We start from the raw sequence: 573,626 nt of genomic DNA on the forward strand, positions 1-573,626 counted from the left end.
GGCAAGAGGGGATGGCCTCAAGTCGCACCAGGGGAGGTTTGCATTGGATATTAGGAAAAATTTCTTCTCATAGAGAGTTGTGAGGCACTGGAACAGGCTGCCCAGGGGGGTGGTGGAGTCACCATCCCTGGAGGTGCTCAGGAACCGCATGGCAGTGGCACCTGGTTAGTGGGCACGGTGGGGATGGTGGACTGCATTATCTTCGCCACGTTTCCAACCTTAATGGTTCTATTCTGTGATCCTATCGTTACTGAGCAGGCTGATGTGAAAGTTTGCCGTCATCGCACAGAGTCTGATCTCCGCACGGCAGAGACGGCGCGTTAGGATGAAAGTTTGGCTAGTTAATTTTATTCCCTGCCCGAGCGCTCTCGAACTGTCTGCACTGGATCACAGCCCGACGGCGCCCACAGAGCACGCTGACGCCAACCCCGCACCCCGGGCTGCCACCGCCACGAGGGCGGAGCGGCCGGCCTCCGCCACCCCTCGCACACCGGGCCGCGTTGCCATGGTTACAGCGCCCCCAACCCAATCGGCCGCCTCAGCGGCAGCGCGCCGCGCCCCCTAGCGGCCGGGCGGGCGCGGGGCTCCGTCGGGGCGGCAGCGGTCACCGGGCGGCCGGCCGCGCGGTTCGGTGCCCCCTCGGCCGCCGCCGTCCGCCCGCCCGCCTCCCGTCTATCCCCCGCCCCTCACCTCCGCAGCACTCCGCCCAGCAGGGAGGCGTTGAGGCACTCGGGAGGCGAGAGGCGTCGCTGCACTTCCGCCACCGTGACCTTGTACTTGGAGGTGGAGCTGAGCAGCGAGAGGCGGCCCGGCACCGAGCAGAAGACCTCGTTGGGGTTCACCACCCCGCCGAAGAGCGCGTCCTTGTTGATGGGGATGGAGGAGACGGCGTTGTTGTTAGACTTGGAGAGGGACACGGGGCCTGCAGGGAGGGAGGAGCGGGAGGTGAGGGTGGGGAGGGGAGAAGGGGCAGAGCGGCCAGCCCGGCCCGGAGCGAGAATTAAAGAAAAAAAAAAAAGGCAAAAAAAAAGAAAGAAAAACAAGAAAAACCAAAACACCGAAACACAGCGGGCGGCCCCGGCACAGCGCAGGAGTCGGGAGCGCGAGGCGGAGGGCCCAGGGTTGGGGATGGATGGCTTGTGACATTAATAGCTCGGGGAGGGCTAATGGATACACCGGGAGTTAAACGAACTCTGGAGATTACTAATAAAAGAGCCAATTATCATGTCGGCTCGGAAAGAGCATCTCTTCAGATTTATCCCTCGCACGTCTAATTTGACGTGACAAAGGCTTGGCGGCCGGCGATGGGGATGGGGACGAGGACGGGGCGCGGGGCCGCCCGCTGTCCGTGCCCGGTCCGCCCGGCACAAAGCCGCCGAGATCCCGCGGCCCCGCCGCCGCTTCGCCCCCCGCTCCCCGGCAGCCCGGCCGAGCGCCGCCGCGATTCGATCGCGGAACCGCGAGAGGAGAGGAGCGCGGCGTTTTCTCCTCCGCTTTACCGACAACGATTTGCCCCGAGCTTCGGGCAAAGCGCGAAACCGAGCCGCTTCCCGACGCGCCGAAAACACCGGAGCGGATTTTGCGGTCCCGCTGTTCTCGGGCAAGCGATACGAGCCGTGCCCTCCGCCCGCTGCCCTACCGACCCCGGCCCGCAGCGCCCGTGCTCGCCGCTCACCTTTCTTAATGACGGTCTGGTCCGGGATGTTGATGCCGGGATCTTCTACGTGCTGCAACACAACGAGAGGCGGCGGTCAGCGAGCGCGGCGGGCACCGAGAGCCGTCCCACAGCCCCGGGCCCCGCATCCATCCCTGCCTCCCTCCCTCCTTTCCTCCCTCCCTCCCCTCCATTCCGCCTCTCCCCGCCGCGGGCGAGGCACAAAGGAGCGGCCGCAGCCGGGCGCACGGGGCCGCTCCGACGGGGCGAGCTTTGCACCCCCGGGCGGGCTCCCCCCATTGTCTGCCCGCAGATGGGGTTCGATCGCAACGTGCCGAGGAAGCCAAACGGAATAGCGTCGTTGTTTTGTTGTGTTTTTTTTTTTCTAAATCCGAAAGAAGTGACAGGCGATATAATGCCTGGCTGTGTTTACAAATTAACACCAGCGCTGCTGAGATAGAAGGTTTCGCAATCGTTACAAAACGCAGGCATTACCATTTAAAAAACTATTACTTCCTCCTCTAGTCTTTGTCCAACAATAATACTGATCCTAACATTTTCCATTCTGCCTTGGATTTATGCTCCCGTTAATTGTGCCTGATCTCAATGATTCCGGGTGGATGGTACTAAGTTGCTTTATTACAGGTTTTATTATACTCCGTGCTCTCATTTGTAACTTGCCTAAAGTGCTTCTGGATTTAAGTATAATTAAATTGAGAAATGTTCAGAAATGACTACTGCCGCAGTTCTCGTGTTTTAACTATATGGGGAAATATGATCCCTTTATGCATGCACCCTAAACCCATAAAGTCAATGTAGTGTGGCATAATACTTTTATTTGTGTTATTTCTGCACGTATTCCGTACGGGGAGGACTGTTAAGTTTAAAATCCCACCGAGATATTTATGATTAAATAATTTTCACCGTCTCCTCGATTTTCCTAAATCTCCACCGGTCCCTTTTGTTAAAGCCGAACCGTGGCAGCAACGGGAAAATCCACAAGCGACCCAAAGCTCCGTATTTTTTTCCCCCTCGCACAACGGATACTCGCAGCTACTCCCCTGTTTCTGTGCCTTCCCGCACTCACCCTGCCCATTCCGTTTTACAGAGAGGGAAGAAAAAATAACACAAACCAAAAACAACAAAACAAAACAAAACAAAAACCAACCAAGGGCCGGGCTGGGTAAGGATTTAAAACAGATGGCACTCGGCTCTCACAAACTACGGCAGCGCCGTTAATTCGTGGGTCTTTGAGACGCGAACGGAGCGATTTGTACTGCAATCTCTGCAGGGCACAGCGAGACAGAGCGGAGGGGGAATGGAGGAGTACGCTTTGGTCACGTTCCTGCAGCAGTCAGGGGCTCACCGGCAACAAATTGGTTTGTTCCTGCTGTTGCCTCCGCTTTATTTCGCATCGGGTTAAAAGAACCGACTCGTTCCTAACGGATCCCAATGGCTCACTAAAGCCTCCGCTCTGGAAAGCGTTCGTATTTATTGCAAAAGTGCAGAACACGAGCGGCAATTTTCTGCGGCTAAATTCAGCCGGGGGGGGGGGAGGGCTGCCATAAATTCCCCATTTTCCACGAGCGTAATTTTCAAAAGGTTTCCAAGCGCCCCCCAAAATGAGGTACATCGGTCTGAGCATCATCCTCACAACGCGAAACTGTACTCATTAAGCTGTCAGCGAATATATTGTTGTAAGATTTGATCCCGTAATTTGGGATGGCATTTCGGCAGAAATCACATCCAGACACCACAGCTCCCTCCTCTCCCTCGCAGCCTCAGCCCCTCCGCACGGGCACTGAGAGCTTTCCTACATCTATTGCCACATTCTGGTTCTGTTTGCAGGGAGAACACCGGCAGAGGAACTTTGCTCACGTTCCCATTGCGTTGCATAAGGCACTCTCCTGCGGAACAATGGCCCGGCTGCTCCATCACAGCCCTGTGTAATGCCATGCTTCATTAGAAACCATTTCTTTTCTTTTCTTTTTTTTTTTAAATCCGGGCTTACTGATAGCAGAATTGGATTCCCCGAATAACCCGCTGCCCAATGGGCTCCGCACATTTAATTTAATAGAAGTGCAGCGGGTCTGGCTGGGATTTGATAACCCATAGGTATAGCCAATGGTCTGTGGGGTCATCCATCCCTCTGTGCTGCTGCTGGAAGAACATGGCAGCAGCTCCACACACCCCTCCTCCGATACTTGTCCATTAATTCCTTTGGAGAAGGGATCTCCCTGCGTCCCCTCACAACTTGAGATGCCACCATCCCGTAATCGTGGGGAACCGACCTCTCTTCCTTAGGCCACTTTCCCCGACTTTTTTTCACCCCTTTCCCTGCGCGTTTCCCAAGGAGGACGCTCTCAGAGACCCCACGCCAACGAGAGATCCCCACACGCCCGGCCCTGTGGCTATAGTAAACATTCTCCCAATCGCAACATCTCATTGTCACCGAGAAGGAAAGATATTGTTAACACCGACACTCATTTGATTTATCCCCATTTCAGCGGGCGCAACACACGAGCCCATTGTTCTGGGCAGGGGGGCTCGGCCTTCCTCCCTTCCTCCCTCCCCTTCTATTACATTTCGGGGGCCCCTCCCTCGCCCCGTGTCCCCCCCTTCCTTCCCCCCTCCCCCCCTTCCTCCCCGGGGCCGCGGTCCGGCGCTGCTTACCGGCACGTCCTCGATGGCGTGAGGGATGGAGTGCAGCGGCAGGTCGGCCAGCCCCGCGCCCAGCCCGTGCGGGCCGTGCAGCAGGTCGTCGTGCCGCCGGTAGTCGCGGCGGGGGTCCAACCCCCCCAGCTGATGGGGCAGCCCCCGGTGCGCGTGCAGCAAACCCGGCTCCTGGCTCTGCCTCTGGCCCGGCCAAGCCGGGTGCTGGGGCTGCGGTTGGGTGTGCAGGGAGTTGAGGCTGTAAGGGTCGTTGACGTGGGAATAGGGGTCCTGAGACTGGGGGTAGATGGGCTGGTACGGGGGGGGGAAGTAGGGAGGCTGGAAGTCGGCGTTGGGGGTGTGCGAGAGCGGCGGGGCGCTGCTATACGGGGACTGCCCCACGGCCCCCAGCTGGGGCAGCCGCGCCGTCCCGTTGCTGGCACTGTCGTGGCGCTCCTGGGGGGGGCGAAGGGTGGGGAGACACGGGGAGGGGGTACGGGGGAAGAGGGGAGGGGAGAGAGGGGGAGAAAAGAAAAACAAAAGATGAAATCAAAACCGGTGCTCCTCAAAATCGCCCTCCGGTCATTTCCCCCACCGGGCAGCTCCTCTCTCGGAGGGAGAGACGGAGGTCCGTCTGCCCACCTCGGCAGCATTAACGGGGCTCAGACCATTGCCCCAACGGTGGCGGTGTAATAGCAGCGATAATCACAATAACGGGACCGTTCCGAACAATTCAAAAAAACGCTGCGGCGGGGCTCCGTGCGATCCCGGCCGGCCGTGCCCCGGCAGCGGGCACTGAAAGAACCCTTACACGGGGCCCTACGGAACCATAATCCGAAAACGCAACCCAAAGCTCTGCCCCGGTCCCGGCGCACCTTTGCCGGGGGCCGCCGCCGCCACATCCCGGGAATAACGCGAGGGAGCCGAGCGAACTGCCATCTTGCTGCGGGGGCACCGTTGCCCCTGCCCGCAACTTTGCACAACGATTCGGGGCGAAGGCGCGGCCCCAGAGTCTCCTCCGGGCCCCGCTCAGACGGGGGAGAGGAGGAGGAAGAAGAGGTCGAAAGGAGAGAGACAGAGCTCTGAGAAAGGCGGCGAGGGAAGGAGGAAAACCCCGCGGGCAGGTGCGGGGCGAAGGGAACGGAGTGGCGGCTCTAGAGATCGGCAGAGCAAAAATGAAAGGAAAAAGAGAGAAAGAAAAAAAAAAAAAGGAAAAAAGGGAGGGGGGAAGGTAGAGGAAAAAGAAAGAAAATAATAGAGAAATCAAAGGAAAAATAAAAAGGAAAAATGAAAATAAAAAAAAAAACCCACCAACATATCCAAACCAATCCCCCCCCCAACAAATAAGGAAAGGAAAATAAAACCAAACGAGAACGAGGAGAGCGAAGCCGAGACGAAACACCAGAGCGCAGGGCAGAGCCGCCGCAAGCACGGCCGCCGCCGCCGCCAACAATAGCAGCGCCCCGAGCCCCGACCCCCGGCGGAGAGAAAGGCGAAGCCACTCACCATAGCCGAAAAACTGTGCACTAACATCTGCGAGGCGTCGGGGGCTGCGCGGCGGGGAGAGAGGCGCGGGGCGGCCGCGGAGGGGCGCGGAGCTGCGCGGAGGGACGCGGCCGGAGCCCGGCGCTACGCTCGGGGGGCAGCAGCGGGGCGCCGGGGCTGCTCCTGCTCCGCGCCCGCGCCGCCGGAATCCATCAGAACGCGCAGCGCCCGCCGCTGCCCTTCATCGGGTGCTGCAGAGCCTCTGCTATCCTGGCGCGGGGCGAGAGGTAAAGTTGGTCGATTTTTTTTGTTTGTTTGTTTGTTTGTTTGCGCTTTTTTTTTTCCTTTTTTTTTTTCTTTTTTTTTCCCTTTTTTTTTTTTTTTTTTTTTTTTTTTTTTTTTTTTTTTAAAGGATGTGTGCTCGTTTCTCAATCCTTTTTCTCGCTCTGTCTCTGTCTCGTTCTCCTCTCCCCCGAGCTCCGCCGCTCCGCTCGGGCTCCTCACGCCCGCTCCGCCGCCGCCTTCCCGGAGCCTCCTAGCAGCGGATATTCATGACTATTAATATTACACGAATACTTAATAAGGGAAGAATGGCCGCAAATCGAGCGTGAAGCGCGAAGGCAACTCAAGGCAGAGCCCGTTCTAAATGACGTCCATTGAATGAGGAATCGGTGTATCTAATCAGCGCCGGGGAGAGAGGGAGAGAGAGGGAGAGAGAGACAAAAAGGAGGGAGGGAGGGAGCGCGGCGCGCAGGGGGGACATGCCGCCGCGTCTGGCGAATCACAGGGAAGGGGCCACATTTTAAAAGGTTGCGGGGCATGCAAAAGTGAAAGAGAAAGAGAGCGGAGAGAGGCAGAGGGTGGGAGCCGGGAGGGGTGCGGCGGAGGTGGGAGAACCGTGCGGCGGGGGGGGGTGGGGGTGGGGGGGGGATAAGGAGGGGGGGGGGGCGCGGGATCCCCTTTCCTTCTCTCCTTCCCTCCCTCCTTTTCCTCCCTCCCTCGTCGTCCCCAGCCCCGGGCGCACCTCGGGCTGCGGCTGCTGAGAGAAGCCGGGCTCGAAGGCGGCGGAGGGGGAGAAGAGCGGCCGCTCCCGGCTCCCGCCGCCCTCCGGCCCGCCGCCCTCGCGCGGGGGGGGCTCCGCCGCCGCCCCGTCCATGCCCCGCCGAGGGGTCCCCTCTCCGCTGTCGCCGCCGCGTCCTGGAAAGTTCTCCTCCTCCTCCTCTTCCTCCCGCACCTCCAGCCCCGCCAGCATCCGCCGCCCCCCACTCGGAGGAGCCGGGAAAAGAGGAGGGAAGGAAGGAACGAAGGGAGGAAGGAGGGCGGGCGGGACGCGGGGGGAGAACGAGAGAGCCGGGCACGGCGGGAGGGAGGCACGGCGAGCGCTCCTCCGTCCGGCCCAGACACGCCGGGCCCCGCGCAACCCGTCCGACTGGCTGCGCGACTCCGGCACCGCCCTCCGCGCCGCTCCTCTGTCCCTATCCCGGCCCCGGCTCCGCACTGCGCCGGGCCTTGACGGGACGAAATCGGCGCCCGCGGGGGCCGGGGCCAAAGACCCGACGGCAAGCGGCACGCAAACGGCTCTGACCCACAACCGGCGGCCTGGGCCGGGGAAGAGGTGAAGCTCTCGCCGTGCCTTCGGCCGACGGATGGAATAATAATTATAACAATCATAATAAAATTAAAAAAAAATCTCCCTGACGCCCCATTGCCAGACATCGCATATCCGACAGCTCAGCCTCGCTCCGGGCAGCGGCTGCGTCCCAGCGCTCGGGGCACGACTGAAGCACCGCATCCTTCGGTCCCCGGCGGTTCCTCGGACCCTGCCCTACGCCGCGGCATCGCCCGGCGCCGGCTCGGCCCCAAAGAAGTACATTCGTTCGCACAGTGCAGTCCTTTTATTGATCCGTGCCGCAAGGAGAACTTTTGTGGAAGGTGTGAGCGTGGCTTTCGTTGGGGATTGGCATGGGCTGCCCTCTTCGTTTTGCTCTTCTTCTCCTTTTTTTTTTGTGTGTGTGTGTGTGTGTCAGACCAAAAGACACTCAGAGCGCGGCCGCACACACACGGCTCTGTCCTCCGACCCTAGTTGTTGGGGTTTAATTTTCCGAGCGGTCCATATACGACTGCTCGAAGGCCCTGAGAACAGGAAGGCTGCCCCCAGAGCCGCATTCGGGACACGGCCGCACCGGAGGGGGGGGAGATTTCAGCGGCTGTCCTGAGCCGCTCTGCTCCCTTTGTCTCCTCGCTCTTCCTTTCATCCATCCGTCCATCCATTCTTCCATCCATCCATTTATCCGTCCGTCCATCCATCCGTCCATCCATCCGCGCGGATGCGCGCAGCATCCCACAGAGCCTCACGCACAGAGCTCTCCCTACGGCCGGGATTGCTCCGGCTCTCGTTCCGCCGTCGTTCCCCGAGGGCTCCCAGAGGCCCCGGCCCCTTTCGGCCGCTCCCGGCTCGGGGGCACAACTCCTCCTCAACGAAATCCACGGATCGGTGGATGCTGCGCGGCCCCGTTCGCGGCGAATGGCCCCGGGGCAGTGCCCGGTCCGGTCAGGCGCTTACCTCGCACTCCTCATACTTGATGTTATCCGTCAGCTTCCAGAGCATTTTCATGGGTCGGCGGGAGAGGGTCCGATCCCCCCGGCTCGATGCTGCGGAGCGCGGCTGAGCTGTGCAGAGCCGCTCTGCGCTGAGCGCTCGGAGATCTCCCTCTAATGGCAGAAACTTTTCCCTTTTGCAGCGCTTTACCCGCAGCCGGAGCGCCTCATTAGCATAGCGACCGCGGCCCAATTGCTCGCCGGCTCCGACCCGCGCCCGCCGCAGGTACGGGGCCGTAGGGACGGCTCTGCGCCCGTGTGCGCCCACCGCGGGGGGGAAAGGGGCCGTGCTCTCGGGCGCGGGGCGTCCTCTGAGCTTTTTCCCCCCAAAACCAGGCAGAGGGGAAGCGAGGTGCGACCGTTTGCAGCCTGCGGAGGTGGCTCCTGCCCTCGGGGTTCGATGTCACCTTTTATTTTTTGACGGATTATTGAAAAGCCGCGTTCTTTCGAGAACTGTTCTCTTCTCCTCCGGTCCCGGTGGCTGTTCTCCAAAATCCAGCCCCAAACCCTACACGCCACACCCGGACAGAACGGCGAGGCAAAAACACGGGCAGCCAAAAACACACTTCTGCGAACGCTACAGCGCAGGGACGGAGCGGTGACACCAGCGAACTTCGTCTGTTCCCTACGCGGAGCGCTCCGTCGGCCCCGCACGCTCTCCCTCCCCCGGGGCCCCTCTTCCCTCCTCCCCGATCCCATTCATTTCGCTCCCCGAGGCGCCATCCGCTCAGACGCCGCGTCCTGCCTCGAGGAGCCCCGGTTTTACCCCCAGCGCCCAACCCCGCACCCCGGGGCTCCCCCCGCTATGTACCGCCCGGGGCAGCGCGCAGCGGGCTGCGGTGGGGGCACATCTGGGGCAAAGAGAGCCTAAATGGGGGTTCGTAACCAAGCCTAAGCTGGGTTAGTGCGAAAGTAATACAGATGTGTACACACACACGTATCTGTCCCATTTAGATCGCTTCTACTCACCGACCCCCCGATAAAGGACGCCAATTTCAACTGTAAAAGTGATTAAAAATATATTTGTGCTCACTTTTTTTTTTTTTTTTTTTTTTTTTTTTTTTTTTTTTTTTTGTCTTTTCCTCCAGTAAGGAATAAAGCAGCGAGGAGAGAGATCGGAAAAGTCAGGAGCAGCACAGGCAACCGAACCCACCCAACCCTTCCCCCCCCCTTGGTCGGATCACGCGTGGGAGCGTCCCGGTCCGTCCCGTCCCTCGATACCCAACTCCCGTCCCACGTAACAACCCCCCGACGAAATGGGGCAGCCCCCCGTTACCTGCCAGTCCCCCATCTTGGCGAGGACGGACATGGCGCTGCGGGCTGCGGCTCCCGCCGCTCACGGGCTGCGGGGAGCGGCGCCGCCGGCTGAATCCTCCCTCCCCTCACCTGCACCGCGCTCACCTGGGCCAGGAGGGGCCGGCAGCTCCTGCCCGCGCCTGCGCGATGCCGCCCGCTGTTCCCCCCCCAACCTCCCGGCTCCCACCCGTGGATTTTTTTTTCCCTTTCCCCTCGAGGATTCAGGTCTGATTTCACGCCCCGAGGGAGAAGGCAAGGAAGGGGGGGGGGGGGGGGGGGGGGGGGGCGAGATTTCCGCCTCTTTACGCGTAGTTAAAATGTGACTTTTTTTTTTCTCTCCCCCCCCCCCCCTCCCCCCTTTTTCGCGCACCGCCAAAGTGTATCCGTGGGTGGGGACACCCGTCGGACCCATCCCTTCGCTTCTTTTCCACCGGCACCGCGGTGCGGTGTCCTCCTCGACTGCCCCGCAGCAGCGCCGGTGAGCGGAGCTCCCCGGGACGTAGCAGGAACCGGGCGGGCAGCGGGGCCGCAGGGAGCGCAGCGGCTCTTTCAAAAGACACGTGCGGCTCTTCCTTCTTCTTCTTCTTTTATTTTTTTTTTCCTTTTCCTTTTTTTTTTTTTTTTCTCCTCTTTTTTTTTTTTTCTTCCTTCCCCTCCCCCCCTTCCTTTTCCTCTTTTTTTTTCTTTTTTCTTTTCTTTTTCTTTTCTATTTTTTTTTTTTTTTTTTGGTGCTTCCCATGGAGATGCCTCTCGGATGCGCACCGCCCGCCCTTTATTTGCCTTCCCCACCCCATCCCATTCCGAGCTCAGCTCCGTTCCGAGACTCCATCTCTGGGGCCGCATCCTTCCTCTGAAATCGGATGCGCGGTGTTGTGCTGTGGGGCTGCCCCGGCTCGGAACGGGGCTGTAGGCTGCTGCTCGCTCGAGCAGAGAGCGGAGCAGAAGGAGGGAAAACTGGCCGGGCATTAAAAAATAATAATAATAATAAAAGCATAAAGAGGGATAATTAAGGGAAAAGGGAAAAACAAACAAACAAACACCCACGTAACCCGGGAAGTTCTGTGTGCATCCGATGGTGCGAAGGAAAAGGCAGAAAGGATGGTGAGAAGAGCCCTGCCGCCTCCACCTGCGGCCGTTCCCAGCTGTCAGCTCCGCCGGAGCTTCTTCTCGGAGCGGCCGTTCCACTGCGCGCAGCGCCGGCAGTGCGTGGAGACCCGCGCGTGGGGCAGCGGAGGGACGGGGCGAGAGGAGAGAGACGGAGAGGAGGAGGATGAAGATGAAGATGTGCTGCCGGGGGTTAACGGGTGGGAAATCTGCGTCCATTTCTTTTGTTTCAGTGTCAAATGAAGAGCTTTGAGGTGTGACTGGAACGAAACTTTTTTTTGGAAGTGAGATGAAAACTCTTTGGGAGAAAAAAAACCAACAATTTTTGTTTGTTTGTTTGTTTGTTTCTTCTGCACGTGGGTCCCGTCTGTCCTTTCATATTTATTTGCCTGAACCAAGCAACCCGAAACAACCAAGCAAGCGAAAGCGGGACGGAAAGCAAAGTGAAAATGGAGCGCAGGGTTCAAGCCGGGCGCACGCTGAGGACCGCCGTAGTCGCGCTGCTGAGGACGGTCGGGTGTCAGCAGGAGACGTACCGCACCGCGGCGGGGACACCCCGGCCCCGCACCACCCTCGCAGTCCGGGCCACCCAGGGGACAAGCTCCTGAAAAGGGCATCCCGATGTGCCATAAATCCATCCTAAAGCCACCGAGAGCGTTTTGATTCCAGAAGAAATCCGGCTGGTATTTATTGGGATCCTGTTGCTTTTCGAGGTTTTGCTGTTGTACATTTCATTTGTTAAACACGAAGAAGCCCCACAGAGCTCTAAGAGAGGTGCTGCACTTGCAGTTCAGGTATAGAAACTGCAGTGTGGGTCATTCCAACTTCTCACACGTCCTCCAAAATGGCTTTTGCACCTGAACTGCAGGCAGCTGGTTGGCCATCCACCTCACGGCTGTACCAACCATGCCACTGAAAAATAACTTCCAAATACTACTACTACTACTACTACTAATAAAGTTTTAATTTTTAAAATCCTGCTTTCATTTTTCATCAGCAAAATGGTTTGTTGAAATGATCAGAAGGCGGTACGGGGCGCAGTCACACTCCAGCATTATTAGGTCTCTATGCAGTGTTGTGCTTGGATCGAGATTTCAAAGGTATGCCATAAAACCTCAGACAGCCCTCCTCCCCCAGGGATATTTATCTTACACATTTAATTGCTCAGTAAAACAAATTCTGAATGCGTGTGCTTGTATGGAGAGGGTTTGGATCGGTTAATTTCAGTACATCCGCTGTTCTGCGGCAGCTCAGTGGGTCTCTGCACCAACATCCCTGGGACTTGGGATTTTCCATTGGTCCTGTGAGGAGGCAGGAGTCAGTGATCCTTGTGGGTCTCTTCCAATTTGGGATATTCTGTGATTCTGTGACTGTGGGGAAGCAGAGGCTGTGCCCGGCTGTGGGCTCCCATCCATCTGCTGAGCAGCCCTCCTCATAACGCTATCTCCTGGCTATACATGAGGATTCAAGAAGAAAAACAAAAGAAAGTTGTTTAAGGATAGGCCAAATCCCTGCTCTGCTGAAGCAAATCACAGCACTCCACAACTCTGCTTGCAGCAGAATAGGGCTCCTTCATCTTACTCTGGTATCACATTCAGACGGTCATTTTTCTAATGGCTTCCCTCTCGATAACAATGTGCAACAAACCCTCAAGAGATGCAATGCTATTAGTTTATCTGCCTTACAGATAAGTGAAGGGAAAGGTAAGTAACTTCCCCAAAACCTGGCAGCTGATTTGGTTCAGATCTAGGAAAAGAAACCATAGGTCCATCCCAAACTGACCATTTTGCTCCCATTGCCAGAAAAGCAATACCCCATGAGGTGGTCAGAATCCCTGCAAGAGGTCCCTTCCATTCATTGCCTGACAGTGCTCTCCCATACCCAGCCCTGTGCACTCCCATACCCAGCCCTGTGCTCCCCCATATCCAACCCTGTGCTCCCCCATACCCAGCCCTGGGCACCCACCCATGAAGCTCCCAGCTTCCCCTTCCAATGACACATTGACTGCATCCACCCCAGCGTGACACAGTGCACTGGAAGTGGGATTTCATTCTTTAGTGCGTTGAATAAATCATCCTAACAATTCCAAGACGTATTTACGAAACAAAGCCTGGCATTCAGCATGGCAGATTTTAAATAAAATCTACTTTGATATATCTAAGCTAACACGAGAACTGCTGTCTGCAAGGCATATATTTTAATGCGTCAAATAATTACAAAAGGGCCTATTACTGGAAAATGGCTGTTGGAGGCTCTGATGTCCATAACAATATTAATCTGCAGAAAATACTCTGAGTGACTTTTTCAACAAGGAGCTTCCAAGGCTGGAGCCTTTAATCCAGACCAGCTTGCGTGCAGCTGCAGAGCATTCAGCCTTTACCATCAGGTCTCACCATTGTCCCAGCACACCCCACGACACTCCATGGCATTAAAGCACCGCTGCGTGGCCGGAGCGACTTGTCACTAAGATGTATCACTTGGCAGAGAGCAAAACAAAACAAAACAAGAGAACAGAGTGCAGTCTATACCACGGCTCTGGTTTGCTCAGCTCTGTTACGCTTTGTGGTGTTTGACACCAGCTCACTGCCGAGCCCTCACGCCGAGGTCTCCTTTCCTGAGGCTCTGGCGCCCCGGTGTGTCTCGGTTTTGGAGGACTCAGCAGCACCACACAGCTCAGTGCTGGGAACACAACACTTGGGCATGTGAGATTTCTATGAAGACAGCATGGAGATGGTGGGCAACAGTTTGACTGCACACCCTATCCACCCTCTTTCAGATCCAGCCCTGTCCTCTTGCAGCTTCAACCAGAGCCTGGTGACAAAGAGGCTCATGTTTTAAAGCAACAATTAGAATAATAGAGTTTGAGTTGGAAGGGACCCCCAAGGGCCATCTAGTTCAGCTCCCCTGCAATGAACATGGACACCTACAGCTCCATCAGGTTGCTCAGAGCTTCTGAGTAACTCACCCTGAGTGTTTCCAGGGACGGGGCATCCACCGCCTCTCTGGACAACCTGTGCCAATGCCTCAGCACCCTTATGGTAAAAAACTTCTTCCTTATATTCAGCTTAAATCTCCTCTCTTTTAGTTTGAAACCATTTCCCCTTGTCCTTTCACAACAGACTCTACTGAAGAGTCTCCCCTTCTTCCTTACAGCTCCACTTTAGATACTGAAAAGGCACTTTCAGGTCCCTGGAGCCTTCCCTTCTCCAGGCTGAACAGCCCCAGCTCTCTCAGCTTGCTCACGTAGAGGAGTTCCCATCCCTTGCATCATTTTTTAGGTCCTTCTCTGGACGTGCTCCAGCATATCCACGTCTCCCCTGTACTGAGGACTCCACATCTGGACACAGTGCTCAAGGTGAGGCCTCACCAGCACACAGCAGAGGGGCAGGATCACCTCCCTCGACCTGGTGGCCACACAGAATACAGAATCATAGAATCACAGAATGGCCAGGTTGGAAGGGACCTCAAGGATCATGAATCTCCAACCCCCCTGCCACGTGCAGGGCCACCAACCTCCACACTTAATACCAGACCAGGCTGCACAGGACCCCATCCAACCTGGCCTTGAACACCTCCAGGGATGGGGCATCCACAACCTCTCTGTGCAGCCTGAATAATGTAGCCCAGGATATGGCTGGCTTTCTTAGCTCATGAGGGTTATCATAATCTTTTCTACATCCTCCCTTGTATCCTTCAGTATACATGAAGTACAGATTTGAGCCTAAATAAAAGAAGTAAAAATAAAGCATTACAACTATCTTACACTCTTGAGGGGTCAGATTCACACAGCGGATGGGCATTACTGCCCCTGTGGGAGATGCCTATCTGTATTTCTCTAACAATGACTGGAACATAAATCCCAGTGTTCTTCAAGGGTAAAGGCAGAGGTAGAGGAAAATCAGTTAAGAAATACAAGAAAATCCTAACAGTATTTGCTGTGATGTCCCGCATAATTATTGGCTGTGGGTGCCCCATCCCTAGAGGTGCTCAAGGCCAGGTTGAGTGAGGCCCTGGGCAGCCTGAGCAGGTGGGTGGCAGCCCTGCCCACAGCAGGGAGTTGGAACAAAATGTGGGCTTTAATGTTCCTTCCAACCCAAACCATTCTATGATTAAATATCCCTTATCTTGAAGATAAGTTGTACACAAAGGAATGAAGAGAATGGCCTCAGGATACAGGTGGGCCAGCTGGACACAGAGGAAGGAGACCAAGACAGCCTGAGTTCTGCTGAGATTTACTCTACCAGAGGTCCTGATATCAATGGGCTCTGCTGAAGAGAGTTCTCTAAGCTTTTGCTTTCCTGCCTTCCAGCTGCTGGCACTTGCTTCAAAACATGCCAGGGATGTGCATGTCTGAGGGGCACAGTGTTTATTTGGGACTATTCAGAAAACACACACGCTTTGCAAAGTGTCACTGGAAAAACACAGCACGCAAACACAGGCAGGTTATCGCTTGCCCTACAGTCAGCATCGCCTGCTTTGCACTTAACCTCACTAACCTGGAACAGCCCTCCCTGACACCTGCCTTGCCCTTCCCAGCCATTAGGCAGATGGCCCAGCTGTAGGACACGTAGCCCTGCCCTGCCTTTTATGTATGGGTGGGTGGTGGTGATGCCTTTGTTTCCCACCTGGGGTGCTTAGTGCTCTTTTCACCAGCTCTTCTATGGCAGCCTCCCTTGTCCCAGTACATCTGGTCCCTAAGGCTGAGGGGAAGCCATCCCAAAAGGTACTGCTCACCCAGCCCTGCCTTCTTCTGCTCTCACAGTTTGTAGAATACCAAGTTGCCTCCCTCTGTGAGGCATCCTACTGAAGATAACCAGATTAAAATAACCCCGGAGAGGGTTGCCTAGCTCAGGGGCCTTGCCTAACTCCATGCTCCCAGGGTAGGGAATTAGGGCACTTGCCCCACTGCCCACTTCACCACTGGGGATGGATATGGGCAGGTCTTAACCCCTGCCTCTTGCAATGTGCTCTGAGATATGTTTCAAAATAAGCTGCTACTTGCTTAATCCTCCTCCAGATCCGTGGAGGAACCTGAGCTTGGCTAACAGTCCTGTGCTCATGTGGAGCCTCCCCAGAAGGAGAACCTTTCCCCATGAGCATGGGAGCCGTGCTCCCAGTTGGTCCTGGTGGCACAAGTGACGTGAGAACGTCCCCATCTGAGCACACTGAAGCTGTTCTGCTTGCCTCCATTTGATGCTCTTCCTTGGCAGTGCGAAAATAACTTTATTATTATTACGATTTCGTTTCAGAAGGCAAGAGTTGATTGCAAAAGCTCACGGTTTATCCTGTGGGCGAGTGTTGGCCAAACTCAGCACTGAGATTTTAAGCCCCAACTTCCTATGTTAACAGGCAATGCACTGGCTTGGCTCTGTTGACAGGCAGTCGATTGAGCACAAGAACTTAGAACAGGAATGAAAAATCATCCTGTTTGCATCTGCAACAAAATTAGCCCCACAGTGGATGGCCTCCTCTGCTGAATTACAACATGACTGAGCCCACACTGGGGACTGAAACAGAGTCACGTGGCTGGTTAAGAGCAGCATTATTAGGATTATTATTGGTGGCTGGATCAGGCCCAATATCATGCAATTATTCAGTACCTTTAAGTTACAATTAGGTGTGACAGAAGCAGCCTGAGTGGCTGACGGCAGAGAGTGTTTGGCCTTTTTGGCCACGCAGCTCCCTACATGCAGAGCACAGAGCACAGACAGATGGTCAAGGTGAAGCTCACCACTCCACCTGGTTGGAGGGATTTCTATCTCAAGCCACTCACTCCAAAGAAGAGCTGGCATAAGAGGTTTGGTTCCCAAGCTCCAGATGCTGTGGGGTGAAGCTCAGCACCTCGGGCTGTGATTTTGCAACAGCAATAGCAGATTCACACCCTATTCTCCAGCATCATGCCTTCTTTTTTCTTCTTTTTGTGAAGACCTGCCGGATGGATTTGCTTTGGGGAGAAATAAAGGAAAAAAAGAATGCAGCCCTTTGCCTTAAGCAGATACGTGTTTCCTATCTGGCCTACCAATCATGCAGCTGAAGGACATGGGGACAGCCAGTGCTGCTGAGAGCCAGTGGTTGGGAAACCATGGCCTTTCCTTATACAGTAATGAGCTTTTTGTGCCTCCTTCCATTCCTGCACCTGAAAAGCATTGCTGCTTCTCTGCAAGAGACTGTCCTGGCCTCCTACAGATGAGATGGGCTCTGCTGGATGCCCGGCTGCCCCACAGGGAAGGAAACAGAATTCACGTATGGAAAAGCATGTGTGCACACATAACATTGTACTACACGTGCCTTCAGCTCTGAGTTTGTCCCACCAGATTTACATACAGCAGAAAACACTGCCTCTGTACAGTGAGTGCCGACCCACCATGTACTGGGAGCGAGCCGCTGCTGCACACGCAGCTTAGCGATGCGTTAACACGTTGTAAAAGGCCGTTTGATCGCCACGGAATTGCAGATGAGCTAAGGACAGAAAACAAGCGGTGATTCACAAATGACTCATTTCAGCGCTTCTCTCCATTGCGGCAGGCCCTGAAACGAGCCCGGCGCGGTCCCCGAGCCCGCAGTGCCCCGATCACTTTGTGCAAAGTGTAAGTACTGTTCTAAGGACTAAATGGAACGCGTGGGTCTCGGTCGTTCCCATCAGGAATTCACGCATTTAAAGTATAACATAAAAGTGAATATTTCTGCCGTTCGGCCCTCACAAGGCGGGGGTCCCGAGAAATCATCGCGTGTGTGAATGGGCAGATTGAGCCTTCGTGCTTTTCCCGTCGGATTTAAAATCGCATCGCTGATGCAAGCTTAAAACAGCCCCCCCCCCCCCGGTGCGCTCCCCGCGGGCTGGACGCGGCCCCGCCACGCCGGCCTCACCCCGCAGGGCTCACGTTTCGTCCCGCAGCGGAGAACCGCGCCGATGCTCGAGCCAACATTGCCATCCAGTGGCACCGCGGACAAATGACACGGGAGAGGCTCGGCAGCGGCTGGCAAGCGTCCTGCATCGGGTCAGTCGCTACGGGCAGCGGTAAGACAGGATGCCCCGCATCACTCAGAGCACACTAGTGCAGCTGCATCCAGTACGCTGCTTGCCAGCAGCTCGCAGCTGTACAATATGTATTGTATTGCAAACAGCGTAGCCTGCAGGAGCATGAAGGTGATTGTTCCCCTATACTCTATGCTGGTGAGGCTGCACCTCTAGTACTGTGTTCAGCTTTGGGCCCCTCACTATAAGAAAGATATTGAGGCCCTGGAGTGTGTCCACAGAAGGGCAATGAAGCTGTGAGCACAAACCTTATGGGAAGCAGCTGAGGGAACTGGGGTTGTTCAGTCTGGAGAAGAGGAGGCTCAGGGGAGACCTTATTGCTCTGTGCAACTCCCTGCAAGGAGATGGCGGTGACGTTAGGGGTTGGTGTCTTCTCCCAGGTGACTGGTGATAAGACGAGAGGGAATGGCCTCAAGTTGCACCAGGTTGGATATTAGGAAAAATTTCTTCCCAGAAAACAGTGGCGAGGCACTGGAACAGCCTGACCAGGGAGGTGGTGGAGTCACCATCCCTGGAGGTGTTTAAGGAAAGAGCAAATGTGGCACTGAGGGACACGGTTAGTGGGTATGGTCAGGATGGATTGGCAATTGGACTGGATGGTCTCAGTGGTCTTTCCAAACTTAACAATTTTATGATTCTATGAAAAAAATGTAAGCTTTCTTTTCTAGAAAACGGAATAAGTTGATTTGGTCTGGGCTTTGGGACATATCCATCATCTGCTAGATCTCTGTGTCTTGGCTGTGCTGCCACTTCTGCTCCTCCAAATCAGCTGGGTTCCTCTCCCAGCCCAAAGGAGCCAGTGACAGACATTCTGCATTGTTGTAACTTAGGGGAGAAATCTGTTCAGTTTTAAGTAGTTGCATAAGAAGAGTCAAAAGGACTGACTTCTTCCTGTCAAAGCTGGGAGTACAGCAGTGAGGTTACTCCACCTCCTCTGAAAGGCATCTGTATGCCAACAGCAGGCCTGGTTGGAGGAAGAGAGCAAAAACCTACCTACCTTTGTGTGGGAATGGGGACATCAACAGAAATGGTGCACCTTTAGACCCAATGTAATGGCATGTAAAACACCATAAATTTAATGCTTACACACAGCAGCATCGCTAGAGCTCAGTCCCTAAGCAGGCTGGATATTAAATTGATCAAAGTGGTAATGAAAGTGGGAATTACTCCATCTCAGCTGACACAAGGCAGGTGACCTTATTAAAAAATATGCCAGTGTATTTAATGGGGTAGGGCAGTTTCTTGGGGAATTAATGATTAATGTGGCTATAACTTTGGAAATCTCAAAGCTAACGCCCCTATAGTGGAAGAGAGAAAAAGTCTCTCTTCCACTATAAGAAATGGATGAAATTCTTGGGCTGGGACAGTCTGAATGCAGGTGCATGGATTCAGCTGAGAGGTGTCCCATGCAGATTTTGGAAGCTGAGGGCTATGAAAAAGCAAGGAAGCAGGGCAAGCAAACCCAGCACATTTCCTCACACTCTTCCAACCTCCAATCACTCGCACTCCAGTGTCTTCCTGTGATGGATGTGCTTGCTGTGTACTCAGGAACAGTCCTCTCTCTTATCAATATCCCAGCTACTTCTTCAGTGCACCTGTGAGTAGAGGGAGCTTGCTGACATTTATAGAATCGTTAAGGTTGGAAAGATCACTGAGCTCATCTAGTCCAACCACCAACCCTTCCCTGCCATGCCCTCTATCCATGTCCCTCAGTGCTACATTTACCCTTAAACACCTCCAGGGAGGGTGACTCCAACACCTCCCTTGGCAGCCTGTGCCAGTGCCTCACAACTCTTCATGAGAAGAAATTTTCCCTAATATCCAACCTGAATCTTGTCATCCCAAATCCAGCAAGAAAATTCTCTAACTCCAATGTGGTGTTAGACAGAAAGAATCCTTTATTCCTCATGATACCTACTGGGCGACTTGATAAACAAGCACACTCTCAGAGTTCAGGTTCTACATTTAAATATAAACAGTTAAGACCTACATATGCAGTACATTGGCATTCATATTCATTCTTTTCTATTGGTATATGCTAATGTCCCTCTGGGCTTGCATGGTAGCATCCAGGGTGGCCGTACCCCCACTTACTTCATCCTCATTTTTGTCCACCATCAGTTTCACCACTGAGGCTTTTGGCTGACATTTAGCTGTTTTTTGCCAGCTTGGCAAATTCCCACTGCTTGTTAGGCCATAATGAGTAACTTCCAAAACAGTACATGTGAAAATCCAAAGAAAATGTCCTTGCACCTGGTGAAATGCAGAGATAAGTAGTGTATTATGATTCCAGTGCTTCTTGTGAAGCAGAATTAGGCTGTTCACACACCAAGCAAAATTGAAACAGAAAGTTTTAGAATTAGTACTCAGTAGTACTTGATCATTAGTACTTGATTCTTCAATCATTAGTACTTGATTCTTCTTGCTAAATTAATATATTGGTCTTTAAACTGATATATACTGATCCCTTTTGCTAAACAAACCAGCCTGTATCAACTTCCCCTGGCACAGCTTGAAGCCACTACCATTCATTCTGTTAGGAGTATGCTCTGCTGCTGCTGCTGCTTGCTGTAGGCTTGGGGAAAACAGGCTTTTCCACACATTCTTTGCAAATAAAAAGGAGTATAGGAAAAACTATCCTGAACATAAGCTAAGGGTTCAGGCCAAGGAGCATTAGGAATGTGAGCAACAGGCAGGAAGCTGTAAGTAAGAGAATTTGTGCCAAAGTAGAACAGGAGAAAGATGCTAGGAGAGTTGTGAGACAGCAAAGTGGAGCTACATGTTAAATGGGATCCAGGCAAGCTGCAAAAAGATCCGAGAAATTGCCATTAACTAACTCATTACAAGACTTTGAAAACCCATGTTGGGGTTCCAGCTGCCAGGTGTGTGTGGTAAGTGGCAAACCCAACAAGAAAATCCTGGTCTGAGAAAGGCAGTTTTGCTGGAAGGGACCAGACGAGAAGAGTCTGGCTGCAGAAGCTGAGAATCATAAAATCATAGAATGGTTTGGGTTGGAAGGGATTTTTAAGAAGCTAAGGAATGTGATGTTGTGCAAAAGAGGAGGTTTCCAGTACTCTTCTAACTGTCTGATAACCTCTAGTGACCCAATACAGGGAGACCAGATTGTCTCAGCTTCAGAAATACCATCAGGGGCTGCTTTGGACCTCATGGGGCCTGGCAATTGCGGTCACTGCCCTTCCCATAAGAGGGCCATAAAATGATTGTGTAAGCTGCAGAACAAGAGACAAAATGAGCACTAGCCTCCACCCAAAGCAAGGGCAAACAGAAAGGTGCTTGGGAATGAGAAGCATCTGGGAGCTGGTGGCTTTAGCTCAGTGCTGTTTTGGGTGTAAGACAGCAGAACCAGCAGAGAATTGGGAAAAAGGCATAGGAATGGATGTGATATAGAGCCTGAAGTAGACTGGTTCTGAAGAGGGTGATACTGGTTAGTTGGTGTGGATGGCAAAGACAGTGGGGGAAAAAGGAAGACTGTCTTCAGGTCAGAAGCACAAGTTTGGGGCTTACAGTGTGAGATTACCAGCAGACCACCAGCACAGTTTGCTTTACCCAGACTCTCGGTTATATAAAGAGGAGACCTTGACATACAGTAAAGCCTCTGAAGGGAAAATGAGGCAAGGGAAGCTTATAAACCCAAGACAAGCCTTAAGAAAGTGATACTTAGGTGCAACAAAAGGAGCTGTTTTCACTTCTGGGAAGAAAACTGCAGCTGTGTCATACAGGCCAATTTCCTCCACAGTTTGACAGCCAGCCTTTGTCACTGGCCACAGAAATGTTTGCCATTTGTGGGTGGCTCATCGTGACTCACCAAGAAGCTGGCAGGCTCTAGCAGCCATGGCTGTCTCCTGTGCAGAAATGGAGTGGAAATATCTGAACTACAGAGAAACCCAAGAAACTCCCCAAAAATCCCCCCCTCAAAGCTTATCCTTTAGCTACAGAAACCTTGCAGCTTCTGAAACAGAGACTCATAAGTATGGCTTGTGCAGGAATTTCATCAAGTTTAAAGTTCTTTTTCAAGCCTTAATAACGGGTCTGACCTGGTAATAAAGACTCTCAAAGGGCAACAGGTGCCTACCAGGAACCTCTGAAAGATAAGTCACTGGAAGAGTAAAAAGATGAAACAGGCATCAAACTGTTTTGTGTGAAAAGATATGAGAGGTGGAACACATGCCAAAAAGCCAACTGCCACAGATTTATAATTTAAGTGCTTTTCCTTCCTATTTAGGGTCAATCACAAAATTATTGCACAAGCACTTTTTCCTTCCTGAGTGCTCCTGGACTATTTTGAGCTTACCAAAGTTGCAGTGTAATGGTAACTAGAAGAGATGACAAGCCTATTTCTAAATGATGACAGAGTTTTTTGTTAGTGTTTTCTTACAATTCCTGGGTGTGACAGGATCCCCAGGCCAGCTAAAGCCAAGCAAGGTGATACAGTAATAGAAACAATCAGAGGAAATAGAGAAGGAAAGGAGCTAGAAAATCACCAGGTCTGGACCAGTATGACCTGTAAAGCAGCTGAAAAAGCTGTGCCCAACCTGCTCCTCAAAACCATCAAAAGAAAATTCCAGCCTCTTCAGACCATCTAATCTACAGTCACCTCTTTAGCACTACAAAGCTTCTCTAATGTCTGATCTTCACCTCCACTGATGCTATCTATGCTGATTAGTTCTTCTATCCACAGAGAATGCGGAGAATCATAAAATCACTTGAGTTGGAAGGGACCCTTAAAGGCCATCTAGTTCAGCTCCCCTGCAATGAACAGGGACACTTAGATCGGGTTGCTCAGAGCTCCATCCAGCCTCACCTTGAGTGTCTCCAGGGACGGGGCATCCACCGCCTCTCTGGACAACCTGTGCCGGTGCCTCACCACCCTTATGGTAAAATACTTCTTCCTTATATCCAGCTTAAATCTCCTCTCTTTTAGTTTGAAACCATTTCCCTTTGTCCTATCACAACAGACTGTACTGAAGTCTCCCCTTCTTCCTTACAGCTCCACTTCAGATACTGAAAAGGCACTTTCAAGTCTCCCTGGAGCCTTCTCTTCTCCAGGCTGAACAGCCCAAGCTCTCAGCCTGTCAGAATCAGCTACTCCCTTTCATATTTGCATCAGGCTTTGCTCCAAATTTTTATATATATACAAATCATATATATATATATATACAAACACAATGTTCAAAGACTTTCTGGTTTTTCTGATTTTTTTTTTCCCCACTAGATAAGTACATATTATTTCAGTCATTCCTGACAGATATTTTCCACATCTTCACGTGCTTTCTGCTTGTTTTGCACCCAGCAACAAGTCGCAGAGCCAGAACTGTGAGCAATGCAGGCAGCAGGCTGTGGGCAGCTGTGCTTTGCAGATCAGCTTGCTCACAGCCTGCAGGTGGAGTTGTGTTCTTCCCGTGACTGCTGGGGCACCTATAGCTGAGGACAGACTCCCAGTTTGTGCAGGCAGCTGAGGCTTAACACTATGCATCTTGGAATTAATTTTCCTCCAGCAAGCCAGGCCTGTGACTGGCTTTGGATCACATCCGTAAGTGGTAGTGCTCAGTAGAAGACAAAATCTGGAAGCCCCAGTGGCCAGACTTGATGCTCCCAAGGGTTCATATTCGTGAAGTTAGTAAACACCCAAATGTTTGCAAAATCCATTGTGAGCCATCTTTGGGCACTCCTCTAGTGCAAATGATAGCAGCATGAGTACATTTGTGCTCTGCTGTTACTCACATCAATCTGCATTACGAAACAGCCTTATCTCCATGCCTTATCTCTACCAGTATAATCTATAAAATGCAGTTGTATTTAACAAAAGAACACCAATTTCTCCATCAAAGCTAGCCTGTCCTCTATTGGAACATATTTAATTACAACTCTCTTTTCCTGCACAAGAGGATAGATGAACAGTGAGGAGGATGCAGCGCTGCTGCTCCTGAGCAGCTGGTGAGGGGTGGTTTTTCACACAGGTAAGTACAGGTCCCCGCTGGAAATTAATTGGAAAAGGGAGCAGAAAAGCACTCTGCATTGGAGCAGTCATGTGTTTAAGTTGAGAATTGTGTGCTCTGCTGGAGACCAGAGAACCTGACACGCTTCTGCTTTCTTTGTATTGAAAAGCCTGCTGCAAATTCAGGCCAAAAATGAAGTTCCCGCAACGTCAGAGGCTCTGTGTTTGAAGCCTGGGAGCACTGCAAGATGATATCAGATGCGACCGTGCGCTGTCTGGCCTTTGGTGTTTGTGCAGACAGATGTGCTCATGTGCTGCATGTGATTAGATTACTTGATAGTTTTAGTGAACCATGTGAGCTGAGCTAGCATTTCCCTCGATGTGTCACTTCGTCTCTCCTCCCACTCGCTGCAAGCACTGCCGCGATGTGACTGTCCGGTGTCAGCCCTGTGCCTGCCTCGGAGCTCCTTTTCAGGTAGGTTTGTGCTTTCTTCCTTTTGAACAGCCACTTTATTGCTGGCTGGCAGGTGTGGGAATGCTCTGAATAGCAGAGAAGGGAGGGCAGGAGAGGGCAGACAGAAAGAAACTCCAACTGTTCCTCTGCCTGACTCTGCTTTCTCCTTTCCTGTGTTAACACTGTGGATACACACCTTCTAGCTCAGGCAGGGCATATAAGGCACAGGATAGAGGAGAACACTGCCAGGCAGAGCTGTTTCAAGAGCTTTGTGGAGACTGTGCACATTGCATGGCACTTAGGAGCAGCACAAGACTGAGGGAGTTTCATTCTGATGCAAGGAGCAAAGGATGGGGAGTGCCTTTATGCGCAGAGGATGTGGTTACCCGGTTCAGAGGGTCTCAACCAAAAAAAAAAACCCGAAAAAAAACCCAAAACAGTGAGGAGAAATTGCTTGCTTGCAGTAGCCTCTCTAGATTTTTAACTGGTGCTGCTTCAGTCTGCCAGCTTTGTGTATGAGGGATGTGAAAATGAATGTCGTGATACAGATATTTCTGTCCTAACAACATAAGAGAAAATGCCAGATAACCCCAAACAGATGTAGAATATGTAATGTTTGTCACTACTAACCAGGGCCAAATAGGAATTTGCAACCATGATGTGCAAAGCCCATGCACCTTGCTTTTTAATTTGCTAGCAAATTAGCTGAAACCAATTACCTATATTGATTAAGCCAGAAGCATTTTACTAAATGCTAACTATATTCCTAGGATAAAAACCCTTGGTGACTGGAAAGGTCTGTTCCCATTCATCCCCAGGGAAGTCATTTCAATAGCTAATCTTACTGCTGAGTGTGTTTCCACTGTGTGAACTGTACTAAAATCTTCTTTAATGCTGCAATGAGAATTGCCACAATGAAGGTCCAGGGAACAATAAAAAGAAGCTGTGCTGCAGATCTAATTCAGCAGCAGATTTAGTTCTACCAGCACTCCTCCTACATAGCCTCTTGAAATGCATAGTACAGTTGATCTCTTCTGCCCAGTAACACTGTTTTTGCATTCAAAATATGCCAAGGTCGAATACAACCCACGCCATGAGAAAACATAGATATCATGGTTTTTTCCATTGCAGTTGCTCATGTGGCTTGAGTGCTCTACTTCTTTGTTTCCTTCCTCTCTGTGTGCATGAACATGTGTGTGATTTCTGCCTGTAACCCAAGGTATGGCTATTATTTCAGAGGAATCATCACAAGGTAGAACTAGTTAGAAGCAAAAATGAAACAAACAAAGCAAAAACAAGACAAATACTTTTGATAGCTTGGATTTCCACGGCAATTATTTGCATATATGTTTTCAGATTTTCAGATACATGCATATACACGTATACATAAATATACATAGTTCTCAAGTCTTCCTCTTTTAGAAGCACCTGGGCTGAGTTTCAACAAAACCCAAACACTCTGGAGGATCTCAACCTTTGATACTTTGGAAAAGTTGCCTGAGCTCTCTGCCGTAAACTGAGATATCCCCAAGGAAATCCTGACTCCTGCACAACAACTGACACACCTTCTCCCCGTTTGTGTTACTGAGGTGTTTGTCTGTGTTTACTCCTATAACAAATTATTAGGAGGTAGCAGTGTTTTGAGGTCTGGGCAGGTCTGTGCACCCTGGGACAGCATTCACTAATCATGTGTGAATTTTCCTTCACGGTGATATTTGCTGTGTATTTCTTTGCTAGAGTTGGACAGTGATGTCAGCTAAGTATTCACCTCTCTGAATCCTCCCTTAACAAGCTCTACTGCTGGGCTGTGATGGCATTTTCCAGTTGACTTCTTGGCAGCGTCTGGCAGTTCTCCATTATTGCCTGGGACTTTTGCACACCTCCATTCCAGACCTTTGTCTCCATCAGAGCCAAGTGTTGGTGAAGAAGACTACACTGGAAGAAGCTCAGCATGACCATGACTGCTCCTACTCATTCTTGACTCCCCAGAGAGAAGTTGCTCTTGAAGAAACTGCAATATATGAGCAAGCTTAACTTCCAGTTCTGTCCAGTGTTCTGCATTGGTGAACCTTTTGAGGGACATTCTGGGCACAAGTATCTTCTGTTACAGCTTATCACTGTACCTGATGGGGCTGAAGCCACTGCAGTCCTCAGTAGCTTTGAACTGAGTGTTTGGGATCAGGATGGGAAGAAACAGCCCCAGAGGGCACCAAGAAGAATCTGCCAGTGCCTGAGATAGACTGTCTACACAAGTTGGATGCTATTTCCACCTTTGCATTGTAGCACATTGGATTGCCTAATCAAAGCATTTATTGGTGCAATCTCAGATAATCTGACATTGTTACAGTGTTATCTGATGTTGGATCAAAACAACATGATGTTGGAAAAAGCTTAAATCCCCAAGAAGTGCTGTTTTATGTCAGGAGATCTACATTAGCAGACTCACAGTTGGAAGGGAGTGTTACCAGTCATTTCACCTCAGGCAGAGTCATGCCACAATCTCTGACTGCATGAGTATGGCAATGTACCTGATGCATGCATGGCTCTCAGAAACAAGAATGTCTTGTTAGGAAAACAAAGGTTAGCTTAAATAGTTTCAGTAGTAGGAACCAAGCCTGGTTCCTTGTAATGTGTGTAAGCCAGGAGCTCAACACAACTAATACACGACAGAAAAAATTTTGCAGGTTTCAAATGTACAAATGAATAAAAATATTGCTTCAATATTGTTCTGATGTAATTCTAGACAGAGGCAAAAAGATTCTTAGGCTTCATGCAAATGAGTGTTGATAGCCTTACATGGTATGCTGCACAAACCCTTCATAATTCTTGAGCAGCAATGATTGATGAAACTTGGATAGGACAGAAAAAAGTTCCTATAAGCAAAGAAGAAATAAGTTATAGAAAAGGTAAATCTGAGGTTTTTTTTTCTGTTATATTGCACACATAGGTGTTTCATGGCTGGCTAATTCTTTAAAGGAGAGGGAAGAGGGAGCAATTAAGAGCAAAGCCACAAATTGTATTCAGAGGTAACAAAGTACATGGTAATTATTTAAGTCGGTAATTATGTGATATGTCTGTTTAATCTTTAGGGTGCTGTGGAGGAACTTCTGTCAACAACACGTTCTCTACTCGTGGTGCTCCCACATCAATGATGACTACAGATCTATGTTAAAATCAAGACATCAGCTGGATACTGTGCATTGACCTGATGGATGCATTCTCCAGCATGAACCAAGAACAGAAAATGAAATTAACTCTTTGGGGTGTCTGATCTGACCTTCTTGTAGGGTTTCACATGTGACTTCTTTTTCAAGCAGCAATGAGTGTACTCAGATATTGCTTCTTTGTCGTCCTGATTCTCAGTGTTTCCCTTCCATTTGTTTTCTATGCCATTACTATACATGCACAAAAATCTCTCAGGAGGCTCAAGTTCTCAGTGAGTTCAACTTTAGTAGAAGACTGTAAAGCACTTACTAAAGATAAGGTGTCTTTTCTGAAGGAAAATGCTTTAAAAACATCCTTCGGAGTATTCAATTGCACTGAGTACATCACACAGAATCACTACATCACCCGGGTGCTGTCAGCCGAGGAGGCAGCCTTCCCCCTGGCCTACATCATCACCCTGCACAAGGAGTTTGAGACCTTCGAGCGGCTCTTCAGGGCAGTCTACATGCCCCAAAACGTCTACTGCATCCACGTGGATGGCAAGGCGCCGGCCGCCTTGCAGCAAGCGGTGCGGCGCCTGGTGGGCTGCTTCCCCAATGCCTTCCTCTCCTCCCGCACGGAGCGGGTGGTCTATGGCGGTGTGTCCCGCCTGCGGGCCGACCTGCACTGCATGAAGGACCTGCTGGCCTCGGCTGTGCCCTGGCGCTACCTGCTCAACGCCTGCGGGCAGGACTTCCCCTTGAAGACCAACTGGGAGATCATCCAGCATCTGAAAGCCTACAGGGGGAAGAACATCACTCCCGGAGTGCTGCCACCAGCACACGTCACTGCACGCACCAAGTATGTGCACCGGGAGCAATTATATTCTTTCTTTTCCTTCATGCTGCCGACATTTGTACGCAAGGCTCCTCCACCACACAACCTGACCCTCTACTTTGGTTCTGCGTACATTGCGGTCACCCGGCCCTTTGTAGAGTTTGTGCTGCAGGACCCGCGTGCCATCGACTTGCTGGCGTGGTCTGAGGACACCTACAGCCCCGATGAGCACTTCTGGGTGACGCTCAACAGGATCCCAGGTGAGCACACCTTCTGTTTAGTTTCCTGAGGATACATGCCCACAGTAATGGGTGTACACACAACATACAAACGCACTTCAGACTGACTTTAATTAAGTATACATCGCTGAATAGAATCATAGAATCATCCTTCCAGTTGCCGGGAACAGTACTGAGAGGAACAGGCAGAGCCAGCTGATCCACACATGGCTCTGAGGCTGGTATCATTGGCACAGTTTTGGGTTTCTCTATCATGAGATGATCTACACAATATCGGGGCTGCTGGCAGCTGATGGGATGCATCTTTCTTAGAGGGGGAATAGGATTTCTGCACAAGAATTAACGGGGCTGATTGACAGAGCTAGATTGACAGAAATAGATTTGAAGGGGGAAAGGGATGAAATCAGACTTGCCTGTGATAAGCTATGGGATGGCATTTCAAAATTTGAGGGACTGCATGCCAGTGAGATCCTTCAGTCTGCTCTTGAAGTGCTGGGTACAAGGAAGAAAATTTGAGATGTTTCTATACCAATGAGGAACAAACAAGAGGAGTCAAAGCCTTGTTTCAGTCCACGAGCAATGATATCATTGGCATAAGCAAAACCTGGTGGGCAGAGCCCTGTAACTGGTATGTCATGATGGACAACACTGAGCCCTTCAGTAGGGACAGGCAGGGCAGGTGATGCTGGGAATGACTGTGAAGGAGGGGCTGGGCTTTACTGAGCTCGTAGCTGACAATTGCATGGTTGGGAGCTCTGAACAAATAAAGTGGATATCGCTTTTCCCCAGCTATAGGCTATCCAGCCAGGATGATGACACTGATGAACTATTCATTAAGGAACAAGGATATAGCTCTAGATCAACCACCCTTAAGTTTAAGGGTGACTTCAACTTCCCAGGTGCAATTGGGAATGCCACACTGCTAATATGTAGAGGTCCAAGAGATTCCTAAAATATCTTAATGATAGCATCTTAATGTGCCGTTTCTTTACTAAGGGTGAGATCTAAATGTTCACTGACCCCAAAAGAGGAAATTTCCTCTGCTCTTTCACTTCTCTTCAGCTTTACATGAGAAAACGTATACACAAAATGTATGAATTTAAAGATCTGTCACTTTTGAAATAGAAGTGCCTGATATGAAAGCCTTTACTTCTAGATCTTTGCCTGAAAGAGGCAGACTAACATCTGACCTGGAATACCCAAGGCTGGGACATCCCTTAGTCATGTACATCCCTCCACAGAATTGGTGAATGGTCACCTGTAGTAAGGGAAGTCGGGGGGTTTGCAGGGAAAATGCTAGGCCAGAATCGCTTTTATTCCTCATTTGTGCAAGAAGCTTACAGCTATGAGTATGCATCCCAGAGAGAGGAAAGAAAAAAAGAAAGGCTCCCTACGTCATTTTTGCTCATATGTCAATGATTGGGATGTAATGAAAAGGATGGGTACTTTTATTAGCAAGTAGTGTTTTAAATCACTCTCAGATTTCAAAAGTACATCTGTACCATCCTGATGGCAATATTTCAGTTAGGAGCTGAATAGCAGACAGAAAAATAAGGACAGTTGGCATACAGTATACCTCAGGTAATGGCAGACATGTGGCAGGTAATGCTGTGAGTCAAGCTAAGGATACAACCAAGGCAGATGGGAGTTCTCTTTGTGCAAGCAAAGTCACATAAAAAAATTTAAAAACAAAGAACTGGTTGATGTGGTTCATTAATGTGTTAGCATTGCTACCCAGCATTTTCTGGTATTATTCTTGTCTCATACCCACAACCAAAGGACGTGAACAAGATGTTCCTTGAGAGCCACCAGCTCTCATGTGACTCTGGAATTACTGCTGCAGATAAACTGAAGTTTCAACAAATAGGCCTACTTTGTTGTTGTGGTTTGTTTGTTGTTTTTTCCATCTCTATATATAATTTATCACACACCAAGCTTCTCACTACAGCAACTTAATCACTCATTACTACTTTGGTAACTCTCGATTCCTCCACTGTTTCTAGAGAGACTCTTGCAATGACCTTTTTAGCAGTGCATGCATCATACTAATGTGCCACTGTGGTTGAGTTTTGCCTCCCAGAATTGTTTCTTTTCTTTTCTTTACGTTAATGCCCACCCTTCAAAAGACACATGTAGACAGAAAGGTAGAAGCTTTTTGTATGATTCCAGTCAGTGACGCTAGTTGAATAAGTGATGCTCTCTAGAAGGAAGTATTTTGTATCTATGTCTGCAGCATTACTCATATAACTAACACTTGTGCTTTTGTTTGCATTTTCCATTCTTTAATGAGGTTTCCTGTTTGAGCAAACACTTCTTGTAGAAATAAGGTATAAAGAAAAAGAGATTTTCCTGTAACTGCTATTGAGTCTTATGCCCACAAAGCTGTTGCAATCCCATAATCAAAACCTTTGTCTCTTGCCAGATCTGCTTAAGGAAGATGTTGCAATGCAGCAAATACACCTGCCTTATGGCAGAATTTCCAGAAAAAATATTCTTGTCCTGTATCCTCCATTCAGGCATTACAGTTTGTCACAAAATATATGATTAAAATATGGTTAAGTCTAGATGCAGTCTTTAGCTGTTAATTTAAGTGTTGCTTTAGTGCAAATTTTCTCCTACTGAAGCCAAACTGCTTTACAACCAATCTTTTGCTTTGCACTAAAATACTACATAGTGATGACAGAGTAAGGAAAGACATGACTTCAAGGCTTTCTGAAAAGCCACAGCTAATAAATGGACTTGCACTCCTTTGCCTGATTCCCCAGTATCTTCATATCTATCACACACTGGTGTAACAGGGTTTAATAGGCTGCTTCTTGGAAGGCAGAAGCAGAATTACAGCATTTTAAAGAAGTGTTTTCATCTAAACGCAAACTCATCTGACCACAATGAAAGTTGTGTTGCACATGTTGAGAGACAAACCCTGCAGCCAGCTGCCTGCCTGGGCAGCGGCACCGGAAGACACCAGAGCCACGGATGCTGGAAAAAAGAGCATGTCCTGAACAGTAGTGCCTTAATTCAGACCGCTGCCTTGAATGAAGCAGCTTTCAACATGCTTCTGTTCCCCGGGGTTTAATTTCCTTCTCAACGAGTTGTGAGGTCTGCTTTAAAGCTTCCCAATCTTGAGTTTATTTTAAATCCCACCCTTGCCTACCAAATTTACTGTTCTGGAGCCTAGATGGCACTACAAGGACAGACCCCTTCCAGGGTCAATGAGCTGTTAACGGGCCTTACCGGCCCGGCCCCTCGGGCTCAGTGCCCGCCACCTGGCAGCAGTTCCATCCCGCAGGCCCCGGCCCCGCGCTCCCCGTGTCAGGGCCGTGCAGTGTCGAGCGGCCATGCGGCGACGTCGGCTAGCGATGAGTCTGACGGTGGCTGTGGTACTGCTGGGTGCCGCCGCGCTGCTGAGGCGCCGTGGAAGGAGCGGGGCAGGCGCTGGTAGCTCTGCTGAGGGCGCGGCGCTGGAGCGAGCGTGTGGCGCGCTGCTGGCCGGGCAGGCTCCCACGCTGCAGGATGGGGGGCTGCGACCTGCGGCCAGGGACTCCTCCTGCAGCGAGTACGTGTCCCACAGCCACTACATCACCCGGGTGCTGTCAGCCGAGGAGGCGGCCTTCCCCCTGGCCTACATCATCACCCTGCACAAGGAGTTTGAGATCTTCGAGCGGCTCTTCAGGGCAGTCTACATGCCCCAAAACGTCTACTGCATCCACGTAGATGGCAAGGCGCCGGCCGCCTTGCAGCAAGCGGTGCGGCGCCTGGTGGGCTGCTTCCCCAACGCCTTCCTCGCCTCCCGCACGGAGCGGGTGGTCTACGGCGGTGTGTCCCGCCTGCGGGCCGACCTGCACTGCATGAGGGACCTGCTGGCCTCAGCCGTGCCCTGGCGCTACCTGCTCAACGCCTGCGGGCAGGACTTCCCCTTGAAGACCAACTGGGAGATCATCCAGCATCTGAAAGCCTACAGGGGGAAGAACATCACTCCCGGAGTGCTGCCACCAGCACACGTCACTGCACGCACCCGCTTCATGCACCTGGAACGGGGTGGGAGCAACGTCTCAGGGCTGGTCACCCCCCAGGTGCACAAGGCTCCTCCACCACACAACCTGACCCTCTACTTTGGTTCTGCGTACATTGCGGTCACCCGGCCCTTTGTCGAGTTTGTGCTGCAGGACCCGCGTGCCATCGACTTGCTGGCATGGTCTGAGGACACCTACAGCCCCGATGAGCACTTCTGGGTGACGCTCAACAGGATCCCAGGTAGGCTGTGAGGTCCTGTCTAGGCATCCATATGGTTTTGTTACTAATCTCACTAAAATAGACCGATGGCACTAACTTTCCATTGCAGAGTGTCAGCTGATTGTGGTGGTCCACCACAGCTCTCTTCACCATGGAAGTACTTCTCAGTGACGTTCATCACTAGGTTGTCATCACTCCTGCAGGTTTATGTAGAAGATCACCCTGATGGGTGATAGCCTGTGCTAGCAACAGTAGTGACAAACCACAGATGATATACTGAGCAATCCCAAATTTATCTTCCTGGGGATTTCTCCACTTGGCCACGCTGTCTTTTGGTGGGAATAGCACCTATAAATGGGCAGCGTGGTGAGTCCAGTGAAATAATAGCTTTTCTGCTCAGCCACAGTAGCTTGTCCTCCAATGGCACAGGCCTGAAATAGGCTTAGGTTATAGCAAGCTTCATTGATGTTTGAGCTGTCTATGTTAAGGTCTTTCTGGTGTCCTTGAAGAGTGGAAATGGACAGTCCCTGCTTTGAGGAATGGCTCTGTTTTGCCGTACTGGCTCTTTAGTCCCATGTGTATTTGCAAGTAATATATTTGTGCTTCAAATATTGTGTAATATATTTGTGCTTCAAAAGCCACTGTAGGATTTGTGAATTTTCAGATCCAACTGCACACCTTTGTTCATGGAAGAGAGGGTGTGCATATCTTGCACCAAGCCTGGAGTGTTTCCCAAACATAAATCTCTGGCCTCAGAGTCCAGCAGAAGTTACTATCATTTTCAATATGTTTTACAGAATCACCAAAGGTGATTTGTGCACTGTTTCACTGTTTTGAGTGGATTTATGAAGTGTGTCTTGGTCAACCTGATGTGCTGGGTGAGGGTACGGAAGGATTTTCTGTGCACCAGCCTACAAAGCACAAGAGAAAAGCTTAGATCAGTTGATGGTGCAGAAGTGTAAACTCATCTCCTTCCGTAAAGAGAGCTGCAAATGAAGAAGCACAAATTGCTATTGAAGACTGACTACCAGCTTGGCTTTAATTGACACACTGGGTAGATCCTGGAATTACAGGTAAAGGACTTAAAATTTCAGAGTAAATCAGGCAGCCTTTTATCCTATTGCATTTCCATCTGAATATGAGTTTATGTGTGATTACAGAAATGCAAAAGCATTGGCTCATTTTGTGTAAGACATGGATGTCTTTCTTGATGATAGCTGGTAGTTGGTGCAAGAAGGAAAGGGAGTGGACTCCTTTTTTGAGCCAGCGCATGCAAATCAACTCTCATTGGGATTTGAATGGCAAAAAGAAAAAAAGAAGAGGAAAGGAGAATCTTAGTTGAGGAGCATATTTTGCTGTGCCCTGTGGTTGTGATCAGTGTTCAGAACTGGAGTGTGTTTTTCCTACCACCAGACCCGTGTCTGTGTGCTCAGCACAGTGCTGTGAAATGCTGCTCAGGGGAGAGGACTGGGCTTTGCTTCCCAAATGGTGTTTTGCAGCCACCAGAACTGCACTGGTGTGTTGTGAACTCAGCCACAGCTGACTGGAAAAACGAGTCAGCCCCTCCAACACTTTTACTTTCATTTCTTCCCTTGGTGCGTACTTGAAATTCACTTATTTTGCTGCAGATACTTTCAGATTCCTGTCACATACATGGGTGATCCAAGCCGTGTGAGATGAGAGCTGAATAAAAGCAGAGTGAGGAGCTCACACCTGAGTTTATATTAATGCTTACCACCAGCATAACTCTTCAGACAAAGTGTTTTATCAAAAGGTCCCGAGAACAACTTCTGAATATGAAATCAATTGGTAAGGATTTGACAAAGATGTAAAGGAAAATGCGGTAAACCCATTTTTTTTTTTAAAGTGCTGAGCTATGTTATTCTTTACTCTTTAATTAACTTACAAAAATGCCTAGTTTACTTAATTTGAGAGCTGGTGAATAATGTGAAGTCAGTAATTTTGTATTCCTAGAAGGCAGTGCCTCCCATTGTTTTTGTGGATGTCCCGAGGTTGTTCCTGTTTTGTCAGTCATCTTTCTTCCTTCCCACAGCATCAGCATTTTCCAGAGTTTATCATCACACCATGCTTACTGCCAGCTCTTGTGAACAGGTTTCTAATTTGGAATGACAACACATGTCCCAGGCCGTTTGAAGAGCATATCCCCTGCCATCACTGCCTCTTTTTGTCTTTTATCAAGTGTTGTCTCTACGTGAATGCTTTCTGCCATAGAGTAACATCTTCTGAAATTTCCCCGGGACAAAATCTCACTTTGGCATGTTATTTTATTTGATAATAGGCCAGTATGCAGAGGAGAAACAAGATTGTGATGTTCTGCTGGCAGGTATCTCTGTTTATAGAAAACTGCTGCAGTGTTTCTGCTGTTGGATCAAGTGGTAATATTTGAAAGCACCTATCCATAGTTATGAAGAAATCCCTAGCTTATGAGGAACACACTATCCTTAAAAACCCAAAATAAAGAAAGAAAAAGGAAATAAAAACCAAAAACTGATGCTTAACTTTTCTCCCATCAAATCTCTCAAAAACAGAACAACAAGAGTGAATAAACCCTTGACATTACACAGTGCCTTTCTTTGGGTTCACTTTTGCCCTTCACTGTGCTCTCTTCAAGCTCACAGGCAAAACAGTTGTTAGGTTGCAGTTACTGTGAAGATGTTGTGCTTAATGCCATTGGGGAAGGAAACAAAAGAACCAGAAATTTCCTGTACTTTCATCTTTCCTTTTCGTAGAACACTGAATTATCACTGGGGTGATGAGTATTTCAGTTACCATTTCAGCACTGAACGTGGCTTCTTATTTGTTCTCCCATTGCTATTTGAGATTGTGGTTTACAGAGCTACTAGCAGATCACCTGTTAGGATTGCAGCTCACTAGCAAAATGAATCATCTAGATTAATACACAGTTTAAACGACACTATGAAAATCAGAAAGAGGGCTAATTGCTACTGAAGAAAAAGGTCAGAAGTGGGGATTAAAATACCTGCTTTGCTTTTCTTAAAACTGTATTTGATGGACTCGGGTCCTACAATTCCAAATCAAGGTGTTTTGTTCAAGTTTTAAAAGGATTGCTGTAAACTGAGGAAAATTACTGTGTTTTTGGTATGTATGTATGATAACTATGTATGAAATAATATTGCTGCTACTCAAGAGACTGCCAGGGGAGGGAGCTGCAGCTGCAGCTTGCAGCTGCCTCACAGTGCATGGGGAGCAGCCAGAGTGATGTAAATCCTCTCCTCCCTGACCAGTGCTACCAGTCAGTGCTGTTACTTCTACTGCACTTGTTAAAGCTCCTGACTTGCAGGTACTCCTACGCTAAACTCTTTGCATTTGAGCAAGTTACTCTTTTCGTCTTGTAGCAGAAATGCTAAGTCAGGGCTTGAAGCACTGATTGAGCACCTGCTGCAAAGGCAGGGCCAACCCAGAGGAGCTCAGGTGCAAGCAATGCACTGAGTGACTGGAAGGGGTGGAACCAGGATCCACGCCTTCCCAGATCTCATGTTAAAGGTTGATGGAAACAAGGGTATCTTGTTTAGAGGTCCTTGCCTATCTGAGGTCTTCTGAAAGTAAGTTATTTCTTTCCTTTATTTCTATGCTGCATTTGCACAAACTCTCCCTTACTGCAGCCTGTGACCTTGCTGTCATTGCTTCAATTTCCATTGTGTTACATGCCTGTTTTCAGCCTCGTCAGAAGAATGCAAAAGCAGCATCTGTGTTTTTGTACCTGCTGATGTACTTCTGGCTCCCCACATGTTGCCTCTTCTGCCATTTGATAACTCAGGTGCAATACTATGGTAATTACTTGCTAGGCAGGAAAGAATAAAATATGTTGAGCTTTTTTTATAACCAGGCAAATAAATTATAGGCAAGTGTTTGTGTTACAGTGAGAAGTTGGTGCTTTTCCAGCTTTCCTTAGTGAAGTGTTTTGTGTTTTGGAGATCTTCTGTTACTGACCTGAATTCAGTATTGCAGTGCAGATCAGGTGCAGAGGTTTTCCTAGCTGGAACTATCCAACCATCTCTTGTGTTCAAAGGCCAGTGCTTCATCCTATGGCAGCCATCTCTTTGTTATAGCTTAGAGCTGAAGGTACTGCATTTTATCCCAGTTCCATGGAGAAAAGTCCTAGAGAGGAGAGGTAAAACCAAACATACAGATGTTCAAAAGAGTGACAGTGTTATTTTCTGTTACCTATCTGCAGGTGTCCCTGGGTCCATGCCTAATGCATCGTGGGAAGGTGACCTGAAAGCAGTGAAGTGGATTGATATGGAAGACGTCCATGGAGGTTGTCACGGTAATGCGTATATTCTTCCTTAGTTCTTCTTCTTGTTCATCTAGTGAAAAACTTGACTTCTTCCTGTAGCCCTACATAATGCAAGTCAGTTCTTAAGCAGCAGTTGATCAGAAATAAGACATTGAAAGCTTTGTCCTTAGGTAGTGAATAACAGTAGCCACGTAAAAAAAAGCAGTTAGAAATCTAGAACAGTTACTTCTTCATCAGGAACACTTATAGAATACATCAGAAAGGAGGGTGTGTAACAACGCTTAATGCTTACAAGAGTTAGCTGACTGTTTTCTTCTAAGTGTAGGGGAATCATCTCGTGGGTGATGGGGAATAGCCCATGTATAATTGTAACTCACAGCATGGGGACACAGAACCACTGATGTAGGCACTGATGCCTGCTGGAGCCACACTGGGTAGGGAACCTCAGGAACTGCAAGCTGACAACGTTTAAATACTGAGGTTTTCCTGTTTCGTATTGCTTTATGACATAACATTAGTGAGTTATAATTTCTATGGCACGCTCAATTTTTTTGGTCACTGATTTGTATTTTCTGTGATGCTACTACTTTTGACATGTAAAAGTGAGAGGAAAATAGAATATGTATTTCATAAACTTTTAATTCATTGTTTGTGTTGAGGAGAAAAAAAATATTGATGATTTCAGTCAGCTTAAATTGCAGTGGTTTCACATTATTGTGACTACACCAAAATAAGTGACATTGCACCAGAATCGACCCACATTATTTAGTGGAGGGTCTTGCATAAGTAAAAGGATCAATTCCTCTTCACTGACAAAAGGAAGTTTCCCTCTTTGCTGTGTCTCAGCCTTGTCTCAGAGTCTTAAGTAATAAAACTTCTGGCCTATCTCCTTACTCAGGAATTATGCTTATTATTTACTCATAAGCAATTTCCTTCATGCCATTTTGTTGTTCATACTTACACTGTGTGTCTAATAAGCCTTTTAGGATGTGGTGTAGATTTATAGTGGCTTTGCAGATAAAACTTATCCAAAAAAAGTTTTGGATCCATAAGCATGCCTGTAGAAAGAAAACCAGGTTCTGACATTTCTTTTATGTTTCTTTTTAATTTGGCAGGCCATTATGTCAGAGGCATTTGTGTATATGGAACAGGTGACCTCAAGTGGCTTTTAAACTCCACCTGTATGTTCGCAAATAAGTTTGAGCTCAGAACATACCCGCTGACTGTGGAGTGCCTGGAGCTGAGACATCGAAAGAGAACCTTGGCACAGAGTGAAGTTCAGGTGGAACCAAACTGGTATTTCTAGCTAGTGAAAACCCAGGATGTATCAACGAAAGTGGTCGGAATTGCACCAGAAATCTAATTTCTGTTTTGCTGGAAGAACACATTCATCCAACAGGTTTCTTTAGGATGTGCAATAGTTGCAGCTCAGGTCAGCTTGTCTCACTTTGTCTGCAAATCTATCTTTTCACTTCACATTTGGAGACCAAAATGTGGGAGATTCCAAAAAGAAGCAAGTGGGCACAGCTCTTTTTACAGCTGCCCTGTAAACTTTTGCAGTTTTAATGGCCTGTTGCCCAGCCCTAACTTTTTCTTGCTATACTGACATTGCTGCCTGTTTCTATAAAAATGTATATAGAATCAGGCATCCTTGGGGCTTCTCATTACCTTGAAGACAAGCGGTGTGCATTGGTAAGCAGAAGGATAACAAGTCACAGTGAATGAGACCTTAAAAAGAGGAACACAATTGGTGGCCATGCATGCAGCTGCCGTTTGGTCAAAGATACAGAAACTTAGCTCACCAGGGAAGTACTGGGAATGGGAGAAAGGTGCTGAACTGCTGTTCTAAAGTCTGTTCTTTAAACATCTGTTGGTTCAAGGTTTGTAGGAGTATAGCACCTTTTGCTATGCAAATGGTTGTAGATAAAAAGATCTGATAGGCTTTCAGGCACAAGAGCTCTTTATGAAAAGTGAAGTCTTATTTGTTTCACTTGGCCAACTAATAGAGCTGGAAACCGACTGACACACAGATTTTGGCCTGCCAGTGTCCTCAGATCATCATATGTAAGGACACAAAGGGAGGGGGAGGGCAGTGAAAAGGGATGCCAGGACTGAAAGATGAGTAGTTGAGCTTTGGTACTAAGTCTGTAACTTTGTGTCGTGTTTTGATAGGGGCTGAGCCTCCTTCCCAAGCTTTTGAGTGGTTAATAGGTGTGGGTGACGTTGAGCTTCATAGCCCTATTTTTGTTTCCCGATTGCAGCCACCAGAGGGAGGCAGTCAAATAGCTGAGCTGATACTCATTCCTAAGCCTACCTAGCCCTTCAGCATGCAGTCTCCGAAGCAGAATTGAATGGTTCTTCCTGCAGTGATGACAGGCTGTATTCCTGGGGTTATTTTAGCACGTTGAATGACCCAGCTAGCAGCATGGTGGAGCACCTTGGCTCAAGCAGTGGGTCCTGAACAGCATCTATTCCCAGCTTCGTTAAACCACCGCTAACTTCCGTGTCCTTTTCTTTTCCTGACTCGCCGCCATTTACAGCGTCGCTTCCTTTTTTTTTTTTTTTTGAAACGAATGTTACGCTTTTCTGCAAATAAACCCTTTAGCTATCATTGTGCGACTGATTTCTGGGCACGGCCGGTGGCGGCGGCGTTGAGCTTCCCGCCCGCGGCCGGAACTCCGTGAGGCGCCGCTCCGCCCCGCCGCACGCCGGGAAGCGCCGCGCCAAGGTCAGAGCGGGCCGTGGCCAACCGCCCCCAGGCTGCAGCGGGCGGCGGAGGGGCACCGCACATGGAGTACGACTGGGTCGGCTTCGGGTACGCGGCGCTGGTGGCCTCCGGGGGCATCATCGGCTACGCCAGGGCAGGTAGGCTGCTGTTAGCGGTGGGCGAGAGGAGGGAAGGTCGGAGCGCGGGGTTCTGCCCTTTGAAAGGGCTGCCTGCCTGCGCGGGGACGGAGGGCTGCGAAGCGTCTTACTAATTGGGAAATAAATGCAGGTTGTGATTTATGTTGCTTGCTTTCTTGAAGGCAGCGTCCCGTCCCTCGCTGCCGGCCTTCTGTTCGGTGGCCTGGCAGGGCTGGGTGCCTACCAGCAGTCCAAAGAGCCGAAGAACGTGTGGCTTTCTCTTGGTAAGTGCTTGGCATCCGAGTGTTGACACTGACGGCTGGAGCACCTCTGCTGTCAGGGCAAGCCAAGGGAGCTGGGCTTGTTCAGCCTGGAGAAAAGAAGGCTGTGGGGTGACCTCATTGCAGCCTTCCAGTACCTAAAGGGAGCCTACAAACAGGAGGGAGTCAACTCTTTACAAGGGTGGATAACAGCAGGACAAGGGGAAATGGTTTTAAATTGAGGGAGGGAAGACTTAGGTTGGATGTCAGGGAAAAGTTATTTACAGAGAGTGGCGAGGTGCTGGAAGAGCTGCCCTGTGGATGCCCCGTCCCTGGAGGTGTTCAAGGCCAGGTTGGATGGGGCCCTGGGCAGCCTGGTCTGGTATTAAATGGGGAGGTTGGTGGCCCTGCATGTGGTAGGAGGATTGGAGAGTCATGATCCTTGAGGTTCCTTCCAATCCTGGCCATTCTGTGATTCTGTTCCAGCTAGCTTGTGTCCCTTTATTTGTACAAGTGCTGTGAGCGTTGGCAGAGCTGCCTGCCCATAGCTGGGAAGCATTTGTGCCAGAGCTCTAGCTCCTTGCTGTACTGTCTCTGGGAGCCATGCTGGGTGGCAGCTATGTATCCCCACTGCCAGGTGAGGTACTGTGTTAAATTAATTCAGGCACAGGGGAATCGTGTGGTAAAACAGCTGCAAAGGAGCATTTTTAAGCTTAAAAAAAAAATGTTTTAATGTATGCTGTGGAAAGAAATCTTAAATCTACAAAAGGAGGGAAAGGACTGGTCTCTATTGCTTGTCCCACTTCTGTTGCTTACAATAGATGGGACAAGAAGCTGTAGGCTTAGCTTGCAGCAAACCTTTTGAGGGAAGCAAAAAAGATGAAATGATAGTGGAAGGTGTTGGGAAGCATTGGAAGAGATCAGGTGAAGCTTAAGGAACTTCCATTGCTGCAGGGCTTTAGTAACTGGTCAGGTCAGTGCCTGTGAGGAATTGGTCACATCTTTGTGCACTAGGTTGAGCTCTTAGAGCTCTGTAACCACATCAAAGTTTCATTAGCATTTAGATATTACAAGGATTTAAGGCTGTTTAGAAACAACAGATCTTGGTCATGCAATGTGCTGAAGGGCTTTATGGGATCCCTGGCAAACACTGCAGAGGACCAAACTGTGTGGTGAGTAGAAAACGAGGTGCAGCACACACAGCTCAATGTGAAGCACAGCTGGTTTGTGCACTCTCTCTTCCTGTGTGATGTGTACTAGGAATGGCCATGCATCTCCCATCTCCTGTGCTAATTTTTAGACAGTATAGTGAGAGAAAGATGAGTTGCTTCTGTACTTCTTGATTTTTGGACGTAGACATAGTGGGCCTCTTGAAGGCAGCATGATGTCCTGGCTTAGTGTAATTCCTTATTCATCTGTTCTATTTTATGAGGTAGTGAAAGGATGAGGAGAAGTAGTTTTAAACTGGAAGAGAGTAGACTTAAATTAGATATCACAATTTTTTTTCTTGTGTGAGTGAGACACTGGAACAGGTTGCCCAGAGAGGTTGTGAATTCTCCTTCCCCAAAAGCATTCAAGGCTAGGATGGATGAGAGGTTGAGCAACCTGGCCTACTGGGAGGTGACCCTGTCTATAGCAGGGGGTTGGAACTGGATGCTCTCAACAGGTTCCTTCCAACCCATACCATTCTCTGATCATTCCATGATTCTGTTTCCCTGCAGCCTCCTGTGATCTGCAGTTGTGGCTCCAGCTGGGCTTTAGATTGCTCAAACTGCATCAAATAGGAAATGTAATAATATTTGACTTCCACACAGTAATCTTTATCAACCACCCTAGCTTTCCAGCAGTTTTTAGGTTATCCATATTCAAGGAAATAATCCTCCTCCTTCTGCAAATAAATGGAAATTGAGGGAGTGTTAGTGATTTGCACAGAGGAGTGGAGGTTATGGGTGATGAGGCAGTGTTTGTAGCTGGTTAGATCTACTCATTTGTAATGGACAGTGGAGCAGGCTTACCAAAGCTGCCATAAAGCTTACAGCTGCTCTGCTGCTTAACAAAAATAAGTAAAATATTTGCTTTTGAGGGGAGGAGAGATACATAGGCCTGTTGGCACTGGTAGGTGTGTAACAGGGTTATAGTGCTGCACTGGCACTTCAGACCCACTTCCCTGAAACTGACTGGGCTTCTCTTCTATCAGTGGCATCTGGAACCTTGTCTGCTGTCATGGGGATGAGATTTTATAACTCCAGAAAAGCGATGCCTGGGGTCGTTGCTGGTGCCAGGTACTCACATCTTCTGTTCTTGTCTGTGTTTTGAATAAGCATTTTATTTGACTTGCACATTGATTACATTGTGTTCAAGAAGTGTTTAGATGTTGTACTGAGGGACATGGGTTAGGGGAAATATGGGTGGTAGGTGGACAGTTGGACTGGATCATCTTGGAGGTCTTTTCCAACCTTGGTGGTTCTGTGATGAGGTTTTTTTTAATGTTAATTGGTAAGTTGTGTGAGAAATGAAATCTTGTGTTGTAGTCCATCTAAATGAATCATAATGTTTTCTTCTGTGGTGGTGGTTGAGAATTTTCCCCTATCCCTTTCTTTTGTTTCTTCGTGCTTTCTTCCTTTGTTTTAACAAATATTCTGTTCAACAGTTTATTGATGGTTGGAAGACTCATGTTGCAGATGATGGAAAAGCCACTTGAGCCATAAGTGAACATCACACCACTTGAAAATACATGAGTAAGAAGCCTGAAAATGCCACTGCCTGAATGCACTATATAAAAAAATGTAACAGACACTGCTGTCTGTGCACTGTTTTTTCATATCCTTATGTGTATGGGTTATGTCTTTAAATGAGAGAAATTGAGAACCCTTGTTATGTCTTCCAAAGTGGTATTTGTCTCAACAGCTGCACTGTGAAGTAGGAAAATGAGTATAGGATTAGTTCAGCTTCTTGTCCTGTAGTTTATGCAGAGGTCTCTAGGCCCTTGTGTGCAGACAGGTGCAGGAATGAGCCTTAAATATACATCTGGACTTGTGCTTGTAAAACCCATTAGACTGCTGAAACAATGGGACACAATTTGGACTAGATGAGCCTAGATGAGCTTGGAGGTCTTTTCCAGCATAGGTGATTCTAAATTGCCAATTTGTCATTGATATTTCCTATAACATATCAGCTTTTTGTCACCTTTCCCTCCCACTTCCCTGCCAGCTTATCTGGTCATCATGTTTGTCAATCGGGGACTTTGTTCTGCTAGCACTGCGTTAGAACCTTGGCCTAAAAACACAATCATGAAGCAGGGAGTTAAGTTTCTAATGTAATGCCATGAAAGTAAACCTGTTACTTGAAATTATTTATAAGGAAAAGTGCCCAACTAAATGTAATTAATTTGACTTTTACAGATTATTCTTTGTAAGAAATAAAAAATGTACTTCATTAGGTAATGCTGAGTCGCAGTCATACATAGCACTTGTATGAAAATGTTATTTTAAATAAACCAGCCAACGTAATATTATTACAAATTTCCTTTCTGCACAACTATTTTTTTTCTTTAATCATTCATTTGGACTGATACATTTAGTGCCTCTTCTGTAGGTAGTCTGTGAACGTGAATTGTCTGATAGCCCTGTTCCATTCCCTGGGCACACGCACCTATAAATATTACTTGAACTGGGGAGAGGAGAGACAGAAAAAGCAGCACACGGTCTTATATATAAAGACAAGTATTACATTAAAATCTAATTTTTATTTTTCTGAGAGAAATGTTCTGTTTCAGATTCGAAAGACTCTGTGAAAGTTTATTTAAAGACTAAAGGACTCAGATGCTTCCCTGAGAAGTGCTCTGTTGCCTGAACTCATTCTAAATATAGACTTAGGATGCAGAAATAATCCTGGGAGTTATGCATGGATGGTAATGTATCCCTTTTCTGGTCTGGTTTATCTTGTGTCTGTTTTTGCTCAGGACCTGAGCTTCGATTTCTTCAGCCTTTGTTTCGGTGGCTGATACTGTGAGAGACTGAAGCAGGGGGGTTGATGTGTTGGAATAGTAAGGCTTTGGAGCCTCGTTTGCTCAGAGTTCTCTAAACATCTGGCCAATACCTCAGCAGGAGTGTGATATCTTGTGGTTTGTTTCCTTTTTACTTTACCTTCCTCTTTTCCTTCCCTTCTTGTTAAATAACTTTAGTCTCTGGAGATGGAGGGGGAAAAGCACCTGGCAGGGAGCAGCTGGTTTCCTCACAGGAGAAAATGACCTGGGAGTCAACAACTTCAGCAGATGGTTTCTTTGTAAGTTATCCTTGTAAGTGTCTAATTCCAGGCTCTTGACCCAGCACTGGTTATCAGGTTGTCTGAATGTGTTTGCTATAGCTTGAGAAGGCTAGTAAGCTTTGTATTAGGAGAGAAAAGCTAGAGACTTGTGTGCTTTTCATCCACTTGGAACTCCATAAGCATTAGGTGCATTTCTGCACTGACAGTGTGTATCAGTGAATCAGTTATAGTGACTGTACAGCACCTACTAGTGCCTGACTGCTGTTTTGTCTTGTTGCTTGTGAGAAGAATTTCTTAACTCTAGTCATGCTTTGATTGTAGACATGTCAAGGCAGTTACAGTTATGTCAGAATAATGTCTGTGTTCACTAGCATGTTGTAAGGACAGTGTGTTTCTTCTAGCTCTATTTAGTACTGCCTGTTCCTTTTTCTGCTCTAGGTGACTTAGTGAGCCATGGACACATCATTAGCTAATTACTTGATTAGTGTGATCTTACCTAAGTTACTGGCATCTACTACCAGGGATGAGTGATTAATTTCTCCTGGATTTCATTAATAAAACTAGTGTATTTATGAACCAGAACTGTTCTAGAAAGTGTGAGGGTGGTCTTCATTTCCACGGTGAGTTAGATATATTCTACAGCTACAATAAGATATGCCTAAATAGCGTATGAAGATCTGTTAGTACTAATGGAGTGACAGGTATCTGAGACACAAACCAATAGTAACTGAATTAAGTCTTCTAGTGTGTTACTAACCAGTTATCCAGATCTCTACAAATCACTTCCAGGATTAAAGTAACATTTTCTTTTGGTGTTTGTTTTTTATTTTTTAATGCTACTGCTTCAGTTTTACTTCCAGTAGGTTATATAGCCCAACTATTACGGCACATTAGGTCAGCAGCAGGAACTGAGAACTTTATATGTAGTTTAAAAACAAAAAGCTATCAACAGTTTTACATCTTTAAAGAACATACTCATTTTGTATTTTAAAATGGCAGGTTTAATATTACTACCAAAACATCTATTCTAAACACAGCTGTGAACAGAAGTAGCCTAGATCAACATAAAAAAATATTTATTGTACACTGCAAGGTCCTTTGCAAGATATTTCTGTAAAACTTAGCATAGGTGCCAAGGAAAGTATGACATGAGCATATAAACATTGAGGTATTGCATTATTAAAGCTTGTATGTGGTCTCACATACAGGGCTTAAGCTGGCTTTAAAGATCTAAAAGAGAAAGTAACTTCTTAGAAAAGCAGCTTTATTTCCTCCCTCACATGATTCACAGGGCTTCTTTGAGTTATGAAGAATCTGGTTCGTGTCATCACCCAGTAAGACGGTTACCAACCACTTATGCCTTTTTTAATTCACCTTTAGAACAGCTGATGAGACTGGGATTTGGATTCCTTAAAATGTTGCTGTGATATACCTTTGACAAGGGAGATGTAATTCTCCACAGATCTTCAACTGAAAGTGGTCATAAGCTAATTTTAACAGCACAGTCTGGTTTTAAGTTTCACTACAGCTCAGTGAGGTAAGTGCAGCATTCAGTACTTGCTTAGCTGTTTTCCAGTGTTGCTACTGGGACATATTTTCAGAGCTTCCAGGAGCAGGAATTGTCACCATATTGCTTCTGTCCAGCTACAAGGAGTTCTCATTTTATTTACACGTTACAGACCCTGAGCAACTCTTTAGGTACAAGCGAGTTCTGAAATCCTTAGAGGACACTGGTGTTCTTCACAAAGCCCAGTCTGTGCTTTCACTTTGATATTTCCAGGAAGGAACCAGTGTATCAGCTGGGAGCCTGGAGCTGTTCTGCTTTAGCCCCAGTTCTAGCTGCTTGTGACCTAAGCTGCTTTCATGTACAATGGTGGACTTCTGCATAGGGCAAGAAATTAAAGCTCTTGTTTTTAAGACTGTGCTGATAGGAAGTCTTCTATAGAAAAGTGCCAGGTGAAATCTACTTCTCATTACTTCTAAATATGTGATAGATTTGGCAAGATGTGTTGTACAATACTTAATGAAATCCTACTTAATAGCCAGTATTTTAAATAATGTGATTTTTTTTTTTTGGTGTGTGTCCATAGATAGTAGAACACAGAGTTGTCTGTTTCTGTCTTTACTATTGCATAGGTCTTAAAGATTAGAGCAGATAGGCATTTCAGGCAGGAGAACTGTGCAGGTATCATGTGAGCCTCGTTCAAGATGGTATTTTCTATCTGTGTCCTCCATACTTAGCCATCCAGTCTGTTCTTCCATGGACTGGCTGAATTGTTGGTGCATGAGTTAAAATATTCATGCTTTTTGCTGAATTGTAAGTAGGACCTGCTAACTGAGCACGAGCAGCTTTGGTTTTCCAGGAATAATCTGCAAGGAACAAGAACTTGGAATCAATGATGATTAAAGTAGTATTTTACTACTGCACAGATGTGAATGAGAGTTGAAAGATGACTTGTGGTACTCAGGGATATTAACACATCAGAGACCAGACTGTCCTTGTTTTCAGATAAGGCTGATGTTTCCTAGAGTTTGCTTATCTTACTGGTAATTCTCACTTATTGGATACCTGTTTTGCAACAATTCCTGCAGACAACACTGAGACAGTTGTGGAGTTTTTTACTGAATTTCAATCTCCTATTGCAAAACTGCTGTAGAAAGGAAGTATTCTTATCATCTCAAGCACTTGAATAAGCATACAGTAACAAACCCATGTTGTTTGGCTTTTACTTCCTATAATGTAGTGATGTCTACACTTTCACTCCAGAAAGCACTCCTTTTATATTTCATGGCTACAAGAGTACTGTCAGCTACTGGGGTGACACTTGATTTGCATAGCTAACAGTGGGATGAAACAGTGAAAACCTGTCTTAAATTACCACTACTAAAGCTGCAGAGCAACCCCGTAGAGCTAATAAAGAACAGAACAGTTTATTTTAATACAGTGCTTATACTGTATATGTAACACTACTTGTGGATTTACTGAGTCATCTGAGGGAAGTATTTACCTTTTCTGGAGTTGTTTAGCATACTGTAAGCATGGTTCAGCATTATTCAAGTGCATTAAATGGCATTATATTTAAAGACTCAGGACTGCCACATGCTGCAAGAAAACCTCTGTCAAGAAAATGCCTCTAAACCAATTTAAATACGAATATTTTTCTGTTTAAACCTGAATGTATCTACTTTTCATACTGGTGTTAAGAAACAGCGTACACGTTTTTCTTACCAGATACAGATGGAGCAATAGGAGCCAGCTGTATCCGTTGTCCAGCTGATCCAACTTCTTTCTTATGAAAGGAAGGGATGTATCCTCCTGATGGGTTGTAAGCAGCACCTCCCACAAAGTCAGAATTTCCTGTTGATATTACAGGAGGTTTTAATATTTTCAGTTGCATCCATGAAATATGCATTTTCATAGTCGCTTCGTAACATACTTGCATGATCACAAGAATAATGAGTGAGTGGTGTTCTTCCCCAGTGCTTGTCTGTAGGGAAGAAGTACATATCTGCAGTGCAGCAGCAGTGAAGATAACAGAGTGATATGACCAGTTCCTTAATACTTTCATTAAACTTATATTGCCTAGCAAGAGTTTGCACTAAAACTCAGTATAAGACAGGATCTTACCTTTTATTTACTGGAAGCAGGTTTTAGCACTTCAGTCTTGAAAATCAGCATGCAACAGTACTCCTATGCTCAACATGTGTGACCTACATCTATCTAAAAATGGAACCACAACTCCTCTTGTGGTGCATCACTTGAAGTTGACTTAGCCAGTTCCCTGGCTAAAGGCCTGCTACAAAAGTAAGACCTAGTTCCCCTCTCTTTTGAAGCCTGATATTTACTGTGCTTGGCTTTAGTCTACAACTTTCTCTAAGGGAGTGTTGCCTTGGGAAGATCAACGTAATCATCCTTTCCAATGCATCATTAGGAAGCTGAGAAACATTATGCATTTACACATGAAATTATTACTGAGGTTACTGTACAGTGGTGTGGAATCAACTCAAATATTTAGACTGTTCCAAGCAGATGTCTGTCATCACCTAGACACTCTTAAAAAGCTGTGTGATAGCACAGCATTTGAAGAGAAGTGCTTCCATCAGGATGGTTCCAACAGTGGTAGATAAAATATACAGTGTGATTTGACAGTTCTCCTAAATCACTGACCCCAGTGCAATCCCAAAACCCTCCTCCTCACACTAACACCCTCAGTCTTCTGTGCTAATGTCAGAATTAGTGCAGTGGCTCTATAAGGTGCAGAACTGATCATCTACAAACCACAAAAGTATCCTCAGCTAATTACAGCTGTTTTGGGTCATCATGTACCTCCTCTGGCCCATAACCCCACAGTCCTGTCAACAGGTTGGTCCCTAGGTGGCTTCTGATGCCAGGCTCCAGTGGAATAAAGGATGACACAGATCCTGATGAAAAATAAAACTTTAATAAGGTACTCAAATTACAACTTCCTTGGAGTTGTACGTTCTTCTCCACAATTTTGCCTGAAAAACAAAAGCAACAGTTTTAGTGTTACGTTCCCTTGTCTGCATAAACATACATGCATGTATTCCCCCACTTCTTAATCTTTTCACTGGGACTGCTTCATAAGGTATAATACTGATCTGTCAGAGGATATCTTAAAATTCTGAAATCTAAGACCATGACAAGCCTTAATATAACCTCAAAATGACTCGTTCCACATGTTTCTTAGCTACAGCTCTGCAAAGCTGCCTGTCAAAAGTTTTTCACCCATTTTTTTCTTCGTCTTACCTCTTCATATCTGACGTTCTTTATGAACTCTTCTGCAGAAAAGGGATAAGCACAGCCCAGAGGAACAGTCTGGGTGAAACTGAGTGGAATGAAGGAATTGTCTTTTCCTTGGATAGAAGAAAAATAAGAAGTTCAAGGCAAAGTTATGACTGCTAACATTTCAAAACCATGCATTGAGAGGTATGCAGTAGGTCATTCCTTACCTCTGGCAACTGCCATGCAAAACAGAAGTTCTTGCTGTAGAAGTCCATCAGGCATCAAGGAGGGCTGGCAGCAGATGTGTAAGCAAACACAGCTGTGTGCCAGCAAGTGTAAGCATGGTATGGGCAGCATAGCTCAGTGCATACCTGATTCTTCTCAAGGGATGAAGCCATTGGATCATTCATGCTGGGCAACAAGTTGAGAAAAAACTACAAGTAGTTGCATACAGTTACAGTTGGATACAGTACACACCTCAGGTGCCAAAACGAAGGGAGAGGTGAAACATTACGCCTTTACAATGCTTGCAATGAGGAGTGTGTTTAGATATGAACATGGCTGCCTGGAAACCCTAGTTTCCATCTGTTTACACTGAGATTAATCAATCAAACCTGTGCAATCACAGTGTGTAAATAACAAAGAATTAGAATGCAGTCAGTAGTGCAAGTGGCAAGCGATATTAGGAGCAAGCATTCCTTCAGGGATGCATGTGTTCCTCCTTTAGGATCAGTTCTTCTCCAGAAAGAAAGTTATGAAGTCACTTACTGGAACATTCAGATGTTATTTAAAGGCATTTGTAAATATACATGTAGTCACTTCATTCTCTCAGGTTTCAAAGAGTGTACTGAAACAATCCAGGTTAACATGAATGAGTTAGTCTACATGTGATGAGAAATTATCTGCCCTCCTTCAGCATAACACTACATAGTTTAGGTGCAGATTCAGAAGGGAAACAATTTTGTCAGTATGAAAAACCAACAGACCTTACTTATATGGCTATTTTTTTACTTTGTCTACTTCTAAGAGTAAAAATCAAGGTAGAAGCTGTTTTTCACACTACATTACACTGTGGTAGATGGACCTCTGCTGCATGTCACTGCATGAGTTGCTACACCCTAACTCATAGACCCTGCTTGGTCTAAAAGCAGACATAAAGAAGAGAGCAAAGTCGGACAAAACACATTACAACTGAAAATGAAGGATGTGATCTTTTGGAATCTGCACTGTAGGTGTATTTTTTGGGAGAAAATGTAAAACAAATATGAAATGTGCAAAGAGCCAGGTTATAATTGCTATAAATTACCTTTTGGATCCTCTAATTTTTCATTCAAACTTTCTTTGCATGATAGTTTTTCAATGGGTGTAATTAAGTTCTCTTCTGTAGATAAGGAGAATGTGAGAGAGAGAGAGAGAGAGAGAGAAAAAGATGGAAAGACAGAATTTTAGAGAAAGTATATGAAGAATCTGGTTAGGTGATACCAAAGAAATGAGGAAAAGCAGAGCAAGAAAGAATACCTGACACTGACGTAGCTATAATTTCACGTACCCCTTTGTTTAAGTAACATCTCCTGCTTCTAAAACTGTTTTCATTCATTAGAAAGTAGCTCAAAAAGTAACTAATTAACCAACAACGCAGTCACATTATAGTCATACCAATGCACAATTCACAAGTTCAAGCATTAAGGCATATTTGCAAAGTTGGTCACAGCTTCACCATTCCTTACAAATAAAGCTTTCGTAACTATTTGTTCTTATGTTATTTCACCCTAGAGCAGCATTGTGGATAAAGAAAAAATAAAAGCACTTGAAGAAACTAAACGTAGTTATTTAAACACCAAGCAGCACAGTGCCAGCTTTCAATCCTATCAGTATGAAAAAGGAATACATACATCATACATCTACCATATTACTCTGGTCAGTGGTCCAACTACCACAGTTTCCTCTGTGTCTGCCTTAAGCGTTGTTGCCTGCCTGGTACATAAAATCTTAGTGTATGTTATTTAGGATACCAATGGAAATAATGCTCAGTGTTTTCAAACACTTTTTATTTTAAAGATGATTTTTCTTTAGCTTTTCAGTAGATAGCTACAGTAAGACAAAAGTGAGATTTTACCACTGGCATTGACCTAAGTTTGTTTATAGCCCAATTCAGTACATAGCTGTCTGGCTTACTAATACATACTTATGGAAACAAGCTCTGCCTTTTTCTGTCTCTTCCTATGCAAGAGTATTTTGTCAAAATCAACTTACTTTAAGTCACACAGATGTAAAATTTCTGAAACCCAGAAAATATTTATGATTACTTTAAAAAGCGTTTTATTCCATCATTCCAGTTGATGCTGTTATTTTTCCATTTCTTAAGTGCTCTCCATGATTTCAGATGAGCAACTTAAACTTCACCTGACTTCCAAAAGGAAAATGTTTTGATAACACAGCTGGGGGGCTACTAAAGTTTTATTAAAAAAGCATGCAGCAGCTGCATATGAACAAGCCTCCTAAAGTTCTTGTACAAACACATTAGGTCAGATGGTGTAACACTGTAATACTATAATGTACAGAAACACAGAAGAAAGACTGCTTACCTTTAGAAGGCCTCAGGTAGGCAGGGACCTTCAAACAAGATACCTTTCTCTCCACTATCAACCTTAACATGAGATCTGGGAAGGCACGGATCCTGGTTCCACCCCTTCCAGTCACTCAGTGCATTGCTTACACCTGAGCTCCCCTGGGTTCCCCTGCCTTCCCAGCAGGTGCTCAATCAGTGCTTCAAGCCCTGACAGCATTTCTGCTACAGGTGGTCATTAGCATCAATGCTGGGAGCAATTGGTGCTGGCTTCAAAACTGTTAGAGTGACAGGACTATCTAGTGTTCAGAAGGTAGATTTCAGTCTCAAGTCCTATGCTTACCTCAGTGAAATCTCAGATAAGCCATTTTACTTGTTTAAGCCTTAGTCTTCACTCTGTAAAATGCTGATAAGAGCATTTTCCATAAAAGCTAGTACAAAAGGCACCTCACTGCAAGTTCCTTGCTGAAAGTGAGGGGACTTCCCATCTGCCAAGCTGGTATCTCTAATTGACGTTAGGCAACACCTCATTTGTTTTCATATGTGAGACTGCTGTTTCATAGTGTTCCACATCACACTGACCAGGCAGTAGTGAAATCAAGCTATTTCCTTAAATTATCACAGTGAGATAATCAGCTTAAGAGGATTACAGACAAAATTTGTCCTGACAGAACTTTATTCTAACAGCTAGTCTGTACTTCCTTTATGGTCTGAAAGCCAAACACATAGCTTAGGTATGAAAAGATTACTTTGAGTCTCTGTTTAAATTAAGAAAAACAAAGTTTGCCTATAAGCAAATTAATTAAATAAAGTATGATGAAAAACAAGGTGACTGCTGTTTATTACACTTATACCTGTATTATTTCTGTTGAAAGGCAATCCTTCTCCAACATGAGCCAATGGCTTGGAAAACAGCTGGTTGTTCCAGGTTCCATGAGATCCTTCTTTATTGATTGCTACTAAAGAGACAGTCTTAGGGTTTACACCTTAAAAAAGAGATTATGGCAGATGTTAATTTCCAAACATAATTCAACCAATGAAAAATCAGTCATTTCTAGAACAATAAAACAAAACTTTATTTCTCACATAACATAAACATTATTAATGTAAGTCAAAGGACAACATCCATTGGTTATGTTATATTTCTCAACTGAAAATTAGATACATTGATTTTAGAACTCTTGTTTTCGTGCATTCAAGACAACTGGTAGTTTTACTGCAGTTACTTGGTGTCTATAACATCATAACCTTATTGATATATAAGACCCTCAAACAATTAGCAGAAATGAAAGAAACCTATTGAAAACAAAGGTTCTTAAGGCTAAAAATAAACTTTCTTCAGAGGATAAGTTTAAAAATAGGACAAAGAAGTTCTTGTTACTTCAGCATGTCATGAGCATTAGTGAGTTAATGGGATTACGCAGCATGAAAGCAGCTCACATATCCAGTGGTAACAGAGCTATATTGATATGATAAATAACAAATATGCTTCTTGGAACTATTATTAAGTGCAGAAATACATATATTTAAATTACTATGCCATTCTCATTGAAAACTAATAAAAATAGGGAAGTATTAGAAGCATACTTCAAAATATAAGAAGTGTAGATTAACTTTCTATTTGTTATCTTTAGATAGGAAAGCTTTTTTCCCCTCTTTTGGGCGAAGTGTTGAGTCTTAGGGCATCGTATTAAGCACTGAAGAAGTGATTTCATACTTAGAAGTTATCACTGTGCTATATGTGGGCATCTTTCTCACTTCTCAGATACATTGCTCATGGTCACTCAGGATATATTTCCAGGTGTCCAAAAACTGAGGGTTTTATATGTTGCTGGTCATAAGAGCTTCTGTGAACATTTACACTGTACAAGCAGTGTTGATCTCTTTTCCACTTATGCATAGCCAGGACTTGCTGTATTAATAGTGGAAAGATATGTTCTTGGAAAGGCATTTAGTCCAAAAATTTAGCTTGAGTAGGAAAAGAGTATTACCTAGTGTGAAATCTGAAGTTTAAGTGTGCTGTATATAGATTGTTCACTGTTTGCATTTTCCATGACATGTTGACTTTTCCCCTTACCTGGCAGGTATCTTGATTGTCTTAGATAGTACTGCTTTGCTGTTGCATTGGACCTTCCAGAATCATTTCTCATTACACCTTTATTTTCTGCTCCTGGCTGGGTACAGTGTGAAGCTTTTGGTTCTGGCACACTGAAAAAAAAATCAAAATGTTCAAGCTGTGTAACCAACAAGTCCACCTTAGAATGCCATGAGCTGAGGCTGGCTTAAGGATGCACTGCTCTTCTCTTATCCTGCTTTCATCAGTAGACTTCATTCCCACAGAAAGTAACAGCTAAATCTCATATCTCATGAGAATTTTATGTGAGAATATGAAAGTGGAAAAAAAGAAGTGTATACAATATATAGACTTAAAAGTAATTAAGTAACTGTGGCAGAACTTCCCCTAGCCTCACTGACATGGGAAATCAGGTACCACTTCAGTAAAACACTGTTAAAAACAAGATAGACACCTATGGGATGGAAAGAATTACAGATATTACTGGTGCTACATCAATACCCAGCTCAAAGCTGGCCTGTTCACAGTGCTCTTTGCACTACTGCAGAGTTTCAGCAAGTTAATTTTTAGCAGATCTGTTTTAACCAATCTATAAATCTGCTGATCATTGTGTACTAAAAAACATTTTCTATAAAAGTGATTTTATAATTCCAAGACCTACCTAAAGAGACATTCCTTGTTTTTCTTTTCTTTTAACAGTGCAATGCTAGGCTTCTTTGAACATGACATTCCAAATTCAGCATCGTCCAGTTCATCCCAGCTGTCCACAGCCTTTATCAAAGTCTGACCCCATCGTCTCCTGCAACTTTTAGCACCCACTGTGCCATTCTGAGCTGCTTGTTTCTATTTCAAATACAAACAAAAGAAGAAAAAATACAACTCTAATTACTAAAACTTTATATTTTACATATAGTTGATTACTACTGCTTAAGAACATGGAAGGATTTTTTTTTTTAAACCACTGCACTGTACCTATTTTGGTCATAACCTTAATGATTTTAAGCACAAAATATATGACAAAGTTGGCAGGTATTTTGGACTGCCAACTTCAAATGGCTCAAACCTAGCTGACATACTCAATTAACATTCTGTTTAAAGGCCCAGTTCAGCACTCAGGCTCTGTTGCTGGTATCCTGCTGAACTCACACTCTTACTGGTGGTACAGCAATTGTATGCAGCTAAAAACCTTACTTTTAAGATTCTTACGAACTAAGAAATTGCAGGGTCCACGTGATTACAAGAGTTGCTCAGTTTGCAATCAAGAAAATGAATGCCATAAAAAAGGCAGCTTGGATGTGTTTAAAAGCAGTTTGGATGTGGTGCTTAGGGACATGATTTAGCAGAGGGTTGTTAGAGTTAGGGTGGTGTAGTTAGGTTGTGGTTGGACTTGGTCTTTTCCAACCTGAGCGATTCTATGACTCTAAAGGTTATTATAACAGACTGCAAACTGCTGTTAGAAGGAAACCAGGTATGTCTAACCCATGGCCCAGCACAGCTCACAGTGCAGTCTATGTATAAGTGGCCCAAGACAATCCCTCTTCTCTCAGCACGGCTCAGGCATGCCAAGAAGTCGGACATCCATGAAGTAACCTATTTTTCTCATTTGCTGACAAAATTTCAGTAAGTGATCAGTTATATTCTCAAAGTCCTTAATTATCTGACTGGTTTTTTTTATTTTTTTTAAATTTTTTTAATAAGTATGGTGATTTTCAGAGAACAGCCACATTGAATGCATTAAGGATTTGTAAAAGAACCACCTGTCTAAGTTAGGTATCTACTGAAGACAACTTACCCCAGATGAGTCTTTACTGATAGCTGGAAAAAATGGCTGCACCTGTGTCTGCTGCTGTTTTGACACTTGCTGGTTAGCTGTATTCTGGGGCACCTGAATTTGCTGGAGAGGCTGGTGATTAGCTTTTGACAGTGACTGTGGCTGTGTTTTGTCAGGTTCCTCAGGTGAAGACAGAGGCTCTGGCTTGGATACAGCTTCCAGTTTGGGTAAAGTTGGCTTTGGTTCTGTTGGCTGCACTGGTTTAGTAGGACTCTGCTTCTCCAAATTTTGTGGGGGAGGTCCTAAAACTTGGCCAACTTGAAAGTAAGGGTACTTCAGTGCCTAGAGAAGAAGATACGACACACTAACTGTACTTCAAAAAGTTGACTTTGGTAACTTCTTTGAGGATGTGGGCATGTTTCTGAAGCATTTGAGTAATCTCTACCACGGTAGTGAAAGACAGATGCATAAGGAGTTCATGTGTAAATGCTGTATTTATTCACCTGTCAGTTCTGCATTTTTAGCTTTCTCTGCCATACAGTTTAGTAAGATGGATCCACCTGTACATTTAATAGAAGTCTTTTTCTTCCTTCTGTGTTTGGTGAAGTCTGTTTTTTTTATGTGCATTTTGCATTTAACTCTATTCTATATTCACACAGTAACAAATTACAACTTAAAAACAGGTTGTTTCTACTATAGTAAAAAATTCCCTATTGCATGCTTTCCTGCTAACTATATTACATATCTTACAAATACACCAGTTCTTCCTGTGGAACAAGTTCTTCTGCTATCTCTGGGTCAACTCCTCTTTGTTAGTTCTCAAAGAGATTTCTTGCCTCAGCTGTTCTTGAAAATCACTGCCTTTGTACACCCTTCTATGAAAACACATTAAACTTTCCCTTTTGGTTATGGATTGCTGCTTCCTTGCCAACTCTCTTGGGCAGAACCTGGTTATTTGCTGTCATAATGTACCATGCAGCATTCTGCATAGAGATGTATAGCACTGCACTACAGTTTGATCTCAGTGACTGTAACAACACATATGCTTTATAAAGCAGACAAATATGGTTGCTGTGCTTTGCACCTCCTCCTTAACCACTTCTGGATCACTTTCATCATGTCCACCTATGATAAACTCATCACCTTCCTTTTGTTTCTCAACTGCACTCTCCTCTCATACCTTCTAAACAGAATTGCATTAGCTATACATACTCAAAAATAAGTAGAATGTATATATCTTTGAAATATCTATACCTAATTTTCTAAAATTAACCTAGGAAAAAAAACCTGTGACCTTGGTGACTTATTGACATGTTCTTCTCAAAGTTCTTCCCTTATCACTCAGTACATTGTACAGCCCATTTCCTAGTAAAAAAACCCCCCACTATCCTGCACTCTCCCTACTGCATTCCATCTGCAACTTCACAAAAACAAAGCTTTGTTTTCAGTATCTCCCAATGAAGTGTTCAAAAGTGTACTCTAGCCTTCATTATGATGACAATCAAATTGTATTTCTGCATCTACCAATTTTTGCCAGTGCAAGACAATGCAGTCTTGTCCTTATAATTTAGGTGCTCAGACCTGGCTTGCTGTAGGTCTCTTCTTTGGATTCCAGTTCAGCATATCACTCATAAGCTGTATGGCTTCACTGCTTGCATTTGGGATGAGAGTTTTTAAACTTATAGGGACGCACTGTGGGAAGCGGAAATTCATGGCAGAAGAGAGGTGGTATCCTTCTGGCCAGTCACTCTGTTTAAAAGGAAAGAAGGACAAGTTTAAGAAAAGACTAAGTGTTTGAGGGATTAGATTAAGTTGTATTTTTCTGTAGCTTGAGTCATGCTTGGCCTGTGTACAGTGGCCTTCCTGTGTACTTGGCCTTCCTGTACAGTGAAAAACAAGCATTACTAGTTTTCATTGCCATTGCTGTGGCATCAGTCTCAAGTGGCAGTCCTTCTTCTGTAGGTGAAGGGGGAACTGTCTTTGTGCATACAACACTTGGATGTACACTCTGAAGGAGAAGAGATTGCAGTAGGTATCAGGAGCAGCTAAGCACATCCCATCCATTACAGAAATAAGCTTAAACAGTTGATTTCTATGTACTTCCTACATGGGAATACCAGAGTTGAGGCCTTTCTACCCAGCTGCATGGAAAAATACAGACCACAGCCTGAACAGGTAACTTGCCCATGAGAAAGGGCTCATGTTTGGTTGGGAACACAAGTAAACAGCCTACAGTTTCTGCATGCAGCTAGAAGAAACCTGCTTGTGAGAAGTTCCTTGGCAGCTGTGACCAAGTATCCTTGCTTTCCACAAAGGATCTTTCTTACCCTGATACATGATGCATTATTGTCTCCTGCTGTTATATATATGGCCACAGTACTGAGGGGGGTTAGGCTGGCTGCCATCATTATCTGCTGGGGGGTTAATCCTAGGGTGGACATGCTACAAGCCTGCTACTCTTAGTAATGAGGACTCAGCAGAGACTGACTGGCTGGCTAACAGCCCCATTAACACAAGTACTCCCTATTAAACTGATGGGTATTAACTTGCATCTGTGTATTTTCTTTGGGATCAGTAAAGCTTATGCAGAAGCACTGGCTCTTTTGCATTACACCACCCTACCATGTTTGTGCAATCATGATGTGGACAGATGTGCAACCATTCAATCTATCACTGACTCCACCATTAAGACATTCGGTGATTTAACTATAACCAGACATCACTGCAATAGGAAAATCATGATCATAATATGAGAACTTAGTGGGTTTTTGTGTGAGAGTGTTAAACTTTCAAGAAGTAAAACCTGAAGTCCTTGGTTGCTTGATAATTGCACTGTTTGAATACAGAATCCTAGGACTGGCAAAGATCTCAAGAGATTATCTAGTCCATGCTCCTGCCTCTTCTTCACAGGTATTATTGTCACAGAGTTTGCAGTTCCACAGCCACAACTGCTACAGGCAGTCTATTGCATAGACTAACTTCTGAAGAAATATTAGCTGGGTAGTTATCCTCAACTATTTAGTCAAGAATAATTAGAACTGCATAAGTACAGCACTCAAAAATCTTCAGTAATATGTAAACTGCAACTAGTCTTACAGGAAATTCTGAATTCTAATCTTGTCTTCTAACATACTCAGTCCTTCCTTGCCTGTTATCTGCCAATTTACAAAGGAAAATCTATTCCATCAGTAGGTCTTCAGTCCTGCTCACCACACCATTCCTGATCCAAGCCAGGATGAAATAGAGCGAAGTAGTTCCTGTCACTACTAAATATCATTAAACAAAAGCCAAAAGCAACCAAATCAACCAACAGAAGTCATCAGCACGGTATCACAGACTTAAACCACTAAAAGGAAGGCAATTTGGAACAAAGACAGCTTCTGGGCATAACTCCTGTCATTCCTTACAGCAAGTTAATGGAATAAACGAGTCTACATCTAAAAATTCAATTCATTAAAACTTTATCTGCAAAAACAGAGTACTAAAAGAACTGCTTGTGTTTTTCATAATACAGATAACATTTCACCATAAACAAGTCATTATTTGTGGTGATCAGTTGTATTATAATATTTAAACACCCTTCTTACAGAGCGATGTCCCTGAAGAATGCCTCGGCATTGTCATAAGGAGATAAAAGTTCCAGGACTGCCCAACAGATGACAGAGGCACAAAGCAACTAATTACAGCTTTCTGATCTTAAGAGGGCTGACTTACAGTGTCCCTAACCCACGAGCTCTTTCCAAGAGGCTACAGTTTTCTCTGAAGTATTCAGGCAGTGTTGCTCCCTCCTTTCTCAAGCAACCAGCTACATGCTTCTTTTCAACAGCTAATAAAGTTACAGAGCCACACCAGTGACCTCAACGCTGCTCTGCTACACTTTGTTAAGTCTCCCTCTGACCTGCTTGCATGCCCACAAATTGTGCTATGCACTGAAAATGTTCCAGAAGCCCAAGTGTTGTTCTCTTTCTTAGATAATTTGATGAGCTGCTAAACATTCTCATTCTAGTCTTGTGAGCTGCTCAAGAAAGAATTAACATCTGGGTTTGAAAACTCAATTCTTGAAATACTGCTGCATATTACACATTACTTCTGATGCATGATTGTCACAGAAAGCACTGTTTTGTATATAACAGTTTTCACCTACTCATCTAGTCTCAATTTTCACTGCCACCAGTTATATATATCTCATATATAACTCCACCTTTGACCTTTCATACTCTGCTCTCTCATGAACTTGCACCTGTTTCCCAGTACATTCTCTTAGATCTTTTCCCATCGCTTTAAGCTCCTAGCTAAACTTACTCTACTTTAATTTTAAGCTTACTGTTCCTCAATTCTCTACTGACAAGAGCTCCTCTACTGTATGAGAGCTACACTTCATTTTATATTGGCACAACACCAGTGGTTTTCCACAGCTAGAGACTTCGTTCAGTCAGTAATTTCACAGGTATCAGTTTACCTCATAATACATCTGTCATCTCTGACCTTAGCCACCACTGTTTTCTTCTGTAAACATATTTTTATTATATTGCCTTTTTTTTTTTCTATTTTCCCAACTGATTCAAAATTTGGAAGGTAAGCTTTCCTTTTATTCCAGTTGATTCTGAAATCTCCTCACTGCTTCATTAGACACTGCAGTGTCATGATGTCTATCCCTGCTTACACACTCCCTTTTCTTCATCCTGCTTTGCTTTCTGCCATCACATTCTTCGACTTTTGTCAAGCTACAGTGTTCATTTTCTCACATTCTTGGTTTGCACTTGTTTTGAGCACTTCTTAGGAATTCATTCTCTTTTGAACATTCTTTGACAACTTCTACAAACTCACTGACTCACCTTTCCAATCTGTGTTTCTGTGTGTGTCTGTGCATTTCAGCTGTTGCATTCTGATTAGTTCACGTCTTTATTCAGTACAACTCACAACACTTGTAATTCAAGGATTAAGCATATTTAGTTGGTACGAAAAAACCAACACGTCTTGTAGGTAACTTGCAGGAAGTATTTGTTATGCAAAACAAACTCATGTTCATATACCCATTTCCTGAAAACTTTAACAGAAGTAGATATAACTGTACACATTTTTACATGCACTACCCAAGTCTCCCTTGTAGGTCTTAATTAATTTCTGATAGAGCTAAATATCTTGAGAAGTCATTCTCCTTCATTGCTTTGTCATTAAGGACTCTGTACAATGGAGTTGTGCTTGAGATCAAGTATTTCTTCTATGCTTAAAAAGTAAGAAAATATCACAATTCAACTTATTCAGAGCAACTTCCACAAGCTCCAAATTCTAGGTACCAGCCTTGAAAAATGGGAGTTTTGGCAAAGGAAAACTAATCAGTTGTGGCAACATGAAATCCTAAGACCAGGGGTGTTTTTTTGGTTGTTTTTTCCCAGTTCTTCTGATGTGCATGTCTTTAGTTAACTAAACAGCTTTATCTGACTTTCATCACAGAGCAGCACATAATAGCAGGATATAAAACAGATGCTTATACAGTGCAGAAGTCCAGTATTCTGTGCCTTAGCAGATGTTTCAAAAGACAGAGTTGAGAAAACTTAACTCTGCAATAAAATTACTAAAACAGACTATTTGTATGTTCTGGAAGTGCAATAACAATAAATAAATAAAGTGATTATAAAATATTGAGTAAGTGCTATTGCATGAGTTCTAGAAGTCTTACCTTCTTTGGAGTCCCTAATACTTGGCAAATCTTGAAGATTTCATCTACTTCACTTGTGCCTGGGAAAAGGGGTCTCAGTGTGTATAATTCAGCCATGATGCTGCCAACTGCCCATATGTCAATAGGTGAGCTGTAAATGGATGACCGCAGCAGAACTTCAGGAGCACGGTACCTATGAGGATGGGAAAAGGAGTACATAAATTAAAATGGCCATCAGAGAAAGGTAGTTCATTAATACAATGTATTAATTGCATCCTGTACTTACCACCTGGTGGACACGTAATCTGTATACGGTGGCTGAGATCTCAGCTCTCTAGCCAAACCAAAATCAGCTATTTTTACAAGTTCTGGACCAATACAAAGAAGGTTTTCAGGCTTCATGTCTCTATGAAAAAATCCTGCAGGAGATTAAGGAGAAATTAGGGTAAATTGTGTAATTATTTCTTAAATAGCAAGGTCCAACACTCATCCAAAATTTTGGCTTTTTTTTTTTTTGATTCAACATAACTGAATGACAACCCCACTCCCAATACACACACTTAACCTCCGGTGATTATTACACCACATATTCTTTAATTAAATTTAAAAGATGTCTGTGTTGTGCTCAGGAATGCTAATATTAGTAATTCAGGCACATTAAGTTTCTTGAATGCTTAGTGCTGGGCTGGCTTTAGCAGCTGTGCACCTGGAAAGCAGGTAAGTACTTGAGCAAATCAGTTCTGCTGGTTAATTAGTAGGCAAGATCTCTTTATAAAGCAAACTGATTGATATTCACTTACTACACAGCATACTTACTTACAGCACAGCATACAATTTCTGCATGCAAAAACTGACAACCACTGTAAGCAAGTGGCTGAAATTATTACAGTGAAATGCAACTGCTTGAATTTACCATCTCTCTTATTCCTAGATACTTGTGTAGAAAGCAAAACACTAATACAGTAACTTAGAAATGGCAGTTTTACCATGTATTTTAGCTTTCTCGTGTATTTCATGGAGAAGGAAGGAAAAGAAAATGCTAATAATCAGGAAACAACATATGACCTTGATCAGAAAGACAGAAGCCATCAATTTCTGGCTATCTGACAGCACTAAATGGAACTGAACCCATCAACAGGCTGTGCCAGAATAAGTCAAATCCCATCAGAAATCACTTTGAGTGAAACCTTAACTCTCTTTGGAAAGCTTTAAGGATACCACTGTCATGTGAATGACACATACAAAATAAGAGTTAACTAAGAGAATAGAAAATAATTTCTGAAATGCAAAGGAGTTCAGTGTCAGTGTTTCAGAATGCAGTTTCCAGATGTATATTACACATGATAATCAAAAGTGCTGTGAAGCTGTTGTTGATGCAACCACACAGCACCTTTTTTTTTTTTTGAATGTGCTTGTAATTGCTTGAATAGTCTCAACTCTTAAAATATTTCAATGCAAAATGTATTTGATAAGGAGATTATTTGGATTTTTAGTGACCAAGTTACAGTTAAATATCTTCTATGACTAAGGATGCCATATTAGTTATGATATCTCAAGACAGAACTGCCATGTATGAGGTATAAATGCTCCTTAAATAGATCTTTCTGGAGTAACAGATATGCACAGCACAGCATTTGAGCTTCTTTAGTTTGTTTATTCATACAGTATCTAAGAAAAGATAAAAGTATTAAACGTGGAACTAACAATATCCAGTGTTTTCAAAAGGAAAGCATATCTGATTATAAAAGAGGTAACTTAGATGTTGTTTAAAAACACCATATTTGAAATAGTCTGGAAAAATTTTTACTAGAGATAATTAAGAGCCTTTGATGAATATTTTTATTGTTATTACTGTGTTATTGTGTTTTTTTTCTTATGAAAGCATTATACAAGCAAACTCCAGTGTCAAACCTACCGTGTTTATGGATGAAAGCTAACCCTTGCAGTATCTGATACATCATGTTCCTGATGACTGACTCAGGGAACAACTTGTTTCTGTGAAGAAAGATTAATAATTTCACATAATTAAGAGACTGTTTTCTCCTGTAAGACAGAACACACATTTCCTCATTTTGCACAGTGTGTCCCAAACAGATCAAAACAGACCTGTTAAGTTTTACATACATAGACTCACACAGCATATGTCAAAAATACTGCTTCCAAGCCATAATTTTGCTCACTGTCTTTACTGCAGAGTGACTTCTCAGCAGAGATGTCTACTTGCAGATGAATCTGGCTGCCCTGTACTATGCTTGACCAAATGAATGCACACACTGTATCAGAGCAAGCACCTGCATAGCACCATTGTGTATGTGCTACCCAGTGGTGCTCTTATGGAAGCCTGAGCAAGAGCAATGCTTTGCAGCTGTCAGTGAACATCACACTAATGTTGCTAACAGCTACTGAAAGGCTTTGTGCACAAGGAGATAAAGGTACACGACAGAACCTGAAGGAAACACAGTAAAGGCAAAAAGAATTCGAAGAAAAATGTTATTTAAATGGCAAGTCCTAACCTACAGTCCACCTGAAAGCATTGCTTTGTGCTGTTTCTCCAAGACTATCACATCATACAGCACATATAATGATCTTCATGTACACTCGTGCATGTTCACGAGAAGATGATCACCCCCACCTTAAGCCAAATCCACTAGCAAAAGCAGAGTGAATGGCATTGGTCCAATCCTTCATGTATTAATGAAGGCTAATAAAGAAAAAAGTATTTGGAATTTCTCTTTTGGCTCAGTAAATACAAAAGACATGCAAGTTATCACATGAATAACTTCATAAAGTCTTACTCCCAGGAATATTACAATGTGCAATGCTGTTATGCTAAGCAGTGCAGAATTTTACCCTCAAATAAGCAGGTGCAGCAGATTCTGTTCACATCAGTAGCACTGCAAGAGCCTAAAACAGAAATTCCAGTATGTTCTTCAAGACAGTGTAAGAAACATACATAAAGGATGACAGCACACTACTTGTTCTCTGAGAAAGACGTACCTGTCCTTCATCAACTGATAGAGATTTTCCTTCATGTATTCAAACACAAAGTAAAGGTGGTCATTTTCTCTTATGACTTCTTTCAATTTTATTACATTGGCATGATTTAGCTTCTTCAGGGACTGTTTCAGAGACAAATACAGGGTTTCAGATAACTTGACATTGACTATCTCCTTACCTGAGCTGCATGTGTACTATGTAAAAGTTTCTAGTAAGGAATTAACAGAACATACCCATCAGGTATCCAGCCTGTCCAGATGCCTCCATGGGGCCATTCTACCCCCCAGAAAATAGACTGCCAACTTGGTGTCACCTGCAAACTTACTGAGGGTGCACCAGGTCATCAATAAAGATATTGAACAGGACAGGCCCCAGTACTAACGCCTGGGGAACATCACTCATGACTGGTCACCTGCTGGATTTAACTTCATTCACCACCACTCCCTGGGTCTGGCCATCCAGCAAGTTCCTTACCCAGCAAACAATGCACTTTTCAAGCCCTGGGCTGCCAGTTTCTCCAGGAGAACACCATGTGTCAAAAGCTTTCTGTTTTTATGAATAAGGATACTCCCCCTTGCAGGTTTCATTTCTGGAGACATTATGTGCTACTTCCGTTAAGTTAAACCTAAACTGTGGATATTCAAGTTATGGACACTCAATTCCTCTGTTAGGGAGTTTTGTATTTACAGAAATTCAGAGGCCTGAAACATGGGACAACTTGAAATTTAAAGCAAAGTGTTCAAGGTCAGGCTTTATTCTGTCACTTGGGTAGCCAAGACTTCCAGTGTTTTTAAAAGTGTCCCAGATACATGATATGAGGACTGCCTAAACACCTAGAAACACGTGCTAGAGTAGGCTGGTAAAACACATGAAAAATGTCAAATTAATTGTCTTCTCTCAAAGACAAGAGGCTCGGCTACAAGACATGGCCACTGCATGAGAATGGCAGGATATTCCACAAAGCAGAAGCAGCTCTAGGAGTTCCAGAAACCCGCAGCTTTTGGAGCCTGTGACTCCCACTTAAAAAGTTCACTGAGTTCGACCTGATGCTTGTGCATAGTCTAAGCCCTTTTCCTTCAGACAGACCTAACCAGACACTTATTTTCAAGTGTGGTATGTTGACCATTTTACCTTGACTTCTCTCAAATTCATGCACTCATCCCATGAATAGAACTTCCTTTTCATTCTGAAATAAAAGTCAAAGAAAGTATTTTCAGTAACAGAGGATGCTTTGAGAACAAAACAAGATCCAGCTATGCTATGTTCTTAATACAGCACTCCCTCTTTCTTGGACCAAATTTAAAACATTCCACAATACCTTTCAGCAACATAATCAAAGCAAACATAACTCTTACATTTATTAGAAATTTAAGATATTTCATGATTGACTGTTGCAAACATTTGTAGTTGAGTAGTTAACAGGAGATAACTTATACTATAAAGTATTTCTAGAAGCATCGAGGACGCACAATCCTGTTGCATCACTTGAACTGTGCCCCTAATAAGGAGGACAGCAACAGTGACACTGAAAATAAAACATGCATTTTGAAACAAGAAAAGCTACTTCTTTTTGCCCAAGTCACACATTGTAGGAAAACAAGAAAACTTGAGATCTGCAAAGCATCTTAACTGCCTGAAATTATAATTAGTCAACTGTACAGATCAGTCCTTTTTTTTCAAGCCTATTCAAAGATATTAATAGTGAAAAAATAACGTCATTTTTTCAAGCAATATCCATACATAAAAGTATTACACTTGTACATAGACTGTTGTGTTTATTTGGAAGTCTTAGGTAAAAATATGGGTAATTAGGTGTTAATCAGATTTTGGGACTGGGTTGTGAATGCCATGTTCTTTACTGCATTTCTCTACAGTTCTAGATCCTACAGAGCAGCTATTTAAAACTAATATTTCAATTAAGAGGCATTCATCTTCATTCAAAACTATTCCCTTTCTAAATCCCCAACCTGAAAAAAATAATTAAAAAAAAAATAATCACACAAAACAATTCCAAATCCTGAGATACCAAGAATGGAAAACATTTCTCATAAAACATTGCTCCATTTACCTGTGAGTTATGCAGATGAACGCATCTCCAGATGTATTAGAAGGAAGTATGACCCACACTCACTCACTTAAGCAACTGATTTAAATGTTTTTAAAAAGAGTCACTCTTTTTTTCTTGTACACAGACTGCACAGAGCAATAAAGTCAAAATCTTACATCTTTCCAAGTATCTTTTCTCTGTGCAGACGTTACGTACCGTTTGATGGCCACAAGCTCTCCTGATTCATTGCTCTTTCCCATCAACACACTGCCATAGGTGCCATCACCCAGCTGCTTCATGATTGTGTAACGGTTCATTTTTTCTTATCCAACTACAGTTACTAATTTATGAAGTTCTGGATGTCTTCTGTATTTTTGAAGGATTTTTTTGCCTTTTGATTTTTTTTTTGTTTTTTTTTAGAGAAATCTTCTTCCAGATAGCCTGAGGTTGCTGGATGTTTCCTCATAACAGAGCAGGATGGTCACCGGTCTCCTCTGAATTACATGTATTTTGAGATCCACTGAGAGGTAGAAGAGCATGGTAATTCTCAGCAGATCCTGAAAAAAAAAAATAAGTGATTAGGTAAATATGTAATTTTATGGTGTTTTAGGCAAAAGATACCCTGTAATTTCTTTATAACAGTAACCTGAGATCTATTTGTGTTCTTTAAAATAGAACACCTCAGTATGACTAGTTACCTTAAATCCTTCAGGTGCAGAGTCTAGGATTAGGGTCAGAGTAAGCAAGGAACAGACAGGCAAGATTACTGTCACCATTCCCTACTCCTACAGAATAGAAGAAATATAACTAGACCCAGGAAAATCTAACAACTGCTCACTGCAGCATTTATTTACTGTAACCTAAATGTTTAATACCATCTACTGTTAACCTAATTCCAGCATTATCTCTATGTATCTGCTGTTTAAAAATCCAGAATAACTCAAGTGAGTTGACATGCACTGTCAGCCTACTTCAGCAAGAGATGCAAAATTCAGCACGCAACTTTATCCTCATGCCAGAATTAGCTACAGGTTGGTAAGGCTGTCCAAACAGATTGAGGCACTCAAACTCAGTAGGTGACAAATCTCAGGCTTGAGATTTACAGGTCTGGCAAAACGCAACAATAAAATTGGCCCTTTGGGAGCGTGAAACCAACAAGCTGGAGCAGGCATCTGCTCAGTAAGAGAAACGCCTGCCTGGAAAAAGCACTGAACAACCTCTTCTGGTTGATGCACCAGATGTCAGGTTGGTGCAGAAGCCTTTCTTTCTCTTCTTTGCACCCCTTTGCCAAGTCCAGTTCCAGCTGTGCCTTGTCCATCCGCACACAGCTTAGCTGTGAAATTTCAGGATGTTCCTTCAGAACTCAAACAGAAATGTCAAAATCGCTCTGTGGAAAGGCATAAAATCACACAAAAACTACATAACTCAACATCAATATTTAAGAACCATAGTACACATCACATACATTCACCATAACATGAATGCATGCCAGGCTGTTCTACTGATGACTCTCATGAACAAGTTGACGTAGTCACTTATGTTAACAGTCTGATAGTGATAGGACAAACAAGAAAGGTTTTAAACTAAAAGAGAGAAAACTGAGGTGAGATGTTAGGCAGAAATCATTACTCAGAGGGCAGAGAGGCACTGGCACAGCTGCCCAGAGAAGCTGTGGTGCCCCATTCCTGGAGGTACTTGAGACCAGGTAGGATGGAGCCCTGGGGAGCAGAGCAGGTGGGGGCAGCCCTGCCTAAGGCAGGGGTTGGGACTGGGTTGGGTTTTAAGGTCCTTTACATTCTAAGCTGTCCTGTGATTCCATGTTTCCATGCTCTAGACAACCAAATGTTGCTACAATCAACATCTGCACGCTTTGTAAAGTTGTCATAGTAGTTCTGTCTCCCCAACAGATGGGAAATCCTATTGCAAACAACAGCTTCTTTTATACTCTTAATGACATGCTGCCTATAATCTCCTCACACGGGATTACGGAAGGATGAAAGCAGAGGACAAATAGAGGACAAAATGCAAACACTGGAAACCATCCACTGATTTGTGTACACTTAGAAAATCTGAACTACTACGTATTTTCTAATTTTAAGCAATACTACTAGTGATTTTAAATGCCTGCCTTTCAGTTTAAATCAGAATTAATAACAGCCAACTATCTGCATTTCTGCCATACCTGAAATAGCCATAACCAAACGTTCCACCTCCGCACATTAAACGGGCTGCCCACATTAAAACACAACCCGAAATACACCACTCCAACAGACAGAGCGGGCAGGCAGGGAAAACACAACCCGGTTTACACCAACCTGTCTGCCAACGCGGAGCTCAGCAGCCCGGCTCACAGCGGGGCAGGGAACATCCCATACACGTCTCTAAGCGAAACATCGCTCCTAACCCGCACCGCTGACCCGCGCCTCCTGCCCCAGCCCCGCACCGCCCGCTCACCGCAGCGCTCCGGCCCGGCGCCGCCAACCTCGAACCGCCGCCCCGCCGCTTCGCCCCGTTGCCGGGGCGATGCAGCGAGTGAGCGGGGCCTATGGAGGAACACGCCCCTCCGTGATCACGTGGGAGAGCGGGGGGTTAAAAGCCTGAGCCAAAGGCTGATCGTGGCTGCAGTGTCTTTTCTTAAGCTGCGATGCAGCTGTTTGCCCGCTCTTCTTACGCGGGAATGTGAGCACACTCACTGCTAATTTCCTGTTGAAAGAGTCCTCTTTGAGTGTTGATGCTTGGCTGGAATGCTAAGCATCATGGCTTGGAAATGGCTTTGCAGGCAGTGACAGCAGGTATGCTGTAATTAATTGGTGTTGTGTGAACTTCATTTTGCTTTTGTTTAGGTTACTTTGATTAGGTTATTTTCCCACTGATGGCTGTGTTGCCTATGGATTCCTGCAAGCCCATGGAGGTGCCCTATTGAAATGCCCTCCCCTTTTTGTTCAGTTTTAACCGTAGCACTGCATTAACAGCAGTTGACTCCTTCTCCCTTTGTTCAAGAGCTGGAAGACCTCAGAGGTCCAGGGCTGGGACAACACCATGTGCTGTCCTCACTAATTCTCAGGTAGGTGGGCTCTAACACCCTGGGCTAACTTCTCGCCCTTGGGAAGAACTACGCCAATCCTAAGGCCTTGGTTCCTTTATCTGCATGTTGCTGCTGCTGATAATGATGGGAATCATAGATCGGAAGGCACCTTAGAGTTCCAACCCTGTGCCATGGGCAGGGCTGCTCCCACCTGCTCGGCTCCCCAGGGCCCCATTGAACCTGGACTTGAACATCTCCAGGGATGGTGCAGCACAGCTCTGGGCAGCTGTGCCAGCACCTCACCACTCACTGAGTAGAGAATTTTTTCCTAGTATCTAATGACATGAATGACACACGAGCTTTCAAAGGTGTTTAGCTTGTCTCCTCAGAAGATGTACCCCTGGATATTTGTTGTGTCCGGCTGCATGGTCCAGCTTTGTGAATGGGAGTAGCTCATTTGTATTAGATAACTCCCCACAAAAAGATGCAGAGGAAAACCCTATAAATCCAGAAAGAAACCCCAGAACCCACACAGGAAAAAGCAAGAAGCAAACTCAGGAGTTCTGCCCCGCTGCACCATTAATGTCTCCAGAGGAGCCCTGCTTCCCGCCTTCCCGCTACTGCCTGCGGAGATGATAAAGGCCTCAATGGGTGCCTCAGCAGAGAGCAACCGCTGAGATCAACAGAAGCACTCAAAAAATTGTTGAGCAGCCTCTTGTCTCTGGGAAGGGATCCTTTATACACCCAGGCTTTCAAGCAATGCCATTAAAAGGCTGCTTTTTGATATAAAGGGCATCCTCAGCCTGGGGACAGCTGGTGCTTTCCTCAGCAGGGCTCTTGTGGTTGGTGTGAAGCTGAAGCCACAGGTGGCTGAGTTCAGAAAGCGCAATTCTTCCCCTCCACAGCTACACTGTGACAGCAGGAATTGGTTTGATGTGAGGACATCTGCGGGCAGCCCAGAAACCGTGTTTGAGGAGCACAGTGAATGGAGAAGCTACTTGAGGACTGAAGGGAGCGCATCTTTCTTCAAGGCTGCTGCTTCACTCGAGAAACACGCTTTTAAAGTCAATTCCACAGCTCTATAAACCAGCAGGGAGGCACTCGATTTCAGCTTTTTGTTACAGGAGCTGGCATTGCATTCCAATTGCTGTATTTTGGACAGAAAACTATGTACAACACCAAATTGAATCCATCTGCTCTTTTATCTGGAAAGGTTAAGGCACAGGTACATTGTCCCAGACACTTGTAGATGAAAAGCAGCAGCACAAAGAGAGGCTGCAATAATCTTCAGAGTTTTTATTTGAGGGCCACAGGTGATACAGTGAGCTAATTGCTACCATACCTTTGTATTGTGCTTGAACAGCTGCTGTGTTTATTACACGTAAATCTACCCCCCAAAAGGAGCATTTTAACAGTTGTCTGCATTTACTCAGCCGATGTACAAAGTTCTGCTTAAAAGGCTGTGTTTTGAGAGCATATAGCATAACAATTTAAGCACACAGGTACAGCAACAAGCTTTATACCAGTATATTAACAGCACAAAACCCCCACAGCTTCTCCTGGTGTTTTTAGCACATCTGAAGGTAGAGTCACAGTCATCTAATTTCCCCAAAGCCACAAAATGGGGTAGCTTACATCTTTAAAACTCTTTGACTTTGAGATCTTCTATGAGTCTCTTTCCAGTCATTTTGCTGGACCTTAATTCCTCTCCCCACCTATATCCCTATTTTTCTTCTAATGTTGGGCAACTTTGTCTTAATTTTTGTTCTACTCCCAAACCAACTTGCTATGTTTGCGAGTACAGATAAGAAGTTTCAGTTCTGCGTATAGGTATGGTGTGCATGTTTCTGAACCCAAAACTTGGTTCAAATTTTCTGGGCAGCAACTTGCCATTTGCTTAGCTTAGTGTGTAGGCTAATTATCTAACTACTGTTGTTCACCTGACTCATTTCTGTAATCTAAACCACCTTGTAGAACTGCCACAATAATTTAAAAAGAGCCTGGTGAGACAGATGGCAAATACACTAGAAGTCGACGTAAGCTTGATGTAGATGAATTCATTTAGTCACTTGATAAATTCCAGCTTCAAGGGACTTGAGCTTTTAAAATGCTGATCAGTCCACTGCTGAATGTTGTTGGTTAATCTGCTGTGCAACTGCATTTCAAGTATCAGACTATGTGCATTGTTCTCATAAAAGACACAAAGCTGTACACCAAATACAATGACTAAAACCCAAGTGTTTGTACACCATACCAGACAAATAAGTTTTTGTTATTAATTTGAAGACAGCACTGGAAGATTCTGCACGTTGAAGCCAACTGGTGAACCACTTGTGTTGGATTATGTGTTGTGTTTAAAAGCGTGTTTATTGAAAGCATACAGTAGCATGCTCAAAAAAGCAAAAATGTACAAAAATATTTTCCAAAATATTTGAGTGCCTAAAAAGCTAAAATACTCAGTAAATAATAATTGATGCTGTCACCTCAACCAAATCCCTGCATACACAGCTTTCTTGCAAGGCATACTGTTCTGGTTTCATTAAACAGCACTAGACAGCAGCTTCAAAAATATGTAAATTGAAACCAGCAATGCTGTCTTCTTCTGGGCCTACTGGAGAAGGGTTTCATTAGCTGAGAGCCAAGAGCTGCAAGTTCTCAACTTTTCTTTGTTAATTTTGGTTTTTGACCTCTTGCTTTGTTGGTTGCTTTATTCCCAGGAGAACGTCACTGTTGGGGGAGAGGGGGGAGTTAGGAATTGCTTGTAGAAGTCCCTTGGAGGAAAGAGAAAGACCTAATGGTGAGGCAGGGAGAAGAGTAGTAAATTGACAAGGTTTGTTCTCACTGACCTGCTGCTTTTAAACAAAAATGCAGTTTCCATGCAGGTTTATCATTTCCCTAGCCCACTAGTTTTTGCATTCCTTACATAGATCACGGCAGGTGGATAGATCATTCTGATAAATTATCCTGCAACTTGCCTCACTCTCATTTCTTTCTGTTGGTTGTAATCTGTAGCCACTTCTATTTTCTTTTTCAATTGCCTAGGGTGTGTTTTCCTTTCCTAGTTGGAGCACTCTCTCTCCAACCTCTGGCAGGAACAGTGGCTCTAAACAGATCACAGTCTCCATTAGAAGAGTCTGCTTTCTTCCTGAGGTGCTTTGTCTCCACATCACCATCTCCCAGTCATGTCTGGACATTTCATACTACTTTAGAGGTACATATATTGATTTTTTTGGGGGAAGGGGGATGGGGAATATGCTTCAGTGCCAGAAAGCAACAATGCACTGCTTTCTCACACCTCCTCAAATCTCAAACAACATACCATTAGCGCAACCATTGATTTCTCAGTTGACCATCCCAATAGAATTTAGGTAACATTTAGTCAATATTCACTACTCTCAAACCTTAAGGCTTGTCCTTCATGCTCAGCATAGCTGTTCCCCAGCGGTAACCCATACCGATAGGCCTCCACGCTCTCCACTGGTTCGGACTTTGTGGTGATTGGGTCATGCTGGTAGAGCAATGCCGACTTGATCATCCCAAAGTCTTCCTGAATCTTCATCCCTGAATAGATAGTGCCTGAGACATTTTCAGCCACATGTGTATAGCTCTGAAGGTTTTTCATGTCGCAGAGGTTGTCGCTGTATTTCAGCATGGATGGCTTGTAGGCCTGGTAGGACACTTTTGTGGTGGTTGTGATGACAGTCTGTAGTGGTGGGGCCATGGGAGAGGGGCTGGGACCGTATTTGCCAGAGTACTCACCACCATAATAAGGGTGGTTAGTGTTTGTTTGCATCTGACCATAGTCGCTCCTGTCTCCACTACCAGTTTTCCCCCAGATTGGTTTCAGTCCATAATGCCTACCAGTATGGTCAAAGCTCTTGTCAATGCTGGTCAAGGAATTATAGTGAGATCCATTCAAACTGATAGGGTCTGCATCGAGGGGAGGATTTGCTGGATCTTTATAACATGATGGGTAAGGGCTGGAGCTAATGAAGGGAGGAACTCCAAACTCGTAACTACATGGCCTGGGCACAAAGATCCTCGGATTGGGGCACTTCTGGTATGGCAACAGCTGGTCCTCTTGGAAGCTGGCCGAGTCATAAGACATCTTGTAGAGGTCGGTATTTTGTGGCAAAGGGTAAGACTGAGCTGGAATTGAAAAACTGGTGTCTGTGACGATGCTGACTCTTTCTGGGACATCTATGGAGGGCAGATTTTGCATGTTACTGACATAACCACTGCTATCATGGTATCTTCCAGCCTGGAAAGGATAAGAGCTTTAAGATTCAGGAGTGGATTCTGCCTACAGTGCATATCCTGACACTTGGACTACTGATCATTTCAGTCCCAAATAAACAAATGTAGCATGGTATAAAACTTTGTGTTGTCCTGAATTTCCCAGTATGTCCTTCTGACAACTTTTTAACTGACTCAAAACCTTGACTTACCTCTGAGTTTAGAAGTCTCTTTTTCTGGGAATTCTGAGAAGACAACATATGCTTCTTAATTGCACTTCGTCTTGCCTCTGCCTCCAATTTACTCTCTGGTCTAGGGTGGTCATGGACTCCTTTAGCCTAAATAAGGATAATCAAAGAATGATATGTGAATTGCAAGTGGGTAAGAGAAAAAAATGCAGTAATAAAATGAGTGGTATCCATGACATAACCAATAGTCTTGCACAAGAGAGTTCAGAGGAGAAACTAAAGAACAAGAAAGGATTAAATTTAGAAATAAATTAATAAAACTCAGTTGTGACTTGCAGGTAGAGAAAAGGAAGAACTGATGGAGGAGAAGCCAGTGATTACTGCAGAGCTGTGAGACAGAATGATGCAGGAGCAAAGGCTCTACCCATGCCTAGGGATGCAGAAGTAGCTGATCAGAACCAAAGGGGTGTTGGTGGGGAAGTATTATAAATTGAGTTTAATTGGTTTTCTGCACTCAGTTCTGCTTGATAACATCTGCCACTAAAATGACAATAACAGGCTTTAAAGAGATTTCTCTCTACTTTAAAACAATGACCACCTTCTTGAAGGAGACTGAGATACACACCCTGGAAAGCCATCGAAGAATGAAATATCTATTGCAATATTTGTGAATACACAGATGTACCCAAAGCTATATTCACATATGATAAAATGTATAATGCATGCCTCTATTACACTTTTCTAAGTGGACCTTCATGTAGTCCCTAACACAAACTAGGAAACTTAAAACTGCTTTTAAAATGCCATCGTTTCTCAGATAGGTGTTAACTTCTAAGTGAGGAAGTATCAGCAATTTTGATAAAGATCTTTTCAGTCTTTGCATCTGTACAACAGCATATCTCATTAACAGGAATGATAAATAACAGGTGAGAATTTGGAAACATCATCAGTTTGCTTCCATTTACTGACTGGAAGAATAGAGTTCACTGGAGTCTGGGTCAGGGAAAAAAAACAACAACAACACATTCAGCAGAGAATGTCATCCCAAAACAGAAGCTTTTCTGAAGTTTTTGTCCTCACATGGCTTAAAAAGAAAAAGCAAGAAATCAATATGAAGTTTCAAAACAGTTTTCTGAATATTGTTTTTTTTTTTTTCAGCAAGTTTTAAAATCCTTTTAAAAATGTTATTTTCCATGTCAAATGAATTTTTTAGATGAGGTCTTAAGTGAGATTTTCCTCATTTTTTAATCTTAGTAGAAAATAAATCCTGGGCCTTTGTTGAGATTCAGTCATCAGACACACGCCGAGGTGTAGGACAAACCCTGTGTTCCCATTTGTGTAATGCCATCAAAAGAAAGTTGGACATCTATGATGGTGTCATAGCAAAGATGGAAAACATTAAACTCAAGTGTTCTTAAAAATACACTGCTTTTTTAAAAACACAGCCAAGTGCTGCCATTTGATTAGTTGTGCCCATGTTTATAATACACAGGAATCCATGCACAGACTAGAACTCCACCACGCTCACTCCGTCCGTGCACTTATATGTGTATATAATTTGAAATGTGTGCTTCTTACCTGGAAAAATATTGCTTTGCCATCCAGTCTCCAGAAGTTGGTGACAGGATAGCCACTGTGCCCGCGGCAAGGGATGAGCTGCAGGGCTGCATTGCAGTTCGGACAGGCTTTCTCTGCAAGTACAGATAGAGAAAACACTGGTTTGGAGGGAAGGCAGAGTGCAAGTACAGTGCACTTCACTGAGATTCACATTGAGGTATGATACTGAAGTAAACAAGCTGCAGAGTTCCAAATATAACCGAATGGTCAGGACTAGAGCTGAATACTTAACAAAAGCTAGCGATGCAGAGCATCGTAGGCCCATTTGTCCTTAGTTATTTACAGGCATACACTGACAAAATTGGGAACTAAATATATCCCTCGCACTCTTCACAACGCATGCAAACACATGCAACCCGTGCAAAGCAGACTTTCAAGCAGGCAAGGCCGATCTGTGTTCAGAAATCAGGCCCAGCCGTGGGAATGAGGTCCCCCGCATCCCCCCTCACTTTGCTGCTTCTGCCGCGCCTTGTCGCAGATGGCGGGCCGCAGCTGCAGCCTGGCCCCGCCGGGCAGGGCACAGCTCCCTGCACACACCACCACACCCAGGCAGGACTTTTTCAGGATCTGGCAGTTGTGGTTGTTGGTGTTGCGCATGGCCCAGCCGCTCAGGTGCCGCTGCGCGTTCTTCTCCTCGCTGGAGTAGATGAGGCGCACGTAGCCGTCCGGCCATTCCTGGAAGGCATCGAAGCGCTCAGGCTCCTGTGATGGGGAGAGCAAAGGAGCATGATCAGAAGGGGAGACTTGATGGCGGCTGAGTTCTGCTCTCTGGTGACAGCGACAGGACCCGAGGGAATGGCATGGAGCTGCACCAGGAGAGGGTCAGGTTGGGTCCTTCACCAGAGGGGTGGTGGGCATGGAACAGGCTCCTCGGAGCAGCAAGCACGGTGCCACGGGCTGGAGGTCAGGGACTGTATGGGCAGTGCTCTCAGACATTGAGCTGGATTTGGGCAGTCCTGTACGGAACTGGGAGTTGGACTTCAGGATCCTCCAACTCAGTCCCTTCCAGCTCAGCCTGTTTTATGATGGTGCCACCTTGGGGTTTTGTCCCAAGGCTTCTCTCTATGACATCTCAAGCAGCAAATTTGGAAACAGCGGAAAAGTATTTTTTAAAGAATAACTTATTCAGAAAGAGCCTGTAACAAGTGAAATGCAGCCTAAGCTTCCATGCCTCAAGAGTCAGGAGCCATTCTCTTTTTGCATGATTTCTTCTCATAAGGAGCTGCGAGGCAGTGGCACAGGCTGCCCAGGGAGGTGGTAGAGACATTGTCCCTGGAGGTGCTCAAGAACCGTGTGGATGTGGCACCGAGGGACATGGGTTCGTGGGCATCGTTGGGATGGGTTGGTGGTTGGACTAGGTGAGCTTAATTGGTTTTCCAACCGTAATGATTCTATGGTGACCAGTAATAAGAGGGTCTCTTGTCACCAATGCCCCTGCACAGTGAGGTTTGCCCAGCTGTTGGACACTGCCTCATTACCAGCACTCCCTGGCTGCCCACCACCTGTGTGCTCGTTGTGGAGCTGTGCACCTGAAGACTGAAAGCTTCAAGTTTTAGTTGGACAGCGGTTGCTTGAAGTGCATCCATAGCAAGTAGAACAAGGAAAGAAAAGAACAAACAAAAACCTCCCAAAACAACCCACAAACACATATGTTCCACTATATCAGTAGTGGTTCAGAGAAAGAATGCTCCCATTTGGGATGTCACCAACTTGCTGGCATTCCTCATCAAAATGTAGTTGCCATAAAAATTAAGTAGTGCCTAATATTTTCAACTCCAAGCACAGCAAAAATAACAATTTCCTGCAGCGTTCCTTTAACACACGTATACAGCACATGTGAGCCATCAGGTGTTTGCAGAATTAACCCATTCTGTAGCTGCACATTATGTGTAAAATTAGACACGTGATGAAAAATATGTGGGTTGAAAACATATTAGGAGCTTACAAACAGAGGGAAAAAACCCAATCATTTCCAAATGCATTCAATCAGATGTGAGCAAACAGGTACAATATCCAGATGGCTTGGAGGATATCAGCAGAAAACAGTCAACCTTAGATTCTTTGGACGTGCTTAACAGGGGAAAGACAGAGAAAGGAGGTCGTTTTAGGAGCTCGCACGCAGCTGGATCAGACCGTGTATTAAAGCACTACGTCCCACCCGCAGCCATGCCCCGGTACCTGCGGCAGCTTGGGATCGTTGATGTCCCAGGTGAGCTTCATGCTGGGGGCAGCGGCGGGCGGCGGCTCCCGCTTTTATCGCCTCGGGGCGGCCCGCACCTCCCGCCCGGCCCCCTGGGGCGGCCCTGGGGGTGCTGGGGAGAGGGGGGGCTCCCCGCCGGCTATGGGGGGAGGGCTGCAGCCCCCCGATATCGCCACAGCGGCGCGGGGCTGCTTGGAGCGGCCCTGGGGGCTGGTTTTGCTGCAGGTTGGGAACTCTCCCTCTGAGAGAGCCATCGTGGGTTGCAGTTAATTACGAAGTTACGCACGCTGGCTTTTTAGGGGTGAAAAACAATCGATGCTCCTTCTGTTAAAAAAAAAAAAAAAAAAAGGGGGGGGGGGGGGGTGTTATTTTTTTCAGAAACAGAAAGGTAAAAAAAAACCAAACACAACGCTTTTGTGATGCTGTGGAGACGCTGGGTGCTTCGTGCTCCCGTAATGCTTTAAACGATCCCACCTGGCCAAGGGCTTTTCTCGTTCGCTCCTCTCCCCTGGGAAAGGCGCTCCGTTTCCCTCTCTAACGCGAAATAAAGCCGGCCCTGCAGCCGCACCGAGACGGGATGCAGGTACGGTTTTGGGGAGAGGTGGTTGCGAGCGAGGAGGATTTTAGTTTCAGCCCTTCTCTAGCGGCGCTGGGACTCGTGGCACTGCGGAACGCCGACGGTCGCTTCCCCCGGGCGGTGGGTGGGGGAGCGCAGTCCGGGCCAGGACTCTGTGGGTCTTAGAGGCCCCCAGAAGATGCTGAAGTTTCGTTTAGGAGGTAGAATGAGCCTTGGGGGAAAGATACGGGGACTGAAAGTTTGTCGGGTTTTGAGCAGAAAAGTGTTTTATTTTTCTTAATTGTTGGTGCTTCCTCTTATTTTCAAAGAAAAAACAGTGAAGGACGGAGTAGAGAGATAAGCAGCAACATGGCAGCCCATGCAGAAGACTATGTAAGGAGTTTTAAGTACATCTTTAGTTTTATTTTGCGAATGTCTACCTGCATATACTTACTTAAAAATACTTTCTTATATGAATGCAGCAGTAGAGCTGTCAGTTATTTAACGGAAGTAAATATAGACAAAGTCTTCAATTCTCCAACTTTATAAATGGCATTGTGAGTGTTTTCTCATAATCAGTCCTCCAGTGCTTCAAATGTTTGCTTCTGTTAAATCTCTGCTGTGTTTGTTTCCCTTATCTCCACAGCTCGAATCGCTGCTCATTGATGCCTTTAAGGGGAAGGGGTACCAAAAGATAAGTGACCTGCTGCAAGAGAGAGAGACAGACACGCTGCAAAAGTACAGTAGCTCTCTCCTTAGCCAGCTCGACAAAGCACTGAGAAGGGTGAGTACCACAGCCCGTGTACCAGAGCTGATCTGCCTCTGATCCCCACGGACTGGGATGACAGAGCACAGCTCCACATCTTTCCACAGGAGCTGGACAGGAATGACTTCCACAACGTGTCCCTTCTGCTGAAGTGCATCCAGCTCTACTTCAAGAGTGATCTCCAGCAGGGGACGAGCTTGTTCATTGAGCAAGGACTTGTAGAAAAGATGAGTATAACACCCTAAGCAAATTACTAATGTGACCTAAAGTTGCTTAATATCAGGGGAAAGGATTTGTAGTGAGAGCTAGAACACGGCTTATATGGTTCTGCCAAAAAAGTATTTTTTTTTTCCAGATGTATTTCATGAGCTGAGTGAGGAAAATCTTCTACTTTCCTGACATTGTTTTCAATGCAAAAACTAATATTATGGTTATATCTATCACCTGACTTAAAAGGACTGGTTGTTTTTTTTTCAAGCTGACAGTGAAGGGAGAGAATGAATTGATGAAACTCATTTATGAAATAGTAGAAATATAATAAAGAGTAGAAACATAATATTTAATATATATAAATCATATAACATTATAATAGAATAAATTTGTGAAATAAAAGAAATATTCTGATTAAATTTCAAGTCCTGCAGCAAAATACTCTGTTAGTAATGGAACTAATGAACAACTTTGTGCTTTTATAACTTCAAATGCTGGATATGCTCTCTAAGCAGGTCTGCTTTAAAGTTTAGTGCAGGATCTGCATTTGATTTGTAATCGTGTTTTCTCTAATCAGCACAGTGCTGCTTTCAGCTGGCATCAGTTGTAGCAGAAGAAAGGCACCTGTGTTTGAGACTAATGATGGCAGGCTCTGATAGGCTCTGTTAGCAGGGCTGTGTCCTCAGCCCAACTCACTGCACCATTGCTTTGTAGTGATGCTTTTTAGGGATGTGGTAGCTCAAAATTTCTTTCCAGATAGAATATTAACCACTTCTTGCTTGTCTGATCTCTGTACCTCCAGAGATGCATAGATCTGTAGCTACTCCTAGGCGTGTGGTGCTGCTCAGTGTCTTGGCTAGCATGTATTTGTAACATACAAAATCAAAAGCTTGGAAAATCTCTTATGTGTTGTTTTACTTCCAGAACTTTTGGAGCAGGTAACTTTGTAGCAGCTGTGATGCTGCAGAGCAGAAGGACAAGGGGTCTCAGGCACCAAGGGCAGGTGCTTTGTGACCACAGAGGAGGGGAATATGGGGAGGAGAAGTGGTACAAGTGCTGCTGAGTGCTGTGAGTGGCAGTGTGTGCAGGTGGCAAACAAAACTCAGCTCCTTCACAGCATGTGGCTTTTAACACAATATGAGGCTGTGAAATGCAGGAGTTGAGAGCAGTTCTGTGTGCACAACTTCTGTTGCAGATACATGTAATGTAAGGTTTACTAGCTTGTCTTGCATGGCTTTAACTGATTCTCTTAATTTTTACATGGTATCTTGGTTTGAAAGAGCAAGAACATTTGTGATCCTCATTGACCCAACTGAAAATAGTTTTTTGATGGTACTTCTGGAAGACTTCTTTGACTCTGCATTGGTATGTGCATGTATTAAAGGGAGTAGAAGGGCTGTCTTTTATTGTACAAGATAGCCATCATTCACAAACAGTTTTTTATCAAGTGCAAATGGTTTTGCTGAGGTGGTTCTGGCTGTTTGTCCCTGTGCTATTTGAAACAAATGATTTACTCATGAAGACTGGTCTGTCATTCAGTACTTGTTTATAGTATTCACAACTTTAAGCTTACTATAACACTCATATTCCAATAAGGAAAATACTCCAGATCTCACTGTCTGCACACACGCTCTTGGGTATGTGTGTGAACTACTCGTGTGTGCAGGCATCAGCCTAGCTGGTTATCTTATTTACTAGAGCCATGTATGATCTGATTGTAAGAATTAGATCAACTGCTTATGACTTCTTAGCTGTCCCTGGCTGCAGCTTGATTTTCTTTTACCATCTCCATATATATATATATATATATATATATATATATATATATATATATATATATATATATATATATATATATATATATATAAAATTATATTATATATTTATATATATATTTATTATATATATATATATATAAAAATATAAACAAAATCAGGCCTTTTTGTTTCTCCTTGAAATTATACAAAAAGGCTCCATAGATAAATTATTTGTCTGTTTGATGCCTTTGTCTTTCTGGCTCATTTCTTCTGTATGTTTTCACTGTGGAGGACAAGGTGATGGTTCTGTGTTTCTTTTTGTTATCTTTGTTTTTTCTGACCATTTTTTTTTTTTTCCAAGTGACTCCAACACTCTTCAGATACTGCCTGCAGCAATACTTGTAGTTGAAGTGTGTAAACATAAATAGTGTTGTAATGCAAGGGTGCCCATATGTGCACCAGAACGTGCTGGGATGTGGGTTTTGCAGGAATCAGAAGGTGCTGCTGAGTTCCCTGTGGGACTGGGTGCCCTGCTCCTTTGTGCTCTCTGTGATGCTGGGTGACCATATGTGACAGCTGTCCTAGTTGGCAGTGCTTTAATGGATGTGGGTGCAGCAGTGTTTTAGGCTGTTTCAGCCCCTGAGAGATGGGATGGTAGGGACACGAGCACTGAGGCACTTTGGCTACTGCTGTTCTTGAGTTGCTGTATGCTAATGAAAACTTCCCTTACTTCTTCCATTAGGTGATTTGCAAGTGCAGTAACGAAGGTCAGTATGTGTTATCTTTCCATTCCTATGTCTTCTGAATCTCAGCCTCAGGAGCACATTTTTCTTAATGCTATTTGAAATCTATCCCCTTCCTCCTCCTCCCTGTAACACGTACTTTAAAATCTCCTAGTCTCCTTCCAGTTCATTTTATTAACATATATACCAGAGCACAAAGCACTTTCATTTTTAAAAAATTTTCTTACACTGAACATACCAGCTGTGGTACCTTGTTTAAATGGCCATCATCAAGTATTTTGCTCAGCAAGCAATCCTGCTGAAAGGATGCCAACCCACATGCCATTCCTTTGCAGACCAGTGTGGTAACTGCTTCCCCCCCCCCCCATAAGCTCTGTTGAAAGCTGAATCTGTGACTGGGGCAGTTTTAATTCTTCAAGAAAACACTGCAAACTGATGTTGTTTCACTTATCTGTAATGCAGATGTTATGCTCATTGCTAACTGCAGCCTTGCAAACTCTTTTCGTAGGGAAGAAGCAGTTGGTGAACTTGTTTCTGCCTGAGCTAGGGCGTCTGGTGACAGAAGCAAGCGTTTGCTGTGCCCTGCGGCAGGAGGTAAGGCCCATGTGTTGAGAAGAAAACACAGGTGGGTGTGTGTGACTGAATACAAGTGTGAGAAATATCTAACTGGCTTCTTTCTGTCCCTGCTCCATCCTCTGCTGGGGGAGAAAGGCTTTGAGGACTCTCAACTCTATACTTGATAGCATCCCACGTGAGAGCAGGAAGAAACTCCCGCTGTCGGAGGAGGTGTGTTTCCTTACGTAAGTGTTTCTCCAGCCATTGCTGTTGCAGGGATGGTGGCATTCAGTTGGGCTGCAGCACTCTCTGGCTGCATGGGCACGGATGAAGTTACTGAGCTTACTATTGTGTTTCATACATGATTTTTTCATAAAGTAATGTTCTGTAATGTTATGCTTCCATTTAGTTTGTTAGTCCAACTTTAGTGTTTTAAATCTTGTTGTGTTCTGTTCTTTCAGGAAGGATCTTGCCAAAACAATGCTGGAGGCTGGTGGTAAGAATTACTTAGTGGTTATTCTTAGCAGCAAGGGTTCTCTGCCTTCATGTGCTTATTTAATGCAGATGGATTATGATTTAAATTATTTCCTTGTAGGTGGTTGATTTTAGGGGAGGAAAATCTGATGGTAATTTAAGAAGTCTTATAAAAAATGATTGGATGCAACAATTGTGGTTTTTCTAACTAGTCTTAGTGATTCTTATTTCCTAATAGGAAAATCTAACATGATACATGTAGAAATGTAACGATGAAGGTAATTACAAAATGTGCTTGCAGTTATTCTTAAACAAAACAAAAAACAAAGCCAACAGACCCAAACTTTAACCACAGACCTCTATGTGAACAAACTGCAGTTAAAGGAGTTTTGTTAGCTCTCAAATAAAATCTTCATTTAGTTCTCCCCTAGTCACAGCACTTCTGGGGCAGTGGCTGAGTCACGTTGCATGTGCCATGATAAAAGCGTGGTGGCAACAAGGGTTTGCTCTCATCCTCTCCCTGCTGTGCAAGAACATCTCCCAGTGCAGCTGTGTGCAATAGCTACTGCATCCTTGCCACCTGGGCACCCTCCCTGCTCACCTTTACAAGAGTTACTGTCCCTGGCTACTCGACACTATCATTTGCCTGGGTAAACCAAGAGCTGAGGAATCAACTTATAGAGTGTTAGTGTAAAAGTAGCAGTACTGATCCTCTGTGTTGCTGGAAGGGAGTATATTTATCCTGTGCTTATGTTTGCCATGTAGATTATGACCTTCAGGTTGCCCTTTCAGAAGCACTCTGTAGGCTAACGATAAAAAAATGGAGAGATGACCTTGTTAACCACTGGTTTGAAGATAAATATCTTGCTGAAGCTTTCAAAGAGATCAAGGATAAAGAATTTGAGACGGTGAGGGTGCTTATTTTGAAAACAACATATTTGACAAGACTGTATAGGGGCTGGTTTTGTTTGAGTTCAGTCAGGATGTCCTTGGAAGATGTTCCCAAAGAGCTGATTTTATAAATATGAAATTACTTAGTTATCTGTGGAAGGTATTTCTTTCTAACCTGACAAATATAAGAGAGAAGATCTCTTCTTTCCAAAGTGCTTACTTGTATGTTTTATGTTCAGAGGCTGACTGGTTATACATTGGGTTGAACCCTCAGTGGCAACCTGGGTTTCTTTTTGCCAGCGGCTTTTGTTGCCACACCAATGAGTTAAAAGCTTTTAACTGGAGTAGAGGCTATAGATCTCCAATAACCTATCACTTTTTCCAAAGGAAACACAGCCTGATTTTTATTATTTTTTTTAATACAATGTTATTTGTCTTGAAGGACTGCAGGAAATTTCTTAACCAGTTAAATGAAAGGCTTGGGGATAAAAGAAGGTAAGCTGTGAAGCAGGAGACTAAACTGCAATCCATTTGAAAACTGTTGGGGAAAAGTTGTTAACTTGTGTTATGTTCCACAAAAACGATTTACATCACAGGCATGAATAATTAAGTTGTTCTTAAGAAAAGGATTTTATTCATTCTAGTTGTGGTTCTTTGGAAAGCTGAAATTCATGAGGTATCTCTTTGTTTTTCCCCTAAGCTTCTCTAAACTTGAAAGTTATCACAGTTTTTTTGAACAGTAAAATTAGTAGCCAATCTTAATGGCTTCAGCTTTCAGCAAGTTACATTTTGACTGGTGTTGAATGTGTCACGTGAAGTCTGCTTTTCTTCCAGAGTCTATTCATTTCCTTGCCTGTCTGCTTTTGCTGATGTGAGCCAGGTAAGAGATAGTAGTGCTGGGTTGCATTACCTACAGTGCTACTGCGGTTTTTTTGTGCAGAATATGTTTCTTCATCTGATTTTTTTTTTTTCATTAGGGAACTCAATTTTCCAGAGTACAGCATGTAACTCTCCATTCTACTTCAAAAGTTTGCTTGTTTGTCAACCAGCTCCTGACTTACTGCTGCTGACTTTGCTTTTGTGTCAGCCAAATGACAGAGGCAGCACTTCTTTTCATGGTGATGACTGAAAAGAGATCTAAAATGCATCAGAAGGACTCTGATCCCTCTGGCAGGGCTTCTCCCAGGCTGCTAGAAAATGAGATCAGCTTGATGCCCATGTAGGAGAGGTCACAGTTGCGGTTATAAATTCTCCAGATTGCTTTCTAAGTCTTCAAGTAAATGTACATATTTGTGGCACTGTTCCTGACAGTTGTACCAAAACAAAACAAAGTCACTAAAATGCTTTGTTGAAAGCTGGTACTGCTGCTTTGGCTTTTCTAATGTGCTCAGAAATCCAGAAGGCTTCAGAGTCTTTACTTGATGCCAACACGCAGGCATTTGCACAAGGTATTTCCTTTCACTTAGCTGATGTACAGCCCTGTTCTGACTTGTTGGGTATGACTAGATGAATGGCTTGCAACTCACAGGTTGATTCCAAGTTAACTTTCTGGGAGGCATACATATGTGTATATGTAGGGCAACTTTTTTCCAATTTCATCTTGTTAAAGAAAACTGAGAATGATATGTCAGAGGAAGTGACAACACCACTGCCACATTTTCCCAGGTGAAGAAGCCATCAGATGAGAAGCTGGACAAGTTCTGGATTGACTTCAACACTGGCAGTCACAGTGTGACTTTTTACATAGATAGTACTGAGGTAATCAAAAAGCCCTGGCAACCCTGAGTTAGCCTGATGCAGCAGGTGGATGTTCTATTGCTGATGTGTTGGTTTTGGTTCTCTAAGGGTGTTCTTTGGGACTCTGTAAGGCTGCAGAAAGAAGCAGTCAGCTGTTACAGTCTGAAGGGTAAGACTTGGCTGCTTGCCTTACCTTCTGTTTGTCCACAAGTCTGCAAGGCAAAGGGAGCCAATGTAAAATATGGGAACTCTTTGGTGATAGTGATGCCTTCCCTTCTCTATGCTGAGTAATTTGATCACTTTGCACCAGCACTCCCTATGCTGATTTATGGCTTGTGCTTATGTTGAAGATTGGGTTTTCAGTGGCCTATCACAGTGGTTGGTTGACTGGTGTGAGTGAACAACTTCACTAGCCACGTCAGGCTCTACAAAAACTCATTTTCTGAATGATGCTGGGGGACAGCTACATTGCCATTAAAAGCAGAACCAAAACAATGACTGAATGCTTGCCACCAGTGCTTCTCTGAGCCTCACCAAACTACTGCGTGCGTAGGTGACTCTTCCATGTTGTATCCTGCAGTGGCAGTAGAGAAGGAAGAAAGGTTTGCCTGTGTTGTTCAGTACTGTGCTTTCCACATGGCATCAACTGCAAGACCCTGCTTGCAGTAAGGCTCTGTAAGTTACTGAGGTGGTGAAGGAAGCAGGTTGTTCCTTGCACCCAGTCAGAATGTATTGAGGGATCTCATCTGTAGCTACGAGGGTAATGGATGCATAATCACCTGGACCCAATGAGAAAGAAGTGGATGGGCAATGTAACTGGAAGTGCCACGGACAAGGTGTGAAAGACTGCCTAAAAATTAAAAGGGAAAAAAAAAACCCACAAACACAAGTATTTAGGATGATAGACTGAATGTCTTGGTCTAAAAGAGATCTGACTTTTGCTTTCCCTACAGAGGATGGTGGAGAAAAGATAGTCAAAATTTATATGAAGATACCTGCTACTCTTAACAAAACAGAAGTAACAAAAATCAAGTTACATTTCAGTGCTGAGTATGAAATCTTTAGTATACTTAAAAAAGTCCTTGGAGATGAGAAAATGATGGTAAGCTCTTAGCATTAAGTTTCTTTTTTTTTCTTTACTAAACTGTGTTTTATTGATATATGATTGGTGAAAACATCAAGTGGCTTTTTTCTGACCTGTTTGTTATGTATTATTCTTCCCCTTGAGATTTTGTGGCGCTGAATATGGCTGTTTTTAACTTTGACCTGAAATAGATAGCAGGCACTTCATAGGAAAAAAAAGCTTATAGGGATTCTAATTTATGCTTTAGAAGTGGGAAAGGTTAAACTGTCTTATTAATCAGTTGATTGATATGATTGCTTCTGCTGGATTTTTTGAAGAGGTAATAAAGCCTGTTGCATTTAATTGCCTTCCTTGAACTGAACTGTGAACAAGTTCTCATACTCACTTTTGCACAGGTTGAACAAACTGTGGCACAGAAGCTGATGAGAAGAGGATCTATAGGACATAGACTGACTTTGTAGATACTACTTTTAATCTAAACAGTAGAGATTTATTTTTTTTTAAGTTTGCTTTTATTGTATAATGGAAGAACACAGGAGGGTGCTTTTCTTTGATTATTTATCAGTTTGATAATTTCTAATACATTTAATTCATCTGCAGACCGTGGGATCTACAGAAAATCTTATGTCAGAATAAATAGTTGCAATACAGTGGCAGGGGATGAGACATTTCCAAATGGTCAGCTTGGCAAGTGTCCAATGGTTTGCTGCTGGTGATTAACAGATGTTAATTATGCTATGAAGCAGCTAACTGAATTAGATAAAGGATTCTGCTTTAAGGTCATTTCACATAAGATTTCTTCACGTTAACAGACAAACGTGGGTGAGGAGGAGCCCATCCGCAATGAGAAGCAAACCAGGCAGAGTGAAGAAGGTGATCCCTTTTGTCATTGTTTTATCTTATGAAATTTAAGTTGTTCAATTTCAAAATGAGTATCTTCACTCACAGTCCACTGCTTGCAATTAGCCACATTAGGAAAAAAAAAAAGGCAGGGATACAGCTCATGGAGACTGGATGTGTGCACTGGCAGCTACAGCGTGTTTCAGTTTTCTTCAGACAAATATCCAAAAGAGCTGCTTCTAGCTGCAGATATGGGACAGCAATTCTTTCAGTACTCCTTCCCATTTCTCTCCATTTATAACCCAAAGTAAGCTCTAATGGAAGTCCTCCAGGTGCTGAAGGTACAGGTGAGGTCTTTCATCAATGTTCACCTTGAATAATGTACTCAGGTACAAGGTGGACTCTACTCAAAGCAATCAAGCAGCACAAAGGGTAGGATGTAGTTTGTAGATAAACAACCTTTATAGTGCATTTTGGAGAATCTAACAGTAAAACAGATAGTGGAAGTTCTAGTCTGGTACTTCAGTGGGATACAAGAGGTTGTGCCACGTGTTGCAGAGCTAAGGGTTAAGGCAGTAATTGCAGCAATCTTTGTGTGTGATGAAGGCTAGGCTCAAGATGCTTGTTTATTGAGCATTTCCATTCTGCCCTTGGTAACTTAGGCTTTTTTAATGTTTTACTAAGCGTGATCTTGATGTTTTTCTAATAGCTGGTACTGTTACGCTTCTGCATGCGTGCTTAAGAACAGAGAGGTGTATGTATTTAAATGTCATGAAGATATTCTCATCCAGATTGTTGTTCTGCAGTGACATCTCAGTCCAGTGATCTACAGAAGAAAGATCCTGAAAACTTAGAAAACATGGATTCCATAGCAGAAAACTTGATCTCGCAGCACAACGAGCAGTCAGTGGGCACTGTAGCAGTGAGTGTTTGGTGTATGGTGAAGCTGTCCTTCTGTCTCCTTTTTCTTCCCTCCAGTTTTTCACAAGTGTACTTAAAACCTTCTTTCCAAGAGGCCTGGTTTGTACTCAGAATTGACCTACTTTTAAACTCCACCTTTCTCATATCAGTGGGAAAGTCAGCCTAAATACTTGTCCCCAGATCTGAAATATTGGCAAAATGCTTTAAAAACAAGACAACAACAACAAAAACCAACCCACAACTTCAGGACAATGGTGGAACGATCTGTGTGGTGCTCACAGTATGACTCAAATATAACTCAAAGACTTATTGTATGCGACTAGCAATGATCATGTAGCTATTACTGCCGCAGGCTGCCACTGAAATTCTGATCTTGTAAAACAAACAAACAAAAAAACCTGAGAAAACCCCACTTTATTAGTCATAAATGTGCTCTGTTGCTGGTTTCATGTCTCCAAGCAGGAAATGTCTAACTCTGTTGCCACCATGACTGCAGTGAACCAGCAGTCTGGCCTGGATGAAGCTGACCAAGGCTCAGGTCAGGCATGGCTCTCTTCAGTTCCTTAAGCGTGACCCAGTTAAGTGTCACCTGGGTGACCTGGTGAAGGTTCTGCTTTTGTGGGCTTTCCAGAGAAAGCAGGCACATAAAAACATTTACTAGTTGCTCCAGAGAGTGAAGCTGTAGTTTCCTTGTCTCCTTCAGCAAACAAGTCCAAAACTCTGTCTCCAAGGATGGATATGAAGTCTAGGTAAGTGTCTTTTGGAAGCTGGAAGGTGTTGGATTTTTTTTTCCTCCCCTTACCTTGGGTTAAAATGCATGTGATTATGAGGTTTGTTTCATCAGTTATGAAATGAAAAAAATAAACTGCTTTGCCACCCTGGTTAGCAAGGTGATACTGCTTCTCATGCCTAATTTAATTAAAATGCAATGTAAGTGTATACCTGTATTACTGATAGCTTAATTTCTGTTGCATACTCAGTTCAAAGATATAGATGCTTGTAACAAGGACCATGATTTTTGTGGAGGATGATGTGAAATTGTGTCCACTTTGGTGTTACTGATACCGTTTTTCAGAGCTGTGAAGGACAGTGTTATAGTTAATGAGTTGCTCTTCTCTAGAAGAGCTTTTGTCCCTATGCACATGCTAAAACCACTGCTTCAAGGCTTATTGGTACAAGTTCCTTTCCTCTTAATACTTCATGAATGGACTCTGGGCTTTAAAACACTATCCCCTCAGCACTGTGCTCACTCACGTATCCTTCACAGTGGGAAGCCATCAGAAGAGAAACTTACGGAAGCATCAACACCCAAGGTATGTTTTCCTTGATACTCACTGAGTGAAGACACATGAGGCAAGAGATGTTCTGGTGATCTTTCTTCTATGTTTTTGTCATATTTAGCCCTGCACAATGAGTTCAAAGCTTCTAAACTGTTTCTTTTATACCCTCAATGCCCTGTCCCCGATTCCAGCATCAGAACTGCCATGCTTTCTGGTAGGAGTGAACTACATAGCTACAGCTAGGCTGTTGTTGGGATAGGAAGACTGTTGTTTCCTGATATTCCTTACCCCTGCTTTTATCAGACTTTACGTTGAATATGTGACTTTGCATATAACAGCTTTTGATCCCATAACACTTTTCTTTTCAAAAGGTTGGTACCTTGGAAAGGAGAACCAGAACAAAAGGTTTGGTCAAGCAGAAGACTGGAGGCAGGTATGGTGCAAGCACATAGTGGGGGCTGGTATCCCAGCTGGTTTTATCTCATAGCTGCAATAATGGAACATGGCTGTCATAACAGGATCCCAGTTGTTTGGTATCTCGTGTCCTGGAGCTCTGAGATGGCTTTTCCTCCCTGGCTGTGGTTTTGGTTGTGTTTGGCTTTGATGTGTGTCCTGTCTAATCCAGTGATTCTTAGTTTATAAGACATGCTTTGAATTTTTTTATTGGTTGTGGATAGAAGTAGAAAAACTTAGCACAGAATATCAGCATCACTGCGTAGTCTGTGTTCTAAGATTAAGTACCTTGGAGCTCCCTCCACTTCAGAAAACAGGAATAACTGTATCAGGCTGGAATGGAGATGTGATTGAAGCGCAGTCGTTCTGCTCCCTCTAGTGCTTCATCTGAAAATGAGCATTTCTTTCTAGTAAGAAGTCTTACTGAGAAGTGTGATTTATTTATTTCTTTATTTTACTCTTTTTGTCCTTTTACTTGTGAGAAAAGGAGAGTATGCTGTGTGTTGAGAACTATTTGTAGGACTTTTAAAGTAGCTGTTATTTGTGAAAGAAAGAAAAATACCCTTCATTTTAAGTAATTAAGGGCACAAAAACTAAATAAGAAAAGTGATTAGGGAACAAATGTTTAAATTTAAACTTCCAAAAGGGAATTAAATACTGGGGGGAACAGGGGGGTGAAACTCGATGATCATTGCGGTGCTTTTCAACCCAGGCCATTCTATGATTTGAAAATGTTGTTGTTTTTAATTTTTCTTGAATGCTTCTGAACTTATCTTTCATTCATGACTTTCTCCTACCACGTGCTAAGGAATGATTTGTATTAGGCATATGACACTTATTTAATTATGAACTTCAAGTAGTAAAACAGTTTATTCCCCCTCCCTCAGTACTTCTCAGTGCCTTTGGGTGACTGCTCATGGCAGCCTGCCATGCTGTGTTCTCTTGCAGGAAGGACTGCTATGACTTTGAGGTCTCGGACTCTGCAAGTCATGAGAAGGTAAAACTGAGGCAGCTCTCGGGCTGTTCTGAGCTCATGGTTCAGCAACTACCAGAGGGCAGAGGCTTACAGTGGGGGAATGCATTTGATCACAAATGTGCAGCAAGGGTGGGTGTGCTCACATAGCAAAGCAGGCAGATTGTATTTCTCTTTAGTGTTATACTTAAGGAATGGTTTTCAGGAGTGGGAGAACTGCTACAAACTGGACACCATCCAGTCCTCTCTGCTACCACTGGGTGTCAGCATGAAATCTTGCTATGTGATACACTGCCTGATGTCCTGACAGCTCCATCCAAACTCCATCTGGGCAGAACTGCTCTAATTTTGGAAATTATTTTACAGAATAAATAAACTTTAAGGCAAGCATGTGTATGTTTGATTTTATTTATTTATTTATTTATTTATTCTTATTAGGTTTCTGAAGCCAAAGAGAAGGCTTTCAGGAAGAAAAATTATTCACAAAATCAGAGGTACAGGAGCACCATCCATGAAATGCTTCTTTGTTGTAAGAACAGCTCATTGCCTTAGTTAAACTGCTGAGACTTAAGATTAAGAAGGCTATGGTATGTTTCCAAAACAGTAGTTCCTTACTTAGTTATCATAGCATCTGCAAATGTTGGATGTCACCTACAGCAGCATTTAAAGAGAATCTGAAAATGTGAGAATTACTAAAGAGAAAACTTACTCTTGCCTACTTTGGTAACAATAACACTTGAGCTTTCATACTGATTTACCTTTAGAAAAATATTGAAGTCCTCTGCCTTTCATTTAGATGCTAAATTTTTGATATTCCCAAATTATTAGTCTTAGAAACCAGACAAAGAAGGGAAAACTGGCGATAGAAATGTTCTAACTATGAATTTATCTTTCTATTGATCTGTATGTTTTTGTAATTGATGAATTACTGTTTATTTAATTTGTTAATAGTGCAATTGATAAATGAACTAGTAGTAGTGGCTGTGCATGAACAGCTTACTGGTATCATAGCATGCCCTGCTGTTGCTGTTTAGTTGTGAGAGGAGGCAGGAAGATGTTCTAAGCATTGTATTAGCAAAGGCAAGTATCTGCCTTTGTGCTCCTAGTGTTTTTATGCAGCTTGAAATGCTTCAGGTATTGCATTGTGGAGAGGAAAGAATGAAGTAATTTCCTTTAGAGGAAAAGAATGGCTGCTGAGCTTTCTGGGGAGGGGCAGAGGGGAGCTGGCTGAACAGGACTCCTAATGGTGTCTTTCGTCTTAGTTACAGGAAGCATCTCTTCTCTGAAAGCAATAATGAAAAAACAAGCAACAGTGAGAGTGAGAAAAGCTGGATCGTCAACTCCCACAAAGAGCCACTGCCAACATCTTCCAACTACACCCGAAAAAGGCGCAGGGTGAGAAGAAAATTAAAAGGTAGGCTTGGTTCACATCATGCATGGTGAGCAGGTAACGCCACAGGTTTTCTTTTCCTTTTCTTTCTGGCGTTTTTAGCTGTGCTGCAAACCAATGGAGATGGTTCCCAGTTGTATTGCTGGTAACCAGGTAAAACTTTCTCCCCACAGTGCTTCCAGTGTCATCTCCAAGCAGCGGCAATGAAAACCAGATGGAAGAGGTGAGGGGTTTGTCATGCATAGATTTAGAAACAATATTGATACAAAACGTGAGCAAGTGAGTGGGAGCCAATACATTTGAATCATCTTCTCATATTGTTCTAATGAACAAATGCCAGTTAGATATTGCTGATGCTGTTGGGCTGCGAGAGGCTGAGGATACAGATTCTCTCCTTCCAGCTATAGCTTCTGGAAAGCTAGCCATGAGTTATATTGACAGGCAGCAAGTGGACCAGGCATACCTAAAGCAGAATAAAACACAGTTGAGCAATGCCAGGCTGTTCTAGTGCCCAGCTCTTAGGTGCTGTATCTGAAATGTTTTGAAAATGGTCCTACCTGAACACAGCAAGTATGGGAAAAGTTTCTAGAACTTGAAGCTGCACTGAAAATTTTAATCTTTCCCTGCAAACCTTTTCTTTTTTCTCTTGACTGAAAATGCTTTGATTCTGCTGCTGAAAAACTTAATCTACTATACAGCTTTACTGGCTAAATGCAGAACTTTAGCATGCAGATAAATTCAGGGCACAGCATTGAAGAAAGCTATCAGTTTGTGTTAGGTACACCTTGAGGTTTCTGCTCTTACAAATTCTCAAAAATCAATCCACTCCAAAAAGACTATTTGTACTGTTTAAAGAAAATATGTACTAAGACTTGGTTTTGTTTTGGCAGAGAACAGCAAGACGAAAAGATGAAAAGAAAGTGTCAAGGAAAAAACACACATCCACCTCTAAGGGAGATGATTTACCTACCGTGGATCTTGCTGGTATTTCTTTTTATACTGGTGTCCAGTGTTTTGGAAAAGTGTTTTGCCTCTTTACTTTTCCTCATAAATGTTCCACCTGGTAACATTTCCTGTAGTGACTGCAAGGCTTGGCTATTGTTGGTAGGTGAAATCCCTTGAGCAGAGAGAGCAACAGTTGGGGCTGTTGATCTGGTTTCTGTGGGAAGGGTATGCTGTGTTTGTGCTACCTTACTCTATCCAGACTGCTCTGCTACCTGTACTTAAGTGCCCAAGTATTGTTTCTTGGAAGAAAAAAAAAAGACAGCTCCCTTCAAGCATTATATTTTAAAACTTTAGGGAAAAAAAATTAGTGTGGATATTAATACAAAGGAATTGGCATTTTCTTCTGTGTTGGAAACAAGTACTGAACACAGACAGACTGTGGCTTGTATTTCAGGCTGAGTTTTCTTCTGCAGTGCTGATTAACTTTGGAAAAAAATTATTATTTTAATGGTAGTTCATGTGCACTGTAAAACAAATGATGCTCATGATAAAGATGCACACAGCATTTATTCTGGTATGCAGGGAGCTTTACCCATGAAGTATGGATGGTGTTATTCATATGTCATGGTGAATGTGGTCACAGACAGGAGTGGCTGAATCCTCTGGCTACCTTCTCACTCAGGTGACGTGCCATCAGAGGAGCCCACATGGCAGCTACTGGATGTGTCTATGGAGGAGCACTCTGTTGTAGAGAAGGATGTGACACAGGTTCTGTATGCAGTGCTTGAGTTCTCCCAACCTACCCTCAGCCTGCTTCTCATCTGCAGGCCATTCATGTACTGTGTGATTTTGCTTAATCTGCAGCCCCTGACAGCTTGCCTGTCTCCTGGATGCTGCCTTATTTTCTTTTCCATCTCTCCTTAGAAGTTTCACGATGTGTCTGGTGAAGAGACAAGAGAAGAAGAAAGCTTTAAGCGGAAGGACTCGGGTATGTTGGTCTTAATACTATGGGAGAGCTGGTTAAAAGGCAGAAAGGGGTGTTGAAGGAGTTGTCAATTTCTTTCAAAGGCCAATAAGCAGGGAGGTTTTTTGATATTTAAAGGATGCCTTTTGCACAGGAAATAGTTTCAATTTCTATGTTTTTAGTATTGTGGTAGGCTATGGCAAGATGCTTTTTATATAAATACCTGAATTCATCACTGTATGGGAACAATTGAGTCAGGGCCTGAACCACTGACTGATCACCTGGGGAAAGCACCAAGTCAGCCGTAGGAGCACAGGGTGAAGGCAATTCACCTGTGTGAACAGGAATGGGTAGAGCCTGGCTCCACCTCTCTTAGACCCTATTTAAGGGCTGACTGCCACTTGGAGATGTTGGAGATCCCTCCCTTGATTGCCAGAGAACTAGCAGCGTAGCTGGTCAGAGCTTGGAGACTTACAAACTGGTAACCTGGGAGTAAATATGTGAAATAAACAAAAGAATAAACCCTAAATCTAATGATTTGGAGGTGCAGTGCAACTGTGTAATTTAAAAACAGATGACACTCTTCAGAAAGCTGTTGACTTTCTTTTCCCTTAATGATATAGGCATAGGCAGTGATTATGAAGGTAAATGGTGACATGCACTGATGCTTACTGAAGTTGTAGCTTTCTTAGGTAACGGGGCTAAGGACTTGAAGTAAGGACTTGAAGTGAAACTGAACTTGCACAGACTCAAAACTCAAAACTGTTGCACAACATCTTTGTTTTTGGAAACAACCAAACTTCATGAAAGTCAAGCAGCAATGGGCTGTCTTCATCCTATTACTGTCAATGCAACTCTGAGAAGAATGGTTTTAAAGTTATGGTTGGGAATATGACCCGAGTCACTGAAGTGCAGATTTTGGACAAAAGCACTCTCTTGGGGTGCCTGTGTTCATATGTCAATATGACTCCTATCTGTCTAGCACTTGCAGATTATACTTCCACTGTGTTAATGCCTCTACATAAGTTTGAGGGAATGTAACTTCGAAGGCTTGTTCTTGATTGTTTTTTATTGCACAGTGTTATGGTGGGAGAAAAGCTGATGCTATATTAAGGCAAAAGTGGGGTTCTGTTCAGAAATGCCAGGTGTGGTCTGTGATGGTATCCGATCACATACTCCATGAAGCCTGAACCAACCCTGTGCTGCTGCAGCATGTTCCTCATGGCCTTGCTGTCCCCTCATCCTGGGCTCCACCACCTTCCTGATCCCTGCCCTGTGGAGGCCCCAAGAGGCTCAACCCCAGACACCTCACTGACCTCAGAAATGCAGCAAAAAAAAGTTACCCCTTACACAGAATGTGCAAGTTTGACTTAAATACAGGCTGCCTCTTCTTGCTGTGTTCCCAAGGGCATTTTTAAGCTAAAAGCAATTGTATAGCGAGGTTTTGAAGATCTAGAAGAAGCAGCTGTTATGGATGTTCAGTCTTTCTCTCTCTGTATTTGTTATTTATTTATGTATTTTTTAATTTTTAAAGTAGCAGATGGAACTGCTTAGAAACAACTGAGCATAAACAGATTGTCAGCTTGGGATGGAGAAGAGTTTTTCTTGGCAAAATAGTGAGACAAGAAATAACCTCTGAGATGGAAATACAGTAGTTTTCTCGTTAGCTGCATAGTACAGTCTGGTTGACAGCTTTTGTAAGGGGAGACTTGCTGGTAGAGTCTTGTCCTGTGAAAGTGTGATGCCACACACTAAACTGAAGTTGCCTGCTTTTCTGCAGTATTGGTAATTCCAGTAGTGCTTTTTGCTGGTGTATCTGGTAGGCATGACTACTATGTGTCTCCTGGTAAAGAACAGGAGAACTGAAACCTCTCCTCTTCTCCTAGATGCATTAAGTGGCACTGTTGTGAAGAAGCCCAGGTTTCTCAGCTCGGAAACCAAGCACTTGTCCTCTGAGTCACCCTCTAAACCAAAGAAACTTTTGAACTCAGTTGAGAACGAAGAGCAGATGAAGAGAGGTAAAGTCAAATTGGCACCTAAGGTGAAGTATTGAAATGTTTTCAGCTTTTCTTATTGGTAGACATCAGAGTCATGTGAAAGCTTGAGGGGGGAGAGAGATGTGGTGGGAGGATATCCTCTCCAAAAGTCAGTGTAGGAGAAGGCCTGTCTTATGGTTTGCTCACTGGATGCCACATATTTGGAGATGTAAGGAAATCTGGGGTTCCTAACCACCATCTAGTCAGGTAGTAGTGTTTTCTATTCTTTCTGAATAGTGATTGTCAAGAGCTATTAAAAATTTCTTTTATAGAAAGCATACAGATAACGGACAACCAAACTGCAGTTATTGGATAACTCACCTCTGTCATCTTGCATCGTTATCTGTAAATATGCTGCTCCGTGATAATGAAGTTGTTGTTTACATCTCCCTGCAGTATCACGTGGGTTTGTTTCCCACTAGGGCCCCCAGTGTGGTACTAACCAGGCACATGCCTTCTTGTAGGTCAGGAGATGCTTGATGTGAGCACTGCCTTTTTTTCCAAGATGCAGCACAAAGATTTTGGTGATTCAGGAGTGATTGCTGTATTCGAAAGTTTTACCAACCAGCTAAAGCAACTGTTCTGGGTAACTTGCACTTTCTTAATGTGTATGCCTTGGGTGGTGGTACTTTGGCTGTGGTGTCTGTTATCTTGAAGCTCTTTCAGTAGCCCCTGTACTCTCAGAAGTGCTACAGGAAGTGTAAGGAGTGAATAAAGGAAATTTTAATCAGGTTCTTCCTTTTTCCTTGTTTCTGTGCTGGAAAATAAGTGTTTTTTTTTTTTTTTTAAGGCACTTTGCACACTCTTGTTAGAGGAAAAGAATCAAAGTTTCAGAGAAACTCAGAACAGTTGCAGTGTGCCTAAATCAGGGACATAAATAGTTGCCCTCATGGACAAATATCAGAAATATGAAAGCTGTGTTTTAGAGCACAAACTCCATAGGTTTCTCCTAACAAAAAATAGGAAGCAATGCAGACTGCATCTAGTCACTGAAACACAGGTAGATCTACAAGGACGTGTTTGTATCTCCCAGATCACAGGTTTGCAGAGGTGGTGGTTTCTCAGTGAGTAATATGTGTGCTGCATATTGTTGGTTCACTCACAGTGTGGATGTACTTGAGATGCAGTGGGGGGAGCCTACTGTTACTGTCAATTTAGCTTTAATGAGTAATGATGGCATGAACCCAAGTCTAGTATGAGAGCATGCTATCAGAAAATCTTGTTATAAAGCTTTAAACAAGCCAGGCTCTCATCCTATCAGATTTATATGGGATTGACACTTTGTACCAGGCAGCAATCCTGGAGTTTCTATACTTTTAAAAATTATGTCAGTGTGTGTTCATGGAAATGTTTTGCAAACTGGATTTTTAGGCTTGGGGTTGTACCACATGCCTGCTCCTAATGGTGTGTTCTGTGGTCAGTCCAGGTACAAAGAGATGGAGATGTCTGCACAGAACACGCTGAAGACTTCTGAGAAGAATGTTTCTGCTCTGCTGAAAGAGATTCACAAGTGCAGGTGAAATGTCTGCTGAATGGAAGCATCTTCAGCTCCATGCAAACTGATTTCTTACAAAGAAATGCCTCTGTGAGAGGGCCTGACCTCTATGGTTTTTAAGGCAAAGTTGGTTGTCTGTCTTGTCTTTTCTGTAAGGAGAGTTTCAGAAGCATGGCTTCATTCCTCTTCTCTTGTAGAGGTACAGGAGTTGGTTGATTTCAGTGCGAAGAATGCTTGAGTTAGGAGTGACTGAAGCTATTGACTTCTTGTCGTCATCACTGTTAAATAGATCTGTAGAACAAGGATTTTGAACTTAGCAGCTTCTCTTGTGATGTTTCAAGAGAGTAAACAAAGGAGGCAGGCTGATTCATTTTAAGAAGTGGGGGAGAAGTACTAACGGGGGTTATTTATCCATGCTTTGTTATACAGCCATTTCTGTGGATTATCTCTGTGTGTGTGGGGGGGGGGGGGGGGGGAAGTCAGCTAAAGGACTTTCAGGCAGTTGCCCAATGGGGTTTGTCTACCCATGAATTTGCTGTAAGCAAAATAAAAACATGACTGAAGTTGCATGTAAAACCTCTATCTGCTACACTTTGTGGGGGTTGGGTTAAGTATAGTAGGAAATAATATCCTTTGTTTAATAACTGCACTGGGAACTCTGCTATATGCTCTGTGCTGAGCCCCAGGACCAGCATGTAGCTAACCAAGCCTCTGATTTGGTGTGGTACAGCTATTTGTGTGCTCTGAGAGCAAATCTTCTCTGTTAGTTTCAGCAAGGAGGTCTGACTACAGGTGGATTCTGTGCTGAAGGCGCGTGGGGGTGTCCACAGCTTTGCTCTCCTACACCCTGAAGTGTTGAACCTGTCTCTATTTTCTATCACTAGACTGAACAAGCTGGAAGCGTTCAAGAAGATTGTTGTGGAAGAGCTTGCCAGCCTTGAGAAAGATACTCAGATCTTGAGGAACATGGAGAAGGATGCAGTGGTGTGTAGTACTTCTCTTGTGCCAGCTCCTAGAGTATCCCTTCTAAATTAATGGGATTTTCTTTGGGCTCTCTTTAGGAATTCTGGAACGCACAGCTGCACAAACTGAATTCTTTCTGCAACCAGCAGAAGCAAAGGTACACATTTACCTGTTGTCCACCCTGCTCACAGGTCCTCTGGTGGTTGAAGTTAGCCTGAAGGTGGTGGGGCACCTCCACTTAGTGCTCATTGACAGAGTCTTTGCAGCCCATGAGGACCTTAAACCGGCACTAGGACTCAGTGAGGGATTCTGCATGGGAGGTTGTGCATGATGGGCATGCACTTGGAGAGGTTGAGGTCTGGGATGCACATCATCTCTATGCAGGGATCAAAGAAGGTGACACTTCTGTGTTTAAAAAAGATAATAATAATAATAATAAAAGCTGATGTTACCAGTGCTGGGCACAAAGCTGTGAAAAGGATAATCCTAAATTTAGTTTTTTATTGTTAAATATCACTGTTTTATCTGTAAGCAATAGATGCCTAACAAACCAACTCATCTCAGCTAACTTTCCCCATAGGATTCAGTCTGTTGATTCAGCCCTGGGTGAGACAGCTGAGAGTTTTGCCAGTACGATTGTCAACACCACAGTAAGTGCCATTTCTGTTTAAAACTGAGTGTTAAATTGTGCTGAGAAGGTTCTTATTGCTTTTGTTATGATTGGTTTAATTGGGGAAATGGGAGGGAAAGCAAAGTGGCCAAAAATCACTTGCCTAAGGGAGAAGATAAGGACGAAGACCATCATGTGGTGATACTTCTCCTCAGTACATACCTGAGGGATTCCTTTGTCCACAGGTTGTTTTGGTGGTGTTAGGGATCCTAGTAGCCAGTTAGGGAGAAGATTCCTTTATGAGCACTGAACTGTCAGAATATAGGGATACAGAATTGCCCCTGGTTAAGGGACTGGAAGAGCAGCAAGCACATGTGGAATTAACAAGGAGGTTACAATTGCATCACGGGAGCTGCTCATCCTGCAGCACCTTATTCCAGGCTAGGTATTAGGCAATTAAAAGCTGAATTTAAGTATTCTTAGCTCTCTGCAACTCTTATCTTGCACAACATAAAAATCTGTACAAACTTGAAATGTTTTTCTTACCTTTTTTCTCCCCTACAGCACAATGTCTCAATGAAGACTGCAGTAGAGAATGGTGTGTTTGTTGTTCCTTCTGACTAGCAGCCCTCTGATTCACTGGAGTGTTTGAAAATGCAGATAAGATGATCTCGTGAAGGAGATGATAATCTATTTTAAATGGAAAGAAAAATGAGGAGAGAGAAAGTAACATTGATAGTGAGTTTTTGTTGTTATTTGGTTTAAGAATAGCTTATGCTGGTTGAATTGTTCCATTTTGACCTGTGTCTAAAATGTTGTTCCTGCAAAACTGTAAGATAGGCTCATTAAATACCAAAGAAATAGAAAATGAACTAAGTATAATGACTCAGCCAACAAACTGATGCACATGGGCCACTAAGCTCTGGACTGCAGAGAAGAAAGCATGAATGGATCTACTGGATTTTGGCCATGTGCCTGGTGGCATTCTGCAGACTAAAGGGCAACAAACCTGGAGCATTGCAGACATAAAGGCAAGTGAAACTAGAGAAATTATTTCTAAATCCAGTAATTATTGCTTGCTGTACTTTGTACTCTCCCAGAAGCCAATGTTAGGATTAGATAAGTAACACCAAAGGTCTCTTGAAAACGAACAGCAGATAAACTGTGCTATTTAACATCATCCTCTCTTTCAACAAGTTGGTTTCCTAAATTGCAGTTGCTCTTCACAGCATTAAATGCAGCTTGTGACAAACTTCACTTGTGCTGCTGCATCTTAATGAATGTGTGGGAATGTGGCGTGGTTCCAAGCTCTGTTTCTACCTACTTGCCTTGCAAAACAGACCTCATGTTGCCATGTGAGTTAGAACCAAGGGAATCTCCCCTGCACACATTGTGCCTGCATGGCAGAAGTCCAGCTCTGCCACAGTTGTTTCATCACTGAAAGCCTTCAGGTAGCTGAGCTTGCTTCCTCTCAAAAAGGTTGCAGTGTTATACCTGAACTGAGAACAGTGAAAATCCACAGCTGCTATTGCTGAAACACTTCCTGCACGTGTAGTGCTTGTTCCTTTTGCTGAAGTATTCCTGGGCTGGTGTGAGATAAGGCTGCACTTCCCTTTATGTCAAGGGGTGGCTGGTTCTTTCCAAGTTGATTTAAAAGCAAAGACTTATTCACTCCTGCCTTTCCTACAGATCCAGAACCACTGGTCTGCCTTCTGCCATTTGTAATGTGTGAAAGACTGGAGCTGCTATTTTGTGACTGTTGGTTTGCCTGTATTTCCTTGAGGGCTGTCCCTGTTTACCTGACTGTGGTGCATCCCTCTGCTGCTCTGCAGGATCTTTACAGCAGTCACTGAAACTCTGCTTTTGTAACCTGTGACCATGGGCACTGTCACCTCCTTTGAGGGACAGATGTTGTCTTGGCTGGCTTAGGCTTGTTCACCTCCTTCAACAGCATGTTCATTGTGCAAAGGGAAGGTTTGACACAGGAATCATAGTGGGAAATAAGGGCTCTCCCTGACTTAGGTATCCTTTTTTTTTTGCCTCAAACTATGATAGCAATGGCCATTCATTTCTGAGATCATTTTTGGTGGTTTTACTTGCTCTCCAGGTTAGAGCAGCCAAGCACGCAAGTTTTGTGAGCACAAGGGAATAGATATTGCAAGTTCTGTTTTGCTATGTCTCCCCACTGTTGGTGAATGGTGATAGAACACCATTTTCATATCACTTATAAATGTAAAAATAGGCACATTTCTCATGTAATTATCTGTGGTAGGGCACTTAGAGGAATAAAACTGCTGCATAGTGTATTTCTTGTTGAATCCCTGTGTAATCTGTCAGTAAAAAGTTTGGAAGGTGTGTTGAGCAGTTCAGGTGGCTTGAATAAAGGAGAAAACATCCTCTTTCACTGAAGCATGTATGCAACAATGGTAACTTTTATTGCTTTTAATTATTTTACTGGACCCCATAAGGCTGCTTTCCCTGTTAGGGTAGGATGGGAGAGGGGATAGAGCTGCCATATAGCTTAAATGACACTTTCCCCACCAGTTCTTTTCTATCCTTTTATATAAAGAATGTAATCTGTTGAGCAGCATAACAAGTTAAGCCTGACAAGCTCGGAACTGCCTGAGCTGGGAGGGTGTGCTGGAAGCTTTGGTCTTTCCCAGTGGTCTTCACATTTGTGCCAGCAGCATGTACAAGACAACATCTGGGTCAGGAATGGTCTCCTGTGTTTGGGCAGCCTGTCTCGTGCCATTTCCCATGCTGCTGGGTCAGTGTGGTAGCTGAAGTCCACTTGGCTTCTGCAGGTGATGTATTGCAAAATGGCCTTGTGCAAGTTACCCTAAAGTTTTCCACAAAAGATCTGTTTGCTGACCCTGGTTTTTCTGTTGTTTGATTTCTTCTGAGCTGGTCTTATCACTTACTGATGCTTTTCATCAGCTCAGTGGTGCTCTTGTAAGAATTACTGAGTAAGTTACTTTTTTCCCCTCCCTTTTTTTTGAAAGTAGATAAAGCCCAATTTTCATCCTGTTCTTCTGAGCAAGAACAACAAAGATGAGTTTCACCCCTGGGTGCTGAAGATGTGTGAAGGCATCAATATCCAGAGAAAAAAGCTGGAGAGATAAAAGTGTGTGTTCAGGACAACTGCTTCATACTTGTTAAGTTCTTGATCAGCTTAATAATAAACTGTTAAAGACCCTGCTGTATCTTTTGGGGAATGATGCTGGGCCAAGTTCTTGTTTGTCTGCATGCTTTACAGTAGTAGAATGGGCCATCCAAGGTCTGGACTTGTGCTGCCCATTGCAGGAAGCTGTATGGCACTGGAACAGGGTGTCTTCTATAACTGGAATACACTGGCAGAGTGACCTGTGTACCCACGCTTGCCCTGCCTGTGGTCAGCTTGCCCTGCCCCTGGCTGTTTCCACAAAAGTGGTGCACATGTTTGTGTAGTGAAAGCAAATGCAGTGATAGGAGCCTTCCTTGTCACGTAGGCTGACTTTTATGTATTGCAAGCAAGAGTCAAGAAAACATTCCCAATAGCCAGTTGGTTAAGGGAAGCCCTACAAAGCTGGGGCTGAGTGCACAGCAGCAGCCTGATTTCTTTCCTGTCCTTCTGGGATTCATGGAAGGACCTTCCAAAAGCTCATTTTCTACCTCTTCATTTCCCATTATCCAAAACTAGCAAACCGAACTCAATAGCTTTCTCTCTTTCGTTTTGCTTCTCATTCCTTCTGCACATAAATGTGCCCTGTGGTGAGCCCAAAACTGCAGGGCCAGGGTTTGTGCATTATCCTCTGTACTTTCAATGTGAAATAAATGATATTTTTGAGATTGTTTTCAGTTGAGACCTGGTAGCAGAAAACTGAGAGAGGCAGAGTTAGAATCAATCTGAGAAGCAGATGACCTGGCCAGAAAGTATGAGCCTTGAACAAGCAAGTTATTTGCATGCTGGCTTTGTTTGATAGGTAAGTTTCTGCAGGTAGTGGGGCTGAGCATGGAGATTTAAGAGGTCTCATCTACAATACCTTGCAAGATAAAAATTGTGTTAATTGTTTTGATAGTTAAATATAATGTTAGGTCAGAATAAATACAGTGTACGTGGTGTTTCTGTGGATGCCACATCTGAATTTGTAAGTTGGCCAGAAGTCTTAAAGATGGATAAACGTAATTCCCCAAACCCTGCTGTCACTTTGAGAACAGCCCTCCTTTCTGAGCAACTGTGATTCCTTGCAGGGCATTACAGCTGTGAAGAAGTTGTGTATGTACCTTGTGGGTGTATTTGGGGGTTTTGATGTATTTAGAGAGGATGGGTCACTTAGTTTTATTGATTGGCTTGTTTTGGAGTAGAAGAGATTTCAAAATTTGTTGCCAACATAGTTTTTGGTAAGTAGACATTCAGGAAAACAACTGTAACAAACTGCAATGCAGATGATGAATGACTGGTGGAAAAATTGGTGCGGGACAGTTTGGTGTAATGTTTGATCTTTCATGGATCCTGTGTAGGTGATGCTGACACCTAACCAAGGGAACCATATCTGTGAGTCTTTAGGTCTGCTTCTGTGTAGGAGCACCTTCCCTGGGCTCAAGCACTCTACAGGAGGAGGCTGCTGTTGGCAGCAAGAGGCCCTTGTTACACCCATTCAGTAGAACAGTAACACCATATGAGAACTGCACCTATACACAGCAAAAGAGAGTTTGTGTAGGAGAGGAGAAAAACACCTACTGAAGGACTACAAAGATATCAAATGCACAGAGGTTGTCATTTTCCATGAATGCAGTTTGAAGCATCCCATGAATGTGTTGCCTGAAGCCCTGATAAGCTTGTGTGTGGGTAGGAGCAGCTTTCAGACCAGTTCTGTGCAACCATCAGCACTTACATCGCCTTGCTCATTCTGAGTCTGACATCAGCTTTTTCCATCCATGATGACAGACCTTGCCTCTTTGTGGTCACATCTAGCACAGGGGCTTAAAGCAACATTCCAAACTGCTTCAGTAAACTTGGAGAGTATTTTTGTGATGGCTTGCTTGCAAGCTAAACATTTTTTTTAAACTTGTAATATCTTTTATTTTTTTATGACAATAAAGCTCTAGACTTTTTTGGTTTTCTTTTTGGGTGAGACAATGACAGTCTTTTCTTTTACTGTCCCATTTGAAACTCCATGGCTGAACTGACTCCAGACTCCCTTTTTTTTTGTTGTTGTTGTTGTTAGTTTCAAAGAACCACTGGAGTGATGTTTTCTTCCACCCCCTAGGAAACATGTGTCAATTAAAAATATCTCTTAGTTGCCAAGTTTGTGCACCAGTACCAGTCACTGGAAATTCATATGCTTCCTCCTAGGCTGTGTTGATTGCTGCTTTATTTACTTCTTTCTTTTTCTCCCAGGTAGAGCTCTTAGGTGAGCTATTTTAAAGCCTTTACGTAGCAAAAGTATTAGGCACAAGAAAGTGTATTACTAGTAGGGAAGCCTGTACCCATTAACAGGGTTCCAGAAAATGGTTAAACCAAACTCCTTCCTCTGCATATTGGTATGTTAGGAATGCATCGACCATGATTTGCCAAATATGCCTCGTTATGCCTTCATGCCTTCATACAAAGCAAAATCTAGAGGTTTCATGCTGTTGGTGATTGCCTGCTGTCAGGTTTGTCTGGATATGTCTGCAAGGCCTCTGTGCTCTTGATGGAATCAGCAGCTCCTTCTGGTCTAGCACTGTCTGCAAATTTGCACAAAGTGCCTTCTAGTCCTACATCCAAGTCATGCATCTGAACAAAAAACCAGAGGAATGAAGATAGGAGCCTGCATTGCATTTTGAGCCACTGCTAAGAGGTAGGGCTGCTGTACCCGGGCAAGGGCATTCAGTTTGCAAAAAAAAAAAAAAAAAAAAAAAAAAAAAATTGAAGAGGAAGTGTAAGAAAAATCCCTTGTTTGCACACTCTAGGAAGCCTCTACCTATCAACATAAATTGTGTGTATGCATTCAATATGCAGAAATACCACCTGTCCCATCAACGAGGGCAGAGCAGAGCCGAGCCAACACCTGTATGAAAACCACAGGGGAGTTTTACAGCAGCGTGAGTGGGGCTGGTGTGTGGTTACAGAGGACGTGTCTCACTCTGAACTGAATGGCCTCCAAGCTTATGAAAAATGAGTAGTCTCAAGTAACTATTTTATAGCAGTTTTGTGCCTTAAATGGAAGGGAGACACTCTGATATTAAAACTTGTTTATTTACATTGTTACATTTTACAGGAAAATCGGTTTAAGAAGTCACTGCTTCTTTTTCTTCATAGTTGCAGCATTTTGAAGATGTTAAGACAGATTTGAAGGATTTAAAATACATCTTATTCCAGCCTTCCTGACTGGCCTGGATCTGCAAGGTGAGACCATCTTGGTGGTGGTTGGTTTTTTTCTTCCTATTTTTTTCTTTTTTTTTTTTTTTTTTTTCCCCTCAGCCCTTTGAGCTTCAAGTAAGGCATTCATTTTTTTCTTTTCTTTCTTTTTATGAGGTTTAAGCAAAACAAAAGACAATCAATTCCTGTGAGGTTTGTTGCCATAATGTACTTTAACTTTTAACGTGCTTACGTTGTCCGTGCTGGTAGTTAAATACCATTTACATTGAAATGTGAAAGGACTCCGTTCATCCTAATATCTGTGCTTGGACATACAACCGTTGGTTGCCTTTCATAGACAAATGGTTCAGCTGTTTGCTTGGTGTTCTACTTTGCTGGTTCTTATGATATTATCTGCCTTTATGCTTTTCTAGTGGTGGTCCTTGTCTTACGCTGATATCTGCAGAGGTTGGAAGCTTCTACTGGTCAAACACCTGTCTGTATGACTTCTTTATGCCCTTTCCTTGCTCTCCATAAGCACTTATTGTGGCTGCAGCCATGCTGTTACCAGCTAGGCTGGCCAGCCAGCCTCTTGTCCTGGGACAAGACTTCCTCCCTTTGCACCTACTGTCTCCAAGACCCCCATGGTGAAGATCAGCTCAAGGGGAAAACTGGCTCAGGATGTGGAGAAAGATCAGAGGAACAGGACTTGATGGAACGCTTCCTCTCTCTGTGGGTCCATGCTGCTGTTTAGTTCCCTGTTTTGTTCCCTGCTGGCTCTCAGACACATGATCTGATTTTTGGGTGGTTCTTTGTAGAGTCAGGAGTTGGACTCAATGATCCTCAAAGAATCATTAAAGTTGGAAAAGACCTAAGATCATCTAGTCCAACTGCCAACCCTTCCCTACCATGCCCTTTAACCGTGTCTCTTAGCGACACATCTACACATTTCTTGAATACCTCCAGGGACTGTGGCTCCACCAATTCCTTGGGCAGCCTGTGCCAGTCAACCACTCATTAAGAAGCAGCTCTTCCTAATATCCAACCTGAACCTCTCCTAGTACAACTTGAGGCTATTACCTCTCATCCTATCACTAGTTACTTGGGAGAACATGCTGACATCTCACTCTAACTTCCCTTCAGGTCATTGTAGAGAGTGATAAGGTCTTCCTGGAGTCTCCTCCAGACTGAACAATCTCAGTTCCCTCAGCTGTTTCTGTAAGACTTTGGATTACTTAGGATCCTGTCCAACTCAGGATATTCTATATTCTATGTAGAATATTCTACGGCTTTGCATGTGTGGTTCCTTTCCTTCCTAACTGGGATCCCACAGGGTGATGGCAGGGCTGTCGTGATCACAAAAGGGTTTTTGTGGAGAGAATTTAAATACATCAGGCTGGAGGAGCCCACAACTATTTCACTGTGGAAAAGGGGAAGGACAAGAGGCTGTGACTCCTCTGTTAGAGACTTTGAAGGGGGCTAGGTTAGAAAAAGGCACAGCAAAGGTTCCCAAAGCTAACCTAAGCTGTTTTTAATTTGTAATCGTTTAAGTGGGAAGTAAACACAGCCAATTGAAGCAGCAGCACTGTGCTGTTTTTTGTTTGTTTGTTTGTTTGTTTTTTTGTGAGACACGGCATCACAACTGCAGGCTGGAAATTGATTTGCTTCCCCTACTGTAGAAAGTGCAGGAATTCCTTTATGATGTATTTGGCTCCTTTTGAGGTTTACTTCGAACGCTTCCTTCACCTTTTGTGAATATTTAGCACACTTTTATTTTTTTGCTTCAGATAAAGTATTTGTATATGGTAACTTTGTGCATGTTTACACTCCAGGAACCTATCTTGTCTAAGTTGCTGAGCTCCAGTTTATTCCAAAATCCGTTTATCATAGAATGGCTTAGGTTGGGTGAGACCTTACACATCATCTAGTTCCATCCCTCTGCCATCCAACTTGGCCTCGAGCACTTGAAGTGATGGGGAATCCACAACCTCTCCAGGCAGCTGTGCCAGTGCTTCGCCTCCCTCTTAGTGAAGAGTTCCTTCCTAATAACTAATCTGTATTTCCCCTTTTATAGTTTAAAACCTTTCCTCCTTGTCCTATCAGTATCAGACTGTAAGGAGTTGGTCTTTCTCCTCCTTATAAGCTCCCTTCAAGTATTGGCAGGCCCCAGTAAGATCTCCTCGGCACCTTCTCTTTTCTGAGCTAAACAAGTCCCACTTCCTCAGCCTGTCTTCATAGGAGGAAGTGCTCAAGGTGTCAGTCTAGCAGAGCCCTAACCTTTTGAAGACCCTGAATGTTTCCATCCAGTGCTTTATAAGGTGTTTTTATGCCAGCAGTACAAATCACGAATATTTTCTTTTTCACGTGAGAAAGACGTTGGCCTTATTGTTCTGATGGTGTTCTATGACAGGGCAAATAAACTTACTGTGTTAAAACTTAAATAGCAATACATTAATGAGTGTCTGGTACAAATAACCGATAGGTATAATCAAATAGGTTTTAAGCTAAAGCCTGTAATTCAGTCTCTTGTTTCATTTTCTTCTTTTCTTTTTTCTTAGAAAAAAGAAGATCCCAGGAAGTACTGTACTTATTGTGCTTTCTTATTGTTCAGGAATCCATTTGAAGCAGCAAAGTAGTTCTTATGGAATCCATTCTTGACTTCTGTTGTGACAGGGGTTTCCTTTGCAGCTGTTCTTGAAGGTGCTTTCTGGTATGTCTACAAAAGCAAAATTTCGAGTAGCTAGTTGCATTTGTTTAAAGCAATAAAAGCTGAATGCTATTTCTGGTTAACTGTAAAATAGAGATGCCTAGTGTTTGTTGATGTGGATATACACTTGCTTCACACTTTAAGGGAACAGCATTAGTTTTGCTGCTGCACATGATATAACCTGACTGGTATTACCTGTAATACTTCTTGGTGTCGAGAAGGATTTTAAGCCTTTCTCACTGGATGCTGTATGTATGCAGGCAGGCTGGAACAGTCCTTGCTGAAAACGTGTATATTCACATATAGATGTGAGTGTGAATTTATTTTAAGTACTGACCCTTGTTCTACCTGTTTGACATATGGTTTGCAACAAGAGCAATGTGCAAAAATTTTGTTTTCCCCCTCTCCTTATCCTTCTCAAAAGGGGAAAGAGAGAGAGAGGCTGCTTACCTTAATGTAAAAGTTAACGAAGAGGATGACCAGTGTGGCCATGTAGGAAGACTGGAACATGAGGCAGCCAAAGGGAAACCCACACGGCTTCACAGCTGCGCTGAGCGTGTGCACAATGGTGAGCAGGAACTGGATCTGGAGTAAAAAGATCGTGCCTGAATGTTTACTAAGGAAGGACTGACACCAGCTAAATCGTGTGTAATAACCTTACCTAGTTCTGCTCTTTGAAACTTGGAGTGGTTCCTTTCTGAACACGTGAATGTATGGTGAGGGTTAGGTTAAAATGATGCTCTTACGACTTAAAAAAAAAAAAAATAAAAAGATAATGGAGCTGGATGTTTCCAGGAGTTTTTAGGTCAAATGGTTGGCAAAATGAGAGCTCTTTTAATAGGGATTGTTATGTTTTTAGGCTGTGTCATGCAAGCACAGTGTTGTCTCTGGGCAGAAACCTGAGAAAACACTGGAGACTTGAGGCAATAGCTTTACAAGTCTGAACAGAAAAAAGGAAATCCAAGGTGCAAGAAGGTTAGACAGACTGGTGTTAGTCAGGGACAGGGAAAAACAAAGTAAAAATGGCAGAGAAGGGGGGGCTGTCAATGTTTAGGGCTGTGAACCACAGCTTCTATCTTGTCCAAGAGCTGTTTATGTCATCCTCTATTTTATAGTTGTATTGTAGTTACATATCTTGTTAGAAGGAATCTCATTCTCACTTGAATGAGACACCAATAATAATAAAAAAAAAAGTGACAATTTTTGAGCATCATTCCAGTTACTAAATTTTACTGGGCTGTACTAATGAATTAACCTTCATAATAGCTTTGTTATAATTTAATGCTACAAGTGTCAGTATTTGCTTGCCGTTCCTTTTGCTCCCTCTAGCATTTCTGAAGAATTTCTGTCAATTACAAGTGAAATTAATGTAGACACATACCAGCTGTGCCTGGGTGAGGTATTTCTTCCACCACAGATACTTTCGCATAGAAGGGATGACTGACAGTCCGTAATAGGAGTACATGAGCACATGGATAAAGCTATTCAAAGTGGGTCCAAAGAAACCTATAAAAATGCAATGCAGAAAGCATTTTATGATATAAGCTGCTAAAAAGCGACAAGATGTCATTACTGTACACAGGAGGTGTTGCTGAGTAATGTTCACTTTGTGCTGTGGGTGCATCTCAGCTTGCCATTCTGATGCAGCAGTGAGTGCTTTACCCTGTCTCTGAATGAAGCTTACCTGCTGTGACTTTATCTGAGCATTGCTCTTGCTTTATTCAGTGGCTAGTTTTCTTATTTTCTAAATTTTCTTATGAACTCTGCTAAGGCTGCAGGGAGCCTCCACTTGTACAAAGCTCTGGAAAAGTGGGCTATGAGACACTTGAAATAGTTATCTACCCTTTGGTAAATGGTCTGTGGCCCTTCTCCACCTCAGCAGGGGAGATGAAGCTTGTTGTGGTGTCTTAAAAGCTAAGTCACTTTGAATTGCAGACTCGTAGAATCATTAAGGTTGGAGAAGACTGCTGAGATCATCTAGTCCAACCATCAATCCATCGCCACCATATCTGCTAAACCACGTCCCCATGGGCCACATCCACGTGGTTCTTTAAACCTCCAGGAACCTCAGTGACTCCATCTCTTTCCTGGGCAGTGCCAGTGCCTTACCACTGTCTGAGGTCAGTGTTGTAAAATATGTTAGATCTAAGTGTAATGACTCTTAGAAGGCTGATGATTCTGCCACTTCAGTGCGAAGTGTAAGACAGTATGCACCAGATAGAGCTGCCCTGTTCAGAATTCAGGTAGTAGTTTTGAACCTTTGTGTATCATTCATTACCTGTCTAAAAGTTGTTTGAAGAAATGTAAATGTGAGCAGTTGTGGCAGCTAAGTGGAGAATCTAAGGCGTAACATTTCATTTCTTTTTTGCACTGAACTTTTAACCTTGCTCTTAATTTCACTGAGATCTGCACATATTCAGCAATTCTGAATGACAACCTGTGAACTCTATGCTGTGCTGTAACACAGGGAAGCACTGGCTTTGCACAGTGCTGTGATTCCCCTTCAGCTGCTGGTGGTGCATCCCTCAGGTGATGGACAGAACAGAGACTTACTTTGCCCACAAGGTATCCAGTTCAGAACACACCACCAAATGTTAAACATCGTGGCATGGTGATACACGTGGAGGAAGGTGATCTGGCTGCTTTTCTTCCTCAGTACAAAGAAGATAGTGTCTGCAAATTCAATTACTTTAGAAAAATAATACCACCATAGCACCTTGGCTACCTGTAAAAGCAAAAACAAAGCATCAGGAGATCAATATCTGTCCAAAAAAGGGCTTAAAAACTGCTGTACTTCATCATTAGGTGCACTACTCTTCCAAAGGCATCAAAGTCACGTTGAAGGAGGAGCACAACCTCTGGCTTGAGTTTTATTTCTCTTTGAAGAATGAGGCAGTTTATAGAGAACTGATCACTCTTAAATGTGATTATCTAATATAAATTTACAGTTAACAATTCTGAATATTCTTACAGTTTAAAAACATATTTCAATGATGGACCTTCTAATCATTCTGTTTGTTTGTTTTAATCAAAGATCTTTCAAGGATGTTTCTGTTTACACTTTCTTGATGATGGGAAAAGGCATTTAACTGACACTTTCCTTGCCAAAACACAGATTTTGAAGGCTGAAGAAAATCATGGGTTATCTAGTCTCTCCCCCTCAAGCTCTGATGTTATCTGGAAAGCAATAGGGCTGAACACACAGACTTGCTGTGATGCAGAAATAAGGTTTGAAATTAGAGATGAGCCAAGGCAGCAAAAAGGGATCTGAAGTTTTCTAGAGTTTAGAGTTTGGCTTGAATGTATTTCCATCTACAGCTCAACATTGCAGGTGACTGATTTTTCTCCTAGGTTTTAAAATGATCCATATACTCTCAATAGTCAGGACAAATTTTACGTAAAACATTTGTCTATATGTATATATATGTATACACACATAGAATCATACACATACGTGCATATGTGTGTATGTGTATACGTGTATGTCCTGATGCATGGCTTGTAAAAATGCTCCCTGCCATGCTTTCTATAGTGAGGATGCATCTGCACCGAATCAGGAAGTAAGCATCTGTTTGCAGCAGGACTGCTGCTGAGGCTGAGTGCTGTCTGTCCTCACCCGGATGTCAGCCTCCCCAGCGCTGTGGAGGTTCTGGCACTGCAAGTTGTAGCCTCCTTCCCACGTGGCGAGGATGAGCTGGAATGGAAAACACAGCAGTGATGTTTGGAAATAGACAAGGCAGTCCTCTCCTTCTCCTGTAGCTGTTCTGAAGCAAAACAACGTCATGAGAGTATTGTAAGTTCCCATGCATTCTGTAAACTGATGCTTGCAGACCAGACAACTTGCTAGTATCTTCTGTTTTACACTTGCAAAGGCTTCAAATTCTTTTGGAAATATGCACTGAAATAGTGCACCTTTTACATTTCTCTGGCTTTACAGCCTTCAAGGCATCCATGAATATCTCTTGTTACTTAGTGCAGTGATCCTTACTCTAAAGCTCACGACTGAGTATTTTACTGTTTCCTGAAGCAGTATGAACAGAGCTTGACAGACCTACTAGTGAGGAGACCCTTGCTGTCCTTGAGAAAAATCCTGGCTACCAACCAAGCAAACAAAAGGTAAATCCAAAGAAGTACAAAAGGAAAAATATTTCCTTATGCTATAAGCAAATCTCCGTATTGTATGTTGTTAAATGCAGGAAGAAGGGGAGAGAATATGTGGTGCTGAGTGGAGAAATGGACAGATGACCAATTTCAAGGAGGCTATCTACTATGTAGAAGGAAAGCAGCTCACCTAATGGAAGGTACAAAATGAGCCAGGTACGTATCTGGAAGAGAAGCTGGGAACTAGACAGGGGGCATTCAGTTACTAGGTCTCTGTTTCTCTGATATTAAGCATATTATTCTTACTGGCTCAGCTGTGTTCCTTTTCACATGGTGAATGCTCTTACAATTCTTTAAATGTGATGGTATTGTTTATAGAATCATAGAATGGCCTGGGTTGAGACGGACCTCAAAGATCACCTAGTTCCAACCCCCTGCTATGTACCAGCAGACCAGGCTGCCCAGAGCCACATCCAGCCTGGCCTTGAATGCCTCCAGGGATGGGGCATCCACAGCCTCCTTGGGCAACCTGTTCCAGTGTGACACACGGGAGGATTATATCTCCTATCTTGGACAGCTTTTGTATGCTACCTTGTACGATGTGATAAACCTCGTCATATGAAATTTTGCTCTTGATCTCCAGTAATGTTCTATGAAAACCTATTTGAAAAAGTAGGTGAGATCAAGTGCTGCTTGGTTAACAAACTGGCTAAAAGTTGTACCTAAATGCAGAGCTCAGGAAGGTCATTAGGAGAGACATGGAGAATTCAGAGAACGAAACCCGAGCTATGAGGATGATGTGTCCAGCAAGAACTGCAAATGAGAGCAGCAAAGTCAGCTCCTCAGTTCTCTCAACAAATACTCTGATTAGGGTAGAAGAATGCCTGGGAATGTAATTCTACCCAAGCTGCATTTGAACTTGTACAAAAAACTCAGTTACTTTTGTCCTGATGCTTCGCTGCTTTGCACAGCCTTGTCAGTGACCTTTTGCTGTCCACATTTTGCACTTTCTCCTATTTTTTTTCTTTTCCTCCAAATTATAAGAAAGCATACCTCATTTCTTCTGACTGCTTTTATTGTTCTTTTCTTCTTGCTTCCCTAAGTTTACAATGGTCTTTTTGTCCTAACAAAAGCGTTACTTCAAAGGAGGCCATCAACTCAAGTACCAGTCCTTGTTTCTCTGCTAAATTTAGGGTTGCCAACTTCTTGACAACTTGTGAAGGATGTGTTTCTCTTTTTAGGCATTATAATAATGAAATAAATACAATTTTATTTCAGTTTGCCTTCTGTTATCCCGGCATCATACTGAGATGTCATCCCAGTTGCAATGTGTAGGGCTGAAAATGGTGGCCCTAATTATGCTAGCATTAAGCTTTTGACCTTTCTCTGCTCTCAGAGAATACAGAGAATGCAATTCTTGAACTCCTGGAAATCCTCCCATCATCTTGGTACTTATGATCTGCTTTCAGGTCATAAATCTAACTCAGAAACTTCAGACTTGCTGTGCACTGAACTTTCAGCTCCTGGAAAAATGAAAAATAGAGGTAATCATGATGCTTTTTTCTAATCTTGCAAGGTATAAGAATTTTATTCTGGTCTCTCTAAAAGCTTGGTGCACTGGGCTCATAGTACTTGTGCAATTCTGCTTTATTCCTTCAGCACCCAGCAGACAGCTCTGACTTTTGCTCTGGATTGACAGGTGTCACATGCAAGACCTGCTTACTCACACAGATAGGTTACTTGCTTACAATCCTCGCTCACCTCCTATGGATTTGTAGTAAGTCTGTGGATCTACCTGAGGATAAAGGCACTCGAGACATCACGCCACTCATATGCTAATGACACATCTCTAGATCTTTTTAATCTGACCTAGATGGTCCCAGAGCCCTGGTTTTCTCAGTGCCCAACTGACCAAGGACGGGTGGAAGCATGACAACTAGCTGAGATTTAATTTAAATAGGACAGTAGTGATAGTGCTGGGGAAAGCAAGCTAGGACACTGATAGAGATTGTCTTTTCCTCTTAATGATAAAGAGTAACATCGTGGGAGTGGTTTCTCCATTCAGACATCAGCGTTTGTCTGCCTTGTTTCCAGGCATAGTTCAGCAACAAAATTGTGAAGATTTCAACCTGCAGGTCTATGGAGTGTGGTCTGAGAGTTGACTTGCCCATGAATTAATTTTAAAATACATAAAGACTAGACTGCTTTTAACATTAAGCTGGTTTCCTCTTCACAGTTGGCACCTTTGCAGTATTAAGCATAGATTTGTGTAGAGGAAAGGCATGTTCTTGATTCAGTGAAACTGTTAAAAGTTTTGATTTTTATTAAGATGACAGTAGTTGTTTCATGCATGGTACACCTTGAGAGCTCAAGGGATTGGTTGGACTCGCAGTTAATGGAGCTAAAATTGGCCCTGAGATACCTCATGCCCTTGGTGTGATGCAGAAAGCTTCTGGATCAGAAGTGGAAATCTGTCTTTGAAGATTTAAAAACATTTTGTTAAGAGCTTTTGCTACAATCTCTGACTTCCTGCCTTGAGGTTGCATGATTTGGCTGCAGTTAAAGGACTGTGAAACTAGGTTAGGCACAGTGAAGAGCTGAAGAATTGCAGCACAGCTATCCCCATCAGTTGGTTTATCGTGTTTCTTATTAAAGCTAGCATATTGGACAGCCTGCATTTGGGATGTACTCCTAACACAGACAAGATCTTTTTCTTTTGAACATCTAAGAAGTACCCACTCCATTTTGGAGCTATCACAAGAAAAGATGTGTGGCATCTTGTAAACAAAACCAAGAAGAGAAGTAGAACAATTTGTTATTCATCTTTATAACAGAGCACATTATTTTGTGGTTTATCTCTGTTACAGAGGTCAGAGTTGGAGATGAAGTGGGAGGATGGAGGAATAAGGCCATTGTTATAGATCTCTCTAATTAAGAATTAATCCTGAATCATACTCACTGGAGAGATCAGCTGTGTTTACATAAACTACTGTGGAGAAGGCTCTAAATATAGGCAACTCCTGTCTTAAAGAGCTTACCTTCCATTTAAGACAGAGGGAGTAGGAGCCAGAGACAGGCTTTGGAAATGAGGTGTTTTGAAATGTGGAGACTCTATACCCTTACTCACTACTGAAGATTTCTGTCCTCCTGTTCAGTGAAGCACTGGAACAGGTTGCCCTTAGAGGTGGTGGATGCCCCGTCCCTAAAGTCATTCCAGGTCAGGCTGGATGGAGCTCTGAACAGTGCGATGTAGCTGTAGGTATCCCTGATCACTGCAGGGGAGTTGGATCAGATGGTCTTTACAGGTCCCTTCCAGCTCAAACAATTCTATGATTTGCCTGTTTCCCTTCAGAAGGGACGTTCAAGCTCTTCAGGCAGGTCTGCAAGTCTCAACATCCACTGTGCTCCTTCACAGTAAAAGCTGTGAATAGGAACCAGGCAAACAGGCTATGAAACAAGTTATTCTATACAGAGACACTATTATGAAAGAATGGCTTCTGCAATGTACAGCCAGCCTGGCCGACAGTCCAGAGCTGTAATGTGATGCAAGTCAGCAGCCTCCAGCTACAGAGACCAGGTCTGAAGGGACTTGTCTGAGGACTCGTGCAAATTAGTGACCATCTGCAGTGAAGTTAGCCTTGGGAAGGGCAATGAGGCAACTGGAAGGGAGACGGCTTCCTATCCCCTCCCTGGAACTGTTCAAGGCCAGGCTGGATGGGGCTTTGAGCAACCTAGTCTAGAGGGAAGTATCCCTGCCTACAGCAGGGGGATGGAACTAGATGGTCTTAAAGGTCCCTTCCAACCCCAACCATTCTGTGATTCAATGCAGTTCCTACAAGGATATGAAGGTAGCAAAACACAAGTTCACTTAATTCACCTGCGACTTGCCAAATTTCTTATTCACTTGCTTGTGGCAGGCCGAATCAGCTTATAAGGGGTAGGGAGCAGTATTTCTCAGTACAATCAATCCTTTTTGTTGAGTTTTGCTACTAAAGACAGATATCTGTATAGATAGATAATCTGTTCAGAGTTGTAAACACTGAAGTGTTAATGTAAATTCTGGGGAAAAATCAGTATGAAGTCATCAGACCTTCCAGCAATAATTGGGCTTGTTTCTTCTTAGTTCTGGGCCTCATCCTGTGTCCTCAGATACCCAGAGTGACTCCAGAAGTCAGAGGTTTGACCAGGACCAGCTCACAAGGTCCCACTTCACCTCCAACTCTCTGTCTTCTTCACAAACGCACAAATCTGAATTGCTGTTTAGCTTTTTGACCTGGTCACTCACCTGGGGTTTAGCTCAAATTAATTTAAAACTTGAAACCTTTTTAGGGTTCTGTTTGGCCTCTGAGTGAAGCACAGTTTCCTGACCAGCTAAAAGAACAGTCTTGGTTTTCTCATGGAAACTGCTGTGTAGTTGAGAGCCCGTAAAGCAAGAAATGCTGAGAGAGCTGCACAGGCAAGAGTGTGTGGTGTCAGCTCACACCTCTACAGATCACACTGACACCAAGCAGAACCTTCAGCCCAGGTTTCTGATGCCCTGAGTCATTGTTTTTGCCAAGTCAAAAAATATTTTAGATTTTTTTGTCTTACAGTGTTTGTTTCATAGCTCCCTTCTGGTTCTGAAGGGATCCTGATTTCTGTGAGCAGTCCTTCCTGATAAACACTCAGGAAATAATCTATGAGACCACGTTCATCCTCCCAGTCCCCAGAGCACCCGCTCTTGGCTGAAGTGGCAGGTTTTTATCATCTGTCTGATGTTTAATGTTTCTATTATCTGGCCATGTGATGGAAGCTTTTTAGTCAGGACAGTAGAAAAATACCATTGAATTGCCAGTATGATAAATCAGTACCAACTCTCATGTACATCAGTATCCATTTAAATGTGGGCATTTGTTCAAAACAATAATTCCATCAACAGTCATGCAAATGAAAAACAATCCTTGAACGTACTTGTGTGCTGAACAATGAGGTGTGGGCCTGTTTTAGCTGAGCAACTGCTTAGATTCAAATCCAAACTTGTAAATGCTGCCCTGGCAGTGGTCAGTTGTCTCCAGGGATGGACTGGAGCTCAGAAAGGACAGCTGAAACTGGCTGAGAGCTAATCTGGGGAGGTACTCTGCAAGTCTGCCCAATTGCTATGTGCTTGATGTTAAATTTACTTTGCTGTTGATATCAAATTTCCTTGTAAAATTATGCTTCTAAGTTTTTCTTTTGCTAAAGAATGTATGTTTCTCACCTTTGTCAGCTGTGCTGCATTGAAGAACACTTACCTCAATGAGCATGTACAAGGAGAGCAGCGTAATCCCAAGGTTATATACAATGAGGTGAGCCCTAAGGGAGAAAGGCTGCCTATTCTTCATGAACTTGTTGCCCAGCCATATACACAGCAGGTACGCCACAGTGAGGAAAAAGGTGGGAAGGTAAGAATCCAAAAGGAGCCATCCTCTAACTCTGGAATCTGAAAAGAAATGCATGCAGGAAGCAATTAATGTTGTAGTGAAATACTGCTAAAATATGGCAGGTCATATTGTGAAAAGCCTGAGAGTGGATCTGCCACGCTCTGCTCACCTTAAGAGCCATCCACTGCTATTTCCTCCCCTATGTGGCATGCTAGTTCAGAGAATGTGGTGAAAGCCACACAAAAACATTCCATAGCAACCTAAGCTTGCTTTCACCTCCTCATTTTAGCAAGAATGAGAAAATGAAAAGAAGAAAATAATCCTGTCTGCCTTTTAATTAATGTGTTAACTTAATATTTAGTTACACCACACCTTAGCCTGTTAATGGATGGACAGCTTGAAGATAGTATTAAATATGAAGTATGCATGAAAGCTTGTCAATTCACACATTAACTTTGCATTTATGTCCATATGAAAGTAAAATGCTTTTGCTGGAAAACATTTCTACGAAGTTTTTTCCAAAAACATTGTATTTAAAAAAGAAATTGCAAATGATTACTTTGATGGTTGTCAAAGATACTTACTAATGTAAAAGCTTGCTTTCTCATGGTTTCTGTTCCATTTGCCTGATTCTGGAATGCAATATTAAGGTCAAATCCTGCTTGCCTTACTCACACAAGTAATCTCATTGACAGTAATCAGATAGTTCAGTGTGTATGAGCAAAGCCTAATCCTGCATGCCAATCTGCAGGGACTGCTCTGTTGCCCTATGAGCAGCTGGATATCATAAGACAATTTTTTTTTCTATTTATTTTTTTCAACATGGAGCAAACTTTAAAGTTAATTCATCACAACAGCATTCTTTGGGCACTTATCTAAGGAAATAACAAGGAGCATCGTGGTTTTTCAAAAAGGCTGTTCTAAATCTGTATGTGAAGAAGTAAGTTAGAGAGAAGCTATTGTGCAGTTCTTCCTGCTTTCAGAAACTGTTTAAAATTTAGTACATTTTATAAATACACTGACATTATATCAATTAAAAGGTGTTAGGTTAAAGGACAGGTGTTCACAATGCATGAAGAGATCTGTATTTTCAGCCTGTGTTTCAATCCAGTGCTCTCCTGGTTTTGCTTTTTCCTTCTGGGCTCCCAAAACAGCTCCTCTCCCCAGCAGAGGAGAGGTGCATGGCTAAACCAGACACAAAAGCACAACCATGTATTGCAAAGCACCACCCTTCCTGAAGAGTGGCCTTGCTTTGCTGTAGGTTATCAATGTAGAGAGCCTGTTTTTCTATTTTCAGGTCTCAATACCTATTTAAGGTCATCTTAATGTGACCAACTGTGAGAGTAAAATGCTTCCAACAATCCTTTCAAAAGTGACAAGAGGTTTGGGAAGCTCTGGAATGGATGTTTTTGAGGTAATTCTGCTCCCATGTGGCCTCTAAACAGGACACAGAAGTCAGAGGACTGGTGAAGATTGTATGTGTAAGAGATGATCTAGTGTATATTTTAGGAGTGAAAGGGTTTAACTTATTTAACTGGTTTCTCCTAAATGAAGATGAAAAAAGCAGTCATATCAGCAAGACTGCTCTCTAGAAAAGATCTCCCCATTGGAGGATACAACGTTTGGTTTACAAAGCTTGTTTGCCCAAAGGCCAACTGGTATCAGATAAGTAAGCAGCATGTTTGCTCAACAAGGAAAAGCAATTAGAAGAGACAAGAATACAAATTAAACAGTGCCAGATCTGTCCTAATATGCCCTCAGAAAGCTAGGTTTTCCTCTGCAGTGAGTGGCCACAACCATGTGGCCTGATCCATACAAAATCAAAACTGCTCGTGTTTGCTCAGGTCAGCGTGACAAGTTTATGATCTGTTTCATTTTCAGGTGTCTAGAGAAATTGTTAAAACCAGTTCCCTTACTGATAGTTTTCCTACTTGACCTTGGTACCTTGAAGGGTAAGATAGTTATCAGTAAAAAGCAGCCAGAGAATCCTAATCGTTTTGTTTCCGTGTCATTGAACCACAAAAGAGGGAGGTTTTTAAGTGGTGGGAAGGCAAAGGAAAGGGACTGTATTTATATTGACTGACAGTAGGATACTCTGTGTTCAAGGAATACAGTGTCAATGAGAGGAAGCATTATTTTTACACTGTTGAACCCATCCATTATCTGAATTTGAGACTACTGCAGTGAATAAAACCACAGTGTGAAAGTGCTGGATGACAACACGAGTAGGAGCAGGCGCACCCAAGCTGGCTGTTCTGTGAATAAGCTCATTCACAGCCACTGGCCACGATGTGCCAGGCTTTTGGGGCGAAATCTTGGCTCCTTTGAAATGAGTGGCAAGCCTCCCAGGCTCTTTAGACCTATCAGTCTTTTATCAGTGAGGCTGAGAAACGTTTTGATCGAGGTCACTGCATAGCTTTGGCCAGCTGTTGTATGAGTAGATTCTGATCTTTTCAGATGCTGAGGGTGGATGGTTCTGTAGCAATGCTTTACTAGTGTTTATATTCAGTTGAGTAGAGAAAGCGCTCACTACTTTATCCTCCTTTGTTAAAATATGTCTATTCTTTTGCTTCTTTGACAGATTAAAAAAAGCAGCCCATTAACTAGATTTGGGTCCTACAACTCAGTGTTGCTTTGTGTAATGCTAAATAATATCAGTAGAGCGTGAAGGCCCTGAAAAAAGTTTTTATTTTCCAAAGCAACATGTATTTTTTTTAATTCTTAATCATTTTATCTCCTGTATAGATAGTCCATCCAGGGTAACATGGACAAAAATCAATTTGTAAGACCATTTCTTATCAAGAGATGCAACTGATAAGTATGTATGCATCTTCTGTTCCCTGATCCAAAGGACTTGGTCTGTAAGGTCAAATGTAAATTTGATCTAAATCTGTGTGCAAAGTCCAGCTGGCAGTGAAAAGCACAAGCACAAAAGAGACCTTCATCTCAATCAAATTTGTATCTTTGACAGCACACCCCTTGTTCTAATTGTGCAGTACTGCAGTTTGTGTTAATCTGGTAACTACAACTGTGAGCAGAGATTGCCTCCAGGAACTCATGCCTGGTTTTGTCCCTGATTTGGCATCAAGTAATGATAACTATAGCCAGTGTTGTGATTCTCCTATTTCAAGAGTTGCTACCTAAAATATAGACCACATATATGGGACTGATTTGAAAAGAATAGAGCACTGATGTTTATTTGTAAGCTGTCTTGTTGCCGAATGAAGTGGGTATAGTATATGAAAACTCGTGCAGAGAAAGAAGGGGGATAACTTGTTGCTTTTAGACAACTGGGAAAACTCTCCCAAGAATTCATTAGGTTTTTGTTTGTGGGGCCATTCTATCCGATTTAAAACAGTTTGCGTATGACTGTGAATTATTTATGGGTGTAAACATTTTGGAGGAAGCTTTCTTACACCTGAAATGTATGATGCAGCATCATTATACAACCAGTTCCAAATAAGAGCATGGTGAAGAGGCATGGAGAAACAAACGCTATCTTCAGCATTTATGTCTGGAGAGGGATGGTGATGATGGTGATGTACTTGGCAAGTATTACAGATGGTACACAACTGAAGTGCTTTGTAAAAATCCAAAGAGATCTGTGTTGGACTCTGTGTTGGACTGACTACAGCTTGCCCCTTCAAAAAAATGTATTCTGAACCAGTGAGGAAAGAGAAGTGGTGGAGAACTCCACTCCCATTAAAAAAAAAACAACAGTACTTTTATACTAATAATCAGGTTTTGGTTTTTGATAATATTAAAATACATTGCTGTAGAGGCTGTTAATTAAGACAGATAGAATGAGTTTGTTTAATTACTTCTGCTGCAGTTCCCAAGCTGTTGTTTATTCACTAGAAAGCTTTCTTTCAAGCTTCGCATCTACAGCAGAAAGGATGGAAAACATTTTGTACTCAGCCAGACAGCAAAAAAAAAAAAAAAAAAAAGAATTTATTGGTTTTAAGAATGTCACAGTTTTCTTTCCCTTCTCCTCCTAAATCAGCAAGAACTGTTTCTGCAATTTAGAGAATACTACTGCAACAAAATGAGAACGTATCATCCATCCCCACCAGCAGCAATTTTGGCTTTAAGCACTGTTCCTGAAATTGGATGCCCTGAAAACCAGGCCTACCAGCAGCAGGATTGCCTCACAAGAGCCTTCCCTGATGGCTGGGTCTGCTGTCTAAACTCTTCTCTTGCTTTTTACTTTAGTTGCTTGGCCCTGTTCTAATCTTAATCCTGATTTTTGACATTTCCATCCTCACCCTGCAGTAGCCCTTCTCTTTCTTTCTGCAGTCCTACTTCATTATTTTTGTCCCTGGCTCTAACTGTTGTTACGGCTATTACCTGTGCTCTATTAGGACTGAAACTAGGCACCTCCAAGTTCTACTAAACAAGCACTATGGTAATTCAGGTTATTCTCAGCATCAAAAGATGCACCTGTTCTTTCACACCATCTATCAGGTTACTGAAATTGTGGATGTGATCCTTCAAAGTGCTAAAAGTGCTTTATTGCTGCTGTGCTGAGCATCCTTCTGAACTATGCTTTTGTTTGGTAGATGGGCCAAACGATGCCTAGATTACTGAGTGTCATTCCCTCAAGAACAGAACTTCCACTTTCAGAAAAATCAAACTTTTCATTTTTTAAATTTATACTGAGATGCAAAGCTGAAATCTTATTATACTTTCAGAAACAACGGACTCTAAAAATCAGTGATATGTGTAAGCTTGAAAAAAAATGTTTCATTTCTTTTTTCATCTGCAGTATGATGTGACTGGTTTTAATTTGTGTTACAGGTAGCACGTCAAACAAAGCAAGAAATGAGTTGGCTTTATATAAATGCAGAGCTTTGACAGAATTCCTACAACAGTGTTATTTTCCTGCCTAGGAATATTTCACGATTCTGCCTAGTTCATATTTTTCAATTACAAACTATTCAGAGAGAAAACATTGGCTGTTGAGTGTTTCTAACTATCAGAATATTTGAGTGGTAATCTGGATGGGCAAGGTTTCCCAAAAGGACTGTAGGTGGAGCAGCTTACCTCGAGGTCCAAACATATAGTCCACAAATGCATTTACTTCCCGGTCAAAAGCTTTCAGGTGCTCCTAAAAATAAATAAATACATAAAAAATAAAGATATAGGATAGAAAAATCTTATAGCTCACATGGACAATACAATTAAATAAGCAATTAACCTGGCAAAGAGCTCAGGTATTTCCAGGGTATGGTACATCATGTCTCCTGGAAAAAAAAACCAAACCTCTTTAGAGATGAAATGAGGGCAGACTGTTGTGTAGATGACAATAAAGGCCTCGCTGCTGGAAACCATGTTGGAAGTGAGGTTTACAAATGAACAACAATCATCACAGCATCCGTGATGGATGTTGTTTTCTCTCTTGTAAATATTCTTCTCTTTTATCTATCTATCTATCTATCTATCTATCTATCTATCTATTGCTTTTATTTTGCTTCCACAAATGAAATCACTGGCAACTCCTTTGGTAAGCTTCACAACACTGTATAGTTGTTCCCAGACTAGCAACAGTGCATGACCTGAATACACTGATGCTTTACTCGTAAAGAAGGAATGCTTTGTGTTGAGCAAACTGAGATTTCTCTAAATGAGGTACTGGGTTCCTGAAGAAAAGTTGGAGGACATTTCAGATCTCCAGTGATGAAGGTTAGGTTGTGGAGGGGAGGCAGGCAGTGGAAGCAGGAAGAGGAGGGCTATTTCACTGATTGTTTTTGGAAGTCACTAAAGATGTGTCACCTGAGCTGGCAGGGTTCAACATTTGTGGCTGTTGGTGACTGAGTAGGGAGCTAAGCTGTGATCACTGCAGTCTTTCCCTCAGTAGGCACAGAACAGGCTGCCCAGGGCAATGGTCTTGGCCCCAAGTGCCAAAGTTCAAGAAGACAATGCTCTCAGAAAAATGTGTTTTAATTTTGGAGCCAGGAGTTGGACTTAGAGGTCACTCAGTGGGTCTCTTCTAACTCTGGAATATCCTATAATACAGTATCTCCACAGTGGCTTAGGATGCAGCCACTGTTAGTAATCTGTCTCTTAAAGATCCACGTTTGCATGCTGGCGGGTCCAGGTGCTGGGTTCTGGTCTGGGCAGGAAGAAATCCTTGCACTCCCCTTGTGTTTCCTCCCTTCTCAGAATGTCCAAATATGTTTTAGTTCTCAGAATGCCCAAACTGAACAGCTTTTATGCAAATACATGAGTACAGCTAAGATCTTCCAGGGAGTGAGAAGGTTTTGTAGGATCCCAGGCTGAAATGCTTGGTTTCTGCAAGATGCTGCTGTGCTTACCTTAACTTAAAAAGAAATACCATCACCACCCAAAACAAAGGTCTATTGTTTTTCTCTCCAATTATTTCTGAAAAAACTAATTATTATTAATATATACATATATTTATTAAATCTACTTTAGGCCACTTCTAAATGGATATTAGAGACAAACCTCTTTAACCAATTCAGTGGAGGAATGAGATTTGTAGAATTATCATTAATAAGGAAGAGCAGAATGAAGGCCTACAAGATCACAGAATCATATAGAATCACAGAATGGCCTGGGTTGAAAAGGACCATAATGATCATCTAGTCTCAACCCCCTGCCACAGACAGGGTCACCAACCACCAGACCAGGCTGCCCAGAGCCACATCCAGCCTCAATCCATAACACTAGGACTGCTTTTTGCACAGCTTACTGATTCCACCGTTCTAGCTTCTGATATTTTTTTCCTCTTATGCCTGGCTAGGATGAAAAGACAGCATGCGGAAGAGCTGAAGCAGTTGAAAACTAAATCTACCTCCTTATGTGTGTGCTGAAATGACCCAGTGGGGACTTGGACCAGCTCTCAGCTTTGCTCCAGTCTACCCTCATTAGGACTGGATCGATGCAGTGTCTGGCTGGCTTTTCACAGGTAATTTGAAATGTTCATAGGAGGTCCATCAGAATAAATAAGTGTACTTCTTAAAAGTCTCCCAGCGTTTGCTTCCCCTTTAGTTCTCTCACAGCTTATTCTAGATTTTGGGAAGAAAAATGAAAAACACATTTGTTTGGCTGTCTTATGGATTTAAAAGCTGTTAAAGACAATACTTTTGTTTATATAGCACTACAGATTTGGGGGGAAAAAATGTAGATGGTTCTGTGTGAGTGGTCTGTCACCTTTCTGTTAGTTCCTATACAGAAGACCAGACTATATTTCAGGCCTTTAGAACATGTCCTTAACAGTGCCTCTAGACAGGTTAGATGAAAATGGCTTGCTTAAACATGATCTACTGTGTTTTTGAAGACAAACAAATAAAATTAATCTGCACAAAGCTACATGCTCAGAGGACATACTTCTCTCTGGCAATTCACTATAATAGCCTTTATCAATGAAGGAGTTTGAGCTGTAAGGCTAAAGATTAATATGTGTTCCATGATTTCCCTTCTGTTGTACAGGGCATCGCTCTGGGCGTTGGCAATGGTGGCAGCTTGACAGGATTTATGATAGATTAGTGGTAGACCTGTATACCTACACCTGAAAAAAGACATTAGGTTAGTTAAGCAAATCAAATCCGCCATGTGGAAAGATGGAGAGGGAAAATAAAGCCAGAGATGATCATGCAACACAGACATTCCTTATGAGTTTCAATATTTTTGCAACAGAAAAGGGACTAACTTTTTTGATCCTTTGAGAAAGACTTAAGTGCAAGAACAGGAATGGACAACAGGCTAGGGAATGCACCACAGGTCCTAAGGCCTCATAGCTGCAGCTGCAAAGCCTATGGAAGGAGAATTTGACCCCGGGCATGGGATCTTCACAACCAGGAAAACTCTGAAGTTTGATATTCTGAAATTAAAGGCTTCTTCATGTTCAGAGACAGCAGTACTGGTCTAACACTGGCAAGTAAGCTGGAATGATGAACTTCTATTCAAAGTGTTCTTAGAATACGTAAAATACTATTACAGACAATAACCCTGATTAAAATACAAATAATTATTGATTAATTACTAAGTATTATTAAGCATATGTAAGCATGCATAGGTCTGTGAGGCTCTTCTGATTAGGTGGATTCTAAATTGCTTTATGAAATGAATTTCCCACAGATGAGTAAGCTGCATTCAATCTTGCACTACCTGGAAACCTTTTGTATTAGTGGTTTCTTTTTTCAAGCAATAGCCTGGAATGGCATTTAGTATCTCAAGAAGTCCAGGATGATTTGTTGTTTGTTCTTACACAGCTGTGCAGAAATTAAAACACTCTTTACACAAAAAAGATCTCATTCCAGGCTTCAAGCAGAAACCAGGAGTAGGTGCCAGCTTCTGGAAGTGAACGTGATACTTGATGCAACCATGATAGAAAAAAATATACGTTAACTGTATGATGATTTCTTTCCTCTTATTGAGGTGGCATCTTTTCCTTAATTCCCTAGAGATTTCTGCTCCACAGCAGTACTGGAATTAATCTGAGTTTATCAGCATGTTAAAGAAACTTATTTTAGGCACCCACACGTATTTGAATGCAGAGTTATTAAAGAAGTAGTGGCTGCAATAGGGGCTGAAATGAAGAAATATATAGACTAAGATAAATCTCAGGACTGCGGTGTAACTGCTTGTAAAATTAATTGCTTATCTTTTTATTGACTGGGGAATTTAAAATTAATCTGGAACAAGGGTGTGCATTGGGAGACATTTCTTTTTCAGAAGTTTGTTTCAGACCACTTTGGGGTTTTTTGTCGTCTTTATCTTTTATGATTTCTGTGTTTTATCTGTAGAGGAAAGCGGTGGAGATAGATAAAGCTGACTGCAGAAAGGTGAGCCAGAGGCTGCAATGGGGCAAGGGGGAGTTAGGTGAAACTGGGAGACAGGACATCCAGAAGCTGATAGTAAAATGTTGCTTTATGCAATTTACAATTAATGTATGGAGCTGCTGGGTAATTTCATTGGAAGAAAGACCTAAGAGCTTTTCTTAGATCTTTTTTAGCATTTCAGATTAATGATTTCAAGAATCAGAAACTGGATTCTGTACTTGATATGGGAATTTCTGTGCTGCACATTCCTGGATATTCATTCAACTCTGATGACTGACTAAGGTTAAGGGATAGCCTACACTACAAAGTCTTAATCAGCCCAATGATTGCCACAGCTCCTAGAAGAAGCACAGCCCTCTCAAATAAAGGTTGCTACCCAAAGGACTTTTTTTTGCCTGTGCAGGATACATATATGTGGGATGATTTGGTAGCACAGCAGTCTTCCTGTTTGATTCCTTCCTAACAAATGGCTTTGCAAAGCCAGCAACATTTTCTAACTGGACTTGTCCTAAGAAAGAATGTAACTCAGTGTGACAGCAGTGACCCACTGATGATACAGTTCTTATTTTACAGCTACAAGAAAAGAGAAATCTGTGTCTTTGTTTTGGAAACGCAAGTAGGATTTGTAAAAGGTATCAGCAAAGGCCGTGTTTTGTTTGAAAGCAATTTATCTGAATTTCACTATTTTTCAACCAGGTTGTATTTTATTCCTATTGTTTTCTCACACTTTGCAATATACGCTCCGTTCTGCTGCTAAAATTTGCATGTGTATGTGCAATCATCTGGGCCATTTTTCAGTTGCTATTATGAAATTCAGCACTTTGTGTGACTAGGAGGACAGCATCCTTGCAGCCAAGGGTTATTCCTACAAATATTTGGAATAGAGGTTGGCATCCTATGTGACACTGATAGCTTGCAGGCCTGCTGGTTATCTGACTGAATAAGTTGGTGGCAGAGCTGAGCCATCACATAGGCTGCTTTCTACATTTTCTCCTGAGGATGTAGAGAACAGCTGCATGAAGAGTGATTACAGCCAAAAGTGCTGAGCACTTTCTCCTGTGCTGATTTAGTCACCATAGAGAAAGCTGAGTTGCTAAAGGTATTATTGAGGGTGAAAAGATAAGAAAGAGGACACAGCAAAGGAAGACTCACGAATACTGCCTTGGTAGCTGCTTGGCTTACACTGCCTAATGGGACCACTGTGTATTCAGTGGCTTCCTCAATAAGCAGAAGAGCTAATGATTCATTGTATGAAAAATGAATGGAAGAACGCAAGGCTTGTTAAGCAGTTAAAGCTAAATGTAGCCTCAAGTTTTATCTTCAGCAGGTATGGCAATGGGGCTCCCCAGGTGGCTAGAATTTGAATAATAGATATTTTTTCTGAAATATTTTGTCTAGCTTCTCCTCTGATACCAGCATTTAAAAATTAGGATGCTTGTGTCTAATGGTTCTCTCATATTGTTGCTGTTTGGAGACATTCACTACTTGGTTTAGCAGTGCCTTCAGGAAAGGGGGAGGCTGCCAGTAGAACCTGTAGCAAGCAGAACACTGGGTCTGCCTGAGTTTCCAGGAGCTTGCTAAAAGGTGCTGCTCACACAGCAAGCTGAATTTTTTCCTTGCTTCCTTGTCTTTCAGTTCTGCATTCTCCCTGCATCTTTTGAGGGAGAGTTAAATCTTCAAAGGGGTGAGTGGTGCAGTCTGCTCGCAAATCTACCTTACTTCAAATTATCTTCACTAGGCCTGAGCTTGTAGAAAAAAAAACTTAACATGAACAGGAATCTCACTGTAAGACCCCTAACAAGGATTCACCAAATCTAATCCTCGTTGTATGGGTTGAAGACTGCAGTATTTGTGTGCGCTGGTGCTTGGAAATAAGGACGAGAGGATGTGGCCCTGTAGTGCAAATTCCTGCACAGCGTGCCTGTGCTCTGCAGCCAAACTGCAAAGACTGGGGCAGGAGATCTGCTGTGCAGGGAACACTTTTTGTTCCTTCTTTTCTCCTGCTGTTTCTGGGGGGGATTATTGCTGGTTCCAAAGCAATTGGATGGTGCCTTCAGTGACACCACATCAGCCGGTAACTTTGTGTCCTGAAGATGGAAAAACTGCGTCCCTCAGCGAAGCGTGAATTTGGGTGTCCTGCATGCAGAGAAGGACACAGCTCTCCTGACAAGCCCCTGCTTAGACGTTGCACAGCTTTCAGGGAATTACTCCCAGAGAGCATTAACAGAAAGAGCAGCCTACAAACAGGGCTCTGCCACAAGGCTCAATGGAGAGGCAGAACCCTTCGGTGAGCTTGCTTGTTGCCCCCCAAAAACGTATGCTGGGTGAGGGGCTCTCGATGGATGCTGAGGGTTAATCCCTGAGACAAGCGCTGCCATCCAGACTGCATTTCTCACTCCTCTCCTTTTTTGTATGGGTGGAAATCAGTGCCTGATGTGGTTTGCAGTTGTCAGTGATGTACTTTCATCACTGTGCTTGGGACAAATGGCATTGTCTACCAGGAATGGATGGATGGGGGCTTGGTGGTAGAGGAGAGAGCATGATTCCCACCTCCCTGTTGCCTCTCACCCAGTGCCCTACAGTGCTCCATCTGAAAGAGAAGGCTCTTTAACAGCCCCTAATGAGGGAAAATACGGAGCTAGAGCAGTGCAGGGTAAAGCACTCCCTCTGACTAGGGAATTGGAAAGGTAGGAACCTGTCTTTCCCTGCAGGCAGCATGTTGTCCTGGAGCAGAAAACAGCAAACATCTGCTTCAGGAGGTGTCTGTACTTCAGACGGTGTTTCATCTGATCAGCTCAGGCTGGGGGAGACCTACTCAAGAAGGCAAGTTATGCTGGTCTTTCATGCAACACGCCTGGCTTAGGAGTCTGAGCTGCTCTCAGGTGAGGAGCCAACACACGCCAGGTTCATCACTTCTGGAGAAATGGCACTGATGCTTGGGTCCCCTCTGCTCTGGGGTTTTTGATTTTTATCTTTGTTTAACAAGATGTTTCTTTTCAGCAGGCGTTTTGCAGTCCGGCTCAGTGCTACACCCTCTCAGCCCATATCTGGCAATGAAGACCCAGGTGGAGAAATACCTGTCTTACATCCTCTGTCAGGACTCAGATCAGGTCAAAGCACCATCAGTGTCAAAGGTGAGTATGCTCTATGAGGCCAAACAGTTTCTCATGAAAGGTCATTACTTACTTACAATGTTCTTTAGGACATAAGTGGTTTTAGACTATCCAACTTGCTGCAAGTCACAAAAAACACACTGTTAATTTGTCACATAGAATAAGGTAGGGCCTGGCTATTGACTGTATTAGCCACGCTACTGTGAGATGGCAATATCACCATGAGACAAATTTTACTTACAAAATTAATTATCTGTTTCATTACTTTAAGGACAAGGAAAAGGAATCTGGAAGATTTTTCTGGTGTTGTTTTTTTTTTTTTCCCCACTATAATTTCTTGGGTTAGCATAGAAGCGTTTTAAGAACCAATTAATAATCATTGGCTTTCCCAGCATCTATTTATAATTCAAGCACTTGAAAGCATGCAACCTATTATGTGGTTCTCATTGTTTTATGCTTGAAAAATGTGAAGTGGTCATTCTCTCTAGGATGGAAAACATCCTTTCTATAATTGCTCTCTATGGGATTTCCCTTCTACAGCTTCCAAACTTTTTATTTTTTTGCTCTGTTCATTATAATTGTAGCAAGTAACCACTAAAACAAAACACAGTAATCACAGTGCTCCAAATAGAACTCATCTGGTCTTAGAAGAAGAGCAGAAAGAAAGAGTGGCTGTTGTGGTCCTCTTCGCATTGTCAGTCACGTGCCATCCTGAAAACCACATCTTTGTATTCCATCCACTTGCTTGTTATCAGAGTTTCAAAATGAAACTGTCACCAGAGCAGATCAGTGCAATCCTTTTAAAAGTAATCTCCTTGATTCTACCTACTACATAGGGGAACATCAGCTTAACTTGTAATTAAAGTAGATTTCTCTAGGGAGACCTCAGACGTGGCCTGTCAGTTCCCAAGAAAACAGCAGCAACTACTGACCTCGTTTTTCCTGTGCTCTACCATCAGATACCATCAGATTTAAAAGGATGGTATGAACTGAGATGGGGCATGATTCCTGACAGTGACAGGCCTGTATGGCTGTGAGAGAAAAAATTAAAAGGGAGAAAAAGTTCTACCTCCCCCTACTTGTTTGAGTAAGTTGCTCTTTTAGGCAAAGCATGAGCCTCCTGGAACCAGTCCTGGCCTGAACAAGAGAAAGTTTCCCTGGGAGCAGGGAGGTTCTTATGTTACAGGCAGAGCCTCAATGAGGTTTGCGCAGAGGGGATAATTACGTTAGTTGCTTCCTTATTACTCACTTCAGCTCTTGCTGGTCTTTCAAAGGGCTGATGGATGGGTATCAGAACTGGCTTTACATCAGCCTGTATGGTTTACCATATCTGCTCCTGAACAACTACACTTGATGAATGATGCCAACCCGAGCTACTTAATGAAGGAGCAGTGTGTCACCTTGTGTTGCATAAGAGCAAGATGGACAGCTGCACTATGAAAAGCACAGAAAAATAACTCCACCAGCACAAGAGACGGCAATTGCTATCCTAAGGCTTTGCATTGACCAGGATATCTGTTTTCAGAACAGAATATTCCTCAAAGCCTTGTCTGTGTAAGCAGCTTCTGCTCCTTAGCTACCACATACGTGGCACATACGTTGATGCCAAGTTTTTTGCAGCAAAAATCCAGCATCCCAAATTTCGACCCATGCACTGAATTAACAAGATGGAGGCAGAAAGCAAGTGGAATGGTAGGGAGATTTACAGTAAGAAGTTCACAAGGCAGCTCACTTTCCCAAGTATGCCACGTCATGATAGTTCAGTTTCCCTCACTATTTTCAGATTTTGTCACTGCACAGCAGCTGATTTTGAGAGTTAGCATGACTTGTAAAGGGCTCCTCTTACACTTGGCATACATGTTTGGGCATTTATGTGGAGAAAGCAGAAGTTACAGACAACGTGTCCTTGCTAAGTACTGCATCTTTTCTCAGTTTTCCATTGTAACAGGCTTTAAAATGAAAGATGAATAGAAGATCTTAAACCTGTGTGCAGGATCTCATGGCTAGACAATGAACCTTGCAAAAATAAAGCAAAAACAGCAACAAAAAAACACCCAGTGTGTTTTCCCACAATCCTGGCAGTGCAGTGAGACAAAGGGTGCTCTATGCCTGAGAAGTAGGTTTCTTGGTTGCCGTCCCAGACGTCTGCAATGTAACGCCGTGTCCCCACCGTGGGGATTAACGTGCAAGGGACTGCCTGCACCTCCTGTTACAGGCAGGGGGGATCAAAAAGGATTTTCTAAAGTGTGTTCCCTGAGCAGGGCTCTCCAATACTGAGCAGTTTTGCCTGTCTCCCTTCAGCAGCTCGTTCTGGTGCTGCAGCAAAGGGTTAGGAGCAGTAATCTCATGTGCTGGAACAGGATCAGACAGATGTTCACATGCTTGGTTAGCTTTGGTAGTTACTTCTCTAGTTACTATAGATCCTCCAAACTGCAGTCCTTCTGAGATAAATTCTTGTTTTCCTAAATTAACATGTTCTAGAGGTTAAAGTTAAGCTTTCAGATGTGTACGAAGTGGGATTAAAGCCCACAGAAGCACATCTATAGAAGTGCCTATGCAATTTTTTTTCCTGAACCCTGTAATAGATGTTTTGTTTAATCCTCGTGATAAAGCTACTGAGATTAATTCTACCCAGTTGTGTTTCCTTTTTGGAAAATTGCACGTGTGAACAAATTCAAATTGGGTGAACTAATTTCACGCAGGCACAGTGCATCAAAATGCTCCATCCATTGAATTATGCAAGATATAAACAAGTTCTCCTATTTTCTTGCCATATGGGAATGGACCTGGAAGAAGTAGGAGACCTAAGAGGGAGATTGCTTATTGCGTAATTATATCCCAACACTTTTTGAGTAAATGCTGAATGCCACTGGGACCAGCAGAGCTGCACATGGGCACAATGGCCCATTCGTCCAGACTCACTGGACATACTGCTAGAAGTGGGGCCGTAGTACTTTAATTTCTCTTCAGACCTTGTAATGAAAGACTGGCAGAGCAGCCAAGTGCTGCAAGGTAATTGTGGCAGTGTCTTTAGCTGAAGGTGCTTTAATTGCTGGCCTTGGAGAAAGGGCAGAGCTGAGCCAGCTGTAAGAAACCAACCAGTTTTTTTTCCCTGTTCGAGAGCATGGTTATAAGTAGTGTAAGATACTAGAAGATGCTGGGGCTAAGAATAAAGGAGGTTTGTCCTGAATAGGAGTAAAATTGACACTCACAATGTGTTCTTTCAATTTTTCTTCATTCAGAGACTGGTATGATAAGCCATGTTGTAGCCTGCTTCAGCCACATCCTTAAAAGCAACAGCACTCAATTTACAGATTCTTACAGTTAAGGTGAAGGAAATCTGATTATATTTATCTGCCTGTTAGAGAAACTAAGTGTTAGTGTTCTGCAGTCATTTGCTACACTCTTTTTTGCTGCCTCAGAACAAAGATACTTGCCAAATGATTCATAGGGATGGAAGAGGAAAAGGGGGAAGGAAAAGAGTGGAAGAGGAGGAGGTGTTTGCAGTATGCTGCTGTGGATTAGAGTTCAGATCCAAGCTTCCAAGGTTTCAGCCTTAATCTTGCAACACATGCAAAGCCTTTCAATTTCACTTTGAGGTCGTTACCCAAATTCAAAACCATCAAACTGCTGCGTGGGGAATGCAGGCACACAACTCAGTACTGGGAACTTTATAGTTGTGAGTGCAACTCATTCTGGGAAAGAAATGCAAAGTTTTAGGATGACGTATTTGTTTATAAAACTAAAATCTGCACCTTAAACATAAACTCATAAGCTTCAAATCTGTTTTATTTAATAAATTATAATCTTCTGGTTTACTGGAGTGATACTAGTTTTCATTTATGACTTAACTGCTGATTTAAAGAAGAAAAGCAAAAATAGAAAAAAACCTAAAGATTGAGCATGTTGTGATAGCTAACACGGAAAGAACGCACGCCCAGAAGGCTTTCATTGCTTCAGCAGATATGTTAGGCTGAATATGAATTTTGCTTTCTTCATTATGAACAGTATTAAAAGATTGGCCTTCCTGGCAAGGGCTTTCACACAGCTTTCTTCATCGTGCTGGGAGACCACCTGCTAGGCTTAACCTAAGCTGACCTGGGGGCTGTCCAATGATAGGACAGGCTTCCTAGTGAGGCGGTATGACCATGCTGTCAGTGTTCAAGAGGCACTGTCAGAACTACTGACTGTTCACCTGAACTATTAACCCTGAAGTGGTTGGGTGGTTGGATTTGATGATCTTTGTAGGTCCATTTCAACTGAACTGTTCTACTCTATCCTGAAGTTGGGAATTCCCATGTGACTTCTCACCTACATGGAAAAAAACCTGTACTGCACTGACTGTCACATCCCTCTGGATGGATTTAATTACCTCTGAAAGTGTCGTAGCAGTTCTTAGAGACACTGCAAAGTTGGAGGTCATGTGGAAAAATACTGGTTCCATCTGTTGTTAGGTATAGATGAGGTTCAGCACTGCCTGGAGTAGATAGATAGCTATTAAAAGGAAAACAGGGTTGCTGGCAAGGTCAGCCCAAATTGAGACCTGATATACATCGCAGGCACCGATCAAGTCTCTAGTGCCTGTTTCCAGAAAACGAGCTCCTTGTGAGCTCAGGTTTCCAACAAGTGAAGCAGATGTTCCAGATCTCTTTAGTTTTGCTGTTTCTTCAAAGAAGCAGCATCATTTCTTATTTTGCTTTTCATGTGCGTTGCTGGGAATTACATTTTGAAGAAATGACGATTTCTTAGAAGTAACCATAATAAATGCATTCATTTTAAGTGACATGTTAGAAGTAGCATTGATGGTACCTAGAGCTGATGATTCAGATGATTTAAGTATCACTATGTATATCCTTAAAGACACAAAATGGGAAGCTGCCTTCCTAGAGAACAAATAAAAGCAGAATGAAAAATAACTAGCAGGCACAGAATAACTGGTAGAAAAATCTGTTGTCTGACAGAAGTGGAAAAGGTAATGATGAAAAATCTAACTATTAAATATTGTAAGGTACAAAGGAATTAAGAAAAAAAAGAAGCAGCGGCAAAACACAGTGCACCTCTTTTGAAGTCTGTAGGATTTGTAAATGCAGTGGGGTGGCAAATGTACAATAGCAGCGAGGGTTATTCAAACAAATGAAGTAAAAGAAATGCAAATATCCGTAGTCTTTAGAACAAACAATTTACTTAAAATGATTTATTCCAGCAAGGTACTAAGACAGAAATCATTAGGTGGTGTCTGAAGATGTCCTTCAGGACTTTTTCCAGCTAGGTGTAAGCACTGAGCCATCTGAGGGTTCTAATTGAATTGAACCTTCCTTCAGCCTAACTATACACATTTCTTCTTTAACATTCAGATACAATTTTTTGTTGTATTAACTTGAAGATCTGAACAATGGAATGTTGATCATAACATGTCCCAAAATGGCTTATTGAGTCAAGTGAAAGATAATTTCAGGTAATAAATATTCAAACCTCATCTAATTCTGGAATTCTGGAGCTGAGGAATGAGTTCATCATGGGAGTTTAATGATCTCATTTTCCTTTTGGGGTCACAGAGGGTCATGTTGCAGTGAATCCCTTGTTATTTAGCTCAGTATTACTTTACATGACATCGCTACTTCCACATTAGTGTGTCCTCCTTCATGTCCACCTTATTGCAGCCAGTGAGAACTGCCAAGAATCATGTTTGCATTGGTGTCTACCAATGCAGTCATATTTGGTGGAGACCATGTGAAGGGTGGGGACAGCATAAAAAAAAAAGGAAGGCACACGAAGCCCCAAATTTGCTGAAGACTAGGAGACTGATAAGGGTTTCTTTGGTTTTAGCTTATCAGGATATTCCTTATCTGCTGAGTGCTTAGGACTTGAGTATTTCTGAATGCATTTATAGTAAGTGGAGCCATGAGCTGTGAGCCAGAATCTTGAAATACAAACCCTCTTTTGCACTCATGAAAACACATCTGGAGGGAAAATGATACAGCGCTGTGTCGTTTCTCCCTTTCACACCCGTTCACCTGAGTTTGTTCTCTGGGTTAGGCTTCAACTTTGCCATTTGCAACAAAAACACTCTCTGATCTAAATTCTGCCATCTCTCAAAGGTGTCGCAGCAGGAGATGACTTCCTTTTGCACACACTAAGTGAGAAAGCTAGCGTTTTCAACTTCGATCTTAGAAAAGATACAACCAAGGTATTATTTTCTTTGAGCACGGGTACGTTATAATCTTACCATAGGCTACAGCTTATACTTGATTAAAAATAAATTTGTTCATTAAAAGTTGCATTAAATGTAGTCCTGAGGATAAGTTTCAATGATATCCGGTGTGAAATAGCACGATGCTGGTAATTTAGTAAGTGTAAAGTGCAGGAGGGGAGCGGTGCTTTACGCTTTCAGGTAAGCTTGGGGGATATTCTATGATATTTCTGAGTTTTTCATTGTAAGCAAAATAACTCTCATCTAGTCTTTTATCTTTCAAGGTTGGTTGTTTTTTTGGTTTTTTTTTTTTTGTTTTTTTTTCAGATACCATTCAAATGCAAGCTTAGAAAATCTCCAGCACTAAGGAAGGAATAACTGCACTAAAAACAAAAGGTTCTCTATGTTGCCTTTCACTGAAATGGAAAGCTACTGATATTTCTCAGAGCAATAAACTAAATGATACTTATCCAAATCTCTGCACAAATTGCCTAATTTGGAGCCAATATTCCAATGTGTTTCTGCTCTCAGAAATCACAAGGTGTGTCTCAGCTTTCCAGGGATGTGTGAGCATCCTGTGATGCTTTTGACACATAACAGAAAAATAAAAATCTTAGGCTTCATAATTAGCCTTCTACCAGAAAAGAGAAGCTTGGAAATTAAACAGTGTACCATAAAACCAGGAAAGTTATATACTTTTGAATTCTGTGGTTTTTGGCATGGAGAGATTCATGATGCTTCATCTTTAAGCTTCCAGTTAAAGCCATTTGCTCCAGTATTTGGAAAGGAAAAAATCCAAGTGTGCTTTTGAGGGTCAATCCAGCATCCTTAAATACCTTTTTCAAAGGAAGGTGCTGATTTCTAGGGGAAGGTTTGCATTTCTGAAGCAATTCATGTGTAATGCACTTTGGAGGGGGAAGAGAACTGTGCTGTTATTGAGCACACCTGTGCACTGGCAGGCTTAGAAGGCATCTGTCATCTCTTCTTTCTAAAAGAGCAGAAGGTGGGGAGAAGAAAGAAATTTATAAACACCTTCTTAATCTGAACTGTTTTTCATATGCTTTTTCCTTGATGTCTTTTTCATCATTGGAAATTATGAGGTTTTTGTGTTGCTTCACACATGGCTTTCTGTTGATATTAAAAGGCACATCTCAGAAAGAGTGTAGGCCAAGCCCTAGTTTGATTCCAGTGGGGTCAATACTCCTTGTACCGCCTCCTGTGTAACAGCAAAATGACACTGGGATTCTATCCCAGGAAGAGGAGTAAGGAAACATCATCCCTGCTGAGAGAATTGATGCAGATGTTTTTACAAACGTTGCGCCAGGATGCTTTCTTCAAACTAGAAAAGTTCCTGGATTTGTAAAGAAGAGCAGCTTTGAGCGGTCAGTCCATGTATTTCAACTATGAGGAGAGATGAATAACAGATCAACAAGCCTCAACAAGATACAAAACTAGACTTTGTGTCATTCTCCTTGGAATTGCGTGGACTATTGACAAACACAGGAAAGAAAATATGTGCCCATAATAAAATACTGTTCTGCCACAAATACCAAGTTTTAGCAGATGCAGAGCTCACACGACCTCCCATCTGACCTTCTGAACTGCAGTAGAAGTAACTTGGCTTGCTGCAACCAGTGACAGGAGAGCAAGTGGGTGTGGATGGTGCTATTCAGAGCTGCCTTACTGAAGGATGTGCCAGTTCCTTGGCATGGAAATCACCCTGGATGACTTTGCCAGCCATTTATTCCCTGCCAGTTTGAGAGCACATTACTTCTGGGAGCAGTTTTATCCAGCCCAGAGTGAAATGCAGGAAACGAGGTATTTTTTACTTTGTTCTGGCTGTGAAAATGCACGTGTAGTATGGGGAAACAAAGAAACAGTATCTGATGCATGTTTTCCAAAGTGTTAGATGAGAACACATCACAACACTTCAAGAGGAAAATATCTCCTCCTTCTGTTAACTGCTGATTACTTTTTCCTCTCCTTTTTCCCTTAAATCCTTGAGAGCAAAAACCCGGATTTCAAATGTTATTTCATGTTTCTGACTTCAGTTGTGATGAAAGAAGACTAGGTGAAGAGTGGAAAGGAAGTGATGGCCGGTTTTCCAGTTTGAAAAGGAAGCCAGAAAAGAGAGCATGGGAGTCTTTTTCCACCACCTCCCCCCACAACTCTAAATTTACCAATTTTCAAACCTTAAATGAGAGCAATGAACTCCAAAATCACCTCTTTAAAGGGTATGGAACCCCAGTAAAAGAAAACAGTCTGCTGGCACGGGATAAGAGGGTGCACAAACTAATGAGTGCCCTTCCTGCCTTAATGACAACAGTAGGTATCCCAGAGTCTAATCCACATATAACCGGAATGTTGAAGTCCAGAACTCTTAAACCACCGTGGAAACATCCGGACAGCTGCTTCTCTCCAAGCAAAATAGAAATGCTAATGACTGTGCTGCTTGGTGAGGCTCCAACAACACCATGTGTCCGTAACAGCATGAGCTACTGGCACACAGAAGAAATAAAAGCAACTGTAGACTTCTCTTCATCTCTGTAGGGTACTCCAGTTAGACTGGCATAGTACATTGCCTTTGCTAGCAGCAAAGTGTCTTGGATGATAACTAGGGACTGGCTTACTTTAGCAGGTCTTTAAGAACTGAGAAAAGAATGGTTTGTTGAGATTCTGGATGCTTGATTTTAGGATAGTTATTTGAAACTCGGCCACCCAACTTCCAACTGCCATTCCTTGCTGTGTTTGGCCTTCAAATAATGACACAGAATATGAAGAATTTACTGTTTCATTTCCATATCTGTCCTCCTCCTGGGGAAACGAAGCAAAATGTTCCCCAGCAATGATGAAAACAATCTCATTTTTTTGTCCTCTAATTACATATCTTCATATAGCTATTTCTGAGACATCAGGCTTTATTTCCTTCACTTTGTGACATCTGACTTCAACGACTGCGTACTGCTGTCAGTTTTGACTGGGAAAGAGCAAACGCAGTGCAGTATAAAAGTTATTAGCTGGAGGAATTTAAGATGAAAAGAAAAAGAAAAAAAGCAACCCACTTAGTTGTTGTTAGAGTGACATCTAAACAGAGTGCTTTCAGTATTAATGCCAATGTAACTGAAGTTGTAAAAAATGATCCCTCATCCCCTCCAGAATTAAAGCTTTGAGTTTCTTTTTGTTTTTGTTTGTTATGCTGTGTTACCCAGGTATGTAAGTGCCTCCACAGAAGACATAAATATTGACTTGATTCCATGCTGAATCCTACTTGTAAGCTGGGCAGCGGACCTATGGGTAAAGATGAAGCCAGGGTGCTTCAAGTATTTAGCACATGGTAAGGCAAGGCATGCAGGCTGCATGCACATAATGGATTTGTAAGCTCAGCTGTTGCCAAGCTCTTACAAATTGGCTAATAAATTTGAAATGCCTGAGTTAAGCGTGTCATTTATAATGTGGCAGTGCTGCAGGACCCTGACTCACCAAGTGGTGCTTTTCTGGTGTAGCAGGGGAATGCTACGTATGCCCTTCCACGGCACCTTCACAAGGCAGACTCATCCCAGCAGCTCTTGGCTCTGTGGTACACTTAGTTTTATCCTCCTAATTTATCTCCATCCTTTCTTCCACGACAAATCAAGCTGCACTTGTGGCATATTACTTTATCACTAAATATGGATTTGAGTCTCAAATTACATGCGTTTGGATCTGATCAACTATTTTCTGTAATAAAAATCAAGAAATGCTATTAAACAAAATTAACATTAAATGAAGTACCTGACAAACAATGGATATTTGTTTCTTTTACAGGTCACAGTGATTGTAATGAAGATGCAATGGCCAATCTTAAAGAATGGGGGGAGTATTCCTAGGGAAGAAAGGAGTCAACACCAAGGCCAGGATGCAAGTTTATATAACAGGTATTTATAAGAAGCTGTGCAAATAAGAATTTACTTATCAAGCATCATACCCTGACATGATGGCCATGGTTCTTGGAAGAGTTAGGTATCCTTCATCAATCTCAAATTACACTGGTTGCCTAAGTTTCTTAGAAAACTTAAAAAAAAAATAATCTACCTTCTATCTAAATAACCCATCTGCACCTGGACTGTTGTAGAGCTACTTGAACCTATTAATTACAGTGTCATGCCATCCCCATGTTTATGCTTACCGTAGTGCTATCTAGCCTCTTTGTAAGCATTAGTTGCCATGCACTGTGCAAGGTTACACACTCTCTCACTCTGTAAATGTGGGATTTGACCCCACAAAAAATATACTGACAAATCAAAATTTATAATCGGTTTAAAGTTCAAGGGTGCAGCCAAATCCTTAGCCAGTGTAATTTGACCTAGATCCACTGAAGTAAGCACAGCCATATTGAACTGCATAAGCAGAACTATTTCACTGTGGTTGCCTTCATAGTGTGGGGGTAAAAAGGAAACACTGAAAGCCTCACAAAGACTGTTGAAAATGAATTTAAGAGTCGTTATGCTACATTCTATAAGTAATAGCGATGTAATGCCTATGGTGTTGATGAAACTCTTAGAGTAGAAGGGACATTAGTAACACATACCTGCCTGTGCCACTTCAGAAAGGGATGATAAAATAGTGTTCATACTTCTTGGCATAAAATCTAAGGTTATTATTTCTTTGCTCCTGGTACTGTCAGTAGCATCCTCCTCTCTTCCCTCAGTCAGCTCCAAGACTACCTAGACACTCATGAGCTGCAACTTTTAACCCTGTGTTAGTTTCATTGCAGCAGTTTTCATCAAAAGCTTGGGTTTCATCTTCAGGCATTAATGCTCCCATGACACTCTTTCAAACTTTTAGAGCCAAAGCAACCTTTGGTTAGGGGATTCTACCAAATTGGTCATTTTCCCCTCAGAATGCGTTCATTTATGAATAATGCAAAATCTAAGCCACTTTTCAGCAATAACAGATAATTGGAGATACAGGAGAGCAAAAACTTGCTAATAGAGCTCATGTGTAACTCTGAACACGTGTATCTAGCTAATGCTGCCAGCTGTTCAAAGAATAATTCAAAGGTTGAATGGAACAGCTCTAAGAAACAGAAATGATAGGTTAGGGAAAAGTGTCAACTATAATTTCCATTAGCAGGAATACAAAGTTGTTGATATTTGTCATTTTTTTATTTGTACCCATATGATTGATGTCATCTCAGTCCAAATGAGATGAGCCCAAATGAAATACTTTACCTGTTTCAGGCTATTCTAACTTTCTTTCAAGCTGTCTCAACCTGGATATTACTTGTACCAGTCACTGATAAATGACACACATTGCCTTCTGGAACGCCAGTTTTATCTGTAACTGTAATCCATTATATAATAAGAGAGATGGTATCAATGGCTGGTATTTCAGGCTTTGTGTAGTTGTAGTATCGTAGAATTATAGAATGGCTTGGGTTGGAAAGGACCTCAAAGATCATCAGGTTCCAACCGCACTGCTGCAAGCAGGCTTATCAACTGCTAGATCAAGTACTAGATCAGTAACTTAGTCATGTTTTGTTTTCCTGTCTTACCCAGCACTATAAGAAATAGCTCTTCAGTAAAATAGTGGAAAGCCATTCTGGAGCTCCTAGGAAGTCATGGCACTGAGCTTGCCAGACTTCAAGAAGCATCTGAACAATGCTCTCAGGAATATGGTCTGATTTTTGGATGGTCCTGTGTGAATCTGGGAGTTGGTCTCAATGATCCTCACATGTCCCTTCCAACTTGGGAAATTCTATGATTCTATAATTCTATAAATTTATGTACCGTTTATCACAGAATATAGAATGGCCTGGGTTGAAAAGGACCACAAAGATCATCTAATTTCAACCCCCTGCTATGTGCAGGGTCACCAACCAGCAGACCAGGCTGCCCAGAGCCACATCCAGCCTGGTCTTGAATGCCTCCAGGGATGGGGCATCCACAACCTCCTTGGGCAACCTGTTCCAGTGCTTCACCACCCTCTGAGTGAAAAACTTCCTTCTAATATGCAACCTAACTATCATATACCTCTGAGTGGACTGCAAACACACTGAATAGGAGAAACAAATTCAGAATTACAGAAGGTGACTGTTAAGAAGAGGACTTAACTAATGGAATTGAATATCATTCCTATCTTAGCTGATCACCGCAAAGGGGCTTTCAAATTGATTAGTACGTGTGAAGGGCAAAAATTACAGTGTATATTGCAAAATCATTTGGGAAAAAAGCAATGCTGTTAAGTTGTATGAAAGAAGAATCAGGTTGTGAAGAAATCATGCCACCACTTCTGATACGACAAGCTTGGACGGGGTATTCAGCCCTGTTATGCCTCGGAGTGCAGAACACATGCACGGTGCTCTTGTACTGTGTAAGGTCAGCGCTACGCTTCGTGCCTCGCCGTTTGCAAATGGGATGAGGTCCTCCGGGAAGTTACCATGACGGCACGACACGATGCGCTTTGCAGAGAGTCTCCTACTTGCTAAGCAGATGGCTGCACTGTTCCACTTTGACTCTCCTAAACGTCAGACTGGAACCTAAAACTCCATTGTTCATTCACTTCACTACGCGGAAAAAAAGAAAGTGTGCCACGGCAGATTGTATGGCTAGCGCGGACACTTCGATTATCATGCCACCGGCAGTAATCTCTTTATGTAAGCTGCTCACACGCGACTCGAAATAGAGAAAAACGCACCTGCTTGCAGGCAGGGAGATAACGGGGTGCACCTACCGGAGCAGCCCCCGCATGCTTCCAAGGGGACGGCGCACCGCCCACCCCCGGCGCCCCCCACCCCGCTCCTCCGGCTGCCTTTCCCGCTCCCCGCCTTGCAGCCCCGGCTGCCCGCTCCCTCCCCGCGGCCAGGGCTCAGCCTGCGGTCTGGGCTCCTGTCGTGTCCCGGAGCCGCCATTTCGCGGCCTCCCGCACTCACCATGGCGCCGCGGCTGTGAGGCGCTGTCCAGGGTAGCGGCCCGGCTCTGCCGCCGTTCCCGCCGCGCCCGCCCTATAAGGCGCCGCCTCCGGCCCGCCGCGCCGCCTCCCGACCGGCAGCCCGACGGATGAAGCCCCGCCACCGCCCCGCAGTCGGCGTGGAGAATGGCAGGACGCCCCTGAGAAACGGCGGGGAGGGTTCAGCCCCGGAGGTGTCGGTTTGGGAGCGTGTGGTCGGTGCCCAGGCACTCGTACTTGCCCTGACCTGAAGCCTCGGTTCTTCCACGCGCTGTGCCAAGCTGAGATCGATGTCCCTTCTCTACGTAACTGGGGCAATGGGTAGCCACGTGTTTGTTTAGGTTGGCCCGAGAAGAGGTGAAAGAGTGGGAGCTACTGGCTCCCTCTGTGACGGCTCAGATACTAAACAGGAGAAAAGGAAGGGGGGAGGCTTTGTGCCTGTTAGAACAAAGACAACAATTTACACCTTCTAAAGTGATTTCTGATCTGAATGCAAGCAAGGCATTATATCTCCTATAAAACATTTATTTAAACTCCATCTGGAGTACTGCATCCAGGACTGGGCTCCCCAGCTCAGAAAAGAAATGGAGCTATTGGAGCAAGTCCAAAGGAAGGCCACAGACATGATCAGAGGGCCGGAGGTCCCCAGTGAAAACAGGCTGAGGGAACTGGGCTTGTTCAGCCTGGAAAAGAGAAAGCTGTAGGGTGGCCTCATTGTTGCCTTCGAATATGTAAAGGGAGATTATCAGCAGCAGGGAAACCAACTTTTTGCATGGTTACATACTGATAGGGCAAGGGGAAATGGCTTTAAAATAAAGGAGGGGAGATTTAGATAAGATGTCAGGGGGGGAAGTTTTTCATGGAGAAGCTGGTGAAGTGCTGGACAGACAGCCCAGAGAGATTGTATATGCCCTGTCCCTGTAGGCATTCAAGGCCAGGCTGGATGGGGCTCTGGGCAGCCTATCTATTGTTTGATGTAGCGGTTGGCAAGCATGTCTGTGGTGTGGGGATTGGAACCTAATGATCTTTGAGGTCCCTTCCAACCCAAGCCAGTTGATTCTATGATTCTATCAAGGCTTATTGAAAATGTCTTTCCCCCAGTATTTAATAAAACAGCCTTTGGTTTGTGAATTTAAAATAATCTTTCCGAAAATATTAAAATTATCCATTTTAATTTTATTTTTGACATAAAGAATTGTCAACTACAACGTGCCACAAATGACAAAGTGCTTCCAGTGCTGTCCGCACCGTTCTGGTTGCTCAGAATCTAGCCAAGCAGAGCTCAGTGACCAGCCTTTCCCAGAGCCAGGGGCACAGGCCATGGAAGCAAGCCAAGGGACTGTGTGCAGTGTGCAACAGGTGGCACCTTCACAAACTAAAGTGTGCTTGATGCATAAAGCCTGTATTGATCCAAAACGTAGCACTGACGTTCTAAACCTCAAATCACTCCTGAAGAGCTTTGTTCATATGCTACTCTACTTGCTTTTTCTTGGCTCTAGATTCAGATACACCAAATGTAGTGAGAATGGCTAGCATCCCAGTGCTGCTTGCCTGCCCAGAAGAGATGTGCCAGCAGTCTCACGTGTAAGCATGTCCTTGTGTAACATCTAGCCCACTCTTATAGACTCAAGCTTGTTTGCTTGAGCTTCCAAATTCCAGTGTGTTAGTCTGTACCAAAGTACCACAGTTCCTGAGGTTGACCTGCTAGCCTTTCCTCCCATTCATCTTTTTGCTGTAGTTTCAAATACTAAAAACATCATTAAAATGGCATTATACAAAGAAATAACAAAATTGTTAGTTTTTGCTAACTGATTCCATGCAGTCTTGTTACCAACAGTTCTTAAGCACACTCAATGAGAGTTAGCCCAAAAGCCTATGACATTAACCTGGTAACTCCCCATAACATCACACTTAAGGTGCCTAACCAGTGTTCTCTGTCAACAGAATTAGAAACAGAGCTGATGAGACAAGAATGATCACCTCTTCCATTTGAGGTTGCTGCTCAGGGAAAGAAGGTAGTTTTCTCAGTGATTTGCACAGGTTCTGTTGACTGGGCAAATTTGTGAAATAGGCAAGTCCTGACTTTTAATTCCAAGTTTTGAAGGAGATAGTGATGAAGAGCAGTGATTGACAATGGTACATTGTCCATCCTGTTTCCTTCTAAGCTGGAAACAAGTGGGACCTGATAGCTCCAAAGTCAATGCAATTCAAAGGTGCACTTCCTAAGATGCAGAGATGCCCAAAGCTTGACTGGATACAGCCCTTTGTAACATGGACAACTCTGCTTGAGCAGGGGGTTGGATCTTTGCTGCCCTTCAGATGTTCCTTCCCACCTCAGCCTTCATAGGTGGCTTCTAACAACCAGCAGCAATCCCTACATCAGCAGAACTCAAGTTAATGCCCTGTGGTATTTCATCATGAACAGTAGTTATGTAACAGCATTGTCCCTGAGCTGTTTCAATTGCCTCCATTTACTCTCTGTGTTTCTGAGGAATTTCAGCAGTTCTGTTTTTCCACACGTTGACTTATTTTTCTGCCTGCTCTTGCAGCAGAACGTGCTGTTCAGCAACCACTCAAAGATAACATGCCTGCCACATATCTGCTATGCTTGGTGCCTGGGATCCAACCAAATGCATGGTGTCACCTTCCATGCAAAACAGGTGAATCCAAACCCTGCCTCAGCACACAGAAATAATACAAAACTTTTTTTACAATGTTTTTAGTTTTTGAAACTATAGCTGGTGTAATATGCCTGTAAATGTAAAACTAAACATTGTATTAAACTGCAGCTGCGGGATTGTAAAATAAAAACTAAGCCATAATATATGCTGCAGAAAGTATTAATTTGAGGGATTGCACAGCTTTGTCATATTGTGTTTTAGCACCCTCTTTCGGAATAAAGGAATACTTGCAGGTATTCACTCTGCTAAAGCTGGAATGCAATTGCAAAACGTCCAGGAAAAGTCCCTGGCTGTGCTCACAGTTATAGTTTAATTATGCAGCCTGGTATTTTATACATTTCCACAAATAGAATCTTCCCATCCATCTCACACTTAGCATCTTCGTATAAATAGCCTGTGTTGCTCATTTAAATCAGCCAAGAACCAGGAAAAGATTAGTGGCTCTGAACCAAAAGCTGAAGGTAAACACAAGAGGCTGTGCTTAGACATTCTGTTGTTCATTGTCCAGATATCTCTGGTGAGGGTCTGACGGTGGTAGCTTGCTTGGAACTGCACAGTTTCTCTCATACATTTAGGATTATCATAGTATACAGAAGTCCCAGCTGGGGATCATTGCCCAGCTGTGTTGAGACCTACATTAGGAACCATGTCCTTCTTCAAGAAGCTTATAGAATGGGGTAATGTGGAGGGAAAGCGGTGCACCCAAGCTCTTCTCTGTCTCCTTCCCTGGGAAATAGTACTATATAATGTTAAAAGTCAGGGCATTCTGGGTAGAAGGAAGGGCTACATTTTGCACTTTCTGCATGACCAATTACTACTCAGCCACCTTCTTGGGTAACTGGGTCAAATTTGCAGTTTTAGCTAAAGCATTTGGTGTGGTTGCCAGTTACCTTTAAATACATTTCTTTTGCCAAGACAAGGATTTAAAAAATAGGACACGGTAGAACAAAAACTGCCTGGATTACTTTAGCTTGCTCATCTTGTGCATATTCATTTAAATAAGCCTTATTTACTTTAGTAGCCTTTGGCAAGACTCCTCCTTCATTAATGCACAGAGTGTATGATAAATGAAAAGCAGGCTGTGAACGATGCAAGGGTGTTGAAAAGGAGAAAAGATAATCTCATTAAGTGTCTGAAATTCTTTAGGAGGACTAGAATACACTGATTATATAACATAATTTTCATATGATTATGGGTCAATCATTTAAATATTTTTATTTTCTAGAGCTAGTTAATGATTTTTTCTTCCTTCTGCTGTTGCCTTAGGGTAATTCAGTGTAGATTTGTCAAAGTGCTGAGCACTTACAGCTGCAACTGACATCAGTGAAAGCTGTGCTACAAATAAATTAAATGCAAGCAAAACATAAAATTTTCCCCACACATGAGCTGAAAAGAAGGCCAAAAGGGGCAAGTCCAAAAGCAGTTGATACTTAGAACATGTTTCATTCAACCTGATGAGTGACAGGTGAGAACATCCCTCATCTTGTTTTGCAGCACAAACATAAGCACTGGTTAACTGCTTGCTGTGAAGGAACTGGTTGGTCTGGGTGCATTGGCTTTCACACCCTTTAGATAAGGACTGTGCCTTCAGAAACTGGATTACAGCTAGTCTTTAGCTGGCTTATTTGCAACACTGCACATCAGTGCTGCTCTGTGAAATCCATGCCAGATGCTGGGTTATTGTCAAGGTAGTCGTCCTGCCCCATGGCATATAATAAATACATACATGCAATATTATTGGCTTGTTGTTGTTGTTGTTTGTTTTTCATTCAGATAGAAATCTTCATACGTGTGTCATTTGACACAGATGTGGTCCATAGGAAAGGCTTTATAGCCTTAGGTAAAAATCAGATAACTAAGATTCTATTCTCCAAATGATTGGAGGAGGAAGTGCTTCTCCTTTTATCTTGTGGCTTGGTTAAAATGTAACATCCACAGTTATCTCTTCTCTGTGCCCATGAGGATTTGCTTGTTTAACCGTTTCAACCATAATGCCTTTTATACAGCCTTTTTTACTGGCTTGTTGTCAGTGCTGAGGACAACTTCAGTCCTACATCAGTATTGACCTCCAGCAACAACAGGCCACTGAAAGCAGAAAGTCTGGAGCACAGAAGACTTGCTTCTAGTAAAGGAGGACCAACTTTGGGAGAGCATTTCTTGTAGTATAACTTGAGAAAGTTTTAATTGGCAGAAGATGAATGTTTCAGACCAGCTAGTACCAGCAACCAAAATGATATCAGCTTCAGTTTATGAGCTAGTTCTTTCAAACTAAGAGAATTTACTATTTGGAGCTGGCTTGCATTCAAGCCTGACACCCCTTCATTTTGTATGTTTGGCACGTTTAAATAAAGCTAAGGTTTTCCACACTGAAGACATGTTGATTAAAAAGCTGTCTGCCTGTGCAGTGTAATATGAAAAATGTAATTGTTAGCTGCTTTCATCTTTATTTCCTAGCATACTGCCTTGGATGGTATCATTATGGTGTATATTTATCACTCTGGGATGACTTCATACCAGGATAATATTTTTTCATCAGTCTGTGGGTGCTGAGGGGCTCTGTGATGTGGTTTGGGGACGCGATGTGAATTAATTAACTGCTAATCATAAAACTGTTTGGAGCTGTATAATGATGTATACAACATTTTTGAATAGCTCCAAAATGCGACAGCTGTTTTACAGGACAGAGAACATTCCAGTTCCATACCCATAGAATTTGTTCTAACCACTCATGAGAAGTAAGAAATTAGAGAAACAGAGCAGCGTAGCTAGGAGGGAACTTATTTGTTTCTTCAGAAGTTAATATGGTGGTAACTGTTACTGCCTTGTTTGTTTGCAATACAGAAGAAATCTTGCTTAAGCATGCGTGTAACAATTTAGAGTGAAAGACGAGGAGACATGTCACAGTATTCGGTTATTGAGACACATCAGGAAAGGTGTTTCAGGTAGGACAACGCTTGCATGATGTGACAGGTGGGTTTGGCAGGGCATTAACCAGGGCTGGGGCTGCTGGGAGAGAAAGGCTGAAATGGGAAGATGGAACTCAGGTGCTGAGCTGGTGAAGTGACAGCAGCTTTAGGTAGCTGAGTGGGGGATTTCAAGGCCAGGCTGGATGTGGCTCTGGGCAGCCTGGTCTGCTGGTTGGTGACCCTGCATACAGCAGGGGGTTGGAACTGGATGAGCACTGTGGTCCTTTTCAACCCAGGCCATACCATGATTGCGTGTGTGAGTACTCTGGGGTTGGAGGTATCCTGAAAGGGGGATGCAGGTGGGACGCTCAGTGGGCAGCAAAAGCACAAATTTTGGCTTCAGTTGGAAGGGGGGATTTTAAGACAAACCATATAAGAAACACGAAGGGAAATGGACTGGCTTTTCTGTGACATCCCACTGCAGCGGTGACATCTTCACAGCATTGTACAGCAGTGGATTTAGCACGCGTTCTATAAACGTTAGGAATGCATCCCGGGCTGGAAGGGAAGCTGATAACCGTACTGCGGTGCTAAGGGCGAGGTCAGAGCCGGCCAGGAGCACCGCCCTTATCGCAGGGCTCCTGGTAACCTGATTTCTCTGGGGGAAGGCAGCTGCAGCGTCAGCAGAGGGCACGGGCACCAAGGTCACGCAGAACTGGAACCGCAGCGGGGTGGTGCGGGTGTAAGAACGCTGCCTCGGCAGACGCCCAGGCTCCCCGCTGTAACGCCGCACGCAAACGCCGCGTACCGAAGGCGGCGGCGATAACGCGGGCACACGCTCCGCCCGCGGGAGCTCGCTCGGCGTCGCGGGGCACGCTGGGAATTGTAGTCTGCCCTGCCTTCGGAGCCCGCCCGCCCCCGGGGAGCGGAACTACGTTTCCCGGCATGCTCCGCGCTCCGCGCGCGTCACCACGCCGCGCTCCAAAGCCCGCCCCGCCGCCGGCTCGGCTGGCGCTGGGCTCTGCCGGTTCTTCCTCCGGGGCAGCGGGCGGCCGTGCGAGGCGCTGCCTTCGCCCCGTAACCTTCGGGCTTTTGTCCGTGCCCAGCGGCGCCGCCGGTCCGGGTCGGGCCCTGCTTGAGGGGCGAGCGGGCCGCCGAGCCGCCGGCGTCGGGAGTCGGGCCCCGCTCGTGGCGGTGGGGAAGGGCCCGGCAGCATGTGGCAGAGCATCGGGCTGACCCTGCTGGTGATCGTGGCAACCCTGGCCTGCGTGCTGCTCTTCATGCTGTGCGGTGAGTGCCCAAAACGGAGCCGGCATCTCTGTGCGGCGTGGTCGGAGGCGTTGAAGAAACGTGTCGGTGTTGTACGGAGGGACGTGGTTCGGTGGGAAAATATCGATGAGCTGGGGGGGACTTTTGCGAGCTCTGTGTTTCTGCGGCCTGTCTGCAGTGTTCTCAGCTCTTCTGGCTCATCTCTGTACCGTTGCGTGAGGGGGTGAAAGGGTCTGATGGAGAGTTGCTGAGGGAATGGAGATTGTTTAGCTTGGAGATGAAGAGGCTCAGGAGAGACCTCACTGCTCTCTACAGCTGAAAGGGCGTTGTGGCAAGGTGTGCCCTCTTCCCCCAGGTAACTGGTGGTCAGACTGGTGGCGATGCACAGTGCAGCAGTTGTTGTTCAGATTGAATATTAAGGAAGATTTCTTCTTGGAGAGAGCGATGAGGTTCTGAAGCAGATTGCCCAGGGAGGTGGTGGAGTCACCTGGAGGTGGTCAAAAGCTGTGTGGATGTGGCACTGCGGAGCATGGTTAGTGGGCATGGTGGGGTGGGTTGGCAGTTGAACTTATTGATCTCACTGGTCTTTTCCAACCTTAACCATTCTTGATTCTGTCTTGGCTGGAATAGGCTGAGAGCAATGCTTGGTTCCACATATAAAAAATAACCAAAGAGGAAAAGAGGACTTCATGGAACGTGTACTTTCTAGATGTAGAGAAAAAGGTTATTTAAATGGCAAGGACAACTTTTAGAGGTCTTTTGGAGTTGTTGGAAGGAAGCATTGATGTAGTGTGTGTGGGGGTGATGTGATCAATGTGTTGAACATGGAATTCAAAAAGAAGTAAAAATGAAGGCCACCAACACTGGACCCAACTATGCTTCAGTATGAAGCATTCCTGAGATTAAAAAAGTGACTGCTGGTGGATTTGTAAGTGATTTTTGAAAACACAGTGAGGCAAATGAAGACTCTGCTGACACCTGATGCTTAAAAAAGTTGGTTGTACTCAAAGCTGTGAAGCATTGTGGAAAGATTTTGCAAGATCAAGAGACTGGATAATGAAATGATAGGAGGAATGCAGTGTTAACATCTATGGCACTCTAAAAGTAATGCCTCTTATTTGTTTCAATGGGAGCTACAACATAAACAAAGAGAACAATAACACTGTTTGATAGAGCAAATTCTTAGCTACAAACCACTGTTTTCTAATGTGGACACTACCATTAACTGTGTTTTCACCAGTCATGAGCAAGAGCCTGGATGCTGCACTCGCAAAGATGTACGTGGAAATCTGGAATGTGACTTGTCTTTCACATCACTGTTGGCAGTGCTGAAACTCCCACCACCTCACTGTGCTCACATCCACTGTTCAGTCTCTAGGCATGTTCAGGTAGCATTGATGAGTGTCATGGGTGCCATTTTTCCTCTGCATGGAGGAATATAATGATGCACCTTTGCTTCATCTGCACTTCCATGGTGTGAAGGTTAAACCACTGCTGCCACACCACCACCATCTGCCTCTGATGTCAGGGGTCAACATCATAAAATAGGAGGCATTTCTTTTGGAACAGCGCTTGAACCTAAGCGTGCAGTACGTGCATCCATAAATTATGTGGGATAATTAATATAGCAGGTTCAAACAGAACAGTTACTATCCTGAAGAAAGGATTAGCAGGGGATTAATTTGTCACTGCAAGCATTCCTCTGAAATATGCTGATTCTTTGTAGAAAGAAAATAGGGAAATCCAGTGTTAGATGTTCAGTGTAAAATAGGAAGTGCTGTTATACTGCTACAGGGATCTATCGTGTGCTTATGTCTCCACCAGTCTGTTTCGCTATTTAAAGGAAAAAAACCAGGAGTTTTCTTATGGAGTGGTGAGAGCCATGTAATGATTTCTGCATGAAGAGATTCTAAGTAGGTTAGACCTGTCTAGCCTGGTAAATACATGGCTGGGGGAGGATGACAGTAATAAAACCAAGGAGTGTGTAAAAGGTGATCGAGCAGCAGTTGTTCAGTTGCTTTATTACTGAGGAACTGGAGTGCATTATGTTAAATGATCAGCCAACGGGCTTAACTAAGGAAAAACAATTCTTTTACGCAAGGGGAAAATGGCAAGCTTGTTAACAAAGGGTATTTTGGAGGCCAAAACTTTCACCTTTGGAAGCTCATAGAAAAGAAGTTTATCAACTTATCTAAGCCATACTGTCAGTGTTACGATATCAGAGCTTCTTGCAGAGGCTGCCAAAACACACCTAGATGTTAAAGATACTAAGCACAGAAAGCCTTTAATGGTTTGGGGGTGGTGCACTTTGACTGTTGCCCTGTTAGAAGTGACTAGGTGGGGTTAGGTAGCAATTCATGCTGTGCTGCTAATGCTTTTTTTTCCCCACAGTGTTACACTGCATTTACTAATTAGTAGTGGGATGCTTCTAGCTTTTGTGGCAAGACCATTAATGGGAAATATTTGAGCAGAGGTTGTGTCAAGGCTGCTGTTAGAATAACTGGAATATAAGCTATATAAGCTACCTTCAAGCTAATTGTGGCTGTGATAGGTGGTTTCTTATTGCCTTCTTAGCTATAGATCTCTGTTTTTTACAGCCTGCTGGTCTCCTGAGGAGATGAGTGTGTCCTGAGTGCTCTGTGTGACAGGATATGAGTACATGCCAGCCAGTGAGGCATAAAATTAGTTGACAAACCTGACACCACAGCGGTTGGATATAAGCTTGAGTAAACTTAAGCTGATAAGAATGTTTTATAGCCATCTGATGAGAGGTATTTAACAGTCTCAGAAAAGGGCTTACAGGGTCAAGAGACTGAAGAGCTGCCACTTGGGTTCTGAGTGGCCTATATAGAAGGACTTGAGGTGTGAATGCTTGCAGAGAGCAATGGACGGAAGCATCCAGGAGATGTCCCACGATGGTGTGAATTTGTTACGGATCACAAACGTGAAATCCTTCCCACTATTGAAGCTTTCACAGCACACATCCCATCGAGTTCAAAAGTTTTCTGAAGATAAAAATTCAGTGCACGAAGTATTGGAAGTCATTAGGATCAGTTCATCAGCCACGTCAAAAGCAAATGTTTATGCCTGAATTAGACTTTTGTCTCCAGAAATACTTTGAATAAGAGACCCGATTTCTTCTTCTGTTTAATGCTTCTGGATGCTTGCATTTGCCATTTTCCATGTGGATCTCAACTTGCTAAGGAAGCAGTGAGGGCTTGCAGCGAGTGGAATTTGTAAACTGAGCACATTTGACACAGAAACCATTCAGAGACTATAACCATAGCTGTTTTTCAGTCGCTCTTCTGAAAGTGGGCCAAAGGTAAATTGCTTCTACTTGATTGCCATCCTGTCAGACTGCTTTGCTCTGGTTTCTCTCATGGTCTCATCGGTTCAGTGCTTTCCTTGCTCCTCTACAGCTGCTAGGAGTTCACGCAGAGGGAAGGAGATGGGGTGAAACAGAAGACCAGCCGAGGTGAATTCCAGTACTGCTTACTGTGTGTTTGTTTTCCCAACGGATTAACATTAACACGTGGGGCCAGGTGAAAGCACACACATGCCTTCAGTGCAACACACAGGTGTGCTGGTCTGGTCTGGGGAGTGAGACCAGAGGGGCGGTGTTGAAGAGATGCAAATGACCTTAAAACAAAGGTCTCAAATTGCAGGTACAGGAGTGCAACTTGGTTGCAAGTGGAAAAACATCAGTCTTAAATTCTGCCTCAGTAACTTCAGTGCTTTTGTCTGGACAGTTTTGTGACAATGTGAAATGAGTCAATCTCAAAAGACGAGCAGAGCCGTGCCTGATTAGGCTAGCAATAGAGAGAAGGCATCCTTTTATTTCAAGCTGAGTTTTCAAACTGTTGAGAGTGGAAATGGGGCCAGAGCATGTTTCCTGGCTATCGGTCAGCAGAAGTGTGTTAGAGGATGCTAAACTAAGCAGGAGAGGGCTTAAGGAGCTGGGTGGACCGAGCACTAGATCAGCTGGCGTCTGCTGTTAGTGCTCTGAGCAGTGCATGCCTTCTTCAGTCTAATCAGCTTCATAGCTGAGTGCTCTGGGGCAGTGCATCTTTTTAAAAGGCACAGAATTAGCAACTTGGCTGTGTCACAGAGGATATTAAACACAGAGCATGAAGCAGAACTCTGCTTTCCTAAATGTCGTGTCAGCATCTAGAACTGTGCACTTTCTCTTCATGGATGTTAAGTTTTTCTGTCATGGACGTTCATGTATTTGAATGCAGGGCTCACTCAGCCTGATAATAGCACAGCCCTAAATTAGCCTTTGCTGCTGGAATAGTAGTATCCTATTTTTAAATCAGCGGGGACAGAGGTAAAACTATTTTGCAAGACTGCTCAGGAAGTTGATAGTGAAGGCAGAAATAGAAGCCAGACCTCTAAACTCATGCGCTGTTACCGCATCACCTCTCTTCCCTTCTCAGCAAGCTGTATTTTGTCTGAGAAAGCAGAGGTTACTGCTCAGCAGTGCTCCATATCACTTGCTAGAATCATAGAATCATCAGAGTTGGAAGAGACCTTTAAAGATCATCTGGTCCAACTCCCCTGCAATGAACAGGGACATCTACAGCTCAGTCAGGTGCTCAGAGCCCTGTCCAGCCTCACCTTGAATGTCTCAGGGATGGGACACCCCCACCTCTCTGGGCAGATGGTGCCAGTGCCTCACTACCTTTTTTTCTTTTTTTCTTTTTCCCAATTAGTATTACTCCTGTTCTGTTCTTAGGCATCTCTTCTGTTTGAATCAGGAAGATGGAAATACACTCCAATAACGACATCCCTTTCCCTTTGAATTTCTGCTTACAGGCCTGTGTAAGGTGCATGAAAACAATGGGTCTGAGGCCAGTGCCCCTCACCTCCTGGGGGGAGTAGCTCAATATTTAGATCACACTGCTTCTCTCCTTTCTCCAGCAAACTAGGAGTCATTGTGGGAAACACAGGAAAGGTGGCTTTATTGGTCAAATCATAAGATCTGTTCACATGGTGATACCTCATAGATGCATATTTGGGAGTCGGGGACGGAGGCTTTGACTAGCAGTCCCAACTTTGCAAACAGAACACATTGCATCACAATTTATAGGAGGGGTTGATGTGCTGAGGGCGTAGTGCCAAACGTGGCTTAAATATCTTTGGGCAGCATCCAGCTGTGGCATTCAGAGCGAGACAGCTGCTCCCTGCTTAAAACTTGGCAGGGGCTGGGAGCTGCTGTTTTGCCTGAATGCAAAGTACCGGCTGTTGGCAGGGTGTCCAGGCTCTCTGGATTCAGATATGGGCTGTACCAAGAGTTGGAGCCCTGGCTTTGCATTGCGGTGATGTACGGTTGTCCTGGAGGACTGATTGTGATCAAGTATTTTGTGATGTAGTTAAATCAATTGGGCTTCTTCAAGCAGCCTGCCCAAACAGACCAGCAGTGTTGTATGTGCAAACTACAGTGTCAGCCACTTGTCTTATGTCAGCTTTTTCATTTCTTTTTTTTAAAATACATCATGTAATTTACTAAGCATGGAACGATGTCTGGTGTTACGATTCTGCTGCATGCTTAAGAGACTGAAGAATCAATGCATTGTCATCAGATGTGGAAGTAACTCGGTACTTTGAATCTGCCTCCAGTCTTCAGTTCTTTGGGAGTCTGTTTGTGTCTAAGAAGTTTCTGATGTGCTGTGTTCAGTACCTCCCAGGCAGCAGGGTGTCGCAGCTGAATGGGCAGCTTTAACTGTGTATTTCTTTTGGATGTAATTTTTTCTTTTAAACTTTCCATGCAAGCTGGCACTGCAATGAGAACAAGTGAAAGAAAGGAATCTTTCTGCTTTGATTACCTTATACCTCCTCGTCTGGGAGATCTTGTGAGGCTTTGTGGATGCATCAGGTTGTTTTGGGGGGAGGGCTGTGCCTTCATGGAGTGTAATGTTGGAAAGTTGAGAAAAGAAGATGGAGAAGCAACAGTGGATGGGGACATATAATCATAGAATGGCCTGGGTTGAAGAGGACCACAATGACCATCCAGTTTCAACCCCCTGCTGTGTGCAGGGTCACCAACCACCAGACCAGGCTGCCCAGAGCCACATCCAGCCTGGCCTTGAATGCCTCCAGGGATGGGGCATCCACAGCCTCCTTGGGCAACCTGTTCCAGTGCCTCACCACCCTCTGTGTGAAAAACTTCCTCCTAACATGGTGGAGATAGTAAACTGAACTTATTTAGCAATCTGGTCTAGTGAGAGGTGTCCCTGCCTGTAGCGGGGGGTTGGAATTTAAATCTTAAAGATGTGATATCACAAGTCCCTTCCAGTCCCAACCATTCTTTTCCAAGCCCAGCTGTCCTTCCTGCAGTCAGTGGAGAAGCCTCTTGTCCCTTTCTTTTCCGTGTGTGGCATCCAGGTTCAGTTCACTTGTCTCTTCCTGCTGGTCTATTTGGTTGTTGGCTACAACCAGTTGTGCTGGCTGGTTGTCTGCAGTGTCCTGGTTCTATCCTAAACTAGCGAGCTTTGCAGTCTGTCTGTGATACTTGGTGCTTTGGGTTTCAGATGCTGTGACCTGTCTGAAACCAAACATGGGGGGGGAAACGCTGCTGTTGTAAAGAGCCTGAAGAAGGAATACTTACCATCTTTCAGTGCTTCTGTTCTTCCGAGTTGTAATTCTGCATTTTAAATGGCTTGTTTGCAGTGATAAAGGAAGCATGTAATGCACTTTAACCTGCCAAAGTTAAATGCCTTCCTTACTGGTGTATTTATTTACACCAGCTATGCTCAGGTCATGTTTCTGTACAGTGTCCTACAGCATCATTTTTGGAAGCTCCTGAGTATCTCTGCTTTGTTCCCCCGTTTTGTTCTCTGGCAGTAATGCATCTGTTTGACATCAATTCACCTTGCAGGTATCTTAGATAGGATTTTTTTTGAAGTGGGCAGTTTGTGGCTGAGAGTTTCACCACTGCCGTATGCTGAAATAGACTTGGTAGGACATCATGCTTTTCATTCACTTGTAACTGTAGCATCCCAGATCTGTCAGCAAGTTGTGGAGTCAGACACACTTGTGATGGTTTGTAATATTCTGCTTAGGTCTCACTTTCTTGTTTCTTGTGGTCACTTGTAGTAGTTTGTTTTCTTTTCTATGTGGTCTGGAAATAAGTGTGGCTTTTGGGGATTTGATTCCTTCTTAATGAGTTCTAGAGCTATGAGAAAATGCATTGATTCTTCAGAATTTACAGAGCGCTGTGGATCCAAGAGACCTGAAATACACCTCAGTGACAGTGGTTTTCAAACAAACTATTTCAATTTTTACCCCTCGATGTGACAGGAAAAGGCACCAGACCATCTACTTGCTGCTTCTAGATGCAGGGGTTTTTAATGCATTTGTCAGACATCAGATTTGGTTGAGTCAGAAATAATTTAAAGGATTGGATGTCAATGGAAAAGGAAGTACTTGGTTAGGATTTGCAACTCCCCAGTAGGAGAGAAGTTGAGGAAATGAAGTCTGCAGGATGTGAGTATTCTGGGGCAGAGGGAAAGGGTGGGATCTTGCTTTGTCCAAAGTAATGGCTGTTCGTGTTGGCATGACTCCGGCTGCAGAGGAAGAGGAGGAATCAGGGTGCTGTAGTTACACAAGTGCCACCTGTTAGTGCATCCCTTTGCTTCATATGTTGCTGTTTGTCCATGCTCCGAAAACTCTCTGCTGACAGCTGTGTAGCTGGAGAGGACAGGTTTCCCTGGTTCTGCTGAATAGGGCTCTTTGTATTTGTGTTGATCAATAGCATAAGCTGGAATGGACCAACCTTCTGATAGGAAAATGAAGTATTAATTTACAGCTCAGAGATCAATGGTTCCTGGTACTTCAAATTGTGCTTATGTATAGTGTACTTTTGGATCACAGCTTGAATCTTATCCTGCTTGTCTGTGAAGGGACAGTTTATGTTAAGGGACATTTAAGGGCAGTTAAGGGACATCTATGTTGTTTAGATTATGAAAAGTTGACTTGCTAGCTAAAGGGGAAGGGATTAGCATTAGTTCTCAGTGTGGTGACACTTGAGCATCTCTATCAAAGAGCTTAGATAAATGAGACTTTATTAGGAAGGTTCTGGGTTAGATTAAGATATAAATACATCTGCCTATGAACAGGAGGGGAATCAACTCTTTGAAAGGGTAGATAACAGCAGGACAAGGGGAAATGGTCTGAAGTTGAAGGAGAGAAAATTTAGCTTGAATGTCAGGGGAAGTTCTTTACTCTGAGAGTGGTGAGGTGCTGGAACAGCTGCCCAGAGAGGCTGTGGATGCCCCATCCCTGGAGGTGTTCAAGGCCAGGTTGGATGGGGCCCTGGGCAGCCTGGCCTGGTATTGAATGGGGAGGTTGGTGGCCCTGCATGTGGCAGAGGGTGTTGGAGATTTGTGATCCTTGAGGTCCCTTCCAACCCTGGCCATTCTATGATTCTGTGTATTGAATCTAGCATCTGTATTTTAGGTGTGTCCATGCAAGTTCGCTTCCTCCTAACAGCTGAATCCTAAGTGTATGCACTGGTGTAATTTCCTACTTGCTGTTTGCTGTGGCATTGCGTTTAAGTATATGTTCAGGTCCTAACCTGGAGCTTCACCATTTGCTTCGGGATGAGGGCAGACCTGATCAAACTGAATTGGTGCTTATAGGACTGTAGAAAGGAGAGTGTGTGTGTGTGTGTGTGTGTGTGTGTGTGTGTGTGTGTGTGGAGGGGGAGGACGCAGGACTGTTGGGATGGAGAGTAATTAAGATGGCAGCCAATCTTTCTCTGTTTTTCCTCCTTGTATTTCTGACACGCTCTGCCTGAGAGCTGACTCAGTGTGTGCGAAGTAACTGAGCAGTGCCTTCTTTCTTTGTTTCCTGCAGGCTGGTATGTGGTCTGGCAATTGTTTTTGTCTAAATTCAAGTTCCTGAGAGAATTGATAGGCGATACGGGTTCCCAGCAAGGGGACAACGAGCCTTCGGAGACAGAAGCTGAACAGGAGACTCCACCCTCACCACAGAGAGGTAGACAGAAATCTGCTCGGCAGCGAAGGGCACCTGCAGAAGAAACAACTTAAAATAGTCCTTCGAACTTCTGGCTAACTATGAATGGTTCAGCACCTCTGCACTGTGTTGTTCAGTGGTTTGCTCTTACTGAAAAACTGACGTAAGAGGTAATATTAATACCCGTGGACCTTTGTTCTGGGCTGTCAATACATACTACTTTGGGTTCAGGGAGGGCTTCAGCAGCGAGTCCAAGAATACTGAAAGAAATGAGGTGGAGAGAAATCTCCTTCAGAAAAATGCTCAGCTGCTGTAGCTCTTGTCCCTGCACACACATGAAAAGCAGGTCCTGGACCATAGGCTTAGCCTCTGCAGTTGTCTGAACATAATATACATTTCAGACTTGAAACAGTTTCTAAATTATTTTTCTTTACAGCACTGCAACTACATATAGTGAAATTGAATTTTATTTCTTTAGGTATATATGAATATATATATTTTTTCAACCGTGAGAACACGTGATAACTTGAAAAGTGGTTGAAAGAATATCCTGCTTTAGAAAGTATTCTAAAGTGAAATTTTGTTACTTATATCTGTGTAAATGAAATATGAGAAAACGATGTTAGATTAACACAGTTAAGAGGTTTTGGTTATCTCCATTAAAAAAAGGAATTGGGTCATGAGACCTGTTTTCTTGGTTTTGACACAAGAAGGGTTACAGGTAGAACATTTCTGATAGATTTCTTTGTTCCTCCTGAACCTATTATTTGAAGTCCAACTTGTGCTGGAAAGGAGAAGGTGCCTAGATTATATACTTATTAGTGACCTGTAGTGTCATCCTTGGCTTTGGGATACTAAGTATTTCTCTTCTGAACACTTTTACATCAGGTATCTGATACTAGGTGTAAGTCTTGCCCTGGAACCAATTAAGGCATTCTGACCAATTCAGTAGATATCACTTTAATGCTTTGGTAGTGTTACAGCAATGAATTTGGTACCTCATGTTTGGTGGAGGACTTACTGATGTTTATCAGTAACGAGCAGTTGCTCCTTTTTGAGAGTGAGTTCAACAGTGGTTCTGACACTGCACTTCAGGATTTGGAGATTTGGTTCTCTTCATCAACCTTGAAGACTGCATGAGATCTTTGGGAAGAGGACATGGAGGTCCCTCCTCTCTGCGTGTGTGGAGGGGGGAAAAACTACCAAAATGTCTGCTTCATTAACGGCTTCACTTCTCTCTCAAAACTAGATATTGCTTCACTGTGTAAAAACTACTGTTTATCAGGACAACAAAATTGTACTTTGAGCTGTTAAGGAGTTTAAACTATGTAACTTTCAAAGTTTGGTTTGCTTGCATAGCTAAAAGCAGCAACATTTAATCTTTTTCATTATGTACACCTTTATTTGGCAAAAGACTATTTCTCTGGTGCCTTTATTTTAATTTGTCATCTGTGAATGAAAGTTAATGAGAGCATTCACTTTGCAAATGATTTGGGTGTTTCAGCATTAAAGCACACAAAATTAGTCTGGACCTTCCTTGGAAGTCTAAAAGGTGTTGTTTTAGTTGCTAGCATGTATATATAAGCATGCTTTGTATTACAGGATTACACTTTCAAGCATGACTAGACAGTGCTATGCTCACATCCTTGAAACACATGTAGAAATACAACAGTCTTCTTCCTCTGTCCTCACTACTGACAAGGGAACTCCTAATAATGTTTCTTCACGAGTAAAATTGCTATCTGTTCAAATTGAACAAAAGCAATCTGACTCTTTTTTTCCTGCTGCTTTCTGTTGTTTGCCCTGTGCAACTTAATGTCACTATATTCTTGTACCTGTTTATCTTCACACAATGAGGTTTTCAGCTCAGCAGTGATAACCAAGTTCTGGAGCACTTTTCTTAGGAGAAGTGTTTACCATTTCTGTCTTTGAGCTTTACTTATGTGGGCTTGCAAGTGAGATAGTTCTATTTTTGGTCTTGATGTGGAATGTTAACGCTCCACTGCACTTCTGTACCTAGATGTAAGTCCAGTGAAGATGGCAAAAGGCTCATGCTTTGAGTATCTCCAGCTGAGATAAGTAAGTTAACTTGGTCTCTGCTTCTCGTAGCTGTGAAGAAATGTGAAGTTACAGCAATAAATATAGCTAGCCAGAGCAGCTCTAAGGGAATAAGAATCAAGACTCTGGAACAAGTTAATGAAGGAAAATCCATGCAGGTTTGAATGCTGACAATGATTAAATATGCAATTAGATAGTAGTTGAAAACAAATGGATGTGGAATCTTTGGATGGTTCGTCTGCTCCAGCCAGACAAATCCCTTTGTGGTTTGTAAGTGTACATTTCATTCCCAAAAGCTACTTTCAGTCTTTTTTTTTTTTTTTTTTTTTAAACATCTGATGCTATTTTTTTAAAGCTGCTGTGACATAGCTGCCAATAATGGTATCTGCCTAGTGTATAACATTCACAATCTTACTAGTAGCAGCCCAAGGGCTTCTATTATGAGGTTAGGAAGACTTTTGTAATACTGGTATTTTCTGTCAATACACAGTTCTTTTTTCTTTTTCTGGAGAGTCTGTAATAATATCTTTGTGCAGGGCACTTCATGCTAACCTGTAAAATGAAGCTGCGTGAGTGAAAGCACACTTGTGTGTGATAAGACCTGGGTTGTGATTGCTGGCAGTCCAACATACTCATGTCTTTCAATATTTTTACTGGTGTACTTCTAAAATGTTACTGGTGAATAAGCACTTAACTTTGAATCGAACCATTCAAGGCTAAAACCTTATGAAGGCAGCAGGTTATGTATTTGAGTGTTTTTGTTTAGTAAAATCTATTTTTGAAACTGTTCATTGCCTTATTGCAGCTGTTCTATTGAATGTACTTCGGGTTGATTATTTTAAATATATTCATATCACTTTTGTTGCAGGGGCTGTGTAACTATTGAATAAGCAGTGATTACTTGTATGTGGCAGTTAATTAAACAGTTAATGTCAGGAAGGCTGGAACAAATGCAGCTTGGACTGGTGGAACAAAGTAAGAAAAGTATTGTTAAAACATAAGAATGTAGACAATGCTTCTGACTGAATTGCATAATTCAAACCTGTTAGTGAGCCACTATGGCTGTTATCATGGTGATCTGATGTTTGTTCATAAGGTTAATTCTGTGCAGTTCATCCACTTAGCACTGCTGCTGTAGCTATCTGCAGTAAACACCATATACTGTCCAGCAACTTGTGGGCAACTTGCTGCTTAACATCAGGTTTTACACTGAACTAGACCTCTGTATGTATTCCTGTCTTGTTTGGAAATGACCAGCATAAAAAAGGGTTCTATGTGGTCATTTGCTTCTTCAGTGTTAAGATACTGTACCTAAAGCTTCTGTGGTTGTCTGTTTTCATCATGTTAACTGTTTTAACTGACTGTGCAGATTAAAAAAAAATAATAATAATAAAGTAACCAGACTTGATACGAGTACTTGATCAGAGTGACTTTCTGCCTTTTTTTTTAATAGCAGTTTTTCTTTAGACTGCAACACCACAAAAGAAGACTAGGCAGAAGCTGGATTCCAACTGGTGTGGCTCCTACAGTGATTTCATGATGAAAACCAGGTTAGTATGCATCTTTTTAGAGTGTGTGTGTTTGGAGGATGGTTATATGTAAGTGGGAATGTTCAGTGATTGATGACTGGTATCAGATGGTTGCAGAAAAGCAAGCAGGTGATTCAGTGGATGCTGATTGCAAGAAAGCATGGTGTAGCCTTTTCCAGAAGGATGGATCAAGCTGCTGCTGTGCAACTCTGCCCTGAATTCCACAGCAGGCTGTGCTAGCTGGTAGTCCTCCTTCCCCACAGGTATTGGTGTGCTGTCCTTGAGATTTTCGTGTGGCTCTTATCCTGTATGATGAATACAGGTAGTTTCTGTAAAACAGGCTGTGCTTTATCTTGTTTGGGTTTCATATTAACATTTTGCCCTAGGATTAGACTAGAAAAGAGTTGCATAAATATGCTGTGTTTTATGTTAATCTTTAAAGACATGTATTTTAGTGTATTCCTCATGAATCAGAAGCTCTTACATTAGAATTGTAGAATCCTTAGAGTTGGAATGGACCTTTAAAGGTCACTTAGTCCAACTCTCCTGCAGTGAACTGGGACATCCACAGCTACATTAGGTTGCCCAGGGCCTGATCCAGCCTGGCCTTGAAAGTCTCCTTGTTGTGAGTATATTATCTCTGGTATTTTTAATCACAAAATGAAATTTCATCGTAGATTTCATATTATGATTAAAATTTTTGAGTGGAATGGACAGACTGTATGTAGACTGTTTGTGAAAAGGAAGAGAAGGGCTTAGATCTAGTCTGGGTCTTCCATTGACAAGTAGCAATGCTAGTCTTGCCCTTTAGGCAAAAGGAATTGTTAGAAGAACCTGTAGATGGAAAAGCAGCATCATGGAGCAAATGGTAGAAAGTCAAGCTTCTTTAAACAACAGCTTTAAGCTTTAAACAACAGCTAGGAAAGCAGAGATGAAATAAAGGGGTCCTGACAAATTTTAGATCTGGGAAGTTAACAACTGCATGAAGTTTAAAATGCAGTTAAACTGCACCTGGGATGTGACAATTCTGACTGTACATACAGACTGGGGATGAGAGGCACAGCCCCACATAAGGGATCTGAAGGTTTTCTTTCACCAGTAGAACTCAAACCACTCGGAGGACAAACATCCAATGGGTCTGTGCTTTGGTTTTGTCTGTTTTAGAAATGGGGACGTTGTGTTTGATGTCTTAGCTTTTATTCTCTTCCATCTCTGTTCACAAGGCTCTTCTGCTTTTGAAGTGGAAAATGGATCACAAGTACTCCTTTCTCTTAGTGTAGAGACCCTATTATCTAGAGGGGAATGACACCAATCATCTTGCTTTGGGGTCGTTGTCAAAGCACTGTCCATCTATGCTGCTTGTGATGTACCTCTTTAGTAGCATGGCCTATGCATACTGCCACCAGGGCTCTGACAGTGTCCTTGAACAGAAGGAGGAGAGGACATGTCCCCTGTATCAGGGAGCTGTGGTTTGATAGCTGTTAGGTTTATTTAACAGTTGCAGCATTTAATTACTAGCGATGACGTTCACTGCAACATTTGTTCTTACAGTTCCCAAAGGATTCAGATACAGAGAGCAGACTTAATTTTCCTTTTCCTTGTCTCTGGTTCCGGGGTATACTTGTATTTCCCCTAAATGCTGCAGTAGCAGTGTGGATATTGGAGCTCATCCCTGGCTGGGCTTCTCAGGCAGGTGAATTGGTTGCAGGACGGGTTCTTGTTCAAAAGCCTGGCAGATTTTGTTTTTAGAGTTGAATGGAAAGGGAGCTCTGGGCCCAACTTTTCACCACTAGATGGCATGGGCCTTCAAGCTTTGCTCTAGTGGTCACACTGCAGGAGTACTATTGCGTGTGCCCATTGGGGACAATGTAGTTGTGTTCCTCTTCATTTGCTGTGCCTGCTCTTAGCAATCCTCTTGGCTGGGAAGGATGAGGGAGTGGCCATTCTGATTTGGTTGCATACTTTGTGCCAAAAAAGCCATGAGCCACATGCAGAGCCCCAAGCCTAGGGAGGATCATGCTTTATTTGTGGCAGAGGACAAATGCTGTGTTTTGTCAAGGAAGGTGACCTTAAAAATGGATCATCTGCCTTGAAGGAGGAGATATCAAAGTACCCAGAGGTATCTGCTTTTCTTACCATTCACCACAAATAGAAGCAGCACTTCTTTACCTCTCAAGGTTATGAGCAATGTGTTGCATTGTGAAGACCAGCTTGAAGGAATGAGCTTGTTTTGTTTTTTTTTTTTTCTTTTTTGATTTTCTGGCCTAATCGTAGGACCAAACTGTCTGCTATCCAGGTCCCTTCAGACACAGCCCACAGTTGCATCTCTCCCACTGCTCGCAGTTTCACTGCAGGGCTGTGAGGTGGAATGCTGGCCCACCAGGTCTGCCCTAAATCCTCCTTATTACTGAGCAGCTGTTCTCCAGCTGTAAAACAAAAGCTCACGATTAGCTCACTTAATGCTAACCTTGCAGGAAGGATTTTAATATTAGGCTTGGGGAGAGAGCCTTGTCACGTTTTGTTTGTATTGAAGACAGGAGTCCTTGAGAAGAGCAGTGAGATAAAGAGGCGGTGGGAGCTGTGCTGGCTGGTGAGTCATCCTGTTGGTTCAGGCTAGGGGAGAAGCAGGGAATGTTTTCTTGCAAAGAGTTTGGAGAAACCTGCATTTCCTTTGTGCCCTTTGTTTGTTAGACAGGAGTAATAACAAATCCCTTCTACCAAATGTAATGTTTACACTGAGAAACAGCCTCAAGCAGCTTATTGTAAGTAATTGTGCAGAGGTTTTGGCAATGGGACCTGGTGGTCAGCCTGGTACCAACACCTGGGGGAGAGATGGGGGTGCTTATCTCATTAATGGATCACAGCAGGGCTGTGTTCACAGCTCTGGGACTCATTACAGCAATTCCTACAAAAGTGATGCCAGCTGCTAGTGGGGCTGTGCTCATCCCTTAGGTAGATCTGTGTATTGTGAGCAGTGACAATAGCTGCAGGTGAAGCACTGCGGTGCCATGTGCTTGTTCCTTATCAAAAATTAACTTTGACATACAGCATGATAAAAGCCAAGTGAGTTCTCCCTTTCTGGAATGCAGGTTAATTACAGGTACCAGTTTCCACCTCCTGAGATAAAAGGCTTTTATGTGGGCTGCTCCTACCATCCTTCCTAAAATCAAAGCTCAGGGTGGAAAAACAAGTCCATTTTTCTTATTCATGGCTGCTCACTCTTGTGCCTTTTTATCTTTGAGCTCTCTGGCAGTAAAGCCAGGCTGGAGGCACAGCATGGGGGTGTGCCCCAAAGCCTTATACCTGTACAAAGTTTTGATGTGTATTGCAATTCCATTCTGTGAGACACTCTAGAACCAGAGCGGGCTCCTGCTCTCTTCCCCTCTCCTCCTCATCCCATCTCTTGCAGGTTTTTCTGCTTGCTGCTTCTGGCCTTGCACAAATACTGGGTGCTTCTGGGACATTGTTTGTGTGCCTTCCCAATCCCAAGTGGTTCAGGCAGTGCTGGCTGTGGGACTGAACAAGGCAAAGTCAGCTGAGCAGGGAGCTGTGAATGGCTGCTTGCTTTTCTGCTTCTGCATTAAAGAAACAGCTCCAATCATGTTTCTTGTTACTAAGAGAAATCGCAGTGAGCAATTAAAAAAAATAAATAGGCTGAGCTTTGTGTATCTCCTGACATGTTGTCTTCCCTTGTTCTGTGCTTGCTGCAGTCAGCTCTACACATCAAGTTGCTGCTTGCAGGGAAAGAAATAGGGTCCCTCTTTGAGCTCAGAAACCTTTGGCAGGGAGATGGTACATGTACTGGATTTGCAGCAGCTGCAGCAGTGTTCTTTGTGCATGGGCTCTGCAGGTGCTGGGCTCTGCCCTCTGGGAAGTCATGGAGGCAGTAATAGAAGGAACATACCTCTAAAGGTAATGCTGGCTAGGAGGACTGGGCTTGGAGGAATGCAAGGGGACAGAGGAAAGCAAGCAAGCTGTGCTGGTTAAGGTAGAGCAGGCAGCCTGCATTTGAGGTTCAGCAGAGAGAATTGTGTGATCAGAGAATTTGGACGTCTGCAGGGACAGGATCTTTCACCATCTCTTTGGATAACTTGTTCCAGCCCCTCACTACCCTTAAAAAAAAAAACCAAAACAAAGCAAATAAAAAACCAACACACAAAACCCCAAAAAACTTATATCCTGTCTAAATCTCCCCTGGAGGCAGAATGGGGCCTGGCACTGTAGTGGGAACACTAAGTCACAGCTGCAATCAGTGATAGAACACCTGATGGGAAGGCAGGGCCAACCCAGTGGAGCTCAGGTGCAAGCAATCACCTGAGTAAACAGAAGATCCTGGCTCCACCCCTTCTCAGATCTCAGTTAGGGGTTGGCAGTGGTGGTGAGGGTATCTCGTCTGGAGATCCCTGCCTGCTGGAGTACCTTGCAAAGGTAAGATTTCTTCATTTGTTTCTGTGGCTGCTGGATTTGGGCTCGTCCTCATTTACTGCAACCGCAGAGTGCCACCCCACTGTTATCGCTGTACTTTCCATCACGTTATAGTGTTACAGGCACAGAGCAACTGCAGAGGCTTGGCTGTAAGCAGAAGGATGGTGCTTCTGGTGCAGGAATGCTCTGAAGTGTGCTGGCAGGAGATGTAGGAGGGATGTATCCCAGATGAACAGATCAGAGAATGCTCTTGAGTGTGAGGATGCTGGAGTGTGATCTGGTGAAAGTGTGAGAGCTTGACTCATATCTCCTGCGTTGTCTTTGCTAGAACAGCAGGCGGAAGATTTGCTGAAGCTGCAGCCATACAATGCAGGCACAAATGTAGCAGCTGTGCAGTGAGAAATCCCAGAGGCAGCAGCAGGGCGTTGTTCAGGATGAGGTGCAGTGAAGTAGTTCCTGTGGGCCCTAATGAAGTATGGTTATTATTATGGTGGACCAGAAAATGTCCTTGAAATCTGCTGTTTTCAAGAGTGACCTTTCTCCCTCAGACAGCTCTTTCTCATGGGCCTTCACTTGGTTGCCACACAGCAGCAGTTTGTTAGCAACAGCCCAGGGATGCCAAGGATCAGCAAGGAGAGAGAGAGAGAGAGAAGAGGATCTGCCTGATTTCCCCTTTATTGTTAAAATTTAGCAGAACGAAACAGTACTCCCAGGCAGCATCTCCCTGCTCCTTGGCTGACCCTTTTCAGGGACAGGAACCACACCAGAGCTTCACTCCCAAGGCTTTCATGGGTACTTTCCCTAGCACAAACTCTTTGCCACAAGCATGCAGCCGATCCCAGCCAGTCATGAGCTCCATTGCTGTTTCTCACACAGCTGTGGTGTTTGACAGGAGGGCAATGCCTCAACAGCAGGGAAATGGGGAAATAAGGTTTGGAAAAGATCATCATCCTTAGAGCCACATGGTTGTTTCAGGTGCTGTCTGGAGCCTGGCATGCTCAACTCAGCACACATTAGGAGAAGTAAAAGCAAGAAAAAGACCAAATGTTGGCTTTTTTATTTAAAAAAAAAAAAAAAAAAAAAAAAACACCAAAACAATAACAAACCAACCTAGACATGTAATGATTTTAAAATGACTCTACGAAATAACAAACTGTACTACAGGCTTATATTAATGTTCTCCTTTTGAAAGCACAAACTACTGACATAACAGGTATGCTTCAAAACGCCTTCTCAGTTTCTAAGAATATACAACGAAAAAATGAACAAGGAAAACCAAAGCAATCCCAAACAGCAAAAGTACAAAGTAGGTTCAGGCAGATGGTTTTTGGCAATTGGCTGTTGGTTACAGTAAGACAGCCAGCATGTGGCACTGAGGCTGACTTTGGTGCTGCTGTGACTGTAGTACCTCCTATCTCCAGGCCTTGCTGGGGACCTTCTGCAGACTTGGGAAGGGATGGGATGGCAGTTAAGAGCAGTCTTCTCTCTGAGGCAACACATCCAGGCAGTAAAATATCACACACTGCTGGAATGGTTTTGTTTCAAGGCAACAAATCCCACTTGCAGTAAGGCACATGTTTAGGTGCGGACAAGGAAGTTGCAACGTTAGACAGAAGTGCCTGTTCTCTTGGTGCTCTTGTGCAGTCTGAATGCATCAATGCAGGACTACCCTGACCTATCACAAGACAGTCGTGTTTCTCCTTCCAAGGTGCCAGAATCACCTGGCATTGATCTAAGCTAGTCTGTTCTGGTTACCTGCATGGAAGAGTGGCTTCTTCTACTTCGAGGACCAAGGACAGCTGGTGTTCTGGGACTTAGTTTTAGGGAATTCAAAAAGGAAAGCAAGAAAAACAGGGTGATGCATGTTTTGGAGTAGCCAGCATATAGAGAATTTCTAAAGGAGCCTGTAACTCTGAATGGTTTTTTAAGGGTCCAAGTTAGAAGTTACAAGTTGGGATTGTGTACCCTACTGATGGAGTGGCCTCATTAAGACAGGAGGTAATTTCTGGCAACAGTGTAGTGCAGAAGAACAGTAGCTCTGGAACAAGTTTTGGGGGAAGAAAGCCCAGTATTTGAATAGCAGACAAATCTGCAGTGGATGCAATTAATTAGCAAGAATGTCTTAGAAACTGTACTCTCTTTTTTTCCTTCATTAAACTCAGTTTGCTCTATACAGATGTTTAATTATTTAGTATTTCAAATTCAGTTATTTTCTTCCCATATGAATGACAATCCTTACTCTAATGCTTTTGGAGGGATTGGTATTTTAAGATGCTGCACATCTGCCGCCTCAAAGATGAGCCCAAGTAATTTTCTCAGGATAACTGAGTCCACAATGAGCACAATGGCTACATTTAATTGCCAATGCAAGGATATATAAGGTAAAAATGTAAGTTCATGTTGCTAAGACTCCGAGTTTTGAAAACTTATCTTGTATGATTATTAGAAACAGCAAAGTTTAAATGCCACGAGATAACAAAAATATACAATTCCTTCCTTTTTAGAAGGTTCTGCTTCTTACATGGCCTTGTATGGCCTTGAAATGCTTTTCTCCCAAATACCATATGCTTTGACTGTTGCTTGCTGCAGCTGTACATGTATACTATTCAGAATGATTGTATCCTCTATATATAACAAAATAACAGCAAGAAGAGTTAATGAAATTAACCTAGTAATTTCTAACAAGGGAAAGGGGTTCTATGAGAACCATTATGATTCATGGATTGCTACAAGCAGGTTTCACAACCGAGTCCATGTGCCAAAATTAAGATGGAATGAATCTAGATGAGTGCAGCAGTTAAATATACTGAAGAAATAGCAGTATATACAAAAGATATGCACTGCTTACCCGACGCGTACTTTTTAAGGTGCTTAATGATGTTTTGAAGAGTGTAGCAACATATACATATATGAAGGGTATACATAGCTAACTGTATGGTAGGAACATAATACAGAGCCAGATATTTTCCCAGATCCCTGATTTCATTAGATTCTCTAACTCATAAGAACGTATTTAAAGCATTTCATATAACATATCTACACAATGTAAATGGGGATGTCCACATAAAAACACTCCAGTTTCTTTGATAGCTTGCCGTTCGCGGGTTGGGTTCAGCTTTGTTTCATAAAGATGCCATCTGGACGAGCGAGAGTTTGAACAGCTGTGCGTGGTAGGACAGCTCTGTCACTCGGTTCACCATCTCCTGCAGTGCTGCTGTGTGTGGGTAATGCAAGGCCGCCATCTTGGTAGCCGTCACGATGCTCTTCAGCAGTTCGCACAGCTGGTCGCTGGAGTTGCGCACCTTGTTGCGTATGTCCTGGGATGTCAGCTGCCTCGTGAGCGTGTCCCCGATGAACACCAGTTTGTGGGCGCTCAAAATGACAAGTTTGCTGTGAGCAACGAAGATCCGGGGGGGCTGCGAAGCGCTGACGCAGCTGAAAAAGGCATCGATGGTGTTGAGGAGGGAATTGAAATGAGTCTCGTATTGGTCAGAATAGAACAAAAGCGGTTGTCTGTCGTGGGAGGCAATAGTGCTGTTGGCAGTCTGCAGGGCCTGCGGTGGCTTCCATTTTGAAATGTCGTTCTCCACAGGCTTTGTGATCTCCTGTTCCAGCCGCTGGAACTGATTGATCTGAAAGGTGAATAAGAAGTGTCTCTTTAAAGCCTGTTCCTGGAAGATGTTACGTATTGCAATTACATCTGCCTCAGAACAGCAGTGGGTACCCTAGGGTATCTTACGCTCAAAGAAAACTATCGTATGTCTTTTGAAACATACTGAAGAGCGAGGGGTGCTTTCATTAACAGAAGTCCAGGCAGAGGTCAGAAGATAAAAACATCTACACCACTTCATCTGTGTTCAGAAGCCTACTGAATTTACAGGCTGCTGCTCATGTGGACTATGCTGCAATCAGAAGTGAGAGCTGGATCTGAGCGGCACTGACACCTACGCAACCTTTAAAAGCCAGCCATCTCCGTGGGATTTTGAGATGACAAACCTTCAACTCTCAGCTCCTAATTACTTTTAATGGAAACAAAAACAAATGGGAAATTAAAGACAGAACGCTTAAAGTGATGATGAAGCTGAAGTTTAATATGCTCAGAAGGTGGGAAAAGTAGAACATGTAGTCACTGTCCTCTCCATCAAAAGTGGGGGAATGGCCGTGTTCTCAGCTCTTTTGTTTCTTCCATGTAGAATTTTCTGCCGTGTGTGTGGCACTGCACATTTTTGTTCTTTGCATGTCTAACTCCCTTACTTTTGGAGACTGATGGGCACAAATCTTGCTTGGAAAAAAACTAACCCAGGGCTACTTGTTAGCCAAGACCCAATACCTTCCATCTTCACAATATGGCACCTGGGACTTCCCAACTGTTTGTTCTGGCACTCATACACACCTCACAGCCACGCTGTTAACAGTCACACGCTGCTAAGGAAAGGGCCCCCTCCTGCTTTATTTGACCAGTACTCCTTACGTGCAAGGAACATTACATTTCCATGTGATTATTGCACCTGAGCAAACATACCTGATGGTGTTCTAGCTCCATTTTGCTCTGCTTGATGATATTTTCTTTTTCTAGTAGTTCCTTCTGTTGCCTTTCAAATTCTTCTTTCCCCTGTTTTGCATAATGTAAAAAGACAGTGTTAAATGAAAACAATTCCTTAGCTAAAAGACAACCTGTAGGCCAAACAGCAGGCTTCTTTGCGAGGGCTTTTTCATTGGGAGTACACCCCTGAGAGCTCAGAGGAATAAAAAGGATAGTGGGGCAAGGGCAAGAGGCTATTGCTATTGTCTATGCAACAGATCTATTTGAGAGCAAGTAATCACCCAGGTGATCTTACTCTTGAGTGTGTCTTAGTGTGACAATTTGATTGCAGCTTTCCTGCAAACAGCTCTTACTTGGTCTTGCACAGAATAAGTTGTTGGTTTTGCCTACCTGCAAGTGAACATAATCGTAGTCATCCATCCAGCTCTTTTCTGAGCTCTCGTTAGCGATATTGTGAGGTTGTTGACCTTTACTCAGGAGAGGAGGAAGAGAACTGAAGTGACTCTGTGTTTTTTCTCCATGACGCTGCACGTGAGGACTGTTGTACGCATACTCAGGAGCGTTCATATTCTCTGGGATGCTCCTGAAACGTGAGCTGCCTGACCCCTGTTTGAACAGGAGCTCTGCATTGACGCTGATGGTGGTGGTCAGTTGCTTGGCGTCGTCTGGCACTGTCTTTGCCACCATAACAAACCGATCCAGGTCATCACACTTGTTCTGCAGTCTGTTGACAGCGAGAACGTTCAAGGACCAGTTGTAGCTGTTCAGGTCATGGCTGGTTTGGGTAAGGATCTGGTGAGAGTCCTCCAGCCTTTGCACCTCCCTTCTCATTTTGTTATGGAGGCTGATCTCGGAGAGAAAGGAAGCGTTGGCTGCTGATCCTTTTGCAAACTGAAGGTATTCCAGCAGTGACTGCTCTACCTTATCCACGGCAGCGTGAATTTCATTGATGTGTTTCTCCATGTAGCCGTAAGACCGCCAGTCTGCTGTAGTGAAGGCCATGAGGTTATTGACTGCTGTCTCCACCATCTGCTGAAGATGATAAAGCCTCTCTATAGCAGTGTCTGGATCAAGGATTAGTCTTTTGTCCTGTGCAGTTGTTGCTGAGAAAGAAGAATCCTTTGATGTTGTTGAAGATGTGGACATGTTACTCCTTGTGCTTCCCGTGCTAGAGAAAGACAACCTATTCATCCCATCAGTCACATCTTGTAAGCCTTTAGTGTCTTGGAGCATTGGTGGTGGCACATCGTATACACCTTCTCTTCCCTCTGAGGCTAGACTTTCATTGAGTCCTGTCTGTTGTCCTGGGAAAGCAATTCCCCTGGGGGTATCATAAACATCTTTCTGAGGTGCAATTTGCTGTCCAAGAAAATGGTTTTGATGGTTTACGGGGATGTCATAAACACTCTGTTTGCGTGGCGCTCCATCAGTCAATACAAGGCCCTCAGAAGTGTATTTCTTGATCAGTTCTTTCCCAGTTGTTTTGGTGATAGGAGGAGGAATATCATACACTCCTTCTTGTCTTGCACTGTTCCCCACTGGAGATGAAAACTCCTGCAAATTATCCCTCAGGCCTACGTCATCTCGGCATGCAGACGGGGGTGCAGCATACATCTGAAACACAAGAAGCAAACCATGAAAACTCTGGCTAGAATAGCAAAATGATTTTACATTTTCCATGTGCCAAATAAAATGCCTGGATGGAAGATCTGCCATTGAATTCCATGGAGTCAGACACTTATCTCAAGTTTGAAGGAGCACCAGCTTTAACACTTCACATTTTAGGGTTGTTTTTTTTTGATGCACGTTCTCACAAGCAGCAAAATCCAAGAAGGCAGGATGCTGCCACAAAGATAATCTAGGTCTAATGACCAAATCAAATTACATAACACTAGAAGTTTTGATACAGTGCTTCGCTATATCAGTTTTAACGAGCACCTTAAAAGCTTAAGGAAATCTTTCAAGTTCTGAATCTCATTTTCCTTTGGGATCATACATAAACTTTGGTCACTCAAGAAAATACAGGATCTTGTTGAAACTTATGACACTTACTCCTTTGGCAGGTGGCACATCATAGACTCCTAAAGCTTTTGCATCTCCGGTGGGAACTGGATGTGCAGTCCCTTTTGCTGATGTGGGGGGGATGTCGTATATCTGAAGAAAAAATAAATTGTACAGTTAGGAAATACACTCTGCAACTGAGCGAATGGCAGGCTGGAGAGATGAAGTCACAACTGACTTCCATCCTAAAGGTTAAATCAAGGTCAGTTTATTACAGATGTCTGTTGGGGTAAAAAGGGGAGCAGTATGTTTGTGTGACTAGAACTGATGAGACTGATAGAGATCAGAGGGATGAAGGAATAAGCTTGTAGTAATACATGCTATTAAACTCTGAGTAGGGCTGCCCATGCTAGGACCACTTATCTGCTTCATCAGGTGTGGGTGCTCCTAATAGCAGGGAGTACAGCTGCTAGCTGTTTCAAGTATTCCACTTGGTGGCATGTCCTGCATTACAGTGGGTTCTCGGCGTGGTCCAAGGCTAACCAACACCTGAATGTCTCTCACTCAAGATTTCTCAGAAGTTCCAGCCACTCAGTGCCTGTCTGTTATGTACTACTGGGCATCAGTGATGTTCCCTAGAGGAGCTGTGCTGTCAAAAGAGCCACAGAGAGATGTGGAGCTGTTGAGTTACACATCCTCCACGCATTTACTTGGGATGTCCATGGTCTTGGGGACCATGTACCAAAGGTGTTCCCCAGAATGAAGATGTATTTCAAGTTCAGTGTCATGGTGCAGCAGACATATGATGAAAACAATTCCCTGCATGGTAGCTGTTCATCCAGGAGATAATTTTACCCTTACTGAGTGAATTACTGTCAACTATGCAACAACAAAGTAAGGGGAAAAAATGTTCCCAGGCATTAAGTTTATTCTGTTTAGATATTCTGTTTGATCAGAACAGTGAAAACAAATGGGATTTTTGTGTTTGGTGTGCTGCCAGACCTTACTCAACATCAAATACGACTCTGAAACACTTTCTGCAACCTGTGAAAAAGCTAGTGAATCTAATTAAAACTTGTTTTCTCTCAGAGATAGCTCTGCTCATAAACTTCTGGTAGAAAATAATCATCTTTTGTGCCCTTTCAGTGTGCTTTATTGGTACTTACCCCTTGGAGAGGGCGAACAGGAGGGATATCGTAGGTATCCTTCTGGTATTTGGAAGGGAATTCATAAACATAACCTTGTCCTGACCTGACTGGAGTCACTACCTGTGAGATAGAAGAAGAGGAGGAAACATAAGCCTTTGAAGATGTTGGCATGTTCTCTCTGTAACTGCAAAGGGTTCTCAGTGTAAACATTCTAGCACTATTAACATTCACATTGTAGATGGCAGTGTTAGTAACACCAGTCTACGTGTATGTCTGATAGCTGAACGCTGCAAAAAGCTACACCTGTACTGTTTTTTACTTTCAGGCCAGTTCTGACGTGGCTGCTTGCTTATCTCCTATTTGTCAAGCATAGATTCTCCACCAGATCTAAGGGAACTTTGTCCCTTCGTCTCACTGACTGCCCTTTAGCACAGACCACACAATGTGATGGTCGCAGCACCCACTCACTGAGATCAGCACTTGGTACACCTTGCTAATCCCACTGAGGTGCCCTTCCATGCTGACAGAGGCTCAAAGTAACAAATCAGGCTCTGGAAGCATTCCTCCTTTGCTCATGGAAATGCTTCCCACCAACTCCAGCAGAATGTCTTGCATTACTGTGCCCCACAGGAGAACATCCCGGATGACAGAGTGTGAGCAATGACTTTGAAAGTTCTTTATGTAGAAAGGCTATGCTTTAGCTTACCAAAGTGAGACGTTCATTTATGCTGTCTCCATTTGGTTTGTCTTTATTAGTGGCTGAGAGGAAATGTTAAGTCATTCTTGAAGCATACAATGTAAGAACAGTCTTTGAAAAAAAGCTGAGAATTTACATTTTTGTCATTCTATAGACCATTAGCTCCCATAATGACTTCAAATAAAATTTGGTCAAAAATAAATGCCTTATGTTTTGGACAGCATCTGCGTGGCAGAATTTCAGTATAATGTGGTATATATATAAAAAAAAGATGTTACCTAACCTCCAGAAAGAGCTGGTTTTATAGTGGAAATGCTGACATCTTAACCTCTGCCAGTGCTATTTAGCTCCAACAAGAAAAAATATAAATGCCATAACCTGGGGGCATAAAATGACAAATTACACAGGGCCATACAAGATGCGGTTTTGTGCTCAGCTGGGGAGAATTCTTTACCAGAGCTACTTAACTATCTTTAGAAACGTATGCAAGATGTGAAACTGAGTTTCTGACCACGCGCTCATAGCAGTTTTTGCTACAAGAGATCTTAGCATCCTGGCAAAATTTCAATGCGAGTATCTTTGCTACCTTAACAACGCAGGCTTTTCCTCTTTTCACTTGCTCTGCAAATATTGCTGTGTAGTTTTTGGCACTGTACCATGAAACAGTCACTGGATTTTTTTCCCCTTAGGGTGACTGTCATTACCTGTTTGGAATATGGGTCCCATTCAATTGGGAGTAGCCCAAGGCAACGTTCTTCCCTGCAGTGCCAGCGCTGCACTGACTGTGAGGTTGTGATAGGTGAGGGGGGAAGGACAGCTGTGGCAGGTGAGGAAACACAGCCCTTCACTGGAGCTGCTTCTCCTTGAATTAGCATCAGAGGACAGAGAAGACAGAACTGAAGCAATAGGATGACCTCAGTGCTGAGTAGGAGCATCCCTGAGAGGAGTCCTGCTGGACTGAGTGCGGGATTGATGGGGTTTAAAAAGAACCTAAAAATGCATTGAATTTACTGAGTTTATTTCTTCCCCTCAGACTTACCTACTGCATTGTAAGAGAGATCTACAAAACTTTAAAGCAAGTTCTCCCTTGTGGTACTGGAATTTTACCAAAATGGATCAATTGTCCCTCCCTGGCCCTCCTCATGTAATCCTGGGATTATGTTGTTTGCCTGAGAAACTTTTAGCTTATGTCTACACCTCTTCCTCATGATATTTCTGGCCTGTGAGGGCCAGAGATGAGACCAGCACAGCTTGCATCCCTTTTTCCTTCAGTTGGGTGCTGCCAGTCAAACACTTTCCACCCAAGTTAGGAACAGAAGGACTTGGCTTTAAGCAAAGTATACTGCAAAGATCCGAGGGTTTCAAAATTACAGCCGTGGCCTTACTTCAGTAATAAGCCACTGAACTCTTAAAGCAGGAAGCAATGCGCAGCACCTCTGTAGAAGCTTTATGGCACCTCAAGTTCTTCAACATTTGCACAGCAGTATTACCATGCAGCTGCTGTTATTCTTGTTGATAGTCCTTGGAGATGATCCCATTTCTCAGAGAAGGCCAATGTACCAGATGCTGTATGAAAGGCTTCAACGGATACAAGGCTGCTGCTTTCATTTACTGTGCTAAAACTGCCTGAGAGTGGCCTTTCAGTATCTAAAAGGGGGCTGTAAGAAAGAAGGGGACAGACTCTTCAGCAGGGTCTGTGGTGAGCGGATGAGGGGAAATTGTTTCAAACATACAGGGAAGATCTAGGTTGAATTTAAGGAATAAGCTGTTTGCAGTAAGGGTGGTGAGGCACTGGCACAGGTTGCCCAGAGAGGTGGTGGATGCCCCGTTCCTGGAAGCACTTAAGGTCAGGCTGGACAGACCTGATGGAGCTGTAGGTGTCCGTGTTCATTGCAGGGGAGTTGGACTAGATGGCCTTTAAATGTCCCTTAGCTCAAATGATTCTATGATTCTTTGATAATGGAAGCCTAAATAACCACACTAAAGCTAGAGTGGTCAGATGAACACCAATTTCACTTAGATTTTTGACACTTTTGCATTTCACTTTTGCATTTGCTCAGACTTGACTAAGCTGACACAGTAGTGCCCTAGGGCCACCCCTTTATTTGAGTGAAACAAGCCCCTGCCTGGGTGTTTCTGGGTGACAACAGCAGTGAGAGTTATAAACATGACATACCTTATTTGGGGTATTTGTGAGCACAGCCTGCCTACGTGGGTGACTGTGAACACAAGACCTGAGCTGTCTGTAGAGCTGCGCTTAGCAGTGCACTGTACTTAAGGTGGCATTTATTTTCCAAATAAAATTGCCTGAGGCTTTTATGTCTGCTCATTTTTAGGCTTTTGAAATAGCAAAGACACAAAATACAGTTGTAAAAAAAAACAGCAACACCCAGCAACAGCCAAGGTCTGTTGATAATATGAAAGACAACTCTGTTCTCCTAGTGACTCAGGTGTATTTTCCTGTGTGAGGATTATGATCCAGTAACAACATGTTCTGAGTGATTTCATCATAAAATTCCCCACAAATGCTGATATGTTCTGCGCTGAGTACAAGAACATTTCCTGTTGTACCCCCGCTCCTCTTCCCTCCCAACACTTTTAACTAGGTTAAACTTGCCTTCTGTTGGACTGCTTGTTCCCAGTCAGATCAGAACAGAAGCTGCTCATCACCAAAACATACCTTGAGCTAATGTTTTGTTACGCTAAGTAAAAGAATCATAGAATGACAGAATTGCTCAGGTTGGAAAAGACCTTCAAGATCCTCAAGTCCAACCACAACCTAACCATACTACCCTACCTCTAACAACCCTCCGCTAAATCATGTCCCTGAGCACCACATCCAAACAGATTTTAAACACATTCAGGGATGGTGACTCAACCGCCTCCCTGCGGAGCCTGTTCCAGTGCTCAAAAGAATGCCCATGCTGCCTGATGAAATGAAAACGTGGAACATTCCCTGCAACTCTCATGTTACCTGAAACACCAGTATCTCGTATGGGAAGCTGGGACATGGGGCTGTACTGCTTCTTCTGAAGGAGGAAGAGGGAGGTAGCAGGGTGGATGAACTGAGAAAGCCATCAAACCCAGTATCTGCAGAAGCAACTTTTGATTTGGGGCTGTTCACCCATAAATACGTTCAATGAACTTGCTGCTTCTGAATGGGATGCTCAAGCCTTTCAGGGCATTGCTGAACTAGATAGCATGGTTTTGCATGTTTGATGGCACTTTAGTTTAGAAGATGGACTTCAGAAGGAAGGCTGTGGCTGCAAAAGGAAAGGTGCCCTTTCTCTCACTTGTGACAAAGTACTAGCAGCTCTGCCTGGCATTTAGGGATTTGTTTCCCAACAAATGTCACTGAACTTCAGACCACAAGACAATTCCTTTTTGTCTTACCTCCTCTATTTTAAGAATGCCTGTGGTTATCTGAGTTTAAATAATCCTGCATTTCAAACCAGCAATTTTCCTTGTTTACGTGTTAAAGGAAACAGATGGTGTTCCCACAAACTATCCAGCCCAACATTCTCAAAACATTGTTAACCACTTAATCCATGCAGAGCAACTAACAGGGACCAGGTTTGGCTCTGGTGAAACATGTAATGGGCCTACTTTAAGCTTTCAGTACTGGAAAACAAAGGCAACTGAACATAAAGTTTGTTCTGTTCTTGCCGTAGACCACACTCTTCCAAAGCAATTACTTGAGCCTTTTCCATGCCAACTGCATGCTTCTGACCAAGAAAAAGAGCTGAATGTGCAAGTACTTTGCAAAATATTGAGCTCTGTGGTTCACTATTAAAACCCTCTTCCTTAAACATAAGGAAAAAAAATAACATTCTATTTCTTCCGGAATTAAAATTGAAGTTAGGTTACAACGGAGAACATTCCTAACCAAAGCAGTAACAAAACAGATCTTGTGCTTCCTGCAGGCACACAAAACTGTAGTTTACATTGTTTAAAGATTACATAGGATAAGTAAGCCTACAGAAGCCAGCTGAATTCCTCTGGATTTGCAGCAGTACTGTGGAGGCAGAATGCAGCCTCTTCTCAAGAACTGCAGCACTCGATGTACAGAATGATGGGAAATGTGCTTTGCTGAGTTTCACAGGTAAGAAAACCAAAGCACAAGTATGCTGAACAACTTGCCCCAGAATCACCTGATTGCTTTTAAATAGATGAGTGCTCTTCAGAGGTGAGGAATAGAAGGGATGTGTGGTAAGACGTTATAGTCATGCTTTCAATCTGGTGGTGGATAGTGATAGGACAAGGGGGAATGGTCTTAAACTGAGACAGAGGAGATTTAAATTAGATATTGGGAGGAAGTGTTTCACTCAGAAGATAGTGACACACTGGAACAGGTTGCCCAAGGAGGTTGTGGATGCCCCATCCCTGCAGGCATTCAAGGCCAGGCTGGATGTGGCTCTGGGCAGCCTGGTCTGCTGGTTGGTGACCCTGCACACAGCAGGGGGTTGGAACTAGGCGATCATTGTGGTCCTTTTCAACTCAGGCCATTCTGTGATTCATTCAAGACAATGTGTTACTTTTCAGCTCTTTCTGTTTTGCTTCACCTGTTTAGGAAGCCAGGTGTGTCTATTTAAGCTTTCTGGGGCAGGGGAACAGTTATATGGCTACATGGGACAGCAAGAATGTTGTATTTCAAATGGGTATCTGAACAAACTGGGAAGCAGGCGTAAGCTCTGTTCTTTCTGTTGAAAACACAGTAGTTTCCTCTCCTGGCTGTATCAGGATTTTCAGCAACTGATAATGCACTTCCTGTAAATAGCACCTGTCATATCACTCACTATTGTCTGGTATTTTCAGTAAGCAATAGCTTTAACTTACTTACTTGCTATACATGATGATACCCAAACGTTTCCAGCTGTTTGTGTCTTCATTCTCACATGTGCTAAGTATGCTTGCACTTACCAGCGTTTGTTTCTGTGAGTTGCTATAGGTCTTACGATCAACAAACCGTAACACTTTAAGCTGGACAGTGAATAGCCACCAGGCCACTGTAAAATGTTGTGGTGAAGTATTTTCTGTCATCACCAAACTGCTGGAAAGCTTTTGATCAAAGCTAACAAGCCTTGACAGGAGAGGATGCCTATAGAGACACTTCTAATGCGCTAGGTTTGTAGATACAGCTGTGAGTTGTTTTCTAGTGCTCTGAGCCCAACCATTTCTGCAAGGTGACATAAAATTGATAGCACCGACTGCGTTCTCCTTCCTGGGCTCTGCTCAGTAATGTGGTTATCAACACACACAGTGACACTGCAGCTTTTGTGCAGGCTGCCCACAAGTGGGTGCTTCCCAGTGAGTTTTCTAAGAAGTGAGATTGAGATGTGTGAAGATAAGGAGGTGTGACAAACACAGCTCAAATACAGCTTTGATGGAGAATTTGTTTCTTGGTGTTGCATGCATCTTTACAATGGCTGCTTATGTCTCCTATCTTTTGTGTCTGTTTGTCGTCTGTGATCCTTGCTTATGATGATCTCCTTTTCTGCTCTAACTGTATGGACTAAGGGCTAAAGCATGTCCAGATGTCACTGACTCACAGTGTGTGAAAATGCCTAACTTTACAGACTCAGGGCTTTAAATGGAAACTTTATGATGTGGCTTGGAGTGCCTCACCAGTAGATATCCAGTCTTAAAACAGTAAAAATAAAACTACTCCTTGGTACTGTAATGCAAATAATAACAAAAGTAGATGCTACTTTTTTTTTCTTTTGAGGTCACAGTGCTTCAACAGGGTTTAAGCAAGTTTTGGGTAGTGATTCTGGGCAATGTGAAACTGAAGTTGTGAAACCAATTTAAAAATAAAAAAAAAAGTGAAATCACAAGCTGGCCTTGATTCCAACCATGAACTACTGGTGATATGGGTAGAGAAAGCAGCTTTGCAGCTAGCCTGATTGTGACTTTTTAACTCCTGGTCTGAGCCTTTCCATAAACCAGCACACAGAAGTTCATTACGCTATTCTTCAGTTTTGTATTCTTTTCCTGTATCTGAAATACAGGCTTATTTAGTTTCCAAGTGACTTTGTTTTGGTTTTTGTTTGTTTGCTCTGTTTGTTTCTTAAGTTATGCAGTTACACAGATGACCTAAGTTTCCACTAGCATAAAATCACAGGGCTGCAGTAAGTGCAGTGGAATGGTGCTGATTTGCATCAGCTGTAGTTTTGGATCACAGCGCTGAATTTTCTGCTTGCCGCTGGTGTTCGTGATCACAAACTGAATGCAGTTGCAAAGCTCCATCTTTCTACAGACCCTACTGAGTTAGCAATAGAAGGCAGATTATAAGATCAGCAGTTTTATTTTTAATGATGCTTTCATGACTCAGTCCTGCCCTCACTCGCATCAGCTCTGGAGTTTTCTGCCAGTTGTGTTCTGAACAGCATTTCTGCTTGCTTCAGTGGAACAGGCTTGGTGCTGGCTGCCCTTGAACAGCAATGCTGACTGGGAAGGGGTACTCCCAGCTTCTGAAGTCATTCTTGCTTACAAAATCTCATTAAAAAGAGCCAAACTAACACTTCTGGGGATATTCCACTTTAGAGAGGAGAGGAAGCACAGCATGTGTACCAGTTAGTAATAAACTGTCACCATTTTCAAGGGAACTGTGAAATAGGATACTTGTCCAAAGCTCTTAGAAGAATTTTGCCAGTGCCATCCCCTGACATCTACTCACTTTAGACAGAGTGATGTAATTTCTGCATGTGATGGCCAACAAGGCCAAAGAGCTGATGTGTCACACCACTGGTGACACAACAACCGTGCGTTCTGGAGTGCTGAACTACATGTTTGTGGAGGAAAAAATCTGCCTAAATTATTGTGTGATAAGCTCTTCTGGTGGAGAAGTACGTGTATTTGCTAAGGTGATCTTTGGGAACCTGTGATCAAATTTGAGCATGTGTTCTCATTAACAAAAAGCTCGTGGCGAAACTTGGCATCTCAGTGCTTCAGTAGCTTGCTCCTGCCAAATACCCGAAGCAGATTCTTGCTTTGTTCATCTCAATCTGTCTGGTCTTCTCATTTTATTGAGGTTCCAACATGAAGAACACTTCAGCAAATGCACGCTTGTTTCCTACGTTGGTGATACTTTCTCATCTCAAAGACAGAAGCCTAAATTTAGGGCAGGTTTGGAGGACAAGAAGGAACAAAGATGAAGTGCTGGGGCACGCTGGTGGAACAGAGAACAGTCTTGCTGTTGTGGATGACATGAAATCCTGAAGGCTTACAAATAATAAATCAGTTTGGTTAAGTCCAGACTATCTGTTTTAATTCTTTTGAGGACTTTCATCTCACAAGAAGGAGGAAATAATAGAAATATTAAATTTCTAGGTAGAAGGTAGGAGAAAGGGGAGAAAAACAGTCTTCATTTGGAATATGTTGAAATGAGATGTTTTAATGACATTGCTTCTCTTAAAATATTTCATTTCTTCATTTGAGACGTTTCTTAGAAAAGACTCTACTCTGTCAACAGTTTCAGTTTTGGCAAATTGGCATTTCCCAGTGGGAGGAAAAACTGGTTGTGATGAAGCCCTGCTGGTTTCAATTCCACAAGACCACTCTCAGGTACACATTAGCAGAATAGTGAAGTGTCCCTCCATCTTTTAAACTGAGAATCATGCTTTTCCAAGAGAAGCAGGCAAATAAAAGCTCCCGTTAGGAAGAAGTTCAACGTAGTTTGATTTGTAGATGTTCCCTGGCTCATAATCTACATTCTGGCTCTATTTTTGTATTGGATTTCTTAGGGCAACTGTTCAGACAAGCTCTCCTACTGACTGGCTTTTACATTCACATAGCTTGTTTTGGCAAGTTAATGGGAAGTACAGACTCTTTGTAAACATACATTAATGCAACAGGCAATTAGGGATGTAGGTAATGCAGTGATTAGACTAGGCCTCAGACAGGTCTGACTGTGCATGTGAATAAAAAAGCTGTGATAAGACCCAACAGGAATATGTTGGTGCTCTTTAAGAATTGAGGATGGACAGTTTTACGGAAGGGTTTTGTCTCCTAGGCCTAACTGCATTAATTTCACTTTAATTCTATTTTAGAGGTGTTTTGGTAGAAAGCTTCGTTTAGATTTTGGTAGAAAGCTTTCATTTAGATTTAGATTTTGAAGGAAAAAAAAACCAAACACAATATTAACACTGCTATTAAAAAAACAAAGAATGCTAACATTTCATGCCAGATCTGGAACCATAATCTTTGGATGATAATTAGTTTTCTGCCAAAACAAATACGTACAAAATCATGCAGCACCTGCAAAGCCTCCAGCTATCCATAGAACTGTATTTCCTGACCAAGATGAGTCTTCATCCATCCATTTCCCATCTCAGAAATAGTGCTTCCTCCTCATGATGACAGTCGCTTTTGGAAGAATCAACTTTCCATTCAAGTTTTCCAAAATGCTCAACTGCTGTTCTGCTTGAGTTTTGGTATTTGCGGGGAAATGTTAATTACCCAGACATATTATTTGGCTAATCTGTTTTCAGATGTAACCAAAGATCCAGTTAGTTCTAACTATCAAGAGGGAACTCATAAGCCTGTATTATTTACTTATTAAATTTAAGCTAAGGTTTGATCCTGTACTTGTGCCTGTGCGGGCAGATTTGTGTCCCCAGGGAGCTCATCTGTTGGTTGAGGCAGCAGGACCGGCCTTATTTCTGATGCTACAGGGAAAAAATGATGCCCTCTGGTCTACAAACAGAGCTGATTAAAAAGAGCCCTGTGCTTAGGGAGAAGCAGGGAGTAATGTTGAGCTCATATGTTTACTCAGCCTAATAAAATGCAGTTTTTTCTCAAAATAGTTCTCTAGAAATCACACTGGTGACTAACCACGGCTTACTCACATGTGTGGATGAGGTTTTCTTCATTTGTTGCTTTGCATGGAGACTCCCGTGGATAGATTACTGATACAGGGCCCGTGCAGTTAAAATGGCACTTCTCCTATTAATTCCACGTGGAAAGTTACAAGAGACATTCCCAAATCTAAGGATGGAGCTGTGCGCTGCCTTTGCCATTCAGCTTGCATTTAATCTGAGAGAATTTCATCCTTTAAAGCACACTTCATGAAAGAGAGCCGTGAGTGCCGAGGAATGCATTACAATTCCTGCAGCACTCAGCAATTCTGCTGTGTTTTCAGCACTGTAACACTGAAACAATATTTTGTTACGAAGGTTAAAAATCCCCAAAGTGGAATTTACAATGTGAAAGTAATAGGAAAAGAGAGATGGTAAGACGACTGCTCGGGCCCTTTGAGGGAACTGGATCACAGGACTTTTAGATTCAAGGGTAAATGGGGACATTATTCTGTCTTGGAATACAAAAACATTGTTTTTATGGGAGGAAAAAGAAAGCTTGCTGGCAAAATGTGTCTGCCACGCTTAAAGGCAGCCCTTTACTTTGCTAAATGGATGCATTTTCATGCTTTGTGAATGTGAAGCTAGGCAAGTAAAAAGATGGTCAAGGAAAGGCAGGCTTATTTCTGGAGCACATTACACGCAGCTGTTTGTACCCTGCCAGCTAAGACAGTACTTCTTTAACTGGAAGGAAAAACGTCATAGCACAGCTAACTGACTCTGCTACTGAAGTCTGTGCCAAAGCAGTCAGGGTGGTGCTACTTGTGGGGCTGCGTTTCCACTTTCTCATGGATCCATCCAGAGTGACTGATTTAAATAAAGACCATTGGGAAAGAAGGCCTATTCCCTCAGCCTGTGCTTTACCCAAACCTCCTGCTGAAGGCACTGAACTCTTGAAAAAGGTGAAGGACACAGGATGGTGGGGTGTGAAAGGGTCTGCCAAGGGTGTGTTTACACTTGGAAACAGGCCAGGGATGTTCATGTGTGAATATGAGCTCCTTCCTCGTCTGCTTCATCCACCTTTACAAAGGCGGATAAATCCAAGTGTTTCCTGAACTGTAGAGCTCTAGTTTAAAACAAACAAACAAAAGTACTGGAGAGTTCCAAGTTGGCATCTGTCTCCATTTATCTGAGTTACTCGGGTCCTTGTGGGAGCTGCACGTCAGGGCTGATGTCCGCTGCGGACCTGTCTCTTCCCCACTTGAGCAGCTGCAGTGTGTCAGCCTCGTGTTCTGTTTTATGCTGAATCCTGAAAGCTATTGGTTCCTACAGAAAACTTTCAGAATTTGTTGTAATGGCTTCCCAACGTGCAAAAAATTTCCCTGAAACTTTTGGCTAACGCTGTTTTCAGGATGGCTGGGACAGTAGAGCAGATCACTTAGGGAAACACTGAACTATGAAAAGAAAAACCCTGAGTTATGCTGGTGATGTCCTTTAATCATGACTTCTTGCAAGAACTTCAAACTAGGGAAAACTGTGTGTAATTGCAGATGCTAAAGACACTTGGTGCTTTGATAGCACCTTTCTCAAAGGATTTTTTGTACAGAATGAGTTCCCTTATAATTATAGCCACATGTTTTGTAGATGAGATCACTGAGGTGCAGAGATTCTCCAGACTATGTAGAACTCTGCGGCATGGATAAAACCCAGGTTTCCTGAATAGCAGGTGTGTCTGAAGGTTCCTTCTCTTTGCTTGTTGCAGTGAAAAGTGAGTAAGGTTGAGGGTTGAGCACAGATGGGAGAAATAAACTGCAAGATGCAGCTTTTGTATCTTTAAGCTCCCCAAATGCTCTTTATGCTTAAGGGTGTAACTGTTTTGTGACCGAACCTGCAGCAGAGCAACAGAAGCTTGCAGCTGAATAAGGCTAATTTTAAGTCACTCTTCCTTATCTGTGTCATTTGTAGAGTAAGTTTTAGAAGGTGGCATTTTTATTTGATAGAAGAAGCTGTTAAGAGCTGTGTTGTTATCAACTTGCTTGGCCAGAATCAATTCATCATTGTAATCACCTGCCTCAGGACTCCTTTTTGGTTTGCTTTGCCTTTCTGATTAACTAGATGTTTGTTACCTCAGTGCAGCTTTATAACATGCTTGCTGTTGATTTACTGTTACCTGAGGCTAGATAATTACTGCCTGACAGCAGTTCCTGAGCTTTGCCTATAAAAAAACGGTATGGCAGCCAAACCACAGCCAAAGCACACATTTGCACACACACACACACACACACAAAACAACAACAAAATAACAGGCAAATGTGCACAGAAGTGCATAGGATAGAAACTGCTGTTGGCCCTGCTTAGGGTGGTGTTTAGGCCACAGTCTTCTTGAACTGCCGCTGTGAGAAAGGAGAAGGCTTACATACGCAGTGAGTGTAAAGTAAAAGCCTTTCAACTTCTATAGCCCTGCCAAGACGCACAGCTTGCTGACCAGCTGTTTCTGCTAATGGAAGAAAGCAGAGTGGCTCAATTACGCCGTTTGGGCATGTGTCACAAGTCTGAGGAAAAACTATTAATCCCTGTGGAAGTCCAAGCAAAGTTTCCTTGAATCAAACGTTCAAGATTTTCCCTTTTCCTCAATACTATGGACTGTTCTTACAGATTCCTAGAGGAGGAGGATCAGGAGGACAGGCTGTTACCTTGTACATAGGAGGCAAGTGCTAAAGTGCTTCTCCTTGGTTAGATTTGCTTTCACAAAGGCATTAGCAGGGAGTTGCAGCAGCTGCTTTTGGTGAGCACAGCTGTAAACACAGCTTTGCAAGTTTAGGCTGATAAAGAATGGAGTATTTTCTTCTTTACTTTTTGCCTCGCTCTTCTGTTACTAATAAACCTACAGTTCTTTCTTGTTTATCATCATTTCAGTTCCAGTGGGTTCTTTTTAGTCTAAACCAGAGAATTCCTTGGGACTAGACAGATGTCTGCCTCTAATCAAAGCAGGACACTGGAATGAGGTTTGCCATCCAGCAAGCCTGCCACTACATACTGAGCACTGAGACTTGGGGCTCATACACCAAATTAACTGACTCAGGATCAAAGCAATCCCATCCTGAGCAACAAATGCTAGCCAGCACTAAGCACGTTGATAGCTGCTTTGCACAGGGTAAACTGCTTTATAAATATGCATTTAATTTATTCTAGAGTGGTCAATTCACTTGCTTTTGTGTAGCACAGCTCACTTCTCATAGTTTGCAAAGAATTGAGTGAAACAAGTTGTAAGCCAGATAATTGGTCTTATTTTTCTATAGACTTCAGAAAAATGCATATTCAGATTTTCTGAGAAGTTTCTAGGCATAAACTTAGAGAAAACAGGTGCGTTAGCATCTCTGATTTTTCATTTCCACTAGAAGTTTGCATCACTGAAATCTGTTTCAATTCTGTGTATCTAGGGTTTCAGCATGCTCCACGTTGCACCCAGGCTCATGCAGAATGCTGTAATAATTTTGGGGAGCTAGAGAAACAGAGGGAACATGGAACATGAAGAGATTTTTGTATGCAGAGTGACACAAACAAATCTATTACACCATGTATGCTACGCCAGGGGTCATTTATATTTTCTGAAAGGAAAGTAGCTGGTCAGTACATAGCACTGCATGTGAGCTAGCATCCTGGGCCTCCCATCATACTCTGCACAGCTCTGCAGTATGGTGCACCTTGTGTGGCCTGAGATAGCTAGCTGAGGTATCTCTGCACAGGACTGTGCTGTTATATGCACACCAGCACTAAAATGCAAACTCTCCTTTGAGTCAGCTGACTGTTTGCTGGCTGTCTGGTGACTGCTTTGGTGGGTGTCTAAATACTAATGTGGATAGATAAACCACACTGCCCTGAGAAAGGTTTAACTGTATCTAGCCTACAGAGAGAGGATGAGAGAGATGTGGATTTTCTTGGGTAATAATTGCTCCAACAAAGACGTTGCTTGCAGAAAGTGCAGTTTGCTCATCTTATTCTCCTGCATGTCCTACACAGCATAACTGTAGAAAAGCTGAGCAAACAAAACTCTCCTCTAACTTGATTTGGAATGATTCCACAGATTTTTTTGCTCTTGCACAGGAGAAGGAAAACAGTCCATTTATTTTTATTAATGAAAATGAAATTATAACAAGGAAATAAAAGCATTAGAAGAACTCTTCCAAGTGCCTGACAGACCAATTTAGGGGCTATAAACAAACACAACAACCCAAAACAGACCGTCTTGCCAATATAAATCAGGAGTTGAAAATCTGAACTAGTCAACAAGTTGCTGACAGAGAAATCCTCAACTCATCTAACCTTAAGCTCTGTAGGTAAAGAAGATGCTAATTGCCAGAGCTGCTGAGGTGGAAATGGAGGGCCAGTAGGACAACTTCTTTTTGGCTGGAAGGAGCCTGGAAGGTTCCTCATACAGATTCCTCTGCTTCCTCATACAGACACACCTTCTCTAACACTTTCAGCCACTGACGCCCTGTTGCCACTTATGTAGGTGGCACTGTGTACCAATTTACCTGCAAAGGTAAAATGAGGTAAATACAGGAGATGAGGAGAGAGTGAGATGGACAACAAGCACAAGGAAGGGGCTCAAGTACTGGAAGGTCTCTCCTATGCTCACTGAAGCCTTTGGAGCTTTCTGCTGTTCCAGTAATAGCTGTACTGTGTAGCTGCTGCAGCTCCCACTTTTAGTCGAGAAATCTGCATTTTAGCTACAGATAAGCATCAAATTAATTTCTATAAACTTCAGGCTTATTACTAAAACATCTCTTGTTAACATCCTCATGCTCCTTCTCTCTTCCAAGTATCTTGTCTCAGCAATCATTGCTCTATCTTTGAAGTTTAGGTCCACTGGGACTTCTCCAGCAAGGCAGTACATCATATTTAATTAAATAAAAATTACTGGGGCAGATGATGTTACTGTTCATTAACTTGTGGGAGAGTTAGTCTCATTGCAGCAGCTCTCCTCTGAGTAGATAATGCAAGAGTACCATATGCCAGATGTGCTTCAGGCTCCTTAGAGAGAGCCTGTAAGGACATAGGATAACACACTTTCCTCACCTTCAGCAGCTGCATGCTTTACTGAGTTATGAAATAAGCAAGCCATTAAGAGCTGGGCCTTTTCCTCCCATAGCAGTAAAGTTACAAGCAGGGAGTGGGTAAGTAGTTCAATTTATTTATTTATCCTTCCAATGTCTTAAGTCCGTAGCCTAATCACTGTACAGTAACTACATCACTGGCAATCAGCACAAGCAACGCGCCTTGGAGCTATGACATGAAAGTAAATGCACTCACCTTGTTAGTCAGAGGTGGACCGTCAAGGCATCTCTGCGTGGAAGGTGGCACTTGGTAGATATCTTGCCCTGCTACACCGTGTCCAGTGGGTATTTGGTAAATTCCCTGATTCATATGGGAGGGAGGCACCTGGTAGACAGGGTCCCGTGCTGAGGCATGTGAGCTTGGCACTTGATAGATCTTCTGTTGGTTGAAGGATTGATGTGTCAGTCCTGCATTGGACATATCTTGGCTGGAAGGACTGTCCTGTACCACTGGACCTATCAAAAGCTTCACGCGGTTGCCTGGGACAATGCCTTGCCGGCCATGCAGGGAGCACAGCCACCATCCTTCGAGGCCTTCAGTGTTCTGCTCTATCACGGTCAAAATGTCTCCCTTGCGGAAGGCCAACTCTTCTGCACATTCGGGGACATTATCATAGAGAGCTCTTGCCATAAGATTCTGTGGAAAAAGACGGAGAAGAAAAACAAATGAACAAACATAGCAGACACTCTCCAAAACTTCAAGCACGTTCCAGGTAGAGAGAAGAAAAGAACTGAATTTGACAAAGAAGTGTGCAGGAAACCAAAATAACAAAGAACATGATGCAACTTAACACAGGATTCCTCTTTCCAAAGTTGGAGAAGTGAGATGCTGATGTATTAGCAACTCTGCCAATTACAATCCAGTAATACAGTGTCCAGTGGAAGCTCTTCGAATGGTTTCTTTCTTGATTCTGTCCTTTCCAGCAGAGCACTGCTCTCAGCTCTGAGTGTTCTTGTTACTTGGGCCTCACTTCCCTCCATGGATTTCCTTATTAATGTGTATGATCCATGTATTGCTACAGCTAGCTAGTTGATATTTTAAGTCCAACTTGAGTGAGACTCCAAGTGATATAAACTGTGGATCACATGATGAGGGGAAAAAACAGCCTAAAATACAACAGAATCTACATCCACTTGAGGTCTGTGAGGTTCAGATGTCTTACTGAGAAGTGCCATGTCTTCTCATGGATTGAACTGGCTCCTTTCCACTCTTGCTGCAGGCCTGTATGGTGTGTTTCAGTTCCAAGTTATTAGCCAAGCTTAGGTATTCAGTGGAAAGTAGGCAGGCAGTACATGCTGACATTCTTGGATTCCTCACAAAGGCTGCGAACATTTCATTTCTTGGCTCTGGTGATGTTTCCAAATGTCTTGGCAGGAACTGTTCTATGCCTGCCTGCTTTTTGGTGAAGGCAGTCAGCAGAGACAGTTATAAACTAATTGTAAGCACCTGAAAAAACACAGGGAGCCCCATATCTGGAGCGTTCCAGCTAAAGTATTTGGATGCAAGACACAAACCGAAATGGTGCTAATCCACTGTAAGATAGGATATGCAGCTGTCTTGAAAGTTTATCTATCATAGGGACAGTGGCAAGTACAGGTCAGTGTTTTATCTATCATATTTATCCTCCCTCTTGGACATAGCACTTTTATTTTCTTCTCCACTTGTTACATCTTTTCCTGTTGTTAAAAAATAGTTTAACGATTCCCCATCCTTTCTGTGCTTCATCCATTTGACCATGCTCAGTTCAGTGTTTCTTAAGTGTAGCATACACTTAAGCATACAACCAGGAGGCTGGACGATAGGGTGATTGGTGGGTGAAGAAAGAGAAGTTTGAGTATCACATAAAAGGTAGTTGAGTATGTTTTTCTCAAGACGTGGTATTGAAACAGGGTGTATGAGATCAGTTTTTTCTTCTCTGACTGGGAGATCAGCTTTCAAACATATGAGAAACATTGGCTTTGCCTTTCATCAGCATCATTAAGGAGGTCAGTACAAATTAAGCTCTGGACTCTGGCAGGACTGCTGTTTTGAGCTCAGCACTACGAGCCACAATTCTGAGTGAAGTCTGCTCCATTCATCAATCAACAACACTGAGAAATATGCATAGAGAAAAAAAGCACAAAGCAATTTTGCCCATGCCTTGGCAGAACTTCCTTAGCATGGTTAAAGACAGTCGTCCCACTCTTGCTCTCTTGCTGGGCTGAATTTGCTGCTCAGCTGAGCTTTTCAATACAGAAAATCTCCTGTCTGGTCTGGATATTCAAGTTAATCTCTCATCTTCCTACATTTCTTTTGAATGCATCTTTCACACAAGAAAGCTACTAAGATGACTGGCTGTGTAACTGACCACTTAAACAGGGCTTTTGCAGAGAATGGTGTTTAAAGGAGAATGAAAAACACAGCAGGTCCACAAAATGAGCAGGCTACACATACGATAAATGCTTATTCTCCTATACTTTGTTGGTTTAGGGTATTAAAAAAGCCCGATTAGCTTCTACATCACAGCAGTTGTCAGAACAAAGAATGGGACGGTGGTACAATTAGAGCAGATGAAAGTTCCCATGTGAATTTTTTTTTCCAGTTGCTCATTATCTCTGTCCCAGTGACCTTCTGACCACCTGGCGTACAGCATGTTAATACTTTCTGGATGCGTTTCAAGAACTTTGCTGCAAATAGCTTCAGATTCTTGTTGTCAGAGTTAACTTGGGCACCAGCATGTGAATTATACTAATTGGTTGCTGCTTGTTTCACAGCAATTTTCCCAAAGTCTTTTGAATGGTCGTGTCACCAGCATCAGTCACTGATGGAGCAGTAAAGTAGGCTAAATATTTCTCCATGTAAGCACTGGGACCAAAAACAACACTGCTTCCTTGCCAATTACACCGTGCTCGTGCTAAGCAAACCTCCTGTGATGAGTACTTCCCTGACTCTATTCTTTCTTCACACGATTTCTCAATACAAGCTGCAGAAACAGTGTCACAAATGTTCTCATTAGTCAGCATAGTTGGCCTTCAGGAGTAAAAAAGCAACACAAAACAGTCACCACAGCAGGTCATCAGGAAAGCTTCTGAAAACCACAAAGCTAACGTTAACCTGCTGTGGCAATCGAGCTGGTGGTCTCTGCTTCTCTACATGCAGAAAGAAGTTCCAATCAAAGACTCTCCTCAACACTTGCAGGCTTTATCTGCCCACTGATTTGACAGGCTTGACTAACCTTGGGATACTGCAGGCATCTGGTCACATCTCACAGCATACCATTTGGCTCAGACACTGCAGAGGGTGTCTTAGTTTCAGCTGGAACTGAATTGTTTCCTTCACAGTGTCTGCTATGACGCTACATTTTTGGTTCTCAGAGAAAAATAATGTTGATAGCATTGATAGCACACTGATGTTTATAGTTTCTACAAAGCAGTGCTGTACAGAGCCAAGGCCGTTCTCAGCAAATGGCCCAAGGAGCTGAAAGGTTATAGGATTAGGACAGCTGACCTGAACTGGCCAAAGAGACAATCCATGCCATCTGACATCATGCAAAAGGAGTTCTGAAGGGGGTGGGAGCTCATCTTCTCTCTTCTACTGCTAGGGGAGTTAGCTGGGCACTGGTCAGGGGGTGGTAAGCAATTGCTTGTGCATCACTTGTTATATGCATTCATATATATGTATATATACACACATATATAGTCATGTCTATTATGCTTTTCCCTTTCTCTGTCTTAGTGAATAGTTACAAATATCTGGAATTATCTGGACTTGCCCTTAGAGGCCTGGTTCTATTGCTCATTTATCTGTGAAGCACCAAATAAGCACTAACACGTAAGATGACAAGGCAAAGGCACAGCAGAGATCTTTTTTGCACGACCAAGTGCTAAAAGCCCTCAGCCATTTCCTAAAGAAACTGGCAACAGAGAAAGGGCTGATGAGAATCTTGTCCTGGAGCTTGTTTATGCAAATGTAAAATTGCACAAAACTCCCTTTATATTTTCAATATAAAAAGGAAAAAAAGAAAAAGAAAAAAAAGAAGGATGTCAGATTCAGAGCTACAGATTCAAGTTCTGAAATTTCAAGGGAGAAACAATCTGATCCTAGGTAAGGATAACCTACGCTGTGCCACAGAAATCAGCCAAGCTTCATAAAATGAACTGAAGAGCTGTTACAGCCTTCTTCGAGGAAGATGAAGGATGGTCCACCTAATGAAATGCTGTATGCAGTTGTGCTCTCTTTGAAAACTGAAAGCACCTGTGGTCTAAATACAGTTTTGTTCCCCTGAGCCTTGTGTCACAGAAGCCACGCTTCAGTTCAATGACAGCTTTGACTTTCTTTGACTGGAAAGATTCAGTCTGACTTTTGAATCCTCGTGTCTTGTTAGTAATACTGCAGTGTTTGAAAGCTTAACACAAGGTCAAGCTCCCTCTGTGTTAACATTCTGTACAGACAAAACAGACACACAAAAATTCAACCTAATTTTTTAATTCTATCCCTAGTTCCATTAGTTGGACCTAAAACCAATATGAGCCTACAGATCTGTTAGATGAGCCCTGGAAAGGATCCTCTCTCCCAAACTTACAGGAATCAATGGCTGTCATCCCCGCAGCTGAATATAAACACATGAAAATACCCTGAAGAATACGATCTGCTTTGGCTAGCCTTCCCTGCAGCCAAGGGGACTGACAGAACTCTGTTCTTTGTGGTCTGAAGGATGAAAAAGCTGCTTGTTAATGAGGCTGAGCGGCAGAAGAGGGAACGGCTAAAGAGAGCGGTGGAAACATCTACACTTTCTCTTAGAGTAAACACAGCCAGTGACGTGGGTAACAAGAACGTGTGAGGTGCACGCAGCCGTGGAAGTAAACACGGGAATAATAAATGACACGCCATGAGATTAAACACAATGGTCTCCTTAAGCCTGAGGGCTGCGGTGCCAAGCTCCTCGCACAGGGCTGCCTCAGCCAGCACTGCCATCAATGAGCGCTCATTCATGGGAAAGGTTCGACCGACCGTGAGCTCAAAGAAGTTCAGTCGCTCCCCTCAGAGGTGCAATCTGAGGACGTTCCATACAGGGTTGTGTGTTCTGACTTCTATTCTGGTGGTTGGTTTTGTTTTTTTTTCACTTTTTCTTTAAGTATTGCTTCTTAGGCGTAGAGGTTATGTGAAAATAGGACAAGGGAAGTCATCTTTTCTCTTATCTGAAAAGAGGTGGGACCCCTTATCTCTATTTTTGGACAAACAGCTTCTTAAAATTCCAAATGGCATCTCTTCTATGTTAAGATAGCTTAGGAAAAGGAAGGAAGAGAGCAACAAAAGAAGGAAAGCTGGGAGAGACACCCTGAAGGAGCGGCTATGCACAAACCAGTATCTTTGTCTCGGCTGAATCACTCTGAATTCACCATCACAGAGTATTTTTGTACAGATTCTTGTCTCCTTTTGGTTTTCATTATCCCTTGCTTCTGCTTTAGGTTTCTTTAAAGCAGATCATAGCTATTAAAGCATTTATATATCCTTCTACGGTTACAGGCCTAACAGTAATGATTTGCCCTTGAGAAGAAATGCTCTAAACATCCAATAAAGAGCTACATTCTGAGAGAAACCACTTGACTACAAGCAGTATTGGTGGAAGAGGGTGAAGTTCATGCTCTATTGCACCTTCACATGAGAGAGCTTCACTGCAAGAGCCACTGGGCAGCTTAACATTTGTGCTTTTAAGTTCCTGTCTCCCTTCCTACTTCTTGTCTCTGCCACCGAAATAAAGAATCTGCTGTTCTGTGTTAGCAAGGAAAGAACCTGTTGATGCATGGTAGGTTACAGGGCTAGCTCAGTAAGCAACCTTCCACAATGCTTATTTAATACAAATTGACATAGGTCAGAATAAGCCACTCTGCCTTGGAAAATGTCTTTTGCTGGTCTCCTCAAATAGGGAACAAGACAGTGAGAACAGCATTTACATGGGAAATGGACTGCAAAATGGTCCCTTGCTGCTTGCTGGTAGCAGCCCACAGGCTGGTAACAGCTGATTGTCAGCAGCAAGCTGGCTGCAGGTACTTTGTTTTATCTTAAGTCAATAGTTACACCACCGAGGAAGCAAGAAATGCTACCACAACTTGTATGAAACGGCTTGCTGCAGCACCGGGGTGCTGCTGTTACCACAGTTACAGGCAGGCAACCAGAAGGGCTTTGAGAAGCCCTTAGCACCCAGTTCAGGCTGTGGCTCTGAACTTCAAGGACTGAGCTTCCTTGGCTCACAGCTAAGGACCAAAGAGGGAGCCTGGTTGCAGATGCTCAGCGTCATAACGTTTCAGACAAATGCCACGGTTGCACTTTTTAGGCTCTCTCTTGCTTTTTTCCTCCTAAGAAAACAAGCTTGCTTTTAGGGCAGACACTTTTCTGGTTAAGTGTTACTAGCCAAAATAATTATGAGTCCTGTTGGCTGGAAATTAAGGCAGTTTTCCATGTACAGATTTGGAAGATTGACTTTACAGCTAATGAGAGAGCAAGCTAGGAGGCAACAGCCTGAGCAGAGCCCTAATAAGGACTGTTCTTCCACCCTGAATATACTCGTGGTCTGGTCCTGTGCATTTCTGGAACGGAGGCTGCCAGTCATGCTAGAGTACGCCAAGCTGTCTGGAAGTTGTGATGTGGAAAATCTTGGGTCTGCAGAAGGGAAAGGCAAGTGTCTTATTTCAGAGATCCACTGAGCTGTCCCAGCTCTTCTGTCTGGCCTGAACTGCAGAGTTTGCTCCAGGCTGCTTTTTGTAGTGCGATCAGTTACGCAGTAACGCTAAGAAGTGGGAATGTCCCCTCCTTAATGCTTCACAGTGGGGTAAACCAAAGAAGGTGTGATACCTGTCACACTTTGGCTACACACAGTTTATGCAGGCACAATATTGCAGTCAGAAGGGGTGGCAGGCAGCTAGGTCTCGGGCACTTCATGCTCCCCCTCAAAATGCTGAGGTAGTCGATCAGTTTTTCCAAGATAGGGATTCAAATGTTAAGTAAACACACGAGAGACCAAAAGCTCTCAGCTCCAAGGACATTTTTGTTTCACCATAGCTATTCCATTTTAAGCAAATAGGAGACATTGGTGTGTGCAGGTTTTTGCAGGCAGTCAGCAAAGTACTTTACAAAACTCTTCTCCAAGCTGAACAAGCCCAGTTCCATCAACTTTTTTTTTACAGGAGAGGTACTCCAGCCCTCTGATCATCTTAGTGGCCTTCCTCTGGATGTACCATAAACACCACTGTATCATATCAGACCTGTGCAGTGCATGGTGAGAATTCAGGGAGAGCTCAGCAGAGGCAGAGACTCCTCCTCACCTTCTGCTTACCCTCTTTGCAATGGGACCGAACAGGCCATAGCTGGCCTAGAAAATGGCCTGCCTGAGGCAATGTACTTTGCTCAGCATCAGGGAACACCCATGAGATTCACACACTGCCTCCGTACTGTCAGACCACCCACTCTGTTTTGGAGCTATCATAGAAGGCAGATCTGGTTAGTGACAGCACAATTTACAGTGAGGCGGAGCAGTGATCCACTGATCACATATCCTGATGTTATTCCCCTGTCCTCTTGAGTTTCTGGAATGCTGAAATCCCATTTTCTTTGCTCTTTCTGGGAATGCAAAACACATCCCCTGACCTCTTGCATTCAAGACCTGCTGATATTTTGGGAAACTCCACCACACCTAACTCACAGTTTTCTGTATGGTATAACCAGTTTCCTTTCCCCCCACCCAAGGAAGGGTGTGATCTAGCTCCATGACTTTAAAAAGCCTTTTCAAATCTGTCTGAGGGCTGTGTGCCTTCTGTGACATCAACGGGAAAAAAAAAAATACAAGAAGAAGGGAAAAAATAAAGCATGCAAACAATAGACTCGGTGTAAATATGATCTCACTGTGATTAAACCACAGTACATCAAAATCAAAGAGCATGTGGAAAACCTAACCTCCTTCCCTCAGGCAAGCAATTAAAAACTTACTGAGACTGGATGATGAATGTGTAAGAATTGAAGAAGCAAAGCAGAAGGGAAAAAAAAAAAAAGAGAGAAAGAAAGAATGCAAAAACGTGTGTTTTGAGTTCTCAGTTTTACATTTTCTGGCACTGGTGAGCAGCTTTCTCCCAGACAAATTTTCCTTAAAAGAAGCCCCTGCTCCCAAGTTTAACCCTTCCATAGACAGTGCCTTGGGGAAACAATCACAGCTCAACTCTTGAGAAACCACAACTGTGTAGCAATGAGACTTCAGTACTCTTGCAGGCTTTTGTCTGATGTCTTTGACTTTGGAAAACTATGATTTATTGGTTTTACTTCTAAAACTGAACCAGGAGGTGCTCCTCCCATCTTTCTCCTAATGTCTCCTCCACAGAAGGGAAAGCCAGCCTTGCCTGTAACTTTACCATCACCCACCAAGGTCAGTACAGAGTAGCTGCAACTTGTGGTGATGCCCTGAGAGTCCAGGTTGCCAGCAGCACAGCAGGGGACAGGAAAGCAAAGCTGATTGCTGGTTAGAGGGAGGGCAGGAGGGCCTGGCTAGCAGATGAGGCACAGGTCCCACCTGGTCTTCACCAGACCACTTGCTAAAAGCCAACAAGCATCCCAGTACAGCTCAATTTTTGGCAAGCTGACATTTTCTAGGGAAGCAGTTCCCTAGAGATGAAAGCAAGGGAGTGTGTTTTGGCTAGTAATAGTTACCATGCTTATTCTCAAATTGAAATAAAACTTCATCTGTGTTCTCGACTGCATGAGAGAACGGTTCATGTGAAGGGCTGCAAATGAGAGGAAGAAGGATAAGAAAGGAGAGAGGGAAAAAATGAGGCTATATCAGCTTGTAAACAGGCCTTTCTATAATAATAAAATGCTTAGGGCAATAAATCAACTTTTATCTGAATGTAAAGTCCCTAGGACAAGGGCATTCATCAACCTACTACTGCAAACTGCATGCTAAGCAGGCAATGTACACTTCTAGAAACTTTGCACTTAACTCTTCGAATTAAAAAAATAATACTAATAAATCCTTGAAGAGAATCACAGAATTTTCATGAGCTGTGCTTTCTTCCCACTGCCTACAAGTAAGCCAGACTGGAGGAACTGAAATCCAGTCCTAAGATGGCTCAGCATTTTTTGAGATTAGTTGTGATCAAATGATTCACATTACTTCATCTGCTGAATTCTTCAGCTCTGGTGTAAGCAGTCCTGTTTAAGAAAGGGCTTCTGACGTGTTGACTGCATTTCTGTAGAGTTAAACCCACTCTAATTATTTTTCCTTTTCCAGGCAACATAAGCCATTCTGACTGCCAACGTAGCACCTTTAGAACAAATATAAAAATGGAAAGGCAGGAATAGGCTTCATCCCTACAGAGGAAACAAATATGTACAGCTTTTGTCATGCTACGCACTTGAGTTCCTAGGACTGCAAACTACAGCTTTAGCAGTTCTGGTTCTTGTCAAACACAAGCTGTGTCCAAATCTGCTGTGGAAAAATGAACTCCTTAAAATTAAGACAGTTTCCACTACTGTAATGTCTAGACCAATAGGCAAAAGAAAAAGGTCACTTGCCAAGAGTAGCCTGTGATAGGCAGCAAAACGCAACGGCTGTACTCTTTACTGCTGTAAAGAGACCCAGCTTCTCTGATATGAGAGCTGCAGCCATTTACAGGCAGCAAGGAGTACCTTTAAATGCAGCTTTACTTAGCAGTAGTCTCACTTACAAATATTTATGGCGTGTGTTCAGCAATATTTGTTTGGCAGTACGGTCCCAGAGGACTGTCTGATTAATCCTGCTGCAGACCTACTAGAAGAGCATACTTTGGCAGTCAGAATACTCTTGTAACAGATGAATATTCACTGCTTTCCTGGGTATTCAGAGAGCTTGTATTCCATCAAGAAGCATCTTATAAATGGCTTTCAAATTTATAATTCCTAACACAACTGAATGTGGGCTCTTAGAAAGACAGATTGCCTCTCCAGAAGTTCACCTAATATCTTTAGTAATGGCAATGAAACCCCATGCCTCAATCACGTTTTTCTACCCTACACAGGCAGGTAGTTCACAAATAGGACACCTGACTTGCCCGAAGTTGGCCAAAGAAGCCAAACAGATACACCCCATTCCAGTAGTTGAGTGCAGAGGTTGTGTGCGAGTCAGAATTTCCTCATTTCAACTTTTACTCAGGTCACTCGCCACACCTGACCCTAATGCAATGACTCTGGTATTTGTAATGTTGAATTGCCTAGTGCCTGTTGCTTTACAACCAAATAAACTTTTCCTGAGACACCACACGTAGGAGGTTCAATGTTCAGTGATAAGATATCAGTACAAGTACAATCTTTTCTAACCCTGACTGTTACCGTGCTAAAGATTACGAGATTCCAAAGGTGATGCTGTACACAGCTCTAGGAACTGTGGTCCAGCTGTTAGTACTGAGGTCACTGTAAAACTTCCAGACTTCTCCAAACGCAAGCCTGCATAGTGCAAAGTGGTGGCTGTTGGCTTGGAAGGGCTGCAGAACTTTCCTTCTGCACTTGATTTTTTTTTCCTTTGCAGACGATGTTTCCATGACACCTTGCCATTAGGCAGTTCTCCTGCTCTCTGACCTGGCAGAGCCTCCTCTGATCAAGTCTTTAGATGGCATGGCATTGTTTGGAGTAATTAATGTTGTGTCAACGTGTCTCAAAGCAAAGTAATAATCCAATGTAACTGCATTCTTTAGTAGACACTTAAAAGTGAAGTGAAACCCCCAGATAAGCAAACACCCAATGCCTCTTATAACGTCTAGGGTTACATTGATTTGGATCGACCAAAAAATACAAGGAAGACTGTTCACATGGCAGTTCTGCTTCCCATCTTGTACAAGGAACTACTGGACAGAGACAAACTGGACAACTAGTCCTTGATGAAACAGACTTACTAATGAGCAGCTGTTAGCATAAAAACACAGAAGTTTAGAAAACATTCAAAAAAACCCAAACTGCATGCTGCTGTCATCTGTAATGCTTAGTCATGGCTCTTCTCCTTCCTCTAAAACAGGTCCTGTAACATCTCTAAGCCTCTTTCTCCACTTGTAAAATGGAATTAACAGCATCTTGCTACCCTATGAAGTCTTTGGGACTGCAAACAAATTCCGTCATGAGTTTCTCAAATACTCTGAGATATCAGGCCAAACACCTCCCTCAAGTATGCAAATACCTACCTGGCCCTAATCTGGAGACATATAAAGCAGTCCATAAGTCAGCTGGACAGCAAAGAGCAGAAATCTGAAAATGACAGTGATTCTTCATCCATCAGGAAGGAGCCAGTCCTACTGCTACTTAGTGCTGCTGATGCTAAATGCCACCTGGCCTGATCCTGCCAAACTTTGTCCATCACCCTCTGTACACACACAGCAGAGAGAAAAATCATGAAGCTTGCATTGTAAATTCATGACTGTAACAAAGGCAGCTTTCAGTTTGCCGGTTTGTTTCTCTAATATGTTTTTTTTTCCGAGGTTTTACAGCTCCTATTTACTTCTAGGTTTGATTGTCACTCTGTGATTGCTGAGATACCAAGGAAAGGGAAAAAAAAAAAAAAAAAAAAAGGAAAACAAAGAGGACTGGTTAGTAAAGTACAGGCAGTTCTTTTCCCTTTACATGGCCCAATGCTTAAAGTCTTTCATTGCCAGGGTTACAAGCAGCTTTTCACAGGCATTTCTGGTTGGGAATATAGTATTTCTTCCCAGTGACACTATTTTGTTTGTCTTGGCATGCAAGCATTGTAATCAAGTCTATATATTACAGCACTGTGCCTAAGCACAAATGGCAGGCATTTCAAGCCCTATTTACTTAGGTTTCTTCCTTGCCCAACAAATTATCTAAAAATAGATAATCAAGACCTCATACTTTACATCTACGTCATTCCTTTTGGCTTAAGTGAGGTAGGAATGTAGTTGTTCTTTTTCTCTCCTCTTTCACCAACTGTTTGGAAATTTCAGTGAACAGATCAATCTTCCTTCCTCCTTTTCCCCCTCTTTTTTGTCTCATTTTTGAGCAGCCAGCAGGCCACAAAAGCCTTGTTATGATAATGCTCCTGCCCTTTTGCTTGTGTTACACTTGCATTACCAGAGACAGGACATAGAGTTACCAGGCAGAGGGAACCCCTCTCATCCATGAAATCTTTTCGATCACAGTTACCCACAGATGTTTCTGTTCCTACAAGCTGCATTTCAGCTGTAACTGCTTCATCCTTGGAATCGCAGTCAGGGTTTGGTTCCAGAAGGGGTGGATTCCACCTTCCAAATGCAAGAATTCTGGAATGGCATCCTGTGAGAACTCGATGGGATGCAACTTTGTGGTACATGGAGGCCATCATCAAGTGAGGAAGAGCTCAGGTATTGCCATAGTAGAGCAGCACTCTACAGGAATTAGTTTCTGAAAGTAGCTTTCAGCCCAGTAGCACTAAGAAATGCTAACAACCAACCCGTATGTATTTGTTGTGCTCAACAGTTCCTGTCTTCCCATGGCTCACTTAAAATAACTTTGTATTCTCCAGCATTTAATTTGAACAGCTGAACAGGCCCTAACCTGGGGTCAATTCTGTCCTTGGTTTACATTCACATCGTCAATGAATTTCACACAGTGTGCAGAAGATAGAAGCGTACAGACATCTAAGGTTAAATTCTGAACTTGCTGAAATCCATAGGAATGTCTCACACTGGCTTTCGGGGGACTTGGACTTGAGTATTCTCTTAGAAGAAAGTTTAGAGAGTGGAATGAAGAATAAAGAACTTTGGGTGAAAGAAACACAGAATTGTAGGGGTTGGAAGGGACCTCCAGAGATCATCAAGTCTGCCAAAGCAGGTTCCCTACAGCAGGTAGAACAAAGAGAAGGAACAAGTTTTCAAAACATTTCTGAGTGAAAAAGGAGAGAAGATACAGACTTAATAGCAGAAAAGAACTGCAGACCAGAAATGACCCCAGGTTAGTCACACTGAAAGTAAAGACAGTAGTGCTGGAGAGATGCATTCAGGGTCTCCCACACAAGCCAGTTCCTGATCTGCCCAACTCTTATAGTAAGAACCTCAATCAGTTCAGTAAATACGGCCTTATCTCATAGATTATCACAATGAAAGTCAAGAATGACAGCTCCCAAAGTAATGCCACCTGGAGAACACTCAATGCCGCACCTGGATGCTATGTCACCTCTGAAGTGCTGGCATGTTCCCAGGCACAACATGATGTGTTCTGTTCCTTTATTTTCTGAATAGAAAAGCGCACGACTGTTGTTTTCCCATGGAAAAAATGAAGACAATAGAGAAAGAAAATAAAGTAAGAGAGATTGAATGAGCAGGTATTTTGTTTATGTTACTCCAGGGGTAAGAAGTAGATCTAATGATGTTTGTCCTACTTAAGCAGAGTAAGGAGCTACTTCACATTTCCCAGGGAAAGTAAACACCCTTATCTGACAAGGTTTTTGAGGCCCAAACTCTTCCTGTATTTAAGGCTTGCTCTTTCTTTGCCCTGTCTTGAATTACGTAATCATTTCCTCAAACCAAAGTGTTCATTCCAACCAGACAGGGCAAGGGAATCATTGCATAGCGGGGAAGACTTGGACATTTTAAACCACTGCCTTATTAATTCCTATTCCAGCAGTGTCACTGTGCTGCATAAGAAGTGTGATCCTACAGCGTAGGAAGGATGGATGGTGACAAGACAAGTCAAAAAGCTGTTATGACTAAGTGGGACCATTATTTTGCCATTGGGATGCAAGTGTCACTCAGTCACTGACAGCTGGAACGCATCTCACGACGTCTGCACTGACAGCAACACACTGCTCTATTAGTCCCAGTTGCCTGATGCTCTGTGGTAAAGCTTTCCTAAGCAGGTACGGAGTCTGCCTGAAGCAATCTGAGGGGCAGAGGAATTCGATCTCAGCCTTGAAATGAATCGGCTGTCTGCATCTTATACAAATCTCCTTTCCTGATCATTCTTACCACTGAGCCGCCGGCAACTTTGAACACGACTTCTGAGCTTTCCAAGTTTGGGTCTGAGAGCTCTGGAAAGTTTGGGCTGAGCTCAGAGACCCAGGGCAGAGCTCCTAAGAGATGCGTGTGCCTGCATCTCTTTAAACCCAGCGTCGCAGGGATGCGAGCTCTGCCCAAGTTCAGCCAGAAGACAGGCTATGCTTCCAAAATCTCCGAGTCTGTAACATGTGTGACACTGCTCCGTCACTTCTTCATTGATGCCAGAGTTATTTTTGGCGGAGAAAGGAAGGTTTTTCCTCCCCTCCCCTTTTTTTTTCCAATCGCACAAGATTACGGTATGTCTGCACGGTAATCTAATGCGATCTAACGCAGAACCTTGCCCAGACGGCTTCACGTAATTTTAGGGTGAAACTCTCCACTTCTGCGTCTTCTGAAGAAAAGTCCAGGAAAAGGTCCAAATCCCGGCTTTTATTGAGCGGTGGAAAGAGGGAGAAGCTATCCGTTCGCCCAATTCTTTTCAAGTAACGAGTTGTATCGTTTTCGTCAACGGACCACCCCGACAAAAGGGGATAACCAGCTCACAGAAAGGGAAGCAGCACCACCTGCCCCGGTCACCGCACACACAGCCCTATTCCAGCCAGCACCGCCGAAAGCAAAGCCCCTTCCCTCACCAGCCGAGCGCCCCCTCCTCTCCCCGCGCTCACCTTGTACTTCATGGCTGCGCTCCGGGACGCCCCGCCGCTCCGCGCTCAGCGCCGCATCGCCAGCGCTTCTCCCCGCCGCGCCGTCCGCCCCGCCGCCAGGCTACACCGCTCATTTGCATAGCGCTCTCCCGTTGGACGCTCTCGGAGAGGCGGCCCCGCCCTCTGCCGTTCCCCCGCGCTGCCCCCTGTGTGTCTCGCGCCGAGCGGGTCGGGCCGGGGCTGCCCGCCTCGTGGAAGGGCCCGTGTGGTCGTAAAGCCGAGGCAGCTCGTGCTGTGCGCGAACAAAAGGCCTCTGTCTGTGGCACCCGAGCCTCTGCCCGTCGCCGGCAGATCTCTGGTCTTTGCGAGGCTCAAAGTGCCCCGGAAGCGCCCCTCAGAATTGGTCTTGCTTGCCACTGGGGTCAAAACGTCCAGCACTCGCTTTGCACGAGAAGAGCCACGTGTTTAAACTGCAGTCAGACACCGGAGGACGGATGGCCTCAGCCGCTTCACTCAGCTCAAGAAGGCCACTGGGAAATGAATTGTCTCCTTTTGCCCGCGCTGGCCCTTAGCCAACATTTCTAGGCCACAGATGGACTCAAGACTATTTCTAGTGGCCTAAGGACAAACAGCAAAGAATAATCTTCCACTACCGGACTGCAAACATAACTTCATTCCATAGCACAGTGATATCCTTAAATTCTTACGCGGCTAATCCTCTGGAGAGGGATCCTATTGCTGAAATGGCTTCAGAGCTTGCAAAGAATGCAGTACTTTTATCTGTAATCTCCTTCTCCGCTCTGTCGTTCCACGATAAAATAAGCACTATACATGTTCACTGATGTTTCTTTTTCGGTACTGTTTTCTTGCCTGCACATGCCCTGACAGTTCATCAAGTATGTGCTCCGTGACGGTGGTCCCTATGCAGTGCCATGGCTTTGCTGGCTCCTTGGCCTCACATTGCCTGTTTACACTCTTCTGAGTGTATAAAAGAAAATGTCTCCTAGGGTATTTGTGCAAAGGGCAGAGAATGCAATGGCTAAAGTGGTTGCGTGGTGTTGGACTGGCACCCAAGTCCCATTCCCTGAATAAAGACTGTATAATGTGACAGCCTCCCGTTCTGGCACCGTTATCACAAAAATGAATGCATTAAAGGATGTACGAGCGCATTAATAAGGACTGGGTAAGTAGCAGAGACAAAAGCAAGAAAAGTAGAATCATATTTCTGACTTCATCTATGTTTTTATGCAGAGTGCATATGTTTTCCAGTCATCCCACCAGTGCTGATACTTCTCATGTAATTGGTGTTTTCCCTTTTTATGGAGGGCCTTACAATCAAACTACAAAACCTATGCACAATTGAGAAGCTGTGCCTCCTGCTTTTGTTTTGTCTTGTATTGCTTTTGATGTATTTGAAGTGTCCCTGACTGATTTTAATACAAGGTAACAGGTGTGTGAATGTAAAATTCCAGCTGGGTTGTTCCCTTGTATTTACTGTTTTGCGCGTATTGCTCTCCACAGCTCACATTGAAAACTTCTAATTAAATGGTATGGTACTGTAATGAAATTTTAGGCATCATATCCCAGAAGTGATTGATGCTGATAGCTATACATTATAATCGTAATTAGTATTTTACAGGGAGGAAACAAGATTGCCATCTCACACCGCCTCCGTGGTAAAGCCCCACTGCTCGTTTGACTCACACGTCCTCCCTCTCTCACCTCCTCCATTTACAACCACAGCTTTTCTTTGCTCTTTGAGTGGGTCTTCAATTTCCCCAAGGTGAAATACTCCCTCTGAGTTACATGTGGCAGAGCTCACAGCGTGGCAGAGCTCCCCGGTCTATCGTGAATATCAGGAATTAGATATACCTTGAAAGAGAGATTTGTAAATATGATCCTGTAACCTTGGCGTGTTACTATAGAAAGTGATGATTGTGGAAAGTACACGTCTGTGGTTAGTGCAAGCACTTTGCTTTCTGCCATGACCTTGTTGACGGTTGATGCTTTTACTATGTAATACTGTATTTCAGACACAGTCTTGGAAAGTTTTAAATTGGTTGCCTTGGATAATCAGCTAAATTATACAATGGAACATGCTGGCGAGGAAGCCAAGACCTGGCTCTGCTGATGTCTGTGTTGTAGAGGCAGCTTGAAGGATGCTGCCAGGATTTATAACGATGGGGCCCTATTGAAGTTCTCAGGAGGGCAATTCATGTAATGTGTCTTTTTGCTTCACAGCCCAGCAGTGAATTGAATCACTGCCTCATATTTTATGCTGCTGCAATTTCAGTGGAGTAGTAAATAGGTTCTGTGACTTTGCCTTGTGCCTGCATCAATGGCCTTTGTTTCTTTGCTTTTGCTGAAGGCAAATTAATATTACTCTCTACTCATTCGGGCAACCCAGTGTCCTCACACACCACCCTGGTGAGCTTATTACTTGCTTTATTGCTTGCTGTGCCACTGTTTGGAGTCCTCTCTGTGCCCTCCAAACTTCCAGCTGAGTGTATTTGAAGTGGCTGGGGATCGTCAGCAGGTGAAATGGCCCTGCAGCCAAAGGGGTGCTTGGCCAAGATCTGTGCTTACCACCCAGCCCTCAGTGCACAACATGAAACAGAGCTGTGGGCCAGGCTGGGAGGGGAACAGCCATTGAAACAAATCAGCCAGCTATCACCCTGTGACAACTGATAGGAGATGAACACGAGACAGATATCCTGCTCTGAAAGGTTACTGAAACAAAACTCCCTTGTTCTGCTTTCCCCATGACACAACCTAGGAAAAGAGAGGCACAGCAGAGTGTCTCCCTCACAGTTGAGAGAGCCTTTTCAGGAAGGGTCTGTGAGCCTGGTGTTCTGGAAGAACTGAGTGATCTGTTTTTTTCCTGCACAAAGCCAAAGCTATCCTTTGGTTCTTGTGCAGCATCTGCATCACTTCTTGCTGTGATACTTGGCCAGGGGATTAGGATTAAAATTAATTTAGTTGTAGTATCACTGCACTTCATGAACCAAGGAGAGCCTTGATAATCAATCTTGATTCTATCACCTGTATAATACTATGCAGAATGGTTCAAGTTGGTATTCAGTGGACAGAATTTCTTCAGTATAGAACAGTTTTGTATACAGAATGGTGGAATTTGCTTGCTTGGAGAAATCTATGAAAAGAAAATGAAATGCTGTTTCCTGAAAAGAAAGTTGACAGAAATTCACCACTGATGTGGGCTGGGTTCTATGTCTGTGTGGACAGAAAGGCTACCGCTCCCATCTTGGGAGGAAATAATGAGAACAAGACTTCATTCTCATCCAAAGAAGGGAATATTTCGCATTTCAGTAGATCAAAATAAAATCTGCTCTGTTTTCCTCTGACTAATGAACGAAATCTTTTCAAGCAAGCGGTTTATTTCATGTAGCAGAAGTCTGTCTTACGGCACAAGGTTAGACAGCGATCCTTGCCATGATCAGATTTAAACGCAAAGGTCAGATTGTGGAAGAAAAAATGTTAGTAAAGCATGTTAATTAAAAAACATTAACTATCTTTTTAAATGGGACTGTACCATTCTGCTTAAGTTGCCTTTAAACTGCAGCATGAGTTCACTTGCCTTGGCTTATAATTCTACATTTCCTTTAACATTTATGAACTAATCCTACAGGCATCCCACATCTTTTTTACAATAAAGCACAAAAGCTGCTGGCATTCTCAAGAAGGGCATTTTATGTGGTGTTTCTTCAGGAATTGCTCGTTTAACTCTGTAAGTCAACCATCAAGGCCTTGCTTATTGAACCTCCTTCAGATAAAGAGAATAAATGCAGCCCCCTCTGTCCCCTCTGTTTTGCTTCAAATGCCAACCAGAAAGAAACACATCGGTGTCCTCCCACCCAAAAGATTTAAAACTGAATCCAGCCTTTGTTAGCCTGAGAAATCATGGAAGGCAATTGCGGTTTAGATATTGTGGCACTGGGTTATCACTAAGCTACCAGCCTGATCCAGTGAACAAAAAAATTCAAAATCTATTCCAGTTTAACATAAAGTATGAAAGTAAATACTGCTACAATTTCCACTTGTTATTTGAACCAGGCAGTCAGGTTCTCAGGAGGAAATGAACATGGGGAAGGGAAACAGGGGAATGGCTATTAAAACAGCATGAGAGACCCATCTCACTCTAGGGAAAGGAAAGGAGAGAATGTAGAATCAAAACAAAGGACATTAATGTCTGCTCTAAGGCCGAGTACTGACTGCAGATGAGGATGGAGGAAAACAGGCCCGTGCAGCACAGCTAACCCAGCAGAGCATGTGAGTCAGCCAAGGGGATTCACATCCTGAGCAGCATGGGCAGGAACTTCTGGAAGATGGCAGGAATTGGAGCTGAGCTGCCACCTGTACTGTGAGAAGCCAAAACAAGTAGGAGCCTTGGGAACATCAGTACCATTGGGCGTGAGAGATGGTAGAAGCTGGTGCCAGCGTAGGCAATTTCTGCCCTTCACAAAAGCTGCAGCACAGTGGCAAACTGGGTTCCTGGCACCCTAGGACCTGGTGGTGTTGAGGAGGCAAGAGGAATGTAAGGTATTTCGGAAAGGCTGGGGACAGAAAAGAATGTCAGGATGCAGCGTGCACTGGCCTATTCCTTCCAGAGATACTGTAAAAGGCTTATTCATTTCCCAAACAAACAAAACAGTCTTAACAGTTGTGCTGGTAGAATACGCTCCTTTATTTTCCCTTCTGGCACTGAATGTTTTTAATACATGAGTTAAAATATACAGGCTTGCTTCCAGACGTGTGGCATGCATGCCATTCAACCTACTGATGCCCAAAGTGGCATTTTTTGTTTTTCTTAGAAAAGATGAGAAGTAGCACAACTATGGAGGCTGCAAAAGACTTCTGTTCTCTCTAGTTCACTCTTGTGTCCGTGACATATGATAGATATCATACAGGGAGATATGCTTACACATCATAGCTAGCTTAAAATGAAAAGAATGGAGAACCAGAGTTGCCTCAGATGAGAAATTTCCCCGTAACTTAGGCATGCTAAGCTCTTGCAGTCAGTCAGTGGTGTTAGCATCAAAAAGCTCAGATCTTTGCCTACGCTTTCAATCTGAGCTTTACCCAGTTTGGGCGAAACTCTAGAGCTGAGTATTAAACGTGGAAGGTTTTCCTTCTCCCTTACTGGCAGAACACACACTACTTCAGCTTGGCAAAAATTCAGAACTGCCCCTAAAATGCGGTTCTTTCTGATTATAAATTACCCACCAGTTTTACACGTAATCCAAGTAATTGTCCTTTGACTGGACTAGGCAACTGTGTCCATTGCAAAGCCTGGAGCTTTTTTTGTTGTTTTTTTTTTTTTTTTTTTTTTTTTTTTGGTCTCTGCTTTTAAGAACCTCCTATCAAACATTTCCCACGCTTATTTTAGCATAGGTGATCTGCTGTTGTTGTATTGTATATTCTCACTGTCTCTCTTTCTCCATCTCTCGTCAACCAGCCTTCCATAGCACCAAAAGCATTTTCTCTGGTAGTGCCCCTTACCAGCAACCAGTTCATTTCAATGGGAGGAAGGGAATCAAAAGTGAAAATCAAATAAAATGCAAATTGGGGATTTTTAAAAAATTCAGTCCAAAGGGGAAAGTCCTGTTTTGCCTTTATCACTAAGCTTCCCGTGAAGTCCCGACCTGGAGGTGATTTGAGGGTTGAGGAATTGTAGGGAAATTTGCTTCTTTTGGATGTGTTTGGAGGGAAAATATGTAAGAGGAAAGTGAGCGTCTTTCCTTTCTTTTGCTTCAGCCAGATTTGTGGAGACTCGTTGATACCCATAACAGAGAAAAGCACGTGAAATATCTCACACTGACTTGTGTTTTTCTCCTCTTTGGGTGTTGGTGTTTAAACTCTCATCTCATCCTCAGTGCAAATTTTAATCTTCACAAAACTGCCAAAAATGGTTATCTTTGCTGCCATCTGTTTATGGTCTGCACTCCCAAAATCATTCCTTAAAGGAAAATGACTGATTTCCAAACCCCTCCTCCTCTTCTGTTATTTTTAACAAGCAATTCAGTCCAATGTCATTTAAAGAAAAGCTCATTGCCTTACTTTGTGTTGCAGGATTCTCAGGAAACAATACTAGAAGAGGAGGAACGTGGGAACTCTGTTCCTTCTCTTTTCCATTGCTGTCGTTCATGCACTCCGAATGCTTCCAGCAATAGGGTAGCCAAAGATGGGGTGAAAAGGACAAAGTGTGTTCCCATTGGCAAAACTTCCTTTGACTTCATTGGGACCAGGATTTGGCTCACACTGCTCATCACCCCAAGCTTTGGCTTAGACTTAATTGGCTCCTCTCAGCAGATTGTCTCTGCCGAGGGAAGCAGCACTGCAGATAACTCAGCTGTCACACATATCCACCACTGTTATTCCTTCACTAACTTCAGGCTGGATACTGACTGGCTGAGCTGGTAGAAGCACCTGTATCCAGGCTCTGTGAAGGGAAGGCTGCACGTATCGATTTCCTGATCTCTCCTTCAGCATCTACGTTCTCTTTTCTGTCTTTACCTCTGGATTTGTCTTTTCTCACGCATCCGGATTGACTCATGTCTGCTCCTGAAGTCTAATGTGGGCTTGAGTCATGAGGCTGACGTGAAGATTTGACTCCCCACCTCCTCACAGTTCAGCCCGTTCTGGGAGCTGTACGGCTTTTATGAAGCTACTTTCCAAGAAGAGGCATAGCTCATTTTTTGTGTCATAAAGCCCCGAAGTATGTATGTCTGGAAGCCATTGCTGTAAAACTCTTGGATATGTCAGGGTGTTAGTGAGGCTGTCCTTTTGCTTCACAGTTTTGAGACAGTGTGTTGGCTCTGCTTCTCTGGTCAGTAAATAGGCACTGTAAAAGGACCACTCTTTCTATGAAAAGCAAGGCTTTTGAAAGGGCTCCCAGCTACTGTGGAATGGTTCCATAATGGTGTTCCAGAAGCTATTGTTCCAATGAAGTTCATGGTATGGATGAGTATTCACGGAAAAAGAAGATTGAGAGGGCTGTGCAGACACAATCCCCTCTCCCCAGAACACAAGGAATGATCAAACATAACTATCTAGCAGGGTAAATGCAGGCTCAGAAACATGAGAGTCAAAGATGTGCTGGAAGAGCAGTTTTCAGGTGTTTACGTGTAGTCAGGGTCAAAAGGTTTTGACTAAAGCTGTTGGACTTTTCATTTCTTTTTCCTCTGTTCTCAGAGATAGGTCTTCTGGTCCAGACAGATCAAAAGTCAGAAAGCAGGAAGAAATGCAAAGATCTCATATGCTGAGTCTTAGCCTGAGCAGATGGGTGAAAGAAAAGTCTGTTGGACCAATCTGTATTTGAAGGAGCAAGAACCACTGTTTGGATGAATGGAGAAAAACATTTACTTGAATTTGTGGGATAAGGAAGAAAAAAAAAAGCAAGAAGAGGAAGATGGGTAGAGAAACAAACTGTTATTAATTAACTTAATGAGAGAGAAATAGTCTCTTATTAGGATAGGAACATTAGGGATCCCAAAGTACCACACACCTCGTGAGGATCAGTACAGATGATAGCCTTTTCTGCCTTTTGAAAAATCTGTTACCTTCCTCTCTTTGCTATTTGAAACATCTCACGCTTGGTAAATAACAAAAAGTGCGCTTCTAAAAGATCAAATTGCATTCTGGTAGCAGCCAGGATAACTTTATGAAGACAGACAAACTTTTGTTAAATCAAATAAATATATATATCACACCAGAAAGTTATGTAAGATTCTATTTTAAAATCATCTGGTCCTAATTTACTAAATTTACTGCCTCAGAGCTAATGCCAAGCTGCTACATTTGATTTATAGAAATACTTTAGCACATTTTTCCATCAGGCTATTGTAGAATATATTTACTGCCTTTTTTACTATTGTGAAAAAAAATGCAGACTTTTTGAAGAGCTTACTGATAGTTTCTCTCAGGATGCCAGGAGATATGCAGATAGTAAACAATGCTGTGTGCTTAGGAACATTCCATTCGATTTTCAACTCTTTTTCCATCTTTCTTCTTTGCAATTGAACAAAGTGATCCATCTGGTAAATGGATGTTTGAAAATGTCCAGTTAGTGCCAAACCACTTTTCTTAAGCACAGACTACTTTTTTTTCTTCTTCAGAAAAACATTTAAACAGCAGCCATACTATGATGCATTACTAACCATTAAAAAAAACACATACAAAACCCAGACAGCGGGCGGGAGGCAGCTGGGGTGGAAGAAAGCTTAACAAATATTCCATTAAAAATCTATCTAAAAATATATTGCTAAACAACCTCTTTTTTTTTTTTTTTTTTTCTTTTTTCTTTTTTAAATCCCTTTTCTTTCCCTGAAAACTGTCCAAATGGGAAATGACTGCTAGGGATTAAAACCTAAGTCCTGTATTCAACAATTCCATTGGACATGTGCTCGACTTTACGCATGTGCTTTCATTTGCATGCGTGCTTCACTGAACTGGATCCTTGATGAGTCTTTGTCTACTTCCACAAGAACTCTGTGGTCAGGACAGTTGTTTTTTTGAAGGTTTTGAGAAGTTATTAGCTTTTTTTTTTCTTCATCCTGCACCCATCTCCTGTGGAACTCACCCCAAAGATGCAATGTGCTCTCAAGAGTTTTGGATGGAGCTCTGGTTCGAACCTTTCCGTAATTTTTTTCATCTCTGTACACTGAACCCAGAAGTGCCAAAATACCAAAAGCAAAAGGAATTTTTCTGGTATTTCCAGCTTGAGCAGAAGTAGGTAGTATTAGACATCTCTTCTATAGTAACTCAGACCAATTCAGATCTAGTCTAATGTCTAACCATACCAATACTAGATACTAGTCATACCCATACTTCTTTGGAAGTCCCCAGATATCTAAACTACCTGGAAATTTTATTGCCTGCCTTCATTTTCATACCTTTCTTTCCTCATCCATCTCTACAACTACTCTGTGTTGAGTCTCAGATTCAAACTCTGAAGTCTGCAAACCAACTCCCTATCTTTAGCCCATTTTTGAGTCCATAAGATCCATCCCATTTTAAAGCCTAAATATCTGAAAAAGTTTGAAGATCAAGGGACTGGAATTTTTTTGTGTTGATGCAGCAAAACATTGGGATCTGAAAATCAGCTTCAGAAAAGCGTCAATGCTTTTGAATTCTCTGGTCTCGATGACAGTACGTCCTGAAGAGCTGGGTTTGCACGACAGAGCACTTCAGTGAAAGCATGAGGGCATTTGAGTAATCCTGATCCTAGCAAACCTGGCTTGAATTTGGCTATGGCTCTGAGACTCCATCTGTTTAGTCTCAAGATGGAGAAGACTTTGTCACCTCTCCCAGTCATAAAGGCAAAACTGATGTCTAGCTGATATCCATGACAGTGTTGCACATTTGTTTGCTTCTGATATCCCAAGAATTGAGGGCATTTCAGTTTGGTTTTCAATGAACAGGTTACCAGGCTGTTGTAGTGTTTGTAGTTGTTACGGTTGTTGAAGAAGGACTGTCAGAAAATGGGAACTGTGTTTTGCCTACTGTCAAAGGCTCCTGCTGTTCACCAAGTACAAATCTACTGAATCTTCTCAAATGCTTCTGCCATGTAGATGCTTGAGAGCCACTCATAAAGAAACAAAGTGACATGAAAGGGAAGTAGAAAGGTCACAGATGGGAAAATAAATGATTCAGCTCTCGTTTTTGTAGGCTGGCATTTATGTTTGCAGGTCAAAGTCAGTGTAGAGTTGTAAATGTTCTGTGTTCTGCTCTAGAAAGGAGGTAAACGGCACATAACAAGCAAAGTACTAAAGGCTAAATCTAATCTGACACCCCATGAAAATGAGACAATTGTGTACTAGCTGGTTGAGGTCCAGAGATGTCACGTCCCATTACTATCATTTGTTGAGTGGTTGCCAACATTTGTCCATTTTCACAGCCCCATCAGTGCTATAGAAGAGCATTTCTGGGAGTTCTCATCACTCTGAGGAAGAGTGGAGCTTTGTTTTTTCTGGAGCTAATCCCCTTAAACCGCTTCCTCTTCCTATTGGAGTGAGGTTTTCTTAATGCCTTTTTGTATGTTTTGCTTTGTTTTAATGACCACTGCTCTTGGGGTTGTTTCCAGGTCTCCCTGAAAGGTCAAATCTGCTTTACTCTTTGCTTGCCATTCATACGATGAGTGGCAATTGCTCCTCCTGCCCCCATCCCTCAGGCTTTCAGGCTGCTCCGTTTGCTGACCTCAGTCCTATTCTTTGAGGTTATTTCACTATTTTAGTCTTCAGAGGGAAACAAACAAACAAACAAGAGTTGAGTTCTGTAAAAACTTGTGAACTTATATCTGTTCCTGCTTTTATTGCTACTTCATCCAAATACCTGAGTAAATAAAAAGCGTGTCTTCATCTGCTGATGCTGCTGATACAGTGAAAGACACCTGATGCAGACAAGCATTTTTCCCCCTGCAGCGCTGGACAGCTTTCAGCCACCCTTAATGTTTGTTTTTTTTCTCTTGCAGAGCTTGTTCTGCATTTTAGAAAACAAAAACAAACACGTGACGTATTTATCTAGTTGTGGTTCTAGAGCTACAATGTATTATTAGTAATTACACGTCCCCAGATAATCTAAATTATATCGGGCATGTCATTTTTATAGATACATGTGCTGTAACCACTGATTGAACTAGCCATACATGCTGAAGACCACATCTGTCTTTAATTTGTGCAAGACCTTGGTGGTGTTGAGAACCCACAAGCTGTAGTGAAGCTGCTCAGTTTTGTGAGTGATTACTGCCGCTGGGACCAGTCCAAATGATAAAGCTTATGTTGGAGTAGGTGACAGTTGCATTCATATGTGTAAGGTAATAATTCTAACGTCCTATGTGTAGATGAATTCAAATAGATGAACTCTAGATGCTCACCATGAATGATGTAGTTAGAGATGGAAAAATCTGTCGGGACATGGAAGGACAATTTAAAAGTGAGTGTAGCCTTCAAGCAGGAGCTACTTCCTCTCTAATCAAGGATCTGTCTTTTTGTAACACTGTCAAGTTTCAGAATTCAGAGCTGAACAGAGTGATGAATTTTGCATCTCTCTTCATCACTTGCAAACAATTTGTGATTTTCTTCAGGTTGGCTGATTTCCATTCAATTAATTTGAAGGGTTTTTTGCTCATATCATGCTTTCCCTGTTAGAGATTTTCTCTTGAAATCCTTTCCTGCTAGTCATGACTAAAAATTCCACTTAAGAATTTCATAAAAGAATTAATTGCAGAGCATGCCACTATTGTACCAGGTGAGGTTAGAAAACAAGCGTTGATATGTCGATATGAACTCTCTTCTGGACTACAGCTGTGACTGATGTGAGTAAAGAAGCACAGGAGAAGAAGCTGGGCTAGGTGTGCTTTTTAGAAGAGGAAAATAAAGGAAAGCTTACAGATTTTTCTCTGGTACATGCTGTATGATGGCAATTCTGTGTTGCTGGCTGTGGTAGAATCATCATCGGTATTTTGCAGGCAGGAGACCAAGGCACTTAGTGACTTATTGATGATGACACAAAAAGTTCATAGCAGCTGCAGTGCTGGCAGCCATGAGCTGAGCAGCAAGGATAGTTGGATACCCAGCTGGTACAGCATGGCCCAACAGGGAACATACATGATGCTTGAAGTAGTGCTGTGTCTCTTCTGGATCTCTCCCAGTATATCCTTGACTGTATTGTAACACTGCAAGTAGCAACTAGTGAAATTTTCCTTGCCCTTGGCTCCGTGTCCTTCTTTTCACAAATCAAAGTGGTTGAATATTTGAGGGATGGATTTTCAAAAGTAAATGTGGGTCCAGCAGGAATGGAACTGGGTTGCCTAGGTAAGGAACCTATGGACAGGTATCTTAGGCTGACATTTAGCTGCTACTCCAATAGATCCTGCCTCATGACGCCCACCCTCGTGCAGCTTGCTGAGAGCTGGGTGCCTGAGCCTTCTGAATCCAAACTCTGAATATCTGTTGGGATTACAGCCAAGATATCTAAACAGCCTGGCTCAGTGAGCTGGAGTTTGAGACCTGCATCTCCCTGTCCACAGCTGCATTTCTTCTGGCAGAAATGAGATATGCAAAGGAGAAAACACATAAAATAATCATCATAATCTCTTCAAAATATATTTGAGCTCTTTCCAGGTAAAATTTTGATTCAGAAATTCTGGGAGCGGAAGAGATTTGGTAGTCAGAGTAATAGCAGTGGAAAAAATCCACGCCGGTTTCTGATTCCTAGGGTTCAGCCAAGTGAAAATTCATCCATTGTAAAATTGTCAAGGCCTGCCCACTTACACTGCCATGACCTCTGCCATTTCTATCCCATAAACAAAAAGTGGCCTCTTCCATGGTCCAGCAAGAAGCAGACAAAGATTCACTGCAGACAGGCATCTCAGTGCTCAAAGTAGCCAGTATGATTTCTCCCAGAACTTCTGAAAAGCCTGTTAATTTCATGCGAGACGTGAAGAAGACAAGGATATGGTAGAGGGAAATCACTCCTCTTAGCTGTTATTTGTTTCTTCTAATTTGTACCATGCATAAAAGCAAAGACCCGTAATACATTACTGATTCAATAACCTCTGCATCAATATCTTTCTCTCTGCACTGACACTATTTTGCTAGCTACAGCTTCAAAATGTCTTTTCTAGCTTTTTTATTTTTTTGAGTGTGAAATCACACTTTACTCTGAGAGTTAGTAGGTCATACACTCACATTCTGAAAGGATGTGGTTTTTCTCTGTAGATTGTTAAGCAGAACTACATCAAAATGGACTCTGACAGTACCAGTGTTGACAAGCACAGACATTTTGTGGGTGCTGAAGGGATGGTGATATTGAGAGCACCAAACCCTGCCTTACTTTTGAAACCTTATGTACACTACCTGTGAGTGTGAAATCTTAACCACATGGCCAAAAGACAGCAGCTAGAAGGCTCAAGAGCAGTGCAATGGCTCTCAGTGCAGTTGTTAGTACAGCTGGCCCTTAATACTGAATGTGTGTAGCAGAAATGCTAAGTCACGGCCTGAACCAGTGATTGAGCACCTGGTGGGAAGGCAGGGCCAAACCAAAAGAGCTCAGGTGCAAGCAATGCACTTGAGTGACCAGAAGGGGTGGAGACAGCATCCACCCCTTCACAGGCTTATTTAAGGGTTGGCAGTGGAGGTGAGGGTGTCTTACTAGAGATTTCTCCCTTGGTGAGGCTTTCTGAAGGTGAGCAGATTTTTTCCTTTGTTTTTGCATCTAGGGTTGCTGCATTTGAGCTTAACTTCACTTATTCTGTAGCCTGGGACTCTGCTATCCCGTTGTCATTGCTGTGTTTTCTGTCATGTTATAGTGTTACCATGTGCCACTTTGATAAATCTCTTTCCTCCTCTGTGGAAGGTGCCTAACCAGACTTTGCTTCCTGGCTTGGCTCTATATCTGCAAAGCTGTGCTGTACAAGGAATCCTTATATGGCACCTTTTTATTTGCCAAACATATACTACATCTGTACTTGTGCTTGGGAGGTCTAGTCTGTGCTCTGCAGTTTTGGAAGGCCTTACAGTGCTTATGGATGCTACTTTCTGAAACCAATTCTCACTGAGTTATGAGCTCCTTAGCAGACTCCTCAGGCACGTAGAAGAAATGCAGATGGGGGACACTAAACCAAATGGAGGTAAATCAGCTCACCTAAAGCTTCTTCCAAATTCTTTCACATTTCATAGTCCATACCTCTTAATGGATGAGGACCAAAGGTTTTCTGCCTATTTTCCTGGTAAGTTTTCAATGGATTCACAAGTTGAGAAGAAGAAGGTGTTCACAATATTGATGCTATTCTTCCACTTTGTAGCAAGGAGCTGGTGCCTCCTGTGCTAGGCAGTGGGGGTAGCCTTGATCTGACCAGTTGTGCACAGCTGTGCTATTAAAACATCCACCCGTGCCCTAGGAGTATCTGCTGTACCCACTGCTATTGGCTGGTTTAATACAAGATAGTGCCTTGGTAAATCTACAGCTTCACCACATTTGATGAAACTGGAATGCTGAATGTACTCAGCACAGATTTATTTCTTTAATACTACCACTGAAATGGTGTGTAATTTAGAGAATAAATAAGTAGCTGTATAATCTACAAGTCCTTAAAGTCATGGTTTGAAAATCTACCAAAGAGAGATTCTAGTGAGATATTTGACCACCAATTAGTAAACTCATCTTTAACAACAAGCTTTTGAGATTGTTGCATAATTCTCACTCTCCTACCATGTAATGAGAGAAGTGTTCTTTCCCTAAAACCACCACTTAGCTACAAATTGTGATTTCATGTCAAGGAAAAATGACAAATTAAGTGGAGCAGTTAAATATGTTAAATTTTAATAATCCTCAAAACCATATTGTTTATACTGAAGTGGCTTTTCTTTTTCTTTTCCAGCAAAAAATGTGTGAAGAACAATCATTATGCATAGGGTTGGTTTCTTTTACCTACAAATCTAGTTTGTGTGTGAAGCAGAGGCTTCACAGTGATCTGCTTTTGGGCATCATTTTGTGTGGGTTTTTAATGGGGTATACAACTGCATCAAAATGGCTTCTGACCTGAACAACTCATTATCCTAGTAGGGCTGGAAGCCCTGTGTGACCCTCCTAACAGAAGGCTGTGTTTTACATAGAGGAGGTGTTGCTGCAGAATTTTGGTCCTTTCTGAAGATAAAAAGGTTGGGTCAGACACAGACTTTGGGACTGTTAATTTAGATGGCAAGCTCAGGGAATGTTTGTACTAACCCACTGAAAGAAACATGATGCTTTCTCCACCTATTTCTTGGAGTGCAACAGCAAGGCAGTTTGCTGCACTGCTGTGTGACTTGTTCCTATCCAGTATAACTTTCTAAGCTCAAAGAATCCCCCAAACAGTTTCCCTCACCTTTCCTCTAAGCTGGCAATAGTTGTGTTGCTCCATTTTTGCAGTTTTGTGTGCAGTTTCAACAACTTGAAACTCACCTGTGTGCGTTTTGCTGAGCTTTGTTACACTAATAGTGAAGCTTAATATGGAATAACATTATCAATATCTATTACCAGACTACTCTTATCCCTAAATATTTTCTTAACACTGTTAAATTTCAAATAGTTTCTGTCAATCTAGCATTTAAATGGTGATAAGTGCAGCAGCTGTTACTGTATGGAAGTCCATAAGCAAGGTTAAGTCCTCTACTCTCTCTTCTTCATTTGTGAAGTATCATAACCAGTTTCAGTGGTACTACTCATCAGCTGAGGCATTTCCAGTAAGAATAGCAAGATACTGGTATTTCTTTTTTTACTTTCAGATTCCTGCTTTTGGTAATGTAGTTTCTAATTGATAATGAATATTACAATGCCTGCATGTGCACACATTATGAGTTACTATACTCATTTTACAGTTTTCACAGAATCATTCTATTGAAATCACAGAATGCCCTGGGTTGCGAAGGACCACAATGCTCATCCAGTTCCAACCCCCTGCTGTGTGCAGGGTCACCAACCAGCAGACCAGGCTGCCCAGAGCCACATCCAGCCTGGCCTTGAATGCCTCCAGGGATGGGGCATCCACAGCCTCCTTGGGCAACCTGTGCCAGTGCCTCACCACCCTTTGGGTGAAAAACTTCCTCTTAATATCTAACCTAAATCTCCCCTGTCTCAGTTTGAAACCATTCCCCCTTGTCCTATCACTATGCACCCTCAAAAGCAGTCATTCCCCCAGTTTTTCCTGCTTACAACTGATAGTTAAAACATTTTTCTGTTTTCTAAATACAGAGAATTTGTCTTAGCAGAGGAAGTAAATACTGTCTCTGCTTCACTGAGAGAACTTCTCTTTCCTTACTCCTGTTGGTTAATCTCATTCATCTTAAATTGTCCATTTGCTTTTATTGGTGCAACAGATGTAAATATTCTAATTGAGAAAGGCAGAGCAAGTCTGACCCAAGTGCCTGGATTGATCAGTACAGTATGCAGTTCTGCTGCAAGACTTCAAAGGAAAAGGAATGTGAAATGCTTGATGTTTGTTCCCTACTTTATGCCACTTTTTACTGATTATTGAAAGCCTGAGTTGGACATTGCAATTTAAAAGGAATTGTCCTGAGTGAGGGAAACAAATGGCTAAAAATTCTTATTGTTTTTCACTAATGACCCCTGAAACTTGATTTATATGGATATAAATAAAGCTCCATTTGATGTCAACTGCAGTCTGAAGGGTGAACATAAGAAATATCAGACTTGTCCTGAAAGGTAAGAGTTAACAACTGAAGTCAGTTCAATTTAGGAACGGCAAGCTTTCATTTCCCCTGGGATATGAGCCACACATATCCAAGCATTATGAAGTATGGGGAGCATATCTATGTTGTTTCCTTTCATGGATTTACAAATAACCGCTGTTTTAGGGCACAGAACTGTTTAATCTTGAATACTGTGTTATTTTTACATAAGCCAAACTGACAGAAATCAGCTATTTCCTCTTCCACTGTTGAAGGGAGCCTTTAAGACAATGGAGAAAAATACTTTCTTTTCCTTTCTGTTCATGCTGTATCTGTGAAAACTGTCTGTTTCTTGTTCTCAGATATTAAAAATGTGGGCAGACAGCATGGAAAACAGCATTCCTGCATCTTTTTAGGCCTGCCTGGCTAGTGAGGGTACCAGATCAGATGTATGGTATGTGGAATCAAATGAATACAGTATCTTGAGGGCAGTGGTACAACAGTAATGAAAGTGAACACACTTTGTGTGTTCAAAGCCATCTGTTTTCTGCAGGTAATGATACTGAGTCAGACTAAAAAACAAAAATATGTGCTTTTAGCATGGAATTGTTCAAGTTTTGCTGGCGGAGATTTAAAAATAAAAATGCCAGATGACCTTTTTCAATGTAATTGATTAATTTCTGAGAAAAGAAACAACATGCTTGTATTTTGGGGGTGTTTCCACCCAATTTCTCTCATTTTTTCTCTGACCTATAAAAGCATGGGGAAGCAGTAGGGTTTCTAAGGTCTTAGGATGTACCTCGTTCCCAGCTGTGAAAATAATATCAGTAGTGTTTTATTCTCTCTTCCTTCTGAGCTTCTAAAAGTATTTTCCAGCACTTTTACATGAGAGAATAAAAGCTCTGTAGTAACAGGGAGGTGTTTTCTATGTTCCTACACCCCTGTAGAAATGCAAGCTGTTGATACACTTCTTCCTCTTGCAGGGAATGTTTAGGCTGTTAGCACCATCCATTCCTTTAGCCTGATCCAGTGATCTCCATTTGTCTCCTATGAGTTTCTGTCACCATGAACACAAGCCACTCGAAGACTGAAGCTTTGTTATTACTCACCAAGCAGTTTATTAATGCAGATTAGCAAAACAAGATTAAGGCTCTTTACCAACATCTAGAAAAACAGTTACTGAGCTCTTAAAGAAAGGCTTTAAAGACCTGTCCCTGATATTATGAATATGACCTCATCTAAAATACAGGCTGCCAAAAAGGAGGTAAATGGAAGCACTTACAGGATACTGTAAGATCTGGAAGTCATCCACAGAAATGCAGTAAGGTATGTTTAAATACACAAGAATCTTCCAAATATTTGGAAATTTGAGTAGGTAGCTTTGGGAATGCCTGTAAGTTTAATACCTTCCAGACCTGCCCATCACATCTGTTGCCAAAGTTTAATCACAACAGGGCAGAAAGAAGCTGGCTCATGAAGTGTGTAGGGGTGTTCTTATGTGGAGACAGATCATCTCTTTTTTGCAACGTCCCTTACAAATCCCCAATATTTTCAATGTGCAGAATCAGCTTGTATCTGGGTAACTCCTGTATAGGGAATTTCTGCATTACAAAGAGTTGTTATAGGTAGTATTACTTTGTTATACATCAGTGACTTCACAGATAACTTGATATTTTGCTAGACTGTGGATGAGCTACCAGCCCTGATTCCCCAGAAGGCAACTGTGAGTTTCTTAAGTTCAGAAAAATGGTCATCAAGTTAAACCAGGGTAAGTTTAGGTTGGATATAGGGAGAAAAACTTCTTTACACAAAGGTTTCTTTCTGAACAGGCTCCCCGGGGAGGTGCTTGAATCACCATCCATGGATGTTTTTGAAAACAGTTTGGATGTGGTGCTCGAGGACATGATTTAGCAGAGGGTTGTTAGAGTTAGGATAGCATGGTTAGGTTGTGGTTGGACTGGAGGATCTTGAAGGTCTTTTCCAACCTGAGCAACTCTATGATTCTATGCACACAGTCAACTTTCCTAAGAAATACATGCAAGAACACAGTCTGTCATTCCTTAAGCTTTCACTTCCTTTGAAAACCAAGCACTCGCCCCCCCACAGCACACACATGCAGATTGACAGTGTACTGCCTGAAGTGCTGTTTTGTCCTGTTTCACTTTTATGTAGGTTGCATTTGTAATTGGCTTTAGGAAGGGAATTTGAGGGAGTGCAAGCAAATGTGTGAGGTTGCTCTAATGCCTTCAACATACATGTTGTTGCAAATCCTTGCTTCCCTACCTGTTCTTTTGCTGCTGAAGTGCATGAGTTATTTATACAGTGCTGAAGTAGGACCAAGTTAGACTGCTTGGCTAATGTGTAGTTCACTGGATCCTTCCAGCAATTGAGATGTGTAATTCATTGCAATTAATCAACTATTCAGTGTGATGGAGTAATGCAGTCTTTTTTACCAGACAGCAGATGAATGACGGCTCTTCCTGTGCCTGGAATGTTATTGTGGTGGACTCTTTAAAAAGTTTTGTCAGCTTAAGTATAACAAATACACTACCCATTTGCCTTTGGTTACAGAGTAACAGCTAGGCATTTACCCTTGTTATAGAGAACCATAATTACAATCAATTACTAAGTATGCAAACATATTTTGTATACCCAATGGATTTAGACCTATTTTCATTCCAGACTAATTAGAAAGCTACATGGTAATCTCCAGCCCCAGGCTTTTCCTACACACCCTTGAGTGACTGCTTAACCTCTCCCTTGAAAATAAACAAAATACTGCCACATCCTCAGCTCCAGATGGAGGCCAGTTGATGTGTTGGTTTTTGTTTTGTTTTTTAGTGATTCCCATTTCTTGCACTCTACAGCATTGTCTGCTAACTACTGGCTTCAATGGGAAGTTTTAACTTTGACTTTACATTTCACTATTTCTAGATCAAGTTAATGTTTTTCATGTGATAGGAGAGGAAGAAAGCAGCTATATTTGAAGCAAATACTAGTTAGCTGGCTTTAAGGAAAAAAGTCTAGGAGTTTAAAGTACTGAAGCAGGTATCTGAGTGCAGATAGAGACTACTTTCTTGTATGCTTTCCAGAGCATGGAGATTAACAACTACTGGACTTAGTCTAGGGATATCTGCCCTGCCTCTAGGCAATCACAAGGTTGCTTTAAGCCCTAATTTTCGAAGATTAAGCTCAAATTAGCTACAATGCTGAATTGATTTGTAGCAGTAGTGGATTAAGTTTGACACAGAGTGCCTGCCCACCTTGCTCTTCCTGTGTCCCAGAAATAAGCTTTGTGCCTTTTGATAGAAGGGAGGCTGAGTACTCATAGTCTCCTCCTGAGCATGGGTTTGGGGGGGGGGGTTTATGATGAAGCCTGCTGTAGGATCTGTGTTAGTGTGTGTTAGGCACCAAGCAGCTTTGAGCTGAGTGAGAGAAGGATGTTCAGTATCTCGGGCTGAGTTCTACAACAGAGGACAGTCACATCACCTGATGTGCAGCCTCAGCCACCCGATGTGTTGGATGCCACAGCAGTAATGCTTCCATGAAAATGCAGGGAGTCTAGAATAGTTCTTTCTCAAGTTTAAGTGAAGGGCAGGTGGACACTTAGAGTCTCAGCTGGTGTGTGGAACGGCACACATAGGTTGGTTGTAGGACAAATATGCTTTTGGGCCATTGGAGAGAACAGAACTGCTCGTATCCATTTACAAAGTCAGGCAGCCTGCCCCAGCCAAATCACACTGCTGTAGTTCTCTGTATTATGTTCTTTTTTTTTTTCTGTTCTAGCATGCAGAGAGTTGTTGTGACCTCAGGAAGAGCTGTTTGTGCAAATTACCAGGCTGATCCTTGGTGTATATACATTCCAAGGATTCATAACTCAGGCAGAAAAAAAATACATCATCAAATTGCTCAAAGGAACTTGTTTAGGGTGGCAATTTCCTTGCCGTATTTCAACTCTGTCTCCAGCTATTCAAGCTGTCTAAAATAAATCATTATTTTTTTTCTTGTATTTTCCTAACAATGAGGGAAGTTAGATCAGTTTAACTTGTTTGAATTCTCTTTTCCATTAAAACCAAATAAACTGTCTGCTTTTGCTGGCAACTGTACCTTAAGTCCTGGACACACAAAATGTTTCAACGGGGTTGAAGAAGCGTTTGAACTGGGAGAAGCCAAATAGCCAAACTGTCCTACCTGCCACTGGAATGCAATGCAGGCTGTTTACACAAACCAAGCCTTACATTAAAGAACTTGAGTGAGAGGTGAGATCCATTCCTTCCTCTGAAAGCTTTCATCCCTCGTTGGAGGGATGCTCCTCATTCCAGACAATGGTGAGTCCACCGGAAATCAACAGTTGTGCTTTTTCTTTTTGGCAGCAGCTAAATGTATTTGTTTTTGAAGTAGTGTTGGTGAGGAAGATGCTTTAGTATGCATGATGTTAATGCTGTTTCAAAATTTCACCTCTGTATCCGTGCTAAAGTAAGAAGTTGCATCCATGAGAGGTTGAGACTGGCTTTTTAATTACAAGCTCCAGTTGTTCTTTTTCCTCATGAGGCTTCTCAAATGAAATAAAGGCACTACTTAGGAGTGGGAGACCAAAGGACGTTTCTGAGCTAAAAGGCATGCAGAATAGGATTGGCTTGTCACCAACTTGCACTGAATTTGACAAATGAAATTTCATTAGAAGTGCAGGGGTTGTGAAACTGCCAGTAAATAACTGTCTCCCCAGAGTCTCACACATTTTCCAGAGTCTATTTTTTCTTTGGACTCCATTGTGTCAGCAACAGTATTTTAAAAGCAAGAAATGGAGTAAAAGGTTAGAGGTAGAATTTAGCAGATAATAAAGGTCAAAAGCATTTTTTTTTCCCCAGGAGCTACTGGAACTTAAGCAATTATTTTATCTTCTCTTTCTCTCTCTCTCACTTTCTTTTGCAGTTGTTGCCATAAATAGGCCCAAGCCAAGGCCATGAACCTAAACAAATTCAGAGGTGGTTCCAGAGTTTAGTTTTGTAGCTGATTGCTTTCTATGCGATGGACCACAGCAAAACCAAAACCTCATTCCATCCTCGTGATCCCCATTCTCTGAACAGATGTGGAACTGTGTCAGACCCAGACCTGAACTTCAAGGCTGATGACCTTCTCTCATCATCATCATCATCATCCTTCAGCAATTCAAAATATAATCTAAGCCCATGTTATAGCACCAAGATGGGAGGTCCAGTGATAGATGCAAAGTGAGAGAACACAGCTCCCCTCAGCTGCAGGGTCTGTATCACCTGTGTCTGAAGTAAAGCAGCATCTCCAAATGGAGAGTTGTGTTAAAGGAGATGGAGGTACTCATTCTCTGGTTCCCCTTTGAAGACTTCAAGAACTTGAGAGTGTGTGTTTTTGGCTAAATGCATCCCTTCTGCTGTTAGAAGGACAGAGCTGGGATTTCAGCTCTGTAATTTCATGGAGAAAAAAAAAAAATTACTGGGAAACAAATCCAGCATATCAGATGCTTCTGCTGGTATTATCAGCACTACTTTGCTGCCTTCTCTTATCAGTCTGTATTCCATTCACTGCTGTTGTAAGCAGAAGTCACTGCACTTGTATTTTACAGGAGCTTAATTTATGTTATAGGGAGAAGAGAGCCACGCTTTGCTCTTCCAAGTTTCCTAAAGCTGCAAGTGCTTGCAGAACTGATGTAGAGTGTATTTCTAGTGTAGATGAAGTTGGATGACTCAGTTTCTTGGTATAATTTCTATTTTCTGGAATCTTAATTAGAACTTTCAAAGAACACTGATAACCCAGCTGTCTTGCCTCTGCTCTCAGTGTAAGGTAATCCTAGATGACCTTCTGCAAATCCCTCTTAATTAGCTTTTTTCCCAGGGTGTGCTATTCCATCAGATGATTAATGCATTAATCTTACTGTATTTGCAGCTGCTTCTTTTAAAGATGGAATTTTATTATGAAGTTTTAAGTCACAGAAATCTACAGTAAAATTTCACCCTTAGGAAAGTCTAGCCTTGCTTTTTTGGGGGAAAGTGAATCTAAACTAAAAGCTTGCAGATAATATTGCACAAAACAGCACTCATACACAATGTGCTGCCAGCAGTTCTGCTGCTTAAAGGTAAGTCTCTCTCCTGCAATCTGAATCAACAAGTTGATCACAATGCTATTGAACAAGTTGGCAATTGCCATACCACTGTACTGCTCACACTGGAGGCAGTGCTAATGTATGTATTAACATTACCGAGGTGTGGGGTTGTAGCATCAGATATATTCCTTGTTATTGACAACTGAGAATTAATTTATGCTGTTTACTACTCAGAAATAATACAGAACAATTAACACAAGAAAAAATTTCCAATTATAACACTCAATATTTATCATGGTATTTGATAGAAAAGAGCTATGTGAATGTAAAATCAGGGTGATCTTGCTGAGTTTGCTATATCCTGCACGTTACCTGTTGCAAATTTGATCAGTATTTGGATCTCAAATGATGCTGGGGAGAGTTCACACTATGAGACTGTGTAGTTAAAATATTGCAATCCTTACCAGGCACTAACTATATCAGCTGCTATGCATGCTACTAAATGAAGTCTTCTGCAACTGGTATCAAAATATTTTCCCTGAATCTTCTATTTGAGGGAAAGAAAACAAACAAACAGGAAAATGCACTTTTGCTATCACCAGCATTCTGAATGACCCGAGGGCTGATGGTGGGAAAGATGGCAAGGGTCAGGGTGAGCAACTGGTCACAGGGTGCCTGGGGATCCTAAAAAGAGGAGCTATCAATGGGTTTATCTGCCCTGGTGGTAATGTGGGCCATTCCTAGGTGGAGGTTAGGAACAAACTTTCCCTCTGGAGAAACTGATGGGTTATTTGTGACTGAGTTGGGCAGCTGGTTTTGATGGAAAACTCTGGACTAGGTTTTGAAAGAAGTACAGTGATTCCTGTGTGCTCCAGCTGCTGCGCTGCATAGAGAAGCTCTGTCAGAGGGTGAAAACACACTGGGTGAAAGATCTACCAGTACTTTCTTACAATAGCTGTATATATACCATACAGTTAAAGGCAGAAAATTGGGTTCCTAGGAGGCTCTACAAGCACTGTCATTTGCAGATATCATTGTAAGCTTGGAATACTTTGCAGCGTGGCAACCTGGGCCCTTGAGCTGGGAGGACACCTCTTGCTTGGAACCAAAGGGAAAAGATTAGAGGGCTGTGGAATCAGATGGCAGATCTGAGAGAGTGGTTGCAGAGAATGGTTCAGCAGCGGAGTTTTGTTCTGTGGCCCACAATGTTCTGGGAGCCAGAAAAGGTTTCTGAAGATGTTTGCTTGGTAGAACAGCCGCTTCTTGTTTCAGTTAGCTTGGTCTCATTTTTAATAGGCACCAGATGAAAGTTTGGGGCGATCTTGCACGCGTCTTGGTATTAAGGCAGAAAGATAGGCCTGACAGACTGAGCTTGCATCTCCAGGTCTGTCCTGGCAGTGAAGGGTGAGTGGCAATACCCACCAAATCTGTTGTTCTGTTTTGAGCACCCTTTTGTGTTTTGCTTGGGAGACTTGAAACATAAAATGTCCCTCTAGATGCCTTGCTGTCAGTCTGTTCAGTGTTGCTGAGGTCTTCTTTTGAAAGCAGTTGAGAATCATCAAATATCCACTGCCAGTAGTGGGTAGCTTTTCTACTAAGTGATAGTTAAAACATGTCAGCAGTCCTTGATTGATAGCAGACAAACCAAGCTGCTCTCGTGCTCTCTCCACAAGTCTTTTAAGTCTTGCTGACATGCCCGGGATTTGAAAAAGCCCAAGATGAGAAGTGATAACTGCTTGTAAACACCGAGTGCCGCCACACCTTGCAGTGCCTGCAGCTTGAGGGAGCAGATCTGCAGATCTGTATCTGCCCTTAAATTCCAGGAAGCAAGTCACTGGTAATACAGCACAATGACTGTTCTCCATCTGCAACCAATTGCTGTTTAACTAATGATTTTAAGTAGAAAATAGCCACAGTCACCTCTTATTAGGTCTTTAAATAAACAGTGGCTGTTCCTGAATGCTTCGTTATCATGGAGGATGTAGTCACTACTTTTTTTCTAGGTGTTTGCAACTGCTAAGGATGGTGTAGCTCTGGGCAGGCAGGTGGGACCCATTGGGTTATGGCCGTTGACCTTTGCTTCTGTGATGGAGGGGCATGTGCCTCTGCTGCCCAGTCTGGACCAATGCACTGAGCTCCCATCAGTGAGGTAAGATCTGCAACTTAGTGAAGGAACTCTTTAAACCGGTGGCAAATAGCTTTGGTGTCAACTCGTGGACAAGGAGGAGTTGAAGCCTGGGCTGCCTTTGAGCTCTTCAGCAGAGAGCCTGGGGCAACTTGCCTTTAATTTTTCCTTTCTCCCCTTACGTGGGCTTAGGGTACAGCTGCTAGTGGCACTGCAGCCCCATATAACAACCCAGCTGCACATAGTCAAGATGTTTCTAAGTTTTGAAGCAGAGATAGCTTCAAAATGTAATGTGGGGATCGAGGTCCAATACAAAAGCTGTGAAAAGGCGATGATATACTTTTGATTTGGCTCACAAAAAGGGATATGTAAGTACCCCCCTCTCAACTTTTCTGAGCTTAAGGTTATTCACCCTGTCTGTAGATGCCACCCTTAGTTTGTGTGGCATCTACAAACTCCAAAGCCCTGCTCTACTTAAGTGGAAAGTCTATGCCCCATATGCAAACAGGGCTTGGCTGGTCTCTTAAAGCAGAATGTTATGCCAAATAAGTAATAGTAAGCATAAGGAAATCTCATGAATGAGAGGGGAGGAATAAAATTAAATAAGACTCCTTATAAAAGTATTCTGGAAAATGAGCAGGAAAACAAAGCTATTAATGTTTGTATACAGGTTTGGTGGATCTGTGCTCTTTAATGGCATTCTAGCGCTGCTGCTAAGAAATGTGTTTATTCATGGGACTTCAGTAGCTGATAGATACCCTTGTTTTAAGATTAAAGTAAATAAATTGTAAAGGTATTTTCAGAGAGCTACTTCACTTCTAATGTGCTTTTTGTTAGTTTAAAAAAAAAAACAACAAAACAAGAATTCCTAGAAGAAAATATTTATGCTCATTTTCGGAAACCCGAAGCCTTACATTTATTTTTGTTTTGAAAGGCAAATATTTACGTGCAGCTTGAGCCTGCCCTGCAGGTGTTGTGGCTGGCCCTGCTCACCTGAATAGACCTGCTCCTGCATGCATAAGGGATGCAGGTGGCTTACCTTACTGCATTTATCTTAGTTTCATTCTTTATTGGAGGTGTTACAGGTTGGTCTTTCTTATGAAAATGTGTTTCTGGCTTGAATTAATCTAGAGGAACTGTGAAAGAAAGGGGGGCTGTTTTGTTCTGTTTTTGCCTTTCATCCTATTCCCTGCTAATTGCTTCCGGCAGATTCTTTGTATTTACCTGTATTCAGTTTGCTATTCTGGATTCCCCCTCCTCCAACAGAATATTAGCACTGATTATGCATTTCGAGTGTGTTTTATGTAAAATGGCCCCTTACTGCTATAAAAATGTTCTACTTTGGCTGTGACAAAAGTGTTGTAGCTGCTGCATTTGTGAATCCTAGTGAGCAACTCTACACAGCAGTAAAACACTGAGCAGAGGCTGTCTTTAGTTGTGTGAGGCACTAGTAATGACTGTATGAGCAGTCAGTGCAGCTGGAGCAGCCTAACCCTTAACACCCCAGTTACTCAATGGTTGGCGATCACAGCAGTTGTGTCCCTGGTTCTCCCTTCTGTCCTTGGCCTTGTTAGTTGCTGATACTTTCTCTGTTTGATCAGGGATCACAATGACAGCTTCTTCATCTGCATCTCCTGTTCTCGTTGCTCCCCAGGAGCTTGAGATGCACCCAACATGTGCAGTGTTGTACTGGGAAAGAGAGACCTGAGCCACCTGGGGTCTGGGAGCTGCTGGCTTGGGCAAAGGCACAAAGCAGAGCAGGCTGAGGCTTTTTCCTCACTCTTGTCTGTCAGCACCTTCTGAGGATGAATCTGACATGACTTCTGCACTGAAGAACAGCAAATGCAGGAGCTGCTCCCAGAGCCTTCCTTGAAGCATTTCTTTAGACAAACCACGGGTGCCCAACGTGCACTGCTGAGTTGCTTTGTTCAAACTACTTAGAAGTTTGTATTTTGTAAGAAAATCAAAGCACTTGGTATTTTTCCTCAAGATCTGTTAGGAGATGCTCTGTTTTCCATGCTGCTTCACTGGACACAAATCCCAAATTTCTCCATGGTAATTTTAATCACCTAAAACTTGGAACACAATGTTCCTGTCACGAGGTGTGTTTCAGGCAGTTGCTACTTCAGACCTTATTTTGCTAACTTTCAGTGGAGGGGAACACAAACGATCCATGTTAACTGGCAGTAGAGGCTAGAGATGGAAAACTTTGGCCCCCATGAATGAAAGTATTATTCATGGAGAGAGGTGTAATCCCCAAAATCCAGGCTGGGAGAGCTGCTGCTCAGCTGAGGCCACTTTTCAAGCCTGTAAGGCAGCTGCTTTCCTTGTAAACTGAGGACCTGGGTATAAATACATTTTACTGCACCTTTAAAGTACAAAAGAAAACAGATGGCTGAAAGTACTGTGCTCTCTTGTCAGCTCTCACCCTCTTTATGTGGACTTGTTCCAGCCCTCCCAGTCTTTGTAGGCTTTAAGACAGTTATTAATCTTTATTTCCATCCCCCTCTTTTCAAGGGGCCTTTGCCTATCTCTGTCCAGACAATGCTACTGCAACCTGACTCAAAACCTGATGATGATGCTGACCTGAGATTAGCTATTGTTTGGAAACCCTCGTAATTAGTCAGGGTGTATCTATTCAACTGGAAGCCACAGATCTCATGCAGGAGCTGAGGGGCTAAACAGTTCACTGGGCAGGCAGTGCAGAGCAGCTCAGGTGGCTGTAGGACAAAGCATCAGGAGATGCACGTCAAAAACCTGACACTTGTGGAGGATGTCCTCTGGAAAGGCATGTTGTCATGCCCTGCCATCTGTCTGCATGGACCAGGGTGCTTAGCTGTATTATCTTGAATTGCAGAAGCAGATAAAAACAGTGGGGGCTGAGTTAAAAATCAAAAACTTTAAATGAAATAGAATGCAGGTTGGTTGTTTCTGTTTTCTTTTTCTACACAATGTGGGAGCTGGCAGGGTGCTGTAGAAACCTTACACATGTTTCAAGTCCTGTGCTTCAGAAAATGTATTGTGCTGGCAGAATAGGACAGCAGAAGGAAGGCCAAGAAAGGTGAAATATTGATGCTGTGTGCTGCAGCTTGTGGAAGTAGAGGAGGAGGTGTTTGATTTGAATATAACTTGTTTGCAGGATGTCTGAGCCTGCAGATCAGTTCCAGCTAGGGAAGAGGGAAAATTTCTGCTGAATGGAAGGAATAAAGTGAGTCCAGCTGAAACCTCCCTGAACTTAGGGAGTTACTTGCTACCTTTCAGCTCCTGTGATTTGGCAATATTCCATTCTGCCTGCAGTTTCTTCAGTGTCACTGGGTTTTGTAAAATCCTCCTTAATCCAGCACAGAAATATTTTATGCGACTGCATCCAGTGCAGTTCTGTTTTGCTTGATTTAAATAAGTTAAATCTCAGTCTAGACGGAGTGCTCTCTAGCTCTAGTGAATCTTGCACCTGAGGAGATGCATCATCTATGGGTATGTTTCTCATTTTCCCAATGAGCCCAGGGGGATCTGCACCCCCTGTAAAATTCCTATCTGCACGGAACTGCCTTCCACTCCTGATTTATTCCTCAATAAAACACATAACGAGAAGGAGAAAATGTTTAATTGTATAACTGCTGTGACTTTTGTGAGGTACATTTCTGGTGATTATTTATGCACTTGTCTTCTTTTAAAGAAGTGTAAAGACCCACGACTTTCATTTACAGAGGGAAGAGCGAAAGAAGAGGGAAAATTAAAATTGGTGAAGGACAAGAAGTAAACCTTGAACTAGTGTGGTTTCTGAAGAAGGTCTTTGGTTAAAAGATCCACTAAAATTATGAAGAATTTCAGGCTGAATTTCAAATCTTAAGGGCTCCCCAGAAAAAGATCCCTTCTGCCTCCTAACAGACCAAGCCAGAAAACAACCTCCAATTGGGGCTGTTTGATTTTGAATGTTGGAAAGCACTTACTTTTTTCAAAGCAGTAGCAAGTGAAATATTCTTTTATGTTGCCTGTGAAATCTCTGATTCTGACTACTTCTTTAATTTATTTCACCTTTTCGAAATTGTGCTGTGGTTTTCCTTTAAGATAGCTTAGGGGCTGAACACAGTGCTGGATCCAAGGCATGCAGGCCTGTCTTCAGGTTTCTGCTGTAAGGTTTCTACTTGCTACCTTGTTCTAGTGGCGACAGGCATTTTGGCAGCATCTTAAATGCTCAAGTGGTGCATGCAAGATAAGAAGACTCCAGGATAATTAGAAGGAGTGGGCTATTGGGAAGTTGGCATTATTTACTTAATTACATCATAAGCACGCTTCCTTATCTTTTCTATTGCCTGTGTAATGATGTAGCTCCGAAGCTTGTTCTTTAGGGGGTGAAAACTGAGGAGCAAAGTTAAGCTTGTTGTTGAGCTCCAATTTAGTCTCATTACTGATAAAGTGTTTATTACAGAATGGGAGTGAGTGCTGACATGTGCTTTGTTCTGCACAGGGCTCTTGCCTCAGGGGCTATCTAGGCTTCAAAAGAGCGGGTGTGTGGTAATGCAAAGACGTGCCTACATATCTGCACACAGGGTTGATAGAAGAGCAACGTGCTCAGTAGAGCTGTAGAGCTGTTCTTACTACCAAGGCTTACAGCACTGCTGCCTGCCCATGCGGTTGCAACCAAACCTTATGATGAAAGCCCGGCCTGACTTCTAAACAATGCGGGTGTTCAGTCAGTCTCAAGAAAGAAAGCATTTTTTTGTTGAACTCCATGAATAGAAAAGCAGTTACACTTCTATTAAAATGGCTTTTGACTTTGTAGAAAGTGAAACTTACCATTATCCAACGTGTTTGGCCTCCACCTACGGTATGTTAATCAAAGAAACATAGGAGCTTTGTGCATCGTTGATAGCTATCTCTATAGGAAATCCAGTGTTGTAGTAAACCATCTGGTTCTTGCTTTTCCCAATTGTTCCATTTCTCTTTCAATTCCAGGATTTCCTTGTTCCAAATACTTCTTCACAGACCCAAGTGCCTTTTTCTTTTTTTCCCTGTGAAAGAAAATTTCAATGAAACAGAGATGAACCAAGGAGGAAAATGACTTTCCATTTACTTTTTATGGGTTTTAATAGCTTGCTTTCATTTAATATTTCTGTTGCTTTGTTGTTGTTTTTAATTGAGACAATGCCTAGGAGCCAGACCACCATTTGGATTATGCAAACATAAAGCGAAGGCTGATCTCTATGCTGCAGATCATTAATCTGAATTTAACTGACCGATCACACTTTCAGAGGTCATTTTGGTTTGTTTTTCAAACCTGCCTGTTGTCTCAAATTACCCAAACGTCACACTGTTGGGGCCCTGTCCTTATTCTGATGGGGAACACGCGAGCTGCTACCGCGCTTTCAGATGCTGAGGTGACTGCCTGCTGACAACCGGTTCCTCAATGAAAATGTTCTGAGATGCATACTTTTCCAGAGAGACCTTGGCTGCACGAGAAGGAAGCATAGGAGTTGTCAGCAAGTAGCTATGGGAAAATTCTGAGCTAAGAGGGCTTCTGCCATGTGTGCAGGGAGTGAAGTTTTAGATGGGCTTACGGTAGGGCTGCGGGAGCTGCAGCTTTGGGATCTTCTCCTTTTTCCAGGGAGTCAGACAGAAGGAAACTTTGGAAACGGAGTGCATTTACTTTTTGTGTCTTTATTTTTGAAGCTCTCAGTAGCGTTCATCACTTCAAAATGCAGAAAGATGATCATCACAAACGACCATTTCTCTTGAATTGTTGAAATCTCTAAGATGCGGCAGTGGCTCCCGACCTTCCACTATCCTCTGTAGTGTACAGAGAACCCAGGAGTTCTGTGTGACCACTCCATCATTTTTCTAGAGAATGCAAATGCCTTGTCCAAAACCTATGGAGGACAGAAGCTCAGAATGAGGTAGAAATGATCACCGTCTTAAAACAGTGCTGCTGACACCTCCCCCTCCCATACAAAGCAGACAAATAATGGCGCTGAGTAAGCTGACTGCGAGACTGCCAGTAAAGGTTGCACAGCAGTCGCCTTTCTCTGTTCCCAGCAAATGAGGAAAACGGATGTCTTGGCAAGGATTTTTCCCATCTGTCTGGGTCTCAAGTGCAGAAGCAGCACTTCTCAAGGAAGAAAAAGATAGCATATTTTTCTATGTTAGTAGCAGCCGCCTGCAGGGTGGCTGGTTTGTTTGTTCCCTCTGTCCCCTGGCTTCTGAAACATGTTCAGCATGTTGAACTCAGTTTCTCACCCCTCATCCAACATGGAGTGGAGTTAAAGAACAAAATCAAATTAACATGTTGGGATTATTGCCGTGCATTTCAATTAGTAAGTTCACTCCTTTAGTCCACTCTGAGGCATACAGTTTGGCTATATGTTTGTTTTGCCAAACGATACTAGGAGCAAAATGATCCTTCTGTGATGTGTGTGGCTTACCAGAGTAAATTGTGGTAGTAAAGATGATGGAAAGACAAATGCAATTAAAATCCTTCTTAAAATAAAAATACTAAAGAGATCCTTGTCGGCTGTGTTTAAGGAAGAAAAGCAAACATAAAGTCTTAATCCCCTCTCCTCTGAAGGACAACATTGTACTGAAAGGGCTGACTGCTGTTCTACATACTGCGTGTTTTTATTTTGTGCCCTGTCCTAGCAGTGAGGAAAGAAAATAAGGTGCAACCCACATGCTGTCCAGATCTGCTGTAAGGCATTTTCCTCCTTTTGCTGCATAATGAACAGGCGCTCTATGTCACTGCTTCAAAACAGGTTATTTATTCTTGATGTTGAATTCCCCTTTCATTTGCTGAAGGACGCAATCCTTGCAACCTGAACAGGCAACAGTGAGAGCAAGCACTGCTATTGGAATGTGAAATGACTTGCACTAAGCCTGGCAAAAAATCAGGGGTGGTACTAGGAACCAAGTTTTTAGCTGGAAAGACCCATCCAACTTGCTCTGCTCAAGGAGGAGCTGGTCAGAGGAGTCGTGGTGGTCAGATGCTTACATGGAGAGGAAAGTGTTAGTACATAAATATGAAGAGAGCTGAGTGAACTTGGAGAAGAGCAGGGGTAGGTGGCTGACTTGTCAACCTTGATGAATTGGCTTCACTGTTCAGAAGGTGCATGGAAGGAAGCTGAAAGGCTGCAACAATCATGGAAAAAGTGTGCTTAAGTTATAGAAACACACTCAAATTGTTATGGCAGCTGTAGAGCAGCAGGCAGTTGCTCTACAGTGCCTGGTTCTTCGGGCTGGAAAATGTTTGTACCAGACTTTGAGCAGGTAGGTGGATGTTCTTGGGGTCAAACTGCAGGCACAGATCCTGTGATTGGTCTCTGCTCATCAGATGAGGGCCACTCCTGTTGTCACATGAAACCAACCTCGCCTGATAGTTGCTTCTGAACTGTAAGTAGGGAAAGGGGCGCTTGAACCACCCCACTTAAGCCATAAATGTCTTACAGTCTGCTTAGCAGGCTGGAAGATGAGTGGTTGAGCATTACTCCAAAGGTCGTTCCCCTTCGGGGCCTGGAGGAGCAGTCTGGGCCACGTGTCCTTGCTCTGTAAACTACCTCACTTTCCATAGGAGTGTGAAGGATCTTGCTTTGCTATGGGTTCTTCAATTGGCTCAAGTAGAATGGTGCAAGCATTCCTTTCAGAAGTCCATTTCACAAGTAGAAATCTGTTATTCCAGTGTATTCTAGAGTATTTGGAAAGTGAAGTTAGAGGCATCCTATTAAGGTTTGGTTGGAGATATTGATGGTACTGATAGTGCTTGTTAAAAAACTGATGCCAAAGTTGAGGTGATCTGTATGACCTTTATTTGAGGTCCAATCACTTAAACAATAAAAGCTTTTCTCCCTGCTACTTCTTCTATAGTCGCACCCTTTGTGTTTCCATTTCATGCTGCGTGGTCTCAGGCCTCACTTTGTGCAGTCTGCTTTCTTCAGCCCTGAGTTGCATGGTTACTTTTCTGTATGGCTACCTGATGGTGCTGTTATGCAGGTGCCCGCACCACGTTCATCTCTCTAGGGAGGAGAGGCTGTGTTCTACAAGGAGCAGAGAGGGGTGAAATTCATTCAGCATTGTTCAGGGCAGGAATTGGTTTGCTTGCCTACAAGCATCTCATTTGAGCCTCCTCTTTTTATTGCTGTTGTTCATGCTTGCTATTTCAGCAAAGTAAGCAAAAAAATGTTCAGTGTAATTCATTGGAATTGGTGGAAGATGAAGTGATCTGTTTGTGAAGCTTAGGGTTAAATCAGGCGATAAGCGTTTTGTGGGAACTGCAGTGCTTTCAGGTGCATTCTGAAGTTATGGGAACTTTTTGATTTTTTTTAAACAGAAGGCTGTGATTTTTCTTTCCACTAGCTGCATTCACTATGTCAGCAGCGTGTTATGACTTCTGCAACAAATACAGCAGGGCCATTTGAGATTTATTAGAGTAAAACCCCTGACTAATACTTAATTTACTGGCAGTGAATGAGGCAGTGGATTTGTGTGGAGAAAAGAAGTGATGAAATGCACGTGGGTGAAGGCTAAAGCTAAGAAATTCAGGTATAAAGGCTGTTTGTACAGACTTAATTCAGGCTACTTGACTTTGTAACTAAAATGTTCTTTTAAGCTGTAACCATTTTTGGTGCCCCGAGTGCTGGAGTGAGATGTGCCAGAGAAGGTCTGGAGTGTGTGTTTGTGTACATACATACCTATATACACATACACTCAAAATGTATATACTATTCTTAACCCCATGTGTAGTGGTTCTTCTTCTTCAATCAAATTGTGTCCAAGCTTAGAGATCTGAGGTGGGAGGGACCTGGGCTACCTTTGTATTCCCAAGAGCTGCAAGCAAGCAGACTGGTGCTTCTTGATATCATTTGTTATCTGCTCCAAGCAGCATGTGTGATAGCAGACAATATAGCTGGGTCAACAAGACCTGTCACCGAAACATCACTTCTTCAAAGCAGAAAAGCAGTTTTGGTGGCTGCTTGTGTTATTTCATCTCATTCAATCTCAAAGAAGCAGCTGGCAGCATGTGAACTGCTGATGCATGGTGCTTAGTTCTGGTGGGAACTACTATGCCCAAGGTGAGGAGAGGAAACTGAATATTCATTTTCTGAGTCTTCTGCTTAGAAGCATGAAGTTCGTGTTTCCAAGTCAGATACATATGTGCACTTCAGGCTTGTCCCACATGCCTTGCAGTGCAGTAAGTATTGCTGATGCTCTGCAAGTAGCATGCAGATCCCAGGCCATGCTGTGAGCTCCCAGAGCAAGCTGTTGCTAAGTACTGCTAGTTTGGTGCTCAGCAGAGAAGCTGGCTTGCATATTGGCAGCATTTGGCAGCATCTTTGCTGTCTGTTACAGAACAGCCCACATTATAACACAGGCAATTAGAACAAACAGATGCAGGCTCTGAAATAAGCTGCTGTACCATGCCATTGCTTGAAACCTTCTGATGTGAGCTGTTGCTTTGGGCCTCTCTCAACATATTTGCAAATAGTGAGCAATTTTAGAGAGTCTGATTGGGATTGAGTAGTTCAGCAATCAGAGCTCAGTATGTGCTGGGCCATGACCACACTCAGACACATCACTTTGGGTGGCAGTGCAAAAGCTGGAGGCATGTCTCATCACTTGGGTTCCAACTATATTCTGCTGAATTGAGCTGCCTAGGGATAATTACCACACAAATCTTGTAGAAAAATTTGCAGCCTCGTGTTATCTGCAGCACTGCGGATGGGACATTTGCCACCCACCAAGCCTTTAGCAGTGCCATGGGTTAGAAGGAGGTAAGTTGTGAGCTGTAAGAGGTCATAAAGAACCTAAGGAACAGCAGACGTGAGTTAATGTTAAAGTAAAATAAGCAGAAAAGTTAAAAGCTAAAGAGAAATAAAGCTTTGGCTCTGTGTTGGATTTGCATGTATTAGCAGGAGCCCTCGTGTTCTGATGTAAGTGAAGATTTAGCCATGGGTGGCAAAGCAGAGCCTGGGGGAGGTAACAGCTCCTGGAGCCACTCATCCCATGTGTGCCAGGAGACCCCTGGGTTCTGCCAGTGGGCAGACAGATGTCAGCCCACTCCTGCATTAGCACATGGGCTCAACTGAGCAGGGCCAGCTTGGTCCTGCAATAAATATTTTCACATTTGGCAATAAATGAGCTATAGAAGTTGGCACGTAACCAGAGAGCAGCTTCAGGCACCAACAGGGCTCTACTTGGATAGTCTATAGGAGAATGGTGCTCCAGCTAGTGCGAGCACTATACTTGTACACAGGATGGAATCACTTGATGATGGCAGTAATGATCAGAAAATCATCGTCAGAAGCTTCTGCTGCCTATGTAAACATAGCCCACAGCTGTGACTGTGTCTTTTGCCTCATCATACACTAGTTCACACTTGCTCTATCCCATACCAAGGGCAGAAAAAAAGATTACAGATTGTGAGCTTTCTTCTTTGCACCAGCTTTGAAGCCAAATATGTGACATTTCCTCCTTGAGATAAGCATTATGAACAAGCTTTTTGGAGATAAGGCACGACAGGCACCAAACATTTAAATTTATTCCACTTAGAGTGTGAGGAAAGGCTTGCAATTCCTCTCAGGGATTTGAAATGATGATTAGATGATGGTGGTAAGGCACATTTCTACAGTTCTAATTGAAAGCTCACTGCAACTTGTATTTTGTTTTCGGCAATGATGCGTCTGCTCTTTGAATTAGAAGTTGTAAATGTCACTTGGATTTGAGGGAGGAGGACAAATAATCTAATTAAATAGTTTGGTTGTAAGATGCTTGGGTGCACAGTCGTCTAGATATGAAATTCCTAGGAGAAGGAGCACGAACTTAGAGATGTAGAGGGATATAAAAACTGTGAGTCAGCAGGACAGTGACTGATCTCATCACTTGCCCTCCTTACTGTTGATGCCTGTGTTCCCTCTACTGCAAGAGGTGAGCTGGGAACCCTGAATGATTCTCAGTGTAAGCAGTGATTTGCACTGGTCTTGAGCATTAGGGCACATATGCATCAAGAAGAAAAAGCTCATTCTGGAGGGCAAAAACCACAAGCTCCTCCAGTTTTGCCTTATGCAAACATGTGAGTAACAGCTCTAGCCCTTTACCAAACTGGACCTTTTGGACCAAGTAGGCAATCGAAGATTTAAGTCTCTAAATCTCAAATTGAGTAAACCAGTTTGGACTTCAGTGGCCAGGATGTTTGCTACCCCTGCTCTGTGTAAAAATGTATGCCATGGCTGAGGTGGGTAAGGGCCTTAGCCAGCAAACTCCATCATTCAAACACCGTGTGTGACAGTGGAGTAGCTGCCTTCAGCCACTCGCTCCTGGTTCTGTTTCTCCCAGCTGCCACAAATGATTTTCCATGTGATATTAAGAGGTTGAAGTGCTTAAACATTAGTGGAGGGGACTTCTGTCCAAGGTGATGGTAGATTTTTAGTGCCCAGTCTCATGAGATGAATGACCACTGATGAAGTAAATTGTGGTTTCAGCTGTCAGGGCTGTAACTGCAGACAAAAGGACTAGTTCAGACTTGTGTTCGAAAAGAAAAAACAAAATCCCAACTATAAGCTCTTATTGAAACCAAATGTGCTTGTAAAAGGCAGGAGTTACTTAAGAAGATGCATACTTAAGTGTGCACAGTTAAGTGCCAGTTGTCAGCTCTTCATTTGAAGCCCTATAAATAACTCCTCATCCATTTCTGTGTTGCGAGACGTGCATGTGATAGTAAGAGATTATCTTGGACATGCCTTCCTCTCAGCACCCATCCAATTCTGCTTCAGGAGGATCAATTCATTCCCTTTCTAGTTTGTTTTCCCCTGGCTTACTGCAGTGCTATCAAATAGTCAGAATTCTTCCTGCTGACGATTTGCCAAAGGATAATTGCTTTCAGCACTGGGATAAACATGAAAACACTACTTGTAATGTCCTAAGCCATTCATTGGCATGTGAGTTTTTGTTTTTGTTGGTTTAGTTTTCAGTCCACCAATCACAGCAAGTTACATCCCTCAATAAACATCTCACCAGTATACCAGTTACAGTCATCCAAGTAGAAATGTGTACGTGCTGTTTGCTAACAAAAGAAGAGCACGCCATTTGGCAGCAAAAGCTTTCAAAGCTCAACAAGCTTCTGACATATAGTTGTATACATATATGATTTGGAAAAAAAAAAAAGTTCTGTAAACTATTTTCTTTAATCTTGACCAGTAATGAAAACCATTTGTTTACAGAAACTCCTGTGCTGCAGCACGAGAGGCTCGCTTGGAATGCTGTGGCTTGGGAGGAGGATGAGCTCATGGCACAGACGGGGAGGTGAGCACCAGACAGCATGCTGCAGCCAAATGGTGCAAGCAGGTAATGGTGGTATTTGGTTTTCTCACATACAGAAACAGCTTTTGAGAGCTTCGTGCTTCAGCAGCTCTGCTGCAGAGTGTGCCGCCCATGGGAGATGGTATGAGGAACTGACACCTGGCCTTGACATGGACCAGTTCCAGGGGAATTCAGCTTGTGAGAGCACTAATTGCTGCACAGATTGGGCCCAGGGCTTGTACCAGTTCAGCTTGGGGTCTGGGATTCCAAAGTGTATTTCCCTTGCTGGGTCATTGAATGTTTGTCATGTTTATGTCGGTACAAGGCAGAATGTGGTGCTAGGGGCTCTCTCCAGTGGTATGCCCTGTGCAGTGCCTGGTTTTCTGCTCCTCCATCTTGCCTCAGATATGTAGGGCCATGCATGGCCATCTAATTTCAAGAATGGGAACAAGAGCTGTTGTGTATATTGCTCTGAGCCATTCGGTCTTGATTAGAACAGCAGTTAATGTGAAATTGATGCACTGTAGTTCATGGGTCCAAATAAACCTGCTTCACTGCAGTTTGGTTGCAGAAAATTAATCTGGGCAGATGTTGAAGGTCATGTCTTTACTGCAAATATGAAAATGTCACCTACTGGAGCACTGTGGAGAGCTATGGCTCCCATTTTCCAGAGGTCTGTCACTGGAGGCAATAATGTGTGCAGTTGCATCTGAGACCAATTTTAAAGGAAAAATGTTAGCAGGAGATAAAAGAAGAGGTGACAGTGTGTTGCCTTATCAGCCACCCTGGCTGCGCCTGTATAAACGTGTGATTGCCCTTACATGGAACAAATGAGAAATGAACCTGAAACACTGCTTCCCAGTCTTTCCCTGGATCAGTCCCCTACTTCTGCAGGGACCACCTGCCTTAGGAGGAGTGAATCCACTACCTGTGCCAGCTCTTCCTTCGTATGTGCAGACAGACAGCCTGACAAGAGAAGCAAAAGGAAGGCAGAGGAGTTGGTAGCTTGTGCATCTCAGAGCTGTTATGCCACAAGCACTAGACTTAGCAAAAGGGCTGTTGGAAAGCACAATAATCTCAGCCTCTTCCTTTATGTCCTCACAAGGTAATGCAACATGCAGTCTGGCTTCCTGGTTACTGACATGCCTGACAAGTGGGACCTGGCTTCTGACCCCACCTTCTCCTTCCTGTCCTGTGGCCATTTGCTGTGGAATTGGACAGGGCTTACAGGAGAGAAGCTGGGAGAAGTCTGCCAGGGAACCTAACAGCAGGTGCAAGCCTTGGGAGCGAGGATGAGAAGTTGCCCTTCTCCACACAGTGCATTTTTCAAATGTGCTAAGTGATTTACACTGGATGAGATTGGGATTTGTGACCCAGTGGCCCTGGCAGTGCTCTGACATGTGTGCATGGGCAAAGAAGGCGGTCTCAGTACTTCTGCTTTAGTTTGCCAACGGTGATAAACTCACAGTTGTATATAAACACTTTTTTTTTTCTTTGTTGGACAGATGACAGAGAAAAAGATTCTGCATTTGGAACAGTAGTGCAAGTCATTTTCTGGTGACACTGCTTTTCTAAGCGTGCTTTTCTAAGTGTGGAAGCTGTGGAGGTCAGATGAGTGCCTTCCTGCTTTTGCAATACCAGGAGGTTTCAGTTTACTGAACAGTTTCCCTGGGAGACAACACAAGGCGTTTGACAGCTTTGTTAGAGAAGTTGCTTGGAGGTGACTTTCTCCAAATCACTTTTGTAGTAAACAAAAAATCCTACTTTGTCTCAAATTAATCCTTTCAACAAGAATTGATTATTTTTTTTTCCAGGGACTTACTAGTTGTAAATTTTTTCTGAATTTGGAAGGAGATATTTTTGAGTGGAAAAACAATGGCCACAATTACTTTTGTTTTGATGCTTGACCTTATTATAAAGAACCCTGAAACAATTAAAAAAAACTTTGTTATACTCCAAACTTAAATAATACAGTGTAGGGGAAAAGGGTTATGTTTTTCTCAGATTTCTTTATTTTTGCATTCTTTTTTTCTTCAGACTCATTCTTTTGAAACCTCAAATATTTCTCCTATATAGTATGCAGCCCTATTATTCCCCTATATGCATCTAGCCCAGTTTATAATGGACTCAGTAGAAAAACTTTCTTTAACAACAGATAATCTTAAAAATGTTTTCCAAGGAGGGAAGGAAATCTGACCCAGTCAGCCCTCCCATGGAATTACTCAAAGCAGAGGCCTTTTCTGCGTGATATGAATTTCTGCCTTCTTGATGATCCTTTCCAGAAAGCATTCTTTAGAGGAATGGATGGTGGCTCTGATCAGAGGGATCTGGATATGTGAAGGCTGTGGGATGGTAGATGTGAAGGATAGAATGTGCATGTTAGTAGGTTGGTGCATCTTTGAGATCTTGTAGCAGACATAGGACATTCTAGGGCTTTCCATTGATTTAGGGTCACCAAGTGGGATTGAAATCTCCACCTGCTTGCTCTTTATGCTCAGCAATGCTAGGTGGTCTGAAGGCACCAGTGGGAGAGGAGATTTTAGTAATCCTGATGAGATCTCAGCAGTGAGAATTTGTTGTTGGGAGAGAAAAGTGGTTGAACTCCTCTGCGCTCCCACCTCCTGCAGGATTTCAAGAGCTCTCCTTTCTCTCTGCTTTGGTGCTTTATTCTCCTGCTTTCTTCCTTCACTGTTTTATCCTTCCTGTTCTTATCACCACCCCGCAAATTCTGCTGCTTTTGTTTTGAGTGCCAGCAGTTAATGAGGACAGTCCCATAGCATAGGGCTTACTGTGAACAGAGCCTGAGCAAATCTATTCCTAAAAGCATGGGCTAGTTCTGTTTTGTTTTTGATTACTATTTGTTTGTTCAGCACTGAAGCTCTTAAATTTCCAGATTAAACTTTTGGAGGTGTGTCAGAGATGTGCACATGATGGTAGGACCGCTGAGAGCATCTCAAAGGATTTGCACTGGGAACACAGCACAGGCTGAGCTGAGAGAAGCTTTCCATAGTGATGCTCTCATGCTTTCTCTAACTCTTCAGAGAGTGGTTCTCACCCTTTCTGTAATTGAAACAAGCTGACCAGAGAGGTGCCTTGAGGCAGGTCAGCATGCCTACTGTTATTTGAGGGATGTGCTTTGCCTGACCATTTAGCCCTGTACAAGTTTTCTCTGCTCTGTTATTGCCCTTCCTGCTGGGAGGGAGCAAGTTCATTCAAGAGAAAGCACCAGGGCGGGTTGTGGGAGAGGAAGCATGTTGCTGACAAGGAGGAAGAAGGTAGGGTGGAGACCGAGGCTTTGTGCAAAGACCTCTTGGAAGTCCCTTGATCATCCTCTTTCACAATTCTTAGTGCCTCCTGCATGATTCCAGGAAGTCCTTAACTCTTACCTAGTTCCCTAACTACTGCCCTCAGTAAGAAAAATAACACTTAAACCAAGTGCTAGCAGGTCTACAGAAACACTGAGTCTGTGCTGGCTTAACTCCAGCAGCTAAGGACCACCTCTTGAAGGCTGGCCATCACAGAGTAGCCCTGTAAGCTAAGCCAAGTGAGCAAATCTGTGTGGAATGGCTCCAGCGCTGCAAAGACTCCTTCATGTTTCTTTAAGCTCAAAAGCTGGAGAATTCAGAGCCAGTACTAAATATTTGTTCCACTTTCAAAGCTGAGCATCAGGGAGCCATTCCTTAAATAGTGAATGTCTGTTCTCTGAGCACAGATGTGCTTATAGCATAGCTCTTGCCAGCATTTTCCCTGCCTCATGCTTTCCACAAACGTGCATATAGATTTCTAGCCATCCATTTTTACCCTTTAAAGATGGTGTGAGGAGTAGTGGTTATTCCTTCTCTGATACAGGTGGCAATAATGTTGTACAAACTGCTTTCGGCTTTAACTGGTAAAGCTTGCCACACAAGCTATCCTATTTCTTGTCAGAAGTGATAAATTGGACACAGTTTTGGAGCAGATGAAAAGTTAGACAAAATACATTAGTCAAAGACACTTCAGCGTATCGGTTACTCTCCTGTGGTATGCGGGTAATAATTCAGTTCTTAAAACCTTCCATCTGGGTTTGGGAGGTCACCTGAGTTCCCATTGCAGGAATTTAGCACTGAGTCAGTGTGAGGTAGCAGTACTAACCTGCATGTGAATTGATAGATGGCTTTGCATTGCTGTCTGTGTAACTAGAAACAGCAGCTGGCTCCAGCCTGGAATTTGGGATCCTGGTCTCCACTAATCCATCTTCCTGGAACATTCACATCATGCACTATCACTTCACGCAGGCACTCAGTCCCAACTTAACTCAGCTCTATTCCTTCTTTAAATAGCATGAGCTGGGCAAACCCAAGGTATTACCTTGGGACAGCTCTCAGAGATGCAACAAGTACAAGCTGACATGTCCCAAAGGTCTGTTGTCCACTCCTGCCACCTTTGGTGGCTGTGTCTTCCCAGTTTATGCAATGGACAGGTTGTCCTGGAGCTGCGTCTCTTCAAGGAAATACAATAAGATCTTGATGTAAGGAGTCAAGTCTTTGTACACCTCCTGCATCAGCTTCCTTCCCCAACCAAATGAAAGGCAAGGGTGAAAGTTTTCAGTGTTTTGACCAGATTTTCTACTAACAGTTTTTTGTTCGTTTGCTTTCAGCAACTCTGCTTTTGCTTCTGAGTAGAAATTTTATTTCTAGCCCCAGTGAGAGGACAGTATGTAGAGGAAGTCAGAACGGCCAAGACAAAACTGCAGAAATTCCTACTGCTGAGATCTCTACTTCGTGCCTGTTTACCAAACTTTTATATCCATCATAGTTCAGACAGCAATAATAAGGTCAGGCATCAAGATGTTGAAGCCAATAGCAGCCAGCTGAGTCAAATAAAGAAGGATGGAAGGAGCGACTCAAATGGTTGAAGAGCATGAGATAAGCTGATAAATTCTTTGGTAAAATGCAGGATAGGTGATATATAGGGGTTAAAAGAAGATAACAAAATTAATGGTGATCAATATAGTTTTTGAAAAGTGTATCATGTCAAAAATCAATGTGCTTTTTGTAAGTTGTCACCTGTTTATTTGATAATGGTAATGGTTTTTATATTTACTTAAATACACATTTCTATATGAATTTCTATAAAGCAAGTATTTTGTTCCAGATGATATTTGGAGTCACAACAAGGCAAGAAATATAGAAGATGAATTCAAGACATTAATTGAATTGCAATCTGGCAGATAGTCAAAAGTGCTAAAGAGATTGCAAAGGGGGAATCATTCAGAAAGGACACTTTTGACAGATGCACCAAAAGTCTCAGTCCTTGGCTCAGAGCTGCTCAGTCCCTTGGTTTTTGGCATGAGAACAAATACTGTATTTCATTAGGCAAAGATCATGATGATGCAACCAGTGATAAAGTGATTTTAGGACAGCGTCAAGGACAAAACTGCTTTGTCTGACAAACTCATCTCATAGAAACAATGTGCATTTAAACTGCCGGTCAAATTCAAGGTACTTTCAGACTATAAGTGTGCTTTTAGTCATACTATACAGACAGTGTTCTGCAAACCAGTGACTTAGCCAGGCCCGTTGTTATGATGGGCAATCAGCTAAACACGCGTTCCCTTTGTGATACAGTACACCTGAAAGCAAATGCTACTGTCTTGTTGAGTAAAGGTCAAGGAGGTGATATTTCCATGTGCACCACGTCAATATTGAAATACCAAGTCTGCTTTTGGTGTTTACACATTTTAAAGGGATATTGACAGATGGACGGAGAACAGAGCATGAGCATAGGTTGAACCGTGCTGTCTAAAGAGAGGTGAAAGAGGCTAAGTCTGTTTAGTTTGTGAAAGATGAGGTTTGATATTCTGCCACCGGTACCAAAAAGCAAAGGGGTGTCTAATAATTAATTAGATGTTGAGGGTGGACAGATTCAGATTAGAAAACAGGCAACTAAAAATGTCTTTTGTTTTCAGTGTCAGCAGCCAACCACTTACTTTGGGATGTTGGGTTTGTCTGTCAGGTTAAGTCTATCAGCAGCAAGAACGGAGTCTTTTTGAAGAAAGATAGGATGCTGGTAAACAAATTTGTGTGAGGTGCATGTGTTATGATGAAATGGTTTTAACAATTTTGAGTAAAGACAGTGAATGTCTGGAAACAATCCCAGTGTTACAGGCAGTAGCGCAGTGAAACTTGGTTTGATCTGAGCACTGCAGGTAGAGATGGCAGAGCAGGCAGCAAGAGTCGTCTTTCAGCTTGCAAACCGAGGGTGAAGCTCCTTGGAGATGCTGCTGCTAACTAGAGCAAGCTGCCTGGTATACCATGTTTGGCTCAGTCCTCTTGCTAACTTGGAGCCTTTCAGGATCTAACGAGCCCTGAAGCTCTTTCACTGTGGCTGTTGATCTGAAGACAGTCTTTCAAAATGATGGTGAAAGAATGAAGTTCTTTAATACAAAGGGAATTAACAGTGTGTTTCTTGCATGGGTTTATGACACACTGATTATTGATGTCGATTTACAATTTTCAAATCTGGCGTGTCATTCAGTATATAAATCTTGTATAACGTAATAGCTGCCAAATTAAAATCAGAGCAAAGCATGAGATGAAAATTCTGTCTAGGTAGACATTTTATAGGTGATAATATAGCAGTAAGTGCAATGCAGTCATTGAAGAAAGATAGAAAGGGAAACTCTTGGCTCCCTTTCTGCTACTCTGTAGGAAAGAGAAGTTCTGATAAAGACTGAGAAGTAACCTAGATGCTGTACATGTATATGTAAGGATCAGAACAAACTTCTTGGTCCACAGCGGATTGTGAATCCTAGTTTTGGGAGTAGCAGTTGGTCAATGACTAAGAGTACTGGCTTATATGCATGCAAAGCAAAAATCGTCTTCAGTCTGAAGCTTTCTTCTCACTTGAATGTGTTAGCAGTTCAATCATTAGATGTCTGTCTGCACTGAGATGCAAGATGTAGCATCTATACGTTAGGCAGTATTTACAGCCTGAAAATCTATTCCTTGCTGGCTTAGTGAAATATTCTGTAGGCTGGAAGAAGTGTGGTAGCAGGCATACCTATCTTTACAATATGTTTTAAATGAAGCAATTGCATTTTGAAGAATGTGCTATGTGGTGGGGATAAAGTAGGAGTGAGAGTCAGGGGTCACTGACTTCTCTGATAGAGAGATAGAAGCTGAAAGAGAGGAGTAGAGAGTTGTTAATCAACATAGAAATAAACTGACTTTTTCATAAATAGCCTGCCCCCACCACCACTGAGATCAGTGTGGGCAATTTATGAGGCCCGTCGGGCATATGAGAAGCATAACGATGTAATATTGTGTAAATATCTGTCCTGTATGTGAGTGACTTTTACCTGCTGAGGCATCATGGGCCAGAAATGAATACCAGCAGCACTAACACACTCAAAAAGCCTCTGGATCCCTTTTGAAGGCCTTCCTATTACTTCCAACAAAGCAACAGAGAACAAGCTTTTCTCTTACAGGTAGCATGTAATATATCTCATCTTAGTTGTGACTGTTTTGAGGCTGGAAGAAGCTTGACTTTACATCTATTTTTTGCTCGGATAAATTTCCAAAATTGGATAAATTTTACCTGTAGAAGGACTTCTGAAGTCAGTATGATTGTGCCTATGCTAGGATCAAAATTTTGATGGGGTCATTTTCTTTTGCCATGTGTTTCTCTTTGCAGCTGTGCTAGCCAAAGTGTAGAGAAGGTTTAAGGGCTGTGGTCGTGCATCTTTCTTTCATAGCACTTGCATTAACATTTAGAGGCATGGTTTCCTGGGGAAATACTGGTGGAAGGTGGATGGTTGATCTTGATGACCTTGGAGATCTTTTCCAACCTTGGTGATTCTATGATTGCCCATATGCTTGATCTGATTCATGGGACCTATTGATAAAAGCTTGTTTTGTCAAAATTGCTTGCTTGTGTTGGCATTCCCAACCACTGTATCAGCATCTCACAGAGGAAACTCCAGTGCTGACTTGTTTGGGTCAGCTGGGGAATTCAGCACTCTGCTTGCCCACACTCATCGGCTGACACTGACTCTTCATGTGACCAAGGCAAGTGGCATGGCTCAGAGATGGAGGGATCAGCCACGATAAAACTAAGTAAAAGAAGTGGAAACGTGGACAGAGGGAGGTGAGATCTTCAAACAGCACCAAAATGAGTGCTGAATGGGGCAGTCACCAATAGCCAATAGGTTGGCATATTCACTGAGAGGATACAGGAGGTGGACATGCAGCATTTCTTCAGACTTATGTTCTCAAAAAGCTGTCTGTTATTTCACTTTCCCTCATGAAAGCTAATGTTTATCTCCAAGACCTGCTTGTCACTTAAATCTCTATACTACTACACCTCGATCACTGAGGCAATGAGAGAGAGGTTGTTTTGCAAGAAATGCTTAGGGTGGATTGACACCAATTGTTTATTTGTGGAGGCAAAAAATGCTGAAGACTGAAGGAAATAACTGAAAGAAGAGGAAATGAAAGCTTATTCTAATTTCCAGCCTCAGCACACTACAGCCCAGGCTACACCCGTTTTCAGAGTGTGGGAACAATGCTGTCTGTCATCTGAAGTCCTTCGCCCTTTTCTGTATGATGTTTCCCCAATGAGGGTGTGTGTGGGGGTCACCCAGCCTTCCGTGGCTCAGGCTCAGCTCAGGGACTGCACTGCAGCAGGGTCCTGGCCAGGGTGAGCTGGTAGCAGCTGAGAAGAGCAATCCCACCCTTCCTCCCACTTTGTCGGCATCGCTTGCTGGGAGCAGCCGGCTGCTGTGCTGCTCTCTGTCCAGCCTCCCACATGGCTATTTTTAACATGGATCAGCATCTCGATTCCCTTCATGTGGCCTCACGCTCTTGCCAGGAAAAACGGACTGTGAAGCTACAGAGTTAACCTCAGCATCTTCAGTGAGAGCAGGCTCCCTGCCTGCCGCCCATCTCCATCTGCTCTGCATGGTAGCACCCCCTGCATGGACAATGTCCCGAGATCAGTGCCTGGCACACATTTATTTACCTGTGCTGGAAGCCTTTCCCAAAGTAATGTGAAAGGCTTTTCCCATTTTTGTGGTGCATGAGTACAAGCTTATACTGCTCAGCACAGCATGTGTAGGCCTGGGATCACTGAAAAGCTATTCTATGCCACAATACATGCATTACTTGTAATGTCTGCTAGTAGAGTCAGGTATTTTCCTTTTCATGAGAAAATCATGCTTTTCATTGTGAAATTTCACTCAGTTTCTTTCTATAGCCCTCAAGCCTGTAGTACCCAAGACAAGAAAGGATTTCTGCTTGTAAATAATTAAGATTACAGAACTGTGGGAATAGAACTCTAAATGGGAGACTGCACCAAAAGTGCATTTCTGTGTGGAGTTTGAATACTTTATTCCTGAGTCTGACTGTGCTGACCACAACAGACTCCAAGCATAATCCATTCCCAGCTGAAGTCAGTAGGGGTAGGATCCATCCCATCTCACTTGAAAGGTCAGCACTATACATGGCTGTATCCAGAGCAGTCAGACAGACTCCCTTTGTAGTCAGGAGAGTAAATGTGTTTTGGCACTCAGTCAGAACTATTTTAGATTTCTGTCTAAAGATGTGGACAGACTTCTCTTGGTGGGCGGTCAATCAGTTGCCAATAATGAGTTCAGGTTTGGATATCTACATCCCAAGGCAGCTGATATGTACCCTCAAACTTTCCACTTACTGGCTCCAGACCAGATCTTGGTAGATCAGCATTTAGTCCTGACTGCTCACGTAATTGTGACGATGACCTTTTGAGTTGTTGCTTCATTACATCTTGAACTAAGTGAATATGATGCTAGTGGAGATGCATAATTTACCAACTCTCTGCATTCTTGCCAACTGTTCAGTGACGTCTGCCAGCTCTTCTGTGACTTTCATGACAAATTACAGATTACAGTACAAGATTCACAGAATAATTCAGGTAGGAAGGGGCCTCTTGAGCTCACCCAGCTGCACCTAGCCAAACTCCTGCTCAAAGCAGGAGTCAGAACAAGTCATTCAGGGCTTTGTCCAGTTGATCTTTAAAGTCTTCAAGGGTGAAGACTGCATGACCTGTTGCTGCTACTTGCTCCACTCTCTGCTTGGCTGTGCATATGGGGAAAATTACTTTCCTCACATCATGTCAGAACATCTTCTATTTGCAGCACACAGCAGGCACTGCTGGCTCTTCCAGGGCTCCCAGGTCCCTTGCAGCAGTCAGTTGGTCCCCCACCTGTGCTGTTTGGTATGATTTTTGGCAAAAAGTATCATAGGGACTGGGAGTTGTGGTGAGAGTTAGCAGTCATTATGATTATTAGTTATCATTAAGCCACGTATTTAGAATAACGTCAGAGATCAAAAGTTCATTGGCATTTTTTGGGAATATTTTCCTAAAACAAAACGCTCACTGGCATTTATTATTTAGTTGAATCCTGGAAAAAAAGAATAAGGAGCCTGATGTGGAAACTTTAATAGCTCAAATAAAAAGAACAGTTAATTATATTTTGGGAGATGTTGATCTTTTCTTTTTGGCATGAAAGCTGTGAAGTGCTGAGGTGCTCAGGCTTGTTGTGTGCAGGCTTTTCTTGTCTTTTTGGCACTCAGCAGTGCAGCATATGAACAACCTGCTGCTGCTGTTGTATTCAGCCTTGTGACTCCCTTGCAAAGCAGGAATGAATTGTACTCACTGTTTGAAAGGGAGAAGCTCTGGTGCAGAAACTCAGGCACTTCTTGCCTAATTTTAGCTGCCAGAAAATCAAGCCTCCAAACCCAGGCTGGCAAACCACAATCCCTCCAGAAAGGGAGAAACAAGTTTCTCAATTGATTCCTTCACTTAATCTCTTTCCTACCTATTTCAGAATAATTAGTCTTAATTACTAGTTTTTAATCAAGGCCTGAGGCTAAACTCTCAGCTTGGGTTAAGTTTGGATATTACCAGGTAAGTGCTTCTCCCTCCAACTAGCCACGGGGAACATGGAATCATTCTAGGATTTTCTCCAAATTAAACGATCCTCCAGACCATCCCTTGTGTTTCCTGAAAAATACCTGGGAGACACTGGGGGCTGAGGGAGGTGGTGAGCAGGCAGTTGTCCCTCTTTTCCATCAGTCTTGCTTTTGGCAGGACATTTGCTCTCTGCTAATGTAGATTCATGGTTGCTGGGGAGTTGGGTTTGATATTTCCATTCCTACTACCTTGCATCTGTGAGTGGTCTCGGCAGTGGGGCAGAAAACACTCCCATTGGAAAGGACACTGACCTATGTCAATGGAGAAATATTGCTCTTTAGCTGATAGGGTGCTTGGAATTTCAGTAGAAACAGTACTAAAATACTCCTCATTTCCACTTCTTTGCTGCTGATCTTGACTACTAATTTCAGTGATACACCTCTGCGGGCTTGTAGGTGAAACCCAGCTGCAGGCAACTTTTGCTGGAGGTTAGGGCTTTGGGTTTTTGCTTTATATGGTTCTCAAGAGACGAGCTGAATTCTCACACTGGGAGTAAAAATTACCAGTGTGTGTGCAGTACAAAGCAAACTGATGGCATCCTGGGACACGAGCTATCAGTTTTATATCTAGCCTGTGGGGGTCCTGGCTGGGTTGCACTATTCACAGGTTTGACTAAGAGAGCACTTCAAACAAAGAAACTTCAATACAGAACGGAATCTTTGATCTCATTTTCCTGCATATTGAAAAGCTCTCTTGCACAATCCACTCATAGCAGCAAAAAGTGCTACAGGCTCCTGTTCCAAGAGCCAGCCCCTGCCCCAGCTTTTCCTCAAAGGCGCCTCAGTGTTTTGGGTAGAAGAGTTGTGCGGTAACCTAAATGACAGCAAGTCTCAATTAAGATTTAGTTTGGAGGTTAAAACTATTCAATGATTTAGTCTCAGGGATTAAGGAAAACAAAACCTTACCGACGGCTGGATAAAATTCGCATTCCTTTCAATTGTGATCATCCTACATCAAGGAAATGTTTGAAATGTTGGCAGTCTCCTACGATATGCCTGTGAAAGTTATTATATTGCTTTGAGTAATTTCAGAAAAAGGAACCAAAAGCTACAGCACAAATGTGTTGTATAAATCTGCGTTGGGTTCACTGCTGTTTTTATAAAAATAGTTTGATCAGTGCTGGGTCCCAGTGGGTGACCTTTAAAGAGACCACATCACATGGAGGGCCAGAGCTGTAGATCTCCACCTCCATGCTGGCTCTTCACAAGTGTGCCTCTAGACAGCTATGTCATCTCTAGCCATAAAATAAACTGAAAAATGTCTGTGTTGCTAAAGAGTAAAAAAAAAGGAGCCCTTTCCTCCTCTCTGCTGGAGCAACCACGTCCCTAGGCTGCAGGGTGAGCTGCTCACCTGCATGGGGGAGTAAGGGAGCATGAAACCTCCCTCTTCCTCACTTTGAGTGAAAGGGTCCTGGGACAGAAGTCATAGTTACATGGCACCTTTAGTTAGCTGTTTAATTAGTGTGAGAACAGTATTATTTGCTAGTTACATCTATCAGCAGCAAACTCTTAATCCTGGAGGAAGGGGAATGATTTTCAGAGGGGTCTTCTGAAGCATAGAAACTCCTAGGATATGTATATGGGATAGTACATCCCCAGAGATGCTCCTTATTCTGAGTGTTTATGCTTAAAGGAGTAGTTCAGCACGACATTAATGGTGAGGGGTTTTTTTTTGGTGAGACTGTACATCTAATACTTGAACTAGGTAAATTATGCATTGATTATTGTGGTGGAAAATCTGCTTAGGCATTTTCTTTCCTTTGTCTTCAGTGTTTCTTGTTGTTGTTGCAGCTTAGAAAATCTTGTTCTTGCCACTTTTAATCAGGAAGCTGAGCAGAAATAATCAGCACTGTAGTTACACAATGGTGACTTATTTTTAGAAATATATGCCAGGGAAATATGAGACAAAACAAAATTCTGCTGGGGTGTCCTGTGTTGAGTCACTCAGAGATCTGTTTTGGCAAATAAGAGTTCATCTGATGGCACTTGTGGAACAAGCCATTACTTGAAGGAAGATGAAGTGTTAATGAAAGTGGATGTGTTTCCTTTTAGCTGCATTTTGGATTCATGTCTATGACAAAGAGCAGCCAAGGCTCTTTCTGTACGTGTCAATCGCATGCTGCTACGTGGTGGCCAGTTACTCAAATCAGATTGCTCAGAATGGTTTCATGGCAATTGTTTGCTGTCAAAAATGTACGTTTCCAATCAAGAGCTTTTCCCACTATTTTTCTTTGGGACTTTTACCCTAAGGCTATTAAAATGTCTGTGTGAGTTCAGGAAAGCTCTGTGATGAAGGTACAGAGTCTGAGTGGCAAAGGGAGGTACAGAGATGAGGATGCTTTGTGGCCACATCCTCCCCTGTGAGCAAATTCCTGCACTGTCACAATATGTCTCAAGACATGACGTGAAACTGATGAAGAAATGACAGGCTGATGCATCACAAGCAGTCAGGTCAGACAAGGCAGCCTCTTTCAACTTAAGAACCAGAGTAACTGAGTTCATTTTTTGCAATTTGGATGATTCTGTAAAATAAGATCCCTTTCCCCTTCTTTAATTCTCTTCACGATCACATGAAAATATACTCTCTTCAGCTATTTTAGTCCTTAATACTGCTTTTCATTATCTAGAAGAGCCCTTCAGTTCTTTTCTAGTAGCAAATGATGAGAGGAAAAAAACTACCATGGGGAAGGGGAAAAGAGCACAGACCAGCTCTGGTTTAAGCATGCATAAAAACCACAAAATCCTCCAGAGTTTTTACTGTCCTAATTGAGCACATAGATACTGCAGTCATTTCCATACAGCAAGTGATGTCTAGAAAGCAAGGTTAGGCTTTCTATGACAGGTAAGTGAAAGATAAAGCAGCAGGCATGCACTTGTTGGAATGCCCAATTGGGCAGTGCAACCCCCACACAGCTCAGGCACTGGATAGAAAGATCTCGATCAGTGGTTGGAGGGAAAAAAGCAGATATTTATCTGATTTTCCCCCGGCAAAACTTACTAGCAGCTGGGTTTCATCAAAGCATCTGCTGAGGTGTTGAAGGAGATGGTGTTGCAGCTGAGCTGTGACGAGTGTGTCACTTGTGTCTTCCTTGTTATCCCAGGGTCTGTGCTCTATCTCAGGAATCTTTCCAACTGGAATACTGGATGGATCATTTACAGAGCATGCTGTGCTTACAGGTTTTTTCTGAACTGCTCTCAAGCACCATGTAGAAACAATCACTGTGTTTCAATCAAAGGGATTGTGAAGATAAATTGAAGATTTTTTTTTTTGCCCTGTTGTACAATGGTCTGTCTATATCTCCTAGGAATCTTGTTATGCAGACTTCTTTTATTACTGCTGAGAGTGGAGAATTGTTGGCCTGGCCTTAGGTGGGTTGTCAGAGGGTCTGAGAACAGCTTACCAGATGCTTCAAACCAAATAATGGCAAATGAAGTCCTTGTTATGCCATTCACAGACAAAGAATAGTCTCTGCTTTTCAGTTTGTTCCCCAGATGCTGTTGGGAATGTTTTAAATATTTGGTATTCATGATATACTGTTTGGTTAGTGTTTGATTCATTCAAATAGTTTTCCGCTGAGTAGCAAGAACAACAGTTTCCAGTTTCAATTCTTGAAAGTGCAAATGTAATGTTTCTTTGAAATGCTGATATTTGCTTAAAAGATGCTCCTTCTGGTAAAATGCCTGCCATTAAGCTTGTATGTTAGTGAACTCAGAAAGTAGTTTGTTCTAAAAGAGCAAATACAGGTGAAAGAAAGCCAGCAAAAATGATTTTGTTAAAAATAACATCTAAACACACACAAACAGCAACAAAATGCTGTAACCTACAACCAAAGGTATTTTGAGAAGATGTGGAATATTAACTATTCTTATCAATTCGCCCGCCGTGGCTACATGGGACAAGCTCTACCCAGGTGCAGATAAAACCCATAGGTTTGGATTTAGCAGAAGGTAGACTCAATGTTTTAGTGCCTTTGGAGGTGTTAGGGCAGCCAGCAGATGCATTTTCAGCAATAGTCCCTTCAGGTTTGTGGTTCTCTGTGGAGTACCACGTAGATTGGAGCTGGGGTAGGAAGAAAACTTGCTTTGGAGTTGATTAGAATGACTGGCAGAAGGAGCCAATGGGATTGTTAGGAGAGTGAGACACCTTCCCCAAATTACTTCACTCTTCCTCATCCCCTTTCCCTCTTGAAACACCAGATTCTCCCTTCCCTGTTTACACTCCTCTCCCCTCTTGTTGCAGGCTTGAATTTTGAATGCTCCTGCTGCAAGCAGCTGTGTTTCACTAACCATCCAAGCTTGGTCCCTGCCCATTCATTCATCTCCAGTTCCAGAAGCAGACAAGCCAACAGCACCTGGTTTGGAGGGAGTGCCAAAGCTGTTCTTAAGAGGCAGTGTGGCTTGTCTGGTGAAGCACAAGCTGTTGTTATCTGCCTTGCTTTGTTTTTCTTAGTAGCAGACCAAAAAAAAAAATCCATATTCCAGGCATTTAGTTTCAGCACAACACTCCCTTGACCATCCTTGGTCAAGCTTGGGCTCCTGTTTATATGACATTCTTAACAGCACATGCAGCTTTAATTGTGAAGATATGTTCATAGAATCATAGAACCATAGAATCATAAAATGGCCTGGGTTGAAAAGGACCACAATGATCATCAAGTTTCAACCCCCTGCTGTGTGCAGGGTCACCAGCCACCAGACCAGGCTGCCCAGAGCCACATCCAGCCTGGCCTTGAATGCCTGCAAGGATGGGGCATCCACAGCCTCCTTGGGCAACCTGTTCCAGTTCATCACCACCCTCTGCATGAAAAAATGTTGCTTCAGAGGAAGCCTTGGCACCGTAAGCTGAATTTTCTGTCTTTCTGTTATTTTCTAGAGAGGAGTGGTTGATACAGACTTCAGCAACTTCAGCAACCTACAGTGAGGTTGCCGAGGGTTGCTTTTTGTGAAGCTTGACCACTGTGCAGGTGTTTCCATCCTTGTCTTTTCCTCCTGACTGTGTAGGGACAGGACAGTAAAAGGACTGGGTCCTTCTTTAGTAATTCATGGGGTGTTGCTCAGCTGAATTACACTCTATGAGCATTTTATCTAAGTATAGCTTTTTTACTGAGGCAATGATTCCTTGAAATAAGGTGAAAGCAGACAGAATGATTCACTTTCTGCTTACAATACACAGTGTCACCCAAGGCATATCCTACTGCTGTATCCCATCGCCCCAACTGGTGTTTCTCAGAGGCTGGCTGGGTGGTGCAGGAGGCCATGTCATATTTCCTGAGTGTTTGTGTGCAATCACAGATGAGCAGTGAACATCTGCAGAAAGTGAAAGAAAGAGCTGTGCACCGCTGACACAGCTTTGCAGTCGTTATTCAAATAATGCTCGCAGATGCTTCTTAGCTCGTTTTTTTTTCTGCTTCTTAAATCCCAGCAGCATTAGAAAACACCTTGCCCAACACCATAGGCTAGCAAAGCAGTGATCATTTTCTCTCAGAGAGTGGTCAGGCACTGGAATGGCCTGCCTAGGGAGGTGGTGGAGTTGCCCTCCCTGGCAGTGTTCAAGAGGTGCCTGGATGAGGAGCTACGAGAGATGGTTTAGTGCTTGTGGTAGTGGTGGTGATGGGAGGACAGTTGTACTAAATGATCTTGTAGGTCCTTTCCAACCTTGTGATTCTGTGATTCTATGTTATGTTCCTCAGCCATTATAAATCATGTATATTTAGCACACACACACACACACAAAAGCATGATTGAAATACAGCCACATGAAAATCTCTAGGCTAGAAAGCCTAGGATTGAACAGGAATGCTGAAATAGGCCTATCTACCTTTTTGCAAAGACCAATCTCTTCTGTCTTGAAGACTCCATTTTAAAATTATCTTTGAGCTTTCTCACATGATAAAGCTCTGTTTAGAGAACTGCCACTATGCCTTGATGTATCCACAACTGCCTGAACTAGACTTCACTGTATATTCAGCAGTAAAAAGGAAATGAGAAACTTCCTGTCTGACAAATACAATAGACGAGATAATTAAATGCTGATGATCTATTTGGTTACATATAGCTTCCTTGGAGTAAGGATGGCCTTCTCCAGAACAGTTAATAGTGTTTCCTCTCAGCACAGCAGGTGGATGGGCTTTGGCCACTCAAACAGCTCTGCAAATAAATCCACTGCTGTCAGGCAGCTTCCTGGTTCACCTTTGGAAATGATTACAAGCGAAACAAGTCTCTGTATAGAACTTAGCAGTAGCAGAAGAGTGGCAAGAGGTAAATTGCAACAGTCGGTTGTCAGTCAGAAGATATTCCTCCAGTGAAACAGCCTGTGGCAGTAAAATGGCGAATAATGCAGCCTTCACAGAGCTTGCATGAGCTGACAGGGTTACTCAAACCCCACCGTGCTGGTGCTCAGCTAAGCCCAGAGGGACCCAGCTGAGCTCGGGCCATGTGGTATTGCCTCTCAAAGCAAGGGGAGCAGCTGGGGTCACTTACCTGGCTGGGGATGCTCCAAAATCTCTCTGCAGCCCCTTCCCAACTCGTTCCTTGAGTTGGTAGCCTGAGAAGGCTGTGTCCTCCCAGTGGTTTGTTGGGCAAGAGTTGGTTGTAAGAGTATGCTTGTACTCGGTCTCCCCTCTTTCTTGTAAAAGAGAGAAACCGCAAATGTTTTTCTTCCGGTTTTAGTCATTTCCTTTCAGCTTGGAAACCTTGTTTTTTGACAAGATCTCGCAGACATTTAGGCTGAGTGCGCCTTGAATAAAGCAGCTCATGTGCAGAGTTCTGCAGTCTCCTTTAGATACCGCGTTTGGTGTAGCTACCCCATGAAATCGTTTCCAGATATTTTTTCATTTGGCAGCCCTAATTCCTGAGAACGTTGCTTCAGTGCTACAAATTTTGAATTGTATACTTCTGCAGAGTCACACTGAGGGCTTTAGCAGAAGGATGGCTACAGGCTGCCTACCTTTGTGCAGCCCAGCACCAATCTGGGCAATAGTCACAGGCTACAAAATGTCCTGAAGCACCAAAGTACGCTCCTTTCCATTCTTGCAAATGAGTAAGAAGTCAAGAGCCTGAATTACTTTTTAAAAGTGAAGGTAAGGGGTATTGGGATTGCTGAGGACCAAGGTTTCTTTCCCATGCAGGGAGGGATGGAGGCTTCCTGTGCACCTCATCATCAGCACGGAGATGGGACAGGACCCCATCTAAATCAACAGTGGGAAAGTGGGGTTAGGTGTTTTCAGTGACAAAATTCCTATAAATCACAAAGCAAAAGAATATTCAGTGGAGAAGAGAGCAAGAGATGATGAGGATAGGTTCACACCTCCTCATACCTCTTGTGAAGCCCTTTCTTCAATCCCCAGCCCAACAAAAGTAATGCAGGCTCTTCAGGGGCTGTTTGCAGGGTCTGAAGGGAACAAGATATCAAGAAGAGGCCATGCATCCATGCTGCCCTTCTTCAAGCAGGAGAAAAGTTAATTAATTCAGGAGAATGATGCTAATATCCATCACTGGAACAATACAGAAAAACATTAGATTGGATATAAGGAAGAAGTTTTTTACAAGAGTAGTGAAGCACTGGAACAGGTTGTCCAGAGAGGTGGTGGATGCCTTCTCCCTGGAGGCATTCAAGGCCAGCTGGACGGGGCTCTGAGCAACCTGTAGCTGTGGGTGTCCCTGACTGTATGAATCCTATGATTCTATGAATACTGAGTAATTGAGTGCTTGTGATGGAGCATAGATGAAGTTGGGAGAAGGTGGTGTGGAAAGGCAAGATCCAGAGGGCTCTTGCCACGGAGTGGAAAAATTGAGCCAGACCTCCAAGGTCAAAAGAAGTGGACAGAGGGGAGAGGGAAGCAGCAGGTCATCAGCAGGAAACTGGAGATAGCAAGGGGAAAAGGAGTGGGAGAGAGAGGGGTTCATTTATTGCACTTTTTCAGTCTCAGTGCACATGGCTTCCGAGTGGGATACTCACTAAAGTGCTTCCTGATGGAAGGTTTAATTTATTAATTTAAGAGACCCCCCTCAGCCTGTCCCCAGCTTTGTTCTCCTCTGAAAGGGATAAGCAGCCGCAGCTGATTTATCACCTTACAAAGCTGTTTATGTTTTTGCCTTTATTTAAACTGCCTGTTTGCTAGCACTAGCCATTTCCATCCGTGACATGTTTTTAACATCATCAAATATTCCTAATCTCCAGACTAATCAGCTGCTCCCTTAGGTAAACATGACTGTTAAGTTGCTTGTGGAACATTTTGCTGAAGACTGGTGTTTGCATCAGAGACAGGAGGAACCAGGCCTGCAGCTGGTCATGCCAATATCTTTTTTGAAGTCGCATTTCCCTTGTGCTTCATGGGCCAAGTTGGCTGCAGCTCCTGGTCCTATCAAAGATAATTTGTTTTGAAGATGGCAAAATCGAGATTTCAATTTTAGACACAAAGAAATGGTTTGGGCATCCTATTTCCCCCTTGAACAAATCTTCTGTTGCACAATGTTCTCTCCAGTTGCCTGCCTTGCCCTTGGTTCCAACACTGTCCTCTCTGCTGGTGCAGCAGGCTGGCAACATGGCTGCTCCTGCACATGGCTGTGCGTACCAGAGTGACTTGATCAGCTTCATCTTGCATGCACACATGAGCCTCTCTGTGTTAATGTCTGTTGCCTCTGCTGATTTTTCCTTGTTTTGAAGAACATGCCACCTGGATCGTCCTCAAGGTCTCGTTACGGGTTTTTAAACACTTTGCAGTAATTTCAAATAGCAAATATTGTCTGGGATGTGGTAATTGCTCCTAGAGAGATACTAAATATTATAGTAAATCCAAGGAAACATATCTAAAGACACTCCTCTGTGTGGAAATGAAAGGTTATCTTTAGATAAGAGAGAAGAACCGTATGCTTTTGCCACTGTGTTTGGAGCGTATCGTTTTCCTATTCAGTACTGGCCCAACAGATCATTCTTCCAATGAGTGGCTTGCACCCCCGTTGCAGTTGTCTGTGATCATTTTCCCCAAGTCTAGTAGCTCTATTTTTCTGAGGATATTTATTTCCTCAAATTCTCTTCCTCTATTGAAAGATTTCCAACTGCAGAGATACTGAAAACAGCTACAAGCTGTCTGCCTTGGGTCTCATTCGTCCTTCTCCATCTCTCACAACAGGTTCATCTCTCTGCTGAGAAAGAAGCTATCCTGATGCATCTGCAGGCATTAGAACCTTTCATCCAGCTTTGGCTGAGCTCGTGTTGAAATTAGGTGAAATGCTCTTCTCACTGGGCTGTAGGGTGAAGCTACAAAAAACACTTAAAGCTGCGTTCCCAGCACGGAATCATAGAATCACAGAATGGTTTGAGTTAGAAGAGACCCTTAGAGATTATTTAGTCCAACATCCCTGCAATAAACAGGGACACCTACAGCACATCAGGTTGCTTTGAGCCCCATCCAGCCTGACCTTGAATGTCTCCAGTGATGGGGCATTCACCACCTCTCTGGGCAACCTGTGCCAGTGCCTCACCACCCTCACTGTAAGCAAACTTGTTCCTCATATCCAAACTAAGTTTCCCCTCTTTTAGTTTGAAACCATTTCCCTTTGTTCTATCACAGCAGACCCCTCTCAAGAGTGTGTCCCCCTCTTTCTTCCAGCCCCCCGTTAGATACTGAAAGGCTGCTCTCCATTCTCCCAAGAGCCTTCTCTTCTCCAGGCTGAGCAGCCCCAGCATCAGGGGTTTGCAGGAAGAGTTGTGGGCCAGAAGGAGCCTTTTACAGTAAATCCGGTCCCACGCCTGGTTTGACGTCCCAGTCTGAAAATGGGTACATTTTAAGGAGTTTTGTGTTCTGCCAGAAAGGCTGCAGTACAAAGCGCTCGGTATGTTTTTCTGGCAGTGGGACAGACCAGCCCAGACGGCCTCTGGTTTGGATGAGGACTAAAGTGAGAGAAAAGACAACAGTGGCTTCTGGGTTGTTGTTTTTTCTTTGCTAAATTGAAAATACGTGTCCAAGGGACACGCTGTATGCACAGCCGTGGAGAATGACACACTGCCTGGTTACAGCAGCGTACAGAGACCTTGTTGCCATACCCCAGTGCACGAGGCTGTGCTGGGCAGGGAGAGGGGCCAGCCTGTAGCTGGCCTGATGGAGTCATTTTGGGGTTCTGGTTCACCTCCTGGCTTTGGGATGCCAGGTACCAGAAGAAATAATAGGAAGAAGTCACTGTGAAATGGGAAGAATGCAATCGGATCCACAATTTATACCAGCTGCACTTTAAATCCCCTTTCGTCTGCTTTGTAACTGAGAGCTTTGGAGGCAGGCTTTCTCTCAGAGCAGATAGATTACTGCATTAAGATGTTCTCTGGATATTTTGTTTATCTGTGCTAAGGTTGAATTGCTCAACATGCACTTAAGTCAATAACAAGCAAACCCAAGGTCTATCTTTAACCACTCCAAATTGTTTTCCCTTAAAATAACGGAATGCATAATTGCTATGGCTTGAGCAATTGTTTACAAGTGTGTTTTGGTATTTTTGGTGTAGAGAAAAGAGGGCAGAATGGCAGGGGGAAGTGGGAGCAAGGCACTTGTCCTTTCCCATGGGACCAGGAAAATTGGGGCTGCCCTGCAGCCATGGGGTGACATCATTCTGAGGGGAAAGGGCTGAGATGGGGGGCTGCAAGTGTCAAATGCTGATGTGCGGGCTCCTGCTTCCCAGGAAAATACATTTAAACTGGGATAGGTGCAGGGATGGGTAATTAGGTTCATGAAGTGATTAGGGTTTGTTTTTATTTAGGGAGAAGTATTACAAAAGCTTGCTTGTTGTTTAGCTTTGCATTAAAAACTTCAAGGGAATACAACTATCCATAGATACTTCAGCAAATACACAGCAGTAGAAGAAGAGACCTGTTTATGCTGAGAGAACACACTGACCTGAGAAAAATGGATATTGAGTGATGCTGGGAGTGCTGGGAAAAGACCTCTGCAAGTGGGAGAGCAAGAAGGGAGCATTTCATTCCAGAGGAAAGCAATGAAGATGCTGAAGGGACAAGAAAACAAAAGTATGTGGAGTGATGGAGGAGCTGGGGCTGTTTAGTCTGCAGAAGAGGAAACTAAAGGGAGACCTCATCACTCTCTACAGCTACATGAAAGGAGATGGCAGGGAGGTGTGTGTTGGTCTCTTTTCTCAAGTGACAAGTGATAGGACATGAGGAAATTTGCAACTCCCATGCTGCACCAGAGGAAGCTTTGATTGGGCATTGGGAAGAATTTCTTCACAGAAAGGATGATCAAGAGTTTAAATGAGCTGCCCAGGGAAGTGAGGGTAATTTACCATTGAGGTAATTGAGAAATGTGGATGTGGCACTAAGGGATATTGTTTAGTGATGGTACTTGGTGGTGTTGCATGATGGTTGGATTTGATGATCTTAAGGGTTTTTTTCCAACATAAATTATTCTGTACTTGTATAATTAGTGCAACAAGAACAAACCCAGTTTGAAGACGCAGGTTGAGAGACATGGTATGAACTATGAGAGGGACATCATTTTCAATCTTGCTGCAGTGGTTACAGCAGGGTTCACAATATCTAATGACGAGAAGCGTTTTAGTTGATGGGTAGTTTAACATGGGGAATATTTAAGATCACCCCAAATATTTCTAATGCCTCGTGCTTGCAAAGCGTTGTGAACAGTACAGTGATGCTGTTTTGACTTTGCTTTGCTTTGGGTTTATGTAGACCGCGGTAAAATTCTGCAACAGGATTGAGAAGAGTAGCTGTGAAGAAACAGAGCTTTTGTGAAGGGCTGGAGCATGAGTGAGGGCACTTTCAGCAGTGCTGTGCGTTGCGTGCCTTGCTTGTCCTTGTGTTTATTACCCTGTTGTTTAAAATTAATGGGGGTTGTATGTATCTTGTAAATGAACATATAGGATCATTTCCAAAGTTTCCATCCATTTATTTCTCTCCTAAGAAGAAGCTAATGAGATCTGCAGAAATTGTTCATCGTAAATAAACTCCTTGACAAATATTTGAATGTCTTTGTTTAATAAGTCAGTTGTAAATATTTTTACCATAGCTCAATTGTTACCAGAAATAAGTCAGTCCTGGAATTTACTCCCTAATATGTCAGATCTTCCTGGAATAACTGCATTCCAGAGGTCACATTCTGTGAATTTCTTTCCTCACTTAAATCACTCGCCAGTCTGAAGGGTCCTATATGCCTGCTGTTGTGAAACCCAGTAGCCATCTGCATTTAATCACTTCCAGGGAAAAGAGCTGTATGTAGTGCTTCTGGATCTGTTCTTTGCCTTTGAGAGCAAGCATCATCATTATTCACATTTTATGTGCACATGAAGGATGGCCTTACCTTCCGTTCCCAGAAAAGCACAGTGGGGTACTGCTGTGATCGTAGTGATCATTCTTCAGTGTGAAGCGGTAACGTTACGCTTTAATATTACTGCTACGGTACTATTTTGATATGAAGAAAGGAGAAATGTGCAGCACTTGGGCTTCAGTGAGAACAGAATGCTGTGGTTTCATGCATCGTATTGTTTTCTGTAATTTAAGAACTTCCAGTCTGGCTAAAAGTTAGAAATCAGCCGAGAGTCTGGAAAGGGCACAGAGAGGAAAAGGAGAAGTAATTCCTTCAACCAGAAATGTCCAACCCACAGCCTGCACAGCAGCCCAGCTGGCAACATGGCCGCTCCTGGCGCTGTGATGTACAGGCAGTGGCTCTTCTCAGCAGAGCGGCCCCCGACAAGCACCCATCATTCACAACAACCCAACACAAAAAACAAACTCCAATATCCACTTGTTGTACGGTTTTGTTTCTCTCTCTTTTTTTTAACGTTTCAAGAAAAATATGCTGACTATGCTGAGAGATGTGTTTTATGGCTGAGAATTTTCTCTGTCAAATGGTGTTATTGTGCTCTTTGTATTGGTTGTAGCTGTGCTAGAAATAAATAGCAGGCATTACCTTTGGAGCAACTTGTGTGTATGAGGCCCTAGACGATTCCTTTTTACTCACTGTGGGCAAAAGTTTGGACACCTATACCTTAAACCAAACTGAAATTGTCACTGTCCTCGGGGCACGACATGACCCAGTTGGTTGGGAGAAGGATGAGGGAGGGAAAAGGGACAGATGGGGTGTGCAGGTGGTGGGATGTTCCTCAGAAGACATCACCTGAATCTACGAGAACCGTTTCACCCTATGTCTTCAGCATGAAAGATATCCAAGTTGCTAAAATGGGACAGAACTAAAGGCCAAACTCCCTTTTGCTTGTTTATGCCATCTCATTTTTCATTAGGCAATAGACTCGTTTCAGGATCAGAGGGAAGCGATCACCTTTATTTTCTTCTAGATGAAAAAAACCCAACAATTCCACAGTCATGTATTTTCCTTCTTCTTCAAAGTGTAATTTATCATGAATGTGCAAGCAGAAAAAAATGCTCATTCTGAACAGCCTACATATATATATATATATTTTCCAGGCTAACAGTGAGACAGTGATCCTGGTCATTTGATGAGAAAATAGGAAATTGGAGGGTCCTTCTAGAACAGACCCCACTTCTTCTCTTTTTAGTATTTTGCATGGAAAGATGCCGAGTTTGGCAACCTTTCAAAGCTTGCGGTCTTTTGGCTGAACTATTTTGAGTCTGGGAGCGTTTGGTTATTCTTTGCCCAAATGTCAGCACTTTGCTCTCTATTAGACGTGTGCAACAAATGATTTCACTTAACCAAAGCCCTGGTTTTCCACAGGAAACCGTTTGCAGTGGATGAAGGCTTGGCTTTACCTTGAACAGCATTGTGGCAGAGCCAGGTGCCTGCAGCAGCCTCAGAGAATGCATTTTCACACAAGCTTCTCAGCAATGCTTCTGACAGCAAGCAGAGCAGCCACCAAGACCCACAGGGAGGGCAGGGAGAACTTTTACTTAAGGAACCAGAAAATGCTGCCTGTGAGGTTATTTTGTTATTCAACAACTTACCTTGTGAGGAAGGCGTACAATGTTCTCCAGATGAGGGATGAGGATTTTCTGTGTTTTGGACTGATTCAGAGAGGCCCCTCACAAAATACTTGAGAACAACCTAAAAATAGCCTGCTCCACTAATACCAAGGAAACACTTCTTTTTGCCAAGAAACTGCAATCCTATTTTTCATGCCCACTGATTTTGGAAGGCAGACTTACAAGTCCCTTTGTGTTGGGCCCCTTTCTGAGTAAAGAGCATTAGGAAGATCAAGGTTGCTTTGTGCTTTGTTTGAAGAGCTATCAAACAGCAGCAGTATCAGATAATGTGGATTATAACGCTACAGCTCTCCACAATTTTATGCGTTTTAATTACTGGTACAAAATGAATTCCGCAAGATATCTGAGGCTCAGAAACAGGCACTAATTAAACATAGTGTGGTGATATCTCTGTTTTACTGAACTGCATCAACCACAAAATTCTCTAACAGGTCAACACAACCTCCTCCTCCCCCTCTGTACTGCTGGTGCTGAGCAGCGCAGCATTTTCATAATCATCTGGTTTAAGTAATGGCAGATAAACTCAAAAAGCAAGAAGAAATTGGGCCAGGAAATCCAGTGGCCTTTCCAGCAGCTTTTCACAACCTCTAACACTCTTTACCTCAAATACCCAGCTGAAGTTTTACACAAAGAAAGCCCATTTTTCTCTTCACAGGACTAACAATGCTACAAAGACACGTTAATATATGGAAAGTAGATGCACAATTGGCATCCCCTGCTCATGGAAGACCTCAACCCAGCCAGCAGTTTGCAGAGCTTGACAGTGAGATAACTCAGTCTCAGAAACCTGCCCTGCTATCCTCTCAGTGCCTTTTTGGGAGCCCAGCTGTGCAGGAGCACTCTGATTCTCTACCTTGAGCAAACATGAGTAGGTCTGATCACTGAAGAAGGTGCAACTTTGAAGGATATGTTCACTTTGAGAAAAAACATTTGTTGGGGTGGCAGGAGGAGGGATGATCCACAGGATGTGTCAGGGCTAATAGATAAGAGCTGGATGCCCCTCTACCCATCCACATGCTTCAGTCCAGTTTGAAACTGAATGGGATTTCAAGCCACTCATGAAGAGTTAAAATTACTGGTTGCTTCATGCAACTCAGCATGGACATAAGAAACCAAAGGGAAAATCTTCTGAGTGGCATACACACCTTGTAGAGCAGCCAGAACAAAACGAAGTCCTATGCGGACTCTGCCTGTCACCTTCCTTCCTTCCATCTCCCTTCTTTCCATGATCCTTAGGGACTTGAACATCGTGGACTATGTACTCAGGTAATTGGGAGACTAAAAGTTGACCCTAGAAGCGTGGAAAAGGGACACAGTATGATGATAAAGAAAATGCACAGATTAGGGAAATGTAGGCTACAGGTTAGCAAGTTATTCCAACAGCCTTCTTCTTCTGTCAAAATGATGGTATTTTAGCTCCTGTCCAGACTGCTGGCTCCGAGCTGGTGAACAGGGTTGTGTTCATTGGCTGCAGTCTGTCCATCAGCTATGTCCAATATGGAAACTACAGTGCTATATAGATGTGCTGAACCCAAAGCAGCTCTCGTCTAATTCATTCCCTTCCTATGTAGAGTCATGCTCATGGGTAAGAGGCACACCACCGTGATCCATATTTACAGGACACCGTGATATTTCTAGGAGGAGAGTGCTCAGAGGCCGACAGTTCCCAGTGTGCATGTATGTGCCTGTACTGGTGTGCGTGCCGACTGTGCTGTACTGCAGAGCAGGAGATAAGAATGGGATTATCCTGTGTCTGGCAGCCATAGGCTCTTCAGACCACTCTTTGAAGCATCTGGTGCTGGCTAGTGTCAGAGCTGGGGTATTGACCCCTGTATCTCAGCCAGTCTGGCAATTCCCCTGTTTCCAGGCACTGGACAGAAGCGGACTGTTTTCTAGCCTTGGGTGGCTCGTATTTCTCACCAACACTGACAGCCAAATGTCACTTTCACATTCCCTCTTGCTCCTAGCGCACAACCTCAGGCTGAAGGTCAGGGGGTAGATCCTGGATGTTCCCATGCAAGGAAAATCAATTTCAGTTCACAAAAGACAGAGAAGTCGGTGCAGGAGGTCACAGCATGGTTTCAGTTGCTCTTTGGGTTTAGAAGTTTGAATGAGGAGGTGGAAGGGGGATGAACAAGGAGCTATTGATGGAACAGGGCTGTCTCCAAGCTGGCAGAATGAGACCGTGAGGAGAGGTGTAGGCAGAGGGGCCATGTGCACTGGAGGGGGACCTACCCCACTGTGCCAGAACCCCAGCCATCCCCAAATCTCACCACTTGCTCTACTTTGTCTTTACTTCATCTCATTGTGTAATGGGATCCCTACCGAGTTGGGATATCAGATATGACTGGAGGCTTTTTTGACTTTGTGGAGCATTTTGATGCCTGTTTGTCTTTCTGCTTGCTGGTGGGCACATGGAGCTGTGCAGGGCTTCAGGGCTGTGGCACCAAACCTCTGCAAACATGGATGATGTTACAGCTGTAAGGTACACAGCAAAACACAGTGGTTCCCAAGGCCTGGAGCGGTGCTGTTGTCTTCATCTGGTGACAGATCCACTCTGTCCAGCTCTTCGCTGAATTCAGTGAGTTACATCAGGAGCAGAAAATGAATCAGGATCTTAGCTTGCGTTGCCAGGATCTTGGCATTTAGTTCATATTTGGTGCTGCTATAAATACATTATTTGGCTGTGATTCTTATTTACAGATTTTTTTAAGCTCAGCCTCACTTTTTTTTTTTTTTCCTCCAAGAAAACATGATGAGTCCCAAAGCACCCACCAACACTTGGGAAGGCAAAATAGCTCAGGCAGGGATCTTTCTGTCCCCACACTGCCTGCTGCCTTCTCACCATGCACAGAAAAAGCCCAAATGCTCCATTCAACCCAGAGTTGTTTGGAGTTCCCAGGAATTTCACCCCATGACTTTGACCTTTGACAAGAACACTTAATTATTTCCAGCTCTCAAGCCAGGTCATAAACCGGCCCTTTGAAGAAGTTTCCTGCTATCCATAAAGGAGAGCTCCGGGCTCCACTCATTGTGGAGTTTACATTCCTTGAATGGAGGGACTTCTTGAACTGATGGGGCCCTGGGTCAAAGAGTTCAGTGCTTGGGTTTGTTTTTAGAAGAGATGGATCCCTGTTCCAAAATTTGTTCCTCTGTCCAGACTTGATACCTCAAAAAATTTCCCTTTTTTATTTCTGCTCTTTCCCTTTCCTTCCCCTGATTCTGGAATTTGAGATTGCTTCCTCATAAAGGCAGAATTTGTCTGCATGATCATGGAACTATTGGTGGAATAAAAACTATTCTTGTTTTCTTGTCGGCAGGGTCACGCTTGGAGACTAACCAATATTTTATTCATCCACATACTCTGCAGCAGCTGCTTCGTGCTCCTGAGCCTTGGATTTTTGGCAGCAGCTTTTGGACGTCTCTCTTTTCCCGGCTGACGTGCGGCACACATTCTGTGTACAGCAAGATAAACTTTTCTCCTTTTCTTCTAAGGCTCTTTGTGCACTCCAGTTGGTCAGGGCGACATTTCCCCTTCAGCCAAAAAATGACCCGTGCAAAGCATGAGCTATGCCGGGCTGTGCAGTGAGCTGAAGGCAAGGCATCACCGTGGGATGGGACCAGGTGGAGCATCGGGCCAAGCTCTGCTGGCAGTGAGGTCTGGCAGGGAGCACGGCTCTGCCTTCCCCTGGTCGCAACATTACCAGTAATTGCTTCTTTTTCCTTACATGGGGATGTGGTTGGTGGGGACATTCTTTGGAAATGAAAAGGCGGCTCTTGCTACCAGACGACGCTTGCCCACATTTCTAACGTGATGCACTGTAACGCAGCAAAACAGAGCTGAAAAAAAAAAAACAAAAACAAGTTTTTACTGAAATGCTTATTTTTAGAGCAGTTTCACAGCTTTTGCAGTTGTGGGCAGAGACACGGTGCCTGGAGCCAGAGTGAGAGCAGGTTAGGGGCTGAGGGTTTAATTTAAGCATGCGAGATCATAGAACCAAAGAATGGTTTGGGTTGGAAGGGACCTGTAAGATCATCTAGTTCCAGCCTCCTGCTATAGGCAGGGATTCCTCCCACTATACCCAGGTTGCTCAAAGCCCATCCAGCCTGAATGCTTCCAGGGAAGTAGCATTCATAACCTCACTGGGCAGTCTGTTCCAGTGTCTCACCACCCTCACAGTAAAGAATTTCTCCCTAACATCTAGTCTAAATCTACCCTCTTCCAGTTTAAAGCCATTTCCCCTCATCCTGTTGCTACCTGCCCTATAAAAGGTTCCTCTCCAGATGCTTGCAGGTGTCCTCTGCTGTACACCATGTCTAGAGAATGCCTTCTGCATTACCCTTGGCAGTGGCCTTTGCAGCCTATGAATGAATTGTGGTTTTCATCTGTCCTTTCCTCTAACTCCATTCTTCCATTCAGATTTGCAAACAATTGCCTTTTTAATTGCAATTCCACACTACCTGAGCAGAATCCTTATCCAAAGGCTGTTCTGTGCTCCTCTAGCAATGCCAAGCTGTTAAACTGCCAGCGTGGTACAGAGAAACATGGGTGTTAAAAAAATCCTCTCATGTCTTTAGAATGAAAACCATCCCTTTACGTCTTCGGAATATTTTCCACATCCTACAGAAGCACCAAGTACTTCTGTTTTCTAAAAAGAAAGGAAACCAAACAGCCATTGAATGTTCCTACTCCCTGTAGTTCACTTGGTATTTTAAATACCATCTTTCAGAGCCCTTCTTTTTTAAAAAGAAGGAAGTTTTATGGCATAGATACTTCACTGTGAGGTTAGGAAACCAATGTGTCGGACACTATATTTTCTAACAGTTGTGGTGTATTAAGTCATGGTGCTTTGTGGTTAGGTACAACATCAGGCTGCTGCAGAGCTGCATTTGGAGAATCATGGCTTTCATCCTCTAATTGGGAGGATGAAAAGCATTTCATTATCAGCAACAAGAATATTATTCTTCTTAACTTGCTTTACTGTGCTCAGGGAATATATATATATATGTATAGCTTTTTTGTTGTGTTGGGGTTTTGTGGACTTCTCTGGTCAAAACCTCTGATCTGGTTTTAAAGCTGCTTTACTCCCTGCTCTGCTGTTCTGCTTAATGAAGGGACACAGGGGCAAATATTGTGTTGGAGGAGGAGTGAGGCTCAAAAAAAGAGGGATCTCATTTTCTTCCCTAAATGACAGAGACATACACAAGGCTGATCTCCCAGGCACACCATTGGATAATGCACCAAACTGGCCTCCAGTGGCTTAATCCCAGGTTTTCAAGATGCTTTCCTGAGTAGGGTTTATGAGGAGGCCCTTGGAGCCTCATATGTTGTTGCCAGCAGTTTGTGTGCTGTGCACATCTTTTGTTCACCTGAGGTAGCCCTCAATACGAGCCAGGAGGTGCACCTTGTGAACATCTCAATGCTCCATCATGCTGCACGTGTGCATTCCCCATCTTTTGGAGCAGCAGGAGAAGCCTTATTGGAAATATGCTTATCAGTAGACCCTCCAGCAAGTGCAAGATTCTCAGAGTTTTCTTGGTGTTGAGTTGGACTAGCAATGGCTGCGCTTCTAAGACCTCAAGGACAGGGGAATGCTCTGCCTTTGCTTTGGGTTGTTGCAAAACATAATTATCGATGGTTTACAGGCACGTATGAGAGGATAAACAAGGAACTTCTTGACTTTTCAGGGAAGCATGTAGCGTGCCTTTCCTAAACCACCGAGTAATTATTATGCTGGTGGTTTTACAAAGAAAACCCTCAGCTGAGCGGTGAAGAGAGGCGTGGTTTCTAAGAGCCACAGCACAGCTCCTCTTACAAGTGCAGGGGATTAGCCAGGAGGCTGCTGGAAGGGAGGCTGCTTTGTGTGTTATCTGCAGATACTGTTGAGAATAGTACTGCCCTGGGATGGCCTAAAGGAAGAATCTGTCCCAGTTGCAGCAGAAGCTTTGGAAATTAGCGGAGTGATACAGCTTGTTTATCCAGCAGCAAAATCCTCTCCGTGCTCTGTGACAATGATAAATATTCTGGGTTGGAAGCTCTACAAAAGGAGCCCTTACAGGTTTTGCAGTCCTTGATTTCAGTCCCCTAGCAAGCAATTGCTTCGAGCTTTAAAAAAAAAGGCGTCTAAACTCTCCTTAGTTAACCTTTCTCCTCTGTCTGCAGTTCTCTGATGCCCCGAGCTGCATTTTCATGTACTTCCTCAATGGAAAGGGAACAGGTGGTGAGAGAGCAAGGCTGTGTACAGCACAGAGACTTAACTCTTACAGAGTTTGGAAAGCAGAGAGAATGTCACAGAGGCAGCAGTGGTTACTTGGGCTATTTCACCCTTCTAGTATGTTTTTACCCCAGTGGTTGATAATTGCTAGCATAAGCAAAATATTTATCACTGTCATATTACGTCCTTCTCTCTAAATTTGAGAGATATGGATGTGATGGATGGACCACTCAGTGGATAAATAATTGGTTGGATAGTCTCACTCAAAGAATTGAGGTCAGTAACTTATGTCTAAGTGGAGACCTGTGACAAGTGGAGTTCCTCAGGGCTTGGTATTGAGGCTTGCACTGTTTCATATCTTTGTTGGCAACATGGACAGTGAGACTGAATGCACTCTCAGCAAATTTGCCAAGGAAACTAAGCCACGTGGTGCAGTCAATATACTGGAGGGACAGGATGCCATCCAGGACATGGATAAGGACAAGTGCAAGTTCAATTGGGCTGGAATAATCCTGAGCACAAATACAGGCTGGGTAGAGAATGGATTGAAAGCGGCTCTGTGGAGAAGGACTTGTGGGTGTTGGTAGATCAGGTGGCAAGGCACTGACACAGCTGCCGAGAGAGGATGTGGATGCCCCATCTGTGGAGACATTCAAGGTCAGGTTGGAAGGGGCTTGATTTGATGGGAGGTGTCTTAACCTATGGCAGTGGAGTTGGAACTGGATGGTCTTCAATGTTCTTTCCAATCTGTTATAGGTTAACCTGGCAGGAGGCTAAGCACCACAGTCATTTGTTTACTCCTCCCTGTCCCAGTGGAATGGGGGAAAGAATCAGAAGAAGAAAAAAGAAAGCAGAATTTGTGAGTCGAGATAAAAACTATTGACTAAGACAGAAAAAAAAAAGAAGTGGAAAAAAGGATAATAGCTATGATAATTATATATATATATATATATATACACAAATTGAGTGATGCACAAGAAATTGCTCACCACCCACTGACCAATGCCCAGCCGGTCTCCAGGCAGTGGCAGCCTGTCCCACCAGCTCCCCCCCATTTTGATTTTTTTCCACATGATGCCATATGGTATAGGATATCCCTTTGGCCAGTTTAGGTCAGCTGTCCCGGTTCTGCCCCCTATCAACTCCTTGTACCCCCCCAGCCCATTGCTGGCAGGGCAGTATGAGAAGCTGAAATGTCCTTGGCTCTGTACAGCACCGCTCAGCAACAACTGAAACATCGGTGTGTTATCAACATTGTTTTTCTGTTAAAGCCAAAACATGGTATCATACCACACGATACGAAGGAAGAATCAACTCAGTCCCAGCTGAAACCAGGACACAGCCCATGATTCTATGACAAGGGTTTCAATGCTGGTGGTTTTGGGTGTAGTTAATCATGACTGTCAATACAAGAAAGTGTCAAAGGTGAAGCCCTTGAACTCTGTGTTGGCTAAGACCCAAGTATTGCATCTACTTGTTCTGTGTGCTACAACATATCATAAAGCTCTTATCACATACAGAGGCTAGACAAATGCTCCTGAGACAACTGAGTCATGTGATAGTGGCCATGGGGAAGAAAAGCAGTGTTTTGTTGCTAGGATAGTGTTTGTCTTCTGCAGGAGGAAGTGTTGTCTTTTTTCTGATGCTAACATCTTTCCCTGGCAGAACAGCTGGCCTTCCTAAAAGGAGAAATGTTACTCTCACTGTAAAATCCAGTGTAGTCCCTATTTGCTGTATCAATCTATATATAAAAGACCATTAATTCATATATCATACAAACATGCTGAATCCTTTCAAGCTTAGTTATGCACAAGAAGGATTTTCTGGGAGTTAGTTTTCAGACAACGTTTGGTAAATGTTTCCCTAAGATCCATACAAAGCCTTAAGATCTTTCCTCTCCTCCCTTGCTTGTGAGGATGGTACACTCAGTGTTGTAAAAACCATGTTTTCATTCTGTAAGGAAGCTCTGGTGCTACTGACACCAGCAAGACTTAGAAAAGCAAGTGTCACTCACTCTTTGATGGTGCTTAACCGTGAGGGGCTCATGAACATTGGTTTTCTGTCCCAAGAAAACCTGTTTCTCTCCTTGTAATGAAAGGAACTGAGTAATGTACCCAGTACTGGGCTAGATATTGTACTGTCTGCTGCTTTTCAGCAGATTCAGATTAAAGCCATTGGTAGGACTAGTGACCAAGCCAGAACTTTCCATTAAAGGCAGTATGCTGGGCTTTTTCCACCTGCATAACCAGTGCTTGTCAGGCAACTTGTTTAATGTGCTACAAATCTGAACTGGAAGAAATGCAGAAAGTAAACTAAAATAGGCAACTCTTGGGATGATGTAGTGACAATAATTTACCTAAAATAGCACCTACTGCAGTGCCAGTTACATTCACAGAGTCACAGAATGTTGTGGGTTGGAAGGGACCTTAATGATCATCATCAAGGTCCTGGGTTGCCACCCACCAGATCAGGCTGCCCATGGCCTCTTCCAATCTGGCCTCCAATGTCTCCAGGGATAGGGCATCCACAGCTTCGCTAAGCAACCTGTTCCAGTTTCTCACCATCTTCTGAATAAAAAAATGTTCTTCTATTATCTTATCTAAATCTCCCCTCTTCTAGTTTAAAACCATTCTCTCTTGTCCAGTCACTGTCTATCTGTGTAAAAAGTCAGTCCCCCTCCTACTTGTAAGCCCCCTTTAAGTACTGGAAGGCTGCAATGAGGTCTCCCTGAAGCCTTCTCTTCACCAAGCTAAGCAAGCCCAACTCCCTCAGTCTATCTTCATAGGAGATGCTCCAGCCCTCTGATCATCTTCGTGGCCCTACTCTGGACCCACTTCAATAACTCTACATCTCTCCTGAGGTGGAGATCCCAGGCTTGGATGCTGTACTCCAAATGGGGACTCATGAGGACAAAGTAGAGAGGGCAATCACTTCCCTCTTCCTGCTGGCCACCTCTCTTTTGATGCAGCCTAGGGTACAGTTGTCCTTCCAGGTCACACACACATACTCACATCATCCAGCTTTTCACTCACCAGGACCCTCCCGGTCCTTTTTTGCAGGGCTGCTCTCAGTTCTTCCAGTCTGTACACATATCTAGGATTGCCCCAACTCAAGCGCAACACTTTGCACTTATCTTTTTTGAACCTCATTAGGTTCATGTGGGTCCTCTTCTCAAGCTCATCCAGGCCCTTTAGAACAGCATCCCTTCCTTCTGTTCTATCAACTGCACCACTCAGCTTAACAAATGGAGTATGTTGTTGGGAAAGTAGAAATCTCCATCATCATCACTGTGAGCTTCAGTATTGTGTTCAGTTACAGAAAGCAATGTCTCTTAAAAACCTTACTAGCAGACCTGACAGGGTTGCTTCAGTTATTCTGCTTATGCTCTCAGCAGCCATGTAGGACAAATAATCTCGTCTTTCTCCTTCACCTCTCAAGCATTTTGCCTGATCACACTGTTCTCCATTTTCCTTGGTGACATGGATCACAGAGGACTCTGCACTAGAGAAGAGATCTGAGTGAGCACAGAGGAGTTGCTGGCAGGTCATGTTGCACTGCCTGGGATATTTTATTCTCTGCAGCTGAGGATGTGGTAACTTGCCTTGTCCCTCAAAACTCTGTTGCATGTTACTGTGCTCCCATCACCCCCAAGGACCACTGCACAGCCTTTTGCTGGGGAATAGCACTGAATGCACACTCCTAATGTCTTCTTTGACCTCTGTGAGGTCTTCTTGTCTTGTGCCAACTCTGTTGTGAGGCTTAGCCATAGGATCTTGTGTTATATATAAACTTGTGTCTTCATAATTCTGGTAAGAGGGAAGATGGAACCATTTAAGCATTAACTGTGGTGTGATGGACCTAAAGGCTAATTACAGAGAATCACATAATTGCATGGGTTGGAAGGGAATTCTAGAGATCACTGAGTCCAACCCCCTGCTAAAGCAGATTCCCTACAGCAGGCCACACAGGAAAGAGACCAGAGGGGTCTTTAATACCTCCAAAAAATGAGACTCCACAGCATCTCTGGGCAGCCTGTTCCAGTGCCCTGTTACCCTCACTTCTGCATATTTGTGTGGAACTTCCTATGTTCCAGTTTGTAATCACTGCTCCTTGTCCTGTCACTACACACTACTGAAAAAAAAAAGTCTGGCTTCATTCAATTGCCTCTTGCACTTTAGAATTTTATAAACATTGATCAGATCCCCTCTCAGTCTTCTCTTCTCCAGGCTGAACAGACCCAGATTCCTCTGCCTTTCCTTCTTTGTTGCTCTCCATCCTGCCCTTTCTAGGTGATCTCTGTCTTGTTTGAACCGAGAAGCCCAGAACTGGAAGCAGTATTCCAGATGTGGTCTTACCAGGGCAAAGCATCCCACACTTTCTAAGCTTCATTACAGGGATGCTGTGGGAGATAGTGTCAAACGCCTTGTTGAAGTCAAGGTACACAACACACTGCTCTCCCCCATCTACCCAACCAGTGATGGCATGGTAGAAGGCTAACAGGTCGGTCAAGCGCGATTTCCCCTTGGTGAATCCATGATTGTTTTTTGTTTAAATAGATGATCTTATGGACTTTTTTTCTATGTATTCTTTGAGGGGAAAATGCTTTAAAATTTGAAAAATTAATTACATTTAAAGGCACAGATTTAAATTTGGAATGCTCCCCTTCCCTGGCCCAGCAAAATAGAGTTATCTGGATTTTTAAACTGGATGATGACTGGGGACAAGGAGACCTTTGTTCTCTCTTGGCAGCACCTCTGGCTGGTGGGCTGTCTTTCTGTAAGCCAGCGTCTGAGACTTTCACCTCTTTAAAAGGGTGTTCTGTGCTACCAACCTGTTTGGCAAAGTGCTTTGATATCTATCTGTAAAAAAGTGCTGGGAGTGGAGGGGTGCGATGCCTTCGCGAATTTTGCGTGTTTCAGGCTGGTACACTGCTACATCTTGGAAAGTGGGCAGGTTTTGATATCTGTGATTCATTCAGAGGGAATTCTTGCCTTCTTTAAATTCTTCCCTTATTTGTAGGTATTTGCTGTCTGGCTCACTAAGTGGGCCGTTCTCAGACTGTTTGCCACACTCCAGTTGCTCACTCTCCATGGGATGCGTCACGCTCCACCAGCTCTCACACTCCCAAGGCAGATAAGGCAGACGGAAGCACAGCCCTTGGTTGGAGCAGAGCCCATGGTTCAGTGGGGTGTGGTAGGCAGCAGCTCCCCTTCCCATGTGGGATGATGCCTGTCTATGACTCAGGTCAGATAACAGGGCAAGGAGCAGCTGTTGTCTGGGGTAAACATTCCAGCACTCCCAGTGCAGATGTGGTATTCGGCACGCAAATGTTGAGCAGAGCACTACACGTGGAAGGAAGGTAACTGCAGTGGGAGCATATGGAGATCATTTTATCCATAGCTACTTCCTTGAAGAAATGATCAGCAAGCTGTGACAACACTTCCTCTTTTTTCCCACAGCTCCACTGTATGAACATTTCTATTCAGTGTCCTGAAAAATGCTGTGCTACTTTGAAACCTCCTGCAGGGTACAAAACCACAACCATGTCCTGCTCGTGCTTTCTAATGAATTGGTTTGGAATGTTATATTTGGGCACATTGGCCTCAGTTTGGTACTCAGACTGAAATCTTCCATGAAAGCACACAGCTGCCACTTGAAGGGAGATAAGTGATTCAATAAGTCATCTTACTGTTGTTTCTATCTTACTAATGAAACAGACTTGCATTATATGTCATCACAATTTCTTTGTTTTTTTAGTTCAAATTAGAGCTACGCATTTTCAGTATCTAAACTTCTGTATTTGCACCTTCTTTCCAGTATCAAAAGGGGAGCTGTAAGAAAGAAGGAGACAGACTGTTTAGCAGGGTCTGACAGGACAGGGAAATGGTTTCAAACTAAGAGAGGGGAGTCTTCGATTGGATATAAGGAATAAGTGTTTTACAGTGAGGGTGGCGAGGCACTGGAACAGGTTGCCCAGAGAGGTGGTGAAAGCCCCAGTGGAAACATTCAAGGTCAGGCTGGAGGGGGCTCTGAGCAACCTGATGTGCTGTAGGTGCTCCTGTTCATTGCAGGGGAGTTGGACTAGATGGCCTTTAAGGCTTCCTTTCAACTCAAATAGTTCTATGATTCTTCAATCTTGTTATCATCTGGCATCAGAATTTTGTCCCAGTTCCTTATTACTGCAGCTATAGATAAAGACTCGAAAGTCCTGATCTCCCAGTGCTCAGGATCGTGGCAGAAAATATCACCCTGAGTATTACACATGGATTCTCTTGTGGGAGAGGAGGAGAGAAATACTGGCATGGGATGTTTGCAGCTAATACTGCTGCTGGTGTGATGCTGGAAGCCTGTGGCTCCTGGGGCCTCTGCAAGCTGTACTTTCTGTTTAGCCTCTGAGCCTGAATTCCTCCATCCCTGTTCAGTCCCTCTGGACTCTCTTAAAAGCCAGCTGGGAGGAGACAAGGACAGGATTCTCAGGCTTTCTCCCCATCTGGCAATGCCAGGAGAGTCTGGATGGCTGTGTCTGAAGAACAGTGGTGTGAGAGAAATTTCCTCTTTCTTCTCTTCCTTCCCATATAGTAAGTTTTGTTCCCTGAATACATGAATCAGACTTAGTAACAATTTTATTCTCAACAGTCCTTGATATTCATCCTAAACTCCAAGCCCACGCATATCCCTCATAGCCCACAGCTTTTTCTGGAGCTGAGGAAAAAACAGAGCTGTTGTCATGGGCTATTTTTACACAGGATGATAGTGATGGAACAAGGGGAATTGTTTTAAACTGAAAGAGGGGAGATTTAGATTTGACGTTAAGAGGAAATTCTTCACTCTGAATGTGGTGAGGCGTTGGTGAGGCGTTGGCACAGCTGACCAGAGAAGCTGTGGTTCCCCATCCCTGGAGGTGCTCAAAGCCAGGTTGGATGGGGCCCTGGGCAGCTGAGCTGGTGGGGGGCAGCCCTGTCCAGGGCAGGGGGTTGGAACTGGATGGGCTTTAAGGTCCTTCCAACCCAAACTATTCTATTTTGTTTCTGTACATCTAAAACATCTAAAATACTTCATTTTTGTAGTACTGAATGACTGCAATGTATTTGTAAATGAGTTCAATTTTATCTTTCCTTCTTCAGTGAATTGGCAAATGTGTTATATGAACTCAAATAGAGCGTCTCTATTAATTTGTTGTTGTTTTGTTTGTTTATTTTTGTTGCTTCCAAGATCTTAAGCCTCACTACTAGCCTTGCTCTCTTCCCATAAGTCTCATCCAACAGAAAACACCAAGGCAATTCCTGCCTGTGATGGAGGACAGTGGCCTTTGATCTCAGCATAAGAGCAGGTGAGTGATCACAACACCTTCATCCATAACCCTGGGGACAAATACCACCATCATGCTGAGGTAAACCACTGAGGCTTTGTAACAGAGTGGCAGTGACCTGGTGGAAAGACAGCAAGTACCCAGATGCCTGTTTTCTGATGCACAGCAAAGAGTTGTCATTAGCTGTGCTGGAGGTTGGCTGGATGTTTTTCCAGGTTCTGGTTATCTTCCCCTTCAATGCTGCTGAACTATTTGGACAGCCAGTCTGTTCCCTGTTTACTCCCATTGCTGCTTTTCTTCTCTAAAAGCAATACTAACTGTGCTTGTGTCTGAGTAATAGCAAGCAGCCCAGCGTACAGCCTCTTGCCTGTACAGCCTCTAGGTTTAAATTTCTGCCAGCAAAGACTGCTCCTGCTGTGCCCTTGGCATCCTCCAGCTGCTCATGAGCAACCCCAGTGAGCATAGCACAGCCTTTGACTGGGAGATGTCCAGTAGAGTGCAGTTTTCCTTTTTTCCCCCCCTTTCCCTTTTTGTTCCCATGCAATTAAGTATCTAAAATCAGAAGTTCACTAAATGGAACACAGGATGCTGCTGAATGCAGAGCTGTTTCAAAAAAGAAACATTTATGACAGTGGTACAGGTGCTCTTCATCTCTGCTTTCTAAAAGACACAACAAGGAGATTAGAATGTGTCAGGTTTTATGCAGGCCCTCATTTAGGAAGCAGCCTGCTGCCCTTGGGCGTGAGTAAGGTGATGGACTTCCAAAAGGATTCAGGCAGCTGATGCCCAGTTTAGATGCTCTTGTCTGAATGCAGACCCCCAAAGCCTCTCTTCTGTCCCAGGGGACCTGGCAGCCCAAGTCTTAGCCTCAGAAATGGGCCATTCTTAAGAGTCCCACATTTCTCTGTCCCTTTTTGGTTTCTCATCTGTGGGGTACGATGCAAGCATCTGTATCATGTCAGAGCTCAGCATGAAATGATGGCAGCTGCTTCTTATCGCCTTATTTTCCTAAGGGGAGATAAAAGCATTCACATCTTCCCTGTCCAGGGACATTTATTTAAATTTGTCCCTCTTCGTTCTCCAGAGAGTGCCCTGAATACAGAACTGGAGGCTGCCCTAACACAGTGCATTCTATTACAGTTTATTTGGCCTTAAGTAATTAAATGGTTAATGGTGAAAGTACACACACTCATGAAACCAGAAAGCCTGACTCTGTGTGGTGGTTAAACAGCCATTCTAGGCCCCAGCTCTTACTCCAGGATGTTAGGATTTATTTATACATTAATTTATGTAAGGCAGTGAATTGTTCAATTCAGAAGAGAACAAAGACAGCTTATTGAGCCTTCACAAAAGATTGCATTAATTCAGCTCCAACGTTTGGGGTTGTTATATGTACACAAACACAGGCCCTAAAGGCCAGGCTTCAGATATTTTTAACTGAGCAAAACATGTTGCAGGCAGCCCTGTCCTGCTGCAAAGCAAGCTGGCAATGGCAGCAGCCTGCGTAGTGGAAAAGAAATGCTCCTCTTGCCTGTTCATAGCAGGTGTGACATCAGATGGGTGCTTTTGTAAATGTGGGATCGTGCTGCTGTGTTACATCTGTGTCATTTAAAGAAAGATAGAAGGGTAATTAGTTGCTATTTCCTCTGCTTCCTGCTTTCTGAGATACTTGAGATGCTGATCTCAAGGCAGGACATTCTGATCTTGTACATGTAGCCCAGATTGGAATAGGAATTGCATTCTAAATATTCAAGGTAAAACATACTCCCAGAATTTCTTACCACCAAAAAGGACAATGCCAATTTCTTCATGAGTATCTTCTGCAAAGCTTTTTCAATCTGGTTTTGTCTAATATGCTTTTCCCACTGTCTGTATCATTTTGTGTGGCCGCTATTACAGCATCTGGCGTGCAATGCATTACTGTGCCATTCTTGCACATCTGTAGCAAAGCAGTCATAGAATCACAGAATCATTCTGGTTGGAAAAAACCATGAAGACCATCTAGTCCAACCACCAGCCCATTCCCACAATGCCCACTAACCCTGTCCCTCAGCTCTTAACATCTCCAGGGACAGTGACTCCACCACCCCCTAGCAGCCCATTCCAATGCCTCACTACTCTCTGAGAATGAGCTTTTCTTAGCATCCAACCTGAACCTCCCCTGGTGCAACTTGAGGCCATTCCCTCTCATCCTATCGCTGTTCCCTGCGAGAAAAGGCTGCCTCCCATCTCACCACAACCTCCCTTCAAGTAATTGTACAGAGCAACAAGGTCTCCCCTGAGCCTCCTCCACACTGAACAATTCCAGTTCACTCAGCTGCTCCCCATAAGACTTGTGCTCCAGACCCCTCACAGCTTCATTGCCCTTTCATTGGAAATGAAAGCAGTCACTGAAAGCAGCTGCTGAAAGCCATGTCTGCCAGGACAAGGGTGCTGAATCCTTGAAATCTTCCTTCAGACTTCTCATAGCCCCTAGAAAGGTGGTTTTTGAACCTCTTGTTGCACTGGCTAAGAAACAGCAGTCAGACAGGTTGGTGCATCCCAAAGAGCCAGGACAGATGAAGGGTAAATCACGTAATTTCAGACCAGTGCAGCTTCACTTTGGAGCCATTAACATCCCTGTCAGGATCCTGGGTTGCCCAAACACACCCACTGAATTTCTTTCATGAGCCACTTACAGCCAAGATCTACTTCCTCTGTATTTAATGTTTTATGGAGCAGAAAATAAGCCCGCGTGCTTCATTTCTCCCTCCTTGTGAGATTCAGCAGCCGCTCTTTACAGAGCCAGCCTTTCCTTTTCCTCCCTCCAGCCCTCTGCCCAGAGCTGTGCCACCTTCCTCGGAGTGCACTCTCCCCAGGAAACAATTACAGATTATATCTCGTGCATTTTTAAAAGCACACAACCTCCTCCTCGGCTGTTTTTCACTAAAGCAGCAGGTGAGCTCATCCACTCCATCTGCTGCTCTTTGCACGGAGCTTACGCTTTTTAAACAAACCTTAATATCCCCTTCTAAATTAAAGAAGCGATGTTTTCAGCAGGAATGCCCTCAGTATGATCATGATATACGTATGTGCCCATTTAGAAAAAAAACAACAAACAGCAATGAACATCTGTCGCTTCCTTAGTAAACACTGTGATATTATGTCACAAACTCAATTACGCTGATCACCGGGCCATGGACAGCAGTTGCTGCTTTTTTAAGATACGTGTTGAAATAAAGCTTTGCTTCAGGTGCTGCAAACCCATTACTGGATGTTCATCAAAGAGAAAGGGCTCATTTCAGCCGGCTGTGCGTGCTCCCTTACGTCAGTGGGACATTGCCTGGGCACGGCAGCTCACTTCTTATTGACTCGTGTATTTATAGGCAGGGTCAATAAGCAGCAGTCGCTGCAAAGTCCGCCACCATTCTCTTTTCCTCAGTAAGCGCTTGCATCCCGATGTCTGCATTTGGCTAGGCCTGTTGGGAAATGATAATGACTTTCATCAGCTCTACTTAATGCCCTAAAATCGCTTCTGGGGGCTGCAGGCCATAGGATTGGTTTTAGGAAGATAATCATTTATTTAGAAAGGAAGCGTTGAGTGAGTACAGAGGAGGAGGCAAAAGAGAGTTTTTTTTACATGAGCAGAAAAACCTGGTGACACTTTGAAACCCGAGGTTTGAAGATTCTAGGGGAAGTCAGAAGGAAAGTAGGACTTGGAACTGTTGGAGAAGTGCTTAAATTCATTAAGCAAAGGGTCCGAGATGGAGAACAAGTGAGAAGAAAGGCAGAAAACCAGCAATAAGATTCAGCAAGCATTTAAAGAACAGGTTGAAGGAGGTTGTGTTTCTCCTCCCTCTCCCAAGAAATCCCTTGTATTCATTAAAGAGTGGCAGAAGCTTTAAAAAAAAAAACAAAAAAAAACCAAACCAAAACACCAAAAACCCCCAAAGTTAAGAGATGCTTGTTTTAAGTGGACTCTTTCTTTGGGATATAAATAATCTGAAGCAGTTCTTAATTACACACTAGGTGTGATAATGCAGCAAGCAGCACCTGCTGAGGAAAGCATCACTCAGGAGGGGAAACAAGTTCCAAGTTTGTAGGCAATCTGTATTACAAATCTAAGAGGAGAATCATGGCTTAGAGCTCACAGGTGACTTTCAGCCTGGCACTTCAAGTATCTTTAAATGTGTGTGCAATTGGCTTGTTCTACATGCACAGAGCATATGAGGCACATTCCCCTCATTCTGCTTTAGCACTGGTAAATTGATGTTGGGATGATATACCTGGAATAACAGCAGCTGATGTGGGAGGAAGGACAGCCCTCTGCATTTGCTGGGCACAGCAAAACTTTTGATGATCAGGCTGCCATTAGAGGAAGAAGGATTCGTCCACTTTCTCTCACAGGTTGGATTTTGTTGGTTTGGTTGGTTTTTCAGTTGTTTCTTTTTCTTTTTTGGCACAAACGCAATAGCACATGAATCTTTTGCATTGAGTAAGGCACAGCCAGAGAGCTTTTAGAGGTTCCCATGGTCTGTTTACTATTCAGGAGATGCCTGTGTTTGATGTGGGGGGCACATTGTGCCTGATTTGTTACACCTGTTTGGTTCTCAGCTGAAACCCACTGGTGCAAAACTGCGGCCCATTGTACTCAGCAGACTCGGCTCTTGGCAGGTTCATTATGAGAAATGATACGTATCCCTGCGGCTGAGCTAGACCTTGATGAACTTGTATCAAAGGACTTTGTGAACTCGTTTCGAGAGCGTGATGTGAATTATATGGGGCAGGTGTGAGTGCCAGAGGAAGGCGGAGGCTGGTGTCACACTTCACAGCTGAAAGCCACCCACCATCAAGGCCGCTTTTCATGTGCTTGGCTGGAGAGAGCTCTGCTGTGAACAGAAAGCTCTCTGAGGCAATGGTAAGCCTGAAAGGACAGAGCAGGCTTTTGAGGGAGGAAATCAAAAAACATTGGAAAAATTTCTGCTTTGAGTCAAGGTAACTTTTAATGACTTGTAAGTCAAAACTAGACTGAAGAAAAAACATTACGCTTTGGAGAAATCCTCTCCCTGCCTTCAAAGCAAGTACAACACTTTTCGATCCGATCAGCTGCACTGCTCCATTGCAGTTGAACAGAAGAAGGCTTTGTAGAGGAAGCAGGTTACAATCCTAGCATTATGGGGGTGCTTTCTCTTAGGAGGGAGTATGCGGCTTCACGTCAGACTGCACCACGTTATGTGTGAGGATAGAGTCCTTTGGGAAAGCAACCCATTGCCCAGACTATAAAGCAGTAATGTGCTGCATGCCTTTACTTTTTTTTGCCCAAGGAAGTGGCAGTTTGTATCCTTTTGTGCTATTGGTGTTTGCTTAGAGCCACCAATGCTCAGACTCCTTCCTCTTGGTGATGCAGCACTGCTGATGACCTAAGGGTAGCTGCAGAACGCCTTTGGCCTGCAGTTCTTATTCCAGCAAAGGTCACCACCTGCTACAGCTGACAGAGTTTTGTTGGCATGGGGAAAATGGAGTTCATCAAACTTCTCGTTTGCAGAGCATTTTTGGCTTGCTCCTAGTGGTTAGGAAATACCTAACCACTGTACCAATGTTGTACACAGCCAATAACATGGACTGCAAGTTATTTTTGTCATTCTGTCTTCTAAGGCACTGATATCTTAATTGTTCTTCTGGTAATGCCCCTGTGCTTCAGTGTTAGATGCTCCAGAAGGCATCTAAACTGAAAGGAAGCTGAAAATCCCAGTAGGCTTGGTGGAGACTGTATATCTGGTCCAATATGGGATAAACCTGAGTCATGAAGCGACAGAGATTTGGATACCCATTCTCTATGAGTTGCTTGTGTTAAACATTTAAATTCCGTGTTTTTTCCTTTTCTGCTTTGTTTTCTGGGTTGACTCTCCTGTGTTGATCTTCCCTGGAGGAAAGGATGCCCTCCACTTGCAAAACTCTGCCATGGAAGCCTTCTCCATGGTAGTGATGTTAAACTAAAATGGAGGCCATCTGCTATGAATGTGCTGTGCCAGGTTTCACTAAATACCTCTGTCCATATCAGCATTTTTAGGTGTGCGGGTCTTTACCCTCTGCCTTGAAGGGAGTCAGGAATGGCTGTTCCTTTAGTAATTCTAATACAATGTTTTGTTTTCAGCAATTGGAATTGGGAGGAATAAGAAATACCATTATTGCGAACACAGCAAGTTATAAGTTTGATGGACTGTCACAGAAAGGAGGCTTCCTTCAAAGCTAGACTATTTCTTCACTATGTTTGGACATATCTGAAAAAATATGTAAGCGTCAATATGTATTTGTGATTATTTAAAAAAAAAATGGGGAAGATGGATGGATTACAATGTTACCCCATGTTGGCATATCTTACTTATTTCCAAGGCAATAAAGTTACACAATTATTGTGTGACTGTAGTACGCAATTATGAATAGAAGATATTGAATACCAGTGTGTAGTGATAGCCTTTACTGCTAGAGGAGAGGAACACTTTCTGCTAGCTCTTAAGGGTTATGTTTGCAGAAGTAACCTTGGTTAGGGATTTGCATTTCAAAGCCATAATCTTCTGAAGTCATGTTCTTAGTAGAGGTATATTCTGTTCTGTATGTTCTGTATGAACTGTGGTACCTATGCATAACCTCATATGCAGCAGTTAATGTTTGAAGCAAAGGCTTCTGGCCAGGTTGGAACCTCTCGTAAATAGATTGTCATGTTAAATAGACTTCTTTTTTTCCTATTTCTCAAAGCCAGCTTAACACATCATCCTCCCAACCCTATTGCTTAAATGATACAAGAGAAGATGTATGTCAGGTGATGCATTAACATCTGCTAGCTTGAGTTGTCACAATGTACTTTTGAGAAATAAACTCCATTTGTGGTGAGTGGGACTGCAGATAACATCTGCTACCAGAATGGATGGGGATGGCATGTGATCAAGTAGTGCACAGGTAGCAGAGTAGTACAAGAAGCAGAGCTGGCTTATTCTAACAGTTTTCCTTCTCTGTAGCCTTGATTTGGCAGCTTGCCTTACCTGTTGACTAGAGCCCACTCTGCCATACATCATCCTCTTACTTGCTCTTTTCAATCTCAGAATAATGAAAACTACACTGAGTCTTCTGATGAAAATCCTCCCAGCACAATGTCACAGCAGGGGAGTTGGAACTGGGTGGTCTTCAAGAGACCTTCCAACCCAAGCCATTCCTTGATGGTAGGAATAGGAGCAGGCAAAGGAAATTTTTCTGAACCAGTCTGTTGCATTCTGATGTTCTTTCCATTTCGTGGTGGTCTTCTTACCTCCTTGCTTTCTTTTCCCTTTAAGTGTTGAGTGATGTTGTCCATGATGGAAATTGCAGATGTAGGTTGGTTTAACACCCCCTCCCTCCTGCCTCCACCCATGGTTTATGGTTACTTTAGTCAGGCTGTTTTGCCTCTTTTAATATAACAGGTGGCAGGTGCTGATGGCCTAGACTGAGGAAGTGTGATGTAACGTTAAACATAACTTAGTTCTTCTAGCTATTTCTTAGATTAGAAACGTGTATTCCCCCCTACAGCAAACTGAAAAATAGTTGAAAACCACAGTTAGAGACTAAGCACAGCAAAACTAAACAATAATTTGATGCTTTTCTTCTTTATCCTCCAATAAGTTTTTTTTTCCTTTTTTTTTTTTTCTTCCCCTGTTGGATGTTTTAGTTGTGCTTAGATTGCTCTTCTGGAGTAGATATCATGGGTATTGCCCTCCTAAATCCTGTTTGGAAAGCAGCTCCAGTGCTGTTACAGCATTCATTGCCATGTTAGCATAGTAAGGGACTGCTTGGAATAAGCATGTATGACAGAAGTGAAGTTGTCTACATTTGGAATACCTGCAGCAATGTGCATCTTGCTGATGTTTCAACAGAAACAGTGACAGAATCAAAACATTCAAGGTGAAAAATAATACCAGACAGTATAATAATACCAAACTACCAGAGCCCACCATTTCTGAGTGTGTAATGGAGTCCCCTTCACTTCTTCAAAACCCTTTGAATTCAGCTGGATTAAAGCAGTGAACAAATGCTGTGTTACCAGAATGATGACAACTTGTGGCAAATGTAGTATAGGAGAAATGTATTCTGAAATGCTCAGTAGCTTCTGCAGCATCTGGAATCCTGGTACAGCATAATAAAGCTGCTAATTAAGTAATTGTACAGGTTTTTTTTCCTGCTTTTCTAATGGTCAGTATAAGGGGTTCCCTATAAAATGCAAGTGTAGAAAATGACACTTTCCACTTAATGTTAGCTCCCTCTTCCCTTTCTTTTCATCAGTGATGTTTCTTTTAGTGTGCACAATTAACAAAGGTTAATCCCCTTCTTTATGTCTGCCTTGTTTCACTTTTTCCTGTTTAACTTAATGCTTCTCTCAATTAAGCAATTGAAGGTGAATTCTGCTCCCATCTAATACTAGCAAAATGGAGAGTATGGAGAATTCCAATGCCACGTAAACCTTAAGTACAGGCCCGATATCAAAAGGTATCTGTGCTTCTGCTGGCATTCAGCTAATAGTTTGCTGAGTGAAACAAAGAGGTGAAAGGCAGCTATCGAAGGATGCAGGGAGGATAAACCTGCCTTCGCTCAGAGAGGTTGGCTGCTGACAGGGTAAGTGGCTGATGCTTTCTTTGCAGCATAACAGCACTCATGGGGCAGCTTTGTTATGAGAGAGGCTCCTATGGCCTTCTAGCTTAGGTAGCATTCTTAAGCACTAGTGACACAGAGAGGAGTCTGTGGGAATAGAGAAGAGGAAATCTACAGAAAAGAGGCTAGACATCTGAGCATGGAGTCCATACTTGAATCTAACCAAATATTTTTCCTTTTCTTTCCCAAAAATGTGTCAGTTAGAGGGTGTAGTTATAGAAGCATGTTATTTACTGGCAAGGCTGATCTAAGGATGCTGATGCATTCTCATTCCTGTAACTGTGCTGCCATATGCTAGCCTCTCAGCTCTGTCAGCAAAATGATGCTGCACACTGAGTGGTTTCGCCTGCCAAAGGACAGAGTGCTCTGACCACTCGTGCAACAGCTACGTGGCATGCTGAAGGCTTGACAGACCTTTCTGGATAATATCATGAGGAACCAGCAGGTGATAACGCAGCGATATCCCTTTCAAAAAAGCTAAAAGCACCTCTCACAAGACTCCTAAAGAAGACTTTAGGAGGTCATTGAGCTATGATTTCAACTTATAGCTGTGTTGTGCATGTCAAAAAGATCATTTCACTTCCCAAAATACATTCCAGGAGACTGTCCTGGAATGGATATGGTCTTCCCTGCCATATATTCAGAAATGCAAAATAGCACACTGGGGTACCCCATTTCTCCATTTCCTATCTTCCCAGTAAGATCTCCTATGATTTGTGCTTTCCTTTTCTCTTCCTCTTTTCAAGAGGTTGAAACTATGCTGCACTGTCTTCTGTAGATGTGAAGGAAAATTCAGACATATAGGCAATGCTCAGCAAATTTCAGATGTCCTATAGGAAGAGAGCCAGCCTGGTTGTCCTAAAATTCTAGATTCTGTGCAGGGTAGTCCTTTACAACTTTAGTGTGCTTTTCATAGTTACAGTATTGGTTGAAAGACAGCCATTTACTAATAAATATTCTAGTTGTTTAGAAGCGTAGGCCTTTGGGAGGGGGAGAAAACTGCAGATCATACCTTATGGAACTGTCATGGGATATGCAGAGTCTGATGGCCGCCTGGATAATGAGAGAGAGACTTGTATTTTAATTAGAGTAACAGTCTGCTCCTGAGTTAAAGAGAAAGCAGTTTGCCCTCAGGAAAGGTATGTGACAGAAGCCTGTGTTCTTTGAAAGCTGCAGTAAGCAATGCCAGCAATGTTCAGTATATAGGATCTAATGTTACTTGTCTGTGAAATCAAATTGAACCACTGGCTGCTAAGGGACTTATAACGTTAGAAATGTTCCTAGCTGAAGTACTGCTTTATACACTCAAGTGCACACACTAGATGCTGGTTACGGCTCTTTCACCACTATGGCTAGGCATCCTAGCAGGCAATTGTTAATTACAGTTGCATTTGTTACAGGGCTTTTAGGCAATGAAGCATTAATTCTCCAGTATCATTTGCTTTACTAGCCACAAATGCTGAACTAGTCCCATTTCTAAGTTTGGTTACTCTACCCAAAGACATTCTCTTGAATAGAATGTCTTTGAATTCAAGAGAATGTCTTAACTAACTTAAATCAAAAAACAAAACGAAGCTCTCATCTCTTCCTAGCTACTAATATAGGATGGATAAGGCAAAGCATGCGTGTTTCTGAACCTTGTGTATACCTCCAACTCAAGATATTTATAGCCTGCCTTGAAATTTGACCTTTATTTCCAAGTCATTTGTGGCATGTGGTTGAGTCAGCAGAGAAATCAAAATGAGTTGCAGCTGGATGAGAAGGGGGCTGGAATAAAGAGAATGAATGGTCATGCCCGTGTTGTAGAAAGGAACTTCGTAAATTCCGAGGGCTGGCACTAAAATGTCAGAAGTTACAGATCATAGAAACTGACTGGAAAGCAGACTTTTGCTGGGCCTGTAGAGTTATTGTGTTAATGACATGAAGATGTGTTTCGAACTATTGACACTTTATTAGTGATGTTAATTCTGCACAGAGCTCATTCTTCACTGTTGATGTACGTTTGGCAGCCTTTCAAAGGTAATGTTTTAATTCACCACAGAGAAGGACATGATCTTGAGCTTGTTGAGACAAAGGCTGCAATAGAAAGACATGGAATTGATAAGATAAAAGGAGCAATTTCAGAAACGTACTTTTCCTTTGTTGCTGTTTTCAAGAAGGATGATATTTCAGCCCTACATGAAGAACCTGTCTAAAGCCTAGGCAATGCCTATCTGGTTACATTCAAAGCTTGTGATGCTTTTACATAAAACTTACTAGTCCCGTATCTGAAGAGAAGACCAGATCTACTTAATTCTGTAGGAAGCAAACACAGCTGCTGGACTCATCTGCCCAGGTGCAGCACATATTATGTTATTCTTCTTGTTGAGCTTCTTCAATTTATCTTTTTAGGCAGAGAAAAAGAAAGGTTTATATTGAAAGGCATGTTTAAGCACTGGGGGTCTTACTTTCCTATTTGATACCATCACCAGGGAGCCTCCATTCGGTGTTCTTATTTCAAATACAGTGTTACTCCCAACACTAGAACCTGTAACCAGAGTGAAGTAGTTAAAGTGTCAGAAGCTGGCCTTCCACCAGAAAGATTTTATGTTTCTTTTGGCTTCTTACTGTATTTTGGTACAGTCTGTTAAGATTGGAGTGAGTAGCAGTAACAGTGGCATTGCAAACCATCAGATCAAACATCAGACTAATATTCTGCTTAGCAAAAAGAATATGAGGACTCACCCCTGTGGGGTGCAGAACTGAGGGATTATCTGCTCTGTTAAATCCTATCCCTTGGAATCAACTGACCGAACCAAGCTGCTCTTGAACACCGGATTCTACAAAACATCTCTCATAACCATTCAGCAGGTGCAAGGTCTGTAATTAAAGATGAAACACAACACAATGCACACTAATTGAGAACCTGTTGAATTCCCTCTGCTTCTCTTTCCTTTTTGGCTCTTTAAGATGTGTTTTTTTTTATTATTTATTGTGTCTGGTTATGAATATCTTTTGCTGAAGCACCAGTGCCTGAAGTGGCAAGAGTGTATGCTGCATACTGAAAAACAATGTGAAAGGGACTAAGCTGAAGTATTTATAAATAAAACTATAATGCAAAATAATATACTCCATAAAACACTGAACGTAAACAGGGCAATATTGGCCTTGGTCGAGAAGTCGTGTGTTTGAATTATGCTGCTTAATGTTTCTGCTGGATTTTCCATATCAGACATCTGTGTGGCTGCATGAGGCCAATCAAGCTGAGATTGTTATTCTAAGTGCAGGGTGAAATAACCAACTACAACCTGGATTATAAAATGTTGACATTAAAGGTCTGCTGCTCCTTGTAAAGAGTGTGTTTTTATAATTTAAAGAAATCTGATCTCCTGAAAGTATCCTGCTGTGCTTGCAGCTGACATCATATTAGTCTGAGTTTTAACAGATTCAGCAGGACTAGTATGATTAAAGCAACTTTCAGCTCCCTGTGTATTTGGAAAGGAGCTGTGGAAAAGACACTTGGAGTTAAAGATGACAGCTCCCAAGAGATCTTGACTTCATCAGCCTTATTAGAAGTTAAATAAATAACAAAACTCCAAGCTATAGCTGTAAAGGATCCAGAGTTCATTTGTGATTCCTTGGTTACCTGTGAAAAAATATTTCTTAGCTGTGTTAATTTAGGGTTAACGTGAAGGGTACGTGCCCAGGAGCAAGTTACCACAAAGTAAAGTAAAATTAAAGGTTGCATTTGCAGCCTGTAATTTAACATGCAGTAGCTGGCAGTGCATCTGCTCTTACCCAGCTGTAAATGCATGGTAGCGAACCCCTCAGTAACAAATTCATGGTGAGGCAGTACAAGAAGGCATTCTCCTTGCTTTGTAGTGATTAAATAAAGAGCAGACCTTCAACTCTGTAACTGCACTGTTGGCATTTATCACCACATTCATTGAGAAGAGTAATGGAAGGCCTAAAAGGAAGCAAGTGCATGTAATTACCACATATGCAAACAGAACACTGGTATGCATCAGTGAGATAATTCTGATCTACAAAAGACAGCAGGTAACTATACCTGTTGCACTCCATTTGTACAGAGAATGACAACTATAAGGTAGCAAGGTGTATTTCTGCACGTAGAGCTCAAGTATTACTTTAAATCACAGGTATCCAAAACACTAACTTGCCTGGGCAGCACTGAGTGAAGAGGAATCGCCTTGGACTAAATGTAAACATATATGGTGTCACTAATGTGTGTAAGTAACAAGACTTTTTCTATTTTTCAAGTATTTTTAATTAAAGTGGGGAAAAAAAGAGGGCAATAAAACCATAAAACTAGCAAGTTGGACACGCGTGCTTTAAGGCAGTTCTGGTTGTTGCAGTCGCTTAACAATATAATGATTAAATTTTGTTAGATGATTTCTGTATTTCTACTCCCATTTGAGCTGCTTATGTCCTCTTGATCGCTGCAGCTGCCATCACTACTATTACATTTTGTCAGGAAGATCTTCTGGAAAGCTACTGTTACCTCATGGTAACACTGGGTGTTTATCACCACTGTGAGGTGTCTGATCTTGCTTACTTTATTCATGAGAGTCCTTCTGTGCAGGCTGAAAACGTGAGTGAAGTTCTAACCTTGTACAGAGGTTGCTCTGAAAGTAATGCCTCCTATTTATTTCCATGGAAGCAACAACAGATATAAAGAGCACAATAACACCATTTGATAGAGCACATTCCCAGCTACAAAGCACTATTTTTCAACACAGTCACCAAGACCATGCATTTTCACCAGCAATGAATTGCATGTTCCATCCACCGCCTCACTGTTCTCACATCCACTCTTTGGACCTCATAAATGTTCAGCAGACATTGGTGAATTTTAATGAGTGCCATTTTGTCCACACGGAGGAATTCTGTGACACACATATGCACTTCCATGTCTGATGTCAATTTGTCACACTACCCCTCTGCTGCCATCTGTCCCACAGCAACAGTGTGTAACAGATACCAGCAACATCTGCCTCTGGCATCTTGGGCCAACATCTTAAAATAGGAGATATTAGTTTTAGAGCAAACCTTGCACTGATCTCATCACTTAGCAGTGAATTTCTTTTCTTACAAAAGAAATAAAAAAACAACAAACACAGATTCTACTCACAGAAGTAAAAATAATGCAATACAGCCAAGAAGAGACTATGGCCAAAGCGTATCCACTATAAATCTTTAAAAATAGATTGAATTTTCAACTAAAAATGGTTTAACTTTGCTTTAATTAAAGCCCAATAATAGTTACTCTAGACTTCATGTTTTCAGACACAGTTGGAGGACACGTGTTGCTTGTAAACATTCAGAAGTGAAAGACTTGAACGTAAGTAGTCCAAAAGGTTCTTTGCATGGTTCTGAAGAGCTGTGGGGAGGAATGTGTCCAAAAGCAAGGCAAGTGGAAATGCTGAGATACATCTTCAGCACACAGCTTAGCCTGTACAAGCCTTGCAGTTATTAAATCTCCATCACTGCATTGTACAGACTGGAAGAGAGGACAGTGAGGGCAGTGCAGCTCTAAGTCTTGGGCCACCTCCCCATAAAAGCTGTGGCAGGGGTGGCTGCTGGTAGATTGAGCTGAGTTGTTGCACACTGGAGGAACAGTTCTCTTCAGCTAACATCATCTGGTTTCGAAGCAGCATTGGTTTCCTCTGGTAGATATGGCTGCGGGAAGGTTGGAGCTGCTTACTCCCACTTCCTCCCTAGACAGACAGTCTGTCTGAGGGCTCTGTGCCAGAGTTTGTGCTGGCACACGGACTCAGTCCCTTGTCTGTAGGGTTTTGTTACTAATGCGTTTATAAGACTGATGCCATTAGTACATACATTACTGTCATTCGTGTTACAGAAGCTGTATTTGTCTGCTTCTACACTAAAAAGCAAAAAGAGAAAGGGATTTCTTTTTTATGTCATGTAATGAGAAGTGGAAACCAACACTTAAAAACTTTTTCCCTAACATTCTGTCCTACTGCACTACGTTGCTTTCCCCGCAGAGACTGACACAAAGAGAGAACTTGGAGCAACCTGTGTTTCTCCTTGTCTCGCAAACTGACCAGCTTCCCCTTTCAGATGTGAGGTAGTACATGTATACATGCTGCAAAACCAAGCTGTTAGGTAATCCTCAGCTCTGGAATTCGTCTGACAAAGGGGTGAAGCAGTGAGACATGTTCCTTTTGTAATCTGTTTAAGTAAACGAAATTTAATCTCTTCTTGGCCAGTTTTAAAGATCGAGTCATGAAAGCCTGGAATAGTCCAGTTGTATACATTTCCCCTGGAAAGTATCTGCTTCAGCTTTTCTCACTGTTAAGCAGATCTGAGACTTCCATTAGAGCATGTTTATTCCTAGCTTTAGTTATTATTTTTCAAACGTGCTCTGTTTGTATGCATAAAGTCTTGCTATCTCAGCTCTCAAAGATTATCTGAGGACAGGACAGCAAATGCCTACTTGAAACCAGGCAGATTATTTTCCTGATGTCAGTGTAGGGGCAGGAAACTCATCTGTGGAAAACGACTTATTAAATTAGTTGTGGCCCTTTTCTTTTTGTAAGATTATTCATGATTTTATTTATTTACTTATTTTCTTTGGTATTTGATCGTTTAAAAGCAGCTTCATTATTCAGCGCACATTACAGATAAGCGTGTTTTGGATTAGGGAAGCTTTCATTCACTCTACCTTTTCTGTGATGATTGCTATCTGCGTGCACTAATTCTACTGTACAGTTTATTTTCTTTAACATGAACTAGCAGTGTGCCCAGGTGGCGAAGAAGGCCAATGGCAACTTTACTTGTACAGAAATATTACTGTCAGCAGGACTAGGGAAATGATTGTCCCCTTGTATAAAGGCACTGGTCACACCACACCTTGAACATTGCGTTCAGTTTGATGCCTCACTGCAAGAACAGTTATCGAGTAGTTTGAGTGTGTCCAGAGATGAACAAGAAAGGTGGTGAGGGACTGGAAAACAAGAGTTATGAGGAGCAACCGATGGAACTGGAGCTGTTTAGTCCAGAGAAGCAGAGGCTGAGGGGAAATTTCATTGCTCTCTGCAACAGAGGTGATTGTCCCCCTCTATTCTTCTATCATGAGGCCCCAGCTGGACTACTGTGTCAAAGTCTGGGGCCCTCAACACAGGAAAGATGAGGAGCTTTAGGAGAGGGTGCAGAGCGGGGCTGGGAAGATGATCCAAGGGCTGGAGCACCGCTCCTGTGAAGACAGGCTGAGGGAACTGGGCTTGTTCAGACTGGAAAAGAGAAGGATCCAGGGAGACCTTATTGCAGCTTTCCAGTATTTAAGCTTTCCAGTATTTAAAGAGAGTCTATAAACATGAGGGAAATCAACTTTTTACACTGGTAGATGGTGATAGGAAAAGGGGGAATGGTTCTAAACTAAAGGAATGGATATTTAGATTAGATGTCAGGGGAAGTTTTATGCTCAGAGAGTGGCCAGGTGCTGGAACAGGTTGCCCAGAGAAGTTGTGGATGCCCTGTCCTTGGAGAAGTTTAAAGTCAGATTGGATGGGCTCTGGGCAATTTGATCTAGTACTTGATCTAGAGGATGTCTGCCTTGTCTGTGCCAGGGGGTTTGGAACTTGATGATCCTTGAGGTCTCTTCCAACCCAATTAATTCTATGACTCTATGAATTTCTGCAAATGAGGTTATAGTGAAGAGATTGTCCATCTTTTTTCTCAGGTTACAAGTGATAGGATGCAAGGAAATGACCTCAAGTAGTTCCAGGTGAGCCTAATTTGTCATGTCGTGGATAATTTATTAATGGAAGAGGCAATTAGGCATTGGAACGGGCTGCCCAGGAAAGTGGTCTCTGGAGGTATTTAAAAAATATGTAGACCTGGTGCTTTAACAGTAGACTTGTAGAGTGGATGGTCAGATTTGATGATCTTGAAGGTCTTTTCCAATTGAAATAATTGTATGATTCTACAATCCTACAAAGCAAGTAGAAAGTGAGAAAAATGTTTGTGAGATGGTCTTTATTACCTCATCAGGACTCGGATTATTTTTAGGGAAGGGCAATAACAACTGGTGCAGTCAAAAGCTAGCCCTGTATATACTGGGAGTATTGCCATTGCATTCTTTGCCTCTTTCGGTGAAATCTTACTTCTCCAAGTAGCGATAAGTTTTGTATTTTCTTCTTCTGCCACTGCCATACAAAGCAAGAATGTAAGACATACTTGTGTAGTGATCCAACTACAAATACCTCAAAAGAGCTTTAACTGTTTCCTCCTAGTCCTGCAGGCAAAAGAGTTTTCAGATAGCTCGGCTTGCCACTCTGGTCTCAGTGTTCTCCATTGTTGGCTCAGTGGAGGGCCTGAGAGGAGAGGGTGAGACTCATTTCCACTTCAATGCCACCTTAAATGATTGAATTGTCTATGAAGCAGCAGTTTTATTTAATTAGGGCTTTGGACAGGGAGCCACGCAATTAAAATTGTCATACTTGCTTTCAAAATTTCCATGCAAGCAGGTGCAGACTACTTTCATACAGTTCAGCCTCCATGGCTCCTTGACCTGGGAGTGCAGAAGAATGAAATGCAGAGGGCAGAACTCCTTTTCTCACACACAGCCTTGTGCAAACATCGTAGCTTGACTGCTTCCAGATTCAGAATGGCACAAGTGTTGTACTCTGTAGCATTTTCAATTACTCTCCACTGCTAGGTGCTCTGCACAAAAAAAAAAAATAAAAAGGATTTTGTTTTTTTCCCCACATCGAAGAAGGAAAGAGTTTCTCAGAGCTGCTTACAGAGGGAGGCCGTGCCCAGACGTAACCACTGAGGCTGTCCTTTCAGAGGAATAACATACTTTCTGTTCTCACTTTTTCCCCTGTTCTTAAGACCACTGAGTATCATGATAACCCGCTTGGAAAGGACTGGAATAAGTGCTTGGGAGGGTGACAAATACCAGCTCAAACTTTGCTTTTTATTTTCTGTATAGTTTTTAAACAGATAGAGGCTAAAAATCTAGCAAATCAAATATTTCTACCACCAGTGGTCCTAAATTGCATGCAAAGCACTGTGGGCTGGTGGCCAGAACAATAACGAAGCTGCCCTGAAAGTATTTATCTTAGGCAATACTTTTTACTTCATTGCTATCTGAAAATTTCAGTGTGAATTAAACCTCACAGGTAAGGCTATCTCTCTTTTCCAGCTGCAGAAATCAAAAACCAGAAAGGTTACAAATAGAATTTGTGTTTGGAGTACCATCCAAGCCCTGGGACTCACAGAAGACAAGAGGGCTATTCACAAAGCATGGCACTGCATAAAGTGAATCTGGCCTTGTGACTTACCTGTCCACATGGGGTTAGTCTGGAAAGAGATGTCATGTCTCTTAATTCATGGTTATTACTTCAGTTACACTGCTGTTTTTTTCCTGTTAGAAGAAATATGATTGGAGAATCAGGCAGTGGTAGCATTGAAGAGCTTGACAGTGCAGATGAACACTCAGAAAAAATACTTTAGCTAGTGGTTTGATCACACAAAGGATTTTTAGTACCATCAAGGTATGATCCAAAATAGATGCAAGATATAATGACTGTTTTCACAATTGCAACTACCTGCAGTTTCATGTACCTTTGATCTTCTTTTCCTCAGAAGGGTTTAAAAAAAAAGTGTTGAGGTTCCCTATATTGTCAAATGACCATGGTTATTTACATAGCTAAATGGGGGGTCTGTCAAGTGTACTGTGCCATTTAAAATTAACTCAGTGAATATCTGTTAAGGAAAGCTGCATTAGAGAAAGGGCATGAATTTTAAACCCATTCGTAGATTAATGGAGGCAAAGTACTGCATGGATGTCCTGATTTCACTTAATTACCAGGTCTTGTTAGACTGAGTCGAACAGGAGTCAACTTAACTGATGCAAATGTAAAATGTCACATTTTCATCACAAGGTTTATTTCCATAGCTTTCTGCAGAGACCGTATCGTGCTGATACGTGTAATAACTTATGCTTCCTTAGTGATTCCTCTTTATGTAGGTAAGTCCATGTTAAAATAACACACAATCTGTTGCACAGAAGCTCCACCATCTATAAGAAAAGGCAAAAAACCATTGGGATAGAATTTCTTCAGAAGAATATGTAACACAGCAAGATTTGAAGGACAAGTTTGGCAAACCCCACAAGAACATGTTTGAAAAGCCAAGTCTTTTTGTCATTTGCCTTAATAATTCTGGATCTCCTGTTCACTGAGAGAGATTGGCCACTGTATTACTGAGGAAATCAGAAGAGGAATTCCTATCCTCAAAGCTCCAAATTCCCTTCAAGTTTTTATCTGTATCATCCCCAAGCTCGACTTCAGATTTGGACTTCAGATTTACCTCTGCTAGTTCAGAGTTCAAACCAATCATAAAACTTTGCCATGTGACTGTGCTTTCCAAAGTATTCAACTTTGCATTGTTGAGCAAAATGCCATAGAGTAGAAAAAAGGAAAAAAACAGCTCGTATCAACAGCAAGAGAGGAAATAGAAGGTATGACAGGAATTCAAACACTTGTTAGAACAGCTTCAAAATTTCAGGAATTCAGATGAGGCCTTGAGAGCGGTCCAAACTCTTGTGGTGTCAAAAAAGTGAAATTTCATAAAAATCAAGACTTGGGTCAGATCCTGAATTTCATCAGAGTGTGGCAGAACTGGAGAACAGAAAATAACTCTTTCTTCTCCGTTACAGCTAAATAGATGGTTTTATTAATTGTAGTTGGTAGTTAAAGAGAGGACATTCTGCCATTCAGAACTGAATATGAAGTCCACTGAGATAAGTTAGGTATTTCCATTTACTTCAGTGGATGCTGAATGAATTGAGGAAGAACCCGTGTAAGAAGTGAGGTGGTACTGCAAAGTGCAGAATCGATGTGTGAATAGCACAGCTGCCCTGGGGGGAAACTAGGAGTTCTGGGGAAATGTCCTGCTTTATGATGCTGATGTGTCATCTCCTGTCTGCTTACCTGTGCACTGACTAAGGAGCAAGCAATGCAAGGAGAGATGGAACTTGATGCAAGGGTGGGTGCTACAGATGATAAATGTGTACATACAGATATTGGTGTGTATATACAGAGCTTTAACTGTGGAGGTTTCAGCTACAGGCATTTCATCAAAATTTACATTATTTGAAGCCAACTTCTCCTGAATCAGAAAAGGAATGCAAACGTTTTGCAAATTAGATGTGTTAATAATTAGGATTGTATAAACAAGCTATGTATAAAATTCTATACTCTGTCTGGAGAGTGACGTGCTTGTGGGAGGGTTAAATAAAAACTAGTTTAATGAAGGAACAAATTCCTCTACCAAACTACCAGGAACTTCAAAACAATTTAAAAACAGGGTATTTTTAAACAAATAGCTTGACAGCATTGTGCCCTTGCCTAAGCATAAGAGAAATCTGACCTGACTACCATGCATCAATTCATTGACATAATTCTTCTCTTGGTTTTGCTATATTACTTAAAAAATAATGGATCTAGAGGGTGGATGAGAAAGGAGCTATTGTAAAAGAGGCAAGGCTTGCAAGATGTAAGCTTTTTGCATTTTAGCCAAACAAGCTTTTTGAACATGGCACTAAGGATAACAAAGGAGAAAGGACTGTTCTCCATTTTGACTTTATTAAATTCTGAGGGAACAGTGAAATCAGTTTCATCCGTGTTTTGAAAGACAGTAGCATCCTCTAGCCTGTTTCAAATGTTTTCCGAAGAAAATTTGTACAGCTGATTGCCAGTTTTCAACCAGCTTAAAAAGGGAAATGCAAATGACAACTTAGTTTTCAGTAGGAAACCTGGTTATATTCCTAATCTAAGAAAAGAGTTCTTTGAAAGTGTGAACACGAAGTAAACGAGACCTTTAATATAAGGGCCTGACTTAGAACGCCGTGGATGTGCGCGTCCTGGGCCGGAGGTGCCGAGATCTTTGGTAACACCGAGCTCCATCTACTGGCGTGCGGGAGAAGTCGGGAGACTTGCGTGTACCACCTCCTCCCTTTTGACAAAAATACCTTCTTCGGCCTTGGAAACCAGCGCTGAACGAGTTTTGGTGCCTTAGATCTATTCGGGGGGCTGTTCTCGTGCTGGGAAGAGTTGCAATATTTAGCCTATGATATCACCTTAGTTCCTCTCCTCCGTCGCTGTAAAGGCATCTCCATCTATCATCGGGACCAGGGGCTGAGATCACCTTTCAGCCTTGTAAGAGCTGAGATTACCAGGCCAAGTATCTCCAAATGACCCAGTCCTCAAAGCACAGCTAACTGCAGCTGCCAGCTGAGTACTAACTGCTGTACAGAAAGTGGTGGTCTTGGAGGGGGGCAGGTATGCAAAAATCTATTTGCTAACATCTGAGGTATTCATTTGCTATCTGCACTTGGTAATGTCTTGCCAGTGACTTGAATCAGAGGCTAAAAAAGAACCATCTTTGAAGTGGAAACGAGTGCCTGGATATCCAAATGATGCTGGGGTTATTCATTCAGCAAAAGTAGGTTGTCTTGAACAGATCTTTGCAGTGCCAATCGATCTGCACAGCTAACTCAAGTTAGAATTTTTTTCTTCAAGGTAACTGAAATATACTGTTTGGATTTTGACTTTTTACTGTTAGGGAAAACTGATTTTGTGATGCAAACAATTAAGTATTTGTTTCAAAATGTGACAGTACAGGACGCTCAGTGTTGTTCATTTCTTCAAGGAGATGTGACTTAAGAAACGGTTCCATTTTGAACGTTACCTTTTCAAATGGAAAATGATGCAGCCAAGGGCTTTCCAATCAAGTTTATAATTATTTCTTCAGCTTCTTTAAAAATAAAATAGTTAAAAATAAAAGTTAAAATGGAAGTTCTGAACAGTGTACACAGATATAGCCTAGTCTTTTAGAAGGCAGAGAAACTACACTTTTCCACATGTAAAACTGATCTTCATCCAAAGCCATGTTTTACAATTAAGTTTTTGTTCATTTGTTTGTTTGTTTTTCTTTTCTAACCATTCTTCACATTCACACAGCTCGAAGGACTCAAATCACACAGCTACAAAGAAGGAAATGTGGAACTGAAGTTATGCTGGGAGGGAGGTGAAGTCTTCTGAAATAAGGACTAGTCAATGCATAGGTTTTCAGGAGTTCTTTGTGGACATTTTCATCAATGTGTTCGTACTTGTAAGGGCAGATCTGAGCCTTAAAGACCTAATTATCACAAGTGACCAATTCATCTTCATGAGCTTGGAGCATGGTCAGGTACCTTAGGAGTTTACTAATAAGCTGCAAGCATTGCCTCTCTTCTCAAGCCTTGGGAAAGCAGGTGGCATCTGAGCTCAATGAATGTGTACCTCAACACAGATATTGCTGGTTGTTTCTCTCCCCATTCTCTTGTCATTGTTTTTCTATGGAAAACTGTGCCTGGGACTTTTCCCTCCAGCTGTAGATCTTCCCCTAATTCCAAATCTAATTGCATTAAAGGCCCGTTTATATGTATCTTTTTTTTTTTCCTTCCCTTTTTTCCCCCTGACTGATATGAATCCCTTCCCTTTGCAGGTGGTTACTCCTGTGGGGTGTTGATAGGTTCCAGTTACGCACACAGTTTGGCAGACTTCTTTCAGGCCTGCCAAGCCTACTGGCCAGCTCCCTTAGCCCTCCCTCACCATGCAACTTCCTCTCATCTTTCCCAGTGTTGTCTTCTGTGTCTGTCCTGACCAATTTACAGACAGAGATCTGGGGACTCTGACTGACAGCAAGTTGAATGTGAGCCAGCAGTGTGCCCTGGCAGCCCAAAGGCCAACCGTGCCCTGGGATGCACCAAGCCCATCACTGCCACTGGCTGAAGGGAGGGGTTTCCCCTCTGCTCTGTGCTGTGTGGCCTCACCTTGTGCACTGTGGGCAGGCTGGGTGCCACAGATAAAAAGGACATAGAACTTCTACAGAATGTCCATAGAAGGGCTACAGAAATGGGGAAAGCTCCGGAGCGCAAGATATGCAGGGAGCAGCTGAGTTCCTTTGGTCTGTTAGCCCAGAGCAGAGGAGCTGAGGGAAGGCCTGATGGCAGCTGCAGCTCTTTACAAGGAGAGCAGAGGGTCAGCGCTGAGCTCTGCTCTCTGTAGCAGCAACAGGACCTGAGGGAACGGCATGGGGCTGTGTCAGGGGAGGGTCAGGAGGGGGTTAGGAAAATGCTCTTCACCAGAGGGTGGTCAGGCCCTGCAGCAAGCTCCCCAGGGCAGTGATCACAGCTCTAAGCTGCTGGAGTTCAAAGAGTGTTCGGGCAGTGCTCAGACATACTTTGATTTTTGTGTTGTTCCATGTGGAGGGAGGAGTTGGACTTGATGATCCTCTTCCAACTTGGGATATTCTGTGATTGTATGTGGTTGTATGCCTCCTTCCCCTCAACAAAAGGTACCGCAGCAGTGTGAAGCACGCCAGATTAGGGCTCACCAGGCCCTTAGAGAAGTGCTACTTCTCTTTTTTAATCTTTAGAACTTAAAGGAACTACCTGATGTGGTTAAACACTAAGATCATGTTCCTATCCTTTTTTTCTTTTTTCTTTTTTTTCCTGCTTTATTTACCAGTGCAGCTCTGCCCCTTGTGATTTCTTGTCCTCAAGACCTTCCCATCCATCACTGCCTTGTGATGCTGCCAAAGGCACAGACCTTATTCTCTCACTGGGTCACAGGTTCAGCAGCAATCTAAGCTGTGCTGCATCATCCCCACTGGGATTCTCGTTCAGCATCCCTTCACGTCCATGTCTTTGCCCTGTATGTCGCTGTCTCCAGAGCTCATCATAGTCCCTACAGTAGCACAAGGAGTTAATACTATCAGGTCTTCCTTGGCAACCTCTCCCAGGTGAGGGTGCTTTGTGAGAACAAAGCGCTGGCCCCAAGTCCCTCCTGTATGATGTTACAGCTTGTAGGAGTGAATTTTGGCTATTTCTGCTGCTTCATTCAAAATACTCAGCTCCTCCTGCATTGCCCGCCCCAGACTGTGCTACCATTAAATGTCATTGTCACGTTCCACCCTTTTTTTGCTTGTGCCAATAGCTGAACAGTAGAATGCTCTTCCTCAGTTATCCAGTCAGATCAATATTCATACAACAAAAAGCACTTTTCGAATGTGTATGGAGATTACCTCCCCAGTGACTGGGAAAGAGAACAGGGCATATCAGGGAGAATCCAAGGAGAACATTTTTGAAAGCCGAATGGAGGCAGCATAGCCAAAAGCACTGAGGAAATGATTTGTTGAGTTACTTGGAGGAGCATTGGAGAGAGACATAAGAAGCCCAGGATAAAGGGTGCTGCAAGAGCTGAAAAGCAGATCAGAGCAGTAAGGCTGAGGAGACCACAGGGCACCACGCTGAGGGCAGGTTGTGGACTGTGGCAGATCAGGCAGGACTGAACAAGCCACAGGTCTTAGTAGTATCTGTGTAGCACCCTGTGCAGGGAGGGAAAGGATTGCTGAACCTAAGAAGAAACATAGGAACAGAGGTAGATGTCAAAAAGCAAGAATGATGTGACTGAGGACTACACTGAGTAATCTAGAAGAATTACGGCCCAATACGAGATGAGTATCTGCCATACAATCAATTCTGCATTGTGAGCAGAGCTTCTCCAAGCATGTCAGCAGTGTTTGATCAAAAAGCAGTCAACTAATTGAGATTAAGATGTTGTACACCCAAGGTTTGACAAATGTTTTTATGGAATCTTCGATGGTTTCAGCAGAACGAGAGTTTGGAGGGAACTCTGGGAGGGAAGCTGGTTTGTTCTCAAAGCTGAGAATGCAAAAGTAAAAAGGAATTAAGCAGAATAACTGTTACCAGCCACTTAATCGCATGTCTTACAGTCGAGCATAAAAGATAAGCTATTTTGCCACAGAGCCCTATTTAAAGCACGGGATAGCTCTGCTCTATGAATGAATCACCCACTGCTGTGCAGTGCAGGAGGCTGGTGTGTGTGGGACCCCTGCCTCAAGCTCACAACCGCAGCAATGAGTTTGCAGGCAGAGGGAGGTAAGACCATCCCTCCACCTCGCAATGGGGCCCTGGCAGGGCGGCTGGGCGCTGCAGTGATGCCTTGCTTCAGCAGCCAGACCGAAGCCCTTTGAGGAGCCATTCATTGCGTGCTTTCGGTGCCAGGTACCTGCTGGCAGAGGTGCCGAGCATTGTCAGCAGCAAACAAAAGCCTTTGGGAGCGATCCCCTGAACTGAACGCCACACAACAGCGTATGTGGAAAATCAGGTCACTGGCATCCAGCAGGGTGTTGATTTATACGTCGAGGCTTCATCTACGAACTGCAGGCGGTACCGCCAATTACTCCACTTCTGTACATCAAAGGATGCTGACGGCCAGCGCTGCACTACTCACTAAAGACTGGAAATGCGCAGCAGCTATGGCACATTTAAGAATAGAAGGGGGGGCGGGAGGGTTGGAACACCACCGCCGTTCCCCCGTGCGCGGGCAGGTGAGGGGGCGCCTCAGCGTAACGGCGCCCGCAACCCGCGCCGCGCGTGCAGAGGCGGGGGCGGCGCGGCGAGCGCGCGGGGCCGAGCGCGGCCAATCAGGGGCGGGCGGGCGGCTCGCGCGCGACCTAACGGTCACCGGGACCCTGCCCCTTCCCCGATCCGCTCCCCGCGGCCGGCACTGCGCCTGCGCCGCGCCGCCGGCGCCCATCCCCTCCGCAGGTGATGCCGCCGCCCGCGGGGACGGGGCCGTTACCGGGGGAAACGGCGGCGATGGGGCCGGTCCGCGCCTCGCTCCGCCCCTGAGAGCCGAGGGGAAGAGGCAGCGCGGCCGGTCCAACCGCCCGGCTCCCTCCGGCCGCCATCTCTCCCCGTCGCCCCGTTCTCGATGTCTCCCCCGCGGCGCGGAGGCTCCTTCGTCGCCTCTCCGCCCCGCGGCTCCCCACCGCCGGCTCTAGCGCCCCCTGGCTGAGGGGCGGCCCGCCCTGCACCACCATGAAGGTGGAAGCGGGGGACAACTCCATGATCAACCTGTCGGTGCAGCAAGTGCTCAGCCTGTGGGCTCACGGCACCGTCCTGAGGAACCTCACCGGTGAGCGGGGCGGGCGCCGGGGTGCGGGGAGGAGAGGGGAGGACGGATGCCTTCCTTGCCTGCTTTCCTCGCTCGCCTGCTCTTCCCGGTGTGTGGGTGGGGCTGGCGGTCCGCATGTGTGGAGCTGAGCTCTGGAGCTGAACGGGGACGCCGTCGTGTTTTCCGTTGTGGGTTTACGATAAGAAGCTGAAGGGGCGCGTATGTGCCGTGGGGAGCTTGGAACTTGATGATCCTTGAGGTCCCTTCCAACCCAAGCCGTTGTGTGATTCCATGGGCACCGGCGTGTGAGTAAAGGGCCGCGTAAAGCGTGTGAACGTATAAATATGTTCGAGTGGGTGGTAGCAGAAATACCCGTAAGAAAGAGGTGCTTTTTATGTGTTTGTCTTCTCTTTTTTTCCCTACTCTACCCCTGTACAATAAGAGAGGTGCGAGCAAATGGAGTGGCAGATGTTTCCTGGCGAGTAGGCATAGTTTTAAGCATCAAGGATTCTTAAAGACAAAGCCTTTGTGTCACACGAAAGCTCCGAGAGGTTCGGGCGAGGCAGATCCCTGCTGCAAGGGAACCCTGGCTAGCTTTGGCGACAACTGGCTTATTTCCTCTGCCTTACGCTGAAAAAAAGATTCTGACCTAAGGACTGCTATGAGACAAGCCCATAGGCATGCAGTGGAGAGGTGTGTCTTATGGCTCCCTGCTCTATACAGGCGTGAAGCAAATCACAAACTTCCAGCTCTGGGCTGCAAGGGGTTTCGTATCTGTAGCAAAGGTGTTGCTGAGTGCGTTCTCTCTATTGTTATAACGGTATAATAGTTGGTGACAGATTAATGGTAAGCCTTGAATTAAGGGCATATGTTTTGAATATTTATAAAAGAGCATATTAGGTCACCTATTTCCTTCTGTCTGTACGAGCAATATGTGGAAACATCTGTGAAATATGGGAAACGTGTGATGGAGTTATTAGGTGTGGCTGAAGTTTGATGACGTGGTGAACTAAAGGATTGTTTTAACCTTTATGATTGTTCCTTTCTACTTCATGCTTTTTCAGTTTAATGAGTTATTCATTTGAAACGTGATCCATAAAATAGTTAAAACACGTCTGAATTTCAGAGGTTTTAGAAAGGTGTACGAATACAGCTCATTCTCTGTGTAGGTTTTTTTTTTTTTTTTTGCATGCATTCTATAAATTACAAGTTGTGCTCTTGAAGGGAAGAGCTAACAATGGATTTAACTTCTCTTTGTGTTAGACATCCTCTAAAGTTTTCCTAATTAGAACATTACACAACAGAGGCATTTCTATGAAACCCAGTGCTAAGTATGGGGCAAGAAAAACTGCTTCTTGGTGCTTTTGCAGTGTGACAAGAGGTTGCACAACGCGTTTTCAATGTGGAATGGTTGCTCTTTTTTAACTTAAAGAATACAAGGAATGATTATTTATCTGTAGTAACACTGATGGAGAATACATTAGTGCTGGCTGACCTTACAGCCGTAAGCCGTTGTGTGGCGTGACTACAATGAATGGTTTTAGTCTTCTACATAGGGCAGTGTTCCTGATTGTAACCTAGGAGACATTTTTAATGTAGTAACTGATAATAGTGAATAATTGTGAAATTTAAGAAGGGTTTACATAAAAATATTTACTAAATGGAGAAGTGAATGTTGCTTAAAAACATGCTCTGGCTTTCTGCGCTAAGAAAAGAGCGTGTGAATGATTTAGCTGTGTTGGTTAATTTCTTCGTTCACTTTCTTTGTCTATGTGACATATGTATGATCAGTGAATATACAGATGCTATAATTAAGAAATACACAGGAAGATAATAAATGGAAAACACTTACTGATGTTGTAGGCTCACAAGATTCTCCACGAGTCAGCACTTCAATGGAATCTCGGAGAGGTGCAGCCAGGCTCCACCCCTTCTGGTAAGCACAGGTGAATTACCTTCACCTATGTTCCTGTGGCTGACTCACTGCTCGCCTCAGGTGGTCAATCAGAGGTTCAGGCCGTGATTCAGCAGTTCCCATGCAGACATATAAGGAAAAACTTCAGAGTACTGGAAGAAGAAATTAATAAATATGCAGTATTCCGTGATTGTTCTTTGAGACCGATTTTTGTTTAGGTTTGGACTAAAAAGTTGTGACTTATACTTGGATCTTAAATTGTTCAAGCAAGAATCTTATCATCTTGAGATATCCAGTGTTGATAATGTTTGCACAAAGTTGTAAAATTCTACTGGCAAACTCATATTCCTGTAAAAAATATATGTATATTAATTCTTTCAAAACTTTCAGGAGAGCTGATATAAACCCCAGCCAAATCCAGGAGGTGCTTCAAATCTTAATGGTTTACACACGCGCGCGCACACACACACACACACACACACACACCCCTCTTTCATGTAGGATATGCTATATGGCCCTGAGTACCACAGGAGGCTGCAGACAACTTAATTCCTGCCACTTGCACATCACATTCTGACAGCTAGCTCTGCAAGCGCTGTTTTTGTGGCTGAGCCTTGGCCTGCCTGTGTGACGTTCTTTGCTTCATACCCTTCTGCTTAAACCTGGAAGGAGGAGGAGTGCTAGTGTAGAAGGTGGAAGTAAGGGTCCAGTACCTATGGGAGCAGGTACCCTATGTTTGCTTACCAAGCAAATCCAAGAACAGCCTCCTTACATGAACCGGTTGTGTTTTAGAGGCAGTGGTAGATCAGGGTTTGTTACCACAAGTCAGATAGTAATTGATTCTGAACTGTAAAATGCCCCACTTAGTGTGTCTTATTATAATAAACATTCATGCTTAAATGCTGCCTCCAGTTTAGGGGACTTTGCTGTGTTTGTATTATTCCTGTAAGCAACGCGGGTATTTTAAGTCTAATTATTGCATGTTCCAAAGATTGAAGCTTCTTGTCCCAGAAGGTTTTACATCAGGTACTGAGGAGGCAGGGGGAGAATGCAGTCCTCTCTGTGTTGCTGGGGGAGAATGCAGTCTTCTCTGTGTTGCTGAGTGCAGTGGAATTCACAGAAGAGCTTGGCTGTGCTGTATGGCTTCTAAAGTCAGCATCTTCCTCACCATACCATACAAAGTGATGAGCTCAAGACTCCACAATTGTTTTAATATGCTTTAAAATGGAAGTAAATCATTAAAAAAAATCTAGTTTGAAACGGAACGTTTATAAGAGATCATGGGAGTCGCATAGCAGATGCTCAAGGTCTACTTCATGTATATATATTTTTGCTATACTCCATCTTACAGTTATTTGTCCCGTGATTTGTTTAGATTGTCACTGTACCTTATCTCATAACTTCAGGGGACTAGTCTGTAATCTGTGATTTAAATGCTCTTCAGCAAGTTCTTCTCTGCCAGATAACACAGCAAAAGCGTAATGCCCCGAACAGCAATTTGACTGTGTAGTCATGATAGCATCCAGAGTGCCAGTTTCTTAATTCAGACTGCAGAAGCGTGTGTTACTTTGTTGACTGAAATTTGTATCTTTGTATTCAGAACACAGATACTTGGTTGACTTAATTTTGTAGCTAGCAGTGGTAGACTGGATAGGTAGATGAGAATAACAAGACCCAGAATTTGAGGTAGAGTTTTTTTTGGAGCACTCTTAATGAAGTGTTCTGGACGTTAATTTGTCTGATGGTGCACGCTAAGAACTAGAGGGAAAGAAAAAAGCATTGAAGATGAAGAACTAAGGGCATACGCTGTGCTTACAGAAGCTAAGTGGTAGTAGGACAACGTGTTCACACATGAATGTTTCTCTGAAAGAAATGCCTCCTATTTTATTATGTTAGCCCACAAAATCAGAGGCGGACATTGAACCTTCCCACCACTATTCCATTGCGTGTTGTTGCTGTGTGACAGGGCAGCAGAGGGGCGGTCTGACGAAGTGATGTTTGATGTGGGAGTACAGATGCAACAAAAGTGCGTCACTGAATTCTTCCATGCACACTCATTAGTGCTTGTTGAGCATTTATGGGGACCAAACAGTGGATGCGAGCACAGGGAGGTTTATGGGTGGTGTGTTTTAGCAGTGGCAACAGTGATGTGAAAGATGAGCTATGTGCAGCTGTCACACCACAAAATGGCACGATGCTTACAGGCAGAGGAAGGGATTAATCTTTCTTAAAGAGGGAAGAGTCTTTTTGGAAAAGCTGTCAGGGCTCTAGAGTAGGTTCAAAGGAGGGAGGAAGGTGGGTAAGTGAGCTTGCCCATGAGTAGGTGTGTGACAGCATAGCTTGTTACAGGGACACAGTGTTAGTGGGGGCCAGATGTGTTGTGACACTGTAACGCACTTGAATCTTACGATGATGAGCTAGGGACCACTGAGGCAATAGGAGAAGGCAATGGGGAAACTCAAGGAAAATACTTCAAAGGAATTATCCTCTAAGGAGGTGAAGAGGCTGGCTGCCCAGCTGAAGTGTCTCTACACCAATATGTGCAGTTTGGGAAACAAATAGGAGGAGCTGAAAGTCACCCTGCTAGAAACCATGGCATAGTTTCAGTCCAATTTCAGTCCAAGCTCGTCAGCTACCATGACATATTAAGAGAAAACAAGTGCAGAATTCAGAGTACTGGCACTGCCCCTCAGACTTGCAATGGCAATACTAACAGCTTTACTTCTCTCCAGACCGTTATTACAAATTAATGATTAACTTCTAATTGACCGGCTACTTAACAGGCTGTCATAATCTCGGATCCCTTCCCAGCTAAAATAACCACCAATCTTCTGTTCCTGGGTTTTAAGTTAAAAGTTTATCTCATTTCCATGCAACTTTATGAAATTGATACTACCTGAATTCAGTATCCCACAGCAGCATATATTCCAGAAGTTTTTATTTAGTCTGTGGAAGAACCGATGGGACAACCTTCATCAATACACTGTTGTCATACCTATGGAGTGTTTGGGGATCTTATGGCACGCAGAAGCTGGCAGTTGTGATGTAACACTGCAGAAGAACCAAGCTGCTGCTTCACTTGTGGATTTGAAATGCCTCCTGTAAGTCCATCAGTGTGATGTCAGGTTATTTTGACCCTAATAACACTGTAAGATGTTCTCGCTTTTCCCAGGCAGAAGTTTCACCTTTTGCATTCATCTTAGACAAGGAAAATGAAAGCTTGAGACAAAAACCTTTTCAAGACACTGTTCTGATGACACAGGTTTCTCTTTCACTAGGATTATTTTGTGTATCAGGGTAATCTGATTTAATATTTGTGATACTAAAATTGTGTAGCTGCCTTGATTGTAGGGAAGAATGCCGCATCTAGAAAATGAGAAGCATCTCTGCTACCTATTTACTGGCAAACAAAGCAAAGCCGCCTCTGATGTGTAAGAACTATTTTGAAATGATGTATTCACCGTTGCACTGCCTTCCAGCAGTTTAGTTCTGTTTTCTCTAAGTAATCTGGTGGATGGCTCATCTGGCAATGTTGTCATGGAGGACTAAAGTGTAAGATCTAAGATGTTCAAGTACCTTTTAGGACTGAAGGTTTTCAGATCTCGGCATCTACAAGCTTGGAAATGCTTACTCCTGGCTGCTAAACACTCTTAATTTCTATACTAAAGTGCTTTTCTGTAACTTCTGTTCTTTGTGGTTGTTCAAATGGTAATGCAGAATATAAAGCTTGCTTTTTTTCACTACCACTTTGGCCAAAGCAGGGTAGGCTTGAGGACCTGCTCATTCTATTTCTAAACTGTAGTCTGCTTAGTCCATACTAACAGTCTACTAACATCCCACTCTTGCTGCTACCATAGGGCAGGAGCTTAGTTTTCATTGTTTTGATAGAATAATGTTTCAAGCCAGTGGGAGTCTGATTTGCAATGCCTTTTTAACATCTTTCTATGAAAGGGTCTTCCCAGTGAAAGGGTAACTCTTCTGATGCAACCAGTGAGAATGGAGGAGGATCACTCCCTCGTGCGAAAATGATTCACAGTATTCCTTTCAGAATGCCAATTTACATCTTTAGGAAAGCTTTTTCCCTCTCTTAATTTGTATTTACTGTAAGTGCTGGTAGGATTGTAAGATTGACAGATCCTCTGGTTAATCTCCTTGCTTATTTGCTGCTACTAGGAGGAAAGCAGCAAAAAGTGATGGGAATACCACAGCTGTGCAAATAACAGATGAGGCCTGTTAGGGCTGCAAGAGAGGTTCCTCTCTTAAGCTATCTATGACCATGGCAGATTAGATCAGCAATTACCTCAGTCTGTCTTAAACCTGGTGTAGTGGAAATGCAATGTCATAGCTGGAACCAATGACTGAGCACCTGCTGGGAAGGCAGGGCCAACCCAGGGGAGCTCAGGTGCAAGCAATGCACCTGAGTGACTGGAAGGGGTGGAACCAGGATCCACCCTTGCCCAGACCTCATTTAAGGGCTGGCAGTGGTGGTAAGAGTATTTTGCTGGAGATCCCTGCCTACCTGTGGACCTTACTGAAGGTAAACTTCAGGCCTTCCAAAAGTAAGCAATTTCTTTATCTTGTTTCTACACCCATTACTGTCACATCTAAGCATATCCTCACTTGCTGTTGCCTGGGATCTTGCTGCTCTGTTGTCTATTTGTGTTACACCTAGTGAAGGGGTTTGTCATATACTTGTAGACTGATGTGGCTGGCACTCCTGCCACTGTTCTATAGCTTCTGAGATAGAGGCATTTACTACAAAAGTGCTGTGGTCCTTATCCTCCTGCAAAAATGCTTGTGACCCAATTTGGAGCTGAAGGTAAAGGGGTGGAGGTGGAAGGCTTTGATAGAGCTGCTTAGAGCCACCCTTAGTGTGTGTGTGTATGTGTATCCAGTCACTTGGGAAGATAAGTTGCACTTTAAGTTACAGCTGTTGGCATTAACTGTATGTATTTTTACTGGCCGTTTTCCTTGCTCCTCTCTCAAGAGGGTCTTTTGGTTGTCCTCAAAGGATTGCAGTTAGTGTGTAGCAACTGTTCTTTCTCAGCATCCTTTCAAAATATGCTTTGTTTGATGTGATGTATTGATGTACTTTTGAATTAGCTAACTGGGTCTGCTCCAATGAGTGACATGCGTCCAGCTGCAGTAATACAGGCTCACCTGATAAATAGTATCCTGCTGTTGTAAGGAAATATACTTTTTTTTTTTTTTTTTTTTTTTTTTAGGGGGAACTGCAGCAGGAACTCTAAACTTGGGATGGCATTAAGTGTGTAAATCACAGAATCACAGAATTGTAGGGGTTGGAAGGGACCTCCAGAGATCATCGAGTCCAACCCCCTGCCAAAGCAGGTTCCCTACAGCAGGTAGCACAGGTAGGCATCCAGGCAGGTCTTGAACATCTCCAGAGAAGGAGACTCCACCACCTCCCTGGGCAGCCTGTTCCAGTGCTCCGTCACCTCACTGTAAAGAAGTTCTTGCGCATGTTTGTGCAGAACTTCCTATGCTGCAGTTTCCAGCCGTTTCCCCTTGTCCTGTCTCCACTCACCACTGAAAACAGTCTGGCCTCGCCATTCTGCCCCCACACCTTAGATATTTATAGACCTGGATCAGGTCCCCTCTCAGTCTTCTCAAGGCTGAACAGACCCAGTTCACTCAGCCTTTCCTCATAGGGGAGATGCTCCAGGTCCTTCACCATCTCTGTGGCCCTCCGCTGGACTCTTTCCAAGAGGTCCCTGTCTTTTTTTGTACTGGGGAGCCCAGAACTGGACGCAGTACTCCAGATGAGTATGAATGTCTTCAGTTTGCTAGATGCTGTGATAGGGACATTTATGATCATTATAGTTGACATTTTTTTTTAAATATGGATACCGTTAGGATTTTGCTGCTTGTGTTTTCTTACCCTTTGGAGTTACCATGTTTTTAGAACATTATCTCCAAATGAGCAAGCTTCTTTGATTTCTGTGTAGATTCATTGATGCTTTCTGTACCTTTCTTTGGAAGTAAGGGTGATGTCTGGCATTTTTAGAAATACTTGTGCTCAGTGTGTTCTCATGACCTCCTGTCCTCGCTCAGTACTTTACATACTGATGGCTACTTGTTGCTATCAGGTTTGGTGCTAACTAATTAGAATAAAGCAGATGTGCTAAAAATTCTTGTTTTAAAAAAAAGGTGTTATTTCTATTTTTCCCTTCTTGAAGATACTTGGGTGGAATGTTCCCATTACAGCTCCCTGGTAGATAAACTGATGCCTTTAATCTGACTTTTCCTATTTGATGTTAGCTTGATTGTAAAAGGTGGATCTTCTTCCTGGTTCACTTCCAGAGAGAACTTCATCCTGCACTTGTGGTTACAATATCTCAGCAAGAAATTACAATTAATGAATAAAGAAGCCATTGAAAGAATGATGGCCTTTGTTAATCAGATCTATTATTACAAATACTGTACTAGAACTCTTCATGTTTTTTGTTTTTTATATCTCAGTAGCACTGCTCCTTTAAGTCAGTCTGCTGAAACACGATGGTGTCTTGATCGTATGCTGGCGTTTTCATGTAAACTCCTTTCAAAACTGAAATCATTGTTGCATTTCTTCTACTATTGATTGTATGCAGTGTTTCTAAATCTCTTATAATGTTTTTGCCTGAGAAATATTAATCTTTTATTTGACTGCTTTCTTTCAGAAATGTGGTACTGGGTTTTCCTCTGGGCTCTCTTCTCCTCTCTCTTTGTCCATGGTGCTGTGGGAGTATTAATGTTTGTGATGCTGCAGAGGCATAGGCAGGGGAGGCTGATCTCTGTCATTGTGGTCAGCATTGGATTTCTGGGTTCTGTAACTGGAGCAATGATAACCAGTAAGTCTATCTTTTGTGTTTTTACTTATTTATATGTAAAATTAAAAATATATTAAAGCAAACTTTCTCTTAATGATTTGGTAATTACTTATTAAGGATTCTGCCTTAATTGTGTAGCAATTCTAATGAATATGATGGCTAAGTTGTTCTTCCTATTATGTAAAGATGAAATGATTCCAGAATTGTTAGCAGATGGTTATCTTACTCATTCACTTTGTCTGCTTTGTGTACCAAGCTATTGAAATGTCTATGGTTGACAAGTAATATCATTCGAGGAACAGAATTTGCTGTCCTGTCCTGTTGTAATTGTTGCCAATTTTGGCCAGAGTTTTTTTTATCGAGTTCACCTATCAGTATCCTTAAAGCCATCAGTTTCTTTTAGAAATGAGGCCCCATTGCATTGAGTTCAGGACTGGCTTCTCACTCTCTTCCCAGGGCCTGCTGGAGGCTTCAATATCCTTTCCAGATCCAATATGGGTCTTCTAAAGGAACTAGAGGTGTTGTGTACCTCTACAGGAAAAAACACCAGAACTAGAGGCTTTTATTCTGTGTTTTTAATGAGCATATAACAATCTGAACTATGTGTGCCACTCAGAACAGACCAAATAATTGCGTGCCTCAAGGATTTGAAAGACCTTTCCAATCTTCCACTATAGTCAAATTGATATTTTTCTAATGGATTTGGGATAAGGAATAATAACAATAGTTATCACCCCTGCTCTGTTCTTCCCCTCAAATAAAAAACAAAAGCAAGGGAGCTATGTGTGCTATTAACTTAGGTACGATGCTATTCAACAAGAGCATCAGTTACAGCATTTCTGATGGTGCTATTCCAAAGCCTCCAACCTCCTGAGAAATACTTTACACTTTTTATTTCTTTGTACTGGGGGGTTAGCGTCTTATCTGTGGATACATTTTTCTGTTAAAGCATTGTGCTAAAAGATGAGTAAATACCAGGTTCATAGAGCTGTAAGTAAAGGTACTACTTTGATCTAGCTTATAAATGGTCCGTAGTAACTTTTCCCAAACAGGCAGGAGAACATCAGGTTTTCTTTGTGGTGGGAAGAGAGTATTATTTCTATAGAAAATAAGCTTGTACTTACTGTCTGAAACTGTGCTGGTAATATGGAGTTCTCAGCACTGCCATCAGTGGATTCTGTAATGTGTCTGTAATAACTTGAACAGTGGTTTTTGTCCAGATGTCTTCTGTGTTATTGACAAGGTGGCCTCACTTGAAAGGCAGTAGAGCCTTTGAAGGTAAGGAAATGTAAATCTAGAGACCACCACAGGGCCTTAAGCTGTGGGCAAATACTCTTGCCTTTCTCTTTGAGCTGTAGAGGTTGTCAGAGTAGGGGTAGCACTTCAGCTTTAGACACTCATGGTTGTTTTGTAGCAGGTTTTCTTATGCTTTCTCAGGCTGAAAGTTCTTATTGCTTATTAATTTTAAAATTTGATTAACAATACAAACTTTAAGCAATGCTTCCTTGGGGCTTTCTTCAGAATTCTGGTTTAATGATGTTTTAATTGCTGTGTATTTCCCAGCTTGACATTTTATTGTCTAACAGCATTGGTGGTTTTTTCCTTCTAAAATGAGGCATATGGAACCAATTAATACCTTGTATTGCATGTTATGTTGATATTGAATTGTCCTGTGTTTACAATGGCAGTGGCCTTGTTATTAGGTCAGTTGCATGACCACTTGTGCTAGGAAATGTAATGCTGAGTATCCAAGCAGAAGTGGGGAAGTCTCAGTTTCTGACATGAATTTCCTTTGCCTCTTTCATCTATGCAGGAAAAGAGGAGCAACACAGTTGTGTTTTTATATCCAAATTTACATGTAAAATGTTTGAGTAGGCAGTTCTGTTTGTGTGTAGATCATGCATTTCACCAGGGAATTTCTCTGAGCTTACACTGTAGACTTATCTTTATTCTCATTGGTTTTACACAGAGAGATGAAACTGGATTAGCCAAAAATGCCAAGGTATCTTCATTTCTGGACAGCACTGGGTTGTTTCATGCTGAAAGAAATTCTGTGGGGAGCTTCTGAAGACAAAATATTTAAAAGAGGATTTTTAACTGTTGCTGCCTAGTGAAGTAGGATGTAAGCAAGTATTTAACCTTTTGGATAGGCCCAATCCTGCTTTTAAGAGATGGAAATAGCAAATCAACTTCTACTTCCATTTGTTTTTCCAGGCTTCCCTGTTATTTGTGTAGGCGAATGGGATGCAACCTGTTAAATGGTACAAGTTTAGAATCATAGGATGGTCTGGGTTGAAAAGGACTACAATGATCATCTAGTTTCAAATCCCCTGCTGTGTGCAGGGTCACCAACCAGCAGCCCAGGCTGCCCAGAGCCACATCCAGCCTGGCCTTGAATGCCTCCAGGGATGGGGCATCCACAGCCTCCTTGGGCATCCTGTTCCAGTGCCTCACCACCCTCTGTTTAATTTTGTTCATGATAGATCTTTGGGACTTGGGTATTTTTGAGATCTGTTACCAACATACAGCAATGTGTTTAAAAGCAGCAGAACAAAACCAGTAACCAGAGTGAGTTGTGCTGCTCGCAAAAACAGCCTCAGGAGCACTTAAAAATCAGGCAATTTGAGGCAAGGACTTTTAGTCATTTTATCCCACAGGGTCTGTTCTTCCTCCTGCCCCTCACATTCACTCTTTTTTGGTAATGTTCTCATTTCCCTCAGTGGCAATCTGTTGTAGTACCCTTTAGCTGTCTACCAGTTGTGCTGGGTTTTTACAGCTTCTATTGCATGCTGTTATCTGAAAAACAAAAATACATGATTATCAAAGCACAAAACTCCTTGGTTTTGTTATTGATGTTTTTCCCAGAATACTTCAATGCCTTTCTGAAGAAGCCAGACACTGCTGTTACTGGGATATGGTAATTTGATGCTACTGGTTAATAGATCTTAACTAATTTGAATTCACTTTAAGAGTTCAATCACCTGAATAATTTTAGTGGCAGCACTGGGCTCATTCTCAAGGATCTATTTCACCTTTTGATAGTTGATAGTCAGGATAAATGGAAAAGCTAACATGAGGTGCCTGAGTGAAATAACTTCAGGCTAGTGTTTTAGTTAGGTAATTAAAACAACTACCTCTACACATTTTGTGTAAAGACACAATTAGTGGTGAATGCTGGTCTCCCTGAAATATTTATAAAAATGAGATGGTGCTCTTTTTTTTTTTGTGTCAGGTGACATCTCAGAAAACCTGTTGGGATTTATTTCCATACCACAGATTTTGAATCACTTGGGCAGACTGTTCCCTGTAGTGAATGAAAACAAGGGAATTCCCACTTCAACTCGCTGCCAGTTTTTGAAATAAATAGCAGTTTTCAGTTTTCTTTGAGTTGGAAAGGGGCTTTGTGTACTCTGAAAGCATTTAATTGAACTGTTTGAGATATCACATACAAAGGGTCTATCACTGAAAAATTCAGTGTTTTCTTTAGGCAAGGGGAGTAAGGACTCTACAGCAAATACTAGGTGAGAAAATACTAAAGAAAAAGGCTGATGTAGGTAAATCTGAGGTATGGATTGAGTTATATTTTTACTACAGACACAGCTGTATATAAGCCTCTCTTTGTATTTTGCACAAACATTTGTGTATCCTCACACAGACAAGTAATTTGAGGAGAAAATGTTATTAGCATGATATTCTTTTGAAAGATGGATGCAACGATTTTCTTTCTTAGGCTCTTATTTCAAGTCAGTACCACCATGAAATTGCTCTGTGGCTTTTGTTCTTTAATGCATGTGAAGAAGTAGCCATATGAAAGACAGTAGGAGGGAGTTAAGAACAAGGGACTTGTTTTCAGAGCAGTGTATTGCTGGTTAACCTTTGGTCATTTGGTGTTGTATTTGAAAAGAGAGTTGCACACAGCTGTACAGGAGAAATGGTTTTATAATTTCATGTAACTGTAAATCTAAATTGGTTAGAGACTTCTCCCCGTATGTATTCATGAATTACAGTGTAAGACTTCTTGATCTTTTCCATGTTTTGCTTGATTTACCAAACAATTGCTAACAGTTTAGTAGGTGAAGTCAAAGCTAATTAGCACAGTATGACCTGATTGTTTAACTGAAATACTAAATGAAGCTGCTAGACATGTAGATTTCTTTAGTCAGTTTGTAGGCATTCACAGTCTTAATATTATCATCTTTTCCCTGCTTGTATGAAGACAATTAAGCCACGATTTGGACTTGGTAAATTCTAATGCATATTTTAGAGGGCTTTTTTTTTGCTAATTCTTCAAATTAGCAGGGAGAGAAAGAAATTGGAAGGCACCTTAAGGGAAGTGGTGAGTTTAAGTGGTTTGTTTTCTTTTTTTTCCAATAAAGCTTGTGTTGTAACAGTTGATCTGGTTCATTTGGGAAAATTATCCCTGAAGGCCTTTGAAACTAGAAAAAGTCAAGCAAGGCTAAATAATTGCATAATGCCATGAAGTAATTCCGTGTTTGGTAATATTCTAGAAATAGCTAATGCATAAATACACTAAGTCATTTGTGATATGTTTCGGCCTTAGTTTTACTTCTGTAATTTGACCATTGTTTTTCTTGTGATTCTTAGGTGCTGCAGTAGCTGGAATTTACAGAGTAGCAGGAAAGAATATGGCTCCCTTAGAAGCTCTTGTCTTTGGTGTTGGACAGACAGTACTGACATTAATTATATCATTTTCAAGGATTCTTGCAACGCTTTGAGACTTACATAAAAAATAATGTCAACTAGCCTAAAAATATCTCTAATCTGAAGAGAAGCTTCCTGAAAGTGGATTCATCAGTTATGAATTCGAGTCCAAGGGAAAGGAAGCAATGAGGAACAAGAGCTACATACTGGAGGTTCAGTCAAATGAGCAGGCTGTCCTCTAGTGTCTGAACTGTTGTACTTCTGCACTGCGCCTTACGTGCCTCAGTCAAAGGCAAGGTGCAATCCTTGTGCACAGCGCTGAGATGAAGCACCTTGAGCAGCTGCCAGTCAGGTTATGCTTGGTAATGGGGTCATTGTTCTGATCAGTGTTTTAATGAAATAAAGGGATGCTCCTGAAAATTGCTGCACGTGCCAAACTTGGAGTTCAATTGTTAGTTATTGGTTGGATAAACTTTTTGAAATTGTAGTTATAGAAGAATGCTGTGGGTGGACACACTGATCTCAAGTGGAGTGTAAGGTAACTAATTTTTGTACTGACAGAATATTTCTTTGAGCATTCATATTCAGCACTAAACACAGCACTTCGGTTTGATTCAAGCTGCAGATAAATATTGATGGGATTTAAGAGCTACAACTGAAGCAACCCTGTTGCAATTGCCACAGTCTTAGGATGACTTGTGGCTATTCTGTGAAGATCAGTACTTTGTTTCTTCCTGGTCTTGACTCTTCAGGCATCACTAGTTTAAGGAGACTCTGTGAGAGAGGTGCAATTTGTTGTATATGCATCATGAAATGATGCTTTCCTTCAAGTAATTTTGTCTTAAAATTGCAGATGGTTACCAGCCCTTTTTGAAAACCCTAAAAAGGCTACCTGCTGCAAGTAAGCTCCCTTTATTTGCTGAAGTGCTGGTAGGACTCTTAACCCTACACTTTTTGTTTTGTTTTTGTTTTTCAAAGAACAGGCAAATGTAACACAGACTTTAAGAAAGTTCACCTGTGGCACAAATGGAAAGTGATAAAGAGATACCAGTTTTCTATGGAACAAAGACACTTGTTTAATCAAATAGTTATCTTCAAAAGTTGGGAAGCAGGGCAGCACTGCTGTATTTACTACCTTGTTTCTGAACACTTTGTATTCTTGGAAAGGTTAAGGTACCTGGAAATTTCAATTACGTCGTTTTCAGTAGATTTTGTGCTTTTCTAGTTTAAAAGGAACGTGTTGTGCATGTGAGATGTCTTAAATGTGAATGTTTGGAGTGAATAGAAATTTTAATGCTATTTATGAAGTGCAAAATTTAAAGGGCACGATGTTCTGTGTGAGGAATAAGACATCTTTTACTACTTTATTCAACTGGATTTTTTTCAGGAGTTGGTTGTTAATGCTGACAGGAAGAGTAAATTGCCCAAAGGTTTTGCTGTTAAGATGTCAAAGAGACTTTTGGAACTGTTGAAATCATTGGCATCTGCTGTACAGCTTGAAGAATATGGTTCTAATGCAATTTACAATCAAAATGCATTGCTTAGTGCTTCAAAAATATTAGAGTGAATTTACTTGCCATTATTTTCCTCCACTTAAGCTGTTTGGCTTTTAAACATGCTAAGAATGCAAATAATTGTTTTGTTTAGAAGTATTGTCAGGTTAGTTTTGTTGGTTTTTTTTCTTTTTGGAAAAAAATGTGTACAAAGTTACAGGCTATGAAGGGAACAAGATGAAATAGAGATTTATAAATGTTTTTAATGGTACACTTTGGCTTTAAATTGCTTTAATATGTGGCTGAATGCATATATTCTCATTACTGTGAATGTTCTCAAAACTTATTTTTGATGGTTTAATTTTTTTTACTTTCTGCTGGTAGTTTTTGAGATAACAATTCATTGCACTTTAGACAGTTAAATTTTTGCATCTGTAAAAAGGCAATTTAAACTTCTCCTCGTTGTTTTACGATATGGGAAAAAATGGTTTCAGGTATCTAAATCTAATGGAATAATAAAAAAAGTTTCCTAATGTGCCTTTCTATATGTATTTTTTAAGGGAGAAGATGAAAAAGGTTTTCTTTGTTCTTGTTCTATTTTTGGTATTATGAATGATTTAGTTATTTGATATGTTTTATTCAACAGACATTAAAACATTTGTTTGACTACTTGGAAATATTTGTCTAGATCAAAACCAACCCTCTCACAAAGCGTTGTATTCAGTAGCTTAAACTGTCTCATGACATTACCTCACCCTTCTTTCTTCACAGTTTCTAAATTTCATTGAGCATCTCAGTTCTTATTTATTATATGGGATTGCTGTGGTATCACTGTTCAAGGACTTGCTGTCTTTCACCACTTTGAACTGTCAGACTACTACTAACGTAAGCAATGTATGTAACGAATAAAATTTTATTGATGAACTTCATTCTTCCTTTGAATTGTAACGTCTGTGAAATATCTCCCACTGTAACTTCTTGGACAAGGAGGCATCCTTGCAGATGTTTAAAAAAAAAAAAAAAAACCCTTCCTCTGAGTAACTTTTATTATACAGTTCCTATTAATGGCTTTAAATCACTTAGGTGCTTAATTGTGTTCTGCTTTATGTGGCATTATTGCCTACCAACAATCAGTAGGCAGATACAGTGCCTAGTTAGTATAATAGTTGTGTGTTTGGATGGGAAACTGGTCTTAGCTATTAATTGTGAAGGATAAATGAGGCCAATTACTTTAACAAGTTTTCCTTGTTTGTGGTATGAATCTCATGCATAATAATTCCAGAAGAGAAAGAAAGTGCAAGTGGTCTTATGCCCCTGAAACTTTCAGGATTCACTCCAATTCTATAGGAACAACATTGTTAAAAGGTGCTCTAGTCAAAGAGCAGCATGTGTGTACATATATATACATACATACATACTTATATGAATGATGATAATGTTTTGGAGATGTTCTATACCTTACACAAACAGACAATTTAGGAACTTACACAAGAAATAGAAGATAACTTAGGATAACCTTTTTCCTTTGCTAGCATATCTTGTGGATGAATGGCACTGATGGTACTGATTTGCTTTGAACAATAAAGTATTGTGTGAATGTCTACACAGGATCTTTTAGGGCTATATTTAAATAGCTCTGCATTGTATCACTGGGCACATTCTGTGCATTATTTATTAATTTCTAGTAGAGAACAAGTAACAACATCTTTAGGGAGGTTTGAATACCGAATATATTATTCACTGCAAAGACAGCTTTACTGGTTTGTTAGAAGCTGTTGTTGCTAAAGATACAAACATTCCTCACACTTTTAACACACCTCAATGATCAAAAGCTTTGTTTTGAGAAAATCTTTCAAGTAACTATTTAAGTTTGTAGGTAATTCTGGGTTTATGAAACTAATCTGTGTATTATCATTAACAGCATTATGTGAAGCTTATGCTCAGCTTCTTAAGGAAACAAATAATTTAACCAGTTCTAAACATTCAACACAGACCTAGGAGAGTACACCTGATTTTTATCTTGTGCACCTTTTTGATTTTAAGGTTCAGTGTTTTTACTACTCTGATTTCTCTTTTCTCTTATAATGCTGGACATTGGGATTCAGTTTGGTTACTGTTTTTATCTATTTGAATTGTGTTAGGGCTGGGAGCGAGTTGTATATTGCCATTTGAGAGGAAGCTGAAAGGGAGTCAAAGCTCTGATAACTGCAAGGATGCATTTCATGGGTGCTTTATGTATTTTATTTACTAAGCAGGCTGCAGTGGCACCTTTCCTTCAGTAAGCCACATCTTTTTCTACAAGGCCATTCAAAATCACACGTGTATAATCCCACAGACTAAATTAATTTTCATCTTCAGTCAAAATAGTATTCCTAGGTGTGGATGAAGCAGTTTGAGCCAAATCTTAACAAGGTTCGAGGAATGTAGTTGTACATATGGTGAGACCTCTTTTTTCAGTTACTGTCTTGTTTCTGGAAATACACATTCATCACTTGTGTCTTTCAGTTACAGGGAAAATGTGGGTACGGCTCAGTAGGATGGAAATTGCAACTTTAATAGCAAGCAATTTGAGATATTCACAGCAAAGGCGTGAGAAACACTTCAATAGCTTAATTGTAGTGATGGATTTGGCTGGCAAGCCTTCTGGATGACTTCTACACGTACTTGTTCAGCATGCTAATGAATGTGTAGGGGTCAGGCTTGTGTATTTACTCAATACTAACTAGTAGGAGCTACATACAGCTTCAAGGAGGAAAACAGTGGAAGTTATACAAATAAATGAATAGAAACAACACCTGGGCTAGCAGCCTCTCTGCACCCTAGTGAGTCACAAAACAGAAGCTGGTTGATGGAATTAACATGAGAGAGGCTGAGTATGAAATCCAATTTCGTGCAATCCAAGGCATATTGAACTTTGACATTAAGCTCTTTTGAATTCAAGTTCCAAATAAAATCTCATTAGTTGATTATTTTCCCTTATAAAAATTACTTTCTTTTAACTTCTTTATAGCAATGTGAATTACTGTATCAGGTGGTGCTAAATAGAGAAAGTATACAAAAGACTTTCTCTATGTTCTTTCCCTTAGTGTATTAGCAGTTGAAACAGTGTTCTGTGAGCTTTCACAAAGTGTTGGAGTCTGATGCATCTGAACATAGATGCTAATATGTAACATGCTCTCAGTTCTTCTGTCAAGCTGCTGTCATAGGATTTTTCACATCAGCTTGCCAACTACTGCTGTGAGCAGTGTCTTATTTGTGCCCCTTGCAGCTATGGAAGGTAAAATTAATGATGAGGCACTTGAAGAGAATGAGACAAGATTTACTTCTTCTTAAACCCTTTCTCGTAACTGATTGTATTACCTAGAAGAAATAAACATTTTGCAGTGTAATTGGTTTATGAAGATGTTCTTCATTTCAAATTAAGTAACTTATCTAGACAATTCAGATGCAGTAAAATCAATCTATTTTCTTCTGCTCGTGGCTTAGCTGCATGCTTTAAAGCTGATTTATCAAGCTTTTTTTTTTTTTTGAAAGCTGATTTTTTCTATACAAAAAGTTGGACGATAACTTGATTTGAATTCTATACAGAATTTAACACACATGGCTTAGAATCATAGGATGCATTATTATATTGATAGAATATCCTTTAAATGGTTTCTTAAAAATAAAGCCAACGCAACTCTAACCTATGAGCCCAAGATTAAATTAAGTAAAGAAGAAAGGCTGCTTGTATCCTTAATTGTTGCTTCAAAATGGATTAAATATTCTTCATGCGTGGGTAAATTTAACTCAACTGAAAAATTTGATAGGATTAAAAGTCAATTTTTATGGCCTTTAAATTCAGTGGGAAAAGTGTCCTGTTCTCTGTTACAGCGATGAAATCTTCAGCTTGGAGACATTTGTTTCTGGACCTAACTGTACCTACTTTGGTCAAAGTGAAGTTATTACAGAAAGCAGACTTTAACCCTAATGTATACCATTGGCTACTGTGTAAGATAGAAAAATGGTGTCCTGATGGCATCTGTTTTGACCCTCTTGTGCCTAAGGTTGCATGTGAGATAGATTTAAATCCAGTGCACATATTTAATAACAAAGATGTCTCACGTCTGCATCAATTCGTTTCTACTTGGGGCATTCCACCAGTTATGACAGGTGTAAAAACAATTTTACTCTAAACATTGATCTAGAGAAATGTTTTTCCTTCAGAAACATTTCCTCCACACTTCTAGTTACCAACACTTCTTGTCGTTAGCGAATGCTCGGAAGGTACTGCTTGAACACCAGTAAGTTTGTTAGTAATTAAAGGGAAATGGATAGCATGGCCTTTCGTGCTGCTTTTGTGAACTGGGGAAAAAGAAAAGGTCAAGTAAATTCTGGAGAGATTTTTCAAAGAAATATTGGTTGATTTAAATGATGACCTATTTGGGATTTAACTTGACCTGTATTGCAGATGGTATGATTCCACAAGCATCTTATTTCTGCTTGATAAATAAATTAAAAAAACCCTTTAGTGGTAAATATGTTGGTGCCAAACTGGAGTGAGTGAGACTTTCATTTCTCAGTTTTTCTCCCCATATGTAATACATTCAGCTTCTACTGGCTAAATTTTAGCATGTGAGAGGAAAAAAACAAAGTCAATAAATGAAATATATAGCGAATTACCTCTGAGGCACTTCCTTGTGTAGAGATACTAAGAATTTATTTATTCAAGTGGCTGTGCATCATTTAGGGGGGAAAAATGGTGGCAGAAGTAAAAAAAAAAAAAAAAGCAGCTTATTTTCTGCAATTCATCATCAGATTGTCAACTAGTAATTAAACACTATTTGGAAAATATTCTGAGATGGCATGATGTGTTTTCTCCCTAGCTGATTTATGTTGACCTGCTGAAATGTATTAATGATATTTACTCCTGCTTTTGTCCCATGTGCTTTCTATTTAGAGAAGCTTAATTTTTATATGTGTATTATTATGTCTTAGAGATGCCACTTCTACAAACTCAGACGTAAGCTTTGTGACACTTAAGTGACAGTATGGTTTTGTTTGTTTTATATTTTATTAAATCAATTGAACAATATTGATCCTACTTTTTTTTTTCCATGCAGACTGAGATTACTGCTTTTATAGACTGCTTCAGCTGATTTTTCATTAGCATCTTAAGGGACTCAGGTGAGTGTGAAAACAGACTGCTATAATTTAAGGTAGTGTTGCTTTGGTTTTTGCTGGATTTTTTTTGTGTGTGTTTTTATTATCTGCAAGTAAATATTGCTAAGACAAGCTTTTAATGCAGGTGGGAGAAGCACAAGAATGGAAATTAGTCAAAATGCTCAAGTCTTTTGATTACAAACTTTAAGGGACATGTATGATTCTGTGTTGTACCTTACACAAAAATATACTCCTATATTAACTGCCAGAAGAAATTAGCAACTTTAATTTTGTACCCTCTGGGGAGCAGCTGGGCACCTTTTGGGCTCTGCTTCTGGCCACAGCTGTGCTTCACAGCCACAGTGCTTCTGGCTGCCTGCCTGATATTTTGGCAGGAACATCTGTGAAAAGCTGAGCTGTGGCTGCATCAAGAGCAGAAGGACAGCAGGAGCTGATGAGGGTACCGGAGCTGCTCCAAAGAAGCTCAACCCTGCTCCCAAATGGAGAGTCAAAATGGGCAGTGGATAAAAATTACTTGATGAGGTATAAAATGGCTCGAGTGGTAAGAACTATAGAATATGTTAAAAACAAATGTAGGGAACCTACATCCAATGGAGACGCAGGGCAGCCGGTGAGGATGCCCAAGAGGAAGATGTGCTGGGTTTTGGCAGAGAGCTTTTTGTAATGTGTGAAAGGGAAGAGGCCAGGACTGAGGTGGGAAAAAATTGCAATAGTAAGAGGATAGATTGTGTGAGCTTAATCTAAAAGGGTAACTATAAAATAGTTTTTCCTTTCTGCAAGGAGAAATGTATAAGAAGAATTTTAAAAATACATAAAATTATAGAAATCAGCATCAAATATAATCCATTAATGTTACTATTTTGCATTATGACAGTGTTGTCCACGGTGGTGGCAGAGAGAAAGTAGTGAGATAATAGAAGAGAAGAATTTTTGTTGGAAGAACTAAAGGCAGATTCAAAGGAATCTCCATAATTGCCCATTGGTAAAAGCTCTTCCAGAAGGAAGGAAGCTTTCTCTTACATATATGCCCTATCTTGAGGTTTTTCAGGTATCTCACTGCAGCAGAACACAAGCTCTGAGTCTTTCCTACTCCTGAATGAAGATACAGTGTTTGTATTAGAAGGCTATAACTGTAAAAGTGATGGAGAGTTTATTTATCTGAGACAAAACTTATACTCATGTATATCTTTTGTAAAGCAAAAATTCTGTCACTAGATGGTGATCTTGGCCTTTGCATGCTTTCTGCTCTTCCTTTCTTCTCTCCCATTTTATTTCCATACTGCACTTCCAGAAGGTGAGCAAAACAACAACCCTTACCTCCAGTTCAGTTTTAAAGCTGTTTCAGAAATATCATGTTTACAAATCAAAAAGTTTTAAGACTTGAAGTCTAAGGGCAAACAGAAACAATTTGTCTGCATCGTTCTCCTCCCAGTTTTATCTTTGTATACGATGTCCTGCACTTCAGTCATTATTATTTATGACTGGTATTGTTTTTATGAGCATTGTGCTGTATAATGTGACTGCTTTTAAAACTCAAGCTACAGAAACAGATGAGAAAACACAGAGCTGGAACACTTACGTGAATTTTGGATTACTCTTTATACAACTAGTAGGTGACGCAGTTGATTTAATAGAAGAGTGGAACAGTACTGTCTTGATTTTGTATTCCAGGATGCAGAACTTTTGACCAGTGTACATAGGAGAGTTGTTGTCAAACTGGTACAGAATCAAATCTCTCCTTGAAACTTTGACTCCTTACAGCGTGTTTGTTTTTTTTTTTTGTCTACATTCTTTCATTCCATGTGATGCAAATCTAATTCTGCCCCCATAGAGATATCCAGTGACAAGCTGGGAATTTTTTAGTAGTTTACTAAACATTTACTAAACTGCACTCTATATTTGCTAGTGCAAGTCAGAACTCGGTCTTGCATAGTCCTGCTTTTGGCTCACTTGTGTCAGTACAATGGTATTCCATTAAAACTATTATTCCATCATGTGTTTTGGAAAGTGAAGCTCCCTTTGGCATTCTCCTCGGTTGGGTTCCTTTGCTTGTAAAAATGAAACATTTCCAAAATGGAAATTCCAAGGATATTAAAACATTTACATGAAACTTCACTTTCTCATTCTTCAGTGTTGTGGATATGCCACCAGTCAGTTTTCTGCACTATGGAATATGAACAAAAAGGGAAGTCCATAAACTAGACTACAAACTTTTCCCTTTTGTCCTTCTGTTGAACATCTATCTAAATGTTCTTCCTTACATGTTCTGCTTTTCTTTAGAAAATAACATTTCAGGGTTTTACATATCCAATGTGACCATGCTGGTATCTGGTGTAAATCAAGAGTAACTGATGTACCAGAGGTCGTCTTGCTGTTAGTATTCTTTCCATAGCTCTTGGTGGAAATAGAATTAGTCACCTGTCAGTTAATTATTGCATTATGTAATGGTAAAGAAACTCTTCTTCAATGTTATCCTATTTCTATCACTTTATAGATAGCAGTAGTGATTATTTTGTTCTATGCTAAATAAATGATTTGGTGGCAAAAAGGAAGAAAAAGAGATCTAGAAATAACCATGGTGAGTTTTTTGTGTATTTTCTTCTATAATTCATGTTTTTCTTCTCACCTCCAGAAGTTCAAAAGTTCTGTATTATGTAGTAGGTAGTTGGGAATGAGACACTTTGGTATTAAGACAGGGCCTTGCATTTCAGTCATTACAAAGGACTAACCATCTGTTTGAGTAATTTCTTTGCTGACAGACAGGATCCAGGTCAACTGATGTCCTGACTGGCCTGCTTCATGAAGATCAGACTTGTAAACAGTGAGGTCAGTCAAAATTAGATTGGAATTGACTGAGAGAGAAAACTATCAATTCCCACTGAAAGCAGAGCTATTATACAGGACTTCATCTCCCAAACTGTTCTGTAGTGGATTTCAACTCCATCAATAATTACAGTGCAAAAGAAAAGTGCCTAAAATTCCCAAGATAAACATTAAAAAAAAACCCAAAAACATTACTTTCTCTTATCTGCTTAAACAGTCTCATAATCACAGTGTTTTTTTCTTATGCCCAGACTTGTGCTACTCATTTTCATATTTAAGTTTTAACTTCAAACCTGACTCTACTTCCCAGAAGGTCTTTTAGAAGCTGACATTTTGAGCAATTCATTTCATAGCATGCCTTGGATTTGATAAATATTATTTTCCAGATTGAGTGATGGCTTCAGGAGCTTTATTTCAGAGAAATATGCTGATTGGAGCATGCCGTGTTGCAGAACACTGGGGAAATTCAATACTATTTTGGAATAGAGGAATGAATGCTAGGTGACTTAATGTGGAAGGAGCTTTTTATCAAAAGTCCTTTTATGTTTTAAATAATCTTTTTTAAAATTTTCTGGCACTCTTGCCATAAAAATAGCAGCACTTGCATTACTTTCCATGTTTGACAATTCTCATCTTCATTGAGAAGCATTCTATGATATAACGTGAACTTGTCTGCTGTGTTTGTTAATACTGTTTTTATTGATTTTTTAAAATGAAAATGTATTATTTTGTAATGAAATAGAAGGACTTCAGTCTTTGGAGATCCCTACCAGTTTAATTTGAATTTCTTTTTTGCATCAGAAAGGTTACTTTACTTTATTAGCACTTGAGTATGGATTTCAGTAAGGTTAATACCAAAATCAAAATTTGGAGATGTCTTTTTTTTGCAGTCTGAATGTATCTTTTCAGTTTTCAGAGCTCATCTGCTCTAATTACTTGAGTAGGGAAAAATATGTAGCAACTATAAACATCAGGATATTTGGTGGAAAATTCCAGTTGAAAAATAAATGGTGAGTCCCTATTACAGACTTTCTGTGCTAATAACAATAATATTCTGACCTTTACCATAGGGCTGGGGGGTGGTGAGTTTTCTGGTAAGCTTGCAGTGCAGCAGTTGAAAGTGTCTGCCTTTGCTGAGAGGCCTCTGAGCGCATAGCACATGGTGTGGGGGTCACGTGGCTGAAAGATACTTCAAATAAACTTTGCATGAGATTTATTGCTCCAATAATTGAACAAAAAGGGTAAGGCAAACGTTTGTGAAATGCCAGAAGTTGCGTGATGAGCTATTGTTCCTGCTGTCAAAACTTAGAAGTGCTGGAATTGCATACATTCAAACACTTCCAGTTTTGAACTTGAAACTTGCAGAGCTGTGAATTCTGCAGAAGTAATGCCCTCATTCAAAAATAAAACCGAAAGGTCAAACTGAATTCTGAAAGCATAAGAGGAATGAGTGGTGCTAGCAGCCTTCCTTCTGCCAAGCAGTGCAGTGTAACCCCTCTGGAAACCCTGTGCTGATCAGTACTGTGATCTGGCTGAGGATGTGCAGCTACAGCCGACTGCGAGATTGTTGCCCCTGAATTTGGATGTCAGTGGGAGGGAAGGAGATGATCTGTTGGTGAAGTTTCAGTTAGCTAGACTATGAGCCTTAACTGGCTGCAGATGTGTGCATACGAGGCTTTAAAATGCCTTTGCTGTTTGGTAAAGTGGCTATTAAGAATTTTAATGCATGTCTTTGCAAGGTGCGGCTTAGTGCAAGGCTTCTTCAGACTTCTCCTTGGCTGATCCTCCTCGGTGTTTGGTATCACTCTCCCTTGGCTCAAACAGGTTCAGCCCGCTGATTTCATCCTATACCCAAATCAGGGATTTAAGTCCGAATGTCCAGTAGCCCCGTGCCCACAAGAGCAGTTTATAGTGCAGCACCTGTGTAAAACTGTTAGTGACTGTAACACCATCAGCCCAATTACTACTTCTGAATAATGATCAGGTTATATCAATTGAGCTCTTCTGCTTCTCTTCTAGAATTGACAGGAAATTTCTCTTTCCAAGCTCAGTTTCTCAATCATGCAATTTAATACTAGCATGGTTGAATTCTTCGGCTTGGGCTGTTACATGGAAATAAGACTGAGAGCTCCTGTGTGTCATGATGTAAGAGCATGCACCATTTATGAGGATAGGGTTGAGGGGGTCATAGCATTTGCAGCTAAACCACAGTGTGAAAGAGCTATGCAGAAAGTGAACTCAGTTTTACTTCTACCTACAGCAGTGAACATTCTGTGAGATCTCCCAAGTGCTTACATAATCTCTGCTTTTGTATAAATAGCATGTGGAGTTGTAGTGTGTTCTAAGGCTGATCTAGGTGTGAACAGCTTTAGGAGTAGCTTGTTTTCTTCCTTCCAAATCACTAATAGGTGCTACTCTACTACCTTGTCATTTACAGGTTGTTGATGTGGTTACTGCAGCAGCATTCTGCTGAAAGGCTGTAATTTACATACACTTATCTCTGCTCCCTTCTGCTTCCTCTGGCCTCCTGTAATTTGCTTGTTACAGTGAGTATGATATTAAGTAAAAACATGGAACATATTTCTTTCATTGTTGTAGTCAGCTGAAGTATTTTGGTACAAAAGAAGTCCTCCAGGCATGCACTGCCTCGTGCTTGCTTACCAAGATAATACAAGCTGGAGCGAAGGGATAATTCCTACTGTGTGCTAGTCTTGCAATTCGTAACTTCATTAATTTGCTGTTAGTATGTTTTTAAGAGTCTCTAAATCTCAGCTGTCTGCTAGATCATATTCATGTTGTATGTTTGTACCTATGTGAAATCTAAGTCCCCTTTTTAGCGATGATTATTTGCCTCCAAATCACACTTAATTTCTGCTGAGGGTTTCTCTCTGATTTTCCATTTTTTGTTTTAATTAAGAGGATTTTAATGGTTTGATTCATATTCTGATGTTAAACAACAGCTGCTTTTGCATGTCTTGGCACCTATTGGAACTTGAAATATTCAAAATGATTTGCCTTTAATTGCCTGGGACAGTTGGTATTACATCTACAGTGCTATGCATGGACAATGTCATATTCCTTTTCTCTAGGCTTTGTTTTTGTCTGCATCTTGTTGGCTGTGTTCTTTATCTGGGCTACAGAAAAGTGAACTTTTCCTTTATGCAGTTTGAGATAGATATTAAGCAGTCTAAAAATATCTATTTTAAAATCTATGAGAAGCATGAACTAAAAGAAAAATCGTTACCTTGGTAGGGTCAAGCAAAATTGTTAGCTATAGACAGTGGCACTGAGGACTTTGGTATCCTAACCCCTACTACCCTAACCAGCTGTGGCATGTTTGATTGCTTTCAGCTGTACTAAAGAAAGAGAATGGCTCATTTGTCAGGCAAGATGATGTCAGCACATAGAATGTAATTCTTGGTTTTTAGGAGACTGGAGAATCTTACAGGTGTACAATGTGAAAAATCTTCTCTTTGCCTTTCCTGGAGTACCAAGGAACGATCTCCAGGGAGCTGCAGGGAAAATCAAGCTGAAGATGTGTGAGATTTTTCAAGTGACTACATTATTTTGTTGCTCCTTTTTTTGCCATGAGAAAATTGTGTTGTGGTTAGAGTGGATAAAGGAGAAAAGATATATTGAGATATTAACATCCTTTAGGTTGAGAATTGTGGTTGCTTTAGTAAATAGCAAGCCAAGGAGAACAGCTTAGGTTAGCAATACTCGCCAGCTAGAAGAGCACTAGCGCACCTTTAGTTAGAGAACATGCAATGTTTTAAATTTAGTTTTGATAAGCTGCATATTCAAAGATCTCTGATATGCTTTTCTAAGCCAAAAGACATTAAAAACAAACAACCAAACCAAACAAACAATATATTGATGTTCTGTCCTTTGCGAATGACTGGATTGGGAATGCTACCTTAACAATGTATTACTGTCTTGTAAAAGATGACTTGGATTGAATGGGCTTAGGGTAGAGCAGTTTTCTTCCTGCAAGTGTTCAACATTTCCCTGGGGCCGCAGTATCACAAGAGAAGGGCTGAAGGAGTAGGAAAGGAGAATATAAAGTCCTGTAGCTGTTCTGTGATGTATGAATTAGGAGTCAAGTGAACATTCCCTATCGCAGCACTGAATGAGGAGCCATGTTAAGCCCTCCAGCAGAACTACTGTTACTTTAAGCGTGCTCTGATTTATTTTCCTAGAAATATTTTGGGTAGCTGTTTCGTGCCGCTTATTTTTGTAAGTAAGCACTCCACGTTTTGCTGAAGCAGCTATCAAAGGAAGGCACAAATCAGTAAACACTTCTCACCCGCCATTCTTTGTCGCTGTGCATTTCATGGGTGCATTGATCCAATGTCAGAAGAAAGGGTCCGTTTACTTTTGAATTATTCCTCTTGTGATAGCATACTCAATCTACATAAAGACAGACCCAATATCAGATATTTGGAAAAAGAGGCTGACAAAATCAGATGTGTAGGGCTTGGCTTCCTGTGGATGTTTTCTATAGTATGAAATAAAGGCAAAATTCTGCAGTAAGAGGGCCCTTGTACGCAGCTAGGTGGAAATAGCTATCCTAGATTATGCATAGACAAATGATGTTACAGTAACCCTCTAAGACTGGTGTGTTAAACATCATCATATGGAAGACAGAACTCATGGGTCCCATGATGCTGACAGAAATGACCTAAAGACTCCAACTTCTTCCGTAAAATGTTCGCTAACTTTCATTACTGGACAAAGCATTGATGACAAAGTCCTAAAACTCTTCACTCATTCTTTTTCACCACAATCATGATATTTCTCAAAAACAACCCAAAAAACAACAAAAACAGTAAAAAATGAAGAAGCAGTTGTTCAACTTGCTAACCTACCTGCTTCTTACTGTTTATGCCTGTGGTATGGTGGATGTTGTGCACGCTCTTGTGCATCAGCGGTAGTGTGCTATGCTGCTATCTGAACAGACTTCAGTGCATTCATTAGGATATGTTTTCTTCTGGGCAAATGACCATCTGGTGAGAGGAAATACCAGTGGAAAAAGTTGCTGAGTGATGTGGGACTGTGGAAAGAAGTAAATGAACGGCTGGTGATTTAGGGGGAGAGAAAGAGATGTTACAGGTTGGTTCTGAGAGTGAGAAGCAAAGTATTTCAAGCTAATTACCTGGGTGGGAAGGAGGCAAGCAATTAGAATGAATACGAATGTCTTCTGCTTTCTTGGAAAACATTTTTAAACATGTTAGGGTAAGAATTGAGGATTTGTAATAACAGAAATGGGAAGTCTGATAATTAGCCGATTTAGCCCAAACAACAGATCCAACACTCATAAATAAGATCACTGTCTTGTCTCTGGCTGTCACTGAGTAAATCAAGCCTTTTGCAATACGTGTTTTGAATGAAGACTAATTCACTTCCATACAGCAGCTTCTTATTTTCTTCTAAAAGATACAACGCTAAAACCAAGCAGCAAGATGTTCATCTTGTAAGCTGAAAGGAAAACTGCGAAATTCAGATGCTGAAACTTTTTGCAGAGATGATGATTCTGGGGGGAGGCTGAAGTCTCCATTTAGTACAAATGATTCTAGCTCCATTACTCAGCTTTATTTTGCAGGTGTTTTGCAAAAGCAGTAGGTTACCCCCTGGGCCAGCTAGATACCTAGTCAAATTGTGTAAGTAGAGAAAATCCTCAGCTGTATGTTGGAGTTATGGGGAGGGAAGCACTGCATTTGCTGGTGATTGAAAGCTCACTCCCCTTTTGGTTCTCTAGCTTCGTAGCGTGCCTGTGGCAACATCCTAAGTCCACCTGCCTGGAGGTTAATCACAGGTCACAGGGTGTATCTTTAACCCCCTTGAATTAGCTTTCTCTGTTTCCAGGGCTTCCAGCTCCCTCAGTGCAAATGATGTGGAATGAAGGGTGATGCATGTGGCTTTTTGTGCTGTACTGGGTCTAATGGCCCTGCTTGGCCATCTCACTTCTCTTAAACATGCTGTTTTACATTAGGCTTTTCCAGAGTCGGTCCCTGGGATAGATGCTGTTTTTTCACCTTTGAACAGTTACTTAACTGGCACGCAGCCAGGAATGGCAGTGCCTGGGGAGGTTAGGAAGGAAAGAATCTAACAGGAAATAATTGTGTGGGAGGTTTCTGAGAGTGAGGAAATTGAAAGCAAGAATCAAGTCTATAATAGAGCTGTGATGAATACATACGTTCAACTACAAGTGGTGCCTGAATAGATTATTATTATTTTGCTGGGTTTTTTTATTGTTCTAATGTACTATTCTTGTTTTGTTTTTAACTGAATATATTAACCTCTGCTAGCAGATCTGAATTGGAAAATTAAATCTGAGCAGCTCTGAACACTTGGGAAAATTCAGACTGTAAATCCAAACCCAGCATCCTTTTCCACTGTATGTGAAAAGGTTCATAGAATCCTTAGAGTTGGAAGGGATCTCTAAAGACCATCTAGTCCAACTCCCTTGCAATGATTAGGGACAACACAGCTAGATCTGGTTGCCCAGGGCCTGACCCAGCCTAATCTTGAAAGCCTGCAGGGATAGGACATCAACCACAACGCTAGGTAACCTGTTCTAGTGCCTCAGCACCCTCACTGCAAATGATTCTTTCCATATGTATGTGTGTGTATATATATATATATACATGTATATGTGTATATATATATATATATAACCTAAATCTACCCTCTATGAGTTGGAAACCATTTCCCCTTGTTCTATCACCACAGACCCTGTGGCTTTGCATTTCTTTAAACTCACATATGGGGATGCAGATGTAATGGAGAAAGCTTTGTGTGTGGATTGCCAGTGAAACTGTGGACTGATCTCCTGAAATGTACTTTCTGAGAGCAAAGTGAAATTAATCTCAACCGTTGGGTGCTTCTTTGAGCAATAGTTATGCTGACAAATTACATTTGGAGAGGCTCAAGACAAGGCTGGATCAGGCCCTGGGCAACCTGATCAAGCTGTGCATGTCCCTGTTCATTGCAGGGGAGTTGGACTAGATGATATTTAAAGGTCCCTTCCAACAATAAGGACTCTGTGATTCTAAATAGCCTTTCAGCACTTTCTTTGATCAGGTTGACATTTGGGGTATTCTTATATTCTTAATTAGAACCTGCTGGAGAGCTTGTGGATCATGTTTAGTTCTTGCAAAATTACTGTGACTGTTAACATGTAAATCTGTTATTTAATTTTTAAAGTACGGTGATTAAAACAGTGCCCTTTGAGGTCTGTGAGAGATCCGTTGTGCACATGGAGCTAGAAATAAAGCCTGGCATAAGCATCAGTACGATACCTACAAATGACACAGCCACAGAAATACATTAAGCAACGGTGGCAAACTATCGCCTTGGACACCCAGCTGTGTTTGCTCTTTGATAGTTTTGTGGTCCTGTGGTCTTAGACCCTTACACAGCAGATGGGTGTTTTATAACTTGGTGTTGTTTGCAGGGGAGAGGGGGAGGTGAGTTTTTTTAGTGTGTTGTTTTTTTGTTTGTTTGTTTGTTTGCTGTGGATGTGTTTTGTATACATGGTGCAATTCAGCTAACTGGCAGGAAGGCCTTCATCTCACTGTGGAAATGGTGTGCTGTAATGCTCTGCTATGGAGAAGCAATCTTTGATGAAACTGAAAAATTTTTAACAAAACAACACCGCAGAGATCCTGTGTTATTTGTACTGCTGCCAGCAGGAATATCTGAGTGCTTCACATCTGAAATAAGCTTGAGATTTGCTGCTTCCAGCACCGATTGGAAGCAAGGTGAGGTAGTAAGCTTGCTCTGATTCACAAAAGTGCAATGTAACTTCTTTGAGTTCTGGGATGCTCTTGATCATCCTTTCCACAATTTCCAGAAGGACATTTTGAGCTGTACTACTGTTAAATCTCATACTGCAGTCGTATTTCATACACATATACTAGAACTGTGTCTGCTACCCTAGCATGGGAGTTCTGTTTGGTCTGCCATTTACCTTCACCTCTTTTCCCTCAGCCTATGGTACTTGGTTTGTAAGCCAGCATCAATAACCAACAATGAATAACAAATGCTTGCTGTAGTCATTTCATGGTGTTTATTAGCACAGGCTGGTCCCTGAGCAGTGGCAGAGAATAAAATAATGAGTACCTCAGAGTGTACTCAATTTACAAGCAGCAGTGAAGGGACTACTTAACTACAAAGGGCAATGCAATGCCTAAATGAAAAGGGCAAGAAGCCCAACTTGGAGAGATGGGTTTAACCTTCCTAGCTGCTGGTTAATGCTACATCTAGACAAGTAGTTATTTCTAATATACAATGGAGTGACTTGTTTATCAACTCAAAATTATGGCATTTACTTTATTTTCAATCCATCTTGAATGTGTATGAGTGTTTTCTGTGTACTTAAAAAGAAAAAAAGAAAAAAACCTGCTTAAAAAGTCTTAAAGTCAATTTCTGCTGTCACTCAAGTGTCACTTTAAGGCCAGCCCCTCTCAAAAACCCATGGCTGTTTGATTTTTGTTTTCAGAAAAAAAGCCAGAAGTGATAGAACTTGCCAAATCTTTCCTTTTCCTTGAAAGCACAGATGTCTAAGGGAGCCCTGCTTTGCAAGGACTTCTGCAACCTTTGTTTTTTGACTCCTCAGGAATGTGACACATTGTTATCACAGTTGCCTAAGATGCTTTAGCTGCAGGTTTATCATATACTGCAGGCTCATGAACTACTTCCCTGGGGACCACGCTTCATTCTTGATTTACATGGTGTCTCCTCACTAGCCAGCACCATTCAATTCCTGTCCTCTTGACATCCTGTCTTAGAAACTGACCTTCTATTCTATGTTAGCTGCCCTGAGTTGCTATTGAAAGAATGCCTGCTGTTCAGGAAGACGCACAGTGGTGTCTGGCAAGGGAAAACAGTGCTGGAATTTCAGTGATGCAAAGACATACATAGAAAAAGCCATCTGAGGAAAAGCAGCCACGTTTATGTTCCTGTCTTTGAATTGATAAACTGTACAGATTTGGAATTTTCCTATATTAATACAGGTGCACAAGAATGCAGAGGCACATTTAAAAAAAAGCAAAAACAAAAAGCCAACACACAAAGCCCCAGCTTCCAAAACACTTGCTTATTTCCAATGTGCATTTAGGGAGATGCCAGCGTGGAGTTTTGGTGTCTTGGTGGTTGTTTTTGTGTGTGTTTGTGTCTTTTCATTTTAGGTTTTTAGGGAATTCGGTTTTGAGATGAAGAAAATAAATATTCCCTTTCTGGGAATACACTGCCAAATTGTCAAAGTTTTTTGGAGTTCTTGCATAATAATCATGTAGATTTTGATGAAGACATCTGTGGCCTTTGCAGGATCCTTGCAGGACGTCTTTAATTTGATGAACACTATCTTGAGGACGCAGGTAAAGCTATGTTATGTATTTGGAAACATGCTCACTGTCTCCTCTGCATGGAGGAGTGACCCTCTGAAATAGACCTTTTCATGATAGGAAAAGCACTCATTCTTAAGCATCTCAGAAATAAGTGTGCCAATTATAATTTTGCACCCCCAAGAGCTTTTAGAGACGGCACAAAGAAAACATCTATCTTATGTTCGTTAAGATGTCATTCCAAACTGCCCACACGCTCCTGCTTTAGAAAATGGAACAATAAGCAAAAATACATTTCCTGATTTATTTTGTACCAGCTCCTTGCAAACCTTACAGTTCCCAATTTATCAAGGTAAGTGAAGTGCATATTCAGCTCTATGTATGCTGTTTTCAGTGAGTTAATGATGGAGTTCATACTTAGACACATTGGCAAGGAGTTTATCTTGTGCAGTCTGATCAGTTTGCTATTTTTAAGAAACACAGTCTAGCTCAGTCTAAGAGCATTGCATATATGGGAAGCATATTTGCATATGTATGGTCTTTTGGAATATCTGTCTACATGCTTATGCACGTGATGTCTTACAGCATATAGACCTATGATCAAGTAATCACATGTCTAAGTATATTTTTAATGAGTATAGGGTGGGCAATGTGTTAGAGAATAAAGCAACGTAACAGTTTGTTCCATCTATTGCTCTCCTATGAGTAAATCCCCTCCCTGGGCTGTATATCTGGAAACAGAGGTGCTCCTGAGTAGGTTAGCAACCCTAAAACAGTGTGGTTTGGCAGATCTCTGACCATATTCAGAGGCATCACAGGGAAGTGTTGGTTCCTTTATTTCAAATATACGTTCATTTCTCTAGAATGCTTGAAAGCCCTGCCAAAGAGCAGTGCCCTAGTAAACTCTGGCTTGCTACCCAAGCATTTTTTTGCTCATGTTTCAGGTTCAAAAATAGCACTTGTCATTAAGATTAATCTCAAAACAATAAAAACATAATAACAAATCCATGTCTTCCAGAGAGATTAGGTAGAAGTTCATGTCCTGATCTTTCTTTCAAATGTAATCTTTCCTAGTCATAGTTTGTAATGCAATTTGAATGTTAGCGGAGACTCAACAAGTGGTCATATCACACAGAGCACTGAGCAGGAAGGTTTTCCCTTATTTAAATGTTTGGAAGATTCACAACTGTAAATTTTGTTCTGATATTTGTCTTCAGTGCTGACAAAGCTGATAGCAAGAGTCAGAAGCTAATGTCATCACACATGTACTTTTCCAGTTCTCTGTCTCAGTAAGTTTTAGGGCTAAACGACATTTTGGTGGAGATGGCGCTGAAGAGCCTGATCTGGTGGTTGGCAACCCTGCCTGTGACAGGGGGTTGAAACTAGATGATCTTTGAGATCCTTTTCAACCCAGGCCATTCTGTGATTTTAGGGATGGGGAAGATCTGACAACTACAAAAGCTTTCCCCAACTTCAGTGCTAGAGGGCGTTCTGCTGTTGCTCTGTGCCGAGCTGGAGCTGGGAGAGCTTTCAGCCCTTTCAGCCTATAACTCTCTTCTTCATATCGTTCCCTGACCTTTACCTTGGACACTAAAAAGCAGTGATGTAGTATGCATGCAGTCTGATGTGATTATATGCTCACGTCAGTGCTTTTGTGTTAGTCCTTGGGTTTAATCACATAGATTTGGTGAAGAGAATACCTGAAACGTATTGCTATCTTTCCTAAATGAACTCCTGCTTATGTAGTAATGTATTTATTTTTTAATTGCATCATTAAATAGCATGATCTTAATGCAGTGTATCTGAAATTTGTGAGATCAATTGGTAACGGGGATAAAAATGCTGAAATCCATCACCTGAATGACACAGGCAGACAGCTGGAGGTAATGAGAAACAACAAATAACACGAACAGGGAAAAAAAAACCACCACAATAAATTGTTCAACTGGACTACTAGGGTCTCTGTGCAGTGTCTTTACATTCCTGACTAGTTAGGTATGTTTCTTTGCAGCAATTATATGTATTCATCTCACCAGGGGCCTGTGTCTTCATGTAAGTGTTAACATGCATGCCTCTCTGACAGTTTTTGGGTCATGATAATTAGAGATAGTAAAGACCCTTTGGATCACCATGTTTTTCCCCCAGCCAATACACTTCTGTGTTTTGTTTTCAGTTTTTAATAGGAGATAATATTTCCAAAGCTTTGTCAAATCCATTTTCAAGTGACTCAAGATGATGCAAAACAGTCTCCCTAAAAATGAGTAGTTGCATCATATAGACCTGAAGAATGGTCTTTTTAATGATGTTTTCTTATTTTTCTTTGCTACGGTTACTTTTTTCATCTGATAGGCACCTAAGAATTCCCTGTAACTACTGAATTTTTAGCCTGTTCTGTCATGAGCATGGCTACCTAATCATGTCGTGCATATCTTTAACCCAGAGTAGACATTGGGTTCAGAGCTCAGCATGATGCGACGTTTTATTGTACTGTTTTTGAGCTGCTTTCTTCTCTGGAAGCTCTTATGCTGTCCTGGCCTTAAAGCCAAGTTTGCTACATGAACAAATGCATATCAAATGAAGCCAGATCTGCAAGTAAAGATTTTGGTCAGAGGATCCACATGAGGCACACAGTGGGCAAGATGACCTCTGGAAGCAACCAGTACAGCATCATCAGGGCCAAGATGAGCCTTGTTTTGAGGAGATGAATGGACAAGTGGACTTCTGCAGTCCTCATCACAATCTCTTACCTTATCCTAATGGATAAGGGGATAATAATCCTAATGGATGGCTGGGAGAAGGGCCTGATGATCAGTAACAGGGCAGAGTGTGGCCACACTGAGGGCCTTTTGTTTTGGAGTGGATCTGCCAAGCTGTTTTGCTGACCAGAGTGAAATGCTTCCTTTCTGGAACTGGACCTGCTCTCCACCTCCACTTACTTGTCCTCAGCTCCATCCCATTCCTGCAGCTGGACTCTTCTCAGATTGGTGGCAACAGTCCACAGTCTGTGTTTGTTTTCTGACCTTATAAATTCAAACTCAGTTCCCTTTAGGACAAGATTACCAATCTAGTTAACCATGGGAATCCAGTATATGTAATGTTTTCCAATTTTAGCAAAAGTTTTGATACTGTTCTTAGTATCCTTAAAATCCTACTAGACAAAATGTCCAGCTAGAAAAACGTGGTACAATGTGTGATCCCTTCCAAGTCAGGATATTCTGTGTTTCTTTGACCGATCTGCTGCTATGCTTTGTGCACTGCTATGGAAGGTCTGACTTCATTTTCCATCACACGTTGGGTGTGCCTCTTGTCCTCAAACTGAGATGCCTCCTTCTCTTCCATTCCCATGTCGTCTTTCTCCCTGCTGCAGAGCCTTGTGTTAATTGAATACCTCACGTGAGGGCAGACTCAATTAGAGTCTAGATTCATTAAGTAAGCATTACTTGTGCAGTAATGTACTACTGTCACTGTTCGCACAGAAGCAAAATAAGTCTGAATATCTGATGTTCTGTTCTTCCTCTGGAGCTCTGTATTGCACTAGCCTAATGTTAAACAATTTCTTGTGCATGTCATATTTAATTATGAGCATTGTCTGAGTACAGCAGTGTAATAGCTAACAAGTCTCCAGCACAAAACTAATCTACGCCACTCATTTTTCATGCTGATGTGAATTTGATACAATGACAGACCAATTGTATTAGAAATTACGCTTCATGAGTAGCTTTCATTTCTTTCATTAGTTACACTATTTCTAACAATATGCAAACTGTTCTGTGCCCTAAAGGAGACAAACAGGTTTCTTAGGACGTGCAGAATAGGCAATATCCCAGTCACACTGAGTGAAAGAAAATATAGGTGTTACAACTGTGAATCAATTCTAAATGGACTTTCTGTCTTTGTTAGCTGCCTAGTTTAGATATCTACTTTATTAGTATTAATGTTTGGTTAAATTAATTAAAATTAATTAAATTAAAAAGGTAATAGTGATAGTAATAAAATAATATTTATTAAGAATAAATATTTTTTTCATTTCTGAAATCTCAAATTTCAGGTAAAAATCACGGTACTGCTTGACACCCACTGCTCTAAAAGGATATTGCTTCTTGTTCCATCAAAGGAGGAAAAGTCTTCCTCATGCTGATTAAGTATTCACAAACAAACTTGGATTAAATGAAGGCTAACCAATACTATGCTTAAAAAAATCATTACTGAAGAAAACAAAAAGGAGAGGAATATTAATTACCATTCTGTTTCTTATACAAGTCAGTTAGTGCAGTTTTTGCTTTGAGAAATCCTGGGTAGATTGTTCCCTTATATTTTGAGAAGGATCGAAGATGTCTGTCTGCTGTATCACACCTGACCTATGCTCTCTTATCAGAGAATTGCTTATGTCTTTTCCCTTCATGGTCTGGGGGATTCCAAGAATAGTTATCTCTGAGGACTTCATCTGTTCTGGGATGCTGACTGATCTGTAGAAGTCTGGTTTTGTCACCGTATTTGAAACAACTCAGAGCTGACAAAAGGGTAAGTATTTTTGTTTAATTGAAATGATTGTGGTTCTCCATGGAGGAAGCTTCCTGTTTTCATTCGGGATAACCACAATCCAACTATGAGTTACTTTGCTAACAAGGAGCTTGTTATCTATGTATGGTCCATGAATAAACTGAGTTAAACAGATTTAGAGAACGGGAACCCTACTGGATTTGGGGGTAGTTACCATTCGTTCATCTTAAGCTAAAGAACACAAGAGATACTAAATGTTTTCTCTGTACAGAGAAGCTGAGAACAACAAAAAATGATGACATGAACTACTCAGTAACGTAGTCCCACTTACAGCTATTTTCTCACATTTCACACGTGGAGTGAAGTGTCAGCTAATAATTACTTTGTGTAGATTACCAGACAATCCTTTTTCCAAACAGAAGGGGAAAGCTTTACTGAAATGACAGGGGTCTAAATTTTGATGTAGGTTAAACATTACTATCGTCAGTGCAGTTAAGAACAGAATTTGATCCATCGTTTCACCCTTCCATGTGCACTTGCATTTCAAAATGCCTGATTGTGTGGGAATGTGATGAAGTTGTTTGCTTGTAATCTACATGAGAGTTAAAGAAGAGGAAAATCCAGTCCCTTTTTTCTCTCTCATTTTTGTTTTTGTGCAGGAATTCAATCTATTTTGCTATTTGAAGCCACTGGCTATAAGCAGCCTGGCTTGAGGTTGAACTCAGTGCTGCACAGCTGCAAACAGTGTACTTTGAGATCAAGTGGTGCCTCTTTACAGCAAAGTAAGAATAAGCTGCTCTGAGCTGCTATGCTGGCAGTAGGAAGAGAGGACAGGGGAAGGTGAGTGTGTGTGAATAAAGCAAATATGGAGCTGTAATTGTGACTTGCACGCTTGATTGTTTGCTTTTCATTTTAGTATGACCATGTCAACTTCGTGGCCAAAACTTTACTGAAACAATGGATGAGTTTTGTAATATTTGCTAATTAAAACCATAATAATAGCACGTGATCATATGGGAATGCACAGTTGAGTGGATGGCCAAAGTTAAAGCCTGATGCAAAAGAAAACAATTTTGCCAGCATTGATCCAAAGACCAGTACAAATAAAGGGAATAAAATAGTGCTCTTGTGCTGGGAGCCAGAAGGCCTCTTCTGTTAAACCTGCAGTGTTCTGGAGGGACATTCTAGCTGAAAGTGGTAGCTTTTCCTTCATGTGCTTTTCTAATTCAGGGTAATACTATAGCAGCACTATGGCATGGTCATCAACAGAACTGTAAGGCAACCTTTTCCTCTTCTATTTGTTGTGTGAAGCTGTCCTGGAAATTCAGTCTAGATATGTTTTTACATGCTTCCATCCAGAAGCAATGGATATCACCAAGTTCCTTTATCCCACTTTCAGGTTTAGTTAATATCTTGGTGGGTATTTTGATAACTTTAAGTGAAAGAAGAATTATGGTAGGTCAGTGACTATAAATGTGAAATGATTTGCTGCCACTGACTTCAAATAGAGCTGTGCTGATACCCAACTTAAGATCCTACCAAAAGTACCTGCAGATCTATTCAAACAAAGCACTGTTTAATATGCTCTTAGAAGCAAGGTCAATCTGCTGAAGGAGAATTTATGATCATTATCCTCTGACATTCAGTCACTCTTAAAGCAGCAAGGAAGCCTTGCTCTTGGATATCAAAAACTCTATTAATACCTACCAAACTATAAACCTTTACCTGAAAATCTCTTCATTAGCTTAGGGTTAAGAATGTTCTGTCATATTACCTTGTTTGCCTCAGAGCAGAAGTTTAGAACTAGGGAGTAAGGAGATTCAGTGTTTCAGTGAGGTCCTGAGGGGAAGGAGGAGAGAATCTTTGAGAAGGAAAGAGATTCTTTGCAGAGAGTGGTGATTGGCATCTGCCAGGGAGTCAAGTTTGGAGTGGAGGTGGAGGAAAGGAGAGATAAAAGGAAGTAAGAAGGCTTTCTGTTAACTCGAAGTGATCTGTTTAAGGCAGACACGAAAAGTTTGAATGACAGAAGAGAAGAGAGGTGGTCCTTGTGTCTCCAGCTCCTCCGGGGGAACAAGGGAATGCCCTGGAGGAGAAATTGAGAAGAGCTACAAAGGCAAAGCTTGCATTCAAATTTAAATGCATTCTTCAATATTTAGCTTTTAGAAATGCTTTCAAGAATCAGCTGAGGGACAGATTGTATAATAGAGGTTGAAGTGGTGACAATTACTTTTTTGGATAAGAGCAGCCTTGTCAAGGAAGAAACTGTGAAGTTTTTCTTGTAGGGAAGCTGGGAGAACAGAGTGGAGAGCAACTGAATGGGGCAGCTGGAAGCAGGTTGTCATATTAATTGGTGCTTTTTCTGGGTTATACGAAGTGTTGCCAAGTTTTGAAGCCTAGTTAAAAGTATGGCAAAGGGAATTATAGTTGAATGTATTCTGGAACAAATATAAAGGGGAAAAATAAGGGAGATGTTTGGGAATAGGACAGAGCTGTTTCCAAGGCTCAGAAAAAGATAAAAACAGCAGTTGTCTTTGGGATGGTTACAGCCATTGATTCACAAGGCAAAGGCTCGTGTGATGTATACTTATAGGACAGGACTGGAGCATCATCTGAGATGTCCTCAGATGCCATCCCTGTGCGACCCTGCCCATGGCAGGGGGATTGAAACTAAATGGTCTTTGAGGCCCTTTTCAACCCAGGCGATTCTGTGATTCTACGTCAGAGGCTCAGTGGCTGTGAGCTGTTGTGAAAGTGATGGAGGAAAGAGAGAAGGGAAAGGGAAGGGGGAAGTTTAATCTCTCCTGCAAAAAAACAGGCTTGTAAGGAGAGGCTATCTCATAGTCAGAAGCCAAGACCAGCTCTGTGCAGAGGAATGCTGTACAGAATCAATACAAAATATGTGCAGAAATAAGAACTACACGCAAGCATGATGAAGCACGATGTTGGACTGATGGCTGAACTCTAAGAAAGCACAACGCATTTCAGACTTGAAAATCTGAAATAATAAGAATCCACTTAACCTGCCAGCCCTGTGTGGCACCTGTAGAACTTCGATCGCAAGTATGTGCAAAGCAAGTGGACAACTGTGTCCTTCATGTTATTTCCTCTCTGCTGCAGTCACTGCTGCAGAAACACACCCTGCTGCTGCACAGATCCACGTCGCTGGGTAAGCTGTTGTTCCTCAGAAAACAATGCGCCGAACGAGGAGTCCAGTGCATAACAGTGCACTCGTGTCACTTTGGCACAAGCGGAGCAAGCTGCTCTCCTCCCAGCCCCCCCTCCTCACACAGGAATACCCTAATCAGGGAAATATGTGCTGGCTGCTTAGCGGAGGGGTCAGATCCATTTGGATGAAATTCCAGGGCTGCTGTGATAACAATGGCAGGAAGTGGGCTCCTTGAGCTGGCTGTGGTGGCCGCCTGCCCTCAGCAGTAGGGTGCTGGAAGTTCTTCCCACCATCTGCTGCTCCGTGCTGCCCAAAAAGCCCTGGTTGTTCCCTGCGCCGTGGAGAACCAAAAGCTGATCGAATGCCATCAAAGCTAAAAGGCAGGAAGCCCTCTGTAACCACTGAACGTTATTTTGTGACTGAGCCTGAATCACCTCTTTAAATCCTTGGGAGTGGGAAGCTGTATGCACTCATGGTCATGTTAGCAGACAGTGAATTCCCCTCTGCCCAGTGGAAATTCCTCCTGTGTGAACATTGCTGTAGGAATGCATTACAAGCCTGATTCTCAGATATTTTCAGTTTGTTCTAGTAATTCAAGCTAGTCTGAGGAAATTTTGCACTGCTTATTGCTCTTAAAAGTGTATGGGCAGTACACAACTTCACAAGCTTGTTACTAAACTTCTAATACAATAGTTAATTTTCATTCTCTCAGCCTCTGTTTTGTTTTTTTGTTGCTGTGTTCTGCTTGACTGAACCTTCCCATCAGTTAAGACAGGTGTGCAAAAGGATCCAGCCTAGGGCAAAGGAGCACGTCTGGCATTTCCTGGAGCAGTGCAACAGTGCAAGTCTCCCTGTGCACTGCGGGAGATGTTTGCCTATCTCACTCTGACCCTGAGATGACAAGGAGGAGGAACCTGAAGGCAAGTGCAAGCTGAAAAGAGCATGAGCACATTTTTCATTTCTAACATGCCATGGAGTACTTCGATTGCCTGATAGCAACTGTATGGGAAAATTCTGCCTTATCGCTTAGTTTCAAATTTCTTTCTCCTCTGGGGACAGGAGACAGCACTTACATGTGCAGGCAAAAAATGTGGGAGTACTCTGTGAATTCTCTGATGACTAGAAAACTCCAGACTTCAATAACTTAACAAAACAAACCCAAAACTCCTAAACGGCACCACCTCAGCTGTTAAAAGGAAATGCGTTTTTTCTGTCAGTGTATTCGCCATTTCAGTCTCATTCCTGTTGTGACTGTTTTTCTTTTTTTTCCCCCTCCCCAGCTGCTGACAACAGTGCACTTGTGCAACTATTTCCTGCACTTTCCTGCAGATCACTTCCTTTCCTCCAGCTCTGGAAGGAGGTTGTACCGTGTCACCTCAGCTGACCAGACCTGCACCCACATACTTGTTTCCCATGTGGATGGATGCTGGGCTCCCAGCGAGGGTGTTGCTGCTCCCACACGTGGAACATACTTTTGTGATGAACATACACATGTTCCCCTGGGGCAGGCATGTCCAACCTGCGGCCCACATGTGGCCTGGCCCAGTCCATCCTGCAGTTGCCCTGTGCCATCATGGCAATGGCTCTGCCCCACTGAGTGACCCTAGGCTTGCACCCATTGCTCACAGCAACCACACACAGGTGTGCAGTTGGCACTGCATAGGCTGAAACCGGGATGTGGAGAGGTCATGGTGCAGTGCTGACTCAAGTGATGGCACATAATTACATGTGTTGTGGCATTGGCAGTGCAAGCACTTGTGAGCAATTGTTTTCAAGGATGAAGCACAGGAAGAGCAAAATTTCATCAGAAATCTCTGCTAAACACCTTGAGAGCTCCCTAAGAATGGCAACTGCTGCTGTCAAACTATGCTTATGTGTTAGTTCCTCAAAAACAAGGTCACGCATTCCAGCAGATTTATGATTTTCTTATTTTAATTAAAAATATTGAAGATTAAAATAAGTTTGTTACCTATATGCATTAACTATATAATATATTTGACAAGGGCTGCTCTGGAATTAATGGCTTCTATTTCATTACGTAGGCCTGCAGTGTCAGAGGCAGAAGTTGGTTGGTATGGCAGCAGAGGTTGAACCTTCCCACCAATACTGTAACGTTGCTGTGTGACAGATGGCAGAAGAAGTCTGACAGAATGGCACCTGATATGGAAGTGTGTATGGAGCAAAGGTGTGTCACTGAATTCCTCCATGCAGGGTATACACCAATACCCACAGGCATTCATTAATGCTTGCTGAACACTTAGGGATACCAAACAGTGGATGTGAGCACAGTGAGATGGTGCATGGTGTGTTTCAGCAGTGGTGACAGTGGGTCGCCTCCATTGGCACAGATTTTTATGAGTGCAGTATGCAGGCTCTTGCTCATTGTTGGCAAAAGTGCATAGCTCATGGTGATGACTGTATTGAAAAGCAGTGTTTTGTAGTTGAGAATTTGCTTCACTAGTGTTATTGAGCTCTTTGTATCTGTTGTCGTCTCGATGGAAATAATTAGGAGGCATTAATTTCAGAGCATCCTTTGCATATAGGGCCCTAGACAATTCCTATTCATGCAGTGCACCCTCTGCAAGGTTTGACGCATGTGTCCAACCTTTATGCTTGCCTGGGCTGTACTGTGTCAAGAGGAATTGTCTAGGGTTGCATATACAAAAATTGCTCTGAAAGGGACAGGGCTGCTGAATGGCACAGGCTTTGCCTACAGTGCTTTAAATATGTTGGTATTTTTCTCCCTTATAAGGTATGTTCACATTTAAAGAGAGCATAACTGTCTCCCTCACAGTCTGGTCTTTTTGGCCACTTGGGGCCTGACTTTTGTTTCCTTTTCTTATTTTTTGTTCTTCAGTGTTTCTCTTCTATTCTTCTGTGACCTTGTAACGCCACAGATCATTCATCAAATACCCAGCAGTGGCCAAACAGAGGCCCATTACAGCAAGCATACGCAGCATTTTGCCAGCAACAAATATGCTGTGGTTAGTAAATATTGTGTAATTGGATAGCATTACATAGAAATCAGCTTTGGTGTTTGCCAGATATTCAGGTTGTACTTTAAAAATAAAAACTAGATAATAGCTGCCATCTGAGATAGCTGAGGTGATATTTTTGGCCCATTCTGGTTTCGCTACATTTATGATTCAGAACTTAGGTTAAAGTTCAGAGCTCTATTTGATCGGAGTCCAGAACTCAGATTTTGAATGACTGAGATGTCTGATGACAAGATGTGAATGAAAACTTGATAGTCACAATTTCACACCATGAACTGTATGTATGTTTGTGGATTTTTCCTTTTGTTCAGGGTGCTCTTTATCAGTGAGAGAAATGTAAAACTACAGAGAGTGAATGACCGATGGCATAGAGACTGTCACCTTTATTTTGTATCTAGAAATATGCAGAAAGCAACAGTACAAAGTTCTCCTGGATGACCAAGATGCCTTAGCTGTGACTTGGGCTGTTGACAGCAGAAAAGGCAAGCTGCTCCTTTCTGGGCTTCAGGTAGGAAATAAATAAATTCAGTTGCTAAGAAAGAGAGTCAGATGCCTATGGTTTCCAGATATTTTGCTTTCACATTTCCCAGCCAAGACTGGTCATCATTTTATGGTACCTCACAAACTGTTATTCAAGTTTGTTTCTTGAGAACTAACACAGGAAAATGCTTTTTAACAAAGCTTTTCATAGGAAAAGTTAAAGAAAGAAGCGGTAGGACAAAAATCACCTCAGCTTTCTTTACATTTCCCCTCTTTGAAATTAGTTTTCTCTCTCAAATCAGAGCAGTATAAAAGTAGAACTAGTCGTGTAAGCGTGTAACTTCGTGCTCAAGAATAACATAAAATTCTGAGAGACATAAGCACAGGGATGTGGTACCTAAATACTCGTGTTCTGCTCTCACCTATTGAGGCAGCAACACAGAACAGCCCCTTAAAACTGCAAGCTTTTAATGTGTGAACTCTTTCTCCTTGCGTTTTTCCCTCTTGCATCCCCTGCCTCTGTCTTCTTCCTGCTTCCCCCACTCCCAATGTTTCTACATGTGTTCCAAGTTGTTCTGCTCCTTTCTGGTTTATTTGTGCTGCACACCAGTTACAGTCAACCCTGGAAATAAGTACTTTTGCAAAGACAAGAGTGGGAATGTAGTCACGTTGTGTATTATTGTTGGCAAGATACTCTGGGAGCAATGGCTGTTATTTGGCAGCAAGAAGGAGGCTGCTTTAGCGAGGTGGCAGCTTAAAGCCAAGAGGGGGCTGTTCCTCAGAAAGCCGTGATCCGTTTTAAGCTATGCATTTGCGGTGGGTGCGAGCGCGGTGGGAAGCGCTGGGTGCGGGTGAGGAAACCAAGCGCAGCCTCTCCCGGAGTCGCGCTGCTCCGGCGGCCGGCCGCCAGGTGGCGCTGTAACGCCTCGTAACCGCGGGTCGGGCCGCCCCTGCCCTCTGCCCGCCCGGGCCTCTGGAAATTGGAAAATCCCCTCACGTTCTACCGCGAAACCAAGGGGCTCAACTCGAGTTCCTTTTGCTGGGACGGCTAGTGAAGAGCTGTCATCTGTGCTCTTGTTGCAGCGAGAAGTGGCTTTAGCTCAAGAACCAGGCAGCCAGTAGCATCTTCCTATGGGATGAGTGGTTAAGCAGCAAGATAAACAGGGACAAAAAGGATTATGAACTCGTATATGAATACGGTGGTTTTATTCCAATAGTTATTGAATACCTTGCCTGGGAAATGGGTGTTTGTATGGCTCTCATGGACGACTCTAAGCCTCCTCTTCCCAATACCACAGAGGGTCTATGGGTAATTTTGTGGCACCAAGTATTTAATTATGTGCTCTGCCAAGTGAAGGCGAGGTCTGCAATTGAATTTTAACCTCCCTGGACAACTATTTTAGATGCTTTGGTAGAATACAAATGCATATTTTCTGCATGCCAGATTGCAGCCCCTTAACTATCAAAGAGTAGATCTTCAACAAGTTCCACTGAAGGCTTTGAACAGGCAGGCGGACAGGAAGGCTGTGGAACTCCACAGCTTTTATGCTTCAGTCTTCACTGGCAATATTCTTCACACATCCCTCTAACAGAAGGTGGGGACTGGAGAAGCAGTCTCCCTCCCATTGCAAGTGAAGGTCGAGTTCACAACCACCCGAGAAACCTGAACATCCTATGGGTCCCAAGAGATGCATCCTAGAGTGCAGAGGGAATTGGCTGATGCAGTGACCAAGCCATTCACAATTACATTTGGAACGTCTTGGCAGTCAGGTGGTCTCTGGTGAATGAGGAAAAGGCAAAGCTGTACCCATTTTTAAGTGGAATGGAAAGAAGGACCCAGGGAACTACTGGCCTATCAGCCTCCCCTCCATGCTGGGGAAATCATGGAACAGGTCCTTCTGGAAGCTGTGCTAAGGTGAGTGGATACAGGTGATAACAGGAGAACCAGGCTGGCTTTACCAAAGGCATCTCCTGCCTGATCATTCTTGTTGGTTTTTATGATGACGTAGCTGTGTGAACAGGGGAACAGACACTGATGTCATCTATCTGGATTTCAGTAAGGCCTTAGACATGGTTCCCTATAACATTCTTCTCTCCAGATTGGAAAAATATAGTTTTGACAAGTGGACTGCTCAGTGGATGAGGAACTGGTTATGAGATCGTACCCAGAGAGTGGTGGTCAATGGCTCAATGTCTGGATGGAGATCAGTGATGAGTGGTGTCCCTCAGGGGTCTGTAGTGGGACTGTTGCTCTTAACATCTTCATCAATGACACTGATAGTGGGATCAAGTCACCCTCAGTAAGTTTGCAGATGACACCAAGCTGTGTGATGTGGTCAACATGCCTGAGGGACAGGATGCCATCCAGAGAGACCTAGACAGGCTTCAGCAGTGGGCTCAGGTGAACCTCAGGAGGTTCCACAAAGTCAAGTGCAAGGTCTTGCACCTGGATCATCACAACCCCTAAAGTGGTAGATAAAAGTCAAGGGAGGTGATTCTGCCCCTCTGCTGTGTGCTGGTGAGACCTCTCCTGAAGTACTGTGTCAAGGTGTGGAGTCCTCAGTACAGGATCTGTTGGACATGTCCAGAGGGGCACAAAAATGATGCAAGGGATGGAATACCTCCCCTGTGAGGACAGGCTGAGAGAGTTGGAGCTGCTCCATCTGGAGCAGAGAAGGCTCCTGGGAGATCTGAGAGCCACTACCTTTCAGTATCTAAAGGGAGTCTATAGGAAAGAAGGAGACAGGGTCATTAGCAGGGTCTGTTGTGATAGGACATGAGGAAATGGTTTCAAACTAAAAGAGGGGAGATTTAGATTGCATATAAGGAGGATGTTTTTTTACAATAACAGTGGTGAGGCACTGGAACAGGTTGCCCAGAGAGGTGGTAGAAACCCCATACCTGGAGACATTCAAGGTCAGGCTGGATGGGGATCTGAGCAGCGTGATGCAGCTGTCCCTTTTCACTGCAGAGGAGCTGGAGTATAGGTGACCTTCAGATGTCCTTTCCAACTCAAACAATGCCATGGTTGTACGAACAGCACTCAGTTATGTTGTTGAGGTTGAATCTTGACCTTAAAACCCTGGCAGGGACCCAGACCAAGAAATCCATGTGGGAAATTGGAGAGGGAATAAAGTAGCATGTCTATGCTTTTTGCAGAAGTAAACTGGTGACGAAGGCATGAGTTGGGATGGAAGCTCCTCAACATGGTGGAGACTGTCCCCAGCTGCTGCTGCTGCTGGAAATAGCTTGGGGTGAGTGTATGGGATAGGTCCATGTGATGCTGCTCTGCCACAAACAGCAATCCCTTTTATGTTTACCAGTGCTCTCTCTCAAAAGAAAACAGAAAAGCACAAACAATTTTGTAAAAAAAAAAAAAAAAACAAAAAACAAAAAACAAGTCCAGTGATAGGTTATGGTGGTAGGTTGTTTTTTTATGTGCTTTTCCTCTGGTGAATTTAAACCTTCATTTTCTCTCTGCCGAACAAAAGTGGCAGGTCTAAGGAGTATTAGGTAATTGTGGTTGTCAGATTGCGCATAGTGTTGGCGAAATATTAATTGCTGTGTTTTTGCCCAAGGCTTTATGCAGCAGCCCCTTCATTTACCTGGGAGCAGGTCATTTCCCTCCCGTTCCAGACTGTGTACTGTTGAGCAGCATGAAAGGATTCCTGTACGGCTGCACTGTGTGTGTAGGCGGGCATCTCATTCAGTAATAATTTCTAATTTATACAGCCATGAAAATCTGCTGCTATAAATAAACAGTTCTGACTGACTTTGCATGCTTACTCAAAACAAAACGTGTGAGAGAGAGAAAGAGGCTGAAAGAAAAATCTAGTGTAAATGTCATAAAGACCAGTGTTCCTCAGAGAAGCCCATCATAGAATCATAGAAGGGCCTGGGATGAAAAGGACCACAATGATCATCTAGTTCCAACCCCCTGCTGTGTGCAGGGTCACCAACCACCAGACCAGGCTGCCCAGAGCCCTTCTGAAATCGTAGGGAAAATGTTTGTGATCAACAATGTACAGTTTTTCCCATATGCAGCTTCGTGTGTGCATTAGAGAGAAAGGAGCAAAGCAAAGCTGAGATCCTGCTGTTCGTGTTCTTGAGACAAGTATTGCTGATCTTCCTCTCAAAGCACATAACCCAGACCCAGCCTCTGCCTCCTCCAGGCAGCATGTGGAATGTGGCAAAGAGTAGAGCCTTCCTTGAGTCCTCACTAAAGCAAGTAATGAATGCAAGCGATCCTCCTCACACTTTTGCAGTCCAGCAGGAAGGTCCTCAGCCTTAAAAGCCACAGCAGGAGCTCAGTCTGCCCTTCAGATCCTCTAGCTGGTAGGTGGGGAAAGAATAGTCCCATTGTCAGGGCCAGGCTTTGTATTGAGCTTCCAACATTTAAAATGCTTGCATTAGGTTATCAGTAAAAAAATAAACAAGAAACAAAAAAAAAAACCAAATAGCCATATAAGGAGTAGCCTGAACTCTCTCCTCTTCCCTAACTCACTGCATGGCTTTCTTCTGTCTGCCTCTCAGAAATAGTTCCTCTGACCAGCATCTTTTAGCTGAACCCTTTCCTCTCTCTCCTTCAACAGAAAAACTGTGTATACATGTGCACATGTATCTCATGCATATAGTCTGTTTGCAGCCTAGTTCTAGCATGTAAATTACCCAGTCTAGAACTTAGTCAGGTGCTTAACACCTGAGAAAAACAAATATACACATAATTTCTTATTGCTCACAGGTAGCTTACAACGTGTTTTGTTTTTCTTAAGCTACAGCAGCACGAAAAAGATGAGAATAAGACCCTGGTGAACTGTGTGTGCAGTAACTGTGAGCTATGGGTTTGGGCAATGAAGGCAGAAGCATTGCAGCTGGTTTCAAATCCTCAATGAAACGCAATGCTAATAACAGAGATCCCTCCCGTTCACGTTGACCATGAAGGAGTGCTTACACCACTGCCAGTTTTGTCTGTTTATTGGAGTTTACAAAGCACATCTCCAGTGTTATAGATGTTAACAAGATGTTGGGGCTAATAACAGAAATCAACTATATTGAGCGAGTTTAGTAAACATGTGAATGGGGTGTAATTATATGGCAGGCAGCTTTATGTTAAACAGTGCTTTAAATTAACGTGCTTTCTGTCAAAGCAATCATACAGTCGGTATAATTAGGTTACTTTTGCTACAAGATTAACTGAAACCAAGAAAAAGGAAAAAAAAGTTGCGTTCAGATTTCATATTAATGTGGAAGGGGGGATATTTTGCACGTTAATATTCCCGAATGTTTCTCATTAGAAGAATTTGGCTTTGTGGTGAACTTTCTGAGCAAACATTCCTAATTGCAGTCCTTGTTAGCCCAATTTGTTATCTATCTAGCTTGGAAGTCGCAGCAGTGTTAAAATTATCCCTCGTCTTAATTTCTTCCAGACTTGATGAAAGGCAATCCAAACAAGAGCTGGCTTGCATGCGCAGGTCCTTCACGGTGTGGTGCCAACTTGTGAGGGAGTTCATTTACCAGTGACAAGTTTTAACCGTGGACACATCCCGATGTACGTTGTGCAAGAGACGAGAAATCTGTGTAAACAGATGAACACGATTTTCTGATTCATAGCAGTTGCGGAGTTATCATGTAAGAGGCAAACGTTTCACATTTTCCACCAGTTTTCCATATGTCTGATGACATAATGGCTTCACCAGAAGCTGCAACGCATTGGAGAAAGGATTTATCACAGCTGCATTTATTTTCCTCTACTTCATGGCTTCAGCATTCACGGAGAGATTGTTTGGCTTCAAGAGGAGCGTTCACTTGCCTTTCCGTTTGTAGTCCAGTATTACTATTGAATCTCCTGTTCCAAGGCAGAGGAAAAAAGAATGTTTAAAAAAAAAAGGTAGAACAGAGTGAGAAGTCCTCAGATAAATTCAGGCATGCTGCTGGGAGGTGGCTGTGAACTTGTCCCCAGCCTGCCAGCAGGAACTGAGCTCGGTGGGGATTAGGAGCAAAATGCCTTAGACCAGCTGCCTACAGGAGTCAAAGGAGCTTGGGATGTCCCTGGCAAGTAAGGGATTACTCAGTTTCTGCAAGAGGGACTTACAATCTGCCAAGGACCACATCCTTGGTTGGGAACAGTGGTGCTTCACTAGTGGAAAAAAGCATCTGCCACTGAGCAGCCTTGTTCGCTGTAACAACATGTGAGAAGCTTTCAAAATAAAGCACCTCTGACAAGGCAGCAGATATGAATCCAAGCAGCTGGGATATCTGTAGGATGGCACAGGACTTACTGCTGAACCACAGCCTTTTGAGAGCATCTGTACTGCCATGGGCACCTAGCATGGCCATAACCAAGTATGTTGGGGTACCTTTATTTAGCGCTGTCGCAGCCCCTGTTCCTCTGTGCTGATGATCACTTACAGGGAGCCCTTTTTAAAGGTGCTGTATTTGTCTGCAGTCCTCAAAGCGCCTGCAACACTGTAATTGCTGGGTTGTATTTATCTCCAGCCTGCGCAGCATGTGGTGATTGACCTGATAAGTAACAAAGTCCTGGCACTTCTTCCTTCCTAAATGGTCCTGTGAGCATTTAGTGCTGACCAGTACAAAGACTGCAGGGAGTATCAGATCAGCCTATGGGGCCAGAGACAGCATATTAGCAAACACCTGTTTGTATTTGCCCTGCAGTGATGAAATTGTAAGCCCCGGGTCGCCTGAGCTTCCGCCTGTGTGTCCCTCTCTCCCCTGCAGATCATCAGATAAACCTGTCAGCACCACCAGGGCTTGTGACAGATGGTGTGGGTTCCCTTTAAACAGCTGAACTCCTGTACCAAGGGGTAATCTGCAGCTCGGGGGAGTGGCAAGTATGACGGATATAAATATGCCATCACGAGCCTGTGGCATAACTAGGATGAATGAATGAGGCAAAAGTGGGTATTCATACGTGGCTTGCAAACTCGGGCCTGTTAAACCCTCTTACAGGTGAGTCCCATTCGTCACTGGCAATACTGTGAGACTGCAGACAAAAACGTTATTCGTTCACTGAAATAAATGGATATACCTTGGACTGTTACTCTCCAGTCCTAAAGGCTCAATAGAACAAATGCTCTTGATAGAACAAATGAAGATATATTCTGGAAAAGAGGCTCTGTTTAAAAATCCCTGCTGGACCCTACAGAAACAAGAGGACTGTCAAAATGAAGGGTCGGTTCTGTCTCTATGCTGACAATTACCTGCAGAGCATCAGCATTTTAGGGTTTGTAATAAAGCTGCTGTTTGTGAGCCAGCACAATGGTAGGATGACTTCTCAACCCACACAGCTTTGCTTTGTACCCCTTTGTTTGCCACTTGGCTTTCTGCAATCTCAACTCAGTAGCTGCTCAGGAGGTGTCAAGACTTCAATTGTAGGGAGGTATTACTTTGTATTGTGCAGGTTCCTCTGCCACCATGCAGGCTGTGTATCCCAATAGCTGAGCACTCTGTATTCAGGGAGCTTGGCTTCACAAGTACGTAAGAACAAAAATAAAAGCCAGGGAAAACAACCCAGCTCCTAAAACAAGTTATATGGTTCTGTAAAATACATTTTGCACAGAGGTGCTTCAAAAAGAAGAGGGAAAATATGTTAACGAGAAGATTGCCCTCTAATTTTAGCTTAGCCTTGGGTGAATATATTTCAGCTAAGGCTTTCCAAAGCATTCAGGAGCTCCTACAGGTTCTGCAAGCGCACATTCATCTACGCCTGAGGCTGTTGCTAGTTGCTCACCTATTGCTCCTGTTCACCTGCACTTCACAACATGAAAATGAAACAGCTGCTGAACATTTTATCAGACCTGCTAGACAAAAGGCAAATGAATCCTCTGCATCTTCAAATGCTGGTGCCAGAGACCTCATCTGAAATGTTGCTTTGTCTGCAATGGAGAACTTTGATCCTGAGGATCTGTTTGTCTCAGCTGGAGCAAAAGCTGAGGGAAGCTTGCTTAGCTTTTGCTGTTCAGGGTTCTAGTTTTGCAGATCAAAGTTGCCTGCACGATGTTTCCTACCCGTCAGGAACGAGAGAAGCTATCACACAGTTCATCTTTGGCACCCTGACCCTGCAGCCAAATTCTTGGGCTGAGGTAAATGTATGGCAATGAAAGAATCAGCCCATTGTTTCCAATTATCCTCTTTGGAGTTTCTGTATTACTCAACATTGTCTAGTACTCCAGAAACTCTGGGATTTACAACAAACAAAAAAAAAGTCATTACTTGGTACTATTTTCTGTGCCTCTCGGCCTGTGCAGCTGGGTTGCCTTAGTTACCATGAATCCAACTGTGCGACTGGAGGGAAAGGCAAGTGAGAAATAATACATTTTTAAAGCCTCTAATACTATATGAGGCAGTTTGTCTATAAATAATAAAACAAATTTAGGATCTGGCATCTTTGGGCTGTTCTGAAAAGGAAAAAAACAAGGTTATGTTATTAAACAGCCTGCATTTTTAGCTCGCAGAAATGATGCTGCATCTCTCTGGTGGAGCACAGGACATAGCTTTGAAATGACATGCCCTAAGCTGAAAGTCGCTATCCTTGGACTTTGGAATAATTTGGAGCTAAATATACCTTTATGGGTGGAAAAAACAGTAAACATTTACATAGCTGATGCTCTTTTGTTTTGGCAGAAGTGGTGGTGGCCTGAAGTTACAGAGGAACGTGGCAGAATCCTTATGGAGCACAGTGCTGTGGGACAAGCTTCATTTGCTGCCTACAATTCTCCCCAGGATGCGAGTGCTCCAGGAAGCCAGGTGTGATGCTCTCACTGAGCTATTTGCTAATCACTTCTTGCCTCTTCAAATAAGAACAGCTTATCTCCATTGCTCTAGGCAGAGTCTCAGCCAGCAGCAGCCCAGGCAGGTTTTGTCCTTTCCCACTGCAAATTGCTTTGCTTTGTTGCTTTGGGTTTTGGGTTTTTTTTTGGTTTTGTTTCGTGTGTGTGTGTTTCTTTCCACCCACTTATTTTAACTGTATCATCTCTTAACTGTGATGAGAAGGTGAGATGGGAAGGGGTAGGATAGAAAAAAAAAAGTACGTGGAGGCATTTTTTCTGCAAGAAGAAAGGTATGTTGGAATTGCATCTTCATTCTATTTGCAGCTGTTTTTACTCTGGCAGTGCTGAGCAGATTTGTTTCAGTCAGGAATACATTAAGACTCTGGCACACTGTAATTTGGAATACCTTCCCTCTGGCTGTGTTTCAACACTATTGGGATCTTGTTATCAATACCAGCTTAAGGAAGTCCTGCCTTTCTCTTGGGTGGACACAGCCGGGAAATGGATCGGCAAAATTATCTGTGTTAAAAACAAACCCCTGCTCACAAGAAACAGGCATGTGTGGTGGAGTAGGAAGGAGTTGGAGGTGGTGGGCAGGAGCTCATCGAGATGTTATTGCTCCCAATGCCCCCATGTAATCATACCGCAGGCTCAGATACCACAGAGGGACCAGCTATTGGGGTGTAGCTTGCAGCTTTTTGTATCAGTGTGCTGTAAATCTAGGTAATGCCATCAGTCCTGGAGGTAAGCAGCTGAGGATGCATTTAAAGAAGTAAGGAGAAAGTGAAAAATATAAATGGAGAGACAGATCCAGCACATGGAGAGGGCCTTCATGGAGTATGAGGGCACATCAGACATAAACAGAGAATTATCACGTATGCTGCACACATATATTATCTGCAGTTACATTAGCACATGCTCTAGACCTGAAATTGTTACTACCTATTCATTGTGAAAAAAAATCAGATTCTTAACTAATACAAAACCTGATATCTAACACGAGACCTAAGCTGTCTTGTGGTGGTTGTGTCGTGGTCTTTGATTAAAAGGAGAGGTCAGAAATTACTCATAGTAATGGTTGCTATTTATGCGGTGCCTCTTTAACTAGAGCTAGTGCAGAGTGCCTGCAGATCTGTTTTCAGTTACTCAGAATCCTCATCATGCATCATATTTATGCAAGAATAAAATTCATCCAAAATTTCCAAACTTGGTATGTAGAGCAAGTGTCTTGTTTGCAAAGGTATGAACCACTGAACTTGGTTATTCAGCACATTTGAAATTCAATCTGCTGCTCTGAGGTAGCTGGGTACGGCTGGTGAGAGACTAGCTACAGACACTCCACTTTGGCTTGACAGGCATGTGAGACTTCACAAAATGGATCAGGCATCAAATGCTCCCTGAGAACAGAGGGAGGTTGTCTTATTTACTTTCAGAGGTGTTTCTGCAGGGCTTTTTCTTTCATCAGAAATCTAGTTTAAGAAATTGCAAATGTTCACACATTTGTCCTAAATAAAATACACACGTTTTCTTGACAGAAACGCTTTCATCCTCAAAAACTTAATCTTGAATGAAAAAGGAAAGAGGCAACCAGAAGGGAAAATAATTAATAATAATAAAGTCCCACACCAGACTCTCAAGCTTCATCAGTTCTCTTTGCTCCTCCAGTGTTGTCCTTCTAAGAGACATTGTTTTTCCTAACTGCTCATTTATCCAAGTAAGATTGACTTTCATTTTCTTTAAAGCATTACTGGTCATGCCACTACTGAAGCCAAAGGGAGATGTTTCAGCAGCCCATTAAAACTTCCCAAAGTGCTGCTGCATTCACAAAGCTTTCTCTTGGCTAGACTAATGCCTTCCTATAAATTGTTAGTAAACCATTCCTGAGTCTGATAAATACCATACGGCATAGGTAAGAGGGTTTTAGGCAGAGCTATTTTGCTTCTCCAAACCACTGTTTGAGAAGGAATTCAAAATACAGTGATTATGCTGGTGGGAGGCTCTTCTCAAGCCACATTGGAGAAAACTGGCCCAGACCTTTCTTTTTGTTTGGCAGAGTTGGCAGCCTTCTGGTCTGTCCTGTTTGTTACTAAATTCTTAGGACCTGGCAATCTCTATCCAAAAGTCACCCCCTGCCCCAGTGTATGTGTGTCCTTCTCCCCACCTGCCTTGGTGATCATAGGAATTCCTTTTATTTTTTCTAATACGGATAGAAATAAATAAAAAAATTGGACTGACCCCATATCATACGGTTTAGGAACTCTCCAAAATTGTAGAAACAGACGACGATGGCAAGGCTACTGATGAAAAAGGCTCCTAGCCCAGCTGGGCTGAATGAAGCAAAGAGAGGGTACACCCACTCTCCTGTTACAAAATAAATCCATAGGACCCTGGGTGAGAGGAAAAACAACATTTGGTTAGGGCTATTCAGTCAGAAGAATCATTTGTTGATTTCTGGCTTCTGAAGGGCCATGTTATCAAAACAGTATTGATACAGAGAAGATTAGCTCAGCTGTTGATGCATCTCCTCAATATTTGGGCTATTTGCTGTGTAGCACACTTGAATCATTGCTAAATTAGATGGATTTTGGTGCAGCTTGAAATACACACGGTGTTCTGCTGTCACCTTGGTGGCATTGGCTATGAAAACAGTAAAACAGCAGTAAAATAGTAAAATGCTCAGAAATATAGGTGTGCACTTCAGTATAGAAGTGAGGCTTGTTCAAATAAGCTCCTAATAGGTTTTTGCTCTTTATTTACTGATTTTTCAGTCCCTATCCAGAATCCAAGGGTCTATGGTAACAGAGGTGCTGTTTCTCATTCTTTCTATCCTGCTGATGTTGAATGCTTTAGAAAGTAAGAAGAGATTTCAGGAGATGACAGGGCATGGACTATTCTCTTAGGTCCAAAATTAGGAGAGGAGAAACAAGTGGGTAGGAAAGAGATGTACTCACTTTGCTCTCTTGTTCCAGGACCAATTGCTAGGTACTGGTTTGGAAGAAGGAAAGAATGAAAAAGAAGAGAATGACTGTCTGAAGTAGGCCCTCTCTTTCTGCCTTTTTCTTCTCTTAAGATGAGACTTGTGGCTGCTGCCAGTTCACTAATACTATTTCTTCCATTACTTATAGTTTATAAGAGTGGATGGAAGCAAGTGCCTAGATTTAAGAACATAAAAATGGTGTCTAGATATATATTTGAATGGAATATGTAAAGAATATAAAATATATGGCAGATCTCCAGTGATTTCTGTGAGGCTGTGCCCTTATAGCATAGGGCTGAACTTACCTAAAATGGTCACCTGGGACAAAAGAATCCTAAAAAGATTTAATTATTGACTGGAGAATACACCTGTTGAGTACTTCCCACTACCAGTGCTGACATGGGAACACCATGGCACTCTCTAAAGGTGCCCTGCCTTGCATCATGCCTCAGGGAGAGAAGTGGAAACCGGTTGTCCCACCAGCATGTCACAGAACTAAGCCTTTAAAGAGTGCTGAGGAATAAAACATGGCTGAAAGGATGGCTTCTTGTTTCTACAAGAAGAAAAGGAAGAGGTAGATTGGAGAGATGTTAGGGTTAGTGACAGAGCTGTCTTTGCATGAAGATGTGAAGTGTGCAGATTCATTTGCCCAGAGAGGTGGTGGATGTCCCATTCCTGGAGGCATTCAAGGTCAGGCTGGACAGGGCTCTGAGCAACCTGATGCCCCTGTTGAATGAAGGAGAGTTGGACCAGATGATCTGTAAGGATCCTTTCCAACTCAAACGATTCTATGATTCTATGGTTTTCCAGATTCAAGAGAGGTTCTCTCATCCAACAACCTGGGCTGCAGTACAGCCATAAACCAAAGCTGCCACACTGCTGTGAGACTGAGGACAACATTTAGATAGTGAAGGAAAGTGATGCGCAGCAGCCTGAGAAGGCAGTTTGATGCTTTTGTTATCTGACCATTAAGGTCAATGGGAGCTCTGCATTCACTGGAGGAAAAATAAAAATGTTTCCCTAGGAAATTGTTGAATGGGAAGATACAGAAAGGAGGAGCACATATTGGCCACATATCTGAGGTGGTGGTTAATGCAAAATTAAAAGGTTATGAACTGAAAATGAGCATACAGTAAAAGAAAAACATTTTGATTCCTAACAGAGATGAAATATGGGCATATTTTAAGAAAGCCATCAGTTTATAGATTTTTTTTTTTTTTTTTTTTTAGTTTAGGTCTTTATAGATGGTGTGCAATCTGTAATGATTTATATTCCCTTACATTGGTGGTTTGATCTTTTCTCCAAAAACACATGCACAGTTGTGAGGAGTAAGATTTATTTTATCCTGATCTTTATTGCTAAATTGATATTGCCACTGAAATGGGAAAGAGCTTGCTATTGTTACCTCCTTTCCAAGATTTAGAATGACAGTTCTGAAATTTATATATTCTTCACAGCTTTCAGTGTGATGACTCCAAGAATAAGGCAGGAGATGCAAGATCCATCCATGCAAGAATTAACATACCGAGCAGTTTTCTTTGCCGTGATGACCTATACTGGAAGCTGCCTTTTCTTTTTAATCCTATGGGTATTCAAAGCTATCAGAGGCAAGTATCTGGTGCAAAAAGTCACAAACTGCTTGATTTCTCACTGCCTTGGAGGGACCTGGCAGCACTCAGCCCATCGACACTAGAGGATGGACAGTGTGATGACAACAGTGACAACTCAAAAAGAGGCTTTAAGGGAGCACTCTGTGTTGCTTGTGAAACATAAGGCACCCAAATGGGGCTATTTAATCAGCAGGTTGCAGCTCCAACAGTAAAATATGTGCACATGTTAAGTACACAGACTGAAAACCTCTTCTGTTAGTTGGAAGCTTTTGTCTCTGGCTTCAGGAGCAAGGAAGGCAGATGGGAGATTCCTCATTGTCTCAGAAGGAGAGAAAGCAACAGCACTGTACTCCCAAGAAGCCCAGATCCAGGTACCAGGGCCCTGGGCCACAGGGGACAAGCACAACAAGGAGCCCAGAGGCATGCAAGGCCAATTCAGAGAAGATACGAGAAGGACTGAAACAAGCAGTCTGATCAATTTCTGACTGAACAGGATCTGTGAAAGCTTGCCCCCACCGTTACCACTCCCTGGCTGGAAATAGGGGTCAGGAGAGGTTGTCCTATGGGCATGGCACACAGCAGTTTGCTTCTGCATCCACCTGTGCCCTACAAGGCTGAGACAGAGCACTTGCTGGGGGGCCAGGGGAGGTGGTAGTCCTGTGCGCTTCGGGCTTCCTCATGGGCATTGGGTGGGACTGACTGGAAAGGACTTGGCAGGGAAACGTGTCTTTCACAGCTATAATAGTATTAGGCTGTGGGCCGGATTAGGATAAATGGCTCCAAACTGGGTTGCATAACATAGAGCTAAAGTCTGCTGCTTCCAAAGCCGTTCCTATGGGTCTCACATCACGGGAGTGTTTCATCTGGGCCGCTTCTTTTCTGTTCCTGTATTTCAAACAGTGGGCTGAGGTTACTCTCATCTGATGGGTGGATGGAAGTGGGAAGGCTGGATCCCTGCGTGGTTCCAGCTGCTTCTCAGAAAACACTGGGTGAGTGTACCCTGAAACTATGCAGATCTATTCCAGAGCTGAGTCTCAGAGTGATCTGAAATGTTAGCAGCTGCCCATAACCTGGATGCTATGAGCAGGAAAGGATGCAAACACAGCTCCAGGGGTGTGCAGCACATAGAGGAAGTGGGTGGAGGGCTGTGGACAGGACCCTCTCAGACAGGGTGGTGATAAAATTGGGCACATTGCTGGCAATCTAGGCGGTGTCCACCAGTGCAGATGGAGGTGGTAGTGGGACGTATGCCTCCTCAGTACCCATCACTTCCCACCTGCCTCTAAATATCACTTTCTAACTTTCTAAATCCAGCGTCATGCCCCTGTGAGATATAAAACTGAGTTCTGCTCCTTTCCTGCTCCCCTGGCTCCTGGACTTTGAGAGTTGATGTTTCTCATAATGTAGGGTCTTCTTTTAAGAGGCTATGAAAGAGCAGGGGATACCAGGTGCGGCCTCAGCAGCTATACTTAGAAGAAACCCACTCTGCCTGCATCTGGAAATGATCTTCATGAGCCTCACCTGGTGTTTAAATGGCTTATCTACAGACCAGATTGTTGTCTGAGAGGGAACTTAGCATATGTGTAGAGTGTGGCCTTGCTGTACAAAGCAGATCACTTGAAGTATGTGCTCTGAAGTACGTGGTTCTTACCAACTGACATAAAGAAAAGAGGCACAGCCTAACAGGAACAGTCCCTTCTTCTTTGCTGGGTAGCGATGCGGTGTGGCAAGGATTTCCAGAAGAGCAAGTGGTAACACAGCTGTGTGCTGCAGAGAAAAAAAGAGTGTGTCACAGAATGGTTGCAGCACTGCTCACAAAGCTCAAGAGCTGGCATGTGGGCAAAGGGTATGGTTCGACAGGAGAAAACTATTGCAAAGTCATTGGTAGTTGATGGGAGAAGGTGAGCAGGATAGCAGAGAAAGATGCACAAATTTAAAAACTAGAGGAAAAAAAAAAAAAGAAAAACACTGAACTAGTAATTTTTTGTTTCCCCTGTGAAGTCACAATCTGCTGGATGCATAGCATGATGTTTCCTCTTGTCCAAAGGAAGTGATTCTATTTCTTTCAATGTTTATGTTTGTCAGAAACTGTGCTGAGTATAAGGTATGGTAGTATGGTATCAAAATATATTGCTGTATGTTGTATGAGATACCACAAAAACGCATGAAATTCTTTAGATGCACTTTGATCTCTAAATGCACACGTGTACAGCATGGATGAAAATGCTTTTTATCTATTTCTTTCAGAGGCAGACAGCCATTTTTGTCTGTCGCTGCCAAATAACAGCTGACTGTACATACTCCCTCAAGATCCCCAGTGCACCCCCAGGAGTTGCTATTCATACCTGGCTGTCACACTACCGAACCAACCCATCTGTCTCAGTTAGTATATTTTCTCTCAGAGAAAACAGAGAGAAAATATTTACTCGATGTTCCGGTTTCTCTCACTTATTGGCACAATATTTTCTCCTGTTCTGCTTCTCAAAGATGTTCTTCAGCTCTACGACCCTGATAGTTGATGTACAAACGATTCCCTCACTAATTTAACCAGAAAAGTGCCTCCAGTGCATACACTCTCTTTCATATATGGTCCCTGTAACTGTCTGTCACTCCAAAATCTATGCATTGTACCACCATCATAATGGTAATTAGGTTTTGGGGTTTTTTTTCTATGAATGGGCAACTGTTTGTCGTCAAGCAAAAATGAGATGCCCATGGAAGACAGCTATGGTAGAAAACTTCTTCATCCTCACAATTAGGCGTTAGCCATTCACAGTGGATTTGTCCATTTTGCAAAGTGGATATAAGTTCTGGTTTTCATCTGATGTGCAACAGCCTACAAAATGCCTTTGGGTAACAAGAAATGTCCTTGCTAGTCCTTTAATTAATTTAAACCCTTTTAACAGCTTTAAGCTGGTTGTTCCTGCTTGTATTTTTGCTGTACTGAGAAGAATTTAGTATTAGTGACCTGGTGAAATAATCCTTCGTTAAGGCAAACAGTTTTCAGGTAAGGGTTATTTTATATACTTATTTCCTCAGTTTGGGGCTTTTTGTTCTCAGAGTGAACACTAAATAAGCACAATTCACCAGCATGATGCTCCTTTAATAGAGAAAGTATATGATGCTCTGGGGCAGTATTAACAGGAATGTTGTGTGTAAGAGCTGGGAAGTTACTGTTCTACTCTATTTGACACACATGAGATTTTGGCTTGCATTCTACCTCTCATCAAGGACACCCCATTTTGACAGGGGCAAATAATTTGGAACACACCCAGAGAAAGAACAGCACAAATGACAAGAGAATGCATGAAACTTATCATTGAATCTTGAGAGAAAAGGAAAATGAGATTGACTTTTAAAGACTTAAGATGCTGATACGGTAATGACTGTGATGATTGCCTTCTCCATATCCATCACAAGTAGGACCAAGAGTGATAGGCTCAGTTCCCCTCAAGAGAGATTTGCCTTTATATTGGGAAACACCTCATAAGGACAAGCAGAGAAGCAAGGAGCTAGGGCAGCTGGGCAACCACTTCACAGAAGAAGCTAAGACAAAAGGTTGGGTGTGTTTCTGCCATGCCTCAGTTTTCCTCTTACTTAACGATCTGAACCAGCTCACCAAGGGTTATCATGCAGACTCCAAAGATGATGCAAGAGCAAGCAGAAGCAGAGGATGAAAGCATGGAGAAACAGGGGGTCTCCTTTTCTGGTAAGAACACTGTCACAACTAAGACCACTGTGGCTCTGGGCAGCCTGGTGTAGTGGTTGGTCACCAGCATCTCTACTTTCTTAACAATCCTCAGTCTCAATCCATGCATCTTTGTGCTGTCTTACAGTACGGGGATCCCACAGGAAAAGAGAAAGAGGAGAGAAAGGCACCTGATTTGCAGTTTCTCAATTTCTCTCTTCCATCAGATGATGGCTCAAGACATCCCTCTGCAGCACTTTGACCTCATCAGACAGCAGAGCAGTGCTCTCTGATACACTCACAGGGAGCAGCAAAGGCAAGCCCACTATGTTAACACACGTGTTGGCTCTGAAGAAGTTTAGGAAACCAGCAGTGGTTGTGAGAGACAGTTGGAAGCTCTCCTTTTTATTATATGTTGATTTAGAAAATCTGATCTGCTAGTCATTTCTTGTTGGGTCCTCCTCTGTTGGAGGAGATAGAGAAAATACTGAGGGGCCTGTAGATCAAAAAAAGTTTGAAAGTCTCTAGCAAAGCTGAAAATATGGGATGGAAATAAGAGTTTAGAGATAGGGACAAGTTCAGATTTCTGCTCTGCTTGATTTATAAGGGCCTGAAGACAAGTTTCTTTCTCACTGGAAGAGTGCTGCCACCACCAAGAGCAGGAAAACTGTTTGGGAGTAGGGCTGCCTGCCTCTTGTTTTGTGAACAGTTTCTCTCAGCTCATGGATCTATCCTGATTTGGGAGAGGAAAAAGGAGAAAGAGAAAAAAGTAGGAAAAACAGAAAATGAAAAGAAAGTAATCTGTTGTAGTGTAGGAAGGCTTTTTCTCCTCCCAAGTTTAATAATGACACTTGTATAGAATTTATTAATGCACGTGCTGTGTTTTCTATACAAATCATTGTAGATCTCTAAACATATTTTGCCATACATTAACTCAATTTTACATAGCAATGCATTTTCAGCTTATCCTAGCTAGAAGGTCACTGTGTATGTTAACTGGATGCTCTGATAAGGGCCACTTATAATTGCCATGCAGATAACTTCTCAAGACAGATAGTTCTTGGTTAGTTCATGCACATTCAGAATGATAGTGTTTAACCTTTTGGTTTTGGATATGAAGTTTCTCTTTTCTTTGCATGTACAACCTAGAAACCAATTGCTGGCTTGGAAAATGTGTGGTGCAATCTTTCCTTGTATCTCTACTATCCTAGAGTCTGCTGGTGACTTCATGTGTTTCTGCCAAGGCCAGTTTGTCCATGAGTGGTAAAATGATGGTAGAATTTCTGCTGAGTAACAGAGCATGTTTACAAGAGCAGATGAGTTCCTCACGACACATATTTATACAGCAGATACCAGAAGAAAGCTTAGCTTGCCACAGAATGCAGAGCCTGCCCTTTGCCTATGACACTCGGTTAGCTTTCCAGATGACTTCCCTCTCATAGCTGATAGACGCTGACTTTGGCAGCATCATTAGCGATAGGCCGTGTATCATAGCTAATCGTATCTGCTGAAAGGCTTTAAAGTCTTTTCACATCCTCCTCCAAAAAGATGTATTTTTTCCCTCTCATTATTTTTACCACTGGTTTCTAGTCCGCAGTTCATTAAGCAAACTTTCAACCCTGTTTAGGTATGCTTTGTCTAAAGAGAACAGCGTTTGTACAGGACCAAATTCAAAGACAAAGTTTTGCTTCTTTCTTTAAAGAAAACATAATAATTAAGCTCAGATTGACACAGATCAAAACATTGGCAAAAATTGCTGGAAACACTGACTCAGGTTTTTTTTATTTCAATTAACAGTTTCTCAGTTTCCTGTATAAACAGTGAAAGTGTCAAAAATCATTATCTTGGAGAATAAACTATTTTACTGCAAGATATGGAAAACTGGGTGTAACAACAGTGGTGTGTACTGGTCTGCCTGTTGGTGAACTGAACTGAATCACAGACATGTTTTTTCTCTTGGTAGGAAACCTGTTAGTACTTATTTTTCTGTTCTTTTAAGTATTAATTTACTTGTCTAACAACCTCTGTTTGTCGTGAAAAGCTCTTAGCTTACAAGTTTAGTAAGAATAGAAGCATTCTGAGTGGCAATTCTTTTATTTGTAGAGTGGGAAGAAGGATATGGGACTTTCAAAATCATCATTTTATTAACAAAAACACTTGTTTTTCTGAATTTTTTTTCCAGTCATTTGACTGAAAAGTCCTCCGTGGCTCTTTTTGTCACTTAGGGTATTCAGCTTGGATTTGCTTTCTTTGCTCTGACAAACTCAGGTGAATCGGACCTAATCATTAAATTGTACATTCTTCTTTTTGCTCATGAACTTTGGCATTTGACTACAGGGGAAAAGGTTTCTTAAACGTATGTTGAATTTTGTCTGAAATACTGGCACGCTATCTTGTCTCCTACAGAGAATGATGAAATTATAACATTTTCCTGTTTCCCTCTTCTTTTGTTTCCTGCCCTATGTTGTCAGTTGTTTCCTAGGATACATTTCAGGTTCATGAGTTTAAACTGAGATAAACAGTCCTTGCTGGATGTTATTTCCACTGTTGGGTAAGACCACATGGAATTTTCACTTCCAGTACATGTTATTTTGAGTAATTTGTGTTTGTTTATTCAACATTATATACTTGCTGTGCCCTTGAGAATATAAGTGAAAGCAAGTTTCCTAGGGCTAAGAAGACGGGGTTGGTTAGAGCTGTTGTTCAGCTGTAGGTTCCAGCTTTGCTGAGCTTTAAGGCCATGAATATTCTCCCCAGAGCTGCTGAGATCACTCACACGCCTAACGCGTGCATTTCAGTTTGACTCAGCTTGACCCTGTTTGACTCCACAGTCAAGGAAATGATGCCACGGCTGACCATAGCTGTTTGTTTCTCATTTGTCTGCATTTACATACCCTCTGTGTCTGCTTTTCATTAATATGTGAGACTTTAGCAGGGGATTTTCACAAACATTTACCACTGGCCAAACTAAATTTAATTGGGCTCAGTTGGACACCATTGAGTGCTTTTGAAAAAGTGCCCGTCTTTTTTTCAGATGAATTCCCAAGAGTGCTTGTGAGCTGAAAACCATTCATGGTAGATACCCGTGTTTGTGTCTTCTCATAATAAAACTAAATGGCTTCCTGTCACCATAGACACTGTTTAGTTTCATATACTCCTCATAACTTTCTGGATCCCGGCATGTCCTCTCCTTTCTTGGCTTCATCTTGAGATAAATTCCCTCTTTGGATTTATTTTGCTAAGATACTCTCTTCATTCAAATGCCTCCATTAAAATCTTATTTTGCAGTTTGTCTGCATACATTTTTAATTCTTCTCTGAATCTCCTCTTTTTTCTTTTGAATTTTGGAGTGGAAAAAGGTTTAAGCAGCATTGTTCATTGAGATATTCGATAAGATATTTAGCAACGTAACTGATTTTCTCTCAGAGTTGTCAGCTGTCTCTTACAATCTTGGCCATGAGAGCATGCTCAAGAACTCACTATTCAAGCTTGCATAGCTAGAGTAGGAAGTACGAGGAGCCCTATTATGAGCACGCATGGTACCAAATTAATTGGGAAACTACTGCTCAATTCAAGTCCAGTAGCACTCTGCACTGAACTTCAGCTACTGTCTGTGTCTCCCTTTCCTGAGCCTATTCATGCTTATCTTTAAAGGCATTATTTTTTTCCATGTTTTTTTTTTTTTTGTACACATAGGCAGTTTGGGAGGATGTTCGGATGAAACATCAGACCAACTGTATGATCAAAGGTAAAGCAGTATCAGAGGTGACATTTCCTGTAGGCATTTTTGCAAACAAGGTCCTGGCTGAATATCTGAGTCATTACTAGCAAATGTTTTGTATCAGTGTCAAAGAGAGAATTTTAATTGCATTTCTGCCTGGCATTAGATGCATAGTCTAGGAGCTGATGTTGCACTGCAGATGGAAGCTGACGTGGGACTGAGATGACATCTTTCATTGCAGAATACTTTCATCCAGATGTTCCTTCTCAGGGTGGGATATGGGGGCTGCACCTGTGCACACCAGAATAGCAGCAGCCAGGGAGGATTCCCTGCCATAACATGTGTCTGTGAAACACATACTTTCTCCCGGAGGAAATGAGCTTATGTCAACAAAAATGGGAACTTAAAAAAAATATATGTAGTGCTGGGAAAAGCAAAGCATCTTTGCAGTTAAACTGTGTGGGGAGATTAATGTGTCATAGCCCTCATGCACACATTCTTCTTCTTTGCCAAAAGCTGAATGTGACTGGAAACCTATGAAGGTCCATAGGTGCCAGACAGCTTAAAATTGAGATTCTATGAAATGCAAACAAATTGAAATGTTTGTCTCTTGTATAAGTAACAAGAACTATTAAGCATTAAATACCAATTGCAAGAAGAATTGTTTGAGATGGCCAACAATGAAACTGTTCTTGTGTACACATTTGGAGCAGGAGTCTAATTGGAGTGGCTTGGACAAGCAGGTTCTGCTCTACACAGTAGTTTTGTATGCCCCAGGCTGGTCAATGTCACAGCAGCTTCCTCAAGTACTGAACGATATAATCATCCACACAGATACCCTCATACATGAGTAAGAGTGAATTGCACGCATACACCTCATTTTCTTTTCCAGGGGGAGGTAAACCATACTCTTGCAACACAACATTTTTGTTGGTGTGGCTGTGCCCACATAGGGAAGGCAGTGGTTTAGCTAGCTACAAGCAGCTTGTAGACACCAAGAAGCTCCAAGATGAGAAGAAGATTGTCAAGTCTTGACCCCGTTCTTACTGTCAGGGCACTCAAGTCTTTGACTCCACAGCATTTCCTTTTTACTTTCAGTTTCACCTTGGCATTTTAGCTTCACCAGAGCAGAGTTCAAAGGTAGATGATGTGGTTTATGTTGTCTACTTTGCTGAGAGTTTGCCAGGTGTTTTTTTTTTTTCTTTGCCTCCGTTTATCATTTTGCTCCTTTTTAAGTCCTAGCTATTATTCTTACAAGCTCTTCAGAACAGTAACTATTCATAAGTACATGTCATTAAAATGCCTACGGTACTAAAATGCTGCTTTTTTTTTTCAAGAAGGAAGGGGTAGTATGGCTACATAATAATGTAGGAAAAAGATAGCTAAGCTAAAATTAGTCACAACCTAAAAATAAAGGAAAATGTATTTTTTTAAAGAAAATTTGTGTTTTACAGGAATTGTGACTTGTAGACAAAAAAATAAAAATAAAAAATAAAAAACCAAAATAAAATACAAACCTCCTTTATGGAAACACAACTATAGTATTTCCATTTTTGGAAATGCATCTGCTCAACATTGATGTATTTTTGAGTGATCTCTTCTGACCCAACATTGCCCTTTTTTGTTCAGCATCCAATTCCATCAGCCCCATCAAAATGTGGTATTCCCCTAAACTACCATTAAGTTGAATAATACATGCATATGATTTAATCCAAGCTGTCTCCAGCAGTTAGTGGTCTTCTGGAGAGTATCCAGATACTGCATGAAAAGAGATAACTGGGAAAGAAATAAACAATTTTGCTTGACAAATGGACCAGTGTATCTTTTGTCCCAGCCATCTTAGTCTAGTAAAAAATCTTGTTCAAATACAATTATTTTCTTGGAGACATAAATTGTAGTTTTTTCTTCCTCTGTGATTCTCAGAGCTTGGTACAAAAGCAGCATTGTTATCCCAGCCAAACAGGAGATGGAACTGAGGCAAAGCCTTTGGGTTAAACTCAGTAGTAAGCTATAAGAGAACCCCAGGTAGCTGGAAGCTATTAGTAAGATTCTTTTCTGCATTAGCCATCTTTTCTGCAGAGTAGGAAATGTTTCAGCTGAAACTGCTAAGACTCGCCTAAAATGGAAGCTCTGGATGATTCTGGCTACGTGGTGGGAAGGCACTGACACCTTCCCACTCTGAGAGCAGGGAGTGAGAAAAATAAGTGGCTAGTTCATTTTTGCAGGGAAAGTGCTGGAGCATCACTGTGGACTGAAGAAGCTTTATATTCCTGAAGTGATTTTGTGTGCTTGTTTTTTAGGCTCACTCTTTAGTTACATAACAACATATGCCTTCCCTATTTACCGTGTTAAAATAGGCTGAGATAAACTCCCACTGCAAATGACACAGCACTGACATATACTGCTGATACACTGATGTCTTTTTCCACCAAAGTCAGATAGCTGCTGCCTCAGTCTGCTGCAAAATGTCTGTAATCTCAGAGCCATAAAGCACAGCAATGTGCGAAAAAGTGTTTGCTTGGCAATCAGTGCCTGAGAGATTGTCCCTTAAAATGTTGGTAGCTCCCCAGATCCTCCCAGTGAGTATTTTGGATTGGAAGAAAGAAATACCTCAGCTAAGGCTGAAGACCTGAATGCCGTTGGGCTGGAAATAAAGCTTTTTGTAATGCTAAAAGAGAGCTTTTTTTCCTGGAGGGCACTGAAGATTTATTTCCAAATCTTTATCATGGCATTATTAGAATTTTTGCCTCTGGCAAAAAGAACTTTGCTACACACCTCACCTGCTTCCACAGTGAGGAAGAAGTGGTACTTCTATCAAATACTTTCTTTTGGAGGGTTTATCAGATTTTTTCCAAGATGGACAGTGCAGTGCAGTGCACGTTGCGCTCTGGTGAGTGATGTGCAGATGATTTCTAAGAGGCCCCATGATGAGAAAGTGTCCCAAAACACACAGATTGCCAATAGCAGGGATCAGTCTGCACTCATGGCAGATGTCTTACGCTCAATAGCTAAGGAAAAGAAAATTTACCACCCAGAAACTGTCAAGCACAAGATGTCTGCAGTGTATTAAGAGCTTTAGAAATAAAATACCAGGTTGTGATAGAGGTTTGCTTTATGTGAAGTTTCTCTCGTCAAAATAATTTTGAGGAAGAATTGTTTTCCTTTTTTAACACCCGTTTTTGACATTTCTGAAATGGAAAAGCTTTTTGTTGTTGTCAAAATGACTCTGTTATGAAATGTAGATGTAGGTAGGGTAAGGAAGATGTTGTAACGAACACATTTTAGGAGTTCCTGCAAATAGTTCTACCTCATAAAATAAAACTGCAAGTTCTTGCAGCTCCTAACCTTCCGTGTCATAAACAAAAGTGGAAATGGAAAGGGCAAATTCTCAGCTGTGTGCCGGGATTAAAACAAGAAGCAGAGCCTGTCTCCCCTCACCACCATCCTGTACCCTCCCCTTCCCCAGTACATCTTCTGCTGTGAAGATTTTAACATTCATCAAGCCGACAACACCCAATTCTGGACCTAAAGCCAGTATGATATTGAAGACAAAAGGAATGTTTTTGGGATTTAAGAAGGAACGGTGCCCTTTTCCATCTATTAAGAGGTTTGCTCTGGTGCTTAAGAGCCCCAGTGGAGAGAGATTGGTGGGCAGAGAGCAGGTGATAAGGTTAAAAGTGCACGATGGCTGCTGTTTATCAGTCAGATATCATCAGTGTGAACGGTGCCTGTATGTGTTTGGATTCCACACACATGCATTCAAAAACAAGTATCTCAACCAAAGGGCTACTCAAAACTCTTAACAAATTTACCTTAAAAGCGCAGCTGAGCTGCTGCAGTGGGTTGGAAAGGGGTGCACTGAAGAAATGAAGTCTGGAGAGAAGTGAAGCTGAGGCTTCTGTGCGCTTATTTCATACTTTCTGGCTCCTCCAGTTCAGTCTAGCTCTGAACCTCTCCCTTCTCTCCCCCTTCCCATGAGGCCTCCCTGACCTTACAATCCACCCACGGTTTCCATGTTACTGTCATCCTCCTTACACTTGACTGATGAGAAATATGTGATTATTTAACACATCATAAAAACAGCCAGAGCAAATGAAGGAGAAATCTGGAAAGTATTTTTAGAAATCTGTAAACAATCATTTCGATTCAGCTATTCAAAGCTGTGCACACGTTAGCTTATTAGCTGTTGAGCTGTCAGATGTTCTTTGGTTCTTTCACCTTTTTAAAATAAAATTAAGAAACACTCTGTTATTCTCCCAGCCATTTTGTATGTCACAGACTTCTGTTTGCAGAAACAATTTCTTTTTCGAGCTACAATAAACACAGAAGGTTTTTCTTCCCTGTGACTGCACATCATTTCATTGGCTTCAGAGGTTTGACAAGCAATGATTCACTGACATTCCTGGTGTGCTAAAAGGCTTCTCAAGGCAACTTCAGGCACATGCATCTGTTTGTTGTGTACAGCTCAACATCAACGTCAGATAAGCAGGAAGGAGGAGGTGAGAAAGAAGAAGCTGTAAAACTTTTCTGGAAAGATGCCCAACGCAATGGTGGGACACACATTGCCAAGGCTGTCTGCTGTGCAAGAGGCAGGAGTGTTTGTTACTCACCATGGTGTGATTTAGCCACGTTGGAATGACTCCATCAAGGCTTTTGGGGTAAACCAGCTCTCGGTTGTAGGTGTACAGGATCCAAAAGGATATAGAAACAAACTGGAAACAAAACACAAGAGGGAAGACATTTGAAAAGGAGAGAAATGGAATTGATGGCATTTGGACAGTGCTTTCGTTTTCGAGAAGGTAAAATATCTCCCATGTGAAAAATGGTGATATTGCCAGATAATCTTATGTATCTCACATGTTACAACGTAAAGAATTTACACTGAGGTGCAGTGTTCTGTGCTGATAATGTGAGAAAACTCCTTTCATAAACTGACAGCACTGACATTTCTGGGGAATGTGTGATTAACTTTAAATGTTTTTTCCCTTTGCAGATGGGATTTTTTGATGGTCCAGAAGTTCTCTTTGAGGGATTGGCTGTCAAGCCACACTGCTTGGTAATGAAGTAAAAACAGACCTTTCTAGAGCAGTTCGCCTAAAACTTACTCTACCTTCGCAATTAGTAAGCTTAATTTCTAATTTTCAGGTGCAAGCAACATGGTGGGCACCCATCTTTTCCAATAAAGGAGGACTTACAGCCGGAGAACTGAAAAGGAGGAAACAAACTCTGGTGTCAGCAACCAACATCTGGAAACTGATTTGCAGTTTCTTGTCCTGGCTTTGTAGCTGGGCATACATTGTGTCTCCTGGAAATAAGCTGAAAGAATGTGACTGTGTTATGCCTCTGTGCTGGTGAAGATGCATGGGGGATAGGACAAGTACATGGTGGATGTTGCTGTGCAGGGAAGATAAATAAGCCTTCTCTATCCCTGGCAGAATTTCTTTAGTGAGCCAGCTGGCTGAGCTGCTTGGGGACAAGATTTAAGCAGTTTCTCAGCCCTGTGAGATTCAGAGGTGATTGCAGGCTTCATTCACACGCAGTGGTACCCATGGGTTCCAACACTCAGCACCAGACGAACAGTGCTGTCTGTGAGGGAGTAGGTGATCCACGGTGAATCTGATGTAGGCTATGACAATAATTAATGTCCTGTGAAGCTGTATCTCTCTGGTGCTTATTTTAAGTCATGCTGGAATTGGAGAAGGAGGTGTGAGGCGTTGTTGTCTCCCAGGCACCCTCTCAAGTCCTCTTGGCCCATGCTGCCCTTTTGAGAAATGCCATAAGTGGATCATTCCAAAGCTATTTGGAACATAAGATTAACAGAGGGGTTATACTTCACCCTTTGGGGTCAATCTCTGATCATTTGGGGACAGTAACCCTGAAGTTTTCACAAGAAGCTTTGTATTCAATCGTGGATGCTAAAGGCTTACACTGTCTACTCTTCCTGATGGTCCAAATCTGTTTTCAAATGGTAAAAGAAGGTCTGCAATCCTTATTTGTTTGACATGTGTGCATGTTTTGCTATTCACATCTATGCAAATGTTATTTGTATGTACAGAAGTTACTTACTGTGGACACTGGGAAAGCCAGGACACTGAAAAGAAGGTCTCTGCTGGAAATTACGCACTTAGCACATCGCAGTTCCTTAATTAGCCTCAGGACATCAGCCAGGAAGGACACCCCATAGAAGACAGCCTGCAAAAACTAAAGTAATTACATCTAATGAGGAAAACTCATCCAGCTTTAATTAGCATGTTCCTTACTGAACTCCATTCTTGCTCTTCAGGGAGCTGTTTTGTTCACGAGCTGCAAGCCCGCGTGAGGGAAATAGCTTTGGGCTAAATCTTTTTTACTAACTGAAAGTGATTAAATAAAGTAGTTTGGGAGATAACTTTAACGGTATCTCGTTTAACAGACTAAACAGAGATGTGTCGTGTGATTCGGATCAAGGAATGGAAGGACATGTTGAAAGCAGCTCCATCACGCCTCGTATGTTAATTGTTATGTTCAGTGTGTCTGAGCAGGAACAGAAGTAAACAAAATTTGGCATGTGTTGGGAGATGTTTCCTGTAAGGGAACTGCTCGATAGCTTCTCCCATGGTTTAGTCAGTGCAGGGTCTTCTCTCTGGGTACTCACAGAGCAGCTGACTCCAGGGCTGTACGAGCCAAGGAGCTCAGAATGCTCCAGTATGAAAACCAGCTGCAGAAGTCACCAAACCAGAACCTCTGTTGCTTAGCTCAGGGGGATTGAGGGAAGGATTTCAAGTGCTTGGAAGCAGAGATCCAGACTTTACTAACGCTGGGTACATTAAAACATAACTAATGAATTTCAGAGTGCGTGTGGGATCTTTCTTACAAATCATATGCAAGGTATGAGTGTAGGGCTGCTTTGGGAAGATGGTAGGAGGATTTTGTAAACGATCAGGTAAGTGACAAAACAGAATTCTGCAAATTGCATGTGAAATTGTGTGTGAAATTGTGTATGAAATTGTCAGAATATTGTGGTTTAAGCCAATACTGCTTTTTCTGATTACTTTGTTTTCTCTCACAGTGCTATCACAGCAACTCATGCTGAACCAGATGTGTCAGACACACAAAGCCAAGCAGAAAAAAATCTTCTCCTGCTATCTCGAATTCAGACAGCTGAGTCTAATTTGGTTCTGTTAATTCATGGGGTGGCCTCTTCTTTCAGGCTGCAGTGGACCAAGGTGATGCAACATGGGGAAATCAGTCTACAGCAAATTCTGGACAGCTACTGATGCTCAAATGCTGTGTTACAGCTTTCAGGATGAGATCTCTTTTGCCATGATCTTATTCTGAATCAATGTTTATTTCAAGAGAAGTATCTGAAATCGTTGCTGATTACTTCATTAGTTGGTGAGGGAGCTGAGAAGGGTGGTGCTTGGGAGGGGACAGAATTAGTGCAGCACTTCTCCTTCCAAAATCCCTGTTATGAAAAGGATTGAGGGAAGGAAGGACTGATTTCACCATACCCTTCTTCACAGTAGGACTTCTGCAAGCTTTGATAGAATATTTTAGAGACCAAGATGCCTTGCATGTGGCCACTCAGGATGAGGTCACGCATCACCTGGTTCAGCTGCAAAACCTCATGTTTCCTCTCTAGAGCATGAGGTGAACAGCTGCATTTTTTATATAAAAATGCACACATGGTTTTGTTCAACTCCAAGGTATCTAAAGCAGCTGGTTCCCAGCATAAGTTCATACAATCACAGAATGGCTTGGGTAGGAAGGAACCTCAGGGATCATCCAGTTCCAGTCCCCTGCCACAGACAAGATTGTCACTCAGTGCCAGCCAGGGCCCCATGTGACCTGGCCTTAAATGCCTCCAGGAATGGCGCTTCTGCAGCTTCTCTGGGCATGAATCTGAGTCCATTTGGGGATTCAGCCCTCCAAGTCATGGTTCTGATACATAGAAGTATGTGCCAGGGTGCAGTGTGCTTAGAGCCATACACATGCTCAAGCCAAACACATATCCGAGTGCTTGGCCTCACCAGGGCACCAAAACCAAGTCCTTGAAGAGCTAAGAAAAGCCTGGTAATAAACAGAAGCTCTTGCTACACCCTGTAGAGCCAGCAGTAACTTTCTGTAAAAAGCCTGAAAACTGAGCATGAGGGTGGTGACAATCTGGTGACACATAGTGACTAATGACCAATAAAGCAGTTAGGGGAAGGCATGGTTCCCAGAGGATGGGGCTATTATTATCTCGTACGTGTTCAGCCTTATATTAGTCATAGGACAGAGATAGGCTTCTCCCTCCCCATGACCCTTCAAAATTAATTAAAACAAACAAATCTGAAAGGAAACACAGAGTTCCAAAACAGCCATGTCAGTCTGTGAAGTATTCTGTCTTATTTAGGGGAGAAGAAAGTTATCTTCTGAATGGAAAGTACTCATCCAAATATTCATTTGATTCATTTCTCCATGATTCATTTCTCTAGCTGAGCGCTAAGAGCATCTCCTGGAGAAGTTTGAATCCTGTCTCAGCAGCACATTTTATGTACTGCTCATAGCTCAACCTACGTCCGTTGGAGTGGATTCAAAGGGTATTCAGTTACTTGGTGGTCATCCTGTATTTTCAGAAGCAATGGAAAGACGTAATAATATAATTTTCAGAGCAGAAAATTGAACCTAGCAAGAGCCATCCGTCTGACAGGATGAGAAACAGTGACTTAAATCAGAGCTCCCAACTTGCGGTCTTTCAAACTTGGTCTTATTCCTGTAAGAAAAAAGCGTATCCAAATCTTGCAGCCCTTCACTAATGGACTAGATGACTTTTAAAGGTCCCTTCCAGCTCAAATGATTCTATGAATGTTGAGAAATGTTGGGAAAATGTTGAGATTTTAAAAAATAAAATAAAAAATTGACATGAAAACATGAAATTATCCCAGATGTCCTGTGAACTTCCCAAAGATTGGAAGCATTCAGAAAGCTAACAACTAACCCAAGGGAGAGAGTACGGATATGACAATCCCTTTTGGAGAGATGTTGCTTTCCTTTGCAGACCCTGCGCAGCTCCATGGCGCAAGGTGCTGTAGAAACCCTTCATTTGCCAGATCCGTTTTCCAAACTAAGAGTCATTGTGACAAAGGAAAACCATAATTTTTATCTGCTTCACTGATCAAAGGGGAGTTTCTGTTCTGGCATGATTCACTTTCACATGTAAGATCAGACATATATACATACTGAATTCTCAAACTTGTAGAAATAAACTGGGCTCCAAACTGTGCCCTGAAAGGGAAACAAATCTAATCATTTGGACTGACCTATTAGATATAACAGTCCACATTTAGTGCAGACACATGTCCCTTCACACATCTGAAAGATAGGTGTACTGAATGTGAGGTCAACTTGGAAATATGTAAAAGAACTTCCACAAGAACTGAAAATATTTCAGTTATTTGAGGCAAAAGCATAAGGGCTAAAATGGGGCAGGAACGCAATTAATAGTTTTTGAAGGTGCAGTGTGCTCATTGTTCAATGATTTACTAATAGATTTATGGCAGAGAGTAGATTTTCATGAGCTCAGCTATTTCAGGCAGTGAATGGTTCTGTTGGTATTCTTCTGTATCACAGACAAATAAATACTGAACTAATTTTATCTAACATTTCTGCTTGTTCCCTAGTCGGTCAATTAACTCCTTTAGTGGAAAATTCACTTTGCTTTTTTTTTTATTTCAACAAAAATATTGTTTCCCTTCTGAATCTCGATTGCTACGATCACTAGATAGATAAATGAAAGTGAAGGAAAGTAAGAGCTGCAGCTCTCCTGGGAGCACCACATGTCTGGCAAGGCATTGTGCACAGTGCTCGAGGACAACCATATCTAGAAGAAATTCTTCCAGCATCCCTCCAGCAGAGCTGGGAGTCAAACTGCATTCCCATCTCCTGGAAATCATCATGTTTCCCCATATTTCCATAGCAGATCAGAGTAAGCTGGCCACAGCAGCTTTCTGCTGGATTGAATTTAGTGCCTTTTTAAAATGCAATTCTGAGCTGGTAGGAGGAATTTTTTGGGAAAGTTTCCAAACGATGCCAGATGCCAGGCAATCATGGCCCGGCAGGAAGACATAGAAGAGCTGAACCAGAGCTCTGCACGGCTCTGGGGAAAGCTTCAAGGGCACAGCTCAGCATGGCAGCTCCTCTGCATCAGCACAGCGTGTTGGGAGCCTCTCAGCTCTTCCATGGCACTGTGCTTCATGGCACCCCAAGGCACTCCTGGGCCTATTCCCAGTTGTGCAGGAGCACAGCACAGTGGTTGTTTGTGGGCACTGGCGTAGGGAAGGAGCAATCTGGGCAACCATTGGTTTTCAGGGGATGCAAGGAAATGCAATGCCAGGCATGTGCACCTTAGGGGCGGGCTCCATCCCATGCCGCAGAGTTGGGGTGTCAGGCAGCTTCTTTGAGGCAGAAGGGCTGCCAACCATGGAAGAGGAACTTGGACTCCCTGCATTATTGCCACCTTTTCTGTGTCAGAGCAAGGCAGCCCCTCTCTACCTTCCCGCTGGCTGACAGCTCCATTGTAGAGTTGGTATCAGATCAATGCGTGGTTGAAGACTGGAGATGAAAGACTAGAGAAGTGGAGCAAGGGCCTCAGCTCAAAGAGATTTAATGGGATCTGAGCTGCTCAGCAGATTCATAAATGAGCTGGGGAAGGGAGTGGATGTGAAGGTGGCAAAGCTTTGTAAGTCTTTTTCTATTTTTTTTCTGTGGAAGCTGAGCCTGACTGTGAAATTGCCAAAGAATCTCAGGACACCGGGTGCCTGAGAGATCAAATAGAAAGGCAGAAATCAGTGTTGGTAAATGCAGTGCGGAGTATTTCAGGATAAAAAGCATCTTCAGTTATATGTTTTGAGACGGTGGGCTCTAAGTTAGCTATGGCTCTTCAGGGAAGAAATGTGGGGCTCAGTGTGGACAGCTGCCTCATACTGCTGGCTCCTTGCTCAACGGTCATCAGAAAAAATAATCAGTTAAGACTTTTTAAGAAACAGACTGGGAAACAACTTTAAGCCACTGTGTGCATATGTGTTCAGAGCTCAACCATTGCAGTCTGTCCTATTTAGCCCTTCATGAAACTAGAAAGCATAAGGAGAAAGGCAACAAGGAAGTTTTAATGAAAGTATTGGCCCTTTGTGAAGAGAGATGAAAAAGACTGAGACTTTCAGCTTGAAGAAAAGAATAACCAGGGGAGGAAATCTCGTAGAGGTCTGTAATGAGTAGCAAAGAAAAAGTGAACGAGAATGGACAATTGTAACATAGCAGTAAATGGGAGCCCAATTCATGGTGAAAATGAAAAGCTCTTTCAAAATGAATTGCTCTTTCACACAAGTCATTATATTGTGGAACCAATTGCCATGGGACATGGGAGGAACCAGAAGTATAAACAGGTATGATTTTCGTTTATAGAGATGAGAAGTAGGCTTTGAATAAGTATTAGATATCTCAGCTTAGGTTTGCCTTCTGGGTATGTCTGGGTGCTGCTGGAATGCAAGCTGAGAGGGCAGAACTGTGGAAAGATCATTTTACACCTCCACATCATCTTGTCTTTGTGCACGTAGCCTTTCCCTGATCAACCGTTGGATACTAAGTTCAAGGGAACCTAAATATCCATTCCAATGGATATTTCTGCTTCCCAAAATGCTGGGAGAGGGGCACTTGTTTTCTCAATCTAATGCGTGAAGGGTTTGTGGGTCTCAATATAACTGTGTCTGGGGACGCAGGATGGAGGTGCTGCTTTGACCGAGGGCATGGCTGGTGCTTTAGAGGGGACAGCTTTAATCCAAAAAAAGACAAAGGAGAGGATCTGGGCACACAGAGAGCAGCTTGTCCAGGACTTAACTATAGATGTTTTAGGCTACTGACAGATGTCCCTGCATGAAGTACTGAATATCCATGAGGTAGTGAATCCTGGCCATCTGATTGTTGGCATTTCAGAATAAAATAAAATAACATAGAAAATTTCACAAAAAGTCTAAGTGTACTGATTTGAAAATAAGACAAAATAACAACAAACCACTCATATGTCATCCTGACTGAAGCAACACATATGTCCTCGTCCTTCCATTTGGTGCTTGCCCACTGACAAGGACCCTGTGGCGCTTTGAAGCCCAGGCTGCTATCAGCCACATTGTGTGCCACTAATTTGGTTGTGAATATTTCCTTGAATAATAGAAAAATTGAGGCTGGAAGGGACCTAAATTTCCCAAAATCCCTGAGTGTGTGCAAAAGCCCTACTTGGAACTGGGGACACCTTAGGCTTCCAATGAACACTGCAGCGAGGTGTCTCCTTCTGAAGAGTAAAATTAAATATAAATACATCCAGTGCCAGGCTTCCCACTGATGCTTAACTCTGACTGTCACATAGAACAAACAAAAGACCAAAGGGACCTCCATCCCTTCGGTCACCTTCAGGTTAACTGAAATCTGTCACCTGCAGGAACCCTCTCCCTGTGCTCAGCTTTTCCACCCCACTGCTGCCATCGTCACGAGTCACTGATGAACCTTTTGGACTGTGAACAAGTGCTCAACCTCAGAATATCTCAGGCACTTTCATTTTATGTCTGCTTCATGTAATGTCAACATAATAGGAGAACCAGAACGCATTACGGTCTACATTTTTCAGCGTAATTTTAGGAAATGCAGCAAACAGCATTGACAGCACTATTAAAACACATGTAATAATGTCACAAGCATCTCTCTGTAGGCTGGAACATCCTCCCCTTGTGTTCTAAACTGACTTTCAAACTCTGAACGCTCAGATTAGCACTATGCCATGCTTTTTTTCACCCTATCTTGAATTTATAGGAAATGCAACCTACTGAAGAGCAGAAGTCAAATTGCAAGCAGCATGATAACATGCACTGCTGTTGCTTAACTGTTAGTTAAGGGTTAGATTGCATGCATCAGTCCTTCTGGACGTACTCTACTTTGTTCCCCTCTTCTCACTGGTAGCTCATCTTTCACAAAGAGGCAGCTTGCTGTGGAGTACTCACTTTTCAGAAGCCAAGCAGCTTGCCAGCCAATGCTCTTTCTGCATAAAACCTGTGACTACATTTCACTGCACAAGCACAGGCACCCACTGAGCTCCCTTTGGGCTATAAACCGTTAAAGGAAGCAGTTTAACAGCAGCAAATCCACCAGCTGCATATGTCTTGAGGCACAGACGGCAGACAAACAAATAGACATATTGGTATCACTGTACAACACAATTTGCTTACCAGATTGAGGACTGTCAAATATTTCCACTGCCCACCGTAAAGGAACACTTCAGATGGCCGTTCTTCTGTTCTTAGTTGTGTGAGTGAATAGAGGACGAAAAAATACCAGGCAAGAACAAGGCAATGGTAAGCTGCGAGAGTAGAGATTTCCATGCTTTAGCAAAAAGCGAGTGGTAATCAGTCTGAAAGCAGCTTTTCTTTTAAGGCCCTCGGTGGCTGTGCATGGAGGCAGCAGGGAGGGAGGGATTGCCGCCTCTGAGCAGACTCGGGCCCCTGTGCCACTTAATCACGTTGGTAGGAACATTCACAATGCTGTGAACCTTGCTTCTGTTTTTCCCCTTTTTACTGCAAAGAGAGGCTGGAGGGGGACGGGGCGAGAGGAAGAATAGGCTTACTCCCTGGATTTAAATGCCTTGCTCAAGATTAGCAAAGATTAGTTGCAGAGTTACATAAGTTTTTTGATGGTTGGTTGTTTTGTTTGTTTTTTTTTAATGTGAAAGTCTGGGGGGAGCTTTGCTACTGATCTTGTGTAACTGACTGTGGTGCAAACAAGTGAGTGAAAACAGACATTCTGCTCGCTTGTAGCTCCAGGTATAGGCACATCTCTGATTCATTTTGAGCAGCCTTTGTGACTGCCTTCCCTTGTGCCAAAGGGAAACACAGTGCTCAGTGAAAGAGAAACTGAATTGTTAATAGGCTGGGGAGGTGGGAGGGAAGCCGAGAGGATTAGTAGGCAAAGGTTCTCTGAGTTGAAAAACACCGAGCGTTGACATTTTTTATGGGAAAAAGCTGGAGCCCTTCACATAGGAAACCCGGGAGGGGATGGAGCATGGGGGTAGGTGACAGTGCCAGAGCAGCACAGAGCTCCTCACCCACCTGCTCCCCTAGCACTGCCATCCAGAGCACCTCTTCCACTGTGTGACCAGCTGAGGTAAAGGAGAGCAGGACTGGCACTCACACCGTGGACACGGAGTGAAGATCTCACGGAAATGCTCATTTTTTCGTCCTCTCCCACCTTGCCAAAGTGCCCTGATTAGCACTGGACCTGACACTTCCTATCTGGGCCCCCACAATCGCAGTGCTGCCTGCAGTAATTGCCACCTGGGTATTTTTCCACGCTCGAGCCCTGCAGGATGTGGCAATGAGGAGCTCCTCTCGTCACTGCAAAGGCTTTCCTTGGGCAGGGCTTGGCTTTGGCCAAGCACATTGCATAAAATGAAGTCTTTTTGCATTTCCAATTGTCCTAGAGGGAGCGTTGAGCAATCTGCTGTGTTTTGAATTGGTTTATTTTTTCTCTTGGATTTATTTTTCCCCTCTGATACTGGACATAAGACTCCACGTGGGTTGATTTGCTACGAGCTCAGGCAGTGATTTGCATGTATGTTGGGAAATAGTCCTTTCAGTAAGACTTCATTGACCTCTCCCCTGGTTTGGACTACCCACATCCCGATACCCTAAGCATTCCAGCCCAAATGAGATATTTCTGACTTGTTTAGACGTAGATATAGATGTTTTTGTGGTTGTTTGAGGTTGGAGAAGAAAACCAGAAAAAAAATAGTGAAGGAAAAAAAAAGGAATATGTTTTTGGACAGACAAGGCCATTGGCCTTTTCCAAGGAAATCCAGCAGAGAACACTTCACAGTTGCCTTCACAGACAGTCTGATGAGAGGCAGTGTGGGATGAGAGGTAAAGACCTCAATTTGCATCCCTCGGGTTGGATATTGGTACAGAAATTATTCTCTGAACAGCGGTGATGCACTGGCAGTTTCCCCAGGGAGGTGGTGGAGTCACTGTCCCTGGAGGTGTCCAAGAAATGTGTGGATATGGCACTGAGGGATGTGGTTAGCAAGCATGGTGGGGGCAGGTTAGCGATAATTTCAGTGGTCTTTTCCAACCTTAATGGTTTTATGATTCATGAGCTTCTTCCTCTGCAGCTCATTAAGACATATTAAGACTCATCCCTGCAACAAAAGGCAGGAGTAGAATGGGAGTATGGCATGGAGTATGGCCCTTTTTATTATTGATTTGCATATCAAAGGCACCTGGCATTCAGCACTTCACAAGTTATCTTCACACCAGTCTTTTTGATGGATTTGCTACAGTGCAACTTTAAAAACAGGAAGGCGGCTGCTTTTGCTCAGCAGGTTCCTGAATTCATGCAAATAAATGTAAATGTATGCAAAATGGCAAGGTATGTTTTTCTTTTCTGGAAGATCGTGGCCGGTAGGGCTGAGAAAGTGTCAAGTATGGTGACAGTTTTTTGATGTGGACACCTGTCCCACAGACTGAGACCATCTGCTTTGTTTTCCCATCTACAAGAAGCAGGATACGCATCCTTCAGCCTAGCTACAGAATGCAGAAAAATCGCAAAGGAAGGATGAGTGCCAGGTACGTCTGAAGCCTCACACACCGTGATTCACAGAGTCTTCTTGTGCTGCCAGTGCAATGCAGGGAGGAAATACACTGGAAAAGCAGTAAGCAGTACATTATGCCTTCTGCCCATTGGGATAAACATCTATTCAAAGTTCAGTGGAACAGAAGATTCAACCCCAAACTTTTTTTGTTTGTTTGGTTGGTTGGTTGGTTTTTTTTGCAAGAGTTGAAGATGAAGAAGAAAGAGGGGGCACATCAGGATGCAGACATATCTAGTACTGCTGCAGAGCAGACAGGATCGGCAGAGGATATCCTATTATCCATCTGCTTGATCCCACATCCCAGCTCACGTGTGCAGCTGAACTACATGAATGTATTAATGCTCCCAGCATGCTGCAGGGGCTCATCTAGTTTGAGCAGTGATAGCTGAGTTTTTGCTGAAGGAAACTGGGGGCTCCCACTTGGTGCAATAATGTGGTTAAACTAAAGGACAGTGATGACTAACCAGAGCTGTGAAACACCTTACATATGCAAAATGTCCTCTGCTCATATTCTTTTCTAGGGGAGAGAGTTAACCAGCTTACCTGGTTTTGCTGTGAAATGGCCTTCAATCACTCATTAGAAACTTTACTCAGAGGCACCAGCACAGGACGCTCAGAGAAGATGTCGGTGCCCCTTCCTTGGAGGCATTCAAGGCCAGGTTGGATGGGGCTCTGGGCAGCCTGGTCTGCTGGGTGGCTGCCCTGCCCATAGCACAGGTTTGGAACTGGGTGGGCTTTAAGGTCTCTTCCTACACAAACCATTCTGTGATGCTATGATTTGGCTATGAGTTGGCACAGTACCTCCAGGCTCCCAAGCACTCCTCTTATTAAGCATGTTGTTACCATGGAGTGCATGCTTCACACCTCAGCCTGTCTGTAAAGAGAGCAAAAAAGGGGGCGATGAGCCCTCATCCCCATGATGTGTTTGTGTGATTATGTACTCAAATGGGCTGCAAGGTGTAACGCACAGAAAAGGCCCCATGCCTTGAAAGCTGCCTCTGTTGATAGAAACAAACATTCCTGCTTTCTCGTGGGCTAGCAATTGGTGAGGTGACTTTCTTATTATACTTTACACTGGCAAGTTTTGCTTTCTACCAGAGATTCCTCCACTGATGGCAAAATGAGGCTAAGCAGGAAATTGCCAGCAGGTGGATGGCACTAAGGGCAGATGGGAGGGAAGGACTCAAAGCCAAGGAAGCCACACAGGAAAGGTTTTGGGGATGTGAAAGCCAAGCTGGGTCTTTGTGCCTAGCTTCTTTCCTAGGCATGCTCTAAGAATCTGTGAGTGATGTGAAAATGGAACTTGGTCCTGTCAGAGGGATTTTATTGGGTGAACAAAGCATGAAGAGTGAGGTAAGTGCAGTTTTTCTTCTAATTTTCTGCTGCTTGTTTTTGTCCTTAATGCAATTCTGTTATCCTAGGCTTGAATGTCATAAATTGTTCATTGTTAATTTATTGCTGTCATACGCTGGCTTGTGTTGAGGATGCATCCCCTAAAGCAGGACCCATAGCTGCCCTTCTGTGGCATCTTCTGTATCTTATGTGAGCGTTTCCAGAGCTAATAGAGCATATCTCAGCTGTGTTCTGGTAGCTGTTGGTGTTGTAGGGGTTTGTGCAAAGACACACCATCTGATGAATGTTAGCCAAGAAAGCTTTTTAGCATGTAGAAGTAGTCTGCCTGAGCTTTATATCCTTGGGGACGTTTGTAATAATGGTTACAGAAACAATTCTGTAACTGTTCTGACATTCAAAATGAAGCATAATTGACAAAATTGCAAGCCTGGTGTAGTTTTGCTCCAAGCATCCTCGAATCCTGAGGCAAGCTCCTGGAAATCATGTGGTTAGTGTAAGTCATGAGACTTAATTCTTTCTGATTTTATTTGTCTTAGGCTTTAGTAGCTTCTAGGGGTCTGAGTTTTCCAGCTCTTCCTCACAGCTGTGCAAGTGACAAATGTAAAGATGCTCTAACTGCTAATCTGGGCTGAGGGCTTTGCCTTATTGCATGGCAGTGATAGCTGCAACCAATAAAAAACAAATACCCTGAGACCCTGTTTGCTCTCCAAATTTTAATGCTACAACTGCTACTTGCTGCTCATGGAAAGAACAGTTTAACTGTTGAAAGACGTCATGCATCCTTCTGCATGGGCCTCTCATCCTCACCTTCTGTGAGATTTTATTCATATGGATGTTTAAGGCCAAGACAGGAAGTGATTTCTCTCATCTTCATAGGCTTCTTCTGAATGGTTCTTTTAAAACTTGTTCTATGTTGTCAAAGTTCAGAGGGGTTTTCAGTCCTGTGGTGACAAGTGGTGTGCTGGCAGAAGCTGGATGCAGCGGGTGGCCCTATTTGTGTCTGTGCTACAATTTCAGTCTGTGCAATACAGTGAGTTTTAAACTGGCGTTTAAACTGTGCATTTATTCACGCTGCTCAATAAATGTCACTGTGATACAGAAACAACTCTTCCTGCGTAACAATAACTAACTTGACACCTGTGATAGCATTAAATGAATGAAAATTATGACATTACAGTGAAATATTTCCAGCAAAGATAAGAAGGGAGAACTGGCTTCAACAGACAGGGAGAAGAAGGCTGAGGTACTCTGTGAGTTCTTTGCCTTGGTCTTCACTAGCAGCCAGGCTTCCCACGTCTCTTGTGTTTCAGAACCATTAGGTAGGAGTTAGGGGATTAAAATCTCTTCTGCTTTAAGGCCAAGTGCAAGGTGTTGCACTCGAGTTGGGGCAATCCCAGATATGAATACAGACTGGGAGAAGCAGCCCTCCAGAGAAGAACCTGGGGATCCTGGTGGATGAAAAGCTGGATATAAGCCAGCAGTGTGTGCTTGCAACCCAGGAGGCCAGCAGTATCCTGGGCTGCATCAAAAGATGCATGGCCAGCAGGGAGAGGGAGGCGGTCATTCCCCTCTGCTCTGCCCTTGTGAGGCCCAATGTGGTGAACTTCATCCAGACCTGGGGCACCCAGCACAAGAAAGATGTGGAGCTCTTGCAGCAGGTCTAGAGGAGGCTCACAAAGGTGATCAGAGGACTGGAACACCTCTCCTTTGAAGACAAACTGAGGGAGTTGGGTCTGTTAGCACAGAGGGGAGAAGGCTCTGGAGAGTGACTGAGGTGACAGTGAGAGTGCATTATCTCCTTCCTCAGTCTTGCACTCTGATTGCAAGCTTAGGGAAGGAGGGAACAGCTGAGCTTACCTCTTTCTGTCCACACCTGCCTGCTGATTGCACTGCATCACGGTCCTGTGGATTGAGTCAGGGCAGAGGGGGCATCTCAAAGAGCACCTTGCTATTGCTGCTTATAAGGCAGGCTGTTGCTATTAACTTCTTAAGGTTATTTCACATAGGAATGGACTTGATTTTGGGAAAAGGAGAGAAAACAAACAAATATATTTTTTTCCGTCCTTACTGACAAAGTCTACCTTAACGTTGTTGTTGTTGCTGCTGGCTTTGTTAGATGGAGCACACTGGCATGCTTCTTTTCCTTATGGCTATTTTCAGGGCTGAGTAAAAGCGCCTCCAGCTTTTTCAACACTTCACTTGGCTATTGGTAGATAATCAGATTTACCTGTGAGGAATCTGAGCTTGGGATAGGCCATTTGCTACAAAACTCTTGTAACTGATACGATCCTTTTTGCAGTCCTCTGAAAACATGGTTCATAAATGTTTCATTACTTTTGAGGGACCTGAGATTTCTTGGTATGTGTGCTTCAGGTTCCTCATGATATCTGAGGTTGTCCATAGATCTTTGTCTCCTGGACAGCTGCTGGGGGGCAGTGGTGTTTGCTGTTGGCTTCCTGGCTCATATACTTAAAATTTTCTTGTGTTCTTCCTTCCTGAAAGTGGGGGTGGAGGAGAAATCAAGAAACCTGCCCCTGCCAAATTCAAGATGTTGGTTATCAGCCCTTTCTACTGTTTACCATTCATGCAGCTGAAAGCTTCCTGTATTTGGCAGTGAGTTTGAGTTCATCTGCAGCCTGCAGGACAGAGCTTCCTCCTTGTTCTCTACGGAAGCTTTCTTCTGTTGTTTGAGTTTAGACTTGGGAGTGATCCATAGCAGTGCTTTCTGCTTGCACATTGTGAAGCCCTTTAAAAAGGGAAAGCATTGTGACTCCTGCTGTGAAGGGAACCTGAGCTCCTGGACAAATTGCTCAGAGGTTCTGATCCCAAAGTAATAGGTGGAAATTGCTGAAAAGATGATGGTTTTGAGTTGTCTTTTCTTGCCAGACCATGCCCTGCTGTAGTGGCACTGCCTATATTCACATGGGTGAGTGCTGCAGGTGATTTTGAGTGTCTTACTGGTGATGACCACGGCAGGTGACCAAGGCATGGGGTAAACAGGCAACGAATTGAAGAGCACCCAGACCTTGAGGAGACTGTTGCTGGGTACCCTTAACACCAGCCTCGTGTGAGCCTAGCTGGGATTTGGCTGAGGCTGAAGCTGGGCAGTGCCAGCTCCCACAGAGAGGAGTGCTGGTGCCACCTAATGAAACACCAGTGCCACTTCTCTCTATGCCCTGGGCTGCCAAGAGGAAATATTGGCTTCTGCGTCATTAGTGACAGCCTCATGGTGCTGAACGAGCCTTTGATCCCTTCCTGCCTTGCAAAACTGCATAGTGGGTGGTAAATTAATCCCTGGAGTTCAGCCCAGCATGTGTACAGAAAGCACAGTGGAAAACGTAGGCGGTGTGCACTGATACTCAAAGCCAGAAGCTTGCCTGTGCTCTTGGGCTCCGGTTGGCATGGTTCCCCTGGCTTTGGTGGCAGAAGCTCTCCTGTGCAGGTGTTCACAAGCATGTCCTCCTCTCTGGAGGAGTAACGTTATCAGTGTGGAGCAATGTTATCAAAAAAGCTGAGCTGGGTGATGTTAAAATTCCAGAACTGTTTCTTGCTCAGAACTCAACTCTGTGGCTCGCCAGTGTCTCCACAACGCTCGTTGTGATGCTGGACTTGCAGAAGCCAATCCAGCACCTCCAGCTTGCAGAGGTACAGTAACAGCCCTCATCAGCAAGCCTGGTGCAGTTGGAAGCAGCAGGCAAACTCTGAGAACACAAGCCCTTCTTTAGGGCTGAACGTGTACAGCCCACAGAAAATGAGATACCCTGATTACTTATTTGTACTTTGTTCCAGTTATATGGTGGGGAAAAAAGTCAAACACTGTGAGAATGTGGAGAAAATAGATGTAAGCAAGCTCTACTCTGTTTCAGTAGTGCAATGACCTGTGCATTTTGATGGTTTTGGGGATTGCTGTTGCAGATCTGGCTTGCCACTTCAGTTTGTGGGACACATGCAGACTTTTAAAAACGTATTTGAAGTGTATTTCTGCAGTGAAGGCTAAAAAAAGCCTTCCATTCTAATTGGTCTCACTTAATCCACCTTCAGTTTGTGAGCTTCAGTGGTTAGCTTTGCATTTAGGCCATGGAGAGAAGTTTAGCAGGCAAAAAAAAGATGAAGGCATGGAATGAAAAATATCCTACAATCTACAGGAAGAAAGTATGCAGATGAAAATAGACAGCAAGAAATGGAAAGGAGAGCACACAGCTTTCAGGAAGCTGGAGTATGATTCTTCCAGCTGTCCTGCTTTTCAAATGTAGCAGCTGATCTGTGCAAGCAGGTAGCTGTCAGCAGCAGCAGTTATGAGTGCCTTGTTGCCTTTGGGTGCTCTCTTCCTAAAGGAGGGCATGTGGTGAACGCTGCTGGTTTAGAATCAAGGACTGGTTTGGTGAAGTAGAGAGGGGGATTCTGTCTCTTGGAATCCCTGTATTTAAATACATGTATGTATATAGATGTGTTGTTTTGTCCACCTGCTGATGAGCCTTCCCTGGGTTATTTCACTTAGAACAGAGCAGCTCTATGGTGGAGGAAGGAGATTCTCTGAATTGTACTTTGGTATGACACCCTGCTGTTGGACTCTTCTGGCTCAGAGGTTGCATTTAACTTGCAGTTTGCTTATTTTTTGATTGCAGCACCGACTAAAGCAGAATGAATGGAAATGTTGAGTAAGTCCAACATATCTCCAGCGTGCTGCTTAGTACCTGTGTTATGTAACTGGTAGGTCTTCAGTGAAAATCACAAAGCATCAGCAGTGCAGACTTTGTCAAAAAGTTGTGGGAAATCATTAGCAGGCATCTTTTCTTCTTGCCTTGTTCATTTTCCAGCCAGTTAGGTTTTTAGGGGTAGGAGAAGTAGTTTCCAATGGTGGCTATCTGCTGTGAACAAGCGGAGAGGCACAGTGCAGCATGTTGAGATTTGAGTGAAGCACTGGGGAAAGGGATCTGGGCTTCTTGGGGGTACAATATGTTATAAAGTACTGCTGTGCGAGTCACTATTGTTGTCCTATTACCTCCCGTCCTTTCCCCAAATCAGGCTGTCCTACCAGCTGCCAAGAGGACTCTTGCTCTGCATTAATGCATTTATTCCTCCTTCCTCAGTCACTGCAGTTGGCAGTTGCCACTCAATGGCAATCTCATGACTCTCCTCCTTGCTCAACTGTTGAGGTGAAATAGTAGTTAAGGGGGGTAATCAGGCTCTTCCTCTGTTTTCATAGGGATCACTCTGTTATCCCTAATGAATGAGGCTTTGTTCCCTCAAGGTAATCCTGTCTCTCCTTGCTTCTGGTGGAATCTTTCACTCAAGACAAACCTGTTTGTTTTTTTTCTTTTTTCCCCAGATGTGGGGAAGTGGGGGAAAAGCAGATGATAGGCATGCTTTTTCACATTGATTTCGTCTGAGTTTTGGTAAGCCTTGCTTGGAAGCTGCTCAAAGCTTGTTGGCCTGACATGTTTGTTTTGGAGAGGATGTTCCTTATTAAGTTAGTGGTGGTTACATGCAATGTAAGTTTTTAAAGTGGGTCAGCTACCCAGAGGTCCCAGAGGATGATATGTTTTTACAAAGAGGATGCTGGAGTGGGTGAAGTGTCATGAGGAGGTGAACGACACAAATCTTTGCTTCAGAGACAGTAACAACCATCTGACCTCTTTCTGCTTTAACTTTCAGCCCTCCTTGAGCACCTGCTGGGCTTCCCTCCTAGAGTTGAGGGCACCTGAAGCCTGGTGCAGGTCATGCTGCTCACTTCCTTCCCCATCTCTTGGGACTTTTAGGTTGGGGATGCTAGTTATGATGGTGTCAGGCTACAAGGCATATGGAGAGGAGCTGTATCTGGAGGTGCTGTGACACTAGGGTTGATCCTTGCAGAAAGAGGAAGAGCACGGAGTTCCCCAGTGAGAATGACTAAATGCGTCACTTTATGCCAACATCAGAAATGCAGGGTGTGTACTTTCCCCTCCCCCTTTCACTTCTCTATTTTTATTTAGAGCAAAGGAGAATCCCCAGACCCCATAAAAATTAAAAAAAAAAAAAAAAAAGTTTGCATCTGTTTCATTTTCACACATATGTCATGATGTCACCTCCATCCCTGGAGGTGTTCAAGGCCAGATTGGATGGGGCCCTGGGCAGTCTGGTCTAGCATTAAATGGGGAGGTTGGTGGCCCTGCATGTAGCAGGGGAGGTTGGAGATTCGTGATCCTTGAGGTCCCTTCCAACCTGGGCCATTCTGTGATTTGGGGATTCCTGTGGTTCTGCAATGGCCGTTCTTGAGTGTGCACAACTGAGGGAAGCCAGAGGCGACTGGGACCGCTCAGCACGAGGATTTGGTTTCACGGAGCAAGGCCCTCCTCGGGGCTTTGTCTTCCACTCCCCGGGGTGCTTAGAAGGGGCTGGTGCCTGCAGAGGTTGCTGCTCTTGTGCAACAGCTGCAAATCATCTCCTAAACCCATCCCCAGCCAACACTGAGCACGGCTTTATTTTGCTTCCCTGAGTATTGTGAGGTGCTCAGCAGCCCCAGGGGTTGCAGTGCTCCAGGGCTGCCCTATAGGTGAGCCCATCCAGGGCTGGGGATGCTCACAGCTGTTGAGGACAATTTGTCTTTAGAGACAAGACGTCCTTGGGAATACAGCAGAAAAACAAACTACTCTTCTTTCTTTTTTTTTTTTCTTTTTCTTTTTTTTTCCCCTCCTGCTTAGCAGTCCCCTGGTGCTTCGCCCTCCCTCGCGATGCTCCCACAGCTCCTCTGCCAGCATCTCCCTCCCGGCCGCAGCCTGCGATTACCGCCGTCGCTCCCCAGGGATGCCCGTGTTTAGCACTGTGCCACCAGGGACACCCCACGTGGCACCAAGCAGCACAGCCTGCATCAGCCTGCAGATGCGAGGCACTTCACTGTGCTTATATACACGTACGCCTATAGGAAGGAGATGATTTAGCTGCATAAACTCTCATTAACAGCAATGAGATCGCAAGGCTGACAGCTCCAGGAAGCTGTTTGATAGCTTGCTCCTGACGTGCGGATTTTGAAGCCCGTGGTCATACCTGGCGATTAGCTTTTCAGCAGTAATCTGCTGCCATGAAAACAGAGCCTTTCAGTGGCTTGCGTGAAAAGGCTCCTGAATGAGTGCCGTGATTCAGGGCCAAAAATAATACATCTCCCTTAAACAATGCCAGCTCTGTGGTCCAGGCTGACAAAAGCCAGTTAAATTTAAAGGGACCCTGTTAGAACAGGCCTAAAAATAACTCCAGCCAGCTGTGTTTTGGTGAGTGGGTGCATGCTCACATGGTGCTGTCCTTCCACTCTGCCAATTTTGTTTTTTGTTGTTGTTCTTTTTCTTGCCTGACTTTGTCTCGCTCTTCTCATGAAGCAAACGCAGGCTTTGTATATCTGTAAGTACGTTCCTTTTTCCTTGTCCTCCTCCTGGACAAGTGAAATAAAATACATACAGGGTGTGCATGTATGGAGTACAGCTGCTTGAAGAGCAGAAGCAGAAGAGCTTCAGTTGGTTTCCCCCTCTGAAGCAGAAATCTGAGCAGATCTGTGTTTCTCAGCATCGTTTGCCAACTAATTTTCTCAAGTCCCCTTTCCTGTTTTTGGAGCAGTATAACAACTGCTGGAGAATCCCTTGTGAGGCCATGATAGGAGACATCATCCATCTCCCCAGAGGCAGCTGCTGTGTTTGCTCATCCCTCTCCCACGTACCCACCAATATTGCTGGGGATGTTACTCTGAATGGTTCCTGCTTATTTGGAATAACATACCCAAATTGCACAATTACAGACAGAGATAATAACAAAAATGGCCCAAGCATTCCCTTCCCACTCTTTTTCTTGTGGGTAGAGATAGGGATTGCAACACTGAAAAGTGAAGCAGAGATTGTTTTGAAGAGAGAACACCAATGCTGTTCAAGCACAAGGAAACCATAAAATATGATCAGGTGTCTTCTTAGAATTGACAGTGTTCACTTCCTAATGTTATTTCCAAAAGAAATCATGAGTGAATGCTGACATCTTGGTATGTCTTTGATACGCTTTGATTTTGCTGGAATGCCATTTTCCATTTTCTCATGCTCTCCCCAGGGTGGTTTACCTACAGCGGATGCTTTCAGCATCAGCAGGATCTGATGTGCATTTTGCTGTATCAATACAATGCGGTTGGCTACAAATTTGGCTAGTGATAGGATATTTAAACTGCGACTTGCAATTCCGCAGGTTTCTTTTCCAGAGCATTCTTCCTTGGCTTTGGGTTTACAAATACTTCAGAGGACAGCAGTGTTCAAGGGTGAAGAGGGTATCTGCCACCAGGGAAAACAAAGAGGATGGAGACTATCAGATAGTCTCAGATATTCCTGCAGGCTTGCACTGGTTGGAGGTATAACAAGCAAGAAACCCTTCATTTTGATCTCATTACTGGCACTGAAATGACAATGGATTTCAAAAGGCTTTTCATCTGAAGAAACAGAGAGGGCATCTTCAAGATATTCTACAGAAAATAGTTAAATGGAAGACCCCAAGTCTGTAGGTTTGTTTTTTGTTTGCATTCATTGATCTGATCTTAGACAAGGCAGACCAAAAAAAGTTCACTTCAGAACACTTGGACTTTCCGTGTCAGCAAATTGTCCACAGCTCATCAGCATGGATTCATTACTTGTCTGAAGAACCAGAAGTCAGAGCAAGTGTTGCAGAAAAATTTTGTAAAAAATAGATTCCCATTTCTGCAAGAAGCTACTGGAGTACATCCACCTTTTCTGTTTACTTTCTGCAAATTGACTTACTGGTGAGAGTGCTGTGGATTTTTTTTTAAAGGCAAATGTCGCACGGTAGTCCCCAAAAAGCAAATTTTGAATTAGTAATAAACATTAGCATTTTTTTTCCCCAAAAACTGAAGTTGATCATTCAAATACAGCAGGACTGCTTGATTTGTGTTCAATCAGGACTAATCAGCACAGTCTGAATTTTGAATGTTAAATGCTTATGGAGTCTGCTCATAACTGATCTACATGATAAATTATGCAGACAGTTACACGTTTAATTATTTCAACAATGTCTATCCAAAGGTTGGTATCTGCTGGTGGACAGTGCCCAAGTGAGGCGGATGTGAAGGAATACAGAGAGTAATTTCCTATGAATAATTTACTCATTTCTGAGCTTGATTCTGAGGTTTACAGTTCTTAGCTTTTCTACAATGCCTGTTGCTGTACGTTCACGAGGGAGCCTTCTCTCATTGAAAAGTTCTGGGTGTGCCTTGGGGGGAAGCATCACTGCTGAGATGTGATACAGGTCATGTATGGTGCTGCCTGTGAAACAAGATGCCTCTTGAATGTGTGGTGCTCCCATCTGGCTGTTGATGCCATTCCCCTCTTGTTTACGGGTGGTGGTTGTTTTGCCAGCCTGTGCCCCTCTGTGGGGTGGCATTGTGCAGAAAGGAACTTCTTGTCTTTGGTACCAACATATCACAGCCCAAACTCTATGGGAGCATGATCTAACTTGAAAAACACAAATTTGGACTTCCTGATGAATTTTATAGGGTTAAGGAAAAGAGTAATATTGTGTCTTGGGCTTGGATTGCTTACACGATAGGCTGCGTAGCTAATTAAGACTGTCTTATTTTGGCACAATTTGTATCTGCAGAAAGAGCCTCAAAACAACCTGACACAGCAATCAAATGTATGTGGTAGGAATGATAACGTATACAAGGTTTTTGCCAAAATGTTAATTTGAAGTAGATTTTATCAAACTGAATTTCACCCAAGGTTTTCATTAAGGATAAATCCTAAAAACAGATTAAATAAATAAATCCCAACAAACCAGAAATCCCTTTGTAGAGGGACCCTGGGCTCTCCCGTTGCTGTCATTATCATCTTCCTGTGACCTTCTGAACAATGAGAGTTCTCTGACACAGTCATCTTCATCGATTGGAATGCATTTCTGATTTGCCACAAATTAGGCAGTGATAGGAAAAGAGTTGCAGAAAATGCCTTTTTTTTTTTTTTTTTTTTTTTTTTTTTTTTTTAAGAAGTTTCATTAAGAAGTCAGCAGCTGTTTCTCATCCACAGCTCTGTCCCTTCCCTGCTTCTGCCTTTGCAACTAAATCCCACCAGTGAAACTGAACCATAAATAAAGATGAAATTAGCTTGGTTATCCAATTTGAGAAAGGTGCAAGAAATGAAAAGTATATCACAAGTCAAAGGGATCGTGCTTACTATTTTTTCTTTATTAATAGGGTTTTCAGTCATCAGACAGAGCAAGTACATTTATTTGGGGCTGTTAAACTTGTACTGTATTTTCAATGAAGAATTAAGTATGGGGCAAACAAAGGTGTAACACAAGGCAAGATCACCTAGGAAGTTCACACATGGCTTTGCCTCCCTCAGTGATGGGCCTCTCTGCTGGAGGTGAGAACAGAGGGCTTCTGATCTGCAAGAGGAATATTCCATTTCACTTTCTTCAGTCAAAACTCACCCATACCACAGTGCAGCTCACTGTGATGCGCTTCTTCAGAAAGTCTCCTCCAGGAAATTAGAGGTTTCATTCTCAGTCTGTTGAAGCCTGTAGAGATCTCTCCTCATTATTTCAGCTAGTGCTGGAACAGGGGCATAAGTGATCCTGACAGGAAAATGAAAATGTTCTGGGGAATCCACAATAGCTTTCAAAAAGTACATTGCTGTGTATATGGTGAAGATGCCTTGCTAGATGAAGGAAAATTGTACTGAAGTTAATATGCTTTAACTTATAGAGGAAAAAAAAAAAAAAAGAATAATTAAAAAAAAAAATCCCACCACCAGGGAAGTTGGCTAGTTGACTAGATAACAGAAATATCCCAAACTCCACAAGTGTATGACAGCAAGTATGCACCAACAGCTTGAAAGAATCTCTAAATACTGGAGATTAGGGAGAGGTCTATTCAGGAAACCCTGTGTTTTAACTCTTTCTTAACTTAATTCACTACAATGAATTGTATTTTCCCCAAGGGAAGAGTAGAAAGGTAGATGAAGTGAAACTGGCTTAGTTGTTCCTCTGCCCCGAAAAACATTAATATGACCCATGCAAAATGCTCAGTTCACCACCCCTGTTGCTCTTTGTGATGGGATAAGGTGAACAGAAAGTTGGCTGTGCAGTTCTTGGGCATAACAGAAGAGAAGGACCCTTCAGACTTGATAATCCTGTTTCAAGGCCCAGTGCTACTGGCAAGGTGTGGGATATGTGCAGACATCAGAACATAAAAGAAAAAGGGAAGAAGAGAAAGAATTCCATTAAACTTGAAGATTTGTTGCTCACTTGTATAGTGAAACACATGGTGGTTGTTCTGTGAGAGAATATCACCAATCACCTAGACAGTACCTGTAGACAAGACTTATTTGATCTTCCCTTATACAGTGGACCTATCCGTTACCTATGGGATTTGTTTCCTCTCAGGAGGATGGCTTGGGTAAAACAAGGCACTTTGTGCATTTACACGATGAAATAAATGCTTCTAAGGTCGTAATCTCCATCGCTGGAGATATTCAGAAGCTGTTTAGGTGTGGACCTGAGCAGATGGCTCTAAGTCACCCCATTTGAATGAAGTGTTGAACCTCAAGAGATCTCTTCCAATCTCAGCTATTTCCAGTGGGTATTGTTCTTGGTGATGCATAGCAGTAGGACAAGGAGTAATAGCCTAAATCTTGAACACAGAAAGCTGTGTACTACCATGCAGATGAACCTCTTTATGGTAAGGTTGATGGAGCCCTGGAACAGGTTGCCCAGAGAGGTTGTGGAGTTTCCTTCTATGGAGATATTCAAGACCCATCTGGATGCCTACCTGTGCAATCTGTTGCAGGGAACGTGCTTTAGCAGGGGGTTGGACTTAATGATCTCTTGAAGTCCCTCCCAATCCCTGTGATTCAAGATGATACAAGTAAATAAATAAATAAATAAATAAATTATTGCCCTGTTACTGCCATCCTGCCTGACTGAGCTTGGAGCCAGGAGCCTGTCTGAAGGTTTGTTCATACTGCTTAACAGCTAGCTCTGTTTTGGACATCTGCTGGAACTGTCCAAGATGTGCTGCTCTTATTATCCATAATGCAGTACCTGTGTCAGGGCTGGGGTTCATTCCTGGTCCCCTCTTGGTAGTGCTGACATAGCCAGTTGCCAGTCTTGATGAGAGAGAATAATAATGAGATGAAGAATGGCGGAGCCTTTTCAACACTTCAGGGCAATGAAAAGTGAACTCTTCAGGCCATGCTGCAGTAATTGTGTGTGCTTCCTCTATTGATAAATGTCTCCATAGTTCTGGCTGCAACTTCTCATAATAGCAAATATCAGGGGGAAAAGATAAAATATGTCTAGCAGAACAACTAGACTAGCAATAATACCCCCCAGACATGCCTTTTCCAACCCAAACCTTGGAACACAAAATGGAAAAACATGCCAGAATCTACTTCATTCCTTTTAAAGCTGTCCTTTATCTACAATTTCACCCACTCTGAAGCAAATGCAGTAAGAAGGAATTTGACTGTTTATTTTTTCTCAAATTTAGGTACTGTCCATCTAGATTTCCTCTAATGCTTCCAATGCAGACTGTGTTAGAGGAACATATGGTGTGAGCCTGCTTGTACCAGACATGAGCAATGAGCAAGGAAGGCAACTGATGGGTGCCTGATGGCAGTGTCGTCTTCAGTGTCTGTGGTGCTGCACCAATTGGTGAAAGCCAGGGAGGCAGTGGGGTAAGCTTGAAGAGAGTACAGGGCAGGTGCTTTGCTTTGGTCATCCACAGACTACCTGAAATAAATGTTCCGAATCTGAGGTGAAAAGCTGAAACTCTACTAAAAGCAGAGAGTTCTTGGTTCTCACTTTTGTAGAGATGTTTACCCAGAAGTCCAGAATTGCAGCATCCCAAGTTCTTCTGTAGCTCTGTTTATGATCCATTGCCTCCTCCTTAAAAAATAAAATAAAGCTGTCTCTTAAGGACAGTGGGAGCTCAGTGGCATCTTTTGTGTGGTGGTTTTTTTGTTGGTTTTTTTTTTTTGCTGGTGAAGTATGAGATGTGGCAACAAGGAACAGTGCAGTACAGTGACTTAGCGGGAAGGGAGATACTGTAATTTGGCATCTTGCATGGCACACAAGCAGTAGTTTCAGATATGCTTTTCCACATGGATGAATGTCAGCATTGCTAGCAAGTTTTTCTTCTCCAATTCTAATCAGCCCTGTAGCAAAGACACAAAACTGTATTCATAAGTGCCTATATATATATATATAAGGGTGGCAAACGGTGGAACTGAAGGCTTGAAAATGGAATTCAAAGGACCAATCATCCTTGTGATTGTTCTTGTTATGAAACGGTCTTATGATGATACCTATATTTTACAGAAAGGGAGATGTGCTTCTTCTCAGGCTGCCAGAGGAAGCTGTTCTGTCTCTGTTTCATTTTTCCTGGTAATGAAATGTGGAGTTTTTCACCTGACAGATCAATAGCCTTTCAACATCTTATTTTTTTTACTTTTTTTTTTCCCCGTGCTTCCTAAATGAATGTCTGTTATTTGGAAGCATACCAGAAAAAAAGAGAAAATGACTACAGAAAAATTTGAAGCAGAATCTTACATTTAAGCAACTGTAATGCAAGAAAAAGGGATGAAATGCTATTTTTTTTTTTCCTTCTTTGTGGTGAATGAGGCTGTTACTGCATAATGCCTTTGATTGGTAGATGTTGGGTCCTTTTTTGATGACAGACAATCAACCAGAATCAGCGTCTTCACTAGCATGATCTGCACCTGGCATTTCAAAAACTTTTAATGTAGCTATCCCCAACTTTTGCTGGGTGCCTGGCAATGATTGCTTTGAGTAGGCTGGATTGGTCTTGCTCTTGTTTCCAGCCAGGCAACTAGATGTACTCAAAGTTATCCCAATAAAGCTTAAGTATGGCCAAGACAACAGGATTTGCCTGTCTGCAAAGCAAAGATGCTTAAAAGCGTTCCTACGTTGCTGCTGTGGAGATTCCTGGGAAATTAAAGTTTTGCCTTTATAAAAAGTAGGAAAAGAATCTGTGGGCAGACCGTCCACCAGTGCACCTATCTTCTTTTCCAATTACTTCTGAGGAATCAGGACAGCAGCAGATCTTGCTTGTCTCTAGTGGATCCCAGAGCCATGAAGAAGAGTAGGCTGAAGAGAAGTAGTGGGTATGGGCTTCTCAAACCTCTGGTGGATTAGAGAACCCAAAAGGGAGGCAGTGTAAGGAGCAGTAGTTTTCAGCAGGCTCTAGGCCACTGGGGGTATTTAAGACTCACAGGCAAGATTTTGGCACTCCACTGAAGTTTGTATTTCCAATCTCAGCTACATTTTACAGTGGCCTTTGTCCCGGATGAATGTTGCCTTTTATTCAGGACAAGTTGTCTTTTCAGCAATGTTTAAATGTATTTTTAATGTGAATTATCATGTATGGTACAGCTTCTGAAACAGAAAGGGAGGCTTTGAGAAAGCTTTTTGCTGGCAGTAAATTAGATTCAAGTTTCTGTGATAAGCTGTAATAGCTCTTCAGAGCAGATGTGTTTTATCAATTTAAGAACACAGACTCAGAAAACATGTACTGAGTTTAGAGTTTCAAAAATGTATTTTCATGTTAGTGTGTACACAGTCAGCAATAAATTTACAGAAGCTATTACTTTCAGTTAAACATGATGCAGCTTGCAGTGCACCTATTACTTACATATTGGGTGTTGGAGGAGCTTTTCAAGCTACATGTTGCTTCCTACAGTGAAGCCGGGTGCTGGATGAAATGATGGGCTACCAGCCTAGGTTTGGCCAAAGGAAAAAACACCCTACAAGGCAGATAATCCACATGCTGTTGTATAGACCCATAGCACACAGGAGAAGCATCCCACAGTTATGTCAGTGATCCAGTTCCCTGACATGGGGGCTGCTTGGCTACTGCTTCACGTGGCAAGGGACACATCACTGACATCTCCTCCTCCTCCCAAATGTTGCTCTCAGCCCTTGGGGAGGACGTGGTGCAAGCTGCCAGCTTGGGCTGTGCTAAACTCCCAGCAGTGCCCTCTCATTGCAGCACTGCCCATGCACTCCCTCTGCTCAGGGGGATGGCCCTGCATGGTGGTACAACAGATGTCAGCTAGATTGTACAGCCCTGTGATGGCGATCCACAAGAGAATCAATATGGTCCCCATCTCATAGGTGCTTTTGTGGCAAATCACTGTTGAGTTTTATAGAGGAAAGAGGTCCAGATTTTCTGGGTGTTGTATGGGTAGGAATGGAATAAAGTCCTTTCCACTGCCTGGCCATCTACTTCTGTTTTGCAACAGCACCAGTCTGTAAACGAGGCACTTTTACTCACCCCAGCTATAAGAATTGATGAGCACTGCCAACCAACACTTCTAAGATCTTTTTCCTAGGAAGAGCATAACTCAGAGCAGGCTGCTCATTTCTGCACAAATGTCTGTTTTTCAACCAGGCTGTGAAAATAGTCAACAGAATTTTCATGACATTTCCACCAGAAAAAGCAGTCAAATGAGGGAAGGTTTTGCAAAGCAGTAGGTTGATTTCTTCACTGCTGTAGAACACAGAGTGCCCATATATTGAGAAAAAGGCCTTGAATGGGACCTTTCCAATACTGCCCATGTTACTTCTGTGCATGGAACTTTTTCCAGTCCTACCGATAAACTGGCTTGCTAGGATTAGAGAATTAAGAGGCTAGGAAAGAGGCTACTTGAAATTTATTTCTTTCTAGCAAAGCTTTCCTAAGGAAGCAAGTCTTATGCAACAGCATTAGCTGTCTGGACCGGATCTCTCAATGGCTGAATTCTTTGGTTATTTTAGAGAGTCCTGCAAAGGAAAATAGTCTGAGTCATTGGTAAATTCCATCTGTCATGAATATTAGAGCCCCAAAAAGTAAAAGGCAAAATGTTTGCCCCAGATTCAGGCAAAGTCTGCAACATCATCATGTTTGTTGCTAACTGCTCAAGTTAGAGACATTAGAGAGATAGTTTCCGGATGTCCCAACCAAAAAGGTCCCTTGAGAGCTTGAAATCAACCACAAGACACAGACATGCAAGAAGCTAGTTTTCATTTGGTTCAAGCGTGTGAGGGACTGGCTCCCAAACCTCTGATTCCCCTCACCAGCACCATTTCTGTATGGTTTGATTTCTTTTTGAAATGTTCTGTGCAGCCTTGAAAAAAATGCTCAGGTCTCAAATACCTACAACAGCTTTCCCCCATGTAAGGCAATGGGTGCTGGTAGACTTGCACACTCAGGGCGTACAAGGAATTTTCTAGCAACTCCGATAGAGCTGAGGTGAAGTAGAGAGAGTTGGATATTTTCTGCCTTCATTGCATCATTCAGTTGTTTTCAATCCTCAGAAAAGCCTCTAGGGTTTCCAGGCTGGCTCCACTGATGTGACACGATGCTGGCTGTGTTGTTTTCTCTGATAGTTAGATGTTTTTCTGTTTCATTCTGTGGTTAGGTTGAAAGGGGTTGCCCATGGTTTGGGATTTCCACCTCAGTTCCTTCTTTCAGCATGGAGGAAATTCACTACTTCTCTCAGTGCGACGTGATGTGGATCATGACTATTTTTGTGAAAATCCTTTTCTAGTCCCATTCTGCCTGGAGTTTCATGACAGCAACCAAAACAGATCTGTTCACTTTCAGTTATTTGCACAGAGTGGAACAGCTCCAACTGTAAATACTGAATCTGATGGCAGAGGAGCCAGCAGCCCTGTGGTACAAGTCCATACAGACATCTCCAGCCTGTGTGATATGGGAACCTGAAGTGGTTCTGTCTGCTGGAGTACCCTTACATCAGACATCCCCTTTGTTGCTCAGAGTAATAAGCTTTGGACAGGATTGGGTCAAGAGCAGAGAAGCTGATAAATGCCAGGATGGTGTGTAGGAGGAAGCGGTTGTGCCAAAGAAAGCCACAGAAAACACAGCTTTACATTACCTCATCTCTACTTCATGTTCTTCGGCTGCGAGGCTGAGTTGTCCCGGGGCAGATTTTCTCATTAAACTGTGCTCCTTGATTCGTCTGTTTAGGGCCTGGTGCTCAGCAGGATGAGTGCTACCTCTTATTGCAAGATTCTGTAGGGTCTGCCACCATGGGTATTGTTATGGGCTAATTGTGAGATTTCTTAGCTTTATCCTGATGTGCAGAATAACAGCCCTTGTGAACACATTGGTTGCCTGTAAAGTTCTGGAGGGTGGGTAACTAGGCTTGGAAGGAGATACTGTAGGAAAAAACTGCTTGCTTATACCCAGGTTGATTGGTCTACTGGTGGCTGAAAGCAGTGCTGGCAGGGAAATGTTGTATTTTCCTATTGCACTTCACTTGTTTGGCCCCAGGAGATGAGAACCAGAGGTTGTGGTTTCTGCAGCTGCAGATTCAGTTTCACAGATTGCTGTCCCTGTTGGCAGGTGGATCTGCTGACTGACTTTGGAACATAGCAATGAAGCCCTGGCCCACGAAGGTGCTCTCGAGGAGTACAGATCTGCAAAATTCCACTTTTCGTTTGCTTCAAAGCAGGAATGTAATTTTCCCTTAGATGCAATTCCTCCTTAAAACAAAACCTCCATGTACAAAACACAGTTGTGACTTTGGATTGCGGTAGGGGAAAAAGATGAGTCACATGGTTATAGTCATGCAATCACTGTAACTTTACTTTCTGCTACAGCCACATAAGGCTTGGGTTTCTCCTAGACACATTATAAAGAAAGAGTTCAGAGGTGTGATTTAAGAGGAAGAGTGCTAGAAGACTTTCTTAGAAAAGTTTATTTGTGTGTTCTTATGCACTGAAAGCCATTTGCTTGGCAAATTCCATGAGCATCTACAGTGTTACTGCTGTGACTGAAAGGCTGAGGCTCGTGTCAGTGCATAAAACCCTCTGAGAAGAGCAGGTGACATGGTAAATTCAAACCAGCCAAACAAAAAGCCAAAGGTTGTTATTTTGTTTTGGAAAACTTACGAACAAGTGACTGTAACTTCAGGTTTAAAAAAAAAAAAAGAGCAAATTTCTACAAGCTGTCATCACAAGTATGGACAGAAGGTGACTGCACACCAAGCAGAGCAGAAAGCTTTCTGGACATGTTTCACAGGCTCTCTCATAACCAAACTTTTATGGAAACCCCCCTGAACAATCTGGGCTATTTCACAGTGCTTAAACTAAAACTAGCCTTCCAACTTGCAGATGAAGCATTTGGATTTGTGAGAGCACTGCTCAGCACACATGTATACAGCGTTTCTCTTGCAGGAGCACTGTGCAGGCAGGGGAAGCAGTGGGGCTAGAGGAGTCCTGCATGCAGCCAAGTCACTGTGGCACAAACAGGTCCTCTGTTCTTGCAGGTGGGAAAATGCTCCTCTCGGAGTTGTCTGGGCTTTCTGTATCTCCAGGAACATTGTCAGTGTTATAAATAGCAGTGCTGGGGCTACGAAGGAATGCAGGGCTGTGACTAATGCTCTGTTTGAATAAAGCGCCTTCTGCTGTGGATTCATGTTTTTATTTGCAGTTGACACCCAACATTTACAATCTCCCCGTCCTGGAGTGCGTGACAGATTTGGTAGGGCGAAGCTTTAATTCCTATTGGTAAACTACAACGGCCCCCACTGTTGGGCCTTTTGCAGATCTCTGCCCAAACGTAGGCCACAGCATAAGAAGGTGTAATTTACTGTAAGAAGGACTTTAAGGCTATATCTGTGGGCTAACATATTGTGTGGAGCATTATTCGGGTGTGCAGATGTTAAAGCATCTTTCAGGAGCAAATCATTTTTTTAATATGTAAGTGGAGATGAGAAGTCTACTGGCACAGACTGGGTGAAACAATCAAAGCGTTCCTCAAGGTTTAATGGCTATTTAATGAAGAATTCAAAATTCAGTAGTATAAACAAAAATATCAGTCTGAAAACGTTTTCCTAATCCTCTCAAACTCGTATAGAAAGCCTTGCTGCTTAGTACGATCAAAGCTGGCTTCAAGGAGCAATGAGAAGCAAATTGGACTGGGATCATGTGGGAAATCCCACCGGGGGAGTCTCAGTAGTGAAATAAAGCCATTGCTTCAAGAACTCTGCTTTTCTGCCACGTTGCAAGCACAAACTGTGAGGAAGTGAGATAGTGGCTGTTGATTCTGGGGACTTTTGACAGGCACCCATTGCATCCATTGATGTTGTAAAGGGTCCTGGAGGGGATGAGGAGCCTCTGCCAGTGATTGATCACAGACCTTCAGCCTCTTCAGTGTGATATGTGCATCTGACCCCGAGGCTGAGGAGAAGAAATGCTTGCTCTCATGGCACACAGCAGGTGAGATCATTGCTTGAGGAATGCCAGACAGTGTTGTAATAGTCTCACATGCTCATCTTCTGGATGGGCTAATTTTGCTCAAGCTTTAGAAGACAATTTTTTGTTACTTCTGAGGTGGTTTCTTTCCTGATAAGCTGTTGTAAATGGCAATAAAATCTGCTTTATGTTCTCAGCTTTCCAAAGAAACAGCAACTCTCAGGTCAGGGCAGCATGTTGCAGATGGCCAAGCACTGCAGTTAGATTGATGACTTCTAACTTGAGAGCTGTCTGACTGCCATGTACACCAGGTCTGCCCTAGGAGGGCTGCATCTCATTTAAATATCTGAGCTGTATCCAGAGAACCACCCAAACCCAAGCTGCTCACCTGCCTTCCACTCTCCATCTTAAGAAAAATGGAGATGGATTATAGGCAGAAAGGCCCTACCTCATCATTCTCAGGGACCACAGCATCTGTGCAGCCCTGCAGCTGGACCACAGGAGTGATGAAGATGGACCTATGAGCCCAGCCACCATGGTGTGTGCTTTTGTGGCTCTTGTGACCTCTGCTCCCAGGTCACAGAGTTGCTTCAAGCTGCACTTCTGAGAAAAGGAAGTGTCCTAATTGCACTCAGTTTACCTCGCATTGCTCTAGTTCTGTTTATTATACTGAACTCTTTTACTAGTTCACTTCTGCTTCCCCTACAGTAAAGAGTGCTGACCAGATCATGCATTATTCAGAAAATACACTGGGCCTTGTTACATAATTTAGCATTTTTTCCTTCTGTTCAAGCATCTCCAAAATTTACATCAAGGAAATTAAGGAAAGAAAAGCTCTTCAAATTAAAATCTTCCAATTACTGAATGCCAATACTGAAAGTAACTACAAATTTCTGTTTCATAGAGCAGATAAGAGGTAAGAGGATGCACAGCCTTCTTTGTACCCCGCTAAAAGTTAATGGAATCTCTTTGTTTCACTCTCCTACAGTTATAAAAGTGCTGCCTTATATTGCAGTCTCTAGAAGCATAAATAAACCTGTGTATTTATGCACATAGATGGTGACTCAACTACTTCAGATAAAAGGGTCTTCCAAAATTGCCATCTGATATGGAAGAGGGGGGAAATTTAGCAAGTAATTCTCAATGTGATGCAAAATTAAAGAAGCAGCAAAATAGCAATTCTAACTACCCTGCTCTGAAGTGTTGGATGTGTGTACTGACCAAACAAGAAAACAGGGCTTAATCAGTATTCATTCCGGTATCTTGAAGTGCATAATGTTGGAATATCTCAAAATATAATGACTTTTGTCCTCATTGGGATAGGTTTTGTCTTGACATGAGCAGGAGCAGATAGTGCAGGATGGCTGGTAACCAGCTTTAACAGCCACCTGAATGTGTGATTTCTGCCAGTCCCTGGTCAAGCAGAGGGTAAGCAGAGGAGTAACGCTGCGCTTTCCCTGCCTGAGCTGATTTACTACACTGGTAATTCTGTCACTAATAATAGAGCAACCGAAGCCAAGGGGAACTCTAAGGCAAAGCAGGGATTTACAGTAACCAGAAAGCGAGGGTTTAAAGCAGCCAGGAAGAGAGATAATTGCAAGTTGCAGCGTTATTAAATTGTAATATCAGGTGCAAAGCATTACAGGGCTAACCTAACAGCATGCATCCATGCAGATCTGCACAAAACACTTGCCTGTTCCTCTAGGGTTTTGTTGGCATCAACTCAACAATCCCCAAACACAGCCTGAGCATAGATCTAATCCAGCAAGGAAATGCTTGGAGTTGAGATCTCTCAGCATCTTGCAGTGCATTTAGAACTGATCTGAGTACCGAAACTTCCGTTCCAAATGCTTTGCTAAGAGTCCTATTTAGACAGGTGAGAGCTTTATTTACCAGACAGCCACTCTTCCTGTGCCATGCACAGTCTGAGTTTGTATATGTGGTGAGACAATGCAAGATGTATTGCTGCTGGAGAACACCACGGTTAGATGAGGGATTTGAAACAGAGGAGATATCAGTAACTTTGAGGGGAAAAAAAAAAAGAAATAGCAAGGCAAGGTTTTTACCATCAGGAAGCAGGACCCCTTGTAGCTTTTATCCTGTATTTTTGGAGCTGGGTGCTGGTTTCTGGCACCCTGGCAGAGTGCTGCTTGGGGCTGCTGCTTTTATTCAGTTTTGTGTGAGCCACGACCCAATCAGCTGCTGGGCTTTTATAGAGCTTTAAAATGTGTCCCTTTCTCCCCACCTTCATCTGTGATTTGCATTTATTAACTGTATGTACAACAGCAGTGTTCTTCAGCTTAGTTTTCAGTTAAGAAACAAGAAGTCGTAGCGCTGCTGTTGCTGCGCAGGGGCAATCTCTACTTTTAGAACTAAAATGATTGTCAAAATAAGGATTTGGGTTTTTTTTTGCTGCTGCCCTGTGCCACATGCTGGGTTGGGGGATGGTATGGGAGGCCAGTGCTGTGCAGGAGGATGGGGCACAGGACCTCCATCTCTGCTGAGCTGGAGCAGCCAGGTGAATGGACATGTCCTGCACTGCACCTAGGCTCCTATGGGAACCTGCTTTGTTCAGGCATGAGGCAACCCTCCCCGGGCTATGCTTACAGGTCTATTTTTGCTGCTGCTAGGTTTGAATTCCCTATAAGCTGTTGAGTAGGGCAGAAAAAAAATTCTTCTGGGAAAAATGACTCCGTTGCCCTTTTGGATGCAGTGCTGTGATCTGACCTCCGGCCCAGCGTAGGGCTATTTTTCCAACACCGGGTCTGGGCTCAGGAGCTGCTGAAGTGGCACTTTCTCATTCAGATGTATTAGGCCACTCACCAGCTGATGATGTCCTGTCCAAAGCAGGTCTGAAGGATTTGTTTGTCTCTGAAAAGATAATTTCTGTTAAACTAACCCTTCCAGCAGTATGCCATTTCTGTGTTCCTGGCCAGACAGCACTTATCTGAGTATGTTACAAACCGGTACTTAGATCAATGTTTCTCTGTTACATCTTCACCTGAATGATTTTATCTATTTTAAAGCTATGCCATTTTACAGAAGCCAAAATAATGGCTTTTTCTTTCCAGCAAGCCTACCTGAAAGCTTCATTTAACTGAGCCTACCTGGGACGTTACACCCCAGACAATTTTGACAAATCAATCATGCTGTCTTAATTCAGAAACAATGACGAGTTTTACTGTTCTTGTGTGAAGTTCTTTTGTTTTTATCTTCTCGGTGTGATTATCGCTCTGATTATCATAGAAGGATTTCATCCGACTTTGAGTTTCGGTGTACTTGAATTCATTATACTGTCTAATTTATATTTGATATAAAATGACAATAGCTAGGAATTGTATTGACAGAACTTTATTGAAGATAATTACTCAATAGGAATCATTCTGGATGAGTTAATCAGATTGAAAATTTGCTTCAATTTTACAGCACTCCAGTGATAAGAAGTGTAGCTATACACATTTTCCTTGCTAAATTGTAGCTATAATTTTGTTTAAAACTCTGAGTTCTATCAGGTAAATTTGAGCTCCCCAGAGAAGCCTGTAACACCTAAGCTCAACTTCTGAGATTTGATTAATTCACAGTTGAAGATGATATTGCTGCAGGCAGACATCTTGCTCGTTTCCCTGCGATGGCAGGTTGTCACTTGCTTCGGGAAGATGGCTTGGTGGGAAGGCTGGGAGAAGCTCAATGTTATCGAGGCAAGGGGCTGTTCTTTTGTGAAGGAGGCAGGAAAACTGGCTGCCACCACCAGAGTCTGGGGTTTTCTCTCCTTCATCCAAACCCCAGGGAAGAGCTCGAGGCCCAGGTTCCTCCCCAGCCCCTTTTCTCTCCAAGTTTCCATCACTGATCTCCATGGGACTGGACACAGGCTCTCATTTAACCATGCACGTAACTTGCTTTGGGATTTCAGAGGCCTTATGCTCAGTGCTTTGCAGAATCAATATACCGACATAAGAAATATTGATTGTAGCTTTCAGTGTGGTTACGCACATTTTCCCTCAATAGGCTGTAATAATTTGCTCACTCGGTTATGATCTATGTCCACTTGAAAGAGTTGTCATAATTGAAAACCTAAAGCTTTGCCTTTTTGTTAATCTATTAAAATCCACTTGGAAGCATGGGCCTTCTCTGTGATACAGTGGCTGTTTCCCATCTTTGGCTGGAAACTGGTATGCATAGGACTGGTTTTCCTGTAACTGCCTTCTGACGAGATGCTCCAGAAATGATTTTCAGCCAGAAGAAAAAAGAAAAAATTCTAACAGTAAACAGTGGAGTGAAGGGAAGAAAGAGATTAACAATTGGCCATGCATTGTGGTACATCTACGCTGTGCTCACAGAGAGGAGGCATTCAGTGGCCACAATAGCTTATATAGGCTTGACCTAGTAAGTGGTGTAATTGTCACTCAGACATATTCAACTGGTATTTATTTCATGCCGTATCTGAAAATGAATTGAGTCATAAAAGTGAGAAATAACGAATACTAAAGATAGGGAGACAGATGTAGAAGGCAGACGAAGACAGAATGATCATGCTGAGAAGTCATATTGAGAGTGTGCATTATGGATCAGTTAATTCTTTCGTAGACTATTAATTCAGGGTTTATTTCTCCTTGCTGAAGCCTCATTGTCCTAATGCATTTAGACGGAGGAATAAAATGAAAAGATGGGGTGGGCATGATTCAACAGCCAGAGAAGAGAGTTGCTGTGTGTGGCCTACCCTTCCACATGTCCCATACTTCCCACTATAAAACAATTTCAGATTCTCTTCTAAATCTTGGAAATCACTTACACTATTGTGCTTCAGCTGATTTATTTGTATTCATTTTCCTCTTAGCCAAATAGGACTGTTTCTTGGGAAGCATTACAGAACATTGCTGTACATTCAAGTTATTTTAGTTTGTCTGTTTGCTTTCTGCAGATCTCAGAGGTTGCCAGCTGCTTATTTTAAGGGTCTGGGCCACCCAATTATTAGTGCTCACCTTAACACTGATTCCAGAGCCTTCATGTAGCTTTGTATGGATTTTTATATTGCTGTTCGTATCTATCTTATCAGCTCCGGGACATCCTTCGTGGAGAACTCTGGGTGCAAACCACTCAGCAGAGAGGAGAAAAAGGCAGTCACTGCTTTAAAGGCTGTACAAACATTTTCTTGATCTTCAGTTAAGGAGACAATGCAATGTTATGCTGGCAGTCCTTGTGGTAGCAAGCTAACATGACTTTTCCCTCCATCTCATCTTCAAGGCTGGGCCCATACGCTGTTAATTAGCATCAGCTAATTAGCAAGCACAGTTCCATAGTGTCCTACCTCAGCAACCCTATTTCTGGTGTCAGACGCAGTGCCTGGAGTGTAGCAGTAACTGGGAATGCTGCTGGTGTGCAATCCTATAGGGGGGAAAAGGCACAATGAGCCTGCAAAAGCACCATGTGCCCCAGCAAATATCTTCAACCCTGGTGGAAATGGCAGACATGAAAGCTGTACAAAGCTGGGAATGCATGTTTATGGGGGGAACTGCTGGATTTGCTAGACCTGATCTGTTCTGATCCAGAGGGGCAGAAGGGCTACGCTACCTCCATCTAGCAGGATGTGGCCATTGCCGTTTGCATTGTTGCAGCACTCTGTGCAACCACACAACTGCAGGTTCTGCTGTGGTTGCCCAAAGCTCTGAGACAAGGACATAAGAAAGGTGGTGTTTAATTTCAGCGTCATGCTTTCTTTGCTTGGCTGGGATGCAGATGGCAATCCTGGGGCACCCTGACATGAATGGGACAATTTCTTTGCTTTTCTGCTGATTTAAATGAGAAAAGAATCTATCTAATTACTGCAAAAGATGCTAACAGACCTTCATTGTCTTATGTCAGATTTATTTTCTTGTCTCTGTTATAACATTCCTTCCCCTGCACTTTTGTTCAAGAAGGATTTAATACAGTCGAGCAGGACTTCTAATAGGCTATGATAAACCAACCTTAGTTGGTTTATGTGATTATATTTGTGAATTTCTTCAGTATTTCTAGGAAAAGAAATAAAAATACTGTGTAAGATTATGAAAAGTAATCTATATGTTTAGGCTAAGCACAGGTGTAAAAAAATGGACCCTGGTGTGGGAAGCTGGCCCCCTGCTATTGCTCATTTTCACAGCCATAATTACAGACCTGTGAATTAGATGCTGGGGAAGCAAAGTTTCACATTAATGAACTCAGCCTCATTTCTTACTGCTATCCAAGTACTTTCACGCATGAGTTACCACATAAACCCCTGGTACCATCTAAAGGAAAAAGTCAAAACCTCTTTGGAAAAGGTGTTTGTGCGTTGACCAGCTGCTGTGCAAAGAAGAAACAATCTCTTTCCACTATCAATTCTCACTGTGCAAGTTAATCTGGAAGCTGCTGATCTTTCATCCATGTAGATTTTGCAAATAGAAGGTGAGGGTAAATGGCCAACAAATGGCCTCAGCCTACTGTATGGAAGATGGGAGACAATGAACAATTTTCAGATATCTTTAAGAAAATAAATAAATAAAATAAAAATTCAGTCGTAGTCTATTCAAGTATTTGCTGTTGTACCGGTATGGCATAAGTGTAGCTTCAGCAGAATTTCTGGTCAGTAAATTAACTGTTTTCTGTATCTTTAGAGAAGTAGATTCTCTTTGGAGAACTTACTCCAATATTGTATTTTAGGAAGATTGTTTAAAAAAGAAATAAATGCAATCATTTTTTAGATCCTATAGAGAGAGAGAGGAGAAAGAAAAAAATAAAAATAAAAGAGAAGAAAAAAAAACAATAACAAACATTAGAGCATTTGAAAGCAGAAATATCATTGAATTTAAATGGAGCATGAACTCCAGTACACCTAGCAGGCAAGAACCAGGAGGCTGGTTTTAACCAAACCATCAGAAAGCAAAAATTTTGCTGTATTATGCAATTAAAAAAAAAAAAAAGAAAAAGTAGGAAATAGATAGGAAGAGCTAAAATGGAATGGGCAAATGCTACAGCTGTGTTAGGGAAAAAAAGCACAACACCCCTCACCTCATTCCCCACTAAAAAAACACCAACAAAACAGAACAAAAAGAGTAACAAGAAATCCTTGAAGAATCAGGAGGCCAGAACTTGGAAAATAGTTGGATTGTAGATGGCCAGAAGGATCACTTAAGAAACATGGATATCACTGAGGCATTGAGAAGTCACCAACTCGAGAGTGATATTTTTCTCTCCTAGTGTTGTCTAGGGGTGCTACTCAAAATTATACAGAAGAAAATGGGTTCAAAGAAAATGTATTGAAAGAATGGGACAAACTGGAGAGTATCTCCAGAGCTCTTAGGCTTGGCCAATCCTGAAAATGACAAAAGTGCTGGTTAGTAGTGAAAGCATTTATCTGATGTCAAAAAAGGCATTGTCTTGGAGCACTCAAAGGGGTCAGGAGTGCTTGATGTTTGAAAGTCAATTCTGGGGGGCAAGACAATTGCAAATCACAAAGGTTTGTTTGCAAGCCTGGCAAGTTAAATATCAACTTAAATATCCGGGGCATTTGGAAGATTTGATTATTGGAAAATATGATAAGCAAGTAATGAGATATGTTGAGAAGTGATTGACATGAAAATCATAGTAGTAAAAGGCAAATAGTTTAAATGGTGGAGAATGGTATCATAACCAAGGTTGGAAAAGGCGCCCAAGATCAGCCTGTTCAACCATCCACCTGCTACCAGTGTTTCCCCACTCAACCATGTCTGTCAGTATAACATCTGTCTGTTTCTTGAACACCGTAAGGTCTTCAAGGATGGTGACTCAACCATCTTCCTGGGCAGCCCATTCCAGTGCTTCACCACTCTTTTGGAGAAGAAATTTTTCCTAATATCCAACCTAAACCTCCCTTGATGCAACTTGAGGCCATTTCCTCTCATCCTGTTGCTAGTTAGAGGCCAACTGTCGCATCCACAACCTCCCTTCAGGTATTTGTAGAGAGCTATTAAGGTCTCCCCTGAGCCTCCTGTTCTCCAGACTGAACAACCCCAGTTCCCTCAGCTGCTCCCCATAAGACTTGTGCTCCAGACCCCTCACAGCTTCGTTGCCCTTCTCTGCACACACTCCAGGGCCTCAGTGTCTTTCTTCTAGTGAGGGGCCCAAAACTGAACACAGTAGTAAAGGTGTGGCCTCAGAATAATTTGAGTCGGAAGGAACCATTAAAGGTCCTCAGTTGACCTAGGGCGGGAAAGTTAAAAATGAAAATGGAGTTGAAGTGATGGACTATTTGCAGAAAGGTTGCAGAAAATGAGAACAGAGTTACGGTGTCTTTCATAGACAGCAAAACTGTATTGGTGGCTTTCCTTGGTTTTGGCACTGGGTGAAAAAAAAGCTCAAGAGGACTTCAAAGGATGGACAGGAGTGGCTTTTTGTTCTTTTGATTGTTTGCCTTATCAAATCTGTACTTGGAGAAACTACAGATTTTCTCCATCTTGAATGTTTGTAATAGTGTACTGCAGTAAGAGAAAAATTTTGAAATTGAAAGTAATTTTAGAATAATGTGATTGATGGATATGCCTTCATCAGTGTTGCAACATAGAATTTTAGCCACCTATTGTCTAAAAATATATGGCACATATATTTCAAGGAGAGAAGAAGAAAATAATGACAGAATATAGATTTTCCTCCTTCTCTGGGGGAACATCTAACTGCCAGAGCACTAGAAAGAAATTTCTGTAGCAGGAAGCCATCCCTTAATTGTCCTCCATAGAATTTGTCTCTAGTGGACGCCACTTGTATCATGATGACACAACTTTCATCATTTCATTTTGATGAAAGCTTTTCATACCTCGTGTTCCCACTGAAGTACAGTTTATGCTGCAGTGAAAGATGTGTGACAAAATGTAGAGATACAGGTTACATTCTTTTCTTGTTCAGTCTATAGTGCAACTCTTCCCAGGTTAAATTTGCAAATTAAACTCCAAGTTACTCATACTTTATCACAAGTCTGAAGTGAGGGCTGAAGTTTGGGGCTTTCAGCCATTTGCTAACATTCATATCTTTCAAGGTCTACAGTAATAAGTCAGACTTACCCAAGGTCCCCCGCACTTTATCTCTGTTTAAGGCAAGTCATTCTCGGGAGTACAGATATAGCTGCATGTGATTTCAGTATGAGTTTGCCCTGTGTTTTTATTGAAAAGGGCACTGGAATCAGATTATGTTATTGAAGCATTTTATCTCCTGGTTCAAAACTGGACATTTGGATTGTAGTTTTGCTTAAACTCACATCACTCTGTACTTAGACTTTTGAGCAGCTTTTGTGCAGATTCTGTAATTTACCACTTAGAACAACTAACAAGTTAAATCCATGAGATCCAAAATTACTTCAAGTGTTGAGCTGCAAATGAGGAAGCTCATATTGATGAAGAAATTAAAGGCAATTTGTGTGTTTTAATTCTAGAAAATCATAGCTGGTGAGTTAAGTCACTGATGTTACAAAGTGCTGGGTATGCAGTATTTCTCCAGGCTGCTCTGGAAGTATTTCTTGTCTTGACTTGTACAAAGATATTCCAGGCACTAGAGGGAGAAAGGCCAGGTGCTGTGATCAGGCTGTACAAAGGGATGTGTAACCACTGCACAACACAATGCTTGCATATAATACAAAGGTCTCCTGAGAGAGTGAAGAGCAACTATGCAGGAAATGTCCTCTCATCTGATCTTGTCTTACAGCACAGCATGATTGGTTTACTTGCAGATTTTTTCTGGTGCAATGATGCCAAATTCTTAAACAAGTACGTGGTTTAGTAGTAGCGTTAAGGGAATGCATCGAAGGTGTACCAGTGCTGAAGTGTGTAGGTCATTGAAAAGCAAGAAAGAAAAAAAAAGAAAGAAAAAGTCTTCATGTTTCTGTAAGAGGTAAAATTCTGTTTTTGCTGGAACAGGATTAAGGGAAAACTGCCTGTGTAAGAAATATGGGGCTGGGTTACGTACATGTTACCAAGCTCCCCTCACCTGATATGATCAAGTACTTCAGCTCAGCTTGTCTGGTAGCAGAAACTTATGAGTCATTTTTGCATTGCTTGACCCTGACACCAGCAAATAAATCCTCTGAACTGGGAGGAACAGTCAAAAGGAGAAAATAAGATAATACATAGCCAGACTGAGAGATGTGCCTGATTTGCTGGCTGAAGGAATATGCCTTTGCATTTTTCCTGTTGCTCTGAGAATGCAACTCTTTATCTTCTTACTGCCAAGGAAAAGCTTGGTCACCCCTCTCAGATAAAGCGATCTACTTATCTCATCAGTTCCCGCTGACCCATTATTTATTTCACAAGTTAGAAAGATGTCAGCATTGCGTAAGAACCATCAGCATGCATATTTGATGACCACAGCTCCCATAAGCAAAACAAATCTGATACACTGCTAGCAGCCATTAAATATTCTGTTTACTCCATAAATGTACGTTTTTAGAAATCTATTGAGAGACGCTGTCCAAGGAGATTTGATGCTTGGTATTTATTATGAAGCTTAGTTTTGAATATAAATGATGCAGTTCCCTGAGAGTCTAGTCAACACTTACATCCTCAGTACATATTCCAACATTTAATGAATGCTGAGAGCGCATCATTGCTTTTGCTTCTGACTATTGTGCAGTGAAATGCAATGACTTTTCAGTTTACACTCTACTGGGATGCATCTGAAAGCTACATGAGCAAGTTCATATTTTAATAACGTACCAGTATTCTTAAAAAGTGGAATCATTTTAAACTATGTTTTATGCAATACTTGGTTGTAAATGCACATTCTTGCAATTTTCAATCCTGTTAAAACTTTAACAGCTTTGCCTTTATGCAAGAAAATCTCCCTGGATTTGCAAGTAGACTTCTTTGTGTTTTGCTATCTCTGTTCAGTGCTGCAGAGATTTGATTTATCTGTGCTGAAATGTACGGCTCCAGTGACTTACAGTGTGAATAATGCCAACTCTTCCTCCAAACTTTGGAGCTCTAGATAAAATAAATAGATTTACAGCAAGATTTGGGTTATAGTTGTTTTTATTGCAAACCTCAAACATTTGTTACAAAGACAGACAGTTAGGAGTGTGGGACTGGTATACCCAGCCTGCGAGGATATTTAAGTGAAGGTGTCAAAATAGGGTACCAGGAGGAAGGGAGTCTTTTGCTCAGCAGTTCACCCATAGAGAAGATGTTGAGCTTTTTTGAAAACCCAGCCATTTATTTTAGGAGAGATGTTTGGTACTAAATCTTCCTGAAAACCTGTCCTCAGAATGGAAATTGTTTGCACAGAAGTGTGGGGAGGAAGGGAATACAAATGGGCACCACGTGGTCAGGAGGCCAGAGCATGGCAGGCTGATTCTCCATGGGTAACCAAAGAGTGCCTTACACAAATCCCCTGTTTAAAGGAGTCTCAATTCCCATGAGGTCTAGTTGCACGTCAGGATTGTGAGTTAGTGTGGAAAGAGAGATAGTATTCTATGATGTATCTACATTTTTTTCCCCAATGGTACAAAACAGAAAGGCAGAATCATCTAGGGATACGTAGTGTGCAAGTTTCACCATAGCAAATGAACAAAACCTACATTTATTGTTTCTGTATTCAAAAACACCACAGATTGCCAGATTTCCAGAAGCTTCCATAGACTTTTTAATCATACTCCCTGCTTTACATACTTTTACAGACTTTTGTATCAGTGTTTGTGGTAGACGTTCTGCAGGTAGCATCAGAACACCTACAACTTTTCCACGAAGACTAGGTTGGCTAACATGCGATCAGATGTCTGTATTTTAGAAGCCCTGAAGAATGAGCAGAATTACCTGCACTGCACTTTTAGCACTCACTGAAAGAAATGGAAAATTTTGTGTTTCAAACAGGTGTGGTAAAAAAGCAGCGCAATGGTGGTGATCTGAACCCATGGTGCCACACAGTGCAAGGCCTTTGCTTCTTGGCTAGCAAAAGACTATGGATCTGATTGAGCTGAACATTTTAAATCTGCATCTTTAAAAAAAGAAAAGTGATTACACCATATTAGTAGACAGGAAAAACTATGCAAAACAGTCAAAAAAGAAAAATGAAGTATCAGTTGTACTTTAAAAATGTTTTTTCTTCTCTTTGCCAATGGGTATAACATCGCTGTAGGAGTCTGAAATTAAACCATTTCCCTGTTGATTTGGTTTGGCTTTTTCCAGTTGGAAAGAAAGAAAAGAATATGCTTTTCTCTTCTCTTCTTTTTCTAGCATTGCAAACGGCCCGCAAGGATTCCCTTCAAAGAAATCTGATCAGTGATTTAACACAATATAAGATGTTATGTAAAAGCACTACGAAATATTCTCATATAAGCCGTTCGGGAAGGAAAAAGAGACAAAAACAAATGTTTCAGACAACATTTCCAAAGAAAGATCTATCATTTCTATTATTTTTAGACTCAATTTTTTTCTCACTCAAGCACATGAAGAATTGGCTTTTCATATGTGTTTTGTGCCAGAGCCCAAGCTGGGAACAAGGCGTCTTTCTGCTCTTCAGTATTTGTGGTGGGACAATTCAGGATCCTGAGGGGAAAAATGTGGCTAAAACCAGGATTACAACCTGGGACTTTAGGAGAGCAGGATTTGGCCTCTTCAGGCTCTGCTTGGAAGAATCCCATGGGAAATGGCCCTGGAAACAAGAAGGGTCCAGGAGACCTGGTTGACTTTCAAGGATCACCTGCTCCTGTCTCAAGAATGGTCCATCCCAATGAGCAGGAAAATAAGAGAAGGTGTCAGGAGGTCTGCATGGATGAACAAGGAAAATAAAGTATACAAGAGGTGTAAAGGTGGGCACCACCTGGGCAGGTGACCCAAAAGGATTATATGGGCACTGCTGGAGTGTGCAGGGAGTGGTTAAGAAAAGCCAAAAGTCATCTGGAATTGAATCTCATGGGAGACACAAAAGGTGACTGGAGCGCTTTCTCTAGGTACACTGGCATGACCTGATGTGATTGATGACACAATGTGGTATAATCGATGTGCCTCAGAGGCTGATACATGTGCCAATGCTGTTCAGGCTCTTCACTGATGATCTGGAGGATGGCATATGGCACACACTCTACAGTGTTGATGGAAGGAGCGGTTGTCAGGACAAGAGGGCTGTGCTGTCATGCAGAGGGACTTCAACAGGCTGGAGAAATGGCTGACAAGAACCTCACCACCGATGGCAGAGGTGCTTCTGCTATGCTCCTGGGGCTGGCACTGCTCCACAAGAGCCGTGGGCTGCAATAGTGTCAAAACTCTGATGCGAGCGGCTTCCCCACTTTACAGAAAGCAGAAACGGATGCAGCTCCCTGTTAAGGTCATCCCACTTTAGCACGGGATAACTGTTACTTCATCTAGTGAAATTCCTCTGGATAGTTTTGTGCTGTTGTGAGAGGAGGGGAAAAAAAAAGGCTGCTAATTTTGGACGTCGTTGCTGTGAGAGTTAAAACTACAGAGACTTTTATTGGCCTGCTGTGCTAGAAGTTAAATATAGGGGCATCAGGAATTTCCCTCCAGGCCAGATAAGTCCCACATAAAATATTTGAACTTTGCAGGCATGCACACCCCATAAGGCAATGTTGATCATTTAATCTCAGTAGTAACATAAAGAGAGCTTACTCTTCAGAAGCTCTATGCAAGAAGGCAGCTTATTCCCTTTTCTATAATTTCTTCTTATGCTGCTATGCATGAGGTCTGCTCACCGTCCTCCTTACTCCTGCCTGTGCAGTCCTCTTCTCTGATCCTTCCCAGCAACACAGAACTGAATTTACACTGACTCCATCGTGTGGAGTTACTTCATCTGTGTTACTCCAGCGTACCTGAGAAAGTTATTTACCTTTCTTTTTAAAAAAGTTCTGGAGTTTGTTCTCTCATTCCTTTGTGTTTTTTCTCCCACTTCTTAGAAGTCTATGGGAGGTGTTTGTCCACGTAAAGATAAAAAGTAAAACTAAAGGTAAAAATAAAAGATATTTAAAAAAGAGAGAGAGAGAGAGAGAGGAGAAAATCTACCCGTTTCCAGCAAATCGATCTGTTCTGAAACCAGCCCTCTTTGGATAGGTCCCAAACATTTACTCTGTGCAGACACCCAGAAATCCCAGGATAAATAACTGATGTAGTTCCAGTGTAAACTCCTACTCACATGTAAGCACTCACGGACAGCTCGTTGCCTGGAGAGGGAGGGGACACAAGATGTCTGGTATGAAAGAGCAGGTCAATGGAATTATTCCTAGAAACTTTTGAGATGTTTCTGGAATGAGCTCACTGTGTTAATGACTGCTGCTTTCCTATAACGGAGTGCGCTGTTTGGGTAGAGGAGGAGCGTGCTACGGCCATGCACTTGAGTTTTGCATGCTTTACAAAGAAAGTGCTCTGACTGGGTCAGCTCTGGCTGAGGGTCTTTGGTCCCCCCATGGGGTGGGGAGTGAATGAATAACATAGACAAATAAGGAAAATTACAGCCAGCCAGCGACACCCATACCAAAAAGGACAGCATAGGCATGTAGCTAAACTTAAGATTTCTTCCAGAAGTGAATATAAGGAAAAAAGTCGTATAAGTCTATTTCCTTGTTATGTAAGTTGTATTATTTGAAACAGATCATTTAAAGTTTATGCTTATTCTCTTTAATCTTTTCCCAATAAAACGAGTAAAAATACATCTTTTCAGCTTTTCCTTATGCCTCCAGCATTTGATACTTAATGGAAAGGGAGTTTACACTAATCATTTTGTACAACAAGGGAAAAGTTGTATTGTCTCAATCACGTCTTAGAGCTTTTCTGTTTCAGAAATATTACTTTGCAGCATTCTCCTGTGCCTGTGGATATTAATACGACTGCGTCATTCAGATCAGAGCACCGGATGAATTCACCAAACTAGCTGCAAAGTAGAATTAACTGAACTTGTCTCACAGTCCTACCATCTATATGCAGTAGGTAAGCTGGGCAACTGTGTAAAATCTAGAGCCATAAACACGTGTTTAAAGGTACAAGCAGAAGTTATTGTTGTGCAAAAACTGGTGATGCATTCTTCCTTCAGGTACTTCATCCTCAGTTCGTGTTTCTTCTCTGTTTTAAATTGGATATTTTTATTGGGGAAAATAGGGTGATCAAAGTGAGTGAGCAAACTGGAAACAAATCTGCCAGCATCTTCCCAGCCTTCTGGCTGATAGCACAAGGCAGGATGTTGCAAACTTCCCAAAAAGAAAGTGCAAAGCAGTTCAACAACTCTGAACTCAGCCATAGCATATGCAAACTGAAATAATTGTAGTGTTGTTGGCTGCAGCATGAACACTTCAGGCCTGAGAGAAGCAGCTCCCAATGCTTGTGTCAAGGGAGGGTGTGACATAGGCTTCCACAGTGGTTCCATCAGACTAGGCACAACGAGAAGGAGAGGTGCAGCCTGTGTGCCCTTTTGCTGATGCTGTGTCTGATTTGTTTAGTCTCTGTGCCTTTCTGCAAAACTGTGAGCATTGGTTTTGCAGCTAATTGTGCTCTTGAAAGTGACAGACCAGGAAATTCTGATTGCAACACTCATTCAGGAGGCTGCTTTTGGTAGGATGCAGTCTGCGTCAATCTGTAAAGCTGTGCCGTGAAAAGTCATTTTATTTTGTGGAGGATTTTGATCTTGCAAAATCTGCCTGCTTTCCAGATTGGAATGAAGCCTAAATTTCAACATTTTCCATGAAAAGAAAACCCCTTGGGGTCACTGTGTTTCTGGCAGGCTGTTGGAGAAGGGAGGATGCTGGAAACTCACTTTACATGTGAATAGCAGGACCAGGAGCAGTGGGCCTGCAAACCACAGCGTTTCCCACCTTCCTGCAGAGCTGGGAGGTTGTGGGCTGGTGATTCAGTTCCTCAGCCCAGCAGTTTGCATAGTGAGTCCTGGAGAACTCTACGCTGTATGCCTAGCTCTGCCTTCCCTCCTCCATGCATGAGTTGGTCCAGTCTGTAGAGTGTTTGCTTCATGGCTTTGGGTTTCCAGGCATATTCCTGAAGTGAACATCCCATTCTGAGAACCAAGAACTTGGCACCCAGCTCTGTAAGAGCTTTGGCATCCAGTGCCAAATTCATGTAGCTGACTTGCCTTTGGTGCCAGCTCAAATCTTTGTCAGAGCTGAACTTGACCTCCACGTAGTGATTTGCTGTCACTGATGTAGGCCCTAAGAGTGGTGTCAGGTCTCAGAGACTCCTTGACAGCTTAATCAAACCCTTTCCCAGAGCACAGCTCTGTGGGTATTCTGGCAGATTGCCTCTGTAGGGACACATGATAGCTGCAACATATAGAGCAGCCTTTGCAAAAGGTTTCCAACCACATCCCCACACTCCCTTCCTGCCCCCTCGACACTATTTATTTTAGGCAGCATGAGAGCAGTACAGATCTAGACAAAACAATAAAATGTCTGTGTGCCATAGAGGGCCTCAGTTTTCTCACCATGTCAGAACATTCTTGAGTACTTTCCTGGTACTGCTGTTGGGAACGCAGAGCATCTTCCTTCTGAGCCTGACCCTACACCATGGACCACAGCAGCTTTCCTTTCCTTTAGTGAGCTCTACCTATGCCTTCCTCCTTCTTTCAGGATTAACATCAGTCAGAATGACAGAACTTGACACTGTTTTCCTTAGCACACCTTTCACACTGTCAAAACCTATTGGAAATGTCAGCGACCCATTTAGTCCCTTACCTCAGGTAGACCCGTACTTTCCTTTCACATATATACATCCAGGCTTCATCCATCCACTGTTCAAGCATTAGCCCCAGGAGAGGTCTCCAAATGTGAGAGGTCATGTAGCAGTCAACAACTGGACATTTGCTAATCAGTGTATCTTCAGAGCATGTCATGTAGATGAGTCAGCATCTTCAGACAGCTTCTGACCACAGAGGACCATTAAGTGTTGCACTTGTGATTCACTTTGAGACTGAACATGCCAAGTTAAGTGACTGCAAAAGGGAAAATGGTTTCTAAGGATGTGAAATGTTGCCACCATTCCCCATTTTAAATGTGCCCAAGGACATTAGTAGTCATGTTATAATATTGGACAAATGTAGACACAATTCTACATCTACTTCAAGAGCCAGATTAGACTTCTAAGGGCTTAGTCTGGGCATCTTCAGCTTCACCTGAACACAAAGAGGGTTGCTGGTGCTTAACATTTCTGGGAAGTAGGCCTAGCATGTACTAGGTTGTGTTGGTGCTCAGCCAAGAGCTTAGGAAGCACAGTCTTTTCTCTCCTTCTGCAGCTTTGGGGCAATCTGTTTTCTTGCAACAATACAAAACTAGTACTAAGAATTTGTATGTTTTTTTGAGTGGTGGCAGACACTTGATGGAAATCTCCATATGTAGGTCTGGATAGAGATCTGAGTTTGTTTTCTTTTTTCCTTTTTTTGTTTGACCATCTAGAAACTTTGTACAGGAGACCAGAAGAGCTTAGCTTGTTTAACAAATCAAAACCTGAGTCGCAAGAGTGGTGTATAAATACCTGGTAAATAGTGGAAAAATCATTGGTGCTAATGGATAACGTCACCTAAGACAAGATCTAGCTGGAAACAAGGCACTTATAAATGGAAAGCACACTTTTAAGGGGAATGATAGAATTGCCCATCCCCTTCCTTTTAAAGATAGAGCTTTATCACTTGTAAGTGGTTCAGATATACTATGTCTGCCAGCCACAGCAGGGAGCGAAAATCAGACACCCAGGAAATCCTTCCAGCTCTAAGGTCCTATAAGAAGCCTGTGCTATTGAACTGATAGAAAGCTGCCAGAAAAGGAATGCTATCTGAGCCTAAGCCTGCTCATGGTGAATTCATTTGAAAATTCAAGCAGATGATTTCAGGGTAATTATTATTATGTTGCTTGCTTAGCTGCAGCTGTGATTTTCTTTCTGTATAGTGTAGACAGAGCTTTACAAAATGTTTCCCAGCACCTTCTGTGATAATTAACAGCTATATGTAAACCTTGCCTATTGTTGCAGATAGCACAACATGTTCTTAATTGCACGTTTCAGATTAGAAATGGATCAAAATATGAAAAGACAAAACAATAAAGTCTTTAGAATTGGTTTCACTCTTAGAATTTGTTTCAGTGTCTATAATTGCTCTTGGTTATATTCTCCTTCTGTTGCATACGTGAGAACCCAACTGGTCTTTCATGGAAGCTTAGTGAAAAAGATGAGAAATGACCCTCTTCTCCAAAATTCAAGAGGTGCTTTGATATCTGGTTGTACAAGAGTATATGAGAGAATTTTTTTTCTCTTCAAAAGAATATTCGGTCTTATTTCCTTTTCTCTAGTATCTCTGATGATTGATTATGTTTACTAAGACCATGGTACAAAAAGCACAAGGCTAGATTGTGCTGCAGAATTTTATATGGGAATTGAATGGCTGTTTTTCTCAAGAAGAGGTCCCATGAGATCACAGCTTGCCCCCAGATAATAACGGGTAGGATGAAGGCTGAAGATGCCCAGGCCCCCTACAGATGGTCTGCTGTAGGAATGAGACAGGCAGGTGGTTATTTAAGATATTAAGCTGTAGGGCATGGGTGTCCAGCCTTTTGGTGTGCCTGGGCTGCATTTAGTGAATAAAAATTGTCTTGGGCTGCATATATGTAGGTCACTCCAAAAGTAATCCTACTTATTTCCATGGGAACTACAACAGATAAAAAGAGCACAATAACACTGTTTGATCTGAGCTACAAAACACTGTTTTTCAACATAATAACCACCATAAGCTCTGCATTTTCACCAGCAATGAACAAGAGCCTGCATGCTGTGCTCATAAAAATCTGCACCAGCAGAGGTGACCAATTGTCACCACAGCTGAAACACACCACGCACCATCTCACTCTGCTCACATCCACTGTTTGGTCTCCATAAATGTTCAGCAAGCATTGGTGAATGTCAATGGGTGCAGTCTTTTTCTGCATATGGAGGAATTCGGGAACAAAAACGTAAAACTTGTGGGATATTTGACCTTGTATTTGTGTGGTGGAAGCTCCATACCTGGAGTCAAGGTCAGGCTGGATGGGGCTCAATGAGCTGGGGATATCCCTGTTCATTGCAGTGAAGTTGGACTAGATAACCTTTAAAGGTCTCTTCCAACTATAAACATTCTATGAGACTATGGGTTTTGTTTTCAAATTCCTTTATCAAAATGGAAAGCATGCTATGTATTCTTCACTGTTCGCCATGTGTTTAGCCAGTGTGTCAAAATGAATACAATATCTGCCATCACTTGTGCCAGCACCGCCCTCCCTGCGCCCTGCTTTCAGTGGGCACAGCACTAATAGCCTACTGATGGTTTGGCTGTTGCTGAGCAATGGGTGCATGCCCAAAGATCCACAGCCTTTAAAATGTGGAGAGGGACTGGGCTGCAATGCAAACTGTGCTGGGCCTCATTGCAAGCCCATGTTGGGCCACATGAAATCACGGCCTCTAGTGCAAGAGAGATGGGTATACATAACAGAGTTGGTCAAGGCTCTGTGCTTGAGCTGAACTGCGTCATCAGCAGCTGCACATGCTCACCTTATGACTGATCAACAGCATAGTTAGGCAGAGTGGAGGATCTGCTATAAAGCGAGCTTGGGGAGAACCGTATAAATACATGAAAGGAGGAGGAGACACGAGGAAAAGATGGAGTTGATAGAAAGAATGTTTGGACGCAGTGTTCCTGCTGCACTAGGAGAGTTATTGTGAAGCAGATTTGAGTGGAAGATGGAATCACTTCTTATTTGAAATTAGAAAGGAAAATAAATATTGAAATATCATCACTAACCCAGTGGACCAGCAATGATCAGAAAGCCAGAGAATATTCTACGGCACTGGGAGGGATTTTATGCAGATGATATCATTCCTTCTTTGAATGAGTGTTATTAATCTGCATCTGAAGCATAAAACCATGAGGTAATGGAATACATTAATTGCTCCAAGCTGCCAGTGTCTCTAGGCCAGCAGTTGCCAGAAGTTTCGGAGCAAACTTTTGCACTGGCACCTTGACTTTTTTTCCTCCCCACCCTTGTGCCTAGTAGGTAACTTTCATGTTTGCCACAGGTTCCCATTTTAGCCTCCCATCACCCAGAGATTTTCTGCTGATTACTGTCCCATGTCCCAGCTCCTTGTATTCCTGTTGCTTTTTCCTGCTGCCAGCTCTGGGAACAAGAGTGCAGAGACCAGCAAAGCTTATTTGCCTGGACTCTTGCACTCTGCTGAGCCTCACCTGCACTGGGGGCACACCTCACTGGTTGGGAAACCCTGCGTTACCTGAACCATTCCCCTAGCTCATCTGGTGAAAGGAAAGGTGAAAACAGGGAATATGAGTGGTGTTTTTCCATCACTAATTAAGCACCTTTAAGAACCTTTGGTTCAGGTGGGACCTCATTACTACTTTCTCCCAGCTACTCAGCTTCTGCTCACAAGGGAACCTCAGAGGATTTTCAGAGCACTGTGTAAATGACCTTGCAGAGCAAGCTATTAGCATTCACTGAGTATGTCCAAGAGCAGAAACTTATGTTAAAGCAATAGTCTGAGATGTAGCACTTCCATTAATGGCTTAACATCTAATTAGATTGTACATCCTCTAGGCCAGATTCTTCTATGTCTAATATAATATGAATAGATAGCTGATATGCAATATATGTTTTATAGTAGTGTTTAAGGGTTAGAAGGACAAAGATTGATCTGGCTATTTTTAATCTCCAGGTCTCTAACCCCAAAGTCTGGCCTGCCATTCTCAGAGGACCAGAGTTCAAACCTTGTTGTATCTAAGTTGTATGTAAGCTATGTACTTTTTATTTGTGCATCTGACAAGCTGAGGTACTCATGGTGTCTGAGAGCAGTTTAAGATATCTGCATGGACACAGTCCCACTCTGTGCATGGACACAGCTCCCATTCAGCCCTGGGTGAAAGGGACAAAAGCAGTCTATGTCTGCAGTTCCTGCTGCAATTTTTTGGACAGAGCAAATTACCAAAGTCTTCAGATGGCTCGTCTCTCCATCTCTGATAATCTGTCCATATACCAGTAGACAAGCAGTTTGGAGAGAGGAGAAGTTGAGGAAGAGGAAACTGGGAGACGGGTTTTAGGAGAATACATAAAGCTAAGAGGAAGTAAGGTAACAGGCTTGTTGAGGAGATGGAGCCCATAGAAAGAAGGGTTAGAATGAGGACTGGAGAGAGGAGTCAGCCTTGGTGCAACAATGTGGTTGGAAAGTTGGTCTAGCAATAGGACAGGAGAAGGAATTAGGATGAGACAAGACAGAAGGCTAAGGTTGGGTGAAGCGTGTGTTGGGGAATCCCAATGGGCTCAGACAGTTTTTAGGAGAACTTGGTGGTAGAGCTAGGAGTGCCTGGGCAAGGAGAGCGAAGGCAAAGAATGCATCTGGAGCTGAGAGACTACAAAGTAAGGGGAGGCTGGCAAAGAAGAAGGACTGAAGGGAGGGAGGGACTCAGTAAGAGGAGAGTGGTTGGGCAAGGAGGCAGGGATGGTGATATGCAGCCCATAGGAGGGAGGAAGGAAGGCAGGAAGGAAGGGGTGCATCCATGGAGAATAATCAAAACAGGAATGGTGTGGTGGGGTGGGGCAAAGTTAATCAAGATTGGGAAAGAAAAGCAGAAGAGTATGTGCCTCTTGTAACACATATTTCTTTGGTACGTGCTTACTAGCACTGAAACCCACTGGGAAAATCTCCCTCTGTCTCTCAGTCACGTTCACACAGACATCCTGGCTGATAGACAGGGCAATGGTCAAACACTGGTGGAAGATGTCCTTTAGTTCAAGTGGTGGACATCTTCCAACCCACTGTGCAGGTTCCTGTGTGCTAATGACTGAAGTGTTCGGAAACAACAGCAACACTTCTGGCTTTCAGTGTGCTTTTATAAAACAAGGAGATAATGATTATGTCATTTTCTGTTTTCTTTATATTAACATTTAAAAATCAAGTACTTGTCTATGGGCAATATTATTTATTATTTATTATTATTATTATTAATAATAATATAAAAATTAAGATTGTCTGTGGAGCAAAATACTCTCACATATGAGATTTTCATCTTTAATTTGATGATCACACACTATTTTTTTCTGGGGGATGTAGCTGAAAGTGCAAGATGGATCTCATGTGGGATGGATTCAGGCTATTTTTCCTTTTTTTTTTTTTTTTAATAACATAGAAATCAGCAGACATATATTACATGAAATGAGTATTAAGGAAGGAGACTAGAGCTTGGCAGAGCTGTGTCTTGCCCTGGAAAATAAAAATCTCTCCATGGTTCTGCTCTAATTCCTGTATGATGCTAGTAAGGTCTTGACAGCTTATTTTAAAAAGTATATTTCTTACATTCCATGTTCCAAACTTCAGATGCCTATGCTTGTAGCAAAAGTCAGCATCTGTTGTTCTGAGATCAATTAAAGTGCTGTATAATGTTGAAGCTTCTACAAATAATAGTTTTTAAAAAGAGAATCAAATTGGGCATTTAAAATTAATGAACAAATGGGTATTTGTGATACTACAGTGGTGGGTGTTGTAGGTAGTAGTAATTCTGTCTTCACCACGGGGTTTGACAGATGCCATTACTTCAGCTTCGGTGCCATGCTTTGAGCAATATGGTGAAAAAGAAATATTGAGCTGGAGCTCATTAATGGTGCAATCAGACACAATGTTCTCGCTGCAGCAGATCCTGGCTCACAGGTTGCTGACCTCTCAGATCTGCTAGTAGAACAGCACTTCTGGCTGCTCCTCAGTTTTGTGAAAATGGTCTGGCTCGGCAGGGGCACTGTTTTGTTTGCCCTTTAAAAATACATACACTCCCCACAAAAGAAACAACAAACCACAGATCATTTGACAGAATTTGTGTTGGGAAATGACTACAGATGGATCTGTGCTGGCAGATCAGGAAGTGTGATTGTATGCCTGGCAGAAAAGGGGTGATGAGCAGCTGGCGGGAGAGCCAGGGCAGTAGGGCTGTAACTTGGGATGAGCTGTGATCAAAACACATCTGACCCTGCTCCTCTGAAGGGCCATCCTCAGCCACACTGTGCACAGTGGGGTTTCCACCCGGAGATAAGTATCACAAAGTTGGTCTTTAAAGCCCACTGGTGAGGACCACTTTGTTGCTGCATGCGCAGCCTTCCTTGCTGGGCTTCTTACCCACTAAGTGATGAACTTTATAGTCTGAATAATGCTTTCTGAACAGGTTTTTGTCCCTAAGTATACAGGTTATGTAAAGTATATGTTATTGTGCATATGTTTGACTTTTCACAACAAGCTGTATCTTTCTGCTGCCCATTCTTTGCCATCTACCTGAAAATACTCAAGGCGCAAATTAATCCATCTTATACCATGGCCAGAATCACAATAAGTCTATCGAATGGACCTCACAGGGAACATTTCAATCCCACAGGTATTTGAAAGACACTTAGTAACTTCTGGTACTCCTTAAATATTAACAGCTGCTCTGGACTGTTGGGTGAATGATAGTTTGGAAAGCGTTCTGTGCAGACCCATGACATAACTGTGTCTCAGCTGAATAGGAATGCTTCCTTTAATCGAATCATTGTGTAACATGTCTGATTCACCGTGGAGTTGCTAAGAGTTGTGTCCCAAGTCTCACAGCAGCAGATCAGCACACGGCATAACTTGGGGGTGGAAGTGGAAAAGTGAAATTTTTTAAGCCGTGCTTGTACTCTGAATCTTTGTCTGCAGGCTGGATGGATGCAAAACTGTTTTCCCAACCTAAACCGGAGTCTGAAGGCTTACTTGATTTGTGACCTAAGAACAGTTTGAAAAGAGAAAGCAAATGGGCTCAGTGCAGCAACGAAGCACTGCCTGGCAGTGGGGATGCCCTAGTTGTACACCATATGTCATCCTCAGCAAAGATACGCAGATCTAGAAATGGTTCTTTAGAAATGGTTAGCTAGAAATGGGTAGCTTTATGGTACCAAGATAGGCAATGACCCCAGCATGAAGCTGGACGGCTTTTAGGCCGCTTCATGTTGTGACTGTTATTTCCAAAGTCTGCAGTGCAAGTACACAAGCTGAATCGGCAAACCTGCTCCGCTGCTCTGGTGTTCTTTGAGTGATTTTCATGTGCAAAGCTTTTGATTTGATTAAGAAGACTTCACCAGTGCAAAAGAGATTGAAAGGTAGTTACAACTTGAGATTCATTTTGTCTAAGTTTAAAAAACAGCAAAATGTGCAACACAATGGTGACACAGGTTTGCAAGACCAAGAGGGTCTGGGGCACATTACCAGCATGTAAACCTTCCTTGAGGGAATTAATTTTATCTGTTGGAAGAAAAACAATCAGTTGTCCTTCAAAAAAGAAGGAATAACCTGGAATAAGTGTCAGTCAGCTGGAGAGGCTATCCACGTGGTAAGCATTTATGATATGTACAAGTATGCAATTGATTTTTGTAATCCCAGACAAAAGTAGACACTTCTGAAGCATTATCAGCCTGTGAAAAGCTTCCAAAGACCAAAACTACTGCTGAAAAGCCAGTGGGGTGGCTAGCTTCCAGCTTGGCATCTGCCCTGAATGTTCCATCTACCTAAAATTGCCATTATAACATAGTCAGAAAAGGCATTTTTCATTTCCTGCTCCACATTGATGTGCAGAGTTAATCTGCGCTATTAGCAACTAAACAGTGGTTTTCAGTTCAAAAACAAATGCCTTCTATTGAGGGCTGGATCCTGGCAGCTTCTCCCTAACAGTGGAGAGGGATGAGGGTGCAAGAAGCTGCCCGGACGCAAATGTACCAGAACAGTGCACTTTCCATCAAGTTAGGTTTTGTTTTTTTGCTCTTCATAGCTTTAGTTTCTTATACATGAAACCTCTCCCCCAATGCAACCATGCTCGTGTAATGTGGAGAAAAGCCCTTGCTGCTTCTCTCCAGTAGGCCGCTCTGTAGTTTCTAAAGCATTTCAGACTTCTGGTTAAATACGGTGTGCGCCTGCTGTCCTACAATTCACAACATGGTGGCTCTCCTGGTGGTTGAGTTCACTGTGAATCTAGTTCATTTTCTCTGAAGTTGCTTCAGAAAGTGAAACGGCCCTTCTCCTCTCCCTAGATAATCCCCTTCTGCCAATGGTCACGAATCACCCTGGGTGAATTCTTACGCGGAGATGGTTCTGAAGTTCTGTTGAGTCATCTCTGCAATCTGGGAGGGTTTGCTTTGCACTGGCTCCAAAACAACCGAGAGGGAATTGCCTTGTGTAATTGCTCGCTGTCTTCTATAATGCTCATATGTAATACCCTGTGCAGTTCTTCTTTGCCACCCCCACCACTCTTTCCAAAGCTTAACCCTGCTCTTGTGGTATTTTTGCATTCCTGGTTTTAACTGAGTTAGGTCATGAACATGTCTCTACTTTGCAGTTATCTCTTCTGGTTGAAGATATTGACGCTCCAGGTATTCATTATTGTTCCTGTGCCAGAGGTCACCATTCCCACTGATATGCCAGCAGCTGGAAATATGCTTATGTATCCCATTTGCTGCTTTACAAAATTAACTTGTTAAACTAGAACCACTAAAGAAGGCAGTCAGAACCACCCCAGAAGTAGTGAAGCAGCTTAGGGAAGTATCCACATAACCTCTCCTGCTGCCTGAATCATAGGATCACAGAATCATAGAATCATAGAATGGACTGGGTTGAAAAGGACCACAATATTCATCCAGTTCCAACCCCCTGCTATGTGCAGGGTTGCCAACCACCAGACCAGGCTGCCCAGAGCCACATCCAGCCTGGCCTTGAATGCCTCCAGGGATGGGGCATCCACAGCCTCCTTGGGCAACCTGTGCCAGTGCTTCACCACCCTCTGTGTAGAATACAACTTGTAATCTTCACGTGGGACAGTAAAACTGCATATGAAAAGGAAGAGTCAGTAGCAGACATTTATACACAGCCTTGACAACCAGTTGACTTCCACCTGCACCATTGGTAAAGGTGATGCTAGGGCACAGATGGGATTCTAAATATTAGCAAATTCCATCACAAACTAAATTAAAATCTAATTACACAAATTTGCAGCGAAGAGGGAAAAATAAATCCAATATCTGAACTCTGTTAAAGGATTTACATTTGTATGAAAACATTTGTAAAATTAAATGTTTAAAAAAATAATTTGTCCAGAAATAATTATGGCTTTAAACAGAATGTAAATGCAGAGAAAACCAGATTAAGCTGGGACATGAGGTAGAGGAAGTTAGTCATAAGAACAATTGCTTTAATTTAATATACTTTTCCAGCAGCCCTGGAAGGTCTTGCTGTAGGATCATTAGGATCTAATTCTTGTCCCAGGAAACACAGCTGTTGCAAGCCTGATACTGTGTGTGTGCATGCACATCTCTGTGTACACTGCTTGTGACAACCTGGACAACAACTCTGAATACTGCAAGTAGAAAGAGCAGCTTGGAAAGGTCACCCATGTGGACTGGGAATATTAAATGGAAAATCAGCTTGGGGAAAATAGTTGAAAAGTGAACATAAAGTGCAGTAGCAGGAGTAGAAAGCAATAATGCAAATAAAAATACAGGCAGAATGCGGGAAGTGCAGAAGGAATCTCTGTGGAATTATAATAATTTGTAGCAAGGCAAAATAAAAAGTCCTTTAAGAGATTTTAATGTAGCCTTGATATAAGTCCAAGCGCAGGTCAAGATTATTTGCAGCTTGGAATTTAAATTTAAACTTGCAATCTTTTTATTGCAGCTGTGTGTTTCTTTAACTTTTCAATCTTTTCTTTCCTTGTGGTATTAGATACATTTTTAGAAATTGAGACTGCTCCAAGCCATAGAGAATCTAAAATCATAAGCCAGATGTTTGGAAGTGAAGAGAGGGTGTTTAAGAAACACAGCTTTAACATGATGACATTATGTGTTTTATATATGTTTATACAGAAAGATATACCAGTACATATACAAATACAAATACAGTTTGCCAACTCTTTTGCTTGTTTTCTGGGTCACACCTTGAGGGGCACTCATAGGTCTTAATGTACTGACCAGATTCACTTGAAGAAGCCCCTACCAGTCTTAAAAGCTCTCAGAAAATATTTGAAGCTTAACATGAGCTATTTGGAGGAGTGGTGGTCTTCAGCTCAGCTCTGCCTATGGACTTCTTTTTCTTTTGAGTTTACGATGTGGTTTGGCCTGACAGCTTGAACTTGTCTTTGCCTCACCACCACGTTCCCTCCTGAAGTTCACTTGGCGCAACCTATGGACTGGTTTGACCTCAGCCCTGCTCTGTCACTATGCTTTGGGCTTGTTGGACCAGGCAATCATCTCTGGGTCTGTGCAGCTTGGTGCTGTGAGCAGGCCATGGCATCACCTCAGCTCCTGGTCTCCTCTTCTCTAAAGGAGAAAAACTGCTCTTGGTGCTCCCTGACACTGTCTTGAAATACATATGTGGGTGTGTAGGGATGAGCTAGTGTGGACACTGGTACCAAAATTATAGCAGATGGTAACTCCTGTCTCTTGTGCAGAAGCTTGCCAACTTAAGTCACCTTTACGTCTAATGAAGGAGTTGTCTCTAACTGACCTCTCTTCCCCTACACAGGAAGCAAAGGAATGAACGATGGCATAGGTAAGGAACTGAAATGTTCAGTAACACTGCTGTTCCAACACACACAAAATCTAGATGATACTTTTATTTTCAGATGTGAAGATCTGTGGCTCAGTTCGGGCTAGAGGACTTTGACCACAATTAAAGATAATCCTATATTCAGTGTTATACCTCACGGGCTTGAGCCTGCAAAGCATTGCTTGTCTAGGTAAGAAACATTTACCAATATAGTTCATGTGAGTGTTTCAAGAGCTTAGCATTTAAATTGTGCTCCCATAGGGAGCTGCTTAAGAGGCATGTACCAGATGGTCAGCCAACAGGGTAGGAAGATAGAAAAGTGGATGAAGGAAGCTTCCTTCTTCCTCCTAACCTACAACTTCTCAAAAGATGCATCCAGTCTGGGAGGAAATAAAGTATAACATACAATGTCTCCTCATTTGACCTGGGTAAGGAAAAGGTGTCTGGGAGAAAAGCAGTATGGTGAGGAACAGATAAAGAGACAAAACAGTAGCACAATGAGCCCTGGGAATGGGAGTGGGGAATGAAGAAGTAATTAAAATGCATGAAAAAAGGATGCTTAAAATAACAAAATCTTATTGGCAGCTTGTGGGAAGGGAGAAGAAATGGAAAGGTGGGTACCACGAGTTTGGCCTCCATAAACCTAACTGCAACTATCTCATTTACTTCATTCTACAGTCCATAGCAATGCAGGGAAGCGATTCCACATCTCTTGACTTGTGTGATTAAAATGTTCTTGGCATCAGCTTTGGTTTTAATGCGATTGGTTTGTAACATAATTAGAAGGGATTTTACAGCTTTGTGTATTTTTATTTAAGAGACAACAAAAGTAGTGCACAGTTGTGTTTTTTACTTGGAAAGGATTGCTAAAGCATTATACCAGAATGGCAGTACAGTCTTGATAATAAGATCATGCATAGCAAGCATTGCAGAACAAGCTCTTAATTTTTTCACACAATGCTTGTGACTCAAAAAAAAAAAAAAAAGAAAAAAAGAAAAAAAATGACACAACCTCTGGTTTGTTAGCCGTGATCTCAGTCATATTGTGCAAGCTGTTTGCAGGATTGGATCACAAAATAGACCCTGAAATGGTGGCGGGGTTGTCAGTTATGTTTCAGTTCTCTGAGCTTTCTGGATTTGGTAATATTCCTATGGGTTTTTTTTTGTTTCCATACAAAGTTTACTGCTGAGGCTGCAGTAAGACTGTCAGAGATGTTATGCATGAGTGGTCCCACTAAGCCAATGGGATAACTCATGTGTTCAAATAATGCCTGTAAAATCTGATACAAGGAGCACTTAAGCATATGCTCTCTCTTCCTCAGAGCAAACTTGCTGGCATTGGTGGGACTTAACAGGCACACACGCTCTTTCTGATGATACACACAGAAGGAATTACTCCACAAGGCATGGATCTCCCCAAGAAGGGTTCAGAGCTGTGCCTCCCTCCCCACCTCTCATACCCCTGCGCCCAGAGCCTCGTGGAAGTGAGTTTTCTCTATGCAAGCTCCTCTCTTATCTGTGCCCAGCATCTGCCTCATGTGGCTGTGTCTTCTTATCTCTGTAGGCCTGGCCTCCATGCTGAGCTCCTACTGGAGAAGTACCCACCTGGGCTTTTGGCACCCCTGCCAACCTCCATGCTGTTACAAGGTGCCTGCAGGTCATGTTTGGGATTTCACAGACCAGCCAGGCGCTCTACCACCTCCAATAGGACCTTGATAGCAATGATACAATTTACATATCTCAGTGGAGCTGTGCCAATTAAAACCCATGGAGAATCTGACGTCTTAATTTCTCCTTGATTGGCTGTGAGCATATCTGCAAGGCTAATTGTGCTCCACAAACACACACACGTTCAATTCACAGGTATGGTTATTCCACTGTTCAGTCAAAATACAATATATGCCATATTTTCGTGACATAGGAGAGGCCTCTACACTGGCTGCAAAGAGGGACCTGGGGAACAATTCACCTCTGAAGGAAACGAAGTGTTGCCCTTTCTGCTGTACCACTTAAGCCAACAGATGAGCAATTTTGAGGCTTCCTATTGTGCCCTAGAGTATGTTTTGATATTGCATTTTAAGACAGTGCATGGTTTAAGTAGAAGATACAGTCAGTTCTGAAATGTTTTGCCCCTTCTCAGAGAAAAGGAGCTTTGCGACCAGGATGCAACGAGCCCATGGCACAACCTCTTGGAAGGGTGTAACCAGACTTGAAGAAGCCCAGACAAAAGTGGCCTAGTCAGCAGGGCTGTTCTGTGCCAGACAAAAACGAAGTATGTCTCTTTTAGTGCTGCTTACTGGAGTGACAAGCCAGCCTTCAGCCAGGTACCCTATTTGTATTACTCTTGCTCTCTCTGCCTAATTTCCCGGTCTTTTATGCTACATAGGTAATTGTTCATCCATGTGTGAAAATTGGTATACGATGCAGTCATGCTGCTCTGATAGGATTTTGGAGAATGAGACCCATGGCTTTTACTCCCTCAGCCTTGTGAAATTTTGGGACAGCTGCAAGACTGCAAGTGCCACGTTTTTAACTTGGATTTGTTTGCTAAAGCACGTTTTGAAACTGTGCTCCTCAGCACTGGAGCCTGACACTTGTTAGCCTTACTTTTAAAAATGTGTATATATAAAGACTTAACAAACTCACTGAACACAGCTGGAGGAACTGATTTCTCAGGAGACCCCATAAAGAGAGAAATTGCACAGCGAGGTTATTAACAGAAAGGCATCAAGGTCATTTAGTTATTGCTGTAGTCCTTTGGATTTAAAAGAGACTGCAAAACTTGAAATGATTGGAAATACCATAGCTTATAAAACATGCTACACGGCCGGCTTGTGAAGCACCACTGCAAATACTTTGTGTATTACTTGAATGCCATTTCAGTCAGGGAAACAAGGCTAAAGGAACTTGAAGCTTTGTTGTTGATCTGCAGCTAATGATTCCTAGTATGTCTGGCAAAGTAAACATCCCAGTAATCAGAAATTTTAGCTTAAGTTTTTCAATGGAAGAGGGATTTTTTAATCTTTGTGGATTTCCTATACTCATGTATGTACTGGAAAGGGTATGAAGGGAAAATAAATACAGAGGAAAAAGTCAGGAAGTAACTAAAACATCACTAATCCTGCAACCTTTGAGCCGCTCAACTATTTTTATGTTTTCAAAATGCAGTATTTAAAGAGACCTCTGCCATACGCATCTGTGGCAAACATAATGCTAGAGTGACATTGACTAGCCAAATATTACAATTTTAATAGATAAATGTAAAGAAAAAGTATACTACTGTAAAGACCTTGGCAAGGTGAATATGCGTTAAGTGCATATATGCCTTCTGTTTCTTTAATAGATAAAATAAAAGGCTTTGAAAAAAAAAAAAAGCTGGCAAACCACGCTGTATTTAAATGAACTGTTCAGAACTTAAAGATGCTGAAAAAGAAAGATCAGAGCAAACCTCCGAGCTGAGGCACAGGGAGATACAGTGGAAAATGTGAGCAACTTTACAAAAAAGTTCAGAGGTAGCAAGAAACCTGTCTAGCCCAGTTGAAAGTAAAACTACATGGCTGCAAGGAAGTAAAATGGTGCAAAATACAGAATCTACCAAGCTACAGATATAAAATTCTTTCTGAAAAGACAAAAGCAGTACTCAGTGGAAAGCCTAAAGCTCTGGGACTCGCTTTTTTGGATGCAACTATGCTAGCTTCAGAGCACGAGCCCAAGCTCAAACTTGCCTCATGTTTGGACACAAGACTGTGCTCAGGGCCTTGGGTGAGCTCCATCTTGGGGAAGAGGAAGGGAGTCAGAACTGGCTCAGCCCTTTAATATAACCCAACGGTATCATGCCCTGCATGGCACATGAGCCTTTGCCTTCTCCCAGATCCTCCTCTGACCTCCTCGTAATTCTGCTTGGAAACAGCTCCCTCCCAGATATCACATCCCATAAAACTGCTAGATGTGTGGTGTGCAGAGTCTGAGGTGGTCCAGCCTGCTCAGCAGCAGCATGGATGCAGCCTACCCCAGGCATCAGGGCTGCCTTTTGGAGAAAAGAGTGCTACTGGTTTAACTTGGCTGCTATTTCTGCTTCTTTTCTTTCCCCTTAGATTTTGTCACACCGTCATGGAGGCTTTGGCCAGGCAGGGCATGCAGCCAGCCTGTAGGGTGCTGAGGGGCTCTTGGACCTCTCCACCTTCCTCTGCAACGAGGACTGGTCTCATGTACTTTATGTGTGTGGCTTGGGCATGGTGCTACAGCCTCAACAGAGCTGTGGTGCCAAAGGAGATGGCACAGGGACTCTAATAGAAGGTATCTTCCTCAGCAACTGCTTTGCTCTGTGGCTGACTGGACACACGAGGCCTGTTATGCTGACAGGAAAGAGGACTGATGCCAGGCCATGGTGACAGTTTGGGTAGGAGGGCATTGCTTCCCATGCCCACAAGAGCTACAGCTGGGAATCACAGAATCATTAAGGTCGGAAAGCCCACTAAGCTCATCTAGTCCAACTGCCAACCCATCCCCACAACGCCAAGAAGCCATGACACTCAGTGCCACATCCATGCAGTTCTTGAGCACCTCCAGCAATGGTGACTCCACCATCTCTATGGGCAGCCTGTTCCAGTGCCTCATCACTCTTTATGGAAAGAAATTTTTCCTAATATCCAACCAGGAAGCTCTCCAGTGAACACTCATAAGGAAGTGGCCCAGCTGTAAGGGCTCTTCCGAGGAGAGAGGACAAATCCTGACCCAAACAGATGTTAGCATGGCATCATAAACACAGGTACTTGTTTGAGGCACTCCCACACTAATGATGAACATGGTACAATTAACTAGATGTGGCATCAGCGACTGTGAAGCTCACTGAATGTCCAGTTGAATTTCTGGTTAGTAATACGCAATAGAGTTTGAAGATCTGTTGGTAAATTGTACCCCATATCACTTTGTTAACCTGGAGCTGGACGGACTCACACTTTCCTTGGTGGCCACCGCATACAGCAGCAGTACCTGGGAAAAGCAGAAAATAAGGCTGGAATTCCTCAGTAAAGCATTTTTCCAGCACACAGTGCCAGTTTGTCCGAATCAGAAGTGAATCAGTTTGCAGGATGCCCTGGGAGGACAGACAGAAGGCAGTGCCATGCAGAAGGTTGCTAAGCAGCTGGTGCTTGGGGCAGCAGGTGCTGCCAGGTCCCTGCCTGCCTCCAGCAGAGCACCTGGCTGCTGCTGACAAGGGAGAGGTGTAAGTATATGGGGTGACAGCTACTGCTGGAGGAAAGTGGGAGCAGATGCTGTCCTAGCCCGGCTGCAAGTGTGGTGAGCCCTGGAAGTGCTCTGAGCAGCAGCTGGCACCAGGTAAACCAAGATCCTTCCAGTTGAATGGCACTGAATGAGGAGCCCCAGAGCACAAGCTATTAGATAGCAATTTCCTTGACAGAGCCTCTATGTTAATTCAGTACAGACTACTTACAGAATTTCCCTTCTCTGAGAAGATTTCAGCTTTTACAGAGAAATGGTGCACGGTCTTTTTTTTTTTTTTTCCCTCCTTCCTTTTCAGAACTTCAGAAGTTACCTCAAAAAATTCCCCGAAGCCTTAATAATAAAGATTCTCTGTTGTGTGCCAGGATGTAATGTACAATATAACATTTTTACATTTGATGCTCAGCGCAGTTAAATTTACCACAGTGCTTCACATTCAATATATACCGAGAATTCCAGCAAAATCACACACTGTTCAATGAGAGATTTATCATGGGGTGCTTAACAATGAATTATTTAAGAGTACCTAATGTATCATGGTTTCCTGAGAGCCAAATGTGTGTGTGTGTATATACTTATACATAAAATACCTATGAGCCATTATAGAACACCGGTTTCTGAGCGTAGGGGTTTCAAGTGTAAATCTAGAGGATGTTTAAAAATAGGTGTCCTCCTGAAAATGCAGCGGCGTTTTAGCAGGAAAAAAGTCTTAATCTCCCCCATTTGGATACACACAGAGTCATTTAAAAGGAATCTTGTAGGTGAAACTCTTAGAAGTGCCTAAATTCTGCTATGGAAGATATTCTCAATGTGCACATCAGTGTGGCATTTCAGATGTTGCTGAAAACTTTTTAAAAAGCATCCCTCGTTTGCAGGTTGGAGGATATTAGTCTGTGCCTCCTACAAGCAAGCACACATAGCACTTTCCCCAAAGTTCTGTACTGAGTGGGTATGCACTTCCTTTCTACGATGGAAAAAGAGACAGAAAAGGATGAAGCGGTCTGGTGTGCCCAGAGGACACGAGCAGGGAACACACAGCCTGTGTGGCTGACTTCTCGAAGCTTTCCCAGGGCTGCCCTCAGGACTGTAATTTCTGCCACCCTGGAGATGAGCTGGAGCCCACTCTTTGGCCCCTACCCCTGTCCATGTGAGGTGTGCAGGCTGAGGAGCCTCTCCAGCTGCTTCTTCGGCTCACGGTGGGAACAAACCTCATGGGGCCAGACTCTTGTCTTGGCGTTGTGTTCTTTGACCCAAACTGCCTTCCAGATGGCTGTTTGCATGTTGAAATGTGTATCAGCTGGCACCATCTGATATGGAATCACAGAACAGCCCAAGTTGGAAGGGACTCATAAAGATTGTGGACTTCAACTCCTGGCCCCACACAGGACTATCACCCCATTGTCCTCTTTGTCTCCTCTCCCCTATCAAGGACCTGTCTCCTCTCTGCCACCTCACTAAGCTGTAAGACAGTAGTTTGCACTTGTTTGCAGAGGAAGGGCACCTATCACTCTCCTGTACATGATGGTGTGCTGAGAGGACTGGGTTTTCACATTGCTGGGTGACTTCTTTCAGCAGAACACTTTCCTGCTGGCTCCAGTGGGGTTGCTGTTGTCCACCATTCCGTCTTGCAGATGGGAGCACTGCTTTGAACTTGCTCGGGACCTCACAAAGACAGTGTGGATGGGGGACTTCCTTCGCCACCAGCAGCAGCTGCACTATGTCCCTGTTCTCAGGCACTGTATGAGGAAGGGCAGCATTTGGTGCTTCTTCCCTTATTAAGGCAAGGCGACAACAACCTAAAGCTTTCAGGGAGAGGGTAGGAAGGGAAGAATGCAGCGTGCTGCAAAGGCCAGCGGGACAGATTCAATAGGACAGCTGAACGGGACAAGTCAAAGTCTGGAGATAATTTCAGAGGTCACTGGATCTCAGGTTAGCAACCAGTCAGATCTGGATGACTAGTTTAAGCTAACAGCACCTGCTGGATCATATTCACGTTAATATGATCAGCCTGGTGGCAACTCTGTTCTTTAGCAGCAGCCCTAAATCTGAAAGCCAGAGGGAGACGAACAAAGCCCCTGCTGGGGAGTTCATCTCGTCTGACGAGAAGCAGGGGAACGTTCCTCCTAGGGGTGCTCCCTGAGGGTCTGATCCTCCCATAAATCTCTCATTAGCAATGGTGATGCACACCACCTCCAGGTGGTTTAAAGGCGCGCTGTCCCCCTGGGCTTTTGTCTTCTGCGGAAGGAACGCTGCTCCTTCAGGCAGGAGGCGGGGAGCCCACCGAGGCGCCTCGTCAGCCCTGAGCGTTTTCAAGGTACGGATTAAGCGAGCTCAAGAGGGAAGATGGCCGAGGCTGTGGCCGAGGGCCGGTCTCACGCCTGCACGCAGCTCTGCAGCCCGCTGCTCCTCACCTTCCAAACTCGCTTTCTCCCGTCTCGCTCACAAAAGCCTCGTGCGATTAAATGCCGTTAGATAAAGGGACCTCTGCAAAACTCAACACCTCTGCAGACGGTGGTCCCCAACCCAGGCGAAGCACAAATCCCAGGGCAGACCCCCGAGGATCTCTCCCTCCTCCCCCCCCCCAAACACGCCCGGAGCCCCTCCCAGCCCGAGCTGCCCGCCCCGCACAGCTGATGGGCGCAGCGCAGCCCCCGGCCCCCTCCCACCTCCCCGCGGCCCGGGCCAAAAAAGGGGCGCCGCGACGGCGAGCTCGACGCGCCTCCTCCTCGTATTTCCTCCCCCGCCCACTTCCAGCGGCGGAGGGGCTCGCTGCCGCCGCCGGCTGCCGCCCGGCATGAAAAGTTCCCGGCCGCAGGATGCGCGGCGCGGCGGTGAGTTCCCCCGGCGGGGCCGCGGGGAAGCCCGGGCGGGGAGGGACGGACGGAGGGAGGGAGGAAGGAAGAGAGGGAGGAACCTCCGGGATCTCCGCGTCAAGCCGCGGCGCTGCGTGTGCGTGGCCGTGCCGGTGCCCCGGGGGCCGGGCGGCGGCAGGGGGGAGTGCGACGCGCACGGCGCCCGGCGGCAGCGGAGCGGGGCTAAGGGAGAGGGAGCGCGGGTACGGCCCGCCGGGGGGTACGGAAACCCCCTCGGTGACCCCTCCCCCACCCCCTCCCGCTCGGGCCGGCGGCGGGGCGTGGGGGCGTGGCCGGGAGACCCGGTGACGTCACTGCTCCGGCCCGGCTTCCTGCAATAGAAAGTGAGGGACGGTAAAACACCCCCCCCGCCCCCTCCCTCCCGCTCGGCCCCACCTCCCCGCCCTGCCCCGGTCACGGCGCGGCTCTCCCCGAGGGGAGCCCGGCGGGGGCCTCCCGCCCCGCCCCCGGCCACGCCCCGCCCCTCGGCGCCGGGGGGGCGGAGCCTGGGCCGGCCCGGGAGCGGCGGGGTGGGGGGGGCACGGCGCGGGGAGGAGAGGAGAAGAGGAGGGCTGGGGCCGCGCGAGGCGGCGGTGGCGGCGCTGGGTCATGTTTGTGTTGGAGGCTGTCAGGGGAAGGAGGCTGCCGCCCGCCCGCCCCCCCGCGCGCCGCCATCGGCCGCCGCCGCCACGGCACCTCCGCCAGGTTTGTAGTGGGTCCGGGGGTAGGAGGGGGGTGCTGCCCTGGAGCCGGGGGGAGGCGGGCGCTTTTCCTTCCTATCCGCAGGGACCGAGTGCTTCTCTAGACCTGATTTTAATTTCTTAAATTTCATTGTTTTTCTTTCAATATCTCGTTCTTATTTTTTCTTATTTTTTCTTTTCCCTGGTGTTCCCCCTCCCCTCCCCCCATCCCCCTTCGGCCCCGCTGCCGTCCGTCCCCCCCTTTACCCCCCCCCCTCTCCCCCCCTCCCCCCCCGACGCGTACACGCGCAGCGCTTTGTTCGCTGTTCGGCGCGGCGTTGCGGAGGGGTTTTCCCAGGCTCCGCCCTCCGCATTCATTCATGTTTTTTTTTTTCCGCCCCCCTCCCTCCTCCTTTCCCTTCCCTCTCTCCTCTGTCCTACCGCGGTGCCGCCCGGCTCCCCTCCTCCCTCCCCCCCCCCCCCCCCCGTTCCCTACCGCCACCTCCCCCGTCCTTCGCACAAAGCAGCCCCCCGCTCGGTATTCCGTCCCCGATCCCGCAGATCCCTCTTGTTGCTCCCTTTGTGTCCGTGCCTGCCCCTCGTTGGGTCCGTGCTGCAGCCGCAGACAAAAGCAGCGTTAAACATTAATGCTCCTCTGAGCTCTAAGTGGAGTGTTTGTAGAGGTTCTGAATTCTGTTTTTAACGAAGCGTCTGTTGTCCGGCTTGAAAATGCTAAAAACCCTACACGCTCTCTCCTCTCAGCAGTCATTGTGCCTGTATTAAGAGCTGTGTTGGAGTTTATATAAATTCAAGTAAATTCTTCCTGCTGCTAACTAAGAAAATGTCTCAACTCGAGGTAGCATGACTATAAAAATAAGTGGCGTTTTGTTCAGTTGAGCTGGAACAGTGCAACAGCTCCACTTATACTCTCTATAAGTTCTATAAGTGCTTTGCCATAGATCTGTAAGGGATTTCAGGTAATGAAGCATGCTGGAAGTATAGCAGCAGAACATTAGAAAAGGGAGAAAGGGCTGTGAGTGTTCTGTTCCCTGCTGCAAGCATAATTCTTCCCTGGGAGTTCCTCCAGACCTGCACTCCAGAACTGTGGGTTTCCCTGTGTGTGCTGGTTCTGCCTTTCCCCCTGCAGATGAGCATCCCTTATCTTGAAGCCCGATGTCAAGTTTAGTTTAGTTTTCTGGATTTATTTGCGTGGGACACTAGTTGTTGGAAGCCGTTTTCAGGCTAGGTAACAGCTGATGAATGTGGAAAATAAAGGATCTTGTTTTTCTCATTCCTCCTGAGAAATCCCTAAAACAGTGTCCCCCTTTTTTAATTTCCTTATCGTATTTGAGCACACCGTTCCATAAAAGGATAGGTACAGAAATATTTTGTGCTCCTCACTCTTTTCCATAGCTGATTTAGGCAGATAGATATCTTTTTTCTTCTTTTCTTTTTTTTTTTTCCTTATTAATTCACACATCTCTTAACTTTTTTTTTTTTCTATTAGCATATGGATTAAGTGACCCCTCTGACAAGTTTATGGAGCTGCCACCTCTCTGCTTGCTGTACTTTTCATTTCTGGGAGGAGAAAGCAGTGTACGAGATTAGAGGAAAATGCCTCGGACGAAGCAGATACATCCCAGAAATCTCAGAGGTATGTTGCTGTCAGCTAAGGAAAAAGGGCTTTTTGGGGAACTTGGGTGTGCTTCCAGCTATGGGAGGTTGAAGGAATATGTGCTTAAGGAGGTTGCTTTGATCCAAGCACTGTTTGCCAGCAATTCTAGGAGTAACCCAGGAGGCTTCTCAAATTTTGAGAGAAATAAGCAGAATCTGTTCTTATTCTTGCAGTGTGCATGACAGCACTCTCATTCTGCTTAAAGCAGTAGCCAGCTTGAGCTTGGAAAACGCATTGTTTCCTTACTAAAGAATTTACAATTGAAATATACCAGGAGGTGGGAATTGAGTGTGTAATGTAGGGGCAGTGTGAGAGCTGTCAGCCAGGGGTTGTTTTTCTTGATAGCAATCAGCGTGCCTTGCTGTTGGGGGCTTTTCTCCCAGGCATGCCCCTGCACTATTTATCACCTCTGTCACTGTGCTGCCTCAGGAATCTCTAGGTTTGACCTTGGTCTCCTTGCTGCACTCCCTTACACACAGCAGAGCTCAGAGAGGAGCAGGAGTGTGAGTGACCTCCCCATAAACTGGGCATCTCCTTGAATAGTATCCCAGCACACTGCGCAGAGCCAGGGGTGGCAGATGAACACCAGCAATCTGATCCTGCGATTGTTTGTTGCTGTCTTGGTCAAAGTGGCCCTGGAGGAATTAAATAAGGGGGAAAAATACAGATTAGTTGAAGAGCAGACATGTGTGCAGAAAGTAAGCACTCTTCCACTGCTGCTCTGATGAGCAGCAGTCAGGAGACATGCTTCCACCTGCACCCTCACGTGTGGCTGTGATCAGCCCTTTTAAGGTGAGCTTCACAGCTGCATTAGGGAAACATCCCTTTAGAAAATAGAAGCAGTGACAAACCACAAATAGCAACGTGAAGTTTTAGAGGCAGGAACAGCATTTGTTTCTGTGCTACATTTTGTTTTGATGGGTGGTTGTTTTTTTTTGTTTGTTTGTTTTTTTTTTTTAAACAGCAGCACCCAACAAATGTAAGCATATGTTTCACTTAGTGTACAGTTGAGAGGCTTTTAAGCACTGGTGTATGCAGCTGTACCAAAGGCATTGCATTTGTGACCTGTGTCACTGCTACCACGTGGCAGCTCTGCTGTAGAAGACATTTTAGCAGTGTCTTCATTCAGGAAGTGCTGAGTAGTGTTGTTCAGCATGATGGATCAACTTCCATCACAGATCCTGTGAAAAGAAAAGCAACAGTGGGCAACTCAGCTGTGGCTGATGTTTGGTGATGCTGCTTCCTCTTCTGAGCAATAAATTAGGTCTTAGTTTTTAATACTGCTGCTTAACAGCTTGCTGATACAGCTGATGTTATGTTTTCCAATCAAATAGAAAGGTGATCGGTTTTTAGTGTTCTGTTATCTACTCTTGTATTGCTTTAAACTAAAAGGAGTTGAGTCTGATGTGAAGTTTCCTAGCTTTGTGTTCACTTCAGTAAATGCTTAAAATAAATAATCTAATTAAATTCTTAATTGTGTAAGAAAATAATTGCTTTTTTTTTTCCTTGTGTAACTTCCCCAGTCACTTAGCTTTTATTGCCCCTATTATAGAAATTTTCATCAATTTATATTTCTCTGTAACAAATGGAGGTTTCAAATAAATCAAGGTGGGTTAAATGTTGGGAAAAGAAATACAGGTAGAGAATGAGCCCATAATTTGAAAGGACAACGAAACCTTTCATTAACAGATAGAAATGGTTGTTGAAGCTACCCAGATTCTGCAAACCTCACCATGTTGTGAGCATATAGTGCTACTAAATGGGTTATTAGAGGTGAAGTGATTTGAAAAATCAGTTTACTTCTCATTAGTTATGCCCTATTTCCATTTTTAGTCTAGATAATGAGGAAAGCTGGATTTCAGTTTATTTTACTTGTTTCTGAGAATGTATCAGAAGATGCTTGCTGAAAACATCAGGTTTTGATGGAATTGGAAGAGGCTGAAAGATTCTGTATTTCTGTTTTCCCACAGCTTATTTTTGTGTATGGGAGGTTGGACCAGCCTCAAATTGAGAGCTTTAACCATGAAAAATAAAAACAACCAACCAAATGAACGTGTTCTATGGCTGTGGTGTTTTAATTTATGGCTGTTGGTACAGATAATAACAAGATCTGTAAAAAGAATGTGTGGCTGTGATCTAAGATGAAATAAAGATGCGATATTAAGTGGCTTTTGTTCTGAGGATAAAAGGCATGTTTACATTGTCTAAACTTAATTATTACCTCCTGCACTATGTGCTAAGAATGCCCCGTGCCCCCACCTGGCTTCTTCCTTCCTTGTCTCAACCCCTCTGGTTGCCCCATAGTGATTGAATGGCTGGTGGCTTTACCTGGGCTTGTCTGGGATTCATCAATGTTTAACTTTTCTGAGAGAGCGCTGTCTAACAACCCTTGGCTGCTCTGTTGTGCGTTGGATGAGTTGCTGAGTTTGCACTTGCTTTCCAAGTAAGCCTGAAGAATAAACAACCGAGTCCAAGAACCTAAAATATGTATACAAATTCTGAAGCAAAAGAAAACCAAAGCAACCAAACACATAACTTCACCTCCTCCTCCTCTCCCCCCTCCATCCCCCTACTCCCCCCCCAAAAAAGTTAATTTGTGGGTTTCTGCAGCATAGAAATAAGTTCTGAAGGTTCTAATGTTGCCTTTGTTTACTGTAAGTAATGTTTTTGTCTGGGGAAAATGAAATTGCATTGTTTAATGTATAGAGCTAAATTTAAGGTTTTGGCAAGAAACCTGAAGGCTCTTCTTTTTTTTGACATGGCTTTATTTTACTTATTTTGTATGCTTTTAATAGCATGGATGGCCTCTGTAAAGATCAGATTTGCTTACTTATTTATTGTGTTTGATTTTCATTTTGGAGTGTAATGAGGTCCTGTACCCTCTTCCTCTGTCTTGGTTTCCACCTTCTGTTTATAGATGAGTCAATATATAGTGCCATACTAACCTGATTTTCACAGCAGGAAAGAACCTGTGTCAAAAGGGCAGGATATGGGAAGCATTATTTTGCAATTAAAATTTATTTATCTGTATATATGTGTATAAAACCAACAGAATAAGTCAGCTGTTTGTTTTTGTGATTATGTGCTAGTGACATGGTTTTAATGCTTGACTGCAGCTGAACGAGCATGTTGTATCTGATGCCTTATGTCAGTGAGGCATCAGCTATGCTATGCTTGTTTTGTTATTTTGTTTTGTCACGTCAGTCTTCCCTGCTTCTCAATGCAAATAGGTCCTTAGGTTTAAAAGCATTAGCATCAGCAGGGGACTGCTTTGGTGAGGAATCATGTGTGGTATCAGACTTAAGATGAAGAAAGGGGGGGGGGGGGACAAAACCATAACGCTAACCCGATATCTGAGTTACCTGTCAGCCACACAACCAGAATGGATTTCATAAGCAGACATTCCTGATGTTGTCTCAGCCCCTTGGATGGATGTTTCAGCCATATATCGCGTTGCTAACGAAGGTGTTGTCATCCTCCAGAAAATGAGTGCGCTGTCAAAGAGGAAAACATCCGTCTTGCTCAGGAGGTGGGCTGGAAACAGTGGGATCGTTGCAGTCTTCACTGCTTACAAGACATCCAGAGGATTGTCTTTCTTAGAATTAACCTTTTTTGTTGTGTCATGTTTTAGGCAGCTGGTAGAAGACTGCTTTGCCTGCAGTCACACTATATGTTTACATGGCCAACGGATACATGGATGTAGCAAACATTTCACAGAAGCAGAAATGTATTCCCGGAGGTACAGCTACATTAGAGAATCATGCTTTTAACAGTACAGAGTGAGCTGGGTTTGTTGTCAGATGGTTGTGAGGATATAGGAGGAAAAACAGCTCATGTTTTTGTTTGCTTTGGTGTACCCAATTGCAGAGATTAAACTGAGAAGTTATTTATTCTTTGTACTCTGTTTAGCAGAACTGTGATGCACTGATATGAAATTGTTGCAAATATTTTGAACTCGTTCTTTTTCCTAGATAAGCTTTTTTTTTTAATACAAATTCTGCTGTTTCTGTTTTTCCTTCTCAGTCGAATATTTCCATTTGAAACAAATGGTGGATGGGCCCATAAACTTCAAGAACTGTGCCTAAATCTTTTACGTTCTGTGTCTGATTTCCAGGAGAGTGAGATGTCTGTGATGTCTGAAGAGTAATTTAGCAAAGGCTTTTAGAGTTGGTTGAAAATTATAATGTGCTTTCAATATTGAAATAGGCCTGTTGACATTAGAAGCTGATGGGTTAATATTTTGCATTAGTGCTTAGTCATGTAGTCTGTAAGACTTGGGAATCGATCGTTGTGCTGTGCTGTAACTCATGATTTGCATTTCAAAAAAAAAAAGGGAAAAAAGCAGTTTTTTATGGGATTCACATCTGTAACTTGTGCTTGGTCTATGTAAGAGAAATTTGCAGTAGCACTTGACTTTCAGCTCATAGTACTGTTTCTGATATAAAAATAATGCACCGTGATAGGGCAGTTCAAATATGTATCTTGCTGAAATTTCTGGAGCATGTGTGACACAGGTAGAACAAGAAGTCAGAGCTTTGTCTTGGTGATTCTGTTAGAGATATGCATCAATTTGGCAGCAAGTGTTGCTTTCGTATATTATTGTTTCTATTAATTTCACTTCAAACTAAAATCTCCCTCATAAAGATGGAAGGATCACTTGGTCCTGTAGGTATCAGCTGGCTGGCCAGGCCTGCCTGCAATGCAATGCGTAGTCTGTATCTCCTGTAGACCATGGAAGCCCAAGTCTCTCTGTGCCTTGTATTTCTCAGCCTGGATGTGGAATGATGGAATTTCTCTCTCTGTTGTTTTTGGTTTTGTTTTATGTGTTTGAAGTGTGAGTGCGAGCTTGCATGTTAATAACAGAGCTTCTTGGCTGCAGCCGTTAAAGTCCATTGTAATGTGAATAGTATATTTTTTTATATTCGAGAAACTAAGATATTCTGCAGTGTAAGAAAGTCTGAATTGAAAGCTATAGTTTGCCATCTTTTACCTGGTATACATCCCCAAAACTGATCGTGTAAGCATTTTTGACAGGGTCTGATGCTGTTCACTGCTCAGGATGGCTGGGCCCCTTCTGTCAGTGGCCACAGGCGATGGTCAAATGTCTGCTGAGAGTGGATTGCAACAGAGGAAAGGCTGGCAGGATGGATAAGACTGCACTGCCTTAAGAGAGCTGCATTTTGTTCTTGCCTCTGCCTTCAAGCTTCTTGTGTGAGGTTGAGTGATTCTGTTAAACCAAGCTTCTGCAGCCAGCTGCTAATTGTGTTCTGTGTTTTGCCAAAGCTGAGGTGCCACGGCATAAATTCTCAGTTTTTGTAACTGTGGTTTGTGTTTTATGTTCAAATTGTAGCCATGGTCTTGCGGAACACCCTAAAAAACGAATTAATTGGGACCTAGATGACTCAAGTTGAAGACCCGAGATTAGCCAACTCTTTTGGTGCATCTTCTATTCGCTGTTTCCTGCCTGTAAATTGGAGATACCACATCAGTTGCTAAGGGCTTAGAGGATAAGGTGGTTAGTATTGTAAGGCAGGCACTCAGTGCCTAAACAGTGGGGAAAAAAGAACAAAAAAAGAAAAAAAGAGCAAAAAAGAAAACAGTAGGAAATCCCCAAGAAATTCCATCATATCTAACCACAGTGCTTCCCATATGAGTCAGTGCAGTGCCGGGACCCTGTGAGGCAAGGGCAGGCATTCAGCATGCAGGCTGTGCCCTCATGGAACAGAACTGGGGATGGAGGAGGAAACCTGTTCTCTGAGTGAGCTTTTTGACTATTGGTGCTGGTGTTAAGAGCCGCTAGGGCCTTTAGAGAGAATAAGGCTTATGGGTTTAAAATGTTTATACCATTTTCTGTAGTAGCCTACTTCATGTGCTTGGCATAATGTCCCTGAGAAAGCCCCTGGGTGCAGGGAGAGCCTTTAGAGAGGAACGTCATTAAGGTCATAGCTTCCCAAGTGGTACTGAGGTTGTTTTAGTTCTGCTAAGACCGAGGGCAGGGAGCAATTTTTAGGCTGGATCAGCCCCCCCTGGGCCCACACACCCTGCAGGGTTGTGTCTGGAGAGAGAAAGCACAAAGGCAAGCATAGCTAAAACCCTCCTTGTTCCATGTTGCTTGGGCTTACAAGTGTTTGTGCTGGTCTAAGAGTGGGGAATGGAGAGGGAAAAAAGTGCCTGAAGCAGAGCAGGTAGAATTACTGAATTTTTTTTTTTTAACCTTATTCCTTTCAGTGTGTTGAATTGCAACTTGAACTCCTTGTGAAACTATGCTGGACACATGTATTTGCCATGTATAAGCAGGCTTTTTGAGAGTCTGAAATTGCCCAAAGATGAGTATTTTATCAGGTTAACATTAGATCTGTTCCTTACATCTGGGCTGTTTGCTTTTACCCGCAAAGCCTCCTTCTTCTGGCAAATCTCAAAACTGAGAAGCAATGGAAGTTCTTAAAGGAGTGACTATGAATTTTAGTATACTGATAAACCAAGAGGGAACTGAATTTTTCCTAGTTACACATTAATGAAAAACACAAGAAAATATTAACAAGAAAAAATACCTGTTCCTAAAACTTGACATTCAACTGTCATGCAGAATGGACAAAGTATGACTAAAGTTGAAGTAAACCATCAAAACACAAGCACATTTAAATGTAGTTGCAACTGTCAACCCTGATTATTTCTGTATGTAGATTGTTGTGTAGCATGTGCTAAATATCACAAAAAAAGGAATAATGCAGAGCGAGCCTGCTGGATGCAGACAGTAGCAAAAATAGGTGCTTTCAGAGGGAGAAAAATAACATTAGAAAGAGGGATAAAGAAATGGTGTTCCAGGTAAAAGGATTGCAGAGGCACATCTGCAAGGATGACTGTTGATTTAAAGGAAAAAAAAGTGGAGGAAACAGCTTAATTCTGTTCTTTTGATGGTAGAACAATAGTTTGTTTTGTATGGACTGGACATCTTTATCATTGCAGTTCGAATCATGATGAAGCTTGAAGAAATTATTGAAGAGTAAAATAAAGCTTAAAAAAATAATTCATACAAACTAAAAAGCAGCCACAGAATGGGGCTTGAATGTACCGTAGCAGCAAGGTAGATTTGAGGAATAAAAGTGAAGTGAAACAATGCTGATAGGTAATTGTCTTAACTTTGCATCCTCTATCTTTCTGATTGTTAATTGAGTAGAGCATATGAAATGCTACAGGACTGGGCATTTGCTGAAGCACGAGCTCCAGTGTGTTTAGAAGGTTTGGGGATAAAAAAGATGTAATCGTAGCTGTGCAAAGAGAAACAAAAAGTAAGATTGCCACAGTTCTTTCAAATATTTGTATTAAAGCAGGCATTTGGCTTTGGGGTGAAACTGAGTCAATTTTTTGGACTCTGAAACAACATTTTGTGAGAGACATTTTCTTGTGAGCATTTAGAAGAATAGAACTTCAAATAAAAATTTGCCAACCTGTATCATCCTCTCAGCTTAGTCTAGATGTTGGTTTGCAGTGGATGTGTATGTAGCATAGCTGCTCTAATGTCCTGTGTAGGCAGTGAACTTGCCCACGCAAACAACAATGTAATGGCTATTTTCAGGATGTCACCTTTAGAAAATAGCAGGTAGATAACAAAATCTGGGTAGGCCAGAAGAGCTTATTTATCAGAGCCTCCTCACAGTTTTATGGTCACTGATGCTCTGAATTATCTGTTACAAAAGAGGACAGACAGGCTTTGGGTCTCACATTTTTTCTCTAAAACTTCACAAGTTTTCACTTGCATCTGTATTTTCAAAACTTCTATACGTCAGTCTTTATTCCACATTTCCTTTTATATCTAGCAAAATAAGCTTTCCGAGTACATTGCAAGCACTTAAAAATACACAGTTGCAATGAATTGTCTGTAGGAAGTAACAAAGGAATATGCAGCAGTTTCCTTCCATCTGTACCTTGATCCTACTTCATGGTGCTTGGAAAGAATAGTATGGGAAGTGCTTGCTTGCTGCTCTAGGCAAGCACCCCTGGGCTCTGGGATGCATTCCCCCTCCTTGGCAGGAAGGAGAGGAGGTGTGCTGGGCCTCCCTCTGCTGCCTGCACGCAGGGCTGGTGGTGGGGAGTAGCATCTGTCTGACAGAACGCTTTGCTCAGTTGCTGAAGGGGTGAAAACTCTTGTTCTAGCCACAGTCATTTGTTACCATCAGAACAGTCTCCTTGTAGTCTGACTTGAAAAGGGTAGTCCTCTGGTTTTGGGCTTCCGCTGTGTTTGTGTTTGAATCCTGAAATTGTTCCCTTTTGGTGCAGAAGGCATGTCGCTTGAATTTCTTGTGATCAGACAATTTGATTTCACATTGCAAACTGCTCTAAATATTTATGCCAGGAAACATAAATGAGACTTTCCAGAGCTGTGCATTTTCGAGGAGCTAGTTATACAAGTATGTGCTTCCTAGACTTGCTCGTTCTTTGGTATGTCGGCCTTCTGCAGCAAGAATTTTAGCTCAGTAATGGCTTTTGAGATTATGAGGAGGGAAATTGAGGCTCTCTGCTCATTTGGAAAAGCAAGGCTTTCCTTTAGTAAAGGAGATGAATCAGCTGGGCTTTACACTTCCAAGTTGTGCAAGGTGCAGTCTTTCCCTTCACTTGTTAAGGGTACCATAACTCAGAATATTTACATTAAGAAGGAGGAGGGGGGTAAAAAAAAAAGTATAGCAGATGCTTGGAGCCTTCAGTGATGCATTTGTAGAGGGAGTGGGGAAGCTCTCGTTAGTAGGGCTGGGTGGGACTGTTTGTTTTTGTACAATAACTTATAAAATGTCTGTAAAGTTTCTCCCAGAACGAGATGGCTCAGAGAATGTGCTGACATAGCATTCCCTTATGACCTCTGGTGACTGAAAGAGAAATGGCTTTGTAATGACCCACAGGTGTGAAGTCTTCCTTTAGTGGAAGACTAAAGCTGAGAAAGTCTGTGTGTGTGTGTGTAGCTTTAATCTTTGACTTCAGATTTTGTCTATACTTCATAATTGCATCTGGTTAGTGTAATAAACTGCACTTAACATCTTTGGTTGACAGCTGAAGCAGTGAGCAGAGAATGTGTGATAAGGAGGACCGTGAACCCATACGTTAAAACGCCCTGTGAACCGTTTTCCCCCAAATTCCTATGTGTTTAAAAGATAAACTTGTGCTCAGTCCCCTTTGTGAATCCTTCTGTTGGGCCAAAACTGCACAGAGTTTGGAAAGAGGTGCGGAAAGGAAAACGTGGTAGTTGAGCAGGATCCTGTGGTCTAACGTAGCTACAAAACAACTGTGTATGTGTTCCTAGTTACCTATGAAATATGTGGCTCGAGCCCTGCCAAGCAGTGGTAGTCATGGAATATCCAGAGCATGCCACATGATTTCCTCTGATTTTTTTTGACCTAATTTTGGGGGCTAGGAAGTAGAAGTTAATGCTGAGCTATATTGTTTTCAACTACTGAGTGCTGCTAAATCAGATGGAAGATCAAACGCTTGCTCTTACTCTAAAGATTGTGATGCAGTTGTGATACCGAGCCAGGAAAAAGGAAGGAATGTTTAGAAATGGCACGTAAAATATAGTTTCTCTGATGGTTTTGCTATTCCATTACCTCTGTGGAATCTCTAGCAGTTGTGCCTTTTGAAGAGGAGCACATCTCAGAGGAGCAGATGTAAGCAGTTTTTACTCCCTGCTTCAGGATTTCATGCAGCAAGAAGTGTTTGTGTTTCTGTCCCGGTTCTATCAAGGAAACACAGTGGTGTGTGTGTAATAATTGTGTTTAAAATATTTTTACTCTGCAATTTTTATTAGCAAAATACATCCTATGTCAAAATGTTCCTGTAATTCTCAGTTGTCAAGCGGCAGAGCTAAGTATGCATGTTGTGATAGTTTAATGCATCGAATCTTAAAAGAGAATTGCCTCCTTCAGTACAAGGACAATGCTTTTGTGAGGCAGATTTGGAACTGTGAAAATACAGAACTTTATTAAGGGGCTGACTTAATAATTTTCCAATAAATCTTTGCACAGTGTACACAGTGAATTTGTCTTGCACACATTTGTCGATGTGTTCTTTTTCGTGGCACTGATTCATGGAACATTTCAGTTTTCTTATGTTATTTTTCCTTTGAAGAAAATAAAAATAAAAGACAGCGTATTTCTGTGTATGTGAAATCATCCACTTTAAAATGGTTTAATAAGTGCAGATAATTGTTCATCAGTATGTTTGAAAATAGTGTTTCTTTGTGGATTTTTTCATTTTTTTCTAATAATTTTGGAATATAATGTGCCAACAATGATGTAACTTCTGCCCTAAGAGCTTCTTCAGCAAAGTTCTGTACCAAGATGACAGCATTTAAAGAGCTTTCTGCACAGGCAAGAAACCCATCACCCCAAGGACAGCAAGAGCGAGCCTGTTTGTTGTTGGCTGCTGCATACACACCTGCTTCCTGCCCAAATGGTCCATCTTCTCTCTTTCAAGCTCTTTAAGCAGGCTTCTCCTTTTCTGAAGCATTCTGTTGCTTCAGTAGGCTATTAACATATGCAGGAAGGCTCCCCAGGCAAACTCTCCAATTGTGGGCTGGAGGAGGAATCTCCCTCTGGGGGCCTTTGCCTGAGGGATGCTGTCTGCCCAAGTGAGTGGGTGGGCACCCCAGGCAGAGCTGGGCATGTCCCAGTGCTCCTGGGAGGCTTTCACAGGCAGGATATGGCCACAGCACAAAAGAGGTTTTGATTTTGAATGTTCTTTCAGTATATGGCTGCCTTCTACCATGCTTTTTCAAAAATAAGTGAATAGAAAATTCTTTAAGACTACCTGCTCAGCTTTTTTGACTTAACAACTCTTAAGTGAGTTGCTTTTTTCCTTCTCTTATTCTGTTTCTCCATAACAAATTCTCACTGTCTACAGATACTGCTTTGTTGCGTATGGCCTCTTGCAATCAAGTTTAAAGCTTTAAAAACCACACTGTCTTTTTATTCCTTCCTTACTTTTCTTCCTATTCTTAAACTTTATAGACCTTTTGATATTGCGGACATCTTACGCCTTCTGGTTTTCTCACTGACCAGAGTTGTAGATAGAAAGATGCTTAAGAGGAGATGACCCTGAGTTTATGTGAGGAGGCTTTAAAATGACTGAATTCTTTCAGTTAACCAGGTGTGTTCCTCAGGAACAACATCTCATAGTGCAGTGAGAAAGCAGAACAAGGAGTTCTCTATAGGGAAACATGGTGTATTAAGAGCCAAGGCTCAGAGGTTTGCAGCATGTGATATCTGCCTGTAACACGCTCAGAAAGCGTTGCCAAGTAATGGGTTATCAGTATATCCCAAAATGGACCCTATTATTTTAAGAGGTAGTTCTGCAGTCTCCTCAAAATAAAAGAGTGGCCGTGTGGATGGTTATATTTCTGGAATGTCTATCAACACACTTAGAACTGCTAGGAGTGCAAAAGGTGCATGAATATTGAAACACTTTCCCAATCTGCACAGTGACTTTTTTTTTGTGTGTGCTTTTCTTCCATCTTTAAAAGTTCTCGATTCTCCATTCAGTTGAAGGCCCACACTTGAGCAGCTTTCCTTCTGAATGAGCAGCCTCTGAGCTTCAGTAAAGCGCTGCCCAGGTTTGCACGCTAGATAGCTCCAATTTGCTGCCTTGAACTGTCAAAAGAACTTCAGTAAAAGGGGAGCATGTGGTGAGCAGGCTGCTGTGCCCCTCACAGCTTCTTTTTCCATGTATATTTGTAACGTCAAGGGCAAGAGAGGTATTGAATCTGTTTGGGTATTTTCTAGAGAACCTTAGTATGCTGTCTGTGGCCACATGTTAAAAGCTTATGCGTGCAGCTTGCTTATTTCCTGTTTTCAGTTGGGCTGGGATAGTCTGAGCTCAGTGATGTTGGGCTTCTGTAGCTGGATATGGTAATTATAAAAAGCTATTTAAAAATCCTTAGGAGCAGGGAGGAGTCTGAAAGTTAATGTCTTTTTGGCAGGAGAAAATGGCTCAACAATCATGTAGTGGTCAGTGTTTTCCTGAGCTTGAAAGTTTCTGGTTAACCACTTAATTCTGTGAGGGCATGCAGAACTTTGAAATGCTTTAAAATTTACCAATGCTTGGAAAAAGGGCAGAGAAGTCTGCTTTGGAGCTACCAGAAGGGGTTAATGTTTGTGCACAGTTATGTACGTACTACCTGCAAGTTAATGTGAATGTTGCTTTGCTAGCAAATGCTGACACACAACTCTTCTCTTAAGCCAGTAAGATAACTGATCAGCTTTTAATCCATGAAGCTCTGGATGCACTTTTGGTGACAGTAGCTATGATGATGTCTTACAGAAGAACCCTCAGTAAATGGAAGGAAAGCTAGCAATCAGTTTTGATTAACAGATCTGCATTCAGTGACTTCAATGTCTCGATTAGCCTGTATGCTGCATTTAAATATGCAGTTCTGTATAAACAGAATGTGGTGCTCTGGGAACAAAAGGAGCCTTTTGAATGCTGAAGACTGAGGATGTGAGGTAGAAACGTGCAGGAGATGCACCTGCCTTCCACACCAGTCCTTAGGCACGACATCTGTGGGACTGATAGTTTCAGTTAGCTATGGGGTTATGGGGTTTCCTAATCAGATAAGGGGAAAAGAAAGTGTGTGTGTGTAGATAGGTAGGTAGGCTGTTGTTAGTGTTTGGTTTCTCTTTAGCACCAAAGAAAGTCAAGCATGTACAAAAGCTAGAGATGTTCTGGATTATTTAGCATCTGCTCATTTAGATGTGCATTCTCATTGTGATATTTGCTTCAGATGTGTAAGCAGAACAGTTACTCTTATGTTGTTGGTAATGCTTTATTCTTTCTTGTGAAAGCACAGTTCTTTGGTACCAGAATATTGTGGCTTGCTTTGCTGACTCGCTTGTGTTGATCCTTTGGCCAAAAAGGCCAAAAGCCTCAACTTTGCATGTATATCTTTCTGGGTTACAGATCCTGGCTTTGGGGGAGACTGACTGAGCAGAGGTTGGCCTGCCACGTAAGCACGCAGTAAAAAATGAGCTTTGGGCAGCTCTGTGGCTTTACGTAGGGGATCTGACAAAAGCATATGGAAAATTCTTGCAACGGGGATACTGTATCAAAACAAATCCTGTAGAGAGGCAGACCCAGGGCTTTTCCCTCGCTTCTTCCCTCCCTTGCTTTCTGTGTTCTTTGCTTCTCATCTTCTGCATCTTAAATGATTCATTTTTAAAGAATCAAATTCTGAGCAGTTCTCAAAAAGTTTGAGGCAAAAAAACGATTGAACTTGGAAGGGAAATGTTCACATGGAGATAGCATCAAGGAGGTGAGGCACACTGGAAAAAAAAAACATGGTTTCCTTTCTGCTCACTAACTACCCAAAAAGAGAGAGCATGCTGTACTAACACATCAGAAAGAGAAGTCCTGTTAGAATAATCTTTTAATTGTTTTTACTTTAGCAAATGTTGTAGCTTATGTGTATAGTCTTCCAAAGCATGCTTGGTTCTATTTCTGTGCCTTCTGACTACTCAGGCTCCCACCTGTCCCCAGGTATGTTTTTCTTAGGTTACTTTTGAAACTCTGTGGAAGGTTTGGAATCCACCTTCTTCCTGGGCTTAGGGAGCAGAGGCTTCTTTCTGTTTGCACAGAAGGGCTTCTGTTGTTTGTGGTGAACTGGCAGTGGTTTTGAGCACTGAGAAGGAGTAGAAGGAAAACACATGCGAGCAACAAATAAAACAATCGCCTTTCATAGCAAGCAAGTCTGCAACTGATCTTGCCAACTTTTTTTTGTAGGCATTTTCTTTTCTTTTCCCCTGCCCTTCTGCTTCAAATGTTTTAAAAACTGTTAGACATAAGCAGTACCAAAAATAAGTAATTTGCAATTGTCAATCTTTCTGCATATGCAATATCCAAACTTCTGAGTGCTCTGTTGGTACACTGTTGTTGGTACAGAACCATTCATACAGCCTGCTCTCTTGTCTCTGCCAGAGAGCAATGAAGAAAATCACCAGAACTGACTTAAGCATTTATCCTGTCATTTTTCTCCTTATTGTCCTCAAAGTGGTCCAAAATCAGCAACAATTGAACAGTAACGTTTTTCACCATCTGTCATTTGGGCTCTGCTGTTCTTCTATTTTGCTTCTTTTAACTGGCCCTGCAAAATAAGGTGATTCTGCTGCGTCCGCTCCAGGGCAAGAAGATGAGATGCAGAAGAGTTGAGAGGGTTTCTGACCAAGCTGTGTGGACACCTCCTAGCCACTAAAGCCTGAGGAGCTGCTGTGGCCAAGGGCTTTGCTGGATCAGGCCCTGCAGTGGTCATCTGGGGTCATGCTGGAGATTGTAGCTGGGTCAGTCTTGGCTATCCCATGCAGCAGCATTCCCGCTTGACTTGTTGTTTTCCAGCAGAACCCTTTCCTAAAGTCTTTGAGCTGCATGGCTCTCCTTATAAATTTTGTTATTTGCCTCATGAGCACAGGGCATGAACAGGCAGAAAGTGCTGTGCATTCTAAGACCTATTTCACATGCTCTTCGTTCTGACCGTGGCGGGGTTATATTGCCTTTCGTTTGAGGGAGGCTCTTCATGGTGAATGAATTATTGAAATAAAGTGCCTGAAGGTACAGTTAGGCTTCAGCTCATGCTGAAAAGTAATTAACAGCTGGATGTCTCACCACTGAGAATTAATTCCTTTCAGTAGTGCCCAGGTTCTCCTCTGTGTCCCTGCAACTACATCAGTGTTTCTTCAGCTGAGTGGGTCTATGGCAAGAAACATGGCAAGTATCTCTGTAGATGTACTGGACCTTGCATACAGCAGGCTTATGCTCTTCATTCAATTTCTGCAGCAAGTGCTGGGAGCGCGGGCTGTGGCTTTTCCATCTGGCTGCAGCCTCTGCTTCGTGCCTGGGGACCTGTGCTCTCCTAGACTAGGAACCACAGAACATGAATCATGGGGATTAGATCCTCAGAAGAAGATAAAGGGAACAGGCTTCTGGCTGTGTGAAGGTGGGAAAGGCTTTTCTTCATCGCTTTTGCCATCTTTGTGCCCAGGTGTGTGAAGGAACTTAGTGTGGCTATGCGGTGAAGGTTGTTGTGAGTTGAGGTTGTTTTTTTTTTTTAATGTGCCTGTGTGAGAAAAGGTTGCTTTTGTAAATGAATTCTAAAATATATTCCTGTTTCATATGTAAATCCAAGCGTGGGAATTGCATATCGGCTAGCTTTGCACTTGGAAGCTGTACAGGGCTAACGCTGCTGCAGCATGGGTTGAGTGAAACCATGCTCTGGCTTTTTGTGTCCTTGTGCTGCACAGCTGTTAGCAAACCAATCAGGAGTCCTCTAGTGAGGAGGACACGGGGGCTGAACCTCTCCTGGTGCGTTATTCCTTTGCTCCCGTGGTAAATCTCTGATAGATAACAACTGGCTTTGCTTTTTTTGGAGCTGTCGTAAGTCATACCGAACAATCATTGTAACAACACCACAGACTTTCACATGAAAAGCCCGTTGGAAAAAAAGCTGAGTGTTTTTCCAGAGATGCATCCAATCTTTCCACCTCCTTTCTCTCTTTTCAGAAATTGCATCTCAGAGATCATTAATACAGTAGTACCTTCCCAAGTTAGGGTTCATTTCACCCCCTTCATGCTAACCCTGCTGCTGTGCTGGTGAGGAAGTGAAGAAATGCTCTGGAACTCACCCCATCACCCTTGGTACAGTAACAAAACAAGTATTTGTTTGAGGTTAGGTAGATAAACATACTCCGGAAGCAAAGCTTTGCCCATACCTGTCTGTAGCTGCTGATGTTGGAGCATGCTGCTAAGGGGAAGAGGTGAGTAAGTATTCCAGCTGAGTTATCCTTGCTTCTTAGTAGTTATCCCTTTCCATTTCTGCTTAAGGCCCATGGAAATGCTATGTAATTCCTTAGATGGAGATCTGGAAATTAGGAAAGTGGATCTGTGGCTTTGATACCGATTTGTTTTTATGTGTACTGCTGTCCTGTATTGAGCTGAATTTTTTGGTTTGTTTTTTCCCTTTTACTTTCACAGGAAAGGGAAGCATGTACTCATGTCAAGAGCATAATTCCTGCTTGTTTTCAGCAGGTGCTTAAACGCATTTGTAAGTTCCAGCTTATCACAGAACAATTCACCTGCTATTCCCTGTATGTAAATTCAGACACAAGGACTGGTTTGAATGTATAAATTATACCTTTCCTAAGTGTGGAATTCCCATTGAGAGACCAGGCCTAAAAATACCAAATGTTTCCACAAACAATTCCTGTGCACAGCATGTTGAGTAATACAGCTACAGTAAGCAGAGAGTTTCTACTGACAATTTCCCAAATGAATGCAGGAGTCCAAGCTGAGCTTGTTTATATATAGTTTTTATTATTGGTCATATGCTTTTTACCAGAAATCCGGATGCATTTGAATCATGCAGCTTAGTGACACGAAATGATTGTTTGCTGCAGGATGGAAGATTTTTGCGTGGCGTAGATGTGATATGGTATCTTCCAGCTAATGGCTTGAAAATATTTTTGCAGAACGCAAATGAGCGAGTTAAGGCACGTAAACAAAAGTTGTCAGGCTTCTTTTCAAGGTCGGTGTGCGAATTGTGTGTTTCTGTAATGTGACTGGAGTTAAAAAGGAAATTCAAAAGATAGGGCTAAAGCATGGGTGTCCAACCTTCTGGCTTACCTGGGTCACATTGAGTAAAGAGGAATGGTCTAGGGCTTCAAAAGTAATGCTTGCTATTTATTTCCATGGGAGCTACAACAGAAACATAGAACTAAATAACACAGGACAGGCAAAATTTATTCTGAACTAGTACAAAATCGTGTAGAAGGGAACCTGAATTGGTTCGTTTTCAGGTTTTAACATGGCAAAAATTTGGGTGCCAGCTAATCTGGAACACAAAGTTTAGCGTGAAAATATTTGGGATTATGAGGTCAGGTACTTGTTGGTGTTTATGTCAAGTAGTAGCATAAGCATATTTGTGCTGCATTAAAAACCCTAATTTATTTATTTGTTTTGCCCTACTGTGCCGCCTTTGGAAAATCCTGGTCAAGTGACAGTAGGTGATGTAGAGAAGCTGTTTGTAGTGATAAAAATGATGGTATAGGTGCTTCTACCACCTGTGAATTTTCTCCTTGCTTGTTGGGAAAGTGAGCTTTTTTCACTCTTACAAATTAGATCAAGTAACATATCTGCATTTCTGCTTGTAATAGTCTTCATGAGATGTCAGGCTGTCATTCATGAGTGACACTGTTGAAGGATGTTGGGTTTTGGTTTTTTTTGGTTCATTCTTCCATCAATGCCCTGTCTAGACTAGGGGCAGAGCAGCTTTTGGTTCAAAGGCACTGATGGCTACTCTGGGGATGGTCAGGTGCCTTCCAGCCTTTGATCATTGTGGTGGCTAACGCCAGTCCTGCTAAAACTCACTGAAAATAGAGGTTTGTGCATGCTAACATCATCTTCTTTCCAAATATGATAATGATGTTGGTAGGAACACAGAAATTCCTAAGGCAAACACAGTATTGACACAAGTGTTTTCTCATGGGACATCAGCATTGAGTTCATTCTGAGTTATTCCTTACACGTACCTATACTTCTGGGCTTGTAATATTCTCTGAAAAGCAGCTTTATTAGATGTATGCTTTCTGGACTCTCCCACTAGGTTATCTTTGGTATTGTAGTCATAATTGAGGTCATATCTAGAAGCAAGATAGCCCAGGTCATATATACATGTGGGAATGATAGAAGGGGACAGGAGCATGACAACAGTCTGTGGAGCACTGTAGTTTACTTCCCAGTATGAGAAATGTCCACATCTGTGTATGAATGGAAGTTCCAAAGGCCTTTTGCAAATCTGAATTTCGTATTTGCTTGAAATAAAGGTAGTGGAGAGAGATATGATGTTATCAGAGAATATGGAGTACATTCTCATAGGAGTACAGATTGTCCTGAAGAAAATTTTTTTAAGTTATTGGTGTGATTGAACAGCAGATCTGAAAATATGTACTAAAAAGCTAAGAACCAAGGACAGACAGTTAAATAAATGAAAGCCAGCTAATTCCCCCCCAAAACAAAGACAAACAACAAAATACAAACACAGCCCAACACAACTGGATCCAGATGGAGGAAGTGGGATCTATATTGTTTAGCTGCAGAAAGACTGTTCAATCTTTATCCCTGTTTCCCATTATTTTCAGCACAATGTGAGGAATTCTCCTACATTCATGTATTGGAACCGAGAGTAAGAAAGTAGTAACGAGTCTGTTGTCAGCGTGTTGTGCTTTCTTTAATTTATAGCATCATCACTGTGTTGTGCTGCCTTGAAGGACAGAATATATCCTTTGTCCTTACTCAACATTAGCAGAACCAACAATGATGCATGCAGTTGGCAAAGACCTAAATAACAAAGTCCCCATTCATTGTTGCGGAGTAGTTTGTTTTAGCTTTGTGCATGGTGCCTCTGTTGCATAAGCCATTTGTGGTATAATTTGGGACATCGCACAGAATAATATTGGGCATGAATATCTGGCTGTTGTGCTGCTGAGTTGGGGGAAAAATACCCTGTTGCACTTTGGGATAGGCCTTCAAACATTAGCTGAATTGAAATACTTTGATCAGTTCCCTTGGTAGCATCATATGGCAAGTGCTAACAGAAATAATGTGTGAGTGCAATTGATGTCCTACTTGCAGAAATATATAGAGTTCTACCCTTCATGAACCTACTGCCAGCACAGGTGGTTTGTCAGGTGGAGTAGATAGAATAGGAGAAAGTTTATCCTGAAAATACGTACTGTGAGTTACCAGCCTCATAGTGTAACAGCTATGTTTTAGTGGAGCTGTAGGAACTACAAAACAAACAAGAATTTTGTCACTGAGGTCTGGAAAGTTGCTGCCATTAGACATCACTTGTCCTGAAGGTATATCCACCTGCCTTTTGCAATTAGCATTCTGAGCATGCAAAACAGTATGAAGTAGAATAGTTTTGACTGCAAGGGAAGGCAATGCTAAGAAGTTAAAAAGAGCCCCTGAAATACATCAAATGACGATACTGGAAAAACTGCTTTGTTATCCTGAATGTTGTTTAACAAAGAAGTAAAATGCTGTGCAGGACTCTTCAGTTAAAGTGAGGAGTCTGTGCATTGTGTTTTGAAGGGAAATAAAGAAATACAAGCAGGCGTTTCCCAGACTCATTGATTGCCTTTGTTATGTCTGAACTTTGCTAGGAAGGCACTGGATGTGTTCTGCTAGGAAAAAAAAAAGTTTATTTTTCTTAGCATTTGTTATCACAGGTCCTCAGTGTGATCTTGCGAAGTGACTGGAGATGCTGGAGACACTTTAAAGTGAAAACGGATTTTTATCAGCCAAGTGATGGGTTAATTTGTCCATTGCTGAGTAAGCACAAACAAAAACCAATCAGCATTAACAACCAAGCATAGACTGGGCGATTAATGCCATATTGTGTTTCACTTGTTTCTTCAGGATTTTGTCTGAGGTACTTACAGAAACCTGAGGGTTCCTCTCTGTGTGGGTGTTCTTTATAGTGCTCACTTCCAAAGGTGGAGAATTTTGGATCACGTTTCTGTTGATATTTTTGAGTTTTCTTTTTCTCCTGTTTTCTTGTCTTTAGTTACATGGCAACCATGATAGCAGTGGTGTGTTATTCCTTAAGCTTATCTGGGAACATGTCTTGATGATGAGTAGGAGGACGCTCACAATTCCTGTGCTTTACCTCTTAGGCTCTAAGTTCATGTACCGCTGTTTTCTAGAGCTGTCACACTTCACAGTGATTATATATGACATTAACATGCACTGTTAGTTTTACTTCAAGACCAAACCTGACACGTTAAATCGATGACAGACTTGACCTTAGAGGGTCATATTTGTACACTGTCTTCAACTGTAGCCTGTTCTACATTTTGCCACTTTTGGGGGCTGGCCATCGCAGTGGTGAATTATAAATACCATTTGAGAACCTAATTTCAGTGTCACTACAGTTTTTTGCATTCATAAGCGGGGATGGATAGAAATGCTGATGACAAATTTCAGGTCATCTTGATGTTTTTGGGGGCTTCTTCATTTGGCTGTAAAATTGAACATACCCAGCTGAATCAAGTTTTCTGTACGTGGGGAATGCGTAAATAAATGAATGAGGAGTTCTGGTATTTGGAGACTAATTAGGATGTAAAGGAGGCATGACTAAAACGCAGGGAGTGCTCTACCTTCGTGGACATGCTTATTCTGGGACCAACTAGGCCTCTGTGTATGTTTAGCATTGCCCATTTTTGAAGTATTTAATCAAGAATAGCTTCTAGCTGTGAGTAGCTAGGCTTTGTGTATGGAATTTGTGTGTTTTGCTTGGCTTCCTAAAGAGGCAATATCCAAGTATTATTTCACTATCAGATTTCAGGCTGAATATTTTGAGTTTGCTTGTTATGCAAGCCCCTGAAATTGCTGTAACTGAGAGAAAGGAAGCAAAAAGTGTAGTTTATGCATTTGATAACAGTATGTATGTAATCAGCACCTCCTGTTTAATGAATTAGTTGACTGTTTCTTTCACACATCAATAGGAGGGAAGACTGCTGGGATAATCAGCAAGCATTGGCAGAGGGATTCAGCAATGTATATCAGCTAATATTTCTTTTAAATAGCATTTGTGCAGACTAGATCAAAATTTTGTCCCTCTGTGTGTCTAATTATTTTCCAGAAATGGAGTCAAGTTAAATATTGTGATCTGTACAGTACTTAAGTTCTTAAACCTGAAGGAAGCACATTGAGCAATTTTATTTCCCTTCTACAATGCAATCACTGCCTACAGAATAAACTCTTAATTTTGATTTAATGTTTTTAATGTATTTGAAGGCTTTCCAGAGAATTTTCCTGTAATGTCAGTATCAATACCTATTATTATTTTTTTTCTTGAATGATAATAAAAATATTCTTTCTGTGGACACCAGTTGTGCTTGCAACATAGTAAGTGCTTGGGTTCACCAACACAGAAGCAACAGTGCACACAAACTACTTTAAAGTGTTGAGCCTGAATGTGTGTGTGTTCATCCCATGTCTGAAGGCTGCCAAATTCTAGATGCCATCTTTCCTGGGAACTAACCAATGCTCTCTGGCATGATTTTAACTTCCCCTTATGTCTATATTTGAGGGGAAAAAAAAAACAACAAACCATATGTGTAGTCCTTAAATGAATATAGTGGTTAACAAGCTATGGATTACAACCCACGAAACATATTTTCTTAAGTAAGTTTCATAATGCCTAATGGAAAACAAATATCAGACCTACTAAAACAAGAATATTGCTGTATGTACATATACTTCATGCATAAGAAAAGCTGCAGGAGAAATCCCCTTCTGAGTTTTTCTTGACTCTGCTTCCTCCTCTTGGCTTTACTTTGCTAAAAATCTGGGGAAGTAACCTGTTTGTTGCTGCACATATATTTCCTTGATAGGGCAAGATGTTTGTATGGTGGGAACTGCAAGCTGCTATCACTACATTCCCTGCTCCCCATACCAACTGCTGGATGCTCTTGGAAAAGACGAGGAGCAGACCTAAGCTGGAAAGGGGCGTGCTGGGATAGAGCAAATTTTCCTTCCATCAACAAATTGCCAAGCTTGCTTGCAGTTCTTTGCTGCCCATCCTGGGTAGCACTGAGTTAGGGAGCTAATTCAGCTAGCAACTGCTAACTTGAACACAGCACAAAATTAGGGGGTTTTGATTATTTGATTACAAAGGACTTGTGTTTAGTCACATTCTTAACGTCAGGGGCTCTGTACTGAGCTAAGGCTTTCTGAACTTGGCTTAAACTATATGATTTTTGAAATTTCAGAAGGAAGGAACCTGAGATGTGTTTATTTGCCTTCTTTCATCTGTTACTCTCACATTTGCTTCTTCCATGTACTGTTGTGAAAGTTAACTTAAGAAGCAAATGTGAGATTTCTGTAACCTTTTGATTCCTCTGTCAAAGCTCTTAAGTAATTATCAAACGCTGCCAAGGTTTATGACATAACTGAAGAATTGAATACATTTTATAATTGCCTTATGCTCCAAGTAGAAGACAAAAAAACTGGTTGTAGAATAATGTGTAATCACACATACATATTAACTTTTAGGTGCTTGTGTAAGCATTCTCAGTTCTGGTAAGTGGAAATTGTAAGATGAGATGGTCAGCACTTCTGATCTGAACCACACCTTCCCACCCCCACCCCACCTCGCCATTAGTTTCTCAACAGTTTGTTGATACTAGTGCAATTTCCATTTAGGAAATGGAAGATACCTTCCATATTAGCTGCCTCTCTTGATTCAGTGGCTGCTGTGAAACATCTACCCATCTTTCAGAGTTCTTTTTGTTTTTTTTTTCCATTTTGTGTGTAATAAAACAGCTTTTTGTATATGCATGTGTACCCTAATGTATATACACATGTTATTTAGCTAGGAAAACTGTAGTTACTAATGTGGGAAGTTTCTGTGGTTTTCTGATATATAACTTTATACAACCAGAAAGAGCTTGCCTTTCTTGTTTCAAAATGAGTTGAAGCATGGCTCCTAGGTACTTTCCAAATGAGTACATCATGACATCTCATGTAGCTAGCCAATACAAATCTCACTCAGTACCAGCTGTTGTTACCCTGTCAAGTACATCTTGTGAAGCCAAAGGCCATATCTGCCACGGACTTGTTTAAGGTTTTGGTTATTTCAAGAAAAATGAGGATTGATGTGACAGTTATAAATAAAAGTATTACCACAGCTTAACATTGTTTATTTTTCTTGAGCTTTGGAGCATATGTGCGTGTGTGGGATATAGAAACTTTCCATCAAGCAAAGCTCAGTATTACAACAATCCTAATCTACTTCCATGGAATGACAAAAGGAAATAACTCCTTCAGTTGAGCCTGTCTGTGCTATAAAACAAAAAGTATGTGTCCAACAATGATTCTAATAAATTGGCAAAAGTTGCTGTATCTAAACTCGATAGTTGCTTTGCATGAGATGCGAGTCCAGAATGATGGTGATGTATGTGGCCAAGGCTTTGCTAAATGAAAAGTATGGTAATACTGTAAGTGCTGAGATGTTCTGTGCTGTCTGAATTATTTCCTTGGAAGGCTACAGTTCTTAAAACCCTTCCACTCACCGTGTTGCCAGTAACAGCCAGAAAAACATGTCAGTACTATGGCTGAGATCTTCACTAAGGCTGTAGCCCTACAAATTTTTCATTAAAGCTGTAGTAATTTTAGCAGGGTCTTTGTATAATCTACCATGCTTGGAGAACATATTTCATCTCTGGACTCGTGTTGGAAGCCATACTGTGAAAGACAGCGTGTATGTGACAGTACTCTTGTCTTTAAGACATGATGGTTAGTAAACAAAATTCTCCATAAAGTGGAGCTCCAGGCATCCAGGTGATGGCAGGGCCCCCCCAAGCTTTGGAGCAGTCCAGAGACAGGAGAACACAGAATGGTTTTTGAAGCCACCTGCATTGTTCTGTGATCTGTGCTTTGTCCCTTAGAGGCACAGTAGTTTGTATCCCAAATTTTTAAGACCTTACTGCAGTGTCTGTCTTCTTACCTAGTCTTACTAAGTGTTCTGCATCTTCTATCACTCCTTCAATCTTACTTCCTTCTTCCACCCTTTCTCTCTACGTGAAATATTTCTTAATTTACTCAACCTTGATAGAAGAACGAAATTTGATGTTGTCTTTATGGATCACTAAAGCTTGGAGATGTTTGTTTGGAGCAGGGAGGCACTGGGAGTGTCCCTCTTTTATTGGAGTTCAATTCGCTTGACCCTTCACATTTTTCTTCTCTCCCCTATTGTGTGGCATAGGGAAATTGGGAGCAGCAATTGAAAAGAGGAGCTAGTGAAAACCAGAAAAGGTTGGAAGGAGAAGAGAGAGCAGAGAGAAATAAAGGGAAAACAGAATTAAAATAATAACAAATACAAAAAGAAAGCTTAGTTGCGGAATGGGGAAAAAAGAATACTTTTTATAGAATAAGCCCAAACTAAACCCAGGGAGATGAGAGATATGACTCATTTGTTTGGACATCTGATGGGTGATGGATCTCTACGGTCCAACAGAGAGAGATCTCTGTTTTGCTAGTTATGATATAAACAAGCAAGTGAATTTTTAGCCCCAACTGCTAGTAGTTTGTGTAGACAAAATACACCTATGAGAGGGGAAAGCAGTATTGTTAACTTAGATGTGCAGAGAAGCTAATTTCAGCAAACGATATGCATTCTTTGCTGCTACAGTGTAGAGAAGTCAGAGGTGATGTTCCAGTAGATTTTTGCAGTTATCTGTGTGTAGACCTTGTGATATCTAACTATGAACTACTCCATTCTGTTTTTTCTGTACCGTGTTATGTGGACTTTGGCTTTTTCCTTGGTTCAGGTGACTTGCAGGACTCACATCGCTACGTCACTGTTTGCTGTTCAGCTGTAGGCTTACTGCTGGGCCAGGGTGTACCTGACCTTCGCCCAGGATTACTGGGGACATTGAGACCAAAGCCTCTCCTCTTTCTGTATTTTGAAATTAAAGGACTGCTCCTCTCTTGGTGGGGACTTGCTGCTGGGAAAAGAGTGAAGAGGTCTGCATAAATGCAGAGTTACAGGGGCTGAACTAGATCCCCAAGAAATGATCTAAACAGCTTGCCCTGAAACAAACCTGGCCAGGGCTTCATCACTTCTGACAGGATCTAGCATCTTCATACATACGTGTATATTCTTCATCATACATACATACATACATATATATACATATATATATATATATATATATAGAAGATGAAGATAACTTATGAAATGAGCAACATGGATGCTCTCTCTCCCCTTCCCCCGACCCCCCCCCCAACCCCATACGATATATAATATCACACACACATGTTCTGTTGAAGTGCATTTCTTTGTCAGAAACATTTTCCACTGTTTTGGTACAGTCTTTGGTACTGTAATTTGTTATTCTGCTGGCCATGGATAAGGAAAAGTTTCTTTCCTCTTGGCGTTATCCTTCTGCACAATTGAAGACTCTTTACCTTGGCTCCCTTCAGTTTTCTTTTGTTTAGATTAGATAAGTAATTTATCCTTTCTCTGCTCTTTTGGAAGTATCTTGTGATTTGTCTGTGCCTTTCTGAATGCAGCAACAACAGCTGACCAAAATGCTTCTGCTTTCACCCAATTATAGAATCACAGAGTTGCCAAGGTTGCAAAAGCTCTTTAAGAATATTCAGTCCAGCTGTTCACCTATCACCTGTTTTCCAGTGAACCACAGCAGTTACGGTGGGTACAACAGAAGGCTTTCCTCACAGACCTCTGTTGCTGTCTGTGCATTCCAACACAATATTAGCTTTTTTGCAAGGATTTCTTATTGTGCACTGCTCTCTTTCTCGGAGCTTCTCTCTAGCTGTGAGAGTTGAGATGGAGTGGTTGATAAAAGGTGGAAAATTTGGTTGTGAAACTAGAAATGGGATCATGGAATGGGAGGAAGGACAACAATTTCTCCGTTAGTTGGAGGAAAACTATTGGACTAAAGAGTGCAAAAATATTGCAGTGGATAAAGCTTAGAAGACTTCATGCATATGTTTTCCATGGTCACTAAATTTGATGCCAAAAGGATTTCAGCAGTAAATGTGCTGCAGTCTAGCTTGGGTGTAAATGATATGATCTGACTTAGACTAGGAGATAGCCAACAGAATCTGTTTTTGTTGTATGTATAAGACGGTACTATTATTGGTATTAGTGTTAAAAGTATGAATGTTAACATTTCCTTGGTTGTGTGCCTGAATGCTGTCACTTCATAGCCCAAGTAGCTTGACCTTTCCATACCCTTTGTTCAAAAAACATTTCCGCTGAAGTAATTTTAATATGAAGTGCTAGAGAAACTGCTTTGTTTGATTTGTGCATACCTTCTTTGGAAAAGTAATAGTAATTTGGTACGTTTGAAGAAATGGTACATTACAATTTTCCTGATTTTTTTTTTTGTCTCACATTTGGAATGCAATGCCAATGTGTTGCTGCTGTGTTATGGTCTGGGGTGGGTACATGGGGGTACCTGTGCAGAATAGGATGTTCTTGGCTGTTTAGGCTATGTTACACATGCATAGTGAGTTTCTGCATTCTGAAAAGAGGGAAATCCTCACTCGTTGAAACAATTTGTCTTTCAGATTAGGCAAAAAACTGTGGGTCTTTGTAGTGGGCTAAAAGCCTGCAAAATCTCACCACTGTATTTTTTCCACTAATCCGAAGATTGTTTGCTCAGCTGCTTCCATTCAGTGTAGCACTTAATATGAGTACTTCAAAAAAGAGAGGTGGCTAAAGCAAGGAATATATATATATTTTGAAGTTGACATATACTGCTTGTTTCAAACCTCCTTCCATGGTTATGTTATTTATTTTGTGTGTGCATGTGTGTGTGGGGAGTTTGTTTGGTGCATAAGCACTGTGGGGAGGGATGTCAGCAATTTTTGCAACTGAATCAGCAGAAGTTGTTGGAAAATGGACAGAAGTGTAGCAACTGCTGTGGTGAGCACTGCGGTTCACATAGTGTCTGATTCTGATTATGGGCCTTAAGCTCATACTGACAGGCACACTCCCATTGTTTATGAATCGGCCTCTACATGCTTTCTTTTGGAGATGCACGCAACCATGAGCACACTGTAGTTTGTTTTGATGTTTCCTCATTAGCCTTGAAGGAGCTCTCCTGAAACCTGCTGCCCAGTCGTCGTCTTCCATCACAGTGAAAGTTCCCAGCTGAGTAGTGCTGGGTAGGGACTGGTGCTGGTCCTAGGTCAGGGACCTAGGAAGAACACAAGGGAAGGCTCCCCAACACACCCACCTCCATGGAGGAAGGTGTGGGTTGAGATTTGCTGCCTCATTGACTCCCGCCTTTCAGATGGGAGAAAACCCAACTGGTAATGCAAGAATCTGAGAGCTTTAATTTCTCTATTGATACTTCACTTTGGGCTGTTTTGAGCCAAAACTTCTGCTTTTATTTTTGAATAAGTGTACTGCTCTGAATGCTTGCACATGGTGCCATTGGCCACGTAGCCAGGAGGTGTTGGTTGCAGCACTGACCTGTTACTATGCCTTGCAATGCCTGCATATTGTTAAGTACGTTATTTGTTCTTTAGCATGTTTTGTGATCAGTGCTGAACTTCAAGAGTTACACATTTCTCAGAGATGCTGAGTAACTACTGATTCTCTTTTATTTTGTTGTAAATAATTCAAAAAGATGCTTATACAAAGCTGTGGGTGCCCTACTGCATAATTAATGCTACAACAAAACCACAGCAGCGTTAAAATAAATTAGCTGAAGAGGAGCTCTGCCTGCCTGCTACTTACAGAGAAAACTCTGCCCTACCTTTTTAACATACTGGATATGTATCTGTAGGTCTCTATAGGAGCAGTTCAGATAGCATGGCTGAAGTCCTTGTGTTGATGTTTAAGAGGGGATAGAAAGAATAGGAACAAAGATAGCATTCTCACAGAGAGTTCAGAGGCCACTTGGAAAGGACCAGTGGATGTGAGGTGAGATCAAGGCTTTGATCAAAGTAAGATGAGATCTGCATCCATCAGTTTCAATAAGGGCACCACATGTGTAAGTAGGAGGTGGGATGCAAAAAATTAAGGTGGGCATTGGGTGTCAACTTGGTAAGTTGCACAGTTATGTTTTCCACGTTGTTTGCAAAAGAACCTAATACGAACTGCAGACTGTACCTTCATTGTGAACTGTTTTGGATTTGTGTACTAAGTACTTTCAGTACAGATCTTGAAAGTTAGCAATGATTACTTTGCATGGCGATCCTTTTTGAAGTAAAGAGCCCTGTATCTAGAAGAAAACATTAAACAGAAGAAAGCGTTCTGCTTTTAAGTCTGTATTTTGTATATAGATGTTGTCTGAATTTTTATAGCACAATATAAGTTAACATGAATATTTACATATTTTTACATACAAAAATAGAATTTTGAACTATTTATTTGAATATGCAAGTATTCTGCCCTGTTTTGTTTTTGTTTTCTAAGTAGTCAGCAGACAACTTTAAGGCTTTGGTATTTCATGCCCTTCTCACAGTGATTTCAGCTCTTGAGTGCTGATACTTTTTGTTCTATCTTAGCTGTCAGGTACTGAAGTTTCTCAGAAAGCTTTTACACCCATATTCACTGTCAGAAACTGCTCAGCTCATTTCCTTCTTTTTTTGCTGTTCATTTGTTTTTTAAACCTCATTCTTAGCATTTATCACAGCATTTCCTAAATCACTTCACATCTCACGGTTTCAGCTAGAAAATTGGTGATGTTGCCATCTTTGGCTGAACATCCCAGTGCTGTAGCCTGCAGCACTGTGGTGGTGCTGGGACCTGGTGAGGAGCTGGTCTGAGAACATCAAGAGTGTTAACAGTCAGCTCTCCTGAGCCTTGCTGATTGCAGAGCTCAGTGAAACTGCCCAGGTCATGCATCTGTCTAGCCCTTTGAAGGCTGTGTTGTCCCATTTCAGTGAATACTGTTATTGGTCACTTCAAGCATTTTTCTCCTACTAGCAGCCTAGTGGCCCATCTTCCACCTGAGCTTCAAGGCTTATTCTTCCAGAGCTCAAGAGATATGTGTTCACCTTAGCTGCGTGCTTGGTGAATCTGTTTCCTTTACCTTTGTGCTCAGGGAAAGCTCAAACGCAGCTCTTCCCTTCCTCAGGGCACCTCACGGTCGTTAGTTTGTGCAGCAGGACACTGTTGTGGTATAAAAGAACCTTTTGTACACCTCCATACAAGACCCTGAAAGATTTTTGGCCACCTCAGGGATGAGCACCACAGAAGTCCTTCTTGGAGAACCAGCATCAGCATGGGGTGAGCAGCCATTCTGTTGTCATCTCCCATGAAGCTGCTGAAAAGATGTGTAATAAATACATGCGACTTTGATCAGCTCTGCAGAATGCCTTCTGACAGACAGCCTTGCTTAGGGGGCTGTATCTTCGGGATTCTGTTGAGTCATGCTGATGATTATTTAAATGTAAATAATAATTGACACACTTGAAAATCTGAATTTCATTAGGTGAGGGTATTAGACGTAGACACATGAATTCTTTTTTACACAGCACACTGTAACATGCATACTAGTTTTGACAAAGATTTCCCCCCCCACACCCCGACAGAGATGGCAGATAATAATAAGCAACCAGACAGGGTTATAAAACAGGGGAATATTTTAATCATCTTTGTCTGGGAGGAGACAGGCCAATGTGAGTTAGCTCTTAGACAGTCTACTTTACTGATACTTAGCTTTAACAGATTGACAGCATCTCAGAAAAGAAAATAAGTGTTTGCTATTCCTGTCATAGACTTCTTTCAATCACTGCGACAGATGTTCCAAGCATGTTGTTCCTCTGTTAGGTTTCTCTAGTAGTAAAAATACTGCAGTTTAAATATAGTTTAAACTTGCTGAGGTACTTTGAGCATGGTTCAAAATCGCATTACACCTGGTTTAAATCACAGCGTAATGGGACAAAACCACTGGATAGACTATGCAAGATTTTTTTTCAAAGCCAGGTAAAACTTTTTATTCAATCATTTTTACAGCAGTTCCAACAAAGTGCCATGTTCTTCTACCATGTCTTGCTATCTGAGTTAGGATGAAGACTAGGTATCGTACCAAGTTTTTATTTCCAGAATTTGTGATTTAGAAATGGGAAAGAAGAGTTAACTAGCTCTGTCTTCCCTGTATCTGCAGTGTTGTCATTGTCACTTGTGACAGCTGTATGTTACGCATCAGAAATGCGCACATTTTGTTTCAGTTTTTAATGAAAGTAGAATTCAGAATTTGGCAATAGATGAAGTAACTGAGCTGAGACTAATAACCAAAATGTATATGAAAGGTAGCTATGTTTTGTATGGGGAAACTCAGATGGTAAAAGGACTGTGGTCCTCCCCACCCCTGTTCTCCCTATCAGTGAGTTGCAGTTCAGAACCCCTCTCTGTCATCTCCTCTGCTCATACACCACTGGAAACCACTGGGACAGCCAAGAAGATGGTCAGGCAGGTCAAGCAGAATTATGCTGGACAAGTAGATGCTAAACAGCTCCTCCTCTTTATTACTCTGCTCACTTGCTATCTGGATGACTGCTTGATATTCATGAGACCCACTCTGGGAGACTAGCACCTCCCTGTAGCTGCTGCTGCTGGCTATGCCTGGAATTGCATTACAGGGCTCTTCCAGTAAGCTCCGGCTTCCCCTGTGATTTCAACTGCAGTTCTAGTCAGTGACATCGATCAGGGATACTCTTGTTTGGCTGCTGGCTCTCTGCAGGCTTTCAGCTCTCTCTTCATGACATCTGTCATCAGGACACGTGTACGGATTAAATTGCTTAAATTGCACTGTCTGGGATGAGGCACTCATTTGTTTCGAAAAGCAGTGAGTAGATCAGCAGTGGGACACAGTTCAAGGTTTATTTCATCACCTGGACTTTCACTCTGGTGGAATAGGTTGGGTTTTCAACTTTAGAAAATGGAGACTGTCACTTTGCAATCTGTTTCATTACTGGTTCATTTTGTAATACGCCATAACATTACTCCAAGAAGGAGGTAGAGAAACAGCAGTGCTGTGGTCCCTAGAGCCCAATGACTGCAAACAGCTGACATCCTTGGTGTTCTTGGAGGAGGGGAGAGAAGCTTGCGTGGTAATCCCCATTTTGTGAATGTGGTGGCACTAGAAGCAGTGTCTTGATGGTTCTGCTTCTGAGTGAAAACTTGCTTAGTAAAGCAATTTGCTGCCTTCACAGGAGAGAGTAGCCATTTGGGTCCCCACTGTCATCTCATGTGTCTTTTTTTTTTTTTTCCCCCCTAGGCTTGTTTTACAAGCTTAGATCAGTATGAATGATCTCTTCTTTGTTAATTTTGAGGGGTTTTTGCACAGCAGTGATCACAGAATTGTAGGGTTTGGAAAGGACCACTGGAGACCATCAAGTCCAACTCCCCTGCTAAAGTAGGTTCCCCACAGCAGGTCACACAGGAAAGTGTCCAGATGAGTTTTGAATATCTCAACAGAAGCAGACTTCACAACCTCTCTGGGCAGCCTGTTCCATTGCTCTGTCACCCTCGAAGGGAAGAAGTTCTTCCTTGTGATTGTATGGAACTTTCTGTGTTCTAGTTTTTGCCTCAGAGCAATGGCTGTAGCTATTTACTCATTTATTTCTTCATGCTACTTGTGTTGATTTAGTGCCTGTATGTATTTAAACTGTGAGAACAGTGGGAAAAACCTTGAACATTTAAACTTGTGTCCCTTTTTGTCCCTTTTTGCATTACTCTTCTGATTTAGCAGCAGCATTGCCACATTTGGCCTAGGAGGTTCTTTTTGAAGTTCTTGGGGCAGTTTTACTACCCACAGGCTGCTGAACAAGCTCTCTTTTTTTTTTTTTGCAGGGTGATGGTGGCCTTCTCTTAAATGCTTTGGTGAAACATTGTGAAATGTTTTATGAAAGAAAATTATTTGTGCAAGATCGTTAACTTTCTTCTTTGGGCTTTAGTCCCTTTTGTAAGAGCCTAAAGAAGTATGGTGGGGCAGCTGCACCATGAGGGTTTCAGATTAATTTCTTCTGTCCAGTTCACATGCGTAACTACAAGAGCATGGTGAAACCATTATTTCCTGAAAGGTAAATCATAGAATCATACAATTGCTCAGGTTGGAAAAGACCTTAAAGATTATCAAGTCCAACTGCAACCTAACCATACTACCCTAACAACCAGTCCCCTGCTAAATCATGTCCCTGAGCACCACATTCAAATGTTTTTTAAACATATTCAGGGATGGTGACTCAAATAGGGACAAATGCCTGAGATTCTTCCTCATTTATTTGTCCCTACCCATTTATGACAGTGGGGTTTGCCGGAAGGTAATGTAGCCTTTAGCTTGGGATTGAACAGTGCTAATTACTGCAGGTGAGAAGAGGTAAAGAGGGTAATAAAGATGCTCCTGCGTGCCATAGCACTTGGATATAGCTAGCAAGAATGGGAGATACCTTGATCCTAACGTAATCTTCTGGCAGGGTGCTTCGCCATCTGTCTCAAGGCCTGCAGTAGATCATTCTGCCTCCCACAAGCTCTCCTCCCAAGGCTGTTTCCCCCAGAGGCAAAAAGGAACAGAAGAGCTGCACAGAAATGTTTGTCTACAAAACTCTCTATTATAAAACTCATCCAAAACTACGATGAGCTGAGTCTAAAACTGGTGCAAACTGTTTCCCAAAGTCCCTTTTTCTGTGTGTATGAAGAGCATGAATAAAGCAATAACTTAGTACGTGGGGCACAATATTAATAAATGACAGCAAGGAGAGCCACAGGCATGGATTCACTATTTAGTAAGATCTCTTCCTCTAACAGAGGATACAATTTCTTTGTAGGAAATCAGCAGCTGAGAGCGCTGGTGGTGTGTTGTGAAAGAGAAACTGACACAGTTGCAGCTGTTTTACCTCACTGGTGAACGTTAATGAGCTGTGATGTTTGTATGTAAGGTACGGAACTTATTCCCTGTGCTATTTGTCAGAAGTTTTGGGGCCATCAAGAGCAGGTTGGGTGTCACTTGTGCAACTGGCAAAGACCTCAGCCTTTGCCTGTGACCTCGTTTGAACTGAGAAGCAGCCGTCTTATCTGTGGCTGTTAATGGCAAAAATACGTTCCGGCTGCAGCATTTTAAAGTTGGTTTTGGAAGGGATCATCAGTGGATAAAGAAGATGCATGCATTGCTCTGTGTGATTCCTCCTGGCTTGCATCTATGCATTGAGGGAACTGTGTGGGCTTGTCATGGGCACCAGTGGTTCTGCTGGCTTCAGGCTTCTTCCTTTTGAAAGGTACTCATTGGTAGGGACGTGGGGCAGCGTGCAGCCTGTTGGTCCTACAGATTAAAAAAACAAACAAAAAAAAAGGACAAAATATGAAGTTGGGTTTGTCCTCTTAATGCAAAGTGAAACTTTTTTTCTGTTTTCATTCTCTGGTTTAATTTGAAAGAAGGCAGAGAGGGTGTTAAAATTACACGAGGGCATTTCATTCAGTTGGTTCACAGGGGCTTGGATAGAGTTAGGGAAAAAACCTTCATCAACACGGTGCTTAAGGACTGCCGTTTGAGAACGCTGCGCTTCAGCACACGCTTACGGGCTACCCTGAGTAGCAGTGGGTTTAAGAACACGCCGACTTGTTTTCCTGCAGGAAGACCTAAGTCTCCCGAGCTACAGCTGGGCATATCGATTTTTGCACTCCTTGGCAGGCTCCCGAGGGCTCCGGCGGCAACCTGAGCGGCCCGGCACCGGCCCGCGGCCTGTCGGCGGCGGCGTTCCTGCGCCCTCCTCTTGCGTAAGAGGCGGGCCCGGCCGCGCCGCACCGCGGTTGCCATGGCGCAGTGGCGGGGGAGGGCCCGGGGATCGCGGCCGGCCCGCGGCCTCACCGCCGCCTCCGTGGCCGCCGAGCCCGGAGCGGGCGGCGGCCCCGCGGCTTCGGCGGCGTGGGGGCCGCCTTCGGGGAAAGGACGCGCCGGGCCGGGCGGGAGCGTTGAGGAGCGCGCCCGGTTCTGGGAGCCGCGCGCTGCGTGCGTAGGTGCCGCGCCGCGAGCCGCACGACGGCATCGCGTGCCGAGGTCCCGCGTGGGACGGCTGCACCGTGCATGGCGGGCGGCGCGGAGGGGGACGGCGGCGCCTGCTCCGGTGAGTCCGCTCGGTGCCGCCGCCGGCTGCGTTTCCTCCCGCAGCTGGGGACGGGCGGCGGCTCGGCGCGCTCCCGGCCGGGCTGTAAGTTGGGAAAAGGCGATGTGTCGTCTAGAAGTGGAGCGATCTGCTGTAAAAGCGTGTCGGGAGAGCGAACCTCCCCTGCTTAATAGCGCCGTTGCGTCGAGCCGCGTTGCCAGAAAACAAACGCGTGTAGGGGGGAAAACCGAAGTGGATTTAACTTGCTGAAGCTGTTTTCCAGCGGAGGGGTGAGAAAGGCGTTAGGATGTGAGAGCATGCTACTGGGAAATAAGCTTGCATTACACCCACGGAGCATTTACTGTACGTTAGTTATAACCCTGTTGTTTTTGTTGTCTGCAATTAATGGAGTAATTTCTTCCGTGACTGAAACTGCGGGTTGAGCGTGTTTGCTCTGAGACAGCCCTCCAGAGCGGGCGGCCTTGGGCTTATGGCATTAATGAGCTCTTGTGCAGTGCTCTGGGGATGGATTCCTGAAAGGTGTCGGTGGGGGTTAATTCCCTGTTACATAAACAGCCAATAACAGCATCTGGCTGCGCTGGAGCAGCTCAAAAATAGTTATTAGCTCCTAGGCTATTACTGGGGGAAAAGGCTCCGTTGGTGTGCGTGAGCAAAGGTATTTTGTCGCAAACGTTATTTGTAGGAAAAAAGACAAAAATGGATTAGAAGAATTTTCAAGAATTAAAGCAAAAATGCAGCTGTATAAATAGGGAAAGCCTGACCTCGGGCTGTAACACAGCTTTAGCACTAGATTTTACAGCTGGGATGGTTTCTATTTCCCTAGTTGAAGCAGGAGGGTGAAGCAAAGTCCCCACAAACCGATTTTCAGGAAGCTTGAGCGTTGCACAAAGACATTTTGAAACAGTGTTGTTGTTTCAGAGCGCTGTCTGTGTGTTACAGGTGTGTGCATGGGCATCTGACAGTGATGTCAGAGCTTGCCAGTGCATCCAGCCGAGTAACATCACTCCAAGGTATAAGCACACGAGCAGCAGGGTGAAGCCCAGCCTTGCATTTATTGCTGTGGTATGATGCAAGAGTTCAGCAGGCTCTGGGCCGTGCAACGAGAGAACTGCGCTGGAAGCTGAAGTGCTGTGACAAGTAAGGTGGGTGCTTCAGCCCCAGGGCTGTGCTGGGAAGTGAGCATTGCTCCCCATCAGAGCTGTCTGAAGTTTCAAAGCAGGAAGCAGCTAGCTGATGTGGTCTGGTGGGTGAAACAGGCCCGCTACCTGTTGAAGAAGCCTGCAGAACCAATGCTGGCTGGCATTTACATGCTTTTGGCTGACTGTAGAATAGCATACAGCTGTTCTTTTGGGATACTGAAGATACTCCTTAGGATGCTTCTCTATGAGAAAGCAGCTTTGTGTTTAACTCATTAACTTTTTCATTTCTCTGATGCTCATTAGTATTGGCAACTACTTTTCAGAAGTAACTCGCGTTTCAGTTGTTTCAGCTCCAGGGATTTAACACATCATTTTAAAAGACAGCATTTAGTCCATATCACAGCAGCTATTTATTTAGGCTTGTAAGGCAAACATATGCTTTTGCATTAACCTTTCTTTCCCTCACCTCCCCTGACCCCAGAGCAGTTCAGGCTGAAACTCAGTAAGTTAATCGCAGTTACCTTGGCAAAAACTAAAAACAAATGAAGATGGATGAAGCTTTGATATTATTTTGGATAGGCTGGGCACGCACAGCTGAAGGAATGAGTCGCTGCTGTTTTGGCAGCTACTTTTGACAGTATAGTGTTTCACCATGTACTTCCTCCGTGGAGGAAGTGACACCTGCCCTGTCATCTGCTTTCCTCCTGGAGCCTCTCTGAAGCTCCCAGGATTGACAAAGAGCCTTCAGCACACCCTAATAGATGTGCAAATGTCTGAACAGCCTGGCCATGGCGCATAGCTAGTGTCAGGGTCTTAGTCTTGGTATAGGTGTGCTTATCATAGCGAATCGAGTGTCTGTGCATTACTTACAAAGAGCAGATGTTTAGTACAGTCAATATAATTATACAGGAGTTCATGACATTTTAAATTAGGAAGAGTTCTTTTTCCTTTGCCTGTTATGTATTATGATTTGATTATTAATCCCAGCCGTGCTGATGGTGCTGGAGATGACAGATGACAGGACACAGTATGATGTAGAGAGTCAGCTATTAATATCAGCTCATCCGTTCCTGGCTCAGATTGTGAAAAGACATTGAGAAGGCGCCTACAGTACAACAGTGGGATTTATTTTAAGGGAGAAACCACAAGAAAACCCAAGCTCAAATCTTCCATTAATGTATTTGGAGATCTTTTTGTAATATCAGGTTTGATGGGTAAGTTGATGAGGCATGTTTTACCAAATATGAACTACAAACTTGCTTTCATCGTGGAAATGGGTTACTACAGGGAGACTGAGAAGCAGAAAGAAGTCTTTTGGACTTTCTCTCTGCCAGAATCATTCTGCTAACAGGGCTGGTGGAGGTTGGGCTTTAAAGCAGTGCACCCACTTCTTTTGGTGTGGTCCAGCTGTCTAGTTGAGACTCCTTATGGGTGTACCAAGCTGTTGAGATCTTGACTCTCTGGATCACAAACTAGCTCACGTTGAGCACAGTAAGATTTGATTCTGGTTGAACATGCCTTTATGTGTGAAGTCTTTACTGCCACTGTGAGTTAAAATGGCACTTTTTTATTACTTCATAATTAACTTTTATCTTTAAAGATCACTCTCAAAGAGATTGAAATAGACTATAACCACGCCTGGAAGTTACGAGTGTAGCCATCAGGAGCTCCTTGAAGTTGAGATGGATGATTGCTGTTGTAATTGGTGTTTTACTGTTGTAAAAACTTGGAAAAATTAGTTAAAGCCCATCACTAGGATTCTGAAGATACTCAAGAGTTTTGACTGTAGAAGTAATTGCTGCAGGTCAGAAGAAGAGAATGTTTTCTAACTATGCTAATTTTGTGCTGTGCATGCAGTAATTAGCTTACACTGTATTTAGGAGGCCCACACAGAAGCCAAGTGTTTTTGCAAAAGAGGTTTTGACAGTTTACTTTGCATGGGTCCAACTGAAAACAATTTAATAGGGCCTGATTTTTAGAACGCGCCTTGCTGAAAATCAAGCTGTTTAAGGAGAACTGTGGTTGCTTACCTTCAGTCACCAGCTGCTTTGGAAGCCTTTGGCCCAACTATTTAGCAAGCCCTGCCAGAGTTTTTAAGGGCAGGAGGAGTTCATGCCCCCACTTTAGATACAACAGCCATATGTGATGAAATAGTAACTACTCAGGCTTCCTTTAAAATGCGCTAAATGAGAAGATGCTAAGGAGGGCGTATAATGGGTTAACTTGAGAGAATGTTTTATGTGAGCTCTTGGCAATAAGCTGTCTAAATATCTCTATGAGACTTCATCTCTGCAGCAAATGTGTTCCTTAGAAACATCCAATAACTCATCATTACAATAAATCACGGCAGCATGGAAATGCTGTTGTGAGCCGAGACGCACGGGAAGGCTGGGGTTGGCGCCAGCACTGAACCCGCCTGATCCAAGGCAAGTTCCTTAACTCTGAGACTAGGATTTTCCCTCCATAAATATTCCCTCGTGCACCTCCCCAGCCTCATCCTGCATGTTCTCTTCATTTCTCTCACTGAACTGCACAAAAGCAAGCGTCCTCTTCCCTGTTCTTCATCTGACAAGGAACACTGTGCTGCTGGTAGGCATATTGCTACCTGTTTTCATTGCTCCATTCCTGGATGCTTTCCAATGCAGCCAAGTCCTTGCTTTCATCTATGCCTAGGGATTCCAGAGGAGCTGTGAAGAAGCAAACCTTTGTGTGAGATTTGGCTGCTTTACAGAGTCGCTTGCCACAGGGGAATGGAAGTAATAACAAGGGAGTTCCCACAGATGGATGGATATTGTGGAGCTGTGCCAGGAAGTTTGGTTTCCTAATAAAACTGTGAGATGAAGTCTTCACTCTGCTAAAATTGTTCAGAGGGTTGCAGCTGGCCTGAGCACGGCCTGAATTTCAGTGAAGGAGCACAGTTAACAATTTTCTGATACTCAGGATTCCCTCTGCTTTGTAGATGCCCCAGTTCCAACCATGGGATCGCTGTTCTTGGTTCTCCGTAACATCTTGGCGGAGGAGCAGTGTGTAGAAGTGAGTTAGGGGTGGGACATCAGCTTCACCTCATTTATTCCATGCAGCATAGTTACCTGCATACAAGTGTATGGAACGTGTATATACAGCAAAGAAAAAGCTCAGCATCTTTCATCAAGTTTGTAGGTTTGCAATGCGTACGGTGCTGTTTGTGCAAAAAGCAAAACACAGCCCTATTAAACCACTTAAAACCCAAGTATTTTCAGAATGAATCCTCTGAACATCAGTGTATCTGTTAATCGAATTGAATGAACAATAGGTGTTAAATCCACAGTTGCAAAGTATGTGCCAAACTGTTCCTTATGAGTATCAGATGATTGGAGTAGGAGGCTTGGAGTCTATTTATATATCTGCACTTAAAATACATTGGAATTAAGTTCACAGTCCACTGGTGACATTTCTTTTAGAAATGTGCTTTTGTTATTCTTTACAACTTCTGTGGTTTTGCTTTTCACATTTGAAAGAAAACAACATTCCGTGCTTCTGCAATTTGTGATGGAAGGAAGTATCAATGCAGAGTATTTAACTGTTATAAACTTTAAACATTTGGACTTGAATCTCACTTCTTGAACTCCACTTGGCTGTTCTTCACGTAAGTTAATCAAACAAATGAAAGCAAGCTTTAGATGACACATTTTTTTTCTTCTTCAGCTGGGAAACAGCAAAACTTTTCTGGAAAAATGCTTCATAATGCAGGACTTGCAGAAGCCCACAAGCAGTTTAGATTTTGGTAATGTATTTTCTGATAGAAAGTGTTTCTTTATAGATTTCCTCAAAACAGCAGCTTCCTATCAGCATAACAGCCTACAGTGTTCCTGGGGAAGCAGGGCTTCAGTCTAGCCTATGCCATTCCCTAAGCTATAGCAAATTGGCCAGCTGCTACAACTCTACAGTGCTAGCAGTGCCCTCAGTAAAATTTAAATTCATTTTAGGGTTTTGAAACACCATAATCCTGAAATGAGTATTGACTCTTGTGTTCTTAATGCTCAGTTGCAGGATGTGCATGTACCATAACGTGTTTCAATTTATTTTGCTATTCATTTTATGGACGTGTGTTCCTTGATTTGGGGATAATTCTGGGGATAATGTGCCATATAATGCATTTTACTCTGCGATACTAAGATATCAATCTGACCTTTTTGAAAACAAGTTCTTACAAAAGAATCTTAAAGGACAGTGTATGGTTTGATGTGCTTCATCTATTTCTTGTTACACGGGATTCGTGGCACAATACTTAAAGCTCCTGTGCAGAAATTCTTATTGGCATCTACAGGGTATTCCCAAAATGTGTTTATTAGTGCATTGTACTGCAGCCTTCTGGGGTTTTTTTGGCATTAAGATTTACTGTTAGACTGTTTGGTTTCAAGTTTTACTTCTAAAATGTAAATCAGACATGATATATTTATAAAGCAAAATTTTGTAAATGTAATGTGGCCAGCCATCTCAAATCTGAACAGGAAGTAATATATTGCCAATAAAATTTGTGTTTGCTTTGCCTGAGTCTTGTTAAATGGTGCAATAAAGAGTTACAGTTTCACTTTGTGTCTTCAGCCATCAGTAGTATAGCAAGAATCTAATGAGTTACTTAATTTTTTTTTCTTTTTTTTTTTTTTTTTCTGTAGATCTTAAGTTCAGCATTGAAGAGAAACACAGCACATTCATTTTTATTGTATATTTCTTGGTCACGTAGATCAAAACATGAACAGCTTTTTGGAGCTTGCATTTTTAAATCCTGACAATTTCATGTTTACTCTCCTTCCTATAAAAATGTTTGATTTCCCTCAGACAGCTGAATGTTTTTCTCCCACTTGAAGCAGTGCCAAAGACAAAATAAATATTTGTCAATATCTCTTCAACCTGCTGGTCCCACTGGTGTCTCAGAGGCCAGGAGGAACCCTGCAGCAGCCCTGGCTGTAGCTGGTGATGGACAGCATGCCACAGGGCTAGAAAGAAGGAAAGAGGTAGACATAATTAAAATATCAGGATGTGCTTTGCTACTGATCCCTGAACAATCACTTGTGCTTGTGTTTAGCCTATCTAGAAGCCTCTTAGTTTCTCCTCTACTGGTCTGTAAGCTCTCATACAGTCTGATGGCTGTTCTTGAGTATTTGTGGAAATGAAGTCGTTCTTCTGCTGCAGAACATGGAATAGCTGAGTACTGCAAGGAGCAGGCTGTGATGTAGTGATGTACTGTGCCTATTGTGCCAGGCCTGTTGGCTGTGAAACCTTAGAGATGAAGTCAGGAAACCTTACAATACTTTTAAAGATGTTTATAAAGTTTGCCTTTGGGTAAGATGACTAAAAATGGTGTTCTGGATGAAAGAATGAGTGGTACCTCAGCCACGATGATTTTGTCGTGGTGTGTAGGACCTTGAGCACAGGTGTGGATTTCAGGATTATGGCATGCTTATGAAATATAGTAACTATTTTTGATAGCATATTTTATTTAACCTTCTTGGGAGAAGAAGGGCTAACTTGTTCCCCCTCCCCCTTTTGTACTGTCTGGTGCTGTGCTCGATAAACAAGGTCTTGATGCTTAGCAGGCTGTGCTACTAATAGTAATTTCCATTTGTGGTCTCCAGACCTGTTCCATTATAATCGTGCATCAGCATTGGGGTGATTTGGGTTCCTTCATACTTTTAAATACTCTGATCACCACCTCCCATTCCTACTTAAAAGTGATCAGAGATCGGTTGGATGCTACGTGGCATAGATGGGGGTTGGTCTCGATGATCTCTAGAGGTCCCTTCCAACCCCTACAATTCTGTGATACATCTGTTGATGATGGATGTGATAAGTATCTTCACAGAGTAAGTGTGTTGTGTTTTTCCTGGACATCTACCCAAATCGAGGGTTTCCATAGTTTTTGCATGGCCTTCAGCTGAAAACCTGTTCAGAAGGGAGAATGTATTGTAGGGAAGCTGTGGGGAGCTGTAGTTCCCTGTGGTAAGGCAATTTTCTACGTCTTGCTACAGCTGAATATTCTGTGTTGTCTTGGCTGCTGCTGCCTCCCAAACTCTCTGTCCCATTGGTTTTTTAGTATCCTGCCCTTTGCCACTTTCTTTCTCTTGTAAAATGAGTTAAAGGCTTTCATTTAAGATAGGATAGGTCAGAAAGGTGCGGTTTTCCTCTCTGTGAAATGGCAGACGAGGCCTTTGTTTTGGATGGTGAGGGATGGTGAGGCTTGCTGGCATAGCTTGCTGTTTTATATGGCTTCCAGAAGAATGTTCCATCGAAACTTTGATGACCTGCTGTAGGAGGAAGAAGGTGCATGGGTGAAGATGGAGGAGGTTCCTGTGAGTGTCGAGGCACTGCCAATAAGCTAATTTACACATTTGAGGGGGTACTGAGGGTTTCGGTTACACCATGTTCAGAGCACTCCTGTAACGTTGCTTTCAGACCTAGGTTTGAAAAGAAGTTCCATCTGGAATCAAACCATATTTTTTAAAAATTTAAAAAATAATAAAAAAAAAGTGCCTTGGAGTGCTTTGGGTGTGTTGGGTAATTGTGTGCACAAGAAATGAAGTTACATAAGTGAAGACACTCCTGTAACCCTAGCCTGGCAGGAAGACACAGCAGAAAACTCACTCATTGCCAAAGAACTCTGGTAGGTTGGAAAATGGGGAAGTTCCAGCACTCGTGTTGCATTTCGTCAGAGAGAGCTGTTGTCTTTGGCATCTCTGCTTGGTTTTGGAGGAGTCCCGGTTTTTAGCCTGGGGAGCTGCTCCTTCTTGCTGGAGTTGTGAGGCTCTGTCTCCTTCTCCATCGCGGAAGGGGAGAGGTGGGCATTTTCTGCAGCTCAGCTCAGTCTCCTGCTGCCAGAACCCAGGTAAGGTCCTTCCGGATGCAGGGTGGTACTTGGAGATGGAATTTTGGGCAGTAGCTCTGGCTGCCTTCCCGGTGCTGCCTGAGGAGGAGAGGGGAAGGACGAGGACGGGTTTAGGGGCAGTGCTTGGGACAGCACTGTGCATTGGTTCCCAGGGCAGAAAGGAAAGCCCACACAAATTCTAAGTAGAGGACAGTGACACCCAGCTCTAAATTACACTCTTAGCAGTGTGGTTTAGAGGAGTTTTAAAAGAAGGAAGGGTTTGGGGCAAAAAAGGTATATGTATTTTCCAGGCTATGCTACATTAAGAGGTACGAGTATTTTCAGTTATCGTGGTTTATGAAACATATGAGCAGAGCCTGACTGTTTGCTTATGTTGCTTGTGCTACATATGGCAGATTTAAATGAATATGGAACTGTTTCATGTGTTTCTTATGTTTATTTCAGATGTAATTTACTTTGACTGTGAAAACACTTCATGAGTTAAGTTTGGGGTGTGCAGCGGAACAGCAAAGATATTTAATACTTTGCTTAATTTAGAAAAATGACCTTTCAGAGAAAAGCACTGTGCTTGTCAGACATATACTGATGAATTATTTTCTTATGATGCCAGTGTGTTAGCTGACTTTTGAGAACAACCTTGTAGATAATGAGTCTTATTTTTATCTTAGATCTGTCTGATTGTAGTGCCTCTCACAAATCCAGTCACTTTAGGACTGTAAACACATAGCAAGATTTGGAAGCAAACAAACAAACAAACAAAAATGCAACAAAAAAGCCAAAGAAAACCCAGCAAAAGGCCATCTAGAGCCCTCTGATCAGCATGGAGGGAAACAGTGAGACCAGCTCCCCTTCGCATTCCTCCGTTCCAGTTCCTCCAAATCGCCATTGCAATGCTATCTGAACATTGCATACTCTTCCCCTGCTTTTAAGTGGCCTTAATAAAAACTGCTGTATGCATATTACCTGTTTCCACAGACAAAAGCAATGACAAAATGACAAAGGCAATCTGTAAGAAATTAAAAAAAACCTAGATTTCTGACTGCTTTAATTGATTTACATTTGGTAGCTGGTCTTGCTCAGTAAGAAGTCAGCAACTTCAGTGTCTTTATTTGTGCAAATGGAGTGAGAGATTCAGCTTTTGGTTAAAACAAACAAACTTGCAGCTTTCTGGTCCGTGAGAACTATTTTCTTACTGTTAATTCAACATCATGCAAAATGTGTGCATTCCTACACGTATACAAAGGGAGAGATGGCAGTTTAGCTTGCAAGCTGTTGAGCTTTGTTTTGCTTTTAGTTTTAGTTTGAGTCAGGACAGTCTCCAGGATGTTCAGATAACTATAACTCATAAGTCAGGGGACAAGCTAACATAGGTCGTTATCATTTACTGTATAGTGGTGTTAGGAAGTGCCATTGTACCAAATTATCTCAGTATATTGCTTTGCCAGTTACTCTTGTTTTGCCTGGTGTGGTCCCTTGAGCGCTGCTTACACGGGCAGGGCTGAGTGGCAGCATGTAAGTTTTCTTTCCCTCCAAGCCATCTGCTGTCCATGGGGCTCCTGGAAGATTGCAGGAGCTGGCTCAGCTCAGTCTCATGAATGGGTTTATACAGACTAAAATATTGCACATCTCTGATAAGCCCACCACTAGAGACAGAAAAGTTGCTGCTGAAAATAGGAAAGCCTGCATTGCTATTTTGATAGGTGGATTTATTGTTTGACTCAGTGGGCTATGAGTTATATTTTGATGCTTGCAGTCAGGTCCACTCCAAAGCAGATGCAGCTGAGCATTTTTGGTAATATTGAGAGAGCATACTCCTAACTTTGCTACAGCAAACTTACTGTAAATCTGCAGTGACCTCTTTTTGGGTGGTAGCTTCTCAGAATAGCTTTAGTTGTTGTTGGAATAGTGGCAAGTCTAAACTGTATTGCACGCATGTAATGTTATTTCATCTGAAGCAAAACAAAGGATTTCAGTGTCTAAGGCAGCCAGAATAATTTTTAACTCTATCCTTGTTTCTTCAAAGCAAAACGGGGCTGATTTATCCCTGTTGTAACAGTGACAAGCAGAGTGTTTCTGAGGGAGAACGCCAAGTGTTTCAGTGGGCAGCTTTGCAAGAAACAGCTGTGGACCATGAGTGTTTTGTTTTCTGTTTTGCTGTTGCTGTTTTTTAGCTTTCCACGCCATGCAATTAGTAGCTGGTTGGTGTTCTGAAAATCACATTTGATCTCTGTCAAGAACACTGTCTGTTTGCCTTTCCCAGGGTCTGTTTTTATTAATAGGAGCATCAAGATTCTCCTGTACGTACCTTCAGTATTGTGTGACAAAAACCCAAGAGCCTATACCTTGTTGTGCTCAAAAGGATTTCTTTTCAATGTCAGTGGACAGAATTGATCAATGAATTCATTTGTGGTAGGAAAGCTACATCTAAAGCACATATGTTATAAATATTTGCCTGATAGCAGGGAGGAAAATGAGATTTGAGATAAATTGGTTAAACAAAGCCTGTGGGAAGTTCAGCTGCTAAGGCTTACATCTTGATATTACAAATAAGATTTATGAGTTTTCGATTTGGTCTTTTTTTTTTTACAGTAGTGCTCAGCTTGACCTTCCCTAAGACATTTATTATTTTAGATACTTGTATTAAGTCAAATATTTTCCACCTCTCTGTAAATTAAACTGCTGTGCTCTTTTGGACTTTTCTCATACAGACTCTTCAGCCACCTCCTAAGTAATTTTATTGCCCTTTGAACTTCTTCTGTTTCTGGTACTTTCCTTTCAAGATGAGGCAGTCAGCATAGAACATGGTCCTTGCTCACAGCACTGCAGTAGTTGGATTATTGTTACTATTGCCAGCATTTTTTTCCTAATACACCCCCAAAATTAATAAAAACAAGTAAAAACAACAAAAAAGCTTGTGCATTAAATGGCTGTTTTCAGAGAGTTGGCAAGAACTGTGGGTCAGTTTTTCAGTGCCATACACCAACAGGTTATAAATTAATTATGTGAGTAGTTGAAACAGATCAGGGATTTGTTGTCTTCATTTCCTTCTCTATTTCAGTGCTTTCATCTTTTTTTTTTTTTTTTTTTTTAAATCCCTTTGCATAATTTTAAGACAACCTTCCAGATAAAAGCATTTTTCTGTAATTCACAATTTAGGCTTCTGATGTACTGGTTGGGTTGCATTGCTCATGCTGTCTTATAAGGAGGTGACTCCTGTGGTGTCATGTAATAGACTGTATTTAAATTGTGGATTAAGTTAGGTACTTAAGTTATTTGCATACTGAGAACTATATTCTGTTAATAATTTGAAAATTGTATCTATTTTTCCGTATTTCAGCCTTGCTTTTTAAAGGCTTTTTAATGAGTGCAGTTGGGTTTGCCTCTGCTTTTGTGCTACGTTTGGAGTAACAATATCCAGTTGTTTACCATAACATGTAAGCTAATGAAATTGCAGTCACCAAAATCTTCAAAATTATCTGCTTAGGAGTGTGAAGGTGTAAATTTTATCCAGCTGGTAATTAGCAATTAAGGTCAGATTCTGTTACTGAATTCTGGCTTGAGTTCATAATGAATATTCTGGAGGTTAAGAAGAAAACAGTTTAGTCTAGTTGGAAGCAACCACTAAATGGGATAACCCAGCTGAGAACTATTTAACAATAATAATATTTAAACAAACCATAAACTGATCTGATTTGGGGGTACTGTTATTGTTTGATTTGGTTATTTTTGGAGGAAAGGTATTAGATGCTTAAAATTCATTCTACAGTGTGAGGTCAGAAGCGAAATACCTGTCTACATATGAAACTGCTTAGTCTTGAGTCATGTAATAAGCAATTAAGTTTGATTAAGTTTGTGATTATGAATTGTAATTACAGAAATTGAGAAGTTGGACAGAATAACTGCCAAAGGTGTGAAATCATCAGGGCATCCATTATGAGAGTGTATCTTCAGATTAACTACTGCTTGCCAGTAAAATAGTCACCTCACCTGTTTCAATACAGAGCAGTGTTTGCCCTGCTGTTTAAAGAAAACACAAAAAGGAACCGAGGTCCTCCTCCACGTATCATGTTAGAGGCAGCAGAAGCTTCTGGCCTACTGCAGCGTGTGGTGGACTTACAGGAACAAATTTGGGGAAGATACAAGTATTAGGGAGAAGATTATTTGGAGACAACTAATTATTAGGGAAACAGGACTTGGTCCTTGGCAGGTGATTATTAATGGTTTGTTGAGAAAATGCAGGAGAATAACACCCATACAGTAGGGCCAGAAGGCATCTCCAGTGAGATCTCCCACCGGGCCAGCTGCATGCATCAGTGGAAAGTGATGCATCTCTGTCTTTCATCACCACAATGGCAAACTGACAACTATGGACTGTTTTTTCCTCTCATCTAACACCTTTTCGCTTTCTCCAGGTGTCATGCTTCTTAGGTTTGGTTAAAACAGCATGCCCAAGGGGACAGCCATACCCTGGGGTGCATTGGGTCCAGCCCTGCCACCGGGTGAGGGAAGGGGTTGCCTGAGCTATTCTGGTCAAATGAGCAGCTCCAGGTCAGGGAACCTTGGGTGAGCCAGTTGCTTATTGGCAGGTGTGATTCTTCTTGGAGAAATTAAAAAGCACAGTGTTGTCTGGTTGGCCTCCCTCTCTCACCCTTCTGTTCTTCATGTATGTGAAGTTTGGGATGTTATTTTTCTTCCTATTTACATTGCCAAATTTTTGTTTCAACCGCCCTTCCTCTGATTGGAAATGTGAAATGTTTGAGCAGACGTTTATTTTATCTGAGCTGTTTAAAAAAAAAAAAGAAAAAGAAAAGTTTTGTAAAATAGGTAAGATGTCTTGAATTTAAACCTGAAATTAACAGATTGGGATATATATGGGAAGAAGGCTATTTAAAAGCTTAATAGTATTATGTGTTTGAGGCTGTTTCTTAAGGGATTAATTTTAGTGCTACCGTGGAAATGTCTGAACAGGCATATTAAAAACGTACACAGAAAGTAGTTCCAGGCCATTATACTGGTTTTGAATTTTCATTATTTCAGTCAAGCGACGCATTCTAATTCCTCTTCCCACTCACCGTATTTTTTAGAAGCCATCATTCCAAAAACAACAATTCTTACCATAAATGAGTTAATGAAGTTGGGTGCTAGTCTTTCTACTTTGTTGTGGCACAGGGTTTACATGGGTGAAATCTTCTTGCTGGAGGACAAAGCTCTCGAGGGCTTGCATCCCTGGCCGCACACTTTGGCATGGGGCTCATGGAGCGAGCTCCCTGCAGGCTTAGTTGTTCTCTTCCCCATGCGACTTGGAGTTGGGTGTGTGGCAGCTTGCTATGGCTTTCTGCCACGCGTTCCTCACCGCCCCCTCATCTTCAACCAGACAACGCAAAACGGAGCGTGAATTCTAAATAAGAAAGGCAAAAACACATGGGGTGGTGTTCGGATTGCAGAGTGCCATCGGTTTGTAGGCGTCTGAGAAGCAGCGAGTTAATTACCTTTCCAAACTTGCAAGCAGATAAAGAAAATTTCAGCAGCGTGCTTGGGAAAGGAGTAAGCTTTTGTTTCAGTTCACGTTTTTCTTGTTTTGTAAGAAATCATAGCAGTTTGTTGTTCCATGGGAGCAGGAAGTGTTCTTTGTATGGGGTGATCTATAAAATGGTGAAGGAGATACAAAACGCATGAACTTTTGTAGAATTGTAGCTTTATTTTTCAAAAGAGATCTCTATTTGAAATAGTGTGTTAATAATGTATGCAAATACTGCATATGACTACATTTTTTTCCTCCTCTTTTACTAGGTAAGACCCAGTTTCTTGTAGTGAGTAGCTTTTTGTACTAAAAAAAAAAAAAAGAAAAAGATTAATGAACTAAATTTGCAGTGTCAGTGTTCCAGGATGTTTTTCCCTGAGTGCTTGTTTGTTATTCAGGGATATCTTTGAGATCATCAAAGAAGGAATGCTGAGAAGATTCCTCAGCCTACTTCCTTTTTTTTTTCTTGGGGAGAGAAGCAGAGGAAGCAGTTTCTGGTTGGTTTTGTTTTTTGGAAGTTTTGGGTTTTTTTTTCCCTTCAGATTTGGTGCTGATTAGAATCGAGGATATAGAGGATTTTCTTTTACACACATATATATATGTATTACCAACAGTGCCTTCTAAAGCCCCACACACAAAGGCGCCTCCAGGTCATGGTGAAGGACCTGTTGCTATCTGTTTTGGGCACTCTGCAAGGCTAGAGTGCAGTTTCTGCTTTCATTGGTGGTTAGTGGCTTTGTAACATTAGAACTCATTCCTAAAAGCTCTACAAGGTAGTGAAACAAAATGCTGCAGCATTGCTTGTAATTTCAGATCATCCTGGTTTGCTGAGAGCGTATTGGTGAATGTACAATCTAATCCTTTCTTAATTCCTTTCTGCTTTGAATCAGGCCACAGCGAACTCCTCCCTGATATGTCTGATTTCATGTCTGCATGTCTGCTAAATTGCCCCCTTCTTCTCAGAGTAGCAGTTTGGGAAGTGTCTGGTACAGTTGCACAATTTAAGCCAATCTGCCCACGACTTTCCTGCTGATTTTAATTTTCTCCAATTAATTCCCTCATCTTTCTCCTACCTGTGTTGTACTTTTCCCCTAGGAGCCGTTTTATCCCTAGAAATGCATTGCCAGAGAGCACTGGAGGACACCGTGGGCTCCTCACATCCTTCCCACAAGTCTGCAGGAGTTCCCATGCCCAGACTTCCATATTGCCCCTGGCTCTTCGTTGTCTGTGTTCCTACACCCAGGCTGCTCACAATATTCCCAAACAGACTATCACTTTTTCATGCTCAAAATTCCCATCTGCATTTTAACTGTTCACCCAGAGAAGCAAATGTCTCCTTACGTCAGAGATGTTTGCAAGTCCCTTTGAATGGCTGATCCCACGTTCATGGCTGGAGCACCCAGCTGACAAGAACATCACTCCATTGTGCCTCTGCTTAAGTTTGTGTTTCAGGTGCTCCTGCTCCTACATCACACTGTAGCCTCAACAGTTTTTCAAAGTATTTTGCTTTCTGTCAATCGAGTATCTGTTCTCTGTTTTTCTAGAAAGTGACAACCCATAACATTTAATTAAAGAAAAGGTAGATGAGGAAAAGAAGAGATTACTTTATAAAGATAAACTTGAAAAGTCCACAGAAAAAGATCTAGTGTAGGACCTTGGGTGTGAGATTTTGGTTTTCTTTAGCAGTAAGACTGACTGATGCCATTCTGAGGGTCATACGATGGTTTATTCGCACACTTCAGCAGGTAACCTGTTAAATCCTTGGAAAAAGAAGCAAACAAAAAATGAGATGCATTAGTTTGAATAATGGAAAGCTTTACATTTGCATTTAGAATATAGTTTACTAAAGAGGGATTGAAATATCATTTAAAGATAAATGTGATGCATATGATTGTGTAGCAGTGTTCCAAGTGGACTTACTGAACAGCGTAGAATTTAAAAATGAGGTATTTTTTGGAGAAGCCAGTATTGACATGTTGTGTTTCAATTGGTATAGAGGTCAGGCAGGAAGAAAAAAAGGGTGGAGCAGAAACAACTGAACATTCTTCTAGGAAAGACCTCAGACTGTGTTAGAGTGGGCCCAGTTATAAGGCCAATTAATGCAGATGCTGTGATTCTAGTAAGAGCTGGTGAGAAGAATGTTGTGTGTGTGACTGGGGATGAGGGGACTAAGTTGGAGCAGACACCTAACGGTCACCTAGTCCAACTCCCCTGCGATGAATGGGGACACCTACATCTACATTAGGTTGCCCAGAGCCCTATTCAGTTTGACCTTGAATGTCTTCAAAAATGGGGCTTCCACCACCTCTCTGGGCAACCTGTTCCAGTGCCTCACCACCCTTTACTGTGAAAAGTTTTTTTCTTATGTCCAATTGTCCTATCGTATCCTGCTCGAGAGTCAGTCCCTTTTTTGTAGCCTCACTTTAGATACTGAAAAGCCACTCTGAGATTTCCGCAGACCCTTCTCTTTTCCAGGCTGAACAGCCCCAGCTCTCTCAGCCTGTCCTCATAAGGGAGTTCCATGCCCTGGATGATTTTGGTGGTCCTCCCATACTGAGGACTCCACATCTGGATGCAGTACTTCAGGTGAGGTCTCACCAGCGCAGAGTGGAGGGGTTGAATCACCTCCCTCAACCTACTGGCCACTTTTCTCTTGATGGAGCATGATTTTGAAAGCAGATGGAGTATTGAGTGAGCTCTCCCTGTGCTCATACCCCTAAAAGAAAAATGTATCACGTGGCTGATATTTACACATTTTGCAGTTAATACCTGTTCCTTAGCAGGCAAACACTGCCTGTCATTTTGCAGTTAATAAAAATGTGCATCTGTCAATTTCAGTTCTTCCGAGTGATTCGGGGCAGAGCAGCATTAGTGAGGTGACAGTGTTGCTGATTTGATGCACTTAGCCATGGTAGTAAAGATGAAGATGCAAAATGAAATGCAGAGGATTTCAAAATGCAATTAGGTTGCTGTGCAACCGTGTTATAAAATGACAAATGAAATTCAGTGCAGATAAATGCAAAGTGATGTCCATGGGGAAAAAAAATATTCCAACTTTTCATATGAATTGAATTGCTAGTTAACAATCAGGCATGAGATCCCTAGGTCATATATTTGTGTGGAGATGTCAACTGTATACTCAGTAGCTGTCAAAAAGCAAATAAAACATTAGCAATGTTTATGGCAACTGTAGAGGAAAAATAGAGGAAAAACGTATCTGTCACAGTATGCATCTGTGATGCGCCTTCATCTTGAATAGTGGGATTGATTCTGACATCCTTCTCCTAATTCTCTTCTCCTTGCTCATTTGCACCTACAAAGAGCATAAAATAGTACTGCAGAAGCTGTCGGTCACACAAAAGGCTACTGAACGGCCTTTGCGTAAGGGATGATGAAGTAGATGCAGCTCTGTAGTCTGGAGAAGAGATGATGGGCAGAAGAAGGGTAGGAGGTTCAGGCCATGGCAGAGCTGTGCGAAGGCACTGGAGGTGAAGGTGTTCTGGAGTGGGAGGTGGCAGGATGAGGCCAACCCAGAAAGGCAGTCCTGTGTGGCAGGAACCTAGCTGTGGAGCTCCTCGCCAAGAGCAAGTGGGGAAAATTAACATAAGAATTACCTGTTGTATGCAAATACAGCTTCTGGGGCTTGCAGCACAGCTACATTTCTATAGTCCAGGACTGTTGTTTAGAAGATGTTCATTGCTGTGAGGCATCTGGAGTGCAAGTCTTAGCAGCTGCTGAGGGAAGAGGGATTGCTTACTCTGGAGAAGAGGAGGCTCAGGAGAGGCCATATGGCTCTTTGCAGCCACCTGAAGGGAGGTTGTGGTGAGGTGGGGGCCTGCCTCTTCTCTTGGATAACAGCAGCAAGATGAGGGGAAATGGCCTCAAGTTGCACCAGGGGAGGTTTAGGTTGGATGTCAGGCAATCTTCTCCGAAAGAGTGATCAGGCAATGGAACAGGCTGCCCAGGAAGGTGGTGGAGTCACAGTCCCTGGAGATGTTCAGAAATGTTTAGATGCTGTAGTAAGGGGCATGGTTTAGTGGAGAAATGTCGTTGCTGGGTGGATGGTTGGACTGAATGATCGCGGGGTCTTTTCCAGCCTTACTGATTCCAAGACTTACACTTGCTCAGCTGTTTTTTCCCTTGACTCCAGCTCTTGGCAGCTACTGGAAGCAAGATACTGGACTGGACTTTGGGCTTTAATTGTAGAGGACTTCTTTGTACTTATTATTTACTTTTTGAGTCTCATCAAAATTGTGTTTTGGTCATTTTCATAGCTAGTAATACCACTTATTTACTTAGTATCTGATCATTAGAACAACTTCAGTATCTAACATCCTACTGAGATTTAATTATTTCAACCGTTTATATCAGTCAAAATTTTGGGATCTCAGTAAAGAGATCACTGCTCAAATGTGCCAATCTTAAGAAAATTAAGATGTTTTCAATAGTATTGCTGGTGCTTTAGGTTCCTGAATGCTGAGTTTATCTGCTTGCATGGTTTCTGCCTCATAAACTCCTTGCGCTTGAGGAACTCCAGAAATAGAAGGAGAAATTAAAGAGCAGTTTGACTCATCAGAGAACTTGAAGAAAGTCTCCAACCTGTTGTCTCAGGTGATGAAACGCAGGCTCTTGATGTTGCTCTGCTTGCAGATCCAGTTCTGGTACTTGCTGGGTTTGGTGAGCCTTCCTGCAGCAGACTTGAAGTCAAGTACAAGTGCTTTTGGAGTACCAGAAAGATTAATGGAAGTTGTTCCGTGTTTGACTGGGGAGTGGCTGCTTTGGCTCCTTGGCATAGAGTCAGTGTTTGAGACAGTATTATAGAAATTAATCTTTTGGACTTCATGTATTGTTATTTGATTTCTGTGTCAGTCGTTAAATAAATGAATGAAAAACACATTTATTTCCAGTTTTGGGGCATAAGATCAAAAGACAGCAAATAGAGCAGTGGAAGGAGAGGGGACCCTGGGACAGCACAGGAGGTGTGCAGGTGCTCGTGGCAGCGGCCTAGACTAGAAGGCAGTGAGCTAAGGGCAACTTTAGATGTTTGACTTTTAACTCGATACTGGGGTAAGTATAGAAAATATCATAAAGCCAGAATGAAGCCTGGAGTAGTGAATGTTTTAAGAGGCTCTTAAATAATTATTAAGCAAAATGCAGTGATAGCAATCACACCGGTAGAACCTGGCTGACAATGCTCTAAACATCAGCATAGCAATGCTGTAATTACTTTACTAGATGGCTGATTAGAAGCTATGCAAATGTAAATGCAATCAGTACCTGTGTTCCTGCTTTGTTTGAAACAATGTGTAAATGAATTATCTTTTGTGTCAGGCTCATGTCTCTCTTGGGAGTAAACGCAGGAGCAAGGACTGGCCTTCAGAAGCATAGCTGCTTCCAGAGGTGAAGAGATGCCTGTGGAAAGATGCCGAGCAGGAGCTCATTCTGAAGAAGAGCCTCACCTGCATGTCAGTTCTTGTGCTAGATGGTTACCCAGCCTCTGCCCACAGGTGCCTCACTGTGCACTGCATTCCTCCCCTGGCCCTGGAAGGAGGCATCCAAAAATCCTTCCCTGCAACCCTCGTATGCTCAGCTTTTCATAAGTCTGAATGCTACATGATAAAAAAACAAATAGCAGTTGTATCCAAAGCAGCTGATCGTTCCATGGTCATGTATCTATGAGAGAGACTGAGCTTGGGTTCATATGCAAAGTGTATACGTAATTTATGCACATACACCATGTCAGTCTCATCAGGAGTCATTGCTGTGCTTAAGTAATATGTATGTGATGGCAAGGATAGAGCTGTTATATACATAATTTATGTACAACCTCTGCATTGACTGTTTTATTGTATATGCAGTATAACCATACATTACTGATACTAGTCTAATCTCTAGAGTACAGATTGCGTCTTCAAGTATGCAAGCAAGCTTTTTTTTGTTGTAAAATGAAAAATAGGGATTTTTATATTCTATTTTTAAGGGAGTTACGTAAAGTATCTGTCATCGGTTTTTCATTTTTAGATGCAAATAATTATATACGGCAGGGAGCATGATGAGCAGTTAAAGTTGACATTAGAATGAAAATGCATAAGGTTTTCCTGAAAAACTGATCAAATAGGTCATCAGTCAAAGTTATGATCACAACTAGAAGAACATGTTTTAAATCTCATTTGAAATGTATTTAAAAAAAAAAAAGAAAAAGATAACTGCTCCTGCATCTGCATGCTAGTTACTGAGAGTGTTAAATTCGCATTTCCTAATTTTTAGGGAGATTTTTCCATTTCCCCTACCTTACAGCTGCATGAGGAACCTTCAAACCTATTGCTGACTGACAGACAGAGATGTAATCTGTTTCACCTTGCATGTATGGTGGGCTGGGATCAGCCTTGCTAGCAGCTGTCAGGCTCATACCAGTGTTTCTAACCCCCGGGCTTTGACTCTCCAAGCCCCCAAGGTGGAAAGGAGAAACCAAAGCAAGTGCCAGAAGATGTCAGGTTCCCACACTGTAAAATTAAAGAGAAGATTCAGAGACTGCTTTTGCTTCATCTGATCTTTCCTTTTAATCTTGAACATTCCTCATTAAATGAGGGAAGTGAAACGTTTGGGGACAGAAGAATGGTTTTTAATTAGAAGCAGATTTAAATTTGAATGTCATATAGGCTTTGCAAAATGTCTTTTTGCTGCTGTTTGCCAACTTCGCAGGATTTAATTTTGCAGCAGAAAGGCGACGGTGGGAATTTAGGGCCATCAAAGAAGTCTTTGGCACAACTGGCATCGGGTTCTGCCAGGTCTCCCACCTTTGCTTGCTTGGGGATGAGCTCATCCTGCACCAGCACTGCTGCTGCCACCTCACCCTCAGTGAAGGGCAGGCTTCTTCGGTGTTGGCAGGCACCTCTGAGCTGAAGGAAAACCAGAAGGCTTCTATTTTCTCTGTCCTTTTTCTCCATCCTTCATCCTACCATTATAGCCTGCTGCTGTGTTCGCTTTAGTTCACTTTCTTTGTTCTTTTTATTTTCCTTTTTTTTTTTTCAATTAGCTGCAGGGGAGTCTTAGCATTGATCTCAGTTAGGATTCATCTACTTAATGTTTGGACTGAATGATGCCTGCAGTGCTGAGGGAAGAGCTCATGGGTATCCCCTGCATCCTGCTGTGGCCTGCTGGAGCAGGGTGAAATCATCACCCAGGGCAACAGTCCAAGCTCAACATCAACTCCTGCATCCATGGGTGAGCTTTAGAACACAAACTCCTGAAGCACAAGGGTTTTCTTTGAGAGAGGTGGACAGTTGCTCCACATGAGTGTGGAAATAGGTTGTGGTCACTCCATGGAAAGTCACAGCTGTTCTCAGTGCCAGTATGCATGGTTCATGCAGAGCTGGGTATTTTATTTTACTGTAATATTTTTTTTTTAAACCTGGTAGTATTCTTAATGCTTACAGAAGCAATTCTTGTGCACTCAAATACAGAGCACTGGCATAGTGGTTTTAGTCTGATGGGTTTCAATAATCGGAAGATGGAGATTTCTGCAGTGTCTCAACCTCATCTCACTGCTCTCAAGCTGTGTCTCCCCCTGCTAAAAACCACAAAAATCCCACTTAACGTTCTGATTTCAGCAATACTTCCCAATGCACACAGCGTGATTACATTCGTGCACTTTAACAGAAGAATATTTGGTCTTAGCAGCTTTCTTCTCTCCCAGTGATCCAGCAGAGAAAAACTAGATTTTATATCTTCCATGGTGTCCACTGAAAAACATGCAAAGCATTTTTTAAAGTTATGTTTCAAATGCCATCTGACGGAGCAAGGTAAGAGAGAGTGGGTTTTCTTTAGAAAGTTGCACGAAGCCACTTGTCATCTGAAGTTGTTTTGCTGGAGGTATTTTTAGGATGACTCAGGCGTAAGGTCTGAGAGTTCTTCTTGCATTAAACTGAAGGGGAAAAAAAAAATGCTGACATTTTCCTTCCAGCTGTTTTGGTTAAATATTTGAATAAAAAAACCCAACCTTTTGGGCAAAAAAGGTTTATTTTTAAGTTCTGATACAGATTTGCACCATATTAAGTGCTAATTCTCCAGTTACCCATAAAGAAGTAGGTTATATGTGAATGCCAGTGAATATTTACCGCCTCCTACTCCCTTGTCAAATGTCCTGGTGGCTTAAAAGTAGGATTGTTTCCTTTGTTTGTTTGTTTAAAAACAACAAAACTAAAGCCATAATCAAACCCACAAATGAAAGATTGCACTTGCTTCATCTTCAATTGTTGACAGAAGTTACTGGTTTCGTATTCTGCAAACCTCACGCTTTTCAGTAGTTTCGCTTTACTTGCTGAAATTTCTAAACCTTTATTTATCAAACCTTTCTTTATTTTTCTTCGCTGGTCACAATGCCTTTAAAGTTTTTCATGTGTGAAATGAAGATTTTAATACGTGTAATCACATTTGTATTTGTAGGTGTTGATGTCTTGAAAAAATCTGAAAGTCTTTTTAAACTATATTCTGTTTGTGATGTATTTAAATCCATGTGGTTATGTCCTTGGTGAATACTGCAAATAGAGAACGTAAAGCTGGTGAAAGTTTTCACTTATTTTTGCTTTTATTTTTCATCCATCACAGCCCTACCATCTCAAACTCACTCTATTGGTATCCTCTTAAGGATCTTCCATAGCGGGAGACATATAAGTCAGCAACCATCTTTTCCTGTGTGTAAGCCTCCTTGCTCACGTTCCTAGAAAGCATGGTTACATTATATATGGTTACATATATTTAAAACCCCAAGGAATTAACTGTTTATTCTGTGCAGCAGAAATCTGCTGGTGGATGTGTTGGACAGGAGCATGAAAGCCTTTAAAACTAGAGAAAGAAAAACCATTCCTTTGCTGCAAATGCTGTAGAGAAGTACAAGTCTTCTTGTTGGGATGGAGCATGATGGTGGTGGCACTGTGATGGTCCTGAGCAAGTTGCATTCATAGCTCAGGCAACTGGACTGCAATATAGCACTGCTGGTGCAGATACTTGAACTATCTTGCTGCAGGGGAAAGGACTGAATGCAGCCAGGACAGACAGACAGACAGCTGGAGTGGGTGTTGGTGTGGTGCTGCAGTTCTTGGACACCTGCAGCTACAGCCAGGCTTAATTGGGAATTGCTACATCTCATAGGTGCTCACTGGCTTTTCTTTTCTCCCCTTTGTACTCACGTTGTGTCATTGTATTTTATATATATTGCTGTTATGCTGTGTTACCTACAGCTTACTATTTTGTGGTATGCACCTGTCTCTGATAATCAAGAGCTGACTCCATGATTGTTATGTGATGTGGCATCTTTGATCCCTTCACATCACGAATGCACGATGATTTCATTATCGTTCCTCTCTAGTGAGCACTTGAGAAGTGTCTTCTCCCTTAAATAAGAGTTTGTGTGTCACATGCTCATCATTTGCTTTAGATGTGTGCCACTCCAGCAGAACATCTACTGGCAGCACTAGAACGTATCTTACAAGAACCCACAGTCCACTGAAGCACTGTTCATAGGATCACAGAATAGACTGGATTGGAAGGGACCTTAGAGATCACCCAGTTCCAGCCCCCTGCCATGGGCAGGGCTGCCACCCACCAGATGATGCTGCCCAGGGCCCCATCCAACCTGGCCTCAAACACCTCCAGGGATGTTCTGTCATTGTATGGGCAATAAAGAGGGAGCTGCAACTGCAGCATAGCAAGAATTTCCCTTAGTTGTATTATTTTCTGTTGTCCTAGCAAAAAGCAAATGAAGTTCATTTAACTCACCTGCATGCTTTTCTTCCAGTTCCTTGGTGTTTCAGGGTAAGTAAGTTCTTTCAGCTTAAACCCTCACACGTTGAGGAGACGGCCGCCAGTATGGCATCTGGAGCTGTAAAATGCAGTGGGTTGTCAACATAAATTTAGTGCTGAGTTGTGAAACATGCCTCAGTGCCTTGGTAAGAAAGGTCATGACCCTTATCAGATGGCTGTCAAGGATGTAGAGCTGTTTGCAGGTAATGGCTGCACAAAGATGCTTCTACAGGTAGGAAAACATCTATGCAATAGATGTCACTCGTTGAGGAAGGCATTTGAGGAGATGCACAAAGTATAGGAGACTTTTTGGCCAGATACAGAGTATGTGGTTACCTAGTTACTGTTTTGGTTATCTGTGGTTCTTTGTTTGGAATGAATCTGACAGAGAAGCTATCGGCAGTTCTGATACAAACTCTTTCTCTTTTTTTCATCTTTTTTGAAATAAGAGATAATTCATTTTGGGAGTTCAAAGTACTTTATCTTCCTGGCAATCTAATGTATGTAGCACGCTTCCAAAATACGTAAATAATTTTATCTGTATAAAATAGAATGATTATGAATTTAAACACATGGATTTATGGTACCGTTTATGTGAGGTATGCTTGATAATACTTTTAATAATGAAATTGCATTTGTCTTTGTAGCTGCATATAAATTTTTGTGACAAATCTTTTACGTCTCCTCAAGAGCTGGGCGCTCCCTAGTGCATTACATACATTTCTAAACAGGGGAAATGAGTTTGATAACCATAACCAGTCTGCACATTTTGTTTGGTTTTTTTTTGGTAAAGCCTTAGTGGCATACATATATAAGAGATGCTTTGTTTGTTTTATCAGTACTTGGTGAATGTTATGGAGACCAAACAGTGGATGTGAGCAATGTGAGGCAGTGGGTGGTGTGTTTCAGCAGTGGTGGCAGTGGGTCATCTCCACTGGTTCAGATACCAGAACACGGTATGCAGCTCTTGTTCATCACTGCTGAAAATGCATAGCTCGTGCTGGTGACTGTCAAGCTGGTGAAAACTATTGTAACAGAGAACTTCTATCAAATAGTGTTATTGTGCTCCTTGTATTCTGTTGTAGTTCCCATGGAAATGAATAGGAGGCATTACTTCTGAAGCAGCCTACGTAAAATAATAAAATTATAGATTCATACAGTATTTTAGCTGTTCTTTAATCCAGAAAGCCCTTAAACATGAAGTCTTCATTGGTTAAAGCATATCTGTGTAACCAGGTTGATAATGAGCCAGAAGAAGGTTGTTTTCTTCTTGAGTTGCTTGTGTTTGTGTTCAGTGGCCAGTGTATAGGTTTAGCAGAAGCTGTATATAGGAGAAGCTGTGCTTTATGTATGTACATTTTGCTAGCTCTGGAAGGAAGAGGTTTAGCTTTAAAATTGTGGTGGTTTCTTTCTTATCAGCAGCTCAGCTCGCTCATAGCTGTGGGAGTCTGCCCTGTAGCCATTTGTGTGGGTCAATTTGTTAAGTTGCTGAGCTTCAGTGAGAAAAAGAACCTGGAGCTAGATTTAAAAGGCAGAAACGAGGAACTGAAGCATGCTGAACTCAGTCTTAAAACCTCTGAGAAGGGTTTGATTTAGTTACTTTTTTTTTTTTAGATCTGCTTATAATATAATGGGAAAACAATTTGGGGCTTTAACTGAAAACAAGTGGTTCGAACTTCCTTTAATGGTTCAGCTCATAAATATTGGAGAAGTCATTTAAAACCACTTATTTCAAGTCTGTCGAAGAAAGGGCTGTAACCTTGCATTACGTAGGAATGGTGAGTAAATGGACTGATCACATAGCAGCCCTCCCACTGGTGAAGAGAGGTGAGGCCTGTGCGGAGCCATCCTGAGCTCTTGCTTATGGCAGCCAGGAAGCCCAGTGTTTCCTGAACTGGAGCAGTACTGTCAGAGAAGTTCAGGATGGTTGCAGTCCTCTTCTGTTCTTTCCACTTAATTTCATAAAAACTGGAACCCCCCCCAAAAAAATATTTCACAGGCATTTTGGGAGATATCAGTAATGTGTGAAAGCCGTGTTCCAAGCTCAGGTCCTGCTCTGTCACACCGTAATGCTGCTGCTCCTCGTCCTCATTGACGTGACCTCTTTTTCCTGACGCTTCTCAGAGGGCGGTGTGCTACCAAAAAGAAATGGATCTCCAATTTTTCGCTCGTTCCAGCTGCGCTTTTCCTTGCTTCTTTCTCTGCGCATAGAAGCACAGGCATACACAGTATGACGCTGCTCCTCCCAGCAGGATCTGCTGTGCGGCAACAGCAGAAACACAATTCCTTCTCCTGCACTGATGAGTTTGGGGGCAGCAGGCGTTTTGCTGAGAACAGTGAGCATAAAGGCTCGAGGCTGCTTTTTGCTCCTGCTGCGTGCGCGTGAACGATGGGTGGTTTCGCAGAGGAATGAGTGCTGGGCTGCTGCTCATCCCCCCACCACTCCCATGTGGCCACTTCGTGTATCAAATCCCATTTGCTGTTTATATCACCATGCTTAATGCTGCATTGTCTTGTTCTAACAGCATTTCTGACAATCGTATTAAAATACTCCGTGTGCATATTAACATACTCTGTAATGCATGATAATACCTATTCCGAAGAGTCCCCTGTCTGCATAAATTCTTACAGATGGCATGAAACTACAGAGGGATTAGCTGTTGACTGCAGATCTGATGCCATTGCTTTTCTCTGTGCAGTTCCGTGTAATTTAACATGTCAATAGCCTTGCTGGTAAAACATGATGAAATTTTATATGACAGTATTACTCATAATGTACTGCGTATTTACGTGTGAATGGTGTCATTCCTAAATATAAACAGCTAGTTTGAGACAGACTTTGGTAAATGACTTTCTCAAAACTTGCTTCATTTCTAATATATTTTAATAATTACTTCTTTTTCTTGCAGACAAAATTGAAGAAGCACAAAAACAACTTAATGGAAAAGAAGACCAACAAAGAGGTAATAAACAAAATCAAAATGAAATAGAAAAAGCACATTGTGATTCTACAGGCTGATGTAAAGCTTTTCTGCGTCAGTGAAACTGGGCTCCACTGGGCTGTGGGCATTGGATGAAGCCCAGGGTATGTGCTGATCAGATGCTGCGATCTGTAACACCCCAATTTTGTGCAGACACAAAAGCTTTGTTCTAACCACTTGAGTAACTGTATTGACCTAGATAAGGCTGCTGAAGCTATAGCACTGGAAACTGCACAGTTTATTGACTAAAGCCTTGTACTAACAGTTTGGTTCATAATATGATTTACCTAATCGTTAATAACCATATTTGGTTTATGACAAGCAATATGTGATGATTTCTAACAGATGCTGAAAGGAGATTGATCCTCATAGGCTATTTTAAGAAATAGTTGACCTGTGACAGATTAAGCCTGTGTGTTAGGGTTTAGAAAGCTGGTGAGAAGTCATTGTATTTCAAGGCTGGCTGAATGCAGGAATACCTGTTAGGTTTTATGTGATAAAGCTCATCTGTGCACCCACAAACGAGTGCAGAGAAGCAGCATAGGGAGGGAGAGACCAAATAATCCCTGGCTAGGCTCCCCTGGGCAGAGCCATGGAAGACTCATCTCCACAAGCCCAGAGGAGCACAGGGGTATGAGGGCAGGTGAGAACCCCAGTGAAAGACTTGAAGAAAGCAGACTCTGTCCAGTACCCTCCCAGGGCCCTTGCAGCAGAGCCACAGCCCTAGCATCCAGATGTGAAACCCATCACCATGAGCCATAGGAAGTAGCTCACCTTTTGGACTGAAAGTGTAGTACTTGAAAGGGGACGCATGAGAGGATGTAGGGAAGCAACTCAGGGGCTCAAATCTGTGTGTCAAGACCAGGTTGGATGGGACCCTGGGCAAATGGTCTAGTATTAAATGAGGAGGTTGGTGGAATCATGATTCCAACCTGGGCCATTCTGTGATTCTGTGTATGCGTATGAATGTGGTGCATATGTGTGTTCTTTGTGTTTGTGTCTACTGGGAGTACATTTTCAGCTTCACTGATGATCGGACCTGGTGTCATGGAGCAACAGCATCACCTTTCTAAGTCTGGTGGGTCCAGAATGCTGTACTTTCATCTGTCAGTACCACATTTCACTGGTTTGTCTTGCTCTGGGTAGATACTCATTGCACTCATGTTAGTGACCTGTCCTTCGGAGCTCTGACACATCTGTGAACAGCATTGTAAACTGTTGATACTCACTCCTGGACTCAAAGCATTTTACCTTTTCAAACAATGAATTTTAAAACTTGCTGAACATTACAGAACAGAAGAATCCCAGCGGGGATGGACCCCAGCGGGGCCCGTCTGACCCATCATTATGCTCAGGACATACAGATTGAGGACAACACCTCGGCTTGGCCACTTTGTGCAGTCTGTTTCCTTCCTCCCAAGGCTGTCCTTGGGTCCTTTTAGGACCTGTTACCATGAATCCTTTTCTTTCAGTGGTGTTTGCCTTCAGCATTCTCTGGCAATGAATTGCAGAAGTTTACTACCAATCGCATTAAGAAAGTACATTATTGTATCTTTTTTTTTCTCCCAACTTCCTACTAGTTTTAACAGGTGTCCTTTGGTTCGAGCATTGTCTGATTTGTTAAAAAAAGCTCAACATTCATCTTCCCAGCTGCTTTTGAGATTTCGTAAACCTTGTCCATATCCCACTCAGCTTTGTTGTCTCCAGACTCATGATTAATTTTTCGAAAGAAGATTTGATACAGGCTGCCTTGAATGGGGACTAACACTATGATGTCGCTTTATGCCTTTGTAAAAAAGGTGAAGGAGAAAAAAACATGTGGCTGGGGGATAAAAGAAGCCTTCTAAACATTTACAGAGACTTTCCAACAAGCTAGGCCTTCAACTAAATAGACTTGTGATGTATTTTGTTTAGTGTACCATAGGAAAGCAGCATTGCCATCCAAACATAAAAGCTCAGTGTGTAAAGTATTACTGCCTGCTCTTGTTGATGTTGGTCCTAAAGAAGTAACATTTCTCTGGGTTGATTTATTTATTTTTGGATAGACTTGTTAAGCTGAAGATGAACTGACCTCTATTTTCAGGATTTTCTTCTCAGCTGTGCACCAATACAATCTTTGTGATCCCACACAAAGGAAGAAACTTTCTCCACTGTGCTCTGAAAGGGATTGGGCTGCAAAGATTTGCATGATGATAGCACACGCCTGTCAGGGGGTTCAGGAGGCAGAAAGATTATGGCTTAATTTTTGTGTCCTAATCTAAATTTGTAGGACTAGTTGTTGAAAAAAAAATTATACATAAAATTGATACAGAAATGACTGGGATAATACAGTGACTTTGTACCTTTTCAACTAAGAAATATCCTTTGCCATTTTTATCACTTTCTTAAGTGTCTATTTTTTTTTCATTATTTTTTGTAATATGAAGTAAATTAAATGTTTGTTTGAAGGCCACTGAGAAAAAGGAAAGTGTATTTTGAGCTAAACAAGTAAACAAAATGTGAACATGCTCACATAAGGTATTTTAATCACAATGCAGTGTATACAGATTCACCTTAAGATGGCTGTATATTTTTATTGCAAATTAAATACTGCCCTGTCAGTACTGGAGCTGTTAGAGGATGTAGTGTGTTTGTGGGGAGGAATTCTTCATGAGTTCAATCATACTGGGTTCTTTGCTGATTGGTCACTGTCAGTCAAAACTTTGTACACTGTCAGTCAAAACTTTATACATGTGTGGGATTTAAGATGAATTTAATTGACTACAGAAGATATGTATATTATGCATTGCATTTTGCCATTAGCTGTAATAATCCAATTAAGTGCAAATTGAAATAGATCTCTATTGAACACAAAGGCAGTAAAGAAATAGACATCGTGTTGAAGTTAGCAGAATTCAGTTACTTAGTATGAATTTTCAACTGGAAGATATACATATTTTTGAGTGATAGTCCACAAATACATTCAGGTTGCAGATAGGTAACCTGCAAGTTGAGACCAGAAATGTATTCTTTAGGGACCAGCTCCACTCTTTTCCTGCTCATCAGCTGTGTGAGGTGGATAATTCTTTCATCATGTCATCTTCTTGTAATTGCTCAGTTGCCAGGATGAATTTTTAGTAGGAGAACCTTAGAATCTCTTCAACTTTGATTGTTGTTGACATAACAGAGAAAGTCTTGTTTCTCATGAGTGATCTGTGTGTTGTCCTTTAAAAGCTGGAAGGGATGGTGGTCTTCAAAAACGAAAACTTTCTCCTTGTGAAGGCAATGAAAGCTTTCCCTGACAGTACCCATTTGGGTATCACGGTCTGGAGAGCAGTTAGCTGAATCTGCTTTGGCTTTGATCTGCTGCTGGCCTCCTCCTAAGAAATCCATCCCAAGAAAGTCTCTCTGTCTTCTCCCTTCCAGACTGATAAAGTCAAGTCCTCTCAGATCCTTGTGGTTACCACAGAGGCTTCTGTTTTGATCATCCTCTGAACCAGTTCAGCCACTGAAGCTCATTATGAAGCACTGTAAGCATTTGTTTTCTTCTTTATCCATTGCAGCAGTTCTCTGCTTATCACAACAGGCTGCATCCTAGGGGCACCAGTTCCACGAGCATTGTCATAGGATTTTAGTTTAGGGCTAGTGGCACTTACCGTTGTTATCTTGATGCTTGGCACCAGTGATGCTAAGGCTGTTGAATCTCTCATTCTGCTTCTGAAACTTTTCAGGGAACTAAAGTTTGGTGACAAACTCCAGCAACACCAAGATTTGCCATGAAGAGGGGTTGCAGATCCTGTACAGGCACTCAGCACTCTGGAACTCAACAGCGTTGATATGGTGATGTGGCCTAGCATAGACTCCACAAAACCCACTTGTCCCACAAGCTCTCTCTGACTCTTAGTTGTATTATTTTGGATAGCTACTTCTTCTGAAAAAAAGAAGCAGTGATAAATGGCAATATCACAGGGAAGATAGGTGTTCTTACTCTGCGTCTCCATTGTGGTGATGGCTGTATCTTAAAGTATGTAAGGGCAAAGGTGATATGGGATGATCTGGAAATGTGTGTGTGTTCTTTGGCTTCATTGCAGTTTAGACTTGCGGGCTCGTTTTTTGTCAGGTGTGAATTCATCCCTTTAAATAAGCTATTGTTCTTGTTTGAATCTCTACTCATGTTTTTTACTTTCTTCTGACATGGATAGAGCTCAAGTACCAGTTTCTTCAGCTGAATTCAGATGAAGTTGTAAACAGTTCATTAACTCGCACAGCAAGCTGTGTGCAATGTAACAAATCCATCCTGGACTCAGACTTCCAGTCCCTCTAATGGCATGCAGATGTCTGCCAGACTCCTCTCCTGATCTCTTCCCAGTACTGGTAGGTATGTCTCTGTCTAGCTTCAAGGAAAAGGCGCTTTTCAATCTATTTTACCAGCAGTCAGCCACATTTCTCTACTTTCACACTTGATCACTTTTAGGTTTCTCAGAGAACTTCTCCAGTTTTTTTACTTCTGCTGAAGATGCTTCATAGTGTAATTTGAACACGATGCTGTATATTCTCATGAATCCTCCCTTTCAGATACTTGGCATTGCTATTCACTGGTTGGTCTGTGAGGTTGCCCTTGCCACATTCCAAGTTCGAACTGTTGTGGCAGATCTGTCTTGATTATAGTGTTCCCTTCCAGAGTCACCACAACTTTCTCCCTAAGGTTGTATTGGAATTTTACCCAAATCAATTCTCTTTCTGCGGCCTTGTGCTTCAGTGTTAGTAGTACCCTCTTCACTTGCATCCTTAGACATAGAAACATTCTTGACAGATCAAGAGTTTTGTTTAATTTTGATCAGTGCTTGTGTGGCAGCAGGGTTTTACCTATATTTGCTGAGAAGCTACCAAGATATAACCATCCAAAGCCATGGTTTGGACTCCAGCAAAGTCCAAGCCATTTCTGTGGTGATGTTGGGAAAAAAAAAACAAAAACAACCAAACAGAAAATCCTATACTTCCAGCTTCTGTCTTCAAGGTGCCCAAGGCCTCTGTCTGCTCTTTTTATAGGTGCTACTCAGTCTCAAGCCTTAACAGGCTGACTTGGCATTTGGTGTAGCAGTTCTTTACTCAGTAGCAGCTTACAGGACTATGAAATTCGCCAATTACTGGCTTATGACCGCACTTAGAGTGTGAAACCACTCATGGTGCAAATGTACGTTTGAACTACCATGGAAGGAAAGGATAAAGAAAGATTGCTTAGCAGCAGCAAGCATTCTCTGAGATGCACAATCTACTTGCACATATGTTCTCCTCCCACACTTACAGCCCCTTCAAAGTAGCATATTGGCATGGAGGAGAGGCAACTGAAATCAAATGCCCTTTACCTTGTTTGCCCATCTGCTTTTTTTTTTTTTTAACTAGAATGTTGTTTTTTTTTTTCTCTAGTAAATTGTACTGCACTGAGATTTATGGGAGGTATTGTAAATAGAAGCAGGAGAGATTAGTTTGGAAATGCAAGTTCTGCTGCTGATGGACTGTAGTCATATTTTTGTATGTTCTGAGTCCTTCAAAACCCTTCCTTATCCCTCTTGTTAAATGGATGTGTTACTGACAAAATTACAAGGGGACTTCCAAATACAGGATTAAAAAATATACCAGCGTTCTCTCTAGTTAATCAAAATGCTGCATACATCTTAAGATTGAGTGCCTTTTTTATGTAGCCATGTCCCAGCTTACAGCTGACTCTTATTGGCCTACCATCTGGCCTCAAAGGAGCAGCCAGGTCCCTTCCCTCCTCTCCCATCCCCGCAGGCACTCCTTATCCTGCTTCCTGCCACTGCCGCACTCCCTGCCAAAAGGCAGGTGGGAACACTGCATGCTAGTGATGTACCCTGCCTCACAGTTTATCAGCTGTGGTCAGGGTTGTATTCTTTCATCCCAGTATTCAGGGAAGTGGGAAATCACAGAATCGTAGAATGGCTTGGGTTGGAAGGGACCTCAAGGACCATCAAGCTCCAACCCCTCCATTTCAGGCAGAGCCGCCAACCTCCATATCCAATACAGGACCAGGCACGGAATAAAAAGGGGATAGGGTAAAAAAATAATAAAATCTGGAAGTGGGGCAGTAAACAAGCGTTTTGATTTAGCGTCTTACAGTGCTCTCATCCTCCACAGATGTTTCTCGGAATTTTTCATGTTTATTTGTAAGCATGTGAGACTTCTGATTTTTTTTATTTTATTTTTCTTCTTTTGTACCGTTGTACTATCATTAGCCTCACATATTTTCTTTCCATTTTGTATTTGTACGAAACTGAGCCTTACATTTTGGACAAGAAATATAACTGAGATCCAAAGTTACATTTATTCTTTTCATCTTTCTGTCCTTATCTTCAACAACCACACAGGCTAGAAATGTCCTTACTCTAAATGGAAGCACATTATCTTCAGAAGTTGCAGGTTACAGCACTGTCCTGTTTGCTGCTTAATGCTGGTGAGAGGATTTTGCTGGCCTTTTTATTTTTCTGTTGATGCACACCAGAGCTACCTACATACCTGCCTTTTACTTTCCAAGTGTTCGAAATGACAGCTAACAGTGCTATTTCATGCAATTCAGTTGTGCATTTACTTGATGTCTGATTTCATAGTGTTTATATCTCCATTAAAATATGTCAATACATGTATCTGAGAGGTAATTTATTTAAATTGTTTTGTGTACGTTGAACTGTAAAGTCTTAAATCAAGACTGAATTTATCTTCCTCAAATATTTACAGCAGCTCAGACAGCAGTGATTGGCTAAATGGGGGAACTCTTGATGTCTGTAACTTATGTAACACAAGATCTCACATTTTCATGAAGTCCCACCTATTCCTAAAATCTCTGATGGTTGCAAATTAAAGGAATATTGTATTCTGCTAATAGTAACAAGGATGGCTTTAAAGCTTCTTTCAGGCACATTCAGTGCATGGTTTTGTGCCCAGGAAGGAGTGAGAAAACTCTGCTGAGTTCTGTGGGAGCAGAAGTAGTCTCTGATATCATTTATCCCCATTTCTCTCTGTGTTCAATAGTTAAATACATTCTAATGTCCCCATGGTGCCTGTGCAGGAAAACTGATAAAAATGGAGATGTCTACGTGTTCTTTACGCTAAGAAACATTATGAGAATATGAGCTTAATCCAATGAGTTTGCTGGCTTCTGTAATCCTCCTGGGTTGTGAGTCAATGTCTATCTGTTATTTCTCATTCTTTGTTTTGTTAGTACTTTTAGTTTAGACTACTAGCAGCTGAAATCTACACAGTTAAGTCCACTGCTGGTGCTAGACGCAGCAAGAACTGGTATTGTTTTGACAGACAGACAAACAGACTTACTGTTTTAAACTGAACTTTTCATCCTTTGCAGGCTGCAGGGTGTTAAAACGTTAACGTGATGTTGAAGTAATAGTATTTTGACTCTTCATCACAAATGTAGCACATCTCTTGAGTGAGAGACTGATTGAGTTTCTCAGCAAGAGAAATTCCATCCTGCAAGTATCATTTTCAAAGGGGCGTTATAGAAATTATCACTCAAAAACAATCGTTGAAAGAGAATCTTCCTGATAGAAAATGAGAAGAGGCTTTTCCAGCGTAGGTACAGCATACTGTTAAATTAATAGCTGTGTACACAGACACCGTTACCATCTTTAGGTTGGCCTGGCCAACCTTGGCATACCTACGTGTGTGTTGTTAGCTCTAGGGTTGCTAATTTTAGTTGGTGTGAACTGGGAGCAAGCCAGCTGTGGAAATGCAAAATTTTTTGCTTGTTAGCTTCCTTGTAGTCTTTCTAATGTATGAGTAATGACTGTGTTTTTGGTACTTTCCAGATAATCCTTCAGTTCACGGAGTTGATAATTTCCTTCGGTCTTCTTCTGAAGGAAAAATACAACATATAAATGAATACTGAATTAGATACAGTATATCCCTTTTTGGTAGCTGTATGCTATAGGCTGACTTGATATAGGAGTCTTTCATAGGTATCTCCTAGAAGTGTGTGTACATGTGCATATTTTCTTTATACCCTCTCACATCTGTGGAAAAGGACAAGACAGGATGGGGAAAGAGCTGTGAGCAGTTCAGTTGACCATTGAAGACCTCCAAAGCAAAGATCATCCTTCCCACTTTTGGCACAGAAGAATGAGCTTCCATGGTTGGGACATTCCTGGTTTCCACATTTCCAGCAAATCAACTATTCCTGTTTTTTTTTTTTTTTTTTGTCAAGTGCACAACACCATTTAACTAGAAGAAGGGTCCATTATGTAAGGTTTTTTCTACTCACTTTGCCAGAGCTCTTACTCTTTTCTGTATTTTTAGATAGTACTGTTGTCAGATTTGAGCTCTTTGCTGCTCTCCATTGCGCTTTATTTGCTATAGGCAATATGGAAATTTCATTTGATCCCTGTTTTTCAAATGGAAGATGATGTCAAAGAAATGCATAGAATATGACTAAGAAGATTTTTCTGTTTGAACATCATTGTGCGCAAAGACAGTGTAGTTAACATCTTGCTCCTTTCATTTCTGTTTTTTCCCCTTCTGACTCATGTTTGGGGAGTTTATATTCAGTATCTCATCTGACCAGCTAACTGTGGCTGCTTGCTGATAACCCATACGTTGGTCGTCGTTTCATGAGCTGCTCTGTAATTCTGTGTTAATGGCCTTAATGTGCTAGGGTAGAAGTTGCTCTAATGATTTATTAGCCAAACCTATCTTATCAGTAATAACTGATAATCCTTAAATTGCTAACATAATTTATTTGTAAAGCTGTTCATAACATTGAATCATGTTCTAAGAAGATTCTTGTATGTCCCTCAGGAAATTCCATATTCCCCCAGTATATACCTATCCCCTAGCCATTTCTAACACACTTTCTCCAGCTAGTTATATTTAAACATCTTTATTCTGTGGATAAGTGGGTGAAACTGGCTTCTGCTTAGGCTTTGTCTGAGAGCCCATTCACTTGCCTATGGGGGGAGGTATCTTACCTTTATTCATGTCTTTGGATTATCCAGCAAAGAACTTCTCAGACTGGGATTGTGGGTAACATTAGCTATCACAACATTGCCTCTTCACCTGCTAGCAGTTAATATGCTTTACCTTAGCAGCATTTAAGTGGTGATTGGTTTTCATAGTTTAGTGTTAATTAAGGCTTCTGTTTAGGAAGCTTAGTCCAGTTGTCAAATGGCTGAAATGTAGAGCAGTATATAAACTCCATAGGGCTAGAAATATAGCAACTATTTATTTATTTATTTTTTATTTCAGCATGTTTAAATGAAAACTAGTGCATGCCCTTCTTGAGTGTTCACGTGTTGACATTTTGTGTGCATAGCTACACGGTAAACATTGGTTGTATGGTAGGCAATTGCTGTTCCTGTGTTGCTTTTTGTTTGTCTTTCAAAGAAGTGCTGGAGTCTTGTGAAATTTCACAGTGATTCAGTCTCTGCTCTTTGTCTTTTTTTTCCCTTAACACGTATAATGTTGGGAAATCTCGACTGATACCAGGTTTAATGTACTGTGTTTCATGCTGGGCAGGAAATTAACTTTCTTAAGGAAAAAAATGATGTGCTTTCACTTTGGTGACTGGTCAGTCAGGTCAGTGCAGATGCACTGATACATTTCATTCCTGTTCCCGTATGGATGTTGGCCTTTCTCAGCTGAAGCTCTTGTGTTGCCTCAGTGATCAGATGTTTATTTCTATTTGTTCTTGATGGTTTTCCTCTTAGGAGAGGTGCTCTGGTCCCTTCATCACCTTGGTGACCCTTTGCTGGACTCTTTTCAGTATTATAGAATCATTAAGGTTGGAAAAGACCACTCAGATCATCTAGTCCAACTGTCAACCTATCACTATCACGACCACTGACCTGTGCCCCTCAGGGCCCCATTCACATGTTTCTCAAACACTCCCAGGGATGGTGACCACCTCCCTGGGCAGCCTATTCAAATGTATTACTGTTCTTTCTTTCTTAATATCCAGCATATATACTGGTTGTTGATTTTCTTCACCCAAGCCAAGAAGTTAATTGCACAAAAGTTTTGAAGATGATCTTGGTGTCATTAGTATGGAGTCCTTACCCCTGAGATCAGCCTCTGTCAAGCCTTACTTGATGTGAGTAGCCACAGGACTTGAAAAGATGCTGTCATGCAGGCAGCCCTGGATTGCAGCATGTCATTTACTCTCTACCTATCCCAAGGGGGGGGAAAAAAAAAAGTTGGCAGGCTCTCAGGCTGGATGAAACTATATCACAGCAGAGCTTCCTGATAAGTCCAAGTTGTGTGCCTGAGGCAAAGGTGTCTTGCTTTCTTTGTGCTGAGGTATTATTGCTCAATGCCTAAACCTAATCCACTCTGCACTTGCTAATGGTTGCACAGTGTTTCATTTAGTGTGTGCAGAGCAGCCCACAGTACACCTTCCTCTGTGGCTGCACGTTTAAACCTGTCACTCACTTTACTTTGCTCAGTTGGTATGTGTTCTTGATTTTCATGGAAGAAATGCTTGTGTTTTTGGTTACCCAGTGGAACATTTGTGTCTCCGTAGCTTAAATTTGGTCAGTTCTTTCATCACTCCCACCTCAGCTCTTTTATCCTTCATGGAATTTTAAAGTGTTGCAGGCCTTGTATTTCAGGAAGATGTTACTCCAAGGTGAGAAAAGGGTCTCCCTTTCTCTAATGCTATCTTCAAAGTTACAATTTGCTTATTATATTATATAATTAATTCTATGTTAACATCATTGATCCTGTGTTGATATTAAATATTAATATAGTTAGTATTCTATATTAATGTTGTATATTAATATGGCATTATTGGGAACAGTAGATTGGATAGTTGAAATGCTACAGTTTATGCTAAACATTGTTAAACAATATTTTCCTGTTCTTAACTATTGCCTACTTTTGGTAGCCAACACTGTGAGTGTTTCATGGAAAATGACTGACTTTTTCTCCCAAGCAATTGAAGGTGACTCTCAGATGTTGTGCTAGCTCTGTCCTTGGAGATTTCCAGGATCCAGCTGGACAAAGCCCTGATAACCCAGCTGGCTCCTAGAGCTGGCCTTGCTTTGAGCGAGAAGTTGGACCTGTTGAGGTCCCTTCCCACCTGAATTATCTCCTGAAATACTAGCTTGTAATTTTGAGGAAATTTTAGTGGTAGAGGCACTAGGTTTCATGGTGTAACTTGAGATGCAAATATTGTTAAGTTCATCAGTCTGTGATGGAAAGGAGCAGTAAAATTTAATTTGACTTTGCAGAAATTAATACTGTCACTGTGCTTAAGGGAACCATTCCAATGACTGCTGATGCCATATTAGCATAGCTGCATCTTCCTTGAATCTTACGTTGGCAGGATGTTCACTATTTCAGTTAACAAAGGAAAAATATGATAATGAAAGACTTACTTCTGCATGGATTGAAATGGCTTTTAAAAGAAGACTGGGAAACCTTTTCCTTGCTGAGAGCCAGTGTAATACCTTTGGTGGGCCACAATTCAACCCAGAGCTTAGTGTTGTCTCTTAAAAATATCAGGAAAAAGAATCATGTATTTACAAACAGTACAAAACTATAAACTCACTTTTACCTATCTGCCCTGTATGGAATGATCCAGTATTTGCTGATGTGAACAAAAGGACAGCCATCAGCATGGATTAACCTTTGATCCAGTCCCTATCAGACTACTTTAGTGTTTGAATGTCAGCTCTCCTCCCCCTTTTTAAAAATGAATTAATGTCAAATTATGATTTACATACAGAATAAATGAGACTCTGCTCTGTATATGCTTGAACTGATGTTCCCAGCCATAAAAGCACTTTATCATATGTTAAACCTACTGGCAGATTTGCAGATGTGACTGTTGAGTGCACCAAGTTCATTGACTTGCACCCTGCCCTCTAAAATGCTGAGTAACTTCCCTGTGTCTGTCCCCAAAAGTATGAAGTGTACCTGAAGTACAACTGTGATCCATCTTAAACTTGACTCTAAGATCCTCTCTGTGCTTAAAATTAAGCATTGTGCCAGGCTTGTTCATGTTTTACTGTTGACTGAGAATGTTTTTATAGTTATGTGCGCAGTATATGTAATCACATTGTGTTTTGGGGTGCTTTTTTTAAACACTTTGGACAAACTGTAATTTCAGGAAAAATACTTGTGGCAGTACTAAGCTTGCATGAAGCTAAAGAGGTCATTTAATAATAAGAAGAAAAAATAATAATGAAAGCTTAGTTATGCCCTGCTGCGTTTAATGTAAGTTCTGGTGGCCTTAAATTTGCTGGTTAGACTTATTTCTTTATCTCATAATCATGTTCTTTTACTTATTCATGGAAACAGGCCCAGTGGGGTGATTTATGGCTGCTTTGCAATAGTTTCACTGAAATCAAAATTAAATAAGCATCAGATGTCAAATACAAGAATACTTTGAATATTTTAAAGCACTGGGAAGCTTAGCTTTAATCAGAATAAGATCCTCAGTTACAGCCTCTCTCTTTTGAAGAGCCTTCCATCTTTGAATGTCTACTGTTATTAATTGTCTGTAACCTTTTGGCTGTGTGTTTAAGATACAATATTAATTCATTAATACTTAAACACATTCTGAGGATGTTGATTTTGCTTTCGGGAGCTGAAGTTCAGGTTTAGGCTCTGAGATTTAGGTACATATGTTGAAAATCTTTGTATGCAGTGATTTGAAGAATTCTGCAATATTAAGTAAACACAAAAGGGGATGGAAATTGTGCCATTCATTGGACTGTAGGGATATGTAGTGGTTGCTGGCTAAATGCTTCACAGCGTTCTGGTGGGGAAAAAAGGGAGTTTGGTGGTTTGCTTCAGTTCTTTAAGTACAAGCACAGAACTCTACTGGAAGGGAAAGAAAGAGAGTGGGTGTTATAATAACTTACAGGCTTCGAGACAGGCAGTTTTGAAAGCTGCTTAAACAAATCCATTGAGATCATTTTGTCAAGACAATGCCTACTTCACCAGCGAATGCTAGAGAAGAAAAACTCAGATCTTTATTATACCCCTCCTTTATTTGCTGCATGAGTTACTTCTCTAAATTGCTATCGACACCATCACGCTTATGTTCTTTTGCTCTATTTCCTGTGCACAGAGCAAGGTTCAGTAAAGAAATTATAGATGAACAAAGTCATGTTTAGAAATATGGAATATTCTGAGCGCAGAAGTGATATTGAAGCAAAATAATTAAGAGAGTCCTGAGAGCAAAGCAGAACAAAGCAGAACCAGATAGCGCAAGAAAGAGATGCTCTGGTATCTGAAAAGTGATATGTTATGCATAATGGCATTGTTACCTCTCCTCTTAGACTGGGTGACCTGATCCTATTTGATGACGTGAATAAGATGCATTTCAGACATCTGACTGAAGTGGCAGCACTTGGCAACAAAACCACTTCACCACCTAAAAAGAAGAATTGCTGTAGCAGCTTCACCACCAGGTGAAGGGCTTTGTGAGTGCACGGGGAGGCGAGCACAGTGGAGTGGGAAAGAGTAAGAAAAGGAAATCCGCTTCCCCTCAACCCCCTTTCACATCGGGTTGTTTTGCATTCCCTTTGTTGAGTTTCACCTTGTTGGTTTGTGACCCTGGCAAGGTATCAGCCTCCTGTGGCTCTCAAAGGCACAGGAAGGGTCAGCATTCTGGGACCCATGCTTTGTGCCATTCCTTTTATCTCCTGTACAAATACTGATGCAGCTGATCTTTCTGCAGCCATCTCGCTGCAGGTTAACAAGTGCATCATGGAATGTCTTCAGCTTAAATGGGGAATACGAAAAGAAGGCTTACAAGGAGCAAAACGTTAAAAATAGGTGAAAATATGTTGTCAGGTGTTCCTTTTGTGTTGTTTTTTTTTTTAATATGCTAGAAATTTGATTGCTAGCAAACATGAAGGGAGTATTTCCTTTAACAGTAAGTATTTCTAAGCTGTCAAGGAGTAAAGTTCAGCACAGTGCTTGTATTATCATTAAGCTTTGCAAAGCCATTGTAAAGAAAGTATATTTAACAGGATTTTATGGACAGACATAATGAAGTAAAGATGAGACCCCATCTCTAGAATTGCAAAAGATGTAGAAATAAGAAACTAATTCTCATCATTTCCGTAGACTGGAATTTGACAGTTCTAGACAGAGCACAGTTATGAATTTATGAAGACTAAAATAAGTGAATATTACTATATGTAATGCATAACTTGCCTTTTCCTGTATTTTTTTTTGTTTCTTTTTTGAATAATTTTTATGAGTTTGCATGATTGAATGATACTTTTTCTTTTTAAAGTAAAGCAGTAAATAGATTATAGAAAATGCTGGTGTTATTTTCATAATGACTCATGTTTTTAATTGCTTAATTTTGTTTTGTAATACTGTTTTTAAGGCTTTTTCAAGCCACACCACATCCTTCAGCCATGCTGTTGGCTTCCAGTCTCCATCGTGGTGCTTGTAAAGTGTGCTCTTTCCTCTGCACTGTAGCACTGAAGCCCAGGCATGATAGCTATTTAACAGCCTGAGGCATTGAGAAGCACATCATTTGATTGTTCAGTTATTTCATTATAAAACACCTTGGTATCTCTGCGTATGTCTGCTTGGATGCTTGCTGTCGGTGGCACTTTTGTCTTCCTAGTCATATGTAATCCACCCAGCTTTTCCCCAAGTGCTCAGTCCAGCACCACCACCAGCAGTGTGATGATGGCTGTGGGGGCGTGAGTGTGACAGGATAAAAAGCTGCAGCGTGTGCATAAAAGGAACCAATTTACTTACAGTCAATTCATGCGGTCATGCTTCTAAGAGATCACCAAGCCGTGGCTAAAAGCACTTTTTTATATAATTATCTTGATGCTTTCTCTCTGATTCATGTGAAATTGGTTTTGTTGTTATTGTAAAAACAGATGCAGTAGACTCTCACCAATTTTAAAGAAATTGCCACTAATAATATTAGTGTAAGACACACATTTAGTTGGGAAGTGGTGGAAAGTACAAAACATTGTGATGGAAGACAGCTGTGCTTTGAATTTGCTAAATCCAGACTAATACGCATAAGTTCTGGTGCTAAAGCAATAACTGCAAAGTTCATTTAGTGGTTAAATGAGCAGTCGGTGCAGAAATTTCTTCCTGTGTGCACAAGATGAGCATGAATTCCTCACAGCCGGAATTTCAGAGGTAGTATTTCTAGAGAGGGATTCTAGCACCTCTGTTCCATGATGGCACCATGTGACAAAGCCCTGTCTGACTCTTCACGGTTAAATTTCCTCTGGTAGGGCTGGGAGAGCAGCAGGTCAGGTTCCACAGGACTTTCACATGTGCATTGCATTACGTATGATGTTTATTCATTAATCATTCTGTTTGCTGGGAAATCGTCTCAATAGCCATTTGCTCTACCTGAATGTATGTGTATGTTAAGTTGGCAATGAGTTGAAAACAAGATTTTGGGCTTCTCAAGCCCTGGCCTTAGCACACAGTCCAGTCAGGTTATGTTTTTGCACCAAGTAGTCATGTCATCTTCTTATCCTTCTTTTCTCACTGGTCACTTTCTTTTCTCATTCCTAAACAGGCTTTAGACATTGCCTGAATTTTCTTTAAATGGAGCTGGAATTTCATGCTGGATTCATCAGCACCAGTATCTCTTGTCAGATGCACATTGTGTGTTGGCTTTCCTCCCACCACGTATTGAAGCCAGCTGGTGTTTCTGCTAGAGGATACAGGATACTCTGTGCCACTGAAGGGGAGTTGTAGGGTGGATTGGAACTGGGAAATTTGAGTTTTCTCCATGAATCTGCTTGAGAAGTTAACTGAGAATCTGTCCACTTGTATGTAGTCGTAAGGCTTTTCTTACCTAGGAATGTACATAAACCTCTGTACCTGAGTACCTCCGTGTGCAGGTAACCATGCTACATGGAGTTAGTACTGCTTCCCAAAGTGTGTGTGCAGCTGAATATTTCAGAGGTATCAGACTTCTTGTCACATCAGATCCTTACTTTGCATTGAACTCTGGCAATCAGACAAATATGTTTTTCAGCTAACAGCCAGTTATGAAAGTTGGATAAAATGGATTTGCACCCATTTAATATTTAGCTTTTTCTGCGGTAACTGCCAGTGATGCTAGCTAAGACAGTGGCTCTGATGAAGTGTTTGTATGCTGGGAAGTAGGTTAAACATAATCAACTGACAGATTTTTTATCTTAGCAGCATCATACTTAGAGGTATATTGTAATGCCAGGTACCTAGTAAAAAATAAGTTCATAAAAATCAACTCTGAAATTGAGTCTAAGTGTATTTTTTGTTACAGGGAGGTCGGGCTCTTTAGAAGTACATCTACTAGCTACAAATCATTCTGCTGAATAATATTTCAAACTGTTTGCTCTTGGCTACATTCCTGAAGCCCCTTGTGCATACCTGCTTAAGATCAGCAACAAGTGTAGCAAGTAATGAAATAATTCAAATTTAGTTTATTTTGTTTCATGATGCACAAATAGAAAATCATTGAAGTGTGACTGATTTTATTTGTCTGCCGTAGTTGCTCATCTGAAATGCTATTGGAAGTTCAGTAACTGGAGGTCTGAAATACAGTATCTGACAGATGGTGTGGGTGGTTTGTGTCATTTCCATGATAAATCTACTTACAAATATAACCACGAGGAAGATGTCTGCAGTCCTTGAGTAGTGCGACATATAGACAGAAAAGGTGACAAATACAACATGAAAATGGATCTGTGTCTTGTTTCTTCATTCTCCTTCTGCAGTGGTTTCAATTTTTGAGCAAGTGCAGAAGAGAGATTTCTTTTTACTTCATCTGAAAAAGAATTGCTATGAATACGAAAATATTCTTTCAGTACCCTTTCTTTTATGTATATTTTTGAAGCCTCTCCTATAGTGAATTACTTTTGTAATGTCTTGTAACATCAATAAACATTACACTTGCTAGATGGAAACATAATAGACCTTTGGTAAGATACATTTACAATTACAGAAATATTGGAGGCAGGATATTTGGACAGTCCTGTTGCCCCAGGGCTTTCTCTGTGAACTGCTCTTACAGTTAAAGTTTAGAGATGATAAAATGGTATAAATAAAAATATAACTGCATTATTCCATTTTAATATTCTTTCTTACTCTCTTTGTGTTTTAGCAGAAATCACAGATTCTGGTACTAGAGGAAACCAAGATACAATTAAGGGTGTGAAAAGAAAAAAAATTGTGACTGAAAACCATCTAAAAAAAATACCAAAATCGCCTTTGAGAAACCCTACGGAAGCCAAGGTTAAACAAAATATAGACCCTTCACCTCTGAAAGTTCTTCAGGATGCCTCAGAACATGCCACAGCACAAGATCACTTACCTGTGCAAAATGGAAATCAGTGTACCAAACAAAATGGGGGAGTGCTTAGTAGCGAGATAAGCACTGAAACCAAATCTGAGATACCAATGCGGACAAAGCTTTCATCAACACATCACTCCTTAGACTTGAATAAGAAGGCAGTGGAGGATTCTGATGTGAACCAGCTAAGCTTGCCAGAGAAGAAGTCTCTCTCCAAGTCCTTATCAAGTAAAACAAAGACTGACAGTAATGAATGTATTACTTTTGCTGATGGTAGTACATCATCCCCATGTACACGTACTGCTTTTGATGTCTTATTAAAAGCTATGGAGCCTGAACTGAACACCTTAGCACAAGAGTGTCCCCCTTATGGAATGCAGGTAGAGAAACTGAGACCAAATAAAACTGTAAGCACCTCTGCTAGTCTCGTGTCCAATACGGTGAGCATCCAGAATCAGTCTGCTTTGTCACAGAATGAGTTTGCTGCTGGACCTCGTTATTTCCCATGTACATTAAACAACATGCATGTAGCAACAGCAGCCAAGAGCGGACAAGCACAGGTCCAGACCATTTCTCCTTCGCAGGATCTTGTTACTAAAACCAGTCAACAAAATCACCAGGTTGTTGTGTGTCCAAGTTTCACTGGATCTGTGGTGCAACAGCAGAGCCAAGAAAACCCCAAGCTCCAGCAGATATACAGCATAGCAGTAACTTCGTCTGGCATTCACACTTCATCTTCCACAGTAACTCAGGTTTTTCCTCAAAACCAGTTAGTAACAAGTTCATCTTCACCTTTGTCAATTAACACATCTAGTTCAACACATTTGTCTATAGGTCCCGTGTATAATTCAGCCCAGATAGCATCAGTTGTAAACCATGGTGTAGAACAAATATGTAACCTCCTGAAAGACCAGAAGCCTAAAAAGCTAGGGAAGTATGTCTGTGAGTATTGCAATCGGGCCTGTGCCAAGCCCAGTGTTCTCCAAAAGCACATCCGATCCCATACTGGAGAACGACCTTATCCTTGTGTGACATGTGGATTTTCATTTAAAACCAAAAGCAATCTGTACAAGCACAAAAAATCTCATGCACATGCTATCAAACTTGGACTTGTCCTACAACCGGAATCTGCTGGTCTCTTCTTATCCCATGACTCAGACAAAGCACTTAGCATTAATTCAGACGTAGAAGAAAGTGGTGAAAGTGAAGATGAAGGTACTGCTGATGAAAGACAAGACGATCAGGAACTGGAACCTGCACAAATAGTGAAAGTCATTTCAAGTGCAGAAACGTTACAGAAAGAAAGCCCTATTCCACTAAGCAATCCAGACTGTATACCAGGTGATTCTTCATTACATGATACAGAACCGCAAGTAAGGGCAGCTTTGCCAAAAGTAGTAGTTCACCCTGTAAGTGTTTCTCCATTAAGGGCTGACAGCCCCAAAGTAAAAGACCCAACACCTGAGCTTGCAGCAACACAGAGAAAAGGAGATTTTAAAGCAACAGATCTTCAGTCAAATTTAACACATACAGCATCACTCAAAGACAGTCACATAAAGCAACATCAGAAAACAGAAATGGGCTCATTAGAGGAGCAGCTGGGATCTGCAGTAGGAGCAGTGCATGCTCAGCTTCAGAGACAGCAGGCAACAGATTGTTCCCAAGACCAGCAAGGAAAATGTCTTTTGAGCCCTAGAAGTTTAGGTAGTACTGATTCTGGTTATTTCTCTCGTTCTGAAAGTGCTGATCAAACAATGAGCCCACCAGCTCCTTTCGTAAGAGGACTGCTGACCTCTGAGAAGGACTCAAATAAGAGTTTGCCTTCTGCGCCACGAACAAGTGGAGTGGTGGCATCAGTGGTGCAAACTGTTTGTGCTGAGAAAAATTTGATTCTTTCTGGCCAAATGCGACCTCCCATGGCAACAAAAACCCTCGAGGAGCGTATCTCAAAGTTGATTTCTGATAATGAAGCCGTTGTGGATGACAAACAGTTAGATAGCGTGAAACCAAGAAGAACGTCTCTTTCAAGAAGAGGAAGTATAGATTCACCGAAATCCTACATATTTAAGGATTCTTTCCAGTTTGATTTAAAGCCCATGGGAAGAAGAACTAGTTCAAGCTCTGATATACCAAAGTCTCCTTTCACACCCACTGAAAAATCGAAGCAAGTTTTTCTTCTCTCTGTACCATCTCTTGACTGTTTGCCTATTACACGGAGTAATTCCATGCCTACTACCAGTTATTCAGCAGTACCTCCAAATGTAATACCACCATCTCATCCACTTCGAGGAAGTCAGTCATTTGATGATAAAATTGGTTCTTTATACGATGATGTTTTTGTATCTGGACCTGCTGCTCCACTGAACCAGGGTGGACATCCTCGGACTCTTGTTAGACAGGCAGCAATAGAAGATTCTTCTACTGGTGAAAGCCAAGTTCTTGGACCAGCGCGATCTGTAGAAGAAGGTTATCTGGGATGTAATTTATCAAACGACTCTTTATTGCAGAGAAGCAAGTCCCTGGCGCAGGCACCAAGTTTAGAAAAAACAAAGAAGACCCCTCAGGTACGAGGAACAATGTTTGAGTGTGAAACCTGCAGAAACAGGTATAGAAAACTGGAAAATTTTGAAAACCACAAGAAATTTTACTGCTCAGAGTTGCACGGACCTAAAACGAAAGCAGCAATTCGAGAGCCTGAGCATAAAACTGTTCCTAATAGTACACAGCCTCAAATTCTGCACTACAGAGTCACTACTTCAACTGGTGTCTGGGAACAGACGCCCCAAATAAGGAAAAGAAGAAAAATGAAAAGTGTCGGAGATGATGATGACCCACAGCAGAATGACACAAGTATGCCATCAAAGAATGCTGAAAGCCAAAGCAAGCCAGCAAATTCTTCCAGTCTGTCAAAACACAGTGCAACAGTACTAGGTTCGCAACAACCAAGTAACCTTTTACTTCAGAGTTCACAGATTCAGCTTGTGGCTCAAGGCACAGATCTGACTGCCGAGACAAAGATGTCTCCCCTCGCTGAAAAGCAGACAAGTTCAGTTATGCAAGAAAAGGTGGAATTGAAAAGGCAAGGGACTGGCATTTCAGTAATACAGCACACCAATTCACTGAGCAGAAATAGCTCGTTCGAGAAATCTGAATCCTTTGAAAGAGTATCACCAGTTTCATTTCAAGAGCCCAACAAGGTTGCAAAACACCTCTCTTTGAACGCACTTGCAGTCCAAGAGGATAGACACTCGCATCTGACTACCCAGCATCATCAGCCACTGTCATCGGAAGCAGCTAGAGGGGAAGTGCAGGGAAGCCAAATAGTTTCTAATGAGAGAAGCATCCCAGTGCAGCCATCAAGACTCGTTCGCCAGCATAACATCCAGGTTCCTGAAATACTGGTCACAGAAGAACCAGACAGGGACCAAGAAAACCAATGCAGCGATCAAGAAAAGACAGAAAGATTTAACTGGCCACAGCGCAGTGAAACACTGTCTAAATTGCCAACAGAAAAACTCCCACCAAAGAAGAAAAGAATTCGCTTGGCTGAAATGGAGCATTCATCTGCTGAATCCAGTGTTGACTCCACACTTTCGAGAAGTCTGAGTCGAGAAAGTAGTTTGTCTCATGCTTCCAGTTTTTCAGCTTCACTCGATAAAGACGAAATTTCAAAGGTGGACAATCCTTCCAAAACAGAGCTTGCTAATAAGTCAGCAGAATTCCTTATGATTCCTGCTGGCTCTCACATTCTGGGCGTGCCTGGCCCTCATTATAGGGAAATGAGGCGCGCTGCATCAGAGCAGATCAGCTGCACACAGCCCTCAATGGAAGTAGACTACAGGAGTAAGTCTTTTGATTGTGGAAACATATCTCCATCAAAACCTGCCTCACTCGCAGAGACAGCTGCTCCAAAACTGTCATCTGGGAATGGGGTTACTGGACATGTGCCTCTGCTAGAAAGAAGGAGGGGGCCATTTGTAAGACAGATATCTTTAAATATTGCTCCAGAAAATCATCCAGTTAAATCAACTACTTCTTTTCAGACAGCCCATGCTACTGATGTGCCATTTCACAGGCTGCAGACCTCCAGCAAATCCTTGGTGAAGTTTCCTTCAAGTACTCAGCATTCGCAAACACACTCAAGGCCTCACTCAGCAATTCAAAATTGCAATCCAGGTAATATGTCTTTGGTTCAGCAGCCTCTAGATCATGTTTTGAATAATCAAGGACAGACATCTTCAATGCATCAGCTTTCCCAGACCTCTACCAAAAAATCAGCCCAAGGGGGACAAGTGAATACGAACACACTGTCTTGTCATCCTGATGAGAAGAGAGATTGCTTTGCTCCAAAATATCAACTCCAAGTTAAAACATTACATATAAGTCAGCCATACTCTTCAAAATTGCTAAAAAATAATCTATCAAGTCAGTCCGTCTCAAGTCACGTTGGGGTGGACCAGAACATGCCCTCTTTTGAGCTACAGGCTAAACTATCCGACAGTATGTCTAACCCATACTCTGTGCCTCCTCTAAAACAGATTATCCCTAACAACTGCAGCAGTCAGTTACATCAGATGCCTCCTTTTGTAGTTCCTGTCCGTATTCACAGTAGCATGCCTTCATATGGCTTTGCAACTGTTACACCCCTTCCTCACATTTTAGTGACTCAGGATCAGGTAAGCCAATCCGCTTGCAAAACAAATGCTGTGACACTGCCAACACTTGAAGGCAAAGCTCAGCTGCCAAAATCTCACAAAGATCATAAGAGGACTTTGCCAAATTCATTTGAATTTGAAAATCCGCTACCAGAAAGTGGAACCAGAAACTCACCTTTGTCGAGCTCTTTGAATATTATTCAGAAAGTGCCAGTGAGTGGACTCTTCCCTCAACAAGAAGCTACGGCTTCAAGTAAGCGAATGCTTTCCCCGGCCAACAGTTTAGATATTGCCATGGAAAAACAGCAGAAACGTGTTAAAGATGAAAGTGGAGCTGCATGCATGACAGAAGCTGGGCCACTGCATCCACTGAATGTTCGATCTAATGACCCTATTGGTAAGCAAAAGAAACCTGTTTTGGTGAGACAGGTTTGCACCACAGAACCTCTGGAAAATCACCTCTTAGATCCTGATGGCGTTGCACAGCATGAAAAAAGCAGCAAAGCCAGTACTTCAGACCTGCTGTTGCCTAACCGTCATTCATCTGAAACTGGTGTTTCAGAAACTCCGAAGGAATCTTCAGAATCAGAAGACCTTAAGTCTTCAGCATCACCGGTGTTTGTAGTTAGAAAACCATCTGAACCATCTCCAGTGAGTAGTCAGAGTTCTGTTGGAAAGGCAGTAAGCAGCAGTCAAGAAAGAAGGTCCCCAGGTAATAGTCATGAGAGTGAGCTAATTAATAGCCAGGGCCAAGCAAAGCTACTGACTACACTAGCTGTGATGAATGCAGGAGAAATGCAGAGGTTGTCATTTCCAAGCCTCAAGACCTCAACAAGTTTTACCTGGTGTTATCTCTTGAAGAGGAAACCACTACACCTGCTGCAAAATGACCAGAAGATTTCAGCCTATTCTACGTGGACCATTAGTCCCAGCAATCCCAATCCACTAGGTTTGTCAACAAAGGTAGCTCTTTCTCTCCTCAACTCAAAACAGAAAGTGGAAAAACCGCTGTACACCCAAGCAAGAACTACTCATCCCAGGTCGGATATACTGGTCTATTCAAGCAAGTGGAAGAACAGCTTAACCAAGGTACTTAATCTATGCCTGATGTATATTTATCATTTACAGAGGATTTGCTTTGGAAATCATGCTGCTTCGTAGTTTGGAGAATGCAATATGCCTGACATGTATAATATATGTGCTTATTTATTTCTGTTACGCTGGATCAAACCGCTAAAGAGATCCAAACTAATTCCATTAAGAAACCTCTTCATAAACATTTATCTCTTTTCATGGAAATTAGTTCCTGGATTTAAATCTGTATTTGAAGTATTTATTATGGCAGAAATGCGTTTGGCTATTTTTTAAGTACAAAGGATATAACAAAAGTAGTTCTGGTACAAGTATTTTTTTAAACACTCACAACTTAAAACAGGTCAATTTCAGATCATAATTGCGTATTTTGCCTTAAAAATCTGCTGGTATTTTCTGTTATAAGAGTGTGCTTAGAGTGAACAGGTGTCCATGGATACGTAGTAAAGATATTTTTCACCACTGCTGATCATTTAGTGTGGGAGGAACAGTGTACCACTTCCCTTTCTCCCACCTAGGTTAGTTGACAGTGTGAAATAATGCCAAAAATAATGAAGTTTAAAACAGAATTGCAGCTTCCATTTAAATACTGACAACTTCTTAGATCAGTATGAATCCAAAAATGCTATTAAATCTTGTGCAATGGAGTATATTCAGGGTGATGTTTGTGATGTACATAAAACACTATGTAATTCCAGAGTCAAATGCAGTTTATTTCATTAACCACCTTAGGGCTGCATAGATACCAGCAGGATTTCATTACTGGACCATATGGTGATTTGTGTTGAATTTGACTTTCCTGCATAATTGATATGCCTCTGTGAATTGGTAAATGCAACACTTGGCCCTGTAGTATGGCAGTGGGTGTCTGTGTCTAATGGATCAAGTGCCAGCCTGCAATGGCTCACCGATCGAAGCCATAAAGCTCACTAAGGAGAGCCTTGGTCTACAGTGTGGTTTTGTGCTCTTCTTTCTCCTCTGTCGTGCATTGGGTATGATTGTTTCTATGCTTCTCTTCTGAACCTGCAAAAATTGGAGGCCGTGGAGCAATGTTCCTCCAGAATCACTCAAAGGCTGCCTATTTCATACAAACCATGTATAAACCATTTGGGAGGTAAGAGTAATTACAATTATTGCTTGCCCTAATCTTGCAGTCTGCTCTCAGAAAATCTTTCTGGGCTTCAGGCTGGGAATCAAGACCTATAGGGCATGTAGTCACTCTAGAGGAAGCATACCACAGCCTTGGGAAAAGATGTGTAGTCCTGGTGATGTTGAGTGATGAAGACCAATGCTGTTAAAGATCACAGCAGGATGTTCCTGTGTTTGCTAAATGTTTTGCTAAAATACAGAGTCGACAGTGGGGAAAAGAGCTGCAAGATGAGAAACTGTGTAAGAAGAAGAAATAGTTTCGGAATTACAGGAAGATTTGAGATGATATCCAGAAACCCTTACAGCCCAAAGAGCATTAGAGTTAAATCTGGGACATCTTGATATCAGTGAGAGATTTCACTAATGTTCATTTTGGAGGTCAAAACTTTATTTTCTGTGTAACACATTACAGATAAATAGACTGCTGACTTGGTGCTAGTGCTGTAAGTAACTCAAGTACTGGTTCCATATTAGCATGCCTCCTTTTACTTGAACTCATACTAACTTTTTCAGCCTGCTTCCTCATGTGTTCTATGAGATGTACTTAAATAGTGCTTAATTATTAAAAAGAATCGTGTCTAGTTGAGCATTTTGTTCTAAGGAAGGCAAGTCAAGTCTCTCTTTAGTTTTGTAATTGACTCATATTTGTTTTATTTTTAAAGAATGGCCTATTAGTAGAAATGCTCTGATTACAAAGCTGTTGTGTGCTTCATGAGGAATAAATCTTATCAACAAACAAATTCTGTTTAGAATATAAGTAATAGGTAACAATATTCTGAAAAATATTTTGACAGCACTCTTTTAAACACTTTAGGAGTTCTTAAATGCTGTAATAGGCAGCTGTCAGGTACATTTATACTGCTTCTTCCACAAAAGAACCATAGTTATCAATTTTTCTTCATTCTTTCTTGGTGACGTTTTGAATGAAGCGTGCTGGCACAGGGAAGATGAAGAGTTTTGAAGCTCTGCTTGGGGCTGATTTATAGGTTTCCCTCAGGGTTGTTACATAGCAAGAGCGTACAGTGAGAAATGACCAATTAAAGTTTAAATGGCATCTTAGATTGTACGAGCAAGGTTTAGAAGGCAGGAAAAAAGAAATGAAAGGCTTGATAGGTACTGTGACCTAAGACCTCCAGAGTTTGCCTCATTTTATTTCAGTGACTCAGGCAGTAGCATTTCAGCCATTTTCAGGATGATGAGGATGCTGTCAGAAGACAGCTCTGTATTACTGATCTCCAGTTTGACCTGGTAATGGAATGGCTGGTGCCCTCAAGGAAGAGTCTAGTTAGTGTCATGTTAGAAGCTGTCCTGGATGAAAACAAAAAGTAACTTCCCCATCCTGTTCATGCCCATTAATTCTCTCAGTGGCTTTTCTAGTAGAGAACATCGACAGTCCTTTGGGAACTTATTATTCCATTTTAAACGAAAATTGGAAAAGAAAACAAATTAACAAAGTAATTCTCTTGTTATCTCCAAAAAAAAAAAAAAAAAAAACCAAAAAACCAAAAAGAAAGAAAGAAAGAAAAGGAAGAAAGAAAAATGTGATGGATTTCTTGCTTAAAAGCTTGGCAGGGCACCAAGATCCTTGGAGAACCACAGTTCAGGCTGCCAGTTTTCTGGGGTTTGTGACCATCGTTCAGATGTTTTATCAGATGGCTTGCAATTTTAACCCTGACCAGACAGGCAGCTTCAAGTATTATCACAGTGCAGTTTATAAGTAATAGCAGAAAAGTGGTGCTGTTATCCCTCACCTCTTCTCACACAGTCACAACTCTTCTTGGAGCAACGTGTAGCATTCTGCTGGGGTGGCTGTGTCTGCAAATCTTACAAAGATAAAGCGACTTCATGAGCAACCCCTGGTTTTGCCCCCAGAACCTGGTTGTGTTTAATGAGAGCTCACGTTGCTGACCACTGCTAATCATAGCCAAGAAGGCAGTTCTTTAGCAGTGGGAAACAAAGAGACACGTGAGCAAAATGCGAACAAGGAGGAACCCCAGCACGTTGTTTGCTCTTCACAGTTCACTGCTCAGAGGCAGTAGGTAAAGTTGCCACGTTCCAGTGGTTCGAAGAACAAAGCACAAAATGGTTCTGTGAAAGAAGTTTCTGGAATGAATGCAGCATGTTAAAATGTAACGTGGGGCTCACCTGTATGCAAAAGGCTTGTTTCATCTCCTTCTTTGTTTGTTTTTTTTTCCTCTTTTCTGAATGGTTTTGTTGCCTGAACTCATTGGTGTTGCATCAGGGGCTCTTTCGCTATTCTCTGCATTGATTTTGGCTTCCCTCTCTGAAATGAGTCAGTCAAGTTTGGAGTGTGCCAACGTGAAGATCTCCCAGTGTAAATAGGCTGAAGAATGGACAGCTTCTAGTGACTGCAAAGGTTTCCTTTCTTGGATAATGAGCCACAACAGTCCAGCTCACCGCTGGAAAGTAGTTAAATGCGGAAGATTTTTATGTGTGAACTAGTAAACGTTTAAAGATATTAAAAACATTTCTCTCTAGTGGCTTCGTGCCAGTGGGAAAAATGTTTAGTAAATACTATAATCTGAAATTTATAACTTCAATGATTCAGGCTCCAAGCATGCTTGGGTTTTTTTGTTGTTGTTATTTTTTTTTCCAAGTTATGTTTTAAAGTACCAGGAGTATCTATTGAACTTGGTCTCTGGGCAGCCCTAACAGCAGGTTTTTTCCAGCTTTATACCAGTAATTGGAGACTGTGGGGTGAAATTGGATCAAAACGAATAAAGTGGAAATGAATCATGGTCTTTGTCTCTATGGCAGGAGAGAGAAAACTGCTAGAAATGGAAGCTGTAAGCAGTTGTGGAGAGGAGAGGAACATTTTACAACATGGCCATTTTTCTGCCCTTCCCACTGGCATGTGTGGGGAGTTCTTAGGTTTTAGGTGAGGTGTGGTAAAGAATTTTCATGCAGGAAACCCATGCAGCTTAGAAACTGATTGCACATAGAGATTTACAGGGGAGCCAAATCTTCTTCAACGTGGAAATGTTCATGAAAATTAAGCAGTTTTCTTCATTACCTGTGAGCACCTGTCTAGATTTCTTTGGCAAACTCAGTGTTTCTATCGGAGCATTTCTGGAAAGGCAGTATTTTGCATGTTCAAGACACTGAAACAGCTGCTAAAAGTAGCATATAACCAGTAAATTAAAGTACATCAGTGGGAGGTAGATAGTAATTTGAACATGTTAGCTTGTCTTATCTCTGTACATAATTGTGTGTATTAAAAAAAAAAAAAAAAAAAAAAAGTGGGTGGAGAGGAGGGGAAAATCCCAGAGGTATTTAGCCTGGTGTTAGCTTTTGCACTCTCTAAGTACTTTTGTGAATATATTATATATTATAGCAGCATTTCACCATAGTTTATATAATGACACGGACCCAATACATTTGGAATCTTTTTTTTTTTTTCTTTGTCTTTTTATTATTGAAATTGAAATGTGGAAAAAATATTTAGTATTTATCCTTGATCAGTTACTTAATGATTGTGTTATTCCAGCTGCAGAGGATATGTATGTGGTATTGGATTTATTGCATATGTTCTGGTTTTTTTACACTACTCTTTTCCTGGTTAAATTACAAATGTCACCTGGTTACTCTTTGTTTGCAGTGGAAACAAAAGCAATTCATGTGCTAGATAGTGTTACAGGAACTATTACATAGTTGAGTTGCAACTAGTAGAGTAAGCTCATCTCCTGATATTTCCTATCCTATACATCACCGCCCTCCACTTTGTATGAATACTGTTAAAACACGTAGGGTGAAATTTCTTTCTTCCTACACTCAGGCCCGGTTGTCATTTATGCTTTGGTAGGACTCCTCATATGCTTGAAAATCCAGCCCAAATCAATGTCAGAACCACATGAACGCATATGGCTTGGAGCTGTACATGCAAGCCTGTGCATATTCCCAGGTCTTTGAATCTGATAGGCAGTCACTTTTCCTCTGATTTGTGTTAATTCCTCATCAGCCATGGTCCACCTCAGAAGGGAAGACGGATGCTGAGCTCTTGGGGTGGATGGTGAGCAGGGACCGGGTCCCAGAACAGCGTCACCCTTCAGTGCTCGTAATGCATCAGTCCTTTCAAGTCAGCCAGCAAAGCCATTCCTCTTGGCAAGAATTCTCAAGCTTGCAGCATTAGATTTTATAATGAGTAGAAAACATAAGGCCAGTCTTTTTTCTCCCATCATTTTATTCACTTATCAATATGAGCAAATGTGGTGAGTATGCCAGCTATGTGGGTAGAACAGTTTATAAATACAGCAGTAATAATTGCTGGCTAATTGGATCTTTCCTTCATTGTTGCCCATTTTATAAATATCCTAGACTCTGGAAGGAATAGATGTTATTTGGCAATTTTAATTTTTTTTTTTATATTTGAGGGGAAAAAAGTTCATTAGTAATTGAGAAACATGTTTTTGTTCTGCTAGACCACTGTTACACTTTCTCTTACAATTTGGCCTGGCAGTGAGGATTAGCCATGGAGTCCTGCTCTGGAAGGGTTCTGGTTGTCCATTATTACCTTGCCAAACAGAACAGACAGTACCTACACCACAACAGGAATATATTGTGAAAAATACTAGAAAGCATATGTTACTAGTTAGTACCTGCCATTATTTTTCCCTTTTTCTTCTTTGCTGGGCCACAAGAAATGAGTTTCTCAGTGATGGACTTCCTTCTCTATCCATGTCCCTCGTAGGCACTGGGAAGCTGGAGCTGGGAGGGTGCTATTGAGATGTTGTGGGACTTGAGCCTTGAAGAGAAAGCATCACTAATTGGCTGTGAGCTAATAAAGGTCACCTGTACCTTCCCAAAGGATGGAAGAGGCAACTGTTGTAGATTCAAAGCATTTCAGTTTTCTGGCTGAACTTCCATATAGATTTGCCACTCCATTAATAGTCAGCATGAGTAGAAGAGAAATTTAGTTAAAGATATTTTTTGATTCTCATATCTTAAAATATGTTAAAATAATCAGTTATTATAATGGTGATTTGTGAAAGGAGTTATGCATTTATTCCTAATGCTTTACATATTTGAATGGTTATGAAAGATACTAATTTTAATGATAAATGTATGAATATCTCATTTTCTTTCAGCGAGCGTTAAATAGGAAAAAAATAACTGCATCTGAATTCAGCAATAAGGAAAGCTCCGAATCGAGCACTGAGCATGATAAAGAAAATTCCTTTATCAAAAGCGAACCAAGAAGGGTGAAAATCTTTGATGGAGGGCAAGTATTGTGCTTTATGTATTAGATATTGCTGGGAAGATATTTTATCTTGATTTTAGACCTTGCAGAGATGTTGCTTCCTGTTAGATTTATTTTAAACAACAGTTCCCATTCTGTGGTCTGTGAAAGTTGGTTTATGCTTCTGTGAAAAATGGAAATTCATCAGAAGCACGGAGCCATGAGAGTTGGGAGAGAGTAATGAAATAGAGAACAATAGGCAGCGTGATTCATTTTTTTCCAAAGGGCAAACATTAATCAGCAGTAAAGGCAGCTAGATACTGCCATAGATGTAAATTCTTTTCCTGTATTTCTCTTCTGTGATAAATAATGTGTATTCTACAGTAAGCTAGTGTAATTGTAGCCAGAGAGGACACAGTCCAGGGCTCAGCAACAGACTGCAGTTCAGTTGCTATCTGGCAGTTTGCTGGGGTATATGCAGGCTGCAGAAGTCCTGATTTGAAAAGTGCCATGGAAATATTTACTGAGTCCTAGTCCATGCACTGCAATAGTTTTAAATCAGTTGCCTGATCTGAATAACAGTTGCTTTAGCTTTAGCCACATTGTTGTGCCGTGTACAGCATCTTATAAAACAGGATTTATAGTAGAAGAATCTGCCAATAACACTTGTAAAAGCTTGGGCACAAATGGTGCATATTTTATTGTTCTAGTAATTGTTAACAGTCTGTAGGCTTTCCATTTGCAGGTTTATAGTTTGAGCCCAGTCCTGGCCAGCAGGTAGGCTATTGCCAGCCACTCTGGTAGAGCACTGCTATATGCCTCTGCACAGCCCCAAATGTTACAGGGAGCAAGTTGCAAAAACTAAACATTTGGCATCCATGAGCAGAGAGATGAATGCTGGGATTGCATCAGGGACTTTTTCCATCAAGAGACAGTCCCAGTAGGCTGAGTATGAAGCACATTAACAGAGCTTTTGAAAGACTTTCCCATTGTCTTAACTGTTGTTGTTCCTTCTCTGTATCCATCGTGAAGCCTCAAAGATGCTCCTTTAGAGCTCTCTGGTGGTCCTCAAACTTACTTCCAAGAGCTGACTCTTTAAAGTATGATCCTGTGTTGTGAAGATGAAATTTGAAGTCTTGAAATGGTTAGTCTCCAATGGTACCTTTATTTTAAAAGATACACCATTGATTCTAAGCATGTTCGTGACTGTAAGTTTAACAAATAAATGCACAAGTTGTTTTTATGTTTTTTATAGTTTTTTAATATTTGATAGATCATGATTTCTAACTAGTTGTTTTTTTTTCCCCTACTACAATTGCCTTATTCTTATGGTGCTGCTACTAGGTACAAATCAAATGAAGACTATGTGTATGTCCGGGGGAGAGGAAGAGGGAAATATATCTGTGAAGAATGTGGAATACGTTGCAAGAAACCCAGTATGCTGAAGAAGCACATTCGCACACATACAGATGTCCGTCCTTACCACTGCAATTACTGCAACTTCTCTTTCAAAACTAAAGGTAGAGGCACTTCTCCGCGTACATTTTTTCCCTCTTTTCCTTCTGTATTAAAGCACAGTTCTCAAATCTGGCTGCCATATGCTAAAGAAGTTACCTTGCTGCAGAGTTTGACTGTCTAATGTTTTCCAGTGTTTGCAGTCCTTTCTGTCTGCTTGTTCAGACAATCATGCATTTATATGAACAAACTGTGGCATCTCATCTAGATTAGAAACTGAAATGGAAAAGGAAAATATAGGAATATGATGAAAGCTAGGTCTCATCCTAAGCAAAGATAGGAACACAGTTTTAAGTCCCCACTGATTATTTGGACATATGACATGGACATATTTTTTGCTGCTGTTAGCACTCAACAAATAACTGTATTAAAAATGGTTCTTAGACCCTGGAAGAATGGAGTTCATTTTTCTCCTTAATCTTGTAACCCAAAGATGGTGTTTAAAGCCTGTTTACAACAGTATTTAAACACATCCAAATTTAAATATGTATATTAAAGAATGGTAGATCCAGGACTTGTAATAAGTAGAAAAGCTAGGGTAAGTTCACAGTCAAAAGACTTCTAGTGAAAGGTTCTAAGCAGTCACACTGTTTCCAGCTTTGAGCATCATTCAGGTGTAATCTCCCCAGCTGTAACCTCAGGAACATTCGTACCTACAGAGGGTTTGAGACTACTCTGCGATTAGGAGGAAAACTTCACAGGACTGCAAAAATAGGATTGATAGTCTTCAGGTGTGTGATGAACTAACACTGCCTCCTTACACCTTAGGGCGCCATGTTGCTTTGTTGCACCATCTTTAAAATTAAATGCTGGATTGTGAACCCAATAAATACTGATGAGGATTTTTGCATAGTAGGCTTGCTGGCCCAATTCCGTTGATTAAGCTCTGCCCATTTAAAATTCTCTTATGCTTCAGTTGTGAAAGGTACTTGTACTTGTTTAATGTTCTGCAGTTGCTAACCATGAGTGTTGCCACTGCTAGCAAAGTTGGGCCTAGGACTGGATGCCTGAAGTTTGTTAAACTACCCCACATGAAAAGCCAGTGTAGGCAGTAATTTCACAGCATGTAAGGCCAAGAATTTTGCTATTTGCGAGCTTATAGCAATACCACATGGCTTCATAACAATCATTTCAAAATTTGGAGTGAAATCCTAGTCTTCTTTCAAAGTAGGAATTAAATATTCCACAGCTATGGAAGCATTTCACCCGCTATAATTTCTTCCATTTGCATACCTCAAAGAAACTGGATTTTGTAAGATAATGTGAAGTCTGAAATAGACTGTTAGTTACAATAATATACATAGATTGCCCTGAAAGTAATGCCTCCTATTCATTTCCATGGAAATTACAACAGATACAAAGAGCACAGCCACATTATTTGGTAGAGAAGATTCTCAGCTACAAAACACTATTTTTCAACAGTCATCACTATTAGCTATGCATTTTCACCAGCAACCAGCAGGAGCATGCATTTTGCACTTGTAACAATCTCTGTCACCACTGCTGAGACACGTCACCATTTCATCTCCATAAAGGTTCACCAAGCATTGAAGAATGTCAGCGGATGCCATTTCTTCCTCATGGAGGAATTCATTGACACACCTTTGCTTCACCTGCACTTCCATGTCAGCTGTCATTTTGTCAGGCTGCCCCTTTGCTGCCGTCTGTCACGTGGCAGGAAAATGCAATGGGATATTGGTGGGAATTCTGGTTCACATTCTACTGCCATACTACCAATATCTGTGTGGGATGCTGTGGGCCAATAGAATAAAAAAGGAGGAGTTACTTTTGGAGTGGCCCTCATACATTTCACATACTCATCATTTAAAACTGTGATCTACTTTTAACTCTTTCGTGATGATATTTGCCATACTTCCTTTCTAAAGGGAATGGCAGCACATGAAGCTTCCCAAGAGTTATGCGTTCACTTCTGAAATTCAGAGCAAACATTTTCAGGCTCATATTTTGAATAAAATTAATGTATTTGTCTAAGTTGGCAATGGAAATAATTGCACTGAAATAGAATCCATAAAATACGAAAAGAATTGCAAGATATGAACTTTAGTTCCACATAGTCGTTTTCTGTCAATATTAATATGAAGACTGAATTAGTCTTTCATATTTGCCAGAAACAAATGACTTTTTTACACATATGCAAAATGCATAATCTTCCATGATTTCCATTTTATTCTATTTTATCTTGCTGAAGAGCTGAGCCAGAGGCTGGTAGCATTCAGGATGATGAACCTGCTGTAGCCCTCGTCAACTTACATTGAAGGGCAAGGCTCTGCCAGATGTGAAATCAAATTGTGTATGTGGTTGTAAATGTAGCTGAATGAGATATGGACATGCTGTGTTAATATCACCATACATTTGTGTAGTCAAAGAGCAGTTCATTTTTGCTTTTGTTTGTTTCTTAAGGAAATTTGACAAAACATATGAAGTCAAAGGCACATAGCAAGAAGTGCATGGATTTGGGAGTCTCAGTAGGCTTAATAGATGACCAGGATGGAGAAGAAGAATTTGGTAAGAATTTAAATCTTTTCTTTGCTGCGTTGTTAGATTTATTTTATTGTCACCCCTTATTACCCTTTTTTCCAAAGTTTTTAAATTAATGTACAGGAAAAAGATACAGGGAGGAAAATCTTAGAAGGTACTGAAAGGGAGCAAGAAATAGTGGAAAAACCTTCACCAAAAGAAATGATGAGCATATGCTAAAGATATGTTGCTGCTGAATTTTTCACAAAGTGTTATGCAGTTTAACTTTATCAGTTTCACAGACAAATCTGAGAAGATTGAAAATACCAGAAAAACAGCTGTTTGGCTGGGAAAAAAATAGTGAAATGTAGGATTTTTTTAAAATAGCTTTGCATAAAATTGTCAAATTTTTGAATACATGTTTTGTAAATTGTATTACTGACTCACCACCCAGAACTATAAATATTTGCTGAGTGCTTTGCATAGGCTTTTCAGGGAGGCTGATGATCTTCTGATGTGGAGTGCTGACCTTTTTCACAAATATGAATGGGAGTAAATCAGTGAGTAGAAACAAAAGATTTTCATCTGGATCTATTCTACTCTTCCACTGATGTTCTTAGTGTTATCAAAATTATTTGCTAGTAGTTGAAATTCTGTATGTCCAACATACCAGAACAGCTCTACTGAAATGGAGGTGAGATTGAGGAGAGTTGAGGAGGGCCACACTGGGTTCACGTGGATTCTGCTCAGCATGTTAAGAAATGTGTATCTGTACCAGATGCAGTGAGCTGTATGACAGGGCTGTGTGCTAACACTCTGTTTGGGAGTCTTGACATGTCTTGGTGCAGCAGTGGCATTTTCTACATGCTCCTGCTTTTCAGCAGCAGTGTGAGCTTTGCGTTGTGTTTTTCTTCTTGAAGTGGAATAGTTTATTAGATTGCAGATGAGCTTTTGAGAAAAGAAAGCTGTGGCGATCTTCATTTAAACAATAAAGGGCAAGAAAGATGAATGCACTTGCTCCCATATGACAACTGCTAGCAGAATAAGCGAATTGGCTTGAATCTAATTCTAAATAATTCTGGGAATATGACTCAACTAGTGTGATTCAGTAGTGCACTAGGTACCAAGAAATCTGCCTTTTCCTTTTTTAGCATTGTTAGATATGTTCATTTTTGGTAAGCTAAAAACATGTCCTCCTTTGCAATTGAGGTACCAGAAAGAATAACACAGAAGATAAGCAACAGTAAGCAGCTTGTGATCCTTCCCTCAAACACAAACAGTGTTCATAAACCTTTTCAGCCTTCACATGACGGAAAAATTGTCGCGACTCCTGTAAGCACCGTTCTGTAGCTGTGTTTGATTTGGTTTTAACTAACACCAGCTTTATCTTTTTCCTAGGCAATGAAACCATGTTATTGATCGATACGTTGATATTTACAATTGACATAAGTTTAGTATAATGGTAAACGCTCCAAATGTTAACAAATTATCAGTAATACCCTATAGAAATAAGCCATTTCAAGCAGTTGTTGAAAGTCTGCTTTTCTTTGGCTCTAAGACTACATAACTGAAAGACAGAGAGTCCTTACATGCAATGTAATGGTTTATTACAGGTGTGTGCAACTATCCTATAAATAAACTACATTCCCTGATATATAATTTTTGTTTCAGTAATTAATAAGTTAGAATCTTTTGCAGCGAAATAAACAAAAGCCACAGAGCAAGGCAAACAGTCACTAGGATTTGCCATGTAAATCCACAAAGTTCTTCCAGATATTGAATTGTAAGGCTGCAGTGCATTTTTTTCAGAGCAAAACAGGTAACACTTCCTTTTTTGTCTCTTGTTTGTAACTGAGAGCTCAGAAACAAAAAACAACTTAGTGATAAAGTCCCTGTCTTCTCTAAATGATCCGACTCGGATACCCACAGAATCACAGAATTGTAGGGGTTGGAAGGGACCTCCAGAGATCATCGAGTCCAACCCCACAGGAAAACCAGCTGTTGAGGACAAAGCTCGGCACTGAAAGTCCCATCCAAGAGGCAGGGTAATTAAACCCATGGTAAACACATCTGTCCCAGCTAGACCAGTCCAGCCTTTCCATTTACCACAGAGCACAGTGCATTTACAGTTATCCATAGACATTCAATGAGTAGCTCAACATTTAAAAACTGTGATTGAATCTTTCACCTCACCTAGCCATGCTGGAGGGTGCTTCTCTGGGTAACTCAGAAACTTGCTTGTTGGCCCATCTTTAAGGCAAAGAGGAGGGAAAAAAAGAAGTGTAAATTATTTCCATGTGAGCTTTGTAAATGTAGGTGGTTCTGCTCTCTGAAATACTAATTTTTTGGCCACATTTGAACACAAGTGAGTGGGGGGGCTTTTTTGAGGTGTGTAGGTGGTCTCCTTGCACCATCCCTCGGTCCCCTTACCCAGGCAGCCCCACTCTGGCAGCAGGGCTGGCCTTGGGAAAGGAGCTTGCCCTTGGCAGCCAGAGTCAGCTGGATGTGATGGCTTTTCCTCGTTGAAAGGCAACGGGAGATGGTGTGCAGGAATGTCAGAAAATGTAGTAGGAAATAATTCTGACCTCAGAAATAAAATTTCATCTTTCCCATAAGCTGTGCATGTTTGTCTGGTTTCCTGACCCGCAGAATGTCTGTCTGTCACTATGTTTTTTTTTACCCAAATGCTGATTATTCTCTGATGGCAATAGCAGTATATACAACTTTCCTTCAAATTACTAAGTTGTATTTCTTCTATCAGACGTGGAATTAAAGAATTAATTTTGGAGAGTTGGCCATAAATTTAACAAAGCCGTCAGCCTTTTATTTACTAAGGAATTTGGCAATTCTGCAAGTATTTTGCACATGATTTTTAAGCACAAGCTGTCATGATTGGAATATATCATTTTTCAGATTGACATCAGAAGATAGCTTTGACCTGATTGTAATTCAGATTAATAACATCAGCATATTGAGTAAGGAGTGCAGAATAGTGCACGATCCTGAACACGGGCATGTAAACACAGAGCCTGCTTTTTCAGTAACTTGAGAAGCTGAAATTTGGTTGTGCTGTCACATCGAGGGAAAAATAAAGAGATGCTCTCTAGCTGTCTGACAATATATGTGATCAGAGCTTTTAACATAGCATTCTTTGTGTTTGGACTTGTCATCATTTGGGTATTAGTAAATACTTCCTGGCCTGGGTTTTTGTATTCAAAACCATTCCCTCATCCATTTATCTTTCATCTTCTGCTCTGTGGAATGTTCTTGTCACCAAAATACAGGGTTACAATGTAAGGAATGTTAATATCTGAATTAAATTGTCAGGCGAGGTGAACCATTTAGTGTGACGGACTGCAACTGGGGATATCCTCTTCTGCCATGGTGACTGGACGTCTTGCTATTCAGTCTTAAAAACAACAATTTGTCTTCGAATTAAAACAGTTATTAAGCTTGAACCCATTATGTTTCACATGTAAGTTGATATGTGAATGGTAGAGTATGCCTGAATAAATGTAAATAGTAGTTATTTATCAAGGAAATCTTTAGATGTGGAGAAGTTGTTTAAGTGGTCTCTGGAAAAAAAAAGTTATCTAGAAATGATCAGTGCATTACCTGTAAAAAATCCCAATTTTAAGTTTCAGATGGGTATCATATATGTATGCATATATATATTACATATATACAACTACATACATATTTAAACTTTCATTTTCTGCAGTATTAAATAGACCCTTCTAAAGACACAGTGTTTCTAAGTTAATTAGCTATACCTTACTTATCACAGCAGATATTAAATTAGTTTCCATGGCTCTTCATTAGCTTAATCATGACTCAGTCTGTGTTTTCACTGCACCTGCGTATAAGAAGTAAAAATAAATGGAAATTCTTACAGTGATATTCTCCTTTTGCAAGTAGAATGGAAGGCTGGGTCTGTGTAGCTCACATGACTAATTATTATTTTTTTTTTAATTTTTAATAGCACTGCCTTATCTTCAACTAGATATACGTTAAGTATGCTGGAGCCTTACACCTACAGCCTGTGAGTAGACTAGCTAATGCTAGGGTGGCTTTACAATATATAGGATACCCAGGAGGACTCAGGGATAAATAATCTCTTTAAGCAACAGAGATTGCTCTTATTTTTTTTGTTTAGTTTTGCCTAGTTATTTTCCACACTCATAGGGGTGAAATTCAAAAGCCCACTTTTTTTTTTCCTCTTCTCTGAGAAGCAGTGGCTATTACCAGTCTGAGTTTAACCCAGTAGATGTCACTGTGAGTCCTGCGTGGTGATGATGAGCACTGGACAAACAGTAGCTGAAGCAAGACTGAAATCAGTCAATGAAAACCAGGGAGCACAGTTGAAAAGTCAAGGAGACGGAGAGTTTGGATGTGGGTGCTAATGTTGTTTCACCCAACAGTGCTTTGTTTACCCTCACTTCTTTTTAAATTTGTTGGAATGGTTGTGAAACTGTCCACTGTCAGACTAATACGATAGGCAAAAGGCAAGTCTGAGCTTGTATTTCTTTAGCAAAACAGAGTTCGTGTTGATGACATACAGACCTTATTTTCAAGTTCACAATAATATGATGCCATACTCAAAATATGTCTGCCTTCATTGCCCTAGTGTATATATATTGTTACATCTGATGAAGAACATACATAGAAAGAGAACAAATGCATGCATTACTAGATACTGTATATGCTCACAGAGTATATCAATTTTGTATTAATCCCTAACTGAAGATAACTACACAGTTTGATCTGGTAAGTCCTGCTTTGAATTACTCTGGTGCTAAAAGCCATCAAATTTAGCATAATCAATTATGGAACTAGCTAGTGGACAAACAAGCAGATACTTAATAAGATATAACTTTAATCTGTGTAAACAGAGCTAATAGTGATACCTGTAACTAGTCTATATACATTTTTCCATTTACTCGTATACTTGTAAAACTTAAGCAATCTGGACGTGTGTTTCCAGGTTTTCCTGGCAGTGAAAGAACTAGAATGCACATTTTACTTTTCTTCAGAAAATCTACCTGATTATGATCAAGTTAAAAGCCATTGAACTTAATGTCATTGTAACCAGTGCAGAAATGGCTCGTCTGTAGGGCCTGATGAGTCAGGTCATGTGATGGACTAATATATGAATTTCTCTCTCTATTACAATTACAAGCTGTAAGTTTAGATTCTGAAGACCTGTCTGATACTTTGGTCTGGTCCTTTGTGGTATAGCAGTGACAAGATGACTGTTGGTAAAAGCATGTGCACTAACGATTCCTGTAGGAAAAAAAAACAACTTTAAATTGTACAGAGATCCCTGTATCAGTTACCTAATAGCATCACAGGAAAAGCAGTGCATGGACTTAAAAAGCAGTTTGCTAATGGACATGTTAGGATGCTGATAATTCCAACTAATGCTATTGTGCTAAAGAACTTCAAAATTTTTCTTTCTTGCTTTGGGGTAAAATATCAGTATATAAGTGTTCTTGCAGATCTCTCCAAATTCTCCTGTGAAGCCCTAGAAGAAGTCTTTCTAAAGGTTTTAGAGAAAAGATTGCAGCTGACTGAGGATGGGAGACGTTCCCTCTTTTTTCAGAAACATTCTTTATCAAAGATTGAGGCTGTCTTGAATGGTTTTTCTGTTTAAATGGTAGGATTTGAAAGAGAAGTAGCCTTCAGAAAGCATAACAGCTGAGACATGAGAATTACAGGTTCAGATCACGTAGGATATGCATGGATATGCATTTTCAGTAAAGTTTGCAGGCTCTCAAAGTAAAGGATAGGAATGAGAGAAGTCAGCACAGCCAGGAAAGTGCTTTGGGAGCCCCACTGGGAGCGTGCTTTGCTGATGGCAACTACTTTGTCCATGCTGAAGGGTATGTGTAGAATGACTTGAAGAGGCTTTGGATCAGGCATGCATTGAAGGAAAGAAAAGCATTCTTCCTTACTAAGTGTTTTTCCTACCTTTTTTTTTTTTTTTTTTTTTCCTGTTTTTAATTATTGTTGCTATTGCTGTTTGGTTTTGGTTTTGTTTTCAGAAAAATCTGGGACTTTTCACACCAAAAGCCATTTCCTCACGTGCTGGTGGCCCTTGAATTCATGACATATCCCACAGCCTCGTACAAAGTTGAACACAAATGGAACAGTAGTTCCATTTGGAAACTGAGTTCTGGTTGTATATTTCAGCTACATAATCATATAGGAAGCAAAGAATTATTTTTTTTCCTAATAAAAACTTAAAAGCCTAATTAAAAAAAAAAAAAAATTAAAGCCTAATGAAAACAAGGTAACTTGTAGGCAGAGTGGAATCATCAAAATGGAGCTGGGCCAGCACTCCTAGGTTATCCTAAGATGGTACTTAGGAAGAATCTGTCACCGTGCGTGGTCACAGCCCAGATACCACTTTCAAGTAGACCATGCCTGGTTTTGCCACCTCCTTAAATTGCAGATTCAGGTCCTCTAACAACTCACTAACAACTCCACTGGTGTACAGTGATGCTTAAAGGGATGACTGACTACAAAAGCTTGGGCACCTCTTGTTTCACTGGATGCACACAAAAGTGTAGAAGGCAAAGCTGTCCTGTTCACATTGCCAGAGCAAGCAAGTCAGGAATGCTTTGTTTTTCACATCTGATGTTTCAGAGCAGTGTGGGAGTAAGGGAGCTGTATTCACTGCTGTCACCTCGCCTACACTGCAGGCTCTGGCCCCAGGTAACCACTTTTAAATAGAAGCTGGCAAACTCATAAGGGGTGGAGGTAAACAGAGAAACAATAGAGGGAAATTATATCCCACAGAGCACTGCATTTAAGGAGTCTGTGTCCCACGCATAGTTCCCCTTCTCCTTTTCCATGTTTTCCTTCCAGAAGGCCTCTAGAATGCAGAAAATGCTCTGCATAAGCAGGGTTTTATAGTAAATCTTGTAGTGTTTCTAAATGCTGATTTGAAAATTAGATTTCTTACTTTAAATCAGGGCATGTTCAGGCATATATTTTGCCTGCTTTAAAAATGTGGTGTCAGTCTAATTACTTCAAGTAGTTTCTTTTGCCAGTGGAAACAGTCATTTGTGATGGCCATCCAACTTGATAGAAAAGGTGATTCGTTTAGAGAGAAGGAGAAAAAAGAAAAGAAGCAGTACAGTTTCTGAGAGGAGATAGATGTGTGTTGTTAGTAAGGAGAAGAGTAACCTACAGAGAGATCCAATAAAAACTACAGCATGAAACCCAAGACTTTGCAATGCCCCGTGCAGTATTTAAAAAGATGGAAGAAATGCATAGGTCACCCTTTAGATGTAAAACACAGAGCAATTTGTGACATCTGTCACAGAGGCATTGAGGGAATTTATTTCCATTCAGAACTCAAACATATGTGAGCATTCTAGCTTCATAGATTGTTCTGCTTTGCATATTAATTATCAAGAAGTATTAAACAGCAAGAAATGAGGAATGGAAATGACAGAAATGAAGACAAAATGCTGCTGAACAAATTATGTATTTTCTTCTTTGAATGATTTTGTAGATGACAATTATAAATGAAGACTGGATAAAATCCTAAACCATATTTTTGTTAGCATTATTCCAATGATCTGCAGGGTTTAACGTATTTTTTAATAACATTTTGGTTTCATGCCTGCTGTAGAAAATGTAGAAAATCTATATTTTCCATATTTAGTTAATGTACAAATTACTGTGTAGGCAAGAGAGGGGCAAAATCATTACAGAGGGATTTTTTCAAAGAAGCTATTAGTCTTGTTCCTAATTGCACTGCTCATTTGAAACCATAAAGGCTTATAATGGTAGGTAGCTTGTTGAGAGGTAGCTCAATTAAACCCATTTATTTTACCTACAGCTCAAGATGCTTATTTTCGTTTTGGTAACTTAGCAGCCTAATGTATTTGTAATGCATTCTACTTCTTGAAAAGGTTTCTTTTTTTTTCCAGAGTCGTTCATTTTGATAATAAGTTGCTGTGCAGATTTCCCCAGAACAGAATCTCTAAATTTTTGGCTAACCAGCCATCCCTCCTTTTGCAGAGCCAAACGATTTTTATGCTGATATTTTTTTGGGAGCTCAGCAGACAGACCTTTAATCAAGTATGAAATATTAGCGCATCCAAAGCATTTTGTCTTTTTATAAAATGTGATCCCAGACAGTCTGGCTTGGAATCAGATACAGCAGATGGGATTTTGTCTCTTTACTAAAGAAGATTTTTTCTTTCCAAGTTGTGGTATAAAAGAAGGAGAAAAGCTGCAGTAGAACTGCATTACGTAGAAAAATTTACCTACAGGCAGCACAAAGTGTCTGTACCAGTTTGCCTTTAAGAGCTGAAGTCAGGAAGGCTTCTTCTTAGGAGTAAAATTTCATGCATAAGTAAGTTTTTATAGGATTAGGGCTTTCTTGTCTCCTAGGACATCTCGGGTGACTTGCTCATAATTCTTTCAAAACGTGAACAAAGTGAGAAATCTGGTAAGGTCTAATTTGGTCTCTTTTGCCTGCTAACGAGACAGATTCCTGACTAACAGCCTCCAGTCTTTCTGTTTGTATCTTTCAAAACCCTTTGCAGCAGTGATTCATACTGGGTACAAGGACACCCACTTATGAGTCAGAACCAGCTAGAGAGTATCCCACTGTGAAGGTTGGCAGACGAGCTTCGCGTGTCGTCACTAGGAACTTAATGAAGCAGGAATCTGCTCACTTCTCCCCCAGCAAAAGAGCGAAGGGTGACTTTGAGCAAAAGGCTATAAATGGCTTAAAAGAACAACCAAACCCAGAAGGTGGAAAGCAACAGGAAACGGGAGATGAAAGATTATGTAACTGCATAACTTAATATGTGTGCTGAAAAACAAAAGTGAAAATCTTCCTTGTTGTTTTGATGACGTGGGAAGAAGTTGAAAGATGCACATGGCATGCATTTTTTTGGCATTTCTAATCACTCCCTCCTACCTCTTTCCTAATCAATCTGGAACCTTCATTGGCTTGACTTCCGATGCTTGCTTTTGCAGGTGAGAAGCAAAGATTGGGCTGTGATCGGTCAGGGTTTGATGCGGAGGAATCCGATGGTGCGGATGAAGATGAAAATGACAATGAAGATGATGATGAAGACAGCCAAGCTGAGTCAGTCCTATCCACAACCCCCTCGGTGACGGCCAGCCCCCAGCATCACCCCTCTCGACACGGCCTGCAGGATGCCACAAGCGCTGATGAGGACAGCAGACTGCCGGACTGCTTTGGTGGGATTCACACGGACTCCATGGATGGTCTCCCAAAAGCACTGCTCACCAAGATGACTGTCCTTAGCGCAGCGCAGTCAGTTAGCAGGACCTCCAGGTCACCAGCAGAGTTTACCCACCAGGAAGAAAACGAGGACAAAGCCCAGGAGAGAGGAGCTGGTCCCCACAGTGCGGGTACTGCACTGGTGGACTCTGCTCCTGCTTCTCCAGGTCGCCATATGTCTGTGGATTACCCCGATCCAGAAACAACTGTGGCCCACTCCTCAGTAGCAACCACAATCCTTACAAAGGTAGGAGTCCAGTTCTGGGGGTCAGAGTGTTATTTAAAGATCATGTTGGTGATTTTTCACAGGTCTTGCCCTTCATTCTTAGAGTTGTTGGCTCATGCTTTAAAAGAGTTGAAAAATAGCTGAAGCACAAATGTGTAGCCTGTAGAGACAGCAGTGTCGTAGTGGCACTGGCATCGTTTCTGAAAGGATTAATTGTAATGCGGTCATTTCAGATGAAGTTTGGAGCTAGTAGAATGTATTGCAAATGAGATTGGATATTACAGATATGTAGAATGAATGTATGGTGGGGGTCATGAAGTTTTCAGTGGAAAGTGATGTAATTCAGAAGTCACTTTACTCTGAAATACAACAGTGGAATCATTGGTAACTCCCAGGGAAGACTAATCTAGTCCCAAAGGTTTTTGCCTTATTGCTGTACAAAAAATTGGGCAGTTGCTTATCTCTCCCCAAAAATGTTTAACAGTAAATTTAGAATGAGCACCATATGTTCAAGGAATCTAGGGATTGCCTTTGCAGAATAACAAAAGGAGATAGAAGCACAGATCTGAGATCTGAGTTCCCACTGCTCCCAGTTTTTCTCCAAATGAAGGAGCATTTTGATAGGAAAAGGATCATTTTTGTCCATCACTATTCTGGGCAGACAGACATGTGGAAAGGTGAAGTCAGTTGATGAGCAAGACTGCAGGTGTATTCAGTAACATTTGCAACCAGTGCTTGTAAAGCTACAGGGAGCCAGCAGGTGTTAAGCATTTTACAGTTCAGCAGTATTCTAATGGAGTTTAATGGGGACAGCATAAATCATATACTTCATTGACCCTAATGATATCTTTTGAAAGTTTTGAATTCTTACTGTGACCACGAGGGCAGTAAGGCTTCCCAGGGTAATGCCCAGAAAAATACGATGCAAAATATTGCAAAGTTTCAAGTGGAGGAGTAATTACCTCCCTGTCTGTGATGACTTCAGCGTAGATGCATGCAGTTACAGAAAAATAAGCGTCAGGAAATGTTGAAAATCATAAGCAGCAGGTAAAGATTTGATGATAGTTCAAGTACTCAGTGACTTGTTCTTTGAAAATCTCTACTGCTGAATTGGTTTTTTAAAAGAGTTAAATAATGAACTGTTGGCAAGGAAAGCCAGTAAAAATTATTGCTGCGTTTCATTGTTTGACGTATCGTCATTCCTGCTTGTAAGAACTGTGAGTGCCGTGTGGCAAGTATGAGTTGGAGCAGTTTTGTAGTGTGACAGGGAATAAGATGTAGTGATCTCTGGTCGCTGCAGACATCTGTCACAAAAGGTAGGACCATAATATTTGTGTTGTGTGCCCAGTTGTTATCCATAGATACCAAGAAGGCATTTGACTCTCTTAATCAGACAGAACTACTGAAGGATCAAGAAAATATTCACACAGATAAAATCATGAAAAGTTCTTAAATGTATATAACTCTAACAATTCTCCACATTAATATTAAAAAGGCATGTAAGTGATAAAAGGCAGTCATTCCATACCAGACTGCCTCCTCCGTTCCCAGTCAGAGGAAGTGGTAGCTGTGGTTCTGATGTTTAATCTGCAGTCTGCTCCCATCATGCGTGTTTGTGGATCCAACTTCTTGCCGTTGAGACAAGGGATTGAGAAAGTTTAGGAAGGCTGTATGTTCTTTCAAAAGTATCTGTACCAGCTTATGAAGATTTCTAGTGAAATGTCAGACACCACTTAGTCCTGAGAAAGACTTTCATTTCCTTCTGACACGTCTTCCCATGTAGAATAGATGACACTGCATGGTCAATAAATTCTGTTCACCTTTAACCAGTACATTTCCTACTAGCTGTTTTCAAAGACTTTTGTTGGTAATTTGTTTTTGTGCCTCCTCCAGAGATTTTTTGAGAATTTGGTCAAAGCCACTGAATTACAGTTTAGGACTCTGTAAACCAAATAAAGTTGTGCTGTTCTTTCTGTATTACAGGCAGGCCTAACATTAAAAATTGACTTCAACTGCAGTTTAAGATTTCTTGATTTAGGTGTTTTTAGGAAAGGAGTTGCTAGCCTTGGCCAGTAACAGAGTCTACGTAAGAGGAAAAGAGAGTATATAATACAATTGTTTATCCAGGTCTGTGCACCAAACCAAGGCAAGATGGGGCAGCTGTGGGATGTGGGTCTCACACCTCATTCCAGTGTCCATCCATCACCTCAGCCTCAGTGGGTGCTGCAGTTATCATCCTTCTCTTGTCACCCATTTTCTGGGCTAGGGTAATAAATGGGCAAACGGGTTGTGATGCTATCCCTGCCTTCCTGAGGCTGCAGTGCCTCTGGTAAGCGAATCTGGTGTATCAGAAGTGCCGGCTTATTTAACATTTTTGCCTGAGGTGATTTTCACGATAAACAGCTCTCCAAAGCTGCCTTCCTCCTTTAGAAAAAACAGCCACGTACAGAGGATATTCAGCAATGTTTTTGAGTCCTGTGCTGAAGAGAAACGAGCAAGGATAATCATGAGAGGAAAATTCAATTAGTAGGAGAGGAAGGAGTTGGAAAAAGAAAGGAAGGAAATCAGTTCATTGTTCAAGCTGGGCAGCATTTACCGTGAGCCAGTCTGTTGTTGTTTTCATCTAAAACGAAGTGTGAGGGGGTGGGCAGCACGCCAAGCAACCTCGAGATTCCATGTAACCTGGGGGCAGCAGCAGCCATCCTGTTAACACGTCCCTCTCGTTCTCTCCCAGAGCACGCCTTCTGCCACCTCTCCCTCCTCGCCCGCGGAGCAGAGCCTGCAGACCGCGACGGCATCGCCCTACACCGAAATCCAGGAGGAGAAGCTGCCCAGCGCCCCACTGCGCTCTGCCGAGCTGAGGCTGAGCCAGACTCACCTCTTCAGCCACCTTCCGCTGCATTCTCAGCAGCAGGCCAAGGCGCCCTATGGCATGGTGCCAGTAGGGGGGCTTCAAGTGGTCCCTGCCGGCCTGGCCACCTACTCCACCTTTGTGCCCATTCAAGCTGGCCCGGTGCAACTCACCATTCCCGCCGTCGGCGTCATCCACAGAACTACGAGCGGCCTCGGTGAGGTGGGTTGCACCGCCTCGGCTGCCGCCACGAATCCCATCGGGGTTGCCGAAGTGAACAGCGTGGTGCCGTGTATTCCTATTGGCCAGATCAACGTGCCAGGCATCCAGGGTCTCAGCACGCCCAGCTTGCAGCCTCTCCCACCCCTGGGCATGGAGACGGTGAACATCTTAGGCCTGACAAACACGAACATAGCCCCACAGATGCGCCCTCCTGGAATCACTCTGAATGCCGTGGGCCTCCAGGTCCTGACTGCCAGCGCTACTCCCCAGGGCAAGCCCAGCCCTCAGGCGCACATCCCAGGCCTGCAGATACTGAACATTGCCTTGCCCACCCTCATTCCCTCCATCAGCCCGGTCAGCGCGGATGGGCAAGGAGCCTCCGAACCACCAGCTTCAGGAAGCAAAGCTGGTGATGTCCAGCAAGAGCCAGCTCCTGCCAGCTTCCCCGACGTGGGCCACGCGGCCAGGGCTGCTTCTCCTCAGGTGGTTGCCGGTGGCCAGCGGTACAGCGTGAAGAGCCTTGCGGAGCCTGCCCCCGCGAGCGACTATGAAAGACTCAATGGGCAGGGGAAAGGTGATGCTGAAAAGACTGACCTCGCCGACCACAGTAAGCCAAAGTGCGACGTCTCTTCGGTTCAGGTCAAAAGGGCTTCCCCGGTACAGCCCCGCTCAAAGGTGAATTCTGACGTTTTAACCAAGTCCCCGGTCCATCGAACTGTCTCTCCGGATAGACAGGTACACAGGCCAGCAGCATTGCCCCGGAGGCAAAACACGGTGCAGTTTAGTGATGGCAGCAGTGACGATGAGGATAGACTCATAATAGCAACCTAGTTTTTGTTTTCCATTGTGTTTATTTTTTTATAACACTTACAGGTTTCTTTGCAAACCTTCCTTTCCTTAAAGCACATTTTTCTGACACAAACCCATTACTAATCTTTGTGCAATCATGAACTCTTGACCAATAATTGTTTTTTCTTGTCAGCTCCAGCCATTTTTGTACATGTTGTATAGACGATTGTGCCTTTTTGGAGTTTTATGTTTAGAAACCTGTACAGATTGTTGAATATATATATATAAAATATATATATATAAAATATGTATATTAAACCCAGGTAGTTGCTTGTGTTTAGTAAGTAAACATCTTATGTCAGATAAATAAATGATTAAATTATATGTTGCACTGTTAAATGTAAATTTTTATGGCTGTGGGACAAAGTTTCTGTGTACAGATCTAGTATGTAAAACTCCATATTTATTGTATCCATATTAGTCTTGGAAAAGGGTCTGTCCATCTTTCTTGTGTAAGACGGTAGCTTTACACTTCAAAGAGAAATACAGTATCTGTGTTATGAAATATTACAGTAAAATTTTGTTTACTGACTTTATCATTGCTTATGTTGTACCTTCTTGATGCAAAGGTGGAGAAGTGCTCGACTCAGTCATTTTAGTGTCGTTCCCTTTGCTTTCAGCTTAAAAGGATTTGGCGATGGCATGTGCCCACCTGGTTTCACCTGCTGTAAGAGAAAGGGTACCTTCTGTAGGCATTTGGAAAAAAAAGCTTCCTCTGCAAAACATCTGGTGATGATGAAGCAGGGAGGGAATCCCTCAAGTTTTTTCTTTACAGTAAGCATCCACCAGCCCAATTTTTTTCCTCTTCATACCTTAAATTTGAAAGCTTCCCTGAGGGAAGAGGGTCAAGGTGAATTATTTTTGTAATGTTGAACTATAAAGCCACTTTTTATTGAAATTAAAATATTGTTAAACAAGAAAGGAATAGTTCTATGTCTGTTTTTAATTGCAAAATCTGCCCAGCAGTTGATAAAGCGGGACAAAGTTAATTGTTCCCTAAATTTGACTTTGCCTTATTCATTCAGGATTTAAAAAAGAAAAGGAAATAGGTTTTACACATGCAATTCATGTGCCCTTACATTGACAGACTCGTGGGCATACAAGACATGGATGGATCCCAGAGTCCTGCAACTGAATAAAAATTGTGATTGCACACAGTGAATACAGTTCAGGGGTGCCGTGAAAATTTTCCTATGTTCAGCTACTTGAGGAAAGAAGCCTCGCATGCTGTAAGGAAACGCACTTGTGAAAGTTTCAAGCTGACCTGTGATCTTCAAAGCGCTGTTTTTTATGCTGTGCCCTTCCATCACGTTCTTGCAGTGATAAAAAGTTTATAAAACTGTTTTAACAAGCTAATTTCAGTCGAAAACTGTTAAGATGTCAATTTGAAGCAGGATTGCCTATATGAAAATAACCAGGATGAGGGCACACAAAGCAGCTGGAGGAAAAGGGTGGGAAGCAAAGCATCAGGAGCAAAGCTGAATGAGAGCTGAGCTGTGTAGTTCACAGACCAACTCCTGCATCCAGCTCAGAGAAGTAATTCACACCTTGTACTGCTTGTATTCAGGAACGGCAATATTCAAGATCCCTTCGTAACCTTTCTTCATCTTCCGTACTGTACTTGCGTTGTACTCGTTACATTATTCCATTAAGGTGTGTTGTGAATCTGTAGGCGATGTTGAGTGAGCTTTATTAACTTTCAGAGCACTTCAGGACCAGAAAATCATTTATATCACTGTGATCATCTGCCAGTTTTACTAATCCAGCGATTAGAAACGCACATGCTAGAAACGAGAAATTGCTGTCGGGTCAGACGTGAACGTTTGTGACATTTCTGGTTGTGTGGAGCCTCCGCTGAGGGCTGAGCACCCAAACCACGAAGCCAAACTCTCAACTCACATTGAGTTAATGAGAGTTAAGAGTTCTCAGCGCTCCGCAGCACCGGACTCCAAAGTTGTGAGTGTCTCGTGTGCAGCCGCTGTGTGAAGTGTCACTGTGCTTTTGTATGTTCTTTCTATAAGCGTGTGGTGGTGTCGATGTGTCTAACATCATTATCATTTATACCAAACGTGAAATTACCTCAACCAGCCCAAGTTAAAGAAAGCCATTGCTGCATTACATATGATTTGAGAGCCTTGCTACTGGAACCAGGGGAAGGCTTGTTGTTAATCAACCCTATGCATTAGTTTTGACTTCTTCAAAGTGAGCATATACCAGAAAACTAGAACTATGCTGATTAATTCGAGGCTATTTTCCTATAGTGTGACAAAAAGATAACTGGATCACACAGGTTTACAGTAATGTGAGCCTATCGCCAACATTTTGATTGCTATTGCAAGGATTAGTATTTCTCTGAATTTTATCAGGAAGCATTAAGAAGTAGCTGTTCCACATGCCCTGAAGTTCTGATTCATAACCATTTAGAAACTCCAGAGATTTACCATAGACGTATCTTAAATATTTACTTAACTAGCAATTTTTCTGTGCTCTTGTTCTGAGAATTAATGCCAGGAAATGCTGTACTGGCACAGAGAAGCAATCACCAGTTTAACACAAAATTCATCCTGGTAAATCAGATCGTCTACATGTGTCTCTTTTCTGTTCCAGGTGTTTTGAAGACAACAAGGTCAAGAGATGGAAGTGGTATCTTGAAGAGTAGGAATGGCAAGGCAACAGATAATGTCATAATGAGGAAAGTTAGATGTCTGTCATTTGGTAAGTCAACAGCAGTAAAATAGAGGAAAAGGACCAATAGACAGCGAGCAATCACCACACTTCACCATGTAAAGCAGATGAAGTACTCATTTGAAGCAGGATCTCTGATATATCTAACTTTGTTCAAATGGAGTTGGGAGGACATCACACTTTTCTAGAAGATTTGCCACCCTGATGACTACTGTTTTCCTTCCCTTTAAAATGTTTCAAAATGAGTTTTCCTTGAGGTACTTCTATAGCACTGGGCAAAGGGGAAAAAAATCCTAGGAAAATGACTAGATTAAAGAGGTTACACTCCCTACCTCTCCTCTGTCAGTGCCTATCAGTTCCATTTTTATCATGCATGTAACCAGTATCTATACTGTACACCTGCACACAGGTGTCCTGCATTTGCACAAACCTGGGAATGCTGCTAGCAGTTGTATTTTCAATCTGAGTTAATTCTTTTTCTATTTTAAATTGCATTTTCTTCTTTCAATTCAATAGTAGTACACTGTGGCAGTAATGCACAATTGCACTTCCCTTGCCACAGGGATCCCTCTGTTCAAGTTAGTAGCAAACATCACAGAGATTTGCCAGTTCAGGATTAGGTACTGGCAGTCTTCGGATGGTGTAAATTATCACAGCTGAATTGGAGTAAATAGCATTGGGTTGTTTACTCAGGGATCAATTTTTAACGACTGTCAGACATCCTCTGGCAAATCCAGGACAGCTGTTCAAACATTAAAAGGCCAGGGTGAGTGTTTCTCCTCTGTGCACCCAGGCACAGTCTGGCATCTTCACACAACCTATTCCCATCAACAGGGTGCAAACAGGTGCTGGCTAAAGACTGGGCACAAGTACAGCTACAGTAAGGACATGACATGGTCAGCTTCTGTGAGAGACATGCAGATGCTTCCCTGTTAAGTGCCAGGGGCCCTCCCTAGAAAAAGAATTGAGCGGTTGCCTGGAGCTCTCCTTTCAGCTTGGACTGCAGTTGATTTCTCATTGCAGGACGTGATGTTCGCTGGTAAGGTGGATATCAGATTTTGAGGACGGTTTGTTCCCTTGCAGTCCATGTGACAATATTGGTTTTAGGACAGGGACTCTATTAAAATAATGTGACTGTATTCTGTATTTGGGGTTCATAAGCTACGTCATGACCCACCTGTTCTTTCTTAGTACAAGACCTAAAACACCAGCAGCCGCTTCTGCTATAGTCAGCCTGAGACCTCTCTATCTGTAGCATTACAACCCCATGCGTGACAGGGGCATTTTGCATACACACAAATTGAAACACACATTGAATGTGCTTTATTTCAGACTGCATTCGTTGGCTGAACGCAGCCTGGGTCACCACAAAAACAAACATATACCTTAAAACAAAGACTTATTTTGCTGTACATTCAACTAAAAGTTTTGAATGGTTTCTTAATATAGCAATAAGAGATGTGTCTCGCCTGCAGTGTGCTGGCATGGACGTTAAACACAAAACAACTCTCACGATATTTTTTCCAGAAGCCCTCATTTTTGCAAGATAATCCTCACTGAAAGTTTTATCAGCACTTCAGTTTAAACCCATGAACAGCCCTTCAAAGACGCTCTTAGCATGGGGATGGTTTCCTCAAAATCAAAACCTAAAAAGACAGGTTTTGGTGTGACTGGCTTGCCAAAAGCCAGGGAAGCCAAATAATCTACAGTGAAGAGTGCTCACTTGAGACAGCCTTCAGCTGATTCATCTGCAGGGCCCCTACTTCTGTTGCATTTGAAAGTTCCTTTGAGACATCCCCTAGCAGGGGATCTTTACCTTGCTGTCAAGCTTTGTAGGATGAACATCAGGTGTTGGCCACCATAGACTAAGTGTTATGGCCAGTCTGTAGTTGTGAATGTTGAATTAGGAATGTCTTAAAAAAGCATGTGGCAAGAATTGCCCTTCTGCACCTTGAGAAATTCCCCTTTGCCTAGTGTGGCTCTCAACACCTATGGATGGCCATCTTTAGTGATATATAAAATATTAGAGCCTTAGGTCACCTAGAAACCATTAATGGCTTTTGTGTCGAGGGTCAGACCGCTGTCATAGACCTGCAATTGTTAGCATAACACTGGATTGCTAACTATTCTTGGCTGAGGATAAAAACAGGCTACTCTAAAATACTTCAGATTGTTTATTAGATAATCTTAAGTGGAATGGCCGTGGGTGGATGAGCAAACAGCAACAAGGATGTAACAGCATGTAATTATTTGATTTGGTTTTCGTGTTTTGTTCCAGAAATGCTGAATCATAAAAAAGCCTTATGGCAAACATGTTGCTGGCGTTGTGTTTGCCCCTCCACTTCTCCCCTCCACACAGACAGGACAACTCCATGTGTTAGGAGATGAATGGCGATTTGCAGGTACTCCATGCGAGACCAAAGGAAACCATGCTAGCTGAAAGATGAGCAGGCTTCACATTCCTCAGGTTCTGTCATGGAAAGAAAACTTGCCCTAAGATCAGTAAATTAGCCAGGCATGCTTAGTTTTCTTTGGTAATAGGAGGCTTCTTTTCCCTAAGAAGGTCAAATGTTAAGGCCTGTTTGGTTTTGTAGCTGTGTTCTCTTAGTGAATTTGAAATCCATTACCATGCACGAGGCATTGATGCTGGAAATAGGCCAGCTGAAGGCTGTTTGTGACTTCCAGTATATCCACCATGTCCTTTTTTTGTTAAGTTAGGTGCTTAAAACATCCTCCTTGTGCCTTAGGAGTTCCACCTCTAAGCCAACTGCAGGCATTTGTGAGCAAGTTTCTTCAGTGTCGACACCAAATACCTCCTGAAAAACAAAACCCAATTTAGCAGAGGTGCCAGTTGCACCCAATAGGTAGCATCTCTCTAATTTTGATTAGAAGGATGTGCATGGCAGGGAGTGTCGCTGCTCACATCCACCCACCTGCCAGGAGCACAGGGCTGCCGGGCACCCTGCAGGCAGTGCTCCATGCTGAGGGCTGGGGATGACCAAGTCGCTGGGGTGCTTGGGCACAGGAAGGCAGCATCCTGTGTTTCAGCCCCGTTGGCCAGTGCTAGGTGTGTCCTCAGTTTGGAAAAACAATCCAGAAGCCAAAACAGAAGCAAATGTTGAAACAGCGGCTCTTTGCAATGTAGATATTAATGTTTTCTTCTGGGCATCAGAGTTTGCTTTGCCAACAGATCCGGTGGGCGTTCAGAAACCATTTTTGACGCTTGGAGGTTTAAATCATGTTTCTTTGTTTATCCCCATCCTTATAATATCCTCTGACTCTCTCTTATTTACAGTGTTTCAGAGCAAGAGCTCCCACACCTAGTGCTGATGAATTCTGCTGGACTGGGTACCTGGCTTCCCTGTGGATATCCTGTTCTCCTGTGAATCACTGTTCCTACTCAATACATCCTCCAGCTCAGATCAAAGACACAGAATATATTAGGTATGAAGGCATCAGACAGCTCAAGCAGATTAGAAAAGGCACACGCAAAGAAATGCATCCCAGCTTCTCTCTTGTGTCCTGCTGAAAATGGGCACACGCAGAGCATTTGCAATATAGAAACAGTAGACACAGGAAAAAAAAGAAGGAAAAAAAAAAAAACTCTTTGGAAATTATGTAGTTTACCCAGAGCCTGCTACAAATTACCCTTTCTAAGTATTTGCATTCTGTACTTTGTTCTTCCTTGCACTTGGGAACTCATCGGATGGAGGAGGACACCTGAGAGCGCCAGCAGAGAGCACAGCATCAGCACAGGCCTTGGTGGTGCTGGTCTCAGTGTTGAGCCTTGCCTGCAAACACACAATTAAAGGAACATGAAAGCACGTGGTCCGTGTCTTTCAAGTTTATGCGTTCCGTTGTGTTCTTGGTGGTTTTATTCAACAGTCCATTTAGTGATACGAACAACTGAGAAAATGCTGCATGGGTGAAATGCCAAAACTTGGGCTCACCAGGTCAACATTGATTATCTTAATCACCCCTTCTCCCCTTGCAGTCTCTGAACACAGGTTTGGGCTAAGTCGGTTAAGTCTTCATTTCAGCAGTGTTTGATCTTGAAGTCTGCACAAATAATTATTCTTTTAAGATTCTGAACGTGGTTTCTGGTTTTTCTTTTTTTCAATAGAATTTTAAACTCCCCTTTTAATGTGTGCCTTTTGATCCTTATTCTTTAAGAACAGGAGCTGTGTCTGATTTGGGACAGCAGACGATGTGTTTGGATAATGAGAGCCCATTTTTGTGGGAGTGCTGGACAATCTATTGTGATTTTTCAAGAAGCTGTTCCTCCAGTGAGTGCAAATAGCCCAATGGTGGACCAAAGGCTGCATCTGTCTTCCTCCAACTAAGTAACTTACTCCAATCATCAGTGCACCAGAAGTAGTGCCTGATCACATCACTTTACAGTGCTGGAGAGAAAGAGGGGCTATGGTTGGTCTTCCAGTAAAGCTGTCTGCATGATGCTGGTGCCAAACATGGGCAATTGAGCTGAAGCCAGCTTTGCCCGTATCCCTGTTGAGTACCTTTTGAGCTTCTGGTGCCAACAAAAAAGGGATGGGATCTGGGGTGATGGACTTTGATGCTTTGAGGAGGAGGTTGAATACTTCCAAAATAATTCATTTTCAGACCGTGACCTCAGTGCACTGGGGAGCAGTGTCCTTCTGCCTGCAGGGTGGCCAGGATTTCACTCATGGATCTCAAAGGCAGAAGCAGGGAGAGTATCCAAGCACAGAACGTGGCTATTTCTGGCACAATGGGGATTGCTGTTAATGACACAGGAAAGTGATTTTTTTATTTATTTTTTTTTAAGCCTGGCATTGCTCCTTCGAGCAAATTAACGTCTGATACATTTGCATTTCTCCGTGTCATTAACCCAGATGCATACTGCAGGCCCTACAAGCTTGTGTCTGCTGGCAAGGCTAAATCCTGCTCTCTCATGTTCCTCACACACTGAGGGAATTTGGAATCTCTCGGTGTGAAGCTGACTTGCTATTTTGACTAATTGCTTCTGGTAACAGTTAATAGCATTCTGCAAAGGCGCTTCATCTGCTGACAGCAGATTGATGTAAGGAAGGGACACAGTTCACGTTTCCAAAGGGAGCATCGGGAAACCCATTACCAGCTTCATTAATCTGTTAATAATAAAATTAAAGTACAAATAAAATGTGACAAATTAGGTTCTGTTGTGAAAGTCACTTTCACAGGAGGTTCTGAATAAAGGTCAAAACAGACTCTGATTTCTGCTGTGTTTTAATAGTAGAATCAGAGGAAAGCAGTGTAGAAGCACTGTAATTAATCCAGCGGTACCATAATTGTCCCCAAATTATACAGAAAGAATTTGACAAGTGTTTTTTTTTTAATCTTGAGAGCATTTACAAAACCTGGGACGTGAAGCTTTGTCACACAATGTTTAAGTGCTAATCCAATTTCACAGGAAGCTTCCAATAATGAAGGTACAGGAGATGATCAGATTTTCCTTGCCTGCATATCCATGTCTGCTCATCCAGTTGAAACTGAAGTTTACCTGGCACAGGGACGAAAGAGGGAGGAAGAGCCTCCCATGTGCAGATCTCTCAGCAGCAGTCTCAGAGATGAGTCTGATATGATAGAGAGGCACTGGAACGGGTTGCCCGGGGAGGTGGTGGAATCATCATCCCTGAGGTGCTCAGGAACCGTGTGGATGTGGCAGTGAGGGACACAGTTAGTGGGCATGGTGGGAATGGGTTGGACTAGATGAGCTTACAGGTCTTAATGGTTCCCACGTTCTAGGATTCTGTGATCACAAAGAGGCTCCATCAAAGAGGCTTCATCAATGGCACGTCTCTTTTCTGGTAAGACAAGGTTGGCTCGCTTGGGGACACAGCTGCAAGGAGCAGAGGGCTCCCTCCCTGCAATCTGGCAGAGCATGGTCTGCTGTGGGCACCTGAACCCACAGCAGCTCCCGAGGGAGCCCAGACAAGCAAACACAGAAATGCATTAACGCGAGGTATTTGGAGGGAACGACTCATTAAGTCACACAGGGTGACTGCATGCAAAACTGCTAGCTGTATTTTAAAACTCAGCAGGCTGTCCTTTTGGTTTATGTGAGTCAGGAGTCTGCACAGCCTTCTCTGGTCATTGGAGAGAGAATCTCAGGCCTGCAGAGAGCAGCACCGTGTGGAGTGAGCCATGTCTGCAAGGGGAGGAGGGGGCTGGCAGCAGGGAGGGCACACTTGTCACCTCATCCCTGAGAGAAGCAGTGGGAGGTGTGAACAGCGTGGAGAGGATTTACCCCTGTTGATGGGATGCAGCCTGCAAAAGGCAAGAAGCCTGGAAATCGGATCTGAGCTGGGCTCAGAGATCTGGAAATGAGTGGACTGTGTGACAGGCTATTAAGCACCAAGCACAATACAGGGAGGGAGATAGCAGGCTGCTCTTTCTTGGGTAAGCCCTGTAAGCACAGAGCTGTGGGAGGAAGGGGCTGGAGAGAGAGGCTCAGGCAGCCATGTTGCTTTGGCACAACATGTTGTGATGCTCAGGAGCACCATCCTGACTCCAGCTGCTTGCTTTATACCTTCAGTTTCACATTTAATATTTACTGGCCATAAATGTCAGGTTAGCTCTCAATTCTGGAGTTTGGAAGTGCTGCTACCCAGGAATGAGATTTCAACCTCTGTTGGTAGATTTGGGTAAACTTGGGGCTGCTAAAGATCAGTGTTCTAGCTAAGCACTTACATGTGCACCTGGTGTGCCAATCTCATCTACAGAAACCATCACAAACCTTCCCATACAGCCTAAGTGGCTGCTGTCCCTTTCATGAGGCTTTTTTTCCTGCTCTCATGAGCTTCTCACAGTTAAACAAAATAGTAAGAAAATAAATAAGGTTTCAGCAGTAAAACATTAACCAGCCCAAGGAAGAGTAGAGGGAAATTTAATACACCTGCTCATAGTTTGGAATACCAAACTTATTATTGAAATGATTTAGAAGAGCCCAAATGAGGGTGGATCAGTTTGTTGTTGTTTTTCCAGGAGATGCTTAAGAGGTGACAAGCTCACTCTTTGTATAAACTATATGAGAGTTTCAGAAAGGAAAGGGCTATTTAATTGAGCAAAGGAGCAAAATGCAGAAGCTGGAAGCTTGTTAGACATGTGTGTTGTTGTAAAGATAGAAGGCAAATGAGGATATGTAATCGACATGTGAACAGTTTCATGTGGGATGTTTGCCATTCCTTTCAGTCTTATGTCAATATTTGGATATTTTTCTCTATGGTTCAGGCAGTACTGTTGAGCTCAACACAGAATTTACTGAATGAGACTTTTTTGGTCTGTATTAAACAAAAGATAGGAGAGAATCTGAATTGTCCCCACAGCTGAAAAATTGATGTTCATATGAATTTATGGGACCGGAGCTTCCTTTCTTAAGACCAGAGCTTATGGCTAGTTGTCTGCCCTCTGGGAAGGATGGGTACCACCTAGAGGTGCATGTGTTGGGCATCAAGCTGTCACTGCTCTCACGTCACTCCACCTCTCAAAAACATCCCTGGCCGAGTATTTTCAACACACTTTTAAGGGGATATTTTGCATCCTAAAGCCCAAGCCTGAAACCTGCAATGAGTTATGTCACTGACGCTCTACAAATGGTGTCACTGCAAGACTGGGGGATGGTCACCAAGTCAATCGCAAACCATAAAATCAGTGCATGTCAAGTCAAAGGGACAAGTCACTGCTGTTATGATCAAAACTCAGCAATGTGAGTAAGTTTATGAAGTTTCAAGGCCTCGAAGGATCAGAACAAGTACAGGGGGGAAGATACTGCTGGGCCCTGTTGGACCTGGGCAGTCACCGGTGCTGCAGTCTCTTAACAAAATTATAATTCTAGATTATACCCTGATGCTGGAGGAGTAAGGGAAGATCTGTTGAATATTTAAAATATCAAAATACAACAACAGCAAACAGAAAAAAAATCAACACCATATTGAACTACTATTATTAGACTACTACCAGGGGGAGGCTGAGATCTGACACACCATCCTCCTTTTGCCTGGGCGGAGGATGATGTCCTCAGAGCCAGGAGTACAGCCTGTGGGTAGGAGGAAAGGTGGGATGATGTGGGGCAAGAAAAGCACAGGTTGGCAGGCCCATGCATTTCAGGCAAAAGTCCTCACATCTTCAGAGAAGTGGGACTTTCTGACCTTTCTCCTCTCTGAAAACCAGGTTACACCAGAGATACATGTATATTTACATACATGGGTCTCCAGCACAACTGTCTCCCTCTAAGGAGAAAGAAGGCCAGGCAGGCCTCCAGATTACTGAGTGCTTTGGCAGCCCAATCTCTGGAAGAAACCTAAGGCTGGGATCCAACCACTAAGCCTTCATCAGGGCCATGAGACCATCCCTAATGGGATTCTCTCCCCTACATCCCTCCCTTCTCTTCTTACAGTTGCTTTAGCTGTGTCCCTTTGCTCCCGATGCTTCTTTATTCATGTCTTCCCTAAGTAAGCCTGTGTTTATGACATTAAATACATTTACTGTGTGTTGGTATCAAGCAATTGCTTTTAAATGATTATCTTCCCCTTTCTGTTATTACCCCTCTATTTCCTCTGCTACTTTTCTTGGTGAGTTATGTGAGGAAGAAATTACTGCTATTTTGTCTGGAGGTTTCCCTGAGGAACCTTGTCAAAACGAACAGTCCTTTTACTAAGCTTTTCCATAAAGATTGAGCAAAAATAAAACAAAATAATTAAATAGCTCCTGAAAGAATTCAGTGTCTAAAACCCTGGGGGGAAATAATGGCTCCATCTACGCTGTTTTGAAAGCCTTTATTGTAGCTCAGCATTTATGTTCTGCATAGGGTCTTTCAGTGTCATCATCATCTCCATGAGATCTGAGTACTTTCCAGGCATGCAGTTAAGTGACGTGACTAACAGGTGTCGTGTGTTCATTCTCGTATCCTCTTCCCAAAGGGAGAAACCAGTGTGTTTGGAAGCCTTGTGTTGGAAGTATATTGCTTTTATTTGAGGCATATTTTATTTTTGCTTTTAGTGTACTTGTTATCATCTGTTTCTGTTGAAGGAGTTTAGTATCACTCCAGGAACAAACGTGCCTCCTAGCTGCCCATTCTCCCGAGAGCTTTGTTCTTCAATACAAGATCGAGCAGAAGAAAAGAATATTTGGAAACTTTTTCTGAAGTTAGAAACAAGAGGCTGCTGAATACATAATCTGTTCCTGCAAACCAGTATGACAAATAGTGTCTTGGCTCTCTCCGGTGTGCAAAAATATCCTTCATCCAGGCAAAGTCATGGTTGCCACAGCCCCAGGCTTGTTGTGGCAGGGGAACCTTGAACTCCCTTTCTCTTTTTCTTTCAAAGTGCATGAGGATTCCTAAGCTTTGGAATTTGCCCTTCTCATTGGATCAAATGCTCCCAAATTGTTTAGTTTTCTGGCTCGTCTGTATCCCTGCTACTTCTCCGAGAGCAAGAATTAATGTGTTCGGTCCTGCAAGACATTGATCTTGCTGGCACCGGTTCAGCAAACCACTTACGCAAGTGTTTAAATTTTAACCAGGCAGAGGAGCTGAGCCACAAAGGTTAATGGGGCTGCAGCGGGGACCGCGGTGGGATCATCTTCCCTGACCCACAGCCTGACCTGCCAACATCCCAGTGATGCCATAACTTGAGGGTGACCTCAGCACGTTTGTTTGTCCTGCAGTCAAATGAGTATATAGAGAGTTCTATGACTCCACCTTAGCTGTCCTGGCCCATAAGTTGACATCTACACAGAGGGATTACTGGGAAAAAGCAGATATGGATGGGATTGGCTCCAAGATTTTGTCCAACGGCAGCTGGTTATGAAACCCTTGAGGGATCTTTGACGTGGACACCCTCCAGGGAGTGCACCCTCCTAGCTGACATGCTACATTTTCTGAGGTTTTCTCGCCTCCTGAAGGGGTTACGTGGCACAACAACAGGAGGCTGGCACCATATTTTGGGTATTTTCTGCAGGCCTGGACTTCAGCAGTTTCCTCCAGCCCCGTACTATAATGGTGAAAGAAGAAGCCAGCACTATGCCTGCAGCATAGACAGGAGCTCGTGCACATTCTTTGTTCTGTACAGAAACAACAACAAAATTCATCTTAAGTGTGATCACTCATAAGCCTTCTGAGGCAGCCAAAATTGACCCATCCTTTTTTTGAGCAAGCGGGTGGAAGGGAAACAAGCTCCAGTGGTCCCAATTACTCCGTTCGGTAGAAAAAGAATTTTCATGTAATGACCTCAGCAGGGAGTGAGCAGCTCCTTTTGTGTATTAAATTAAAATCTCTGGGGGAACATTAGGCCTTGTAATTTGTATTTCTCAGATGCAATTTAAGTCTTTCATCAAAAAACCTCATAATGACTGAGCTCTGTTCTACCTGGTAGATTCATTTTCATCTGAAGGATGAAAATAGCCAGCAACATGCTAACAAATTCCATGGGGAGAACAATGTAATGATAAAAATAATCTGATGTGGGCATGAGTTCACAAATGCAAGCACATGCCTTATGGATCACCAAAAAGGAAAAGGCTGTCTAAAACATCTTCTTTATATTAAGAAAGAGGCAGGGAAAAACTCCCTAGCCTGCTCATTAAGCAGTTTCCGAAGAACTGAGGCCCCAAATGATGCATCTCCATATCTAACTTAGAAAAAAAAATCTTATATGCTAGGATGACTGCTTGCATAAATGCTATCTTTTAATGCTGCATTAAATTGGCTGAGGAAAGGGGAGATCTCCCTCAGTAACAACTTTCACATACAGGTAGCTGCAGAGAAGAGGGTTGTGCTAATAACTGATGTCAGATCAGACCTCATGCTTTGAGGAGCATGTGTGCTATGCCTGAAGTTGTAGGGCTTTTCTAAGAATTGCCTGTGAGTGTAGGAGAGAAGCAAGAGTCAAGATTCTTCCTTCAGCTGCATCCTGGCTGTTAGCATCAACAGAAATGAACTTCAGACAGAGGGGTTTTCTGGTGGGAAAAGCATTCCTTCCCCTCCAGCTGGAAACCTTATCTAACCTCACTGTTTATCAAAGCACAGTCATGAAGGCATGCTTCCACAGTGATTCATCTTCTGGGGAGAAGCAGAGCCTTTGGCAGGACACATGGTAATACCTCCTCAGGGGACAGGTATACCTGGGCAGCCATGGCCTGAAGGCAAGCTGCAAGCTGATCACCCAGATCAGGAAGGAGGAAAAAGGGAGAGAGAGTGAGATGGAACAACACGAGGGAACATAACGCATTTTTAAAAGCACCAGTCAAAATAATAGATTCAGTTTTTGTATTATGTTGTGGTTCAAGTGACTTTAAACATCTGGCAATCTCACAGAAAGAAAGATGATCCAGTATATCCATGGCTTTGTCTACAATCATTTCCATTATGAATTTAAGTACAAAATCTGCTTTGGAACAAGTTTGTCACCTGTTCTTCAAATATTTTCCACCAGAACCCTGAGTGTTTGTGCTCGCTCTGCTACTACATCAACCAGAAAAAGAAGACCCAAGAAGGCAAAGCCCTGTTATCAATATAGGCAGGCTGGTAACAATGGACAAGGAGAAGGTTGAGGTACTGAACAACTTTAAGAAGTTGTGTTCACTGTGGCTACTCTTCACAGACCCCTCAAGTAGATGAGTTAGAAGGTGGGTCCTGGGGGAGCAGTGTCCCTCCCACTGAAAAGGAAGATCAACTTCACAACCACCTGAGAGTCTGTGGGCCCCAGTGAGGTGCATCTCAGAGTCCTGAGGGAATTCACTGACGTAGTCATCAAGCTGCTCTCGATTGTATTTGAAGTCATAGTGGTCAGGTGATGATCTAGCTGTAGATGTCCCTGTTCGTTGCAGAGGAGTTGGACTAAATGGCCTTTAAGGATCTCTTCCAACTGTGCATAACTGTGTTACGCTGGTGTTTCTGGTGATGACTTGCTGTGCCTGTGCTACCATGGTACCAGCAATATCTCCTTGTAATCTCTGTCCTTCATAGCTCCGTCAGGAAAAACAAACAACAGAAGCCTGAATTTCTGTTTGTCATAAATCACTATGACTGCACTCTGTCTCAGTCCCATTTCTTACTAACCAGATCCTAGGAAACTTACCAGCAAGTCTGTACTTGACACCGCGCTGAGTGGTGCAGTTGATAGGACAGAAGGAAGGGATGCCATCCAAAGATGAGGTTTAACAAGGCCAAGTGCAAGGTGTTGCACTTGGGTTGGGGCAATCCCAGATATGTGTACAGACTGGGAGAAGAACTCCTTGAGAGCAGCCCAGCTGGTGCACTAGAAAAGTTACCCAAGTGACTGCAGTTGTAGCTACAGCCTGCAGTTCCAGGTTAATCTGCTGAGATGTTAGACTGGCAAAAGCAAACAAATACCAAAGAACAGCAACAACAAATAGAACACAGAATTGTATCTCTGCTAGAAGCCGTCTCCAGAGATAACCCAAACCAAGACGACCAAGCTAACATAGGCATGGCCCAAGCTATGTGATTAAACCTTTAAAGACAGAACATCCATTGCCATCATCTGTTCCTAAGCTCCTCAGGGGTAACAGAGCAAGTGAAACCATTGGCCTCACCAACTCCTGCCAAGTCATTTGTCCCCACAAAGCAGTCTGTTAACCCCAGACATGCCCTGAGGCAGGGAATGCACCAGCTCCCTATAACTCAGTGCAGGCCAGCTGAAGCCACCAGAAAAAGAGATGTATTCCTGCCAAGCTTCTTCTACTGCTAATAAATTCTTATTTTCCTCACTGCAAGGGATATATGCCATTTCCTTCTGCCTTCTTTTTAACCATGCATACCTGAATGCTGAGTTTCTACAAAGCAGAGCCAGTGAGCAGGCTGTTCCTGTTGCAGTTCTCACCATCTTGCAGGAAGGAAACAACAAACCCCAAACCAAGGAGGAGATAAACAGGCAGAGAAAAAGGCCAGCGTGTTATATTGGAATTCCTTGTAAGCAAGAATATTAAAAGGATGAAAATCAATTTATAATGAATTCAGGAGGTTCTCTCTACATATTTTAACTGCTTTATCTCACTGAGGAGGCACTCCAGCCTCACTAATGTACTTTGTTACACAAGCAGAGCACTCCGGCATTGATTTTTCTTTGTAGAGGATTATGAATCAACGTGATTTAAGCAACTGAGAGTAATGGTCAGCTCTGAAAATTGAGCCAACCGCAGGAACTTTCTGGAGAGAAGCAGCTTCTTTGTATCAGTGCTTTTAATTACATTTGAAGACATGTACTGTCCATTAATATTTGACCTTTAATCATGTTTTTAAGAGGTGGCTCTATTGAAAACCAGTTATATCATGACAATGCATGCAGAAGCTTAAACCAAACCATTTTTTTTCTTCTTCAGCACTTTCAGGAACAAGTGTCTGAATTAAAAAGCAAATGACTGCGGCCCTGTCTCTCATCTGGAGGCATAAAAAGGATGTGATTGCACAGGAGTGCATGTGAGGTGCAGCAACCACAGGATTCTGGAGAGTCCCAGAGCAGCCCAGAGCTGGCAGCCCTGCAAAGCTACCTCTTTCCTATCAGCAGGACTGAGAAAAGCTGCTCCAAGGCATCCAGCACCTTCCTGTTGTGCAATACTTCTTAGGCAAGAGCAGGGAGGAAACCTCCCTCTGCAGATCCCCAAGAGCATAAATACAATCCGTAGCGATGGTGTAAGCATTTAGGGCTGGAAACACAAACAACATTGCTCGGCCTTACATTTCCCGCTGTGGCGATCAGTAGTTATTTGCTATCTGTGACGGATGCCAAAGGCAGTGACCTTCAGAGCAGAGCTGGACAGGGTCCTCTCAGGGGTGACAGAGGCTGCAGATCTCCCTCCAGGACTCCCCTACCTGCCCCAAGCTGAGAAGACCCAAAGGTTCTCCTCTGATTATCTCCCCTTCCCTCCCTTGAAGCTTCCCAGTCTCCTTGCTGTCCAGATGTGCTGATATAATCCAGCAGGCTTTGCATAACTTCCCTCTTGAAAAAAAATAAAATAAAATAAGAAAAGTGCTGTAGTAGCAGTTCCTATGGAAATTTATTATGTTAATAACATCCTCTGAAGTTCTCAAAACCAAACTAACAGCTGTTCAGAGACCGGTTGTTTCCTCTGAATTCATTGAGTTTCTGGGTGAACATGGACACTTGGGATATAAATTTGAACACTGCTAAAACAGATGCTCAGAAAACATCCAAGCCAGAAACAGTATTCTGATAAAGCTGAAAGCTGAATTTAGCAGTTGGGTCCCTGTTTTCTCTTCCCTCTGAACAGGAGGGAAAGGCTTACTGGTTTATTGCTGTGCTATTAATGGCAGCAATTAGCTTTGCATGTGATGCTGGGAAACTTTTTGTGTTAGATATAGGGTCAGACTGCAGGAGTAAGCCAGAGCTCATGTTAAGAAGTCTCAGCATCACGTTCTGTCCTGTGCTTTCTGGCTGGCATCTGTGGATGTCACTGCATTGCTGCTGGCTTACCCCACTGTGAAGGTAAAGGAAGCCTTCCCAGTATGAGGGATGACCACAAGGCTATGGTGTAGCCCATAAGAACCTTCCATGCTGGAAACTGAGGATCATAATGAAATTACTGTGGTGCAGATTTGAAATGAACTCAAGGTAATATTTTCTTCACACAGAACACAACTGAACCATAGGAATTTACCATGAAAATCTATGAGCACTAAAATCTTTCTGTTCAAAAACTAGATAACTCTTAGAAATAAAAACACACGGAGGACCACTCCATGACAAGTAACACAAGCCACAATGGGATGAGCAAGGAAACTGAATGGATGCACATGTGGATGCAGTGTACACCTGGACCTTGGGAAAGAGGGAGCAAGGGGAGCTGATCCTCTTGAGCAGGAATGGGTCCAAAATCTGATGTGTCTTTTGGTTCTCAGCTGTCCTGACTGCTGGCCAACACAAACCCTCTGGGATGCCACTGAGGAGATCATGGCATATCAGCCCTTCTTTTTTTTTTTTAATACAAACTACTCAGGATGGCATTTACCACGCTTCATTTATGTGAATTTGGTAAAGCGGCTGTAGCAGAATTTTTTTCATACACAGACATCCCCAGGCATTAATCAGTCTATTTCCCTTCCTGCTTAGAAAAAAAAGAAAGCATGCTGCCTTAGGACCTCCTGGTGCATATTTTTCCGTCTTATATTTGGTCTTAATTTTCTATTAGACAAGTCACTGGGCAGCATGACTTATGCAGACAGACCATTTCCTTCACAGTGCTTGTCCAGATGCAACTCATTTTCCTACCTACCATGTGTGATGTTTCATTAAACCCCAACCATGGTCCTATAGCAGATCTGCAAAATAATTGCCATAGATCTGTGCCACCGTTCTTTATAGGTTTGCAAATGAATGTGAGAAGTGGTTATTGCATTTGCTCACATAGAAAGCCACTGTGAGAGAGCATAATCTGTTCATAAACTGCATCCCTGGCAGTTTTATTTATAGAAAGAAAATGGACAATCTTTCTGGGCTGCGCAGGGAAATACTGGTGCCTTTTCAAGTCTGGCAGGGGTATCTTTGCAGAGGGGTGTGGGATGAGCTGTGGCAATGACACTGCTCCTCACTTGGTTTTGAATATAGCAACTGTGAAAGATGGGCGGAAAGGACTTTTGCAATTCAAATATGCTTAAGCCATCTTTCTTGAGAGAAAAACTGGAGTATATCCTTAACTTTAAAGGCAGCGTTAATGCCTTTAAGGCTAACTGTAGCCTCATATGAATTTAAGCAAAAAAGCGTAGTCCCTGCTTTTCCTCCAGACATGGGTTTGAAGATGAACTATGGAAGGAAGCGTATTGATCTGTCTGTGTAAAGACCTAAGCCCAGAAGGATAAGTATGGACAATTAATCCCCTGCAACAGTGTAAAATGCTTTGAAAGAGTCCCTTCCGTTCCTCCTGCTTCACGTACTGACAACAGCAGAAGCCAGGCAGACAGTGGGATCTGGCAGTGCTACCTGTCTTTGTGAGGAAACACTGGCTGAAGTCATCTGAACCTCCTCATGGATGTGCCATTAGGTGGGTAGCATCCTTCAGTGCCTCAGAATGACATGAGCAGGATTAGGGCCTATGTTAGGCACCAGCACATAGCCCTCAAGTTGGGCTTTGTAGGAGGTTCTGCATTCCCCCCCCCACCTATGTCCTCAACGTATTTTACCTTATTTATGTAACCAACTTCACATCCATTTTCTCCCCAGAGTTCTCGACAGTTCTTTCATTTTCCTCCTTGTCCCATCCACAACCCAGCTATATCTGGCCCCAGTTAGCAGCTATAATCTTTTTTTTCCATGTTTCTTTTCTTCCTCTTTTGGAGCCCCTTGGATCTGGAGGCTGTGGTGAAAGGTGAAGAAGTTAGAATAAGGGCAAAGAAGCTGGAGATATTCCTTAGATTTATCATAAAAGTTTAAGTTTAGCCCTGAAAATCTTTCCTATCTGAAGTCTAGCACCCTCACCAAGCAGCAGCTTGCACCACAACTGCTCAGGCTGTCATAGCCCAATGGGAGGAAGAAGCTGGCCCAAAGCAGCGAATGAGCCAGCTCACCAGAAAAGCTGATGGAGATAAACAAGAGGTGATTTGGTGAGACTGGGAGTCATGAAGAGAAGGAACGGGTTATTTCTAAAAGATTAAAAGGTCAAAGGCCACAACGTGGAGAAGTCAGTCCAAACCCATCCCAAGCTGTTAGCGTGGAATCATCTGAAAAACAAATCTAAGGGCCAATCCTTCAGCTTGCTCAGTTCTCCCCACCACCTTCTGGGCACACCTTGATTCAGGGATGAACTCTTGTGATGGCACCATCTGATGTCCCTCTGCCTATGACACAGTGACACTGCTCCTCTTTGTCCAAGGTTTGCTTCCCCATTGGATATAAGTATGTGATAACAAGTAGATGTGAGGAAGAAGCCCAAGGGCAAATTCTTCCTCCTCTGACAAAAAAAAAAAACCCAAGGCACTGTCATTTCTCTCAGGTGGTTAAAGTGGGGAAGAAAACAGTACATCTTCCAGGACAGCACCTGTCTGACAGGACAGTACAGTGACAGAATATCTCAGGTTGGAAGGGACCCATAAGGATCACCAAGTCCAACTCGTAGCTCCGCACAGGACAACTCAAAACCCAACCCCTACACCTCAGAGCGTTGGCCAAACACTCCTTGACCTTCATCAGCCTGGGGCTGTGACCACTGCCCTGGGGAGCCTGTTCCAGGGCCTGCCCATTCTCTGGTGAAGAATCTTTTCCTAACCCCCACCCTCCCCTGACGCAGCTCCATGCCGTCCCCACAGGCCCTGTCACTGTCACACAGTGCAGAGCTCAGCGCTGCCCTCCGCTCCCTGTGAGGAGCTGCAGCCTCCATCAGCCCTCCCTTCCATTCCCCAATCATTACACTGCCCTTCCTCACAGTTCAAGGATGGAGAACAGCTCTGCACTATCTACAGGCTTTCTCTGTTCCACAGCTTGATTTCAGGTGTTGCTCCTGTACCACGATTTTAACACAGACCAGGTTCCAAAATAAATAGCAGAGCAGGAAAGAAAAAAGGCATCCACTCACATTCATGACCTACCAGGCTGCCTATTTGACTCCTCCAACACTTCATCCTGAAAGTCAGCATCTTTGTTACCTCTCCTTACAGACACCAGTGCTTTTCAGCAAGCCCGAAGCAAAGCAGCTGATGTTACTCTTGGCGTTTAGGGACCTGTGCTGCAGTTTGCTCTAAAGGGGCCTCAGTGGGCTCAGGATAATGCCCTGAACTGGCAGATCCACAGCCTGTGTGGGATCCCTCTAGTTTTCACTGTGGCTCCTTGCCTAAAGCATGCCTGTTTTTCTAGCAGACCTTTGGTGAAGAGAGCTCAGCAGAATCCAGCCCGAGGCTGCTGCTACTCAGCCCTGGCATTAAACCCGAGAGCAAGGCACCACCTAGAGGCATATGCTGTGCAGTAAGGCTGGAAGAGAAGCACAAGCAGGCTCCAGCTTTTCCCTGCCCAAACAACGATGTAGCACAGTGCTATCAAAAACTGAAAGCTCCAGCGTTCCCGTTTTCCTGTTCCTTATTTTGTCTGAACGAGTTGATTAGTTTGAAAAATAAATGCAAACCTGGGATCGCCTAAGAGATCGAGTTGCGTTCAATGTGTGCTGGGAGGGGAAAATGAGCCAACCACATGCAGTCTGGAGGGAATCTTTAACAGGAGTATAATCCAGGCAAGGTGTGCTCAGTTCCCTGGAGGCTCACCCGAGGCCCTTTGCGAAAGTCCCAAAGTTTATGAATTAAACAAATGCCATTTTTGCAGTTGCTCGTTCTCATCACCCAGCATATCACAACCTTTTCCCCTTGAGCAGCTGGAGCAGTCTCTACAGGCCAGAAAGGACAAGCATCACAGCACTGCTGAGGCAAAGAGCCATTTTCCTCACACAAGCCATTTCCTCTGGCACTTTGGTACTGAGCTATCAATTCCCTGTTCAGATTCACCACCCAGAACCTGGTGAGCAAACACCTCCTGAAAACAGAAATGTACACCTTAGCTTTCTCCCTCCTCATTTTCCTTTTGCAAGTTATTCTTTTCCTTTTTACAACCTCTTTTTCCATTGTAAACCTGTTACTGGCCTCTCCCAAGTGAGGAGTTAAGAAATAATTGCCAAGCTTGGGAAAGCAGAGTTTCATTTGTTTGTTTTGTGCCCTGGGGTATGCATCATGAAGTTTATTTCACCTCTGAAAACTGTTACTAGTATGCAGTAGCTCTCCATAACAGTAATTATCACAACTAGAGACCATCCCTGGATCTATTTCCACCTCTGCACTGGCATTTTCTTAGCTTGGTCTCCTTGTTCAGTCACGCTTTTGAGAATAAACTCCAGCGCCCACTTTAATACCCGGAATAGTGGCCTGTGTAATATTTCTAATACCTCCAGGCATGCTGAAAACATCACTACATCCTTGCAGTGAGAGAACCACACCTCTGACAGAACTGAATAATGTTCCTGATGCCCCTTCAACAAAGGACCCTTTTGCTTTAGCTGCTGTTCAGTTTTCCCAGGGACATACTCCATAAGAGGCCACAACAGGGTGGCCATATGCACTCATGAGCCCAGAAAGATGAACTTTCTTCCTCGGTGTTCATAAGGCAGTGCTTCTAGAGATGTTTAAAACAGCTCTGTCCCCTGCACTCTGCCGTATACTGGCACCACAAAGCAGGAGGCACGTCATGGCTTTGCTCTGCAAACCACTTGAGTGCATGCTTAAAGACATTCACGTCAATGGAACTGGTCTTACAGTTAACTCTGCTGAGCACAGATCAGGAGTTCAAGTGAACCCACCTAGCAATTTTGGCAGCTGCATGGATTTACTGTAGGAATTGTCTCTCTTGAAAGCCTCAGCAATTAATATTTCTTCCTGTGTTTCATTTTAAGCTCTCTTTTGGGAAGTTTTGTATGTGGCCCCTCATAGAAAGGTGCTCCTCATCAGCAGCAGTTCTTGGAGATGGGTAGTGCTGTCTTTGTTCTTTTCCAAGAATTTCTCATTTGCACAGGGACATTTGCAAGGTGCCAGCTGATTTATTCCAAGTTTGTTTCCACTGTTTTCTCTTTTCCACATGCATACAGTGGCACATACAGAGCAAACCCACGGCTGAGATTTGTTTCCAGTAAGTCTCTCAACTACTAGTGCTGGAAATTCTTTCTTATTGTAAAAGATATCATACACAATCCTGAACACACCACAGGGAAAACAGGATGTTACCTCCATTAAAGACATGAGCGATGTTTATGGAGAAAGAGGAGTAGAAGTAGAAAAAACTGTGAATAGCACCTACAGCAAGAAGGGCCCTTAGGTGTCCTGCCTTGTCCTTTTCCTATAACAAGGGCAGAAGAAGAAAATGAAACATGCCAATTAACACATACTGTAACTTTCCTAGAAAAGGGAAGTGGGGATTTCTGTTTTGCCTAATTCAGAACTGGTTTCCCATGAAGTTAAGTGGGTTCTGACTAGGCTCACTTTGCCTTGCTGCTTTTGGTGTAGATTTCACCAGGGAAGCCAGCTAGAAATAAATATGCAAAGCCTTAAGCTGTGACATATGGCCCAGTTCAAAGAGCAACTATCAGAAAGGGAAGCTAGGAGTTCTATTATTTCTTTCTTCCATTATGTGAAACAATACATTTTAAAAGATAGTGCCAGCTCCTCTTCTGGGAAACAGCAGTTCTGGTCACTGGTGGTTGGAGCAATTTAACAAAACTTGATGACAAGAGAAAATCTTGAAATATGAGGTCTTTGAATCGTACCTCTGCTGTTCCCTATGTTTGGCTTGGACTTTCTCTAGATGAAATTTCCTTGTTTGAGGGAAAAGCATGATTTTAAAGGCAGGAACAAGACTGCATGGTTAAGTCACTGCAGTTATGTATCAGTAATAAAATTTCAAGTTTTGCTTGAAGGTTTTGCTTTGAGGTTTGGGCCTTCCTTACTGTTTTGTCCTTCTAAAGTAAAATCGAACTGTTCCTGCTTGGTTTCAGCTGGTTTAAAACTAGCTTCACTTTTCAGAAAGAGTATTTTTACTGGAAAAAAAAGGGAAATACATTTCCAAGAACTTGAGCAAAGCTGCTCTGCTTTGTCAGCTGGCGGCAAGAACACTATCCCATGATTTTATACAGTCCTCATTTTCACAAGACTCATCCTAAACCTGTGTAGGATACAGCTGTTCATCGCTATCTCTGTTGAAATCAGAACCAGCACTACAATTCTACAGTGTAATTCTGCTAGAGAAGGTGGAATACATTTGTCCTTGAATAAGAAAAAGATGTCGGTAAAAACTGGGAAGGGTTGATTAATGTTATGAGGATGACACTAGGGAGCAATTTTGAGGCTGAACACCTATAGGAAAATGAAGAAGCTGCATCGCTTTCTTTTGCCAAGGAATACAAATCTCCTTGCAGCTGATTCTGCAACAGCAGGAAGGTCTGTCTGCAGCCATCAAGCCTGCAGAGGTGTTCCTGTCGCTACCAAGTCGGGGTCTGCTGGTGAAGAGCTCCTAATAGGGATGTGCCTCAAGCATGCTGAATGAAGGCAGCTGGCCTCAGCCCTATTCACTGTATGTGTATGTCATACATGGGAAATGTTGTTGCAGGAACCTCAAGTTATATATTGCCCCTTCCCTGCCAGAGGTATCTCACCCCGTCACGTTTCCCAGGCACTTTGCTCTGTGCTGGTGGATGTGCCAATGTTGCTGGCTGCATACAAACTTGAGAACAGGCTCATTGCTGCAACTGGAGACATGGGGTGGTGGATGTAAAGTGATTGTAGCTCAGAGGCACTGGCAATTTAAAAGCTGCCTTTTTTACTTTCCTGGCCCTGTCAGGTAACCAAATCTTCTCATGGTCAGTGACACCCCTGAGTAATTGCTGTAACAACTCCTTAGATCCGTGTAATCTATGTTTTACCACAGAGTAGAGTAGATATTTTAATATGTGCAGTCCCTTTAAATATAAGACAGTGTCCAAGACAACAGGAGAGCTTCTGAATTCTATTCATTTTTGTTTATCTCACTTTATCTACAGCTTTTCTCCTCAGACAGTTTTTGGTATAATTTGTTCAAGCTGAAGGGT

General features: G+C 42.7%; 14 protein-coding genes and 3 long non-coding RNA genes across 50 annotated transcripts in view; 10 read left to right on the plus strand and 7 right to left on the minus strand.

Moving 5' to 3' along the window:
- The window catches only part of TFAP2A (transcription factor AP-2 alpha), a 10,648-nt gene extending 4,758 nt beyond the window's left edge, over positions 1–5,890 (minus strand). Inside the window, exons 1-4 of the mRNA XM_048940666.1 lie at positions 5,813–5,890; positions 4,328–4,762; positions 1,676–1,727; positions 691–922 (exon numbers count right to left, since the gene is read on the minus strand). Coding sequence (XP_048796623.1) covers positions 691–922; positions 1,676–1,727; positions 4,328–4,762; positions 5,813–5,839 — 746 coding nt within the window. The 5' untranslated portion in view covers positions 5,840–5,890. The remainder of the gene's footprint in view (positions 1–690; positions 923–1,675; positions 1,728–4,327; positions 4,763–5,812) is intronic.
- Positions 5,891–6,197: 307 nt separating this feature from the next.
- Positions 6,198–7,393, minus strand: LOC125691344 (translation initiation factor IF-2-like). The gene is made up of 2 exons (XM_048940610.1): positions 6,816–7,393; positions 6,198–6,326 (listed from the first exon to the last, which is right to left on the minus strand). Exons 1-2 carry the CDS (start codon positions 7,041–7,043, stop codon positions 6,198–6,200), a joined length of 357 nt encoding a protein of 118 aa, XP_048796567.1. The 5' UTR covers positions 7,044–7,393.
- A 16,683-nt stretch (positions 7,394–24,076) lies between these two features.
- Positions 24,077–39,534, plus strand: GCNT2 (glucosaminyl (N-acetyl) transferase 2 (I blood group)). Of its 3 annotated transcripts, XM_048940668.1 has the most exons (5): positions 24,077–24,256; positions 25,973–26,815; positions 27,325–28,476; positions 36,905–36,997; positions 38,083–39,534. In XM_048940668.1, exons 3-5 carry the CDS (start codon positions 27,555–27,557, stop codon positions 38,271–38,273), a joined length of 1,206 nt encoding a protein of 401 aa, XP_048796625.1. In that variant the 5' UTR covers positions 24,077–24,256; positions 25,973–26,815; positions 27,325–27,554; the 3' UTR covers positions 38,274–39,534. The 3 variants fall into 3 exon arrangements, with proteins under 3 accessions (XP_048796625.1, XP_048796624.1, XP_048796626.1); XM_048940667.1 differs by lacking the exon at positions 25,973–26,815; XM_048940669.1 differs by lacking the exons at positions 24,077–24,256; positions 25,973–26,815; positions 27,325–28,476 and adding an exon at positions 31,493–32,709 and having other exon boundaries at positions 38,083–39,524.
- A 105-nt stretch (positions 39,535–39,639) lies between these two features.
- On the plus strand, positions 39,640–54,534 carry LOC125691368 (transmembrane protein 14C-like). 4 transcript variants are annotated; one of them, XR_007376102.1, is made up of 6 exons: positions 39,640–39,832; positions 39,994–40,095; positions 42,269–42,353; positions 42,722–42,809; positions 43,847–43,981; positions 44,255–45,706. XR_007376102.1 is itself a non-coding variant. In XM_048940674.1 (5 exons), exons 1-4 carry the CDS (start codon positions 39,757–39,759, stop codon positions 42,777–42,779), a joined length of 321 nt encoding a protein of 106 aa, XP_048796631.1. In that variant the 5' UTR covers positions 39,640–39,756; the 3' UTR covers positions 42,780–42,809; positions 54,421–54,534. The 4 variants fall into 4 exon arrangements, 3 of the variants coding, with proteins under 3 accessions (XP_048796631.1, XP_048796630.1, XP_048796629.1); XM_048940674.1 differs by lacking the exons at positions 43,847–43,981; positions 44,255–45,706 and adding an exon at positions 54,421–54,534; XM_048940673.1 differs by having other exon boundaries at positions 43,847–45,706.
- MAK (male germ cell associated kinase) lies at positions 46,383–68,766 on the minus strand. 8 transcript variants are annotated; one of them, XM_048940658.1, is made up of 15 exons: positions 68,650–68,763; positions 66,412–66,752; positions 65,280–65,334; positions 64,149–64,270; positions 63,067–63,146; positions 61,438–61,570; positions 61,173–61,344; positions 57,074–57,241; positions 55,514–55,834; positions 54,383–54,564; positions 53,725–53,855; positions 52,502–52,633; positions 50,388–50,462; positions 47,567–47,695; positions 46,383–46,707 (listed from the first exon to the last, which is right to left on the minus strand). In XM_048940658.1, the coding sequence occupies exons 2-15, from the start codon at positions 66,510–66,512 to the stop codon at positions 46,556–46,558; spliced, it is 1,953 nt and encodes a 650-aa protein (XP_048796615.1). In that variant the 5' UTR covers positions 66,513–66,752; positions 68,650–68,763; the 3' UTR covers positions 46,383–46,555. The 8 variants fall into 8 exon arrangements, 6 of the variants coding, with proteins under 6 accessions (XP_048796615.1, XP_048796616.1, XP_048796617.1 ...); XM_048940659.1 differs by lacking the exon at positions 68,650–68,763 and adding an exon at positions 68,511–68,641; XM_048940660.1 differs by lacking the exon at positions 68,650–68,763 and adding an exon at positions 67,413–67,852.
- Positions 68,767–70,136: 1,370 nt separating this feature from the next.
- Positions 70,137–77,539, minus strand: GCM2 (glial cells missing transcription factor 2). The gene is made up of 5 exons (XM_048940665.1): positions 77,440–77,539; positions 75,711–75,963; positions 75,223–75,335; positions 73,669–73,794; positions 70,137–73,481 (listed from the first exon to the last, which is right to left on the minus strand). Exons 1-5 carry the CDS (start codon positions 77,479–77,481, stop codon positions 72,600–72,602), a joined length of 1,416 nt encoding a protein of 471 aa, XP_048796622.1. The 5' UTR covers positions 77,482–77,539; the 3' UTR covers positions 70,137–72,599.
- On the plus strand, positions 77,393–105,541 carry SYCP2L (synaptonemal complex protein 2 like). 8 transcript variants are annotated; one of them, XR_007376099.1, is made up of 37 exons: positions 77,449–77,470; positions 77,840–78,044; positions 78,347–78,410; positions 78,664–78,801; positions 78,891–79,010; positions 80,254–80,358; positions 81,493–81,517; positions 82,002–82,087; positions 82,205–82,293; positions 82,510–82,544; positions 83,288–83,430; positions 83,856–83,908; positions 84,248–84,293; positions 85,079–85,171; positions 85,259–85,319; positions 86,104–86,252; positions 87,047–87,107; positions 87,881–87,996; positions 88,455–88,533; positions 88,699–88,744; positions 89,263–89,308; positions 89,647–89,708; positions 90,677–90,725; positions 91,140–91,195; positions 91,964–92,115; positions 92,265–92,314; positions 92,982–93,075; positions 93,719–93,804; positions 93,961–94,024; positions 95,887–96,018; positions 96,501–96,622; positions 97,458–97,552; positions 98,416–98,515; positions 98,593–98,651; positions 99,075–99,144; positions 99,669–99,842; positions 105,347–105,541. XR_007376099.1 is itself a non-coding variant. In XM_048940656.1 (36 exons), the coding sequence occupies exons 3-36, from the start codon at positions 78,387–78,389 to the stop codon at positions 99,726–99,728; spliced, it is 2,760 nt and encodes a 919-aa protein (XP_048796613.1). In that variant the 5' UTR covers positions 77,447–77,470; positions 77,840–78,044; positions 78,347–78,386; the 3' UTR covers positions 99,729–102,209. The 8 variants fall into 8 exon arrangements, 6 of the variants coding, with proteins under 6 accessions (XP_048796610.1, XP_048796613.1, XP_048796609.1 ...); XR_007376098.1 differs by having other exon boundaries at positions 105,388–105,541; XM_048940656.1 differs by lacking the exon at positions 105,347–105,541 and having other exon boundaries at positions 77,447–77,470; positions 91,970–92,115; positions 99,669–102,209.
- Positions 105,542–105,558: 17 nt separating this feature from the next.
- ELOVL2 (ELOVL fatty acid elongase 2) lies at positions 105,559–142,929 on the minus strand. The gene is made up of 8 exons (XM_048940670.1): positions 142,651–142,929; positions 122,677–122,740; positions 117,505–117,692; positions 111,750–111,827; positions 110,687–110,858; positions 109,515–109,639; positions 108,584–108,718; positions 105,559–108,142 (listed from the first exon to the last, which is right to left on the minus strand). Exons 1-8 carry the CDS (start codon positions 142,651–142,653, stop codon positions 108,014–108,016), a joined length of 894 nt encoding a protein of 297 aa, XP_048796627.1. The 5' UTR covers positions 142,654–142,929; the 3' UTR covers positions 105,559–108,013.
- A 6,426-nt stretch (positions 142,930–149,355) lies between these two features.
- SMIM13 (small integral membrane protein 13) lies at positions 149,356–161,965 on the plus strand. The gene is made up of 2 exons (XM_048940675.1): positions 149,356–149,544; positions 158,380–161,965. Exons 1-2 carry the CDS (start codon positions 149,469–149,471, stop codon positions 158,571–158,573), a joined length of 270 nt encoding a protein of 89 aa, XP_048796632.1. The 5' UTR covers positions 149,356–149,468; the 3' UTR covers positions 158,574–161,965.
- A 4,499-nt stretch (positions 161,966–166,464) lies between these two features.
- TMEM170B (transmembrane protein 170B) lies at positions 166,465–318,172 on the plus strand. Of its 4 annotated transcripts, none has more exons than XM_048940776.1 (4): positions 166,465–166,514; positions 240,019–240,142; positions 312,832–313,002; positions 317,587–318,172. In XM_048940776.1, exons 2-4 carry the CDS (start codon positions 240,055–240,057, stop codon positions 317,715–317,717), a joined length of 390 nt encoding a protein of 129 aa, XP_048796733.1. In that variant the 5' UTR covers positions 166,465–166,514; positions 240,019–240,054; the 3' UTR covers positions 317,718–318,172. The 4 variants fall into 4 exon arrangements, with proteins under 4 accessions (XP_048796733.1, XP_048796731.1, XP_048796732.1 ...); XM_048940774.1 differs by lacking the exon at positions 166,465–166,514 and adding an exon at positions 203,657–204,616; XM_048940775.1 differs by lacking the exons at positions 166,465–166,514; positions 240,019–240,142 and adding an exon at positions 303,813–304,260.
- On the minus strand, positions 167,580–252,084 carry NEDD9 (neural precursor cell expressed, developmentally down-regulated 9). 3 transcript variants are annotated; one of them, XM_048940770.1, is made up of 8 exons: positions 251,995–252,084; positions 232,616–232,830; positions 189,009–189,449; positions 174,222–174,323; positions 173,107–173,208; positions 171,445–172,668; positions 171,034–171,123; positions 167,580–170,143 (listed from the first exon to the last, which is right to left on the minus strand). In XM_048940770.1, the coding sequence occupies exons 2-8, from the start codon at positions 232,616–232,618 to the stop codon at positions 169,634–169,636; spliced, it is 2,472 nt and encodes an 823-aa protein (XP_048796727.1). In that variant the 5' UTR covers positions 232,619–232,830; positions 251,995–252,084; the 3' UTR covers positions 167,580–169,633. The 3 variants fall into 3 exon arrangements, with proteins under 3 accessions (XP_048796727.1, XP_048796726.1, XP_048796725.1); XM_048940769.1 differs by lacking the exon at positions 251,995–252,084 and adding an exon at positions 233,377–234,421; XM_048940768.1 differs by lacking the exons at positions 232,616–232,830; positions 251,995–252,084 and adding an exon at positions 203,455–203,551.
- On the plus strand, positions 278,299–296,562 carry LOC125691423 (uncharacterized). 2 transcript variants are annotated; one of them, XR_007376124.1, is made up of 4 exons: positions 278,299–278,608; positions 291,382–291,471; positions 292,529–292,583; positions 294,945–296,562. It is a non-coding gene; the product is annotated as an uncharacterized LOC125691423 (long non-coding RNA). The 2 variants fall into 2 exon arrangements; XR_007376123.1 differs by lacking the exon at positions 294,945–296,562 and having other exon boundaries at positions 292,529–292,849.
- A 16,166-nt stretch (positions 318,173–334,338) lies between the features above and the next one.
- On the plus strand, positions 334,339–353,146 carry LOC125691422 (uncharacterized). 2 transcript variants are annotated; one of them, XR_007376121.1, is made up of 7 exons: positions 334,339–336,502; positions 340,845–340,990; positions 341,629–341,809; positions 344,902–346,320; positions 347,443–347,639; positions 350,771–350,865; positions 353,038–353,146. It is a non-coding gene; the product is annotated as an uncharacterized LOC125691422 (long non-coding RNA). The 2 variants fall into 2 exon arrangements; XR_007376122.1 differs by having other exon boundaries at positions 347,530–347,639.
- On the minus strand, positions 352,575–382,020 carry LOC125691419 (androgen dependent TFPI regulating protein). Its single transcript, XM_048940772.1, has 6 exons — positions 381,626–382,020; positions 374,460–374,594; positions 373,004–373,105; positions 362,636–362,751; positions 358,633–358,784; positions 352,575–353,456 (listed from the first exon to the last, which is right to left on the minus strand). The coding sequence occupies exons 1-6, from the start codon at positions 381,776–381,778 to the stop codon at positions 353,413–353,415; spliced, it is 702 nt and encodes a 233-aa protein (XP_048796729.1). The 5' UTR covers positions 381,779–382,020; the 3' UTR covers positions 352,575–353,412.
- LOC125691418 (uncharacterized) lies at positions 354,419–362,628 on the plus strand. 2 transcript variants are annotated; one of them, XM_048940771.1, is made up of 4 exons: positions 354,419–355,710; positions 356,252–356,374; positions 359,367–359,431; positions 360,832–362,628. In XM_048940771.1, exons 1-4 carry the CDS (start codon positions 355,390–355,392, stop codon positions 361,145–361,147), a joined length of 825 nt encoding a protein of 274 aa, XP_048796728.1. In that variant the 5' UTR covers positions 354,419–355,389; the 3' UTR covers positions 361,148–362,628. The 2 variants fall into 2 exon arrangements, 1 of the variants encoding a protein (XP_048796728.1); XR_007376120.1 differs by lacking the exons at positions 354,419–355,710; positions 356,252–356,374 and adding an exon at positions 356,619–358,111.
- Positions 373,080–374,485, plus strand: LOC125691424 (uncharacterized). The gene is made up of 3 exons (XR_007376125.1): positions 373,080–373,192; positions 373,387–373,449; positions 373,539–374,485. It is a non-coding gene; the product is annotated as an uncharacterized LOC125691424 (long non-coding RNA).
- Positions 382,021–440,105: 58,085 nt separating the features above from the next.
- HIVEP1 (HIVEP zinc finger 1) lies at positions 440,106–556,557 on the plus strand. 7 transcript variants are annotated; one of them, XM_048938548.1, is made up of 11 exons: positions 440,106–440,233; positions 442,442–442,588; positions 502,478–502,531; positions 519,648–525,580; positions 531,838–531,971; positions 533,274–533,449; positions 535,866–535,970; positions 544,926–545,443; positions 548,157–549,230; positions 551,952–552,059; positions 555,325–556,557. In XM_048938548.1, exons 2-10 carry the CDS (start codon positions 442,549–442,551, stop codon positions 551,958–551,960), a joined length of 8,043 nt encoding a protein of 2,680 aa, XP_048794505.1. In that variant the 5' UTR covers positions 440,106–440,233; positions 442,442–442,548; the 3' UTR covers positions 551,961–552,059; positions 555,325–556,557. The 7 variants fall into 7 exon arrangements, with proteins under 7 accessions (XP_048794505.1, XP_048794498.1, XP_048794501.1 ...); XM_048938541.1 differs by lacking the exons at positions 551,952–552,059; positions 555,325–556,557 and having other exon boundaries at positions 440,107–440,233; positions 548,157–549,880; XM_048938544.1 differs by lacking the exons at positions 551,952–552,059; positions 555,325–556,557 and having other exon boundaries at positions 440,107–440,233; positions 519,651–525,580; positions 548,157–549,880.
- Positions 556,558–573,626: the final 17,069 nt, after the last annotated feature.

Source organism: Lagopus muta, chromosome 3 (assembly GCF_023343835.1).
Source record: "Lagopus muta isolate bLagMut1 chromosome 3, bLagMut1 primary, whole genome shotgun sequence".
Lineage (NCBI taxonomy): Eukaryota > Metazoa > Chordata > Aves > Galliformes > Phasianidae > Lagopus > Lagopus muta.

Excerpts from the sequence above, each read along its gene's own strand:
- SMIM13 (XM_048940675.1), top strand. The coding sequence starts at position 149,469 with ATGTGGCAGAGCATCGGGCTGACCCTGCTGGTGATCGTGGCAACCCTG. Across the intron at positions 149,545-158,379 it reads GCTGCTCTTCATGCTGTGCG|GCTGGTATGTGGTCTGGCAA; the intron begins GTGAGTGCCCAA and ends TGTTTCCTGCAG.
- GCNT2 (XM_048940668.1), top strand. The coding sequence starts at position 27,555 with ATGAGTGTACTCAGATATTGCTTCTTTGTCGTCCTGATTCTCAGTGTT. Across the intron at positions 28,477-36,904 it reads GACGCTCAACAGGATCCCAG|GTGTCCCTGGGTCCATGCCT; the intron begins GTGAGCACACCT and ends ACCTATCTGCAG. Across the intron at positions 36,998-38,082 it reads CGTCCATGGAGGTTGTCACG|GCCATTATGTCAGAGGCATT; the intron begins GTAATGCGTATA and ends TTAATTTGGCAG.
- LOC125691419 (XM_048940772.1), bottom strand. The coding sequence starts at position 381,778 with ATGGAAATCTCTACTCTCGCAGCTTACCATTGCCTTGTTCTTGCCTGG. Across the intron at positions 358,785-362,635 it reads TCTTTTCTTTATGTCAGTTG|GGTCCTATGGATTTATTTTG; the intron begins GTAAGAACCACG and ends CCTCTCACCCAG. Across the intron at positions 353,457-358,632 it reads CCTAAACCGTATGATATGGG|GAGATTCAATAGTAATACTG; the intron begins GTCAGTCCAATT and ends GCCTTGGAACAG.
- NEDD9 (XM_048940768.1), bottom strand. Across the intron at positions 174,324-189,008 it reads GTCCACCTCTGACTAACAAG|GTAGTGACTCCAGTCAGGTC; the intron begins GTGAGTGCATTT and ends TCTATCTCACAG. Across the intron at positions 172,669-173,106 it reads ATGTGCCACCTGCCAAAGGA|ATGTATGCTGCACCCCCGTC; the intron begins GTAAGTGTCATA and ends CTTGTGTTTCAG.
- MAK (XM_048940658.1), bottom strand. The coding sequence starts at position 66,512 with ATGAACCGTTACACAATCATGAAGCAGCTGGGTGATGGCACCTATGGC. Across the intron at positions 55,835-57,073 it reads AGAGACCTACAGCAAGCCAG|GCACTGAAGTACCCTTACTT; the intron begins GTCTGAGCACCT and ends CTTCTTCTCTAG. Across the intron at positions 50,463-52,501 it reads TTTCAACAGAAATAATACAG|AAGAGAACTTAATTACACCC; the intron begins GTATAAGTGTAA and ends CCTTATCTACAG.
- LOC125691344 (XM_048940610.1), bottom strand. The coding sequence starts at position 7,043 with ATGCTGGCGGGGCTGGAGGTGCGGGAGGAAGAGGAGGAGGAGGAGAAC. Across the intron at positions 6,327-6,815 it reads CTCAGCAGCCGCAGCCCGAG|GAGGCTCCGGGAAGGCGGCG; the intron begins GTGCGCCCGGGG and ends ATCCGCTGCTAG.
- TMEM170B (XM_048940773.1), top strand. The coding sequence starts at position 310,509 with ATGACTGAGCACCTGCTGGGAAGGCAGGGCCAACCCAGGGGAGCTCAG. Across the intron at positions 310,714-312,831 it reads AAACTTCAGGCCTTCCAAAA|AAATGTGGTACTGGGTTTTC; the intron begins GTAAGCAATTTC and ends GCTTTCTTTCAG. Across the intron at positions 313,003-317,586 it reads AACTGGAGCAATGATAACCA|GTGCTGCAGTAGCTGGAATT; the intron begins GTAAGTCTATCT and ends TGTGATTCTTAG.
- LOC125691368 (XM_048940674.1), top strand. The coding sequence starts at position 39,757 with ATGGAGTACGACTGGGTCGGCTTCGGGTACGCGGCGCTGGTGGCCTCC. Across the intron at positions 40,096-42,268 it reads GAACGTGTGGCTTTCTCTTG|TGGCATCTGGAACCTTGTCT; the intron begins GTAAGTGCTTGG and ends CTCTTCTATCAG. Across the intron at positions 42,354-42,721 it reads GGGGTCGTTGCTGGTGCCAG|TTTATTGATGGTTGGAAGAC; the intron begins GTACTCACATCT and ends TCTGTTCAACAG.
- HIVEP1 (XM_048938541.1), top strand. The coding sequence starts at position 442,549 with ATGCCTCGGACGAAGCAGATACATCCCAGAAATCTCAGAG. Across the intron at positions 442,589-502,477 it reads ACATCCCAGAAATCTCAGAG|ACAAAATTGAAGAAGCACAA; the intron begins GTATGTTGCTGT and ends TTTTTCTTGCAG. Across the intron at positions 535,971-544,925 it reads GGATGGAGAAGAAGAATTTG|GTGAGAAGCAAAGATTGGGC; the intron begins GTAAGAATTTAA and ends TTGCTTTTGCAG.
- GCM2 (XM_048940665.1), bottom strand. The coding sequence starts at position 77,481 with ATGAAGCTCACCTGGGACATCAACGATCCCAAGCTGCCGCAG. Across the intron at positions 73,795-75,222 it reads GCAAAGCAATATTTTTCCAG|GCTAAAGGAGTCCATGACCA; the intron begins GTAAGAAGCACA and ends ATCCTTATTTAG. Across the intron at positions 73,482-73,668 it reads AGAGACTTCTAAACTCAGAG|GCTGGAAGATACCATGATAG; the intron begins GTAAGTCAAGGT and ends TATCCTTTCCAG.
- SYCP2L (XM_048940653.1), top strand. The coding sequence starts at position 78,387 with ATGGCAGCCCATGCAGAAGACTAT. Across the intron at positions 82,545-83,287 it reads AACAATGCTGGAGGCTGGTG|ATTATGACCTTCAGGTTGCC; the intron begins GTAAGAATTACT and ends TTTGCCATGTAG. Across the intron at positions 91,196-91,963 it reads AATTATTCACAAAATCAGAG|TTACAGGAAGCATCTCTTCT; the intron begins GTACAGGAGCAC and ends CTTTCGTCTTAG.
- LOC125691418 (XM_048940771.1), top strand. The coding sequence starts at position 355,390 with ATGAAAATGAAACAGCTGCTGAACATTTTATCAGACCTGCTAGACAAA. Across the intron at positions 356,375-359,366 it reads CGAGTGCTCCAGGAAGCCAG|GACCAATTGCTAGGTACTGG; the intron begins GTGTGATGCTCT and ends CTCTTGTTCCAG. Across the intron at positions 359,432-360,831 it reads GAAGAGAATGACTGTCTGAA|CTTTCAGTGTGATGACTCCA; the intron begins GTAGGCCCTCTC and ends TATTCTTCACAG.
- ELOVL2 (XM_048940670.1), bottom strand. Across the intron at positions 117,693-122,676 it reads CTATATGTTTGGACCTCGAG|ATTCCAGAGTTAGAGGATGG; the intron begins GTAAGCTGCTCC and ends ATTTCTTTTCAG. Across the intron at positions 111,828-117,504 it reads CCTTGTACATGCTCATTGAG|CTCATCCTCGCCACGTGGGA; the intron begins GTAAGTGTTCTT and ends TTTCCATTCCAG.